General features: G+C 39.5%; 2 protein-coding genes across 2 annotated transcripts; one reads left to right on the forward strand and one right to left on the reverse strand.

Moving 5' to 3' along the window:
* Positions 1-10873: 10873 nt before the first annotated feature.
* Positions 10874-16729, forward strand: FOXC1 (forkhead box C1; the record flags this gene model as incomplete). The annotated part of the gene is made up of 2 exons (XM_083864908.1): positions 10874-14286; positions 16163-16729. One exon carries the CDS (start codon positions 10874-10876, stop codon positions 12581-12583), a length of 1710 nt encoding a protein of 569 aa, XP_083721034.1. The 3' UTR covers positions 12584-14286; positions 16163-16729.
* Positions 16730-22829: 6100 nt separating this feature from the next.
* GMDS (GDP-mannose 4,6-dehydratase) lies at positions 22830-429650 on the reverse strand. The gene is made up of 11 exons (XM_083864918.1): positions 429510-429650; positions 369035-369079; positions 365095-365182; positions 361511-361620; positions 277107-277299; positions 276109-276213; positions 248335-248462; positions 107012-107130; positions 97583-97679; positions 25016-25084; positions 22830-24653 (listed from the first exon to the last, which is right to left on the reverse strand). The coding sequence occupies exons 1-11, from the start codon at positions 429618-429620 to the stop codon at positions 24591-24593; spliced, it is 1128 nt and encodes a 375-aa protein (XP_083721044.1). The 5' UTR covers positions 429621-429650; the 3' UTR covers positions 22830-24590.
* Between the last annotated feature and the right edge of the window lie 127384 nt (positions 429651-557034).

The raw sequence follows: 557034 nt of genomic DNA on the forward strand, positions 1-557034 counted from the left end.
GACAGAGACTTTACAACAAAGGATTTGCTGTAAATTGTGTTATTGGAGAGACACAAAATTCACAGTGAATTCAGTAACTAATAGCACAGCTTCCTTTGTTTACTACGCAGAGGACACAAGAAAATTAAGCTAATCTGGTGCTTGTCCAAGCCACTGCTAAAAACATTTTTGACAAAAGCTGACCTCTTTGCTCCTGAATAAATATTAGCAATTTGTTTGCGCATTGTGCAGCCAGTTTGGTAGACAGGCCAGAAAAGAAAAAATGAGCAAAGAACTTATTCGGTCATTTTTTTCCCTCACCAATTGTCAAATAAATTATTCACAAATACAAGCTTCCATCATTCATCCAGCACTAGACTAAACACTTTCTACTAAACTTAGTTTCAGCATCATGTTTCAGTTTATAGTTACGTTTTTCCCTGGGCAAAGTGAGCCAGTCATTAGACAACTCTCATAGGTTTCCACTAAACATGCTTGATTAAGTCTTTTTAAAAGGAGTAGGTGGAGGAAATTGCGCTTTAAAGTCAATGGGAACATTTTCATTCACTTCAATGGGAAATGCGCTGGAAGAGATAACATTATTTTGAAGAGTTAACGAGCATATTTAAGCCTGTACAAAAAAAACCTATGCCACTGTTGCACACAGCACTTTGTGGGGGATGGCTTTCAGAGTTAGAAACCAATCTCAACCCTGGAACTGCCTAAACCAGCAGTTTTCCCTAACGCCACCCCATGGTCCTTCCTGGCATTTAATGCACACACATGAAATCCAGCAGCATCATCCAAACTCTAGTCTTGCTCACTCTCCAGTGGCTGAACTTCTGTGACTCCATTCAGCGTGGTGGTGCTGAGCTGGTACAGGTGCTCACCTTTAATTTCTCCAAGCCAGAGCCACAACTGATGCAATTTGGTTTAATGGCTTGAGGATCTGGCCTCATTTGAAAGGGAAAGGAAGAATATGAAAAAATAGAATAAAATAATTTTAAACATTAATTTCAAACACTAATTTGAATAAGAATTTCTGGACTGATTTACTGCAAAGCCACACAGTCGTGCAAAGTCAGGATGACACACAAGCAAGAGACCTCTGAGACAAAATAACTACATGAAGCTACTACATTTGGAACTTCTATGGGTAGGCAAATTGAAAAACAGGCACACATCAAGAGCACACCTTTGCTGCAGGTCAGCAATAAAATTCCACGTCATCATTTTCTTCAAAGGCATTTAGATGGATGCTGCTATTCCCCTAAATTTAGGAGAAAGAGGGACATGATGTACTATTCAGTATATGCAAATCCATGATGAACACTACTGAGTACAACATCTGCATTCACCTCTGCAGAAAGTGATCATTTTAATTGAATTATTATCATGAGCCCTTTCCTTCAAAAGGAAATGGTCTATTTTATCCCCTGTCCAATCCATTCCAGGTAGATTTTCCCCAAGAAAATTATGCTTATTCATTATTAGCACATCGGCTCAAGATCCCAGGCACAGTCAGTGTACAAATGTAGAACACAAAGCAGTCCCTACCCTGCTGAGATTACAATCTCAAAAGTCACAGGTGAAAACAACCCAAAAGAAAACAAACCCAAAATAGACAAACAGGCTCAGCAAATGTTGAAAGCTAGAGGTGTGGTGGAGGGCTCACATTCCTTCCCTTATTGTGTAGATGCAAGACATGCCCAGCCTCTGGAGGGAAACAGATGCATGGGAGAGACATGAAACTATTCCCATGGCCCAAGCTGGCCATGCCTATCACTGCAACCTTCTTTTACAGAGCTCTCTCCTATCCACAACTGTTGTTCCAGTTGTAGGTATGCCCACGTTGAATATCAAGCACAACATATCTAGATGTAAGACTCATAACCTTCTCTCCTTCACTCAGCACACTTGGCAGGTTCAACTCAGAGCTTTATAAAGGGATGGTATTTGGAAGTCTTACTGTCTACATTTTTTTTTTCCAGAACATATGCTTTAGATCTTCAAGTTCAAGGCCAGAGTAGCAAGGAGAGAGGCAATAGTATAAAAAGTTATGTGACTCCTGCCAAAATGTGTCACTTCAAGTCACTCCATCCAAAACCCATGAGGATCTGGCCAGTGTTGAGACCTGTAAAATACAGAGATATGTGGTGCAGAGCTGATAAGAACCTTCCCTCCAAATTTGTCCCAAAGCCCAAGACATTATCTATTGAATCAGACCCTGCGGGTACTTAGACGCCACTCTGCCTACTTTTTGGATCCCACTGGGATTTAGGCTGAGAACAGGTGCCAAGATGCTCTGACTCAGGCAGTTGCAGGCATGCCCAGCAGCAGAGCTCCCCGTGCTCGGGGAACACGCAGGGAAGAGATGGAGGCACCGACCGAGGCTGGATGTCTTCAAGGTTACAAGGTTGCTCAGCACGGGGCAAAGGAGCATTGCCATGTTTCTGGGCTACGTGGCCTGAACTCCACTTATGCCCTGTTGGAAGTGACAAAGCTCCCCTCTGAAGCTGGCCCTCATAAAAAGCCATCCAGGTTTCCTCCACAGTGTTCTCTCCACTTAATTTAAGTGTGCCTAATCAGGAAATCTACTTAATTAGAATATCTCTGTTAAAAATCAGGGGTGCTTACTAACAATGACTGCATCTTGATCGGGATGGTAATATCACTTAATTGGGATGCCTTCAGGTATCTTAGTGGTTTGGGTTTTTTATGTCTCAAGCTCAAGCTAGTTTTGTCTGTCTGCTCCTCATAAAACAGCTCTCAGTTCCTCCTTAGTAATGATACAGGCAAACGATGATGTAAGTTACTTTAACATTTTTTGCTTCTGGCTGTTAGTTGGTGTGGGAGGGGCAAATTACCTGTTTCTGTGGGTGTTCTTGCCACAGGGATGGTTACGGTAGTTGCAGTCTCCATCCCATGCAAACACTTCTGCCTCCGACAGCCTCCCTGTCACACGGCACCTCTCCAAAAGGCTCTAGTGAATAGAGAAACGCTGTTTTTTGCTACCTGGCAAGTTCATTTGAACTGAAGGAAAGATACAAATCTGAGAGTCCTATACCAAGCATTTCCCTTGTAACTGTCTGTTTCAGTGTTTGCAGTGTCTTGAGAGCAAAAGCGTGCACTAAAGGAAAGCTGTGAATCTACCTTCAAACAAACAAATCACACTTACACCCCACAGTTATACATGTGCAATTATTTTTTAACATAAGTCTTGGCTAAGAATCTCTGCCTCTATTTTAGGGGTTATCAAGTTAAATAGAAAACATTTTTTTTTAATGATGTATCAAGGGTCCTTTTCTTCATGCTACACTATCTTAAAATACCTGTACTTGTATTTATCAAGTGTAGTGCCTCCAAATTGGTCATCGCCACTGAATGTAATCTGGCAATCTCTTCTGCTCTGCAAGATGGGGGAACTGACCTTGCCTGGCTTGGCTGATGCCATCCCCACATACAAACATTAGCTGTGTTGCCATCACAGTTGGCCAGCCGGTCTCACTGGGGCAGGAATTGGGGCGTGGGCTGAGCAGGTGAGGTGGTGATATGCCAGAGCCACGCATCCAACACACAGAGGTCTAATGAAGGGGGCTAATGTCACCTGGATAAAAAGAGAAAATCTGAAAGCTTTGCTTTTATTTGGTTAAACAAGAGACACTTTTTGGGAAGACATTGGAAAAGATACTGTCAAAGATCTTTTCTTCTTCAGTACAGCTTTTCTGTTCAAATCATGCCTACCAGTCTGTTTACAGATTAGCAGAAATGGCACTGCATGTGGACTTACAGAGGCAGAGAGGGAGAGAAAGAATCAGAAACTGCAGTTGTAACACACTCGGGAACTGAATGATGACTTCTTTTACCTTTAAATGGTACATTGCTTCATTTTGAGGACAGAGACCTACTAGAAAAGGGGTTTGCCTGGGGTCACAGCCCATGAAACTCCTGCAGCTCTGAGTTTCAAGTGTTTGTTACACAAGGTATATTTAAAACACCATCCCTTTTGCGCATTCCCTGTGGTCTATGGAAAATAATAGCTACATCTTGAGAGCTCTACTTTTTAAACTATTCTTTCACCACTTTTTATTGTACTTTGCTTTTTGCAGAGTGAGACATCGCTCTCTGTATGTAAACAAACATGGGTTACTTCCAGCAGTGCACAAATAACTGCAAAGAGAGCATCTGCGGCTTCACAAAAGTGCATATGCAGATATCTAAGTTTTATTACTTATATTACCATAGCTCCTAGGAGCGAGCCTTAGAGGAGACTAGTTCTTTGGCGTGATTGTACTTAATAACCATAAATGCCTTGTAAAACCCTTGAAATGCCTTGAAAGCCATAAGTGCATGTAACTGTGCATGTGTGTGTGTGTGTGTGTAAATTTACACATCTCTGTGACCACTCTGTGAAGGCATCTCTGCCTCTGGGTTTACCAGACAGTTTTACGAAGCTGTTCCTCGGAGGTTGAACACATCAGTAATTGGACAGCAAGGGGGAGGTTAAAAAACAGAAGTACTTTTCCTGGAAACCAACGCTTTTTCACTCGCAAGTTATATTGGCAAGCCTGGCAACCAATAAAGACATTCCTTGGCAGAGGGAGGAATATAATGGCCCGGACACAGCTGGCATCGCTCTAGCGCTCACCTCCGACAGCGAGCTGCGCCCCGCCAAGCCCGCCCCGTGCGGCCGGCACTCCGCAGCCCGGCGGCGGCGGGAGGGGTCCCCGTGGGCTGCGGAGGCCCGGCCGTGCCGGGGGAGAGGGAGCGCGGCCGGGCCGCGGGGGCGCGCAGGGCGCGGGCAGGTGCCCGGCGGCCGAGGGGCGGGCGGCTGTGGCGCGGGCGGCCCGGGAGGGGGAGCCCTCGGCCCGCGCAGCGCCCGCCCGCCGTGCGGGGCCGTGCGGAGCCGTGCGGGGCCGTGCGGGGCCGTGCGGAGCCGTGCCGGGCCGTGCGGAGCCGTGCGGAGCCGTGCGGGGCCGTGCGGGGCCGTGCGGAGCCGTGTGGGGCCGTGCGGGGCCGTGCCGGGCCGTGAGGAGCCGTGCCGAGCCGTGCGGGGCCGTGCGAGGCCGTGCGGGGCCGTGCCGAGCCGTGCCGAGCCGTGAGGAGCCGTGAGGAGCCGTGCGGAGCCGTGCGGAGCCGCATCCTCGCTCCTCAGGCAGGGGAAGAGGCTTTGCGGCTCCCCTCGCTTGCCCGCTGTCCCCCAGGCAGGGATGGGAGGCTCGAGGGCCGGGCTCCCCCCGCGCAGCCCTTGGCGGAGGGCGGGAGGCTCTGCACTGGCCCCCGCCAAGGGCCGCCCGCAGCGGGGCAGAGCCCGGCCGTGGCTCTCAGCGGGGCTAAGCGCCCTCAGCACCACCCCCCGTGTGCGCCCCCACTTGTGCCGCACAGCCTCCCGAGAAAGCTCCCAGCCCTCAAAAACGAGTATGGGAAAGGCAGGCAATTATGTATCCAGGGGCTGATCTCTATCTGCTACCTAATGACTTGCCAAGTACTTATCACTTCCCAGACTAGGAACTGTCGCTTCATTCTAATGTAAATAAACCCTTTACACAAATAAGTCTCTCTCTCTTCTCGTCTGCTAGAGCAATAGGTGGAGATGGAGCAGGACGAGGCTGCTAAGGTTCATACTCCCAGCTTCGTTCTCCCAGTGTGTTTTCATTTATATGAATCCAGAGAATCCAATGGATTGAGCCCCCCCTCCGCCCTCGCCGCCCCTCCCAGAGAAAGGAAGGAAATAAGGGAGGAAAAGGAACACAAAAGGGACAGGGGACCTTGGAAAGTAAAAGAAAAAAAAAAAAAAAAAATTAAAAGTTCCATGTCTGGCTATCCTCTTGTCAGTTTAGGAGTGAGTTTTTAACACCCTCAGCTGCTCACATGATAGTGTTTTACCATGGGATGCCAAAGCTAGAGAAGCTACCAAATAATTAAAGGTTTCTTAGCACTTGTGGGTTTCTCTCTCTCTCTCTCTCTCTCTCTGTGTGTGATAGTACTTTACAGAATGTACTTTACAGAAGAAACAACACAAGCAGTTTCCCACAGCCTGGTTTTTGTCCTTTTTCTCAGTGCCGCGACATCTCTGTGGCACAACCTGTGTCACAGAGATGAATTATATGCGCCACCGCGATAATTATCGTGGGAAGATGAAATGCTCCGACCTTTTGATGGTCTCGCTTGTTCTTTGTAAACTAAATGCAAAATTCACTTTTAGATACCGAACGTGAAATTAAGGTATTTCTCTCGTGAATGGCACGAAGTCGATGTCTGCTGCCTCATTTACTGCAAAGGATAATTTATTTCTCAGCTAAGAGCGAGAGGCTAAAGATGCCACAGGGAATGGAGCGCTCATTTTCGTATTAAGTTGTGTTATTTATGTCTCAAGATAAAAGACGCCCTGGATTGGTAAACTACCTCGGCATATTTATGGAATTGTTAACCCACGTTAATAAAATAACAATCACGCCTGTTTGCTCAACTGAGTGCCACGCAAAACAGACCTTGCATTTAGAGCTCGGCATAATTGCACAGGCTTGGGATGGCAGAGGTGCTGCTGCAAGGTCGAGGGGGAGGGAGGGAAGAAGGGATTGCTGTCACCCACGTCCAGCGGCTGCAAACAGAGAGGAGACTTTCGGCACAATGGATTTTTCTACTGGTGAAGCACAGATTCGATGCGATCACTTCCCTCCCTGCCCCTCGAAAGGATGTCAGCGGTTTTCTCCTGCGGTGTCACCGCTGTTTAAAGAACAGGGAAAGCTGCATCCTGAGATGCAAAGAAACGGGCTGGGTGGCTGCTTTCGGAGTTACAGGGACACTGCTGTGATGTCGAAGCCAAAAGAGAGGGAGAGAAGCGAAGCTCTGACTATGACTAAATATAAACAGCCCGGGGCTGGAAAGCAGTTCACCTCCAGGTCTCTGAGAGGAGCGAGCAGGACAACGGCACAGCCAATTGCTCGGGTCCACCTGGGCTTTGCCCAGGTCAAATGGTAGCCCCTCCGCCCACCGCTCCCATGTCATCATTCTTCCTGACATCTTCCTAAATAAGGTCGCAAATGACCACACACACGAATCCTCGGAGGGTTTCAAGACAAACGCGGCTCCCCTGGCCTGGCTCTTCCCATCGCCCGGCTCGGGGGGAGGCGGCAGGGGCCGTGTCCGCCGCCCGGGGGCTGAGGGAGAGGGGCCCAGGGAGGCCGAGGCCGCTCCTGTCCCGCTTCTGCGGCCGGGCAGAGCCAGGCACCAGGGGCACCCCCAGGGCGCCTGTCCCTCACCGAGGCCGGGCTGCCTGAGGCGCCTGCCGTGCGACAGCCTTGGTGAGGACCAAGCGCCAAATGGGGCTAAAATGCCCTTTCTGGGTGGTATCCAAAGACAGCGGGGGGAAAACTGATCTTCCTGCCTCCCTGCGTGAGGAGTAAGCACCTCTTTCTTGCCCCCAACACGCACACACACGAGCCCCGAATTCCACTCTGAACCTTCACAATGGTGACTTTTGTGTCTCGAGTAGAGAAACCAAAGTCCTGCTGGGCTGAGGTCTGTAACTTAACACACGTTAGTTTCGTCAGTTCGCAATCATAGCATCAGAGTGGCTATTGCAAAATATATTAGATGCAAAACACCTCGGATTAATGCCCCCCCTCCCCCTCCCCTCCTTGCCTGTACTGAAACTTCTGTTACTCCGACCTTTGCCTATGAAACACCTTTGCTACCGTCAACATTGTCCAGATAAAATGAGAAAGGCACTGAAGGCTGCGGGGCTCGGAGCGGCACGTTATGGACATTATGGGAAGCCCACGGAAATTGTTTTTAACGGCAGGTAATACCGTGGGAAAACCGGATGACTTGGGCTGCATGGAAACGTGCTAAAATGCCCTTTTTCTTTCTCTTTTTTTTTTTTTTTTTTTTTTTTTTTTTTTTCCTCAGCAAAACAAGAAAGAGGTTTTGAAAATATAAAGTGTTGGAATTGACATCTAGTCCAGTGCTTGCACATTTATTAATTCAGCCGTGGTGGGAGGAAAGGGAAAAAAGTGTAATTAGGCAGGAGCAGGTGAAAGATTCCAGACGATGAAATACAACAGGCTAAACGGGATAATGTATTCACCATTAAAGAACTGACATTTACTACCAAAAGGAGACCCGTTACGTTTGAATATGAAAAGGAGCAGATATTAAGCTACATAAATTACCTTCTTCACATGGCTTGAATCTCATTTTAAATGCTTTTTTTCTTTTTTAATAACCAACAGGTCGGTGTTTCAGGGGAAAAGCCATACCTGCTAAAATCCCACCAAGCAAACGATGCGCCTTTAGCACGCTCCAAGGGCATGATCCCCAAAGCAATCGATCACAATAAAAAGTGTGGAAAGGGGGCTTCAAATCAGTGAAGCCAAAAGGGTCTTTTAACGTATTTTTAGTGTCATAAGATCAGGATGGGTAATTCATCTCCCAAACGCGCCACACACACGTCTTTCCCGTACAAATTCCACCCCTTAAAATAGATTTCAGCGTGATCCTTTTAGCTGATCTATTATTAACGTTAATGAAGTTTCAGAGGTAAGGGCTACAAGGCGAATGAAGAGTACAGGGTTGTATTTAGAATATCTGAAGTATTGGTAGAACACAGTACCGTGAAACAATGTATTCTAATTTCACCCGTGTTTAAAGTAGGAAAAGAAAATCTTCATTCTTCAAATATAAGAGGCAGTTGAAATTAAAACTTAAAAAATAAATAACCAAGCCCTGACTCTCTGTTCCCTTTGAGTTCCCGTTAAAGTCTTATTCTGATTAGAGCCCAAATGTTATTTCAGATAGTTAGACAAAGGCAAAACAAATCAAATCTTCATAACAGAACCGGCGAGGCAGTTAAGGGAACATTAATTTTGCTCTTCTTTCTCTCCCCTCGCCCTCCTTTTTTTATTTTTTTTTTTCTTTTGACACACCTGACATACCACGGAATCCACTCCGAAGTAGACTAGGAACAAAATTATGCCCTCTCCGTCTCAAATGAGTAAAGAGATAAAGCAAGGATCCGCTCTCCGTGTCACAAGCCACATCACGTAAAAATTACCTGAAGGGGCGAGCTACAGACCCCGTTCAGAGAAACGCGCCCGTGTTTACAAACAGCGGAGGCAGCGGGCGCTTCACTTGCAGACAGAGGGAGGAAAGCCCTTGGTGGCTGATTAATAAAAAGGAGCTTTGGAGGACTCGTCAAACCCTTGTCAAGCGGAGGAATGCGATCTCTGCAGAAGCGTTTGGTCAGGCAGGCAGCGCGGTGCTGCCGGGGCAGGGGCATCCCGCACTGCACACACACACACACACACACACGCACAGACACACACACAAAAACACACACAGGCACTTTCCTGGCCGTCCCGGCGGGCGTGGGGAGTGGGAGGCGGCTGGGGTGAGCTCCCGGCCGGGGCGGCACAGCGGCTTGGAGCCGGCCCGCCGACACCAGCGGCAGCCTGCGGGGAATGGGGGCAGAGAGCCCGGCCGGAACGTGCGGAGAAAATACACCGAGGAGCTTACACATACACACACACACACACATACGCAAGCAAAAAGGTAACATTCGTGGGGAAAACACGCGTGGCAGAGCGCGGGGTGGAAGGAGCTCTGGGGAAAGCATATACACATACACACACACACACACACACATATATATATGTATATTGGTGAGGGCACGCACACGGTGCGTGTCCCGGGATGAGTGTGAGAGGGTGACCGCGCGTGTAAGGACGCGGGTGTGTGGGCAGAGCGAGCGAGGTGTGGGGCAGCGGGGCTCGGGCGGGGTCTCCGCGCAAAATGCGCGGGCGCTGAGAGATCCCCGCGGGCGCGCAGGGTCCCGCACAACGCGGGGCTCCGCGGCGCTCAAGGCTCCCGCCTGTGTCGGCGAGTGTGTGTGGCCGGTCCCCGAGCGCTACAACTCCCGGAGCCGCTGCGGGGATTTTTTTTTTTTTTTTTTTTTTTTTTTTTTTTTTTTTTCCCTCCGCCTCTCTCTCAGTCTCTTTTTTTTTTTTTTTTTTTTTTTTTTTTTTTTTTTTTTTTTTTTTCCCCTCCTCATTCAGAGCCCGGGGTGTCTCCCGGCCCTCATTGGCCGGGCCAGCTCGCCGGGGCGGAGCTGAGCCGCCTGCAAAAGGAGGAAAAGAAAAAAAAAAGAGAGGAAAAAAAAAAAAAAGGGAGACCGAGAGAGGAGAGGGAGGGAAAAAAAAAAAAGGAGAAAACTGTAAGTGCGTAAAAAAGTTCTCGCCGTGGTGACGGATGCTCAAAAGTTCAGGAGTTTTTCCGATGCTTCCCAAAGCAGCCTGCGACTGAAAAAGAGACTGAAAAAAAGCGAGAGGGAGAGAGAGAGGGAAACTTTGCACTGGGAGATCGGGAAGGTGGATTTTTTTCTTCTGCTCGCTTAAAAAAGCCAACAAAACACATCCCTCTACTTTTGTCCCTCCTTTGCAGACAACTTGTTGCAGATCCCCGTGGAACAAGGAACTGGGAGCGTGGGAGCCTCTTTGCAAAGGTTTTATTTTCTTAATACTCTTTCTGCGTTTGGAAGCTGCTTTCTCCGCTGCGATTACTTTTTTTTTTTTCTCCGTCGTTTTCTTTTTTAAAAACATTTCCCCCTTTTTTGTCCCCCTCCTTTTCCCCCCCCCTTTTTTTTTAATTTTTTTTTTCCCCTCCGCGTGGAGCGCGGGAGCTCGCCGGTGGGTTTTCCCGGCCGAAGAAGAGGAGGCTTTCGGCGCTGCCGTCGTTATTCTTCCTCCCTTTTTCCGCGCTCCGCCGGGGGGGTGGGGGGGTGGGGGTTGCCCGGCCGCCCGGTCCAGCTCGGTCCGCGGAGCGGCGGAGGGGTGGAGGGGGAAGGGACGCGCTGTTTGGTCCGGCGGGGAGGGTGGGGGAAAGCTGACGGGAGGACATGCAGGCTCGCTACTCCGTGTCCAGTCCCAACTCCCTGGGAGTGGTGCCGTACCTCGGCGGAGAGCAGAGCTACTACCGCGCCGCTGCGGCGGCGGCCGGCGGGGGCTACACGGCCATGCCGGCCCCGATGAGCATGTACTCCCACCCGGCCCACGAGCAGTACCCGGCCGGCATGGCCCGCGCCTACGGGCCCTACACGCCACCGCCGCAGCCCAAGGATATGGTGAAGCCGCCCTACAGCTACATCGCCCTCATCACCATGGCCATCCAGAACGCTCCCGATAAGAAGATCACCTTGAACGGGATCTACCAGTTCATCATGGAGCGGTTCCCTTTCTACCGGGACAACAAGCAGGGCTGGCAGAACAGCATCCGCCACAACCTCTCCCTCAACGAGTGCTTCGTCAAGGTGCCCCGCGACGACAAGAAGCCCGGCAAGGGCAGCTACTGGACCCTCGACCCGGACTCCTACAACATGTTCGAGAACGGCAGCTTCCTCCGCCGCCGCCGCCGCTTCAAGAAGAAGGACGCGGTCAAGGACAAGGAGGAGAAGGACCGCCTGCACCTCAAGGACCATGCCCCGCCGCGCCCGCCGCCGCCCGCCGCCGCCGCCGAGCCCGAGGGCGGCCCCGCCGCGGGGAGCGCCGCGCCGCCGCCGCCGCCCGTCCGCATCCAGGACATCAAGACGGAGAACGGCACGGCCTCGCCGCCGCAGGCCGTGTCCCCCCCCGGCGCCGCGCCGCCGCTGGGCGCCGTGCCCAAGATCGAGAGCCCCGACAGCAGCAGCAGCCTCTCCAGCGGCGGCAGCCCCCGCAGCGCCCTCCCCTCCGGCCGCTCCCTCAGCCTGGAGGCCCCCGAGCCCCCGCCGCCCCCGCCGCCGCCGCCCCCGCCGCCGCCCCACCACCACGGCCCGGGCTTCAGCGTGGACAACATCATGACCTCGCTGCGGGGCTCCCCGCAGGCCGCGGCCGAGCTGGGCGCCGGCCTCCTGGCCCCCGCGGCCGCCGCCCCGCGCACCGGCATCCCGCCCGCCCTGTCCCTCGGCGGGTACTCGCCGGGACACAGCTCCGTCTACGGCTCGCCCTGCGGACAGGCGGCCGCCGGCGCCGCCGCCGGCACCTACCACTGCAACATGCAGGCCATGAGCCTCTACGCGGCCGCGGGCGGCGCCGACCGGCCCGGCCACCTGCCCGCCGCGGCCACCAGCCCCGCCGAGGACCCGCTGCCCGAGTACGCGATGCCCTCGGGCGGCGGCGGCGGCGGCGGCGGCGGCGGGGCGGGGGGCGGCGGCGGCGGCGGGGCGCTGGGGCACGGCGGGCTGGGCGGCGCGGCGGGCGGCCACCAGGAGGGGCACCACCCGCACCCGCACCAGGGCCGCCTGGCCTCCTGGTACCTCAACCAGGCGGCGGCGGCGGCGGCGGCGGCGGCGGCGGCCGCGGGGGAGCTGGGCCCGCTGGCGGGCGCGGCGGGCTACGCGGGGCCGCAGCAGGGCTTCGCCGCCGCCCCCAGAGAGGTCTTCGAGGCGCCGCGCCTGGGGCTCAGCGCCTCGCCGGGCGGCGGCGGCGGCGGCGGCGGCGGCGGGGCAGGGGGCGGTGGCGGCGGCGGTGGCGGGGCGGGGGGCGGCGGGAGCTGTCAGATGGCCTTCCCCGGCAGCCAGCCGCTCTACCGCACCTCCGGGGCCTTCGTCTACGACTGCGGCAAGTTCTGAGCGCGCCCCGTCGCGGGGACACGGCGGGAACTCCGCTCCGCACCGCGCCACCGGCCCCGCGAGCGCATCGCGAAAAGCTTTTGTACAGAGACAGCCCCAAAGCATGTCTTGGTTTGTTAAAGGACAGTGTTACTCCAATAACACGTAAGTTTTTTGGTTTTTTTTCTAATTGCTTTGAGAAATACTTTTTTTCCCCCCGCCCCTCATCCCGCGCTCTTCCCCGTCCCTTAAGGTATTGTCATGCCCCGTTGTTTAAAAGGGAGCGAAAAGTCCAGCGTAGAGTACCAGCTTCTTCTCCCCTCCACTTCCTCTTTTACAAGGACTTGTTTTAAAATGTAAATTGCCACATAGTAATTTATTTTTAATTTGTAGTTGGATGTTGCGGACCAAACGCCAGAAAGTGTTTCCCCCTTTCCTGAAAAGTGACTTTAAAATTGACTGAAACGCTGATTTTTTTTTCACTATATATAAAAAGGGAAACTGTATTAATCTTATTCTATCAATATTTTTCTTTTTTTTTTGTTGAAAATATTCTGAAGGTATTGCATTGTTTGTTTATTAATAAATTACCATTCAGTTGGAATGATCCTTTACACGTCTGTATATTTTAATGCTTTCATTTAGAGACAGAGAAAGAAAGAGAGGGAAAAGGGATTTCATAACTAACTTTGTCGCTGGAACAGCTTGTTCCCCTCCGCACAAATTCCAAAGACCATTTAGGAACTGCCAGGTCGAAAAATCCCTTTTTCAGACTCTTCTGCAATATGTTCCACTTAGTCAGCTCGCCTTATCCACTAGGAAAAAAATACTTTCCCATGGCAGCTCTGAGTTGGCAAATAAACAAACACGTTTTCTTAGCAATTAATGGCAAGACCTGGAAACATTTGACCATACACAGTAGTATGGTGACATTACGTTGTTTTAAATAATATGCCTATGTAAGGATATATTAAGTGATAACTCCGAGGTAGAAGTGCATGCACTAGATTCCAGACCTTGTGTAACTCTATATGTCGAGCTATCGATCGCTCTGTGTGTGTTTCACATGTATTTATATCCAGGATTTACATATGTACCTATATTTAAAGAAGGATTAGTATTTATTTATAGTTTCATATGCGAATTAGATATTTTTTCTGAACTCCAGTGTATAGCAGATGCCAAATGATCTGTAGTACGTGTACTCTTAAATATAATGCCAGCATATAAATCACTGCTTCTTAGAACTGATAGCAAAGCGTGCAGTCACATCAGTGAAGCCGCTTCTGTAACACATAAAGTACTATTTTATTTTAGTGGGGTGGGGGGGAAAGAGTAGTTGAGTTAAAGGGTATTTGTACAGTCTACCCTTACACCTTTACAGCTCTGCATTACTCCCGTCCTTCAGGGACTTTGCTGGTCTGTGTCTCAATTGCTCGGACTGAAATTATTTTTAAAATATTTTGTGTGGGCGAATTTGTCTTATATAGTTGTTCGGGTGCTGTTTTGGATTGACTTTTCGGGTTTTGTGGGGGATTTTTTTTTTTTTTTCCCTCTCCTTACCTTCCCTCATTTTTCCTCAAATCGGAAAAAAAAATATTATATATTACCAGGATAGCAAATGAGTGCTGCACAGACTGGCATCTTGTCTTATTGAGAATCCTACCTTCGGGACAGTTTACTATTAAGAACCTACGGCCAATGGGGAATCACCTTCCCCTTTTGTAAGTAACCACCAAAATGCAATAAATCCATTAACTTAAAAGAACCAGCCTTGTCAGTCAGACTTGGAAAGAGGTTTATTTGATTACAGATATTTAAGGCCTAAAATTTGCTTTCAAGATAATACAGTTTCCTATCAGAATCTCTTATCTAAAGGCAACACTTAGCAGTAATTGCTGTTGCATTGTTAGAGGGTTACGCTGTAAATAAATACAAAGGTATTTCCAGTTCAACCTTATTACCTCGCTTTTGAGCTGTGCTTCCCTTCCAAAGCAATAGTTCAATGTTTAGAAAACACCTTCAGCCGATGGAATGAACTGGGAGGGGAGTGTGTCATCTCAGAACGCCTTGGCTTAGAACACGTTTATTTAAGTATGGCACAGTCTTTGCTTTTTCGTGCTAGTACCTCTACAAAGATTGCCGGTCTTATTTACATTTATTTGTTTGCTAAGTTGAGTAAGAGAACCTCAAACGCTTCATTGCTCGGTTGTGGTAAAGATGATGAGGAAGACGAGAAGTTGAGCGCCTTTGCTCCGGGGACGTATTTTAATTGCTGCTCCCCGTTTTTCACCAGTAAAGGGAAATAAAATGTTACCTATTCTCGGTGGGGCTCACTTTCTGCTCCCCATCATCCCTCTCCCAGCACCGAGCGGGGAGCAGCTAAACCGGCGTCTCCCGCCCACCTCCTTGGGAGCGGGGCAGCCGGGCCAGAGCCACGGCGGGGCTTTCCCTGCCTTGTGCCCCCGCTCCCCCTCGCTGGAGACGGGACCCTCGGCGGGGCAGCTCCGCCCGCCCTGGCTGATGGGTTTGCCAACGGGGTGGCTGCATAATAACGCCATTCCTGCCCCCCGTCACGTATTTAAAATAAAATCCAAAGAAAGCGGAGGGTAGAGGCGATCGAGCCTGCGATTTGCCTGTTATTTTTGTTGCGATCAGGCGCCGGCTTTCCTGTAGTTTGGGTTTTCTCAGCGGTCTGCAGCGGTAGGGTGTTTGTGGCGACAAGAAATAGGGGGGAAAGCAGTTGTCAGCCCGGCTTGTTTAAATAACCCGTTGCATTGTCAGTGGTGCTGCTGGGCTGGGGAAGCTGGGGGGGCCGTGCACGGCTGGAACAAGTGCCGCGTGTAATTACTGCTAATGCTCGGGGCGGGCCGCGGGCCTCCGCCGCGGGGCGGCCGCGCAACTTGCGCTGCCCGTGTCCCCGGTGGCCAAAGGGGCGGGTGCCGGGGGCTCGCAGTCAGGGAGGGGGCGAAGGGAAACTTCCCGCTCGGTCGCAGGTAGGTCGTGTCGAGATCTTCTGCCCCCGGAGGGGATCCCTTTCCTGGAGTGACGTGTGGTGGCGGCGGAGGTCACCTCCTACTCCTCAGTGCGACGGGCCGCCTCACCTCACACGAGTGCTTCGTCTTGAGTTTTAAAAACAGTTTCATATATATTGTTGTCATAATCATATCATAATCAATCTTTTTTTTTCTCCCCTTCCGCACAGAAGTTGATCAGAACGCAAATAGGACTAGCAGTGTCCCCGCGGTGGGCAGTGCAAAGCGCGGGCTGGGCCCGCGGGGCGCGCAGTGAGGTGCCGCGGGGCCCTGCGCCACATTGCACGGATGGGGGCGGCAGCTCCGGGCTCTGCCGGGCCGGAGCCTTCGGCGTGAGGCATTGTGGCTGCTGCTGGCATGGGGAAAGGCCAAGCGAGCTCGCTAGAAACTTTCCCGGGCTGAGGCAGCGCTACTGAAAGGCACGGAGTGGGGCATCTGCCACCATGAGCTGCGGGCGGGGGACTCAGCGTGGGCCACGAACCCTCGTTCCTCTTGTGCTTCCCTCCTCTTGAGCACAGGAGGCAAAGCCGAGCGTCCCTTCTGACCTGTGATTGTCTCCCAGCAGAACTGGGCCTGGCCTGAACGCCAAAAGAGATGCGGTGCGACCTCGCGCAGCGGTGGGCACGGGATGGGATGTGCCCCCGGCCAGCAGCCGAGAGGTGTCCCCGCCAGGCCTCAACATCGGCGGTGGCAGCCCCTACAGCAAACGGGGACACCTGGCCCCAGCCATGCCTGCGGAGAGGTCATTTAGGCGCCAGGTTAGCACGGCGCTTAGTGGGTTTTTTTAGCTCAATCTGATTTTTTTTCCCCCAAACTGTCGCTTTGCTTTTTGTCTATGATAAAACAAAACTTTTTTTTTTTTTTTTTTTTTTTTTTTTTTTTTTTTAATAAATTTGAGGAACCATTCCATTTACATGGTGGTTCTGGTGGTTTCTCACTTGTTCATCTGTCACTTAAACTGTGGAAAAACGTAGGGAGGAGGAATATTCTCCTTTCTAAGTTTCCTCCACAGAATTTCTTCTTGAAGTAATTACAGTTCCTATTATGTTCTGCAAAGGTCATAACCAAATATAGCAGAGACGTGCATGTAAATAGTCGAGAGGCCATGGATTTAAACCCCTTCCCTACCTCCACAGGCCAGGTCAGATGGAGAACATGGTGGAGCTGTGCTGTGGATGGAGACATTTAAGGCACGGGTTTCAAATCGGCGTTTTATGATACCTGGGGCCCTTTCTGATAGCCAAGAAGTTCGGGAAAGGCGTTTCGAAGTTAGCGGCTATTTTCATAGCTGGGTTCAATCGTAACATTGTTGGTAACTCTGGGGCCGCAGCGTTTTGACCAGCTGCCTGTACGCCGCTCTCACCTCCCCAAAAATACGCCGCTCGAGCAGGACGAGCTTAGAATTTCACCTTGTGCTCTGGAGACTTGGCTTGGGCGTTTCGGGCGAGTAGCGCACGGCGCCCACGGAAGCCGGTGCGGGATTTGCGGGTTTTGCGGGAGGCAGCGCGGCGGGGCCGCTGCGAGGAAAGGGAATGGCGCTCCTGTCCGCGCCCACGTAAGGATGAGCGTCAGGAAGAGCGTGCAGTGTTTATTACGTCGTTTGATTGCGTAGGCAAAAGCGTGTTGCGCCGAGGCGCGCACATGGCTCCCCTGCACAGCGCGGGAGAGCTGCGGTGCGGCCCCTGGAAGCTCTGCCCCGTCCGCTTCCCCAAATCAACCATTGCAACAGCGACGGCTAATTGAACATTAGCTTTCAATTAATTTCACTCGTAAAGTAATTTAAACTCCTCCGCGTACTCAGTCCGTTTTCCCTCGACTCCCTGTGGTAGGATCGAGCTTCTTGGCAGAATTCATCTGCACTTTGAGATGCGCTGATATTTTGATTTGGGGTTTTTTTTTGGGTTTTTTGTTTGTTTGTTTGATTGATTGATTTGGAGGGGGGTGGGATGGTTTTTGATTTGTTTTGTGGATTTTGCTGGGGTTTTTTTTGGCTAGGAGAGTGACGAGCACGGTGGTGGGCGCTGTCGGGGCGTCCGAGGCTGAGTTGTCTCTGCGCGGGAGCGCAGGTAGCGCGCAGCCCAGACAGCGCGGAAAACGAGCTCAGGTTTACGCGTAAAGCTGCGCAAGAGGCTGGCGCCCCTGTAGTGTAGTGAAAGGGACCTGCTCGGAGTTCCCCGGGAACGCAGGTTCCGATCCGGTGTCCCGGTACTGGGAGGGTACCAGTCTCCATTCCCGTATAGGTTTCCTCCCCACCTTTTGTTACCCTTTTCCCTCCTGCCTCGCCTCCCCGGCGTCCTGTCTGTTGTGAATCCGCCCCAAAGGTGGTGCGGTGCCACGGTGAACGCAGCCCTCCTGGCTTAATTACGCTGGGGCTCATAAAGCCATTCGCTTCTTTCCAAAGTAATAAACAAACGTCGCGTTAGGTCAAGATTGATGGTGTCCATGCAATAAAAACGGGCCAGGTCAGGAAGGAATAAAATTCAATCAGAGCTCGCGGAATCATTTTTCAGGGGACAGAAAGACAGAAAAGGAGACGGGGGTCAAGGGAGACGATGTCGCCATTCACAACACACCAGCCGGGAGGGAGGAGGGCGAGGGTTAACGAGCGATTGTTTTTTATCAAGCGGAGCCTAATTGAACGAAACAATAGCCGCATGGGGGGGGGGGGAGAGGGCCGGCTCCTTACCCGGTAGTTGCGGGGCCGGGCGGCAGCCCCGTACCCTGGTGGAGGCACCGGGGACCCCTGGCAGCGCTGCTGCGCCCCCCTTCCTCCTCAAAATTATACACACGCTCCTGGGGCAGCGGGCAGGCCTTGTCCTAGGCCGGGGCTGGCAGCGCAGGTAGCGGCGGCAAAAGATCGAGTGTCTGAGGGACGACACTGGGAGACCCTCTCATTCCCTAACGAGGCGTTCTAAAAGGCCCGCATGGACGGCCAGGGGAGTGAGCCCCAGATCTCCCGAGGGTAACTCCGGCTGCTCCGGCCGGAGCGGGAGCCCTCGGTGCCATTTGGAGCTAATTCCTTGAGTGTAGTTCGGCGCTAAGGCCATTTGGCAAGCGGCTGCGAGGTGGTGGTCGCCGGACCCCCGACGGCCGGAGGGTCGCGGTGTTGAGGGCAGAGACAGCAGCACAGCACCGCTGGGACGTTTTGTCGTCTCGGCCTGCTACGCCAGTGTTTTGTGCGGCGCGGGCCGGGGAAGCAGCTGGCAAAGGCTCCCTCCCTCTGCCCAGCAGGAAGGGTCTTTGGGGAGAAGAGGGGATTTCTCCCTCGCCCCCCAAGCCAACGCATCTGTTGCACGCACCTCTGCGACCTTCTAGGCCCGTAACCTGCGCCTTGCTCAGTATGCGTGTGCCACGAAATAACAGCTGTTAAAATGCGCTGGGATGGCGAGCGAAGGGAAGGCAGCCCGAGCTGCCAGTGAGAGCTCACCAGCTCTCCGACTGAAAGAGAATTGGGTGTTCGGCAATTTTTTTTTCTTTTTTCTTTTTTTTTTTTTTTTTCCCCTAAACAAACACAGCTTGAAACGACTTGGGTGGGCAGAAGGGAACAATTTGTGAGCCAGGGAGCAAGTGAGCTGGGCAGGCAGCCGGCCCACAACTTACCTGCTGGAGACTTTCACCTGACCTTTAGGTGTCAGGGGGCTTGGCTGTGCCGTGTGTCACCCCACCTTCAGGTCAGCTGCTTTACATTGCGTTCAGCAGAATTAAAACAACAACAATGAAAACCCTAAACTGCAATCCCCCCCCCTCCTTTCCAGCCCCCATCACCTCTGGGGAGAATCCAGGAAAACCAACACATTTAGAACCATTAACTCTTAAAATAGCTGAATTTCCTCCAGTAGAAAAAACGCAAATTATTACACTCATGGGTTCAGGATATTTATATATTATATGAATCGATGAATAAACAGGTCATATTACTACAACCATCATCTCTCGGAAGGCAAGTGCTAGGATCAGAAAAAAAATGCCATAAACGTTTTTCCCAAAACGTTCCTGGAATTTATTTACTTGCCAGAATATTTAAACGGCCGAGCTTAATTTTTTTTCCTTTTTTCCCCCCTTTTTGTTTTAAATAAATATTTAAAATAAGGAAAAAGAAGAATGTTTTCCATTGAACGATAATGTTAAAGTACTGATAATATCGTCCGTAGCAGAAGAGAATTGTTTAAACAATGTCGGTGCTTGCAAGATTGCGCAGTATAAATACATTCCCAGCGCCGTTTTGATGCGAGTTTCGAGTGGAACTCTATTTTTCTATATGTGTTCTGTAAGTGCATTTCCCCCGGCCCGGCTGTGCGAAGGCTAAAGGGGTAAACTGGCGGAGGACACGTCGCCCTGCCAGCCCCGGGCCGGGCGCTCACACACTGCTCGCCCCTGCCGTTTTCCCCAAGCCAGGATTTATGAAAGCGCTGGCCGCCAGCGCTTCTAGCCTCGCCTTTCAAGGATGGGATGGATTTAAAACCGAATAACGAATTGCAGAAAAATTACGACTTTCTCCCGAAGCCATTTCCCACCCCCCCAAGCGCTCCACCGGGGGGTGGGACAGTGACGGAGCGCGGAATGCACCGGTGCGAGCTCATTAGCAAAGCAAAGGTTGCAATTAGCCTCTGCTGCTGCCAAGCGACCTCTCTCCCCCGCCCGCATCTCCTTAGCCCCCATCACCAAATAATTGCAAACTATCTGTTGATGTTTTTCTTCCACCCGTCAAAACGTTGGAGCCCTGCCTGCTCCAGGGCTCCGTCCTGGTTTTGTTGTGTCTGGAGACAATGCTCCGCCAGCGAGCCATCGGAGGTGAAGGGGGGTCACAAGGGGAGGCAGGAGCGCGGCCCCGAGAGCCCACGGGGGCCTCCCCTCGCCGCCCACCCCGCAAACCAGCCACCCACGGGCGGGAGGGGCGGCGACCCCCGCCCGGTGCCCCTGTCCCGGTGCCCCTCTCCCCGCGCTGCCCGGGGCTGCCCCCAGCGCGCCTTCCCGGCCGGGCGAGCAGCGGGAAGAGGATGTGACCCTCATGTCCGCCCGGGGGGGACGTGGCTGCTTTATGTTCAAGGCGTCGGGGGGAGGTGGTGGCGGCGGCAGGCTCTTCCATTTTCCCAATTTACACCTAAATTTTATTTTTCTAAATACTCTTGCAGCACTGGATGCGCCCCCGAGAAGGAGCAGAGCCGGCCGCGGAGCCTCTTCCCGCCACCGCCGCCCTAATCCGGCCTGTCCGTGCCTGAGGAGCGGGGCCGCGCTGCCCTCAGCCCCTGTTTGCGTTTACCCTCCGGGCTTGCGCTCCAGGCTTCCAGGTGTATTTTTAGATGGCGCTGGCGGTTTTGCTGTGCGACCCCGTAAGGAGAACCCCGTCGCTGTGTCTGGCCGGCCTTCCGCAGCGGGGCCTGTGTGGCCTGTGGCGGGCCCTGCGGCAGCGCCCACCCCCGGCCCGGCCCGGCCCGCGGGCAGAGGGGCCTGTGCTCCGTCGGGCCGCCCCACCTCGCGTTCCCTGTTGTCTACAGGCCCACGAGTGGCCGGTGGCCTCTGAGAGGCCTCAGGAGAAGGAAGAAAAAAATTAAAAGGGGTTCTAGTGGTGCTTTTACCATTGTCAGGACAGGTTCTGGAGGAGGCCGCGGCCCGCACGGCGCAGGCGGGGGCTGAGTTACGGTCGGGAGACGCGGGGCGGCGGCGCTGACAGGCGGCGGGCGCGGGGAGCCAGCCCGGCCCTCGCTGCTCGTAATTCCTGGCGCTGCCGGGCAGGGAGCCGCGGGCAGGGCCGGGCCGGCCTTCCCCACCGGGCCCCAGCCCTCCGCAGCCCGCCGGGCAGGAGCTGGGCCTCTCTCCCGTCCCTGCCCACCCGAGCTCCCTCTTCCTGGCGAGGCAGCCCCACCACCCACCGCTATCCATGGCTATCCCGCTTCTCCCCGGAGCATCGGCGCGGGGTGAACTCTCCGCTTCCCCCGAGGCACTGGAACAGGCTGCCCGGGCAGGGTTCCGGGCCCGTATTGCCGAGCCCGGGCCGTGCAGAGTGCCAGCAGTCTGTCCCTGGCCACCAACCGGTCTGTGCCACAGCGGTGCCGGGAAAGGCTAAACCCACCTTGTCCTTTGCTTTGCTCGGTGCTGCTGCTCCCGATGGTTGGAAGCTTGTGAAAGACGCCGGGGACTGGGGGCCTGCTCGGTTATTTACTACTGGAGCTGCTCTTTTCCATTAACGATGCTGCGGTGTCTCCATATGACACCAGGGACGGGCAGAGGGGGGTTGTATTTTCCGAACCTGCGCGCAAAAAGCGCTTGACAGGCACACGAAACTGCGGTGGAGAACACAAGTCTGTAACTGCTGTATCAGCTGCATATACCATATCATCTCTCTAAGTCGAAGCTTGTTAGTGGTTTGTTTTGTTTTGCTTATAAGTTATTATTTATTTCGTTTTCAAGAAGTGATCCCGTGATCAAAGAGCGGTACTTTAGGAGCAATTCAGGATCAGGCAGGAAGGCAGTATTGGGGAACCGAAAAGCAGTTCTGACCTTTGCCAAATGGTGAAAAGCAGCGAGGCAGTGTGCATTTTGTCGTGTCACGACCAGTACTTTTTTTTTTTTTTTTTTGTCCCTACAAAAGCAGCAGAAAGACACCCATCAGCAGGCCACCGCGAGGGACTGCTTGGTCTAGAATCGGTTTCCGCTTTCCCAACTTGTTCCCCAATATAGACAGAGAAACCAGAGAATGAAAATGCTTCTCTGGAGTGTGCTACAGTGAGAGATGCCAAAGAAAAAAACCTTAAATCGAAGCTCCCAGTCCTCGGCAGAGACGTGTAAACCAATATTCAGATGTACCAGCAAGCCTGCCAGTGACTCGCTGTAAGCGAAAAAATAGTTCGCAGCGATACAAAAGTGCCTTGTCATAAAAAGCGCTGGAATACTTCTAAAAATTATTATTCCGTTCGCCACCAAGGCCAGACCCGCCACCCGCAGCCTGTGAGCGCCCGGCCGAGGGGCTGCGGAGGGAACAGGCGGAGCTCGCCCCCTCCCTGGGGCCCCGGGGCCAGGGGGCAGCGCTGGGCACCGGAGACCCGTTCGGGGTGTGTGTGCGGTGGCAGGGGCAGAGCACGGCCACGGCACAGGGGCTCTGCAGCAGATCCACGCCGTGTGAACGCTGCGGGAGCGCCCTGCTAATCCAGGGAGGTGCACCCACGGGGAGGGGGCTTAGTGTTATTTTACTCTTTAAAAAAAAAAAAAAAAAAAAAAAAAAAAAAAAAAAAAAAGCGCAGCCGTAGAGTCGTGCCCGTTGGAGGAGAAAAACACTCAAGGAGGCTTTTTTGTAATTGTAGCCACGGGAGGTGAGTGGCAACGTGTGCGTGATGCCGTGGGGAGGCCCAGGCCTCTGGGCTGAGTGTCCGCGACCTGCTCGGGATCGGTGTGTGCTGGAAGAGCCCCGAAAGCGCCGCGGAAGCTGCGTGCGGGCTGGAGAGCCTCACCCGCGTGGGGAGATGCTTGGAGGGAGCGCAACAGGGACATCCTTCTGTCTCCGCAGCTCCCTCCCCTCTCCGCCTTACGAGGGCTCGTACTCTGGGAACCTGTAGGAAGGGTCTCAAGCAGCGGCCGGGCTCCCATGTTTCCCTTTCCCCGTTCGCGCTTTCGAAGGAACAGCCCCAAAGGAAGCGGCTGCTCCGGTTGCCCGGGCTGCTCCACTCCGCGCCGCGCGTTTCCCACGGCACCTCCGGCAAATGCCGCCCTTGGAGACCCCGCATTGAGCACCCTCCCGGCTCCCCCATGGCTGTTCTCGAGCTCCCTCTTGTCACCTGCATCACTTCCATCATGGGACCGCTCCCGGGCATTGCTACCCACCCCCAGCCCGTGACTGGCCTCCTTTAAACACGGGGTTCCCCCCTATACAAAGTTAATAAGCAGTAGATGCACTTCGAGAAAGTGTATCTCCTGTGTGCCTCCCTCCTGTGCATCTTGCTCTTTGCTCACTTCCAGGCATAAAGTTAGAGTGATGGGAGTAATTGGTGGGTGGAAGATCCTAAACCAACGGGAAATGTATGGGCTTGACGACCTCTGGATAACCCAGGTACTTTGGCACAAAAAGCAAAAAAATATTTACTCACCTTGAAGTTTCTTTTTTTTTTTTAAAGCTTTTTTATTTATTTTGTTTTTATTTCTTAAGTCATCTTTTGAAATGGTTCACACTCCTGTCTGAGGTTTAATTATAGTAAGCAGGAAGAGGGTGGAAGGGGAATGGGTTGATTCTTGGGGGAGGGAATCAAAAACCAAAACACCCTAATCTCCCCGGATTGAGAAGGTGCTGGACAAAAAGGCTTTCTGTGACTCATGCACTCTCTGAAACGAAGATCTGAAAAACATACACAAGCCCCAGCTTGACTGTTTTGAAAGCAATTCCAGCAATTAGGAATTAATTCAGCATGGTCAAAAGGCGATTTCACTGCAAGTTATATCAAGTTATCCAAACTTTTACAGAGTTCAGGTGCTGGAAATGGGCTGCTGGGGTGGAGGTAAGGCTGCAGGAAAGAAAAATAAGGAGTGTTCAGGAAAGGCAGAAAGGGCAATCTGTGGAGCAAGGTCTGGAGGCATGGTGAGCCCATGTTTGCACCAAAGGTCTGTTGATGTGGAAGAGGGAAGGGGTGGGGGAGCAGGGAATGCTTTGTTTCTCAAATGGGATTAAGTACTAAAAATGTGCTGGAGGTCCTAGGGAAAAGAAAGATGAGTCTCAATTAAAAATGAAATCAATGGATTTGCTGGCTGATCAAGTTTTCAGGTACAGTATAATCCTTCCCCAGTTAATGGCAGAAGACAGATTTAGCCCAGGCAGAGCTGACCCTGGGACGATGTGTGGGGCAAGAGGCACTGGGAGGATGTAGAGGGTGAGGGCAGGAATAAAACCGTTCTTTTACACACAGTCAGGCTAACAATAAAACCATCCCAGGGAGGGGCAGCTGCCCTGGTGGCTCATGGCAGTGCTGGCCATGGGTCGAAGCTGTGCTGTGGGTCCTGTGATCCAGGGCTCAGGCATTGGGATTGTTCCTCATGAGCTCCACGTCAGCGTCCACCATCTCCCTCACCAGCTCCTGCAGAACGAGAGACAGATGAGAGAGCCCCAGTGCAGAGAGAAATGGGCAGCATGTCAGGAATGCCCCAGAGTATGACAAGCCCCCCTGGCCCCCCACAGCAGAACAAGGAGAGGATGGGGCTTTGTTGGGCCCTGCCCACAGCAGCCCTGGTGTGTCAGTGCACTGCTGTGCACTGAGCTGCCACAGTGTCTGCTTTCTTCAAACCAAGGATCCATGCAGAGGCACCAAAAATGGGGTATCTCAGGGTGTCCCAGGCCACCTCACACAGAGGTGTCCCCCCTCCCTTCCCCTCCCTGCGAATTGTTTTTAGAGGACGTGAACACCCAGCAGGTACAAAGCACACCAGAAAGGCCACTCACATCAAACGTGACTCTCGGCTTCCAGTTCAGCTTTTGCCTGGCTTTGGTGGAGTCCCCTTGCAGAAAATCCTGTGGAAAAGAAGAGAGAGGCACTGCAAGGACTGTTACCTTCTCCACCCTGAAGGCCTCCCCACTGTTCCTGCTTCCTTGTGAGCTGAGCACAGGCCAGGCCCACCAATGGACTCTTCCAAGGATGAACTGTTTTTCTTGAAGATGCAATTTTAGTGGAAGCTTATATGCCTATTAAATCACCAGGAGGCAGCATCCTTTCACCAGGCTATTTCAGATGGAAAGAGTTATTCTCTGTTTGTGTGTACACAAAGGGCTTGAACTCAAGCCTTACAGCCATATAATGGTGAACATTTTATAAGAAGTTATTGTACATCTTAGTCATGCTAGTGAATGAACTGATTCAAAATCCTTTTCCCCCCATTTGTTTAAATAATGTAAATCACAGAGCTAACATGACAACTAGTCTCTTTCAAATAAAAACATGATCACAGACAAATGATGCTGAAAGACTGTTATGGATATGGGTAACCATATGCAACACCAGTAAACATCCAGATTTTGAACGTGTACATATTTTTTTCTTAAGGTATTTTGAGTATTCACATGCAAATAAAAGTGTAAATATCTCATAAATGAAAAGAAATTGCCTTGAAACCATCACAGAAACCAAAACTTTGGTCATGTTCACCTTACTGTTCAAGTATCCTTAAAAGTGCTACCACACCAAAACAATCCCACAACCAGTCATCAAAAATAATACAACAAAATTAAACAGAGGCAAAAGCTCCTTTAACTGCATTTCACTGAATTCAAAAACTGGCTGTATCTTTCTTTAAAATTGGGAGACAACGTTTAAACAATTAGCTTTTTCCAAATGTACATGTTGATTGAATAAAATATATAATCTCTTCTCACAAGCTGTGTGTCTTTGTAGCAATAAATACTAAAATTATATCTGTCTAGGTTTAAAGAAACCAAAACAAACCCAGCTTGGTTACAGAACAACAAAGCTAAGGCTGAACTCTCCTCTTGCATTTGACTTTATGGTGGTTACACAGCAGGCTTTCCAGAAAAAGGCAAGGACTGCTTTTTCTCTCCCTCTTCCACCCTCTGACCAGCGGTGGAGCTAAGGAGCATTTTGTGAATGTAGATTTTTTTAAACTTGTAATGCTGCATGCTACATTTTTCACATGCTCTCTGTTGATCCTATGTGGTTCAGGTCATGTTAACTTCCAAAATCACCTCATCCTGTGCAGTAAAATGTAGGAAATTGTTCTTCATAATTGTGCACAAGAAAGCTAGACATGTTGCTTCCAGGAGCAGAGGAAATCCACCAAAGGAAATATGGCACTGAAGAAGGGGACGTGGAACAAACAGGTCTGCCGAGACTTACTCCAGGCAGCAGTTTTACTAGTTCAGTCTTTAGGCTAAAAAACATTTCATCTTGCCTTCAGAAGAGAGTAAACAGATGGATCAGAACAAAATAATATGACAATAAAAAAACTCACCATGATTTCCTTAAATTAGACTAAATGATTTCCTACTGCAGCCCTATAATGGGCTTTTTGAAACTGCAGCAGACATTTGAGGCCAAGTCATGCAAAACTGCATCAACTTGAGGGATCCCCTGGAGGGTCGTGTGAATATGGATTGCAAAATCTGGTTTGAAATGGGAAAGACACCCACTAATTTTGATAAAATTTGGATCTGACTCTAATGTGCTCATGGAGGTATGTCTTTTATCTGGAGTACAGTTTAATTTACATACATGTGTATATATATGTGTCTGGAAACAAGGAAATCCTTCATAAACCAATAATTTCAGTATAAAAACAATTGCCCTTTATTCAGCCCTAATTCAAGCCATTAGCTAGAAGTGAAGTGTTTTTAAATCACCTAGTTTAAATCATAAAGGCTATATCATAAAACTTAGATTTCCATTTTTATAAATGCTATGTAAGTAAAACTTTTACATCCACAATCTTTTTGTCAAAAACATACTTCGAAATGAAGCCTTATCTAAGATATTGGCTTCCCATTAAAAAAAAGAAAAAAACCACAACAAAAAACTACTAGGAAGCACAGAATGAATTGCCATGGCCTGCTGTATGTAGCTGCATTCTGCTTTTGAACAGCTTGGGAGCAGTCTTTTAACTGTCTTGGACAAAAGCTTTTTCTTAAAACAGATTATCTTAAAAAATATCTAATTCCAGCCCTTTATTCAAAAACATAAACGCTCATCTGCTGAGTAGGCCAAAATAAGGTTTGAGGTAGGCACAAATCAGTAAAAGGGAAGTATTTGCAATGCTGGATTATACACCGAGATCACACAAACAACTAGTATGTTGAAGCCATCGAGGTTTAAAAATCCTCATATTTTTCCTTTAAAACATCACAAGCTTTAACAATAATGCAGTAAAGATATTAGGACATAATCTGTGAAAAAAAAAAAAAAAAAAAAAAAACCAACAAAAAAACGGGGGGGAAATAATAGTAGATTTAATATATATGATAATACAAATTCCCCGACTGACTTGGGTTAAAAGATTTTAAGTGGCTCTCCTGAAGGAGTTTGTGTCCTTTTGAGAAACACAACTTTGTTAATTTACTTGAAAACAGCATTACAGACAAAATATCTCCTGGGCACTTTTAAAAAGGTCCACTTACAGAAGTTACCAGCTACAGAGGCCACATGAAACCATAATATTAACACCTGAGCTCAGGGTTTGATTGTATTCTTATTAGCCAAAGTTTCAACACTGAATAGAAATGATGACTGGAACAAAGCTATTCCTGATGAAAGGATTGTATTGCAGTCATGTTTCCTGTATTTTTCTACAAGTAGCTCATAATATGAAAACAATAAGGTAATTACAATAAAATAAGAATATTAAAAAAAGCTTCTCTTGGAACAGAATGACTGCTTGTTTATATAGTCTAAGTTTTTCACTGAAACCAGAGATGCATCTGTCAGGCTTCCAAAAGGAAAAAATCCACAAAAATACCACCATCCAAAAAAGCCCTCTAGTATATTCATCATTAAAGTGTATTACTTTTTCAATACCAAGGCATCATTTTCTGGAACACAACCAGATCAGAAAGAGGAGAAAGAGGAGATAAAATTCCACCATAAAAAAAGCTGGATTTTTATTTTTTTGGGGGGTGTGGGGGCAGGGGTGGGGAGGTGGTTTGGTGAAATGGGGGGTGGTTCTTGAAAAATAGCTGCTGCTGAATATAAACTGCCCCATATCCTCTTTCTGATGGAAAAGAACCTTATGAAATGACAGCACTTCATGTTTCGTATTCCTGCAGGATTACTTTTTCTGTGCCATTGTGCTTTACATACTGACAGGAAAACAAAGCCCTTTGACTCCCTGAAAACTCTGAGGGTTTAGATACAGAGTCTACAACCCTGAAAACACTAATTAAGGCTTTCTGTTGTTTTTACAGCACACAGATCATGAACATAAAATCAAGACTTTGCTTTTAGTTATCCATTTTGTAAGGAAAACCCCCTTATTTTCCATGCAAGCAGTTAGCATAAATGACTAGTAATGACAAGTTTTAATGGCATGCTAAGAGTCAGAAACAATATTCAGGTAAATATTGAAAGTGAAGCAAGATGGAAAAGACAGTAGTCAAATTCTCTGTTGCCACTTAATATGAGCAAGTAAATTCTACAGTTTTATTTGCAGCTCACTGTCATGACTGCCTCTCAAAGAACAGAATAAGTTCCTATGACATGAATTTTTCTGGTTTACATTTTCTGCAAGTGAGGCTGTGTAACTGTAGAAAATACCCCATTATTACTAAATTTGCTTTTGTGATTATTCAATTTTGTTGTCCAAATGCACACATACAAATGCATACAGATAAGCAGCAAAAAAATTTGTTATGCAATGTGGTAAGGCATTTTTAAATTTGGTTTTTAAACCACAAGACAAAAATGTAAAGCATTTTAATGTAAATATCACATTTCCCAAGCTCTTGTTCTGAGTGTCATTGCGACTCCTATTTTGTCTTGGGCAGTGATTGATCTGGTTTCACTGTGCATTGTATCACTGTCTTATTCAATTAACTTTAACTGAAAATTTAAAGCCTTAAGACAACGTAAGAAAAAGGAGATAGTGTGGCCTGAAAGAAAGCCAAGGTTTCCTTTATTACTACAGCTTGGTTGATTCCCTTTCAAATGTGGCTTCACTGAAGCCAGCATCCAATGCCAGCTTTTGCTTTCTCTTACACTAGAATAAAACTGAGATCAAGTCCTCAGTAAAACACCTGTGATGGAACTGTGCCCAGCTCTGCTTGCTGAAGCACAGACAAGGGTTTACCTCTAAAAATAAACAAACTTGATCTAAGCACACCACAGTATAACTGCATCTGAAAAGCAGCCAGGGTTAAGCTCACAATCAGCACCACTGCTTGGAAGATGATTTGTTACATCAGGGTTCCCATTAGCAAAGAGTACTGACCCAGCCTGGTGGAGGCTCTGGCTTGAGTGTTTAGTCTTGCACTTTTTTGCTCAAGATGTTTTTTCAAAAAGGATTTCAAAAACAGAGGGGCCAAAGTTTCCTGCAAACCCTGCTAGTGTTTTTCCTTATTTTCTTCTTAAAATCCTCACCTTTTAGCTCTAACTTATCACATTAAAAGAAAAAAAATAGATACTTGATTAGACTGCAGTTGTGTGTTTTCATCATTATCATAGAATCATAGAATGGTTTGGGTTGGAAGGCACCTTTAAACTCATATAGTCCAAGCTTTCTGCACTGAGCAGCGACATCTTCAACTAGATCAGTTACTCAGAGCCCCATCCAACCTGACCTCAAATGTTTCCAAGGATGGGGCATCTTCCACCTCTCTGGGAAATCTGCTTCAGATGTTTCAGTGTTTCACCACTCTCATAATAAAAAGTTTCTGCCTTATATTTTGTGTAAATCTACCCTCTTTAAGTTAAAAACTGTTACCCTATTACCCTTTGCCCTATCACAACAGGCCCTACAAAAATTTTATATCGCAGTAATTTATATACTAAAGTTTATCTTATGAAATAATCTCCCCTTTGTGTATTTCTTGAAGCATTTTACACAACATTTTTTAAAGAGGGTTCAAGTAGTAAATCTCAGTAGTAACGCCAGCCCCGCAGTACATATGTGCATCTGCTGCAGCTTATTGCTTGGAGAACAGCCTTGCTGAAGTGTTGCAAACATGTCAGGAGACTGCATGCATTGCTCACTAGGCAGTTCTTTCACCATCAACCTTGTCCCCCATTCCCTGCTGTTCTGCCACATTTGCCACTAGGCCCGGGGACATCGTGTCTTAACCCAGATGCAACATCGGAAAACAGTTACTGTGATGTCTTCTGAGCACTCTGTTAGGAAAAGTAGAAGTATGTCACTAAACCAGAGCTGTAGAGGCTGTAAACACATGCCTTACTGGTGCAAACTTCCAATGCATGGCTCAGCTGAGCTTGGATCAAACCCCAGAAGGAGTCACAGTAACGAGCACTGTGTCTCCTGTGCGCTGCTCTGCGCGTTCTTCTGGAGATCCACGGGACAGAGAACACTGGCTTGGCTTCTTTGCAAAGGGCAGTGTTTGTTATAATATCTATAGTAACAGGGATGAAAACCCTGTGTAATTATAAAGCAAGATACTCCTATCTCCATAGTAAATGTGAGGAGACTGAAGATAAAACATTGAAGAGTGAAGCCCAAACCTAACAAGAAGCACAGTAAACATATCCAGGAATTTAAGATGAGCCAAAATGTGTTGTTGCTCAGTTTTCATTTTTTCTTTCCACTGTTCTTAGAAAAGCAAAGTCGTGGAGCAGTTGGGGTACCGAGGGAATAGAAGAATGCCAGTGAATTTGGTTCCTGATCTAAATTTGTTTTAATGCAGCATGAACAGACTGCTTTCCACTCTTGGGTCAGCAGTCTTTTGCAGAAAGACAGTATTGTTCGCAAAGAACCACAGGAAAAGGCAAAAGGCAAAAGCAACCAATAGGCTGAAACTCACATATAATTAAATGCCATTGAAAATAAGAGGCATAATGTTTTTTTTCCCCTAGCATGTTTTCCTATGCAAATCCCCTCCCTATTCAGAAAGTTTAATCTTTACTAAAACTATGTTGAGGAGGAAGGGAAGGGAGAAGAATGACCTGAGGAAAGGGCTGATTCTGCGCTGAGCCCCTGCACATCCCATGGACCTTGGCAGGCTGCGAGTGCTGGGCAACTTTAGGGTAAGGTCTTATCTCGGGACCCCCCTGCACTCCAGCAATAAGGCATCAACACAAACCACACAGTCCATAAAACCTGAGCACAACCTTCGCTTTTCCGCCAGGAACCAGGGGCGGTAGAACAGCGGCTTTATCTTATCGCTTTGATAATCTTTAATTTGACCAGCTTCCAAAGGGTTAAGGCAAATGAACTCGGAACAGCAATAAACATTAGGGCGATAATAACAGTAATGGAGCTCCTCTCCCTCCTCCTCCTCCTCCTCTTCCCCTCCCTGCCCTGCGCCTTTTCCACTTCGCTGCTGCCTATCAGCCCCAGCCGAAGGCGAAGCCAGACCTCCCTTTCAATGACAGGGGGTGATAAGAGGCTCGAAGAAAACAGCAAGCTGTCTGGTCTGCTCAGGAAGTCGGGACGGCTGGTATTGTCCATCAGCGGGGCCACGCGGCGGCCGGAGCCGGGAACAATGCTGCACTCCGGGGAAACGGGCTCGCTCAGCCCCACGGCCCGCACAGATAAAGCAGGAGCGGGACTAGCCGGCCCCAGGTGCCCCTCCTCGGGAGAGACCTCGGCCCGGGGCGAGCACCCGGAGCTGCAGGCACTAGAGCCCCTCGCAGGGCTGAGCCTTGCTCGGATCTGTCCATTTGCCAAGCGAAGCCTGAGAAAACATCTTGGTCAGTGCCGTCCCTCGAGCCAGATAACATTCCTCCCGAATTACAGCCCGATATCCCCGAGGCCAGTGCTGAATTTCACTCGCTTTGGGTACGGAGCTGAGCTCACCCATCAGGAGCCGCCCCGCACAGCTCTGCCAGGGCATCCTGCAGGTGGGACCGGAGCTGCTTTCAGGCTGCCATGCATGAGGCGCTCCGAGGAGCGTTCCCCCCGCAGTTTTGCCGAAAACAGCAAAATTCCTGCAGCTGGCTGGAGAGAGGCGGCTGCTTCTCTCCCTTGTAGTTTGCCCTGAGGCCCAATTTTGCCTGGGAAGACCTGGACATTGTTCCCCAGCCTGGATGTAAGTGCAATAGTAACCTCAGCTCACGGCCCTGAAAAGTGCCAAAGCAGCTTCCGAATGGCAAGATCATTTCTTCTTCACAGGATTCCTTCTCCTAAATAAGCGGAGAACTTCTGGAGGAGAGCAAGAAAATCAAACCCGCTCCATTTGCCACATACAGACCATAATTGTGATAGTTCAGGTATTAGGGCTGGGCACAATCCCAAAATCAGAGAACGGTTTGGGTTGGAAAGGACAGTAAAGAACATCTCGTTCCAACTCCCCTGCCATGGGCAGGGACACCTTCCACTACCCCAGCTTGCTCCATGCCCCATCTAACCTGGCCCTGAACACTTCCAGGGATGGGGGAACCACAGCTTCTCTGGGCAACCTGTTCCAATGCCTCACCACCCTCACAATAAAGAATTTCTTCCTAATACCTAATCTGAACCCTCTTACAGTTTAAAACAATTCCCCCTTGTCCTCTCACTACATGCTTTTGTATAAACTCCCTCTCCAGCTCCCTTGTAGGTCCCCCCATAGGTATTGGAATGCTGCTCTATTTCTGTCTTCTTTTCTCTAGGCTGAACAATCTCCAGTCTCTCAGCCTGTTTTTCACAGGAGGTGTGCTCCAGCCCTCTGACCTTGCTCCAGCAGAAACCCTTCCTTTCTGATATGTTGTACCTGGTCATCCAACCACACACATCACAGCTAAAATCTTTAGCATGTTTGCTAAAATGCAAACTAATAATTATCAAAGTGAGATTTTCCTACTCTTGAAACAAAATAGAAATGCTCTTTGCAAATGCTGTTTACAGGTGGTACCACTCCCCTTGACTTACACTGCCCTGTAGCCTGGCTGCTGATGTGTGAGCTAACCATTCCATGTTTCAAACTAACCTGGGCATTAAGAGGTGTCTGAATAACATGGATTTTGCATGACATGGGTTAGAAGCATTTGTGATTTTTTTTTTTTTACAGTTTAGGTTTGGAGGAAGTTGTATAAGAGCATGTTTCTTCAGGTTCCCTGGACAAATGTGTCACTCGCACATCACTAAAAACCAGGACGCTGTGAGAAATTAATCTCTTTCATATAGATGGAGATCAGCTGTAGTATAGGAAGAGAAGAGGTTTCTTGTCTTTTCACTGGTACCTTCAAGTGCTGCTTTATGCTGACTATTCAATGTGTTTTCTTCTTGCTTTACCCATTCTCCACTCTGTCAACTATTTTGTGGGGGAGAGTACGGTAATAATGTCCTCATCATATGCAGTTTTATTGTTGCATTATGTATATTTAGGTGAGGGCATGATAGCTTTGAAATTTTTACATGTAATTCTCACCTTTTTTTTAATCCACTCTGATTAGTTTTCTCAACATTCCCTACTCTTCACATTTTCTGCAAAGATCAGGAAATCCCTTTGTGAAGTTGTTCGATTTTGGCTGGGTTTATTGTGCAGGAATGAATGTCTTTTTCAGCTGTCTTTGCTGACTGATGTGTAAAAATGAATAGGAAAACTGATAACCCCAGCTATCCATGCTGCAATCCTACTTAATTTCTTCTCTTCTTCCACTAAAAATACTTCATTTATAGCAACTTATATTGGAAATGTAAACAAATTCAATTATCATCTCTGGTCAAATACCAAATGATAAGTAAAAAAACAGTAAACATTAGGACAGCTATCTTGTAGTCTACTTACAGATATTTATCTATCTACTTTAAGAGCATTAAGCAGCTATTTAATGAAAGCAGATCTATGAACTCAGGATACTACTTCTTCATAGAGTTTTTCTTTTACAGGATGCATTGCTTGTGATGATTTTGCTACCCCATGAACGTTCACATTTCTGAAAAAAAAATCATGGCATTTGTTATGTTAACATCAAAATGATATTAAAATATTTTTTGGAATGGGGTGCTGTTATATTTGCCCTAATAAAATATTGCTTTATTCAAAATTGATTCTTTCATCTAAAAAGCATATAATTGAAAAATTCTAATTAAATCAACTATAACAGCTGTTGTTGTCTTTGCCCTTTTTTCACCTTACCACCTGAAGGTGGGCAGGAGACGAGACACCCCCTTCCTTAACTCTTACAGTGTTACATGAACCTTTGTCCCTCTGAAGCTTGTGGTGAGACTTGGGGGAAGAGGACAGAGAGGAGATGAATATTTCTCTCTTCCTGTCTTCCTCCCTGCTATGGATTGACTAGTACATAGGAGTTGGCACAGAGGATGTTCAGTCATTTCTCATTGTTCGAGTAGAAGTTGTAAAATACTCCCTCCCTGCAGTATGGGGGATGAAGAAGGGAGCTGCTGCTTCTCTGGACAAAGTCACAATCTGCCTTTTACTGCTGGCTGTTTTTTTAGGACCAGCCTCCCTCTACACAGTCATAAACCCAACTTAATTTATGGGATGCATCACCTTATCCCCCACCCCTCACTGCATTCCAATTTCTCAATAAAACCCCCGTCTGATTTGAGAACCCTTTTCAGGACAAAATATCTGGAGAGAGTTTAAGCTGTGAAAAGCTTCAAGGGAGCTCAAGAACTGAGATCTTTTTACCCAAGGGGGGGAAAAATTCCAAATCCCCATATGGAGGGGACTGAGAACATGATACTGTGGGGCTCCTGTCTGCAAAAATGAAGCTATCCTTGTCTGAAGAGAGCTACAAGACAAGCAAGAGTCCACAAAAGGGTTAAAATAAAACAAGGTAGGATAATTTCTGATGCTGAGTATGTCCCAAATGTATTCTCCTGTGCACTTCATAGAGAAGGAAGTCCAAGCAGTGGCCTTTCACATGACATCATAAAAGCCTAATTTATCACCAGCCACCAAACATCTAGAAAATCATAACATCCTTTCAGGAAAACCATGTGCAAGATAATCAGACTTGCTTTGATGAAAGATTTAGTGCTTGAGTCCAAGTAGGACACTACAAAGAAGAACCCTTTGCAGGTAGTAGCACACAACAATGCACGTCACATTTAATGTTTCAAACTCACACTTTATTCATTAAAAAGCTTATGCATTTCCTGCCCATAAACAATCATTTTTTTTACTGTGCACGTGTGTTCAACCAAACTTGTTAAGATAAAACACTGGTCACTGGTTAAGTCCAGACAAGATAGACAGCTGAATATCTTTTATAGATGAAACATGTGCTATGGCTGCAAATAAAGGCACTGTGGTCCCCATTTCCTCATCTCACAGTCCCTTGCAAGTGTGTTATGGATATGGGCTGAGTATTGTCACAGATTGTCACAGCCTTTGAAAGGCTAAAATCCTTCCAGCACACTCAGCACCACTGAACTGAGGGGTGCATTCCCCCTAACAAATGCCAAAACATTCTGCCAAAGACCTTGTCTCTCTATCCAAGGCTCTCACTGTTCTGCCTCATCGGTTTTTGGTGACTGGTGTAACCTGACTGTCTTGATGGAAAAATACTGCTCAGCAAGCAGTATATTGCCAAAAAATCAATTGGTTTCACATTTGCAAATGAAATCAAACAAGTCTGCTGTTTGTGTTGATTAGGCAGACAAAACAGAGCACAAAGCAATTAATGAATTGCTACAAATACCAGCTACATGGTGTTCAAGATTTCTTTTTGACTGTAATGTAAGTTTGTTCGTATGCATTTAAAGATTCACAGATTCCAATTGCTGTGCAGTTCACTGATCCTGCTCCTTAATAATCTGACCCTTAGGCTCCTGCTAGTCAACGGCCACAGGTTCTTCTGGTCTGACTGGAAAAATAACTGGATTTTCCACACCATTCTTGGTAGTTTGTTGTTGCATATTCTCTGATCTTCGTTAATAAAAATAACTTCCTATTACATTTCCTGCACAGGAAAGCCTGGGAAAAAAAAAAAATCATAGTTTTTCCTATGACATCTTTCACTTTCAGTGCAGACATTAAACTCACCACACAATCTTCCAATAAATCAATAAAACAAATACAACTATTTATTTTCTTTTTAAAGATCAGTATATTGTTTCCTTCCCTTACTTTGGTATTTAATTTCTCTCACTTTTTTATTGTTTAAATCTTTCTCATCTTTTGGAGAAGTTATTTTCCAGCAAAATCCCATTTATCTCCTTTTATTGTTTGACAAATTTCTTTACTAATTTGATATGTCTCCCATTCTTTCATTCAACCCTGTCCCATTTCTCTTTTGAACATCAATCTCCTGCTCACAAACATCATCTTAAACCTGGCCTTACTTTCGTATCTCTTCTTCATCCTCAAAACATGCTGCCTCACACTGAGGTTTTCTACTCTAGTGTTCTTTTCACTTGAACATTTCTTTTCTCTGTATCATGACAGATTTGTTCCTTTTTCTTTTCCAGTGGTACTCAGTCACACATCAGCTTTCTCGTCCCTCAGGATTTTGTGTGGAACATTGTAGGGTTCTGGGAGACAATTCATATTACCAATAACACAGCAGAGATTTGCTGACAGGGCTGAAACTATGTTGAAATAAGTTTAAAGAAGCAATAAGATATCCTAAAGCTTGCAGTGCCAGTGTAAGTAAGGGTAAGAAGCAGATTCATTGACTGCTATTACTATTCACAGTAGCTGCCTATAAAATTCCACAGATTTGGCAGTGCATTAGCCATATACACTTTAAAAGCATGGCTAATATGCTCTGCTTCTTTCCAAAGCATCACCAAATGCATATACCACTTCTTGAAATCTGTCCTCTCAATGACCTTCTTCTCTTAAATACTTTCAACTCTAGAAGTAAGGAATTTTGGATCTGGTAGCGAAAACTTCTTCATTACTTCACCCTGCAGTGGTCAAACATGAAAAACTTCATTACAGAAGGAAAACAGCATTTTCTACTGGTCCTGCCTTACTTACCAAACTTCTTTAGTTCCACAATTAAAAAGCAAGCAAACTGTGCAGGCATATACAGCAGCAAGCATGGGCTCAGAATACTCCAATGTTTTCACCTGTATAATGTTTAAAATGTGAGATGCCTCATCAATCACTTGACTCCTTTACAAGGAAAGTGTCTCTTGAGAGCACTCATGCACATTTATTGCCAAGTTTCAATGTGAAAGACAGAGCTGTTCCTCAGACAAGCAATCCTATTTTTCATTCATGTTTTGGCAGGGCAGAGATGCCAGGTAAGAGTCCCATTATGCATTGTACAAACACAGAAATGGCAGCCCTTTCTCCGAAAATTTATCAAAGTCAAGTATCACCTCCTGGAATATTATGTTAGAATTCATCTACAGCTCTCATCTCCTTTCCAGTGCAGGTCACTAGTGAAACCTTCTGCCTTGATTTACTTTCTTTGTCGTATTCCAGTGTAATGGCAATACACATGAACACACAAAGCCATGAATTACAGAACTGACATGTATCTACTGAGAATCTCAAAGGCAGCTCAAGAAAGCTAGATAAACATCTTGGCAGCTTCATTCCACTTGTAACCTAAGCAAGACTTCAATTAGATGTATTACCACTTAGACAATACAGAACTGCTTCAAAAGAGCACAGCAGTGACAATGAAGGACTACCAGAGAAGATATGGATTTTATGTAATTAAGCAGCAGTAATGACATTACAATGGGAAGAAAGCACTGTCACTCCCATTTCATGAGGCTAGGAGGCAGGATGATTTAGGGACTTCAACAACATTTGGAATGAGAGGGAGGAACAAGAAGAGAACCCAGGCTGTATCCTGCCATTTCCCTCTGATGTATAGCTTCCTACAGATGAAGAAGTCAAGCATTCACATCACACTGCATCTGGCACAATTTGCCCAGTGTAAGTCCTCACCATTGATTTGTAGTGAGCAACCCTCCAGAAGCAAACTGCTCCAAGGATGAGTGATCATACAGCACCTTGATGCAGCAGATGACTTGTTTAACCACATATTTCTCATTTGTCTATAGTCACACTGGATTTTCTTTTATAGTGTCTATCACATAAAAATCAAATACTCATCCTAGCAATACTAAAAAATTACCATTGCTTCCTCAACTTTTCCACCCCAGGATGCTATGATTGACTTTAGAGTAACAAAACTTGTGAGTTTATTGAGTTGTCTTTTCTGCTCTAAAGACTTAATTTTCAGATGAAAAATAGCCAAAGAGAACAACTGTATCTTTTACAACTTAAACAATATACATTTTAACTGCATAAACTGCAGTAAAGTCCCATGAACTTACTATTCCATACAGGCAGTGACCTGAGAGAGCTCTCACTTTTCATAGCATCTTTTGGCATAATTTATATTTAAATAATAGCAGTCAGGATCATTTTCATCAACATGAGAAAAAAAGTTCAGATCTAATCAAAAGACAGTTGTCTCCTGACACTGCCTGCTCTATGCTTGCTTGAGCACGTAGGCAGCAGCTGGCACTTCCACAGCTTGATCATTACTACTGCTCTTCAAATTATGCCTGTCACACAGGTTAGGAAAACATGAGTAATTAAACATAAACAGCGTCATAAAATAATAGTAAGAAAAAAATTAATAATCATCCAAAAGAGTGTTTGGGGCAACTCCCTACAGCACCTTGGATTTCTGCCCCTTCTGCTCAGACAGTTTTCCTCTGTGTACTTTTTAATTATTTCCTTCATGAGTCCTTTAAGGCAAAGAGGTTTGTACAGGAGGGAAAAAAACCACACGTACTAGAACTGATGAGAACAGTGATATGCAAAGAAGAGAAATGCCAATTAAATATTCCTCAACTGCTGCAGGCTGACTCTGAATCGCTTATGGCAGGGACTTACGCCTCACTATGAAACTGATAGTTTGAGATGCACGGATTTTAAAGGATTTTAAATGCAAAATTTCATGACCTGCTTGTTCCTTATTTGAGCCATGCACTACAGCTGGTCACCTGGTGCAGTATCTATCTTCTGGCCCATTAGCTTCTTATACCAAATTCAGCATTTAAACTGTATGGAGGTCAATGCAGAAATTCTGCAGTCCTGCAGCCTCGGCAGTACACGTATATGTATGCTGCCTTTTGCTCAAATAGTCAACAACCAAACTAATTCCTAACTCAGTTCTCTTACAAAACCAGCATAAAACAACAAAACAATAAAGACTGAGACTTTGGACCATGTTATTAACAACCCTAAGCAGGCTGTTGTAGCCTATTTTTGTGCACATGGTTACGGGAACTGAGCATGCAGTTCTGGTAATTGCATACAAAAATGACCAGCTACATGAGTAACGGGACATTTGTCATCTGCAATTCTTTCTGTGTAGGAACTCTGTGAAATGTGTAATCCTTTATGATAGCAGACATGCAAATGCTATGTAAGAGCAGTGTTTTCAGCTGCTTTACATCCAGAATAGTTATTCAGATATTTAACTAGAAGGTGCAACCAACTCGATTTACTCCCACTTGGTCTGTGTTTTGCATGGGTATGAATTAGACAAAGTTCAATGTAGGGAAGACTCGTGCCTGTCTACATAAGAAGAAAAATAAATGTAGTAACATACATAATACTGAACATATTCAAATCACATATTAAAAGAACATTTAGGTTGTTGTTCTCGTTAGGTAATTTTTGCTCATCTGTGTGCCTCAAGTTACATATTTTCACACAAATTTTAGCATCTCTCTGAAATAAAGCTCTTCTTGCTACAGTCCCTAAGTGCTTCAGCTTCTATATTCAAGGCTGAAATTGTTTAACTGACCTCATCAGAGGTGCTAACTAGCATACTAAAAGTATGCCAGCAATTCAATACACCTGCTCATGCTACCTAAGAGAATTTTTTTTGGGGAGAATTGCTATTTCTGGGGTGGAGGGACTTGCATATCCAATCATGCAATCTTCCACTGAAATCATCAGGAGCCTGGCCAAGAAGTGACTGAGTGGGCTAAATACAGCCCAGGTTTGTAATGTTCATCATCACTGCTGGTAGCATCCCACCAGGCTAAACTCATAAATTTGACAGTAGGAAGAAATGAACTGTCCCCATGTGCCATTATTCTTGCACTTTATATGTCTGCTTGATTTAGTTCTTTTTCCACTAACGTGATGTAAAACTACTAAACTCAACAGCAGATTTTCTCCTTGCCTTCAGGGCTTGCTTTAAGCTCTTTATTTCTCGGTATCAACAGACAGCATAGGAGGCATATCTAACTTGACTCCTCCTTGGATAAATTGTTGTTGGATATTCCCAGTATCTCCAATTGTGGTTATTTTAATCTTCTATTTGGTGTTTTTCTACCACACCTTTCTTCCATTTCACCATTACTACCCTCCCCATCTCCTTAAAGGCTCCACCCACTGTCCTCCTATTTCTCAGCTCAGTGCAATCCCTATATTATACTTTCCTAAGGCTTTTCTACCTTTGACACATATGAATATACTTAAATCTTTGGTTCCATCTCTGAAAAGCATGTTCAGTTAAGTTGGCTCCTTTCACTAATCAGTTTTTCAGCAGAGTTTGCTTGCCAGAACTGGGGAAAATTATACTCAGATTCATGAATTAAGACATCATAAACTTCATGTACTATTTAGCAATGTGCCATATATGGCAACTAAAAAAAAAAAAAAGAAAAAAAAAAAGTAGATTAAACCAGAGGAGACCCTCTGGCTCGTTTATGGACTCAAAGTATTTCTGGGAAGGTCACAAATCTCCAAGATATCTCCACAAATTAGATTTTGCACTTGGATTTCTAATTTAGCTGAAAGATGTGTAAAAACACATGCAGCCAGACAGCTCCTTGGCTATACATCTAAGGAAGCTCAAGGCATAAGTTATTACTTCCAAAGTCAATTGTAACTTATGCTCACTAAATTGGCTCCAGATCCACCCTTTTCAGACAGTAGTATAGGAATAATTTATTCTTCTGGTGAAAAGCACCCATTTTAGCTAAACCACACCCCCATCTGGGAGTCTCACCAGCAGAAATGCCAAAGGCAGAGGGATTCAGAGGTGCAAAGGGCTATTGAAGGCTGGTGGAACAGGGGTGAATAAAGCCCAGTATGTAATAGTGTCTGTCAGCACGCTGAAACGTATAACCTCTCCCTAACACAGGGGGTCCACAACACAAATCCGAGAGGAAAATTTGTTCCTGTGGTTCAATCATCACATTAGATGAAGAGGTTTCCTCGCTTTTAACATCCATTTGATTTATGCCAGAAATCCTATGGATAGTGGTTGAAATCATTGCAGCTTTCTGCATGTTTTGATCTATATCCTCAATGTGTGTCTTGTTTTCTCCCATTGAGAATATGCTGTACATAAATATGGTACAAGAGGTTTGAGAGCTCTGATTTTAGACATCTACCCCAAATGCCAAGTTAATTGCCTTCCAGTGCAGAGATAAAAACCCTACATAAACTAGGAGCTTTTCTCTTACCTATTACACTGGAAACCTGAGTTGAATGAGGTATGTGAGTTCAGCCCCTTGCAGTGGCAGCAGTGACTTGAAGTGATCTGCACCACAAGAGAGTTAACATTCCCATGAGAGATTGCTTCACTATCTACAGAAACACTGACCTACATACAAGGCTTTTCTTTCCCCAGGTGAACTCCTGCATCAGCAGCTACCCAACAGAAGCCTCCTCATGGGAGATCTTTAATAGCAGTAACTGCTGAATGAGAGGGAACTGCAGAAACACACTTGTTGCCAAACTGTGCATTTAGTTGGAAGCAGGAGAAACAGATGGGGAAATCACTCTTCAGACAGTGTTTACTAGCACAATCAGCACCTGAGGCAGCACTTATCCAGGTGCTGAAATTACAGAGGCAAGTTTTACGATGAGAAATCTATTCCTCATATGACAGCTATATTTCTCATCATGGATCATAAAAAGTAGATGATCCATCAGATAACTACTTGATTGCAATGTGCATCACAGTAAAACCATCAACCTTCTGTTTTGTTTTACGACCCTGGTTACATCTGGAATGCTTTCAAGAAAGATGCTGATGTTCACTTTGGGTACAAACTGACTCAGGAAACGTACTGGTTTGCTACTTACATGGTAGTAGATAGCAACACTAAGGGGGAATGATAGCAGGAATACTTCCAGTTTTGTTACCAGAAAGATCACTTTATTACTACCAATATAATTTTATTGAATGTTCTTCTTGGACTGGACTAGAAAGAAGATTCTTAATTGTCTAACACTTCTGCTTTTCAGTCTAACAAACTATTCATTTCAGTTGTCTATTTCCTCTTACGTTATAGATCTTTGCCATGACTACTAATTCAATAATAGTAATGATAGTAATGAAGTCAGTATTTGTAGAAGTCACCTAGTTCTATGTTTCTGTTATAACAACAGTCATTTCTTATCTTTACACAGTATTTGTTGTCAGATAATTTCTAATTCTTGTCCCCTTAGAGGCAGAAAAAAGATGAAACTACTATTCTAAGGTTGCAGAGCAAACCACAAATAAAATTCCTGATTTATCTAAGAGTATGTAGTAGAAATGTGAGCTGCATTGTAAGCAAACATTCCAAAGAGACACGTTAACAAAACCAATTTTTGCAAAAACATAAAGATTTGCTCTTGGAGATTGTTGTGATCTCAGCAGAGTGTAAAATTTGGGCAAAAAGTTGTCCTTGCTGGTGTGCAGTCTATCTCTTTGCTTGGCAAGGTTACAACTCCATTAAACAAAACAAAACAAACTAACCCTCTGGTCTTGCACAACTCTGCCAGGAGGGCTTGCAAGTTCTCTGGACAATTGAGGTTGCTCTGAAATTGTGAGGTTGAAATCACATGTTGAAATCAACAACACTGAACCATAGCTCAATATTCAAATCAGTTTTCCATGCAGGAAGATCATGTCTATAACAAGCCAGGACATTGAGTCACTTCATTCTTGACCTTAACCAAATGGGTTAAAGCAATATATATTTCATACTGCCCTGCAAAAGCTCATCTGTGCTTGGTATTAGCAAATAATTTCATTCATTCCAAGTACCAGACTTCAGTCACTTTTTTTCTGACTGCATGATAAAATTCAGATGTTTTAAAAATATCCTTCTTCCCTACATGTGCCACCCAAGCAGCAACAGCAGGCCTTCTGCTAAAACCTGACAATGAAATCTGGTTTTGGAGAAAGACCGAACGTGGAAAACTTCAGTGTAAACAACAATTGTTTTGGAAAATTGTGAGCATACCAGCCTGGGGTAGGGGAATTGAAAAGGAACACATTTTTGCCAGCTTAACAGACCTTATCAAGCTCCTACCTTCTTAATGGACCATGAGTCCCTTAAGCCTCTTTTTGTACAGTCCAGACCTCCTCCACTGCAATTATTTCGGTCTGCGCACCCCTTCACCTGAAATCTCAGCCTTCCTTCAAGTGGCTGCAGACTTTTTATCCTGCATCTGTAATCTTGTTTCTGCCCCAACTGATGGGAAATCCAAGCTGTCCCTCCATTAGATGAACCCACACACCCCGAACTAGGCACCAAACCCTCCCACTGTGTTTTGCCCAATCGCACAAATGCATTTTCCTTTTGCAATACTTCCCGTAGAGATCCAGCTGGATCCTAAGGAGTCTCTGAGCGGCAGTATCTGTCAGCAAAGCCAGTGTGCCTCTATGCCTGCCAAATCACCAAGCTACTTGTGTTGGGTAGCAAGAAACAGAGATTAATCGACTGACCTTATCTTTTTACTTTCCCATCTTACCCTATAAATATTGGGGAACAGCATGGATGAAGAGAAACAAAGATTAAATGACGGAAGAAAGTGCTCTCCTCTCCATCCATAAGGACAAAATGGGCAGGAATAGGGACTACACTTAGAAAATAGATGAACTGTCTCTCTGTTGAGAAGTAGGTATCCTCATTGAAGGCCCTAGAAATGCTTACATGTCATTAAGATGTTGAAAGGAGCTTTAACACCTGCTTGTTTGTGTGCAAACAATGCCCCTTCAAGACCTGGATCATGCTGCATGTAATAAAGTACTAATGGGGTAGGAACAAATGCACTGGCGGGGATGAAATTTTTTTTTTTTTTTTTTTTTTTTTTAATCATAATTACCAAATTTAAGATAAGGGGCCTAATTAGAAACTGAGAGTTTAGAATAAGCAATGATTGTCTTGCCTGTATCCACAGAAAGTAAGCCAGATGCATGCAAGTGTTGCTACTGTTTCTACAATATTCAAGTTATCTAAGACTGTTATTTCATTCTGCAGAGGAGACACTGCTATTTCAAGTTAAGAAGTATTTCTATTTAAAAGCTCGTATTTCATTGTAAAAATAGAAGACCTCTGAAAAACAGGCCTATATCTACAAAATCAAGAAATACATGGTGGAAGCACATGGTTTTAGATGCTTCTGTTACTGCAAGCACCAACTATTAGCAGAAAAAAAAAAAAAAAAAAAAAAAAGAAGAGCCACCTTTCTTTTTCTTCCATATGGTTATTAATTTCTTTTATTCCAGTATTTCTCTGCAGTATGTAAGCAGTGTCCTCACACATGGAAAGACAGAAGCTTCTGTTTTATAAGGAGAAATTCCTTTTGCCAGACAACCAAACTGGAATTTGATGCTTTTTCTACAGTGCTTTTAAGGAGCTAGCCTCCACTTATCTGCTTATGTTTTCAGTTGTTGATACAATAAAAGTTTGGCTACACTCTGATGAAGCCCAAGAAAAGGGAAAGAAATTTGCATATTTTGGTTTTTTAAGTCAGGGTGTTATCTGATACTGCTTGCAGCTGGGAAGGGTCCACCCTGCACCTTTTAGTACAACATTCAAATATCTCTCTTGCTATAGTGAATTCCAGTAAAAAGACATACATTTCAGTTTTGAAGGATTCTGCACTTGGGCTTACTAATACTCTTTCTCCTTGAAGGCCCTGTCCCCACCCCTGCCACAGTATCTCTCTGCCAAACCAGCCCAATGTTCTCATATTTTAATTGAGGCTAACTGGATCCATCTGCCGCATGACTCGGGGGTTACTCTGAACCTTAAATTCCATTCTTATGCCAGATCGCTGAGATTTGAGTCCTCTTTTAAGAAAATGCTGTTTTTTCTATAAATTCTATATGAGGGAAGTTTAAATTTTAGCACAGATGTTTGCACAGCAGTGAAGAGCTGAATGAGACACTTGACACATCTCTGCCAAACATTCTAAAGTCAAAGGTAATGAACATATGGTTGCTGCTACTCTGCTTCATAGCCTGCTCGCTCTTATTCATGATGCTCAAAGGTCAGATTTTTACAACTTGCTGCACTTTTCTTGAGGCCTGGACCTGAAAGTGTGCTTTGGCTGTCACAGAGACCATTTCTGCCCTTGAGCATCATGATGGGCAAGGTTTACAAGCACCCGCAAATGGAGATGAGAAATACTTCTGCCAAGTGTCTAAAATGGACACTAACGTAACGAGGTATTTCTACTTTCATTGCTGGCAGCCAAAGAGAAGGCAGCTTTTAATAAGTAGGACCTGTGAGTGGCTGAGTATGTGTGTGGGGAACAATGCTCACACAAATTGGAACGTATGATTACGTTTTCATTGGCAGTTGAAGAATCACAGTATCATTTTGACATAGCTTGGCCACAGACATAGTTTTAACTGAGTAATAAACACGTATCGTATTTCTGCAAATGCTATTATAATATTGCATAGAAGTAACTCCTGCTGATTTAACAGTGCTTGGAAAAAATAATACAGCATTTGTCTCCATGGAATAAAATTCTTCAAGATCCTGGCAATTAGCTGAATGAAGCAACAGAAGCAACAAAAATACTAGAAGTGCTAAATAACTGATGGGAACCAAACTCAAGCAGCTTCCCCTGTGCCAAGAATCGTAGAAACCTGATTTTGATTTTGGCAGTTTTGCATTTAACAGAGCTCCTAGTGGTTTATATTGGTCTAGAAATTAGGATCTCTTTCCATGATTTCAGTCTTGTCACTCTTCCTAAAATGCAGTTTGAAGCAACAATGAATCAAAACAAATTGTATATAAACTGAACAAATTACTAGAAGTGTGAAAGATATTTGGTATGTTCTGCTAAATGCTTTGGTCTGGACAAATCTTGGGTGAAGAATTTTGAAGTCACTGTCAAGTGCTGAACTATTCCACTAGAGATCTTTCTTCTGTGCTCTCCAAAAGGCTGAAGGGCAATAACAAAGCATGACACACCTCTCCAAATATTTAAGCAACAAAGAACAATGGTATGAGACAATACGGCAAGATAGTGTTGCATGCAGGGAGTGTTGCTGGCCTTGAAGTCACCTCTTGAAGTGTGGCAACACCCTAGGGTGTCTCCTGTCATTGCATCATTTAAATATGAACTGGAAAAAAGAAACCTTAGACCTTTAAATAAACCTATTTTAAGAGAGGAATTATTAGCAGATGGAGGCTGGGCAGGACTTTAATTTCTGCAGGTTTAATTCCCACCTGAGTTTGATATATGTTCAAAATAGTGTCATCTCCTGAAGGAAAGGCAATACATTAGGTCATTGCTCACTTTACAGCCATTTCATCTTCCCAGTGAGCATGTCCATTTTGAGGGCCATCTGCCAACAACTGGCTGAAGCAAAGTGGACTTTGGTCACTGTTCTCCTGCATTGCTTGGTCCTGTGGGGATCCATGGCTCTGATCTACCATGAAGTTTGCAGAAGAGCTAGTATAAACTCTAGTGTGAATCTACCCAAGTATTTCAGTATCTTCATCTCACTGAGCAAATATTTTCAGGCATCATTCTAACTCAAAAGTTGTCCATGTTTGACTCCAAATGAACCTTTTCTATAACAATGTTTATACTTGGCTACCTGCTGAATGGAAGCCATGGATTTCTATGAAGCTGTGCTAGGAAGGAATTTGACCTATTTGCTTTAAAACATAATGTGCTAGAAAAGATGAGACATGGGATGCCAACTGGCTGTGTTTTATCTTGGGTTGTTTCAGATAAATAGGGCCTGTTTTCTAGTTAGGCTGAAGTACATCCATGGGACTACTGCTTCACGAGAGGTAAAAAGGAAATGCTTCCCTTTCAACTGCAGCCATCTCACTGTGCTAAAATCCAAACACTCAGAATAGCACCGTAATCAGAAACAGGAGATGCACTAGTTTAAATTATGTCAAATTTGACATAGATGTGCAGTGGATCCCCTTGATTAAGAGAGTCATATTTCACCTGCCAGAAACTGAGGGTTGTGTTTCTCATTCTTCTGCAAAGACAACTCTGACCACGCCTTATGTTTGCTGAAATCATTACTGACAACACTCACTCTGCAAGTGGAATATTGCACATGAGCAGGGAAGCAAACTCCTGCTTCATCGTGGGTGTCCACAGCTACACACTTTGAGAGACACACAGCATGAAGGCCCCAGGACAATGAATATCTCTGTTACTGGATACAGCAAGCCATGATGCAATTAGTCATGGACAGGGAATAATGTTTCACCAAACAGCCTAAATATAACCTAATAAAAGCAAACGCTGGGATGTCTGTTTAAGTGTGATTTTTAAATCAGGCTTTCAAGAGTGTGATGAGCTAGCCTTGTTTTGCTGACATTTGCTGGACTTCCAAGAGGTGCAGGTTGGCATTTTTGTCCAAAGTCAACGCCTACAGGACTTGTGGATTTTGCTGCGTCACCTCCATGCAACCACGTAGGTCTGACATTGTGCTCCAGAGAACCAGAGCTGAACACTATGAGTTTATGAGGTCAGGATGCTGGCTTAATTTCAAATACAAAGCTTGGTGCATTTTCAGGTATTTCACAGGTATTGTAAACTGATCTTACATGATATGCAAATTCACGAGTGCTAGCAGTGAATGGATGCACCAACTTTCTTCCCTAAAACTGAAACAAAATTATATAGAGAGCTACTTCATGGTACAAATTGCCATTTTAAAGTTCTAAACATATTTAAATTGATGTAATTTTTGTTAGCCTTAAAAAAACCCCAACCCACAAACCAGTAGGTCGTCCTTTCAGCAGGCTGCATGCACATTTACATGAGTGAAAGAAGAAATACACCTTATATCAGCGTCAGGCGAGGATACAGTCATGCACAGAGATATAATCAAAGTAATAAAATGATACAAGCATGTTTTAACATATTTCCGTTTCACTTTTCATGTTGACTTAACATCAGCTCCATATGTAATGAAAAGGAATTACCTGGTTTCAGTCTTGGTTAGTTAATAAAGTATGCTACAATGATACAAAGCTGTTGGAATGTGTGAAATAGGGCTATTTTGTAGAGTATCAATAAGCCAAAAAGCCACAGCACCAAGACAGGAAGAGATAACTAGGCAGCATTTTTATAGTAAGTGTATAAGTAAGAAAATATATTTTATTATTCTGAAGTTGTAATAGCTCAATATGATTCTTACAAGGAATCCCTAGGCAGAGCTGAAATGTTAACTTTTAATTTGCAAATGTATAGACAGTTGATAGAAAATAATTTTCCATAGTGATTCTTTTTATGCTTCTTCCATTTTAATTTGTAAATAATTAATAGAGAGAAGCTTGCAATATGCAGGTATCTGTGGACTATTGTCTATTAGCAATTAACAGATAGAAGCAGAGGCATTTCAATTTACAGGGAAAGTTCTTGGAGAAAATGGACCCGAATTATTTAATCATCTTTGGCATGAGAAAAAAAGATTGGCATGAATTCTAACATTTATTTGCAAACATGCAGGCAGTCCTGTATGGCTATTATGTATATGATGTCATCATGCTTTTAAATTGTAAAAGATATGAGCGACTTAGCATATAAAAGAATCCCTAGATGTCATTAGGAAGCTGTGACAGTCATTCCCCCTTTAATTTTCCACAGAAACCACCAACAGCCAAAGTGGTTCTGGAGCAGACGGCTTAGAAAGCAGAGTGGCAGTGGGAAAGCCCTTCTTTTGAACTCAGGTGAAATGGAAGATAATTATACTGGCTGCACTGTTGGGTTTTTTTTTAACTGCTTGCTTAGCATACAAGTGGTGCAGCTGGAATGCTGTTCGCTGTCACCCCGGTAGGCAGACAGGTACCTTGGCTGCAGAAAATACAAAGTTCCTGGTGTGTCTGCCTGCAGTGAGGTGGCTCGCTGCGTGTTGGGACCTGCAGAGTCTGTAGGACACACAGCCTTTGTGCTGCTGCCAAGGGTGGCAATATGGTCCATTTCATGTAAATGTGAGACAGCCCTTGGGCTTCTGGCAGGCCGCCAGGGCAGCCCACAGCTCTCTTGCGAAGATAATACCGCTGTGATATTCTACAGAGATCAATTAAAACACTGCAGCCACTTCAATCTTGAAGCATGTGGGACCCCCCCAACCCAGAATTCTTAAGTATGGCAAAGATTTATACAGTTATTGTAGCCACATGCACGGATGAACAAAAGAGCTGGAGCTGGAATTACTGTCAATAACTTCTAACTGAAAGCTCTCAAAATGAGAAGATGAATATAAATACACAGAATTGGATTTTAACCTCTGCAACAGGTCAGTGGGACTGTTTCTACCACTGACAAAAGGGAACAGTCTTGCAAATCCATCTTGCTTACTACAGTTTTCTGCTAGTTCTTGTACAATATTGGCAGATTAATCATTTCTTTTTGCCTTTTCTCCAAGAGAAGCCATAATTTTCTCTAATACCATAGTGGGTTTTTGTGGAAATTAGCATACTACAAAATGAGAATGGCAAATAACTCTGTTTCCAAATGCTATGTTCAGCAGCCAGATTTATTAGTGGATTTGGCAGCATTTGCCAGCTCCTTTGCACATGAATAACTCTACTCACATTGTTTAAACAAATGAAACTAGGATAAATGAGATTAATTTGCCAATAGCAAATTACATTCTATTTAAAAATAAGAATTAACCTGTACCAAATCCACATGCTTTTGTTTATTTCCCATATAATTTATGCACAAAAACACCATAGCAGACTATCTGAGATTATAGGTTTCAGTGCACTTAAGTAGCAGAAAATTGGAGGAGTGTCCTGCAACAGGGGTACCTTTCCAAGAGCCTGGAGACCACAGAAGGACAAGGCACAAGGAGATAAAACAACCCTGAATGTCTCACACAGCCCATGCCACTCTGAGGAGAAAAGAACTGTGTGTTACAGTTGTCTCAGTCAACATGCCCAGCTCAGACCGAAGGAACATAAAGCTGGATTAACCTACCCTTGCAGATATTGCTACATATCCAGCCATAAATGGGACAGTGGTTAATCTACCCAGTGGAAGGCAGAGTCTGCTGTAAACATGACATGAAACCTAAACAGATTATCTGTCTTATTGTTTCCTTTGTCCACCACACATTCAAGCTAGTCCTCTAAACTACATTTTGTTCTCAATTATTGCATTCCTCAATTTGGTATATAAACTTGATGCAAGTGTGGCACTCCAGCTCTCACTGATGGACAGTGAAAATTTTTTATTACTACAGTTTTGTGCTTCAGAGCCATAAATACTCTTAAAACTGTTCCCTATACCCTCCCTAAGCTTGGTATATATCTTCCCTTTTAAGAAGTCATGATCTCTCTTCATTTCCCCTTGGCTGTTTCTGCTTCCTTCATTGAACACTTCTTTTCCACTTGCTATATTTCCCTCTAAATCACCTCCATTTATCTACCACTCTCCCTCATACACCTTTCTTTAACATATATTCCATTTGTCCTACTGGTGTTTTCAGACTTTAGCTGTTTCTTCCCTTCTCCGCTTCTCTGAAGGGTTTTTTTTTTCCCCACACTTGTCTATCGGGACTTCTCCTCTCCCTCTGTTTTCTGTCCTATCACCCTTGTGGACTGTGTGCTAGTAACTCCCTCTCCCAAGTGCAAAGCTTTCAGGATGGAGTCTAATGCCAGTGGTGGCAGAGGGAGCACAAAGGATGCCTTCTCTCCTTGGTCCTTCACCTGGGAAGAGATACTTGGAGCATGAAATAAGAAAAGAATCAAAAGGTCTCCTTACTTGGAGGTGACCCCGTGAGTTAGGCCACCCTTCCAGCAGATAGGTCTGTTCATCCTGAGACCAATTGCAAGACCACTCATGACAAACTGAACAGGGAGAAGTGTAGCCAAGAACACAACAACTGCCTCTAGTTCCACACCTTTCAGGGCTGGCAAGGCCTGGGGACGAATGGTGACTTCCCTTGATAAAATCCACTAACTTGGAGGTGGGATGAAAGAATCTTGCTCTTAAAAAAACCCTCAGATCTTTCATAAAAGTTATCACTTGCCACCAGGAAAATTACATGCTGGCATTTTAAAGACTTTTTCTTGAAAAATAATAAAGTAACTAGCGGAAAAGTGATGTCATTCCTGACATTGTCTGTGTAGAAGCCCCCAATTGGAAGTACTGTAAACCATTTCCCAATCTGCTTTTACACAGGCCTAGGAATTATAAAGAAAATTTAAGTGTTTAATGCTTAAACCAAATGTTTAATTTTCAACATCCCCATAGAGTCACACTGCGATGTGGAGGTTGCAGTTAAAAGCCCAGATTCCTTCATCTTCCTGACATTGAATCTACACTATAACAAAAACATTTTGAAATTAATGTAGAAATAGTTCTAACTGGAGCATTAACAGAATTTACTTCAGTCATGTTCATCAGGATCATTTATATCTTACACATGTGATGTGTAAGTATTCACTCTGCCTATACATATACAGTTGGATTTTATATATTATATATAAAAACACTCCCTTACAAAGTATGATTCATTGGTTTAGCAGTTGGTATTTTAGCTTTTCCAGTCTGTTCAAAAGCAGTTTATACGTTTAGAAGTATGGTGTATATAATCATTACCACTTTAAGCAGGGCCTCATACCATCTATATGAGAAGACACATTACACGTGCTAAGCTGAGCACTGAAACCTACTGAGACAATTCAACACTGTGGAAGAATTGTGAGCCATGCTTTGGCTAACTGTTTTCTGTGCCATTAGAAAGTGGTTTACTATATGATTTATAATTATCCACAGTAAAATAGACTTATCAGGACAAAAGAGTCCAAAATGCTACCCTTCATCATGTACAAGAGCTGATCTTACAACAGGGCGTGCCCTGGCCCAGGAGCAAGACTGTGCTTTCTCATGATTAGAAAGCAGATTCCATGGTCTGTCCTGGCACTGATCTGTGGCAAGTTGAATGGTCTCCCTGGGTTTTGGTTCCTCAAAAGGAGTGGCAAAACTTACCAAACTAAGCTGTATGTTGAATTTTTTAACCTAATGTAAGATAAACACAGAGATCCGCTGACTGCCAAGAATGGTCCTATATTCATTTGATATGAATGACAGGCATCCCCACCTGAGTATCAGCAAACCCAATGTAAACACACCATAAGGAATATCCTTATGGAAACAGTTCACATGCCTGTGCAGAGAAAATGGAAAAAATGCATGCCTCCATCTAGAGTAAAGCTTGTGCCATATGTGATTACAAAGACACTTAGGCTGAAATGAGGCTGGGTATATTCAACATTTGGGTCCCACATTGGCTGTTATGGATCTTCTTAATCTTGTCAGTCACAGACAGCCCACCCACAAGTGCTCCTTGGGACAAAGGAGAGTATACTCTTTTTTTTGGGTGACAGATGTAACTGAGAACCTGCTTCCCTGTTTTGTTTGTAACCCAAGGAAATTTAATGGGACCTTTGCTGAAAACAGTTAGGTCAGATAATCACTAACCTTGCAGGCTTTGAGGTCTGTGTTGCCTCAGTGTAAGCAACACAGTATAAGCAGACTTGGGAAGAGAGACAGTGTTGATCTTCTCTACCAAGTGGTTCCTCTAACCACAAAAAATGCCATGTGCTGGCTCAGATTTATTCAATTCAACTTGATGGTAGGATGGAGGATGGAGGGAGCATGCTTGATGATTCTCAGAAATAACGTCTCATTCAGCAGAAGGCTGAATATGTTGAATATGAATTAAATATTCTGACATTTTACCTGGAAAAAGTAAAGACTTTTTGCTAAGTGTGTGCAAATTGTGTTTTTTTTCCTAAATCTCATAACATGCAGTGATTTTCATGGGAAAAAAAGAAGTATGCCAGTGACACACAAATCACAGCATCATCCCATTTCAAGTGCGTGTCTCAAAGCAGACAGTTACCAATGTCAATTGGCAACAAGTCATTTAAATTTCATTTTCCTTTAATGATGACTGGAAATTATTTTTCCTGCAATTTCCCAAATTCTTCAGTTGGGGACAGACATTTAATAAAATTCCAGCCAGGGTGGAGCAAAAGGTAAAAATTTTTCACAAAAGAAATTTAAATTATATGATAGGAAATTTAAAATATAGTACAGATAAGAGGGCAATACAAATTTGTTGATAACCCTATTTGGCCAGCAAACCCAGACATCCTCTGTATGAAAAAGCCCCTCTTAGGGTCTGAATTAGCATCAGCAGACCAGACTTGCTTATGATTAAAATCCCTCAGGATGTCTTGGGTATCTACATTCTCCTAATGAGTATATATTTTGGGGTCTGCCTGGCAGTAATCTTGAATATTTAAATTGCCACACACCAACTGGGATAGTGCAAGGCAGGAAACGTGTAATTGAGCATTATGCTTTCTCACGTTAGGAGGGCAGCCCAATCCGTTATTCTGTCTGGCGCGTTTCCTCAGCGCTGTCCTAGGTCACTCAGCACTCGCTCAAAGTAACGCCTGGCCAGCAATCAGCCACACACGTATGCACTTGGAAACCACCAAGTTTTGTCCTGGCCTTGACATCCCCCCTTCCTGAGCCTTTTCAATGGACCGTGCTCCTTCCTCCAAGGAAGACATCTCTGTCCAGCCTTTATTGGAGAAAGGCTCTTCATCAAGTGAATTGATAACGGGGGTGATCAAAGTCTGGCAGTTGTAGCTTATCTATTTGGGATCATAATTCAGGAATGGAGCTGCCCTTCAGTTTGCTCCTCCCCACCATTAAATTACATTCAATCACTGAATGGAGAATGCAGCCCATGCGCTCGCAGCCAGATGTTATCATTACAGGCCTTTTCTTATAAACTGATGCTGAAACCCGAGTGGTTGATGAGACTGGCTAAGCAGTTGTACCTTTGACCTGATTGCATTAAACTTGCCCTATCAATTTAAGCTTAGTATAAACACCATTTCCCAGAGTCCCTCATGACTTCAGTAGTGAGAAGAAGCTGACTAAGCCTAAACATTTTTTAACAGCAATCTTGTCTTACAACACCAAGGGGATTTGCCATGTATCTGGGGCTTTATAAAACCATATGAACATGCTGAAAGAATTAAAGTCCTTTAAAAAAGCAAAATTGATGGTGACAGTCCTTTTAGAAAATCAGTTTGTAGAATGTCAGCACAAGAAGAGTTGGAAACAGGACTAAAATAGTTTTTAGAAATACAATAGATTTGCGTTTGTTTCACACCGTTGTTACTGAATACTGAAAGTCAGAGTTAAAAAACGAAACAAATGAAAAAAAATCTCAAACTGAATTCACCCCCTGTTAAAAAGAATTCCTCTCCAGCACTCCAAAAACCAAAGTCCTTCCAGATATATCACCTATCTGAGATCTCCCATAAAATATGAGCATCTTTACCCTGGCATATCAGATTTATTTTTAATAAAATTTGGTCTATTTCACATTGAGGATAATTCAGATAATCCTATCAAAGTTTCTATGTAGCAGCACATGAGCTATAGCATATGGTACAGCATATGGTCAACAAAGCTTGGCCAGGCTGAATAAAGGGGGACATGCTTATAACTGTAAGGGGAAGAATGAAAGTAGCATCATGCTTGACTCAGCTGTATTGCCTTCTGTGGGGTGCTAAATCAGTGTTTTGGTAACGCAAATGTTGGTAAAACAATGGGAGATAAACCAGGAGAACACAGATCTTCACCTCACTGAGTTGCAAGTGCTCTGGCCCTGATGCAGAAAAACACACTTGAAGTTGAGAGGATTCCTACTAATTTTAGCAGAAGTATAGAAGTAGTCAAAACTCTGCAAGAGTAATTCTGATTCAGAATTGGAAAAAATTAAAGAAATATCCAGGAGTGACACAACTCATTTTAAAACAGATGTTTTGTGCTGTCTGTAGATTATACTGGTGTTACAAACCAGGCAGTGGAACTGCTGCTAGAAGTGCAAAGAAGAAGAAGAGGAAGAAGCAACAGCACATTAAGCAAAATGTGATGGTTCTGTGCTTATGGAGAAGATGCTTCAGAGCACTGAAACACAAAGCACAAAACGACAACAAAAAGATTACTAACTTGTTTTACTGTTTTGAAATCTAATAAAAGAATATGCATGTAAAAAAAAGTTCAGGCAACAAAAAATCCTTCCAAAACTAACATTAAAAAAATCCAACCAACAACTACTGTTACTTAAATAATTATGGAGAAGCTTATTTAAGAACTAATTTACCTGACTCCCTACCTTGGTTACTCTTAGAAGCAGCAGCATCTGACTTTTGTTAAACAAATGCCACTGCAGGAAGGAAATGCAGGTAAGGAAAAAAAATAACCCGGCACATAATTTTACATAATACAGATGCAGAAAGCAATCTAGAGCATAATGTAGAGTTCTCTTATGTTCAAATTAAAGCAGAGTCCTTTTTTGGCAAATAAGTAAAGTACACATTTAAATGACAAGAAGACTTGCACAAATCGCTTGCCTTGCAGAAAGAATCTCTGTTTCTCTCCTTTTGGGATCATATGAGATAGAACAAGCCCAGTGACCCTGACTATGAATTCAGAGAAGAAAAAAAAAAAAAAACAAAACCAAAAACTTGTCAGCTATTTAATTCAAACTTTCTAAACTAATGTTGATTTACCTAGCCATGCCCTGTCATTACAAAAGGTACTTCTGCCTCATAGCTTACAGCACAATATGGAGGCATCTGAGTAGCTTTTACCCTACATTTGCTCATAAGAGTTATTTAGCTGCGGCATGACAGGAAACAATACAGGGTAATTTGACTAATCATGGAGTCGATGGATGCTGGGTAAAAATCTAGCTGGATGGCTGAGACCAGAGTGTGGAGTTAAATCCACCTGGCAGCTGGCCACAAGGGGTGTTCCCCAGGGTCAGTATAATGGGCCAGTCTTGTTTAACATCTTTATTGATGATCTGGACGAGGGGATCAAGTGCATCCTCAGCCAGTTTGCAGGTGCCACCAACTTGGGTGGGGTGTTTACCTACTGGAGGGTAGGAAAACTGCAGAGGGAAATAAATAGGCTGGATTGATGGGCCAAGGCCAATGGTATGAGGTTCAATAAGTGCCAAGTCCTGCCCTTGAATCACAAGAACCCAATGCAGTGTGACAGGCTGAGGGAACACTGACTGGACTGATCAGGGGAAAATGACCTGGGAGTGCTGTTTGACAGCCACTGAACATGAGCCAGCATGTGCCCAGGTGACCTTCTTGCCCAGGTGCCACCCTGGCCTGTATCAGCAGTAGTGTGGTCAGCAGGACCAGGGCAGTGATCATCCTCCTGTACTCGGCTCTGGTAAGGCCATACCTCAAATCCTGTGTCCAGTTCTGGTCCCCTCACTACAAGAAGGACATTGAGGTGCTGGAGCATGTCCAGAGTAGGGCAAAAGAGCTGGTGAAGGGTCTGGAGCACAAGTCTGATGAGAAGTACGTGAGGGAGCTGGGGTTGTTTAGCCTGGAGAAAAGGAGGCTCAAGGAAGACTTCCACAATTACCTGAAAGGAGGATGTAGCAAAGTGGACCTTGGTCTCTTCTCCCTGGGAACATGACAGGGTGAGAGAAAATGGGCTCAATTTGCACCAGGGGAGGTTTAGATGAGATATGAAGAAAAATGTCTTCACTCAAGGGGTGGCCAGGCATTGGAACAAGCTACCCAGGGAAGTAGTGGAGTCACTATCCCTGGAAATGTTCAAAAAATAAGTAGACAGGACACTTTGTCATATGGTTTAGTGGTCACCATGGTAGTGATGGCTTAATGCCTGGACTCAGTGATCTTAGACGTCATTTCCAACCTAAAATATTCTATGATTCTCTGATATATCCCTCCAGTAACTGCAGTAACAGCTAAGCTGGGGAAGATGAGGTACAGCAGGGGAATAAGAACATATCTAAAGGGGTGACAACAGGTCAGAAAAAGGAAAATCCTTGGCTGGCATGAAACTGTTGGTTGGGTTTGTCACTATCAGCCTTACAAATCATTACAGGCACTTTCTATTAAGTAAATAATATTACAAACAAGCTGAAGAAGATCTGTGATGACTTAAATTTGAGGAACATCAGTACAGGGGAGGTTCAGGTTAGAAAGAAAAAACCGCCTCAGCTTGAAGTCTGCCACCATGGAAGAGTTGAGAGTCAAGAGGAAAAGGCTTGAGATAATTAATTTAGAAACTGAAAACAAAAAGCTCACTGTGTTCTGAAACAACTGGTGTAAAGAAGAACCTGGAGGTGTGAGTTCATCACAGGTGAATCAGAAGTGTGATGCAACCATGAAGGCAAACATAAACTTAGTATGTGTAGGATGAGCTATTTCCAGCAAAAGTAGGGGAGTATTACTGCTAGAATATGAGACACTAATTGATGTGTCTTTTATTTCAAATCCTGTTTAGTATTCAAAAACTACTCTTGGTGGTGTTGTTAAAAGAAAACAAACTGGATTTGGGGCAGATAAACAGAAAAGCTGTAAGGACGGTCAAGCAGTGCAGAAATATAACAACACAAGGACAAATTTTGTTTCTTTAGTCAACCACACTAAAATTTGAGAGGTGAAACAACTATGATGCTATACCATCGCTTTGGAGAAGATGCTACAGCACCATCAAAGGAAAGTACTATTTAAGTGAAGGACAGTAGTATAAGAGGGATAGAAACATGCTAAAAATACCAGTACAATGGGATGTTAGACGAAAATTCCTAGCTATAATGTCAGGCAGGTTCTGGACTTCTGTACAGTGGGATTAGCTGGGGCTAAACATCCTCATGACTTTTAATGTGCAGTTAATGACAAGGGTTTTGTGATGTGATACCTGCTACAGAGACCAAGTGTAAGTATCTCCCAACTTGCTGTTAACGGCATAGCTATAACATGAGCATCAGCATCTGGTAATGCTCTTATTCTTCTTAACGATTTAATATCCTAAATTTATATCATACTTTTCAACCCAAACGATCCCAAAGCACTTAAAAAATTGCAATTGATATGCAGTCTGTGAAGAGAGGGCTTAATTCACTGCAGAAACAGAGCTGCAGCACAGGTGAGAGGCAGCAGCTGTTTAAAGCATGGTTATACTCAAACTATAAAAAAGTGTTTACATTTTATAATAGGAAGACCAAAGTGGTCTTTTGGGGGAGAAAGTATTTTCACTGGAAAAATGTAAGTACTCTGTATTTCTTATTTTCTTCTCCAGGCAGGAGCTCTGCTGTTGATGTCATGGAGGGACCAAGGTGCAGCAATCCTACTAGAATGAAGGCAAAAACATTTCCCCTGTTCATGCTTCTACTACCCATGAAAATAAATTTGCTATGTGTAATGCTGCAAAGTCATCACTGCATTCTTACTTTAAAGGGTTTCCTGCCTTCCTCAGGGGATATTATCTTGGGAGATTCACTAGGGCTTGTTCAAACTAATCCCTCTAAATCAAGGTGGATACTGAAATATGCTTGTACAGGATCCATCAGTGGGTGGGACAAGTTCAGACTACCTCCCCTGTAATGCATGAAAACCCAAAAAATCAGAATGGACCTTTGCAGGCTACATACAAAGCTGTCAAACCCAAACCTTCAAAAATCATGATACTGGTTTATGAGTAAAATGATGCCTTGTTCCTTCTGCCTTGACTTTGGGATTGATTAGATTTGCCCATTTTAATAAAAACTGAGAAATCTTTTTTCCCCACTGAAGGCATGACATCTAATCATACTATGCAAAATACAGCCATGACTTCTAATGACTGTCCTGTGGCTATCTTTCACCAAAAGTGTCTGCAAAGAAATGTGTGAGCTTATAAAGGCACCAGCGTAGGAGTTAAAACTTCACATCATCGGGTTCTGTTTGGCTTTTGAAAACAATCAGGAGAGTATACTGGTCATCCTATTATCGCATATAAGTGAAATTAGATGTATTAAAGTCAGTTTTCTGTGAAAAGAAATCCCAGTGCAATTGTGATTCTCTGCAGCTATAAAGCAGGAGTAACATACAGAAACTGAAGAGAGATGAATATTGTTACTGATAACACCTGACCAATGGGTAAATTACTAGTTATCATAGGCTCAAGGTCTGTTCCTCTAGAAGCTGCAAAATGAGCTCTTCTTGAAGGATTTTCAGTAAAAATTCAGCATTTAAATGTTCAGAGCAATCTGAAATCCAGGTAAGGAGAAATCAATGTCATGTCAAGCTTGGAAATAACTTTAAAAATAAACCAAATTAGAAAATTCCCCTTTAATTGCAAGGAATGAAAGTTTCTGTACAGAAAAGCTGAATTAGTCATAGAGGTGTCTCTTGAATGGCTTTTTTTCTTTTTTTTTCCCCTCCCTTTTTTCTACATTCCATAGTTACAAATGAAGAAGTCATCTACAGGTCACACCACTGCCTCCGGTGCTACTTAAACATTTTCTAAAAATGTATCTTCACACCAGCAACACACACAACCCATGTAGGTTGGATTTACATGAGCAGTTGCTATCTGAGCCCCCAGTTGCCACCCTAAGCTCCCATCCACTTCCTCTTCCTGGCTCCTGTGTTCCCAAGGCTAGCTGGGCTCAGCTGCCTGGCTGTCACAGAACTGCTGTGGGCTTTGGGGAAATTTTAGACAAGCTCACTCCTTTCCAGGAGGCTCTCCTCTCAGTGAACACATGCTCCTGACATGACTTTAGGCCACTGGCTTACCTGAACTATCCAACAAGGGCTTCCTTCTAAGCAGGAATAGTTGATAGGAGACCAATAAGGATGGTCCCAACCACTGTGTCACCAAGCAGATGAACAAGAAAATGTCTCACAAGAAAAACTCTTTCTTGTTTTGGGCTGCTGATGGGCTCCGCTTTCTCCCACTGCTGAGCTTCCAGGGCCTTATTGGGCCTTTAACAAAGGCTTCCCAGGGGTGTTCCAGCAGCCCTGGACCATGTGTGTCTACTTACACCTCCTTTTTCTCCTCATCTCAAGACAGTGCTGGAAAGCTGTATCCTGCGACTTTGTGTGTTGAAGAGGTCCCACTTGCCCCCAGACCCTATTTGTATGATCCTGGGTGGAATGGACGAAGAATGGGACCTGGAAGCTCCATCCCTGGCCCCTGGGTGTCTCTCCTTGGTGTTATTTCCCCCATCATGTCTCAGCTACTTCCAAAAGAAAACTGTGGACAGTTTAGAAAGCTCTAATCCTACTGTTTTATAGCTGGGACTCAAAACAAGTAGGTTTTTTCATCTTTGCCATGTGGATGTGTTCTGCCATTCTGGTGAAAGTTCACCCCAGCCTGGTCAACTCTTGTGCCTTTGAAAAAACAAAAATGTGGCAATTTGCACGTGCCCAGCACAGATCTGCTAAGGATGGGTAGCTTTAATTTCTGGTCAGTCCAACATCCATGAAATACCTCACATGCTCTGGGTATTGGCCAGACAAAGGAGGCAGGTAATCTCTGAAAAACTAAGATCTTGTAATGCTTGCATTACCAAGATGTTTGACTTTGTACCTAAATAAGGTTCTTTCAACTCATGTGTGGTTTCTATTTTTTAAATGTTTTTCTAGTGTATTTTATAGTGTATTTTTGTTTCTCTGTGTACACAGACAGATAGGCAGTTTCTGTTTTTTAAAGCAGGAGATTCCTGCATGCTATGCTTGCATTAAAAAGAATCTATATTCAAGAATGAACTGGCAGATAACTCTGTTTGTTGGTTCATAATATTGCAAAGGGAAGATAGGAAATCAGTGATTTTGCCTAAGGGAGCAACTTAAGTATAAAAAGAAGAGAGGGGAAAACCAAACTAAAAATCTTTACAAAACCTTCATTTTGAACTAGAAACAGAAAAGTAATCCCAAGCTGTCAATTACTGAAGCATGTGAATACTATTTAGAACACATTTTAAAAATTAAAACTGAAATACCTTGGACCTAATTTTAAACAGGTTTTGCATGGTGTAACACCATTGATGTCAGCAGGATAATTTCCAAGTTATAAATTTGTTAACATAAGGTTAGTACAAGGTTGCAGTGCAGTGGATGAGAATTGCTTTGAAAGTACTGTACGAAGTGGAAGGCTGTATGCTAATGTTGAATAACCTGCTAGGAGATCGTTTGCTTTCTGCCTACACAGCCAAGCTACACATTAATTAATGCTACCACAGAGACTGTCATCTCCTAAGGCATAGAGCAAACCAGTAATATTCTAACATTAATAATAATTAATATTCTCTCTTATGAATATTGTTCAAATAAAAGGATGTTGTATTTTAATACACATTTACCAAGACCATGTAAAACACAAAGCACCTGATTTATTTGCTGTTCTTCTGCCAAACACAGGTAATGATTAGTAAATAACTTTGAGCTGATGAACAAAGGTAGGGGGTTACATCTTTAGAAAGCAATAGCAGCCTCCTCAGAAATTTAATTTGGCTATGGTTCAAAAAGCCAATGTAAACAGCCTAGACAACCATATTACACACAGCTTATTCACACTTTTGGCCCACAAGAGTCGATGAAACAGTGTTCAGCAGTCTGTTTCTGCCTCCTCAGATGCACAGGCACAAATGCAGTGCCAGTTGTTAAACACACAGCACGAGCCTTGGATGAGGCAGTGTCAGAGAACATCTCTGAACCATAGACATCAACCAGGGAGATGTATTTTACAGGCTCCGTAACTCCTTCAGGACTTTGGGTAGCTGCAGAAACACTTGCAGCTCTTGCAGATTCCTGCACTGAACCAGTGAAACAGCATCCAAAATACAACCTCAGCACCAGTACTGAACACTGGAAAAACCCCAGAGTAGAGCTGGACCGTGACTCAGCTCCAGAGCTGTGAGGTGATGGCTGAGCATGGGACAAATACTAGGTCACAGAAACCAAATTAAGAATGGAAAGTGGAACAGAGGCTCTAAGGTGAGTTGTTACCTATGTAAACTAGGGCTGAATTTATTACTTGGGAATGAGGAAGAAGGTGGAAAGACTGTGCTTCCATTGGTTCAACAACAAGCAGAATAGGGAATGGCATATTGAACTTGCAGGGTAAAACAGGCACAGGGACATGGAGCAGAGTAGGCTGGAGTGCTCACAGAAATAGTGCAGGAATTAAGAATACAAAGCAAAGGAATAACTAGATTATGCAAAGTGAGAGGGCAAAGCAAAAGAACAACCACTTGATGCGAATACTATGGGAGCAAACAGTAAACCCTGAAGAGTTGCAAGGGCAAGATAAACTGAAGAAAAGTCAGGTGTTAATGACATTTTATATAATAGTTTTTGAATGGTGACAATGATATTTAAAATAAGAGATGTAGCTACAACGTAATGTATTCAGGAAAGCAGGGAACTTTTAACAAAGGACATCTTAAGAAACAAAACTATGTCAATTATGTTACAGAGTTTAGGAGACTGGAATATGATAAAATGAAAAGACATTGCCTGAAAAAAATTATTCAGAGAAATATAGAGGATTCAAAACTAGTAAAAAGAATTAATAGATAAAGGAAGAACTAGGAAAAAAACCAAACAAACAACAAAAACCCCAACCCCCGCCCCCCCCCCCCAAAAAAAAAAAAAAAAAAAAAAAAGCACCAAAAAAACCCCCAAAACAATGACCAAACCCACCTGGTTTCACAGATATTAGAAAAGGGAAAAGTGTTCCTGGATCAAGAGTACTACAAAGCTCAGTGTAATATATTAGAATCTCAGGAATGAAAAATAAAGGGAGATGCAAGTAGCAGTGGAAAAATATCATGAAGAATTGCATGCAATACAAAGGTTCAGAGAGGAACAAAGTTCCAAATCTGATAGATGTTAGAAAGCAGTGGCAAGGTTTCATTTCCACCCACTGCTACCACAAACAGTAATTGAAGTAAACAAACAAACAACCTCTTGTTCAATTATTCAGGCCAGTTAATTTAGAGTTGTTTGTTTGTGGCAGGAGACAGAGATCTTTTGTTGATATAACTGAAATCATGCCAGTTAAAAGTTAAATCCTGCCTGCTAGACATAACTTGGGGTTTGGAGAATCATGTTACAAGTCTTAGAGAAAACAACCAGCCCAAACAGAGATGCCAAGGCTGGTGAGGGAAACTCATATTCTTTGATGCACTTTCTGTCTGAATTCATGCTGCAGTCCTTGTTTCAAGAACACCACAATCCAAATATTTCTGAAGCCTCAAGATCGCATGTCTTTTGTAGTACTAGGACTTCCCCTAGCACTTTGATGTGTAAATAACTTTTTTCCTCATTTCCTCCATTGTATTTCAGTGTGGCCCCTAGTTACCATCCTGACTTACTTTTTCTCTTTCTTATCTTTTCTTTAGGTAGCAGATGTACACTGCACATACTGCACACTGGCAAAAAATAAACATAGCATCAGAATTATATTCAATACTGTCTTTGATTGAAGCACCATGCCCTGCCTTATCAAAGGCCTCAAGTTCCTACTTCGTAATTTCCCATTTCTAGTTACAGTCTTCTGATGCATATCTGCTTTTTGCACTGTGGTATGATTCGGAGAATACACTTCAGTTTTCTTGCAAGTTGCTAAAAATAGTGAAGAGTCTGTCTAGAAGAGACAACCCTATTCTGGCAAAACCTCCCTGAAGACAAAAGAACAACTCCCATATTTTTATGATGGACTTGTTAGTGGGCGTGGTTCACCATTTCCCCATTCCATCTTTATGCCAATGTAATTAAGTCAATAGGGCTTACATCAAGATAAAACTGAAGAGCATAATGCAAAGATGAGTCAGAACCCACATGCTACAAAATGTCAGAGGACCGTTTCAAAGCAGGATGATGAGAATTTGGAACTTGCTTATCAGAAAACATGTGCTTCAAAGTGATTCCTGATCATTTTGGAACCACCATTACAAAACCAGCATAGGTTTGTTTTTGGAACTTGCTTATCAGAAAACATATGCTTCAAAGTGATTCCTGATCATTTTGGAACTGACATTACAAAATCAGCATAGGTTTTTTCTATTGTTAGTCAAATCACAACTGGAGAGGAAACATGCCAGTGCAAACCTCCTGAAAGATACTTCATATTTACTCTTGAACAATGATCTGGTCTTCAAGACAGGAAAAAAAATTTACAAGATTGACAATGGACTACATTGTTCTTTGATGTTGCAGCATGGACAAATCACAGGTGTATTGCGCAAATACCTGTCAAACTGACAATTAATATCAATTAGGCTTTAATCTGACATATTACATTGGGCGCAGCAAATGCAAAATCTGTTCAAAGTAGATTGTAGATATGTACCCTTCAATTAGACATGAGGGAGGAGGAAATTCTACTCTCTGGGAAAGCACAGAATTTAACTCCTGAACTGCTAGAGATGCATGGATGAAGTACATCCTTGTGAAGGTGGTCAGTCCAAACTGTTTTGAGCTCTTGCAATTTCAGAAGTGTAAACTGGCATTTCAGTAGTCAAGTGAAAAGAAGCTGTTCCTCTTCTCTCTATATACACACAGTCTTGAGTGTGCAGTGTTTAGCAGCTCCTTCTTTTGACACATAAAAAGGCCAGAATAGAGGAAATAAGAGAAAGATCTCTCTGGATAAGACCTCTTGAAGCAATCACTTTGGAGTTGGGAAGTAAGAGAGTATTCACAAAGCTACAAAGGAGATGAAAAAGGCACTTCTATGGTGTGTCTCAGAGTTGGAAACTGGACTAGAACAACACACATCTTCATTTACATAGGTGAGACCTACTGATACAGCTTTCCCAGGTTTGTATGTGTGAACAGCTCCCTGTGTTCAATATACCTCTGGAATTTTTTTCAGGTTTTACAACGTCAAACAGATCCCTAAATCATTACAGTCAAAATGGCGATACAGTAATTTCTCCTCAAAGTGAGAAACTGCAAACACATTACCAAAACTGAACCAACAGTTTATGCTACAATGGATTGTCCTGGGGTTAATGAGACAGAGAAGTAAAACACACAGTAGACAGATTCTCAGCAAGATTCTCAAGCAAGCCAGAACTGCTGTTATGACTAAATATGTCCAAACCTCAAAAGAAAGCAGACATGACTACAATATTTTGTGGCATATGAAGAATACATAAATGAGGCTAAAAGCACAATACTTGTCCTCCTTCTAGAGAAAGCATCTAAGCTGTTTCATAGTTTCCTTCATATACTACGAACCTGCTTCCCCATTTTAAATGAACCTTTTAATTTTATTTATAATCTCATGTATTGCCTCCAAAAGAAGATGCAGACTAAATTTTTATACAGCACTGTTTTTGACACTGTGAAACGTTCTTCTTATCTATGGACTTTTTTGGCTGAAAGAAAATGCACAACTTCTCATTAGTCCTAAAATATACAGATAGAACCCTGTCTCTTGCCAGCCATCAACATAAGTAAAAATTTTCATTTATCTGACATGCCACTAGTCATGCCTCAAATTCATATGAGGATTAGAAATGCAAACTTTCAGCAGGATGCCTTTAAATCAGCAGGTATGCTCTGTAACAGAGATTTGCAAAAGAATTACACTTTTAAATAACTCTACTCTCATTTAATAAACATTAAACATAATCTCAGTAATTTTAATCAGGGCTGAACTAATGAATATCATTGAAAATATCCCCTTTCATTTGAGAATGTAAACACCTACTCTTCCATCCAGTGATTTCATACCCTGAGATACTACACATTGCTTTCTGAACCCAAGAATGGGAATGACTTTGTACCTTTCAGCTCAGAAGGAGTAAAAGGGAAAATACCAGGGAAATATATAATAGCTTTATTTTCAATTTAAAAGAAGGCAGCAAAAAAAGAAATGCGTATCCTGGTAATTAACTTACAGTATTTATTAAATAAAAACTAGATAGAAAAAAAAGAAGTAAAATAAGAACTTTACACTCCAACAAGAAAGCCACTGCTATATAAGAATATGGAACTCATATTTTCAGTTTTCTGTTTCTACAACAGATGTTAAATTCTGCTTTGCTGTTGTTGTTGTTGTTGTTATGCAATAAAGTATTGTTGACTTTGGTGACTTTCTTATGTGAAGGAAAGAAAGAAGAAAGAATGCAACAATTCCGTGACTGTCTCTGGAGATGTCCAGCTCATGTCATGGCTAACTCAGTCTCTGTTGGAACAATGATTATCTATGTTAAAAATGTTATCTTGTGAATTCTTGTTCCACTGCTTTACAGGCTTTCATTCACCTTTACGATAAGCCTTTGCTGCTGTCATACAGCAACAGGATTTTTGACAAAACATCCAGGAACAAGAAAATGCCTCTTCCTTCTTCAACTTGGCATTCTTAACTTCCTTGTTGACTTTCAGTGTGGTAGAAAACCTACTGAGGTATTATTTTCCCTTCATTTTATGATGCGGACCTCCGGAACATGGGAATGGAGCACGCCTGTATCCCTTGACCTTACACTGGAGTAATTCCTGGTATCACCTTCAGGAGACACCTCTCCCGCAGCCTCTGGGTAGCAGTCGGGGAAGCTTTTCATTTCACTGTGCATTTTCACAAAGCATTTCAAGCTGCTGTCCTGACACGTCTGAGGGAGGCAGGAGGAGGCCGCTTGCCAGACAGCACAGCCGCCCCTCGGTATGCGGCCCTGCGCCCGCCCGCCGCTCCGGGGCCGCAATTACACACCCGGGCGGCGGCTGCTGCCAGCGCCGGGCACGGCTCCCGCAGCACAGGGACAGGGGCAGGGCAAGGGAGGAGAACCAGGCCAGCACTGGGCTCTGCCGCAAAGCCATATGAATAAGGAAAAGGAGGGGAAAAAAAAAAAAAAAAAAAAAAAAAAAAAGAAAAAAAAGAAAAAAAAAGAAAAAAAGAAAAAAAAAGAAGAAAAAAGAAAAAAAGAAAATAGAAAAAAATAGGAAAAAAAGAAAAAAAAAAAGAAAAAAGAAAAAAGAAAAAAGAAAAAAGAAAAAAGAAAATGAAAAAAGAAAAAAAGAAAATGAAAAAAGAAAAAAGAAATAAAGAAAAAAAGAAAAAAGAAAAAAGTAAAAAGAAAAAAGAAAAAAAGAAAAAAGATAAAAAGAAAAAAAGAAAAAAGAAAAAAGTGCCTTAATAAGAATGCACACGTTTTAAGAGTCTTTTTAAAATAAAAATACTGTTGAAATAAATAGTGAGCCACCTAACTTTATTATTCTCAGGGTCTCAGTGATCACACTGAAGCTAATCATCATATTTCAAGTATTGAGTCGTAGCAACTATGCCTGTATTACTCTCAAAATCCTTATTTTTGCAAAACCATCATTATTTCTCTTCCTGTCCTCTGTCTCTCAGTATTATTTTCCACTATAATGACTGCTGTCACTGATCAAAGTTACAGTAAAAAATAAGTCACATATACTTTATGACCATTAGAGGTTATATGAAGTTACATGACACTACACTATGAAAGTAGTCTGACAGAGAGAAAACTCAAAATTTTCCTGCATTTGTTAGAGCAATGTACAGCATCATCTGTTATTATTGCATAGCTCCATGGCCAAAAAGTAACCTGAGGAGGGCTCATACCACATACTTCATGTGAAATATGAGCTCAAGCCTAGGTAATATCCACCCTTCCACTTCACGAAGAGCAGAAATTCTGGGATTCACAAAGGCTTTTCTAGTGAGCTGAGAGTCCAAAGCAAGCAGCATTCCCAGGAAAAGCCCACAACACAGGGCAGGCAGTCTGGCCTACTGCTGTTTCCTCCCAGCAAGAGATGTATGGCAGAGCCATGACTGTGGCTGAGCTATGCCAGCAAACAGCCCTTGACAGTGATCTGGAGAGAGCAGTGTGCTTTCTGTCACAAGGAGGACAGAAGGGATTTAATAAGTTTGGGGAGGAGAAGAAAGGAATTCTTCTGGGCAGAGCAGATCAGGGTTCACCTATCAATCTACCAAAACTACAGCCAGATCCTTAGATCAACTCCGATATTTTAGGGCCATTGGCCATTGTTATATTATTAGTACGTGACAATACAATGCAAGGGCATGGATAGTGCACTTGAGTGGCCTCATCTTAGTGTAAAATATGGCACTTATTTGGCTTTTTTTGGCTGTAGTGCTCATATTTCAAGTCTATCACCCACTGTGTCAAGTATGAACTACATTTTAAAACAGTTCATCAAAAACATCAAGAGTCCAGAGCAGATATTCTTTTATGTATCTTTCCACAAACTATGACATTTATGTCAGCTGGGTTCCTTTGCAGATCTCTGCTATTTGGCTTATTTTAATCCTTGCTCCACAAGGTCCTCATAACTTCAAAGCTGGTTTTCCCAGTTTAGTGAGAAAACTGCAAGAGCTTCTCTTCCATATTTTGAACAAGGGATGTTTCTTTTTAAATTTGGGTTCCCCAAGAACAGGGCACTGCTTCTGCAGAGATCTGCTGCACCTAAAGGCAAGGTGGTCACCTTATTGGAAACAAAGCTGTATTTTACTCTGTCTTTTCTTTCAAAGGACTCAATCAGAGGATGAATTGTAACATTCTTGGCACCAGTGCAAAGACCATTGATTTTCCTTCAGCTGACATAAACCAACCAAGCTATTATATAATTTTTGACTGTACAGATCTAAAGACATGACCCAAAGTGATGTAGTAGTTCATGGATAACCATCAACTAAGCTGAGCAGTGATTATGAATAATGGATCTTAACCCCTATCAGTAGCTGAATTGAAATACATTCACCTAAACTACTTTTGCATTCTAGAAAGGAATTCCAAAGGAAACATTAAGGGTGCTATAATTAAGTTCCCTTTTAACCTATTTAAAATACACTCGGCAGGCAATCTTGGGTTACTTAACTGGTACCACCAGTTCAGACTATCACCTGTTCTGTAGTTTTGCATGCATATCCTACATCCCTCCAAAGCTTTTAACCCATTACTAGTTATTATTTTGGAGGAATGTGATACATAAATTTAAACATGTCAGACACAGCGTTCAACACTTCAAATGATCTATTACCCTCATATTATTGAAGTCCCTGAGGAAGTCTGGCAGATGTCACTCAATCATCAAGCTATCACTACTATGTTTTAGCTTTAATCTAAAGTGCTTAAGAGCTTCATGCTTCTTATTTCATATTCTATCTCTCTTAAGAAAAAAAAAAAAAAAGGGTGGGGAGAATGGGTCTAAATAGTTCACCTTAACTGACCTAGAGTTTGTCATATTTGGGGAACACATTTTGGTTTTCCAAACTAGGTTACTTTTTCTTGTTTTAGTTGTAAATTTATTTCCTCTAAAGCTCTAGAGGTTCCTCAGTAATTTCTTAGTATTAATCTAGAATACGTTATAAGAAAAAAAAATACTATGGTAACACAACTTCAAAAAGCAAGAGTTTTTGATCCAAGTCTTCCCAATATATGAAAGTAGTGCAAACTTAACAGTTTGTGCACTAATGCGTTATTACCTGTGACTCTTTCTTCCAGACTGCCTATTTATTAGTATCTCATTTTCTGATGACCTCTCCCAGGAAATTCAGAAGCCTAAGATTATTAAGTAACAGTACAGCTTTATGAATACCTCACTGTTTGTGTACTTTGCTGCCTCTGTTGAAGACAAGATTCAGACTGTTTGTTGTAGGCAGTAATACCTCAAGCAGTGATTCAGGATGTCTGTTTTCCAGAGTTCTAAATTAATCTGGGCCACCGCAAATCTGTATGAGCCCAGTTGCAATTCTGTGGGCTGGAACACATCCAATCCACAATGAAACTCCATTTCAAGACAGGTAAATGCCTCAACACAAAGACCCTTTTGCCCTATGGCTTATACACACTGTGGGCACACGCTGCCCAGCTTGAAACCAGCACATAGCAGGTGCTGTGGCCACAAGAGATGACAGCCAGATTTTGTGCAACAGTTACAACATACATTAGAAGACATGGGAAAACTGGGTTCAGTTCCTCAGTTTCTCAGTCAACCTTGTGGTGGGCAACATTTTCATATCTAATTGATACCATGTAGGCTTTTACTTTATTGTCCTATCTAATCAATACAGAGAATAAGCCACTTGCTTCTCCTGTGTAGCATCCCTCTACCTATGGAAAGAATTATCATGCTTCCTCTCTGTAGTAAACATATTACTAACCACATCTTTCTTTAAAACCTCTGTTTTCTAAACTTTCAGTTGCTTTTGTTGCTTTTCCCTGAGCCAAAACCTACACTCTTCTGCAATGTGGTGTGCAAAACCAGAGACCATCATGTTGTTGCAAAACCAGACACCATCCTGGCCTTGCTAGCACTGAGAAGAAACACTTAATGTTTTAGACACAATGTTGCTGTTCATCAGTTTCCATAGGATACCTGCTTTTCCACAATACTGACAGCATGGACAGGTTTTAGATGGCAATCCCTTATGATCTCTCTAAACTACTTGCTGGAAGAAGGTTTTATACCTCTTGTTTTTCATCCCATATTGAAGATTTGGAATCTCCCCCTTACGTGCAATACTCTGCATGTGTTCTCATTGAGTCATACCCTATTCATGTCAGACTATTTCTCCAATAGTCAAGATCACTTTGAACTCTGAGCCTTTCCTCCCACCTCACTATCAGGTGGCTTTCTGTCCTTGAATGTTAAGATAATCTCATCTAATGCTGTTCAGATTCAACAAATCTGCTGCCTGTCCCATCACTCTGAAAATACTGGAGTGACTCTTGCAAAGCCCCATTTGAAACTTGTTTGTAGGCTGATACTCTGCACAAAGGCAGAGTAATTGCTCAAATACTTCTTTGTATAGATCTATTTTAAGATAATACAACTTCTTCAGTAAATCCTCTTCCAATCTACACCCTCTCCTAATCACAAATGAGTCAGGATACCACTTAGTCAATCAAAAAACCAAATTCTAGCCAAGAGACAGGATTTATTTTCTCTAGATGGAGAACATTCCTATGCAGGGTAGAAAGCTAAGTCAACAAAATAGTACAAAGGCCCAGCTCTTGCCCACAACTATCCTTTTTATGCAGACAATTGACACCAGGGTGTGATTCCTGGGAACGGCCTGCTGGAGGTGGCTCCCAGCCAAGCCCAAGGAGGTGCAGGCACCATTCATGCACCCCATCTTCCAGAGCAGCACATCAACAGGCAGTGTTTCACAGACCTTCTCTGGCCACCATCACTTCCTTTCAGACAACTCTCTCTTTGCTCTCATAACAGGTGCACCCTGCCTGCTATACATGAGACACACTTCTAAGAAAATGAGAAAATAATGTGTTGAATGTTGAAGACCTCTTCCCATGCCCACTGCAGATAATGACAGGGTTCACTGGACAGAGAAGTTCATAGAGCCCTGTAAAGTTAGTTTTCATTTTTAAATTGCAATCCAAATAGAAATAATAAATCTAGTTGTGTGTTAAAGACCAGCTTGAACTCTACCTGCAGCAATTAGAAAGGGTACATTGCAAAGGAAAAGAAGGAAAATCCAAGCACAAGCTGCTTTCTACCAGCAAAATGTTATGAGGATCCTTGGGGTTTTACAGTTTCCAGTATTCTTTACAATTATTTAATTAATTGGAAATTAGAGGTAATGGAGACCTGTTATTACTCTTGTTTAAAGTCATAGAAAAGAAATTAAAGGGTGAATTGAATTTTTTCCCTTAGGTTGATCAGTCTGAGACAGGGTCTTTTAAAGTTGCTTCTGACATCTAGCCCCTTTCAAATATTGGGGGGAGGGGGATTGAGATAAAGTACTGAATCTCGATTTTCAAACCAATTAGAATGCATTATAGAACTAAATTATTGGGAGATGAGGCCTATCTGGGGCCACAGAGAATTTATGCACACAGATTTTCATTTTACCCTAAAGGAAAATAATTCACATTTGACTACAACACCTCTCATATGCCCCTTCATATGTCACATTACCTTTGTCTGCTTTCACACCACAAGTTCTTTAGGATGAAGACATTATTTATTTTTGCCTTGTATGGTGACAAACATGTTGCCAATACTTAAAATAAATAGCAGAAATACAGGCTCATTATCATGCAATTTAAGCCCTGGCAATCTATACTTGATTCAGGAAAGCCAGTTTTTTTCCTGACACTATCTGTGCTATCTGGGGAGGGACTGTGCTAATACCTTCCATGTGTGTGAAAAAAGCCCTTGCTGCTCTGAATCTGATTTCACATACCCCATTTCACACTGATGTAACTGTTTTCTTCAGTTCAGTTGCACTTCATACAGAACCTTTTCCTAGAGACCCTCTGTGAGCCAGAGGGAAGATGTGAGCCATTGTTTCTTGAGTCAATGTGAACAAAACTTATGTGACTTTCTTTTTATTTATTTATTTATATTTTTTAATAATAGATGCTGCAATTTTGTGATTACTTTCCAAACACCAGCTTCATATTTCCCCTGAGGCCTGAAGAAATTTGCAAATTTCTATTATTCTGTTTCCCACCCAGTACACTAACAATTTAGGCAAGTTTTGCCTTTGTAGTAGTTAATTTAAACAACTGGAAATAGGTCTGTGCTGTGTGGATTGTGCTGGAGCACAAACATGTTTGCAAGAAAACAGGCTTTACAGTGCTTTCTGTGCCCTGCAGCCACAGACTCCTGAGACAGGAAATCACAGCATTAACCTGATAATCAAGCTACAGACAGCAGCATCCATGCACCACAGATTTCTGGTATTCTAAGTAAAAGGCAAAGGCAATGAAAACAGATTAAAGCACAAAAATCTGGCAAGTCAGAAGAAATTTGTCTCATGCCTCTCTGTCTATATGCACATGCATAGCCACAGACAGACAGAGGTAGCTTCTTCAATACATAACTAATAGAATGATAAAGATACAAATGGATTTCCAACTTCTTGGAGAAAAAAAAAATGCATTCTGAAAAGATTCATATCACCTTGTGGTGTGGCAACCTATTATTTAATAGCAGTATAAAGTGATACATGCTCTGAAGGGGCTATGCTCACAAGAGAAGCTTCTTTTGGAGTCAGTTGCATGAATTACATCACTCGTGGCCACATGTGAATGTTATTTGTGTATGTACTCTGAAACAAAATAAGGGGGAATAGACAAAGAGAGATTCCTCCCACACCCTGCATGCCAGAATCTCGTTTCCTATCCTCAGCTGGTGCTCAAGAGTCTGACTCCAGCAATAACAGTCTCCCACTGAGATTAAAGCACTGGCAAACACAGCTTATCTTGGTTAATGTATACTTAAGTTTTGTGTGTATAATACATACATATATTTACATATATAGATGCACACACATATGTATATATTTATGTCTCTCTCTCTCCCTCTACTGATACACATATTGTGTTTATACACATTTATAAATATGATATGTAGGACATCTTTTGCAGGGAAGAAATAGTCCCTGGATGGAAAAACACTGGTAGATGTGAGCCCAAGCAGAGATGATACTACAGCAGCTGTCCTATGCTCCTCTGCACCTCAATGGACACAACCACTCTCAGAGACCTCTGTCTCATTTCCCCAAGGAATGCTGAGCTCCACTCCTGCTGCAGAGCTGTGGCTCAAACCTGGCCAGTCACCAGTAGTGTTGTTCTTCCACCTCATATGAACTGTATCAAAACTGTCATAAAGCCCAAGGGCTCAAAGACCCATGACAACCAAGGCACCAGATCATGTTTTTGTGGAATCTTTGAGCAAATGTGCCTGAAGTAAGCAGGACAGACCCTGAAGATGTTGCTTACTGACTAGTTTGTTCAGCATTTTGTGAGGCATTGCAACATTTACCAGATTTCCCCATGGGGACAGTCATATTGGTAAATGTGGTTCACTTGATGATCCTCTGTAAGTTTAAATTGGTCTGGGCAGACATACTTAGCAAGGGAAAATACAAGAGAAAATGATCCAAAATTTGTGGACCATAAATAAACACTTTTGTGGACCGTGACCAGTGGAAGATTTACTGAGACATAAACAGTGCTTACTTACTCCAGGGTAAAACAACAATAATGTTTCTGAAATGAAGAATAAAGCATCTTGGCTAGCAAGTGATAGCTCATTAGGACTACGAAAATATAGGCATATATGACTATACACATATAGTTGCCAAAAATTAAGGGTTTATACTTCAGGTTTATGTGACATCTCTTCATTATCAGAGTAAATTAATTTACCCTAAAACCTAAATGGATCTATATATGTATGCTGGTGCTTAGAAGATACAAATAAGCATGAAGGAACCTTCATACAAGTGAAATACTAAAACTACCAATACTTACTATTGCATCATTTTGGGGGAAAAAAAAAAGTAAGGACAGGATGTCCATAAATAAAAACTGTTATTTTAAATCTGCTGAGAAACTCAGGTATAAATATATACCAGTGAGTCAGAAAATGAGAGGGAAATATGTGGAGTTTGATCATACCCTATTTTAGGTGGATACAAATGAGACGGAAGAAGGGAATTAAAGCCTTTAAGTGCCTGAAATTCCAAGATTTAGACCTGTAAAGGACTAAGCCAAAGAAACCATGCCAGTATATCTTCTGGAAAGAAACAGCATATAGCAAAAGTACTTCTATGCTAGGATGAGCAAAGTTGGAAAAGTTGTGAAGGACACATACATGAAAAGGAAATATACTGGAGAGGTACAGATAAAAAAAAAAAAAGAGATTATGGCAAACAATTGCACTTTACCATCAATGAATGCCATCTAAGTCTATAAAACATCTGGGTTTTCTCTGACTTTACAACACCAAATGCAACAAGTATTCCTTGGGGGTAAATATCTGCATGCGAAGAACTGCTATGAAAAACAGCAAAAAATTTTGGAAGGTGAAATGCCTACATATGCCATACATACATGCATAATATATTCTGATAAGAAGCAGCCACAGTCTGAGAGCATTTAACATGAATAGCATCAGATGCCCTGATATAGAACAAAAAAAGGAAAGGAGGGGGAAGCTCAAGTCTATTAGTCTCTTCTTAGCAGACAGTCATTCTGCTTTCACTTTCTTCAGATGTTTCCCTAAGCTCAGCCAGTAAGTGAAGCATCATTTTACTTAAACAACCATTTCATCCTGACAATAGCATGTGCACTTCCATGGACATGTCTTGGCTTAAGCACAGACCAAAGTCTACTGCTCAGAATGCATATTTGGAATGAAACCTCTGTTTCCACAGTGGTCGTAACCACTCACAAAAGTTTCTGATTCCAAAATATTTTTCAACAGAATTTATATATCTAAGATCTAGTTTTCAGTGGTGGACTTAGTAGCATTAAACTAATGACTGGACTGGATGATTTTAAGTGTCCTTTCCAACCTAAATGATTCTGTGATTTTACATACTTGGGACATTCAGGACAGACTCTCTGAGGCTGCAACCTGAGCAGCTCCTTAATATGACTTTCTGTGGTAATCACCAGCAGAGACACCTTCCTCACATCCATTGTGTGGATTTGTTTTCTTCCACCTTGTCACAAAACAGATTCTCTCCTAGTGGGCAAAGGTGAACAGCAATTGCAAAATTTTGCAACTCATAATTTTCCAGTGTGCTCATGATATCACCTCAAGACAGCTGGGAAACGGTGCTGAAAAAGGGAATCCCTTACCTGTCTCAGTTCTAGTAAACCTTGTTGCTTCCAGACCCTACAGCTCTTCCATCGTTATGGATGTCCACAACTTATTTTGAGTTCAGCAAGGCTGCTCATGAACAGAACTACTGCCAAGTCAGTTTATGAAGTCATCTCTTTACACAGATTTTCACAGGGTTTCTTTAAGACTCTGGTTCTTCAAGTGATAAAGTGAAGCTGCCAAGGAAAGGCCACATTGCATTGAAAATCACAGCAAAGATGTGGGAGAGAATAATGTCTTACATGCATGGAAATTGAATGGCAAGCTTGGCACTCACAAGCAAATGTGTTTGGTTGCACCTTCTGAATGCTGGTGGTGTTAAATACAGCCAGCCCTCACAGACAGAGCCCCCTGCTGCAGTCAGATCTGAATTTACCAGCACACTACAGTTCAAGTAAAGCACAGCCTTAATTTTCATTCTTGAAATTTGTGTTGCTTCTTGAACAGCACTTTAGGCTGAAAATGCATTCCATAAACTGGAAATCTGAGCCTATTAGCACATTTAGAGAAATAATTGGATTAAAGCAGCAGGGGTCAGTAAGGATTGAAATTATCTCTCCTTTAAACACATCTTAGTGACAAAAGCAAAATGTGTGAAAAACATTTAATGCTACTCCTTCAGTGCAGCCTAGCCATATGAAAGGCAACTTTCAATTTTATAATGGGCTTTGAGCCACCAGAGATATGATAGAAGTGAGTGGGAGGGAGAAATGAAGCTTAGCTAACTAATGAGTTGGGACTATCCGCTGTTTTTTTGGCTGAAGAGCTGTTGCTCAGTTAAATATAGCAGTTATTCTCCTGGCAGTGCAGAGATGAACACCTCATGAAATGAATTAGTGACATTCCTCTGGTTTGATTTCTCATGATCTGTAAAATTTTAAAACTGATCCTAATTCCCAGATCTTCGTTTCTATGCCAGATTCACCAGACAGGAAAATATTAATCTGCTGGGATTTTTCAAGGAATTTTTTACATCTAGAAATGCTGAGAACATGTTCCTCCAAAATCAAGTAACAGCTATGCTGCTCTCCTCCTTGCTTTCAAAATTACTTTAAACTGCTGGAAGTCTACAATGCCTATACCACTCAGAATACGGTGGCTTTTGAAGGAGAGAAGAGGAGGTAAAACTATTCCATTTTTCCCACTAATCCAGTTCTACTTGGTGCTCAATCCAGCACTGGAAAAGTATTGCCTTCACAGAATAGGAGCACTGCAATTTCATTAAGACTACATCTGAGTCCTGCCTGGGACTTTGTGTCAGTGCTTTGGCTACCACTTCTGTGGGCCAGCTTTGCACCAGGGAGAAATTAAAACATGCAGTGTGAAGGTGCAGCTCAGCATGCATCTCTGCAGGCCAGGACTTCCAAACAAGCATTCACAGGACATGAAGGACAATGTGGGTGCAAAACAACACACTGACTAACAAGGGGACAGACTGAGCTCTCACTTCACAGTCCATTTCAAACAGTATGGAAAGCAAATGCCTGTGACTATAGCTGTGTCAATCTCCATCATCCCAGAGTTACTTTTCAGCCCAAATACATAGTTTGATTTTCCTACATCATAAAAGAAGTGGGGAAAAAAAAAAAAAAAAAAGTGACAAATGTGGAAGAAATTGATGCCTAAAATTATGAGGACAGAACACCCAATATTGTGACATTTGTGCAACTGGGAGGAGGCCTAAAGTGTTTAATGACAAGGTTCACAAAGTGAACCTCAGTTTGTGGATATTTTCCAGGAAGAGAAGCTCTGAATGGGCTGTGTCAACAGAACTGTCCCAAATCCTTATGCCTGCCTTTAAAACTGCATTGAAAAACAAGTCAAAGAAGGTACAGCCATTAATTCCAGTTAAAGATCCTCAGATCTCTTTAAACCTTGATTGTACCTTGCTTATTTATACATAAATACTTAAATACTGATAGCCATATAATGCTGAAAGTTGATGCAGAGTGGTAGCCAGCCCGGATTTTGAGTTAAATATGCCCATCTGAAAATAATACAAAGAACTAGCTAAAGGTTAATACTGATAACAACATTTTGCCTCCTCAAGGCAGACATGATGTTATAAATGTAAAATTTCCAAGTTTTGTGGGGCGTGGGGGATTCCTTAAAACTGACGCATCCCTTCCCTCGGGCATTGTCAAATCTCAAACTGAACTGGGAAGCTAACACTTCTCTTCCTACACTAGACAGACTCAAAAGAGAGAAGATTCTGCTGGAAACATCTATGTTAAGCTCTGCCAAGAGAGCATGTTTTCTCAACAAGAAGTGATTGTCTCTATTTTCTTTGTCTCAGACATGTAAACAAATTATTGATTCAACTATTTCACATTCTGGACATGGCACTAATCACAATTTTGATAATGAAACTCCCTCCCACTTTGCAGCTTATAGCTTGAGGAGCCCCATGAAACGCATAATAAAACACTTGAGGGCTCATTGAGGGAATTCAGCACAACAAATACCTGGAGGAAAGATTATAATCTGTTTCCTTTCCACAGAGTCAACAAGACTAAAGACTGCCCACTTGATTATGTCCCTTTCCTCAGGGCGAGTCAGAGACGCAAGTCAAAGTTACTTGCTTGACAGAAAACACAGGAAGAAAGAAAAAAAAAAAGGAAAAACACCCTGAATTTGCAGTCTGGATGGGTCCTGCCTGGTGGCAGATGTGGCAGGCTGGTGGTACATGGCATTTCTTGCTGTCTGGCTTTGCATGTGTTCATCCTAAGTGTCCGGAGTCTGGACCTTTTTCTGAGCAAGCCAAATCACCCTTAACCACATAACCACACCGCCCCATGTGTGACCTCTCCTTCTGGATCTGGAAGGACCCACCCTCTCCGTGAAAGACAGTTAATTGCATCTCCATGATAATTGAGCCCAAAGACTGCTAGTACATAGAGGCTATCAATTGTGTTGAAGTATGACTTCTGCTTTTTGTGTTCCAGATTACTATCCACCAAGGATTTCCTAAAGCTCTTGGACTCTAGCCCACATATGCAAAGACAATCTGAAGTGTTAAATGAGATGCTGAGTTGTAGCTCTTGCTATGGCCAATGCAGATTATTTCCACTGAGGAAACCACCTCCTTTCTTAATTGCAGGGAGGTGTTTCATGTGCTCATTTTACAGCCAGTGTTTGCATCGAAGGAGATAGCTGTGAACTCTGAAGTGTAAAGTGAGAATTAAAAACTTTCCAAGATTGCAAAGAGCACAGTAACTTAACAAAAACTTGTTTAGAAAGCCAAGCATAATGTGTGTTATATTACACCAATCCTAGATCAAGAGCTTAGGACCGAAAACACAGAGAGAATTTAAAGTCACAAAAAGCTTCTCAAGTTAAAAATCTTGCTGAAGCAATGATTATTGCTTTATTTTTCCGAAGAAAAACTTTTACTTTGAAACTTTTATTTTGGAGAACTATTAACCCTTTCACCTCAAAATGCAAGTAACTTGGACACTAAAAATCTTCAGTTTAATCTTAAAGTGTACAATGGCTCTTCTGCTTGTCTGCACAGATGTCACATTTCTCCAGCTCATGGTCAGAACTTCCACTGAATATACGCAAGATTTTGTACTTGTACTATTTTGTGTCAGCTAAGTAAAATTTGTTATTCTCAGCTCATAGCACCTCCAAATAAAAGACCAGCATTTTATCTGAAGGAAAATGAATATGGAAGTCAACAGAAAACACCAATTAGTTGCCACCTCATCCACTACTGAAGACATTTATGCTTGGGCAAGGTTAGCTGCAGTAAATATACTACTTTATTATGTCAACAATGCCTGTCAGTCAGTGTTAGCTGATTTGGAGAACTGAGGTCACTTCTGATATGCTTATGTTAAGAACCTTTGAATTGAGTATGACTGGTGAAATAAAATACTTTTTTTCCAAAGGATGAACATTTACAGCTAAAGTAAGCCTTCCCTCAGTGTCTCTGTCTTTCCACTGCTCCTGGCTGCCGAGGTGTATTTATACCACAGCGCTGCTGAACTGCAGACCTTTTCATAGAGCTCCAGCTTTGCTGACAAGAATTTCAAACCTACGGGCCAAGACACTGGCCATCCCTTCCTTCCTCTGTGAGTAACCCCGGAGGGGATGCCTCACCCACAAATTCTACCCTGAAGCAGGACTCAAGATGCCAGGGAACTGCCTACAGTGTCTCTCTATCTAATAGTAGTGTGATTACTGTCAGCTATTGATGTGGGACTGGGTTTGGGAGTGAACTAAGCATGGTATCACTGTTTTTCCTTTTTCCTTCAAAGCTGACTTTCTTCATAATCATAGCAAATAAGTGAAAGCATCTGAGTGGCAATGGAACTGCAGCATGAGGCCTTCTAATTGCAGCATTTCATCTGAGAAAAAGCAGAGGGAAGGAGGCAAAGGTTTCCAAACTGACAGGACAGGACACAGTGTTTGTGTGCACATACGTGCGTGTGTGTTTCTTTAAATTACCAAAACAAAACAAAAAAACCCTGTAACTGCAATTCCCGTTATTACACTGCCCAGACTTAGGGTGGAATTACCTTTCCCTCTCCTTGCAGTCATCCCATCAAAAACCCCCACTGAGGGGCATAAAGCATTTTATTAAACACATCCACTCTCCAGGAATTAGTATCCCTTTTGTGAAAACACACCATGCAAATGAGACCTGGGGCCCACTGAAGGCTGTGGTCAGGATTTCAACCTCCACCTGACTGATCATTTCTGCACTTTACCTCCCTGAACACTTTATGCTGCAAGATGGCTACAACAGGCACCAGCACCACAGTACATTTAAATCAATTTCACCTGAAGAACGAATGACTCCACTTGTAGTGCATGTCAAGTGTTAAGAGATCTATTTCACAGCCCACAACTTACAACCACTTCAATTCAACATATTTTCCTAAGAGGATGTATGCTTTTTGTAAGGCTACCTTCCCCTTCTCCACTAACAACAGTTCCTAAGGTTCTCATTTCACTGACCTTTGCTGCCTTGGCCGACAATTACAAGCAGGAAGGGTGGGATGTACTTAATTTGAAGATCCCCAAATCCAAATATCCTTGTAGCCAGAATAGCTTTTCTAAATAATGCTATCATCAGACATCCTCAAAATCTCCTCTTCTACAGCACAGGTATAAAAAACTTTGCTATATTTGAGCATAACACCAAGGAAACCAGGCAGGAAGATCAGTAATAGCAATTATGATAACCTCACCACTCACGAATATCTGTTGTCATTTGTAATTTCTATTGCCAAAGCCATCATTACTTAGCATCTTTTTCTAATGTTCCACTCATTAGCCAACACCCATAAATAGAGGTATTTATGTTTAATAGTGCTCCCTGGTAAAAATCCCTTATAAAATTCTGCAGTTTTCTACGCTAACAGTCCCTAGTGCTGTGTTTTACAGAAGTGTTAGGATAGTGCTCTGGGCAATTACTCAACAGTATTGGAGTACAAGAGTTGTTAACCTATGGCTCTGAATCAGCAAAGCTATAAATATATCCTAACACGTTATTTAATTAAAAGAATGGTAAACTTCCAAACATCTGTGTTTCTTCAGATAACCTTCTACAAATACACCCAAACTGGGACTTAAGAGATGGCTAATGAAAACACACCTATCAGGAGTAAAGGACCAAATAGAAATATTCACAACTGTTAGTAATTCTGTCAGGGAAAAAAAAGATTCCCTCAATAAAAAGAAAAAATTTTTTTTTTCTATGTAGTAAACAGCAGTTTCTTATAGGCGCTTTCAGTCTACTCTGAAGCTGTGTGAAATATCTTGTCAAACAAACCTGAGAAAGTACCAATTTGGCTGTGAAGTTCTGTCATTTTCTGTTTTGTAATCTTGTCCCTGGCTAAGCACAAGAAACTGTACAAGACACTGACTTTGTAGCTCTTAAGAGAGTGTAAGAAACACTTTCCAAAAGGCACTGTTTGAGCTCTCATGAACCTCTTTTCCCTCTTTTATGACTCCTCAGCAACTCAACTGGTTGCAAACTGTAGAGCTGTCCCTCCAGCTGGTGTTTGCCTCATGACAGAGTTGCACATGGATTACAACTCCCAGCAGTCACTGAGCACTGTTTAAAAGGGATTTAAACAGAGAAGAAAGAGAAAGAAAGCACATGCATGTGCATGACACATGCATTTCATCAAGAATGAACACCAAATCAAGTTCTGTTTTACTTACTTTACCAATATCTGGGAAAAAACCCACCCAACAACAATCTACACCAAGAAGCTGGATTCTTTTCCTTCTTTTTGCCAGTAGAATATTTCCAGGCATGTGAGTTTTTTTGGTTTTGTTCTGGGATTCTTGGAGATGTTTTTAAAAGGCATCTCCTGGAATAAAACCTGAAGTCTATTTCTGTAAAAAGATCTAGAGACAAGAAGACTTGCATGTTCAGCTAGCTGGGTAGCAAAAACAGAGGGCAGTACAGGTGCTGGGGAATAACACAAGTGGGGAGTTAGTATTCTGGGGCAAGAGTCTCATATTTCTTTTGATTAAAAAAAAAAAAAAGCATAATGTAAAACTGAAGTATTTTAGCTCTGAAGAGATGTAACAGTAAAAATGCAATGTCAAAATACATTTAAAAAGGAGTGATAACAGACAATTGGGGAGAAAGAGGAAGGAAAATAGTGGGATGACTAATGATGTTATTGGAAAATGGGTAATTAGATGACCAAAATGCAGAGAATTAAGTGTAATAATAAAGTATGAAGATAGTGTATCTCAACAGAGGGGTCACATGCTGAAAAGAAACAGAATGGAAGACAAGCCTTAGCCCTGCAAAAATACTGTATAGCCTCCACATGACATTGCCATTAGCAGAAATAGGCTGATACCTAAGCCTTCACTCAAGTAGTTTGGTAATAATAAACTTCCTCTGTAAAGCCCATTTTCTTGTAGAAGTATAGGAAGGTCACAGTTTAAATGAAAATGAGTTCCCAGCTCCCTGCACAAAACTTTCTGAGTCTGTAGCATCAGATATCATATAAAGCTCCCCAAGGGTCACAGCAAATCAATGACAAACTGATCCTTAACATAAAATTTCAATTTTTAGTAGAAAAAAACAAGATAGGTGTATTTGAATCTATTAGGTACTTAATGTACAAATTGGGGAACCAGAGGCTGGAGAGCAGCCCCATGGAAAGGTAATTGGCTTTGGGTGGATGGCAAGTTGAACATGAGCCAGCAGTGCCCTGGCAGCCAAGAGGGACAAGTGTGCCCTGGGGGGCCTCAGGCACAGCATGGCCAGGTGGGCAAGGGAGGGGATTGTCCCCACTCTGCACTGAGGTGGCCTCAACTCCAGTGCTGGGGGCAGTTTTGGATGCTACAGTATAAAAAAAGACATTGAGCTATTAGAGAGTGTCCAAAGGAGAGCCACAACAATGGTAAAGGATCTGTAGGGGAAGCCACCTGAGGAGCAGCTGAGGTCACTTGGTCTGTTCAGCCTGGAGAAGAGGAGACTGAGGAGAGGCCTCATTGCAGTTACAACTTCCCGATGAGGAGAAGAGGAGGGACAGACTCTTCCCTGTGGTGCTCAGTGACAGGACCTGAGGGAATGACCTTAAGCTGAACTGGGGGAGGTTTAGGTTGGATATTAGGAAAAGGTTCTTCACTTGGAGGGTGGTTGGGGACTGGAACAGGCTCCCCAGGGAAGTGGTCACAGCACCAACCCTGACAGAGCTCAGGAACTGTTTGGAAAATGCTCTCAGACACATGGTGTGACTCTTGGGGTGTCCTGTGCAGGGCCAGGAGCTGGACTTCAGTGATCCTTGTGGGTCCTGCCCAACTCAGGATATTCTATAATTCTATTCTACTATTCTAACTGCATCTTTTTGAAAGAGGAAAAAGCCAGGTACTATACAATCCATGTAAGGACTGGATAAAATCACATTTACAGCCTACAAGGTTTCCAGTGTTTTGAATCTAAAGTATGTGTTACTAAAGTCCACCACCAGGACTGTTCATGAAGACACCTTGCAACTGCTGAAAATATGCACTGGTTGAAGTTTATAGTAACAGAGTTACCAGTGTAACACTTGCATGATACAGCCAACAAGCCACTACGTCACAACATTTTTTCCACATGAAGAATAAATTTGCAGAATTGGCTAATGAGCTGATAGTGGAGACTGGAGTGCCAGATATTCTCATTTTCTTTGGATCTTCCTTTACTGCGGGAACATGAGAGCTTTATATTTAAAAAATGTGTCAGTACAAATATGTAAGTTTACAGTTGCAGACCATTAATTTGAAACGCTAATGCAAAGAAAGAAGTGCCTAAAATTTCAGAACAGACTTCCATTGATCCACCAAAGAGTGGAAAGTACTAATAAAAATACTGTAAAACATTTAAAGATGGTATCCAAAGAATTTCCAGCAACAGGACGAGTTCCTTGGGTCTCGGGGCACTGAAAAGCTGTCTTGTTACCCGGACATTGATCTAGGCTTGGTGTGCTTCCTTCAGCTTTTGCATGCAGGTGAAAGTCAGCATTTATGGGGCAGAATCTTAACAGATGTAATAAATAGTTTCCCACATATGTTTCTCTAAAACCTTTACAAAGAAATGGTGATTATTACAGCCTGTGTCTGAAAACCTCTGCCATCACCCAGGATCTTTCTGTTCTAGCTGTGCTGCAAATCAGAACCAAAAGAAATTTTCCTGCACAAAATGTTCATAATCCAAGGCCCTGCTGCACATTACTGGACCAGCTAACAACATGAAGTCATACTGCTACCATGACAAACAGGCTTTTATATGAGCTAATTTACCCTGTTTCTGCTGCACTGAAGCAGTTCACACTGTTGTGACTAGATTTTTCTCCTTTGCTCAGCCTAAATCATTAGGTCAAGCTGCATTTCCATGCCCACGGTACAGGAAATGGAGCACAAATATGTAGTGCACACAGTGCAAGGAGACAACAACAAACAACAGTGGTCATCAAGATGCCCAAGAAGTCACAGCACATTACTTGCATGCAGTGATTTTTGAAGGCAACAAGGGAGTTTTCAGGAAGGATCTGAGGGCACAGAAAGGAGAATCTGCTCTCTTTGCAGCAGCAATCAGTGGGATGTTTTGTAGACAGGGCAAAAAAGAAGCAACGAAACAGGATGCTTGTAAGCTGCCTCTCCACAAAGTACCACCTTTTTAGGCAAAATAAAAATTGATTTGGGGTATGTGAAAAAAACAAAGCAAAACACTGTACAGGACATGAGGAAATGATTTTGTCAGCATGCCTGGAACTTGGTTTTGGAGGGAGCCATCTCTGTATCTATGCCTAAGGCCATGAGAATATTCAAGGCCACTTCATATTCAGCAACATGATACTCAATGGGATGATTTAAGTTCGGGTCCACGTGAGGTCTGTCAAGCTCAAGGCCCTACATATTCTATTCTTTTGAAGAAGCCTAAATGTGAAGCTGAAATATACTCAATTTGACACAAAAACACAGGAAGAGTTTATCAAAAGGGGATATTAGTCCTTTTCACAGTGCTAGGCTTAACTGTACAATGTTTCTGGAAATGTTTAATAGAACATAAGTATGTGAAAAAAAAAAGAAAAACAAAAAAGCTGCAGGCACAGCTGATGTAAATGTTTGAGTTGCCTTTTTTTTAATAATAATTTTTATATTGCTTAAATCCCTAAAGTCAGAGTCTGGAGTATCCTGGACTTTGTCTGGAGTCTTCCCAAAAATCACTGCTTGTCAACACCCTTTTCACAGAAATGAGCCTGTTTACCTCCACCACTGCCTTGTCAAGTCATCTCTTCCCTGTAGCACTGCAGTTAAAATTGGTATCCTTACAGAGATGCCTAACCCTCCCTTTCCTTATTCAGGAATTTCTCTAATAGCCAAAGTCTAAGTTAAAATAATTTACATCAACACCTTTCAATGCTTTTCTTCAAGGTGCATTTCTACATAGATCACTGTAGTTGGTTAGATGGTACTTTTTATGAGGAGATAAAAATATGGTGAGTTGATAGCAATGAAAAAAAGTAAATGCAAAAAGTTCTAACTGGATATTCATTCACTTTGAACCCTGATCCAAAGTGAACATTTTCCTGTAGAGGAGCTTGATACAAAGCTCATTTCCGTGCCTTAAGAATCTCCTTATGCCTTTTGGAAGTGACACACAGGTGTGATACCTGTACTGGAGCATGCCAATCTCCTGAGTTGTCTTTCACAGGTTACACAGGAACCCTGAGAAAGCCTTCATATCACCCAGTGTTTGAGGACACTCTAGAGGTTTTGAGGCTCTGCTCTGCCAAAAGTGTCCCTAAGTTCTTGGCAGTCAAAAAAGACACTGAGGGACAACCTAGATCCTGAAGGCTTTACAGAAAATAAACATAATCAGCAACAAGGGAAAAAATGTTATAGAAACCAAGGAGGCATTCACATCTAATGTGTTGAGTTCTTTCTGTCTCTAGCCACCATCGGCATTCATTGGTTGGTGTGTGGAAAAAGAGTTATTGATTACATTCCTCTGACCACTTCAGCAGGCCCTTTCCTCTTTCCGTAATAAATAGGACAATACTTGGTAGTCCCAGCCAAAAGCAACAACAACTCCAGCCACTTTGTCACATTTCTAAATGGTCCCTCCCAGCTCAAAGTCCTGGTAAGTCGTGAGTTGTCTGCATGCCAATGTACAAAATGACCATTTGATGAACTCTGGTGTATAATGCTGATCCTTACAAAGCCCACAGCAAGTACACCAGCTGTCATGTACCTGCACATATGAAGGGTTTTCCCCAGAAGTTTTTCACCCAACAAGCATGGCTCTAAAACCTGCTTTCTCTGAAAGTATATCCTTGCTGACATGGCTGCTGGATGCAGATGTTTGCATCCATGGTATTCTCAGTCACAGCAAGCTATGTTATCCAGGGTATCAAAGATACTAGGCATTACTCTGGAGTAAGAAATCCTTCCCAAAGCCAAATTTAAGGCTTTAACGAAGTCAATTGTTTGGGTTTTTTTCCCCTTAATTCCATTCAGCATTTAAGCCAAATCAGAATTAATTGTGGTTGCTAATACTAGAAGGCAAAAGTAGGAATACTTCTTGTGAGCTTTCCAGCACACAAACTGCCTGTCATCCATCATCAACTCCCTTTGGCTGTTCTTCAAGTGTTCATAAGTCTTCACTGCCCTGGATCTCTGCTGAGGTGAAGACCACACCTTCCTGTGCTTTTGTTTTCACTCTTGTGTCCCCCTTGCCCTTGCATTTATTTATGCCACATAGCTATTGAATTATTATAGAGGTGGGTGGCTTACCTGTAGGGCTAGTCATATTCTAATCATGACAACTTTCTATTTATAATATCTGAGTTATCTCACTCTTGGGATTCACTTCATCAGACAAGATTAATTTTGGCCTTTATTTTAAGCCTGGAACCCGTCCAGAAGGCATCTAACAAACATTCAAAATACAAAGATAATACCAAAATGCACCTTGGGGAGGAGACAGAGAAAGGAAGGTCAGGAATAACACCTAAATACTACCTTGGATACTCATCAGCAAGCCCTTTCAGCCAACTATGTGCAGGATAAAAGACTGTGGTAATTTTATAGGATTAGCACTACAGAGGAATTGTTTTGAGTGAGGAGCCAATTTCACAATGTGTGATCAGTGGTGACACTGCAGTATAAGAAGAGGTCCCAAGAGAGGTCCCTTTGTTGCATAGCTATAAAAACAGTGGACAGAGCAAACTTGGCCCTACCTGAGCTTTTCCTAAAACCTTACATTTCCTCTGTTTCCAATTCCACCTTCATAACCCACTTTTTAATCCCCACTAACACATGGAAACAAAAACTTGGATCAAGAGGAAAATGCTGTCAAAGATTAGAGGTTTGGAAATTTACAACTGTTATCTGAGGAAAAACTAGAGTGGCAGCCAATTACTTTAGTCAGAAGTCTTTGTTATTGTAAAGAAGCTTTAATATATGATTTTGCTTCCAAAATCACAAGATAGAAGCATAGATAGAAGTATTTTATCAGTCAAAAAGAATTAAAAGTAAGGAGAAAAGCAATTTGACTCCTAGTTACCCAATCTAAAAATTTTTAAAACTAAGGTCTGTAACCACTAACTCCGTAAAAGATGTAGGGAATTATAAACATGAACTTGTCACAGACCATTGTAAAAAAAAAAAAAACCCAAACAACAAACAAAACACAACAAAAAAACCAGGCAGGTGTCCTCTTTTAGTTTTCATTATTGTTATTCCACCTTTCCCCTTGCAGCTAATCAATACAAAGCATGACTGCAAAGTAGTACCAGTTCAGCAATTTTGAGGAAGTAAAAAAAGTAAGAGTGCCTTCAAAAATTACAGAGCAGTGTTCCAAAAAGGAAATCTGATTAAAAAACCCATTTCTGTGCAGCAGCAGAGTGGTCTGTTTCGAATTTCAACGGCTATCTGTAGCACTGAGGTTTCTGTGTCACTGCATACAGAAAACGTGATGAGGAATGGTGCTGTCTTACTCTACTCCTAACCACAACCTGGTAGATAAATTCTGAAGTCACAAGGCAGCTGAGAGCTCTATGAAGACTATTAAAATGTACTGGCAAAGCTGGAAGGAAGAAATTCAAATGAGGCCAGGTTAGAGGTTTCAAAGGGATGAGTGACTGATCCTGTTTCATGTTATGCCAGACAATGCTAATAGTTTAAACACTAGCTCTGTCAAACAAGAAATGGGTGTATTATTGTCTGTGAATTATTAAAATTGACTTCACCTACTCACCTTTAGAATTTTCTGACTTAAAGGAAAAAAAAAATCGAGAAAGAAAAAGTCTCAAAAGAGAAGCATGTACTCTTAATCTATTACTAATGTCTTCTTGAATCCTGTTAATATTTTTCATATTGTCTGCTTTGGTGAGCTCAGAGACTGTATGTGAGGAATGAGCAAGAATTCCAGCCGATCTGAGGCATAAAGCGCTTAAAGTTTAAGTCTCTCCTGCCCTGCAGATAATTACTGTCTCCTCTTTCACCCATCCAGCTGGGACATCAGACAATTTGGGGAACATCCAAGATGGGCATGAAGAACCATTTCCTGGTTCATGACAAATACTGTAGATGTTTTTGACACAGAAATAATTCTTCTCAGGTTTTATTCAGCAACAACAATTCTCCTCCCCTACCCCCTCCCCTCATTTTTAAAAAGTTGTTTATATCTACAAGGCTCAATTTCCCCCACTATTCAACCATACAAGCTCTTCTTGAACACAATAGAAGTATTAAGGATACTAAAAAATAATTAACAGCGTAAGAGGTTTTTAAGCTCTGATAAGGTACAAATCATTGCTATGAGTTTTTTTCTGGAATACAAATATGAGAGAAGAAAATATGAAAGGTTATCCTCAACATCACTCAACAAGCACTCCTCAACATCATCATCATCATCATCATCATCATAGAGAAGCAATAACAGCAAAGGTCCCACCTATTTGTGCCTCCCTCATGAAGCTGTTAATTCACAAATAATGACTCTAAAGGTGATAGAGGGGAAAGGTGAAGGTTTCTTTTTTAAACAACCACTTCCAAACTTCCTTTCAACTATTTTCCATTTTGAGAGAAATCAAATGGTGAAGGACAGGGATAAGTCTGAACAAAAACACTTCATTGACTTTTGGGGGAGATAGAAGACCTCTAGGGCTAAATTAAAAAAAAGTCTGGACTCCCCTAGAAAAGTACCTTCCTCCCCTCCAAATTAAGCTTTTCTTAGAAAAATTGAAGGGACAATTTTAATTTTTTTTTTAGCAGAATGTTGTTTGACTTTTTTTTCCCCAGAGGTGAAGTTAAAACATCCCACATTTTAATAAAAGAAATTGATAGATTGTCTGTTGTCATTTTTGGACTGTGAAACCTGAAAAATCATGAAATGAAAGCTTTTGGAGACAAAGCCCCACACCCTCCTCATTCCTAAGAACTTGCTATGCCTTTATGCATTTCTCCTAACCTGGTCCAAATGGTCCTTTCGCACTCCCTTGGACTGACCCTCAGAGGGAACAACCGCAGTCATTCCCATAACATCTCCAGCAGCATCAAAGTAACAATGATAAATATTTTGCAAGAGGTGGCACAGGATTTTGAGAATGAGTGGCTTGAAGTACTACCCTTAAAGAAGAAAAACATTAGATGCCATGGCATACCCCAGGCTGGAGAGACCTAATTTTCCAGCAAATCGCTGAGTGGAGGACTCCATTGCTGAAAAGGCTAATGTCAAGGCCTCTGCTGACCCAAACCCAGCAGAAACTTCTATTGCCAACACTACAACCATCTCATGGCTTCTCAGATGAAACACATGAACATTCTGGGGCTGTCATCTTCGTTTGTACACCCACTCACTCATAAAATAAAATACAAACAGCTGAAGGCAAGCAAGCTCTGGCTAAGGCTGGAGAAATTAGGCATGAGACTAGCCCTTAATTCCAGATTTGCTGAAGGAAACCTTACTTCTATCTCATACCCTCTGTATTCAAAAGCCATTTTTATTTTCATATAAATCATGTAATTTACTATTCTCTGCTGCCATACTAAAACCCTTGCAAGGGTTGAATTGGCACAGCACACTCAAAAGAAAAGGTGGGAAATGCCATCAAAATGAGACCAGTATTGTCAACAGATTGCTTGACTTTTAAAAATCCATCATAAAATAAAATAAACAGCATCTGAGAGACAGATCTTCAGACACACTCCCACTTTTAAATCTGAACAGTAATCAGGTGTGTAAGTGACCTCAAGCACCTCTGACACCAAGGTCTTCAGAAAACCATTATGGGAATTTGTGTTGAGCCACTCTGGCACTCTCACTGGAAACTCCAATGTGTCTGAACCACAATTTGGCTCCTTCGAATGTCTGATCTCTCATAGAAAATGGGGAATAGGCTGTAGGTGGTGGAGACTGCTGGCAGGAGGGAACACTTTGCAGTTGTGACAAATGTGTCTTGGTGCTGCCTGAGCCTGGACTTCTGTCATGGCTTTTGCCTGCTCCGGGCTCTCTCCCACCCTCATGGCTTCCCTTCAGAGGCTTTACATTTCCCACCACATCTGCTGAAGTGTTTGTATGGGACAGGCATAGGACAGGCAGTGATAAGAAAACAAGGGTCCAGATGACGGTGAGACAACAGAGAGATAACAAGGGGGAGGAAGAGGCCAAATGGCAGGCCAAGAGAAGGGGGAGGGAAGGGGATAAGAGGTCAGATAAAAAGAGACTTTCTGTGCATGAATAAACATGAATAAGTGAAGAGGTGGCAGTAAGACACCCCAATGCCAGGAAGGCAAAGAATTACGGACTGGAGCAGTTGATTAAAATTATAAACTGCATGAACTTCATATAATTCCTTCTTGCCTGTAAAGCTACCCTAAGAGAACCTGGTTAAAGAAAGTGTCTTGAGCTATTTCAGCATCTCTGCTCCCAGGCACTGTACAATGGGGCAGGCAAGCAAGAATAATCAGCTTGCACCTCTTGAGCTCCCACAATGTTTGGGCTGGCCTTCTCAATTCCCATTGCAGATAAATTGCTCTCCTTCATATTAAGATGCAGCAATGCACATAAGGACACTCTTGGCTACTAGTATGGAAACTGTCCCTATTAACTATTCATCCTCTTGAAGTGAAGCACTTGCTTGGATACCTGGCTGAATCAGGTAGTGTCTAATTAAGGAGGTAGACAGCCTTCTATCCTCATTCACCTCTCCCTCAGCCTTAATCCTCCAGTCACCTAAGTTTAATTTAAAAATCTGTTTTCAGGAGTTGAGCCCAGATCTGTCACATCCAAGATTGCCACTAATTGCTATGTGTCAACAGCATTTAGAAAAATGAGTAATGAATCAAAACCACCAGCCCTTCTGCCTGGATGACAGCTTTATCTTTACACACCAGCTTTTCAATGGGGTTCCAATCTCTTTACCCACACAGATTGGAAAATTGCATTGCCCAAAATCAGTCAGAGATTTCTTCAGGCAGTCTGAACACTTCCAAAGAAAAACTACTCGTCTCGTAGATGAACATATGGTGTAATACCCAAGGTGCAAAAGCACTCCAACCTAGACCCCAGGAGGTAAGGACACCCTCTTCCTCTGGCTAGTCTTGTCAGATGGCTGTGGCATTAGGGGATGGGAAAGCAGACTCAGAGAATCTCAGGAAGATCAATGAAGATGTGAAGGTCACAGATGACACATGGCTGGTTTCAAAACCTCAGGAATGACAGCAAGGAAAGAGGTGGTGAAGGAAGAAGGGCAACAGAGGCAGCTGTAAAAGTTGCTAGTGAAATGTTTTGTTAGAGGCACAGCAGAGGAGGAGCAGGATGACGCAAAGAGAAGCAACTGAGTAAAGACAGCGTATGAGCAGTGGTGTCCAGAGGGATTCCTTTACTGGATGTGCCAATAAAGAAGCACTATAACTAAATAATACTGATGTAATGAGCTCATTATGAAGCAAAAAGTCAGAATTTGTGTGGGAGGGCTGGAGGGGCACATACTAGGTATCTGCTCCCACTAGAAAGGAGGTAAGCTAGGGCTCCTGCTAAGAGTCTGTTAAGAAGATTAAACAAGACACAGAGCAAGACTGGACATGAGCCTGCTGAAGCTTCTCCAGTTTGGTGACACACTGAGAGGAAAACTTGATAGCAATAATAATCTTCCCTTCTTCTAAGGAAGAACCACAATGAACACAATCAGGATGAGATAAAAATGTGGAAGACTACCTGCTCAAGGATGGTTGCATCCCCTAGGCATGACAGCAGAACACAACGCCATCAGCTCTCCCCCAACTTTGCCACTGCTTATAATGGTATCACTCGAGCTGTGCAGACTGTCTGCTCTGCCATACACGTTCCAGAGGCAGAAACACAGTGATGCTATTTTTTTACAAACCCTTTTTCACATGCTTGCTGAGAAATATTTAAAATATGTTAAGTGCCTCTTAGATGCTATAGAGACAAGTTACTACTAATCATTATTTTACTTGGCTGAATTTGACGTGTATATTTTCAGAGATACCTCTGAAATGCCTGATATGTAAGGCCTTAACTAAAACAAACAAACAATCTACTGCAGGTTTTATTAGCAGGAGGGACAAATAAAAGGAAGAGGATGGCAAAGCAATGCAGAGATAATGTTTAGATTAAAGTAAGGAACAATATAAACATTTTGGCTGAGACAGAAGCAAAGTCAGCTTGGAGGAGAATTCAGGACAGCAGAGGCAATAGTTTTCAGATGTTGACATAGATTTTCAGAACAAGGAGGAAAGAAAACAGATAAGAGAAGACTGTCAGTTTTATGACAGTTCACAACTTCTTTACCTGACTGATAGAGGAAAATAGACAGGAAAATAATCTGAAGATTATTCTTCCTTGAATGCTCCCATTTCATTTTCATGAGTATTAATAAAGGCCACATATTGACATTGATGAGTAAAAAGATCCTTGAGGAAGGGAAGCACATGTTTCCTCATGCAGATATCTGAACAGTTTACAGTCACAGGCAGCTCTGAACTTAAGAGTAGGAAATGAAGCTTGTATGAAAACTAAAGTGGAAGTGTGGGGCATTCAGGGGTTTGTGATCATGGTTTCATTAGACTCTAAATGCTCTTTAGGGCAGGAACACTTAGAGGAGTTCAGAAATGTTTTTGACTTTAAGAAAGCTGACTTTGGGAGAATGTGATATGCCCCAAGGAATTTTTACTGGAATCCTATGAAACATGGGAAACACAGAGCTGAATTTTTAAAAAACATCTGAAGAGGCTGAAATTTAAAGCTATCCTGCTTAATTCCGAGGAGGAAAAAGGGTAACTGAGGCCAAACACAGTTAAGCAAAAATGCAAAATTTAGTATAAGTGACACATATAAGACTTGAGAGGTGGTATATATATCAAATATATATATTCATATATATATATATATATATCTTTTATATCAGTGCTAGAAAGAACTAGGAGAAAAATTGTGTAAGGCATATAACAAAAGGAAGAAGTTAGCAACTTAGCATGCCCTTTTTGCTTTGAAGAAGAATAATAAGAGGCCAGATCACAACTTAAATATTAGCATCACATTGTGACAGAGTTTCCAGGCTTGCTTAAAGGAAGGAAATTTGCATTGATGATGTATGCATATCATATGCAGAGTTACAGCCATGCCAGCCCATAACAAATGTGACGCATGGATTCAACCTGTGGTTTCTATGTCAGGCAAGCTGTAGGACAACTGCAGAAACAGGTGGGAGAAAAGGGGAAGAATTCTCTGTAACACATGCAGAATATTAAATTCAGAGAAAAACAACATCTACACATGGTTGAAAAGCTTCTTTTATTTTCCCCTTTCAAACAGTGATATAAACTCCTAACTGAGAGATATATACATCTAAGTTCTGTGATGACAAGACAGACCAGTGAGACCTGGAGTTAATCTTCACTGTTGCAGGAAAATGCAACGAAATGAAGCAAGCTCCTATGAAACTGTTAGCTTAATATCTGCCATGCAAAAATAATAGAAGCACTTTAACTCAAGCACCTTAATGGGCAAAATTTAATTAGAAGCAATTGTGCAATTCTTGGGGGAAAAATCATGCATACAAATTAGTAGTAATTTTCCTGCTGAAAGATATGAAAATTAAAGACAGACGTCTGTAAAACTCTGTAAAAGTTACCCAATTTCTGGGGTTGAGAGACCTGATGCTTATGACATTATGTGCTGCAGGGCTGCTTGTTTCCAACTCACCGAGGCAGGTAATTGAATTTCAGTTTTAACTTTTGAAAGAAATTTAAAATGATTTCAACATTATTTTTGTGAATGCCAAATACATTATTTAATCCAAGTATAAACTACGTTACCTACATACAATATGAACATTCTGATTGTAGGTAGAAAAGACTAGTGAGATAATTTCTGAAGTACCTACATTTCACAGGTGAGTAAACTGTACTGGAAAGTGATCTTTACATGCCTAGAGCAGAAGGTGAATATAAAGCACGACTTTTCTAGCCATGTGCTTAAAAAGCTTGCAAAATAAGTGAAAGCATCTTTCCTGGACTATCAAGTTCAGTATAGAAGCAAACTTGCCATGAAGCTCCTGTGAAAACTCTTGATTTTAAGAAAGCACCAAACAATTTTTTTCCCTAATCCTTGGAGCAGGTTAGCCTCCAAAAACATTTTAAAAAGGGTCAGAAAACACACTGATAGGAATTCGATAAAGGCTGAAAGAAATGATACTGATAGGTTTGCATTTGGCAAGACACAAGGAAGGAAGGAGAGAGACAGTCATTAGAAGCATTAGCAGGAACAATTCCCAAGGCCAGTAAATATCAAGGGGCCCCACAGCAGTCAAAAGCAGAGTGAAGAGATTTAGAGCCAAGGCATTCAAAGGGTCTACTTAGTTTGACCAGAAGACTGTCTCACATTTCAAGGTTTCTTCTTCAGTACAGCTAAGCTTTTCAATGGGAGGCCTTGACCCCAGGGAACACTCACTGAAGAAAACAAATGTGTTTTCAAATGAATGTATTGGCACTGTCAGAACTGACTGTACACAAGATTAAATTATGTTTATTTTCAATTTCCAGAATACCATGTTGAATTTTAGAGAGACAGACAGATAGAAATGTTTCCAAATAAGACATGAGAATCTGAGCATCAGATTTTCTGTGTCAGCTGTGATTCAACAGCAGAATTCCTGTTAACTGAACTGGCTAAGCCTCCTCCCAAAATGTCAACTTGAAGTTTTCTTGCCTTCAGCAGTATTAGTACAAATGGCAGCAGGAGACACGTGCTGTCAGTCCATTTTAGTTATTTCATTGCTCTTCTTTGCTTTCTTGTGATGGATTGGGTTTTGGTCTAGTATTTTGAATTGCAAAGATGTGATTCCCTGAATGAAACAAACAGTAGTTTGCCTGCCTTTGACAAGGAATGGAAATCAAATTAGAATTAAAAAAAACCGAAAAAGTGATTCTGGGTATCCATCCTGAGATGATATAAAAAGGAAACTGATTGCAGGAAAAGGATATCACATCTCTTCACAAAGGAGTTCCCTCATAGATCCTGTCCTTGCTCCTTAAGACAGAGGTACTTTGTGCTTCTACCTTGATCATGCTTGAGCAGCTTCACAGCCTTCCTGGGTTCCACAGGAACCAAGTCGGGACTACTTTAAAAGCAAGGGAAGATGGAGGTACAGGAAGATAAAGATGGAGCCCTTATTCAAGGGAAGGAGGCCTATGAGAAACCAGGTGATTTCAGATAAACATCAGACATCTATTGTGGTTATACACAGTCCTATTTCAAGCCCACATTCCACTCTGTATTTGAATTCCTCCCTATTCTCATGTATGGAGCCACTAGAATATTCCTGAGGGATGTGTGCTTATGGACTGTCCCAAACCAGTAAGTATAATGGGCTGAATTTAAAATCCAGAAACTGTGTTCCCAGAGAGAGACCAATAAGGACAGAGAGGAAGAAGACTATCTCAGCAGAAAACATCTGAGCACATAAATAATGTGAAACTACAGTGAGCACTACCAGAGATCTATGTACTAATAATGAATTTTGAGGAGTGAATATGTACTTGTTAGTAAGAGGTATGACAAAGCAGGAAAGTGGGTCTCACAAAGCACAGACTTGTTGGGTCAAGTGTCCTTTTCCTGTTTGGCAAGTCCTTTTGTCTCTGTCCTCCTTATCATCCTGACACCTTACCACAGCACAGAATGACAGACAGCTCTTAATGACTTCCTAGCATTTGATTCTATACACAGGTCCAGCCCTTTTTAACGTGACATGAAAGTCTCTGTTCCTCTCTGAATTTCAGTTTTAGAACCCATGCTCACTTGCAAACATGCAGCCCCCCCACTCACACCCTGCAATCTGTGTCAACAACACAAAGGTGCTCTTGTCACCCCCTTGCCTGAATCACACTGCTCTTCTGAATGGACACACTGACAGACGATGCTGTGTCAGCAGCCACTGGGGCTTGTGTCACTTTTCCCCAGGAGAGGAGAAATCGTACACCCACTTCCACATAGCACAACTGGGGCTACTGTTCCCTGTGTCCAGAAACCAGGCTTCACCCTGTACCCTCTCTGTGCATTGCCACCATCCTGCCTGACCTGGAGATATTGTTGGCTTTTTCCCTCTTCCAGAATTCTCAATAGGTGATTGGAGCACAGGGGTTAGGGACTTGGTCCTGCCAGCAGCATGTGCTGGTTTAGCACCCCGGTAGATTTCACCGAGGTATTCCTGAGAGCAAAGATGTGATTTGCAAATGAGCATTTGCTGAGTGGGACCCTGCAAAGCACACAAGCACACCTAAACCAGCATTTTGCAGCACTCATAGTTACAAAGATAAGCTGGAGTGGAAACACTACCATGAAACGCAGAAGGTGGTGCTTTATAATCAAGCTCATCAGTCCCCACCTTCTTCTGCTTTCCCTACTTGCAGCTGGATGAGGGATGACCATATTCCCATTCACAAGGAGCTGTTTCATGCTCTGTCTTGTTTCCCATGTGATGTTTTAGCCCCCTCAGCACCGCCTGTCTCACTCAGAGAGGGTGACCAAAGGGGAGCAGCGCCTCCTCTGTGAGAGGGCCGCCTGCTCCTTGTTTCTTCCCAGGTAGCTGGCTGTGAGGGGCCAACAAGCAGGCTAATTTAGAGCTCTAAAAGCTGGCAGCGGGAGTGCAATTAAGCCGTTTTCACAGACTGCTGGCCAAATGCAGCGATTTATTGGCTGAGTGATTGGATTATTCATTTGCAAAGCTAAGAGAGGACATTTTCTTACCACTTCAGTTGGCCTGTAGTACTTGTGATTGACTGTCACATGAATCTTGCCAGTCTCCTTGCACCGTCCCACTTCATTTTCATTCTTCCCTTCCCACCTGTAAAGAAGATAAACATTTAATCAACCCATAATTACTTTAGTGCTCTGATCTTACCAACATTTGGCCTGCTTTCATTTACTTGAGGCTGGTGTCAATTCTCCCTGCAGGACAGTATAAACTCATTAGCTAAAGGAACAAAGGGAGAGTTTAGACTTGAATAGAGTAACAATGGCTTTTGAAGTCTCTTTGTTTTGGTTTTTGATTCAGTGGAAGGTCTAAAATGCAGGACTTCCAAATTAAACATATAATGCTTAGGGAAAATAAAATGCCCTGATTTCAGAATGTCTCATGTATCTGCAAATAAATATGACAGTGAGGTTTTTAATTTGTGGATTGGTTCAAAGCTGTTTTCTTAAAATATTTTTAATTCTTGCATTTTGGCCAATACTTTCAGGAACTCTTTAATCTGTTAATTTTATAGACGTGAAGCTCTGTTTGAATAGCATTAACCTGCATAATTTAATTTGTGCTTAACTAGAAAAAACGAAATAAAAACAGTTCTTGGGTTTTCATTCCTACCTCGACATACACGTATTGTAAACTCTACTTGCTACCTGTGAGCTGAAAGCCAGGTCCCTTCCTCCAAATTAGTTTCATATGTGTTGAACAGCCTGCAATTTGCTGTAATTTATGTGATCTAGTTGCACTGTGAAGCATTTTCTTAGAGACTGCCCTGGTTTCGGGAGCAGCAGAAGAGGAATGGTTTGGTGGGTGACTAGCTCTGCCTTTGGGGAGGTCAGGCTGCAGCCTGGAAGCCTGGGCACAACGCTCCCAGTCCAAATAAACACTTCTGATGGTACATGTAGGAACGTACATCGGTGTATCAAACTCCACCCAGTGAATATACAAAATCCAGAGTTATGGTTGAAATTCTATCCTCTCTTAGCTTTTTGCTTTTAAGTATATACCATGGGGCTCTGAACCAGCTTGGCTTAAAAATGTGATGATGAAATCCACTAGCTTTTTTAAATGTTTAAATAAAATCTATATAAATTAAATCAGCACTGTGATTTAGATCATTTAGCCTCAGTCACCAGCAAGGAAAGAAAAGCACCCCTAGCCTCCCACTTAATAATTTTTCTCCCAGCTCTTGGAATTTTGTCACAGATATGATTTCTCCTTGTTCCCCTGCCCCCTCAAGCTCCTAGAAGAATTTAATTCTTTGACAATCTCAGCCTTCATTTTTGAGTTTCTAGCCCTGAGGGCTAAGGAGGAAAGTCTGAAAATGTGACCTCTGTGTACCCATGAAGGTTTAAACACTGAAAGGCAGAAGGAAATACCAAATATGCATTATTGCAAGTTTTTAAATCTCACAAGTTTTTAAGCACAACTCATGACTTTTGAATGACTAGCAAAGCCTGTAGGATGCTTGATACTGGGAACATTTCACATTAAAACAATATCCTACAGATAATAGTGACAGTGAAGTCAGCTGTTAATGGGCATGCCATGATGCTAAAGATGATTTATAATTAAAATTTTCTTCCTTTCTTTTCTTTTTTTTTTTTTTTTTTTTTTCAGTTGCTCTGTTGTGAGCTTGAACTGTGAAGTTTTCATTCAGAAGCCAAAACTAACATTAGTCCCTCCCTTTAAAGGGCAGAGGGTAAAAATGTGCAGGACTCAAATGAGCTTAATAGAAAACCAACCGTCACCAGTAAAACAACAGGAAGCGCTTAGATCAGGAGACGTCAGCTGTTGTTGGAGGTCACTGAGCAGAGAACCCCATTTAACACCCAAAAGGCTCCAGAAGGCTCAGCCGAGCCAGTAAAGACTCACTTAATGTCGCTATCAAAGTTATATAACAATAGAAATAGCTTAAGGAGAAATCTCCACCCGTTTTGTTCAACCCAGTAATGTGAAAAGTTCACAGGGAGAAAAAAAAAAAAAAAAAGTGCTTCTTATTGTGAAAAAGTAACATTTGATAGCTGCACTTCTAATTACTCCTGGCACCTCGGTGCTCACAGCTGGGATCACCATACAGCTGATAAAAGCAACTGTGCAGGGGCCAGTCTGACACCAGGACCGAGACATCCATTTTGCCAACCAACTCCTCCTCCCCTCTCTCTCAAACCACAAGGCAAGAGAAAAAAACCAACCAAAACCATCTTAATTTATGGTCAAATTGCAGTCAGAATTGTTAACTGGAAAATGCCATGCCAAATTATCCTGAAGCACAAGCATGGTGGAAAGGGCAGGAGTAAACCCTCCTGTTGTGCTGTGGTTTCAGCTAGCTCCAGCCACAAGACTACCCAGCTTTCTGATCTGCAGGGCAGATGCCCACACAGGCACAAAAACAGCCTTGTGTAACTTGGGGGAAACACAAAAGATCCTTGGCTGGAGAAAGTTTGGCTCATCAGGACTGGGTTACATTCATAGAGGATAGGGAGTGGATTCCCCCCAAGCTCAACTGGTGGCAGAGCCCAGAGCTCCCAGCAGGCACCTGCTGGCCTGGTGCAGGCTCTGTGCAGAATGCTGCTCCTGCAGACAAGGAGCCTCTGCAGCGAGGCCACTGCCTGCCCCATGCTGTGTGCACAGCTTCATCCTCCCACTGAAGCAAGGGATGGGTTTCCTGTCACAGGTGATGGCCTCAGCCATGTGCCAGCATGTTCTGCACCTGGAGAAGGATGGGAGAGACCACGGAACTGCTCCTGACAGAGCAGGTTTGATGCACTTTGCACCTCCACTTCCATGTTGAGTGCCTGGCTGCTGGAGATGGGTCCTTTGGGGTGACAGTCAATGGTCAGCCGTGGTGGATTCCACTGCTATCGGTGACCTCACAATTTCCCATAAAACTAAGATTCAAATGCATGAGCAGGTTTACTTGCTTGAAAAGTTCTTCACATCAAGGGCTTTTAAACTCTGGATTTACAGTGGGATGGATTGCATTTAATTTAAGGCTAATGTAATATCTATTATCATTAACATATCACTATTGTTACAATACTTATTATCAGTGTTGATGAATGCTTCTGTGGGTTTTTTATTTTTGGAGTTTCCAATTATTTTTCATTTCCTGTAACTATTCAGTCAGAGAGCAAGCTGCAAGCAATGAAAACTCCCACAGATATAGAAGATTTTATGTGAGTGAAAAGCCTGGGTACCCACCTGGTAGGGTGTGAGGTGGGCAGGGAAGGAAACAGGCGGGCAGGATAATTGAGGAGGGGTGGGAATAACACTGCAATGGACCAAATGGTCTGGCTGTAATTTAGGAGGCAACAAGTCAAAGTACATATATTTTTGGGGGTGGTGAGGAAATCAAATAAAAATGAAAATTTTCACAGAAGCAGAGATAAACAGAACATGTATATGCATTTCATCTCCTTGCTTGGTCTTTACATAGAAACAGAACCCATAGCATTTTAAAAAAATATTCAAAACCACTAGAGGCTACAGCTGCTCAGCTTCTTTCTGAAAAATAAAACTATCATTATCACCTTTATAATGAAATAAATGCCAGTAGAAAATATTTTCACATTTACACTGAACAGTAGATGAAATAGAAATAAAATTGTATGAGGGTTTTGCCTTTCCTCCACAGCTAATATGATACACCATTTGTGTAGATTTCTCAGATCTGTGGCTTGATTTCTGCTACACACAAAATTAAGCCAAAGCACTTCATTCTGTCCTGGCACATTATAAACAGCAAAACTGACACCATATAACAGATCATTAATATCTTTTGCAAGTAATCTTTTGCAGAGAAACTTTAAATACGACTCTTCGTATGTCCCATTGTGACCAACTCAACCACCAACACTGCCAGCAGTTCTGATACATCAAAGTAGTCATAGATACAAGGATTGCTTAACCATGGCCTTGTGCTTAAATCAAAAAAAAAAAGCATGCTACCATAAAGGAATGTATTAACTTTTTTTCAAAAGCTCTGATGAATCAGGTATTCAATATTTCTTTTTTTTTTTACTAGTCCAATCATCCAAGCATTGTAAAGCTCAGATTTTAAAATTTTAATTGCAACTCTCCACATTACAAGATGATAAATAAGAATACATGCTAGGCTCCCTATTTTTTGTTTCTTTTTTTCTTTTTCTTTCCAGTTCATTGGAAAGCTTTTAAAGCTCTGTCCCTTTACTCCAATTTATGAACGTTGATGTTGGGAAGAAAATGTTTTCTCAAAGAAAATTAATGCTTCTGTGAAAATCAAGGCATTATGGAAAGAAAAGTTTTAGTTTCGAGTAAGTTCCATTAGTCAGCCTGATACAAAATTATATTAATAATAGCTAAAAGAGAGGCTTTTACATTTTCAGAATGGTTTATTTTCTTTCTTTCAGAATGGCTCTAAAAATTCTAACATAAGTTATTCTTTCTTAAAGTGGAGGTTAGGAAAAAAACCCAAAGAAGTCCAGCTGACCTGAAATCAGGTATTTTTCCAAATTGCATTTGTGACAAATATTTTAATTTAATTTCAGGAGTGGGATATATGGAAATTCCTACGAAGCACCATATTTCATTCTTACCTAGTCTCTTTATTGGAGAAACTCTCATACCTCTTATGTAGCCAGATAATTAAGCTATTACAGTCTTCAGCCCTAATTTCAATTCTGAAACAGTTACTGTGTCTACCTGCAGATAAAACCTTGTATCAATAAGAATGTAATGAGGGCCTGCTCAGCTGAAAGAATTAATTTTCCCAGTGAGGTGGGTTAAATGCCCCCTGAAATATATACTCTGTTTTGACAAAACTGGTGCAGTCCTAAGTGAGGACTCTTTTTTGTGAAGGTTCACCCAAGCCAACATTCTTCACTCACATGGCTGGGTTCCTTTCAACCTCCTCTCTTCAAAATGCCTCTAGTTACTGTATGAGATTCTGTTCCCTTCCTCTTCATCTGAAAGCTTCTCATTTTCTATTCTTTTTAAAATACAACACACAACACTGGCCAGCCAGCAATTTTTGGTGGGCAAAAGCCAGATCTGGAAATAGCAGCTGTTTTGCTGATGATTACTGATGGCTCCTCCTCCATGTCCCACATGCTTTCCATTCCTACAGCAATCCTGCAAATCTCATGTGTTTCTGTAACCCAGCCTTCCATTTTGAGATAAAAAGAAAAAAACAAACAAACAAAAAACCCTCAACAAACAAACCAGAAAAACTCTTCTCCCTCGGTTCAATTTCAGTTCAACCTTCACTGCCACTGAGGAGGCCACAGGAGTTCACCTCAGAAGACCTTACAGCTTATCTAAAAACTTCCTTGCTTTGGGCTGATCTTTTATAAGACCAACTAGCATGTTAGTTAAGATAAAATTTGTATGTAGAACAAAATGGCTAGAGTAAAATATTCATTTTTTTTCTGAATTAATTCTGATCCTGGAAGCAATGAATATTTCTGTAACAAATGTGCATGCATTTTTATATTAATAAAAACCACAATAAATCTTTTTGCAGCTTGAACAGGTTGGTTTTTTTTTTTTTTTTTTTTTTTTTTTTTTTTCCTGGTTTTTTGGTGGGTTTTTTTTTGTGGTTTTTTTTTTTTTTTTTTTTTTTTTTTTTTTGTTTTTTTGTTTTTTTGTTTTTTTTTTTTTTTTTAGTTTCTACATTTGCAGACTGGAGTCTTTGTAGCAGTCTGCAAGGAACTCTGAGTGCTGTAGTGGTTTCAGGCTATCTTTGCAATCCTGTTCTCATTTAATAAGATTAATGGCAGAAAATTAGTCAAGACAAGCGTTTGCCTGTTTCGTTTACCCTGCTGTAGTTCAAATTATAGGCGGGAAGTGTTTCCCCCAAGTACTACTTAATTAGTAATAGGCAGAAGGGAAAGTAAAAGAAAAAAAAATGTAATCCTTACAGGGGAAAAATATTTGTAGCTCTGAGGCTTTCCTGTTAGTACAAAGGACTGAATTTGAATGATTCAGAGGACTATACAAATATAATTTGAAATTTCTCCCTTGAAAAAGAAATCTAAGAGGAAAAAAGCCACGGAAGGTAGATAAACTTCCATGAACACTTCACAGTCCATTTCAGAGAGAGAATCAGTCTTATTGCAGCTGTAGATTTCATTAGTTACAAAAATGTAGTAAAGCTTCTCTCTCTCTTGTTTTGGCTAGAAGACATAGTCCTGACATGTGCTAATGACTGGCTAGAACAGAATATTATGTTATGTTCTTGTAAAGACATATTTAGGCTGTCCTGGATTTTCAGCTGTATAAGTTAATGTGAATTGCTAGGAAGACAAAAACCCTAAAAAATAAAATCGGTATTTTTAGTTGGTTGATGAGGCAGACTTTTTCCTGTTCTCTTCTGCAGTATCATGATATGACAGTGGAAATTTTACATTTGCAACTCTCCCTAACAAAGCACAAAGCAGGGATAGTTAAGAGCCTCTGCATATGTCCCAGTTTTCTCAGATGTGGTATGAGCTCTGCCAACTTTTGTTTGCCATGACATCTATCCTGGACATTATCATTTCATCAATTTTGAAAGGCAGGTTGTACAGCAGTATTGGGAAGATGTGCCATTGCTTATAGCAGTGGAAAAGGCTGCTGGAAATCTCCCAGGTAAATTTTTGAGGTTGAAAAATTTCAGAATACCTGTAATCCTGCAACCCCCCCCCAGAAACCTCAGATAACTCAGCCAAACTTTGAGGAACAGTAACAGGAAGAAAGCAGCCATCCTTGTGGGAACTTGTTTAGCCACTGCACTCTGGTGCACTGCTTCTTAGGTGCCTCATAAATTGTAAAGTAACAGACAAATGGGACTCACCAGTGGGGTCTCACAATGCTAAAAGGGAGGATTTTTTTGCCAGGCTACTCCCTGAAGGAGGTGTATTCAAACTGGAGGAGGTGGGAATAGAAATTCATTGGGGCTTTCAAAGACAGGTTACCAGACAGCTGGCCAGGGAGTGCGTATGTGTGCTGCAAAAGCATGGGTCAGGCTGACACCTGGAAAAACTGTGGAGGTTCTTAACAAAACTTCCCAAATCCTGAGGAATATTTTACATTTAGTGCAATTTCAAAGATGAGCAATGGCTACAGGATGAGTAGTGGGTGAGTTCTGATGTTATTCTCAGCTTGGGAGCAGGGGGAAAGAATGGCTGGTTTATCTGAAGAGGCTACATGCAAAATGTTCAGGGTTATGCCACTGTCAAAATGATCGACAACAAAATTATCACTAGCACTTAAAATGTCACCTGAGTCCCTGTATGTATAGATATTTATTTATCACCTGTAAATGGCTTAGAGGAATTTAAAATTTATTCACAGGAAAGAAAAACTTCAGAAGGGCCAGGGGGACTAGAAACCCAAGCCCCCATTTCTAAAACAATTTATTAGTGACATGGGTTTTATTTCCTAAAAACTCATGTCGCTAGGTGTCATGTGAGTCCTTATAGAATTTTTGCAAATTACTGTTATTGATTAGTAATAAAAAAAGGCAACTGTGCCTTTGAACACGCAAAATACCTGCTCTACTTCACATTTGGAGTTATATTGTGAAGTTTTTCTGAGAGACCAGATTGTGACTGGTTCAATCCAAATACTGACTGCATTAAACATCAACATAAATGATACACAGTCTACCATATGGAGCCACATGTGAGCAAAAAAATTAAACTAACAGGACACAAAATTTTGAGTGTTTGGAACAACTAAATCTAAAGTAATCCTTTAATATCCCCTCTATAACAGAAGCTATTAATAAAAGTACTTTCACTTTTATTTCTGACATTGTTGTTTTCTTTAGGTTTTCTCGAGGACTTAATTTGCTGTCTGAAAAACACATGCTGATTTGTTACTCTTGGGAAATGCTGAGACTTCTTAGACCAACACCAAAGCAGAGAGTTCAGTTTTAAACTAAGGGATAAATTTAGTGACATCAAAAGAAACTGTGATGTGGGGAACATCTGCAAATGAAGACATTCAGCTAGGTACTGACTTTTACATATCAGCCTCTAATTGTAGGTAATCAAGGTGAAAAAGTTGTTCACCAAACATTAATTGTTGCTTCAACAAATAATATTAGACAGGGATATGGTAGTTCTCAAAATCACTAGAATTCTTACTTGTATGAAGCAGTTGAATCTGCAGCATTTTCCTATCCATTCTTACTAGATAGAATTAGCTTATAAACACAAGAAACAAAACTATTAAAAGAGAACAAAAATTAAGAAAGAAAAAACAATTATTAGAGCTCCTTTTATCTCCCCTTTAGTCTCTCAAACCTCATTACTGTTAAGGTATATGGGACAATGTGTGACCACAAGGACCTCTTGCAATCAAGAAATGGGAAAAATATGGAGAGAAGCTTATTCCCCAAACTGAGCTTTTGGGTTAGAAATACTATTTATACGGTCTCTCTCTCCCTCATCAGAATTTCTTTTTCTGGAAGTTGATGCCAAAAATTGAAACCAGACTAAAAACTCATTGAGGAGAAAATGTTATTACCTCCCCAGCCACCCACTGGCTGTTCAAATAATATTGTATATATCTGTGCACTTCTGCATATTTATTGAATTTGTCAAGTTTTTGTTCCCAAGTAAAACTTATTGGCCCTGTCAAAAGTTCACCAGCTGCACAAGTGACTTTGATGGCCTGAGGAACAGCCCTGGCGCTAGCGTCATGGAAGAGCCTGTGGCTTTCCTCTCCCTTTTCCAGCTGAGATTGGTATGTTGATGCATGGGGCCCAGAGAAGATACAGAAGGAGGGAAATTGAAAAAATAATAAACAATAAAAATATAAATTACAGAAAGCGCTCACCAAGCCATCCTGGTTTTATTATACGGCCTTGGGAAGGAATTTCGTATTTTCAATCAAACTATGTGGAATATGCATTGTAAACATTCTGCACCCACTGCTCAACATTTCTACAGCTTAGTAGGGGAAGAGCTGATAGGAATGTAGAGGGGTTTGCTACATAAGCCTTGTAGTGTGGCTGATGGGCTGACACCTGGAAAGAACAGGGCTGGTAGGTGTCACCTCTTCATATCACAGAGGATGGAGGCAGGACTGTGGGGATTTGGGGCACAAAATGGAGAGATGGGCAGAAAAGCTCCTCTTGCAGGAAGGTGATGATCAGCACACTGGTTACTAGCATCTTTGGAGGGGCTTCCCTACCCCAAGACAGGGAGAAAAAAGAATGAAGACTTCGATAAGAAAATTAGGATTAACCCATCTACCTTTTTAACTTATGATCTAGGGGGCAACACTAGACATATGTGCTGCGGCAGTCATTCATGCATGGAAAGTCTCATATGTTACAAGCAGAAAGTGAGGGGGGGAAAAAAAGAAGAAGGTAGACAAAAGATACTTTGTTTTGTCACAGCAAATATGAGAGGCTAGAAATGTTCAGCCTGTGGCTACTCTCTCATCCTCATACTTACACGATGGTTTTCCCAATGTGCTTAAATGACTTCTCCACAAATTCACGGACGCTGTGGACCTCCCCAGTGGCTATGACAAAGTCCTCAGGCTCATCCGTTTGCAGCATCAACCACATGGCCTGCAGAAAGATAAACAAAGTCAGATTCAGTGTACATGTAAGTGGCCTCCCTGGTACATGATATTGTATTACGGCATTTTTGATTTGGAAATAACTACACGTACACACACATACCTCAAGCTGAGGAAATTAGCACCTTCTTTACACAGTGGCTATTAACCAGTTCAGTGCAACTCTGAAAAGAGTTCAATTATTTCTTATTACAGAAAACAATGCTGTATTTGATTTTCAATTTGTTTCACAGCGGGAGTTTCTGCAGGGGAGACTTTAATATGTTTACTTTTGAACACTGAGAATTGGTTTAGTGCTCATGAGCATGGATTCACTTGTTTAAAGCACTGCATGAACTGACATTGATATGGGGAAAAGTGCAAAATTTTGTAATATTTCAGTCCAGAGTGCTGTTGTCTGTCTGCTACACAATGATGTCAAGCACACTGAAGCATGAAAATATGGATCCTTCTGGCTGTTTCTTCTGCCACATTTGTTTTGCCTAAGATGAGATTTTAGTTAAGAGTAAGTATTAAAAAAGTTATTTAACCAAGTTAATCCAGTGTCCCTGCTGAATATGTGTTGAATGTTACATATTTAAGTACTGTAGAAGAAACTTTTGACACAGGAACAGAGAAAACCCTGGTGGAAAAGCGACACAACCATTAACACCAGTTTCAGAGGACTGTTTGTGCAGCAAGAGTTTCACAGTATCTTTCGAAGCAAAACTTCATCAGATTGTCAACATGTTTGCATTTCATGGGAGCAGCTCTTAATTCCCACAGCAATGTCTCACAAAATCCTCTCCCACAACAAGTAATGATGGGTGGGCGCCATCTCAGAGGGCTGGCTGGCTAAGTCAGCAGGAAAGCTGGAAAGCAGATGGAAAAGAGGTATTCAAAGATATGTGCGACTTGTCTGAGATATATCACTGCAGGTACATTTCAGTTTTCTGATGTGCAGGGCAGTGCTCTAGTGACTGGACTGTTTGACTGCATAGGAGCTGTACTTGTACAGATTAATTATTACTTTAGATCCATCAAAATGATGCAAACACTTCATTTCCTTTGGAGAGGAAAAGGGATTACCTGTATGGCATGATCCTCGTTTAATAAATAACCAGAAGAAAGAAACAAAATAATTCAACCCTTGCTCCATATGGTAAAAAGGACTGTCATCCTCTCACATTGTAATCCACAATGCTATTTGCATTGACCTTTTCACATCAGCTTTAAAGAAAACAACTTTAGTAGGTCCCTTGATGGTAGTGGATACTCTGCAAATCAGATTAATAAAAGCTTTGGGATAGCTCAGTTTCTCTTGGTAAATACCACCTGAAATATTCAATTTTTCCTCTCTATTCCAAATAAATCAGTGTCCTGCATAGCAAGGCAATACATTCCACTTAAATGGTTCTAGGTGCAAGCCATTTTTCTTTACAGTTATTATTTTATGCATCTTCCAAAGTTTTGACAAGATTTTATTAACATGTTCCTTTTGAACCTTTTTACTTCTTGAACATGCATGGAAGGCTCGGGTTTGGGCAACTGCTGTGTAAGTCCTTGACATAAATTATAAATTGTGCTTTAGGGAGAGGACCTGCTGGGCAGGACAATGGCAGCAACTTTATTTTTCCTTTCCAGGATTGAACATCCTAGCCAATGACGCAGAAATCCCCAACTGGCTGATGAAACTCATCTTGTGGGGAGGAGATGTCTTAACTTGTATCTCTTACATGAGATTTTGGAACACTGGGGTTTCCCTGCTGATTTGAGAGGTCATCGTAAATCACCAACTCCTGTTTCTTCATGACTGGACAAGCTTGCAAGATTCACAGTAGCAGCTGCTGCACAGAAAGGTAATAGGAGTATCTAAAATAAGTGGTTGATAGTTTTGGTTCTTGCAGCCTAGTCCCTGATTTCACAAACCTTCAGGCTTCCTACAGCAGTCTAGCTTCCTTAAGAAGTCATACACTTCCACGTATGAGAGAGCGCTATTTGGGCAAATAAGAATTTCCAACATTAGACAATCATTCAAAAAACCTCATTTATTGGTAGAAATCCCCCCTTACCCAAAAATGGTACATTGTTTGACTGAATTGGCAATTAGCATAAGCACCTGCTATTTATTATGACTGTTGGTAAAGTATTATTTATATGTCTAAGCAGAAGCAAGCTCAGACTTCCAACAATTTTTTTGCCACCTCTCCACTTTTAAACACCTCAGTATTGTAATTCCTTTGACACAGCTTCAGTGCAGGCACTTATGCCATGACATTCAACTATCCAGCGAGTATTTAAAATATTTACGCTTTACTTTTTGTATTAATATGAAATAGAGTTGAAAGATTCTCTTTACTCTAAAACACACCCCACACTGAAGGAGGCAGCTGAAAAATACTAACAGAAAACCAGCCTTTGACAGTGGCCTCAATGAGGTTTATGCATTTGGATTTATCAACTTTTGTCTACCATTTCAAAAAGCAAGCAATCACTGTCTTAGCAAGGCAATTTAAACTGCAGTAAATTTCAACAGGATCAACTTAGAAATGACCAAACAATGCAGACAGAGTTGCTAAAAGTGATTTTTGCTTCAAATCCTACCAGGAAAGAATGTTTAGATTAATGGTTACTTGAGAATCTGTCACTGTGGGTTCTTTTATTTTTCTGGCATTCGCACTTATTGGCTCATAGAATTACCTCAATCCAATCAGGTACGAAAAAATTAACATGCTAAAAATTACAAAGTAAATGATAGCTCTGTTTTGCTTTGAGGAAGGTGACCAAATGCTGTAGCTTTGAATGGGTCTGCATGAACAGTCTGTAAAAAAATGCCAAGGCAAGCCAGAAGAAAAGAAAAACACTGAACAAGTCCCACGGTCAAAATTATATTTCCTCAGGTACAGCCCACAACAACCAATAAGACATCTAGGTACAGGCAGTAGCTATATCATTTCCCTACATCAAGCGCCAGGAATGTGATTCTCCTCACATCAGACTAATAAAGCTCCTTGACCTATGAATTTCTAGGCATTTCCTTTAAGAAACCATATTGTACCAGAGTCAAGGCTGAGAACGAGTGGAAAGGGGGTGATACAGCTCCAGGTTTATTTGTCATTACTGAATGGCTTACTGGTTTTAACAGAGGGGAAAAGTTTTGTTTAAATTTCCACTGAAAGTAATTAATGGTTATTGACTGGCAAATGAAGAACAGGTGACACTCTGAATTAGAAGATAAATGATCTCATGTTCTAGCGTGATAATGGGTTAGTAATTGCTACAAAGCCTCAGATTAGTGGGTCCCATCATAATGCTAGATCATGTCCAGAACACAAAGGCCTCTGTGTGAGAGGTATTCAGCCGTTCACCTCCTGATCCAGCTGCAGAGTGATTTGCTCCATTTATTCTCTGATGGACTGCACAACTGAGGCAAAAGTTCACCCATTCTCACCTTCCTGTTCACATGCTGAACCACATGACCCATGACATGGCTGAACTGGGATAAAAACAATGCCCAGCTTTGGTTCTGGCTATCTTTTAACCATCACAAGGTCATATATTTTAGGAATTTTTCTGGTGCAGGAACTGAGAATTGTGGATTTTCCTGTATTACTTTGTAAAGGCTTTTTTGGATGGGCTGACAGCAAATAAAGAAATTACTTGTGTTCAGTTCAGCCACCCTCTCCCTAGCTTTTGGCTTGGTCCAGATATCAAAATATGGGTAGATGTTGAATAGGAGGAGAAAACTACCATGGAAACAATTCAGGCTTCGACTCTCTTTGAGTAAGACTTTTCTGCTAATGGCAAAAGTGACAAAACATATTTTTCATATTTGAACTCTTTTTGGCTCTGGTCTGGTGAGTCACAAAGTCTAAAGGCACTTCTATGTCATTTACTTTTAAAGACAGAAACCTAACAGGAGATATGTAGCTAGTCTAGCAAGCTGACACACTTTTATGATTATGTGGACTAGGATATCTGTTCTGCATGCCTGAACTCCAGCCTCTGCCAAAATCTTTCCTCTTTCATCTTTCCCCTCTACCCTCTTCTTTATATAAACCCCTGCAGTAGTAAGCAGCATTTTCAAGCAACATATCCAAAACATTAACTAGTCTTCTCCCTGCCCAAACTTCTTTGCTTATGCAGTGTTTGCACCTGGGCTAGTAAGTGGGAAAACTCAAGTTTGATGAACACAACCCCCATACAGATATATTTTGTGCATGCCATCGCCACTATGGCTGTGATGTGTCTGCTTGTCTCGAGAATCTAGACTATGTTGTAGACGTGTTTCACCATTAACTTCCAGTCTAGTATCCCAGTAGGAAAACATTTATTAACTGGGCTGTCATCCATGGATAACAAAGACCCGGTAGTTGAGGTTATGTTTAACTCTATATATTGGAGACTTTAGTTTCACTGTCTGCTCTTGCACTCTGTATAGCTAAAATGGGCTCGTAATCAGGTATCTTCCTATTCAAGTGCAAAAATAAATACAACTTCTTAAGATTTTAAAGTACAGCTGATGATTTCTGCTCTAGAAATAAAAGATGTTTTTATTCAAAAGAATAAATATAAAGTCTTTTCCTATGTCTCATCCAATTCAAGACCCAAAACAGATATGACTGAACAGGTCTCACAGTGGGATAAATAGGAAATGTTCCTGTTGGTACTAATTACTATAGCCATGCACTGCTACACAGCAGTTTTTTCCAAAACCTATACTACTGTAGAAAAACCTATTCTACTGTAGAAAAAAAAAAAGAACCACTTTAGTATGTATTTCTAGGTGTTATGCAGAGAAATTCTGACTTTGTATTTGCCACATGTGGAGGAAAAAAAAATCAAAGCAAATCAAATCATTAACGTTTACTTTAGGAGATGGAACAGATAGTTGCAGCCTGATGCATAGTGCATTGTCTGTGAGTTTCAGAGGCAAAGAAGCAGAGGCTGGTGAATGTCTAGCTCTACTTACTTATCACTGCGGAAGGAATGGGTTACCTCAAGGCTGTCAACAATCAGGGAGCAATTTCTGACTAAGTCAGAAACCATCACCACCTGGAGAGACCCAACAGTACATTATCACCATTTATAGAAATTCTGTCTTTATGGTATTCCATACTCTATTGTCTAGAAGTGGGCAGAAGCATTCAGTGGGTTGGATATGGTACTCTAGTGATCCCAAACATAGCTGTCCTGCTGGGGTCACCGCTGAGAAGGAGAATTGAGCATTTTGGGCCAAAGCATGATGAGCCTTTACAGGGATGTGGGAGCAAAGGAGAGTCTTCTCCCCATATGGTGAGCACAAAGGCCTGGCATGACTGCTGTTCCTGTGTGCATCATGAGGGACTGTTCCATTTGTGCCACAAAAGACAGGGCTATTGTACCACCTCCCTCTCTGCATTGTCCCAGTTCAACTGCACTGGCATTGATAGAGGCTGCTTGGCATCTCCCGTGCCGAGCGACGTGTGGAGATGTCATGCCCACGCACTTCCTGCCTGCCTGGGATGCGGAGCAGTTCCAGATGCCACCACCCGGCTCCTCCTGACACAACCCAGCCGACTGGCTGTGGTTTCTCAAGCTGCTGCAGAACTCACCACAATTGATGATGGTGCCTTAGAAAAGGGAGACAGGACATTGACTCAGAGCTCTAAACCCAAACCAACTCCCAGTTTATCTATTTACTCACTTTTGGAGGGGCAGAGAAGGAAGAAAAGGTGCTACACTGAGGGCTGAGTCACTCACATCTGATTGACTTCTGGGACTGTTAAAAGAGTAGGTGTGTCCTGGGTGTACCCAGTAGGCATCAGAGTGTGTTATACAAGGAGATTATATAAAGACACTGTGAGGCTTACATATAATACACAACATGGTGGAGGGGGGAATAATCTGCTTACACATTTTGCACACAACAGGCCATAGCACACATGGCTGAAAGCCACCAGTGAAGCTGAAGTGCAGCACAGAATTGTTGTGATCAGAGTAAATTGTAAGCTGCCTCTGCCTGACAGCCAACATACAAAAGTGTTGGGCATGATCCCATGCTCCCTGCCACAATGGGAGTTCAGTCTAGAGTAATGACTATTGCTTTAGTACTTGTTTCTGACAATGTTATAGGTCAAGGCAAGCACAGCAGGGAGACTCTTGCCAAAGAAAACCACAGGGATGTGCTGCCAGGCACGCCGATACTCCTAAGGAGCCAGTGACAGCAGGAATATGGGAGTATGCATAATCAATGTACTGCTATGCTTTTTCCCCCCCTTAAATTACAACCCTTCTTGCTCAGCTACTTAAAAAACAAGGGTGCACACCCAATAAGTAAGAGACTTACTGTGCTGTCACAACTTGTATTTGAAAGGCAAACATAAGTTCAGGGTTAAAGTCATTGTCTATCATTGCAATTGGTGACTTTTCACATGCTCAACCCTTTCTCAAAACCTCCAGCAAAAGAGGTACTTCCCATGAAGGGCAGGACACATGCCTCTTCCTTTCCTTTAAAGAGTCATCATCCTGTTTTCTCAGATTATCAAAAATCACAGCGTTGGTGCAAGATCTGTTGCTCAAGGAACCCTCATTCATGGCAAAATCCTTCTGAACACCATTTAAGTATCTATCAGATCTCATCAGTTTAAATACATTTTGATATGGTTCTTCCTTAACTATGTAATGCTGAACATAAGGACTCCAAAGTCTGTGTACAAAGTTTTTCCTTCAGCTGTGTCTTTTCTGCTCACGCAGAGGAGACATTGAGTACTTATGACATGGCAGCTGCTTCCATTCAGAAGAGCGCCGTTTGCAAACCATAGACATTGCCGACACAAAAAATGTAAATGGGAACAGATTTGAGATGAAAACATTTTCCTCCGAGAGAAAAAAATCCCATCATTTGACAAGAAACAATGGAAAATTTACCTTAAGAATCCCAGGAAAGTAAACAAACAGCAAGTCTCTCAGGATGAGTTAGGGACTAATTTTATAAACTTTATCAGAAATTTTCGAAGTTACAGTTGAGAAATTTCCACAGAAGCAATTTGAAGCATGCTTGCTGATTTAGTCAAATCCTATGGTTTGGCCCTAGAGGTGAACTTGTTCAGAGCAGAACTGTGTTTAGGCCTATGATTTTGTCTTTCAAGTTGAAAGAGTATAGTTGATACATTGAAAGATAATAATCCAACAATTATAAAGTTACTAAGATAATAAAATACCTGATAATCTTTGCGGACCATCTCAAATGAAAACAATATCAATGTCTTCTGAAACAAAAGCCCTCACATCTGTAGGAAATACTGGGAAACACTGTCTAACTTCTCTCTCTTAAGTAGATAGGCCAATTGTTTTACAGATCTCAGGGAGGACTCGTGAAACTTTAGTAGGCAGTTCTATTAATAAAAACCACAAGAATTATAATCCAGATAAACCTTAAAGGTCAACCTTCCCTGTTAACGCAACATGGTGTTTCTCACATGGACCTCGGGTGAACACAAAGTTCTCATTGTGTTATCAAAAACTAGATTACTCCTTTTTTTTTTCCTTGTGTCACTGAGTGTCAAAATATTGTTCTTTCAATATGTGGAAGTATTTGTATACAGTTTTATAACTGATCTTTAGTTGCTAGCTGGAGGCAAAAACGAAACAGTAAAGCTGCTTGTTGGGAAACCTCAACCAACAATGAAAATTAATATAGTCCTTTTTTCCTGCCAAAAAATTTTGAACAGATTTTTAAGTCCACAATGGTTTGTTTATTCTTCAAGTGGTTAGATTGGAAGTGACATGTGTGACACAAAGTAAATTAATGAAAAAATACAGAAAGGATGCACATATGCTCTCTTTCTTTCATTTCAATTTTGGGGGATATTGTCACAATTGCTAACAAAGAGCTTCCTTAAATTCTGTTTAAGAGAAAAGGGAAAGAAATTCAAAGCTAAATAGAAAAACAAAAACAAACACAAAACAAAACAAAAAGAATAAAAAAAGAAAAGAAGAAGAAAAATCTGAATTGCAGAAAGTATGTGAGAGTTTGACCACTCAGATTTGAATTACATAGACAAGAATATAGAACAAATACATGTTTCCCAGGCTCCACCTAGCAGGCAACTCGGAAAGATATTTGACCCGCTTTCCCCTCCCTTTTTACCCTTCCAGAATTAATTTTCCCTGCTATTTTTATATGAATGTAAGACAAAATGCCTCTTCACAAAGAGGCAGGCTCCCATTTGACAGGATTACTCACCGCTAAAGTAAAGGGTTGTACCCAGGTTGCGGTGAGGGCAGAGGAGTCTTAGGGACCCATGCCAGGAAGGGCTGGTTGGGGTCATGATCTAACCACAAGAAAACAGGCGAGGCTTTCAAGTCAAGTACTGGCACGTTCACTGGAGCAAAACTATCAGCCTCAGAATAATGATCACAATGTAGATATTGATCACAAAATGTTTACAGTGCAACATTTGACTATAAAAAGATCCTGGTTCCTGCTTCTAACACCTGTTTACCTCCTATTTCTTTCCTGGATTGCTTAAACACTTACAGCTAAGCACAAGCTGACTTGTGCTCCTTTCGATGGGGGTAAGAGGAACAGCATGATCTATGGGCCAAAATACTATTGATCTCCACAGAAACAAAAATGCTGTTATCCATACCATGACCCAGAAAATCATTTTCTCTCTCCAAATCTTCCTTTCCTTTCCTCTCATCTGTCAAAACTGCCTCTGCAGCTTGCTAGCTTCTCTCCTCCAAGTTTGTAGGTCTGGCCAGTGCTTATCCAGTAAGGAGCCCTGACAGGTTAAACCACTAGTTGTACTGTAAAAAAAATTCTAAGAGCAGCAGAGAACTGCCAGAGCACAGGCAGATAGGCTCAGAGATAATAAAGCAGCACTTCATAATGTTTATAGATGTTTGAGGGTATAATTGGGAAGGAAGAAGAGCAATCCTTTAGGACAGTAAGAATAACAAAGCAATAGCACTGAGATAAAATTTATGAAGAGTGTTATTGAAAAAAATGCTGGGAGAAAGAGTGAGTTATTAACATAAAATTAACCTGAAATTTATTTCATAATTTACATTTCCCTCTCAAATTTCCAGAGTTCTTGCTTCACACTTTTGAACTTCATGCATTTTCTCCTCAGATTGCTACGAGTTTTCAAAGATGTTACATTTCTGAATTTTAATCTAAAATAAATGAATTGAAATGTTAATTTACTCCTACTGAGAAAAATATTTACTATCGGTTGGGTTCTTAAAAATTAGAATCCTTGTCTGAATAATATGTGTAAATAAAGAGCCTGCTATCTTAAACACATCACTGAACTTCACTTTTTGATTTTATTGCAGTTTTCAGTGTACTGGAGTTGGAAGTAAGAAAAATTTCCACCATTAAGCCATTGTAACTTATGGGACAGTGATAAAATTGCACATCAGGCACTGTTTTACTAACTACAAAAAGCAAGAAGTCATCTGAAAAAAGAGAAAAAGGATGCTAAAGTAATGTCATTCCTGGTACAATGGATTTCTTTTCTTTTCCTTTACCAGAACGTTTCAGGTGACAACATTTTGGAATTTGATGCTAAATTCTCTTGGCTGAGTACAGACTGAGACAAGCACACGACTTTGATGCCTCAGGGATACGGTAATGCAATACAGAGGGATTTATTTTCTTTTTTATTTTTACCTCATGTCACAAGTTCAATTTTAGGCCAACAGTACCCAAAACGGCCACCATGTGATAGAGCAGCTTATGCAGAGTCTGGCGGTTTTAACCCAAGCCCTGGGACAGAGGAATCTGCCTCACAGGCTTGCTGCCACAGTGTTAGCACTACAGTTGCTCTGACTGAGTTTCTCTGTGCTCAGGGTTGGGTACGAGCTCATAAACTCTGCCATCCCAAATTGGGGCATGGAAATCTCAGCTAGAAAAAGACAACAGCAAAATGATCCCAGAAACCAAAGGATGTGTGTTAGAAGTCTGGCTCTGGCTGTGCTGCACAGATATGAAAAGGCAATGTGAAGATTACTTCTGAGCATGCTCAAAAATACATTTGGAGGGCATTTTGCGTTGACCTTCCCTTGGCTTGCTCTGGCCATTCTGATTCCACCGTCATTAGTAATTACCATTCCTGCAGCAGCAGTTGGTCGCACCAAATCCTGCGTCAGGGAAAGGGAAGGATCTGCACTGAAACCATAGATACGGCTGCTCTCCATGGGCTAGTGTCAGAATGGAATAGAAAATTTTATTCAGTTTGTTCCCAGCAATAAATACAATCCTGGCATCCTGGATAAATCCTTCACATAACAGCATGTGTTCTTTTATGCACCCTGGGAGTGATTCTATTTAAAGCCATGGAATTGTGGGTGTGAGACTGTAAGCACATCCACTTACCCAAAACAAAATTAAAACCTGTCTTATATTAGAGTCAGGAGAGCTGTTACGAAAAATGCAAACCATATGAAGTTTTAAGTATACTTATGTTTTTTATCTGTCTCTGTGTAGCATATACAATTGACTTTCACTGCCTGAGATGAAGTGATGACAAGTGTTTTACCATATTATTACAGAATACCCCAGTAGCATTATCACACTTCAACTTTTGCTTGCAATAAATCTCTGCTACGTGCATGTCAGAAGTCATTGCTCATATCACGTCCAGACAAATTAAGGGCCCTCCCTCCCCAGTGGACATGAACGGGACTCCACACACACTAGGTATCCTGCCATTAAGGCTGGAATAACTCCCGCAGGTCAGACACCGGGAACAACGTTCCCACACGCATTACTGGGCAAGGGCCAGAGGTCTGTTCTCAGGCAAACAACAGTGGCACAGGCATGAGTCATTGCAGAATGCAATGGATTTATCACCACAATGACACTATCATCCCTTATATGCTGGTTTCCATACGCAAGTCTCATTCAATTTTTTTTTATTCTTCTTCTCAGAGACTTATAACTCAACCAACTGCTGAAGCATATTTCACATGAACACAATTCTCTGTTCTGTATATTTTTTGTTGTAACAATACCATAAACCATAGTCTAATTACAAGGATCCAGCTTTAGGTCCAGCCTGCTTATTGGTTTTAGTTTGGTCTGACCAAATGATGAGCAGTGTCCCAATCTCAGCAGTGTTAATGACTCTCTTTGGAGCCTTCACTAAAGCATTTAATCTTAAAGCCCAAATTCTGCTGTCTATGAAGCTGGAGTCATAATATTTATGCAACTAAAGTGCTGTAAGAAAGTTAAGGGTAGCACAAATATTTCATGATAAAGTGCATTATCTGTTATATAATTAAGATTAAACTTTGCACTTTTATATTGAAAGGTGAGAATTCATTCTTCCTTGATACTGAGCTCTGGACTACTTAAAGACAAATTAAAGGAGCAAGGAAATGTAAGATAAGATCACACAGAAATCACTGTTACATTATATTCTCCAAAATTCAACAAAATAGACATTTTTTGAGATAGTGCACATTTTTGTTATGATGCAAGAAATAAGTGAGAGAACTACTCAGGTTATCAAGATACTAATAACCAAGCTATGGTGGTGTCTTTTGCCTCCCTTGCTTAAACTTCAGAAAATTTATTTTTTCCCTTTTTGCAAAATAATTGAAAGAAACTTGTAAATTAACTCTTTGAATATTTTTCTAGAGAAATATTCCGTCCTGCAAACCATACCTAATTCTAACTTCATGTGAAATCAATTTCATTAATTTCTACAGCCTACCAACACAAAAGAGAGGAAAGTGGGGTGTGTAGTTCATGTAAATAAGCTCTCTGATGCCACAGTCTTTTCTGCACTTGACCCAAGAGGTAGTTGTAAAACCAGATGAAACAAACTGTTGCATCACATGGTGAAATAATAACTAAACTTATTATTAAACGGCCTCACTTAGTAGTCTTTTCAGCACAAAGAAAATAGCAAAGCATGAGACTGTGTGGGAAGGAAAGGAAATAAAACCATCTTGCTGCACATCCTGGAGAATCATCTAAACCCTGAGACTACTGTATTCAGACCTCCCTCGAATCCTGCCCTCTCTAGCTGCCACCTCTCAGTCCCTACGCTGACCCCCTGAATCAAGCCAGATGGGACTGGCAGAGACATGTCAAGGAAGTGCTGAAAAGGTGACTTGGGTCTCTGGCAGCTAGTCTGGAGCTCATTTCTATGTGAAATCTCTGGGGGCTCCTGCTTTGCAATTTCTCAGGAATGTTTAATTCTCCTCATCCCTTTGCTGAGTCTCTCTGGAGAGGTCATGGAGGCCTGTGACATCCCTGGAGGGCACTGCCTAACTAAATTAGCATGAGATAACTTTGGACTCTCTTCCAAACAAGAAAATACAAGGGAGAGAATTTCATTAAAAGCAGAAGACTAGGTGATCCAAGTTAATCCCAGCCCAGAGCTGCTGCAGAAATGTTCTCTGTTTATATTTTGACTTTACTCTCTGTTACAGAGTTCACTGACTATAATGGAAGCTGTGTTAAGTGCACAACTTGACCTCAGTTGACCAAATCTTAGTTTCATAATAAAGACAAAAAGTGGGTTAGGCAGCTCTAAAAGTCTGATTAGTTAATGTTTTGCCTGTGTGTGACTATATTGGGCACAGCATGAATGGTAAAAGATAAGCACTGATGTACTTTATTCTTTAGATGAGCTTTTTAATCAAGAGACATGAATGTCTTAACATGCAACACTATTATAATGCATATGTGTGTAGGCTTAGCAAATGTAACCAAGTCCCAAGCTTGCATTTTGGGTTTTTTTATGACTTGTGTACACAGAATTTTATTTCAATTCCTTCAGTGGGTGATGGAAAAAAAAGACAAGTTGGAGAAGATGGAACAGCCACATCTGCACCCTGTTCTGCAATGTTTCCCATGCAACTCAAGGGTAGGGTAAGACACAAAGATAGATCAACACACCCAGCAATATCCCACCTCATCTTCCAGCAGTGAAGCAATCCCAGAAACCACCACAGCAAATAGCTCCAAAACAAGGATTTGATTGTCTATATACAAACAGGATGGGGAGGGTTGTTACAGCTGACACTAGAGAAATAGGTGACAAAACAAAAATGTACCCAAAAAAACCTCATTGCCTGAGCTTACTCTATTGGAAAAACTGAGCTGGTGAGACCTAGGAATTCATACTTCATGGTATTGTTAAATATACTGGTAGTAATAAAGTGAGACCACCTAACTCAGTAGAATATGAATGAAAACCACATTATTCTTGAAAACATGAGATTAGAAAGGAAAATCTTTATTAAATGCTGTTTATAAGTGAGTGCTGCATAACAGCATGCTTTGACTATATTGGGACAAATCCTCCTCCTTCTGAGAAGACAAGAAGAAAAGGAAAAGGTACAAAAGTTCATGCAGTTCACATTAAGGACAACCCAATGTGCTGTCTCCCTTCAGGAAGGAAATATTAGCATGGCCCCTTAGCTATACTCTGAGGGCAGTGATCTGCTGGGAAACATGATTTCCAGTCGGCAGATCTTGGGGCACCAGCAGGATAAACTAGGGTTCTTACTCCAGTCACAATTGTCTCTTTTTCACAGAAGGACCCCTGCTTTGCCATGGGTGCCACTGAGTTTGCACACACACAGTTAAAAAGCAAATTTTCCCACTGAGCTTTTCCAGAAGCTGAGTGTCTGTTTAGTAAGTGCTTTTCCTAGTCTTCCTCAGAAAGATGAAATCATACACCAGAGGAGAAAGTTACTCCAGCATGGGAGAGAGACTGGAGAAAATGTTATCAAGATAACTTCCTTCCACAGTGAATATTCTTACGAACTCCTTAAAGCTTGCTTCATCACCAAAATCACACCCTGAAATCAGGCATGTGGGCCCAAATCCAGCCCCCCTGGAGTCAGTCAAATCTTTGCCATAGACTTCTGTGAGGATGGAATTTCATTCCGAATGTAGGAGCCTGTCACGGCCAAAGGCGAAAAAGAAAGGGTGTTTTCCACGCAGGCTCTGCTTTTCTACTTTTGTGCCCCTTGGGAAACTGGTGCAATTAGATCCCTATTATTATATACTGGAAAGGCATATTTGGCACTGCATGTGAGTTTATGTACTTAAAAAACAGAGGAAAATTTTAAATATAACTTACTCTCTTTCAAACACCAGACTTTATATATAAACAGTTCAAAGTTGCTACAGTCTGGTAAGTGAATAATTAGGGAAAAAATAAGCATGCGAAATATATGATTAGCTGGCAGAGAAAGAGTGCTAAATAAGATTCTAATGCCTTTTAAATGCCAAAACAAGGGATAAAAATTCATATTTGTATCCAAAAAAATAATCAACTTAACTTCAAATATTTGAATCAGAACCACAAGGAAGTAGACTTTATAGCTATAGGCTTTTGTCTTTATTGTAGAACTTCCTGGGAAGGTGAAAATAGGAAAATTAACCCAAAGAGACTAGAGGTGTGATCTCAACAAATCTACTTATACATGCATTAAACACATCCTTTGTCACAGTTAGCATTCTCCTCTTCATCTACCTAAATTCAGAGCTCTCTAGTCCTGTGGACAAGCCCACATGGGGGTATAAAGCAACTGATTTCATTTGCTGTACTATTTCATCCAGGTTTATTTTCCTGGACCAGACCCATCAGCATACTGCACTATGAGGAACAACATGTATGGTGAGTGATAGACTCTTGGACTTCTTACTATAAACATTGAATTTTCTTACTTTTTTTCTTTATCTACAGAGGGCTCAGCTTGTGTTCTGTTTCCTTAAAAAACTTATTTTGTCCTTCTAGAGTTTTAACTGGATACATTAGTCTGCATTGTCCTAAATTATCAGCAACAGTATTTTGAAGTATTTACCAAATTATCTGTTTTATCTCCTGAGAAAGCAGCAAGTTAATGGTGAAGAAAATCCTTGCATTTTCAAATTCATCATGCACGGGAGGGCACATCCTCAGATGTCATATGCATATCCTGGTATGTCAATTAGTCTGTAATGTCTTTCAGATATTTCTGGGTAAAAGTATCACAGTAACCCAAATAATTTTCATCACATCTGAACTTTTACATGCCTCACCAGAACACACTTAGATAGGGAGGAAGGATTTTGTCTTTATGTAGCAGGGCAAGAAAGGAAGATGCCTTTTTTTCCAACTCCCCCAGCAATTCAATGCCTGGAGGAGAAACAGGAAAGAAACCATGGTGACCTCTCTGAACTTAGGGAAGCAGCTGCCAGCTCAGCAGGAGTAGCATTGCTGATGGTCTCTAGTACCTACCGCTGGAAGAAGCCTTTAAGCCTCCCCTCTCTCTTTCTTTCTCTATCTTTGACATCTTCTGCCTCTAAATTATACAAATGGAAGAGAAAGAGAGAACTTTCAGACACCTCAGGAGTCAACTCGTTATTAGACTGGATTAAGAAGTCACAAAGTCAAAGTTTCCAATTATCCATACAAAATCAAAACAATATAATTGTTGTATTGAGTGAGCAAAGCATAAATTTGTTTAAGGAATGATTTATGTATCATTTCTGCTTTCTTGAACACTTTGTCTCTTGACATATTAATGCTATTTCTTTCTGAATTTAAACTTCTAAAAAAATGTTTATGCTTCTAAAAAAGATTTAGACTTGGCAGACATGAAACAAACTTACATCTCATATGTAGGAAAAAATTTCACACAAAAGAAAGTGCTGATTTTTCAAATTCTAGATTTAAAGGTACCTTTGAACATTTCTAGCCTGTTATCACAATGAAGTTCAGCAACAACTTATTTCCTCTACCTTTGAGAAAATGAGCTTATTAAAAGAACAGAAAGCAAAATAAACAAATATAGTGAGGCGATTTTTTTTTATTTAATTAAAAGTTTGAGAATGTCAGGGAAACCAGAACACAGTTGATATCCTGATCCTGAATATTTTATTACACAGATTTAACCTTATGCATCAAAGGGGACTCATGCACATATATGAGGGGGAAACACAGCCATGTTCCAGTACCAACACCACACAGAGATGCCCCACAACACTGAAAGATGAATGCTGGTCACTTAAGGTTTCTTTTTGTTTTCCGTGTTGTGAAGCCAAAGTCAAAGTATCATCTTAAGACTGGGTATGAAGAGCATTAAGTGAAAGCACTTACACTTGTGATGAGTTAAGTGCACACTGTGAATCTGCTGCCTTGGATCAGCTATACAAGGCAACATGCAACTCTGCCCTAAGTGCCTGCTCTTGTTCTGTTTTCTTTTTCTCTTGTTTTTGTTGTTTGGGTTTTCTTTTTTTTTTCCCCCAGCCCAAAATCCAGGAGAGTCAAGCAGCTTCATCAAGCTCAGATGTTTAGTGAAGTAGTTTAGGCTCTGCAGTTAAAGGAGAGAGTTGACAGAGGGCTCAGAGAAATAGGCAGATGGAGAGGAAGGGGGAGGAGAACAGAACGTTTTCTGGCATCTGATCCAGGTTTAAAACTGTGTTTCATTTTCTTAAACAAAACCAAAACACTCCTCCAACTTCGGGAAATCCTTAGAAAAACAACAAAAACATTGTTTCAGAAGGCAATTATGGTTGCTAAAATGACACATCATTTATGAATGGAAGTACTTAGAAGAGAGTAAACTAATTCTTAAGGACAATAGCAAACACACATTGGACCTAAATTTGCTGTTTCCTTGGCACTGTTACACTGACAATTAAATTGTTCAAGATTTGCACTACTGTAACAAAAAGCAGAGCCAAGACCACTATTTCCATCACTGACAAAGAAATGCTTATAGCCTAACTGTTCAAAAGTCTTAATAAAACCACAGAATGAATTATTTAATCAGTAAATGAAACACAGACTGATCAGAAAATTCCTAATAGTAGTAATAATAATAATAATAATAATAGTGATAAGGTTGTGGCCATATATTACAGACACACTAGATTCAAAGCGATGCCTCTATCTACCAGGTATACAAGTCAAGAATTTTATTGCCTCATCCTACAAAAATGTAGAGTTCAACCACCAAATATATGCTTTGAAAAACTCCTGTAGTTAATTAGTAAATTAGCATAGGCTAATGTGTCCAGTTTAACAGCATCCCAATAGCACTGACACAGAAATCAAAATAGTAGCCATTAAAACTTGAACAGTTCACAAGTCACACTTAAGATTGTATTATTATATTGTAATGAAATGTATAATTAAATATATAATACAATATGTATTATATTGTAATGAAAAGTCCAATTTTTATTATCTGTTAAAGTAATGTGCTCTTTTATCATCAAGATCACATTTAAGGCTTTCCAATGACATCATTTATAAGGGCTCCAGTTTTGAAAGAATGAGGATAAATACTTCAAATTGCATTTCCCCCCTAGTTCCCTCTACTTTACAGCCAACCAAGTTTGCAACAGAAAACTTTTCCCCACCCTTACATACTTAGAGTAAAACAGACAGAAACAACTTTTTTGTCTTGTTTACTAATGAAACAAGGCTTATGTACTTCACACGCACTTGGTTGTGTGCCCAGTAATTCCTGATTTCCTACTGCCTTATTTCCATCAAAATTTGGCAAAGGAACAGCAGTACCAAAAATATTTAATTACTGCAAGTCTGGCCAAAATAGGAGTTGACAAAGGGAGAGATACCCTGTTGGATTACTAAGGAAATGACCAAGTCTGAATGTAACTAGGGAATGCACACAGGAAGGAGCTTTTACAAAGCATCAGAATGTACGGGGAACTTCAAGCAGAGGTTGCAGTTCGTGTGATACTAGACACGCAACTATATGTTACAAAACAAATGTTCTGTTTGCAGAACTACATCTTCAAAAAATGAAGTTCAGACTTGCCAGCTTTGGAGAAAGATTGTGCAGGAGCACAGTCTCTGGGGGTTTTAAATTAGGTTTTGGGGTTTTTTAAATGCTGCTGGCTTTGCATAACAACTAACACATAATAATTACAAATGGACACGCTGAACATACCTTGCTCAACACACCTGAGCAGCACTATGAAATTTTGTGTGAATTTCCCCACCAATGGTTCCTATCCTATCAAGAGAAGTGCATAGGATGCTGGCACAGAAACTTTTGCTTATCCCAGTCAGCTGGATACTTCAGCATCAGTGTCCCCAAGAACAGACAAAGAGGGCTGGGAGAGGCTGAGGGCAGACTGTGACTGGTCTGGAGGGCCACAACAATTGCACATTGCTTCCTGCAAGGGTTAAGCCAGGAAACATCTCCTGTTTTATCACTGCAGTGCATGCCCAGCTCTGATGATAGAATCTGCAGGCAGCTTTATGCATCAACAGTATAAATATGACACCAAGGGGGTGTCCACTACCCTCCTGTTTTAAGTGGATTGACATATAGAGGGTATTTTGATCAAGCAGATGAGAAAACGCAAACAAGAAAATGTTGGCAGTTCAAACTGGCTTTCATTTCCTAGTGTTCTGCGACAAAATTAGTTTGGAGAGATTACTTATTTCCCTTGAGCTCCCCAACCGAGCCCAGAAAGCTCTCAGTGCCAGCCCCCCTAGAGGTTGTACCCATGGCTCTGTCTGTAGAGGCTGGACAGTGGGAGTCTGTAACATCCTGCAACCACAAGAGAAGACAAATATCTTCCAAAGACCTATATAAGCTGTCATCAGGGCACTTGGATCAGCCCTGATCTCACCAGCAGGCATTGCTGCTCAACTGGAACACAAAATCTTTGTACATGTGCCAAGACATTTCATCTCTTAATGGAAGTAAAAAAGTCCATATATCTGGGTTTAGAAAGGAAGCCATTCTTTCCTTGTGCAATCCCAACTTACTCCTTTTTAAACACACCTTCAATCATGACTCAGACCTGGGAATGGCACTGAGGAAGAGGAAGGATGCACTACAGCACAGACACTTGCTAATCCAGCCAGATTACTGTGGGCTATGGGGCAGGCAGTTAGAGGCACACTGGAGAGTGTATCCCATCTTTGGGGTATGAGAAAGTTGGCAGGTCTTTTATTTCATATCATATTGTGGTATCTACCAAAATCTCCTAGAAAAAAATTACAGCAAGATACTATATAGCATTTTTCCCATATATCAACAATGTGAAGAGAAAGTATTCATAGCTATTTGGAGCAGTAAGCTATATTAATGTCCTAAAAAAACATTAAGCCATCATCTTTCCATAATAATTTCACAAGTAGGATCTTTTCCGTAAGTATTTTTCTTTAGATGTTGTCTGTGTGTGTTCAGTTTGCAGCTCCACACCATTAGAGGCATACAGAGCTCTTGTCTCCTGGTAAATACTATGTAAATTTGTTCCTATGATTATAGCACTTGCTAAATGAGCATAGTAATTAGGAGGCAATGCTTACTTTATGAATTTTCCATAGTAGGTTTGATGCACCAAGATAAATCTCCAGTTAATCAAAATAGCTGTGCTTGTGCTTAATTTCAAACATACCTTTACTTCACCACAATTAAGCAAAAGACTTGAATACATGCTTGTTGCTTGAAGGGGATTAAATCTGTTGACTTTAATTAGATTTATGCCCAGACTGAAGCTCTTCTCTGAACTGAGGCCTGTGAAGTAAACTGTTTTGAAAGAGGAAGTATTGAATGAAAACTAAGAGAGATTATTCAGATTATCATTTGAATACAAAATAATACTTTATATTTTTCATATTCTGCATGCATTAGCTATGTAAACCATATGCCATCATTCATAAGAAAGACAGTAAATGTCTTTAATTTATTTAATATTATCCAACTCTGTTGTAAAAAATATCACACTTTTATATCAAGCCTCATAAAAGCAAGTCAAAGTACCAAAAATCAAACACTTTTCCTTTGGAAATTAGTTAGAATCATATGTTGCTTAGGCAACTATTTGTGGCATTTCAAGACAATGTCTTGATGGACATATGAATCTATTTTAAAAGATTTGGTGGTAACTTTTCTAAGAACTTACTGTATTAAGTACCTAAAAAAAAAATCTTTAAAAAATACTTTCTAAATAATGATCAGTGTAGTAACCTCCATAACAGAACCAGATACTAATCATAATTTGAAATCAGACAGACAGGAAATTGCCGCACCCTACATTAGTGAATGCATCCAGGTCCCATGGTAGTCTTTACAGTGAGTTTAGATTGTCTATGGGAAATGAAATCATGTGCCAAAGGCCAAGTAAACCCAAAATTAAAATTCACAGTTATGTCTCCCTGTTGCATTCATAATCCTGCTTATTGCCTCTTACATCATTAAAGTGTTCTCCAGAATAGCACAACCCACTGCTGTGTTATGTATACCACTACATGCTACAGGCTGTCCAAGTTCTGCTCCAGAGGCCAAATATCACCCACTCAGTTTTAAAAATCATGCTCAGGGTCATCATTCATGTCTATGTGGTGGTCAGACTCTGGGATACTGTCTGCTCCAGAATCATCTGCTGCTAATTCCCAGGTTTGTTTTGCCACAAGCCCTCTAATTCAAGTTTGAATATTATATTCCATAGGATGACAACAGCACCTACACTCTACACACTATTACAGAAATAAAAAGTGTCTCTTCAATTCTGTAAAAGTTATCACTGCCATCACTTGTCATGACATTTCTGGACAATGTCTTTGTGAACACATGCATATGTTTTGTATAGTTTGCTGCTAACTTTTCTTTTACACATATTTATAATGCCTACCATCTCTCCAAAGTTCATATTCAGTGGTCTCAATTCCCTTCACTGTTGTTTGCAAGAATGGGAATTAGAAACTTTGATGACCTGGTAAAATCACTCACTCAAGAAATTAAACCAAACAATAAAACTAAGTAGCCTAAATATTGTTTAGCAGAAATGTGGCACCTGCAATCCATTACTGAAAGAACTCAGTACCATAAAATATAGTGATCGAGTTTTCAGATAGCACAAAAGATGTTAGTAGAGAATGAAAACAGAGTAAGTTTATTTTCTTCTGGTTCTAACTTCATTTAGATTTTGTAGTTGGCAGCATGTCAGGACCAACAGGCTTCCGGCAGGAGATCATTATTTTAAAACATTAACTCCCATGTTAATGTTTGATTTTGCTAATGTTTAAATTGGGATATATTTCTGAGCAGGAGAATGGAGGGGTAAAAAGATCACACACAATGCTTTTTCTCCAGTAAAAGTAGCCAGAGGTGGGTTATAGTTAAAAAAAATAAGCTAACACCATGTAACAGATATAATAAAATTCACACAGGTAACTGCTATATCCAAGAAGCAGGAAAGACAAGAAAACAGAGAGAGCTTAGCGATAACAGAAAAAAATTATTTGGCATAGGAACCTCCGCCAGATTCCTGCTATCTCATTATTTGAGTGAGGGCTCCTGCAGAGCATCAGCCTCAAAGCTGCGTGTCATGGGAGAAGCAGTGTTCTGGAGGAGACCGAAACCTCGGCACCTGACTATGGGAAGTCACCAGAGATCCCACCACACTTTTAATGAATAAAGAGGTATCAGATCCTGGTCAAGTGGCACCTGGGTTAAATAACTGGCAAGCTAGCACAGAGAGTGTGAGAGTGGAAAGTCAGAGATGAATCACAAATAAAAACAGATCATAGAAACAGATATTCTTGCCTCTTGAGTTACTCTCAACTCCATAAAATAGCTAATGATCTCACATAAGCTCACTAATGCACTCATCAAAATAAGAGAGTAAATTTTTAAAAAAACCCTACTGATTTTAGTCACAAGGCACCAAGGGGCTCTGAAGTATATGAGCTAACTGAATTGGATACCTCAGGCATCAGAGTACACAGGACCTGCTGTGTGTAGTTCCCTACTGTGCCATCCACTCCTGCAGCCACACTTGTCCCCATCCTCCTCACACTTCTGACTGCATCACATATATTTCACTCTCTGTTGGTCGCTTTGTGTAATACTACAGCCAAGCCTCAAAATTCAGCTCACGGCTCATCTAGTTTCCAAGATTTTCATAACGGGAAATGTGATTCATACGTATCTTCAATTACAAGTATCAACGTAAAACAGTAAGCTGTTGTAATAGCAAAGCCTGGACACCAAAACTTTTCCAAAATTTCAGGGTGGTTTTACAGAAGAAAGAATTTCATGCCATGATTTTCCAGTGCCACTTTGTGTGTGCTTCAAGGAGACCACGTCTCCAATATTGATACCATCCACCGAGCAATCATGAAGCGTTTGTCCTCTGCAAGGAGAAGTCTGACCAGAATTTCATACTTCTCTTTACAAAACAAGCCACCCTGCAGAGAGATACTAATTTTAGATATAAATGAGGCTTCATCCATATTTCAGAGGGCTGATGTTGCTGAGTCATGCTTACGGGCAATCTAACCAACAACAGACAGTAGAAAACAGTAAACTAGAACAACTGCTTCTGAGATGACATGGACTATTCCCATCAGTTTTAGTCAGCATGATGCAAAACACAAACTTTCATTACACTGCATTGGGAACGAGAGTAAATATTATAATTTTCTTTCTTAGCATCTAAAAGTAGCAATACAGATTTTCATTCCATTGTGCCTTTGCAATATGAAACAACTGGTTATTTATTGAACAAACTGGTGGGAAATTACAGAAAATATTTAAAACATAGAAAGTACACAAATACAGAACACTGAAATTTTTGAGAACTTTAATTACCAGAGGTATAACATTAGCAAGCTGTTTCTACTGTAAAATAACTGATTTGCATAAATGCTTTGTGTTAGCTAGTCAGTAGCTCAATTATTACTTTGCTGTCTTCGGCCTAAATATTGGAAGTAGAAGTGTAACTTAAAACAAGAAATATCTGTCAAGCAGGAAAGCTCTTGATACCTTTTAATAACATAGCAGAGAGCTGCTTTATTGTGTTGCTGCTGCTGCTTTTGAACTCCTAGATAATATCAGATGAGGAACATTATACTGTTCTGTGCACATTTCCCTCATCACCACAGTATCTGAAAAGCTCCCAGCAGTTCATTAAGCAACATGACTAACCTCCCTCATTTGTGGTTTCTCCATTCTCTCTCATCCTCTCTCCAAGAGAAGAGCTCTGTGTGCACGTGTGTGTGTGCACAGCATTTTGCTGTATTGTGTTGGTTTGGTTATTTTCAATTTTAAATTTTATTATACATGTTTTTTTCTTACTTAACTTCTGCATTTGCTATTTGTGGGTTACTGAGTGGAGCCTGCATTCCTTGCCCTGACTCCTTGCTTCAGCACACATTCTCTGGCTGTTTGTCCATACTCCTAAAGGAGACACACAGCACAGAAAACACAAGTCAGAGGAGGAGAGTGGAAGGCTGGAAGAAAGGCCCCATAACTAATGCAGGCCATGACATCACAGCTGCCAACTGGTTTCACATTTTGTAAGATGAACCACTACAAAAATCTCTCTCTGTTATTGAAGTGGACAGTGAGCATTTGAGAGTTCCCCATAAAGGCATCTGTGAAGTTGCAAAATCTGTCTACTATGCATGAGATGCAATATTGTAGGCGGTTTTTTGCCATTACGCAACTCTGTGGATGAAGATGGCTTTTCACATATGAAATCCAGATAGGAAAAACTTCAAAAAGCTAAGCCTGACTCTTCCCCTCCATTATGCTAGCATATGCATAGCATAACTCCACTAATTCAGAAGAGAACACATCTTGGTAGCATATGTATAATTTTTTTAAACCCCAGAGTGAAAGACTTTATGATAGGTAAAATATTTAAGTTAGAGTGCTGTAAGGATTGTGGGGAGCTATTGCAATTTTTATGCATTTGTCAAATTTGGTAACAAAACACTGGGGACAGTTTCAGTTCCCCAAGCCAAGATTTCTGGTATCATTACCTCTCTCAATTCAAGTTCATATGCATGTCTACCTGTAATAACCAATACAAAAGTGCCCTCATTTTTTGCAATTTTTCCCCTGTCTATCTTGAAATGGCTCAAGAAAAGGCAATATTTGTTGGGGGGTTTTTTGATGGTGAAAACAAGAGAGAGAAACAGAACATGACTCTCCAAATCAGTCAACAGATCAGGTCTTAGCCCACAGTGCAACTTCAGTGCTTATATACCAGTCTGCTCCCAAAGTCTGTGTTAACCCTAACAGCATCTGCTTTAGAATGAAAGGAAAAATTACTCTAATGTTCACTGGTGTAGATACAAAATTAGCTTGATGTCTTTTTTTTTTTTCTTTTTCTAAAGAGAAAGTTCTGTACACGGTATTGGAGGTCTAGCCCAGGATTACCTGCTGTTTGGCTGCTGCCAAAAGAATACTTGCAAGAGGATAGGAGACCCTCTCCTCTAATTCAGAAGGAGACAGCTAATAAACAATTGAATCTTTAGTTGTGAATTGAGGATACTTTGGGAAGATTTCACTATCCCAACATTTATAAAACAGGAAAGCCAGGGTAAAAGCTAGTATTCCTTAATATGAAAAAGGCTGGGAATGGAGCTAAGCTGCTTGGCTGATGAGCAGAATCATCAGGGTTTGCTTGCTGCCTTCAACATGCCCAGAAATAACATAAAGACTTATGTGTCAGCTGTCACTGCAAAGATGTCCCTGCATCAGGCAAATACAACTTCTGGTGTAAATCCAGCCACTCAAGGGCCACCTCAATTTCCTTTCAGCTTACTGCTACCAGTGAGAGGGGATGGGGATTAAAAGCAGGGAACAATTTTTTCTCCTCATTGTGGCTCTCTTGCTTGGGACTCCACAAACTGCAGTACAGATGTCAACGAGTGCCACAACAAACTAGAGCTTACTCTTCCCCAAAAGCCAGCAAAGCCATTCTGACATTTAAAAGTGTCATTTAACCCCAGACAGCAACTAAGCTACCCTAGCCGAAACCATTACAAGAAGGAAATCAAGAAATGACATCTTTTGAGACAAGTTTCTTAATTACTTAGCGGTTTTTAGCTAAGCCTTCTAATAATTTGGATTGCTTTCCACCTTGAAACAGTTTTACCTCTGAAATACTCTCCTGGTCATAACTTGTTTTGTCAAGTTGGCCTTTTTTTTCAAAGAAGTTTTCTTGGTCAAAATATGTTTTATGGTTTTAGGCTGCTGCCAATTGCCTGAAAATTGAAGAGTGGGTAAAGTTCAAAATACATGTTTCTTAGGACAAATATGGAATTTGATATGTAGCAGGTATGATGGAGACTTTTACAGTTGTCTTGGAACCTGAGAATTTTTTTTTTTTTTGAGCAATAGAGACACAATTATTTTTCCCATAACTTTTAACATCTCAGCCACTTACACTTTCTTTTGGTCTGCACATACTGTAGAGGGTAGGCCAATCCTGTCCTCTTATTCACAGATCAGACTTTTGCACCTAATGGAAAACAAAGCACTGCCTCCACCAAAGGTATCAGGAAAGGATGTTACAAAGATGAGGAAGAAAGAAAGAAAGTACAAGCACAACTTCTTGAGTGGGAAAAGTATGTTGCTATAAAGCAATACAATAATAGATGCACGAATAGATGCAATTGTTCTCATAAATAAATAATAGAAGGACCCAAAGCAACCTGAAGTTTATTGTGGGTAATTTCTTTTTCTTAAAAAAGAAAGAGTAAGTTTCATATTGTCCAGACATTTGCTGGCTTAATCTTCAAGGGCCTGTGTGCAGAGTATTCACACTGGGATTCTGCTCTTTTCTCTCAATAACATTATTTCAACTATAGAGTCGTGTTGCCACTGGGAAAATAAGAACATTTCAACAAAGAAAAATAAATTGCATTTGTGTTCTCACTTCAACTCCCAGATTTTTGCTGGAGAGGAGCCAGGACAGTGTTTTGAGGTGCTGACTATCTCCTTCCAGCAAAACAGAACAGATGGGATGGAGTTAGGCTGGGACCCTGCAGCTAGATGCAAACACATATAAGTCTTGTATTAGAGTAAGGCTCTTTCCTCCCCTTACCCTCTCTACTTTGAGTATCTTGTATTTCAGAATATGGATGTCTAAACACAGCAGCTAGGAGGGAGCCATGGCACATTTGGATTGTGCATTGCACTTTATGCTGTGGCAGTTCAGACACTGTCAGGAAAAGCAAAGTTTGCTTCCCTCCTTTGCCTCCTTTGTTAGAAAAACCCCTCCCCAATTCTCAGTTGTAGCTTCCCCCCAGTGTAACAGGAATAATCCCCTCTTCCTGGGATACAGCTGTATACCAAGGGCTCCACGATGGCCTGACACTAACACTTCAAGACCATGCAAATGAGGGGGCTCCACAATTTGCTCCTGTGCATTTGGTGTCAGTGGGCCCTGCCACTCTGCCAGCTTCTGCAAGATGTGCACAACCACCACATTTGTAAACACAACCCTAGTGCATATCCATGCAAACTATTCACAGGAGCTTGTTAAATAAAACATGGCATTTGCTGGCTGTAAGCAGTGGAGTGAGGGAGGGCATGAAACATGAGCCTAATCGGAATTGGGGAGCTGAGGTGAACAGGGTTACAATCCACATTTACAGAACACTTTTTGAATACCAAAAGCTTTCCTCTTTATAATACAAAAACTTCGTTCACTTTAGTTCACTCACCATGAATAACAAACTGGGGAATTAAAAGCTTTAAACCTGTTAAAGAAGGAATATTAACTTAAGTATAAATATGGCTGAAATAATCCAGACAGTTTTATGACCTTACACCCCCAAATGAAGGTGAAATGCAGAATTCTTTCCCCAGGAATAGTGGTAAACACAGCTAACAGATGGAAGAGCTGAATGGAAATTTCAATAAAGTAGGCCATAAAGAAGCATTTGTAAGTACAGGGGTGCTTACTTAAAAAAAGGAGGGAAAAAAAGAAGGCTAAAAAATGGAACTTTGTTTTATTTTGATAGAGTGCCAAAACAGTACTGCATTCCTTAAAGAGCAGAATAAAGGAACGAGTTAGACTGGCCTTCTCAACACCTCAGCAAAAGCCCCCATGGGTCTCATTTTGCTAGGATGACTATTTATATGACAGGTAAGGGAATAATTTTGTTGGATTCAGTTACACTAGGCCTCCCTGACCCCTGGGTCAAAAGAGCAAATGCAAAAGTGACAATGTGGATAATTGCCTGTTTAGGATAATGGAATACTGATTGAGGGTCAATTATTATAACACCTGAAAGATAAATGAGCTGATGTGAAAGGTTCAGCAGAGGTAGCAAACAAGAACTGTCTGCATGCACCGTGCCATGGCTAATAATGCAGAGTACAGACTGCTGCATTTGATAGCAGGGAAGCACATTTCCTGAGCTGAACTACTAAAACTGAGCAGTTTCCAAGCCTTAAAATATTTCAGTTTGTAAAACATGCCATAAAATAGAAATTCAGCACCACTGCCCAAAGCTGCAGGATTAAGGTAATATTATTTAACATGCCACACAATTAATTTCCATTATAACCCTTGTCTGTGCCACATATCTCAGAGTTATTATTTCTTCTGTCTCCTCAGTGAACTTTTTTCCATTGCTACACAATTAAAGAAAACCACATTTGACATTTGTATTTATAAATCCAACCAAAGGGGAAACATCATTCAGGCCATTACTACAGAGAGCCACTGTAGTTCATAGGATTTTAAAAAAACTGAATTTTGTCTATAAAAAGTTTTGAAACTTTTGTGGATGTGACTGTCTTGGCTGTGTTGCTGTGCATTGCTTTTGCATGGTATGATTCTTGAAATGCTTGTTCCTCACTTTGGTCTTCCTCCTATTTCCTGTGTCTCACAAAAAACAAAGATTCTTCTTTCTTCCTCTACACATCATGATGGTATAGGGTTTAGGCTGGAAAAAAAGCATTTTCAAGGGGAAAGCACAACTGACCCCTCTTTAGCATTACAGTCCAATTAGAGGTCAGTCACAATTCTCTCCAAGTGAATGTTTTGTCTGGAGAAAAGGAGGCTCAGAGGAGACCTTCACTCTCTACAACTACTTGAAAGGAGGTGCTGGCAACATGAGGGTCAATCTCTTCTCCCAAGCAACAAGTGACAGGATGAGAGGAAATGGCCAGGTAAGGTTCAGGTTGGATATTAGGAAAAAATTCTTCACTGAAAGAATGGTTAAGCATTGGAACAGGTTTCTTAGGGAAGTGGTGGAGTCATCATCCCTGGAAGCATTCAAAAATGAGTAGATGTGGCACTTGGCAGTATGATTTAGTGGGCATGGTGGTATTAGGTTGAAGGTTGGATGATCTTGGAAATTGTTTCCAAACTTAATCATTTGAGTAAGCAGACAGAGAGTGTCCCGACACCTAGAAAGCCCACTTTGGTGTGCAAAAAGTGTTTCCAGATCATTTGAAATGTCCATCTTCTCATAGCATGAGATGAATGAGCAATAAGAAACACATCTCTATGAACAGCAGAGCTCTGACAAAATGCTCTCAATGTAAATATTCATGTCTCAAAAGTATGCCACAGCAAAAAGAGCTATTTGGAAAATATTTCAAGTGAGATGAAAAGGACTCAGGAGATCTGCTGCAATAAATCCAAAACTCAGTGTAAGCCTCTCACAGTGCTCTTCCATAGTGGCATGAGAGAACCTTGCCTGCTTTTTCTCCTCAGCCTCTGTGTGAACAGGGATCTTGGAAAGAGCAGGAAAAAAGCATGTCTAGATCTCTGTGACACTGTCAACAGAATACATTAGAATAAACAGGCTGCCAAGGAAATGAATATATGAAACTACAGCACCTTCAAGGGGACTTGAAGGTGACCACTGTATGAGTATAGAGACAGGGACATGGCCCAGTTTGGCTGCAACAGTGTGAGTCATTGCTGCCCTGTGTCTTTCTGTCAGATATGATTTTTCCTTTGGTTGTTACATGACTGTTAATCTTCCAAACTTGTAATCCTGTGTTTTAGCACAAATCTAACTTTTAAAAAAATTCCAGCTATAATGACTATAATGCAGTAGCAAATTAATTTCTCCCTCCACCTCTCCAGCTGGCATAACATACTCTTATATTTCATCTATACTCATCATGTAAGCTGGGAAAAGATGAATGACCAGACCATGAGAGGAACTTGTAGTTGATTCTCATCTCTATTTTATTTGATGGGAATATCACTACCATTTCAATATCATCAGCTGCAGGAAGAGTAATTTTGATGCCAAGCAGGAGTTTCAAATCCACAATGAAAGTCCCTTTTCTATAAGGTAAAGAATTGAAACTAATTGGCTTCATAACAAGCCAAGTGTCCTGATAGAAACACCCCCAGTAGGAACAACAAGTATGGAGAGTAAGTCACATGACTTCGGGTAAGAAAACAAAAGAAAAAAATCCCAGCCCTGGGCCACCGATCAAACACTGTCTCACAGTGACTAATTTCTGACTAGAACCCTACTGCTTTGGTTTTCCTTTCCCTCGGATGAGATGAATCATTGCATGCAGGCTGACAGAAACAGAAGGCATCCTTTTCCTTCAGCTGCCAAACCCCTCATGATTTTCCTGTATGACAAAAGTCCATCCGGCAGTGCTGAGAGATTTCTGAAAGTAATTGAAGTCTTCAGGGTTTAAAAGATTATTGAAATCTCTTCCACTGTGGGGATAAGCTAGCTCTTATTTCAAATATGATGTATTTTCTATTCCACTGCATTCAGCTTTTGTAGGGAGCATATCCCTCAAATGTTCCGCAGTTCAGAAATGTCTCTCATTTTACTCTCAAAGCTATTTATCTTCCTTGAAAATTTCCTACCTCTGTGCTTTTGTTATTTAAAAGTCCTTGTAGCAGTAAAATTGAAACAAACCAAACCTCTACAAGCTGAGCTTATAGAAAGAGATGTGCAGTTAAAGAAATAAATCTCATGATGTTTCCAGTTCTGTTTTGTCGCTTTGTCCCACATTTGGGTGCTGGCACTCTGAGAGGCATCTAGCAAACAGATACAGTGCAAATTTCATGAAGACCCAAAAGTTCAAGGCAGGGCCCCTTCTTCCTTCCTACCTATGCATTAGGCACTCATGTTGCTACTTAGGGTATCCTAACAAAGCACCCACAAACAAAACTTGTTCCTGAAAATAATTGTGAAGAACCATGCTGGATATTTCAGATTTTCATAAACTGTGCTAACTGTTAAATATGGGCCTGAATTCTCAGAAACTACAGGACTTGACTACTACAGCAAAACAGCATAAAACCCTGTGGAAAGCACCATTACATTTCGTTCTGTAAAAGTCCCACAGGGGATTCTTGTTCTGTGTCTACTTTTACAACATAATCAAGTCTCCAAGAGTAGCTCTGCATGACTACTGTGTAACACCTACCAGGTAAAACTGGGAAGTGATAGTTACGATTACATCTGTCTCTTTAAAGAAATGCTGCTGCTGAATGACTAGAGGATGATGTGTGAAGCCAGCTGCTTCATTAGCCCAACTCCACAAATTGCAAAGCAAACTTTCCTGCAACAGGTGAGACAAATAGCTCAGCCCCAAAAGATACCAGCAGTGATTTTGCAAAGTGTGAGAGAGTTGGCAGTGCTCTGATTTGGTGCTGCTCTCTTTTAAATAGCCATGCTGCCTTCCAGCCTGTTCTAAAAGGCCACTGCCCTGGAGAAGCAGGATGCATGGGTAGTTTGCAAAACCATAAATGTCAATGGTTCTCTCACAGACCTAATACCTGATTCCCGTCTTTATGTTTTGGGAATGTTAGATTCTGCCTTCTTATTTCCCAGTTACTACCTGATTAACTCAAGGGAGATGCTCCTTACACTGAGGGCCTCTGCAACAGGGATCTGGGGCCACAGGAGCTGCCTCTGAGTGTTGGGATTTTGGCTGATGTTGATTCCTTGATCAACAGCTCCTTTGCATGGTACTGATGCTACAAATGAGCCACTGGCCAATGTTAGTCTGCTTGCACAGCACATGCCTTATCAATCTGAGCAAGCTTGGACCTATGGGCTCTGCTTCTCAACAGGTGGCCACAAGTTCCCTTCCATAGGAGGAAATCTCATCTAGTCCAAATGTTGACAACCTTTTCCATGTTATCAGGGAAAAAACAAAACCCTGAAGGTGTCTAAAGAGATTTGATAGAGGAAAAAGCCCTCCAGAGCAAACAAAAGAAAATCTGGAGTGACAGCAAATTAGAATGTAGGGACAGCTAAGGAAGCAAATGAACTCTTGAGTGTTTCAAATGGAGAAGAATACCTGCCCTTTAATTAAGAATGAAAGGTGAACATGATCTGTTGTACATGAGACACAACTCAAGTGAGTAACTTTGGAAGAGGTTGGTAGCAAACACGTCTTTGGTAACAGCCAATGTAACTAAGGCAGACAGAGTGCTGAAAAAAACAGCAGGAAGAAGCACCACACTTTCTGCAAAACAGAAATAAATTCCTAATATTATCCCATCTTCAGCTAACTTACATTGCTTGAAAGATGGGAATAAATCAAAATAAAACAGATCTTTATCAGTAAAGAAATAGATAAATCTACTCCGTAAGATGAAAAAATTATGAAGATTACTCATGAGAATTTTACTCACTGGACATAACTTTAAGTAGCCTCAAATTTTGGGGTTTGCTGAGTATGCTGCAAAAGACAATTGATTAGTGTATTTTTAGAGAAGACTGCAGAATGATAGAAAAGCAAAAGGCCTTTTCTTCTTTGGTAGTGTGCTGGGAAAATTCCTTTCCAATAATTATTTTGATGCTGTTTGGCTTCATTGTAATAGTAATGGTGGCAGGAGCTTGGGGTTTTTGCTTGGATGTTTTGTTTGGTTCCTTGTTTTTCTCATTTCTTAAGTTGTCTCATTTACATTTCAGTGAACAGAAACATCCTTCCATGTTAAAGATGAGATGTCAAAAAGGACATTTCAGTAATTAACCTGAGCTCCAAAGCAAACTTACTGAAAGGAACATAGAAAAACAAGGCAAAAGCTGACCAGATTATTTAAAAGAAAGTGGAAAATGATGGAAAAACATTTTCTTTTCCCTGTAGTTTTTGTCACAGATGATTTTCTCCCGGAAACAACAGTTTTGCAAGCAGCATCAATGTTATTGAAGACATAACTGAAGCTTCACAGTCTGTGTGATTAAAAACAAACTTAGAAGCAGATTTCTAAACAAAAACATGCTGCATTTATTAAAAAAGACTGAAGCAGCATCCGGCCTGGTTTTAGAATCACTACCAATATTCTACACTTTTTGTCTTCTTCTTTGTGAACAGTTTGATGCTGTTGTTATGCTAAACTACTTACAAAACCATGATAATAATGACAGAGAAGAGATATGTGACTGACTCAAATGATTCTCAGACACCCTCCCATCCCTTATGTGAAACCAAAACACCAACTGCAGGCTGCATTCCACCGTGAGAATTCTCAGTCAACACCACTGCAAATGTACCCCAACAGCTCTCTAAATCTTCATCATAAAAAAACCCAGATATATTAATAGAGACATCTGGAGCAGCATCTCAATTTAGCTTGGCTACTGCACCTTATTATCTGCCATCACTACTGTCCCCAGGCTTGTTTTACATGAGAGATTTCCCTTCTCATTCTGAGTCTTAAAACTATACACCCCAGACCCTCATACCTCTCCATCCTCTTCTCAGCCTGCCTTCTGTGACCCATGCATCAATGAGGAACCCAGAAGGCAGGAGAGACAAGTGCGACCTAGAAAAACTTGAATGTGATGTGCTGCAGAATGTAATTCCTGAAACCAAATTTTATGTTGTTTTGTGACATCTTATGGGTTTAAGGGCTATGGTGATTAGGAGAGGAAGAAGGAAGGAGCATGAAACATCACATTTCAGAGGCAGAACTAAAATTAACATCAATAGGCAAACCCTCTGATTAAAGGGAGAATTACAAGAAGAAATGTTAATTAGCAGTTATAGTGAGCACTTGAAAACTTCCAAGTTTTTAATATACAGATTACAAAGAAGACATTTTTCCTGCTGTTCTCCATAAGGTTAATATTCACAGAATTTAAAAAAATGGTGACCTGCTCCTGATGGGATGTGCATGCAAATTCCGAGAATGTTCAGGAGAGGGAAAAATTAATTAGCAATGAAGAGACAGCAATAGAAAAATCTTCTGAAGGAAAGACTTAAGTTTTCACTGAGAAAAGATCAGGGCTGTTTTTGTCTATCTTTTCCAAAACAGTATCTTTAAATGGTTTCTGTAATAAATAGGATATTGTAACATCTGAGCTGTGGCTAGTACACAATCCACTGAAATATCTAAAATGGACAGGAAACTTGAAAATGGTTGTCATGTGCTCCCCAGCCATGCCACAAACCATCTTAAAACCACACCAAGAGGGAGCAAGGTAGGCAGCGACATACTAGTTTATACTTCACGTGTAGTTAAATGTGCCATACCAGAAAATGGATGTTCGGTTTTCCCCTAAGGGTAAAAAACATTTATTTTAACAATAGTCATTTATTTCAACAGGTCTGTATCAATCCCTTTCCTTATTTACAGAGAAATAAGCTGCTTGCTGTTTAGATAACATTCTCTTCAGGGCAGGCGTAGCTTATCGGAGCTGCCTGCTGCGAGCCCAGTCCAGGCTGCAAACAATACACTTTTACCAACTCTACTGCCTTGAAACCTGACAACATAAAGTAAAGCACAAATTGCTTTCCGAGACTTTCTTCAACTTTCCTCGCCATAGCTGGGAGAGACTTGGACCATTTATAGCAAAAGTGAGACAGATTGAAAGTATGTACGTGTCAACTGGCTCCTGCAGGGAAAATCCTGGCCATGGGCCGGGCATCCTGTCTAGGAATTTAACCAGCCTCTCACTGAGGTGTGACATATTCTTCCAATGGACTTTTAATCCATCCACTCAATAAAATGTTCAAAGATAAAACCAGCAGAGGCCAGGAGCGAGAAACCAGTGTTTTGTGCCACTCAGTTCTTTCATCACTTTCCATTCACTCACCTCTAATTCACCCTCTTCTGCAGGCTTAACTCCATCACAGTGACCAAGTTCAGTGAACTCTTGGGGCAGGCAAAACAGCTTTTCTCAGCTGCTCTGTATTTGCCTGCACATGAAAACCTGCTGACGTGGTCAGCCTGCCCTAGAGAAGCTGCCCTCAGTGCCTGCCCGAGTCCAGCAGGAACGGCAGGCAGCAGCCAGGCAGCAACAGTGTCCCAGCAGCACCTCCAGCAGCTCCAGCTGCCACTGGGAACCTGTCACAGATCAATTCTCTGCTATGTGAACTGTCTGGTGTGCCTGTCTTTTTTATATACCATGATCTGAGCCAGGTTGGCAGGTCTAATTATCATTTTCCCTTCCAGCTGGCCTATATCTCCTTATGTTTGAGGCATCCTTCTGGAGCAGTCTTCCAGGTTTTGAGAAGCCAAACTCTCTCTCCATGGTTAACACCTCTGCAAGGTGTCTCAGAAAAAAATCCTGGGTTGAAACTCTGGCAGGGCAATGAAGAAGGGGTTGGTCAGGTGGTTTCTAGTTGCCTTGGCATTAAATTTAAAAACAAACAAACAAAAGCAACAACAAAAACACCAAGAAAAACAAAACAACAAAGAAAACAACAACAAAAAAACCCAACATAAAAAACCAAAAGACCCAAAACCCAATAAACCAAAAAAACCCCTTTTCTTTTAAAGAACTAAATCTCAAAAGACCTTAGAAGTCCTGCAGCAAAAGGCTCTGTTTCAGGGCAAGGGCAGACACTGTAGAGCTCTCATCTCTGCTTTGATAAACAGCCTGGTCTTTGCACCTCCTGTACAAGACTAATAAACTCTATAAAATATCAAAATCACTTTTACCAGGGGATACATCAATAATCCAGGGATTTCACTGTTGGCTGTGTAGTGGCTTGGTGTGCTGTGACCCACTGCCTTCAAAATTATAATCCTTCCACTGAATGAGACACAATTAAAAATAATATAATATTTCAAAGGGCTAAGTGCTCCCATATGGAGATCAGTTCTTTAAGCGTTGTAATTTGCCAACTCTTAATATACTGGAATTGTTTTAATGAAATATCCTGTGCTATTATGTAAGTACAGTATTGTTTCCATTCACACTTCTGTTCTACACAACTATTCCAGATGTTCTACCTACCAACTCGAGATGGAAAAAAAAAAGGATACACACATGCATTCATATTTAAATATGTATGTGCATACATAAATATATATATGCATAAAATAAACTTAATAAAATAAAACCTAAAATTAAACGTTTTTGCATTTGAAAGAAGTTCTCTGGGCATATCTTAATCTTCTTTTAACAAACCCGCCATCATATAACTCAAACCCTTAAATTTTCACAATCCTGAGTTGTAATAAAAACAAGAATAAAAGTTTACTAGAAGGTCAAAAACTGTCAAGTATAAGCTAAAGAAAATACAGAGATGCAGAAGCAGGAGAAAGGTCAAGTGCTTCTGAAAATATTCAGGTACTGTACCTCCAAGTATATTGCAGCAGTAGGTGACTGGTTACTGCTGTTTTATTTAATAAGACTTCACATAAATTCCAGCTGCTAACCATGTGATAAGTCCATCTCAGAACAGAAGGGCTTCTATTCTCCTGCCACACTATGATCCAGACTTCCACCCACCTCACTGGGAATTACAGTCGTTCTGAGGGCTGATCCCATGGACCGTTTTCCTGTGTTCACATTTGATTATAATGCGTGAGCTGTGTGAACGAACAATCTTAGGATTTAAGGAAAAAAACACCTCATTTTATGTAACTCTATATGTGGTATGGTAATAATTCTGGGGCTTGACTGCACAGCAATTTTCTCAGTGCTTTAACACAGTGATGGCACTTTTTTAAAACAAAGTGGGGGGCGGGGGGAAGAAAAGAAAATGCACACAGGAAGAAGAACAATAAGATTAAAAGATTATTCTTTATTTCTGACTTTTTCTCCTCTTGCTCCTACCCTAATTTTATTTTTTTCACTGTATTCCAGTTATCCTGCTGCTTAATACATAACTCTTCAATCTGTATTAAGGGTTCAGTACTTTGTAAAATGCTGAGGGCCCTAAACTTTCAATTTTAGAGAGGAAAAATACTTTTTTTTTTTTTTCTGGAAAGACTGTGCTGCTCTGTAACTCCTATGGCAGTGTCAAGTAGTGGTAGGTTCTGCCATTCAAACAAGTATTTTCCTGTGCAAGGAGGAAGAGGAGGAGGAGGAGGAGGTGGACTGGAAGATCCACATGGGACATTCCTGTCCAGCTCTGACACTATGTGACTGACAGGTACATCAACTAAACAGGAATGGGGAATAAGAAACAATGCAGATGCTGATTGATTAGCAAAATATTTTGCCTTTTTGCCCTAAATGTACTTTTTTTTGTCTCTTCAGTGGTCTGTTTTCCCTCTTCTGTGTTTAGAATTTGTACTCTTTGATAGTTGTAAATAAAATATTTACAACTGGGAAAATAAGGAGATACTTCCTGTTATATAGTGGAGGTTTTGGAAGATAAAAGTAGTAATGTAGTTTTAGTTACATTTTCCCCATGAAAATTGTTTTTAAAAAATGACAATTCTGATGACAGAAAAACTATTCTATAAAATATTTAAGTTGTGAAAAAAATGAAATTAAATATTTACTCTTAGTGGATACGTCTTTCAGAACAAAGTAAAGGTATAAAGTAAATGCCACATTTCATTTTACTCCTAACAAGCATGCAGAGAGTGCTGTATATGAAAGTGCTATGTAGTGTTTTTTCACTTTAACATTTTTAATATCTTTGCAATGTTCCTTTTGAAGGAAAACTTAATTATTTTTCACACAGTCTATAAGTCTTCCTCTGGAGACCTACACGAAATATCTGTAACTCAAGCTGAAACGATGTTTAATAATGTCCACTGTGTGAAATTCACTCTAAAAAGAAAGAACTTAGACATCATTACAGCTTTAGTGCTTAAAAAATCCCATGTGTATGAATGGCAGACTTTTTAAAACTTTGGAAGTGCAACTTGTCAAGAAAGACTGCGACAGCCTGGGAAGGTGGGGAAGACACCCCTGACCAATGACCATAAGGCCACAAAGAAATCCAGACCTGGAAATTCATCTATAGCCAGCTAAATGAAGCACATCAAACATGCAGGCATGAACTAAACCATCCAAAACACTTGTCCCAGCCACTTGTAGAAATAAAATAAATTAAAACAAAATAAAATTAAATGAAATTTAAAAAGATAAAATAAACTCCAGGTGCTGTTCCAAATTTGTATTTCTCTGCTGCAAGCTGAGTTAAGCTTCAGTTGCAGCCCTTCTGCCTCTGGAGTCAGCAGCCAGAGAACACAGTTCTCACTCAGGTGCAGTCTCCACTCAATGCTCTCAGCATCTCTGAGCACAAGCATGGGACATTTTTGTCAGGCACGATGGTCTTTTTCCATTTTTCTCCAGGGTCTGCACAGTGAGTAACTGCAGACAATTCAGTGACCTGGTGCAGAGTCATGCAGGGAAAGGGTGGGAAAACTGAAGGAGGCTTGCTGGAAGGGTGACCACAGTAGTTTGGGATGATTATACAAACGGCTCCACATCTTTTGATGTTTCCTCTTTTCTAATAATAAGATGGTCATCTGCACGCTTTGCTTTCTGAGAAATGCTGCTTCATTTCTCTCCCATAAAAATCGTCTGCTTCCTCTCAGTGAACAAATTAGAGGAAGAGACCTACAATAATTTACAGTATATTAGACAGTTATTACTGTGCAACGATATAAAATGGTGATTATACTAAGTGAGAACTTTGGTAAAATTCATATACTGGAAACAAAAGAGTAAATTGAGGTTTGGTACTGCATGTCTGAACTCAAACCATCCAGGACGACACACATAAATTCCAAATCCCAATCATCTTACTCATTTATGTAGTTTCATCATGATTGTTCAAGCACTGACAATGTGTTCAGGCCATAACAAAAAAAGAGGATGAGAAATTAAAAGACACTTATGTGACTGTGACAGCCACCATTTGTGATCTCCCGTGCCAGTGCATCATAGCAAGGCTGTGGGTCTTGCTATCGTGGCCTTTGCACACACTGAATATTCCTTAGTATGTCTTAGAACAGGAAAATAGGAGAGACAACTTGTTAGTTCCTGCTTACTACCAAAACATGAGAGGCAGAGCTCTGTTAAATGGGACCTGCTTCACAGAGCTGATAAAATTCAAGAGTTCAACGGTGTCATACCCTGGCATCCACATTAAACTTTATTTTTTATTAGTTAATGCATGTGCTACATTTTAATGGATGCTAATGTAAATAGATGTGCTTATTATGACTTTAGTGCACTCACAACAGCTTAATAAAGCATTTTTATTGTCATCATTTATTGCCACATTCTTTTCGCACTTAGAGTGGTGCAAGTCCAAAGCAGCCCCCTAGAAGTCATGGGTTTACCTAGGTGTAAATCTGTGGTTACTTTAGATGTTTATTGGCCTGAAAGGAGACTCTGGCTCATAGAATCTAAATATCACTTTGATTTAAGCTCTGCTGTGTTTAAGCAGACTGTAACCAGATACTGAAGAATCACTCTAGCTCAGGAGGAGAGGAGCAATAATTTTAAGTAGGGAAGAACTCTATTGCTTTATATAGCTTTTTTAAAAAATTATTTTTAAATAAGATGTCTTGCTTTGACTAGGAAATAGCTATAAAAAGAAAATTAACTTTGACAAGGTTATCAAATCATTTGGTATCAGCTTGCAGTTCCTTAATGCATTTTACTTACTTTACCCTTGAGGAAGCAGAGTCTGCCACAGACCCTTTTCTCCTCCTCATTTTTCAGATCAACTGTTGATACTAATTGCCCAATGCATTGGAAAAAATTAGAATTTTCATCCCAGGAAGGGTTTGTACACAAGAATATGTAAAGAAGGATTTGGGACCACACAAAGTTCCTGAAATGCAGCTGTGCCTTAAATGAATACAGCGAGGTTTAAGAGGGCAAAATTGATGTCAGAGGGCACATTATGGCCAGAAGAGAGAAATAAGGGGACTTTGCAGATGCATGAGGAAGACCAATAGAAGAATATAAAGTATAGGAGGATGAGAGGTCACACACAACTCCAAGTATAGCTGCAGAAATAAAACCTGACATTTTACAAAAAGTCATCAGATTGTGAGCACTCAAAAAAATGCTATTTACACATCAAAGAAAACAAATAACAAAAAAGAAAGAAGCAACTCTAGGAACGCTGTTCCCCTGAGGCAGAATTGGTGTGCTGATTAAGAAAGAAATTGGCACCAGAAGATCAGATGGCACCCAACTGAATGCATGACTCAGTTACCACAGAAGGTGTTTCTTGAAGGACACAACTGACCACAGATGTGCATGAGAGACCTGAGAGAACATGCACTCAGACTGGCAATGTTCTTAATATATGGGGACACAGATGCTGGAACAAATCAGCCCAGCATGAATAAGGGCATGGCTTTGTGACCTGCCAGAGGCAGCCTGGCAACAGCACATGCACAAAACCGCACAGAAAACACAACGTTGCAGTTATCACAATAAAAAACCCCTACATGGAGGCATTTACCACAGAGCAGCTGAAATGCCGTGGGTATGTTCTCGTAATGCACTCTATATCCAAGACTGGTGTTTTCCACAAACAGTTTTTCCTTGTGTCAGCAAGCTCAGACAAGAGAACATGTTTTCACTCTAACCAGTCAGGGGTGCTTCTTGCTTTTTTTTATCCAAGCTCGCTCAATTTAGTAGCTCTTCTTGCAAGACTTCACCATGACTCAAAATTTATGAGGGAAGTTTTCTAAAGTAAAGGGACGAGCAAGTGTCTGGTTTTCACTGACTACTACTGACACATGGCTGCTATATGTGCTGTTGAACATCTCCCCAAACTGGCTTTGTAAGTGCCTGTGAAAAGGAGGCTGGAGAACAGGCAATCCAGCTGGCACCTGCTGCGGCCAATATGCCCACGGAGCTGTGAGAAACTTTTGTAGTGAACTCCCAAATATCCTATGGATTTTAGCTTCATTAAAAATATGAATTTCAAGCCAAGTTTGCCAGAACATCTGCAGAGATCCATGTATCTTTTTGCAGGCTTAGCTGAAATTATGACTTCAGGTAAAAGCCACAAGAAGAATAAGTGGTTGCTGTTTCTTCCCAAAGCCAGGCAACTGCTGGCAGTTTGGCACCAAACCCACAAGCCAAATGTAAAGTGCAAGACAGGAAAAGAAAATGAAGGAATATTTCCTATCAGCCTCTGCAGTCTAGAGCTGCGCATTGTTACATGCCTAGGAACACCAATTTGAAAGGTGAGGAAATAATGAAATACAAAAGAAAGACAGGAAGCTGAGGTGAGAATCTTCTGATGTGCTAATTAATTCTTGATTCATTCTTCCGCTGTAGGCGAATAAGAAATTATTAAAAAATTGCACAAATGTTTGTGCAAGCTGTGGGCCCAAATTCTGGTTTCTGTTAATCAGGCAGAAACCATTTACGCTGACTGTGGCAGAAGTAAATTATTCAAAGTGACGAAAGCCCATGGGGCACAAACATGCCTTACCCCTGACAGAAAAGAAAGCACCATTTTTTTCTGGTTTAAAAGTTTAGAATCCTGAATTTGAATTAAATCAAAACAATGGGGGAAAAAATCTTGTTTTCAAGAATACCCTCATCAGATTAATCTTTTAAGCAAGCTAGCACTGTAACCAGACAGAACCTAACTTTCTCTCTCAGCTTTTGTTTCAAAGGTAATTCAGGAATATTGGACAGGGAGAGAATGTAGCAAACTCTCCAGTTCCTTAAGCAGAGCAGCTTGGGGAGCTATACTCAGACCCTTTTCTTCTTGGTGGACTGGGGCTGCACATCTCATCAAAGCACTCACGTTGATTACAAGGTCTTATCATCCCCCTGCAGTCAGTCATCTGTCAACAACACAGAAGGTCACACCTCTCATCTGTCAGTAAGTGATGAGACTGAGGATTTCTCCAAATGAGCAATCTCCAGTCCCAGATGGAAACAGCAAGCCAGCACTGCTTTGAACACACTGGTTTGGTTGCATTTCCTGTGCTGCCCCACCAGCTCCTCACTCCTGGAGTGCCACAGCACCCCGGTTTGGAGGCAGTTCTGAATTCAAGTCCAGACCTACCACTGAAAGCGTGACTTGAAAACTGCCCCAGCCTCAGTGTACATTGCAACTACACATGCAAATGCTCTGTTTGGCAGAGTACCTAAATGCCACTATCCCACAGCACAATTAAAAAATCTAAGGTGAAGCAGTTGTATTGATTCCTCGCTCTCACACCTACACAGGTCTTTTGTGGCCATAGCTATTGAAGGTCTTCCTCTTCAAGGAAATACTTTGTGCCTGAAACCCATGCTGCCTGAGAGGCACATTTTGTTTCCTCAAAGCTTAGTTCCTCCCACACAAAGCTACAAACATTCCCTAAGTCTTTGGAAATCCCAGCCTTGGCTTGGCTTTGTAAGAACATTCTTGAGAAGGCTGCCATTAAAATGGGACACTCCCTTTTCAGAGACCCAAGCTGGGGCCTGGAGAAGCACAGATCTCTGTGGCCAGGTGGAGAACTGAATATGACCTCTACATTTCACACTGCATAAGCACAGCTCTCACTCCACAGTATCATTTTGCTCAGAATATTAAGAAAACACATGTCATTTATTCAGAGATTTTGCACTAGTAATTTCCCAGAAGCACACTTTGCCCTAGGCACAACAAAATACATTTTTTCCTGCAAAGAGTCAGATGTGAGCTGAATCATTGGAGATATTTTCTGAATTGCTTACTTCAAAAATACTTCTTTTAACACAGTCACATATTTTCAAGCCAAATTTTAGGGATGCTTTCTGAAATTAAGAGCAAAAGCAAGTTGGTGTGATGTCCATCACTTTCAAGATGAAGAATGGGTTCGCCAGATATGAAGTCATATAACACAGAAGTCTCTTGCATTTTATAATTTTACAAGCATGCCGGTTTACTGAATCACACCTTCAAAAAACTGAGCTGCAGAAAGAAAATATACACTCTTTTCACCTCCCATCTATCTCATAAATAGGAAAAAACCTGACCAAATCCACAACTAAATACCTGAAACTACTGAAGCTAATCACCCCTGAAACCCCTGCAGCCCACAGATTTCACCAAGAAGAACTTAACTTTGAGTAATTTTTTTCCCCATGGTTCAGCAGGAAGAATTCAACCAAATATTCTGGTTTTCTTCCATGTCTGGGCAACTTTCCAGAACTTCTAAGCCCAAGAGGCAACTTCTAGTTCTATCTAGGTTGCATTCCTTTGTGCTACTCACCTGATTCCTCCTTGATGCCTTTTGCACAAAATACAAAGGCAGTTGCAATGAGAGGTTCCTTCACTAAAATGGTTCTGCAATGCTGTCTTTAAATAAATTGAAAAGCTCACAAAGAAACAAAGAAAGAATGACAGTACTCCAGGAATCCAGGAAACAGTCACAGAATTTTGCACACTGCATATACACCTACCTTTGCTTAACCAGCTGATCCCTCATTTCAAATAACTTCCTCCAGTCAAAATAGTTGCAACACCTCCTCCACTGACCAGACAGAAGGATGCAAAACATCATTCTACCAAGCTTTACCTCCTTGTAATCTGATTATTCTAGGACCTAATTAGCCCTTGTGTGCATATCAGAAGGGTAGCATGCACATAAGATGGCAAAAGTCAGAAAAAAGGAATGACCTTGTTTTTAAAAGAGGAGGGGGACAATCTAAGCATTTCAAATGAAGATAGTATATAAAATCAGTGGTCTACTTTTGAACACCTCTAGAATTTTTGAGACAATCAAGGCATGCAAAGAACCCTGAGACAGCTAAGGAATTTTTTTTTCATCTCATGATTCATCTATTATTTTACCCCTCCAGCTTCCTTACCAGGTTTCCATGTGATAGTTTCACTTTTAAAAGCTCCTGTTGTCCCAATAAACAGCTTTCTGTTTACATACCATATGCTTCAACATTTTCTTATAACATGAAAAAAAATTACCAACAGAAAAAAATACTCTCCCCTATATTCATTTCCTCCTAAGATTTTTCATCTTAATCTTTGTAATGTTTCTCTTCTAATCCAAAACCCTTGAGGCATTTTAGAAGGCAAATGAGTGATTAGAGGCATTCCTGCTGTAATTTATACACTTTGTAAACTCTAATTGTTCTGAGCCAAAGATTTATTTTTTCCTAAAGTGCCAAGTTTAGTAGGTGTCAAGGGGTACAGCAAGATGTATCCAATAGGTCAGACTTTAATAGATTCTGGCCTATCTCTGTGTGTGCTGTGCTTCTTAATTCAAAATATAGACATTTCAGTGGTTGGGAAAAAAAAATTCCAATTCCTAACTGAAAAATGCTTTTCATCAAAATGAAAATTATGTTTTGAATTTACAAAAATCTTGACCAGCTCTAATGTTAAGTAATTTCCCTGCAGTCATTTTAGAGGCAATGATGAATGAATACAAATATTAGATCTTCGACTTTGCCGTTAAGTTGTAAAGCAAAAAAACCAAAACCAAAACCAAAACATAAAATGCATGTTGCAGATTAACTGACTACACAATGGAGTAGCATAACATTGGGTTTTCAGTGGCACTTGCTTGGAATGATCCATAAGAGCTCATGTGTAGGTACTCATGAACAGTAGGGTCATTTAAAACTCTGAACTAATAAAAATCTTCATACTTTGTCATCCTGCATTATACATGTGACTAAGGAGAAAACTTCAAGCATGATAAAACCGTGCAAATCAGCAACACTAGGTGGTGGCTGTATGGCAAGAAGAAATTAGTTTGCATGGAAATGTACACACAATTTATGTACACAAGCACACACTATGTATAGAGAAGTGAAATATCTCAAACTAGCATGCAGGAAATGCAAACAATTTATGTTTTTGCTACAGGCACAACATACTCTTCTTTCTAACTACTGAGCAGCTGGAATCTTGCTTCCTCAGCCCAACATAATTTCATGCTTAATTTACAGGAAGAGAATACCCAATGATTCTCTGAAGGGAGAGAAAATATGGGTAGTATAACAGTACAGGACCTGCTACTCTGCTGTTTGGCAACCAGAGGGGCCTGTGTAGTTTCTACCCTTCAGTGCATCAGAGTAAGATTCCAGCAAAAACACATGTTAAGAGGGGGAAGGAGGGAGGGCTGGGTGTTCAGCTGAATGAACTTACTGTTACCTTTTTTTTTCTAACATAAGTCTTCTTTTTCCTGATACTGTCTGAATTTGAAACATCTAATTTAATACATTGAAAGGCCCCGTCTTCCTTTTATTTCCTGTCTGTACTGGAGCAGTCGCCTGTTTCAATTATGACTTTCTCCAGCTCCTACATTTTTCGTGCTCCAGCTGGCTCAAAGTGCACTTCCTTGGAAGGTAAAATGCACTAACTGTGCTGATCAGAGACTGATAGCTGGAAAGCCACAACATTTAATAGCTGAGCTGATAAGTGGAGGGGTTCACAAGAAAAGAACCAGAAAAAAAAAAAAAAAAAAAAAGGCACCAACCCCACAAACAAAATTTTGAACCTAAACCAAAGGGTATTATATAGCTTCATGTTCAATTAAGGCCCCATTCTATACATATATATATACACATATATACACACATATATGTATACATATACACATAGAACTGCAGACTGCTTACATAAATTCATATTTTATGGTAAATTTCATCCACTTCTATGCATGTGCGTTAAACGTTTCTTTCCTGCTTTTCAGTCAGTTAGTGCTGACTGGGGACTAAGGGCAATTATTTCAGAGAACAGGATTGTGGGATTGATATGGCACTACTGCAAAACCCTGTCCAGCTAAAAATAAGATTGTTTTGTAGTCAAGATGGAGGGGGGAAAAAGTCTCTGAGCTGTAAACACTAGTGAATGTATTTTTTTCTGCTTTATGAAAACCACAAATCTTTTTTTTTCCCTTTTCCTTCTTACTCATAGGGCAGTTTAATTACAGTTTAATCTCTTTCAGTAAGCACCCCTTGAGACTTTATTGTCAAAGTACTGTATTATCAAGGCTACAGCTACAATTTACTACAGTAGGTGGGGGCTCCCTTTAAAAAGGCCAGAAGGTACCAAAGAAGTCAAAAGAAAAAAAAAAATAAAAAGGGAGTAGTTCAGTTACTTTATTATTAACTAACAGTGCAAAGCTTTACTGGACCCTAGAGGTCCTAGTTCAATAATTAGAGAAACTCTGTAAAGGCAATGGCCAACACTCCCCCTCTGTAACACAGAGCTTGCGTCAGTAAATCTGAATGAAAACGTGAAGTTAACAGAGTTGTTCAGTGCTCCATTTGCTGTGGCACCTCAGGAACACGGGCTTGGGGAGGCAGGGGAAGACGTTAATGGAGCGTGTTGTGAGGTGTGAAATGCGAAGCAGAGATATGTTGGTTTACAGGGTAATATTGAAAATAAGCAGGAACTAGTAATTTAAATTAAAAAATAATCTACAGATCTTTGCCAGCTTTGTTTTTAAATGAACTTGAAGGTATTTCTCCAAGATGTGAGAATGTGTGTAGAAAACCAAACTTAATTCAAGCTAGCAATGCAGAGGATGTTACATCAGCTGTTTTCTCCTGCTGTTTATACTGGTGCAAGTATTAAGAAACAAATGCAACTAAGAAGAGAAATGGTCCAGTGTGAAATTGCTATTGTTATTGAGGAGAGCATAGCTACCTGATCTTTCAGGTATGGTTTAATCGTATGTTTGCACAGGCAATCAAATTATAACCCATGCACACAGGCTGTAAACACAGTGTAGTGAAATCTAAGTGATGCGTAACTAATATCTAGGAATGATATTTTTCCAATAATTTTTGGTTAAAAACCCCAGCTCTACCTTCCTCTGTCTGCTCTCTTCCAAGTGTTTACTGCATATAGCAGGAACTTGTTGCCAAGCACACAGATATGATACGGTATGTAGATAGTGACCTAAAGGGAATATTTATTTCTGTGCAGTGTAGTAGGTTATGGTTACAGCTATCAAGCTGTTTCAGTCACTGATTTATTCACCCAGAAGAACAGAAACAATATTTTCCTAAATCTGTTTCCTATTAACTTTTCCTCCCCCCTGCCACGGCCACCCCCCTTCAAGATTCCTAAAATGGATAAAGTCTCTTCTTTTCTCAGCCACAAACCAAGGTATACTGTATATAAGAATTCCCTCATCCTTGAGGCGATGATCAAGGAACAGGATATCCTGGTTAATACTAATGCAGGAAGAAGGTTTGCTCATTCTCACAGACTTTTCAACCCAGTGGTGCCTTCTCAATCAGCCTAAGGCATGCCTTCCTTTTTGTCTCTGGGAAGGAAAAAAAAAAGAAGGGGGGAGGCGCACAGAGATTATTTAAAAAGCTAAAACTGCCACATGACAAGGTAGAATGGCACTGCCAACCCGTGCTATGCGACAGGAGATACCAGATCTGATGGCAAGGAGACACATTGTGAGTGCTGCCTGTTTCCTAAGACATGTGTATAGGTATGGTGCCCTATCCCTGAAAGTGCTGAAGGCCAGGCTGGAAGGGGCTCTGAGCAACCTGGTCTAGTGTAAGGTTCCCTACTCATGGCAGTGGAGTTGGAACTAGGGGATATTTAAGATCCCTTCTCACCCAATGCATTCCAAAATTGTGTGATTCTTTGATTGTGTGATTCTACGAGCTGCGCTCCCAGAGCCTGCACCACTTCTGGGAGAAATGCATTTTGAGGAAAATACTGCTTAAAATAATAACAGCAGCCATGACAACAGGAGATGTTCCAATATCTGGTTGCAGAGTGTGGAGAAGCAACCAAACAACCTGCAACTGTGGGTGACCAAAAAAACCCAAAAAAACAAGCCCTAAAAAAACCCACCCACAAAAAGAACCCATAGAAATAGTAAGACATCTTCTAGTCCCTCTGCTACTTCTCACACACAGAGAATTGGCTCTAAAGAGCAGAAAAGCAATCCATACAAAGACAAGGCAGTAGTACAAACCAGTGCAAACTATCCATTTTAACACATGCAAACGCATACCTTACATTTCAATATCCACTATCTTCTTGTTTCCTCACTTCTGTTGAATTGCCATCAATTAACACAGATGTTGAGGAGATAAGGTTTTTAATAACTGCGTTTATTTCCCAAAGCAAATGTTTATGCCAGCAGCACAACACCTTGTTGTTTTAATTCATTTAAAGGCATTATGCAAGATCTAATCAAATGACAAACGTGTTAGCCACATGAATAACCGAGCAGCTTTTGGTTTTACTCCTCTTTAATACAGATGATGCAGGGTGGCTTTGGTTATGCTTGTTTTATATTGGTACAATTTCACTAACTGAAGGAGAAATAATCCTGATTTATATCCAATATGAGTCATGGGGCAACAAGAACCACAATCATTTAGGCATTATAAAACAAAAACAAAAACAAAACAAACAAACAAACAAAAAAAAAAACCCAAAAAAAACAACAGAAAAGCTTTTTCCTGCTAGATACAAATCACTGTGAGAGAAATGAAGCCAAACTTATTTACCTGTACATACAACTATGAACCCATGCAATGAGATTATATTAATTCCCTATAGTATTGCAAGACTTCTTTCTAGTGAGCCAAACAACTCCATTATGAGAATGTAGTCAAGGTGAGAAAGGAATTAAACTTCCACAACCAGTTCAGAAACAGTGCTGAATTAATTCTTGCTTATCTCAGGATGATTTTGCACTAGTAAATTTTACCCCTCAATGTTATTTTCCAAGTTTTTTTTTATGCTGGTGTAAGCCATTAATATTTTGGTCATTTTCTACACTGCCTAGACCTACTAAAAACCATGCCTCATAAAATGAGGATTTAAATCTTCCCAGAATAAATGCATTTTATTTCTCAACCTTCCCCACCACCCTCTTCCCCCCCTCCCCCTTCCCCACCCAAGGTTTCTACTATAAATGGCTGGTAACAGCTCAGCCGAGCGCATAAAAGCAATTGAATAAATAAAACTATGAAGTAAGTGTAAAATATTAGTGTCCAGACATGCAAGATGTATGCAGGTACTACGAAACTTCCACAGCTGTATGTGCCTGGAACTCATGCGGTGCCACAGGTTTAACAGGGCCCGCTACCAATAAGAGTTTTATTTGCTTAATAAATTACATTCAAAAGCACAATAGTCCGGGCTCTTAGCTGTAAAATTGCCAAATATTGTCAGTGATTGCTCTCTGGTTATAAATAGTAAAATAATGTATAGCTCATTAGATTTTTGATTCCCTATGCAATTCTCTCTAACCATTACTCAGAAACATATAAAAAGCAACTCTACATGACATTTTATAGAGGTTATAAATTGCTATGAGGAGATGACATGGGATAAATCTGTAGGCAGGGTGAAAGGGACTCAGCCAAACCAAATGTGTAAATTAAGAGTTAGGGCAAAGTGTAGGACTATATGAAACAATACTGAAATCATAAAGACAGACGGATAAGGATTAACTGCAGCAAAAAGGTTTACACTGATGGAAAAAACACCAATAGACCTCTCTGCCAAAGACAGGTAGGTTAGCTCTGCCTGGTAGTATACAGAAGTCTTAAAATCCAACCCACTTCAAGTAACTTTAATGTTCAAAGTAAGATTAATTAAACCTGGAGAAGCTTTGTGCAAAAGCCATCTCACTTACATAAGACAAAACTGCAGGATTTTCTATTTACTTTTCAAGATGAGTTTTGGCAGCTCCACAATAATTTTACTGGTCCATAGGGAAGATAGTTGTTTCACTGGACAATGTTCCCAGAAAATTAAAGAAGTTTCTTGTTTCTTTTTAAATATAAGATGTAATCTTTTTAAAAGACACACATAACAATGATTTTATTATTATGCATTTACATACTTAATCAACATATGAAAAAATACTTTGAAACTTCCCAACAAAGGCATACAGCACCCATCACAGTATTTCCTTTTAGCATTTGGAAATCAGGCAGAGAAGCTTTTCTTCCAGTGCACATCTCAGTCTCCCTGAGTGACAATAATATTCAGAGAACACTGCGCAGCAATTCTTGCAATCTTGCAAAATTCTGGGTGCTTTTCACAGGCTGGAATTGCCTCAGCTTCCTGGATGAAATCCTGAGCCTGTGCTCATTTTCTCATGCATGAACAGAGGTCAAAGTCAGGAGAGGCATCCATAAGGGACATGTCTGTAAGGCCCAACAGGAATAGGGTCTCACCGTAACATCAAGCCACTCATGTCAAGCCAAGCACTGAGGCCTGTGTATTTGCTTCTCAGTAGATATTAAACTAATTACTGAAATGCAAAACTTCCCCGAGTAGTGACCCTATTCTCTCCCATGCTTTTCAGAGACATTTTCAAAAGAAAAGGTTTTTCCTTCTCTATATGTACAGTATATACAATTTCTGCTAGGGCTGAAATTGGCATTTTCTATTCAAATTGCTCCATGTTCTCAGTGCTATTCAATAAATGCGAACCTGAACATCTTGATATACATATTTCACTGCTTGGACAGGTGCCTAGCAAGCATCTCTCCTCTATGAAATGTGGCAATTCTTTTGAACAAAAACCATGGTGGAAAACTGGAAGATATTTTGACAACTTCATTCAAAATAAAAGAATTCACCAATTTAGATCATTACAGCTGTAGTAGAATGAGAATAAAGCAAGATAAAGTTTTTAGGGAGAAGTTATAGCTTTTATGAAGCCAAATTATTCAATCTTAAAAAAAAAAAAAAGGAAAAAAAAGAAAAAGAGAAATTAACAAGGCTCAGGAAACATGTTGCCAGTGCAGTTGCAGCAGGAGGTTGTCCAGTGGCAGAACAACAGGCTGAATGTCAGGAGACTTTGTTCTATGTGTAGCTCTGTCATGGTTTGACCTTTGGTACCTCTCCAATCATTCTGTCTTTCATCCTTTATCTGGCCTGTCTATGACAGATTGACAGTCCTTTGGGGCAGAGCCTACTCTCTTCCTACATATTTGTGTAGTGCCTAACACAAAGGAATCCCAATCTGCTTTTAGCACTGTGCAAACACACAACTGAAAATGCAGCTTCTTCCTCTGGGACCTTGCAATCTCAGCCAAGAGACAACAGAGAGATACATCAAACAGATGAAAGACATAAGTTAACTCAGTGCTGCAACTGGTCGGTCTGAAAAGGAGAAGCTGGTTTGCTCTGCAAAATATGGCTTTTGCCTGACTCTGAAGGCCACCATTAAAACTCTCTGAACACTCCACCAGTGGCCATTTTTCTATCCTCTTTAAGTGGAGACAAACCAACTTTATGGTAGAATAAATGGGAGTCTTTCTCAGAAGATTTTTATTGCTTATAAATTTGCATTGTGGAACTTCAAACTGAAAATGGGATTCATTTGTTCTTTCTCTATTTGAGCAGTGTAGTTCCAGTTGATGGTTGTCTCCATCTGTTGTATCCTAGATCTAATCTGAGAAGGGACTATCCTGCTGTTGTACACACACTGTGCCCAGACACCCAAGATCCTGGACTGGAATACAGGTCCCAAAGTACCACTTCAACATAAAAAAGGCAACAGTTTATGAAAAAGCTCAGTGAAAGACCAACCACCATTCTTGTTCATGAATAGGGGAACATGTGACAGGAGAACTAGATTTGTATAATCTGAAAACATCTGAAGCATTTGAATTCCCTAAGAGCTACAGTGGATAACCACTGTATAGAAATCTACAAAGTCCAAGATACCTGACAAAGGAAATCATGTGGAATGTATGATAGATTATTCTAAGGAAAAAAAACCCTGGAAAAATACGTGGTGTGAATGGGGACATTTCCTATGCTCGCACACATGCCATGAATCCCAACTGAGTCAAGGCCAGCGGTAAGGGCATTTCGGAGGGAATAATTTTGCAACCTCCTGGTCAGCTAATTTTCTTTTTTCCATGTTTGAATGAATTGAGTCCTGCCGCTCTAATAGCTCAAAAAATCAGGGCCTTGTAGAACCTGTTAACTGATGTCTCTCTCATTCATGAAAAGTGTAATCTGCTGGACCAGTAAAGAGCTATAAATATAATTTTACCCTGCTTCTTTTTCATATTCCTGGCTCCTGGCCACCTGGATTTGAATAAATCCATCACCGGAAGATTCTACATGTTTGCTATTTGAGCAAACATCTGTTGGCTAAGCTGCTGCTCCCTTGGGAGTATGGCCTGGCTGTTCCACCAGTCAGTTTGGTGTCTTGGTTTCCCTTGTATGCAAATGCACGCTGTTTTTAGGAGCTCATTCCTTTTCTCTCCAGCTATGGCAGAAGCCACATTGTGCTCTGATGTAAGCCCAAATGCTTAGCTCAGTCCTCCTACTCCTTTGCAGGACTGCTAGCTTGCTGATTGTTAAGGACTTCACTGACAATTACTTTTTCATCAAGTATTTTCTGAAGGATTTACTCTTTTTTAATGCCAAGGAGCAGTCTAGACCAGAAGCCTTTCTGTCAATATGGTAATTAAAAAAAAAAAATCAATTATATGTAACTGACTACCACAGAAAGTGTACCTTCATGACTGCTCCTAAGGTCTTCCTCCCCTACTGTTACTCCACTTCTCTACCTTCCCTTTTGATTCACTTGAGGCTTCTCGCCCTTTTTATCCTTCTGCTCCTTCCTTTACTTTCCTTGTAGCCTAGGCCTTCATTAACCATCTCCCACCATCTAAAATATTTGGTAAAAGCAAGTAAGGGTTGATTACAAAATCAGTTGTACAACAAATCTCAAATGAAGCACACATGTACACATGTGCCTTTTTGAGCTATAGCTTCAGGCAATTTGCAGACCTAAAAAGTCAGGGTGGAATTGGTTGTAGGTTGTGCATTCATGAATCATATCAGTGGTCTAGACATCATTGCTTTAAAACTTTCCTCTGACAATTCAGCTGTCTATGAATGAAGTTAGTCTCTTTGTACATGGCAACATCAGGCAGACATAGCACAAAGGCTTGTACTGGCTTTCTGGTAAAAAGGAGAGGATCCAGTGAAAAGAAAATGTTAATTTTACTCTTCAAACCAATTCTATCCTCTCTTTTATTGAATAATCTACATCTACTGTCAACATGCAATTTCTTCTCCTACCCATTTTATCTTTTTCTCATATGCCTTCCCATTTGAGAAAGTTCTTGTGCAGAGAATTATGACCAGGTTTCTAAGGATGAAATACCTACAGCATCCTATTTCAGACAATGGATTCTCCATCTCCCATTACCTAGCATGATTTTCAGGTTTAGAAACATGCTGGAATATTTGCTCATTACAACCATTTTGGAAGTACTGCAAGTGTTTTAAGAGAAGTTTTAAAAAATTTTCTTTCTCTTAGTGTAGCAAGGCTGGTTATTGTAATTTGAAGAAAAAAAATGATGAGCTCTTTGCAGAGCTGCTTCTGCTTTATTTTAAAAAGCAATGATGGTCCCCTTCTGAAGACATTTGGAAGGGAAGAATCTTCACAACGGGAATCCCTGAGGGTCCTCAGATCAACCTGCATTGGAGCAGTCACAAGATAAAGGCCAGAAGCACTGAATGCAGAATTCGCCCCATCAATCAGTTTATCTAAACAACCTCTTACTGGAGTTCAAGAAGGCCAAAGAGTAAGATTTTATCTCTGTGCAAGAACCACTTTTCTGTTTGTAAATTTTTTTGTAGCAGAGAAAAGTCTGAAGGAAAGTAAAACAAATAACTGCAGTTTCCCTTTGAATTTTTCATCTACTTTCAAAACTTTAGTTTCTGGATTTTGCAGAAGAGAATAGAAAACAAAGTAAAAAAAAATCCACCAATTATTGACTCACATTTCTTTCAGCTATCAGAAGACATTTGCTAGTAGCCTGGAAAAGGAAACCTGTGTATCTTTGTGAACACTGAAGGAAAAAAATCTCTGAGATATGTATCCCTTTGAGAAGGATGCTTCCCCACATGTTTCTTTAGACTCATGGCCTAATTTGCTGTTCAGCAGGGAGGGAGCTGCATCCAACTTTGGCTAATGTCTGCTTGTCACAGTTTTCATACAAGGAGCCAAAAGCCTTGGCGCCCCACAGTTCCTCTTCTCCATGTTAACTCACTTTTTGGCAAAGGGTCTTACAACGGAGCAGAAGACAGTACATTAACCAGACAATTAGCTGAATTCCAGAACTGACTGTGCAGGCAAAAATGAAAATTAGAAGTCCTCACCACCAGCAATGCATTTTGCTGGCTGAGTTGTCCATTAAGCACTGTGGCCACCTGGGTTAAACTGCAATGAGTGCTTGCTGCCAGCTGGCCTTGTCATCACTTTCCCTCTGCGGACCAAGGGCTGTGCAGCCGGAGGAACAGACAGATGATAAATTGCAAAAAGAATTAGAAGACCTGTTGTCCCAGCAATTGAATTTTTTCAGGCCAAATAAATGAACGTTTTTCTCTTTGAAGGGAGCAAGGCAGCACATCTGCTTCAACCTAAGAGCAAGAATAACTGGGAAAACCTCACACCCTCACCACACATACATGGAAGGGAGGTGTACCTATCAATCAAACACAGCTGTCTGTGCTGAGGGTGGGAAGCTCCAATGGCTGACTCAAGGAGTCTTTTTCTAAATTTATACCAGGTCTTATATTATTTTAAATAAGATCATTGTGGCCTTGTGAGCTGAATAGCTTTAAACCTATTTGGCAATATATTCCCCCTCCACCCATTTAGGGCCAGACCCAGCAAAGCATTTCTGCTTGCACTTCGCTTTAAAAGTCTAATATAGGTCCCTTGAACTCAGCAAACTATTCTTGGGCTTAAATATTTTGCTGAACACCAGCGGGAACAGCATAAACTCAGCACTGATATGGTCCTCCAAGGGCTGCAGGGGTGTAAGAACTGCTTGGCTGCTGGCATTGCATTATATGGACTCCTAGTCATCCCTACCAACATAAGAAGTCATAAGGGAGTCAGAAGATGAGCAGCTAATTTTAAGGGCTACAGTTATACATGGTTAATTGGTCACTACTCACACTACACCTTATACTGCTGTCAGAATGTTTTTTTTTTTTTGCCCAGACTTCTTTTTCCAAAAATGCTTTGGCAGAAAATCTCCCAGGTTGGAAAGAGACACAGAAGCAACAGAGCCAAACTCCTAGAATCCAAATTCCTAAAAGGTGTGTTATGGAATGAAATCTTAGAATAACAAATGAGTGTGGCTGCTTTGGAGATACTTCCCCACAGCTTGAAACAGAGAAGTGGGAATGTCTATGCTTGTACTCAAGCTGTTTGCATGTACATTTAGTAGAACTCTAATATTCATCACTCGGCAGAAATTGGGCTGATATTAAAGCAAATATTTCAAGAGAAGATTTATGCCCAAATCTGCTTCTACTTAAATTGTTTCTAAAATATGAGTTCATTCACCACGTGCCTAAAGCAAGGACCAAAATGAAACAGCTGGTGCAGGGGCCAGAGGAGAGAAGCACAGGCTCGATGAGCTGTGCTGCATCAGCACTCTTTTACATATGACTCTGCACTTCTGAGTGTTTTGCCACAGACATAACACCAGTGGTGTAAATTCAGGTTGCTTCTGCTTCTCTGATTTCATCAGAATTTGAGATGGGAGGCCAGAGAGAGCAGAAGGAAGGTGCTACCATCAGCCCCTTCTGTCACTGGAGCATAGCAGAGAATTCAGACCAGAGAGATTCACACGTATTGCAAAATGACAGATTCGCTTAAGCTTACAGCTGAAATTGATGCAAATGATTTCATCTGCAAAAAATCTTGATCATTCAAAATGAGCAGAAATCCCCTCACAACTCCCTGTGGTGGTGAGATTTACAAAAGAGACATTAAATGCGCATACAGTGCCAGGGTCTTACTCATTTGAGCAGGACTTAAACCTGGCAAATGGTCTCATAAAGTTTACAGGGCTGCTCACTGGGCAAGGCACACCACAGGACAAGGACCTTGCCTCACTTCTGGCATTAAAATATCTTGCACTGTTTGATTATATGAAGCACACCTCCCCATGCACATCACTGGTAAATCACTGGCCAACTCACTGGATGGGCACACCTTTCTGCTATCTTTTATAATTATTCTTCTCATAACATCCACCAACAACAAAGTTTTTCCAGGTTACAAGTTAACCACCTGCTGAGTGACCAAAATGCTGGCCCAAAACTTCAAACACATTCCATTACTTTCATATGTGAGTAATTTTATGCTCCGAAATAATGTCACATGAGTCATAATATCCTTTGAATTCACTGTCTGAAGGATCAGAGCCCAGAAGTATCCTCAAGTTCAACAGTTGCCATGTTTTCCTCTCAAAGAAAAAAACAAAAAGAGAAGAATGTTCTGCCTGTTTGCCTTTTTCATGAGGTAAAATGACCAGAAAGACTGGAGGTTTTTTTTTAATATTTGACATGTAATAATAACTAGAAAAATTCATCTTGTACTTGGAAAGTTTTCCTCTTACTTTTATGGATAAAAAGATAAAAAGAGCAAATTTGATTGCTTTTCTTTAGCACATAAAACTCAACTCAGTTTCACATATTAACACAGAAACATTTTTTCAAATTAACCCAGGCAAGCATTCAACTTATAAAATATAAGTTACATTGGCATTCTAATGGGAAAACTTTTAATAAAAACATGATATTAAATACTGTAAAATCAGCTCTATGCATGCTTGTAACAACCTTTATTCAATTGTTTTTTTATTTCCTGTAACGTATTTGTCAAGCTGGAGTAGATCTTCTTATCTGAACATAGAAATATAAATATTCAGTGATATTTCCAGACCCTTTCTAATACAAATTGTACTGCAAATTTCAGAGCAGTAGTGAGAACCTGCAATTAATGGGGAAAAAAAAATAAATTAGTATAGTTCATGTGAGAAAACTGTTCCAGCATGACCTGCCCTGGCTCTGATTCAAGTAAGTCTTCAAACATGCAGTTAAGTGCAAGCACAGATGTTTTTGTAAATAGGAAAGGAGTAGGCTACCCCATGAGAAATGAGTAAACTGCATTGCCCAAAATTAGAAGCATTTGCCCTGACCCACACCACTGCAAATACAGAAGCTGGGTATCTGGACCTCTAATCCAGCCATGTCTTCCAAAACAGATGACCAGGTTGACCATCATAAGAAAGTTTGAAGGCTTAGGGATGCTGTCACAAAACAGTCTGAGCCGCAGAAAGCACAGGCTATTTGTACACAGAACAACTACAGCAGCTATTTCTTGCAAGAGTTACTCTGTTCCTGGGATAATTACGAGGTAGAAGTTCATTAGCCACACATTCTTTTTAATCTCTTCCTGACAAGTAGCAATGACGATATGAATAGTTATAATTAACTTAGTTACAGGATCCAAAGAGGTCCCCTAAATCAGTCATCTGGAATTCACCTCACTGCTTAGTTCAGCTAGGGCTGGACTTCTTCAGATAGAGAGAGTTTGGAAAAAATCTGCTTCTTTGCAATGTGTCATACCTTAAACCAAAATAGTTTTCCTCAAAGACTTGTTTTCTTCTCTCTCACCACAAAATGCACAACACAGCTTGACCAAAGGAAAACTTTCCTGCCTAAGATGATGATTTGCCACTCAAATCTTTTGAGTAAAGCTACAAGTGGGCCTTGTAGGGATAGAAAACAAATTTTAATATCCTTGAAACAACTATTTTTCTCATCTTATTTCCAAATTTAAATCAACAAAATATTTCAAGAGATATGCCCTTTTAAGTTTCACACAAAATAAATGCATTTGATTGATGTCCCATGCATATTGCCTGATGACTTCAAGAGGCTTTGTGTTTCAGAGGTAAGTTACAGGTTTCTCTAGCACTGGCAACTGAAGCAATATGTTAAAAAAAAAATAAATTCTTACAGACATTTTATTTGTAGTAATACTGTATGACTTCTTCTGCCCCATTATGAATAAAAGTTTTACAAGCCAAAATTCACTATCAGCCCCAACAGGCACACCAGAATGGCCCTAATACTCATCTGTGCCACCATATTAGCATGTGAAGAGGATGACCTTACCATCCAGTGGATGTTTCCAAAGTTCTACAGCACATTTAAGTCTGTATGAGACAGTTGTATGAGACAGACATGTTTGAAGTTGTTAGAATAATGCTGATAAACCCCCAGCCAACACATGCCCCAGACTCTAGAGGAGGCACAACCAAGAAAGTTTCAAGTCATGGTTGTGGTAAAGCTGGAAGACAGAGTACCAAACACATCTCAGGCATCTGTCTCCAAGGCAGAATTCACCTTCGTGTTAACCAGTGTACCGTTAAGAGTACAAATGTTGGTACCATGCATTCCAGATGTAAGACAAGACTAACATGCCAATTCTGTGATGCAAGCCTCCCTGACCTTTTAAAAAATGCTGGGAGGACAAGGGATGACTAAATGACTAGCTAGCATTCTTTCCCTTAAAGCTGAAAGAGGACCTTCCAATAGAACCAAACGTCTGGTCAAATTTAACAAACAGCTATAGTCACTCTACCTAAGAGAGAAACTAAGACATATTTAGAAATAATGTAATCCATTTGTCAAGATGTAGCATTTTAATGCTGCCAGTTCCCATGGTTTTCCCAAATTAAATGACTGCTCTACACACCTTTCCTGAATGTGATATCCTTTGAAGCTTGTATACACTTCTAGTTCTTAATCATGACATTGTTAGGTCAGTTTTATGCTTGATAGTGATTACATTCAGTGCTACTTTTTTCTTGTGTTTTATGACAGATCAATCTCCAAACACAGAGAAGGACAACTTTGTAGTGACTAGCAGATAAAATTAACATATGAGAGCCAGCATCAGAACACACTATCAACTGATTATCAAACTAATTCGAGCTGTCTTGCTTTTCCCAAAATTCAGGCTTTGAAAGGCTTAGAATTAGTCCTAGTAAGTGTTCATGTTGAAAAGTATATTTAAATAGTTACAGTACCCTGGTACCCCTCCAACTACTTTCAGTCCAGGTGTTGTAATCTGTGCAGCTTTTTTGTTAGGAGCTGCACCATCCATGCCCACGACAGAGCTTTATCAGTTAGCAAATATCTCTTGTGTAACACCTACATGAAGTTGAAACTCAAAAACTATTTGCAGACCGTATTGAATGAATAGCTAAACTTGAAACATATTTTCTGCTATTCTGTTGATATTAACAAAACTTAAGGTGGAATTAAGAGCCTCCCTTTATGCCCCAGAGACCAGGCTTAATGCTATCATACAGTCATACAAGTCATTAAAAACTCAAGTAGGTAATAGTGGTTTTGAAAAAAAGTACTTCATGCATATATGCTAACATGTAAGTGTTCTACACAAAATGCTACAGTGCCAAAAAGAAAAAGTACCTGTGACTTAAAAATTTGAATTACATGCTTGAGTGCAGGCAGAGATGCGAACCAGGTTAGCACAAATAAAATGCAAGACTCTTGGGTTCCATTTTACCAACAAAGAATGGAAAAAGAAATTATGTTCAGATGAAACTGCACAAAAAGAATTTTTTTTCCCCCTCTTTGATCACAGTGAATAAAGAAAGCATTTTGTGACCATCTAGGAAAATTCCTTCTTTGCAGACATGTTACAAATACTTTGGATGATTGTCCTAAAGCTGCAACTCTGCTCTTGTCTCCTTCATTTATTATTTGTCTGCATCTACTTGTGTTTCTATTCTGTGCTTGAAAACTCTCTTGAGTGTTTTGTCCTTTTGTACTTAGTGCAGGTAATGGAATTCTCTTCCAGGAATGCGTTCCCAATACTACTGTGAAACAAATAATAAATCAGGCTGACTGACTAGAATAGTGATCTGAACAAAGTTATCTGCATGTTCAGGATGTGGCCCATCAGATATAATGCAAAATGAGATAGCATGTGCTATCTTATCATTCTTCAAAGTAATTTATTCCTCTACCCTCTGAAAAAAAAAAAAAAAGATCTTGAGTTTTCTGTCTCTGAAATTTGAGAGATTATGCAGGTTATGCAGGAAGAATCCAGACAGAATACTTTTACTTTTAAAGATTTTGCAATTTATAGAAAAATAAAAAATCTGAATGAGAAGGGCCTTTCAAAGCATGGCACTATTTTTCAAAAATGCATGTTCCAGGGGATCACTAATACTACACTGTCCCTGCTAGAGCCAAACTTTACAAGCAGTCATAATGCAGTGGATCATGGTGATGACCTTAGTAACAGCTATAGTATAAGGGAAAACTTGATCATCAAACCAGGAAAATGGATGAGGCAGCAGGCAGGAGAGAAGGGTGAATACAGAACAGATGCAGCAGGAAAAGGTTGACATATTTTTGAAAAAAAACCCAACAAAAATCAGACTTTATAGACTCTAAGAGACTTTGTGAGAAACTAAAAGAGGTAATTGTTCACATTCCAAACATTTTGATATACAAACTGCACAACCATAGCCCATGAATAGCTCAGCTGTTAACAATTTTTTCCCCCCCAAGAAAATAATCAGGCTTCATGCCAAGCAACTTTTCTCAAAGTGAATAATATTTTGAAAGCCTGTTCAAAACATAGCTGTGACATAATAAGTTTTTAAAGAGTGGAAGTGACTCTGAAGAGATCCCAGTCTGAGTTTGAAAGAAGAACCAGTTTATAACCCAGTTAGGAAAAAAGCACTTTCAGACTTTTACTCTAGTGGAATTCTCAGAGAGTCTCCCAGAAAAAGCCAGTCCTGCACGCACATCTGTTTCCAGTGTGATGCTGGTATGCAAACTATTGTCTATTGGAAGTGTGTTGTGGTAACGTTTGCCAGGGTTAAAGACTGGGTCAATTTGATCAAGAAGCTAAAATTAGCTTCTGTGTGTTTTCCTGAAAAGAAAAAAAAAAAAATACTGTAAAGCTCTTTGTTTTCGTTCAGGTCTTGTTCTCAGATTTCTGTTTGGCTGTGTGAACTACCATAAAGCAGACGGTTCCAAAACTTACTTCTTTCTTACTTGTTCTTTTTAATTGATGCAATAACAGCAGCAGCTATTAGCTTCTACAGAGCTGAACAGTCTGATTCTGTATTTCATTCATCACAAGAGTTTAAAATTCAATAAGGCACTCAAAATCCCTACAGTAGTAAGACAGATGCAAGGAAAAAGTTCTGGCTAGTAAAATTAAAACAAACAGAATCATTTTAGCTAGTAGCAGAATTTAGAAAAAAACTTTTACATTTCTGACAATGATAAAATCGCACATGTTCCTGGAAATGTTTTCATGCTTTGTCTTTTAGTTACATGCACTTTGAACTACACATCACTTGTATCTGCTGTATTACAGTCATATATACAGGAACAGTTTTATGTCACAGAATCACAGAATTGTTAGGGTTAAAAGGAACCTCTGGAGATCATCCAGTTCAGCCCCCCTGCCAAGGCAGGGTCACCTCAAGCAGGGGACACAGGGACATGTCCAGGTGGGTTTGGAATGTCTCCAGAGAGAAAGATTCCACAACCTCCCTGGGCAGCCTGTTCCAGTGCTCTGCCACTCTTGACATAAAGAAATTCTTCCTTGTGTTGAGGTGGAATTTCTTGTGTTTTAGTTTATGGCCATTTCTCCTCCTCCTGTTGCTGGATACCATGAGTTTGGCACCATCCTCTTGATATCTGCAATTTGAGATATTTATATATATTGATGTGATTCCCTCCAAGTCTTTCCTTCTCCAGACTAAACGGGCTCAGCTCCCTGAGTCTCTCCTCATAGAAGGGATGCTCCAGGCCCCTCATCATCTGTGTGGCTTCTGCTGGACCCTCTCCAGTGGTTCCTCATCTTTCTTGAACTGAGGAACCAGAACTGGACACAGTAGTCCATTTTCATATGAAACACAACAATTAATTTATACTTGGAGTGCTTAATTAAAGGAAACCTTTATATATGGAAATACTTCCTAAATTAAACATTGGTAACACTGTACCTGCTTATGAAGGCCTTTAATTAAAAATATTTAAATTACTTAAATATTTTAACTTTCTACTTAAAGGTAGAAAAATATTTTAAAAATTGCACCAAAACTGTACTTTTCATAGATCATTTGGTTCAATTTTTACTGGCTTCAGAATAGCACACTGAGTTTGTGAAAAGGATTCCCCTTCTCCAGAAAGTTAAAAAAATCAAGACAAAATAATATGCACAAATATTTCTTACACACACAAAGTGATATTCTTAAAATGAAGGCAATAGAAATGTTCATTTTAGAGGTCTGTGACTTTCCAGGGTACCCAGAGGGATGCCCTGGACTCCATCACATTATAAAGACAAAGATGAAAGAATGAGAAAACACAATAGACTAAAAAGAGCCTGGAGTTAAAAAAAAAAAAAAAAATCAGCAAAGGACCTGATCCTGTAAGTAATGTCATCTGTAGTTTCACCCAATAACTCGAGTGGGATCTACTTTACATGTGTAAACATTTTTAAGTTCAATACATCAATGCACAAAGTTGAACAGTAAACAGTTACTGTAAATACTTATTTGTTGGAATTTCTGTGATTTACAAGAAAAACTATTCTCTAGAATATGCCCTATTAAAGCAATTACTCTTTAAACTGGCTTGAAATACATCAGTATTAATGGCCACAGTCTTTTACTAAAGACTAACTAATTTTTTAACACTTTAAAATTGGTTAGTTCTCATCAGGCAATGTGCAATCATGTGCCTGTTGCTGAAGAAGCAGTAATTTAAGAACTCATTTGCTAACTTAGCACTAAAATGGCAAAACAAAGAAAATGCTAGTCTAGCATATTCTCAGTGTTCCACAGGCTATCTTGAATTTAGTGAGTATTTTTTTTTATGTAAACACCTCTAGGAGCAGGACCAAACTGAAGTTATATGAGGAGAAGAGAGGTCTTTTAAAATACTGTATGCTCATTAATAAGTCTTTGTTTCTGCATTAGCTGCACACATTGGCATACCTCAGTTGGTCCAAGTACAGACTTGTCCTCATACACTCACAAAAATGTGTATAAACTTTCCTATAGACCGTCATAATTTGTAGGCAGTCTGTCTTTTAAAGACAGAGAAAGCTAAATAGGTAAGAAGTTAACATCTGTTTTTTCTGGCTTTTCCTACCATATATGCTCTGTTTCCCTAATTTTAAAAATTTTACTCTAATTTATGGATATCCAAGTCTAGTGCATGGATGTGATATACTACCTATGGTAGCTTCACCATCCTTGAAAAGAGAACTTAAAAAACCCCAAAACACATACTGAAGTTTCAGATCTACTCAAATAAACTGGACTGAGAAAAGTTTACTCTTATCAGAGATAAGGATTCTACACTTGATATTGCAATTCTGCTAGTTCTGTGCAAGTCTTTTTGTGGTGAGCATTTTATGGTGCAGCTCCTCCTATTTCTTAGATATAAGTTATGCTCTCCAGAGCTGATTGTGTAAAATCACAACACGCTTATTAAAATCAAAGGCCACTTGCTTAAGGGCTAGAAGCATCTGGTTCTACATGAAACATCTTCCTGCAGAGTTTTCCCATGGGCTCTCTGGGCCACAGATTTTAGCTGTGGGGTGCTTTTCCTTGGGGAACAGAAATGCAGGCAGCTTTCTGCTTTCCTGGGAATGTTCACCATGTCCCTGGTTTTGCTGAAAGTAAGCCTACAAAAGTTGTGAGAGCCTGAGGAATTCAGAGTTCAGCTACATGCAAATGTCTGTTCAAAAACAGAGCAACATCTTCCAGTTTCCCCTTTCAAGATACATTTCAAGCAAGAGATTAACTGTCATTTCTATGCCTGGGCATGGTGTAGAAAAAAAAATAATCTAAAAAATATATTATGTGTAACATCAGTGATCTCTAGAGCTGCTTTTAGGAAGAGTTCATCTTTATCGAAATTAAAACAGGGTATAGCACTGATGGAAAATGGGAAACCAGATGCACTCTTTCATATTTGGGAACAAGTTTGTGTGCTTGAATGATGTACATCCCATTTTCCAACACAGTCTCAGTTCATCTATCTACCTGCAGTTGGGGTAGAGGAATCAAAAGACTCACCTTTTTCCTCCATTGGTCTCATCACTTCAGGTAATCTCAAGACCTTCACTGGTTTCTTTCAGTGACTAAAATCACACTCTGGCACAGGTACCAGAGACAACTGTGAGCATTCAAAATGCTCCCTAATTTTTTGGAGGGGGCACCACACCCCTCAGCACAAGCCAGGTGCTCTATGGTTCATCTGCCTGGAGAAGTATGCTATATCAATGGATTTCCAAGACTAATCATAATTTTTATGGAGATTTTCAGGACCAGGTTTTCTTCTAAATGTCACAATGTATTTGGGGTTTCAAGGCTCAATTACCATCTGCAACCATGATTTTTGTACCAACAAAACAGGGAAGTAAGAAGAAACCTTGAAATTAGACCAAAACCTTTGCTACTGCTTCCAGCTATACTAGTTTGCCTCAGAAAAGCTTATCTACACATGCAGACCCTGTCTAGGCTTAAGTTAGTATTTTGGATAACAAGACATTCCCTCACTTTCTCCTGCACCTCAATATATGTTTGCCTCTTTTTCAGCTACTGCGGAATACGCAGCCACTATTTGCTTTGGATAAGATACCTTCTCATTGTGCATTTCTCTTTGTGTGCATTGCCCTGTTATTAAGGTAATTTATACAGCCACGTGCAAAGTAACTAGGGAAATCTCTCTCAGTCATGGCCTCATCCTATGGGCACAATTGTGTCCACATTATTCAGGCTGACTATTATGTAATTACAGAAACGTTCTTGTTCAAATGAAATTCAGTACTTTTTCTTAGATAGGTTATTAAAAGAAAAATGTTTTAACTACAGTATTGGCTCTCACATATAAATACTAAAAGGAAGGAGAAGAAAAAAAAATATTTCTAAATTAAATATTTTGTACTTAGCCAAAGTAAAACACAGCAGAGCACTAAAGGGAAAGCTACTGTAAAACCTGCTGAACAACTCTGTAATAACATCATTTGACGAGCTTTTTGAGAAAAAACATTCTGGACAAATATGATGCGCCCCAGAGCTCCCACCCTTCCAAAAAACCAAAAACTCCATGGCCCCTATTCTCCCAAAAACATCAGGAGAGGAGAGAGGCTATTATTTTATAAGGAAGAAGAGCTAACATTTTCTGTCTCCACAGCCACAATTACAGATTACCTATTGACACAGTAAGGTGTGAGGGCCACACAAGGAAGGAAGTCTTCAGCTACTGAAGATCATTAGCAGCAGCCAGGGAGGCCACTGTCAGTCGCTTTGGACTAGTTTCTTTGGATACTCACACAAAGCATGGAAAATTATCGGCACCACTGGGCCTCTGCCCAGGTCATCCTACAGCTGAACACATGAAACGCTATGCCCTGAGAATGAATGCCCTGGAAGAAGCCCAGGGGTGATTTGAGCCCCTGCACACATTAATCACCATGAATGTGGTCTCATGCTGGGATTCACAGCCAAGGCAACCAGCAAGGTTGACTCCTCTGAGAAGGGGAGATGTCAGAATAATATTAGAAGCATCAAATGTCCTCCCTTTCCCCGGTATGGAAAGCTCATCTAGGAGGTGTCAGGATAAAACATGAGAGCTGCAGTTGTACTTAGAGACATGAAGGAGTGATTCACTGTTTCATGGCACAAGTGGAGGAGGAGGCTGCAATAAAAACTTTTACAAGGTGAGATCTAAACCCTGAACGCAGCAGTGCAAGATTACAAAGCCTTTTTGTCTTTTCTCAGGAAAAAAAATACCAACCAACAACAGAGAGAGTTCAGTGTGTTGTAATTAAACTGTAAATTTCTTGAAATGAAAGCTCAGTTTATGCTCCTGACACACCTGCTTTATGAAAGTAACTCACATGCATTTTTGTTGATCTGTACTCTTTTAGAAGGAATCAACAAAAAGACATCAACAGGAAAAGTATGCTGCAAGCTGCTACCCATGAATAACCACTTTTTAATTATTAAGGAAGTTAAAAAACAAGATGGAATCAAGCAAATATAGTAGCATTTCCTTCATGTCTCCTGGAAGAAAAGAAAGCCAATAAACCCTTGGTAAACATACTGTTCTGAGAAGGAGAAATTATTCAGATTTTATAAATAATAAAACATAACAGTGGTGGTGTACTAACTTTTTACAAATATATTGTAATTAGTTTTTTTTTTCTTTTTTAAGGTTCTAATAATGGTAAGACTTCCAATAGGATTACTCAAAATGTAATGGGTAAAGGCAGAAATACATCTGCCTGACAAGACCTGATGAGCCAATAAAAACATTAATATTTCACATAAACATTCTATTCATTCAGCATTTCAGTCATTTAATGACAGCTAAAAATCATAGGAAATCATCACAAAATGACAAATTACACAATTAGAGCACTAAATTTTCCTAGAAAAACAGGAGAACCAGAGAAGGAAAAAAGGGGGTTTTTTTGTGACCTGAACGTGTTCTCTTTTCCAGCAACAAATTCAGGACTATTTCTTACTTCTGCTGTCCAAGCAATTCCAATGTCAAACAATTCTGTCTTGTCCAAATCTAACAAAAATTTAGCATGAAGCCAGGCCAAGCTCCCACTTAAAACCCCAAAGCGAAAATGTGCTGAGACACCACTTTGACTTTAGTATAAAGTTGACATTAGGAGCGTTTTATTGATGAGAGAATATTGCTTTTAGAACTAGTGAGGGGTAGAACTGACTCATACTGTGTTTCATTGCGGTGCAGAATAACTTAGGATGCTCTACAGTGCTCATAGAGTTAAAACAACAACAAAAAACCCAACAAAAATCCAAAAACACCCCCCCCCCCAAAAAAAAAAAACAAACAAAAAAACCACCAAACAAAACAACACGAGAAAAAGAAAAAAAAGCAGCAGCTCATATTCAACACTTGTTGCATGTGTGCAATGTTCTTCAAGATATGTATATTATCTAGTATTGGTTTTAATGACATATCACTCAGACAAAAAGAATATCTTCTTTTACTCGAGATGCTCCTCTATCTATTTTCCCTACTCCAATAGTCTTCCAAGATCTCAGCTACAAATAATTGTGTCAATTTTTTCCTGTAATCTCATAGAGAGTTAGAAATATAATTCTATACGTAAGTGCTGAAAAAACAAAGTCCTTGAAAAATTCACAGACACTGCACACCTAACTCATTGTGGACATGGGGAAGGAACACTTCTAGGCTTGTCTTGTTCCCATGCTCTTTTCCCAAGCTTTCATTACTGGCCTTTGACAGTGACAGGGTGTTTAGCAAGGAGAAATTCAGGTTTGAGCCAGCATGGCAGCTCCTGTTAATAGCTAATACACTGTTGAAAGTTCAGTATTTTCATACTGACTACTCTCAAGATTTTCTTGCAATCCTCTGTGATGGGCCATTTCTTAATCCTTCTCACTCCATCTGTAGACCAGCTGGAGTCTTAACCTGATACATCCCTGGTCTGATGTTGCTTTAGCATATGTATAAACTGACTTGCACACAAAGCTTTTGCTGACTATTTTAGTTCATCTCTCTGTATTTTCCCTCTGGGTAGGAAAGCACTGTCACTTATGTCTGTCATTTTGCTGTCTTCGTTCAAGCAGGTTTCCAGAAGAATGTTCTGGAAGCCAAATTACTTTCTTTGACTGCAGTGAGTCTTGCTCCTACCTCCCAGCAGAAAACAAACTCTCTCTTGGCTCTTTCTGTTTCCTTCCTGTTTCCACTTAGCTTTTTTTAAAACATTCCAAACTTTTCAAGCTGTCACTTGCTGGGTTGCCAGGACCAAGAAGAGATGGCAGGATAAACAAAAGAAACCTGGCTGATGAGTAAATATTTATGGGTCCCAGCTAAACTCCCACAGAAAGAAAAAGTTGCTTTGGGTGATTTAGGACTGTCTTAAAGTCCAAAACCTGTTCCCAGCAACTAAAAAGACCCAGACATAGCTGACAGAGTTTTCACTCCACTTCTAAACAGAAATTAAGCACCCTTGAACAACAATGAGGAATGGAGCACAAGGAAAGACTGAGACAGGAATTTTAACAAAATGGAGAAAATTCAAAGAGAGACAGAAGTGGTATGGCTCACAGGACTGACATCCTGACAGGAGGGAACAAACAATTCTAAAATTACTTAATTATTTTTAAAATAGGACCAGGACAGAATTGCACTGAAGCATTTTCTGACTTCAAAGTCTCTCTTTGGGTGTGATTACCCTTTACTAACTTTATGGATTTTGTCCCTGAGGACCTTTAAAGACTGGAGAAATGTCCTCAAATATACGTCTGAACTCAAAATGACAAAGAGTTTCAGAAGAGGTTTTTGGCCTCAAGAAGTCTGCAGCTGGAGTTTGGCAGCCATGAGACCATAACACATGCTACATCTGTTGAAGAAAATTTTCAAATGAATAATGTAAAAATGGTAGAGTGTAAAAAAGGCAAAGCTAACACAATACTGATCATTTGACCCCTACATGATGACAGTATTATGTACTTTAATTTTATGAGCCATACAAATACTATTACATATTTTAGAACATGCTAAAAAATAAAATTTCACTGTGATGGTGACAGTTTATTGTTTGCAGGTGCACAGTGCTGGAGGGCCTGGCTCTCTCAATTAACAAGTGCCAGCACAGGCAGATACAGACAGCTGTCAGTCACTTTGCCTAAACTAGATAACTACCCCTGAGATGATGCAACTAATGTGACACAACAACCAGAACTGAAAAGCACAGGTGTACTCTAGAGAGTAGATGCACAGAAATACAAATCTCTAGGAAAAGTCTTTCAAAACAAAATTATTTTGGCTGCCCTTGAGAGAATGTAGCCACAGGAAATGCAACTGCTCTGCCTGGTATTGACTGTATTACTATGTAAGGTTACAGTCATAAATTACTAGGCAAGTAGGAGGGATGGGCTAGGGTTGTCATAGCCTTGAAAGATGTGATAGTCTCACAGCTGACAGGAGTATTTCCATGAAGCATGAAGAAGATATGCTGGTTTCCACAATTCACTAATGTGAAGTCCACCCTTGCAACAATATTTCCTGTGAGCAATAGAATTAATGATACCTGTTTTCTCACAGTTTTATAATTTTTAATGTCCTTCACCATCACAGCTGTTTGACGCCTCCCTCCTCCAAAAGGTCCTGTTCTTCTCACGTTCACTGTAGTGTCTGTCCAGGCAAGGACAGTCTCTGCTAGAGCCAGGGGGGAGCATAGGTGTGTGCCATCCAATCGGGCAACTCCGGTTAAACAGAAGGGACAACAGCTAACCTGCACTTACCATTCCCTCAGTGGGGGCAGTAATTTCAGCTCCTCTTCCTTCCCTGGCCACTGATTTTCAGACTTGAAGAAAATTAATTAGCTGTGAGACTCTTATTTAAAATTGTCTTGCAAGTTCAAAAGTCCCCAGGGAGAAGGAAGGCACATTGTGATTGCCTAAGCCTTGTTTCCTTAGGAAACCAGCCTAAACTCACATTCAAATGAGAAACACCAACTTTAGGCTTCCTCTGGGCTGGTCCTTTATCAGCAAACATGAATACTTGTATGGAAACAGAAGAGAGTATAAAGAAGTTAATTTCCAGGGAAGGTTATCCCCTTAAGACACCACTGCTGTTCTTGGCCTCTTTGGCTAACAGCAGCATCAGTACATGCTGCAAACAGGTCTTGCTTAGAGCATATTTAAAATTAGACAACTCTAAACACACTCATAAGAGCTGGAAGGCTAACTGGCAGATCTGGGTGAGAAACCAGTCTTGTTACTAATAATCTTTCTGCAGTGCTAAAACTTTTCCACTTTACAGCTGAATGAACACAAGCTTTTTGAAGTTGAGAGAGGAAAGGCAAACCAAAACAGCATCCTCAGGACAGATCTATCCCAGAACCACTTGTTGCTCAATATGTAGAGAGTCTGTACCTGTCTCCTAAATCCTTATTTCACTGAAAACACATCAGGGATTTCAAGCCTAGCCCTTCAGAGGTGTTGTTTAAACACCTTAGGCATTATTCTCCGGTTGTACCCATGCATCTTTTTTGTTGCAGTTATGGCTTTGTATAAATATTTTCCAATTTTTGGACCAAAGAGAATGCAGCTCTACAGTCCATAGACCAGATGTTTCGGGTGGCATGTGAGGCCAGGCTCAAGTAAGTGCTTGCAAAATTATTCCTATAGAATAAACCTGTGAATAGACCTGTAAATACCCATTTTAGAATGTTCAGTAACACAGTAAAATATTCTGTTGTAATGTGATATTGAATATGTGGATCATTGGTCTATAAAAACCAGTACTGGTAGAAATACTGAAGACTTGAACCTGTTTTGTTGACTGCCACCAGAATTTGCATGTTCCTGCAAATGTTTGATTGAAACAAACCAACCATCTTTTTTCCTCTGATAATATATTTTATCAGAAAAATCCTGAACTCATCTAGTAATTTGAAACTGTAATAAAAACCAGTGCCTTCTCACCCCAGGGAGACGGTAACACTTCTCCAGCATTCCCATGCTCATTATGGCACTGTTAAAGTCCAAGATGTAATTTGACTCCTTCAGGCTTGAATGCTGTTCTAGTAGCAGATTACTCTGCTGGCTCCAAATTTAAATTACTATTTAAATAAATTAGAGACATTTTAAACAAACATTAGAAGTTAAAGAATAATCAGATCAATTTATCAGGTAATGAACAAGACTGTGTGCAATTTTTGCTCTAACAGGAATGCACCCAACAGATTATTTAACTTTAATACACGCAGAAACCAGAAACAGATTTGCCATCAAACACCCTCCCTGAACCAACCAAAGTAATGATCTTCTTTCACTGATATGAAATGTAGGGAGAAGGGATGATTCAAGGTGGGGCCAGGAAAGGGGAATTATTAAAGTCCTTGTATAAACACATGGTTTTTGCACTAAACATTTTAAATTTCACCGCTTTTTCTCCCATAAATTTCTAATGTACCTGTAAACCCCCCATTTTCACCACAGTCATGCTTTAATTCAGAATGGAAGACACCAAAATTATATCAACCTCCAATACAAAGTAACATTTTGTGTGTAAAGTAAGAGCTGTCATGAAAAAGGTAATGAAGAAGAATAGCTCATACAGAGGGCTCTAATGCTATCCAGCTGCTGCTATATGACACTCACTGATAAGACTTTGTTTTAACTTTACAATAGAGAAAGTTTGGGAAAGGTTAAAAATCAAAATACAGGAAGTAAAACTCTTTATACTTCATCTGTTACATTTCCTCTTAAGTAGCATTTATTTTCTTACATAATTTAGTTTTCTACAAAGAACATGTATTTGTGTCTTTTGTTGGTTTTTTTTTGGTTGATTGGGTTATTTTTTTTTTTTTTTTTTTTTTTTTTAATAAAAAGGGAAGAAGCATTTCAAGTGGTGCTTTTTAGGTACACGTTTTTAGGCAGCAACTCTATTTTTCTTGGGAGCTCTAAAGGAAAGGATTGTGGAAGAATGGAGTAACATAAAACTCCATCACAGTTACGCTTTTGAGATATTGTCATCATAGCAACACTGTGGCACTGCTACCATCCTGTATATTCTATTAAAATAAAAAAATTAATACTAAATTCAAAAATACCAGGAATGTATTAATAAATAAATATTAATATTATTAATATTTAAATAAATAAATAATGAATAAACTGCTATTATTATGCTTCTTTCTTTTTGCTGTTTAGGCAACAATCGCTGGCAACATCTTGCTGGCAGACATTTTACCAATAACTGTGTTGATGACTACATTCATAAACCAAATTTTTCCACAGAACCATAGAAATAATTTTTAAAACTATGTATGACAAATAAGCACAGATGTTAAATGCAGATAAGAGGATAAACCTGGCTTTTAAATTTTACAGAGGAAATACTTTCATGTGTAAGGTGCAAATGCAGTAATGTGCTGCCCGGCCACAAAATACTAGGATGACCTTGATTAGAATCAGTCTAGAAACAAAAGTGAAACTGACTAAATTATTTTTGTTTCCTAGAGGGGAAAACCATAAAAAACTGACAAAAATGCCCCTAGAGAGAACTTGCAGTATGAGTATTTCAGTGGCTATATCACGAATATTTGGCACTTTTAAATATGTCTAAAATGAATCATCTCTGCAAACTGCTTACCTTATGTAGCAATGATAAATCCCTTCCCTCTATTATTCTTTATAATTAATGTTCCTATAAGAGGGGCCAGAAGAGGCAGATATCTATCCTGTGTCAAAATTGACACAAGCTGATAGCAATTCCCAGAGAGCAATGAGAAGATTCATTCTTCCCTTTCAGTGCATATGCAGTATGCCATTAATGCTAAATATGTAGGCTGAAGGAGAGCAAAGCCTCAAGGAGCAGAGCAAACTACACTCCAAGAAAGTTAGCATGCAAACCCCCTAGCACTGCACAATCATTTACTGGCAAGCCAAGTAAACTGTTGATACCATCCCTTAAAGCACTTTTATTAACCATGGTGACACTAAAGACCAAGTACTCAAGCCGACATCAATGATCTCTGAATCAAGCACTGCTAGCATCTCCCTGGGGAGGAATGGGAAAAATGCTGTTGTAAAGACTCCTAATGGCAGATTTCTGCTAGTAATTACATCAAGAGACAATGAGCATTTAGCAAAAAAAGCCAAGGCAGCTTAGTTGGGGCAGCTTAGCCATGCAGGAGCCAAAGAGTTAAAGCAAAGCTGCAAAGCTGTGCAGAGTGCTGAAACCTTCCTGTTGGGAGTTCCTTTCAGAAGGACTGGGAAAGGAACAGTATTAATAGCTATTGCTGGGCTGCACTTTCCCACAGGTCTGGACAGGATCTCCACAGCAGCTTTTGCCTTTCTGGAAGGAAGACCTGAAAGGACTGCAGACATTGGAAACCTCTGGGCCTCACAAGGAGGAAACAGGAGGACCTTAAAGACAAGCCAAGGGCTGTGCCAGGCATTATGACTGCCCACAGCTGAATGACCACAGAGGAGAAAAAGGCAAGGGGGAGGGGGTGAGCAAGCAGAGAAAGAGTGAGGAAGAGAAAAAGGCAGCAAGTGAGCAACAGCAGTGCTGATGTCAATGACAGGTAGCCATCACTGGGAGACCACTCAAACAAACCCACTTGTCCCCTGAAGAACCTGGAGAAACTTTCTGTCCCAACAAGAAGCTTGCTGGTAACAGGAAAGTATTAAAAAATCCAAGAACCCTCACACCAAACAAAATTCCCCATAACAAATATATAGAATCACATCATCTCATTTTGCACAGCTGAGTCAAGGTTGTTTTCTGAAAGAGTTTTAGCTCTGTGAGGCAAACTAATGCAAACTGTGTCCTTTTCATTATCACAAGTAGGAAGATTCTGACAAAAACTATAGAGACTTGCAAGCATACAGAGATTTATTTAAATTTCTTCATGGTGACAGTACGTTTCTTTGTCTTTGCTGCCACTTCCACGATTACCACTCCAGGTAACTTAATCCAAGCTGGAGCTGCAGACTGCAATGCAGCACAAGCTGCCAGGAGGAACTGCAGTGTCAAACACCAACACATCCTACTCAGTTACAAGCAACAGTTGATCTTTCAAGTCACAGCCCTGTCTCTACTATTGCTGGTCACCTTGGATGTGAAAAACTATACTTAATACTGTTGAAAAGAGAACATTTTCAACACCAGAAACAGATATCTTTGGTTAACTTTTTATTCATGACAAGTACTTATGATTATGTGAATTTGGCCTAGTTTGCCTTCCTCCTCTCAGACCTGAAGATTATTAAGTCTGATTTGTCATACTTGTGAAAAATTATGCTTCTTGTATCCAAATATACCATTTTCTGCATGATTACATGAAACCTTTGGTGATGCAAAATTCCAAATGAACTGGAGTCAAAACAAGAGCAGGCAAGAATAGAGAATTTTTCTCTTATGAGCTTCTCAAAATAATGAGACCCCTTGATGAAACATTTTTGAAGCTCTGTGTTTTGTTCCAATATTAAATAATGTCCCCACATCTGCTGTCAAGTCTTGTAAATTATTTCTCTAGCCAGAGCTTGTGCTAAGCATCTCCTTCTGCACCTCCTTCTGCTGAAAAACATAAAAACTACTGAGTTCTGATAAGAAGAAATTGGTGTTTAGGTTAGGTGATCACCTGAAACACAATATAAGAGATTTTACAGTTAATAAATGCTGCATTAGATCTGTGCATCCTTTTCCAGTATGCAAAACCACATTAATTATCAACAATGGTTTTAAGTGTATCTTAAAAATTTTGGCTAAAATGCTCCATAAAAGCAACACCTTAGCAGACCACTAACGAGGGCTTAATCAAGACATGATTATTCAAGTGGTAAAAAGTGGTAAAAAACATCATTGGCAGGGGGAAACAGGGAAAGAAAGGAGTTTATCACAATTATTAAATGCAGACATATTTGTCCATGTTGATTTCTAAATATAAAACAATTCAGAAAAATAGAAAGCCACTTTTCTATTACAACTTTAAATATTTCTTATATTCAACTTCAGGGAAGAGTTGAGGGCATTGTATCACAATTACCTTCACTTTTGAGACCTGAGCAGGAATGGCCTAAGGATGTTTATTTTAAACAGCAAAATATTGAGTGAAATAAAATGAGGTCATGTAATGACTAGGGAGACTTTTTCTCTTTAACGTCCAGAAGATAGAGTCTTGCTTGGTATTGCAATGTCTATGAGTAAGCAATCATTCTACCTATTACTATTATGTTAACAACTGTAAACCACCTACAATTACTAGCATGATCCCTAACCTCTGAGAGGTGGTAATCCAGTATTGGTTGTTAGCTGTCAAATTTATTTCCCTTTGGTGAAATATACCCTGGATTTAATTACCAGTCATTCTTGATACTTTATGGAGTTGAGCTCAAGTACTGTGGCTCTGACATTTAACCCATGACCCTTAAATATTTACCAGGTTTACTGGTTGTGTACAATTATCCCTTCAAGTACATCTCAGATCCATCATTCTGCCCTTGACTTACTACTCTAGTCACTCTAAATCAGATACATCTTCTTCCTTCCAATGAAAGGGGAATGCTTAGTTTTCACTATAAAACATGAAAAAATTAAAAGATACATTTGTAAGGAATTGTGTGCTGGTGTGGCCAGCATCTGCTAACTGCACTTTTACTGTGTGAGAGGATGGCTTGCATCAGAGGGACAATAAACTTTGCTCAGTGCAATGTTTATTAACAGAAGCATCAAACAAGATTTCTGATTATGAACTCAGTGCTCCTCTCCAGTAACAGGAGTGGAGTGCAGGGTGAAAAACAACAATTCTCTGACATGCTCAAATGATGACACTGAGCCCACACACGCTTTTCCATGAGGTCATGTTCCCATGGGTGAGAAGATGACAGTACCAGGGAGAAGCTGTACTTCAAACAACACAAATAACTTCTCAGAGTTAATGCTTGTCCAAGTTGTAAAAAACTCTCCAGATGCTCTGCTTCTCTAGAAGAAGCAGCTGATGGCCCTAGAAGAGCCATCAATGCAGAAGGGAAAGGGTAGCATGCATCCTCCCAGAGGCAAAATCCACCTGCAAGGCCTCCAGGTCCAGGAGGAAGGTTTGAAGCAGATAGCCAGGGCCTTTCCACAGCCATTGAAGCTTCCTAGTTCTGTGCAGAGCTGGAGAGAGAATTCAGATTAATAAAATCTTGTGCAATGGCCTGGGTATATTTTGCCTCCCTCAAAAGGCTATTGAGAGTTAGTACAAGATGATTTTAGCTGATAGGGATAGCAGGTTCCTAGATAATCTAAAACCTTCCATTGTTAGCAGCCAACCCAGTTTAAGATACACAAACTTTCCAGTGTTGCTATAGACTAACACAAATGTGAAGAACCTGGCAAAAAGCACAGAAAAACACTGGTTGGCTATAAACAGTAATTTTTAAAGTGCAACATGTGACAGTGTTTGCATATGTACATGTACATACTCAGCTTCTGAAGCAGAATCTGAGCCTGAAAATATTTAAAATTACCCTTGATTTCACTCAGCATGAGCTGTCACCTCGAGGGGACTGCTCCCATGGCACAGCATATATGTAAGTCTTTGTAGTGGCAGAGCCACTGACACACAAAAGGGGATTTATAAGCAATTTTCAGCTTTGGAATATTCCTCTAACACTGTTAATCAGCAACCTGGCTCACAACTGTGTAAGCTAATCTCACTGCTTCACCTCTAAAATCCAAGCCATTGCACAAAACACATATTAAGAAGTTTTCAAGTTAATTATTTATTTGCACGTAGTTATCTTACTTCCCAAAGTGTTTAATTTACAGGTAATTTACAGGTTGTAAATGAGCATGATAGTCTAGCTGCCTTTAAAAGTCACATATTCCTTCTATGCATTGCCTCTGAAAAAAAAAAAAGCATTCTAATTTTTTTTTCTTCTCTTATAAATAAATATATAAAGTTTACTTCTATCAGGTAAATGAAATCCCTCATGACCCTCAAACAGACATACATACTTACCTCACATGCAAAGGAAAACAAAAGTGATTATTCAACAGCACTGGAACATTCCAGAGAATTCAAACTCAGATATTCTGTTGAGAGTGACTATTCCTTCCTCCTTTCAGCTATTTCTAAAAACCACAATAAAGTTCAAAACACTGTAGAGCAAGATGGCTCTTATCCTACTGAATTAGTATAATTTCCCTTGTTAATATATGGCTTCAAGGAATTCCACTGCATTTGAAAACATGGTTTTAAGATGCAGAAGAGAAATACTAGGACTCTGATAAAAGGCACCTTTTTGTGTGTGTGTACTTTTTCAGAAGTAATTTAAAGAATTCTTCAGGAATCTTCTTGGATGTAATAAATTGAGAAGTAGGAAACAACAGGCTGGTATCAAGGACATAGCTATGGAACTGCAAATATTTACAGGCTCAAGTCTTTCAGCTGAATCAGACTTCCTGCAGATGGTAATGTAAGCCTCACTCCCAGAGCAAGAAGTCATAGGATGGAGACTCATACAAAGGCATGAAAATGCTAGAAAAAATATCTTGTATATCATTTTCCCAAGGAATTCCTTTCATTCATCTCAATGGTAGTTGGCCCAATGAGATCAGCAGAAAAAACCCAGATCCTTCTAGAGCAGTGCAGCATGGCTCAAGGAAATCTTCCCACTCTTGCTGCTGTCTACAGCATAAGTCTCCTGTAAAGCAAGGGTCATTACAATTACCATTGCACTGTGCACTTGACAACTTCAGAAAATGTAAACAACTTTGGGTTCAATTCACACAATTACATAAGCATTCACAATACGAATGGCACTTCGGATCTCCTGGAAAAACTAAAGCAAGAAAACCCAAAAAACAAACCTCACATTTATTTCTCCTAGGCTGCTCTGATTTTAACCAAAAATACAGCCTTTTCTTGAGATAAGAAAAAAAACTCCTGAGAAACCAAAAAGCAAAACAAACAAACAACCCACAACAAACCCACAAAACCCAAAAAACCTTACTGATGTTCCATGATGTCCCTAAGTCCCCATATCTGTAGTTGTGTGTTCAAACTTTAATTATAGAAATGTAAACCATATCATGTTTTCCCATTTACAGCTGGAAGAAATTCTTGACTGAAAGCAAAAAGTAAACATTATAGCATGTTTTGAGTCTGGATAGTACAGAGAGCAATAGCTTTGCAACTGAACAGTGTCCATGCTAATTTCAGTGATATATTAATTAATCCTTCTGACATCTAAATAAATTACTTAATGGTGATCAAAAGCATGTAAGAGAGCATGGGGTCTCCAACAGAGTTAGCAATTTGAATGGCATTTCATTGTAGTGTTAACGAGATTGGCAACTGAGAAGGTCTTGCCTCTTACTTATCTCAAAGATGAGGCCAGCTCTGAAGCAACCACGACCTACACAGCGTCTAGAGTGACACAGGGATGCCAAGAGAAACACACAGACCTACTCACTTTCATTAAAAATAATAGCATTAAAAGTAAACTTAGGTCTGCAAACCTGGTAGAAACATGCAGCCATGCTGCAAAACTGATTAACTTGGAGACAGAAGCAACCTCTCATTCTGGGGTTACAAAAACCAATGCAGTTGGAAGCACCCCCAGTCCTTCCCCACCTCCACTCTGACCTGATCCATAAGGAAAAGTACTATCCTATCTTTTGTAGGTACATCTGAATCCCTCAGCTGTTGCCTATGTCTCTTAATTAGTTCATCGATTCCAAAACACCATTTGCTCTTTGCTGATCACCTGAGCTACAAAATCAGAGTAGAGGCTGTCCTTTTCTGTATGTTTTTTCTCTTCTTCATTTAATAGGAACATAGTAGGATATGCAGATTATCTCTGGAATGGTCTAAACAAGACCAGGGTAGTCTTAAGGATGAAAAAACTTAGAAAAAAATGAAGCAACAGAACAGATAAGATTATGTGAGAAACCTGTCAGTGTAGATATAAGTAACAGGGAAACCTTGAGCAAGGAAATCGCATATTTGTCTTCAACTAACCTAATCCAGTTTGTGCTCTGACAGCTTTCAATGCAACTTAGGCTGCCTGCAGAGGAAGCACAGATATCAAAATAATTTCAGCCCTGCATTGATTAGCATTGATTAAGAAACAAGGAAGGGGAGAAAATGTACACAGCTGCTAAAGAGTTCAGGCTGTCTTGCGATCATCATCAGTACTGATACTGTATATTAGCCAACAAAGTTGAATCATAGGATGGCTTGGGTGGAAGAGACCTTAAAGACATTGTAGTTCCAAAAAATGTCTTTCTCCCTTTTCAGCCTCCAAAGTTGCTTGGTGTATGAAAACTAGAAAAGGTCTGGGAGCACCTTCTACAACCTCATCTTCTAATGAGGAGTTTTACAAACCTACACTGGTATCTGGAACACATAACTACAGCTTGGAAGAGGTTATGCAGAGTACAGGTGTGGAGTTCAACACAGCATACTGAATGCAATACATTACAACACCATTCAGCTTTTCACCATGAAGGTATTGCTGCCATCTTGATGTTTCCATCTTATTCTATTCTCTACACTGCAAATGACTCTAGAGTTTCAGACACCAGACAGCTGTCCTATCCATTCTGTGATTCCTCCAAACCAATGCCAGTCAACACTCACAAGTACCGTACAGAAAAATAGTTTTTGTAATTGATGCTGCAGTTACATACTGATTAGTCTATAAATTTTTCCATTGGAAAAATCTGTTGCCTCCAAAACACTGTAAGGAAATACCCAAAGAATTCTTGCATCTTCCAGCATATCTTATCTGCCAAACAGAGCAGCAATTATTTTCCGGTCTTATTGAATTCAGTTTTTAAATGACCATTAAAAGGCTCAGACGGCACAGAATCAGCCTGAAATGACAGATTATTACAAGGTCACTAAACAGCTCATCATGAACTTCCTGATATTTTATAAACTAGGCTGCCTTCACATATTGTGACAGATGAAGGATTGCAAAACTCCTTGCAACAAAGAACCTTTCAAGGCCTTTTGTCTTTAGTACTAGAAGTGCTTAGAGGTAGATAAAGTTCTCTGAAAAATATGAGGTTTAGTTTTCCACAATGACGAAGGTGAACCTTAAAGAGTTTTTGTTCTTACTGAAAAGCCTTTCAATATAAAGTGGAGCTGACTAGAATCTCCTGTAAATGATCCCTGGATGAAGACATAACACATAACGCATTTCTTCTTAACCTTTATGCCCTCTGCTCCATACTTGCAAAATCCTCCCAAACTAAATCAGGGAAATGACAGAAAATGCACTTTCATGCATTCTTGATTGTATCATGAATGGAGATTTTCTGTCAAAAATCAGGATGTGCAGTGGTAATGATATTTCTGCATTAAAAGCATTTTCCATTTCGAACAAATGAGAAACCACTCTCATGTTGAAAAGTCCTCTCTTTGTGTCATATTATCAGCTAATAATGGCTCAAAGTGCTATGACTCACTAAAAAGTTATGCGTTTTCTTTTATAGTACTACCCCCTCACCAAATCTGTATCATAATGTCTTCTCTCTTTAGCATAGATAATAAGATCCTGACATGATGAAATGCCCTTTTAAAAATGTCCCCCTGTCACTATAAAAATAATTTTTTAAAAATTAAAACCTATACCTATGTGTTAATTCATACTTTCATCTTGGTCGGTTTTCAATTAATTTACAATACTGTTCTGTTTATCAGAGTGGGAGCTGAGCCAAGCCTTCTGTGCATCTGATGAGCCTCACAATAACCCCGAATGCACCTGTTAATTTTGCCTCTGGGTAAACAGTTGAAAACTCCTCAGCTATTTCCTCAAGTTGGGTGGAAACAAAGAAACATGAGATTAAAAAAAAAAAGAAACGGCTAGATTAGGGAATTGGAGATGCATTAATTTAAGAAAGGAACAGGGTCAAACTAGGGGCTAGGAGGCTAATAAGCACAGAGCACACAGCAAGAAAGCTCACAGCAGGGTAAGAGTTCACTTAATTTATTCAAGCGATCTATTCCAGACGCAGTAAATGATACATTATTGGATCCAGACCTGCAACTGCTTACTAAGACCAACCTCACTTAAGTGTCATTACCCTCCCCTTTAGAAATATTGCTATTACCCAAACCTGTTCACAGTGAGGACTTTACTCAGCTGGCAATCCACTAACTTTTGTTCTTTATGATGCTCCCCCTAACTCCCCCTCTCTGCTGTGGGAATTAGGCATAACAACCACCATGCTAACCGCAGAACACCCAAGTTGATACAACTCTATGAGATTTTTAGTACTTCATTACACCGAAAACCAATCCTATGGATAGCAGACTATAAACAACAGCAAATGCTATATCAAGCAAGCAGTAAGTGGTTAAGGACTTAGAGGTTTACTAGGGGGGTTCAATCAATCAAAGTCTCCTTTGTACAAATTAGAGAAAGCTGAAAAAGAAATCAGAGAAACACTTATCATGGAAGATTTAAAGGAACTTCAATTTTATGTCTTTTTCTTTGAACAAAAGAAACAAAGGGCAGATGGTTTTACTGTAAAAGATTGGCGCTTTTTTTCCCCCTGCTGAATTATGATTAATGTGTTTACTAAGTGAAGGCAAAAAGGAGCCCTTTTATGATGGCAAACTTTCCAGTAGCTGGCTATTGATATCCTTAAGAATATCATTTAATTCAGGGATCAGATTACACAAGACTTCAGAACGTATTTAAACTGTATTGTACAGACAGAAAGTGTTGGGTCTGTGAAGCACATGGAAAGCATAAACCTTTGCTTAGTGGGGACTTTCTTCAGTGCTTGGAAACTGGGCAAGGTCACACACTCAAGCCTACTTTTAACTACCTGTCTTCCCATCCCAAAGACACAGCCCACACTTCTGGGTGTGCTGGCAGGGGATCCAAGATGAAATGTACCACAAGCCCCTGCAGCTCTTGCTCTGTACTGCGGCAGTCTCTGAATTTGGACAGGACTTGACAAAGAGAAGATCACAACCCACTCCTGCTTCATGGAGGGAGAACACGGTGCATAAAGGGTTGCATTTGTAGATTACACCACATGTTTGCCTGCTATTGTTTCTATACTGAATGGCACAGGGGGCACCTCCGACGAGATTTCACAGTGAGGTGAAGTCCCTCTGTTAGACACCTGCCTTAACTTGCACTTTCCACACACGTGGGCAATAATGTTCTCATGCTGAAAGAGAAGGAAAGGCTAATCTGTCACAAAAAAGATAACTGCAGAAAAACTTAAAAGTTCCTCCTGCCTTCCCCAGGCTAAAACTTAGCCCTTCCCTGGGCGAAGTAACACTTAGCTTGACACCAAACACAGAACAGCTGGAATAGTGGGGAGCTACTAAAGGTTTTGTTTGTTAAAAAGTTAATTGAGTGAAACTCATATATTCAGCCATTTGCTTCCCATGTTTGTTAATTTCCCACACTTAATAGCTTTTGCAAGGTCCTTTGCATTTCTCACTAGGAGCAGTCAGTTCTTTATCTCTGGAAATTAGCACCTCTGGAAAGAAAACAAAAGTAACAGGCAGCTCGACAGAAGCCTTTAGCACGAGGGTGTTACGTATCTTTCTGATTTGGTATCCATTTGCAGAACTGATTGCAAGGCATCATGGTGTCAGCCATTATGATACTTTATCTGCAGCAGAAGACTAAGGGCTCCTCATAATACTTTAAAGAAGAGGGCCCATCTGGGATTTTAGGCTGGGACACTCTAGAAAAGATAATTCCCAAAGCAGGGTTCATATCTGTAAAAGTCAGAAACAACTAGCCCTAGGACTTTGCTTTGCACATCTCTAGGACATAGCATTAATAATGGGAGTCCTGGTGGCAATTTGCATTCCAAGCAGATCTATCAAAATTGATTATATTCAAAGTATTGCCATTACAAGCTTTTTAAAGGCCTCTGTAAAAGCCACAATAACATTCAGAACTGCCATTTCTAGATTTTTTGTTTAATTGTTACGTTTGATCTTTTAGCATTCAGATTTTCAGTATTTTCCTGGAAAGTCAAGGGCTGCAAAACAAAAAAGCTGATATGTTGAAATAATCACTGAGCACCTGGAGCTGAAATTTAAAGAAAACACTAGATATTGCAAGACCCACATTAAAACCTGAGAGCTGGAAACGTCGTGTGAGGCTTTGGTTTCTCTTTACATAAAGTACTGAGAAAAACCAGCATGTAAAAAAAGGTGATTAGATCCACCAGTCAGATTTATAAATGTAAGGAGGCTTAAAATAACCAAAATATATTAGATTGGTAAAGAGTATTTACTATACCTGATATATCTGCAATGTGAAAAAAAAAAATTAGAGTACCATATACACAGACCAGAAACTAAAGCCACTCATTTAAATTTCCCCCAAGTTTGTATGACTCACATAAGGGGAATTTTTAATTTTAAATTATTTTTCCCCTTCTGATATCAGTGCCAACTCTCCCCGACCCCTTAATACAATTAGCAGCAGACAATGCCACCACTGTTTCCAGGGCAAGGACATAAGCTAGGAACAAGTAATATAACAAAGCTGTTTGTGGCTCTACAGTTAAAGGTTATGTCAGCATTTTTGTGACAGAAACTTCATTCCAGAGGTCAGTAACTCTTCTGGGAAAGCTCACTGCACTCAGAAACCTGTCACAGAGGTCCTGCCATAAGATACATTCTTTCATAGGCATGTATATCTGTGTGTGTATACACATACACACACACACACATACATATATATATATATATATATATATATATATATATATATATATGTTGTAGGTGGCTACACAGAGACCATATTTATGGTCGCAGGATGCTCTCAGCTTCAAGTGGAATTCTCTTTCCTCTCTTTTAACATTCAGACACACAGTGTGAATTGAAAATTGTAAGGTTCAGGTCCAGGACTAGGACAGTTCAGGGCAATATTACCCTACTTGATCAAAGAGTTCATACTTTACATCTCTGCTTTTTGCCTCCCATGATCTGGCTTTTTAAAACGCAACATTTATGGAACTTTTCAAAGTTTGCAAACAGGGCTATGGAGATAAGCCAACACTACACAAAATTTTTGACATTGAAAATCCTTGTTTAGTATCTTTATCAATGATCTGGAGGAAGAGATGGGGTGCTCTCATAAAATCCAGAGATGTCACCAACCTGGGGAAAGAGTTGATACTTTTCTTGCCATTCAGAGGTATCTTGACAGGCAGGAGGAACAGGCCAATTGGAACCTTGTAAAATTCAAGCAGGTCAGAAGCAAATGGAACAGGTTAATTGACTGTTGAAATACAGCATGGCTAGGGAGAAGCCCTGCTGAAACAGACCCCAGGTTCTTGTGGCCAGAAGGCTAAACATGAGCCAGCTCTGTGCTCTGCCAGTGCTGGGGGCTAACAGCATCCAGGGCCATATCAAAAGTCCTGTAGCCAGTAGATCAAAGGAAGCGATAATTCCCCTTTACTTAGCACTTGTTATATTGCATCTGGAAGGCTATGTCCAGTCTTGGGTCCAATAACACAAGAAAAATGCTGAAAAACTGGAGTGAGTCCAATGAAGTACTGCCAAGATGGTCAGCTGGAGCAGGGAAAACTTTTTGTGATGAGGTGATACAAGCAGTAGAACAGGTTAAACAGAGAGATTTCACAATCTTTGTACTTGAGGCTTTTAAGACCCATCTAAACAAAGTCCTCAGTGACTGGAGTTAAGTCAGTATTGGCCCTGCCCTGAGCTGGAATAAGGCCTGGTTGGATCCCTGGTTGGATTAAGGCCTCCTGAATTCCCTTTCAATTTAAATGATCTTCTAACTCCACTCTGAAATACATTGGTGAGACTGGGACTTCACCATCCTGACCCAGATAATGGACAAATTCAGGCTGGGGATCTTTGGTTCATGAACTCTTCTTTCTCATTCTCCTTTCACCCTTCGCTGTAGATTGTCTGATCCTACTCTCTAATGTGCTACAAGGTGGCAGACAAAGTGGTAGAGCTATCATGGCATGTCTACTCCTTTGTAAACATATGCCCTTGACAGGGAAACACTACACTCAGTAGTGAAGAGGAAAGGTTGTTTGTCATCCCCACTTTAAGCACCTCAGCTTGATCTCTCTCCTATTTTACTCTACTGTCAACTAAGTGAATCCAATCAAGTGGCTGATTTGGTGTTTTTAAATTACTTTCTGGATAATGATCTCTGTCTGTCCGTCAACTGGGGATGGAAAATAGATGGATAGAGGCACCTTTGCCAAATTAGGTTGGGTGCTGTGAATTGTGTGCAAGTCTTTATCCTTGTTGTCTCACAAATCAGTGCTTACACAGGTAGCAGTTTCACACATGGGTATGTGTCTTTCCTATCTGCTCTATCCAGTTAGGGATATATATTTCAGCCTTTTGAACTCTGAGAGCCCTGCAGGCAGCGTTGGCAAGCAGACAGTTTCACAAGGAAACTTTGGACTGGCATGAGGCAACAGACAATGAGGCAACAGGCACATTTGCCAGCAGAGCACCTGGCTGGTAGGAGTATTCAGCTTAGCACTTCTTGAGACTGAGACTGAACCCCTTGATGCAACCACGGAATTACTCAGTTGCTCTACTGTGGCATGACCTGGCCTCGGTAGACTACAACCTTTGCCATTGTAGCTCGCACAGCAGTAGTATATACTTAAAACAAAAGATCTCATAGAGATGAAAACAATACAGATGGAATTTTCTTCAAGAAGGATATAAGAAAACAAAGCTTGTTTCATTGTCTGTCATGACAGGCAATGCTTGCAGTACATCACCTATGAAGACTCCTGTTGGCATCACAGACTGAGATTCAAAATGATGAAATCGCTTTGAGACTGTTTACAGCGGGCACCTCCCAAACTTGACCAGTAGCATGAGAAGAAAGAGAGAGATACTTGTCTGAAAATTTAACAAGTGGGTGCTGAACACAGGTGTCAGAAGGTGGTTGCAGGCAGGAAGAAGCCAGTCAACAGTGGAGAGATGACATGAAAGGCCCTTGAAGTGGAGACAAGTAACACTGGTCTGATGTGATAGAAAAAACGAGCCAACAAAGACATGTGTGACATGCTGGAAGCAGCAACTGAGGGAAATGATACTCCTAGAAACATTCTGAGTGGATGTACACAATTTTATATATTGTGTTCACCAAGGCCACAGAAAATGCTGCTGCTGCCTCATTTAAGACATGAAATTATTTCAGCCTGGATGTGCTAAGTAGATTTACAGAAATTAGTATCTCTTAAAAAAATGATGGACAAAGACTCAGCAAATGCAGCCTGAAACTGGTGCATCTGACTTTGTCCACCTTTTTGGACAGAAAGCTTCTTATGAACTCATTCAAAGACTGGATAAAGAAGCCACTATCCCACTTATTTAACATTAGTCAGGCTGCACCTGGAATACTGTGTACAGTTTTGATCCCCACAATGTAAAAAAAGCTGTGATCAGGCTGGGGAGGGTCCAGAGAAGGGCCATGAGGATGATCAAAGGCCTGGGTAGTCTGAGATGTGAGGAAAGGCTGAGAGAAAAATGGATTTGTTCAGCCTTGAGAAAAAAAAGAATTAGAGTTTACCTTATCACAATATCCGGTATTTAAAGGATGTCTACAAAGAAGATAGAGACTTCTTTCTTACAGGGAATCACAAGGAAAAGGCAAAAGGTAATGGGCACAAGTCACTATTGGGGAGATTCTGATTGGACACAAGAGGGAAACTTTTAACAATGAGAACAACCAGACATTGGAATAATCTGCCCAGGGCAGTGATGGATTACCCAGTGTTGGGCACTTTCAAGATTCAGCTGGACAGGGTGCTGGACCATCTAGACCTTGCTTTTTGCAAAGAAATTTGCAACAGATGATCCTTGAGGTGTTTTCCAACTGGTTTTCCTGGATTCTACAAAAATACATGGCTTTGGCAGTGTTCATCTCAGCTACCAGAGATTAGGGAAGCAAAGATAAAAAACAAACCATAGTGAAGTTCAAATGTTAGTGTATATTCCACACAATTAGAAATGATTAAATCTTTAAGCCATTTGTTTATACCAAGTGGAATTAGGTAGTTGATAATTCTTACGCCACACCTGCAATTTTACTTTTTTTTCAGATGAATTAGTATTAGTCCTGCTTCCAACATTACAAGGGCTTTCTCTGAAAAGGAAGCCAAACATTCTATTCAAAACTTGCTCCTACTTTAACTGAGGTCTGTAGAATTATATTTGTTTTTATTGGTACAAGGTCAAGATGCACATATATGTTTTTTCTTTTCTTACCATTCATATATGATAGAACATAGAATAGATATTCTTTTTAAGCAGGCAGCTTTTAGGAAATGACATCTCAGTCCTCAGATCAGTGGTTTAACAGCCAGTATAAAACAAAGCCAAGGATTGTTACTTTGACAAATTGCATACTTCTCACACAAATCAGTTTTGAATTGCAAACATAAATTACCTGCCATAACATTTGTGTGTGTGTGTGTGTGTGTGTGTGTGTGTGTGTGTGTGTATATCCTCCAAAATTCGTAATTGCTATTCTAAGGCCTTTATAGATTCTGGGAACTAGGATTTTCATGCAGCAGGTGTTTACCCTATCACTGGTTTTGATAACCTGAGGATGGACTGCAACCAAGTTCCATAACAGAGGTGTGGATGAGTTAACTCTGCTACTATTGCACCACTTAAATGCTCAGCAGTTAGAATTACATGTTAGGTCTCCATGGAAGGTGAGGCCTCATAGCCTAACAAGGCACCCTTCCCTTCTGCACTATAAAGAAGGTGAGAAGCTAAGAAAACATGCATGAGTGTCCCACGGGGAGAGAGGTGAGAAGATTCCCTTGAACACAGCTGCAGTAGTAGCAGAAAGCCAGCAGGGAATTTGTGAATAGTTTGGGACAAACTGATAAGGAACTTTTCACCAGAGGGTGTTGCAGGATCCCCGGGGTGGTGGAAACACCTGGGGTGTGCCCTGAGCAACACTTCCAAGGGGGTGTTCTGCTCCCTCTTGGCCCTGCACCAGTGCCTTGGGCAGAACTAGTTTCACTGGGCTTTACACAGGGATGTGAATCCCACCTTCAGGGCCTGTGTATGGAAGCCACACTAACCCAGTAAAGAGAGAAGAAGTTCTCAAGGAGCTGCTGTGGTCTGAAGAATGATGATCCTCTTAGCGTTGCTTACCATGAGAAGCAGGGACAGGGCAGGCTACTGCATGAGAACATCAGAAGCAGGGCTTGTAAACAGCTCTGCAGATTTAAATGACCCTCAAACCCATCTGCAAGCCACCCCAGAGTGATTTCATTTCCATCTAACAGAGGGGCAAAGGAATTTTGTTAAGAAGGGGAAAAAATCAATTCATAGTTTGCATATATATATTTTAAAATAATTTTTTCCTTGACATAGTAGAGCATAAAAACAAATCCCAGAACAGTGACTGCACTAAGAAAGGTAACAGTGAGCACCAGGACTCACCTGTACAGTGTACCATGACTGTTCAGTATGCATGGGAACTGTCTTGGGAGAGCAGCACTGATGGAGAAGCACTTTTTCTGCCAGTGCTACACAGAAGCACACCATGTGATGTAAGAGTCGGGCTCATTAGAGCACTTTCACAACGCTACTGAATTATTGCAATATTTGGGGGCTTACGTTTTCACCCAATTTTGCCTAATTCGAGGAGCAAGTACACAAGAATTTGTTTTCAAAGATAAATACATAATCATTGAGGTTTGGTATTTGCAGAAAAATGCCTGACACAATGAATCCTAAAAGCTTATGAAACAGCAAGAAGACCCTTAGCAATATTATTTTTAAAATCTCCTAACTTTTGTAGGCAATGTAGTGATTTTTTTTCTTATTCAGACTCATAGCTTTGAAAATTTGGGTGTTTCTAGTTACATATTCATCTGAAAATTTTGCTTTGAAAGAGAGTCTGATAAACATACAGAAATATACCTTTTTAAATGGAACTTCATTTTAATAACCTGTAATCTACTTAATTCTATGAGGCAATAGTAATTCTTTTCAGGAAGATTTCTCTTGTGCCTTTCAGTATCTATCAGTGTTATTTTGGCTGTCAGTCTGAGACACTAATGCTCTAAAAAGAGCTTTTGGTGGTAGTGAAAAAATCTTTAGTCAGCAGACAGATAACACACGTGTAATGGACTTGCTGCTAACATGAAAATCATATACAACTGCCACTTTATCACATACTGTTTGTTTTTTAATATCTGTGCATAACTATAAAAGAACACATTTCTAAGCCAGTACTGGGATTGCCATCCTTACTGAGACCATGGATTTGAATATCCCCGTTGAGCACAAAATGCAAAGCCAGACAAAATACAGTTATAAAGCAATGTAAGCCCTTAAGCAATAATAAAAAACAAAGAAACGTACTTGAGATGTTACCCCTCATTTCTTGCAAAGCAAGCTCATATTTAAGTTCAGATGGACCAGGTTAACAATCACTATTTTTAATGTTAAAATGCCCTGGGGAAGTTATAAACTCACCAAATATGCTGCTAAACTTACTTTATATTGTGTGCAGCTGTATGGCTTCATACCAGTGACCAAACTTCCTAAAAGGGCCAGTGAAGTAAAAGATGCTCTCCCTTCCCCCCTCACACCCTTCCCAACCCCCACCCCCATCCCCCACAACAATGACTTACTTGTCAAAGGAATTTAATTTATTTCAGTAGTTCATCAGGCTACTATTCAGTTCTGACTTTCCCTACCTCTCTCACCCTAGGTTTTTGCATCTGGTAAGGTCAGAATGAAGGAACAGATAAGGCAGGAGAAGTACTAAACGTGAATGACACTTTTTCCCTTGAAGCAGTCATTGCTATGAAATATAAAGGTCAGATTTCAACTAATTTTAAATTAGCAATTACAAAGCTAAATGTACTGCTTAATGTAGATTGATTTTATATTCACATTAGAAGTCTTTCCCTAGAACCACCCAGTAACCCAGTATAAACAATTCCACAAAGCTAGTTATCAAGCTAAAGCCCACATTTTTCCTGGTGGTTTTTTTTTTTGGTTGGTTTTTTTTTTTTTTTTTTTTTTTTTTAATAGATCAACCCTATAAGCCTGCAACACTTCTTTCTTGCAGTAAATGTATTTTCCTGCAAATGCTTCCGTAGCCTGCACTGGAGGTCTTAGAGAAGGAGGTCTGGCTTGTGGATTTGGGTTTTGTGAAGCTAACAAGGAGGCTGTTATGAGAAGGAGCTTTGGCACGCCATGGCTCATTGGCAGTGATTAATTGGCCGACATAGTTTCACATGATCCATTCTGACATCTAGACACAGACCTCACCTAGGAAATCACCAAGTGGATATCGATACTGCATCACCAAACTTAGCATCACTAACCCTTTAAGGCTGTTTTAGGCTTTACTGGCAGAAACTGGCTTCTCTTGGAGTCTCAGCTAGGATAAATGGCCATCAATTAAATAATTACTTAAAAATGGATCTCAGGGTGGATAATTAAAAAAAATAATCCTTGTGGTCAGAGCAATAAGGTAAAACTGTGTCAGGCTGAAATGTCTTTAAGAAAAACAGGCTCAGTTAAACAGCAGACTGAATGCAAATTAGAAGGATAACTGCTATCAACAGTGCAGCCAGGGGAAAATGCTTTCCTCAGTATGTTTTGAAAATTTGTATTACTTTTGACCACTAAAAAGATATAATTAATATTGTTGTGGGGTTTTTTTCTTGCATAAAATTCATACATTTCCCAAGCTCCCAAGACACCTAGATAAATACAGACAACCAGCTTCTGGCTAGGTTCAAAAGAGATGCTTTTAAAATCATTGGTCAACTTCTGTACTTCATTAAAGCAGAGAAGAAAATTTATTTTGCTACATTACAGTAGACCCATATTTCATTGTAAAGAGATAGCTTATTCAAGAAGAGCCCTGATTAAAAGCAGAGTTTTTTAAAAGAAGTTCAGCAAGTTTAAATATACTCTTAGTGCTTGAACTTGATTTGATTAGAAGCCTTTAAAAATCTTCCCATAAGATACACGTATTTGTTAAAAAGTAATTTTGTGTGTTTCAGGTACCAACCAGATCAATCATCTGCCCTGTCCTGTTGGTGACCAAATCCTCAGCATGCTGTTGGCAGAGAAGTGAAGGAGTGGGCAACATTAAGTCACAACAAGGCATCCTGTCACTAAGTAAACACTGTTGTGGAATGACATCAGATGAAGGAATGATGAAATAAATGCAACTATTCCAAGCCTGCCTAAGTGAAAACAAGCAGTAGGAACAGCTACTGTAACTGTTCAGTGCCTGGCCTTGAGGTAGGATCAGGTTTTCAATCAGATTAGCCGAGGGCCACCAGCACAAAGAAGGTACTCCTCAGATGTGCACTGACTTGATAAGCAGTTTACAGGTAAATAAGGAGGGCAACATTTGCATCAGCATTAACAGTTTAGCTCAGGGCTGCTCCTAACCCCAAAGTTCAGTGTATTGGTTCTTTACATTGTTAAGATTGGCTCTGTGAAGTATTTTGTACTTATTTATTTACTTACTTATTTATAGGGTTAACAAAGCCTACATAGCAACAAACGTACCACAGACTTCAGGGATTTCAGAGAGAAGCTTTTGGGAATACGGACCATCTTTCTTTGTTCTGTGTTAAAACTGAATCAGCATCACTGGAAATGCTGATTTCCTACTTTCCTTGTACCTACTCTTGCACTTTTTAGTGCTGTAGTCATACAAAAATGTATTCCTATGGTCCAGAAATCATTTTCTGTCTAGAGTTATTGCTTAATAAAAGCCTACAGATAGAAAAAAACTTATTTGCTTTAGAATACCTTTACTTTTAAAGAGCAATATTTCATGGAAATGTATCTGTTTCAATGAAAACATTCAGGATGGAATTTCTAGTGGGTGTGAGAAAGATTTCACCATCAAAATGAACACAAGTCCCAAAGCTCCTCTCCCCTCCCTTAAAATGAAAATGTTGCTCTCTGACTAGCCTTGACTCTGGTGGAGTTCTAATGGGATAATTGCACATTTTGAGAGCTGAAAACATATATGCCAGTCCATGAAACTAGATTTAAAGCACCTCCTAGAAGGAAAGATAACTATCCCAAACTCTGGTCATCATTTTCATGAACTAAAAGCGAAACTCATACACAACACAAAAAATTACACTAATCCTGTTTGTCTCAAACTAGAAACCAAGAATAAAAGAGGAGAACAGGCCCATATTCAGCCATCCTATAAGCAGAGTGTCTATCACAGAAAATCTGAGTCCACAAGCAGGCACCTAAGTCACTGGAGCAGGAGCTTAAGGAGCCCAGAGTCAGGCAAAACACAAAGCTGAGGACTTACAGTCCTCACTAAGGAGATTATTGGCTTTACTTCTAACATTATACCATTTTTGTATTATACATTGACAGTTACCTCTGTGATGTGTAGAGGAAGGAGATTGATCTGAAGGAAGGAGATCAATATGGAGTATAAACAACTATGAAAGAAGGCCAAACAATTAACTCAGTCTACAAAGTTTGCAAAACCAAAAATAACTTGTTTAATTTTATGATGCAAATTCTTCTTCAAATAAAAAACATCCTGTCTTTTCCAGCTGTTTGAACTTCACAAGGATTAGAAATCAAATTAGGATTAGAAGACATCGGACAAAATTTAAGCAAGAAGGGCAATACTGCCAACCCAGTGAAATCCCTGTTGAGGGCTACTGTGCAGGCATATGAATGTGTGAGAACTCTGTGCTTAAGCAATAGCTAATTTTAAAAAAAAGTAATTTATGGAAATTTCTTACATGTTGTAAATAGCTTGTGCATGTTGCAACTTGTTATAATTTGGGGATTTCACTGGCTATCCCCCAGCTTATTCAGGCAGAGTGTGAAAAGCAGTGTGCAGAAGAAAGTTACAAGGCCCTTTAGTAAGTAATGGGGATTTTTTCAATTTTTCCAACGCATAACAAATAAATTGTCTCGCTGAATGTAACAGGCAGTAATGAATAGCCCAGGCTGTTTTTGGTTAGTTGCTGTGCTCTTGCCTGTCTTCCTGTTAGGCTGCCCCTGCATGACACTGCTGAGGCAGAATGACAAAGGGAGGTCTTGGCAAGGACCCGAGCAGTTCTGGGAGGATGGATCCTGCCTTCTCTGCAATAAAAGTAACCATGAAATCCAACCTACACAAAATAGACAAGTGGCCATAGAGGGCAGGAATGTACCAAGACTCCAGTATAAGAGATCTGTTTTGTAGAAATTGTATTCCCTATGCTCAGCCAGACATGGGACAGACTCCTTTTGCCATATGCTTGAGGGTGTATAAAAAGAGTGAAGCACAGAGTATTTTTTAAATGCATCTTCCTCTGCCTACCTCTTCCCAGAGGGAGTATTTCTCTACAAAAGATAAAAAATGTCATTACATTTGCAAATACTAAAATTATTTGACCCTAGACAAGATGCGGCAGAAAATTTTCTGTATACAATACACAATTCCAACCAATTTCAGTAGGAGCTGGATCAGGCTTCACTGATGAAGAGGAAGATAGTGATGACAAGAGGGAAGAATGGCAATCCTACAGAATACTCCTCTATAAGTCAAACCAGTAACAAGTCTTCTATCTGATATCTAAATGATGATCCTTTCATTAAACAAGGTCAAAATAATGTAACATTATTGCTATGAATTTAATATGTTAGAAAAATAAATTCTTACTACAGTGGCTTCTTGTATATAACAGATATAAGCAAAAAGCAATGGGAAGAGATAGACCAAACAATTTCAGTATAGACTTTAGAGACACAGAACACTCCTTAAAGCTTAGTCAATGTTATCTGTGAAATCAGACAAACACTGAATCTAGTTGGGTCAGGTTGAACCTAGTTACAACCAAATAATAACCAAAATGTTCTGTTTTAAGTACTTTTTAATATTTGTACAGAAGAAGTATGATATGTGCAGTTGCATTTATTTAGGAATTAACTGTTCCATAAACTTGATCCAAGAGCATTTTTCTCCAGTTAGTTATAATAGCTTTTAATTTAAAATACCTATGCCAGTTTCTCCTGGGACTTAGTAAAAGTAACTTACTGTGTGAGTAGCAGAGTTCAATCACTACTTCTGCTTGTGTAACATTAGAAAAGTTAATTTGTTGAGGTTTCATGTCTAATGTGAATGTTTCTAACAGAAAAGTTGAGTTGGACTGATTTTGATAGAATAGCATTTGCCTACAGCAGAAACACATTGACTGTTGCAGACAATAATATTAAGTCATAGATCATTACCTGCAATTTGAATGCTCTTGAGCAGAAAAGACTTTGCTAAAGAAACCAGTGCAAAACATCTAAACCAGTACCATATGCAGGAAATAAAATTCATCAAGATTGTAGAGAAGATATTCAGAGTCCTGCAAAACAACACAAGCATGCATGCACAGCATGTAGATGGATAACAAAATAAAATGCACCTAGATGAACCCAGTTAAATAAAATAAACATCTATTCCTTGAATTAGATAAATGACAAAGTAGTATTAACTTGAGAATGAGAGTAGCGTGGATCCAAGGAATTACTACTTCACATAGTAGAAAGAAAAATGAGGAAACTCCAGTTTTAGACACTAAACTTAACAATTTCTACTTCTTATCTTTAGGTCTTGATAACCTTTGTTACCTTTATAGCTTTCAACTATGCCTACCTACGACCTGGAAAATGAATTAGAGTTGCCCATTAGTCATTTTCTGGTCTCTGAATGTTAAATCATACTTTTGTTTATTCTAACCTTCACATGAATAACTGCTGTTAAAAACGTACAGCCCAATGTTTTACTCTTAACAGGGAAAATGAAAAAAAAAAAGTGACAGGTAAAATTAAATGTTTCAGATGTTTTCTTTGGAAAGTTACATCTCAACTATTTTGTGGGGGAGGATAAATGAGGCGAGATCATTTTAACATACTACCTCAATAATATATGCAGAGTGCCTCAGGAAATGTAAGAACTGTTGGCCCTATAAATGAAAAATTAAGAGGAAGACAACTATTTATTTCATTAGACATCTATATTTTACTTAGAATCACTGAATAACCTGAAGGCTCCAGCTGGCTGAAGATTCCTTGTGATCTCAGAAATCAGGAATACTTAACCAAAATTTTTAAGATAACATTCACTTTATTTTTCACTCAAGACACAGTTGTATAAGTTTTCTGGAACTTTAGAATATGTTAAGATACATCTGAATTGTCATTATTTTTACTTGCAAATATACACAGCAGTTTTATGGGCTAAAATACTGTATTCCACTTCCCAGTGTACACCTCTGTTTCCAGCATCCAACCATTTCTACCTTGTATCTTTCAGAGTAATTTAGGTAAATAACATTTTAAAAAATAATTCTAATAAGTGTTCATTTTCCACTCCCATTTTTGGACTACATTTACCAGTATAAAATACACTTTCTTAACCACACACTCACTATTAAAAACTAATGGGTTCCTCAGCAATAGGAACTGAGACTGCAACTCCAGTTACACAAATGACTCCCATGATGGGAAAACACCTTGAACATCTCTTCATGTCTTTCATTTAGCACTTTAATAAAGAAATGGTTGGTCAAAATACATTTACCTTTTCTAAATTTCAAAGGAGCAGACTGTGATAACTGCTTTTGCAATCAGATATTTCAAATCATCATTGAAGGCTTTTTTGTTTTTAAGGATTTATATTTAGGTCTAAAAGCACAGAACAAATGCTGCCATGCCCCCTTATTTTTTTGTTTTTGTTTTTGTTTTTGTTTTTGTTTTTGTTTTGTTTTGTTTTGTTTTGTTTTGGGGTTTTCTTTGGTTTTTTTGTTACAATATGCTAGTCAGATAAAAAAAACTGAATTAAGCCGTATTTAGAGGAGTCTAACATTTTAATGAGTTTTCAAAAGAAGAAAACCAGTAAACCTTTCTGTGCTTTTAAAACACTAATAATGACTAAAAATCGATTTGTAATAACCAAATTTCATAAGAAAGATATGCTCCACCTCAAACTCAAAAGGCAAAATGAAATCATATCCCAACGGTGAACAAGCTTTGTCCTTACTTCTGTTTTTTAAAGATATGTTTATTCAAAAATATATTGAAAATAATATTTGAAAATAATTTAGGGATTAGTAAGTGTTGATCATTATGACATATATTCAGAATTTTTTCCTAAATTATAAATGAAATTAAAGATGGATTATAGTATACCTACTTGTGCTGGGAATCATATAAATTTCTTTTTTAACAGCTATATTTATTTTAAACAGCTACAGAGAGCCTTAAGAAATCATGACCATGGTCAAGAGACACATGTGCATCCATAAATTTTCATGCACATTTCATGACCATGAAACTTAGTACTAGGTGCCTTGTGTGAAAAAAATTAACATGGCTTCAGAGCAAGAAAGGAAAACATATCCAGTGTTGTATTACAAACAATAAGCTCAATATTCTGTGATGCACTTAGAATAAATCACACAGATTTGCGAGACCTGGAGCTGCAAATCTCCATCAAGCACATTCACCCACAGTCCCACTGAAGTTACAGGGCCTGTTCTTGTGAGTAGAATAATGGAGGCTTCAACATTCAGTATCCTATTTTTATATCATCTACTACATCCCAGATCTGAAGGGCTATGATTCTGAAATCTCGTGGGAGTTGGACTCAATCATCCTTATGAGTCCCTTCAGACCCGAGATATTTTACAATTTCATCTTTTTACAACACACAGGACCAGAAAAAAAAAAAAATCTAAAACAAGTAAATATCATGGCACGTTACACAACCATAAGCATAGAAGATTTACTCAAAAGAGTAGAAGTCAAGAAACAGAACCAAAAACTGGTGATGATCTTAGTAAGAAAAAAGGAGAAGGGCAAACCTGGGGACTTGTAGCACCATCTTTAAAACAAGAAAAAGACTTATCAGCCAGTATTCCTCAGCTACTCACTAATCTAACAGATTGGAAATTTGATCTCCACCTTGGCCTCCACTGTAATGTCTGTAAAAGAGATTCCTGTCAAGACCCAGGTAGTGGATCTCCTGTTGACTTTTCTAGCATGTTGCTTTTTGACTAGACAAAGAGCACAGATATTTTATACATGGTAAATTCAGATAATTTTTCACCCTCCCCCGGCTCATTTTAAATGCGATTGTTTATGTACAATTTCTCTGGGTTTTACCATAAATGTGATTTGATCCTTGGTACAAAATCAGATTTTTTCCTCCTGTTTTCAAACATGTCAGTATCGACTGTGCATTATGGAGGAATGGGAAAGTTAAGTTTGAAACAATTTTTCTTTCAGAAACTTGACATCAGCTGTTACGTGCTTTTTCACAGCTTTCATGCTAAGCTGTGGTTTTAACAAGCTTTTGAGTGATTATTATTTGAATAATACCTACATTTAGGACTGTTTCTTCGTGTTTTAAAACTTGAAGCAAATCACACCAGCACTTACTTGTTACTTTTATTAATGCACAGCCCTGTTTTAGGTGCAGTTCTGTGCTGCTTCTTACACTGCTACTCCATATATGTGGTTTTTTCCCACTTCATCAGTATCCTTTTTGCACGTTTTGCATGCTTCTTTTCGCATTCTCTTTTATTTTCATGCCAATCGGCTTTGGGAAAACTGACAGTGAATGAATGAATGAAAGTGTTGTGAATCATACCTAAAAACACCTGGTAAAGGTTTATTTTATGGCATCAAATAAAAATGCTGAAAAATACCTGTCAAACGATATTTTTTTTAAAACTCGAAAACCAGAAGCTTGAAATGCAGTGCAGGGAAAAAAAAAAAAAAAGAGGTGTAAATTTACAAGAAGGTAGGCAATGGTGATAAAAAGTTATTTTGCAAAAGTTAAAAAAAAGGAATAAGATTAAATGACATTAAAAAATATCCAAGTCTTCATTTGATTATCTTTAATCTAATTATAAAAAGGAGCTGCTTAGTTCCCTGCAAAACAAGGAGACCTTAGATGGTTTAAGCAGAAAAAACAGAGGCTAACGCAGCAAAAATAGTGCTAAATTAAAGCACTTGGAGGCCAAGGGCTTTGAACCTGGGTTTAAGCAGTCATTCCAACCTTGTGAGGCAGGGACTACAGAAGTTTGGGCTCCTGCTAACAGAGCCCTCATTGTTTCACCAGGCAGCTAGAAAAATGCTGCTTTATATCTCCTCACACCACAAGCCCAGCACACATAGCCGAGGAGGAGAAGGAGTCCGAGGGTGTGCTATCCATTGAAAAGCCATTTTTCCGCTATAAACTACCCCATGCTCCAGCCCTGGGTCACCAACGGCGCTAGCGGGATGTTATGATGGTGCATAATTTATAACTGGAAATTTCTGATTTATGTGGGATTTGGGGCATTTGTGTGCCCACCTGCCCAACCTTCCCTTCTTTCACTCAGCCCTGGGCATGTCGAGGTGAAACCTTCAAACTGCAGAGCCAAGGTATCCGCTGCACTAGTGGGTAAACACTGCACAGTTGAAAGTTCAGTTATTCCACACCTGTTTAATATGTTTATTCAGTAATCAAAGATTAATGCTTATTCCAGACCAGATAAATATATACTGTACATACGCTTGCATTCTGTAAGGAACAAAGATTTAACTGTATTGGGCTACTTCAGGGTACTAAAACATGCAATTTTAAAACATCTAAGCTGTGTCACGTTTAGGCTGTGCTATAAATTACAATACATACATTGGTAAAAGATGCTAACTAAGTCAGTTGGAAGAATTACTAAAGACAGTTTAGAGACAGGTCACTATTTATTTGTATGGCTCATAATTACAGCTATTTGCAGTGACGACTATGGTTCATTGCTATTCTGCACCAAACTCAGTTGAAGGCATACGTGATGATATTTGCATGATTTAGGCTTGCTGAACCTGTAATAAAGCTTATTAGGCTGAAGTGCTGTTCCTAAATATTTTATTTATATATATGTACATATATATAGATAGATAATATGTATATATATTTATAATTATATATCTGTACATAGCTATATATATAGCTACAGATGAAACTATTCTTCCTATGTATATACACAGAGAGAAATTATATATATGAACACACATATAAATTAAGAACTCTGTAGTAAGCCTTCCTTATGCAAAAATACACATAAAATGAGACCTCAGTGGATGCATCGTCAAAGCAGTACTTTTGTTATGTTTGGAAAAGACTCTTCCTTAAAAACATCCAGTTTAATAAAAAGATGTAACATAATGAATCTCACCTTTTTTTTTTTTTTTTTTTAATAGTGTATGAGAGAATGGAGATACTCTGCTAGCGTCTTGTTATATTTAAGGAAAGCTCTACACATGCCTCTCATATGACTCTTTTGAAAAAGATCTGTTTTCCTAGTTCCGAACTTGCTGTGTAGTAGACTGTGTAGGTTGGAAGCAACATCTTAACAGTCATAGAGGACCATGGGAATAGCTGAATCATGTCTGTCTGCTGAACATACCAATTATGCTAATTCTATAATTTCAATTACTTGAGGTAATCGAATACAATTTACATAACTCTGCTTCTTATAAAGTTCATAGGTTTATAGACAGAAGCATCTGAGTAACAGAAGATTTTAATTGTATCATTTGGGATGGTATGGTGCTCAATCAAACCTACAAAGCTGGCAGTATGCTTGCTGTGCTGAAACTAAACCACTGCTAAAGAACACATTATTAAAATATATTTTAGGTGATTTTATTATTTGCAGCTCCAAATCAGAACAGCAGCTTATGATGTTCCTAAGGTTCAATCAAGAGGTCTTATGCAGGACTTAAAGAATATACTTCAGTGAAATTATCAATCTATTTAATGAATGCTCTGTACTGGATTCTGTTTTGTACTGGTAACACTTCCAGTCTCTTTTAAGAAGGAGAGTTCAGGCAGTACCAAATTTTTTGAAGCTTTTACTCAATGCATGACTCAACCTTGCTCTGTTTTAGTAGGGGCAGAAAGCTCTGTACACCTGAATGGGGAATGAGGCAAGACCTGCATGAGGTGAAGAACAACTTCCAGCAAAGGGCCCTTAGCCTGCTCACAACCAGCAGAACAGAAAAAGGCCTGGACAACTCACATGCAGCAAAGGTCTTTCAAGTCTGTTTTTTAAAATTGTTTTTGGCTACACCTGCTGATGCCTAACACACTGATGCTGTTCTTTTCACAGAAGCTGTATACATCTTGCCTTGTCTAGCATTTTCTAGATGACACGTTCAACAACTCAGAAAGAGGACAGTATGTGTGAGTGCACACATTCAAAAAGACCAAGCTGGCTAAAGCATTACTGTGAATTCTCAAACTCACATTTGTGCAATGGCACAAATTTCTGACTGGTAATCTTGCCCCCTTTCTCAGACAAAAAAATAAACAGAACTGTTCTCAGCTTTAAGAAAATACACCCCAAATTGTAGCGGTATACACTTTGCAGGCATGTGAAGTACATGTGCATTTGTAGCAGTGTGTGCACAACCAAGTAGAGTGGTCCTTCTTGGAACCATAAAGGTAAATGTGAGAATAAAAATCATTAAATGCAAGCCACAAAACCACAAATTAAAAAGCAAACAGCAGAATTATTTTATGTTCCAGACTTCTGAAATGATGAGTTTTCTGCCATCACTTCCACAATGCAGTGGGCAGAAGGGAAGGCAAACAGAAAGGAATTATATATCACAAAAGTCCTGACCCTTTCAGTGTGCTTAGAACAGCACAGAACATATATAATGTAATTGGACACAAACAGAAGGTGCTGGAGATTCAAGCCTAAATCAAGATTTTAGTCCACAGAATCACAGGCTTGGTTTGAAGGGACCTCTTGAGGTCATCTGGTCCAGGACTGTGCTCGAAGCAGAACAACTTTCCAGTTAATCCAATGTCTTAGTTAAAGCATTTTATCTGGAATAATCTGGCTATTCAAATATCATTCTGGTCAAGCTGCACTAGATATCTTCACAGAAAACAAAACTGTAGAGTTCTACTGTACTATGTTTCCACATTGAAACAGATTGGCAAGGACTTTTTGCTTATTTTAGCAAAAATGAAACTTGTTAGCTCTCTAAATTGTGTTTGATGCAATTAGTTTGTATGGAATTAGTGGGAGGATTTGTTTTGTTTGGGGTTTTGGTTTGGTTTTTGTTTGTTTGTTTTGTCTCTGGTAGTAATAGGACTGTGGAAATACAAAGCCTAAATAGAGAATGAGTTCCAGTGACTTTGTCACTAAAGCACATCATAGTATGAGGTGTGGACAGTAGAGGCAGATGCAGAGAAAGCACATGAAAAAGTCTCCAAATTTCTTAATTTTTGGATATATTAGGATGCCAAATCTGTGCTTTCCTATGGAAAAGTATCTCTAATTTAATTCTTCAGCCTCAGAGAGATTTTATTTTTACTAGCGTAACAGATCAAACTTTTAAGTATTTTGTTAAAGGCATACAGGTGAAAACTACACATGTATATGTCTGAAGGTAGAATATGGGACTAGCATCCAGTCACTGTTGATTTTTTAAGTCTTGCAAAAATACAAAAAATTCAGTTGTAGAACACAACTAGTTCAGAGCCAGAGCATATTATTTATTAGTAATTAACTGAATACCATAGAAATGTCTCTACCTATCAAACTACTGAGATTTATTTATAAAGGGAACACCCAAGGCACAGCACAAAAGAACATTGAAATCCATCCTGTGCTAAATTTCTCATGAACACACTTGGTACTACTCTTTGTCAGAGCACAGAAGACATGAAGGGACCAACCTAGTCCTGTTAAGCTAACAAAAATGACAGAAAACATTAAATCAAACAGATATCTCTGCATTACTAGGTATATTCATCTTCTCCACCCTAGGCAAATGCCCCCTATCTTGCCTCAGCTGCAGCCAGCTACACTGGATTAAGCAGAATCCTGAGGTTTAAACAGGGAAAGCACTCTTCACACTAGAGAGGTAATTTGAACAGGCATTTAATTACTGCAGCCATGCAAACAGCAGTGAGGTAAAATGTACTCTTAAGGGGGGAGAAAAGCAACAACCCAAAGTCTCCAAACATGTGAACGAGTCAAGTCTGTAGCAGCTGAGAGCTGTTTGTGACTTTCTTGTTTCGCTCCTTTGGACTTTCTGGCATTTTTACTGCCTGCTACTCCAGTGGTAATATGTAAGCATGCAAATAGATTAAATTGAGAAGGGAGGAAAAATAGGGGCCACAGAGAAAAGAGCAGAATTGTAGGAACTGACAAATATCAGTCATTTTCTAATAAGCTGAAAGTTTCCAGAAGTTTAGAAGTGAGCAAATAAACTGTTAAGATACTATTTTGATGGAAAGTCTAAAGGGGAGTCTAATATTAGTAAGAACAAGCATTCAAAAATTGGTGCTTTAAGCTACCCTACCCTGCTAATTTGGAAAAATGAATATACATTATGGCTTTTAAAATTTTCTTCTTGTTTTGTGCCTTCAGGTTTTACTCCATAACTCCAAGTTCAAGAATCTGCCCCTCTTATCTCACAAAAGGCAATTTGGGTTTTCATAAAAACATTTGACTCCAGTGCTGAAGTTTTAAGAAAAACAAGAAGATCCAAACACTCTCTGAACTACTAAAAAAATTTAAAAAGCTGAAAATGATAGGGTTTGGTTAAAAATGTCTCTCATTTAGAACCAGATCTTACCATCAATCTCACAATTTTTTTATGCAAGAAGGACAGACCTTTTGGCAGACAGTTTGGCAGACTTTTTGGCAGACAGTTATCTGCCAAAATTACAGGATTTTGATGCACTGCTTTGCAAAGGTGAATCAGCTAGAATATTCACCATAGTTATATTTATTTACTTGCACAGCTAATGAAATTACGGAAAATTCTTTCGTAAACACAAGCAAGATTGGAATGCCTGAAAGTGGGCTTTTTGCCAAAATAATAATAATTATAAAAATAATAAAATTAAAAGCAAAGCCCTAAATAAACCCAGACCACACGGGAAGAATTTTTGATTGCACTGACCTCATGGGTCCCAGCATTTCACTCTTACATGAGTTCACTAACAGTGAGCAGAAAGCTATTTTCACTATTCTCCTCAATTCAAAACTTGAAACACAGCCTCAGTTTCTTTAAGCAGAAGATGTCATGTGTCTCTCAGTCAAACACTGCCAGGCCCAGGGTAAAAACACAAGTAGGGCAGTCACTGGAAAATACCCATTAGGTGTCATCAGAGCTGCCTGAAGCCTTATCTCGAAATAACACTAGCTCCAAAACTCAACAGCTTGAGAAAAAAAGCTAGATAAAAGCAGAGAGGATCCCATAAAAGATTTTCAGATAGATTCTCCGAGACCTTGTGCATAAAACCAAACAAAACACCTTTCCCAATTTTCCACAGGAAATAGATAAAAGGCACAGTGAAACAGCCAGCAGTTCAGCCAGCTCAGCAGCTTTCCCAGGAATGCCAAAGACAGAGGCACAAGTGCCTGTGGCATTTGACTGAGACTAGAGGGTAGAACCTCTGTCTCTGTGATATTCAGTGATGAGCACAAACACCAGCTCGTTAATCAAGCCAGAGCCTGATGAGCATTGGCCTCTTTTGCAAACTGACCATAATTCTTATTCTTGTCAGGACTGATAAGCACAACCCACCAACACCTTTCCCTTTTGATGAAAGAACACACCAGATTAATTTCTCACCCAGCCATCCAGAAGACACCTACGTGACTGGAGATGCAAAAAGATAAAGACTGCAAGCAAGCCCCTAGCTTGGAAAGCTTTTGCTTCTTGGCTTTGGGGGAAAGCACAACACATTTTGAAAGAGCCATGAGAACCACCAGGTTGTTCACAGATGCAGCTGAAGGAGAATCTTCTCTCACATGAAGCAACTGCAGTGGGCATTGCTGAATTAACATGACCCTAAACCTCAGTGACTGCCAAGCTGGGAACCAGTTTAATAGCATGAGTACCTCAAAGTTCAAATAGGAGGAATGCAACAGCAAGGGTCACTGCAGGAACAGGCTTGTAAGGGACTGGTAAGGTTTATTAAACACCACTCATCACTCTTCGTTTTGCACAATTGTGGGAAAAGATGATTTTATAGCACAGTGATCCAGTCTACATCAGAATTCAAATGTGCAAGACAAGTCCTGTCTCTTGGAAAGAAATCACCCTGTAGCTGTGAGAAAAACCACATTTGCTTCTTTGGCAAAGTGCTGGGGACTCTCCTCCCACACAGAAGTCAGACAGGACTCCTATTTAACTGAAGATGCCAAGAATGTATAACTCTCTCTCTCTCCCTGTGTATAATTTATATATATATATATCTCACTGTTTTACTACATTCTTTCTAAAGGCACCTCTAAAAATACACGTGTACAACCACTTACAACAGCACCATGCTTGTGCATATAAATTAAGAAGCCCAGGTCCTGACAGGCACATATATAGGAATACACTACCTGAAACACACCATCAGAACTGAGAGTCAGAAAAAACATGCCCTACATATCTGGATAAACTGTAGAGAGAACAATTAGATTTATTAAAAAAATTCACAACGATATTTCAGAACCTGCATAGAGTTTGTGAGAGGATACTCACTTCAGATTTCATTAGTGGACACAGGATATTTTTAGTAACTAGCAAAGAGTTACCTCTTTTTCTTCACAACTAATCCTACACAAATGGAAAAAAATATATTCTACTATAAAATTTTACTCAGTTGTTAATTAACTATTCAAGAATAAAGTTACAATCTTGTTTTATAAAGAAGAAATTATTACAATTTGCATTATACTTCAGGAGGTGAGTTGTAGGGGCTTTTTTTTTTTCTTTTTGTAACCTGCTGCTCTGTCAGGCTTTATTATTTTCACAAAGATCTGACAATTGTGGGGTCATATTTGTTGGCTGCTTGTGACAACATTCAAAAGGGGCACTATATATCACTGAAACACTTCACAAACTGGCTAGTCACGTTATTTATTATGAGCCACACGTGACAAACTATTTAACTCAGTGACTCCTAATAAGTCAAAGAGCAAGCAACTCACTAACGCAGTATGAGGGCTGTTCGTGGCAATTTATAGATGCTCTCAAGCTGTCACAGCACTTCAAAGTGCCATTAGGGGGGCAACCCCTCAATGATTCACTTGATGTGACAAGCAATACACAGCACACATGGCAGCGATGAAATTGGCAGCCGATTCTGTTGCTTGAAGCTTCTTCCCCGTTCCCCAACAGCTGTTTACATGTTTGCAGTTTGCACTTCTTTCATGCAAGTTGTTCATGCTGGAAATGTGGAGAGGGAGGCACTGTGCTCCTTTGCAACAGAGCAAGAGCTGTTCAAGGCTGCTCCGTGGGTATGTGCTCAGATCTACAAAAACTCAGAGAGCTGTATGGCTGTTAACTAGGAGAGACACTGCAGGTAAAATCTGAGGGCTGCATATCATTTCCAGCTCACTGCTGGAATGGACTGAACCTCACAGAAGTTGGGATCCTTTTCCAGTTAGCTGGGATTACTTTTTGTAATAATTATGCTTTATAGTAAATCAAACAAGGACGTTTGTAGAACATCTGAACAAGATGACCTCCAGACCTTCCAACTTCAACCATTCAGTGAAAGTAAAAATTATCACTTTGGATTCACTCAAAAACTGGAAAAGATCCAAGATTTAGAGCTCAGACCAGTTTCTCAAGCTTAGTCCTTGGCTTTCTGTATTGAATTACAGTAACTGGTGATTATCTTGCATTTTCTTCTCTGCACCTCACTGAAAAACTCTATTCTCTTTCTATTGAATCCCCTCTTGTATTTCTAGTGTCACTCACTTAACCAGCTGGAGGCACCTTGGTGAGTTATGGACCAAGGCTGAACCAAAGATCTCACAGGACAAATCTATTCTGGGTGCTCCTGTTCATATGAGCACAGTGACAGTATATGAGGAGCACAGGAATTAAAAATAACTTGGCAGCATCTGGTTAAAAAATATGGCGATGATTAGCAGATACTCCATGTTGGAGAGTGAGAAAGTAAGGAGAGGTGAAAGAGGGAACTCAGGAAGGGGATGATGAAATTATTACTTTGCAGAAACCCCAGGTGATAAAACAAAGGTTGCAGAGGAGAAAGATACAGCTTGAAGTCACCGTTACTCCAAATATTGGTCGTGCAGTGACAAGAGCATGACAAAGCTGTGCCTGGTGAAAGACAATAATTATTCAACGGGAATGAATGGGTGACTCTGAGATAACACAACATGCTGCCACAGCTGGATGTGACTGTCCTATTTCAGAGGGTAAAAAAAGCAGATGTCAGACCTGCTTTCAAGAGCAGTCACTCCAATCCATCCAAGCAAAGCCTCCCCCACACTATGAGACATGTAGCAGGAGCAATTAAACCTCTCTCTGCCACACACATTCCTTTTAAAAATGCAAAGAGTCATTGACTGTGCTTTAGCATTCCTCAGCAGTCACAGCTGTATTATAGCACCTCTGTTATTCCAGATAGCTTGAGGGGAAAGTACCTGCACAGAGGAGTGTTAACCTCTGCCTTTAATTGCATCGTGACATCATCCATGAGATTTAACTTGTACTTTTGACATAACATCAGACTTTCAGTACAAAAGCTTAATTTAGTACACCATGCAAAAGTGTTGAAATCCTCTTCGTACAGAAATCAACAAGTATTTAACAGGGACAATGCAACTCTAAAAACATAAGGAAATGTTTTGTCTATCGGAAAAGTTTTATGTTTCCAAAATCCTGAATTCCTGAATTTGCATATTGACAAGAATACTTTTATGAGTGAAGTAGCACAAGAATGTGTTTTTCAAAAGTATTTATGTTTCCCGGTTACTTGGGAAGAAAAAGCAATACATTTAAGTCTTCATATAACAATAGAACAATCTGTAAATGATATGAAGGGGGGGATTGGTTTTGGTTGGGAATTTTTTATTTTTTTGGCCAATGTTCACTAGAGTCTTTAACTACCTGACATTTAATCATTCTTTTGGCACCTTGTCCTTTTTTTCTGGGTTTTTGTTTCTTTTTTTTTCAAATTTTGGTGTCAATTAGTCTTTGTCAAGGTTTGCTTTTCATCCCATGAATCTATGCCATGCTGCTGAGCTTTTCAGAAGTTACAAAGTAGAACTATCTGCACACTGTGACGAAGATCATTTTACTGCATTAATGTAATAACTCATCAATCAAATTTCAGATATGCAGGTATTACTTATTTTGTTATTCTAACTTACAACAACTGTTATACTCTGAGGGAAAAGTATTTCTAGACAAACCATATTCGGGTAGGGGGGAGGCTCCAGCTTATATTAGGCAGTAGAACAGCTAAGTAGAAAAGAGGCAAGAGAGTGTTTGTCGAAGTGGCACTTTTAAAACTGATGGGTTATCAATGTGACTGTCTCACCAAAAGCCACTAGTGGCAGAATATGGATTTCATATGCTGCAGGACATGAACAGAGTTGTGATTTTTGTTGTCACTCTTGGGATCTTTGGTGCTTTCCTTAGAGCTATTCCTCTCAGGGTCATGAGACTGCAGAGGCCTCTCAGCTTTCTTTTTAAAAGAAATAAAAATAAAACAAAAAATTATGAAAGTCTCTCTAGTTTCAAGGGAAAATTTAGAAGCATAACTTGAGAATTCCCTGAAAGTGCCAAAACCCAAGAAGGCAAATAAATCAACACTTACTCTTTTTAGGTTAAATAAATCATGGAGCTTTGTTTTAATCTTCTCATTTTGAAGATCCACTTCACTTTCCATTTATTTATTTATTTAAACACTGGGGAAGAATCCATGGTGAATGTAACAAACCATAACATGGTGGGTAACCTCATACTCCTCACAGGTACTTTTCATGAGGACAACAATTTCCAGTGAGAGTCACAAAATTTAGTCATATTTTAAAATACCTTCTCTTGAATCATCATGACTGCTTTTTCCCAACATCTGATCTCCTAGTAATCAAGGAAAACAAACAGCCTCCTTTTGCAATCCATTTCTAATCTGTGGAGAAAAGGACTAATAGTACAATGGTGCCTATTCAGTAACAGTCAAAATATTATTTAAACACTAAGCACTAAGGCAGAAATCCTTCAGGCTCTCCTGTTTTCTGACAAAGAGACCTAACTTTGGCAAATGCAAGTAAAGTGCATTTATGAGGTGAGCAAAGTTGACCTCTGAACTTTGCCTTTAAGATGCTCATACTTTAAAGGAAAACAAAGTAATTGTAAAAAAGTGAGCTGAAAACCCCAGGATTTGAAGGGAAGGGTAGATGGCCACATCCAGGTAGAAGAGATGATATTCTATATAGATAATCACCACATTCTTACTTTACACTTTATTTTTTGCCACTTCTATTTTACAGACATAAGATTGTGTCCATGGTGATTTATTAGCACCTGTAGAAGTCTGTAACACAGGTTTATCCTCTGAACTAATATTTAGGGTATGGATTAAAACCTGTCACTAAGTGAGACTGTGGCTGAAACCTTTTAGCTGAGATGCAAGGGGCAAGTTTTCAGTGATGATAGCCTTGGCTGTGGGATTTGCAATTTGCAACTAAAAGCCATTGGACTTAGAGAAAACTGTGCCTTAAGTTTGGTGGAGTCTTAATCTTCTGAAATAAGCTTTCAACAGATGTTATAAGGTCATATTTTCCAATTAATACATGAACAAGAACAGGTTAAAGTCTCCTCTCTCAATTAAGGTGTTCAGTTTTGCCAGTAGTACTTTAAGTAGAACCACTTGCTGTAGTCAGTGACCTCTTCCTCAAGGAGCAAATGCCTATATCTTCCACCTTTGGAAGCAAAGAACAAGCCCTTCAGACACGTCTATAGCTTTTCCCTGTCCTATTAAAACTTGTTGTCCTCTCTTGAATGCAGTTAGTTCTTCATTACTTTTATTATTTTCTTTCCTCTGACCAGGATTTTTTCCTAAAGTAAATTTCTTCCTTCCCCCACTCCACCACTTCCTTTATCCCATATTCCCCCAGGCATGTTTTAAAAAATGGCTGGTTCTGACTGCTAACAGTGTCTCACAAATCGCCATCTGTTTGTTTCTTCCTCAGCTCCATTATTCAGAGCAAATTGAGTCTTCATCTTTCAGTAACTCTCTGGATATTGTTTGCTCCACACGTTCCTGAAGTGCAATGTCTTTATTTAATGCCTACTGATCTCCTTTCCATACTGCTATATTTCTTAGCCTGTCTCAAATTACCACCCTGGTATGTTCACTGGATCTTTATCATAGCAAGATGCTATGTGCCTAAAGAACACAAATACCTTGAAGATTAGGGTAAAAAGACACAAAAGGCATGTGGAAAGCATTGTTAAATGATGTTAAGGACAATATCTGGTCAAATTCATAGCACATGCAACTTCATAAATGAATCCTGAGAACGTCAAAATCCTTAGTGCTGCCTGAGAAACAATTCTGCATTGCAGTGATAGACAGCAATTCAGCAAATTAAAGGGGCAAAATATTAGCCACTCTGCCCAACACAGACAGCTTTCAGGCCAGACAAGGTCTGTGGTTAGGCAGATGGCCCACATGTGAATGGGTCAGCTAACTTCTAGCTAAATGCATCACAGAGCCGTGTTCTCTTCTCTCTCCCATCAGATACAGCTGCTTTACTACCTTCTTCCAAATATTTCAGCATAGTCAGCCACAAAAATCATTAGCTCTGCTACCTCAATGCTGTGCAGAAACCAGTCAGCCTAAACTACAGTAGAATAATATTGAGTGCACATACAGGAGTTTATTGGCCCAGATATCACAGAGTGTGCATCTCATTCATAAGAATCTGAGAATTCTTGATAAATGCAGCTGTCTGCTGTCAGAAGGATACTGCTTAGCAGAAGTCGTTGCTGAAATGCTGCAGAGTAATCTGGGGTTCAAACGGGTGTTGCAGACAAGCTTGTACAGAACATTGCAAGAAGTTGTTGAAGATACTTCCAAGGGTTTTGTTCTAGCAACCCAGCAACAACAACAACTGTATAAAATCAAAACAGACAGAAATCACCAACAAACTTAAAAGGCAAACAGAACCCATATGCAACACTCCTGCATTGTTAGGTTTTGGGGTTTTTTTCTTCTTCAACGGCTCTGGATAGAAGAGAGACTATTATCTTCATAAGAAATCCTGCCAGGTCAAACTGAAATCTGAGGATTCGTATTACAGCATATGATCAAGAGCATCTGCTTTCATCTCAGACTCAGCAGGAACGAGGCAAGAATCATCATTCAAGGTTTGAAAAATGAATCAGCAGCAAGTGTGGCGCAGCAAGTACTCTAGTGGGAACGGAAACAGAACAGAACTAGCAAATATTGTTTTGCTTGTTTTCTTTCCTGCTTGCTTTTTTAATAAAAGAATCTGTTGTGTTTGTGTGTATGTCTAAGTGTGTGCATGCAAAATTGTGTAAAGCAGAATGGGTTATTTAGAGAGACGTTATTTAGCTCTATCAAATCAACCCTATTCAAATCTAGGCTTTCAACACTGAATTTTTTTTATATATGGTAAATATGTCCACAAAGAACAGCCAATTTCCTTTATAATGCCTGATCAGCTTCAGCTGAATTTAAAAAAAACCACACAACTGAAAAAAACCAATACCAACCTTTTATAAAACCTTGAGTTTGACTTCTTGTGCTTCAGGACATAAATGAAACTTTAAAACAGGGAAAGAGGAAGAAATTTCCTCTATGACACATTTATTCCACAACTGCCCACTCCAAGATTCTTGTCCTTGGTAGCACGGTGAGCTGGCAGCCCAGGACTGAGGAATGACTGGGTTGGGCTGCTACAGCAAATCCTGTATTTAAATGTACAAGTGTTTGTCTCTTCAACAGTCTGGGTCAGACCTGCTGTACTCAGCAATGCAAAGAAACTTTTAATTTTGCTCTGTTTTTAAAGAACGTGAGCACGTGCATGCAGGTCAGAAGGATTTGTACCACACTTTACAGCAGTTTGTAGAGCAGATTAACTAGATTTGTCCCTGTTGAAAGGATTATATAAAGATTAAAACATTCAAAGTAGAGAAAAGCATGTAATATATGAGGGTAATTTACTCTAAACCCATTATTAAGGAGATGAACACATTTAATTAAAAAAAAAAAAAAAAGACAGGACAAAACCTGAGTCATGAAGCAGTGAGACGATACCCCTTTAAATAAGGACAGCCTTCAAATAAAGCTGTGGTATAAGTTATTTCTTCACCAAAGTGGCATTTTTGCCAACAAGACTCTTGGCAGCCTTCAAGGGTCGACACTAGCACAATCGACCAAATATGGTTGGGAATTTGAAAACATTGAAGATATTAGCATTTGTTCCTGAGTCTAACATAACACAGTCCAGTCTTGCCACCAGAGCCTATAACTATTAAGTGATAACTTAAGCATTGGAATGCAAATAATCCACTGGTTCACATTAGAGTCATTTTCATTTGTTGATGTTCCCAGTCCCCTCCAAACCCTGGCAGTACCTTACTTGACTTCTGAGGGGAGCAATCTACAGGAAACATACTAAAAAGAAGTTAAATTACTAGAGCAGAAGTCAGTGGTAGTTTACTTGCAGAAAAGGGAAAAAAAGATGATACATTAAACTACACTGTCCAGAGTTACTTGACCTCAAACTGATTGCTGTTAAATTGCCTGAATTGACGTTAGTCATTTACCTACTGGCAGCTACTCAAGATTTATCTTTACAGGCTACAAGGTTTCATCATTTGTCCTTAAACTCCCTGACAAACGTTAACTTCCAAAATACTGGTTTAACTGTGAAGTGTGGGGAAGTTTTGCTGCAGTCAATGAAAAATGAACACAAGTACAAAATAAAAGATTTAATACTTAAATAATTTGGCACCTCTCCTCTGCAAAGTTAAAAGGATGTTCTGAATACCTAATGGATAAAGTAGGATAGCATAATAACTTTTAAGGAACAGTCTGTGATCTGAACTCATCTAATGTCTAGAAATGTCATAATGTGCATATGTGTTGGAAAAATAATAACGGTCAATAATTTATTAGAATATACTAAACAAATATTAAATTATGGTGGAGATAAGTTTTATGCTACAGAGATAAGTGTAATTACTTCTCATTTTAAAGAGAAACAAGAAAAGTCACCCCAGGGAAAAATGAAGTCCTCCCACACTTTTAACTACATCTTTATCTAGCACATATATCAGTTTTACTTGTCCACACATCCCAGCAAAGAATTGCAACTTTTAGTTTAAACCTGCATTCAGGCATATACAAGAAACAGGAAGATAAGAAGTAAAAAAAGCACCCCATGAATAGTGCCCAAAACAGGGATTTCAACAGGCTCTGTAGTTGTCATCAGGGTATTTTTCATTGGGAGGGGAAAAAAAAAAGGTATAAAATGGCAGTGATCTTACTGAAAACTTGTTGTGCTTTCTCCAACATTATATTTTTATGGAGAGTGAGCAGCTGGAGGAGAATTCAGCACTTTGCTGGACTGTATCCTGAAGATATGCCCGAGAGACCATCAAATTATTCCTCTAATACTCTTCAGAGCTGACTTTATTCCTTTCTTATTGAGGCCAATATGTGATGATTGCAAAGGTAAAATGCAAGTAAAGTGGCAGACGCTGAACTCTGAAGAAAAATCTCCACACCAGCCTGAGCTGTATCTCCCATAATCCAGTCAAGTGGAGCATTAACCAGAGGGACTGCATTACAGCCCAGCCCACGGCAGAGCACCTCAGCTGAACTATGCCTGAAGAGCCCAAAGTTATAAATATATTCATAGTTTCATGTATTTCATGAGCCAGTGCTCCCTGCACAGCTTAACAGCTCGGACAGATCTCCATACCTGAAAGAGGTACAAGGGCACACTTTCCAGGACCAACAAAAAAGTTTTACCCAAGAAAAGATCTCAGTTTTTTCTAGGTATGTGCCATATGCTAGACTCAATTATTTACTATGCTATTCCCCAGAGCACCAGAACCAAAGAAAAACTGAAAATCCTAAAGCCAACATTTAAATCACCAGACATATCAGTCTCTAAAGACGTTCCACTGGATATTAGAAAACCAGTCTGCCTGGAAAATGTTTGGACTATGTTTTTCCCTCTTTATTTAAAAATAATTTTAAAAAATGAGCATTTCTGCATTTTTGAATGTCTTTGTACTTTCAAGAGCAGTCTGTTACTCCAGGCACCTCTGCTCCTGTACAATCCAACTTCAGATACTGAAAAAGGACTTGATTACCTGAATTCCTCCCATTTTTAACAGGCAGTTTGCACACCAAAAGCATCCAAGATCTAGAGCACTAATCGCTTTAATCAAGGCAAAATTTAGGAGATTGTTACATTTATGTTCTGAGTAGAGGAGACTGAGCATTTTCCATCTGCCCCTTCTTATGATCACTGTACATAGCATCAGTGTTGCCAAAATGCCTCCCATTCCAAGCTCAGCAAAGGGATTGTCACATCTTCCATGGACATTCAATGACGTAAAAAAAAAAAAAAAAAAAAAAAAAAAAGTCATTGTGCCTAGATGTCTGTAAAGACAACAGAGCTCTTTAGGCTTCAAGTACTCTATAAAGTTTTTTTAGTGAATGGGATTCTGAATGAAAAAAGCTCAAATATGAAAGATGTTCTGAAATAACTGCTATCGTACTTTCCCACGAGCAACATTTCAACAAATTTCAGTTGAGTTTCTAAGTAAACTGTGGATGCCAGCAATGACTTGGATTCATCTATATCAGACAGCTCCATCAGATGGCATTATGCAGATAAACCCATAACTTCTGGTATAGAAATACCACTGCAACATGAAGCCAAGGTATTTGAACAGGCATTAAAAAAAGGACTGTTAATAATAAAAAGAGTGATCTGGGTATACTTTCACACTTAATAAATAATGTCTTAATAAAAAAACCCTAGAGATTTTTGCGAAGCTAGAATTAAAAATAATCTAAGCACCCTTAGATTAAGTCAATAGTTTATTTGATCTAATTGGACAAAAATGTTTCTATTTTGTTACACATTTGCAGTTTTACTGAATTTACTGTAGAAGTACTTGCTCAAGACTTACTTATTTGAGTAGTACTCAAACCTTTCCCTTCTTCCTCCTCCCCCCCAACCTCCTAGAAATTTTTTGAAAATGAGAACATCACATTCATTAAACAGCAGAAAATAACATTCCCATGGAAAAGGTAACTCTTCTTGATATCTTAATTGAGAGATTAGATTTGAATGCCTCAATAGTCTATGTAAACTTGGTTGTCACAGTCTAAACCAGGCTTCAATTCTAATAAACGATTATTTGCATAACATCCCCCTTTTTCTTTGGCATAAAAGCAAGTATATGACTTAGTTTCCCATCAAATATGCTAATTGGCTTAGTCACATTTATCTTCCTAATCTATGTTAGCAATAATTTTTAAGAAACTTTGCTTAATGCATAAGAAACTGGACCAAATGACCACATACATTCTGTATACAGACTTTTCAACTGCTTTCCTCATTTCTTTTTGGCTCCAAGACACTTTTCAAAACATTTCTAGAATAACAGAACCATCTTTCACAGATAAGAAAAAAGGGTATATGCGCCTCAGTAGTGAGAAAGAGCAAAAGAATATAGCTGTATTTTAATGCCAGTATTTTTTCACTTTCTAAGGGACATAGGAAAAGGTAGGTGCCCACAGAATTCAATGAATCTTGAATTTCCACTTCCCGCATTTCCCTGCCACATATCACAGCTAGAAGAAAATGCTAGCTTCCAAGAAAGAGGACAAATGGGAAAGCAGGCATGAATCCCACAGGAAATCTAAATTCTCTGTTTCTAAAAGCACACTAAAAGGAAAAAGTCTGGAGTTTTATGCAGTTTTAAGATGCAGATCTTAAAAAATTTTAAAACATTCCATACAGAATTTCTGAAATAATTTTGTGGCCATCACCTTTTATCACAGGTAATTTAAGGGACCTGTCATAGAAACTCAAGGTATTCAAGGACAAAAACATGCATAATAACATTATTATTAAATAAAAAGAGCAATAAAAGACAACCAAGGCTGCTGAAGCATATAAAGCCACAAATTCAGGATATAAAACATATAGCTACCTCTTTGCTTAAAAAAAAAATTCAGATAAAAAGGTTTTTGTACTATCATTTTAAAAATAAGTGAATTTTCAGTTTAATATTATTTTCTTCTATCTTCACATTGCCTCTTTCAGAATGTTTTGCAGTGTGCTACTACCTTTCTTTATTTAAAAGCAAACAATATTCCACTATTTCTTACTGCTGCAATGTTGTTTCTTGACCAAAATATGAACTAGTATTCAACAAAGCATTGCACAATGCATTTTTTACTGAGAAAAGTTCATTGGAAAACCCATTTCAGAAGCACCAGAGGTGAAGCAGTCTGCTCATTTCCTTTGGGCATGTGAAAAAGAGGAAGAAAAGATGCTGAGAGAAAGAAACCAAAAACTCAGTTGGCAAGATCCATGACAAGCAGCTGAAAGAGGGACCTTGGGATAAGTGTCGTCATCAGTGTCCAACTTTTTTTTTTTAAACCAGCTCTCACATTTTTTCTCCATGATAAATAGCTCTTTCCAGAGTTCCCCTCCCACTCCACCCTCAGTCTCTACACAGCAGCTTTAATCCATGTGTCTGCTCTATTCTGCTTGCTCATGTAGTATTTTCTTACTCTAATCTCTTTGAACTCCCTTCCACTTTCCATGTCTATTTAAATGTGTCATGATCCTGCTGCTTCTCGGTCCGGCTGCATGAAAAAAATAGGACTTGCCATCATTTCCGTCAGGTGTTTTTGTAGAACTGGGACTGTGGGCTTGGTCTGGGTCTGAGAGAATGGACAATGCATAAAAGAAAAAAGTCGATTCCATGATCTAAAATGTTTGCTCAATCAGTAATTGCTTCCCACACAGAGTCATACTTCAGAAACGACTCAGTAGTAGGTAGCTTGCACTGAGATCTCATAGAGTGACCAGGAGATGTCTAAAATATCTGGGGACATAACTGGATGATGAGCACTTTTGAAAACCTGTCCTCAGTGCTTTTACCTCCCTGAAAAAGTGCAGACTATCTGTGCACAATTTTAAAGATGTTGATTTCCACAGTGCAGTTGTACGAGTCAGCTTCTCAAAGCCAACACTGAGTTTAACAACTAGCATGAGTCAGCTGTTCCAAAGTGTCAACTGCCCCAGCACTTTTGCAGCAATGTGCTAGATGTCCATATAATTGAGATTACATGGAAAAAACTCAGAGATCATCATAGTAGGCATTTTTTCTAAATTACAGTTCTTCGCTGGTGGAGAGAGCTGCCAAAATCTTTTAATAAAAATAAGAATTAACACAGCACAATGACAATAGCCAGAGCCTCTTCTCCCCAAGTGCAATAACCAGAATAAACAGTTTACCCACATAAGAGTTCCCTATAAAACTCAAAGGAAATAAACCTACAGAAATATTTGAGGTTTTTTGCTTTAACATATCATACATTCCTAGACTAATTTGCTTAAAGCTAAACACAAGGGACAAGGAATTTTATTTTTTAATCCTGCATTATTTTTGATATAGTGATTTAACTCATCATTGTCATCTTTTACCGTGAATTTCTACATTTACAAGAAAGCCTCTTTTTTCTCTAAGAAAAAAAAACCCTATACAAGTGTTCACCAGTAGGCAAAAGCATAAACCCACTTCATTATAAATGTTCATCTACTTAACAGTACAAGATCGCCATATTTTTAAAATTCTTTTTACCCATATACAGACACTGACATGCAATTTTCATGATCCTGAACTTCAGTATTCGTGGCTGAGACCTTCTAAAATTATGATGATGAATAAGATTTTAAAGGGAACACAAGCTTTAGAGAGCAAAGAAGGAAAAATGTGCATGTGGTGAAGGTAATGATGCATACAGGCATACATTTGAAGTTATTAGTTAAATTGTCAGTAGCAGACATCAAGATTTCTCTTTCTCCTCCTTTGGAAATCAAATAACACTTCCTAATAAAAATATCCAATGGACCAGATTTTCCTTTCAGAGCTGCATTCTAATCCCACTCATTAGAATTTGTGAGGTATTGGGAAAAAAAATTCCACCCACGCACTCAAAAAATGCATGAATGTAGCTGAGGATGGTCATACGAAAAACTGCTTTTCTTCTTCTTCTTCCTGGTGGTATCTTTGTGATTTCCACTAGCTTAAAAAAACATAAATCTCTTTTTAGCTTCACTAAGTTGTAGATTAGTTATTCACAAATAATAACGAATTTTAAAAGACTGTTGGTTTTCAGGTTTTTTCCCAAATTCTACTACAAACAACAGGAAATAAACCCATTTTCTTAAATACAAATACAGTTCACTGGACAAAGACAAAATGTGGGCAAATGAGTCTTATGCTCTGCTCCCTAATTATTGTGATCTATATACAGGATAAAAAAAATATTTACATAATCACAGTGTATATGCATACTTTCTTAGTTGCAAGACCAGACTCTGAGTGTTGCCTATTTTGGAATTCTGGGCTTGCCAAAGGGCTTTCATTAGCATGTCTGTCTCTATAAACTCCAAGACATGCTAAGGTTTTCTATAAAAGTGCAACAGTAAATCCATGCTTAATCAACCCTTTGTTGAGCTGCACACACATGGACTCTGTAAAATACAAGTCAGATCTAATGGCAGGACCTCTGTTCATAGCTTCAAGTTCAGTGGTGTTTAAGACCTGGAAGTGTTATTCTTTTTTACCCTGAGCCATGTAAACATGAATATTTGATGCCTTGGACTTCTTTGATTAGACATGCATTTTCACCACACAGCTGCAAACATTTTTTTTTTCCTCCCTACTATTGCTCCCAGATAAAACCAAGTGATTTTGCCTCAATACTAAACTCAATCCTGGTCTTCACTGCCAGTTCACCTACAGCTGCCTGTACAGAGTTTCACACTAAGCCCCTTGTTTATATCAGTGCTGCAATTAAGCTCAGGTCAAGAAGAGAAGTCCCTCAGAGGGTAGCAGAAGTGCAAGGCTAAGAATTGATTTTCAACTTCTGTGACGTAGTCCATACACATCCTTTCAACCCTAGGAAAAAAAAATCCTCAGCCAGATCTCCTCACAACCTACCGTTTTTGTGTGTGTGCACAGGGCTTGTTTTTTTGGTTTTGTTGTTTTTTACATTGCTTTCAGTGGCCATTCTGGGGGCATTTTTCCCAAGTTGAATCTTGTTTCCAAATTGGCCACTGAAAAGGTTTAGCCATACTGAAATCGTTTCCAGGGCTAAATTGGGAAACCTGAGGCAGCTGGGCAATCTTACAGCTGGCTGAACTGTGGCTTGCAATAAAAGGCAGTGTGAATAAGGTATATTGAAGCTAAATTGGATTCTTGTGAAGGGCCATTTATTCTGAAGGGGGGCATGGGGGGAGGCATTAATGAACAGAAATTAAATTAGCTGAACCAGGCTTTTAAAAATATACTGAAAAATACCTGACCCACTATGAACCTTTTAACAAAGCAGGAACTTTGGGCTAGAAGGACCAGCTCAGCTCAGCTTTATTTCCCTGCCAAAGGTACAGATGTCAGAGGATGTACAACTACTCCACCTGATAAGAAGTCAGGCTTATGGATGGATAGATGGGGCAGGTTTGATTTCTGTAACCTGAAGTCAATGCAGGACAAAGTCACTGCTATGGGAAATCCAGTGTAAACCAATATGCAGCCCAAATACAGAGGTCACTTCAGCTGATGAAAATACTTAATTAACCAACCAGCAGATACCTGGAGAAAAATAAACATGCCCTTTCATCCTTCTTGCCAATATTCTCTTCACTGTAATGCAAAGAAATTGTGGAATACATTATTTTGGAGAGATTATTGATTAACTTTGTAAGTATTAATATCACAATTAACTAGAATAATATTTTACTTACACGCTCTACTCTAGTCTGGGACCTTTTGCAATGAAAGAAATGCTACCAAGAGTATTACAAAGCGGCTGATTTCAGAATTGGAATACTGAATTTCTTTGGGAGGAGTGGGTTTATTTGTGGTTTGCTTTTTTTTTCTTGTTTTGGTCTAGTTTTTGGGGAAGGGGGTATGTTGTTTGTTTGGTTATGTTGGGGTTTTTTACCCCAATTCTTATTGAATGAAATAGCAAAACGGCATATTCCTGAAAAGCTGCTGCTATTTCAGTGATATAATTAAATCCTCTGTAAAAGCCACTTGGCTTTCAGTTTCCCTTTGAATTACAATCCACATTACTTCTAACTTTTCTTTCTATTACAAGGGCTAGTACTACTTTTGAAATCCTGCAAATTTGTACATGTGCCTCCAGAATAACAGTACTTGTAATTAACTATACAAATGCCTACTGATGTGACACTTTACATCTTAACTATGATTGCTAGTAAACTTTGCAACCACCTCTGTAAGGCACCCAGATTTTGTGTCCATTTTACATAAACGTGGTTTTCCATGAAAACCAAGGATGAAGACTGAATTATATCTTGCTCAGACATTTCTTATACCTGATCTGCAGCACTCCCTTTCATGGCCACAGTATTTTTGAGGTAGAGAAAACTCTTCTAAAAAATATGCTCAAGGATCAGATGTTTTCAGTCACATTTGTTGAGGAAAATTTCCAGAGAAACCAGTATTTTTTGCCATTTTTTGCCCAAGTGTGAGAGCTTTTTAGGGTGGGGCAAAGGTTTGCCAGTTTCTCCTCTCTTCTTGCCAAGAGGTGCCACTTCCTTTCTCCCCACCCCCTGCCCCTTCCAACTATGACTCATAATATTATGAACTTGATGATGAGAGAAATCAAATTTTCCATCACTCCACAGTAATCTTTACCTTGGTATTATTCATCACCCTCCCAACCCAAGTTCCAGACACAGGACAGTCAGTTTCTACAAAGCCAGTCTCAACAGAGATGCCCACAGTGTATCTGGAAATAGAAACATAATTTATGTGTCTGTTTAGTGATGTCTTTCCTGGTATGGTAGTCAAAAATTTTTGGGGGGCACAGGGACTGAGTGAGTTGCAGGCATTATGAGCTACATCAGCAGCTCAGCAAACTCCCTGCAAGTTTGCATCACACCAGAAATTAAAATGCCATAGGTATAGAATGGATACTCTATAGATATTGTGGCAAGCTGTAATCTGGAATCGTAATTTAATCAAATAAATTTGGTCATACTATGCATATAAAACACATTGCAGTTAGAAATGGGCAAAACTTAAAATGTCTTAATTTTACTTTGTTTCTCAATGGAAATGTGTCATTTGTGCATTGAGTTATTGCTTGAGATTTTTACTGTGGGCAGGAAGGAAAAGAAAATCATTTCTTAGGGTTTCTGCAGATACTTATATTGGTTGTATTGATTGGCTCCTACAGCCATTGTTACCTGCCTGAAGGTGGCAAATAAGTGCTTCTAAACTTTACACCTCCCCATACCTCCAATTCAATTTTGAAGTTTTCATACAAATTTCCTAGAAGAGCAGAACATTCCAGACAGACTTTTGAGGATCCCCTGGTTGAAACTCTTCTATACCTAGCTCTCAATTGAATACGTCTAGGAAGAGGCTACCAGACATTTTTCTTTGTGTTCTCAAGAGTACAGATCCCTGTTCTGAGGTGAGAAAGATGCAGCTGAGAAGAAAACCTATCCCCATGACAGCTCTGCATGATGCTCCAGATTTTGTGGCCGTAGCATCCTAAGTGAACCCCTAATCAGTTTAAGTGCATCACAATACACAAAGTCTAAAATGGACGCACTGCATGTTTCTTCCCAACAGGCTTTCCACGTAGGTTGTGTGTTGTGAGGGCTGTGTGACTGAAAGTTCAGGTGCAGGAGTGTATAAATTTGCACAGGGAGTTTGCAGTAACTGCTACTGCAGTTTCCCCATGTTTGCATGCTGTGAATTTCAAATTTTCTTTCCCTGAGTAAAATCCAGTTAAAAGAAGAGGAATTCATAATAACTTGAGCCAAATACATTTGTTTCCAGAAGTGGAACCTCCATATGCAGGCCCCTCAGTGTGTGCCATGGCCCAAAGAACAGTGCAGAAATCTTTGGCCTGGCCCACCTTTCTGATTTTTGGAAAGGACTGCACTGCTTTCCAAGACAGAATAGTTGAGCCAGTAGGTTTTACCTAGCAACGAACCTCTATCTGGTGGCTTGTTGACTGAGCTAACTGCCAGATCTTCTGTGCCAATGGTAAATTAGTGTTTCACTCTAACTACTTTCTATCGATTGACTAAAAAAACACTACCAAAAAAAAAAAAACCCACAAAAAACCCCAATCAACCACTACACAACAAGCATACAGAAGGTCAACTTCCACAGCCCTGCAAAACAGACAGAAAGACAGAAAAACTGCTGAACAAATCTTAAACAGAAAGGAGAGTATCCTGGCATCACAGAGACCTTTGAGCAGCATCACTGTCCTCCCCAGCTTCTGGAAGATGCGCAGTGCCTGGAGGGAGGGAAGGAGGGAGAAGTAGTGCATACCTGATGGCATCCATCAGAATGGATCCTGGAAATGAATCCAGGAGCCTAAAGCAACTTGGGAGTGGTGCAGACTGCAGCCAGCCTGAAAGCACCACTACAAACAGAAAGATGCTGTTACCCCTTGCTTATGACACCACAGGGCAAATACTGGGCACAGCCAAGGACCTTGATTGTATATTGAACACTAACTACATATGCTAATAACTTATATGTTGAAAAATTACATTACATGTTGCAAACAGGATATGAACTCAAGCTAAATTCTGTGTACAACTTTACACTGGGGCTTCAACATCACTTGTCAAAAAGTGAGTTGAGTATTTTTATCTTTTTGTCCTATTTTCTGTGTTAGGTTAAAAATGCAAGAAAACATTCCCTGGTAATGGAAGTACCAAGGGACTCCTATTTATAATGATATGAACAGGCAACATCATGTAAAATTTCTGAAACAAATTTAAAAAGTCAAGTTACTAAATTTAAACTAAGTTAAAAGATCTACTTGTATATTTTTCTAATCCCTATATGTTTCACTATTTCACCCCTGCTAATTTTCATCACTTCTCTGTTTTGAAAGGAATTTTTTTAATATAAAATGCATTACAATCAAATGAAATGCATTGACATGCTTCTCTTTCTCCATCTGAGTTACCTTCTCTAAACTGTTGCTACATTTCTCCTAGTAAAAACATTATTACAAAGAAGGGACTCCTCACCACCCACTCAGGTCCCAGAAGCCCAGGGAAAAAACTCAAATATTGTTTTTCTAATTTGACACTGATACTCTTTGGACCTAAAAAATGTTCCAGGTCTAGCATGCATTTTAAATTGATTTATAAAGAATTAGCTCAAGAAATACCAAGAGCTAACTTCAAGCTTTCATTAATTTTTTAAAACATGGCATATAGGACAAATAATTAACTACTTTTTTTCATCCTTCTCAACTTTTACATTTAAAATGCTCTTCTTTTTAAGGAAAGAAGTGTTCTAGGGCTGTGGAGTAACCTCATTTCTACAGCTTTTAACACTTATCATACTTACATGGAATTCTGATGTTAGAAATAAGAACAATCAACCAAAAGACCTCAGTCAACATGATTTGAACCAGGAACATGATTTTTTTTTCTTTCTTCCCTCCAGCTAATGATGAATTATTATATTAAAATATATATATTCCAACTTCAAAGAAAAGCTAGTTGCTATGAAACACAGGCATTCAGAATTAAGTTCGAAAAAATTTGACCTTTTGCACACAAAAACTAACACCTACATGAATGAAGTACTGTAGTAAGTGATGATATATGATGGATCATTTAAAATGTGTGTATGGAACGATGCACATTTTTTAAGACAGGGGCAGATGGTGGTTACAGCCCATCCAATATTTTCCAATTACTTTGTTTTTTCAAAATATACCCAGACCATAAAAATATTAGAAGAGTCCTTGAACTTTAATAGAGGCAGTACTTTTCAAATACAAAAAAACCTTTAAAATATCTTTTGGTTCAAATTTACGTTCAAAAAACATTATCCATAATAATTCAGACAATCCCCTTCACCCTCTCTTACACAGTTTAAAAGGTTGCAAAGGAAGAGACAAAAATGAGGGTTGTATCCCGACATGTTGGATAGAAATTTAACCTTGTCGTCTTAAATAGGACATAGCACTGAATACAAATAGTTGCTCCACCCTGATCTGCTTCAAAGACAGGCCTAGTCAGATGCAGGATTTTGGTTTTGCCCAAACTCTTAACAAAAATGTAAGAAATTTGAGTCTGAAGATAACAAGAAATCTACTACCTCCATAAAGAGTTTTAAAATAAAATGGGGAAAACAAATATTAACACATTTATATAATGAAATCAATATTTCTTTCAATATTTCTTTCAATATTTATTCAGTTAGATGAAACTCTAGGATGAGATTTCAACAAAATGCACGTTGAGCTGACAATGGAGCACATTTTCAAAACAAAAATCAAATAAGAAATATGCTGGAATTGGACCCCAGTGTGAAGTGAAACAAAAGTTCACAAACACAGATCATTTCCAAGTTAGGCTGTAAACCAGGAACACATGGAGAGAAGAAAAGGCTGTTTGTATTGTTCCAGGAAACTGGACCAAGGATTATTCCATAATTGCATTAAGCAAATACAGTATAATATCTTACACAGTGAAAAGTTCAGAGACACCATAGGCCAAGTAATTGACTGATCACATTACACTGAAGTCCTGTAAGCCATTAATTCCTTAATTACTACAGTTATAAGCATTTGACACCAATACTATTGTGTTCAATGCCAAGGAAATGGGGAAATAGTATCATGAGATACTTTCACTTCAAGTAAATTTTTTTTTAATATGCACATTCTCAAGTAAAAGGTGCCATCATTCATATATTTACAATGTTCATGCTGTTGTTGTATAAGACTGTATGGTGTTGTATAAAGTCTGAAGCAAAGATAAAAGATAGCCTTTAAACACTCTTACTGGCCTGACAGAGCTGAACACACACACACACACACACACTGTGGTTTCAAGATGAATGTAAGTTACATCAAACAATTTCCATAGTGTAGGCACTACTTACACCTTCCAAAAATCATATTATTACTACCCTTACTGGCACAAATAACCCCTCAGGCAATGCCTTCCCATGGGTTTTCAAGTCAACAGGAACAGTTGGGCATAATGTCACTGAAACTCTGATGAGAGAATGAGAAGAATTTGTTTCTGCTTTCAGCACTGTAAAATTCTTCCTCAGTGGCTGTAACAGAAGTCAATAATGCATCTCCCAAGATGTCTGGCCTGGCTGTGCCCAGGACAAGGGCTGCTACCATGTCTTTCCACAGACCTAACTGCCTCAAGGCTGCAGGGGAGATGGGAAGAAGTACTGTATTACTATAACTATCCTGATTTAAGTGAGGCAGACCTCTTGAGCAGATACAGCTTGATGTAAAGCTCCAGTTTTAAAGAGTCTCGCCATGAAGACAAAGTAGGTGCACAGTACAGACAACTTCCTTGTCTGTCTGCCTCACAGAGAAACACCATCCAGGCTAATAACCATTCTAACAGGATATGGAAAACTGTCCACCAATAGGTTAATAGTTCTGCATCTACCTTACCCTAGAGAGCTGTGCAGCCATCATAAATTAGCATAATTCTACTGCTTTGAATGGGATTGACTTGCATCAACTGAATTTCCAGTTCTCCAAGGAAGGAAGAAAAGATTTATTTCCAAAAATGCTAAGGACAAACCACCCAGCATCCCTGACAGTCAGGATGCACTCCTTGTGCTGTTCATCTGGGTTCAGCATTGGGAAGTTCAATATTCAGGATTACTTCTAACACTAGAAATCTGTCATCTTTTCTTCTGTACCGCTCATCTCTCTTTAGTTCTGCAAGTATGAAATAAAGAACATCCCTGGCTGCCTCCCAGAGGGGTCTCAGTCTTCCCAGCAGGAAGGAGGGTGACTGAGATGAGAGGGCCTCCTTTACAGGAAGGAGGATTCATTCAAAGATGAGGAAAAAGGGGGGATGGGATCACAGAAGAATGGACAGGGATAGTAGAGACCACCCAGGAGATAAAGAAAACATGGGTTGAGGGGAAAGCTGGGGAAGCTCCTGAGTATGTACAGTAGCTAATTGTCAAATTTTAACCATTTAGCCTTTTAAATCTCACCTCCCCTCCTTTACACTCACACAGAGCAAAGGCATAGTTTGTTTTCAGAAGTAACAGCTCGCAAAGACATTTAAAACTAAAGCAGATTTTTAAATTTAGCAGAGCTTTCTCAGTGTTTTCTAATCCTGGCTCAAAGGTTGAACTTTGTTAAAATTTGTTACAAACAAGAATCTTAAGAAGTTCCCAGACTTTGATGGGCTTTGCTAAATTTGAACTTACAGTGAAATTTCATAGGAAATTACAGACTAAAAACGATACAGCCATGAGGTGAGACCACAGCAGAGCTTCTTGTACTTGTTTCTCTTTTGTAAAGTCTGCAGGTTGAGTGTCACAAAACCTAGTTCCCTGTGCAAGCCCTAAGTATCTCTTCTCCAGTGCTCTCTGGTCCAGGCTTTCCCACACACAGTAATGCATTCCCAAACATGACTTTACAGCAGCCCCCGAGAGCAGGAGGGAACTGGAGCACCAGGGCCTGAAAGCCAGCCATTGTTCCCAGAGGCAAGCAGCCCCACAAGGCACACTGACTCCCTGTCTCCAGAGGGAATGCAGGCACAGGGCTTCTCTCCACCACCCAATAGGCTGGGGCACAGAAACACTGTAATTTGGTGTTAATTGGGTCAACCCCCTACTTTAATTAAAATCAAATTCCAGACCTTTCCTCTTCTACCTCCAGTTACATTTTATTATTGCTTAGCTAAACCAAATGTACTGTGCTGGTGGTTCCTTCACGTCCTTTACTGCACAAGTTCTCCCCAAGAAGTTTCCCTTTCTCCCTTCTTGCTTTGACAGCATATTGTCAGGGCTCTCTCTACCCCTGGTCCAGGGGCTCCATTTTGATCCAGACCCAGACACCCAAACGTTGCCTGAGCTGTGCTGTAAGCATACCTTGGCCCCACCCTGCTCTCTGACATACTGGTTCATTCACTGTCTCTCCTGGATGCTCTCCGGGCCCTTCTGTTGCTCCTGACTGGAACCCTGGATGAGCTCCAAACTTGATTCATCACCTTACCTGGGGTTGCTGATGAAGCCTTGTTACCTTCACCCCTCTCTGCCCACCCAGCTCAGATACTGCAGGACTGTGCCCTGGTTGATGAGGGCACTGCCTGTGCTGGGTCACCGTGACAGCACAGCCCATCACCCTCATGGTGCAGCTCCATTCCTGCTGCTCCCTGAAACTAACAACCACTGACAGGGACCTTCTCAGAGAACCACCAATTAAGACTCATGGCATACTTAGTTTTTCAGCACCTGCAACTAGTGGCAATAGTTGCAGCAACAGCAGTGAGATCCATGAAGGGTCTGTCATCTAAAACAGGTGATGTCTGGTGAACACATCATCTGGGAGCATGGAAGAGACCAGAATTACAATGGAACTACTACTGGAAGCAAGGTATGAGGAGGACAGTGTAGGTGAAGTCTGATGAACCAAATGGACAGCATATGAAAATCAAGACTGCAGAAAACACAAAGAGGCTGCAGCAAAATCTTGGGAAATGAGCAGGGAGACCAAAGGTGTCTCCAATAATGTTGAGGGCTCCTTTAGAGACAGGACTACACACAGAGCAACGTAGAATGATCTGTCCTTTGGTGACCTGTGGAGGAGTGTGTACCCACCCAGCACAGCAAGTTTCTCTGAGGCACAATGACTCAGCAGAGGAAACTATCAGGTTCAGTAGGTTTTTCCTCACTGCACAGGAGGAGGGATTGCTGAAGAGCAGAACCTGCTAACCGCTAGCCATCTGACATATGTGTCACAGCCAAGGTTTGCCATGGTTCTGCTTTGCCAAGGTGGCACAAACACAGATCCACCATGTGCAGAAAGGACGAGCCACAGAGGCAGCAGGACTTCTCTCAAGCCCTGGCTTTCATCAGACCTTCTTGGGGCCTTAACAAGGAACTGATATATTCTTGGCTCATATTCTGCAGAAATAAGACATTAATCTACGTCTCTTGTTCTGCTCCTTATCTCCGGCTTTTCTGCCTGTTTTGCAAGGTGACACTCATTTAATCTGGAGAGACTACAAAAGATGTCATGCATCTAAGACGATATATCAAGTAAATGAATACACAAATCTATCACATACATGTGCGTAGAAATATTCCATACCTAGGAATATCCAGGGCATCGAAACTGACTGCTGCATAAACTGTGACTCACTACATCAGGCTGAAGAGCAGAGGGAAGCGCTGCTCTGCAGATCTCTCCTGCCATCCCAGAACCACTTGCCTCGGTCTATAAAAATTTAACATTGCATCTCTTCATAGCACGTGTATGTACTCCTTACTTGCATGCAGCAAATTCAAAGAAAATGAAACCAATTATGACATTAAATGTTGGACTAATCTTATTCAGGAAATTATTTAATTCAATACAAACAATGAGGTACTATTATTTTAATTTTTTTTTCCCCCAGGAATTTGTATTTCTATGCCTGCAAAAGAGAGTAAGAATAACCATATATTGTGTCCCACAACTGATCTGCAATACTTCTTAAGTGTCTGTCTTTTTTAAAAGGGGTTATTCCATGCACATGGTTCAATTAAATCACTGTACCTCTGGAACCAATGTTGGAGTTTTGCAAAGGCCATAATGCAAGCAGCATGTACGTTAAGTGTATTTTATATATTTATATTTAAATATACTGAATTTAGAAATGCATATTTCCATATCTGTCACTATCAGAGCCACAGGAATCTTCAGCTAAACTATTTTAGTAAAGATGAGTTTCAGGAATTTTATGTAAAACAGGCACTGAGCAAACTCAGTCACTGGGCAGGCCACATATATATATATATATATATATATATACACACACAGACACACACATATGTACATACATATATATTTGACCATAAAAAGTGCAAAAGTTCACTCACTGTGTTAGTTTTATCCCACCCCCGATTAATGCTGAACATTTTAATGATTATGTTCTCTGAGACTGTTAGAGATCCACACATGCAGGCCTTGTATTTTTTTTTTCAGAGGTGCTCCAGCATAGAGCTTGTCTTGTTTTCTGCCAACATAGATGCTATAAAATCATGCTTGATTCAGTTTACTCCTTTCCTCCCCTCCCCTCCTCCCTTCTTCCCTTTTCCTCAGCCTTATCCTCCTCCATGTTCTTGGGTGGGCAGATTCATGGGGAGACTTGGTTTTTAGCATAGCCACCACCAGGCAGTTTGTTACTCTCCTGAAGCACATCTGGGCTTTATATCAGGCCTTTAATTAATCCTCAGTGAAAGCCAAGCTATGACATTTTGACTGGGCAGGCTCCAGTTTTGGACAGGTCTTGATTTATTGCGACTGAGTCTCAACCTACTTTGATTTATTTCAGCTTTGGGGAGGAGGGCAAGAACTGAACAGAAAAAGCACTGTTGGATGCTGAACATGTGATGCACGTAAAGGACCTCCAGAGTACTGTGGACCAAATGACAAACAGCTCAGACAATTTACAATAAAAATTAAATAAAATAAGCACAACTGATGAAAAGATTTTTGGTGAAAGAAATCACTTAAAGCAACAACTACCACTATGAAAATGAGCATCAACAAATACTAAAAGACTTAGTGAAGTAGGATCAAACAATTTGGCAGAACGTGCCAACGAAGGAAGCTCATGCCTTATCTCTAAGTAAACAATAAATCCCTGGTCACTCATTAGTGTTAATCACACGTCTCATCTGCATTCAGCTAAATACAGAGAGGCAGGACCAATGCTTTCCTGATGAGTTTCTTCCAAAGAAAAGGATGTTCTGCTATTGTCTGCCAGCTCTCCTCAGATGGACGTCCTTTTGCAGGACCCCCTCTCAAACCGCACCGTGCACAACATGAAACGTGCCAAGTCTTCTGGGCAGTGGGAACTAAGGCAGCCAGAGCCAAACTGTTCATCTAAATAAAGCAACAAACATCACAGTAACAGGAGCCACTGAATAACAAATCCAATCTGCTCAAGGTATAAATCTTTCTTGTTTCTGTGGGTAAGCCTGCTCTCTTAGGCCCTTTTCTTGTTCTGTTTTAATTCAAACTCTGTCGAACAGACAACTTGGCAAGCTTTTTCTGACTATTATTGTAGCTACTTCCAATTTATTCCTGCTCTGTGTACATTGCAAAGGAACTCAGAATCTTGAAAATTCTAATAGAAACAAGTGATTTTATTGTTTTCCTTTAAGTATTTTTGCTAAAAATTCAAATGCTCTTATGTATCCCTTTCACGTATTTTCTTCTCACCAACTGAAATTCAGACTTTCTTGGCACGTTTTTCTCCTTTAACTATGGGGGTTTATGGCTCTATCAAAAGAGAAGAAAAAAATGAAGTTCCAGCAACTTAAAACCAAAAAAAATTTTCAGTGTCAAAAAACCTGATACTTTATATTTACAGACATCTATCAGGCTTTGGTGCCCAACAAACATCTAGCAGAAAAGGATGTTTTTGTGAAAGACTGGGCACCAGCTGCTAGTAAAATTTTGGTAACACCTCAGATGCCGCCTCAACAGTCTCCACACACAGTCTTGGAGGACAAATCTTTGAACCCTTGTTATTCCCTGTAACACAAGACAGAAGGAGCAGCAATGCATGAACACACATACAGGCTTGTTTCAAGGCATCTGTGCTGTCACAAAGCAGAAACACAAATTTGGTATGAAAATATATGCATCATCTTTAAAAGAATTACAACCAACAGACTGAGAACATTTATAAAAAGATATCTATGGGTTAATTTTTAAGTTTCAGGGTGAAATCTGGAAGAAAGTTCTGCTGTGCATGATCTGATGCCTGTGTAAGTTAAGGCCACAGTCCAGCTGTGTGCTTTGCCACCATGCAGGTAAGCAGTAGGATTCAAAGTTTAAGATCACTTGGGTCTTCTGCTAATTAGAAACAACTGCAGGGGTGTTCTCAATCTAATCTGCATCATTAGTGACTAGTTTTATCATCTGTAAAAAGATTATTTTAGCAGCAGTAGGGTGACAGGCCTATTTGTGCTGGGAGGCTACACAGGGAACCCACATTTGCTGTCTTCTTCTCTAACCAAGTGGGCAGGCTGAGCTGGCTCTGTGTGTCCAATACAAAATTACTAATTCTGCAGATATGCAGAATATTCATAAGGCAGTAAATGGGATCCTGCCCCTTTTAGTTCAAGAGTAGCAATCTATTTTTTGTTAAGGACAATACTCAAGTCAAACTTGTCTACTGAGCACATCCTTCCCTCATCTCTGTTCACTCTGTAAGAAAACAAATCAACAACAGCTAATGCATACGCTTGCTACTTTCTATGCATGTTTTTTTGACCCACTCAGGCTAAAGAATTTCAGGCTCCTTTCACAGGCAGAATCAAGCAGAGTGGCAGCTGCTGGCTCACTTTGGCCCAAGAGCAGGTGATGAGAGCACAGCATTCCCCTAAAAACTGGGGTCTTATTCCCCATCTTGTATTGCTTTCGCAATTCCCCCAATATGAGGACGCAGCACTATTTCCATCAATTGTAGTACCCTTGAGTAGAAACTTGCTCTTTTCTGCCAGACAGTGCTCCTTTTAGCTGCTGGGGAGTTGGTTCTGGGTGGAACTCCAGATCTTAGTTTTCATCCTGAACAGTGTGTCCTTGCTTAAAGGCAGTTTTATTTTCCAGCTTTTATCTCCTTCATGAAATAGAAAAGTGTGTGTGATTTTTCCTTCTAAGAAAAATCTAAGAAAGCATAGTAACACTGTAAACTCCATCAGTACTTTCTAAAACCAACACAGACAGAGTTTGAAGTGACAAGTTGGACTGTTTCACTTAAAGAGACTTTATATGAACCAAAATCCCAGCAAAAGTCCATATCTAAGCAAAAAGGATCACTTTAAGATACTTCTAATAAATCTATCAGCTTGGTTAGGAGTCAAATGTTTTGCAAGCAGCTCCAGAATATAAACAACTATCCGAGACATTTTTAAGATAATGATTTCAGAATTTGGATTTTTTCCTCGTCTTGAAATATTTATGACACATTGTATTTAAATGATGAGACTGCTACAAATCAGCACAACTAATTGCCTATCATCAGCATGAAATTTCATGACACAATTTGTTCCCAAACCTCACATGAATAAATTAAGCCAAGGGAATGGAGTCTTGTTTCTCCTGACTTTAATGTATTCTAAAAGTAAATGTAAAATGTGCATGATTCTGCTACTATTAACAGTTTTTAATGTAATTACTCCAAAATTATTGTGGTAAGAATGATTATTAATTTACTTTCAGTTTAGGCAGACTTTTTACTCAAACTTCTTTTGCAAGTTATACTTTTACACATGTGCCTGTTGGTTTTACACTGCCTTTCTTTAGATGTGACCTTATGAACATGAGCAACAAAAAGGCCTTCTTTAAGGAAAGTCTAATTTACTTAATTACAAGGAGTGGGGAGTTATGCACCAATTCCATCATTCTGTCAAACTTGAGACTGAAAACTGGCACTGGGCAGGCCAGGTGAAAACTCTTTATTATGCTTCCTGGTTTTATTGGTAATGTGTTAAATGGCATTTTAGTGTCTCCTGAGGTCACTTTTAGAGCCAAATTGTGGTTGTCCTATCACAGGTGTACTGTGTAACTCTGGCCAGGCACAGAGCCTCTTTCTCTTCTGCTGGCCTGCCTGTGCACAGATGTAAGAAACAGTGAATGAAGTCCCACAAAAGCCAAGAATCATATTAGTATTAGAGGATTTCACTCCAAACCAGTTCCTGCAGCTGGTTTTCAGCAATGTTGCTCCTCAGGTTTTCCAAGGGGGCAATGAGGGAACACACAGCCCTACAGTCCTCCTGGGGCTTGAGCACTTCACACATGTCCTTACCCTTTATGGCTACCTGGATAAATAATACATTTTCTAAAATAGCACACATATATTTTTAAGATGCCATTAAGATGCTGTACATAATGTTAAAGTGCTACGTTAAGCTTGCTCAGACCGTAAGAACTTGCATAAACCAACACCAGTTCTAAATTGCTACTACCTGTTCTTAAAATACTTTCCAAAGAAAAAAAAAATGGTTCTCCTAGAGATGAGGCACTAGTTAGCCTGGAAAAGGTTCCCAAGGGGGGTCCCTTCCCCCTTGGAAGGGAAGCTCCTTAGTGCTGCACCTTGGCACTCCCTGAAAACAGAACACAACAGAGCCCTGCTCTATGGCAGACTCCTCCTTGCAACTATCAACTCAGAAAGACATATTCCAGCAGCGTCTTGGATAGGGACAGGGCATGTGGGTCACAAGGTGTTATGGGCTGAAATGAAACATAAAATTAACATAAACATGGAACATGCACCTATCGGAGCAGTGGGGAAGACCATTCTATCTCATGCCTCCTGATCCCTTTCCAATATTCCAAGATCTGCCTGTAATCTGGCAGATGAACAGTTTCAAACCTGCAGTGTTTTTAGTATGTATCTACCTTGGATATCAGTAATAATACTGGCAGTAAAATGAAAAGGCTATACAAAATATTTTTCCCTTGTCAATTACTTCCCCTTTAAAATGAACATGATATATTAAAAACCTTATGCTTGTTGAATTTAAAACACCTCAGACGAAGAGAGAAATTCCCACCAGACATGGAAAAGTAATGTTGGTCTGGAAATAAATGCAGCATAATAAATTAATAGGAAGGGGGAAATGTGCCTGTATTGCATAAGAAATATACTGCATTAGCAACACAGAGCATTACTTTTTCTTGTAAAATAAAGCACAGTGCAGCAAGATCATATGATTTGTACCAACTTTTCATTATGTCAAAAGCAACATGTGTGCCTTGTATTAGACCATTAGGGTTGTCGTGATAAACTATTACTGTGTAGAGTAACATCTCACTTGATAGAGGTTAAGGCAGAAGTAGGAGTTCATGCTCTACTAATGCAATTTACTGCTCCTTAAAGAAATTTGTAAAGTGCACTTGGAAGAAGAAAAACCACTTGATATTAAAATAATATAAAAATCCAACCCATTTGCAGATCAAGAAATAATAGTGCACAACTTGCACTAAAAACTATCAGCTGCTAAAATGTATAGAGCTTATTATTAGGAGCAAAGCTAAAGGTAAGCAAATGTGATTGGACTGCGTTCAATTCTACAAAAACATCCCAGTAAGTCCTCCTTGCAGATAGACAACATTTCATATGAATAGTTATGGATCCCCTGATTTTCCTTCCTCAAATGCAATACCAGAGATCCTTTTAATCCCACTGCCAAACAGAAGATTTGGAAGCAGATATGTGGGGGTACTCACTTCAGAGGCACCACTGAAATCCTTATTCCACTATGAAGCAATGGAATGACTGCCTCAGACCAGGAGCTGAGCTGTGGATCTGCAGAGTGTGTGAGGAAGGACAACTGCTTGGCTCCCTTGCTCCTGTCAGCCTCAACCCTCCTGCAGGAAGCACTGGGAAGATTTGAAGGAACCTACTACTGCCAGGGTCCTACTTTTACTTTATTCTCCTCTTTGATGGCCACAGGCAAATCCATCCCAGTCACGCTGCCAAGCTGACTGGGAAGAGGGGATATGACATTAATGTGGCTCACCTACCTTGCAAATGCAATGCTCATCACTGCTGAGGAATCACACAAAGCTCTCACTGCAAAAATTGTGTCAATTTTGAGAGGAAAAGAAATCAAGCACATGACAGCAATAAGCTTTCTTCACATCCTTAACCTGGTAACCAAGTCAGCCATCTCCAGGGAAAGCTTAAAATGGGCCAAAGAAGGCCAAGTGGAAAATTCAGCTGCTCTGTCTTTGGATCATTAATGTTGGTTGTTAGGTCAAGGCTTCATCCAAAAACACCTACAGCTAAAATTCAAGTATTTCTGCTATAACTAAAAGTGGCGTATTAAGTGCACCCTGTGGGTTTGGGGAATGTTTCCTATTCAAAAAAACAACCCCCCAAAAAGTGTAGTTTCTTTTTTTTCCATATCCAGATCAGGAAAGAACAGTCACTCTACTGATAACCAATCTTCTCAATAATGCACAAAATACCAACAGCCAGTGTACAATAAAAGTGAGCCCTGACATTTTAATTTATCTGAAACATTTCTTCTTTCAGTGATATGACTTGAAGTTGGAGGACTAAAAACTTTGTTTCTGGGAATGCATTGCTTATGATGTTTTACTGGCTTGATTTCAAATGTAAACAATTATTGTATAGTGAGGATGTTACCACACAGACATAACAACACCATTAACTATTTTTGACTTCCAGTGTAAATTGAACCATTATAGAGATTTTAAAATGTCGTCATTAAATTTTAATGATCTGTTTTAAGGTTTTTTTTCCCCTTGTTAAAATTCAAACTAACTACACTATAGAGTTTTCTCAAAATGTGGTACACTATTGTAAGCTTCAAATAAAGCTATAAATCATAGATTAGTTAATAAAGAGAAACTATCTGGGTTATTACAGGTGGGGCTGGTAGAAGTACCTGTTATTAATGTTGCCTAACATTTACCAATAAAAGATGCTGCTTCCCATTCTTTAAAATGTTGCCAAATACCAACTGACTGAAAAAAAATTCTGAATTCAAACATGGGCACACCTGGTCAACTTTTTTTCTTCCTTTTTTTACCCCCCTCATGATGGGAAAAAGAGCAAAGAAAGGAAGGAAAAATGTCAATTGAAATGATTCAGCTAATTAAATAATACATTTATTTTGTATTAAATGTCAATATTTTTTCCTATGAACTAGGGATTTTCTTGTTGTAAAGATTTGAAATTTTGCATTCAGAAGCCTAGAGAATTTTTATGAGAATATTTCCTTCACATTTGCCTTAAACTTGCCCAATTCAAAAAGTTTAGATGGACTACAATAGAAAAAAAAAAGGTAAAATTCTGATTTACAAGCGCTGAAGAGAGACTTGTGAGACCTTTGCTGTTAAATTTTGTGAAGTCTATGGTGAACACGCTCCATCCCGTGATGGGCGTGGTGGTTTCCCTCCAGGCACAGCTGCAGCCCTGGGCAGGTTGTCTGGTGAATTCACTCCTAAGTCCGGGCAATTCCATCTCCCTCATGAGATTCATCTCTTTCCCACAGTCTCATCTGGAGTTACCCCAGGTTAAAATCACCACAAGTCTGACTGGAAGGTGGAACAATTTTTTTTTTTTTTTTTTTAATGCTGGCTTGTTTTCAGCCTGGTGCTATATTGCCACCAGCTAATTGCCACCACCACCTTGTCCTGCAGCATGCACCGAAGTGGACTGCAATGATGGTTCATTATCTGCATTAAGTAGTCTGCTGACATCTGTATGCTTTCTACAGGCCTTAGAACACGTGAAAGGACAGCTCCCTGTCATAATTTTTTCTGGGTTTTCACACATTGACAGTCAGAGCAGAAAATTAAAACCATAGGAACACAGCACACATTTACAGTTATTTATGCAAATTGCATTAATTTGGTATTCTCAAGAAGAACAGGCTGCAAAAGCAGAATGTGTCAGGAGGTCTCTTGTAATTGTGTTATTTGATGGAAGAGATACTTCATTCAAGCCACAATGGCAAAATAAATCAGTGTCGGAAATATGACAACAATACATAATTTATCAATTTGGAAACCTTATACTTGAAAGAAGCCTTAGTCTAACCTTTCCATCACTCCAATTGAATTGTAAGACCACCGCTGCAACAAGACCACTTAGAAAACCACCGGGGTGGCCTTGATAATAATACACGTATCATTGCTGAGGCACAGGAAACTAAACCAGATGGTTTTGCTGAGGAAAGCACTTTTTTCTGGCTTTGTAAAGCCTAAAAACACTAATAGGTCAAACATGAAAGTGCTGAAAAAGAAAGTTAAAGGCAAATCACTGTAAATAAGAAAAAATATTTATTTACATATGTGTTTTTCTCACAGACAATACATCTGCAAGAAAATAAAAAGGGAAAAATGATGCTACAGTTCTGAAATAGAACAGGATAGTTTTCTAAAACAACAACAACAACATTTACAGTTGGACTTACAGTCCACCACTGCTGGAAATCAATGCCATATGATGTGTATTAGACAGAACCCCTACATATTGAATTTAAGAACTTTTTCTTGCCTCATTTTTATGTTTTGAGTATGGAGACCATTCACATCTATTGCAAGAAGCTACTTATTTTCTTGTACGATCTCCTATTATCAATCATTTCCAACTTAAAGAAAAAAATAGCACAATAATGAACCTCTCAAAAGACATGAAATTGAAAGTAATTTCCACCAAAATCATTCCTGCAGAGAAACATACATTCACATGCACACATTCATACAGGCTGTGCATGTGTGCACATGCATACATGAATAAAGGGTGTTCAGATTTTCTCATTTATGCTGTAGTTATTTAGAGCCATATTATTTGCAGACTTCAGCATTTCAAAAACCACAAAGGACTTGGTTTGGGTTTGTTTTTTCTTTATTGTAGATATCATCCACATGAGTAAAATTAAGATGATAGTGTGTTGCTCTGCTGAGAATTGCAACTATTTCTAATAGTCAAGAAGTCTAATCTAAATTACATGCACTGAAGAAAACGCATTATACAGTCTTTTAGTGTGCAGTCTTATTTACCAAAATATAAGCCTTTATTTAACATTAAAAAAGAAAACTTTCTCTATCACGGTTATTCTGAAACACATTCTCTCTTCATAAGGGAAGCTTTGCTCATATTTTCAAAATCTTAAAGAAGATATTTGAGAATTATACCTACATTTTGCTGGCACCAAATCATGCTCAAATAGAAAAAAAACATAATTATTGAAATTTCAACTTTTTCTCTGCTTGTATGGAAGAATGGTGAAGAAATGTACACTGAGGAGAGCTTCACTATATGCTCATAATTTGTGGCAGTTCATTTTGGCACTGCATAGATATAGCCTTGGGGAAAATGTTTGGTCTTCAGTCCCACTCTGATGTTTGTAACTCAAACCAGAAAAATAAAAGAGTGGTTTCTGAAGCCAGAAGTCAAGTGGGGCCACAGATGCCCTTTAGAGCTGATGGAGCCTACCTGGACAGCAATAAAGAGAGAATTACATCAGTGTGTCACAGAATTGTATTTTGATTCTGTATGAGAGACATGGTGGGGAGACACCTGTTTGGTGGTCAGTGACACCATCTACCACTTCATATCAAGGCAAGCTCTTTTTGTAGGGTTGAAATATTTCAGTTGAGGTGCAACACGTACAAATAACTAACTAAGATATGATGCCATGAATCATCCTTGAAAATCCACTTATTTATGTCTTTTCCCTACAGACTCAATCAGAGGGAAGACAATCTGGGATCTGCTCCTCTAGCACTTTTTTGTGTCATGTAGTGCCCGTATTGCAGTGCCAGCGCTTGTGGATCAGTTCTGGGTCAACTTCACATCTTTGATTTGAAACCAGCTGAGACTGTGCTGTGACCACTTAGGCTGGCTGTACTGTAACCTGAGAACTGGGTCATTAGCTGGGTGGATGATTGAACATATTACTGTGGTTAAATGTCACTTCTTGATCTTGGACACCTATCTCCTCAAGTCCTAAATATTTACATGAAGAAATCAAAAAGTATTCTGCCCTTGGCAAGAGGATACTTCCTATGGGAAGATGTTGCTTTCTCAAAAACATTTCAGCATGAGATTTTGTTCTACATTAAAGGTTTTTAAGCTATTAGAAAGAATCAAGAATGGAATGCTTATTGTCTCATTGCCTTTGGTACACATGCTTCTAGAAAAGGTACTGCTTCAGCAAGTACCTGTCAAGAGTTTTATGAATGTTCAGTAGTTGTTCCAAAGGAGCACAGTCTATTAAGCTTTTCTCCTAAAGGTTCTTACAAGTCCTGATGCTCTCACAATTATTTCATCTAGCTAGAAGCAGTTTAATGCATAATCACCCCAACTGGGGAAGATTTGATTTAATTTGAAGATCAGTTTGGCTTAATAGAGCCATTAGTCATGCCACCTCAGACAAGCTGATGGAAAGAAAAAGTTCTGAACATTTAGAAATACACAAAATACACTTTACCTGGATGGCTATACACTCATAGTGAAAAAAGCCTGCCACTGAGGGTTTAAAATTATTTCTTCACTTTTATCAGAAGATATTGACTTTAAACATAAAAACTAAGCAGTAAGAAAGGAAAAGCATTTTCCACTTCAGTCTATATAAAGGGTAATCTGCATTTAGAAACATGCCTTGAGTTCATGAGCCAATCTCAGGACCATATGAGGTATTGATAGTTACACAGACAGACCAACTGACTTTCGTGTTATAACCAACAGTCCTTAAAAAAGCAAGACTCTCACAAACAAGAATTCAGCTGGGATGGTGCAAGACTTACTCAGAAAAAACTTCAAGTCTTCGCAGACTAAGGTAAAATGTTACCTCAAAAGACAACACATCCTTAACGCTACAAGAAAATAACAAAACAAAAGTAGAAATGCCTCAGCCAATACTCTTGCTGGCTGACTCCTTTTCTTATGCACAAGAGTAAAGTAAAATTCTAAATAATTCTGTCTGGCAAGAGTTTTTATATTTGAACATACACACAAACACACAAGAAGGGATTTCCCACAACAGCAGTGGTAGAAGTTGTTTCCAAGGGTCAGTTTCTGCCTATTAGAATGGTAAGTAGAAAAATCATGAATAAAAGACCAGGTGATGCTGACTAGAGATTTAAACAAAGATTAGGTTTTACTGTCTAAATTTCAACATGCGCAAAATGGTCTAAGACAATAAAAATGACTGTGTATTTTCTTGTGCATTTAATCACATATGATTAAATACACGAGAAATTAATGTATGAATCAGCATCAGTACCAATTAAAAAGAAAGATGGAAAATTCTTTCTTTAAGCAGTTTCACAGTTTCTTAATATGCCTGGTTGGTCTGTACAATAACTTACTATATTACTTATTTATAAACAGTTCTCTTTTGCTTTGATTGTTTTCTTTTACATTATTTAAATATAAATTAATGGAAGCCGATTCCCATACATTCTAAATATCAAATGCACCCTGATTTCACCATGAATGTAAGCACATGCCTAATTTTCAACTTTTGACTAGACATGTAATTAATTGAATTGGAGCCAATTATGACCCAATTATGAGTCCTCTGTAATTATTGCTTGACGTACTGCTGGATTTCTATTTGAGGCAAGAGAGAATATTTCTGATCTCTATGTGTACCTAAAGACTATTAAAACTGTTAGCTTTGACTCATTCTTTTAGTTTTGTAAGATCAAGATTGAGGGGCTTTTCCAAGCTTTCATCAGTGCAGTATTTCTTCTGTTTGCACAACACTGAGGTATGGGCAGTGCAATTGCAGAAGGCAATCTGAGCATCACCAGGTAATAAAGAGGAAACTGAAGGAAAGGCAGAAAAAGCCTCAGCTGTTTAACAAACCCTGGTGTGTCTAGGTGGCCAAAAACACCGATGGCAACCTGGCCTGTACCAGCAATATGTGACCAGCAGGGTGATTCTTCTTCTGTACTCAGCACTGTAGTCAGTCCTCCTAAGGCTTGCTAATAATTGAACATACCCAGCAGATAATATGCTACAAATAAAGGGTTATGTTATCCTCACAAAGCAAAATAGTACACAGAAGATTCATATGTCAATAGCACTGATATATTGCTTTCCCTCTTTCCAACTCAGTGGCATTGATCATCATCTCTAACACAATCTCATGAGACTTGTGCTGGATCACAGCAGAGTAAATAATGGAGAAAGGGAGAGCAGGAGGCTGCAACAATTTCTGCCAATACGTCAGGGGTTACTAAATTTAGGTTAAAATTTATAATCCCACACCAAAAATTTTCAATGCCTACTTATTTCTATTCTGTTCTCTTCAAACACTGAATGGAATCTTTTCTTTCCAGTGAGTTGGACTTCCCGGTTTTCATTCACCAGCACAATGCTGCTGAACCCTGTTCCTGCAGGTGGCAGTTCAAGTGCCAGGTCAAAATCCCAATCAAACACATTTTCCAACTATTCTCCACTGACATGAAACTATGTTTAAACCTCAAACTTCTGAATCATCTGCTGCTAAAGCAGATGGGCAGATGCCCTCGATGGGCACCTACATGCCTCAGTGTAGGCACACGCTTCCATGCTTTATTGTACACAAAGGAGTTTGCCCAAAATCACAGTGGCAGTCAAATGAACTCACACAATCGAAGCCCAAGAGTCATCAATTCTGCATGTGCTTTGTAACCACCAGACATCCCCAAATCCAACACACACAGGATACTGTCTCTCCATGAAGTCAATGGGAGTTTGCTCATCAGCTTTCATGAGATCAGGAATTGACCCATAATATTTCATAAAGCAACAAAAAGGAATGTATTTATGGTTTTATTATTATCCCTAATAAGGAAATAAGAAGAAAGAAAACACAGTACATGGTCTAGTCTATATGCACATGTGTTACTTGTATTAATATCAATGGGATTTAAAGCTACATATGGAGAGGATAAGATATATCCCTATGTGTTCAGCCATATGCTTAAGGAAGCTCCCAAAATGCTTGTAAATATGATCATGCTTTCTAACATATTATGTATTTATTTGAACAACGTTAAATCTCTAAGCCCTACTTTCCAGTCCATTAAAGCCTCAAATAATAGTTTATTTCCAGTTTAAAGTTACCCTATCTTTTAGCCATTAGAAGGCTGCCTGTAACCACATTTCCACAGTACTCAGGGAATTAGAGAATTGATAATAACTCTCCCATCATCTGAAGGGGTACCTCTCTGGGATGAGAAATACTCAAGATAAACTATATTTTAGTGAGGAATTCTTTCCAGAAGATTTTGGGACAGGCCCAAGATGTGTAGCTGAAAGGCCTGGAATGTTACTTGCACAAAAAACATGTGTTTGTGCCATAGACCTCAGACAACTACATTCCTTCTGGAGGCCAAAGGCCTTGAAAGTTAGTCATCCTTCTGGATAGACTTGTTGATTTTTAAGGGTTGAAGGATAGCCTCGATAGGCTGAGGGAGCTGGGCCTGTTCAGCTTCCAGAAGAGAGTTATGAATGCCATCAATGTCTATCAGTATCTGATGTGAGTGTCAAGAGGTCAGATCCAGGCTCTTGGTGGTGCCAAACAATAGGAAAAGAGGCATTGAAGGAACTGACCCACAGGAAGTTGCACCTGAATGTGAGGAAGAACTCTTTTACTGTGCAGGTGACTGAGCACTGCAAAAGATTGCCCAGAGAGATTGTGGAGTTGCCCTCATTGGAGATATGCAAGAACTGTCTGGACACAATTCTGTTCAATGATCTCTAGGATGATCCTGTCTGAGCAGGAAGGTTGGACCAGATGAGCCACTGTGGTACCTTCCAACCTGACCCATCCTGTGATTCTGTGAACACAAGACAAGAGTCTAACCCAGAAGCCACAAGGAAGTTATTTAGGATCTCCCTTAGGGAAGAAGACTTCAGGATTCATCCCATGATTTAAAATCTAGTGCATGATTTATAACCTGTTGGAATGAGCTAGCTGAAGTCCTTATGAAATATTTAATTCCTGTTAACAAATCATATTCATTTTGTTCATGCAACTGATCATTTTATTTGACTTACCTTTTACTTCCTTTCAGTTGAGACTTGGTAACTGATTTTATGATCATTTATGACCATAGTTTCATGCATAAAAAAGATGACTGGGATGGTTTACTGGTTTAACTGCTTCAACCAATATTGTAGCCACAAACATAAAACCATAGTCATGGAGGCACAGTCATTACATTCATGGTGCCCTTAGCACCTCACATGCAACTGCAGCACAGAATCAAAAACAACTTTATTTATAGCTGTCTGCCAAAAACCACCTTCTTCACTTGCTTGATGTAACCCTTTTGATACCAAGGGTTTTTAAATGTCATCCAGGACATCAGATTATAGAGGTATTAAGATTCTGTTTTCTTGCTGGTTTTGGTCGGAAAGAATATTTGAGAGTTCAGCTTTTACTCTACCTTTAAAGTCTCAGTTTATGATAAAAATCAGACTTTTGCCTACTGAGATACTTCTTACTTTGTAATAAAGAAAACCAAAACAAACAGTCATCATCTTTTTAAACTACATCAATGAATGGTGAAGCCAAATCCGGTTTCCCAGCAAGGAATTATTAAAAGACAGAAATAGTCCAATGACCACAGGAAATCTTTAAGCACCAAAATGGGGACAAAAATCTCCTGGGGAAAAGACAATATTTCCTACATGGTCATTCATGTCTCCTTGTAATACAATACAGGGGTATTGTTTGTTTGTCTGCTTAAGTAGATGAGTAGAATAAAATTAGAAACAAATCCCGACTACACAAACATTTCAAACACTAAATGCAGGCTTACGTGTTCCAATACCTGCCATCACAACTATGTTGTGATGCTTCTTTATAATGTATAACCAAAGGTGCCTTTGATCATTAATATAGACCTAATTTTTTGCCTTATTAAAAAAAGGTCACCAACCTCCAGCAGGATCTTTTACTTCAGGTCATACTGCATCTTGCTGAAATCTTAATATTGGTCATAAAATTTGTCAAAAAAATAGAAGAAATACCCTAAAATAGATCCACATTGTAGTCAGACCCCTTCCCCAGGAATTCAGGCAAGGAATGTAAACCCAAAGATTTATTTTTCTGTTCAGGTCATGCCTGGGGTAGACTGCTGTGTTACTAAATTCCCTAATCTGAAGTCAAGAGCAAGACAAAGTTAAAAGACCTCAATAGGCAAAAAATAAATAAAAAAAAATTAAAAATAAATAAATAAATAAATAAAAAAAAAATCCTGAGATAGCCCTCTGTGGACCATAACCTGAAGTTACAGCAATATAAGCATTTTCCCCTCCACAAAGATGATCCAGAAAAAAAAATCTCACAGCTTACCTCAACGTAGTCTCTGGCATGGCCCCAGTCTCTCTTGGCATCCAGATTGCCCAGGCTGAAACAATCCAGCTGCCCAAGGTGAATCTTTGCTACCGATCGACTGATCTTCCGAGTGACAAAGTTAGCCCCTGGAAGAGAAATAGAAAGCAGTGTCAGCATAGCCACAGTGGCAGATAGCTGGCCACAGGAGACACCTTGTACAGCTCAGCACATGGCACTTTCAGTCTTCACTCAGTCCCCTTGCACCACCTAGACCCCTGCCATCTTTTGTCATTTGAGCAAGCTAAGAAGCTTCCAGTGCAAGTGTCACATTAGTTGCACTTTCACAGCAAACATCTTTCTTTGTGAGACTTCTTAAGCATTCCTAATTTGCTGCCTCAGTATTCACTCCAGGCATAAAGCCAAAGAAAATCATTTGGAATGTCAGTTCTGAAACACAAAATGCAAAAGGTTACATAAAGAAGACAGACATCTTAGACCACCCTCAAGTTTTCTATTGCCATTTCTTTTTTCCTTTTTAATTTCTTTTTTCAAGGAATGCATATATCTAAATAAATGCATTATTAATTTAAAAAAAATGGAGACTATGCAAATACTACTTATTCTCTAAAGAACTGTAATGGCTAAGTGCATTCTACTTTTCTAGTTGTTTGGGATTCTTTGTACCTTAGGTTCAGTTAGATCATGAAATTGTGATTTCAACTTTTTCAGTAAAAGACTGTACTTTATTTTACCATATTTCAGTACATTGTCCGTTGCATTAATCTGGGAAAATTGTGTACCCATTTCTGCTTCCAGTGAAGTTGCTTTAAACAATATTCTTAGTTACTTTTTTCAGATCTAGATTTTCAGATTATGATGGCTGTGTTTCTAGAAGGTGGTCATAGTCTCCTCAAAAGCAGAGCTATTTGAATTTAGACCATGAGTTTAGGCTAAACAAGCCCAATGGCATTTGCACACTAATGAGCCACAAAAATTAAAATTACATGCCTTTTTAATAGCTAAAAAGAGATATGGTTAAATGGTGACAGATGATACCTCTTCCAAATGAAAAACAGGAGAGTTAGTGAAAATGCCAGTAGTTGTAAAATGCTTTTAGCAAATTTCAAAAGTCTCAAAAGTGTAGCTTATACATTCACTGAATATATGTAGTTTTTTACATTAAGGAACTCTGCTCTTCAGATATGTATCTCAATATGTTCTGTTCCTGTCAAACAAACAGCAGGTTGCTGCAACATAATTAAATAACGTGAAGTGTCTTTTTCAGACTACTAGTTTTTCCTGTAATGCCAAGAGCACTACAGTAATTTTCTATGCTATTTGACTCTACTAAAAGAAAAAAAAATAGCACACCTCTAAGAATCATGTGGAATGAAGAACTTAAATAATTCAGACCTTACCACAGGACTAAGATAGAATTTTAAATTTTCATCAACTGCTGAACTAATTGCAATTCCAGTTATTAGCCATTTAGGATTATCATCAATTTGCACCTGTTCTTTAAAGGATGAAAATCATATAATTTCCATATCTCCTGAAAAGTTGTTCATATATAAAGGAAGCTCCCTAAACAGTGTGATTTTCAAACTTCCAGAAACAAAATATACTCCAGAGTCTTTTTCTAAGCAAATTTCTCAAAAATTGGACAGTACCAACAGTGGGACTCTGTTATTTGAACTTCTGAAAGCAAAGTACTGTATTTCTCCTGTTCCTGGCTGGACAGGCTTGCAGCAGGAGTGGAGTTCTGGCGTAACAGAAACCAGTGACCAGTAAACTTTGCCTTAGTCAGACTGGTACCTTTCCAAAGATTGTTTCCATTTTTAACTTATCAAAGTGCTTTGAGACCTTCCAACAGATTGTTGCTAATGAATTAAAACAAGATTCAACTTATGGAGAAAACCTACTAGGACTAGCTCTGAAACTTCCTAACCTTCTGCAACAAAACGATTTCAGTTTGCATTTTTGTTCAGCAAATCACAGTTGAAGGAACAGGTTTCTTTCTAGGATAAAGTAGATGGTTTAAAGTTCCAAGCTGCAACTGAGTAGTAAGCAAAACTGACTGCTTTCAACGCTACATTCTCATTTGCAGTGAAAGCAATGAGAGTTCTAGTCACCATCTGCATTAAAGCAAATTTTGCTGTCAACCTGCACAACTAATGAATGTCAACTTCCCTTTGGGAGCAAATGCTTCCTCAGCATTAAAAAAAAAAGGAGCATATTAGGTTGTGTGAGAGAAAAAAATTTATGCTATCGATTTAACTTTAATTATATGAAAGATAACACACAAAAAAGAGCTGATTTGTCTAGCACAGCACAACAAATACCAGTAACTGCTATCTTCTCACAGAGTCACTGTTAACTGGAGAGAAACAACCTTCAAAGATATTCTCCAAGCAAAATCGGAATATTCCTCAAAAGGCTGAAATTAAGAACTAGAGAGCACCCCAAAGAAAAATTAAAACCTCTATTTTCCAGAGATACTCCAGTAAGGGTTCCACTAAATAATTCCAACCCTCTTCTTGGAAGTACCTCAGCATTAAAGCTGTGGACGAAAATTAAACTACTGTTTATTCTGAGAAATATGATTAGAAAACTTTTCATACACCCAAGGACTGAATGGCACATTTCAGAAGCATTTAAATGATATGGTTCATAAATAACGTTTAAGTACTGATTCTCTTCAAACACAGTATCTTAAAATATCCCATTACACTCTATGTTTGATCCCATGCCATTAAATCCACATCATAAGTAGAATTTAAGCTGGTGCCTGCTGGAGTCATACAAAGTAGTTAAGGCTATGTCAGCATTTCCACTAAAAAGCCCTGTCCTAGAGGTTTACAATTTGGCTATGACATTGCTTGGGTCTGAAATATAGCAGAAATAATGTCTTTTTCCTCAAAACTGATTCTATCTAAAAGGTCTAGGCAAAATGCTACACTCAAAATGCTATATCTTTGTATAACTGAATACAAAGTACCTTTTGAGGCACTGGAGCGTTTAGCTTCCTTCTTTGTCAAGGGGTAGTGATGACTTGAACACACAAGAGCATTTTCCCCCACAAAGCAGTCACTCAGTGCCAGGAAGATTATCATCAGAGCTGCTGGTGTGATAACCACTTTACCCTTTTTGTTGATTTTCATCGGATCAAGATGAGGCAGCAGCTAAAATGCCACCAGTTATCACAGGCCTAATTTCTTATGCTACTAACCTTACTAATTCACCTGGAAATATGTTGGTGATAGTGACAGAAGCTACCTTAAACTGGTAGGAAAGAGAGATGTCAGAGTCCCATATTTGTCTCCTGGCTCTGCACTGCTTCCTCAGTTCAGAGAGGTTCTGTAAAACAGAACTAATTTGCTCACATCTAGTACGAATAAATGTGGAATGTTCAAAACTCAGCTACACGGTTGATGTATTTTAATTTATTTGAATGCCTTTTCAAAATGTGTGTGGGTGGCAAATGCCTGGGGAGCTCACTTTCCTACAGTAACCCAGAGCAGAGTCGTTTTTGCTGTCGGTAGGGCCAACCATGCTGGGCTAACTGCCTTGTATATGCAGCAAATACATCCAAATCATGATGGGGCACATTGTTCTCTGGTTTGCATTGCTATGGGCAGCGCTGGAATTGCTGCAACACAGCAGTAAAGATGTGGCCAGGCAGAAGAGATGTGGCCAGACCTAGCAAAGGATGCTGTGGTGTGTCATTTCAGTGGTTTCAAGCAGCATCTGACAAGTTCTTATATTTTAAAAGGGGCCTTTAACAAGAGTTTTCATGATAGGAACTCATGAAAGAGTTTCCAGCTCTTTCAGGAATCCTGGGCATTAGCTTAGATTTGTTTTCAAAATCCAAACCCTTCCTTTGAGATCGTTAGCATTCCAATAGGAACCATAAGGTTATTTACAAATTCGATTTATCCTAGACAGGATTTGAAGCGAGGATTCCTCATCAGGCAGACCTGATCTGTAAAACATATAACTTGTCAGCAAACCACTGCAGGAACAATACTACGATGAAAAGAAATAGTGAAGGTATTATGCAATAGCTTTTGCTCTCCAGCCCAGGCCTGTCGCCCATTGTGCTGCCTGGCTCAGGGTGGAAAACAGCTCATCCCTTCAAGAAGGATGCTGCCTACATCTGGCAGCGATGCAGTTTTGAAAGCTGGACATATCTCTCATTAACACATATTGGAAACTATTGCTTTTGGAGGCATGGTCTTAATGCACCTACCGTTCCAAAGCTGGATTACCCCAAGACAGAAAAAAAAAAAAAAATTAGTCTCTGCATCAGTACCCCATTCCTTTTATCAGCACCGGGGTTTCACCCTTTGTGAATCATAAGGGAACTGCCTGTTTGAAGTAGGTGTTTTTCTCCGGATTCTGTGGTTTAGAAAAAGAACCAAATGGATGAAGCAGCTTTAAGAGCCACTATTGTAGCATCTGCTTCTTTTCAAGAGCCCACATTTTCCAAACTCAAGGCTACATACAAAACCCAACTAATGATAAATCTGGTCTTAGGAAGACTGCTCTCCCTGTAAAACACTACTTCTTGCATGCCTAAGAAAATCCATTATTAACCCTAGCAATAACACAGAATGACAATCAATCTTATAGAATTCAATAGCAGTCTTTATCTATCAACTGAGATGCAGTCCTAGAAAAATATATCAAGTTCTGGTAACACCTTTTTTCTTCATTTTGCATAAAGTATGATGAAAAGGTTTGTGTCTCTGAAGACACTGACACAAGAAAAAAGGCTGAAGTTTGGGGGTTTTTTCCCTCCAATTTTTTGCAGCTCTGGCATAGATTTTCATGGAAGACTAACATGTTCAAACACATTGTGTGCCCAGCGCTTCTACTAACCCAGAGAAACGTATTTCTTTTAACATGTATGTGTTGTAAATTATACATTTAATGAGATCATTAAAATGTTTTGATTGCCTGAAAATCCACACTGCTCATTATTTCCATTCTATGAGAACCTTCTCCATTTTTTGTAATAAGCTGAAATGAAAAAATAAAGCAACACCCTGATCTTCTAAGAAAAGAAGCTTTGAATCTCCTTACACTGATGAAAATCAGTAACAATTATTCCAGAGCAAATGGATTTATTGTCATTGTAAACCAAATGAAAAATCAAGATCTTATAGATCTTTAACCTTCCATATTTTGGGTTTAAATGGAATTTCGAACTGCGTCTTGATCAAAACCACTGATACAGTATTGCATTTTGGTAAAACTAGTAGAGCAGTTACTTAATATATGTTAAGCACTCCTGCATTTAAATTGTGAATCAATTCACAATTTAAAATAACAAATAGTTCTCACAACAACAATTGTACAAAATAGAAACATCACTTTTTGGAAATAAAGGGAAAATCATGGTTTAAAGGGATTTTTTTTCCTTCTGCTTGTCATCCTACATTTTACTAAATTTCACTCAGCAAATATCTTTGGATGAGCTTTGCCATAAAATCCACAATCAGATTTTTGTAAAATGAAATATATATGAAATACGGGTGATATGATTCATAAGCAATTCATTGTAAAGTCATGCATGGGAAACATCTTCCTGACTGAGGAGATAAATCATTTTATTTCCTGAAATATGAGATATAGTGCTTTAATCCTTACATTTTAATCCTGTATAGCATAGCTGGAAATACTTTGTTCCATCATAATATGTTCAATCTTTTTCTCTGTTGTTTAAAATTTTAGAAGTAGCTTATGCTAGTGGTTTTCTCAGATTTTTTTTAGTGTATTTCCAATGTTTTTCAAACATTTTCAGTTTACATACCCCAAACTATTTTTGAATGGACATGTATCTTTCTCTAAACAGGAAAAATAAAGCTATGGATAATATTCTTTTTAAAAAGGTTATTCTTCATCAATCCACTGGGAAACAAGTAACAAAAAATCCACAGATCCCAGACTGAAAGGTGTGGTCCAGTAATAGAAAGATAAAATTGTCCCTCTTTATCAAGTGACCTTCATTTGGAACTACCTTGAAATGCATGATTTAAATAAAATGATGTGGTAGTAATTCCTTTAAATACTGCTAACAAAGACATCAATCATCATATAAACTGACTTATTTTGTTTAATAATACATTGATACACATTATAAACTTTACAATGCCAAAATGCACTAATTCTCCCTGGCTCCATTTTTCATTAGCATATCAGTTTTCTACAGAAAAATGGTACTGAGTCCTTGGGTGCCCATTGTTTAGATAGTGGAAAATGCACTACTAAAATACTTCTGTATTTCAAAAATGAGGAGGTTAAGGCAAAAAGATAAAGGCATTGAGAGATAGGAATCAGCAGGGTGGGGAGCACAGTGGAGGGGGCTGATACTCTAACCACAGAGCACCTCTTCTCCTGCCATCCAGTTGCATACAGAACATTTGGACAGCTGAGGGCAACAGGAGGTCATTGAACTATGCGTGGAGGGAACACAAATTATTGCCTTTTATGATCTGAGTGGAAAATGAGAGTAAGAGACAGACTTGTGAGGAACAACAAGGTACAGAAATATGGCAGGAAGACAGAGAGTAGGAAATTTTTTTTTTTTCCAAGTGGGTGAAAAGATAGCACAAAGTCTACCTCAGGGGAGAACTAGTAAGCTCTGTAAAAAGTAGGGGACACAGAAGTAGGGGAAGAGACCTACCAACCACCACCAAAGGATGAGAATCAAAGGTGGTGTTTGCCACAGCCCAAGCCACACTCCCCAGTGACTCAGTGGTGCTAACCCTTCCCTGGGCATCTGTCATCAGGGCTTTAGACTGCTCATGACTGTTCTGCATACGAACAGAAATAGGCTTCCACCTCTCAAAAAACAATGACAGCATCATTTCCATGACTACACAGCAGCAGCTCTCTAAAGTGACTGTGAAAAAATTATGTTTGATTAGCAGACAATCTGCATGTGTAGGGTGTAGCACAAAGCTATTGGATTTCACAATTAAAATATCACTATTTGGGACTAATTACACTTATCAGATCTATCATATGGGGTTGCTAAAAGGATAGGGTGATATACCAGCAATAACAGTTGGCCAACATATGCTATTTTAGTATATTTCCTCCATATAATTTTTCTTAAATTAAAGTATTTTCCCCTCAGGAACTGTACACTGAACAGGAAAAGGTGAGGCATCAAAGATTCTTATAAAGGAAAACCCAAACATTAATACTGAAAACAATATGTAAAAGTGTTATTCCTGTTCCCAAGTTTATGTTGCTAATGGCGCTTACATAAACAGAGCAGCGTTTCGCTTACAGAAAACTTAACCTTTTGCTCCAAACTATTCACTTTGGTTTTTTTAATCACAGTTCATATACACTGCATTGTAAAACAAAGGTAAATGTCTTTAGCCACTCTGATTTGCTAACATTCATTTGAGCTGTGTTTTTTAAATTGTACAACTAAGGTTATTGAATTAAACCTCCCATTTCAGCTGTCACAGAATTAGACAAGCCCTTGCATGTGTGAGCTGTGGGTAAACATGAGTGTGCTTGCCCATCAATAGACTCTTTACATTGTTAAAGCTTCTGTAAACAATTGTAGTTAAGCACATGCTTTGTTTAATTGATGCTACAATAGCTAGAACTGTATGCAACCAAAAGGAAAATTCAGCGCTTCTACAAAATGGAATTATCCTGCAGTCTTAGGCAACTTGCACAAATCCCTCTGATTTTAACTTCTCCTGTTTAATGGCTATCGCAGTTCAGACATCTGTGCTCTTAAATTTAACACCCCTTTTCTTTTCTCCCTCTCTTTTCCCTCCTCCATCCTCTCAGCAACCAGTAGCACATCAAAAACGTTGCTGTTTGATGGTTCAAGCTGAGACATTCAGTCTTTACCCTTACACTCTCCTGAGATGAAGCAGGCAAGGCTTTTAATCTTTCCTGGTGACACATGACTGACTAATACAGTTTCTTGGACCTTCTGACCTCTGAGGGACTAAATCTGGTTGGTCTCTCAACCTCTCCAGGTGGCTGGGACATCAGTTTGAGGTGGCTCATGAAGTAAGCAAAGTTTTGCACAAGTTTTCTGTGACTTTCTGTGCACCCGTAATTGTGCTAACTTTTAATGTGCAAATTTCTTGAGTATAAAACATATCATTTCACTTCAAGTCAGGGGGAAAAAGAATTTTCCTTTACTTTCCTGTAGGTTAAAGACTTGTAACAAGAGCTAGCCTTGAAACCAGTCACAGTGGCAAATTTGCTGAGTCAGTGCTGATGTATTTTCTTGGAGCGAGAGAAATGGTCTGGCTACAGCCAAGCAGCTTATTTGAAACTCTGCCTCCCACACAAACTAATAAAGCAGTGCTAGACGGGTTTGACACTTATACAGCATAACTCAAGATGTTCCTAATCCATGTGTCTCCCTTTGGAGCTGTGTTGCTTAACCATTTTTCTCCTAGGACTTTCTTCTGGTTAGCTTTGCGACAGTGGTAGTCCTCAAGGCACCCTTTAGGCCCTCAATACATCATTTGGTAAAAGTGTTTAGATTTTACTAAACCACCATTTGCTACAGAAGTCTTGGAATTACCAAGAGGGGATCCTGAAACTCAGCTGAATCAGTTTTTTCACAAAGCTGGAAACAGCTGAGGGGAAAGAGCTCATCAAGAAGCAACAAGGTGAGAGCCAGTGAGAACTGGAGGGAAGCAAAAAAAAAAAACCCAAAACCAAAACAAAAAAACCCCCTCAGCTTCTGCAAATACAGAAGGGAAAAATTTTTTTTTTCTAGTACAAGGTACATAAAATGCAAGGTGCTATATTTCCTTCCATCTTCCATGTTATGAATAGTTGGATTCTCAGCTAGGATGTGGTGAGAAATACACCTCCAACACCACTGATGATCCCAACAAGTCAATGTACAGATGACCACTTGCAAAATTCTACAGTTACAAATACAAGGATGAAATCCTCCAGCTACAGAAACCCTTTCAGACTCATAACAGACTAATCAAGTAAACACCTGGCTCAGATGTTAAGAGCCAAAAAAAAAGAAATCTCCACGGTGTGCTCTGTGGCATGCGGTCAAGTTGGTGTGCAACCCAAGGGATGAGATCAGCTCACGGTGCTCTCAGCCTACTCTCCCTGTCCCTGCTGTCCCTGTTTCCCAAGCTCTGCTTCTGCACAGGGACAAGTAGTTCTGCTGAAGATCGAGCAGGACAACGCTGGAAGTCATTATTTCGGATAAAAACCAAAGCAACAACCCTGAAATGTAGTATTTTAACAACAGACCCTTGTAAAAAAAAAAAACTTCAATTGATTGTGTGGAGCAGAAGCAGGGAGAACCCAACCCTAAAGTAAGCCCCCAGGCCCTAACAGTTTAAGAAGAGAATGGGGTGAAAAGGCAGAGACATGATGACAGTACACCAGGAAGACCACAGGCCAACAAAGACAGCATGTCCCTTCTGGTCCAAAGGACTTGGCCATGTTTGGTCTAGCTGTGTTGACCTCCTCTGTTCAGAAAGCCAATAAAAACATTATTTCACCTAGCTGTAGTTACTGCTGGTTGCTTAACTTTCCCATGAAAGCTGTGTCCTTACTGCAGCGCAGGATGTGATCACTCTCAGAGGACCCTGAAGTTAAGCAAGGGTGCTACAGCTTCCACACCCAAGCTCTGAACTGGAAATGCCACTAGACAGAGAGGCAGCTCTCCCACAGGCAGAAAGGGTATGTCAGGAGGTTGCATAAAAACATTGCTGAGAGCGAACTCCCCTCTGGGACAAAGCCTGGGCATGTTGCTAATTTTCACTTTAAAATGAATAAGACAACCAAAAAAAGAAATGGGCCCTTATTTAGTGAGAAAATATTTTGAACACAATCATTGAGTAAAATTCTAACAGCTTTTTGAAATGTACACACATTTCAATGAATATTCCTTTTTACTAATGTTGCCACTGAAACTGAATCCTGCTCCTGAATTCTTTCTCTGTGGGAATAGAGATTCTCTAGTGTGATTAATAATAAAAATAAATACGTAGCTATAAACACAGAGAACTCAGCTTTCTGGCAAGATAAATTGGTGCAGTTTCGCTGAAGCCAAATTGCTTAAATTTACAAAGAAGAGGCCAAACTTAAACATACCACCATTACCACATTCAATCACCACAAAAGTTCTGCACAAGAAAATATGAAACAAAACATTTGGAAAGTGATTCGATGGCAAAAAACTCAGAGTGTCTATATAATACATCCACCTACCACCATTCAGCTTGTCATGCTCACTACTGTTTTAATAACAGTATTTTTAAGAATACTTCTTCCTTTGTGGACTCCTGAAATTCGTTGTTATCCTGTTTTTGTGATATTTCCCATTTAAGTTAGTTTATACTTCCTCTAGGAACACAAGAGGCAGTCAGATCACCTGCTGTTCTGAGATGTCTACAATACTTGAACACAATGGGGTGAAACCAGGACAGAAAGTTAGCCCAATTCTGAATTTCCTGGCTTTGTATTTTTAGTGGGACCTTTCACATAATTTTAATATCCCCATAGGTAACTGTGCATGCAGAACAGAAAAACATGCATGCACATACTCTGTACATACTCAAGACAAAGCCGTAAATTCTAGCACCAAAAGTTAGGATTACATGTTTCAGTGTTGTTCCTGAGTGCTCAATGATACAGTTTTACAGAACATCTCTAGATATCACACTGTAATCTTTTTAATACGATAGTTCCCTGTCCAGAAAACAGACTTGCTCTGAGAGTAAAAACTGCTGTCTTGTGAAAAATGAAGTAGGCAAGGGTCGTATGGAGCCTGAAGCTAACCAAACGTAAAGAACCTCAGAGAAAAAAAAAAAAAAAGATTCACAGTTTGGTCTGATTAATGCTGTGACAGCAAAATGAACAAAAGCCTGGTTCTTGTGCAAATTCTGAAAGGGTGCTCAGAAAGTCAGTTAAATCCAGGTTCTCATTTAGTCACTGACATATTTCTTGATGTGCTTGTTATCAAGGCTAAAGGTGGAAACAGATGAGAAGTTTATTCTGAACATGAACTAATCAATCAAGCAACGTTGACTTCTTTTGGTTTTTCATGCCTTAATTTCCGCCCCCTTTCCCCCCCCAAGATAAAGGTAAAATGCCAAAATTTTACAAGAATTTGAGAAAGTTAAGTATCTTGATATTTGTGAAACAATGAGACAGAACTACCCTGGAAGAGTCAAAAAGGGATGAACTCACTCAATAGAGTAAATAAATCTGCTGTAAAAGAATGTTTTTCTTGTTCTCTGCCCACAATCCCACCTTCCCCCATCCCAAGACTGAACATCTAGTTCAGTCAACATTCCAGTGAGACCTCTCCATCCCATGGAAGGAATAAGGAAGAGGGAGCCTGTGGGGAGAAAACCCAAAAGTGCAAACAAGGGCTTTATCAAAATATATAGGCACAAGTTTAAGTTTGTGGAGGCACCCCTCATTCAGTCATTACACAATTTATGAGCCAATCAAATTTGCAAAGCTTCTTTTACCCTCCTTTCATAGCTTTCAGGATGTATTCATATGTACCTCATTTTTTATGCCCACACTAAGGTGAGGAAGACTTCAATTGCTGTAGCCACAGAATGCTTAAATTTTCTGCTTCAGTCTAGAACACACTTTCAAAACTGAACAAAACTGAACTTTAAATAGTTTCCCAAAGCAGACTAAAGAGTTCATCTCTCAAAGAGCAGTTTATTGACAGGCTTGAGGAGCAGAGAGGGAAATCACTGAAATTTAACCCTGAACCCCACGTGAACCCAGGGATTGGGACTGCATATTTTCCACTGTCCTGCCATCTGCTGCTTCACTGCACATGGTAATCTTTGGCAACCCCACTGAGATCTGCCTGGGCTATGGCTCTGTTCAGACAGGGTGTAGAAAGAAAAGACACTGAGAATGTCATGGCTGACTGACCAGACTACTGAGATCAGAGAGATTATGCCTCATTTGCTCACCAAGCCCTGCCAAAAGCAACACCATTTAACTGCAGGTACTCAAAACCCAACAGGCGTGTTTAAAGGAAAAGTAGGCTAAAAAAGAGGACCATTCATAATGTGCATTTGTTTGGGACACTGTAGCTACAACCTTTTGGCAATTACTCACGAGAGTTTTAAAAGAAAGTCTACAGTGCCCAGTATTTCAGGTACAAGTGATATCTGGCAGAAAGTATCATACCCAATTTACAGAACACATAGACCTGGGAGATGACTCAAGGCAGGAATAAACAAAAGGAGCCTAATAGCCCAGCAAACAGAGATAAACAGAGAAAAAAACATAGCTGTTATTTTAAAACAGCTACAGTCTGTTTTTCTCTTGGCTGTGAAATGCTGCACAGTATGGGAGTGCAACGGTATGGTACTTATATGCATAACCTTCATATGTCATCTCATGACAGGGGACCTCCCTTGAGCCAAAGCCAAATCTACATTCATTCCCCAGAGCACCCCCACTAGGCTCCAGATGCAGCAGGCGAAGAATCAGCTCTCAAACTCTGATTTCCTCTGACCACGTTCTTCTGCAAAAGGGCCCCCAAACCCTTCCAGTGATTCAATATCAAATGTGTACACATAGACTTACTGACTTTCAAAATGACATCTCTAAAAGCTAAGAAATATTTCAGAAGTGTCCTAGAACTGCTACGGTATACTTTTAAGGGTGTTGGACCTGCAAGAAAATTACTGTAGGATACAGAGTTACTGTAGGATTTTTGAGTCTTATCATGCTGACAACAACCACCTGTTATTAATGTATCTCTCATCCTCCCTGCTTATGCCAGAAGTACTAAAGACATAGTTCAACATATGTGTCTACAACAACATCCTGCCCTATTTCTTCACTCAAATACTGATCTTGGAAATGACAGTGTCTTCTCTTCTATTTGTTTAGGGGAAAAAAAGGCACTTTGATAAGATAAGCTTCTCCAGGGGCTGCAGAACTATGGTTGGCAGACAGGGTTGACAAATGTTCCTCTGATTGCAAAGGGACACTACAAAATTGTCCCCTGACGTGGAATAGACAATCACTGTCACCCTTTCTTCTTCCCTGCTGCTCTATTGCCTCCACTCTGTCTGCCTCACAGGGAGATCAGGAAAGAGACAGAAAAAAGCCATGTAAGAGAAGAGGAACAGGCATCTTTTCCCCAGTTCCAGCTGTGTTGGAGCCAACAGGCTCTGTTGTTTTGATGATTCCAGGATCCTCACATCTCATTTGATCCCTGCTTGACAGAAGTGCACAGCAGAGGTGGGAATGGCTTGCAGACTTACAGAGGGAGCTTCTGAAACCCTTAGGCTGTTCCCTCCAAGACAGGGCCCTTCTTTCTGAGAACTGGAGTGAAAGAACCTCAACACCGACCTCCAATTAGCAAGCAAGACAGGAGCAATGTGGTAAAATGAGTAAGGCAAAGAGATCAAATATGCTTTCCATTGTGTTTTTGATCCAAACACATATCTTGAAAAAGAGTAGATTTGAAGTAATAACTACCCACTAACATTCTCAGTTTTAACTTCTGCTGCTGAGCCCTGCTGAATCAGAGCTCCCGCTCCCACTCTCCTTCTTGACTCATAACCTCGGTGACAGCCACAAAGCTGGGCAGAGACACTTTATAAAATGTACTAAATGAAGCAACTTTCAATAACAACAAGGACTGGCAGGTAGCCATGTTAGAGAAGGAAAGACCTAGTAGGAATGTCCTGCAGCATAAAAGTCTCTGTTGTTCTCATTACTGCAGAGGAAGAAAATCTCTTTAAATGCTTTTGATTCAAATGATCGTTTGACAGAAACAACGGATGAGACAAATGGCTGTAAAACAAGGCAATTGGATTTCCTACTGCTACAATATCTTGCTTGGCTCCCATGACACAATTTCTCTGTTATTCTGCCTTGCCATGGTAAAGTAAACTTACAGGCTACCCAGAAAACAGATGAGTGTAATCAGTCCTTTATAAATTATATCCCTTCACTCAAAGAAAGCAAATAACTTTGCCTGCTCTATAATAACTGTTTCTAATACTTCATTTATTTTTTAAATTGTTTATAAAACACTTCAAGAGAGGTCAAGATGAGAGGGCAACAATAATTGGAGATTAAGGAGACTCTCTAAGTATTTTGCACCTGTGAGTAAACAATTTGGTAATTATTATGATGAGAGATAGATCTACTAAAAAATCCCCAACAGCTTATTTGTGATTTTCTTGGACATACATGTTATTTCATCCGAGAGGGAGCCTCCATCTTTTCCAGGGCTATTCCAATTCAAATTTAAGCAGCTGCACACATGTCTTATGTCATGTGACTGGCAAGTCAACAACAATAGATTTAACCTTGTCTCCTATGGAAGGAACCTAAAGAAACAAGCCAGTGGGAAAGTGATATTCTCATGAAGTTTTTTCCAAGTCCCCTGAAAAAGCAGGGGCTTTCCTCCTTAGAGACATATATGTTAAAGCCCACAGAGTCATGAACAAGCAGAACTGCGCCTGAAAGAGATGTGAATTAACATGCAGGACTGGTGTTCAGGTAGGGTTTCAGAAAGGACTTTCTAACAAAAAGGTGATATCGTGTCCTTTTGCAGCCTTTGTGGAATGGTTCTGCCCACTCTTTTTGCTCTTCTTATGTTCATGCACAGCACTAGCAGTGGTCATAGCACCATTCTGGAAAAGCGAATGGAATAAACTCTGAGCTGCTGAATGTCACAACTGTGCAGATGCCTAATGCAGCTGAACTCTGACATATCGATTAACACTAATCCACACTCTAAAAGTACATATGGATAAAATTATATTAATTCTTTAAGCACTCAACCCATTTGTTTCTTTAAAAAAAGTTACAATTTAGAATGTCAGAAAAAACCTGCTCCTTAGTAATTTTTCTAGAAGAGTTTGGTAAAGAAACCACTAGTGTTCTCTAATCTCTCTACCAATTTAAATGAGAACCCAAAACAAGTTCCTGAAAAAGAAAATCATTCAAATTAAGACTAATTATACAGAAATAATGAACTTAAACATGAAAAAAAATTCTGAGGAATTTAAAAGTAGCTAGGGCTATAGACATACTTGCTTAGGAAAATAAAGTTAAATTTTTAAGTTCTTTTTAAGTTTTGATGGAATTCAGTAAACAGTATTTGATTCAAGACAAAGTACTCTCTTTATTCATTTTATATGGTAAGATTATAAAAATGAAGATTCAAAATTCAGATTTTATATCATTCCCCTTCATTTCTTTTTAACCCATGTTTCCTTGATCACCTCAAAGACAGAGTCATGTAGATCTAGACACAAACACAATCTCTTTCCAAACTGCTTCAGCCTAATACCAAATCAATACAGATTATTTCCACATAAGATGGTAACTGAACCACAACTGTTACCTGAACCAAATTCTTTGTTTACCCTAATGCAGAACTGAAGCAAGAATAAAATACTTGATTACTGGATCGAAATAATTAACAGATAATTTTCAGAGGAAGTTCCCATAACACCTAACTATATATTTAAAAATGTTTCAGCTTGAACTAATTCAGAAATACCAAGGCAGATAATTATTGGTCTGGCCAAACTGAACAGACTTCTCAGAGTCTAAGAAAAATCAGATCCAAACCAAACAATTTTCATGCTGTTTTACTTGGGGCTTTTTTAGTTGTTGGTATTTTTCAAGCGCCGCAAGTCCAGGAAACACAATTGTGTACAGGAAACCTGATTTTTCTCTCATTTTAAAAATTAATTATATTAATCTTAGCAGTATCTCCCACAAACATTATTGTACAGTAAAATGGAAATGAGGCTAAGCTAATATTTCAAGATAGCTGCCATCTACATCAGTATATAGTTGGGAAGTTCTCCTTTAGAAGTAGAGAATTATAAGGTCCTCTTAAAATTATTATGTTTATGTCTTGAAAGCTCTCTGGGAGGCATCTTTAAAATATATAAGACTCCTGGGGCTTTGAAAAATCTGAATGGTCTTGTCACTAAACAGCAGGTTTGAAAACCAGATAAAGGCAACTGTGATTTTATAAAAAAATAATCTACTTCATCACGTGGCTGTGTAAGTATTTCTTTCCTGACAGGCTACAGAAAAATAAGAAGCATTTCTATTAATCCATTGAGGATTAATGTTCTAAGTTTTTGCATTTCAGTAGTCTCAAGGAAAAGCATATTTTTAAAAGTGTTAAATCACTCAGATTTTCTTTACTGAATACTAAGCCTTTTATACTAAATATTTAGTTATCTGATTTTAACCAGTAGAAACAACATTGAGTTTGACTGAACTCTCACGTACGTTATCAGTTAGAAAACTTTTGATTTATTCTTTTACAGATAACTTTACTGAACACATAAATTCTTTCATCAGACTTTCACTTACAGACAGGAATTTTCAAACATCATCCACACACACACACACATACATAATTTTGGAAAAATTGAATGAACATTCCCTGATGACTTTGTGGGTTTCTTCATGGGTGTTGATGCCAGGTTATCACTGTCTGTAAATGTAATGGTAAACCAAATGACATCACCACACCACCAAACCCACAATGAACCTGTAGAACCAAAGTGACAGGAGACACTTAACTTACTTGCAAGTAGACCAGAGTTGTGCAATAACTGCAGCACACTAATGAAATCAAACCCAGAATTGCTTCATCCCATGATTTCAAAACAAAGAGCTTCTTTAAGTGCAATGTCAGATTATGATGCTTTTCTCAAGAAAAGCATCATCATGAGACATAGCAAAAATTTAATAATGACCTGTTATTCACTGGCTTACACTTTTCTGACACCATTTTGGCAGCAGACCTTGGATTCACCAGCATAACAAAAAACTGTTGCCAGTTCTTTAGCAACACCAGAACTTTCAGGACTAGGTAGCAAAGGTAGCATTTGCCTACTGCTGTTACATGAAGTCAAGCTTTCAAGTTCCCAGCCTTAGTGTTACACCAATCTTGCCCAGTTTTTCATAAATATTGCAAGATCTGCTGGGACCATGAAATAGGCTAAAAATAAAACAATTGTATATGTGGTACAATCTTTTTTTAAAACTTATTTTTTGTGCAAACCTCAAACAGTGCCTATAATTTTCAGCAAAATTCAGATGCTTCAAATCACTACCTGGAAGCTGCAGCACATTTGGACAGGTTATGGCTCAGGGCACAGAGCACCCTATTCAGAAAAGGAGAAGCATACCCACTATCTAGTTTTAGACCATACAAAGGGGAGATATTTGTCCATAACACATGAGTTTCAGACGCTTTACCCGCTCTAGAGTATGAGCACAAGTCACACTACTAGCACTGGTCCATCCCATTGCCCCATTTTCCCTAAAGGGTCAGGACTTGAGAAGAGGAAGACACACCCCAGCTAAAAAACTCATGTGAAAATTGGCAACTACTGGCCTGATTTTCAATGGCAGATACATGCAATACTTACGAAAACAAACAGCAGGGGAATAAAAAAGAAGCATTTATATGATGCCTGTTCTGGTCACAGTGTTGGCTTTACATTCAATGGCACTTCAGTATAAATGTTTAAAATGAAGTATCATACTGGTGCCATCCCAAGCCAACAAAGTTTTTAAGACCATAGAAAGTTTCCAATTTATTCTGTTTTCAAGAATTACATAAAATTTGGGAAGTCGAAGAACTTCCTGACCTTGGGAAGTGCACAGTGTCTCCATTTATCTTGAAGCAGAGCAGTAATGGTAACAAAAGGTCTCAGTGGTTATTTTTACAGTCTGCAGCAAATAGAAACTCAGTGTGAGAGCACAGAGTGTAGGACACAAGTAACCCTAATGCATGCACACATGCCTCCCAATGACTCAGAATATGGGCATGAGGTGGGGCTGAGAAGAGAAAGGTGTCAGCAAGGAAGCACAAATAAGATTTAAAACTTAAAAAAGCAACTGTTTCAAATCTTTTAAAAAGTAAATGGAACGTAAAATATTTCTGAGTGTTACTGATGTTTTTCTCATGTCTTCTGGATTTGTCTTAAGTCCAAAATGACCTCTGGATTATTTCAGATTTGCATTTCCTACACCTGGGATTACTACTGGATTTTTTAAAATTTTGACAAAAAAATCTCATTCTATTGATGCAATGAATAAGCACCTTAAATATCTTTTAACGTAAGGATTGTAATATAAATGAGGAAGAAAAAAAAAAAGGATGTAAACTGAAGGTCTAAATTGCTTTACTGGATAATTCTTTACTACTTAGAAGTCTATTCACATATAATATAATATAATAAAATCAAGAACTTGACTTCAAAACCAAAAATCAATCAGTATTCCTGCAACTTATCTATAGCAGTGGTTCTCAAACTCATGTGTCGTAGGGCAAAAAGTTCAGAGAAAATATGATAATGTATTCTCTCTCCTGGCTTGGGTTTGATTTGTTTTCCTGTACCAAAGAGCAACCCCGAAGGGTTTCATGGGAAACCTGCTAAGTCTCTGTCTTAACTGTATCATTCTATAGGGGTGAGATACAATACAGATCAAAATATGCAACTGTTATTGCAACATCGAAATAGCACCAGGTATCTGGTTTTATTACAATGCTTTGGGCCATAGCTTTCATTTGCCAATCATTGCCTAACAATTAAGTAGAACATAATTAAATTTTAAGAGTCTAAGAAAGGCAAATCCTTGAAAAGGAAATATTTTAACAGGGTTGGCAAGGTGTGCAAACATCAACAGTGTGGGAAACACATGTAGCTGACAGTACATACACTGCTATTAACTCCTTGTAACAGAGGTTAAAATCTCTTCAAAAATACTTGCAATTAGATGAATAAAACTGGCAAAAATCAGCAGTCTGCCAGCTGTTGGGATCTTCAGCTATTTCAGTGACAACAAGATATGCTTATAAATGCAAAACATTTGTGTATCCCCAGAAAATACATAATGCATGTAATGTCTGAAATCAAACTACCTACACATGCAATGTTTGTCTGTGGGGTTGTGCTTCTCATTTTTAAACACATTTCTAGGAACTGTAAGTCAAACGCTTCACGAAATCAAGACAGAGAAAGAAAACTGTTCCTAAGTTCAAACCAAGCTCTGACCAAATGCACTACTCTTCTCTCAGATAAAACAGCGTACCTTCCTAAAATTGCTATAAAATCCCACTGCAAGATGAATCTTATCAGAGGTGACATCCAATGACATTGCATTTCCCATTTATTTGTTTTTAATGAATCCTGCTAACTTTGTTGAGGATTTCCTTCTGCAGTGCTTTTTTGACTCATAATGGTGGAACAGGTTGATTTCAAATAACTTTCTGTAACAACATGCACTTTCAATAGATCTATTTTATTTTAAATTATGCATGACTAAGTAGCTCTCTCAACTTTTCAGAGAGCTGTTTTAGGAAAAACAGGATGCAGAAAATCTTTCAGATTTGAGAAAATCCTTCAGATGCTAAGATGGGCCAGTCATGCCTACAAGATGTGAGTATGACCAGGCTTTCAAGTTTCTGCACCTGGTAGATGATGCCCAAAATTTGAAGGCTGTGGATTGAGGCCTACAGAGTCACATACTTAACATCTTTGCAGGGATAGCCAGGACTCTGAAGATAAGCTGTAAGCAATTTCTAATGGTTTTTATATCATAGTCTCAGGGGAACACTGGTGTTGGATTACACAATGGGAAGAAGACAAAGCAGTACACTAGTATGTCAGATGAAAAGTGTATATATTTGACAGAATTTTTATCATAGTAAGACACAGGTCTTCAGAAGTTTAAGAAATCATTAATACAGTAACAATGACTAAAATACTAAACATTCATTACTTACAGAATATCAACAATAGATATTAATAGATATATAAAATAGATATTAAGATAGATTAATTTATGAATCTGTTTATACAATAGATATTAAGAGAGATTCATTTATGCAACATCTCTTGCAATAATGATGGGACCTTTGCTCTTTTCGTGATTTTTTTTCCTTTATTGCCTCTATTTCAGAATAGAACCATATTTAATGAAGCACAACAGAACAAAATAATCATGTAGATGCAACTGCAAGCAAAAATGGCTCAAGGAATTTTTTGGAAAAAGCAAGAAATACAGAACAGGTTGGCCAAGGCTGAGTCCCCACATCTGGGAAAACTGCATCCTACAGTATGCTCTCTTGTCCTAAGCTCTGGGTACCACTAAGCTATGACTTAACCATGCATTCAAAGGAGGTGTTGTTCCCCAGATAAAGTGGTTTCCTTCTGAGAGGATCTCACATGCAATAGATTGGACTGCATTGCCACAGAGCCCTGGAATGGGCAGGCAGTGGACTGTGCATGGTCTCTCAGCCATCAGCTACCAGGGTCTGAGATGACCACACTGTATCTATACTGTCTCATACACTCTCCCCTCATGCTCCAGCAATGGGATAAGTTGACTAAATGGACTTCTGGCTGAAACCAGCTCTGTTCTTCTGACCTTCTGCAAACATTCACTTTAAGCTTGTTTGTAAAATGCAAGGTGTAAATCTCACAGTTCTTGCTTGTATTTCACTTCATGTTCTCATTTACGATACCCAAGAACAGCACAATGGTCACATTTTCCATTGTGCTTTGCCTGGGGAAAAAAATGTAACAAAGGGATAGGCACATAAAACTCTTTATTTCTCAAAATCCTGCTACAAGTTTATGTACTAATGAAGGCATAAGAACACTCCAGGTGAGGTACATACTCTGCCACTCCATTTCCCCTTTCTGACTTTCATAAATTTCATAGCACTTTATTTCAATTTTTTTGGCTGATATTTAATTAGAGAAAAAAATTTGCAAGTTTTAGTTTGAGAAAGTAACACTGATACATGTTAATGTAACTTGAGAAATGCTAAGAATTACTTGGTAAAGTTTTCTAAATGTAATAGTTTTGGCATTTTGTAAATTGTGAGGATATTCTGCCCTTTTTTTTTTTTTTTTTTTTTAGATTAAAAACAAGTTGAAATCAATCATGGAAGACAGCAAAACTTATGATCTAACTTTCTTCTCAACACAGTATAAGCCACAAGGGAGCATATGATTTAATGACAAAAAGATGCTTCTGATAAGATAATAATTTGCTCAAGGAGAGATCCGAGTTGTGAATGCAGCTGCTTCAAAAAATCTAAACCCACAGGCAAGAAATTACTTATTTTTTTGTACAAGCCATATCCGTAACTACTTAGATAAAATGGGGATACACCCCAGAAAAGTACATCAGATAGAGAAGTGAAGAATCAGGGCTACTTTGAGACTGAAAAGGAAAAATAATTATTAAAAAAAAAGTGAAAAAAATTACCATGAACTATTGTTGCTAAGACTGAATTAAAAAGATTTCAGTAGTCAGACTGTTCAACAGCATCTTACTCCATCAATGAGTCATTTTAGAAAAATATTTTTTTATATCTTGATTCAGTTCATGTACATGATTATTTCATTCCCAATGTGAAAAGTTCCATGGCACGGATCTGGATTTCCTGGATGTCCAAAGCTTAAGGTCATCCAGAAGCAGTCTCACTCTCCAGTTCTTATTTCAGATGTCTGGTACTGTTTTTAAAACCCAATTTAATGACGGGAAATCCACTCATATTTTGGTGTGGTTGCACTACCTTCATATCTTAGTGTAGATAGCACTAGGAAAGTGGCACTAGAAATATGAGGGTTAATATGGCTTACTAGCAACATAAAGACCAGATAAAAAAAAAAAAATCACATATTTTTATGTGTTCTGATCTGTATTAATCAGTCAGTAGCAGGTTCAAGATCATCATAATTAACTGCATTTACTTACCTTGTAACACCAGATCTTTTTCAAGGGGAAAACACATGTACTTAGGTAAAGCAGAGGAAAGGTATTACCCGGAATTTTCTATTATTACAGTCAATATTACTGCAAACCCATTTGTGCAAGTAGGCCCTAATGCCCACATTTATCCCCAGTGATGTCTGACTGCATGTGTAGATAAGGGAACACCTGCATGGATCACTTAGCAGGATCAGTCTCGCAGCAGGGAGAAAAAGCCAGTAAGAATGCATGTCTCCAGGACACTGCATGCTTTCTCTGTTGAAACACGCCAACTAAAAACCATGAAATGATCTTGGCTGCTCTATAGCACACAAATGTCTGAGTAAGTCCTTTTACATTGGCCATGGTACCTTGCCATCAAGTTTCCAATGGGCAAGGCAGACGATTCCTGATGACACCAGCCAGACTGCATGCTTCTCATCCAGAAAGGAAAAGAGTCACAAGCAGTACTTTGCTGACTTTTTCTATTTAGATACACTCGTGGGTTTGGAAATTTTGCATTAAGTGAAGGAGATGTATCTTTGCACTGAAAAATGTACACACTTATGTCTTTCACAGGCCTCAATTTACCAAAAAACCACCAGGAAAAACCCTTAGTATTTCCAGTGGTACTAAGTTGACCAAGCTTCTTCTCCTGCATTGAAAGTAGTTTTAAGAGATTAGCAATTAGTCTCCAATCACAGACATGAGAAAGGAAAATCTGGCAGATACTGACTACGTCTCTATACAGTAGATGCAGAAGAGCAGCTGCTATAGTAGGAATTGCACAGATTTCTTGTAAAAGTCAGTAGCAGATGTCACCATCTGCTTCTGCCTTCTCCATGAAATAGAGGTAAAAGGGATACTAAAAACTGATTAAAAAAAAAGTAACAACAAAAACCATAATATCAAAAAACACACAAACATATTTACAGTGAGTAGAGGAAACTCTTACCCCCTTCTCCCTGGCTAACCTGAGACTCAGATGGACAATAAAAGCAAAGAACACTCCCCATTCTATTTAAGATATGATTACTTTTCATTTTAATCTTACTACATGTACTTTGACAATATTCAGCCTGCAATCTAATACCTAGCCACTTCCACCCTGGCTGAAAGAGATCACAGAAATGAGCAGTTGTATCCTTTCCCTCTGGCTATACAGCAACGGTCTGATGACAACTGCTTTACCAGAGTTGGTATCAGACACACAAAAATTCCCTACTGAATGATCTGCACAATGATGTCATGTGTGGAGGCAAAGTATTACTTAGGGAAAAAAAAAAAAAAAACTCAACAAAAACCAAACAAAACTTTTGTTGCATTGTGTCAGGAAACATGCTGTACATGTTTGTACATCTTGGCAGATTAAGATCAGATGAGGCAAGCAATGAAGTGGTTAACCAAATCAGAAAATTATCTCAGACATCCAAAGGTATATCTTGTAAACCTGAGACAACTTCTTACACAGAACTCAAGAGAGACAAGAGTAAGGGCTTGTCTGGGACAAAACAAATGACACTGTCAACAAGCAGTTTGCTTTCCCACTCAGAAAAGGAGGTATTAGTGAGATCCAGAGCCCAACAAAAGAACAGGAATCTTTCAATGAAGTAAAAAAAAAGATTTGGATCAAGCCCCAGCTTTCCTGAAAACTAGACTTGCTAATTGCCTCACTCTTCCACTGTCAAAACTGTCATCTCACTGAACAGAAATATCTTTCCAATATTGCTACAGGGCAAACATTTCCACACTGGTAATACTGGGAGACATGTTCAACTACCACCAGCAACTTGATTGCCACCACCTCCCCCATTTGGTACCCTATATCATTGTTTTGAAAGGAAGGGGAAAAAAATCAACGTTATTCTGGAAAAGTTTTTTAGATTTTCTTTTGTTTGTTCATTTTTGAATACAAAGACTGCCTGTAGCCACTGTAGAGCATATTGTTTTTCAGCTCATGTCATACTTAGACAATAAATAACCTTCAGAAATGGGAGATCCCATTCACCTTGGCATGACCATAAATCAGAAAATTCTTGAGCAGTACCTGGATAAAATGGACAAAAGTAACTGAAGAAATTAGCTTCAGCAAAGTATACTGCTAATACAGGTCTTTTCCCCAAAGGAAGCAAGTCATGCTTATCTTACATTACCAGACTATTACTGGAAGTACTATGCCAGACCCTCAGCTGGCATAAATCAACACGACCCTACTCACTTCAGTGCAGCTGTGTTGATTTATGTGAGCTGAAAAGTATGTACTGGTCAAAAAGTGACTATTTCATCTTACAAAACTGTAAAAGTGACTAAGTGAAATGAAAGGAAAATCAAATGAGAGGCAGTATGTATAATATAAAGAAAATAATAGAGAGCAAAGTACTACAGAAAGGCTCAAAGTAGATGTATATTTTATTAAGATTAGACTAACATAGCCACTAATTTTACTTCATATGAAATTTTAGATAATATTTTCTGCTATTACATACACACGTATCTCTTGAGTATAGACTCAAGTACTTGTGCAATTTAATAATGCTGTACTATTCCCAAATTAAGATATAAAGCTCAGACAGTGGGTTCAGCCAACCTAGAATTTGTCAGTGGTGTTTTGACTCTGATTGTCAGAACATGAAACATCATACTTAAAAGGAAGCCCACACAGAGAACTTAAGTGCTCAGCTTTACACTATGGTGTCACATCTTAAAACTACTCCTGTTACTGTCTTTCTCTTAGAGAGCAAGATAAAAGCAGAAAACCAAATGTTCCCAAATCCAGCACTTCTCTCAAGCCTTTGTAATTTTGAGAAATATGAAACCTTTCATATTAGACTTAAGCACTCTTTACCCTTATGAACTCAGTGCAGACTTCCCTATTATTATACAGGCTACATGAAATTAACTATCGGTGCTCCTTTCTGAGTTTAAGCTGCAAAGGTGCAGAAGAAGAATTGGCACTCTAAAAGAAGAGATGTAGATTCCTAAACTCCTTTTATAGGGAAGCAGTTCTTGAGATTAGACACTTCTCATTTTCCATAGGCTTGCACACTACTGCCTCAGCACTACAATATCAGAACATTATATAAAGAGGGATTGGCGCAGATGTACTTGGGCCCCTAGTCTATACTAGCAAGAGTGAAGTACAGGCTCCAAAGGACATAAACACCTGAGCTGGTGTTCGAAGAACTCCCCCAGGAAATCCACAAAGGGGCAGACTAGTTCTGGGTGCATTGATGCTTGGAACACACGAATAGTGGGTGGTTTTTCCAAGACTCAGTTAGTGAAGAACAAAAACAGTTGAGGGTCCAAAGGGTCTCATGCATACCTTTCCCATCATGTGTAATTCAACTACCAGCCAACCACTTTATCCCGTAAATATGACAGACTAAATGATCCTTCTTTGAACTCTCTCTGCAAAGCAGTGATTCCCCCTTGAGTTAGGAAACCTCTCAAAGCTGCTCCTTGAGCCAGAGAGACTTTTCTGTTAAAAACTCTGGATAAGAGCAGTTTCAGTTCTATTTAAATTGCAAGTGGACTGCTTTGCAGTGCCTTTCCCCCTGATCTGGGACTCATCTCAACGTGAGTACCTGTACTTCAAATGCAAATACTTTTATATTTGATCAAAGCCCATAATTCAGGCTCCAAGGTATGAAAAATGCATTCCGTTCATCCTTGCCATTGCCTTTCAGGGTAACATATTTCATGGATCCCTGGCTAAAAGGAATACTAGAGTTTGTCTCTTCACAGTTTTTCCCCATAAATACATTTTGTATAAGAAACTTACAGAAATTTTCAAAAGTACGATATAAAATTCAGATATGCACTGTCCAGTGCTGACTTGATCACCAGGACTGATCAAATCTGCACCTCAGCAAGTGGGACTGCTGCAACCTTCTACTCTTCTCTGGGCATCAGGTTTTGTGTGGACAAGATGGAAATAATACCACCATTAATGGGACATTGTATTTGATGCATTCAGCGTAACCCTAAACCAACTAAAATAGTGGTATAAAGTATTGGAAGAAAATACATATTGATTTATTTAGGTATTCCCAATCTTTGAAAAGAGCATTAAAAAAAAGGCTAAGCCATAAAGCATTATAAAACTTCTATGGATATTACCAGCTCTGCATAGGAGTTAGAAATTCCAGTTAAATCATCATCCCCTCCTGAAGTGCCTTTGCAGTGTTCAAAAATATTAGGAAAGTGATGAATTGCTATCAAGAAGCAATCTCAAAACTACTGTTATTTCATTTTCTTATCTGTATAATTTTCCAAAGCATTTCCCACAAAAACACTATGCAAAAAACACTGGTCTGTGGTTACAGTTGCTCTCATGGCAAGTACTCCAGCTAAGGCAAAAAGATCCAACTGAAACCATTTCTAGGACAAGATTCCTGTTCATAGCATAAAGAGCCTAAAACTTCACCTAGCACACACACAAAATGAAAAGTACAGCCTGAGACTTCAAAGTACAGACTTTGAGTTCTCCATGGAGACATTAAATGTGTTGAAAAGAGACCTTAGACTGGAAACCCTATTGCAGTACTGTCAAAGCAGGAACAAACATCAGAGGGATCAAAATAGCAATGAGTACTGAAGTTTTCCTTCTTCAAAATGGCATGAGTCTATAGAAGAGCATCAGAAACACTACGTGTGTTTATAAAATTTGCATCTCATCTTGTAGCTCCTTAGAGTTATTAGAAATCATGCCAAGCTAATATTTTTTTATTGCATAGTCTCACATTTTTTTTACAATGGTAAGAAGGTTTTGATTGCATAGCGATAACTCAGAACAATTTGAACATTAGTTTACAGTACACTATGAATACACCTCAGTAGACTCTTTAATAGAAAGCAAAGTATTAGGGCTTCTAAATGAAATAATCTAGTGAATATGATTCTCCTTTAATTTTGAACTTGTGCTTAATTTGCTCCAGCGAAGCGATACACCACATCTTACCACCAATTACTGTAAATGCTGCCTACCCACTGTATGATGAGGCTTCACAGCTGTGACTCCCAAAGACTGAAATTAATATTTAAATCCTATTGTCACAGAATGCTTTTTTCTCTTCTTTTTTATTTTTTTTTCTTTTAAGCAGAAATGAAATTATGGTCTGTTTTATATAAGTACAATATGATTAAAATTCTTGTATTTTGTGCCAGGCTGTAATTTATATAATTGCGTTCCTGTAAAATTTGAATTTATTTTTCATTTAGAAACAGACCACAATAAAAGGTTTCGGCACTGAGAATCCAGTTTTCTGTGTTAATTTAAAGTTTAATTTTAGAGTGTTTTCTACAGTCACAGTACTTAAAGGGCAGAGGAAAACTGTCATTGTAAAAGAGACTTCTAATCAACCGTGGAGTCTTACTCGAACTAAATACCAGCATTAACTGTTCATAAAGTACTGCAAGCGGAAAAGGGATGATTAAGTGGAATTTAAGCTGCATTGCTATTAAGGATTAAACTGAAAGGCATTTTAAAGCCATGTGTTAAAAGCCATCTTGTAAAACAGTATGGGCCATAATTCAAAATTCCTTCAAAATATACCAGGCTGTACTAATTATTCTTATGAACTTAGAGCATCTATTATTTCTGCCTCTCAATTTGACATTTATACACAAATTAAAATCTTGAGTATGTCACACCTGAAATTGCATCTGTTACACAGTTGCCCAGATGAATGTTCAGAAAACCTGCTTTTTTAATGTCATATTAACATTTTTGCCTTTACTCATTACCAAGAGGGACACAAAATTAGATACACAAACTTTCCTTCAGCATCTGTGAGCTACAAAATGGAATATAATGCTCAAAACGGAAAGCTGCTGTTCTTGAGCTCTGAGACTGCCAGGAGGGCTGCATCAAATGCCACAAGCAGGCTGCAAGTTGTGACACCTTCCCTACAGAGTTCTGGCAAGTTTAAATGAAACCTGTGGATGCATTGTTCTATTTTTTCCAATCAGATATACGCAAAATTTGAAACAGTTTCACATGGATTTTCTAACCTCTTCTGGGGCTCTCATGATTGAAGAGGATACCATTCACAGCAAAGAGATTGTAGGCTTCTCTGAAGTTCACCACAATCCAATAGGCATACAGTTTTGCTGCCCCTGTAAAAATAATTTTGAAGCATTATTGTATACGTGCTTGGCTCATACGCAGCTCACACACACACACACACACACACACACATCTCTGTCACATACAGAGTGAAGTCCACATTTCGACAGCAGAGTGCTTCAGCAGTTGATTAGTTCCCTATATGGGCCAAATTTGATATAGAAAAAAAAAAAGCCCAATAAAAAGCAGCTGAATGAGAAAATACTCATATTCTGAGCAGCCTCTGAACTGGCCTGGAAACATCACAGCACTTTCTTACTTGTTTTCCTATACACACTCAAGCACGGCATTTTTTCTTTTACAATATAATTAACACAGTCAGAGCGTGTGAAATATGTCACTGTAGTGACCTCTGTTAATTAAAAAACCCCAAAACCAAAACAAAACCAAAATTACTTTGGAGGAATAAAAGTGAAAATCTGGTGCCTTAACACTCAAATTGATTTGAAACTGTATCACCAAAATCCTCCATGCCCATTGCTTTAATAAGTGTTTCAAATTTCATATGAGTTCCCGAAGGAAGAAGTGAACTCTTGGGAGTCTTTCATTTAGGCAAGAAAAAAAATGAAACCTTATCACTCCAGCAGTACCTCACAACCCTTTGTGAAGGAAGAGCCACCATACCCCCCCTCCCTCTTCAAGAGCTCTTCACCTCTGAGCTGAATGAATAAGGTCTTGTGAAGTGAGATGCTAATTTCCAACCCCCAGGCAATGGCAGCAAATACTTTTTATATAGTAATTCATAAAGGTATGCCTCTTGACATGTCTAGTCACTTTAGCTCTATCATCATTCTAATCTCACACCCAAATGACTTCAGCCCTGAGACATGAGCAGGGAGAACAGACAGACAGACACTCCACACACACCATTGGCGCTCCTCACCATAAGGCGATCTTGGGTAAAAAGGGGTGGTCTCCTTCTGCGGGATTTCTTGCACTTTTCCAAAAAGTTCACTGGTGGAGGCTTGGTAAAACTTCACAGAGTTGATAAGGCCACAGGTCTTAATAGCATCTAGGAGCCGTAGAGTGCCAACCCCATCAACGTCAGCAGTATATTCTGCTAGGTCGAAAGAAATCTTGGGGAGAGAAAGAAATAAAAAGCCACCAATTTTACTAGGGCACCAGAACATGCCAAAATCATGTACAACCAACCAAAGCAATACATCACTTGCCACAGACCATCTAAATGCTTTTGTACAGAGTAGATACTCAGTTTAAACTAGTACCCTCAAAGGATTTCTAAGAATAAATACGTAGTTCCATAAATAGCCAAACCAAATGACTGGTGTTCCCTGGGATTATTTTCCCATGTGAAGTAAGGGGTTAGCCTCCCCATGGTGGGAACATTATCAGGCACTCTCTCATCTCCACAGCTGCCAGTTTCTACAGCACTCACTTGGGCTCAGTATCTTTGACACACTTGAATCTGGTTATAAATGCCCAAAATATATTTTTAAAAATAAATAGGAGAGAGAGCATGACAGCACCAACATGTATAAACCCCAGCTCTCTCACCAAACTTTAAACAAGGTCCAAAGTTTTGCAATTTAAACAGACATCAAAGTTCAGAGAAGAGTAGAAATACCTGCTATCAAATGAGGCTCTCAAAACTATCTGACCAAGGTGTAGCAGAGCTGTGGCTTTTGCACAGAGCCTACAGAGATCATGAAATATGATGGCAAAGGGTAGAGGTATACAAAAAAACCCTGACATCTTCAGCTGACATATTCTTTGAAGTCTCATAATAAAAGTCATGCCCACTGGTGGGCCAGGATTCTTTTTCTCTCCCCACTCCAGTATTTGTAGTTATCTTTACAATGAGCCTGTCTTGTGGCCTATACCAAAAGCAGTGCTCAAGTCTAAGCTTTCAGAGTCTTTCAAAAATATATAAAAATATATTAATTCTTTTCCTTGCAGTTACTGAAGAAATAAAAACAAAAAAACCCAGAAAAAGTAAGCTGAAGGTAAGAGCTGTGCTGTGACTACCACAATCTGTAGACAGGAGAAAATATGCTCAGAAGGAAGCTCACTTTTTTTGGTGGTACAGGCTGTTTTTCTGGAGGTTCCAACAAAGTTCCCAGACTCTGAAGAATTTTTTTTCTCACCAGTGCCCATCCCAGCGGCACATTCTGCCTTCCTTCTACATCCTCTTTCCAACCCAGGGATTTTGCTTATGCCAGTTTTTTTTTTAAAAAGTTCTCTGTTTATACTGCCAATGTCATAAAAAGTAAAGGAGAATGGGGTTTTAGAGCAGTGGCCCTGACCCAAAGAATTATTCTACCCATGTCCCCTCTGGCTGATTCAGACTGATAGCCCTGTATTCATTTCTCCTGTTAAGCCACTTCCCCTATTCAGTAACCACTGGAGGTTTAAGGCTTATTGACACAGCAAATGGAAGAAAAATAATTTTATTAATTTAAATTTTCACTTATGGTTAATTTAATACAGGTATGAAATTATCTAAATTGTGTTACTGTGCTCCAAAATAAAAAGGTTCACTCACAGTTTTGAGCTGAAATATGAACAAAACCAAACCTTACTTTTCCTTTGTTTTAACCAAAAGAAAAAAAACCCAACAAAACCACAAAAGGAAACCTGATATGTTGTCTTATTAACCTGGTATGACCCAGCTGAAATTGAGCACTGATCGACCAAGAAGGGCATTTTTTGTTTTAAACCATTTGGCACAAAGATGACAGCCATGTAAGGCCTCTCAACTTCAGTGTCACAGTAACTCTTAGGAAAGCATTTAATGAGTAGGCGGTACAGTCAATAATGTAGTAACGAATATAAATTGGTGTATTAATCACATGTCCCAGCTCTCCAATGAAAGGCAAAACACATAGTAATTGCAGCAGAATCAGGAATTTATGTATATTAAAGTATTGTTTCCAACAAATAACCTGCTTAAAACATCACCCTGAAATGCAAATTGTTGTATCCATATTCCAATCCAAAGTAAATAACATGTTTAACTGAGGCACTCTAGGAGATCCTAGATTATAAACCCTCTTAAACAGAGGGAGAAATGAGGCCAGAGCAGCAGCACTGGGAAATGCTCTTTCTGGCTGGTGTAGAGACCAGTTTCACAAGAGATGGTTTTCCCTATTGCCTGATGAATGACCTCAGTCTTCACCTTCAGAAAACCCTCCCTGGGGTGTGAGGTAATTGTGCCCCCATGCTGGCTGGGTCTGAGTGTCCTCAAGCAGAAACCACCAGTTCTGTGTCTGTTTTGTAATGCAGACTGCTGTTCACCAGAGCCAGGACTCACACCACTAAATACTTTTCATTTTGGAGTGAAAGTTAGACAAAAATGGCATTCAAGAAAATTCAAAAAATGGTTTTATCCACTAAAACATCCAACATCAAAAATTCTGGACTGTTAAGAGATCCTGTGGAAGGTAGGGGCAGTAAAATTGCAAATAAAGATAAAAGCAACTCAAATTTCAATTTGATTCTAATTCAAAGTTAAAAATTTAACAGGGTTTTATGAAATACTTGATCAATTAAGTAGTTATAAATAAATCAGAAAAGAGCAGAAAAAGGTGATAACTTATTGTTTACAACGTAATTCCCCTCTCTTTATACATACTATCTTGGGCAAGACTGGCAGAAAGAACAGAGGGGGGAAAAAAATAATAATAAAAAAAAAAAGGAGCAGAGGCTTCATTAAGAGGAATGTGCAAGAGAAAACAACATCCATCCATAACACACAAAAAAGGACTGAGTTACAGAAATAAAATATAGAACCAGATTCAATAGATGTTACTCTTACAAATAACCTTCACTGAACTGAGTGGGACTACCTGAAAGAGTAAAATCTTCATGGATATTATTGTAAAGGTAGGTGTATAAAGGCTAAAACCAAGTCATATTTTATGAAAGATTAAACACTTATCCAGTGGGAAAAAAAGAGCTTAGCTAATACCTACAGATAAGAGATTTCAAACTGTCTAATTTATGACAACTTTCTTAAGTGCCTGAATTAGGAAGATTGTCTTTCTCTACAGCAGTAAAGACAGCAGCGAGTCAGAGCAGAAAACATAAAAGAGATACTCTTGATCATGCTTTAGAGAAACTATTTACACACACTCATTTTTTAGTTGAGCTACATAAGACAGATGCTCCATTCTTTCCCCAAAACTATCTCTTTCTCTCAACTGCACAAAGCAAGACCTGTAAGTACAACTTGTTTTGAAGAATGCATGGAGTTTCTGTAATGACTGGACTAAGGAAAAGAAGCTTCTTTACCTGGCAGAAACTTTAAATCTGCAAGTTTTCTCAAAAAGACTGTTGAAGTAATGGATCCAGCACTTTGGCCTCTTTGGAAAGATTTTGTGCCAAAGGGAAATCATGGCATACCAACAAAACAGAAATTGTCCTCTTGGAACATACGAGTCTGAGTGACCTTGGCACTTGCTTCCCATGTACAATGGGGACACCACATTTTTGCAGTTGTCATTGTTGCTCTCTGGAGATACTATAAAACTATAAAAGTATATTTTTCAGATTTATTCCATTCAGTGGGTAGTGATAAGTGTGTCATTATAAGAGGACAAAGAAAAATAAAGAGACACTGGACAGAAGTACTTCAAGTTCCAGGTTTTCAAGTTCTGAACACCCTACAGAATTTCCTCAAAGAATACTAAAAAAGCAAATAGACTCCTTATGTACATAAGAATTCTACATACTGAAGATCTTTTTTTTGCTGGACTCATCCCTAATATAGTATATTTAAAATACATTCTTAATCAAGAAAAAAATTCCCCAGCAAGGCTTACCAGAGGATGATAAAACTTTCATGAAAAAGCATCATTTCATTAGTTATAACACAGGACACAATATGAATACACTGTACCACATTATGTCACTTCTTTCATGTGGCTACAATCAGAATGAGTTTTATGAACTGGTTTCTACCTTTTGAATTAGAACTCTTGTGTTCTCCCCTCCCATTTGTTTCTCTTTATAATCACCAGATTCAATCTCTACAAGACATATTGATTTCATAGAGCAATGCTTTAAATATGATGTTTCCCAACTAATCATTTAAAACCAAGCTTAGCAAGATCTCCAATGAGATTTAAAAGCTTACTGAAAATTATCTAGATGGAAACACATGGGTCTTACCCTCCACAAGACCACGTTCCTATCATGCCTATAAACATTATATACAAGACTTAATAATACGATATTTGCTTTTGACCAATGTGGTGTTGTTGGCAATGGTGATACTCTGAAAGTTATCAATTTAGTGCACACATAGTTTTGGCTTTGTGGGACTCTTCATCTCTGCTTTGTCATTCAGAAGAATCCAACAGATAAGCTGTGATCATATTAATTATTAGTTTTCAATAAAAAAAAAAAGTATAAACTAGCAAAACGTGCTTCAATGCTCTACATAACGAATATAAATAATGGTTTGAAATTTCATCTCTTACAGTCTTCTCAGTTTCAGAAGATAGGTTTTCTGGAAGACTGGTGTTATAAGAGGGAAGATTATTTGAAGCCCTAGGAAGAAATAAGATCATATAAATGTAAATTATTATTCTTTAACTCCAAAAGGAGGGGTGAGTAACCTAACTAAAATATCAATTAAAGCATCCTCGCTCTTTTGAAAAAACACTATGGTAGTTTCTTTACATTTATCAAAGGAGAAGATTTGTGTATCAGGTCATTAAAAAAAGGTTTACACCAGGAAAGCAAATCACAAAGCAGAAAAACTGCTCAGAAATGTTTCGAGTCTCACAAGTTTCACAGCGGTTACTTTTTTGCATTCTTTAAAATCAGTTCTGTTTGCTTTGAATACTCAGTGTGCCTTCCAATAAAAAATATTGGGATCTGCCAATAAAAACCACTGGGATCACTTACACCATCTCAGTAAACAAGCTGCTCAATCCCCAGGAATAGGCATGTAAAGCATAAGATTCCAGTTGCTAAATCTAATAGAATACAGGCCAAGAATTCCTGTAAAGTCTTAATACACTAAAAAAAAAATCCTAAGGATTTTAGGAAATATAAAGAATCTGGGGGAGCTGAGCTGTGTTAAGGGGATGGGAAAGAAAATGTCAAGTAAGCTTCCAAGAGAATATGACAATTCCTCTTCCCCCAACCTCTTAACTCAATGAATGCTTGTCCTCTCACCCAAAAAAAACCCTAAATGAAAGATACAAAATCCCCCTAACAATTATAGATTTTGCTATACAGAAAAATTCAATAGCTATGAACTGCTTATTACTAAGTGATACTCATGATATTTAAAAGCCCTATTCAATTTCTTAGCTAAACAGAAACAGACTAAAACAGTAGTGATTGAAATTCTGGATAAAAATGAACATGCCTTTTGTAGATTTATATTCTTTCCTGTTTATTTCCCTGTTATCTCATTAGCAAGACAGAAAAAAAAATCTGTATAAAATTAGAATATTTGGACAACATGATTACAAGTGGAGAATTAGCAAAGAAAAGATTTTAAAAGTGGAAGCAGAAGTCAACATTGTTTCCTAAAACTTATGCCACCCTAAGACATTCACAATATTGCTGCAGGAAGAGAGCTTGGGTAACATAGATTTTCAAGTTATTTGTGAAGCAAAGGAATAAGCAGTGCAGTTGATAAAACCAGTGCTTATTCTTGTACTTCTCTACCAGTGCTTACATTTTGTTCCTATGGTACAGCTTCACTGTGGCTCTGTCCAACTATGTGCTGCAGGCTGTGTGACTAGAGTGACTTCTTGAAGCAGTTAATTACGGCTTTGACATCAGTGAGACAGCATTTCACCTTCACCTCTAACTGTGGAGGCCCAAACCAAAGCACAAAAATAACCTTTTTATTGTTTGGGGATTTGAAATGATCCTTGATGATCTTCAGGTTCTATAAAAACTTCCTTTGTGCACTTGAAATATGCAATGATTAGGATCACGAGGCCCCCTAACATATTCCACAGCAGATGTTCATTCAGCAGTTTCTTATAGTTCGTCTTGGGTAAGCCTTCCTTACAACTCTCTTCCATATAATTTCAAGTTCTTGATGCAGATCTACTGAAATAATCTTTAAAGAGAAATAACTTGGCTTTATTAAAACAGGTTGCCTTTTTTCCTCTTGGGAGCAAAAACTGCTACTTGCTTTTTGTTGCATGGAAAAGAGAAAAAATAAAATCAACCCAAAGCTGAGAAAAAGCATGAAGAAATACTCCCTGAGTAAGTTAAGTTTCATATTTATCTGGTCTCCTATCAGTAGGGGTTGAAAGTTGGATTCATTATTCAGTTTCTTTAGCAAGTGATTCCTCCCTGGCAAACTGCAGGTGCAATTGTAAATTGAACCCTTGAGGTCATCACGATCACCTTTGCCTCTAAAGCAGCCTGCTGGTTTATGTGTGACCAGCTAAGAGCTAGAGAAGAACTAACAGCTTGTCACCCTGATTTTTCAGCCTTCTGATGTTTTTACATTCCTGTACTGGAGTTCTCAGGATTGTAACATAAACAAAGACTGATGGTTTGTAAATAATACATTCCTTTCCAGGGGGAAGGACAAATTGATGGACTTCTGGTTTGACCAGTGGGGTCAGGGAGGTGTTAACCTTGTTCCCCAATCACTGGTCAATGTCCAAACCCTATTTAAACCCTAAACCCAAATAAACTGCCTTCTTCTTTCTCATCTCACAACTTGATGGGTGAGTGTGAGGTTTTTTGTGTCCATCTAGTGATACCAGCTCCCTCTTGTTTTCAAAATTTTGATGCCACAATCCTTCAATTGGAATACTCATTCTCCATTTTAATAAAACAGTCTCCTACGCCTTGTACAGTTGTCTTGACCATTGGATCCAAAGGTGTGTTTGGACCAGATCTCCAATAGAAGTAATTTCCAAATTGCTTCCTCTTCTGCTCATTATCTATCTACTGTAGTGAATCAAGAGAATTTAACTGGATTAAAAGGGAGTTGCCCAGAGACAGGTCAAATGGCAACGAACACAAACTGGAACATGTGAAATTACAATTAGATATTAGGAATAAAAAGAGTTCACAACATGGGTGATCTCACACTGAAACAGGTTGTGCAGAGAGGCTTTGGCATCTCCACCCAAAACTCAATCAGACATCAGCCTATGCCACCTGCTGTAAGCTGGTCCTGCTTTGTGAAAAGATCCCATCCAGATGGCATTCAGTCATTGCTGCCAAACTCCGTTATTGCACAGTTTTAAGAAGAGAGGTGATGGGATTACAGCAGTATGTCTCAATCTTCAAACATGTAGCATTCATGTGGATGTACAAGAATGAGGCCTGGCCTTGTAAAAAATCAGTGATTTCTACTAGAAAAGTAGAGAGTTATTCACAGCAGCTTTCTGGAGACATGCAGTTCAGCTTGCTATTCATCATATCTCCTCCAAAGAAGAGCTTCAGATAGAAGAATGCTCAGATCTGATAGTAAAAAAAATACCAAAGTGGAGGAGGAAAAGGAGGAGGGATATCACAGTACATGAGATTCAGTATGGCCATAAACCTTTGTCACAAAAATGTAACCTCCCCATTAGTTTTGCTTATCTTCTCATCCATTTGTTATTAATTTGATGGAACTGGGGAGTTGTCAGGGTTATGTGATGCAAGGGATTTATCTTGCAGAACAATCTCTGACCCACTGTTCTAAGTCTTCAGTTTCAAATTACAGAGATTAGAAAAGAAGCCTTTAAAAAAGCAGCATTGATTCTTTATTCATTGTCAGCATGACTTTTTTCAGGGATATCTTTAACAATATTCATACGTACCCAAACTTTTAAGCACTTGCCACATGCAGAAAAGTCAGGATGGGTTTCGATGTTTCAAGTATTGTAGTTTCAATAGCTAATGACATTGTAATACCCTAAAAGCTTTCTTACATACTCAAGTCCAGCTGTGCCAGAAGCTTTAAATGGTATTTAATAGAAAGACAAAAAGGGACAACTTGCAGAGTCACTAGAGAACATTCAAAGGGAGATGTAAAAAGATAGCCAATTCATTTTGCTTTATATGTACCAGGGGAATAGAGAGCTATGAATAACATCCATGCAGGGAATGCAGTCACTTCCAAAGAACTAGCATAATTTTTACTCACTTTCACATATAAAGACATTAATTTAAAACATTCAGGTTATTTAAAATTCTAACATGACAACTATACTATAGTTCTGGGGAGTTTTTTTTTACTTCTGAAGCTTTTCAAAAAACTTTATTCCTTGCTTCCTTGATGCTTTCAGAACACATTGAAAGATGCTTTTTGCAGTAGTGATAAAAGCATCATCACAAGCAAAAAATCAAGGAAAAAAACCCAAAACCCTAGAAAGAGCAACCAGATCTTCAGCATCTATCTGCTTTATGATTTTGATAGAATTTCAATGGATGGCTAGATAGACAATAATCTAGTATGGCAAAGCTTTCTTAACAATGCCTCTCCTCTCTTTTCCTTCCCGGCCAACAAGACTGCAAGACACAGCTTAACAAAATGAACACTCCCAAATATTGACTGAACTTCTGTATTGCCTAGGAGCTAGAATTAACCCAAAACTTTGCAAATGACAACCTTGTCTGACTCTCCTGTACCTCCTACTCATGCATAAAGTAAAATATCATCCCTAGGTTTACAGGGCTTGTCAGAAGTTCCTTTTTAACGAGAGAAGAGTTGTTTTCAGCATTTATTATCCCTGAAGATTACTTCCCAGACTGCAATTCTTTATTCTGAATGGCACTGTTAAAGAAAGCTTAGAAGTAGCTCAAAATTCAGCTTCTCAGATACCTCTAAAGTATCAAAAATACTTCTGCCTTCATGACAAAATAAAATAGTATTTCATAAATGGAGTTAACATATTTTATTATGGAGTAGGGTCTTTTTTCCTTAAGGGTATTTAGTCTGGAAAAAATGTATTGAAGCTACGCAGATCCTTTGTAGAATCACTTAAAGTGATTTTGAAAAAACTTGCTATAAATGCATAAACTTTTTTTTTTAAGGAAGAATATTTTTTGTTAATTTTCCCCCCATCCACCCTTTACAGACATTATCAATTATCTGCCCAGCTTTCCAAGATATACTTTTCATTATTTTGGGATGGCTTTTTATGCTATATCCAGCTAGTTACTGATGCAGCACAGATCATGATAAAAGATGAGAAAAAACCAGAAGCTGTGTACACTTTGAATGATGCCTCTATAGAGATATGACATTTGATTTATTAAAAATAACACTTTCTATAATGATAAACAAAAGCTTTTACCTTTTACTCTATGGAAATATCTGTGATTTTAATTTTGTAAAATTAAAGGAATTTTCTCCTCCTCTGAACTACAAGAATTGCTACCTGCTTCCAACAGCTAACTGTGGGTTGAAGGAGTTTCCCTTCTTCACATGGATGCTCCAAGAAAAAAAAAAAAATTACATCAGTGCGCATGTATTACTCATTAATGAGACTATAAAGCTAATCAGATAGACTGCCCATGAATATGGGCCCTGACAGGGGCCAAGACACAGCCAAGTCACTGCAAGAAGACAAGTTACCATTTCACTGTGGAGCTGAGGTAATGCTGTCTGGAAGCATTCTTAAACCATGCAAGATAAAGCAACTTATCTCAGCACTCTTTTACTGTCAGCTACTCAAAAAATCGTCATCATCACAGCCTAAGGGCAGAGAGGTACCTCAGCTGGGACCACACCTGGCAGCCTGTGGTGCTTCAGTTGAGGAAGAGCTTCCAGAACAGGACTTCAGGGAGACAAATGAGAACATGAGTTTTTTGGAAATTAATAAGCACGTGCATATACACAGAGAGGAAAAAGCAACAACAGGGAAATGGTGGAATCACACATTTAAAAAGCATGTAGATGTGGCTTCCGGGGACACTTTTTAGAGGTGAAGATGGCAGCGTTAGATCAGTGCTTCAACTCAATCTTAGATGCCTTTTCCAGCCTTAACAATGCTGTGATTCCGTCTGGGGTACAACCTCTGCCTTGAAGTACCCAGGAAGGGGAGTTTAGTGGTCTGAGTCCAACACCTGTATCTGTGTGGCAGAAGAGTTCTAAGTACTCCATCTCAGAAAGCACCTGATGTCTTCTCCATTTGTGCACTCAGTTTAAAATAGTAGAAGTACCACAGAAACACATTTTCTAAATAAACACCATCACTTCAGTCCTATTTCTTGTCCACTCACTCTCCTCAGTAAGTCCATATTGTCCCCTTATTTGCCATCACTTACAACACTTCTTAGTCTCACATTTCTACAGACCTAGTTCTACTTCCTGGTTTACCATAAATCAATTAAAAACAACATTACTCTTCTTTAGCTAGAATTTTTTCAGCATACCTTAGACTTCTATGCAATTAATGCCCAAGCATTTTCTTTTTTCAATTTTACTGCATATGCATTAAGAATTAAATTGGGATGGCTAATGGCACAGCACAAATTTGGATGGATATGTATGTACTGACAAAAGTCATGCTCTCGCAGCTGCCACCTTCTGTGCTCCAGTACTTCATCAGGAATGACTGAAAAAACTAATAAACATGCAAGAGCATGCAAAGAAATAAGTCACCAGGGTTTGGTTTTTTCAGTTTTCTCTTTTGAACAGAGCAAATAATTACCTTTTCTTCCAATGCATAAAGTCATCTTCTGTGAAATTTCACTCTGAAATCTAACTCAAAGAAAGGACAACAATTCTAAAACCCAGTAGCATTCTTTTCCTTTTACTTTTTCTTGGGAACAGCTACTTAAAGATACTTAAAAACATTCTTTAACTAAATAAAAGAGTCTGAGGTTTACACTAGCCCTGAAACAAAACCACTGAATCCTTCAAATTTATTAAAATTGCAACCAACAAACCAAAAAAACCACCCACACCCCTTGAAATGCTAAAGTGGGTGAACCCTGACAGAGGAGCACTTACCTGTAGTGCAAGTACAGGCACTACATATGATTAATTTTGAAATATGGGTATTAATAGCATCCGCAAATACAGTAGCTGATGATGGCTTTGTTGTGAATGATGTAATAAGCCTGTAGAAACTGCTTTCAGTAAACTCAGTGTAGTAATTACATACCTCAAAGTTGACTCTGATAGTTCTTCATCCTGTCTAGGAAGCTATTGGACTGGAATACCCTACTATTCTCACATTTAGTGCTCAGATTTTAATGTAGTTACAGTACTTTGGAAACCATGGGCCTTATATCTTCTCCAGTTGCATATTTTCAGGGAGAACACTGCTGTTTTCTATGTAATAGTGAGCACTCTGAACTCCTAGGCAATCCCCCACATGAAATGTTCTACTTAATCAACTCAGCTGTCTTAAAAGGATGTGGGTGGCTGGTGAGGAACAAACCTGTGGGATGAAATCTGAAAAAAAACATGTGTCTCAACAGGTATGTGGAGGTAAGTGGGAAGAGGCCAAGGGGCAGAGAGCTTAAAGGGATGAGACCCTCTGGTTAAACTTTATTGAACAAGCAGGATGATACTTTCAGAGTATAAATCAGTCTGATATTTTTTTCTGCTAGTATTCCCTTTGCCCTACTTTATTCTTCCATTTATTACAGACTACTAAAGCCTCTTCACTACAACTCTTAGAAAACAACACATAGGCATAAATTTTAAAAGGCAGCTTTGGCACTCAGGAGCCATGGTGATCGTAAATCAAAGCAGAACATTGCAACTGATTTGTATATTGTAACCCACAACTCTAACCTCAGCCCTGTTTTTCACCTATCTCTTGGATTCTGACACAGAGAAAAGGACTGGGAATAATATCTGGTCTTCACCTGAACATTAAGATAAACCATTCATGAAAAAGGAACATGGTAGTCAATTAATCACAAAACCTCAACAAGTTTCTGACGTTTCCCTCTCGCCCCCAAGAACAAACATTGTATTTCCTTATTGCCCCTGACTGTGCCCGAAAACAGTATTACAGTTTTTGTCTCTAGCAGTGCTAGAAGAGATGCAAAAGACCATTCTGACATCTACAAAACAGTGCTTCTCTTCGTCTGTACCGTAGGGTGGCAATTAAGGTGCCAGAAAAGGCTCTCTCAGAGCAGCTTTGAGTAAGATTTGACTAATGTATAAAAAGCTCTGTCAGCTTTCAAAGTGAACTTGGCAGCCTCGTGATGAGGCATGTTGGAAAACCACTGTGGAAGACAGGACCAAGTTGCCAAAATGTACTGAACAAGTCATTGGACACGATCAGTGGAAACATCAAATTTGACAAATAAGGCGAAGTCTGTAAAATTGTGAACGATTGCATTTTAGTTTTAAAAGAATGTATAGCTCAGGCAGATGCCATGTCCCTATTGTATGCAAATATTTTATTTCAATTAGCACTTTTCAATCATGCTTTTTCTTTTCTGAATGACTCATGGATATCTCAGTCAAGAAATGGCAGGATCACAAGCACATGCCAAGAGGGTGCATTTATCTTAAGAAAAGATAAATGTGGAAGGAGTCATGTAAATCTATCTCAGGATTTTTTTTCAACCTGTCTTCCCTTCCAAACACATTTTCTCTACATGCCTGCAAGCCTCTATAAAACAGCATACTCAGTTTCCATGTCCTTCCAAGAAAGCCAGTATTCACAAGTATTTAATTGAAACTTAAAAATTGTGTTTCCAAAGCTTGTCCATCAGGCAAGAAAAAAAATCAAGCTCAGTCTAAGTTTTATCACATAGTCCTAAGCCAAAGAACATGTCATGATACTAACTTGCCCACAAAATGCACATACAAAAAGGGCAAATCTTCAGAGCTTCTATAGGCCACTTGAGAGAGCCCTGCTGCACAGGTCATTATAGGCAGTGATATCCACGAGGGAAACATGTTGAATATCTGTGAAGTATGGCTGGATGAGAAAATACCGCAAGTTAAGTTCCATGATTGCACGTAACCCTGACTTCAGCTAAGAATGTTACACCTCGTGGCTGCAGCAGCAGTTTTAGCTAATTTACAGTGTACTGACCCCAAGCTGCTCTGGGGCTTTGAGCATCCTCATCTGGGATGCAAAAAGTTCTGTCAAGGAACCACAAAACATTGGGAGAAAAACTGGTGCTGCCTGTTTGCCATAGAAATAGAGGAAATTTCTAAAGTGTCATATGGGAGTTTGGAAACATTAGTTAATTTTTGATCCTGTATCACCAGTATAGCAAAGAAGCTGGGCAGGGAGGGCTGAAAAGTGTAAATAGTGAATGGTGATGAAAAATTCTATAATTGGTAAAAAATTAAAAAGCTTTGGCATGAAAGCAAAACCTCAGCAAGAGTTTCACTTTCTACTCTTATAGATTTTAACACCTCTCATGTTGCAAGAGTATACTCTCCACACACAAATTTAAACTGATTTTAACTGCAGTTGCATCTAAAAGTATGTATTTTTCATACCAGTTCGGTTCTAGGCAGTAATCCCTTTCTCAGAAACTGAATGATTTAAATGAAGTCATCATTGCTAAGTGCACTAGTCAGCCATATATCATGTTCTCAGAAGTACAAAGAGTACTCAAGGGTGAAAGTTTTTTATGATAATGTATGATTTCTGCATTAAATACAGAACAGCCATTATATAATTTTAGCATCTTGCCAACCTTTTTTTTTTTTTTTTTTGAGCAAGAGTAGGAGGGAGAAATAAGGAGGTTGAATGGAACTGGAACTATTTGTACCCTAGTGAATATTAGGGAAATGATAAATGATCCCTAGGCACACAGACTGATTTATGCAATAAAAAGTAAAATACCATGAGGTGGAGCCTTTGTGTGAAAATCTCATCCTTGGACAGCTAAAAGGTATGAAATGCACCCAAGTGTCTCAAACCCCTCAGGGTTGCAATTAACTCATGATAACCACACCCTCAAGAACTGTCTTCTTTGCTCCTCTGTTGGGTGGGAGGAAAAGGAAAGAGGTGTATGTCTGAGTATGAAAAACGAAAGATTGATAGTTTACATTAGTGAACCCTTTAAAATCAAATTTAAGATTTCTCTAATTTTTGATTTTTGCTAGTTAACAGCATGAGTAAAGAGACACTACATGAAAAAGTCAGTAAGAAAAAGGAAAAAAAACAAGTAAAGAAAAGCCAATTGGGCAATTCACATTTAAAAAATCCACATATATGCATAAACCAAACTTGTTAGTAGTTTGCAGTTAATACAGTAATGGGATTAATAAACACAACAAACAAAATGTGATTAAACCTCATTCTGCAAAGACTGTTACCCAGAAAATTCAATAAACTGTGCTATTCCTAAACCAGCCACATGGCTTGACAATCCCACCTACACACACTTACAAGTTTCTTTTTCTGTTTCTAGTGCTAGAAGACATCATTAGAGAGCAATGAAATCTTATACTCCGTATATTATCTTGTACAAGCCTGAATTGTTCCTAAAAAATTAAGGAGATAATGCTAGGAAGTGTTTTATTGAGAAAAAAAGTGAGAATCAAACCATCTTAGATTTCATAGCTATACTGGCCATACAGACAATCCTCAGATTCAGGTAAACAGACTTGGCCAATATATATCCAACTCAAACTAACTGGTATCTACTTACATATTTGGTGTATGGAAATGAGGTGCCTTTTTTTTTTTTTTTTTTTTTTAATGCTACAAGCTTGTCAAATTTATGAAGAAAACAGCTATCATGCTTGTAAAGTGTACCAATGTGTCAGCCTAGTAACATATTTACAGGGCATTTTTGTCCTGCAGAAAGATGAAATAAGCAATGAATTTTCTTCTTGAGGTGAGAGAACACACAAATATTCGATTCCCTCTACTGAGCTGATACTATTGGCTCTCTGCACAAGAGCAAATACTGTGCAATATGCCATCACAGGAACTTACCATAGACAAGTCTGAGATCCAATTAGATACCATGCCAAAATTACAGCAGTCTGATCCCAGGAGTCTTGTATATCCCCAACACTGCCCCAAGACTTTAGTTCCCATTGACATTTAACAACCCCCATCACTTTTGAAATTATAGCTTCTCACAAAACTCCAAATTCAAACTCCATCCTAAGAATGTATTTGTATGAAATTCAGTATCTGGAAAATTAGTATGCTTATAAAATTGTATGTAAAGGCATTTCACCATGCAGTAGAACAAACATATACTGCACCTCAGAAGTCTGTTTCAAATATTTGCTACATTCCTCTTCCCTAGAAATCATAAAACTGAAGCCATTTAAGGAGCAGAGATGATGTAAAAGTTGCTCTAAAATGCACATCCTTAACAGGATAAGGTTTAGTACAGATTAATTCTTTGTCTCTTTAAAATCTGCAATTCATCCTCAAAATCTCCCTCAACTGAAAATTATTCTGCCTGCATTGGGAATTCTCACCTAACCTTAAAAATATAGAGAATTTTACAGTTCAAGACAGAAAAGGAGGGGATAACAAAAGGTTTTTAGCTGTCACATTATTTTTCTCACATTTCCCTTTGCTATTCATCAAATCCTTGAATGAAGTCTTTCACTGTAGCTGAACTATGACTTCATGATATTTCTTCTATTGTTACAAGAGGGAATGATTGCCTTGACAAGGAGGGGCTGAGCTTTTAAAATGAAATAGGTATTTCTAACACAATGAGTCTACAGTTCATCCATCATCCATTCACAGCCCTGTCTAAACGAGGAAAAAATGTGATCTGCTCTACGGCAAAGATGAACTAAAAAATTTCACAGCTGCCAAGCCTGAGGTACTGTTTTCTCAGTAAAGACTAAGGCCACATAGAGAGAAATTGACTGACTGCTCACCAGGTTAGGTTTTTTCCCTTCTCACTTTACTGCCTTGGTCTTGAATTTTATAGAAACCTGTTAAATACAGGAATTCAAATTTTATTATTTGATTTTTTTCTTTTTCTTCAAAATTGTATCAAAATATCCACAGAATCACAGAACAAGGGTCCTCTCTTGGAAGGGACTCACAGGATCATCTAGTCCAACTCCCAGCCCTGCACATCCCCAAGAGTCCCACCAATTCACACATTTAAAATTAGGGTTTGGAATTAACTTACCATACTCCAGTACAGTTTGAAAAAATGATTAATATGAGCTTAGTACAAAATTCCAGTTATGATGTATGAAGATGTCTTTCATCTCCCTTTCTTTGCAATCTGAGGTAACATTTCTATTTTCAGAACAAAAGAGTGCAGATACTATCTTTGATAAACAGCTCCAAATCTGTCAGCATGTTGTCCAGACTGCAACTTCTCTTTAAAAGTCTATATTCATGTGCAATACGCTACAGAGCTATAGCTCAACAAGCTCAAATCTCTAAAATTTCTTAACTGTCTTATTCTTTATGAGTTTTTATCTGGAGACTTTTACTGAAAAATAAATAAATGATGTAAATATAAATAACCTAAACTTAATCAGAGTTAATCTTGAACCTAAAGTGCATACACACAGTGAGCAAAGTTGAGAAGTCCCCCATGGACACAGTGTTTCATCCTGGGGGAGCTGATGGTTGGATCAGGGCTCAAGTTCATGAGAATTCCCCTTTCTAAGGGGGGGATCACCATCACTAAAAATGTGACATACACTGTCATATCATCATATATGATCATAAAAGCTTAAGCACATACAATTGGTGTTGTTGTATATTTTTAAGCTGCTGCTATAATCTGCTCTCCCAAACACATAACCTTCCCTCAAGTTAGAGAAATCAGTCAATCTGGATCCAAAGCCTGGAGTCTTTAGATCACATTTTGGCAGACCTTGACACTCAAAAAGATGGTTTGGCACACAACCAGCACTATATATTGACAGGATACTGCCAGTCACGTTCCAGAAACTCAGTGGTGAGAGTAAGAATCCTACACAGAAGTGGGCTGTGAAAAATGCATACAGCTACACGAGCAGGAGTACTTTCTGGATGTAACCTCACCAAATCAATTCACACACTGAAAAAATCTTAATTCCACAGTAATTAAGGAGGTCCTCCACACTAGGCTAAGGAGAACCATCAGATGCCTTGAATTGTAGCACATACCCCAGAGAGGCTGGAAGTAGGACTATAGCAAAGGTTTTATTAATAGGTATGAAATGGGCAAACTCCACATGACTTTACCCTTCCATGCCTCAAAAAACAGTCTTTCCTATTGCTTCATTCAAGCCCTGAGAATTAAGAAAACAATGCTGTAAGGCTTCACACCAGTCTGTCTTGGCAGCCTATTGCGCTCCGGCTGTAGCAGTGTCTGCTTTCAAGCCCTAAGCCCTTGCAGCAATTATCCTGCTCTCAGACTAAACCTACAGAGCATATTTCAAAAGAAGCTACATCTAAACAGAGGAGATTCAAGAGTGATCAATGTTCCACAGGCCTCGGTGGCAATAAACTATTTACTGCCTTAACCTTTCAAGTTTGCGCCAGCAGAGCGCTCGAGAGCCCCGTGATGAATTAGCTGAAGTGTTGGGTTGTGAGCAGAGCAGCCGCTGCTTCAAATCATCTGTCCTGCAACACTGCAGCTCTGCAAGCAACAGACTCCTGCCAGAGCCACTGGCTTCTCATCTCTTCTGGGGCTCCACTGCCCAGACGCCATTTCTGCCAACTTTCACTGTGCCCCTCATGGAGCAATTTTGGAAAATAAAGCACATTGAAAAAGCTGGGCATGATCCCAATCATCTTTTTAATACCCACCCGATTATTACCTTACAGAAGACATGACATAGAAAGGATATCAAAGCACACTCAGCACACTCGAGGCTGCAGTAGCTGATTTAGATCTGCTTCCCCCGTCTTGCAAGATTGCCAAAATAAATTGAAAGGGAAAAAAAATCATGCCTATTGCATTAGTGTCATTGTCACCAAGGCTTTCTCACCACCCTGCTTGCTGAAATGCAGTAAGAGAAAGTAATCCATTACAGATGGCTGAAGATACCTAAGCCTTGGCAAAGCACTTCTGGAAAGGCTGTCTTTACAGAAGTTAAGAGTTAGTTTTTATAAATTTCAAATGGAATTACTTTGCCTGTAACTTAAATGCAAGACTAGCTCTTTTATTGTAGTTGTCTTGGTAATTCTGGGATTATTAGGATAGGCTTTTAAAAGCAGTGAGATCTCTGTAGGGCCTTCTGTTTTTACAGTTTCAGAAGAATTTGACTTCTAACATCATCACCTGGAAATAAAGCAGGTGATCACCACCTTGTCCCTCCAGGTGAAACATCTTAAGATGTGTTTTTCTCTTTATGTAGATATATGTAGGTGAAGTCTGTAGGCTAAGATACTACATATGCATAGTACAGTTAATTCAGGTTTTCTAAATAATCTAAGGAAATATAAAATCAGTTTTGTGGTTTGATTTCCCATATAAAAATTTGAGGTATAATTTTAATTTTTAATTTAATTTCTAAAGGAAACGAGAGACCAGTTGGTATTTTTGTTTGTTTTTGGGGGGTTTTGGGGTGTGTGGGGTTTGGTTTGTTTTGTTTTGGTTTTTTTTTTTTTTTTGTTAAACACTATTTCAGTGTTTATAACTCAAGTGCTTTAGTGTGAAGTGTAAGAATCTGGAAGCTAAACCAGAAACACCAATAACAGCCTAATTTCATACAGAGCAAAACATTAAAAAACATAGCTGGTATTACTTAAGCCTGTGGATGAAAAACTGAATGAAGCATCAGATATTCTGACTGATACATGCATACATCCAAGGAAAATATGACTACTGAAGAAGAAACATATGTTTTTGTTGCTGTATTTACTATCTTCATAAACAACAATTACTACATGTATAAATAATAATAGCTAGAATTCTCCTTTTTCTAGTATAACCAAGTCCCATATAACACAGGCCATATGACTTCACTCTGATTCTTATATCAAGCTGAATAAATAGCTAGTAGTTATTTATATCTCTTAGGCAAGCATCCAATCTTGATTTAAGGACTGCAAGAAATGGAGAATCTTTCACTTCCTTTGGTAAGCCGCTCAAACGCTAATTGTTCTCATTTTAAAAAATTTGCACCTCTTCTCTAGTTTGAATTTGTTTAACTTTAGTTTTCAGCACTGGATCTCCAAATAACTGCCTGTGAGGTTAAGCACCCAGTAATACCAAACATTTTACTCCCTGTGTGAGCAAGATCAAATAGCTGCTTCACTCTTGCTTTAATAAGGTAACTCTAGTGGCCTCCTAATGTCATTTACAGCAAGACTGTTTTCCAGGCCTAGAACCACTTTTGTCTTTGCTCTGAGTTGTTTCATATTCTCAGCATATTCTGGAAAGCAGAAAACTTGAGGTGTTCTCATTATTAGGTTATATAAGCAATAGTAATTCTTTATTTCTACGCAGTAGCATCCTGTCAGGGTATCAGCTTCACTGCTTTTCTGGCACAACACTGCCCTGTGTGTAGTTCAGCACTCACTGCAACCCCCAAATTCTTATGCAGCTCCTACTGTCCAGGAAACAAAGATTTCCCCTCCTTTGATGTGACTAAATTGCTTTCAGAGACAGAAATGCCCAGTCCTGCAGAGGAGGAAGCTTGGCTTACTCATCTGCTGGACCCAAACTAGCTCCTCCCAGAGACACCTCAGGTACATATTCCCAAAACCTTTTCCTAGACTAAAAACTCTATTCTTACCCATTGCACTTACCTTTCTCAACCCAAGCCACAAGAGGTATTAAACTAGTTTAATTAAACTTTTTTTTTTTTTAATTTTATTTAAGAACTTAGAAAAAGCAATTGATTCTATCTGCAAGCTGAAAAGCAACTCAGAAGTTTATAGCAAGTTACTAAGAAAAAAAAGCTAGATTTGTGAGTGGCCAATCTATTTGGAAGACTGCTAACCTGTTTGCAAAGAAAGAGATAAAAACAGGGTATCTTACATCTCAGACTACGTGAGATTGAAGAATTAGGAAGTGTCTCAGTATTATAATTCTGCCTTATTTCAAATAAGTAGTTTCTTTGATGACACAAGAAAATTTTCAGACAGATGGCTAAAGATTCCTCAGCACACATCTTAAAAAAAAAAGAGCTATAAGGCTTTCTGGTTGTGGGTATGGGGAGGGGGAAGTTCTGGTTACTGCAACTAGAAGTGTTGTTTCTCTCAGATTTCCATGAGGGAAACTGGGTAACTTGAAGTAGTGTATTCTTCTGTTGCATTTAATGAAATGATTTGTTGGGAAATTTCATTGTTCATTTGGATTTGTGGCCTGAGCAGATCTTTTCTAAACACAATTCCTACATTGTAACTCTGCATTAAAGACAGGTGTACACTGGTACATGGAAAATCTCAGAAAATAGACCTTGAGCTCAGGATGTACCACACAGCAGCAGAGACTTTCACAGCTGCAGATGGAAAATCCAGTATCCAGGTGGTCATAACCCCCCTCATGGCACAGATCTTGAGAAGAAGTCAAAGTACATCATGGTAGCCACCTGAGCTTTCCAGCACCACAACAAAGCTGCAAAACAGATTTAAGTCCTTGCTGTGCCTCCCAAAAAAGGGAAAATTTGGCAGAAATAAGACCCCAGCAAAGAGAGCTGCATCAGACTAACCTCTCTTTCTGGGTCTGGTGGCATTGAATTATCATACATTTACAAGAAGAAACACTTTTAAACCTCTTGAGCTGATTTGCCAGATTAAGCTGCAACGATGAAGATTGTTTACTTCATCAGCATCTTTATTGAATTAGGGACCTCACTTGGATTGACCCAAAGTGAAAGCAGGGGGGGGGAAATCTCCTAGATGAAGCAGACAAGATGACCCTCCTTCCCAGGCTTCTGTCAAAGTCACACTCCTGTATTTATCTCCTGAGTCACATCACAATACTCCTCCATCTGGAGTCAAAAGGAAAAAGTAGATTAACAGCCCTGAAGCTCCTGAACTTCCTTAAGTTGGTCACAATGCCTTATAAGACCAAAACAGTCACTAAATCTACACAAAATCCTGTTTAAGTGAGTCAAGTCAAGTTTTACTACGGTCCACGTCAAGTCTTCTGTGTCTATTCCAATTTCATTTGCAGAGAGGGACACACTGGAAACAGCTTTTTTTTTACACCGCAAGACTATCATTAGAAAATTTAAAAGCAAATGAAAGGTTTTCCCAAGCACAGGGCACCTCTCTCTTGTACTGATGAGTTCCTCCTTCCATTTGCATTAATTTCATTGCTTCCATGTCTCTGTCAACATCATAGGTTTTGCTTTTTGCTTAACTTCATTATAACAGCTCAGTGATTAACTGCTCCCCACAAAAGACAAAAAAAAAAAAAAAAAAAAAAAAAAAAAAAAAAAAAAGAAAAAAAAAAAAAGCATTTGAAAGCTTCATGAGATGCACTTATTTTCTGAGTTAATGAGAGGAAAGAGCTCTCCTAAACAGAGACAGCCATCTCGGTTTGTTAGGAACAGGAAAATAAGTCATAAGAAACACTCCTTTGGCTCATTCTCAGACCAAGCATTGTAGGAGTGAAATAATAAAAAAATTGTTTTCTCTTTCTTGGCTTTTTTTCTCTGGCATGAAGAGATCTGGAGAACACAAATGAAGTAAACTTTGGAATGCCTGTAATGTGGCCAAAAAGCATTTAAGCAATTTTTAAATATATATACATACACACACAAGGGCCTTAATTCTTATTTACAAAAGCAACAGCACACCACCTTTGGGGAACATGGTAGAATAAACCCTAAGGAGAATGTACAGAGACACACATATTTGCATTTACATGCGAGCACACTAGCATCCCACAAACACATCCAATTTGACATATTCTGACATCTGCGTAAGTCAAAGAATTAATCTGTGTGAATCTGCTAAAAATTACTTTAGTGATTTTTCAATAGTATTGTCTATGAATTTTTTACAATCTTTTTCCATAGGAAAGCAAATGTGTTAACAGTAATTTTTTCAAACTATAATATGCATTGAAAAATATAGATTACCTACTGAACCATCAAAACTACACCACCTAATGGAAAACTTTGATAAACTTATTCACAATTTTTCACATCCTTCTTAAAAAATACAATTTCAATTAATGGTAATTAGCCTAACTATTAGAGCTTTTTCTTCTGGGAGCAATCTCTTTTCACAAATAAACCAAAGGGAGGGGGGAAATTCAGACTTAATATACAAGTTTCCACAAGTTGTAACAACATCTAATATCCGCTTTGGGCTGTAGATATAGAGATATCTAAGAATACGTAATGACTGTATTCCAAAATAGCAGCAGGCAAGTTCTATTAGCTCAGAGAAAATAGAGCATCTCTACATAAATTCAAACACCTTTTTTTGGCACCAGAAGACAGGAAAAATGCATTATGTGATGAGTAGGTGTTTAATTGCTCCAGTGCTTTGACTAGATCTGTATAAATACAACTTGTATTGTCATATATAGTGTGAACAATAATTTATAAAGTGTCCTAAGCTATATTAGGAAAGCACATTACACATTAATAGGCAAGCTAGGCTACACATATCAAAGGGAAAAAGAGAGTAATTTGTCACTTTCCAACAGGTGCTAAAAGCTAAACAACAGAATGATACCTGCTGTACTCTGAAACATGCCCATTTTCCTCAAGCAATACCTGTTTGCCCAAAGAACCCACCCCAGCTCTCTCAAGAGGCAAAGCCTCCCATGGCAAAGATGAGAAGGCAGCACAGCAGTTCAGCACAGACACCTGCTGACCTGTTCTTCCCTTCCAACACCATGTGAAGGCCATCCAAGCCTCAGCCACAATCCTGCACCCCGCAGAGAAGTCAAAAGAGGAACATAAAGTACCTGAGGTTTGTATTTTACAGCACAAGTTCATGGAAGTGTCCTTTTGTTCTCTCAATATCTGCAGAGTCTCTTGGCTTTTCAGCTGTGTATATAAGTATCACCTTCCTTTGCTTGACGTAAAGACACACTGTTTTGGTTGACATATACCAAGATTTTAAATATACAGCCCTGGAGGTCATAAAATTTGGCAGCAGCTATTCTCACAGTGTTATGGCAAGCCCCAGTACTCATATGTCAGGTACTGTTAACACCATTTCTCACAAAACAGTTCCAAGGTTAACCTGAAAATCTGAAGAAAAAAAGGAGGCACAGAAATGGAATATCTGGCAAACTTTAGTAAAGAAGAAAAGTACATGTTGACTGAAGCCTTTACAGGCACATTTTCCTTTATTTCAAGATGAGAAAAAAGTGTTTCAGAAACATCTTTAAAAAGATTTTTTTTTTCTGAACTCTCTGCTTTACTGAAGCATTAAAGTGAAAGTTGGTACTCTGACCCTCTGGCAATGCTGACACTCACAGAGAAAGGAGGCGAGGTGTGGATGCCACAATACAAAATACTTGCAGCAGGAGGCCTGATCCAAACTTTGGGGAAGCCAAGAGAAGTCTTGTTCCCGACCTCATGGCTTGTTGGATCAGGCCCAGGGAGAGCATGAGCGAACAGCCTGTTCTGTTGGCTCCAGGCACGGAGGGGAAGCTGCACACACATAAAGTAGCTCTGTGACATGGCTGCAAAAAGCCCAGGAATAATCACATAAGAAGTTACTTCAAGAAATGGTAAAGAAGGAGCTTTGTCTCTTGAGGTTCTGGGAAGATTTCTGACACTGAAGTAATTAGTGCATTTTAAGCAATAAACCACTGTTTAACTGTTACTGTATCTACAGCACAATCTACAAGACAGTTATTTTTTGTGCTTGGCTGTAATCTGCAACACATTCTACAACTGCATAGGGGAAAATAACTGCTTAACACTTATTTGAGGGCATATATATATATACTCCAAAGCTTTAAAAAGCTGTGTTATTTATGGTTTCTAGAGCACAGGAAGAAAGCACTGAAAAAGCTTTCACATTTTTTCAGTTTCCATTAAAAAAAAAAAAAAAAAGAGAGAGAGAGAGAAGCAGGTTCATTGAGGGGCTCTGCATAAGCCTGCAGCAGTGAGAACTACCACAGTGATCCAGATGGAAAATGCATCTTGGTCTCCATGCTGCTCTTACAGGTTTTAACTTGCTGAAGGTGGGTGGGCAGAACTTGGAGAATTTGGCACCTGCATGACCAGAGTCTGTAAAGTTAGCAATTTGGCTCTACTGATGATGAGGAATGTTGAATAACATTGTGACCAAAATTGACTGCCTAGGTCAGGCACATACACGTGCAGCTTTTTCCTATATTCTGTACATTCTACGTGGTTTCTAAGGGGTCCAAATACCAGAGGAAATAAGTGCTTATCTGTCAAAGAGTCAGGAAAACAGAACAACAAAGGTGGAAGGGATTTAAAAAAATTCTTTTGCTGTCCTACCCCCAACTGAGAAGAGCTTGGTGCTTCCTCTTACTCCCAGCTGTTCCTAGTGCATTTGGCTTTAATCAAGGTGCAGGGCAGGAACTCAACATCCTGTTGCCTTGCTCTGATTAGGAGGAGTCAAATTCTACAAATTGGCAGATTTCTTCTTTTAGTGTTCCCTATTTGATGAATCATTTGTTTTAAAGTATTTGGAACGGGCCATTACAGAGGCAGTGGACCCAGCTTGTTACTGCTTCCAAGTCTATTTATAACTGCAGCTCAGAGTTGGAGCAGTCTGCAGCTTCTTCTCCTTAACACATAGAAAGAACCATCCTGTGAAAGCAGTGGCACAAAAGGGCAGTGATAAAAAGCCCAAGGCACTCATAAGTGGCAACATGCTCATAAAAACAAACAGAAATGTGTTCAGAAGCTGTATCTTTGAGGTTAATGATATTCCCTTCCATGTCCATTCTGAGTAACATCAGATGGAACATTTAAGTGATTTAAGCTATTCCTCTGTCCTTGTATTTTACTCCTTTCATACCAGGATTTTGCAGCCACAATAGATCTGATTGAGCAAAACCTGCCTTCCCACACTGTTAGCAGTAGCAATTCTGCAACTCTATAATAATCGAGGATAGTCACTGAATTAGTTCAAACACCTAAAGATAGCACAGGAGCATTTTTTTTTAAAAAAATATTTTCTGTCCAAGGTAAGATAATGGCTGCACTGGATATTAAAATGACAAAGGAACACGTGTTTTTCTCTTACTCCTTTTCACTTTTCCTTTTTTTTTTCTCCTCCTGTTTTAAATTGAGAGAAGTCAGTCAAAGAAGGGATGACACTCCACCCTGCCCATGCACAGGATTTCCTCTTCCTTCTTTCATTTTACTTTGCATTCTCCCATTTTAAAAACACAAAAATATAAGATGCTGACTAAAATGGAAGTGTATTCAATTGAAGAATAAACTTTCAATATTAACTTTATTGTTTATAGAGGGACCTTTCTCCTAAGGGAGCACCCATATTTATTAAGAACAGTCTGAAAACTACAAACGTCCAAGTCTGACTTAGATATCAATCAGTTTGGGTTCACTACAAAGCAAGAAGTTGCTGGAAAGATCTAGCTTATATGTTACTAAAATTCTTTGGAGCATTGAGATTTTGCTTTAAGTTTTTATCTGCTCCTCATCACAAGCTGCTGCCCAATTTTACCATAAATCATGTGCTTCATGTCTGTAATGATTTGGACTATGGCCTGCCACTCAGAAGTTTAGCTATTGTATTTGCTAACTAGATCTCAACCATTAAATGCTATTCTGTGCAATGAAAAGTAGAAGAAAGGACTACATCTACCCTTCAACAAACCAGCAATTGCTCCTAAGCAGGCAGCTCCCAAGCAGAAGATATGCCTGGTGTAGCCAAGTGGTCAACACCTGACAATCTAGAAACCCTCAGAGGAAAAGTGAGATTAAGACCTCTTAGCTGCAGCCCTCTTCTGATAAAAAGCAGCTGCAATACAGAGGCAACTACAACCAGTAGAAGAAAAATTTTTCAGGTCCTGACCTGCACTCTCAGCTGGATCCTTCATGTTTAAAAAGACCCAAAGTTTGCCAAGGGGCAATGAGTGTGGTGCAGTCTTTCAAAGAGAATTTTTTATTAAAATAATTTTCCAGATTATGTCTGTCCCTTACATTTCAGACACAGGGACAAACAAGGTACAAGGAAAAAAATCTTCCAGGGCTCCATCCATCCTTTATTGATAATTCAGGGTTGAAGCAAACTGACTTTAGGAGCAGTGAGAACACAGATTACCACAGAGAAAAATAAAGATAACTGGTAGGAGATGCTTCCAGCCCCTCTCCTCTATTGTTTAGGGAATAAGTATTAGAAGCAAGGTTGGTTGCCAGTGCTGCCAGTCTGCAATCAAGAAAGAAATGTAAAAAGATATTTATGAAACTAAAGTGCAGAACTACTGTATGTAAACTTTAAAAGACTTGACTTCAAAGAAACTGAGTAACATAATTTCAAAATAAAATATCAAGTTTTATCCCCACCTGTATCTCAGTGAAAACCAAGCAGCTACTTATAGCCATTTCATTATTTTAAAAATCCTATTTATTCATCTCAAATATAGGGCTGGTCAGTAGTAGAACACCATATTAATTTTATTTACTTCGGATTTTAACTCATCTGTTTATTGTACACTTTCATTATATAAAGTAGGTATTTAATTTTTGTATTTTTCTCTCTTTCCAAGACTAATATTTCCTCATTTCTACAACTGATTTCAGTCAACTGACAGATAAACAATATCCAGAAAATATTTAAAGCTTGGTCGTAAGAATTACTCTTGTCCTATTGTGCATTTGAAAATCAACTTAAATTGCATATTATATTCCTGTTCACTTTCAAAATGTGCCAGATCACAGGACAATTGTGATATTTGGGGTTTGCTGGGTGGTTTTTTTTCACTCTGAAGCTCTCGGTAAAATAGAGAAAAAACCCAAAACCACAAGGAGAGGGGAGAGCTGCAGGGGTTTGGGTGTTTCAGTTGGAGTAGAGCCTCAAGAACAGGAGGGAGGCACTAATGTCCTTAGCATTTCCAAGAAGGCTGAAACAGAAGAAATTTGAGAAGCCTTTGCTACTCTACATTCTTTTTAACATGGCAGTACAAATTGCAATTAAACAGCATTATCAGCTTTGTTATATTAATTTTAACTTTTTGAGGCCTCTTTCCTGTCATAAAAGGTATATTTAGAGGTTTGGTGGCTTGTTTTATTTTGCTTTGTTTTAACAAATGCATAATTTAACCATCAGAGCACGTATGTATCTCTTCAGATAAAAATGTCCGCAAGGCTTTACATAATTAAATGTATCATTAAAATACTTACTGACACACAAAGGGATTATCTTCCTCAGTACCAGCACTTGATAAATAAATACATTATTTCATAAATGTACCTTATTTTTATAAATCTCTTTTGCTGACAGAATAAACAGCTTCTGTAAGCCAAGACAGTCAGTTGGTTACGTCTTTACATCCCAGACCATTAAGCTAATCATTCACAACCCTGGAAACATTTAAAACAAAAAGTACTGATTTTCATCAGTGTAGGTCAAATTCAAGTCCTATGTATGAGTGCAACATCCTATACAATCTACAGCAAGGCTCCTATTCTTGAAACAACAGCAGCACTGCTCCCTGCTGTCCTCATCTAAATGGGGAAAGCTTTCTTGTTTCCTGATCCACTGAAGTGACCTCTCCAGGTTGTAGAACAAGATTCTAAAAACTAAATTTATGAAGGACACATGGGCTTCCTTTGCTGCCAGCATCTTAATTGATTCCAGAACAAACACCAACCAAACCTGTTAAAGGAACAACCTTCCTTCAACAACAAACTTGCACTACCTGCAATCAAGTGAGGATCTCACCCACAACTTTCTCACCCACCAACCACCTAAAGTCTCCTCCAAACCCCATGTGCAGAAGGCAGCCGTTTCAAAAGGTGCACAACTGTCATTCAAGAAGGCTGCCATATATTTTGTCATATACAGGTCAATCGCAAAACAACTCCAGTGAACTCATGGTACTGAAGACATAGCAATGCACATTTCAAAACTGCAACCTTTTCCAGCAAGGGCCAGAGAAACCTGCATGAAATTCATGGAGCCACATGTTTTTCCATTCTCACTGTTCACTTTCTAAACACAGTCCTGGAATGCTGCTACCAGGACCCAGCTGTGCCATGGACTTCCACTGCAGGTTTGGGAAAGTCACTAAAAGCAACAGGTTAAGAGCTTTGCACTCAAACATAACATTTCAGTTGATTGCAATGGATATAAGACTTTGCCTCAATCCCATTGGTTTCTCACTATTCCCTGAAGAATAGGAAGAATTAATTTGCTTTCAACTTCTCTTTATAGTGCATATTGAAATCATTTCATATTTCATTTTCTTCCTTTTTCATACTTCACCCATATCACTTGTAGCACCTTTATCCCTATAACAAACATCCTGAATTCTTGGCTGATGGAGTGGCTCCTACCTTGGTGTATTCTCACAGGTAAATTGAAAATGGAAGTCCTCTAGGATGAGGAAATTTTACCATGCAGGTTTCACACTTCTGGAGAAAGTACTTTAAGCACCAGGCTTTTTACAGAATAAAGTAGGACACTATTTCAGCTAGGGTTCTGAATAAAAGCAGGTATTACTATAAAGTCAACAAAATAAACTTTGGTAAGTGGCAATTAAGCACTTTCTCTGATTCACCCTCTAGAGCAGAATCCCTCTCTACAGTAATTAACAAGGCACCTATGGAGCTCCACTCCCTGGGCAAAAAAGTCAGGAGAGGGTAAAGTATTTATCAAGCTGTGCTACCACCCTCTAATATTTCACAAGTGTGAAGAGTCCAGTTGATGGTATCACTCATGACAGGCCTACATGTGCATCTGGAGAAATCTGGGCCAGAAAGAATCCACATCTCACCTTGGAAGGTTCTAGAAGTCCCAGGCAACTCCAGAGAACCCAGCCTGAGCACAGACACTGAGATCTCACTTCAGGAGAGACCCTTCAAAAGGCTTTTAAAAGAAAATATATATGAAGTGCCTACAGATATGTTCCATTAAAAAAAAAATTAAAAATGAAAGCCTAAAAATCTCCCCCTATAGCAAATGGACAAACAAAAGCATCAGAAACAGCCTAGTAAATTTATGAAAAATGTAGTTAACAAGTTTTTATTTAACTTTAATTCATCTCTCATTAGTGACATACTGTATTGGTCATGAAAGAGAAACTAGCTACAATCTAACTTCTAACCAATTAATTAAATAATGCTATAAATCCAGTGCCTGTGAAATTAATCTCCTCCACATTTAACTGATATGCCATAGTCAGAAAAATCAAGCACAAGTAGCTTACAGAAAGAATAACTTCCTGTTAAAGTTAAATCCAGCAAAAGGACATAAATAAAGAAAAAGTAAATCTATGGAAATAAACGTGTACTGGAAGATGCGTTTGAATTTTCAAGAGAAATTTTGTGGTAGTACCTGACTCTCTGTTGTTGCTTACATACAGAAAAGGCATAGGGGTAAGATTTCATATGTAGCTGAATATATTAGGACAATCGGGTCATATGGATCAAAGGAAAACAAAGTATTTTATTTTTTATGAAGACTTTAGAAATCCATAGGGAAAAGTTCTGTACAAATGTAGCAACTGTCCTTAGATAGCTGTGCAAATGAACCCCGCTCAGTTACTCCCTGGAATTCAATTCCCCACAGAGCATCAAAAGGCACACCACACTCAACTGGACATTCATTTATGCTTTATAATGGGAAAATATGACATGTTTCCCAATTTAATTAGCAAAGAATTTTTTTTTCTTGATTTCCAAAGACAGCTCCTGTAGCTGCACTGAACAGGGAGTCGACTAAACAATGCAACTTAGTAGCATGGGACAAAAGGTCATTTGGAAGGGATGTGCCTTTAAGGACTTACAAAGGCTTCGTCCTCAGTCCTGTATTAAAAGAGGAAGCATATCTCAGTAAAGGAAGGATGCCCACTTTAAATAAGGAAATGAGTTTGCAGGATGTACACATGCTGCTTTCTATTAATGATAAGCAAAGTCTACAGAAAAAGCAATAGACTGCTCCAGCTTTGGCAGGAGTCATCTTCTTGTGGATTACCTGTAAAGAACTTTAAAATAAACAGACAGCAAATAAATGTCCTCAACCTCTTTTTTAAACTGATTTATGTATGCATAATGGGGATTAACACACACTGATTACTATACTTCTGTGGCAAGAGATATAATTACAGACTGATGATTTTACATGTAGGCCAGAGACAACAGCAGTGGTTTGGGGCAGCAGGAATTAGTGGTTGTAATATTTTTTCTTCAAGCTAAACTTCACAGCTAGAGAGACTAGCCAGGCTTAAGGTCTTCTAAGGATTTGCAAATTTCTCTCTTCAAAATTAATAAACCCTTAAAAAGTGCTTATTATTTTCCATGAAAAGTCCGTCATTTGTTTAAACATTTAAAAAAAACAGATTCTGTTTTGCAGCAAGGATTGACTATCTGACCACAAATTTTAAATAAAAATAGAAGGTATAGAATGTTTTGCTATACTCCCATTTCACCCTTCTGTGAGCACATTTTACTTGACCACTAAAGCTTGAGAGAATGCATATCATGCATATAGTTCCAGAAAAATTGCTTTAAGACTGAAAAAGGCCATGAGTAACAATGTATAGAAATCTTTAATACCAATGTAATTGGCTTAAAATATACATACATCCACCTGCATATACACATTCTTTAAATAAATATGTAAATCTCCTTATATGCACATTCAGACTCAGGTAAAAGGGTGAGGTCACTGCCTTTGAAAAAAAAAAAAACAACAGTTCATGCAAAAATATCAAGCTTTCTATCGCCCTTCAACAATTATAGGCTTTGGTGTTGCCAGCCATTATTATTATCCTTACATCATAAAACATTTTGAGTTTCAAACGATGATTTTTTTTCCCTGCCCCCTCCAGGGTCTTTAGGATGACCACAAATTCTGGCTGGCACAGCCATGCAGCAGTGGGCATCCTTCCAAACTCTGAGCAGGCACAGCCCAGTGTTGGCTCACAGCTGGTTGAGAGAAGCAGGCAGATTTGTTCCCTGTGCAGTTTGGACCAACACACACAGCTGGGTCCTGCTCCTGGTGCTGCTCACTCTTTGTTAGCCACTTGGCACATCCAGGATAAGAGCTCCTTAACAAATGCTATGCACTACTTCCAATAAAAACTTCAGTGGACACTTCAATGCAAATTCACCTCCGTGTAATTGGCAAGAACAAGGCTCACACACTCCTTACACCACAAAAATCAGCCTCTTTCTCTTTTTTTTATTGCTCTTTTTCACACTTTTAAGACATATGTCCCATCCAGTTTTCAAAACATTAGTAACTTGCATGGGGAAGCTGTTGTGGCATGGAGTTGTGAACAACTGCATGCTAGAGTGGCCATAATCCTTATTTATCCTCTTCCACCACCTTGCAGAAACAAGTGTAACAAAATCAGGAGCATAGGCTCAGACACACACTGAATACTAAAACTTAGGAATACCACAAGCTTTTTCCTCGGGTGCCAGAGCCTGACGGTTCTGGCAACAGTGACGTCTTTTTTGGATCACATGCAACACTCCCATGTTATCTGAAGTGATTCTGGTTTTAAAGAAATGGTTTTAATAAGACTTCAAAATATATAGCTCTAAAAAGAAAGAAATCTCATTACACAAAAAATCATTTGTTCCACCAGCCTTGGAGGTGTCAACATTTCCATTATGCACTTGTGTGTTTAATCTTTATTATTCAGCTGTAAAAGTTTGCTGTTAGCCTGAAACTTGGCATAAAAACATTTTTTTTTAAAATTCAGCAAAAGTCAGACTGTGTATTATATTACATAAGTGTTTGGTTTTTTAAAAAAGAAATAATTACCAGGATAAAGCTCTTCTGGGTGCTTGTGTAATTCCAAAACAAACAATTTTCCTTGAAAGTGTCTCCAGGTATTTATGGGAGAGAAGGAAAGAGGGAAATTAAAACAGACCAAGCAATTTCATTTATAAATATAACTTTCTGTATATATTTGTTTCAATCAAGTATTTATAAGGATTTCCAGCAAGCAGACTTTACACACATGTATGGCAACCAAATGAATATGGATAGACCACAACAGGTCCCAAGAGTTGTTACTGTCTATTGGGTCAATAATATGCAAATTGAGAAGGATTTACAAGCTGGACCATAATGGCTCCTCAGGACCCATTACTTTCCAATAGGTAAATAATACATGTTTTCTAAACTACTGCCATGCCAAAATACGTGTTTGCCCTTCAGGCTGTAAAAGTTCCAAATAAACCAATAGGATTTGTCAGATAAATAATACATTTAAAGAAGCAAAATACATGTTTAACTAAACAGGCAATGCACTCACACGCTGACTGAGGATGAATATAGATGGCCATAAATATTGCATATATTTAGATGTTTATTGGGAACCAATGAGCAAGAAAAAACAAAGTTACTAAAGTGTGAGGGGGAGTTTCTCCCTCCTGAACATGTTTACTTACAATTCTTTGAAATATTTGTCAGAAGTTAAACTCATTCAGACAAAGAAAGCGAAAGCTACTGAAACCATGTGCATACAAGAAGCAACTGAAGATATTACAACCTTTTAAGGTTCTTAAGGCTGTCACACTTGTCAAGCTGTCTGCATTTAATGGGATCCCATGTTATTAAGCTGTTTTCCTGACCATGCCTCAGGATGCTGCTCTCTGGACTGTCTGATCTCCTCACACTTTCCTCTCGACTTTGGATAAAGAACGTGAACAAAGCACAGATCAAAAGCGTGCAAATTAACCTGATGATGTTGGGAAATGCAAACCCACTGTTTGGGAAGGAGAGATAAAGCCCAGGCATGGCGCAGAGAGCGCCAAGGAGGAAGGAACAGTGAAAAAACCAAGAAGGGAAGAAGCTGATGGCAAAGACAAAAGGAAAAGAAGGAAAGACGAAAGGGCATGAAAGGATCACAGGCAAGAGGGAAAAAAAATCCCAAAAAAACCCAAATCCACCAAAGCAGAACAAGATGTCCTGTCAAATTTGAGAAACCTTTGTCTCTACCAGAAGCCTGGTAAATTGTGACACATAATTGAACAATGAGCAAAGATAGTGAGTTCAAGTATAATACCAAAATTAAGCTTGAGAAGTACTCAAATGGCTCACCTTTAATTTGGAAGCGCATTTTTTGCATTTTGAACGCAGAGGCAGTCCTGCTTATTTTATGATACAAATTCATTTGCACCTGATGTCAGGAATGCAAAAACGTGCAACACTCCTTTGCCTCACATAGAGACAACACAGACCAGTCGTAACATTACTGGCGAATCTTAATTGAAATTAACCAAGTTACAGAACAGTGTGTTTGTGACTGGCTGGATGAATGAACCAACAACTGCATTTAACAGGAAATGAAAGAGCAGAAATGACCAAAAACAATAAAAAGACAGACTGTAGCAGGGAAAGGTGCTGTGAAAGGAGCACAGGTGATGGAGTCTCAGAGCCCCTGCTTCCAGAAGAGCTCAAACTTTAACCGGCAGCAGGCAGCTAAAGAAAGGCTGCAGTGGTTCACAAGGAATTCGGTGTTATTCTTGTCCTGCAGCCCAGGTAAACCTTAAAGTTGGGTGAGGAGGGGATAGATATTGAAGCAAGCCAAATACTTGAACAAGACCTACATTTAGTCACAGCAGCAAAAACGTTCTTCTGTTTCCCTTTGGCTGTTTGGATAGCACTTCCTAAAGGGAAGGTGGTGAAGCTTGTAGTGCTACCCTTTTCAAAAAGTAACCTGCTGAATAAAGAATTTCTTTCATATCTGCAGGAGTAATAAAGTGAATGAGATTCTCCAAAGGGCACTTTGCAACCCCTTGTGTTGTAAGTTAACAATAATTATTGAAACAATAGGCCTGGGCAAATCACCACTCGTTCACTGCTCCAGATACAAAGGAAATTTTGTATTCAATCTCTACTTCCTTCAGCAGCACCCAGCTCTCCCCTTTGACATTCAATAGAACATGAAAAAGAATTTTGTCTCTATTTTAATTCAATTTTTTAGCAGTTTCTTTATATTGCAGGGTAATATTTTAGCAGCTAAAATAGTTCATATTTTATAATAAATTACATCTGGGGATGCATTGGGGAATATACCACTTTATTAATGCCTTTTCCCTGCAAAAAGAAAGATGAGATTGTTGTGTTTTGACAAGCTTTTAAAAAAGAAATTAATGGTCATGCTCTGGGGTATGTAAAAGTTTCAGTTTAACCTCCACCTCTCACAACTTGTCAATAATAAAAATCAGCAGGGCAAAATTAAATAATAAATTTTCCTTTCTGAAAAACATTAATCTTTTCTGGACAGCTCTCAAGTTAACAAGGTGTTAATAAAACTCTAGGTGTATTGATGCAATATTCAAGCACTTGTGTTCAAAGGAATCTACCATCACTCACAGCCATCTTTATACAGCATGCAGAATCATGGACAATTAACTCCCTTGAAGATTTTTACTATGCCTTAAATACTCTTGAGAACAGCATCCTGCATGGTGTATATAGCTCACAAATACTGTTCAAAGATGTAGGATTTAGCATTAGTTTCAAAATTACATGAATTAATCCATCAGGAAAAAAGATATACCATCAGATTTAAACGTTTCCAATTACTAGCTCACACATCATAAAAGAGGAGATTGCAACATGGTACTAAAAAATGGCAGGCTATAATTTTATTTTTAATATATACCCATTATCAGGCATAAACAAGTTACATCTAGAACTTATAACCAGTAAACAACTAAATTTCCTACAATCTGCTGGGCAGGGAGGTAGAAGAGATGACTTTCTGGATCCAAAGGTCACTTACCTAAACCTCAGGGTTCACCAAGTGGCATCACTGTACTTTCCTGCAGTGGCCATGACTCAAGGTGTACCAACCTGCTATAATCCCACTGACCTGCCAAGGCAGTCACCTTGCAACTCCAAATACTCAAAACTCCTAATCATTGGGAGTTGCCTTTATCCTTTAAGGTACAGCTCTTTAAAAGTACATTAACCTTCCCGACACAGTCTCTAATCCTCTGAAATTTTCAATGGAGTTGTGTCAGTCTGAAACTCAGTAGAAAAATCCTGCTCCATCTCCACTATGGCAAGCTCCCTGTTGTTTTCTCACATTATCAAAAAACTGCAATTAATTTAACAAATGAGGTTTTTGTGTTCAGCTACTGAGATGAGTCCTGGTCTATAATCCTTCTTCCTTGCCCCTCTTGCTTCCATTTTTTTGTCTAGAACTCACTATAGGGATGGAAAGACTGTTGTGACTCACCTGAAGATGATCCTGTCTTAATGCCCTTTCATCTGGACTCCCCATTTGGTGACCAACTGAGATATTTTCCTTCATCGTTCTATTTCGAAGTTTAAGTTACCTGTCTTTTTTTTTTTTTTTTTTTTTTTCCATTATACGTGTATCTAGTCTAATCTAAACTTTTATAAAATCATTAGCTAGAGTTAGTTATATGTGCAAACTCATGAAACACATGGGCCACCAAATCAAACAGAAATTTGACAGTGCAATGGAGAAAGGAAATCCCCACATTCAAACCACTACAACTGCCTTGAACATCAAGGTTATAATGTAGAAAGATGTAATTCTTTGTTCTTTCTGCTTTTCCTAACCTTTGAACACTATTCCTCTGAACTGACGATATTCACCTGCCTCATGTTTATCTCCTTCTGTTTTCGAGGTACAATACACACCTGTAAAATGTGTTTGAGCATCTGAAATAAAGAGCAGTAAAGCAATCCACAGAAAGTGGATTGCCCTCTTTGGCATGAGGGCTGCTAACAACTCACCCTGGGTAACTAATTCTCCTGGTCCATACAACTGATAAGAATTAAATTGAACACCTCCATCAATTTAAAAGCATACTGAATTAATGTACATTGTTGATAACTATATGAAGCTCTTTAAATCAGCAGAGACAGCAAAAATTAGTATAGCACAGCTGATTTCAGGTAGTGCTTAGACCACGTCCTTGCAAGGGTTGTCCAACCACATCTACTGCAGCAATGCCACACCAGAACCTAGATGGAGGACAACGTGCAGGATATTCCACAAAAACTCTGAGAAGTTACACTGGGAAAAATGATCTGTATTGAAGCACTATTTCAGGAAGTATCTAGGTGGCAAATTGCCAGGAGATATAAAATCTTTCAGGTAAGCGGTACCTCAGTAGCCAGAGATGCCTGGGACCTTTTTGAGTACTGGTTGTATAGAGCCACATGCTAGGTAAAACCCTTGCAAACTATTTCTGTTGTAGCTGGGTAAATCTGCTCTGTCCAGACTTAGTCTCTGGTAGCCTCAATCACTGTTTGAAGCTAGAGTAAGCATATTTGCACATTCTTCCCCATCTTGTAGAATACAAGGTTTATAAAGAGTCACATCAAATAGTTCAGATGAGTTCCTTGGATTAATATGAAATGAGCATTTCAGGCGTTTCTTTGGAAGTCTTCTGGAACCAAGACATTAAAAGAATGTTATTTAGTAAACTTACAACAGATAAAAAAATCAGTACTAAAATTAAAGTTCTCCACTATTCTACATCTCTTATTAATTTGCTATATTCAAGGAAAGGAATGAAAACACTGTCTGGCAACAGAATTCATTTGCACAAGTCTGCAGACTGATACATAACTAATTAACAGGATTTCTCCTACTTCTGTCAAAGTAAACCCAAGTAAATTGTTTTTTACTCCATTTGTGTCCCACGCAAATGCTGAAATTCTGAACAAGTTGAACATTTAACACTCCCTCCTCTTCTTCTCTCCCCAGGAAAACCCCTCTTTTATGACAAATTTTCGGCACATAGAAAAGCAGTTTTGGAAAGTGATCATAAAATTGTTCCAGGAGAAACCATGAACCACAACCTGAGACTTAGCTTTGCTATCAAGGTGACCAAACAGAAGGTGTTTAGAAGACTGCAGCACCACGAGATTCAAGACACTCACAGTGGCGCAGGGATAATCTTCTCTTGGGCTGCCTGTGGTCTGCAAGGTGAACCATTATGCTGTAGCATGCCAAAAATCAGCAGTCAGCCAGCAAACTTCACCCAGCAGAGAGACATAAAAGCCTGACAAGCTTCAGAGGGACACTGGAACCAAACTTGGCCTCATCACCACGCCGGCGGGATTTGTGCTGGCAGAATGGCATTCCACTCCTGCCACTTGCCTTCTGCAATTATTATGCCTTCTGCAATTATTAATCTCCTGAGGACTGGGGCAGCTTGGAAGTTTTATGGAGCATTTACAAGCTCAAGGCTGGTGTACGAGGTAAGGGGGAGGAATGGAGAGTGGAGCAGCAGGGGACAGGGCAACACACCAGTTCTTACTCTGAGATGAAGACCCCCAGTGCTGTGGGCACCTGCTGAGAATGAAGAAGGTTTTCAGCAAGTAACACTAACTTTGCTTGGGAACTATCCTTCTGTATTAACCTCTGGCTAATACAGGAGGTGATTAATAAATACCCAATTGCCCACTTCCATCCCACACACCCCCCTCTAGCACAAAACTAAAGAAACCCATGGCTGTTCCTCTGGTTTTTAATCCACCCAAGATCCTCTTAACTACTGGGTGGTCTGTTAATCTACTCTGCCACACCACAGGTTTCCAGACACTTGGGTTTAGATTTGCTGTGCTGATCCTCCCACATTCCCCACACTGGACCTCTGTTTTCTGGTGTCTCCAAGCCCAGGAGCAGCTTGTGGGAAGCTCAGCATTTTCACCACTGCACCCAAATTCTGAAGAGCAGGCATGGTTTTAAGTTTTTGTCCACCACCCTCCCCAATTTCCAGAAGCTTAAGTTCACTACTAACAAGGCTAGATTTTTAACTTGTGCTTAAGTAAGAAAGCAAACATTGACAGAAATTGGTTTCCCCACTCTAAATGTGCTCTGAACATGCCCCTCAAAAATTGTTCAAACCCAGTCTACCTTTGAATCTATTTTTATTTCCTACATAACCACATTAAAGAATAGAATGAGAATAAATAGAAATATAAGCACACACATTCACAGCCTATATCTATGTTAAGGGTACACCACTCACAGAAATACTGACTGATCTGGTCTGCTATATTAGCACTTGAAAGAGAGATTCTGATGCTATCCAGAAAGGGGACACTGCAAAGGCTAGGGGTTTACCAGTAAGCAAACAACATACCAGTGCTCTGAAGTCCATTCGTCCATTCTGTGGATTTTGCAATATTTTAAATGTGTATGCATAAATACATGCTTAACTGTAATGGGGGAAGCAGCTTTTTTTTTTTTTTTTTTTTTTTTTTAATTAAAGGAAAAAAAACAGAAACCCAGAACCCTTGAAGTCTTGCGTGGATTCTTTTCCCTTGAAGCTTATAGGAAACAAACCCCATAGTACAATGATGTTCTTGTCATGAGTTCTGAATCAGCACCAGAGCACATAGTGTATGTATTGAAAAACAGCTGTTGGGTGACAGACTGCTAGCTGGGAAGTTCGAGTTGAGTGAAGTGGTTAACCCACATCCCTTCCCCACTGATAAAGTGCTTTGATAAGCAGGCTGTACTGGTGAAAGCTAGCTAAAGAGCCAGGAATGAGACTTTCAGGAATGAATGTAAGACTTGTTTTGTGGAGGCAACTTAAATCTCTTGCACAGCCCTCTTCACTTGTATTTTACCAATCCATCCTCAACTACTTTTAGTACACACTCCTTCTGATTGCAGCAGAACCAATTCTTTGATAAGTCAAAGCAATAGCCTGTATATATGGGAAATAAACCCAGAAAACTGCTAAAAAGTCTCCATTACTTTAATGTTTTATGAAAGTATTTTCTGTAATTCAAAATGTTAGTAGTGGTGTAGCATTAAAAAAAAGTCTGTATTGGAAAAAGCATTTCTGGACTAACCACAAGCAAGAAACACGTGGGCATAATGTTTTACTGACAGAAAGTACTTAAAGGATTTCTTGAGATTAATTTCTAATCTTCAGCTAAGAAATTTTAGAAATAAAGTCATTAAGTATAAACATCATGCAGACATACAAAAAATCTATTCCTCTTTTCACAAATCTCACATTTTATACATATGTTCTTATGTTCATGCTTAGTATAAAAAAATCCACTAATAAAAGCTATCTTTCTCTTAGCATGTCATCTGATTTGTCTAAACAGTTCCTACACACATACAAATTAATATAAGATTTCTATCCTTCTGATACAATAACATAGAATTTCAGTTTAGTTAGAAGCAGGCAGAAATACACAAATAAATGATTACCTATATAATAAGACTGAAAGATTGCTGAACTAGAGATATACAATGCCACACTGAATATTTTTCATCAACAATGTCCTGGTCTTGGTGTCTCTATAGCTCTGGCACTCAAATCCTTTGAAAACTGAAGAAATAAATCGTCTAACCATTGTTGCTTGGCCCAAAGGAACCACACTATTGCTTTAACATACAGTTATTCATCTGTCTTTGCATCAACATGCAAGTTAGCCCACATGTGGAGTAAGACACATTCCTAGACAAAAATGAAAGCTTCTCCAGATGTATACTCTTATAAAGACATTTAAATTAACATCCAATTTTCTGCTGCTATTGCTGACAATTGTACATAGATAACAGTGGTAATTATGTCAGGAAATTTTAACCATACTGTGGATGCACATTTTTAATAAATTTAAGTATTTTAGCTTAGACTTTTGACATACTACTGTCTGATCAAATTGATCAGAAGTAATTTTTCTGTCTGAATTTAATCAAACAAGTAATTTCTAAATATCTGCATTTAGACAATTTGCAAAGGCAGCAAAAGATTACTAGACAGGGTATACAGAAATACAGGTAGAATTCTGAAAGGCTGGTTAGGAATTACTTAAAGGAAAAATCCTACTAGACACCCTCTTTACAATTAGTAGCTAGCCAGACGTTTTTGTTAGCATTAAGCATGTTAATTTTTAAGAAAAGCTAGGTGGAAGTGCAAGTGAAGAGCAGAATAGTCACAGTGCTCCCTATACTTTAACTAAAAGCATATGGTGTTAACATTCAGAAATTTTACAGTGTTTGTTTTATTGTGCTCTTACCGAGAAAAGGGAGCGCTCAACCATTTTACCTCCTAAGCTTTCTTAATTACCTTCATTAAAAACTTCGTACAGCAAAACCAAAAAGTGGTTGAGGGTTTTTTCCTTTTTGCACCAGAATAGAAGAATAGAAATCTGAAGAGAACGGACTGTGCACAGGCCTAATTTAAAACTGGTCTGTTTATTTAGGCAAAATAAATCCCTGCTGAACATTATTGTTATTAGAGTCAGCTAATTAATAGAATCGATTTTATATTGCATAGAGTAACAGAGATCCTACTGAACAACTGGCAGTATGTATGCTGAAGGTTCTCAACACTCTGATCATCTATGAAGGGTGATGCCTGTGTCTCCTGACCCTAAACTGTACTCTGGCTTCTTGTCAAGTGCCACCTGTTACTTCTTTTAAGCTAGATTTTTAATTCTAGCTCAGGGGCAAATGCATTTTATATGCCAGGAAGGAGGCCTAACAAGATGTCCTATTTGTTACTGTAAAAGAAGTAATGAAGGGCCTCACCGGCTGCTTATAGGACTGATCATATTAGCAGGCAGGATGCTGTGCTGTTCTTGAAACATCTGAGGTGGACAGACCAGATGGGAAGGACTAACAAAATTCTGCTACTGAGAGAAGAAAACTCTTGCACTTGTATCACTGAAGTAGAGTGGAAAAAATGGAGCAGGAGAATGACACTAAGGTCCTACTTGAGATTGATGTTCACTTGTGGAAACACCAAGGAAAGAGATACCCCACTACTGTCAAAACCAGATCTTTTTTTTTTAGGAACTCTGTTCTCTGGCCACTATGAACTGGTTATACCTCTGGTTATGTGAGCTGTAGCCCTCTGAAGTACTCATATCAAATGACCTGTGATCATGAAAATATCATCTTTTAACATAAAATACCATAGTTATTGCAGGGCCCAAACAGAAGACAGACCATTTCCCTTTTTTTTTTAACAAATACAAACATGTTAAATATGTAGAAGAGGCCTAGAAAACCCAAAGTAGATCTTTTGAGTCATCACAGTTTGAAGACCAAGACATTGGACTGGACTTAGATTAACTGATTAGTCACAGCACATTACTGAGGGGAATACTCTGGTATCTAGATCACAGAAAGTAGTTGAGGCACCCTAAGGGAAGCACAGACTTGAATCTTCAAGGATTAGATTCTGTAAGAAACACAGCCCTGAGGACACATCAAGACTGGAACAAAGCAGAGGTCCCACACAGATTTAAAAGGTAGTACTGTAATCTAAGAGAAAGGGGCTGACCAGGAATGTACTTGACCAGATTTATGTCTTTTTCCTATTAAAGAACTTTCTTGTGAGATTTGTTTTCTAGGACAACCAGCCATTTTGCTATCAAACTTACTCAGCTCCCTCCACAGAGTTAGGAGTTGTGTGTGCTGCGGGAAACAAAGTTACCCTACACAGGTATATATTTTCTTAAACATAAAATATAAATGCTCACTTTATTATTAAAAAAATTTTAAAAAATTAATACCTCCAAACTAGAGAACTCTAACTGCTGTGCCACCAGAGGAGATTTTAAAAAACAACCAAGAAAAAACCACAACAGAAAAACACAACCCACACAACTATGCTCTCTGTCCTCGGTTTAACTCCTACTAACACAAACTAAAAGTGCACAGGGTGGGGTTAAGCAGAAATTAAATCTTCAAATATTTTGCCATCTCACTATTTAATACATTTTTGAGGGATAAACCAAAGAAGTAAGCAAAAAATCAGCTTTCAAGAAGGCTACATATTTCTGTAAAAATGTATTTTGACAGCTATCTCAGCCTATATTGTGTTACACAAAAAAGCAAGACATGCTTTGAAGTAAATTTTCCATAATGCTAGTGGAACACACACCTTTCAGCTCCTAGTTCTGAAGTTTGAAGTTTTCATTGATGACAATATTATACTTGGGTGTGAAACCTGCCCTCTACACATCATCTCGCAAGACAAGCCACTCTAGCTTGAAGTTTTCATTGATGACAATATTATACTTGGGTGTGAAACCTGCCCTCTACACATCATCTCGCAAGACAAGCCACTCTACATGCAAATCCAGCTTTCTTTTCCAACAAAGACAAGCTACTTCCCTGCTTATTCTGACAAGAATAAGTTTTTACTACTGCAATAACTACAGAAGAAATATGTAGTAAACCAAGTCCAAAAATGATTGAATAAGGATTTTAGTCCATTTTTTCACAGCACCTTTATAATACAAAACTATGTTGCAGCTTAGCACATGTTTGATGGAATTAGAAATAAATGAGGAATAGTGTGCAGAGATTGCATAAAAGCTCTAAAGACCTACCTATAGACACGTATTACAGATAATGTGCCAGGTCTGTAATAGCACTGTTGGATTGTCAAATGAGACTTCTGGAATTAAGATTTAGAGAAAAAAATATCATATACTTTTTATGACCAAATGTAACCATCTGAGTTATGTGGGAAATGCAGCATGAAAGACACAGCTACATATAATTAAAATTTCAGTAAAATTAAATAACTGTAATTCTCCCTTTGAAAAATTATCTTCACTAGTTATCTCTTCTTGATATTATGCAAAGGAAGCACACAATGAAAAGGAGCAAGAGAAAGCTCATTCAGTCCACAAAGCAGACGCGGAATTAACTAAATGGATTAATTCTATCTTTTACTGAACTGCATACATAGCATACTCTGACAAGATATATTATCACACTTATTTTCTTCACACTTCACTTCTGATTTTGACTTATTTTAAATTTATTTTTATGCATTCAACTTCATAGAAATCTGTCCTTTTTGGACAAATTAGAAAAAAAATATAACATAGGCAGAATGAAGATATCTTCCCTTCAAGTATGTTTGACTCATGTACCCTCCATAGAGCAACTCTACTGCCCACATTCTTTCTATTTCTTAAGCCAAACAATTAATGATTAAGCTCTTTGTTACACTCTTAATCCTTCATGTAGAACCAAGGGTCTCTGCACGTTCATGTATAAATTTTCCACTGCATCAATGATAGAGTAATAGAGGTTGGAAAAGACCTGTAATATTTTGAAAGCAGGACCAACTTCTATCAGGTCAACCATAGGCATGTTCTGAATGTCTCCAAGGACAGAGTACATGTGTAATAAAGATAAATATTATTTCTTGTCTTTACAGATATCGAAGAAAGGTGCAAAGTAAGCTGCAAAGAAAAGAAGGAGATATTTACCTACAAAAAAGCAAAAATAACACTTTCAGTGATGCCAGATCAGCTCAAGATAATAAACACTGACTTTGTTGTCTCCCAAGCAGTAACACTTTTGGTCTTCTGAAAACATGAGATTGTCAGAAATTTCTCTGAAACTTCACAACTGAGCCTAAAAAACACACTGATCTAAATCTGAGCTGAAGATGCTATCAAAGCAAATGTTTTAAGTCATTTTTCACAGAACAAATGTATGCCAAGAAGCATGGGAACATAAACTTACTAACTTACTTTTATTACACATGAGGAAAATCAACTTGAAGATTAATAATGTTGTTACAGCATATCATAATTACCTACTTCATTATTCAAGTCTAGATTCTAGATTTCTCCAGGGTACTCACACACCTAACTTTCACGGAAATACAATTACTTTTACCAGATCCAGCCACAAGTTTCTGCTAAAACTCAGAAAGTAATTTGAAATCACACCTCCTCCTATCATACTACCAGTGTGCTCTCATTCACACAAAGATACAGGCTTGCTTCATGTGCTCTACTGTCAGGCTTTGTCTTCAGCTGGTTGTTGTCAGACATTAACCATTTGTGAAGACAGTATTTCCCATACTTCCATTCTACTTAAGGCTGTGAGGCGTTTCGTTTTGTTTTTCTCAAGTTTATCTTAAGATACAGAACAGGGTTGGTTTTTTTACCAAGATAGGAAAATTTTTCTTTTCCTCAATGTTTTAAAAATTTTAAACGACAGCCATTCTAGAAAAGCTCCATTGCCTACAGTAGCAGCAACAAGATATGACTATGTGGTTTTGTGAATGTGGATTTGCTGATCTTACCAAAAATCTATCCTCACTGAGTTTTAAAACTTTCCAAATGCTAGCACTTGCTTATAATTAACAAGCTTAAGTACTATTTTGGCCCATAAAAATAGCTTCCAAAATCTCATCAAATCAAGGTCAAACTCAAGACAGTGTCTGCAAACCAACATGCCTGTAGAGTGAATAGATTACAGGAGGAATATCTGATGTTAGTCCAGCTAAACCATCTAATGTCTGTGTACCTCTTTTCACTTGGAAGATGACTGCTATCCCAACTCTTCCTGTTCCTAATTCCAACTATTTGGACTACTGTTGCTGAAACATTCAAACCACCAAGAGATGGGGGACTCTTCCCTAGGATTAATGGAATTTTATTAGCAGAAGTGATGTCTCTCAGCATCCCACCAGGTCATCACACCTTGGCATGATTACGAGGAATCAAATAGTAACACAGTTGGAACTCGGATGCTCCACCAGCCAGATTTAGGTCTGCTAGGAAAGGGATAAGTTTTTCCCAACTTTTTAGATAAATGCCATTACAGTCAAAAGGCACCTTTTCCTTTTATCATCCATACAGCAGCTGATTTAAACTTCCACTAAAAATTATTATTATGTAGAAAAAAGCAGCATGGAGAAGAATGAACTGACTTTGTGAAAGTTTAAAATTGTTGAAAAGTGAGGAATAGCCTTGCTTACATTTTACTGCACTTAACCTTCTTCAGTAATTAAAATATTCCAGCTTATATTATATGCCTATAAAAAGCAAAATCCTGCCATTACCAAAAAAAAGTAATTATCTCATTTAAGATAACAATTTTCTGCTGGAAAAATGCATACAAATAAATAAGTCACAGCCCTGAAATTATAATTTTTGATCATGATAAGAAAATAATTGCAGGATACGACAGTATTAGGCTGCCAGTTTATATGGACCCCAATCCCTGTGCAGTTTAAAACCAACTTTACCTCACTGCAGGGAGATGCTTTTCCAGCAAACAGTAACTCGGAATGTCAGTAATACATCCAAGGCATGAAAGGTTTTTTCTCCTTCCTTTCTAAGGGAAATGCCAGTCAGAATCCTTTTTAAGGTGATTAAAAAAATCAAACAAAAAAAAAAAAAAATGAAACAAATCAGTCCTATTCCCTATTCCTTTTAATTCTGATACATGTTTCAGTTATTGGCAAAGAATATGCAGAGGGTATGAATTGCTTGGCTTTGTTACATTTGGGAAAATTCCAACAATTAAAAAAAAATAAATAAGATTCAGAAACAGTTTGAATGTGTAACAAAACTGATACCCAAATCACACCCCAGATTACTGCTCTTATGCAATTGACATTGGCCAGAATCCATATAAAAACATACATCTTTTGGCTTCCTGCTCTGAAATTTACACTATCCCATTTCAAATCTGAGCTTTTATTCTTAAAGCCAGAGCAAGATTATCATACCACAGTGAGAATACCTCTGCAGAAACTCAATATAGTATATTTGCAAACCTATCCTCCCTTTTCATGCTAAAAAAGATATCAAATTATAAACCTACTGTAGGACTAGTAAAATGGCTATAAAATACAAATTGAAAAGGTGGGGAGAAGAACACCAATAGATTCTACTTTTTAAAATGGAATATTTGCAGAAAGCAGTACCTTTGTCTGGCAGCTTTTAAAACCACACTTACTTTTCAAAATATGGAATCTCTTATTACAAATGTAAACTAATTGCAAAATGCTGAGCAGTAAATAAACGATTCAGCCTGCATATTTGCCAACTTTTTTTCTTTGGGTGAGTATTTACATCTACCTTAACTGAAACACATAATTTATGCTGATATTGTTGCATGGGGGTTTTGCACTGTCTCACAGACTTCATTGCTTTTTCACAGCCAAAGAAGAGTTTTGAAAGATATCAAGCCCCACTACTTAAAATATAAGCCTACAAAATGAAAAGGAAAAATGTTAGCAACATATTCAATCCATCATAAAAATTCATCTATTGCATTTCAGTTTACATGACTTCTCAATCATTTTACAGAATATGACATTACTTTGCTGTGAATAGCAGTGGGTATAGTTAATAGCTATTCATTCAGAGTAATCTATGTATCTGACTAGTGTTTTCAAACTTACTATGTTATATGCTGGAAAAATTAAGCATTTCCACAGAAGAAAGCAAAACAACTTCTGAACACACTGCACATTAAAAGGCAATATCCAACAACATTTTTAGTCATCCCAAAAAAATCATACTAATTGGAACCATAATTTTTATTGGAAAGCAAAAAATTCTCATATGAGTTTTGTTGGAGAAATAAACAGATATTTTTTTAGACTTCCTTGGGAAATATAAACATACTTAGGGCCTAGAGTTTTAAATTTGTGAACATCCAATGCCAGGCATGAAAAACGCAAGAGTCACTTCCAGCACCTCTCTTCCTGCTCCTCCAGCATGGAGAAGACAGAGAAGAAGAACAACACTTGTATAAACAAGTAATATTTATGGTGATATTTGTATTTGTGATTATACCCAGTTGATAAAAAACATAGCAGTCATACAATAAAACGTTTACAAAGCCACATACCAAAAAAAAAAAAGGGTCAAATATAACAATGACATCAAAGATAGGCCAGCAGTTGATGAAGAATCTTCCTCTTGGCAGAAGGACAGTTGTATTTTCTTTTTTCATGTATCAAGCAAGCAAATAATCTCCAACTTCACTCAATACACTTCACTCCAACTGTCCTCAATACACTTTTTAGAAAGAGCAAGGAATATGAAGGGAAAAAAATTTCAACTCTGAGTGTATTTTTGGGGGCTGGCAAATTTAAATATGAGAAGAGCCCATATCAGCTAAATTTATGTTTCATTCACATCCCTGTAACTTACATTTTATTGCTTATAAATCACAGCATTACTTTTCAGATACTGACAGTAGTTACACTAGATAACCCTTAGCACAAAAATAGGTAAAGTTAATAGCAGATTCCTAGCATTAATGATTCATAGCATTGCAATGCATTGAAAAAGAAAGCTTCTCTAATAAAAACATTTTCAACACACTGGTACTAATACCTCCAGAGCCTCTTCAGACAAACAGAGGTAAAAACAGTGCAAACTTCAAAGCACTGACTGAGAAGTCTAATTTCACAGAAATTAGTTTCTTTTGGTCACTCTTAAATTAGGCTGAAGTAGCTGAAACAAAGAAGTGATTCTGTACACAAGAATGACACATAGGCTAACTCAAACCAGCCAACTATGCTCTGTCAAACCATTCACAATCTTTGCCACCAAACCCAAGTGGTGAGGAAGGCGACAGCTAGACTCCTTTTGCTGATAAAATATCTAAATGCGGTTATTAAAACAGGTATTATATTTTAGTTTCTATCTAATCTTTCAATGTTTACTCCATTGCTTAATTGCATTCTGCATTTTCATGATGGGATGCTAAAAACCTAACTAATCTGAGTAAGGAGAAAGAGAAAATAATTTTTGAGGTTATATGCCACAAAATAATACCAGTCTGAATTAAATTAACAAGAAATATAGTCAAACTATTTTTAAAAATTTCAGGCAAACTGTATTTTGAGTTTCAGAACATATGCATATGCTATTAGTTAGAAGTGTGCAAACATATCCCTCCATATCACCAAAACACCAAATCTGTTACACAGTTCATAAGCACAAGTTGTACAATTCAGAATTAAACCAGGTAGAACAAATACTTATCTTCTAGGACACTGACAGGAAGTATTATTATTACTATTACTATTATTGGTGATGGTGATAACAACAACAATAACAATATGTAATATCTACATTACAAAAATGTAATCCCAAGTGTAGCATCATATATTGTAGAGCAAAAACAGATCAATAAAACATACTGTTTTCTGTTTCCTCTGCATGAGCAACTTGAAAATTCAATAATTACCTGAACAACACCTTCTTGCCCTTCCCAATCTGCTTCCTTTAAAGGCCAACAGTTTCTGTGACCTCAGTCTATGCAAGCTTCCCCAGACAGACACGTGCAGGTTAACAGCAAATCCATGCTGTATGTGTTACCAAAGGACAGCCAATTCAGAGCCAGTAGCTGCAAAACTAAAACTCTGCCCTAGTCAGAATTTGGACAGAAGATCACCAAAGGGCTAACAGTGAAATTCAGTTGACACATGATGCCAAAAACAATGCAGGGAGTGCAGCAGACTTCCATTCTGGCATGTTGGGGAAAAAAAATAAATCACAGCACTTTGAGTGTAATAACCTATAGCCTTGTACATAATGTTGCCTTTATGCATGCCTTGCTCAAAGGAACTTTTGCAGGTATTAAGCATAAGAAGTCCATTTCTGAGCCTCTTGGTGTACAACAATTACCCTATTGTCACTCAGCCCACTGTGCATTGTAAGTCTGATTTTGTGCAGCGATCTTGCTGCATGCTGTCATGTCTGGGTATGATGACTGTGGTATTTTCACTGTGCAAAATCCTACTTCAGGGATGACTCCCTTCAGATTCACCCCCACTTTCCTCTTTCCTTGGGTTCCCCTCTCTGGATAGCAGAACATTTTAATCCAGGCACCCTCACAGCAGAGTGATGACATCATGACCTTTACTTACATTCGCTGTCTGAGACGTGGGACCTGGTCAGTGGTTTAAGGTGTTGAAAGGTATCACTGGTTCACTTCAGTGCAGGTGTTTCAGAGCTGATCCATCACATTTACAGGGCCAGACTCGGTGAAAAGCCAGTCACTTAAAATATTACATTAAAATGTGCTTCTAGTCATCATTTCTAAAACGTTTTCCTCAAATTCTTTTGGGAATAATTTGAAAGGTATGTTTTATGCTCAGAAGCAATAGGCCACCAGGTGGTTTTAACTTTTCCTGATTGAGTTGTTTTCTAGTCAGACATTGTTTCTCCATTGGTTTAAGATTCACAGTTTAATGACAACACAAATCAGCCAAGGGAAAAAAACCAAAAGAACCGCAAACAGGACAAAAAAATATTTCTAAGAAAAATACAGAGAAATAGCTAACATTTCAGGGGGCTAATATGAAACAAAATTACTTTAAAAGCCATAATCAAAGTATATATTTTTAAATCCAAGAGTAACAGAAAATAGCATCTTCAAGCAGGTAATCAACTTGCCATAAAAACATGTTGGAAAAACCAAGAAGTTTTATGAGGATGTTCATGGTCTTGCATCACATCTGGCCAAAATCCTGCTGTAGAAGTGGCAGTAGATCAGTTAGAGGACTATTGTTACTGTGGTAATGCAGAAGGAAAATTATAAACTTACTTAAGTTTGAAACTATTAAGTAAGCAGTGGCTTTACATAAAGATTTATCCTAAATAAGTACATTTAGTAAAGATCAGTTTGAGGTACAGAAATCAGGTCAGCTCCAATCTTTTCCTTCAAAAGATTTCATGAATAATGGTGACAAGAAGGAATCAAACACTCAAAGTGATTCCTGTATTTATTTTGTCCTAAACCACTATGTGCTGAAAATCTCAGATGGTAGTAAGAAGTTGCCTGTTTCTGTTAGCAATTAAACTGCTCCAGAGAGAAAAAACCTTATTAGAAGACAAAAAAAAAAAATCTTAATTAACTTCTAATATTGATTTCTAACAAAACAAAACAAAAAAAAAACAAAAACAAACAAACAAACAAAAGAAAACCCAAAACAAAACAAAAAACCTCAACAAACAACAACAACAAAACCACACCAAAATTCCAAGGTCTTGAAAGTATAACTCTGTTTAACTTTTGCCTGAACAAAATAAGCCAGGCGATTTGCCATGCATTTACTGTACTTTATCATATAACACTACAATTTGTTTTTTAAAAAATAAGGAAAAAAAATAGGCAATAAGGTGTGACAAATGTTTTTTCAGACAAATGACAAGCAAAAAGACTGTGGACAAAAAAGTTTGTGTATTAAGAGTCCTTGCATATTTTCACTAGCAGCAGGATGTTCATTCCTTTTAGCAAGGAAGTCTATTCATTGTTAAGATTTCCAAAGGTACATCTTTTGGAAATCGGTTCATTTATTAGAGATATGGAGATAAATCAACAAATACAGAAAAAGCATGATCCACAGACAAATGTAGTCAAAACCATGTGACAAATCATGAAATGGTTCATGCCTCCTCAGATAAAAAAATTAGGGGAAAAATGTCATCATAGGTAGGTTGAAGCTCTCCAACAAGATGGCAGTTCCGCCATCTAGATGGCATTGCCTCTGTCTTTTAAGTTTGGACACCCCAAATTCCTTCTCATTCCCCAGCAGGTTTTTAAGCCTCTTCACTAAGTATATATCAAGCCGTGTTACCTCTAGTACATATGTTGTTTCCCTGTCAAGTTATATCATAACAAAGTTATCACAACAAAACAACAGGGCTGCTTCCCACCACGCAAAATTCTCAAGTAATGCTCGCAATGCAACTGCAAGATAAAAACAACTGGGGATGAGTTTTCTACAGAATTTAAGCATCTGAAAGATTGAAAGCTAATTTTGAAAGTAATCATACCCCTAACTAGAGCTGTTCTATTTAACTGAGTGGGATTTTCCCTTTTTTTACCCAAAACAATATCAGTGGGAACATTTCCTTTCAAACGCCCGAAGAGGTTTCATGTTTGATTTTTCAACAAGGCGTATTTCTCAACACCTACTGCTTGCAGTTATCACTGCTGGAGTTCATTTCAGGTTTCCTAAACCAAAAAGACCAGAGCACACATTCTGTTTCAACTCCAGCTATTCTGTTCTGTTGTCCAGGATTTAGAATTGCAATTATTTTTTAAAGCCACGTAGTGGTCTTATTCAATATTGTAGAGGTCTGTGTGGCTGAATGCTTCTGTCTTCAAAATGTGGCCTCAAAGTTTTGAGATGTCAGGCTTCTAAAACTACTAATTTTGACATTATGCTTTGATCTGGAAGTTTCTTTTTTCACAGCTGTCTCATGAAAACATCATGAACATAACAGGGTCACTCTCTCAGCCTTCTATTGATATTTTTGGGTAGTATAGACACTTTATAAATTCAACCTGATTCTCTTCTCAGCAGAATGCTTTCTAAAGAATATCTAATAAAGTGCTACACACATATTAAACACATTTCTCTTGGAGAAATTCACCAATTTCAAATCAATATGAAATTTGCCACCAGGCATGTTGGACTAGGAAATTTCATTTTCACTGCTCTCTTACGCCACAGTAATACCTATATGCAATTCATTACATTGTTTCACAAAACCTTTTGTGTCATCTCCTAACGAGTGTAAAACAAATTGTTGATTTGATTACTTGTAATTTTCTTGTTTTCAATATAAATATTAAAATATAACAAAAAAAATTATACTCAACAGGTCTGTCCATCCATTCCATTGTTCTGATGGCCTTTCCAAGTCAACTCTCATACTCAAAACATGCTGCCATAAATTAAATTCATACATAGTCCTCATCAAAATAAATTTTAAAACAAGTATTAGAAAACACATACAAATTTAAGGTTTATGGAATGCTTTCTGATCTGCTTTCAATACATGGCCCTTGCTCTAAGTCAATAGCTTCTCCTGCATTGAACAGAATTTTGAAGTTCTGTACATTTGCAAACATGAACCCCAAAGTTCTAGTTCTCATGTCTTATAACTCCAGGTTATTATTTATCAGCTTTGTATGCATTGCACCAAATCTTTAGAGACATTTGTGGAAACAAGTAAGTAATTTACTTTTTGGACTTACATGATCATTTTGTATGTCACTCTTTCCACTTAATGATCATCATCCTAGTATGGCAACTTTAAATGTTCTTTGGATTGCTAACATACATACCACTTATATGATTATACAGCATATGTACCATACCCTTAATGTAGATCACATGGAAGAGCAAACAGGCACACCAGCTGCCCCATTCCACTACTTTATTTGTAAGTGCAACAATTTCATTTGAATTCAGCTTCAGTGGTAATCTTTTACCACTTGATTCTATTTTTCACTACAAATTATAATCAGCTGCTTCTTTCATTGAATTTATTTCAATGAAAGCCAGAAAATACTTGTTACAGCAGCAAATGCTGAAAATTTCACCCATCTTAAAAAGCATATGGATTTTAAAAAAAGCAAATTACAATGGCATTTAAAAGGATAAACTTCTGTTGCATCAGTTTTCACAGGTCACTGCACACACAATTGCTTCCTTCCAACTTGCTCCATGCCACAACAATTCACATAACTTATCACACTAGAGAAGCACATAGCAGTTAAGAAATGCATCTTAAATTCAAGCACTGGCTTATTACAATTCATTCATTTGCCTATCTCATTGTAAGGAAGAAGATATACTAAAGAGCATACATAAGGTGAAGGTAATCAAGAGAGAGGACTATCAGATGTAGTTATTTGTGGTCTTTGTCCTGATATGCATTTGTTCCCCTATTTCATGGATTTTAATAGCAGCAAATGTTAACAAAACAGTATTAAAAGAACATGAGTGTTCAGCAGAGGAATGGTAAAATAAATACCATGTTTTAAACATTAAACATTAGATATAAAGCCTAAGTGAAGTACTTTTCAGGCATTATAATATCAGCATCATTAAATTGAAAAGCTGTAGTTCCTGATAACAGATTACAGAATTTACTCTGAATGAGTCACAGTGCTACGGAGTTTTGAAAAAACCCTGTGGTTGGCTTCTGAATGTTAATCTTTGGCAACACCTTTTAAATTTAGTTTAAAAGAAGAATATCAACATAATACACACCGTGGTAAGGTCCAGATATTTGAAAATCATATGAATCTAACAACAGAAATTTTGTAATTAAACTAGCTGTCTACATTTAGTATGAATTCTCGGACAAACAGGATTTATCAAAAGGTTCACAGAGAAACCATCCTAAAAGTACCAGAAAGCCAATTCAAGGCAGATCCTAGGCTGCAACTGTGGAAAACAAGGTAGACAACAGATACCTAAGAGAAGAGCAAAAATGGATTATAAAGTGATTAGACAATTTCACAGAAGCCAAATCTGTTAATGGCAATTCAAATGAAGAATGTCCAGAAATCATATTTGGTTCATGAAATTACCAAATCACTTGCTACCAATTTCTTCTTAATTCAGTGACATGACTTTCTGGGAGCCCCTTCCAATTCCTTGCTAATTCAATAATACATTAATTTATTTCAAGATACAGATACGGTAGTTAAATGAAAACTCTGGATTAATTAACAGTATTTGGTCATGACATTCACAGACCCAGAAGAGACTAGGTTTCCTGTTTCTCTATTCCTGTCTGCTTCCTGTATCAAAGGAATCAAAGTTTCTAGCTTGTCTTACCTACTCAGGACTTTGACTTACCTCTCAGAAAACTGGGTTCTTGCAATCAACTTTTAAGTTTTACCTTTCTCTCTCTTCATAAATAAGAATCTGAAGAAGCTAACTTAATCCAGAAATCCTCTACAAGCCTAGAGGATTTCAATATCCACCTAAATCTTCAGACTGCCCTTTGCTGCCCACTCTGTTCCAATATTTGAGCAGTTCTTTTAACAAAAAAAAGCCTAACATAACCTGAACACAACAGGTCCTGAGCAGATCATTCACATCTCATTAATATCACTGAACTAAAACTTCGCTTTTTTTTTATTTTCACAGAAAACTACTCCAAATTTCAGAATACTAATATCCTTTGGTTTAGGCCATTTTGAGAGAAGCTGTGAATCTTCCTTCCCTTGAAGGGTTCAAGGCCAGGTTAGATGAGGCCCTGAGCAACCTGGCAGAGTGAAAGATGTCCCTGCACATGGCAAGGAGCTGAAACTACATGATCTTTAGGGTCTTTTACAGTCCAAACCAATCTATAATTCTGTGTGTTTTCTCTGCTTGAAAACTTAAGGCTATTTAAAATTGGAGACAATGGTTAATGCAATACTAAAACAAGGAACACAAGAGCCCAGCCCTAGTATGGGCCAACAGATTTTTATTCCCGTGAGAATGGACGTCCAGCAGAAGTTCCTAGAGTACTTCTGATGGATGTGCTGTCACTCCATGGCAGCCAGGCAGGGGCTGCAGTCCCTAATGTACTCTGGGCACCTGGGAAGCCTAAAGGTATGCCTAAAGGCAGTCTCTTGGAAGCAGAATTCTTGGCTGTACTGGAGTCCAGTGGAGGTGCAGCTGACTCAATACTCCAGGAAAACTAAGTAAACTGGTCCCTTACCTTTGGCATTCCTGACTTGCAGAAAATCTTGTCTTTGACGTTCCTTTTCAATCATGATATGCAACAACAAATGTACCAACAGCAACAGCCTAAAGAACCATATAGCATAAAACTAACAACAGCATTTCCTTAGTCATCTCCTGGCCATCATTCCTTTCCTACTTACACTGTTATAAACATGACATCATAGCTTGTTCCCTGCTGGGTACTCTTGCACAGAGATAACAAACATATACTCTGCCAGTACCAAAATCAAAACCAACTGCTCAGCTTCAACAAATGGACAATAAAACTCCAAACAGTTAGCAAACAAGTACTGAAGTTGCATAATTTAAAATATCTTCCCTAATCTCAGAGTACTCCCTACTCTGCAGTTTTAGAGGCACAGTTTTAATAAGTGCTACTGCAGAAAACAGAATTTAAATATTTTATTTACGGCTATATATTCTACAGTAAGTGTGAAAGCGGGGGGGAAAAAAAGCATGCACTCTTTAAATCTAATGGCAATTTACTGTGGAAAAAAAAACATACAAAAGGAAAACTTTTTAACTCCTGTTGTACAATTGGTTTTAGAAACATGTTAACAATGCAGGAAAAAAGCCCTTGATGTCATTTATACAGCTAACTCTTGCAGGCATGTTCCAAGTCCAATAAAGAAGGTTAATGCTACAATGGCAGTGAGAAACATGCAAGTCAAAACACAATCTGGGAGGAACAAAGCACCCCATACAACCCAAATTTCAGCAGCACTAAATAATATCCCACCTGTCAGCATGTCAAACAGCTTGGCATGTTTCCATTACAAGACAAAAGTCACTTTTGTTTGTGTGTCAAATGTGCTCTGAGCAAAAGTGAAAAAAAAAAATAAAAAAGAGAAAAGCTTTTGGAGAGTAGAGACAGTTCAGAGAGGTTAAAAAAAGCCAACTGATAAATAACAATCAGGCTTACCACCTTTGTGCTTATGTTCAAAAATAGCATTTTGGTCAGCCAGATGGTACAAATATAGTTACAAACACATAATGAATAAATTTAGACATCACTGATGCATGGAAGATAAGAAAGAGTGGAACATGCCCTACAACTTAAAAAAATTAACTTCAATTTACAAATGGGATCCAAACAGATACGCTTGTTAGTGCCTTGTTTTCCATTTCCCCAGAATTCTCTTTGTGCGATGATTTATAGTTTTCCTATAATCAAGAAACAGGGGGAGGGCAGAAAGAAAACAGACAATATGAATTATTGCTGCCTTATTTTGCCTAATACAATTTAAAAAAAAATCTGATTTTTAATTTTTGCTTTAGCATAAATAAACTGTTCCATTTATTTTAAATGTGAACAATTAAATTGGATGGTGAAAGAACAGATCACTTTTTCCTCAAAACAAGATGTACCTTACCAAGGAAGCTGGTGATCTATCACTGGTTTCAAATTCCTTTATTATACTGTCTGAGAAGTGACAATAATTGCTTTATTCCAGAGCACAGGCTGTCAGACTACTTGGTTCAGGGGACAAGAAAAATCAGAGTTGGAAAATGTAAATGGAAAGATAGATGGCAATACTTCATCATTCTGTCTCTGGATGCCAAAGAACTTTACAGATGTGAATTATAAACTTCATCATGGAAGACAAGTAATATTTAATGATGACAGTCATTCCAAATATGAAAACAGAAGCAGCACCTAATTCATTGCATTAATGTACAATAAGGAAAAAAAAATAACCACAGTATAGTAAAAAAGTAATTTTATAATTGCAAGAAAGAATTTAAAGTTACCTAAATTTTACTAAACTTAGGTTATCCTTAACTAAGAACTCTGGAGTTGTTCTGTCTCCTTTCTCTCAGCCATAGAGGTTTCCCTATGAGACTCAGGGAGTTTTCATCTTCATCTGAGCCTGGAATCTGCCCCACCCAAGTAGATTCTGCAAGACCCAGAGAAGCCCTTGCTCAGTTACAGAGGTCCTGCTGCACGAAAGGCTGTAAAAACGTGCAGTGTAAGGTTTGCAGAGCAGCTCAAGTAATGAGAGGAACATATCTCAGCTTTGAAGCAGCTACCTTAAATTGTCCTTAACCCGGTTGACTAATTCTGTAAATTTTTCATGGGAACATAACCCGAAATCTTGCCTAGAAAGATGGTAGGCACAGAGTAGCTTAATAAACACGCTAACAGGCATGATCAAGTCAATAATATTTCTAGACATCTATCTCAATTCTTAGACTGAATCTCTTGTCTTAAAGATTACTCTAGGAATTTTAGATAATGTTTTCTACTGCATTTTGAATCACTTTTGGCTGGTTTTCAATAGTGGGTTCAAGATTCAGAGTGTGAGATTCACAGAAAAATCTCATCCTTTTAATTGTGGAAATCAAGACATACAAAAATACTTTAAAAACTTAATTGTGGGGTACTGACTTCAGTCAACAGAAAACTGAGAACTAAAACACAAGACAGCATTCAATATTGCCTCAAATTCTCTGTTTGTTATCAATGCATTAAAAAAAGAAAGAACCCTAAATCCTCTAAATGAGAAATAGGCACTCACAGAAAATTGAGTGAAATTTTTCAACTGAAAAGAAATATAAAATAATCCTCATACTTTGCAAAGTAACAGGGCATTGCTTTAGCAAGTTCTTAAAGCAGCTATATCTGGACACTGGAAACAGTAAAATACAATTCATAATCTACTATGTAATATCATGCAAGAAGCATAGGTTCAGTAATAGTGCTCATCTTTTAGCTGGTTGTTTTGCCTAGAATATTTTCAGAATATTGGTGACCATAGAAACATTTATGGAAACAACTAAGCAACAAACACCTGGTGTGACTTTATTTCCCACGAAAAGGAGGCATGGGGAAGTCACGAGGACAGTTACACTGGCAGCCACCAAATGGCTATTCAAGATGCTTTTACCTATTTTAAAGGGGGTAAAAAAAGGCTCTACATTAATAAATTGAGAAGTCAGGCTCAAAAGCAAAGCCAAAGTTCGTTGATCCTGTCATTCTTACATAGCAGCAAAACTTATAGCTGTTTAATTTTTTCTATTCTTATTATTTAAGGTTAGTAGGCAACTCATTCATACCCCTGAACTAGATGAAAGGTGTTAGGAATGAAAGACATCATTAATCATCTCATAGGGGAAGTCAAAGCATTTATGCTATTCTAAAAGAAAACTGCAGAGATTTAGAACGTAAGACAGACTGATAAAAAATGTACTTCATGTCCAGAAGGGCAGTCTCTGTGAAACTTATCTCACATCATGAAGGTCTCAACCAGAAGGTGAGTTTGGCTGTTCTGCAGCTGAGACCTCAAATCAGAAGAAACTTCTATGGTAAATACAATTAAATTTGGTAAAAAACCCCTTTTTGCATACTTTCTCTTATGTAAGCACACGCTCATTAATTAGAACAATCCTCCTGCAACCAAATTGTTTCAACACAGGACAGCACACTTCTCAAAAAAAAGAAACAAAAAAAAAAAAAAAACAAACAAAAAAAAAAAAAAAAAAAAAGCAATAACACACTGGGACTCTGACGGAGTCAGAAAGCAGACCAGTTGCCAATATAGTGTAAAAATACTTTCAAACTGCCATTCTGAAGCATTTTAATCATTCTATATCTATACAGAGCCACATATTCATTGCATGCAGAAAGGAGTGAGAAAGTGAAATCCCTGGCCCTGCAAAGGTCGTTGCAAAGGAGCATGGTGGGAGGGAAGGGAGAGAAATCAGAGGGAAAAGGAGAGAGCTCATAAAATGTAAGGTTTAAGGAATGACACTGGAGCATATCCAAGATAAATCTCCACTCTATTTCGTATTTTTTGGGAGAAGCAGCAGGTTCTTCACACCACATGGAGTGAAGATCGCAAAATGCCAAGAACAACAGGCATAATTCTTTCAAGATCATTCCACCAGGATTTTGCAAACAAAAACAGATTGAAATATCTGGAAAAAAAAATTGCTGAAGAGAACAAAATTTTCACTTTGCTTCTCTCTCGCCACCAAGTCGAACCTACTTTCCCGCATCTCACAAAGAACTTCTAAAAGACAAGGAGAAATGCTGGCAAGTGAATACCAAACTACCTCATCTAGGTGAAAAACCAAACTGTTCACTGGCTGTCTTTTTAATATTTTATATGAGCCTTTCCAAGTTTTTATTGGTTCTCTTCATGTACTTTTACTATCAGAGGCTGACTGATCTTGGAATATAAGTTAACAGTTGTGGTTTTACACCACAATGTTTATATTAGGTTGTCAGTGCACAAAGAAAATGAATACAGCTCCCACCTGCAGCTCCTGCTGTTAACTTATGCACATGGCACATATGTGCAGGATTCATGAAAAAAAACCTCTGCTGCATCCCTGGGAGGCCTCTCTCCAAACATCTCCAGCTACATTCAGCCTCTGTGGTATCCCAGTGGGGCAGAACCAGTGCTGGCTTTCAGCACAGGCAGCAGCAATCTAAAGCTGCAGATTGTTGGGGAGCAGCAAAAATTCTCTCCACGAGGGTTTCCGTGCACATACATGTTGGCAGGTGGCTGGAGAGCTAAGGGGGCTGTTACAGCCCTGCAGAAAGAGGATGGATGAGGCAGCAGCCTTTCCTGGCTCCAGCAGGAGAGAGAGACATCTCCCATTGCCATCTGTGGTGAATAAATTGATTTCTGCTAAGTCACGTAGAAATTTTGCACCATGTATGGTAGAACAATTTACCTTTAAGTCCTCAAAGAAGCAAAGGGCCCAAAAAATTCAGGAACGTGTATATTACAACAGATACAGATGAGACTGCTCTTAATTCTGTTTCTTAACTCAGGAAGAGTTATGTACTATCAGACCCCCCGTGAGTTTCATACCTTTTCTTAAAATTCCAACTTACAGCAGAGATCCCAAATATTCATTAGAATAACTGCTAAGAGTCTTCAAAGTTCAATTCAGTTATAGTTATGATTTCTCTCACAACCCCTAACCTTATATGCTTTTGATTTTCAGACTTTGTATTTGATTTTTAAGTCAGATTCACAATGTTCAACTGCATGAGACTGCCCATTCTCTAACAATTAAAGGCTAACTTATAGAAAATAGAAGCAGCTAACCAGCCCATGACAAGTATTAATATAAGTTTTCTATTAAGTTCTTTTGCTTTCTTCCTTAAAAGTGAATTAAGAAAAACTAAACATTTTTCAGTTACAGACATATTATAATATTGAAGATGTCAAGTAATCTATTTTCATTAAAGAAAGAATTTCATGATTTAGTGGCTGGGACTGTCAAAACAAATATATGTCTGTCTTTTTTTTTTTTTTTTTTTTTTTTTTTTTTCATTCTAGAGAGGCTAATGCTTCCTATATCAGGCTTCTGAGACTTTACACTAGCTTACACTGTGCTTGTAGAACTAAATTTATAACTGGAAAACACAAACAACAAACTCAGCAAGCTAATGGGAGTCAGCTGACATGGATGATGTGGTAATACAATCAAATGAAATTTCTTTTTTAAAAAAAGTTACTTTACTTTTAACACAAATTGCTGTTTGATAAAGTTTAATTAGGACCAGAGCTGCTACTACAGGCAATTTTTTCATGTCAAAAAAAACCCTCAAAATTTTTCTGTCAAGGACACACCTTTTCAGCTGGTTCCAGCTTTTTTTTGAGAAACTTGACAGGTGTTTTTTGCATAGAAGAGGTAAGAAAAAACATACTTCAAGAGATTAAAATTTAATTCTTAGCATCTTTTGGTAACAAATTAAACATACTCATCATAAACCTGTGAACAGGGCAGCCAGTTTTAAAGATGGTACAATAAGGTATGGAAAAAAAGTGCTTCAGTAAGCAGAGAAGTGAATTATACTATATGCAGAGCAACGGTTAAGACTTTAGCAGATCATTCCAAAACATTGCTTCTCCCTAACATTACACTGAGCAGAATATCGCTTCAATATGGCAAAAATTAGGGGAGTTATCTGTGATAGTCTATAGAAGAGCATTACTGAAGCACTTCAGAACAAGGTCGTTTGTTATCCTTACCCAATTTTAGTGCATGAATTAAAAAAACTCTCTCGAGTAAATAAGAGGATAAATGTAAGAGAACTGGGAGACAGATTATTGCTTTTTAAACACCTTATTCTTGGAATCCCATTTTTAAAAGAATCAGGAAAAATATGTCTACCCATCAGGATTGCAGAGAAGCTTTCTAAGATAGAAAACAACACACAATGAGGTCATAAATACCAAAAGACAAAATACAACAATGGCTAAAACCACATGAATTTGAGTAGCTGGATTGGTAATACCAGAAAGGCTACTACAAGGTATGCATAACAGGCTGAATTTAGCAGCCCCAGCAGGAGAACTTATAAAGCAGAACTGGGGACACTTTCCTAATGTGAACACTGGCTTAGAAAAACATTGGTCATTTTATTTTCCATTTTAAATGTGGCACAGGGAAAGTCTCCTGCAGCACAAGCAATGCCACCCAAGGATGGCAGGAACAAGATGCACACACTATCAGGCGGTATGCACCTGAATGTATATATAAAAAACACCTCTAAAACATGGAAATATTTTGCACTGCATTTAACTGATGGCCCATGTTCTCAGGCAGAAAGCTTTTTTCTGCAGTGGACAGAATGCCTTCTGAAAATGTAACACCCCAAAACAGATAACTGCCTATTTTGCAAGTGTTCTGCAGATGTGGCACTGATACCTTTTAACCATCCTTGAGGCAACAGCCTATAGATACCACAGTGTGAAATCCACCTTGTCCCACACATTTTACTACTGCCTAAAATATGTACTTCAACATTCTTATTCTATCTAAGTGAGATGTGAACTTGAGTGACAGGCCAGGACCATATAAAAGCTATGAAAACATTGGTTTTCTCCTCTTGTGCCTTTTCCCCTCTCCCACACCTCCTAAACAAAAGGCATGGAAAAGAAAGAAAACTATTGCTAAGAAAAGTCACTGCTTAGGGGAAAAGTAAAGACAGGCAAGGGAATGAAACAGCCACTCATCCATACAGAGAAGAGATACCATCACATGGAGCTCTGTATTTACCTAATCAGATGAGCATTAATTGTGCTTGTATGGCTGAGGCAGGATGACAGCTGCTTCCAAGCACCATCAAGAAACACACTTTGTCATATGGCAAATTTACTCTGTGCCAGATGTTAAAATGGAAATCTCTACAATATCTCTAAACATGTATAAATTTCACTTTGCACATTAAAGGCAGCTTTAATGCAGCATTCCATCCGGTGTGTTAATAGTAAAATCATACTTGTCTAAGCACAACAGTTTTGGCTGATGTCTCAGTATCATTTTGCCCTGTTAAGAAGCTTGTTCATCTGCCATGATCCAAAATACCTGCCAGAAACTTTTCTTGTTCTCTTAGCCATATTTTTTCATGAATGAACTCGCCAGTACATTTCAAGGTGATGTTTTGTTTTTAAATCACAAGCATAAAATTGTTTTAAATTTCCCACATCTCCCTTTATATACACAGAGGTTCTCTCTACTCCCTCTTCTCATATATATAAATTGGCAAGAGAGGGAGGGGAGTGTTTGTTTGGTTTTGTTTTTTTTTTTGGTTGGTTGGTTGGTTTTTACTTTTCCCATGCATCTGTTGTGGTTTTACTCAAAGTGCCAAACATTCAAGTAAATTGTGGAGCGAATCATTAATACTGTTACAAACTTACTACTTTTTTGTAGAGGAAAAAAACCTGAGTAATATCAGAAGACTTAAAAAAAAGCATTTTTCTAATGAAAGAAAGGTGCTCATCTATTCCCATAGAACCATTTTATTCATACCAGCTTGCTCCTTAAACAGTAAGTAATGTTTTGTTTTGATTTTTGCAGCTGAGTGAACTGTATTAATGGCTTCTGCCAAAACAGAAAGCTCAGGGGAGGAACTGAAGTCCTAATTTATATAATCAAAATTAATTGGTAGTTTATATCTTTAGGGATTATAGCAGGTCATTATATTTGATTGAAGACAAAGGAACATACAAAATTTTTAATTAAGCTTTCACATTTAGAGGTGAAATACATAAGTTTAATGCTTTGCATTTTAGATAGCCATATAATATGTGTGTGTTACAGTATAAAGAGGGATCAATGGGGTGGAAAAAGCTCCTAATTACATCTTCATGAAATAAAGCCAAGTGACAAAGTAGTTGCTATTGTACATAGCTGCCTGGCTATATTGAACTAATTCTTTAGCACTTTGATTTTCACACCCTGGTTTATAGGCCTCTGATGATCCACAAGCTCAAAGCTAATGGTCTACAGGACCAGATCTCATTTAAGAGTTTTTAATTGGAAACTCAGCTGAAATACACAGAGTCCTCCATGGAAAAGGCAAAGGGTAAACAGTCCCCATTGCTATAAACACCATGGGAACCACTGTCTCAGCATGATGCCAAAGGGTGAAAACATGAATACCAGTACAGATTTCACCCTGCTGGACAGGCATCAGGATCTCAATCACATGAACTTCAAGGAAGGGTTGGGCTTTATAGCAGATACCTAGGAAATGCTTTTCCAAACTGCCTTAATAATAGTTACACACAGTTCTCCAATAATGGCTGGATACTGTCAGTGACTCTTCAGGTCCAGTGGAAGATGGGATCAGTAACAAGCCAGGTACCTGGGAAAAATTCTGCTGCTCATTATTGGCCCTCACAGAAACACCTCATGATAAAGGACGCTCACTGAGAGAAAGCCCCAGTCCCTCAGGTAACTTTGCAGCAAGCACACCAACTTTCAACCAGAGAAAAATGAATCAACATCTAGCAAGCTCCAGCTGCCAGTCCACAATAAATTTTTTTTAAGTAATAAGATTATACCCAAGGGATTTAGGGTATTAATTTAAAACAGCCTCTAGTTTGCCCACACATATAAAACAGAAAAATGCTTGCTCATCCTTTTACTAAATCTATCTCAGATGACTTGTTTAAGAACATTCTGCCTGCTGTGTTCACAGACCTTTACCTTGGTGTCATAGCCAGGGAAAACCCTTAAACTCCTCATTCATGGAGATTCATGACAACTACTCCTTCTTTTAGAAGCCTACAGAAAGACAGAATTGTCACTGGAACAGACAGTGAAGATGCAGTCCACTTTCCTATGAGTAGCTAGAACAAGGGTAAACTGAGTAAATCAGGAGCTGTGATTTTTTTCAGAAGTTTTTAAGCTTTATTTTTATCACTTAAAAATAAACCAATCCATTTCCAAAACCACAAAAGCAAAAGAACCCCCCTACAAGTACTTTAACTCTGCAATCCTGCAATTCAGCTCCCTATTGCTCAATTAAAACCTAATTTATATATTTAAAACAAATTTGAGTTTTCTTCCTTCAGGTTCCAGCAATAAGCTACCAAGTGCCAAACTGTTCTACTGATCTTTTGAGCAGTAAGAATCTTATTACTAGACAAAACAAGACAAATCCTACCACCAGAAGTGTATTCAAGGATATTTCTAGCCACAGACTTTCCAGTTAGCTAAGCTCTTTCCAAAGAATTAATCAAAATGTCTTAAATCATCTGTGGAAGTTTGATGTCACAGTAGCTTTTCTGTAGGTTAGAAGAATGGAAACCAGACTCCCCTATCCTGCTTGGTCAGTCCTCTCGTGGGATCTATGCAAGTATTTTTGTATAGATTTGTTGAATCCAATCGTTAGGCAGCTACCTATTCCAAACCCCAGGCTGCACTCACACTGCTCTCTACACTTCCCAAAGGAATAACAACATCAGCAGCAAAAGCAGGCAGCTTCTCCTCAGGAAAATCCTCATAATTCCCAGATGGGCTGAGAGAAGCTCCTTAAAACATTTTTGCTCTTGTAGCTTTAGAACTTCCAACAGGAGGATAAAAGGAGTTTTGCTGGCAGTGGCACATCAAGAAACAAGTTGGGTCTTGTTAAAGATAAGTTTGTTCTTTGCCAGGTAAGTTGTGAGTGCAGAGGTGGAGAAGTGCTGGCACACCTTCTGCCTCAGCTATGTCTTCCCTCACTCAGCTGGAATGACACAGTAAGCATCTCCAGGAACTTCAGAAACACGCCTTGCACCCCAAGATGGCACGGACTGGACCCATGAGAATGGGAAAAAACAGCTTATTTTAAACAATACCTCCAATGCTTTTTATCTGCAACTGCATATCTTTAGGAAGTGACAGCTTTTCCAACTCTAGGAACAATTGTCAAGGTTTGTTTTTCCTCGTTTAATTATTCAGGGTACCAAGATCCTTCATTATTCATGAAAAAGGATTTTTTTTTTCCCTTTTTATTTTCTGAGGATACAATCACCTCCAAAATATTTTAAGGTTTAAGAAAATATCTTAACATTTAGGTAAGACCAGCATAATATATCACTTTCATAAGCCAAGAGGTGCCTACATGTTGTTCTACTGAGCACTTTATTTGGAATTTTGTTAATAGCTCACCATCTGTACTTTACTATGTCATTACTAGTGACAAATAACAGGAAAGGGACACTCAAAGTTTCTTCAAGAACCTTCAGAGATATTACAAGAAACAAAATTTAAAAAACATGAAAACCAAAAGATTTGTTCTTCAAAGTCTGAATCAGCTTTTGAAGATGTACAGCATTTGCTTGCATATTGCAAACACGAGAGCTAGTGAAAATAATTTTCAGTCTATTTGTATATACCATAAATCAGTGGAAAAAAAAATCCTAACAGAAACACAGGACTTCATACAATGTACTTCAAATATTTTAACAAGTGAGCATTGCACTACACTGAGTATCACAACTTCAGCTGGGATTCAGTTACCAACAGACAATGGCAAGGGAATAGTTAAAACTCAGGGCTGCTACTTTTAGCCTAGTATTTTAGCCTTTAGAATGTGTTCTCTACTAATCTCCTTTTTGTTCCTAAATACTTTTTTTCAATAGTGTTGATTGCTCCAAGGCTCCTATCTGCAGAATTCTAATGAAACTACAAGGAATATTTAAACTTAAGGTTGAATTATCAAGTATTTTCAGGATATAGAAAGCAGGAAACAGCAACACATTATGTAATAGAGCCATTATATACTGCCATAATAAATATTTAGAAATTCCAAGACTCTCTAAAGAAGCCTTTCGTGCACAGTATCAGCATTCATCCCTTCAGGGTGTAACAGGCAGACTGCTTCTCCACAGGGAGTTTTATCTTATTTCATTTTTGTACTGCATTCCACCTCTATGTCGCCAACCAAATTGTTTCCTGTTTTATTGTACAGAAGACCAAGAAAAAGTTTAGTAGTCACTATCTGCTTTTAATGCATGCTGATCAAATTACCTAGGGCATCTAACATATCTGTTGTTATTTTACTGTAGGAAGTCAACAGGGTCACAAGAGGTCCAGAATATTTTATTTTTACACCTAAATTTTATTCCTAATATTTAAAAACATTTTAACAGCTATTAGAGTTGCTTCATTTTCACAGTAAAAATTTCAAATTTATGTTTTAATGGTTATCAAATGTTTGCTGACTTAAGAAAGGGCAGTGTCACTTAATTCAGAAGGTACCTTTTAAATTTCATTTTTCAAGTACAGCATTTGGAGCCTTGGCTAAAATACAACAACACAGCATTAATACTCTCAATCTTCCCTCTGGAAAAGGACTGTTTCTCTAACTGGATACTATGAAGAAGTTAAGGTTTGGGGTTTTTTAACTTTATTTATATACAATAATAGTAATTATGGTTTAAATAAATAAAATAATAATTTTGGTTCTAAAATTTCTCTATTCTCACATCAAATCTGAAACAGAAATGTACTAAAACTCCCATAAGTCTAATTGTGATAAACTCTTAATTAATAATCACTCTAATTCTGATTAACTCTTATTAATTGTAATAAGAGGCTTCCCACAACCTAGCACAGTTCACTAGATCGAGTAGCATCTTAATATATTAACTGAAAAATTTTGCCATGTCAATGTTCTACATAAGCAACAACCAACAAAGCCTTAATGGCAGTAATTTGTGGGTTAGATATATATGATTCACAAATAGTCAATAATCAAAACATGAGCCATAACAAAGTACTTGCACGTTACTCAAAAGTGAAATGGAAATGACAGCTCTCAGTGCAAAGAGAACTCAGACAAGCTCATGCTTACTTTGCACTAGAGATGGTTACAGCGTAAGTGTCATTTTTATGTCTGTGCTGCTGAGAAGAGTCACTATCATCTTGACTGCTTGAATTAGCAATTACTACTGGTATATTAAACAAAACCATGTCACCACCTAATAAAACAACCATTGATTTTCTCACTCTTCAAGAGGAAAATACCAGTTCTGACTGACACTGCTGCAAGAAGAGGAGGGAGAAACCATCCTTCTCTCTTCCTTTGAATGGATCTGGCTCTGGAATCAGGAATACACCAGAGTACTGATCTAACCCAATACAGCAAGTACTGCTTGCACCTGTAACACAGACCCAGATGTGCATTATTGTCCCAAGGAATAAACCCCACATACCTCAACGTAAAAGTCAAAGCAATAAAAACAAAACCAGGACTTAAAAAAAAAAAAAAAAAATCCCTTGACCTTGGGGTACAGCCACATCATGAGTGGAACATGCTATTAATAGTGTCTGACACAGTAAAAACTGTTATCACATTGCAAAGTCTGAATTATTCCCACAGAATTCAACACTTGAAAAAGTCTAAAGCATTTGTTTTTCCAGAACAGTTTTATAAACATAACCTAGTCATTAGAATATGCAAGCATACTTTCTAAAGTGACCCACGCAATACCTACTAAGACTAAAGGGCTGTAGCACACACATTCTGGCAGGGAAGCACATGCACTTCTGAGACCAGCCCACCTTTGAACCTCTTCGCTGTAGCTTATGCTTTGAAGTAGGAAACCATAAATGGAAGTTGCTGCTTTCTTCACTTCACATACAAGATTAAAGGTCTTCACAAAATGCACGTTGGATTCCACAACAACAAATCTTACATGAAAGGGCAACAAAAGGGACACAGAGGAGCCACAGCTCTTGTCACATGGAACAACAGATCTGTGCTAGCAGCACAGCCTAATGGGGCAGAGCAACACACCACCTACGTTGGTGATGCAGGTAAATGCTGATGCTTTTCACTATGAAATAAAGCCATATTCTTAGAAACAGATGGATACTCTGCTCTGCACATGTTTGTTTTCAACGAGCTAGCTCAGAGAAGTGCAGCTTCTTAGCTACAGATGTGCTGGAACATGACTCAGAATTGTGGGTCTCTACAGGAGGGATTTGAAAAACATTAGACTTTTAGATGAGAGGATGTTTTGGTTTAAAATATTATGTGCAAAGACACTCCTGGGTCAGTGTAAAGGAGTAGAAAAGTAGTTTGTGTCCACTGTCAGCTGCTCAGTAAAGATCTTGTGTCATCACAGGTGAAGCAGGATGCTGCTTTCTAGGCAGGGAAACAGTCTGAGGGCAAGTCAACAAATTACACCCAACTTTATTTTCAGCTTTGAGAAACATACTGTAACTTTTTTCCTTAAATTAAAAAAATTATAATTATAGGCAAATAATGAGGAGCCAGGGGGAAAGCAACACCAAATCCCGTGCAGTAGACCTGCCCATTTACAAATTTTACAATCAAGTTAAATACAAAACTTTAGAATCAAATTAAAAACAAAGAAAAAAAAATGAAGAATTCTAACTTTACATGCAGCTTCTTATTAAAAAGAAACCAAACACCGACAACAAACCCCAAACAGAATAACCAACCAACAACCCAGTGAGAAAAAAAACTACTCCTATATTACTGCACAGGTAGTTGTAGTTTCTGGTTTGGTTCATTTTAAACAGAAAGCCAAAATCATAGCAGCATTACAAAAAGCAGGCTGTGTTAAAAGCTGTAAGAAAGAGCTGAAGCAATATTTTGCTTAGGTACCCAACACCACTTGCACAGCCCACAAGTTTCTGCGTACTTGAGACTTTACTTTTCTGAGCAACACCAGAGAAATATACAGGAAAAAAAAAATTCTACAATCTTCTCTGACAGTAACCATACATACTAAAAAAATTAAATTATCCTGTGTCACTTACAGCATTCAACCAAATCTGGAGTTTTTGAAGGCAATCCTGCCTATTGCAGAGGGGTTGGACTGGACAACATTTAAAGGTGCGTTCTAACCCAAACCACTCTGATTCTATAATTTTAATTAATACACAACCATCAGCATCTCCATGGCTTTCTTCCCCTCCTCATATCTGCACACATACAAACACAACTGAACATTCCTGGCCAGGGGACTATATAAGCTTATAGCTAACGTGTAATTTGGTTTGACAGAGATGTACAAGATTTTTCATTTTAAATTTGAATTTAATTCAAAAATTTTGTTCTCAAAGCTGCCTGGAGAACTTTCACCCTCCAGAAACAAATAGAGCCTAGGATCTGTCTCTTCCTAAGTACTGTACCTCTGCACTGATGATCTGTGGTTCATGTCTCCTGGGATGAAGCCCAGAAATGCCTTTAGTAAACAAAAATACTCTTGGAGTTGACTTGGCACAAAAAAGAATAGCTTAGATCAGGGTGAAGAAGCTCTTCACGTAACTGTGAAAATTATGCCAGCTTCAGCTTTTGCATACTCTGTGCAAAATAACTCTTGCAGAGTTATTGTGAGCTGAAGTCACAAATCACTGTAACAGAGTATGCTCCTATAACATGCTACACAAGTTTCTGATGCAACATCAGGTTTTTTAAACGATCTGATAGAAGACAAACACCCTGGAAAAGTATTTTCCATTCTCTATCATCCTTCAACTATGTTCCTGCCAACTACTTTATCTGAAAGCTGATTTTGACAAAAGAGATAAACCTGCAGAATGGTGCTGTTTACATTTGCCCTTTTTTATTTGGTAGTGTTTTCGTTGGGAGTTAATGTTGTTGTTTTGGGTTTGGGTGGGGTTTTTTTACCTTTGGTGGTATTTAGAACATTTTTTTGGATGTGGGCTAGTATTTCTACCCGCGTTATCTCATTGGTCCCTGAAACTATATTCAGAGAAGGATTCCAAATGACAAATACAGAAATTTAAGCTGTGGAGGACTCTATATACAAATACATATGGCAGTTAGAGTACTGCTCTGGATTCAAAAAGACTGACAAAAAAAACCCAACACATTAGCTCCAAGGAGCCTCCATTTACATTTAAGACCACTTTATTGGCAACAGAACTATTTAGTGATCAGACATATAATGGAAAAAGTATATCAGTATATTGATGGGGGGTTTGTGCATGAAATCACCTCTCAGAAAGCATTATCCCTACACTGAGTCTCGTTTTGATGATTGCAGAGCATTTATTACTTTTTATTTTTAAATAAGGTGATGTTCAGATACCCACTCTCAGTCCTAAACACAAGAAAATGGAACACTTTCCTAAATTTCCCAGAGAGCAGGGAATATGTAGAACATCAGTTTCTCTGTCAAAGTAGAAACAAGATGGTTTGGGATGGAAGGGACCTTGTAGGTCACCTAGTTCCTAACTCCTCGCTATGGGTAGGTATAATGAAGATTCCGAATTTCATCCTACTGGTTTCGCATACAAAGAGGTGACTTCTCTTCCATTTGTATCTTGTATCCCCCTTCCCACTAAGGAATTCAGTTGATCTGCAAAACTATCCAGAAGCAAGAGTGAGCTGCTGCAGATCATTGAGCTTTCAGTATCTGTATATTTTTTACTATTACATCTTATTATTGTTGTAGATAGTTCTATCCACTAGCCCCCCTGGGATAAGGTTTGGCCTAGTTTTCAAGAGCAACTTGAAGATTAGGAGGTGGGAACAGATGGTTTTAGTCAAAGCCCTTTAAATCAGTTCCAAAGTGTAATATTTTCACATACTCCCCATGCTTACCACCCATCTAAAAAATAAAAAAGAGTGAAAATCATAAAGTGACAGAAAAGAAGAAAAGAAGATTAAACAGATGAATTCATTTGGTCTGGCTTTTATACTTAACTTGGTAAGTTTTAGTACGTAATAAAACACCCAATTGACTGCACTTGTACTATTATCATTACATTTAGCACATGACATGACAAATACTGAAAATCTTTAGCATTACTAACATACAGAAATTACCTTTGATGATATTCCAAGTAATTAATCTGTTGCGACACAGTGCAACCAAGTCTTATATTGATGCAGTTCAACATGGATGAAATGTGGTATCTAATAATAACAATTTAATAAACATTTAACAGAACACTTTTCTATAATCCTCTCTCTAATAATGTGACACATTTTTTGTATAAGTTTCTCACACAGTGCTATAATGAAACAAACCAGGGAAAAGAAAAAAAAATTGGTAGATAAAACACATCTGATTAATAGTGAAAAAAAAAATGCAGATCATGTAGCCTCCAGGTCTCATTGCCTGTCAGGCAAGCAATTTCTCATTTAAACCACAGCATTTTAAAAATAATTACTATATGTTTCCAAGTTAAGAGCAAAACAGTAATTGGAATTCTGTGAGATAACTACCATTTTATGAAGATCCTTTACAGTCATTGACAAAAATAACTATTTCTCTATTTCCCTCTTATTTTCAACCACAGTTTCTAACGAAAAAGTTTTTAAAACTAGCTCTAGTTATGTGAGGGGAGGGTCAAATACAGTAGTAATACATGTAATAATAACAATTTCAGTGAAGGGAAGAAAATGTGAACAGGCCACCATAGATTGTCTGAAGAAAAAAAACTAGACACTTAAGTTTCCCTTTATTTATAGTCTGTGCTTATTAAAAATAATATCTGTGCTTAAGTTCTTAAAATGAATCCACCCTCATTTATAGCAAACAATTTAAACTACAATTTTATAACCTACTGACAAAAATGATATCTTAGACAACCAGATTTAATTTAGCAAGCATATAGTTTCTGATTTTATGCAAACCTAATCAGGTTGTACAGATTGCTTCATGTAGGCTAAAATCTAAAGAAAGCAAAAAATTAGCACTAATCATGAAGATCATGAATCTACATGAACCACCATCAGTGCTTTGCAAATTCCAGTCCAAATAAAGCCAAGAAAAAGCACATAAAAAAGCTCAGTCTGAAGTAAGGATCCTGTGTGTTAGGAAGCAAATCGAACATCTATTTCCATTTAACTGCTTCATTTAAACTATGATCTGACATTACAGCATGACACTGCCATCCAGAAGAGATGTTACAATCACAGCAGAGCCCACTTGGGGTTTGGAAGATCCGTGGAGAAGTATCCTCTGTGCTGGAGGCCTTGCCCCATACCCAACACAGCAGGAAGAGAATTACACACACACAAACCCAAGGGCACCTCAGCAAAGGTGTGCAGGGACAGCCAAGTTTACTCACATCCATGTGCACTTTGAGATGTTCTCAAACTCGTAGGCGTATGAATAAAAGCTACTTCAAAAAGATTAAAAATTTCTTGTGATATTTTTATTCAAAACATTTAATGACACTTTGCCTTTAGTATTTGAAGAGGAACTTTTTCCAAAGTGTTCATCCTTCCACACCCCACAAAACCAAAAGTGCCAGCTTATATTTTAAAAAAATAAATCTAACCATAAATTAATAAACTACACTTAATTAAAAAAACTTAAAACTTAATTAAGTTTTAATTGCTTCCTTGCCTTGAAATGGAATTGCATTTTCAATATATTGTTTGTCCTTGCAACCTTTAAATCTTCAAATATATACTCCTAGACATTAGAAAGCCACGTTTCACTTTGTTAACAGTGCACTTTATGAACATGTTAACATCTAACAGTAAATATGTGTATGTAACATCATTAAGAAAGATACCCCTCCTACAAAAATATTAGCATTTGCTTACAAAAGAAAAGTCAACTTTAATCTATACTTGCTGACAGAGACGATAATATATTGCAGGCAATTCTGTTTTATCAACGAGCCTCATTATATTAAACTTGCTTTTGCTTCTCCCTCCCCCTTACTCTTTTGTTTTAAGGCAAATCATTCATGGATTAAAAATATTTCAGCCTTATAAAGGAAACCACTGAGTCAATGGAAAAATTGCCCTGCGAATAAGGACAGGTTTTCATACTAGATACTGTTACACAGATTTTTCAACCATTAAATTACAACAATATTACTGTTCCTAGATTCTTAAATCTACACTGATACTATCATAAATAACTTCTATTGATCAGTTGCACATCTTTATTGGGAAATTTTGACTTCAATATGACTTGATGCTAATCAAAAATTTTTCAATTATTTATTTTAAACCGAAGCATTGGAGAAAAAGTTCAAATCATTTGCTTTGACTTATTCAGTAAAAATAAAGAATACCCTACACTAATATTTATAGAGGAATTCTAGCTCAGTACCTTAACCACAAACATAAGGCAACGAATTACAAGTAATAAACTACTTACACAATTTAAACACAGTTAACAGTATGCAGTTCTCCAAAAACCACCCAAAGTTTGTCTTCAACTGACTTGTATGACACTTAAATATTAATTAGCATTCAGCATTTACAGTCCAAATTTCTAATTCATATTCCTTTACCATCATAAGCTATTAAAAAATACAGTGCAGAAACATGTGCAGCTGCATTGTGAAATGCAGTCATTCACTGGAATTTGCAGCATTCAGTAATGGTACATCTAAACGTGACAAAATGAAAATGCACAACACCTAGAAATACTGATAGCTGAATAAAATCAAAGTACTAGACAGAGTACAGAAACAAAAAAAACCCTGCAAGCTTGCAATGCTCCCAAACACTATAAAGAATCTCTGGCAGTGATGTGACTTGCCTTCAGATCACACCTCATGACAAGTCAATCAGTCCCCTTTTTTTTTTTTTACATTAAAAGTATTGCAACCAGTTTCAGGAACATCTAGTTCATGGAAAAAAATCCAAACAAAACAAACTTGAAGTGTTCTACAGAATGCCTTGCATAGTAGTTCTGAAAAAAAATCTCATTTATCAACTATTTACATACTACATTGTTTCAAGTTAAGTTGTAACTTTTGAAATCTGGAGGAAGAATTATATACCTTTTTATCTCAAATAAACTTGCAAAGACTGCTTGCTACTCAAGTTTAGACATGGAGGAGATAATATAGATCAATCTCATTCAAAAAAATCGTATATTATCCTTTATTCAATGCAAATTTTGTTCTACTTTTTTCAGTGGAATTGGGATTTTAGATAATGTGGATTTAGTAAACTAACTGAATCTTTTATTACCCCAAAGACTTAGCTATGCTGAATGTATGCAATGTTTTCAGGAGTATTTTTTAGAGCCTTGCAATTAAATTTTACTGCCCAGCTAACTAAATACATAGGTTGCATATGCCTTGTAATTAAAATACATCATTTCTGGTGGATGTTCTTTGCCACAGTGGAGTTTTAGAAACAAGTCAAAGGAAAAATATTACACCAATATAAAATTAGAAAACCTCCACAGAACTCACAGATTGTTACACAAACACACACCGAGCGTAAAAAAATTCAGGAATATTAAGCATATTAAAATCTTTAAAGCAGTGCTTAAAGCTTCTAGCATCCTTTAATTTGTTTTTACATCCTTGTTTGATGCTGTAGTCTTTGTTCTGATGCTATGCCAGTGAAATTGCATCACCATGAAGCAACATTATGCAAGAATGTCTGGCTAAAATTAAAATGCTATTTCTCAGCATCACATACTTACAGGAAAAATGCAGTTCAGACATTCACAATTAAATTATGCTAGCCAATATATTTGGTAAATACTTAATGAAAAATAGGGTAATGGAAAGCTAGTATGCATAGTTGTACAGGAAGATAAACTACCAGACTAATGCTGTTGCTCTAGCTCTAGCCAGCCTTTTGGAATCCAAGTCTATCACCAAAGATGCTCATTACAGCTTCGTTTCAAAAAGTTGGAGCAATAAAAAAAGAATTGAAACTGGGGAGTTCTTAATGTAGGGGCAGACAGTACTGGATTATTTTTTTTTTTTAATTAAGCTTTTCCCAAATAATCAGCTATTACATAAAACATACCTAACCCCTACAAAATAAGTTGCATGTTAGAGCACAAACACATATCAAGATGTTCTCTCCCTCCAGACCTGAGTGTTTGCACAAGCAGAGGTAAATTCCTGTATTACATTTCTTGAGCATCTAATGAAAATCAAGAAATCTCCTGAATAGCTGTTTTCTGCCTAATAAAATGCAACACCGCATCACCACAATAAGATTAAACTGCAGCAACAGTATTTAAACTATTCTGATTCCTAATTTCGATGGATGATCAATAAAAACCAGATGTACAGTGTTTACAAAGCAAACAATCATCTCATTCACAAGAGACACTCAGTTAAGAAAAAAATTTTCTTTACAGATTTTTTCATGTTTTTTGCTATAAAAATACTAGTTAACAATGTCAAGAGATCCTAACCATCCCAAAATTACAACTTTCACTTTTTCCTAACTGCAATATTTATTGACAATAATGAAGTAGCAAAAGAAAAAAAGTTTCAATACGGTTCTGGAACTTATAAACAAATAATGTTTCCTCTTCCTTCAATTTCTAAAATGCTCAAGGGAAACTAGACACTTGTGCCCATGGTCTGCTGTAACAGTGGAATTAATCTCTGTTCTGTCACACGGCCATTCTAAATCATAGCGGTTCTGTGAGTTCGACTGTGCACTCACTGCAACAGTTCTTCCACAGAATCTTGTGTGATTTAGGTTTTCTCAGTGCTGTTTTACCCACTAAGAAAATAAATTAAACCATTTTTTACTGCAGAAAATTCTTTATTTTTCCTTGTTTTGCACGCCTGTAAAACACCAACAAGCTTTAAGACACAGTCTATTGCATCCACAGATGAAGGAAGTCGAGAGGATATATACATACATTTTTAAAGTTGCACAAACCACAAAGCCAAACTTGCACAGAACAAAGAGCAAATCTAGCATTACTCAGTGAGAAGACTGGAAACATGCACACACACATACACCCCGACAGTCCTAATGAAACTAAAGGAAAAAAAGAAATACTGCTTAGTTATGCAAATACACCATTTCAAAATTGAGAAAATTAAATGATGTCATTCAAGCTAATATCCTTGCCTCAATGGAAAAGTGGCAATAGACAACAACACTCCCTCCCCAGCAACCCCCTTGCAAACATTTAAATGAGGGTTGGCTTCAATAGTAGTCTGTAGCATTTAGCCTCAAGAAGAATTACCGAGAGAGTTTTGGAACTGCTTATTTTAAAAAGTTTGCATTTGTTCTGCCAACCTAATTCATCAAGACAATCAGTGCAATGCATGTATTATTGCGTAGTTGTAGATTTTTTATAGCTTCCATTTCTAGTGTTCAGAACAGCAATTTAGTAAATGGTTTGTAAAAATATCAAAACACAACCATGTTATTTCTTCCAAGAATTTAATATGTCTCCATGGAAGCTTGTTCAGAGACACAAGGAAAAAAGATTAAATTACATAACAGATTTAACACTTAGCAAAAGAAAAAAAATGTATCAAAATAGCTTCATATTATTACTTATCCAAAACACCACATGTGCTTCCCTAATTTCATAGCTTGACCCATGTTCATATAGCAAATACTGCATATAATTGTTATGCCTAGATTTTTCTTAAAATTGCCACTTTAAGAAATTAAATAACATAAAATAAGTAAATTATCTTAAAAACAAAAACACACAAAGACATGCTAATTCTTCTGCATGAGCAGTAATTTAAGCACAATGAAAAAGCTCCAAAAGTCAGAGCTATTGTACTAACACTTTCCACAGGGTATGATGAACTATACTGGAAATCACTCACACTCTTGCAGACCTGTGTTACCCTCCAATCTCAGTAAACTACAGCAGCTAGCACAAAATTTGCAACACTTCAAAGTGAGTCAAATATAATTTTCTTTAAACCCGTAAAAAATAAATTACATAGTGGTTTGGGTTTCTAAATAGCTTGATGAAGAGGGCGGATGGATCACTAAAATATCAAATCAGGGGAAAAGAAACATAATTATATGAGAAACAAGTTCCTATCAAAACAGAAACCTGCCAGACACCCCCAAGTTGCTGCAATAGTTTTTCTGGCAGCTGGTTAAAAAGCACATTTACAGAAAGTAAACACTTAACGAGGTCTATCATAAATATAACCAGTAAAGCTAATGCTCAGCCAGGATGGTTGCACTCAGAGCTGTAAGAGAAATAAAATATATTACAAAATAAGATAGCACCCCATATTGACTTTTGTCGCCTTGACGCAATTTCTAGACCCGTCATGCTGTACTACTAGGAATAATTTCTCAACTTATTTTCTATGTTTCAACTATGATACCTTAAAATCTGAGGGCTTGAGCAATCATAGACATCAAAGCCTTCAATTCCACCTTTTATTTTGGGATCGTCCTACTCCAAATTTTAGATGCAGATGAGCATACAACAAAATATGTTAATGTCTACGATGACTGAAGCTATTTTACAGCCATTAATTTTGTACTTAATAAATACTAAGCCAAACCCTGGACTAGTTTTATTAATCAAACACTTCTAGAGACAGATCTGCAGCTTGACCCATTTTAATAGCAAATCTAATTTTGGGGATCAGAGCAGAACAGACTGTAGCTCTTTTCCTAAGAATGCTGACATTTAAGTAAACCTTACCAAAGAATGCTTGCCTGATTGAGGACTGACATTTCCTTTCTCTAACTCACTTAAATAAAACATAGGCTTTCTGGCCAACTGCTACAGTACCCCAAGGCAGCTGTATATCACTTTCAGTTGCAACTTGTGAATACTTTCTTTTTCTTTCTGTCTCTTTATTTTGACATGCATATTATGTTAGCTGATTTCAATCATGTTGCATGAGTGGATGACATACCTTAAAAGATTAAGTTTTGCCACCTGGGACTACTCCAGAAATGCAGTACTTTATAGCATCTCATGCCCTTCTTCATCCTCTATGTGCCTGCACTATCAATAGTAGCTTTCTTCCCTATTTTATGCCAAACGACAAGTCTTTCAAGGCTGAAGTTGATATAAGTCAGCTTGAAGTGTCATTCCCCCCCATTCCCAGACCAGGATGGAGCTGCTCCATTGTGTACAACGCTCTGCTGCCACCTATTTGACACAAGAAATACAACACTGTGAATATCACAGCTGGGTTTGCCTTCCCTTTCCCCCACCTTTCTCTTCCCCTGCAGCAGCTGTTAGAACAAAACTCTCAGGGAAGTTTTTGATCACTCCTCCCTGCTCATGCCCAGAAGCAGAAACCACTTCAGCAATTACTTTTGTTCTAAAAATAAAATAGCTACATTAACAGCAGAGATTTGATTATCAGAAACAAAAGTCGAATTATATGATATACCACTCTTCTCTAAAATGGGAATCCAAGTTAACAAACTTCCATTTATAGGCCAGCTCTAAATAAAATGTGCTTTGATGCAATTATTTTAAAATTTTCAGTTTAATTATACAGCAGCAGAGCTCATTGACTGTTTGATTTCAGCAGGTATCCAGATGTAACAGGAGCCAAGGCACTGAATGAACATGGATTCACCGGTTATCCCCCTTCACTGCACCAGACTTAAAATTCAGAAGTCAGTTAGGAAGTCAAATCACAGAGCCTCAAAGTAGAAACCACACACAAAGCATGAGATGAAGGAGGTGGTACTTTACCCGTCATCAGGGTCACAAAGATAAATACCACTTCATTCATCACAGCATTCAGCCTGCCTTGTATGTGACTGCACAAAACAAGAACGGCAGCTGAAAAAAGTCCCCAGCTTTCATTTGCAAAATATCATGCAAGAGACACCACTGAGGCAGCAAAAAAAACTCTAAAGGAATCTATAATCTTCAGTTACAGATCCATGACAGTGTGCATTCTGCTCTTTAATTACTAAAGCATATGGAAAAGTCCTGTCTCAGGGCTCAGTCTGGCCCTTTTCACATCCCTGATTAAGTACTACTTTTTTTTACATGGCTGCTTTCCCAATACACTTAAGTAACATATTTGTAGGAATATGCTTCAGCATTTACTCTGGAAATTATTCATAAGATAAGCCAGCAAAATTAAATATTAAAAAAGTACAAGTTTTCACAGGAATTATAAATAATGCCACTGTGATCCAAAAAGCATTCAAACTCTTGTGTATTTTTCTACAGAGAGGGAAAGAACACCTTAGTTCAGAGCAAGAGCAGGGAGAAAAGGAGGGGCTTTGTTGCTCTAGGGATGGTGCAAGTAAAGGAGAAAATGAAAGATACGGAATAGGAGGGCACAGAGGCAACAACAGCCTGCAGCAGAAGTCATGAGAGTTCTTCTGTAGTAAAAATAAACCCATAAACATAATGCCTTAATTTTCTAATTGGTATTAGCATAAATAGTACTCTCTTTGGGGTGCAATTTGTTAATGCTTGTATTTGTTAATAAATAGTAGCACCACTGAGTGCATTATTCCATTGTTCTTTTTATGTATTCATACCATTTACAGCTATAATACATATAGTTAACTATTAAAGTTAATCTGTTTAATAAAATTAATAGTTACACTACGTCTTAACTAACGCTTGGTTTTAAATCTATTTAGTCTGACAATATAAGCTGCAATTACAGGATTTTATAAAGTTGCCATAAATATTTAGTGGACCAAGTGAAGAGGCACATATAATTCCAATTGCTAACTACTAGCGGAATTACCTTTCCTTCCAGGCCACACAGAATCTGTTTGAACAGGTACTGCACATATTATACTAATTGCCCAAAATATTTTAAGTGTAAAGCTACCTAAAACCCAATCACTCAAAAGGACTTAGATTACTTAAAGAGTTTAAGGCACACACAGCAAAACAACACATATAAGCATTTGAAAGAATCACTTGAGAGGCTTACTCTGCCCTCTGGTGCACTCCATCCCACAAGGACACAGCACCCTGGACAAAACTCAGGAAAACATCCAAACAACTGCAACAGTCTGAAGTTAACACAATTAAAAGGGTGTGCTGAACTAAATTAAAACAGTTCAGCATCATACAAGATCACACCCTGGGTAATACCAGCATGAAAAGAAACAGAAAAAGCACATTACCACTCTGCAGGACAGAAGGCAGCCCAGCTAGTTTTTATTCCTTTGTATTTACAGCAGAGAGCCTAATTGTCCTGGCTAAAGACCAAGACCCCACCATCTAAAGCCCTGTGCAAATACAGCATTTGCTGGTTAGTACAATTTTCCAGGCAGGTTGTGTTCCCAAGGCTGGTGTTACGATCTGCCACCACCAGTAAACAGATGACAGCAGACTGACAGGTACCTGAGCATGCCACAAAACCACAGCCCCACACAGGGGTCCTGCACTAATCAGAGGTACCCTAGGGCAGAAGGCTCTACATTTACAGCCTGATAGCATAAATCAGGTTTGGAAACTCAACTTTTGTCTAACAAATTGAACAGCCACACATGCTAAACTGGAAGGAATTTATATTATATTGAGAGAATAACATATTCTATAAAGTATACCTATAAAGTTTTCTAATTACATAAAATTAAAGTCTGTTTCTTCCTGTAAATAAGTTGTACTATGTCTCTAGAGTATGGCTGATATTCTTTAAAATTAACTAGACTAGATCTTGTTACACTGAACAGTCAAGATTTTTCTTCTATAAAACATACAAAAAAATCCATTCATTTTCTCAGAAGCTGTGAGCTTTGTGATATTCATAAGAAGCTTAAAACCCATGCAATAATAAAACAGCATACTGAATGGTAAGAACCACAAGTTACAGTACACAAAGCATGAATTATACAGTTATAAGTAATTATAAGCCTTGCTACTGATAGAATACTGGAAAATGCTTTACAATTAATTCTTTGAATTATTTAGCCTATAGTTTCATATATGCAATGTCATATTAATGAAAAAAAGTTGAAAAGTCCAAGAGCCCAACAACAACAACCACTATTTTTTGCCATGAGAAAGCATTGCAGGATCAGAAGAAAACTGTGTACATACACAGTTAAGCACATAAAAACAGAAGTAGCATCATTAAGATTTACTTGTTAATGATATTTATGTGCGATAAAAAAACCCACCCAACAAATTAGAGAGGAGTATTCCTGTATAATGGACCATACTACTAAAACATATCTCCAGGGCAAAAGAACTATTTTCAGAATGAATCCATCAAATAGACAATGACAACAATCAGAAAGAGCTATTTTGCTTCAGTGTTACTGAGCTATTTAAAGCTAAGGAAAACCAAACTGAAGAGTTTCTAACATAAGGAGGTTTAATAGAGAGCTCTTCTGTAAGGAGGGCACAATTCCCAATCCTGGCTATTGAACAGCATGAGACTTTGAAAGAAACTCTGCAATCAGGAGACTTCAGTACCCAGTTCCATGCTAAGTTACTTAGTGCCTTGACTTTCCTCATAGCTAAGCACCCACTGTATATGTGCAGCGAAAGTGTCTTCTTCATGTGAGACCACCTCAGAGAGATACAGGCTTTGTCATAGATATTTCCAGCTATACTGACTGCACAAACAAAAAAGTGATGGGGGAAGAGTACTGCCCCTACAACATCACTGATAAAACCTGCAGGAGAAAGCGTGCAATATGTAGTTTTAATTATCAGATTCACTCGTGTACTAAACAGGAGGAGATGCCAGCTTCCATGCCATGACCCAAACACTACCCTCTTCACTATAAAGTTGCACAGCACCCTCTCTCCTCTAGCAATTATCATGACCACAATTACAACTGCAGGAAAAAGCATCCCATAAAAGACTGTGATAGGAACTGAAAAAGATGACCTGTTTCCCATATGACTCATATTCCTCAGACCACGAGGAGCCTGGGGACACAAACAGGCTTTACAATGTGATGTAGTAGGAGGTACGGCTTTCTTCAGGTAAGCTAAGAAAGCTCATACATATCCTGGTCCTCGTGGGTGAATTTTACCATCCTGATATCTGTTATGGGGACAGTACAGCAGGTGCAAGCCAGAAGGTTTCTGGAGGGCACTGATAACCTGACGTGGGTGACTGAAAAGCTCACAAGGAAAAATGTTACGAACAGACAATTCTTACAGTCAAGGAAGAACTGGTCAGGGTAGTCTTAGCCCACAAAAGGCTGCAAGTACTGGAGCATTTTTCTTATGAGGAGAAGCTGAAAGAGTTGGGGTTGATTAACATGAAGGCTGAGAGTGATCTCCCCGATGTGTCACCTGATGAGTGAGATGGGAAAGGATGACTGGGACAGACTCTTCTCAGAGGTATACAGTGACAGGAGGTGAGGCAATGGTCAGAAATTGAAATACAGGAAACATGTCACTTAAAAACATAAAAATTTGTAGTGGTGTGTGCTTATTTTTTAATGTAAGAGTGAAGGAACTGCACAGGTAAGGAAACAGGTTGCTCAGGGAGGTTTTGGGGTCTCCATCCTACCTAACATTAGATTCCCAAAGAACTACAACTCAAAGCAGGAGGATATATAAAGACCGGATAGAGAAAATGAGGCCAAACTGTTTATTTAGTACCCATGAAGTGAATGTGCTACTGTTTTCTGAACATCCCATACTGAAGCCACAGTGCAGAGAGCTAATCCCTGTTTCTCCAAAACAGGGAGGAATGCACACTGGATAATTTGTTCCTACTGATGATATCATTCTGTTAAGTTTACTGTTTTTAATAAGGAACAAGTTTCAGTATTCCCTCACTTTCTCCCATGTACCAGATCAGATCAGCCTCCCAGTGACCTACTTTATGAGTCACAGTCCTCACTATTTATGATTCAGAAAAATGTCTTCTCTGACAGTATTTCCCAGACTACTGTGGGTTCATTCCAAGAACCAATTTCATCTTCATTGGTTTCCTACAGGAAACCAGACCAACTTCCTATGATTTTATTTTCCTTCATTTCAGCATGGCTCACATAAACTAACTGGAAGTGAGAGTGATAGAAAACTTTATTCTGCATAAACACAAGCCAAAGCAAACACCACCAAAAAAATCCCTGAAGACGTCACAGGTTCAAAGTGACCAGAATGTGAAGCAAGCTAAGATTAGAAGTTCTTCTCCCTCCCTCCCCAAACATGATGCACACAAGCAAACTCAGTAAGTTTATATAACCACAGCCTAATGCTAACAGCTGTTTAGGTCTCTGGTGAAGACATTAACCTGAACAGATGGCCAAGATCTAGTCCCTCTTTCAACACTGGGAATTGTTTTAAAATGCTAAACATTTTTGGATTCTTTTTAAATCCTACCAATAACATAGTCAACTATCCCAACCACCTCAGTCAACATACTTAAGGTGCTTACCTTCTCTCCTCAACTGCAACAACATAAGTGCTACTAGAGATGCTAGGAAGCATAAGAAGAAGTTCATCTAGACTTCCCATAGGACTGCTGCTAACGTTGCCTAAGTACCAGCCTGCTGCATCCAGGTCAGCTTCTAACAGAGCGATTTTCATTGTCCTCCAGGACATTAGATTTCCAAAAGCCAAGAGTCAGTGCCAGATCTGCATTGGCCCAGAATCACAGAGTAGTCTGAGCAGGAAAGGACCTAGAAGGATCATCAAATCCAACTCTTAAATGAATGGCCCATATGGGAATCAAACCCACAACCCTGGCATTATTAGCCCCATGCTTTAACCAACTGAGCTAATCATGCAGTGAGACATTTGAGGAATAATCCTTTCCATAAGCCACAGCAGAATGATCTAAGAATCTATGGCAGCAGCACAAGCACCACTATTACCCCTTCAAGCCCTCCCACTGCTGTGACCAAGCTGCTGCAGCTGCAGTAAGCACATGGAGATAGATGATGTTAACATTCTAGTCCCAAATTAAGTGGGACAGGTAACCCCACAGAGATTGCTATACAGTGAACCAGTTCAAGAAAAGGGATGCTGGGACACCTAGCTGTGGACTGCAAATACCCAGCATAGTTTGCTGGCTCAGATTTCACTCTGCAAAGCAGCAGTTCAGTTATCTTCTCGACCATCTTCTGCCCTAGGACTCATATAGCCCCGTTGTTACACTGCTGTACATGAGCTAATAAACCAGACCCATGTTAACACAGTTAATTCAATCATGCAAGCAAATTAAAAGCAGAATTATTCTCATTTCATGTCTATATTCTGCTCTGTGTGTTGTCAATAACTGCAGTCTTTCAACGTGATTTCCTCTTGCTGCATTTCAAGGCTTACGGTGATAGGAACAAGACACTGTTTTTTGTGGGAAGGCTTACTTAGAAAACTAAAGCCAAACTGATTTTCAGGAGGCTTAAATACTCCTTCACATCTCACCTCAAGAGAAGCCAGGGAATATTATCACTTTAAAATGCTTACAACATTGCACACAATAAGGACAGGACATATGACTGAAACACAATTTATTTTAATGACAATTTACTACCTGGACATCAGCTTCAGTTTGTGTTCTCAAAGTATAAATGAGGATTTTGCAAGTAAATAGTGGTCACTTGTTAGCAAACTGAGCTTTTACAGCAGTGTAGCTTAATAAATGTAAACCATTAAAGTTATTGCCTCTACTATTTATTTTCCATCCTTTTGATGCAGCAGTACTTGCCAGGGTCAAATTACTAGTTTTTATATGACCTCTTTTTATTCCAGTTTCTCTAATTTGATTTTTTGTAACCAAAACCCCAGAAGTGTTGTAATACACCTCAGATAATAGCAGAGTTGTTTTTTCTGTTTGTAGGTCAATATTTCAAAGAGTATCACACCTGCATGAAAACTGATACAGAAGAAGCCTTTACGGAAGTGATGCACTCTGACACAAACCCAATAATGTTGCTTGAAGTACTGCTCAGCCTAAGAAGACTACATAATTTCTCAGCTAGGACTGATCAGCAGCAAAGTCTACAGCAAAAGTTGTTTCACACAGCAGAAAAAACAGACTTTTAAACATGCAGATTTTGTTGACAATGACAAATTAACCTCTCTTCTGTGAATTTAATATATATTGAGTAGCAAATTCATGCAGTAGTTTAGCACCACAGCAGACACATGAACTGTCTTGACTGAAGGCAGTGTTTACCTGATGAAATTAACAGTTGTTAAAATGGCTATAAATGCTGCAGTGTAAAATAATCAAGGCAATATTACTGACACTTACCACCAACACATTCACAATTCTCAGTGCTAGAGAAGGTTACTCACCTTGACATGGCTCTGAGCTCCCAGGTTGTAAATCTCAGAGGGTTTGACTTCATTAATGATCTTCACCAGGCAGGTGCTGTCTGTGAGATCTCCATAGTGCAGCTTCATGTCTTCAGAGTTTTAAGAAAACAGAGTTAATACACCTTAATCTCAGAACACTATTGCATTCTTGGTCCATATCCTATTTCAGGATGAGGTCTGAGTAAACATTTATTGGGACAAGTCAAGAGATCACCAGCTAAAACTTGGTTTAGGCTTGGTTTTTTTCTCCCCTGCTTTAACAACAAAATACATTTCTCTACAGGAGTATTGAATAGCATTTCAGATTCTTTTTTCAATAATTTTATTTATCTAGCAACATCTATATCATTTGTTTAATAGCTTACACTTCATTATCCCAGGTTGTATAAATAAGTTCAAATGTCAGATACAGAATTCCAGTCACAAAAATGGGGCATTTTTTAGTTTGGGGTTCCAATTTTTCACTCAAAAACATTTTAATAACTTCTTAAGCATACATCAATAGCTTTCTTCTCCTTCCCAAAACATTGCACATCTTTTAGTTTCTCACTGTAATTTGACAACACGACAAAAATGTGTAAGATATGAACATTTAGAAAACATTACATTACAACCTGTTGCATTTGTTACTATTGTTTCTCCATTTAAAAAAATACAGGTGCACACTGGAATGAAATTTAAGAGAACATTTTAGCTGTCAATGAAACATGGTTTATTTTTTGCACCAAAATCTCAAAATTTGTTAGATAAAGATGTTATTTATCTCTTCCAGACTTCAGTTTCTTTCTAATTTTTGCATAAGAAAGTAGGTAAGAGCATGAAACCAGCTCCTGTCAAAATTTAATGAGCAAGTTGCAATGGTTTATCAAGTTGTCCTTTTTTTCATACGCTGACTTGTCAAGAAGATATTGCAAAAGTGAAATTCACAAAACAGATCTCCTTTTTGCTCTTGTTTAAAACAAAATTGAAAAATCCAACAACCGCTATTCACAGATCTTTCCAATAAAAAGTTATAACTATCGATGAATGAGCTTTTTATGTTTACTTGTCACAGTTATATAGATTTCCATTTGATGTTTTTGACCTTAGTATTTATTATTTTTTAGTCCTGAAATACAAGCTTTATTACAAGAGATATTAATCCACAGTACATTTTTTAACTGCTGATATGTGAAGTTTGTTATTATTTATGCTGGTTTAGGTTTTTCTTTTTGTCTTTTTTTTTTTTAACAGTATAAAACAGCAAGGAAATTAACAGATCACACTGTTCTCAGATGTTCAGCCCTGTACATTCCCATAAAACACATGCACAAGGTTCTTCAGGTTGATAAAGTAATACAGCCATGGTATATTCTTGAAATCTGTCTTCACAGCCACATCAGTTGAAAAGTACATTCTGAAGAAACTTCAGACTCAGCTGAAGCTACCAGGTAATGCTCAGCAGGAAAGAGCTGCCAGAGCCTGTGTTCCTCCTCCTACACCAAAGACATGCAGTCCTGCCACGACCCCCAGGCCAGAGAGCAGTTTCAGAGCTTCCCAGGGGAAGGTGGGCTGCCAGCTGGGCTGGCCCAGGCAACAGGGACACCAGCCCACTATTACCATAAATTTAATGCTCTCAAGGACAGTGCTCATTTTGGTCCACAATCAAGTCTTCAAAGCTTCTGGTCCAAATGGCCTTTCTAAAGGAGAGCAGGGAATGAAGCAATGTCCCCTCCTGACCCACGAAAAAGAGGGTTCATACTTCCAAGAGTGAGTGGCTAAGCAGAAAGGCTTACTAGAAATGGAGTTTATTTGGTGCACAGATTCATAAACACAGATCAAATGTCAGAACCTTTGGGCTTCAGTAACATTATCCTGTCTAAAGACCTCCTTACCAAGCAACAGCTGGAGGGCTTGCTCTAGGATACACCTTGTCTTCCTTCCTGTGCTCCCTACTTTTTTTCATACAAAGAGGTTCCTTGCCCATGAAGAGGCACCATCTTGCAACATGCAATTGATTCCTCACAGGAAAAACACACAAGGCAAAGATAAAACTAGGGTTTGTTCACATCAGCCACTATTGCTTCTTCGCTTCCTCCAGTACTGCCTGGAAACCCATTGTTTTAAAACAGTTTCCATGGAGCAGCCTTTCCTGAGGTTCCAAGTCCAATTCCTTCTCCTCCCATTCATATGGCTACATTTTTCAGTTAAAGGAAAATGAGATAAGAAGTGGGAAAAAAATTAACTTCTTCTCTTTTCTTCCTTTCATCCCTTTCCTTAAATGTTTGTATGTATATTTATTTTGATCTACACTGTCTTCTCAAATCCCTTTTCATAACCACAAGATGGTCCTCACAGTGCACAAGTTCCTGTTTGATTTCATTTTCTTCATTCTACTTAGTGAGCCAAGAATGCAAGTCATGAGAAACAATTTGTACATTGTTATTGACAGAAAAACAGGTTTCAGTATTCCTCATAAAGATATTTTATTCAATTCTACTCCTCTCTTAATCAGACACTTTAATGAGCAGTGTACAGTAAGCAGCAACTAATAAGAACAATACCATGTCAGAAATTAGGCAATTTTTAAATAAAAATTACAAGCAAAGACCAAAGGAAATTTAGAAGTTGCATTATATATTAAATTTGATAAAATTACGTTCTGTTTAACCACAGTGTGAAGCAGACTTCAAAGACGTGATTTTTTACACTATGGGATACTTGTTATTACCAATACCTTACACTGGACTATTTAGAACAGCTTGCACAACTCTACAAAATAGACCTAGCATGGAGAACTGTATGCTTGTTACAGGGCTCAATCCTTCTGCTGAACTGGAGCCATCCAATATTTGAGCTGTTTCTCATTAAGAGACAAATTAATTTCCTTTAAGATAGAATAAACTATTTTTTGCCATGTGTACACAAAAGGTAGTAATTTTAACTTTCCAGATTATCATTGGTAACAGGGAACATAGTAAATTGTCAGCAAATTTCCAAGAGTACTGGCTTTCCTTCAGGTAAAGCAGGTACTCCCTTCCTTGGGTGCAAGAATCCAGAAGGTCCGAAGACTCATTCCTGTCATCAATAAGAACTGATCATGTTTTTATTCATGCTCTCATACAGGCTGTTTCCAAAAGCTTCATCTCCATCAGACACCATGGAGCTCATGAGGAAACAAGTGGAGTACTTAGGATAACTACCTCAAAAAACTCCGTGTTTAACTATTCTGAAATCTCACTGGTTTTAACCTCACATAGTATTTTCCAGGCCCAGCCATTCTCAGCTGCTACTGCCCAGCTATTTCTGAACCGTGGTAGCATTTCTAACACAACAAAGTGCTTTCCTGGGTCCTTCTCATATTTTCCACTTTTAAAAACTCATATACACAAGAGTAACCATATTTCATTCCACATCATCTTCAGAGAAAAATGGTCATTTTTCTTTCTGAGATGGAGCAGCTAGCTAACACTAGCAGAAGAAAATTCAATTCCCTTCCTGTTCCCAGGGATCTTTCTCCACCAAAAACACAGCCCAGACTAAATACAACACATATTATCCTAAATATAAAAGCAAAGTCTTACTTCCTTCAATGTGAGCCTGCGGGTTCTTATAGAGGTGTTCAATCCGGCCTGTATTAAAGGAACTGGACCGACGAACAATGCCATGCACCTGGGGATTGAACAAGGAAAAATAGAAAAGTGGTAAACATCAAGAGGAAAGTGCTCATTACCATCACTCAAAAATCTTGTGTACATGGGCCTAACCCCTTTATCAGGTAATCAGAGCTCATCTCTATTCCTAAAGATGGACAGTTATCCAATTCACAAACATGATATTGGGAGATAAGGTCAGGTGCTGTCATATTTACTTTAGCACCATTGAGTGGTTTCCCCTTCTCCCTTGTTGACATCATTAGCAGCCCAAACATCACACGCAGTACAGAAAACACTGAATTGCCCCAGAGAACCATCTCCTAGTGAGTGAGGCTTGACAACATTACTGGAGCTGGAGAGGCAGTGTGTGAATGCCAAGAAAACCGTTGCTCCTTGGTTGTAGAGAAGCCTTTCTGGAGGCAGAGACGGGCAGCAGCAGGAGATGGGGCTATAGGAAAAGCAGCAGCAGGAGATGGGGCTATGGAAAGGACAGAGTGGACAGAGAAGAAATAAGGGGGACAAGAGGAAAGAAGGAACAGCAGCTGCAAGGCCCAAATGTATTCTAAAAATGAGCTTTCATTCACTTTCTGGGGTGCTGGAAGAACAGCCAGAACAGTCAGTGCTGTTTTGTAGACCTCATGAGTCACTGTTCTCCAGCGGGTTACAAGAGACACAGACAAGCCTAAGGCTGAAGCCCAGGTTGGGAATTTCCTTTAACCTGCCACAATAAATAAGCTGGTGAAAAAAAAAAAAGCTACACTGGTTCTGACTAACATTAAAGAAAAGACTGTTTGTGCCCAATACCTTAGAGAAATTTTTCAAACACTGACCCTGTTTTCTCCTGTCCTGTAAGACAGCCCCATGTTAGCTTTGGTTACCAGCTACAAAAGTTGTGCTCACACAAATTAAATCAAGCTTAAGCATGTGACTGTCCTCCACCTCTCCCTGGCTTTTATTTCTGAAAGCGATCCCTTGTACTTTGATGCATCCTAGACTTGGTTTGTTGAGACCCTCCCTTTACTCTCCCAGTCGATGTTAATTAGCAAGAATATAGAAGCAGGAATAGGCAGCATTTTGGTTTAGTTCAGGGCTTCTTGTTTTACACATAACACAAGCTATGGTTATTGACAAAGAAAACATTTTTCATTTCATCTTAAGTCCAAAATTTAACCAAGTAAAAAGGTGCACGCAACTGCAGACTGGGACCAGTTTGCTGATTCAAGAATGACATTTTGGTGGCAAGATTAAAAAGAATTCAATAACTTCATCTTCACAACTTACAGGTCAAATTTATGAAGCCAATTTCCTTGCAGAAAATCTCTTGTATGACCTATCACATTGCTCACAACATACCACATTCTACAATCCAAACTAAACTTTCCATAGCTGAATAAAACAGTTGCACTTTCAGAATCAATGAGGCACTGAGAAATGTGTCCCCTAAAAGAAATTTCCATCAAATAATGAATTTATGAAGACACATTATAAAAAACATGTAATTAAAAGCCCTATCAAAAATAATTCCTTATAGATGGTGTGGATAATTTATAGGGATATCAAGCTTACAGAGAAACACTTTCAAAAAAAGACACTTTCATAATAACTTCGCTTTCACAGTAACTTCAGTTTCACAAATGATGCTGAAAATGTTTTGAGTACTCAAACAAACTATTACTTTGCTGAGTAAAATATCAAACTTCGCTGTTTTAAGGTAACTAATTATTCTGAAGGAAGCAAACCGGTTTGCTCAACAGAGGAGGTTGAGATTAAATATTAGGAAAAAATTTATTTATGGAGAGTGTTGTCAAAACTGGAAAAGGCTGCCCAGAGAAGTGGTTGAGTCACCAACCCTGTAAGTATTTAAGAGACAAGTAGATCTGGCATTTAGGAAGACAGTTTAGTGGTGGACTCGGCAATGTCGGGTTAACAATTGGACTGGATGATCTTGGAGGTCATTTCCAAGACCTAAATTATTCTGTGATTCTTCCAGCAAAATTAAATATTTTGGCTTAAAGTTCTGATGAGAGACTTCTTGAGCACTCAAGTTATCTATCTCTGAATTAAATCATGCTGAAATTCATGTTCCTCTTAACGGTTGACCAATAAGTCAAATCTCACCAGCTCAAAAGCTTGATGAAAGATTGGGTTTGCAAGAGCTTTGTGTCTGCTCACAACTGTGATACAAACTCTTGACCAATGAGATGTGCTAAATGCAACCATCCAAGGACTTCAAAAAATTCAGTAAGCAGACAAATCCAGAGAGCCTGTTACATCCAGTGATAACAAAAAACCATGTGAACCCTGCTGGGTTTTTTGCTTTTCATTTTTTTTCTTTTTCTCCCACTCCTTATTTTGGTATGCACATACAAGAGCAAGAAAAACTGCCAATGCTTAATCCAATGACAGCAATATTACCGTAAGAAAACTGATGAAAGGTACCTTTGTCTGCATGGGACAAGTGAAATGCAAACTCTGTGACAGGCCAAAATGTGTACAAACTGGTTAATCTAGTTAAGAATGTATCACTGGATTTTTCTCAGAGTCGGATCTTCAAACACATTGAAATTAAAAAAAATAAAAAATAAAAAAAAATTAAGCATCTCATATAGGGAGGCAATCAGTTCTCATACACACACCTGTGATCACTTATTTAGGAACAGAGGTTTCTAAATGGAAACACAGGAAAGAATTCCTAGCAATTGATGGAGAGCTGCAGAACAGAAGAGAAAACTCTACCCAATTATAGCAACCTTTGTATTGTTGAAAGGGTAATATTTCATTTGCTTCAACTTCATTGTGGACTGTGGGAGAACATATGTTCTTGCCTTCAAAGTAGCAAAAGCAACCACAATGATATGTCTTGTCCCCAGAGGGAACGGAGAAATAGTAATCAATTCACAACACTGAAAAGCCAACTTCAATAAGCAAATTAACCAATAAAGCAAAAGAAAGGATGGAATAAGCAAGGCAGAATTAACCTGGTACGAAAGTATGGGAAGCACAGACTGGCTGAGAAGAGACTTCTCACTAAGCTATGAAGCAGTATTAAAACAGAAGTAATAAAATTCAATATTAATACAAGCACTAAACCCTCCCAAAATACTACATTGTGGGGAGATTAATTTGACCACCCCATTTCCTTCCATTATCATACATTTTAGAAGCATTTAGTATGACCAAGAAGGCAAATATACTCACATTTATGCTCACATGAGTTCAAACCCCTCAAATCATACCATAATAATAGCAACAATGTGATTTTTTGCCAGGGAAAATTATGCAACAAGAATTTATTTCAAGGAAAAAGTAAGCAAAAAACACATGCTAAGCAGTAAAATTAATTAATGCGAGAGAAAAGGTAGAAAGTAACTGTACCAAAGTACAACTTGTTTGGAATTTGTTGTTTGGGTTTTGTTATAGGGTTTGTTTTCTTTTTGAACAGAGAAAGCAAAAATTGAAAGTTTTCATTGCTGAAATACAACTGCCAAAATAAAAGCACCTTTACTGCAGAGAGAGAACAAACAAGAGATTCTTATTCCTTTATGTGGTACATTGTATCATAAATTATTCCCTAATTCCTTGCAGTTTTGGCTCACACAGGTCACTGCTTATCTGAGCTGGCGGGAAACATGCAAAGCAGCTATACCCTGAGGAGAAGAGGGAATCCACCAGTGGACATTAGATGATAAATAGTACAATAACCTGGCATGATTACAGGCCATGCTGCACATTCCTCTCCAGAGTTTTGATTTGTTATCTAGGACTGGAGTGGAAAACACACAGAGAAGGACAGAAGCAGAGGAAGCAGGCTGGAGCTGCAGCATCCAAATGACTCCGTCAGCCTGCAGCCAGTCATCGAGTCACTCACCTCATAGCCTTTTTCCAACAGGAACTCAGCCAAGTACGATCCATCCTGGGAAGAGCAAGATATAGGAAAATGTTAGAAACACATTGAATAGCTCTGGGAGATTTGGACTCCTTAAGATCTCAAAAGAGAGAAGAAAAAAAAACTTATAGTGAGTAGACCGGGTAACAAGTCTATACTTTGATTTCTCCAGATTCATACAATGACCTAAAAATACTACAGACTCTCTTTAGTTAATTTTAGTCTATGAAGCAGTATATTTTAAGATGACTTGCTTACAAATGCCGGTTGAGAACTCCATCTCTTGAATCTCTTCCCAAGTCCCATTATAAAGTGCCTGGGGACTATCTTTCCAAAATATCCCAAACATGGTCATTGAATTTGAACTATTTTGGAGACAAGGAAGGAAAAACATGCAAAAAAAAAAAAAAGGTAGTACAAGCTTGGCATTCTCTGCAAACCAGCGTGCCTCTGTATCACCTTGTCACACTGGCGTCTCCCCTGCCCAGGAGTTCCTTCTACAAGGCTTCTGAAGGCAGCAATAATTCTGCCTTGCCTGACCTACTGAGTCTTCAAAAACATCCCCTGGCACACCTTATATTTAAGCTACACAATAAAAGCCATTTTCAACGTTTAAATACATGTCATTGAAGATCGAGAATTTGGGTCATTTAATTTCAGGGATTTTTTTTTTCCCTCCTTTGAAATCTTTGTCAAACTTAAATTATTAAGCTCCCCAAAAGCAAATACTTTAAAATGTGTGCTAGCACACATTAAAGTCATGTCACCTTTATAAATGTGTACACACCATCACAAACCCAGCAAAGTTTATGCCTCCAAAACAGTTCTCACTAACCAATTCAATGATTACACATGCCCGAAATCTGCAGATTTCACTGACTTCTTGAATTGCCTGTACCTTTGATATGTGAATGTATTCCACCAGATCCAAATTACTTGCTACAAAAAGACCATAAAAACAATGAGATGGCCCCTATACTTACAGGTTTAAGCTCTGTTATGTGGATCTGCTCTATCATAATCATGGCCAGAGACATTTAAGGGAGAAACTAAACAGACATCTCTCTGATCATCCCTTAAAGGCATGTTGCTCCAGATAAAAAACATTTTTACCTTATATTAAATGATTTTTTTTTTCTCCTCATAGAGAGCCTAAGAATAACACACTAAAATAAGAAATTTTAGATGCACTAGGAGGGCCTACAGGAGCAGGACTGCCAAGGGAAATTGCTTACTGCATCGATGGCAAAATCCTGGGTATGTTTATGCAAAATGGCCCAGTACAGTGCACAAGGGGCACATTGCTCTATGTTTAAAAGTGCAGCATTAAAAAAGGAATTACTTCATGGTATAAATGCCTCAAAGTCTCACAATCTAGAAGGGCTTGAAACCAAAAAAGTTTCAGCCTCCATCTTTCTTCCACTACATGTACATGCATGTGCACAGATCTTCACAGGGCTATAGTCCTGTAATAGTAGTCTATGACACCAGTTAGACAAGAAAATAACAAACTACGTGTATCATGGCTTTACTGGAAGAATATGTACATCAAATGATAAGAACAAGTCTCTACTGAAAGGAGAAATTCAAAGAATATTTGATGGAAAATCTGCAGAAACATGGGCAAAAGGAGAGATGACGCTACCTTTAATACTTTTGTCATTTTTTTCATTAGCAATTCCTCCAGGATTTAGCAGAGAGGGGGAAAGTTCCTAGTTCTCCTTGGTTGCTCAGTCCACTACAACATACAATTATAAATAAAATTTAAAAAGGAGGTGAAGGTGAGGGACCCAGAGAGTGCAAAGGAGATGAAAAAAGAAAGGCTGTGATTACTTAGGAAGTTGATGGGAAACAGACTTAACTAGGATTGAACCCTGTCAATAAGGTCTTGTTCTTCTCACCCAGGCCATTGCTCAAAGTTTCCAGTCGCCCTGGAACATTTTGAACCAGCAGTGGCACTTGCTTCCTTTGCACTTCCTTTCCAGGTCTATCAAGTGATAGGGCAGGGCTTTACAATGAGTGGGAAACAGGCAGCAAGTGTGAAAGCTCCTGCTTTCTGGCTCTAGCACAGTACAGCTGATTTAGTGTCTGGTAATCACAGAGAGCGCAGCTCCGCGCTGTCCTGTGCTGTGATACCGTATCGCACACGGCCCCAGGGTTCACATCTCCCTTCCTTTTCTTTTCAGTGCAGCAGCCTGTCAGTGGAATGGCAATCACAACAGCCATCAAAGCCTCAAAGAGTTTGGAGCTGGTAAGGACAACACAGTTTCCATCTTCTCCTAATGAAGTCAGGGAGTAAATAATAATATAAGTAAGCTTTGCAAAGTGATTTAAACCTTTAGCTGTCAGAGGCTGCATTACAGACAAATTCTATTATCAAAGCTATTGTTTTCCATTTATACTACAAAACCTTCAAGATACAGGAATCCCTGAACTAGAAAAGAGATATTAAAAGAGCTAAGTGTTAAATTATCATATAATTTAAGTGCTATTGTACTTCATGTGAGACCTTAGTTTTGCTAATATAAAGTACCCAGCTAATGCTATTCAGTTTATAACAAATCAACAAACTATCAGAAGACAGAAGCAGGTCTCTGTCTGTGAACAAATCAATCTTGACAGAAAATTGCCTACAAGTTTCCTTCAAAAGTAGGATTGCAGTGAGGCCCAGCTCCATACAGATATGTCAGATCAGCTTGAACGATCAAAACAGTTTAACAAGACTGACTAAATAAACCACCTCAGTGAAAACAGTTCCTCATCAGCACACTCTGGCACCTCAGATTTGAATCTCTTCAGCCAAGTACTAGTTTGAAAGCTCATACAAGAATGATACTTCAGCTGGCTTCCAAGACACAGCAGCAGGTTTCCAACTGCAGCTGCCTTAAAACATGTCTGTAAAATTCCCAGACAAAAGAAAACAGCCACATAAACTAGTGTGAGACAACTTTAGGATGCAATATATTATATTTAATACAGTAGTTAATGTCAAGAACTTCAATAAGCTTTGACACACTATCAAAGAAAAACACTTCCAACATGGTGAAGAAATTGAGACAAACGAGTTAGTGCTTTGCCAAAATCATCTATAACAAAAACAGTATCAAGTTTGACTTGATCCATGAGCAAATAACAGGATAATTTATACAGAAAACTGAAAACAAGTGTAACTCAATAGCCTGTTTAGCAATCTAATCTCCTTTATTTTGCACTGCTTTACACAGGCAAGTTCCATTTGCAGTGAACTCATTTGGAATTTATATTGACATATCCAGGGAAGGCTGTAAAAGCACCCTGATATGTAAGCCATCTTCATCCTCTTTCTTTGATTTGGCCAGTTCCAATACCCTTACACAGAGCTCTTGGATTCAAGAATTAGATAACACCCTATTTTGAGCATTCTTATTCCAGAGGACTCCCTCTTCCCCACAGCTCCTCTCTGCTAACAAAGAGTAGTGGAAGTACTAGATGGATGAAGAAACAAGGGAAAAGAGAGCAAGGGGAAAAGATCAAGAGGAGGAGGAAGTATTTTATTACTACTCCTAGAATTCCAGGAGAAGTATATGGAGGGCTTTTTCAGAAGGAGAGATAAAAAATTAATAACAATAAAATAAATGATGCAAGTGTATTATGACCATACCACTGAAGAAAAAGGGCTCTCAGTTGTGAGGGAGTAATACAAACATTTGAAAAGAAACACCCCACAGTATATCAAGTATTCATAATTCATTACAGCATTGAAAAAAAAAGTGTAATGGTTTTCCACATACCACAGAAGAGATCAAAGATGCTTACACTTATAAAATTCAAAATTGATTGAGGCTAGTGCCATCCCCTTAGGAATAACTACAAAGGTGAGTTTGTGGAAGTTCAAACTAAAGGGGGTATGTTGATTATCAAGGTCATTCATTCTTAGCAGTTCTCAATTCCTTTTGAGCTACAAACTATACTTGTGCTCTGCTGAAGTTAAATTTTGGTAGGTTTGATTAATCTGTTTGGAGGAAAGTGCATTGAATAAAAGAGGTACACTTTCATCCAATAAGACATGGATTTTATTTCCTAAGAGAATCTTTCTGCAACAACATCAGCAACAGTGCACAATCACCATTTTCACTTAGCCTTATTAGAATGAATTAAAATCTGTGGAACCAGTTCCTCTGGGGGCCTTGTACAATAAATTGCCGGTTCATCAACTTTTAACTTTTGCACAGCCAGAACCTAATGCTGTTTCAGAGACTTACTGAACTGGACTATGGTGACAGGTCCTTTGGGGCAGGAGATACATACCACTCTAAAGCAAAATCCAACTGATTTTAATAGCAGTCTGTAACAACTACTCATTTGTTCATAACACTCCAGAGCAGTCTTTTTTAAAAATGAAAAATCCATGAGAGCAATAAAATGAAAAGTTTGGGGGTTTTTTGAAAAATGCATACTTCTGATAATTTCCAGTGATTTACAGAGGAAATCAGTAATTTTTTGCAGATACTATAAAAAGAACAGTGCTACACTGTCTCAACTCTTCAAGGTGATAATCGAGGTAAAGCATTAAAGCATTCATAAAAAATTCCCCATACTGAAAACAGGAAGAACTATGAAGTCTGAAGTATTTAACTGATTTATTAAAGCTGCCACCCTCCAAATGCAGTAGTTATTTTGCTATATTGATTTGTATTCTGGCCAAGTAAGTATATAAAAACAAGTGTCCTTTTGTTCCTGCTATCAAAAGAAAAAGTCAAAAGGCAGAAAATGTAAAAAAAATAAATCTTTGTTTTAAAAGATTGTCCACTTAATCAAAGGTTTTTGTAATTCATTAACTGCAGTGCAACAAAATAAAATTAAACAGGAGGAAAAGTTAGCAACAAGGAAAGCATTCTACTCATATTACTCTGTTCTTTTCCAATTAAGATTTGTTTAAAGGCAAAAGCAAAGTTGCTTTGGAAAAATGAATCACTGTTATTTCCTAGTCTGAGCTCCATCTGACCTCACACACTATTCCACTGGTAAACTATTAAGTTACATTAAGAACTGCAACTGCAGATACAGAAAAGAGCAACATGTTCTTCCTCCTCCTCCAGTTATCTTTACCTAAAACAGCATTATTCACATCATCAATATTTATATCTATTCTACTGTAAACCTTAACACAGACTCCTCATTTAAAGAGCAAACCTTGCACTACTGTAAGGCTGACATGGACAGAATAAACCTCTGTAATTCAAGTTTGCTCCTTACCAACCAATTTGGCTTAACTTAAGCCAACAACAGTAAGGTATTTCAGCTAAATGATGCTGATATATATTTTTGTAAGTGTTGATATTTAAATACAAAAAACCTTTAGTATAAACCCATATGATATTCTACAATAATCAAACAGCTTGTATCTATCACACAAATCTACCCCCAACATCTCAGCTTGGGAAAAACAAATTACAACCACAAAGAGTATATAAGTTTTTTTTTTCATGATAGCTGGAACCTGCGGCACATAGTGTGTTGTGTCCAAGCAGACCCCAAGTTTCCCAGTGATGACAGTCAGGCACTTGATATCTTTTTAGAAAAAAAATCTAAAAATCATGGCCCTAAACGTTCAGGCATCAAGATACTCTAAATAACTGCTAGCTCTCAGACATATCCAAAAAACTATTTCTAAAAAGAACAGTCACAGAGAGCCTTCTAAAGCTTATAAAAAGCTATGAGCCACAAAATGTTAGTTTTTTTTCTTCAAATATGAATGCCTAGTATTAAATACTAATATAATAGTACACTAATATAAACCAAACCAATCAGTAACTTAGAAAAGTATAGGTAGGTTTCTCTCAAATTCAGTCTCACTAGTGAAAGCATAGGGATTAGAAGAATGTGTCTATAAACATGGAAATGCAAATCATATGGGCAACACTCCAGATGAAAATTAAAACCTCTAGTGTATGTAATGGAAAACCCGTAACAGTTTTAAGAGCCAGAAGATTATAGTTTTGCCCATCCCTATTTCCTTCTGCTTTCAGAAAGGTACTGGTATCAGATGGTCTTTCATCTTTCCAAAACAGCATCAGCAGCAGCAATGAGCTTTTTGGACTTGCCTTATCTAAGCCAACAGCCTCATTAAGTGACTCACACTGACTGGGGGGAACCCCTCAATATGCAACAAATGCAAACTAACCCCAAACACTACCCAGTGGAAACGCAAACATACAAAATCTAGTACAGAGGGCAAAGAAACCAGGAAATCCAGGACTAAGTGGCAGGCTATGTCCCCAAAAGACTAACTTTGACACCAAAATTTCAAAATTCAGAATTGTCACAGTAAAAATCCATAAAACCCTGAAATTTTGGGTTCAGAAGGAATTCTGTGTCTTTTATGTTTAAAAGAAATGAGTAATTCTATGAAGTGACGAGGAAAAATATGAAACCTTGGCATGACACCTTTAACATCCTACACTGGAAAACCAGTAACAGCAGCAGTAACATGGCTATCACTGTAATTTGGGGAGGCCACCTGAACTTATGACTATAGCTCAACACACATACCAGAAATAATGAACACATTTCACTCCTAAACAGCCTTTTTTTTTTTTTTCTTTATTTCTTTTTATCCCTTCTGCAGCAGCCTAATGCAGCTGCTGAGGTTAAACGTTTTCACCATTGTAGCATCAGGCTCTCAGACAGATGGCTCAAGCAGGCTTTCTTCCACTCCTTCTCACATCCTGAGTTTGTTACTTGAAGTTTAGCCCAAGATGTTTTCTAACAGAGCGCAAGGTTAGTTATTTGAGATAAAATAAGCATGTCACTTGCTATCTTGTTTGCATGAGATTGAAGCCTAATAAAGGAGAGGTATATGAGCATAGACCAGGAAAAATCTTCTTAATTCATTCTTCTGTACTTAGCTTTACAGATGGATATCATAATTTTGTCTGAAATGCAGTTTATTTACAGATGAACACAAAACCAGAAATCATATTCCAGTTGGAGGAGAGAAGCAGTGCACAGTAACTCAATTCTTATTTTCTCAAAAGTTTGCATAGTGAGAAATTTGAAATTCAAGTCAGGAAGGCTTGTTTGTTATAACTTTAACAGCTCTTAGTCTTGCAATATTTGCTTGGGTGGAAGAAAAGTGCAAATCCTACAGTGATGCGATCTGCAAGTCATGGGAGAAAATACTTTGTTCCTAGACATTTCAAGTTTTAGGAGTAAACAGCTTGCCTTACAATTGGTCATAGCTCTCTTTGGCATTGCCTTTCCCAGTCTGCATGGTCTGAGCCCATCTTCTGAAGTATAAATAATTTTTTTCAGGAACTCCACTTATTTATGCAATTTCCATCTTTTCATTTCAAGATTCCCAAAGTTCTCAATTTTCAACAGACATCATTAAAAGATGGACCCTAATAGTTTTCAGAATTGTAGATCCAGGGTGGTCAAGAGACCAGACAGCCTAATTGTGGTCATCAACACCCTGAGATCTGGGCAGCTCAGACTTCTCTTTACACGAGCAAGGGATAAAATAAGAACCAGAAGAACCCAAACAGCTATCACAGCAATAAACTTTCTAATAGTTCTGCAATAGAATAGAAAAGGAAAAATGTGATCAACATTTCAAAACAAACAAGAAAAAACTACAGAAATGCCAAAGCTAAATATTAATTTACTGTCTTTACTATCTGTAACATCTTTTGTTCAGGAGAAATGGAAGAAACAGTAATGGGAGAAATTTAGCAGGAGAGCTGATAAGAGTTGTTCCCCAGAGTTTACTATACACACATGGACTTCTTCCTGCACAAATGTTATGCCTTTTGAGTCCTCCCTACATAAATCCACAATTTAGTTCATTAAAAAAAAAAAAAAAAAAAAAAAAAAAAAAAAAAAAAAAAAAACCAAAAAAAAAAACCACCAACTCACAACCAAAATGGTAAGAATCTTATGTTCTTCTTGTGCCTTCCAAAACATTGTTCTACCAAAAAAATAAATGTAGAAAAACAATTTAGGGAAGTCAAAGACACATGGCCTACAAAGATTGGAATACATTTTTTTTTTCCAAAGGTAACACTTGCCAGAATTCCATGTTTTGCAAAGTCTTCTTATTATGCCAAGGAGCAGTTTCACATTTGTTGGATATTTTTAAGTAAGAGTAAATATGCTTCTAAGGGTTTTTTTGGCTTTTTACAGTTTAGGATTTACTTAGTTTCTGGGGTTCTGTTTAATACACAATATATGTTCTATACTACAACTGTAAATAAATATTAATTCTGTAGTAACACATTATTGAATGAACAGAAGTATTTATTCAGACAGTGCCTACCTTCCTCTCTAAGCAAAGAGGACTCTTAGTGACGATGCTTAACTATGTAATAACTACACTCATGTTCAAAACATTGAAATATAAATCAACTGAAATTAGACATTAGACCTGATACTTCTGTTCCACGTGGCTCCTCTTGCTAATCACGGGCTCTGATGCCACATGGACTGAGCTTCCTGGTGGCAAGAAGCCAAGCAGGATAAGGATTATCTGGGCGATAGCAAAAGGATGCAGTGTTTTTTCAGAGGAGGTTGCAGAAGGTCATCCTTATATTTACAGATACCATACAATGCCTTGTGTACCCAACTTCACAGTTTTCCCCTTGTCAGCTTCAAAAAGGGGAAAAAACCCACCCAGTTTCATTAATTGCCAAGGTTCTTGTCAAAGGGAACTAGAAAAGGGAAAGTGAGCAATCACATTTGCTTATCGTATCTGTCAGGAGCAGGATTTGGAATAGACAACTACCACAAAACCACCAGAAAAATACCAATTCCTTCAATTCATACAGTATTAAAAATCACCTGCAGACTGAGTTAGCAAAAAACCTTTGTATCATCCTCAAGTGCAGTAATCAAAAGAATTCTTTCAGCAAGGTAGTTTTCATTAACAACTTCCCAATTAATGTAAGAACAGAGCAAGATCAATCAAGGTAAAGCAACTCTTTAAATAGTTCAAACACTTCCAAATTTTAAACAATAGTTTAAGTATTTCCACATCAGTCTTGTTCCAATGAATTATGCAGTTTTGCACAGACCTCTAAAAACAGAAAAACTAATTAAAACTTTCATGAAGAAGCTTTTAAGAGGCATCAAAACAGATTATTTTACATACCTTGACACAAACAGGCCTCTTTCATTTACTATTGCACAAAACCCAAACCTAGTTAAATTTAACTGTCTTTGCAGACTGTGGAGAGATGGAGTACACAGGACACATTTTAATGATTTTTGTCTGTATTCATAGAGATTTCCTCTAATCTCAAGGTTTCTTTGCAGTTCATTTGAATGGCTTTGCACCGTAGGAATTACAGGAAATTCTACGGAAACCTCCCTGTCTCACTGACTTTGTAAACTGCTCTGTTACATTTACTCCTAGCAAAAGCCAAACACCACAGGATCAGTGTTACTTCTTTGAAATTCGTAAATTCTTTAATTGCCAAGGGACCTAAGGGTATACTTTAACTGAATAAGCACACCGGGTTTTGCAAAAAGGCCAACATGAAGAAAATAGTATCTACTTTATTACAAAGTTACTACCACTTAAAAATGGCAACATCCTATCTTTTTTTAACAAACACTTCAAATCTCCACAGCAGACACGGAACTCTTGGTTTTGTTAAAAATGGAATGTAAACATGACATCAAACTGTAAGGGGGCCACATTTTCAGAAACACAGGGACCTGAAACAGCTCATTTCTTTGAACAATACACTAGAAGATGATCGGATGTATATATATAATCAATTTTCTTACAATTAGGTACACAGGTCCTTCTTTTAATGCTGTTAAGAATTGCAGATTAACACCACCATACAGGTATTTGGAATAGTCTTCACAAATGTTTCACATTTGCAGCTACCATCTGGCTTTTGCCTGCGCTGAGGCAACACCTCCTTCAAATAAGGACAAAAAATAGCACCTGATACCACAGGAATCTTATGTGCTTATCAATGAATCACCACAATATGCTCCAAGTCATCAGAAAAAGAAGCTTCCATACTGGACTACATCATACATAATTTGAGCAGCACTTAAGGACTTCTTTATCACCACATCAAGTAACACACTCTGCATCAAACCATCTGTCTTGTACCTCTCCCGCACTCCAAAAGAAGGGGCATCCTTCCCTCACATCCTTCCCCTTAAAGGTTACTTGCTATTTAGAAAGCTTGAAAAGGCATCATAGCAGGGTTTTTGTTACCTGATTTTATGACCTGTGCCCTGATCAAATTCTACAGTACAAGCTGCCCTTTAGATCAGCATCCTTACTCTTCAGCTGCTGAGTGCATTTCTTTGGGGTGTCAGAAAATACACTGAACAAGGCCTCAAAAGTATGAAGGAATGCTTTTGTAATAGTGAATATATTGGCAAGCAGTAGATGCATACAACTAAACAGCTCAACTACTCTACTCTACCCTCACAGAAAACTGCTCAGGTGACATCTCACCTTGGGGGCAACTATGTGACTTATTCTGGCCCACAAATAAGTCTACAACAAACTGCTTTGAGATAGTGGCAAAATTCCCCCTGCATGATCTAAGGTATCACATATTCTGGTGTCCAGTGCAGCTTTACAAGCTAGCTCTCTCACTAGTCACAATATGAAGGGTACAGCCTTGTACCTTTGATGTTTGGTGGGTCTGAACCTCACACTGAAACATGGTTATGGCATGGAAGAAGGAGGACACTCATGTGGGAAGCAGACAGGTTTATTCAATCCCGAAGCCCACGTGAAGAGTGAGCTCAGGGGCTCAGGTTGCCCATTAAGTACCAGGGGTGTCTCCCGGGCAAGGAGATACCTAGCACCAATCCTGGGCATGGGGGGTAGTGACCAAGAACAGGGGACAATTGGCAGGGCCATCTATGAACAGAACGGGGAGAGGGGAACTTGATACCTGGCTGAGTCACCCTGAAGCTTCACTGGAACTTTTCAGCCTTAGGGCATGGTGGCAGTGATTGACAAGATCCATCACCAGGGAAAGGCTACAAGGAATTTGGGGATGGGGGGTGTAGCGATAAACCATTACAAAACTAATTAAAAAAAACCCAGAACTTAAAAAATCCCCAAAACTAATTAAAAAAAACCCAAAATGCACACCGCAACAATCACAGGTTCACCCCTTCTCTCCCTGTCCCTCCCAGAGGTCAGTCATGCTGCCTGACACACAGCACTACATCCCATTCACTCAGAGTTATGACTAATGCAGGACTGATCTGTGCCATCTGCTGTGTACAGACCATCCATAGGCACAGGCAGTGTTCCAGCCACACACACACTGCTCTCATGACAGACTTTCAAAGAGAAACTGTGGCTCCGTGTTTACACATCTTGTTTGTCAATATTGCATTGTTACTCCAAAAACCTGGAAAACCAACAGGCTCAAAGCATGCTTGCTAGAGCTGCTTCCTTCAGCAGAGGCCTACACATTGTAATTCAAGCATTCCACATGCATCTGGATAATCTATGATGGAAACAAGCTTTTCTAGATAATTCTAGATATTTCTATTCTAGAAAGTTTGTTTGTTTCTAAACCATACAACAGTTCTAGATACACGTGGAGAACATTCCGTTTCTTTTCCCCCGGATATTTGCTTTACTCAAGACAAAGGTTCACATGAAGGAATATTCAACTTCAAAGAAAACACTTCTGAGTTTTCTCATGTACTTCTGTAGGACAATCTCAACCTGGCATTCAGCCAGCAAGTGACTGAAGTTTGGATCAGAAGAACAGCAGGGGTCCCAGAGAGGGAGGGAATAAAGAGGTGTAACTCTCCAGCTGGCATGCAGGAGAGGCAAAATTGTCAGTTGTGAAAGTTGCTGTGCTGATCTCAGATAATTAATGCAATGTCTTCCCACAACTCTTGTCAAAACTATTACCCCAAAGATGCAAGTGCCAGATACTTATTTACCTATCCTTAATGAATGTCATACTACAAGGATGCCAAGCTTTTCTTGTCCTCTCCATGCACCCATGCTAACATACATATGGTACATTGAAGATGACCATATCTCATCAAGCAGGGAGCATTTTATTTCATCATTCAAAAAGCAGTCTTCTTAGTAGTTTTTTTAGGTAAAAGCACTAGTTAGGCTCACCACTAGCTCTTGAACAGCATCAGGAATCATTTGAGTGCAAACATTTCTCATGTGAACTCAAATACCTTTCAAACCTATGACAATTCAGTTTTCCTTTAAGGACAAACAGAAATAAGTGCAACATCCCACTGGATCAACCCATGCTCTTGGATGGCTTAATTGTTCTATGCTTCACTAATGTAGAATGACAATGATTGCACAGGATCATGCTGCTTCCTTCCCCCTTTGAGGTAAGCTAGTGATTTGCAAACACTCACTTCAATTATATTTGACTTTTCACAAACTGGGAGAAGTCCACCAGGTTGAAGCTCCATGATCCTAATGGCATTCTGTAAAAGGTGGGCAGAAACACAGGGACCGGCTGTATTGAAACAACAAACAGAACATCTGTATTTTATGCACTCTATTTTACAAACTTCTCCATCTTCATAGATCTGTGCTCTCCTAAAGTCATAGAAGTTAATAACATGGTTAAGAGCATCTCTATAAGGCAGTTCTTTACTTTGCTATGTTTATTCACAGCTTGAGGAAAATCTTCATAAAGATGCATCCTACAATACAAGTGGCTAGACTAGTACTGAAAGACACTAAAAGAAATTGTCTTCAATACATAGCAAGGCTGAAAAAAATAAATTGTTCTTGTTGATGCCATGCAGTTAAAGTGCAAATTGTGAAGTATTTTCCACAATTGTTGTGTCATTCTCCTGTAAAGGACTAAAAGTCTAAAAATGTCATGTAACAAGAGGCAGAGATTTAGTTGCACTGTCCCTCCTACTTTTAAAGCATGCAAAAAGCAGTCCTTTGGGGCCTTGACTTTTGCTTCTGGCATAATTTTTGTTTGATCTCACCCAATCAGCTTGAACTTGGTTTGAAGCTTTTTGCCAAGGCAGAAGATGAACAATTATGGATCACATTGCTTATAAAACACTATAGCAACATATCCAAACAGTCCTGAAAACAGGTATCAGGCATGAAAACTGACTAAAACATGGATACAAGCACAAGTCCCAGCAGAAATTCTTAGGCAAGCTTACACCCTTTTGTGAGAAGGAGGAAAAGGCGAAAGGCTTTTTAACTCCAGAAATATTGATAAGTGGCATATTCAAATACGGTTTTACAGAACAAGCACGAACATACTGATATTAAAATTGCTGGAAACTGTGTGGTGGCTGCACTAACACATTCTGAATTGAAAATGTTTGCTGAAATCCAGAAAAAAAGCTTGACTGAAAAATGAAGCAGCTTTTCAGGTAACATAAGGCTTTACCAGTCTCTATCAGATCCACTGACCATGGCTCATTCAGGTCTTTGTTTTGTGGAACCATTTTCAATCAATTCATCATTTTAATGAATGATTTTTACTGATATTAACAACATTTTATATAGAGAGATGGAAACAAAGACCTATGGGGTGACCAACTCAGGGAGCAGTACTACAGCAGCTGAAAGGCTCAGAAAGAAACCTTCAGCTTCCCTGTCAGCAATCATCAAGTACATTGTGGAACAGCTGGCAAGACATTCTATTGCATCTCATCACTTCTTTTTCTGGCCTTCTCCCTTATAAAATTATTTCCTCTTGATATCACCAGACACACAATAACTAGGCTAAAAAATGAAGCTTGCTGTCTAAAGCAATCCTCCTTGCTTCTTTTCTCCATCTTGATTTCAAGCCAATAAAGGAATATTGCAACATGTTTGGAGGGCTTTCATCATTTCTTAAGAAAAGAAACTTCTTTTGAACTTCCTTTTGAGCAACTTGCCCATGAATTGGGAATACTTAAGAAAAATGAGGCAGCTAGAATTTACATAACTCTCTAGCTATACATTTCTTATGCCAGTAAAAATAAAATTGTTAAGGATCTTGCTTATCACATATAAAAGACTGCAAGTTATGACTAAAAGGAGATAAGCAACAGAGAGAAATACAAGTATGTCAGGCACTGAATAGGAATGTCTTATTCTTAGAATTGTTCTAATTCTTCAAGCTTCAGAGTGTCATATTTTGTACACACAAAGAGTTGGGAAATACCTCGTAGTGGATCAATGTAGAGTAAAAAGGTTATGGTATGAGCTATTCAGTTTAATTTGACTTCACATACATCACACAAAAGGAAGGGGAACTATGCTTTGTTTTTTAAAAGCATACAAAAAGGCTTTTATCTCAAAACCTCATAAACAGCTAAGAACTATACAGGATAATACAATCTAATAACTCCAAGTACAATCCTTCAGACTGAAGAAAAGCAATTTTTTAATGCTCACCAGCAATAACAGCTAGCACAAGGACAGTACTAAGTACTTCCTCAGAAACATTTCAGTTCATCATAATTAATATGTGTCTTTCTCCTTCTAGCTAAGGGAAGGCAATTCTTTAGATCAGAGGAAGTCTTAAGACTTAGTCACAGGAAGTTAATAGCCCAAGCAAAAAAAAAAAAATAAAAAAAAAAAAAAAAAAAAAAAAACCACCACCACAAAACACCCCCCAAAAAAACACTCTCAGATAAAGTAATCAAGCCTTTCCTTTGTATTTCAAAGTATATTGTGATGCTGGCATAACACCGAATCCTTCAGTACAATGGTAAGTCAAATAGTTTTATAGAGACACATAGGACCACCTCTGAAATAACCCAGAAGAGTAAAATACCATCACCCCAAGTGCACACAGCCTTGGTTATCACAGCCATCACCAATATTCAGGGATGGAACCACTGAGCATTGCACAGCTTAAAGGTCTGCAGCAGAAATGGCAAGTACCTTCCCACAAAGCTTTCATCAACACACCTGAAGTCATCAGTCTATTTTAAAACTTGAATAGACTTGACAAAAATTCTCACATGCCATGGAGACTAATGAAGACTTAAGAACCATAAGGAAGACTTAAGAACCAATGTCAGATCACAAACACCCTAAAACACTGAACCCCAGACAATCCACTGAATTAAAAAACAGGTGTTATCATTTCAAAGATTCATGTGAAGGCTCCATTGTTCCATTCTGAAAGCAGGGAGACTTTCCCTAAGATTCCAATTTAACCAGCCACCTTCGTACTGTTCTACAGTTAATTCTCATCTTTATACTCAGGATTTACTGAATAATTCACCAACTTGATGATTCATCTACAGGTAGTCATTCAGCTCCTCTTCCTTAACCTCATCTGAAGAGCATTTGTGTGGTTGTTTAGGGAGTGTTAGTTTATTTTGTTTTTTTGGTGTTTGTAAATTTTTTTGAAGCTTCTTTCCTTCACCAGTGGTAGACTGCAGGCTGGAAAAGGTACCACTAGACCATGAAAAACAGCCATTTTTCACCAATGTGTCCCCAGAACAGAAAATTTTTGGTTACAATTCAATGTGACACTTTTGGTTTTGGCACAATATAACAATCTTTTAGGCACTGTTCGAAATTACAGTAAAACAACGAGCAGGTCAAAGTTTAGCTGTAAATTAACACTCACTTTAATAAAAAATAACTTTAAAATAATGACATCAGCTAAGCCACTCTCTCGTAGACATCTTCTCACACCTGCAAATATAAAATATACAACAGATGTTGGAGAACCAAACCAACTCCCTCCTCCCCCACCACAACTGCAGTACTGAGCTTCTACAGGAGAACTTACACACTGTCACTTTGCTGGAAACTGATTATACTCGTATCTTTCCTAATTTTTTTTTTTTTTCTGCTGGCATGTATATACATATAAAAAAATTAAATTTGCACAAAAGGTAGGTCTGAAAATATGGATGTGATTCTGCTCCAATTACAATATGGGACAGGAAAACTAGAGGAGCAAAGGGCCCCTAACCTGGTGTGAAATCTTTTCACTAACTTGGCAATCAGTCAAGCAAATAAATATACTTTATTTATTCCAAAGAGAGCTGAACTTCCACAGTTTGTAGCTGACAGTAATTAAAAGCTGAATGGATGGCTGAGTTACAAACCAGTGAGAAGGAGCCCACAGCTCCTTCTGGATGTTCCTGGCAAACAACTCATCAGCATTTAAAAGGAAGCCTCTTGTTCCCTCAATTCCTACAAAACACTGACTGACATGTCAACCTACCTGAACCCAGCCTGACAGCTGAGACTGGCCTCTGACAGTAAACATGTTTGGGATTTTGTTGCACAGGTTTTGCTTGCCTTTCTTAATTAAGAAAACCCTTATGCAATACCATCAGCTTTTCAATTAAAATACCACATTGAGGACAATCCTTACTTCATAAAAATGATGAGTACTTTCAGGGTTTTTGTTGCTAGCCCTAAACAAAGTCAAACAAGATTCTGCAGGATTTAAATCACAAAGGGAAAGGGGGAGCCAAAAATTGCACACCTTACTGTCACTGACATTTATTAGAAAAACGTTTACAGAAGTTTCTTCAAGCCTCAAAATCTTTGAATCTAAGACTTCATGGATGTAAATTCTAAAGGAAACAAGTAATTTGTAAAAGACAGACAAAGGTTGACAGGTTCTAAGTCACTAGTACCTTCTTTTCATTTGCAAGCTCTTATCACTTTGCATGTCAGAGTTCTCTGGTTTCAAACACTGACCCCTTAAACCAACAGGTAAATCATAAGTAAGCTCCGACATTTCCAACTTCTACTCTCCAATGTTTGGTTCAAAACAAGTCTGCATGGTGCAGAAGAACACAGTATTAGCTTAAAACCATTAATTCCAAAATAATCATCCTAATTGAGAAAATGCATCAAGCAGATAACAAATCCATTTCTAGCTACTTTTTAACCCAAAGGTACCAGAAGTACCTGAAAAAATTCTAGTTTTCCCTAGAAGAGGGGCACAGTGATGAAGCAGAAAACTTCCACATTTCAATTCTAACCCTGTTCCCTGAGCTAGAAGCTCCAGTAGAGATATCTGTTCACTTTCGCAGGCAGAAATGGCAGGAGTGGTTTAACCAGGGTCAGTACCTCCCTGACCAACACATTACAGGCACCCTAGTCACAAAACCAGCAACCACTTTAACCCCACAAAGCTTTCAGACTTTGGAAAGGCAAAAAGCAGCAGCAGGATGAAAGAGGTCTCCATTCCTAGACTTCAGATAGCATCATTAGAGACTTCTGCATTTGGGGATTTGATTTCCAAGGAAAAGTCAAAGTTATAATAATGGTGGCATTTAATCTCACTGTAAATAAGAAAAAAGGTTAAGACACAGAAGCTGCCAAGCACACCATCTCTTGGCAACAACAGCTGGAAATCTGCAAGCTAGGGATGCCAGGTCTTTTTATTTCTCTCTTTTTTTTAGCATTCAATTTAGATTACTGATTAGAACCACCAAAGTACAATATCCTCTTACATATCCTGTAAGAAAATTTACAGTTCTTTCAACCATCCGTGCTATCATCTTTAGAGGACAATCTGCATCCACAGTAATTAGTATTGCTAGTATAGACATCAACTAAATCTCAATTTTTAATGATTTTACTAGGCATATGTTCTAAAAGGTTTATTTGTTAGGCAAGGTTTGCTTTATCTATGCAGAGTTTGAAAAAATGATTGATTTGACTTAGTCATAGACCAGTGCAGCATGCATAATGCTCTGAGGCAGCAGTTACTCCAGGGGTATAAAACAAGTCCTCCTGAAGGAATTTAATATAATTTACCAACCTGCTCTTGGCCATTAAGTGCAGCCTATTGAAAAAGAGTTTGGCTGTTGCACTAGTGTAGCTAACACAAAGACACTAAGTCATCCTATGAAGGAGATTCAGTTTCTACCCCAGAGGAAGACAATTCCTCACTATTTTTCTTTCAGGGCTCCCCAAAATACCAAGGTTCACATGCTTGAGCTGCTCACAAAATGCAAATTTCTTTCTCCATATTGTTCTTCCCTTCCCAGGTATATCCTAAAAAACTAATTGTTGAGAAAAGCTAATTAGGATAATTATTTGTTAACCATTAGAAATTAATAGTATCTGTTTACCCCAGGAAAGAAAGAGATAATTTTATGCCTGCTGCCTTGCAAAAGGGTTGAACTTTTGAACTTGCTTCACAGCCAGCTTCAAAAATTTTTTATCAGAGCAAAACTTTCAGCACTTTTAAATTAGTGAAATAAGCTGAGCAATCCTGTGAAGGCAGCAAAAGGAGAACCATTTTCTTCCAATAAGTTTATTGTTAGACCTCTTGAGAACAGAAGCTTGCAAATCACTTCCATGTTGCTAATCCTAAACATTCTAACTATTCTAGAAATGGTATAAACCATATCTCCCCACTGGAATTGGAATAAAAAGAGAGGAGGAAAAAAAAGCTACAGCACACATAGTAACCATTGTTTGAATATCAAAAGTGGAAGCCAGCACTGGCATAACTCAATCTGCTAAACTACTAGTTTATCTTGATGACATTTAGTTAAATCATCAGACTGCTTTGAAAATGTATGCTAAGAATATTAAAAACAAAAATATTCAGCAGCAGCTTCCAGCACAAATAGCTTCCAGAAGACTAAATGCAGATTGTAGACACAGCTTTAGATGGAAATTTAAATGCAGCTATGTCTTGCAAGGCCAAAAAAAAAAATACATTTAATTAGGAAACATAAGTCTTACTAAAGAAACATATGTACCAAATTAATTTTTTTATCTTTATATAAAAGAACATGTTTGATTAAGGGAGGGATTGTTTCTGAAACTACTGATCCCATGTCTTTATAAAAGACTAATGTAAATATTACTAGCTAAGTTTCCACCAAGGTGAATATGCTAGAGAGAAGAAAGCAAAATAAAATTAATAAAGCAAAATAAAATTAATATATAATTATATAACAGTCTTCACAGAACAGTAATGTCAGAACTACAATTCTCAAACACATAAGCAGATGAATATCATCTGTTAAATGTGTTTATATTCAATATGAAAGCTGAAGCAATTCACTTCTAAGCGACCAGAGGTTAAGTTACAATGACACAGCAAGAACATATTCATATGCTCCAAAACAGAAACAACCAATTCTTCAGTGACTCACTAGTATCAGATTTGGTAGATTGGTACAAACTTTAAAAAGTGAGACAGCAAATCATCAGAAAGATTGTCAGGTAAAAGGACTTGATAAATTCATCTGTGTTATTTTCAACCTTAATTATCAGGTTTACAATAGTCACTGTATTTAAAAACCCAGTCCCTGCCAGTCCTCCTTCTTGACAGTATTTCATTTTACTGCAGCTTACACTTTTCACCTCATCTTTTCAGGAGACAGTTTCCAGTGTGGCACACTGCAGGATAATAAGAACTGGGCATGAGTCAGTCCAGGAGGAAGGGAAGGCTCAAACCCACCAGCAAAGAGGGAGCCCAAGTGGTGGTAGTTGGTTTTGTGATAACAAGCAAATATTTTGCTTTTCTTTAGTGAATGAGGTGGGGTGGAAAGGAATCAGACATTTGTCAAGTCAAACTAGAAAACAAGTAGATTTCCCCCTCAAGAAGAGGTGTACCAAAGGCATTACTAATAAACTTGCAAATCCTCATCCAATCCCAATGGGTGAAGACAACTATCATGGTACAAACAGACATCCTAAAGTCTGAGCGGGCACTGGGCAGGGATGGAAGCAGCTACGTCTATCCTATGCTGTTGATTCTTTTCTGCAAGCCACAATGCTAGTGAAGCTTCTTCTGAGAAGAGTCAGAACACATGCACTCACTGCCCAAGAGTTCGCCCTTCAAAATTCAATGGGCTGAGGCAGTCAGAAGGCATCCAGAGGAACACCAGCAAAGTGGCCCACTCCAAAATGGGAAGAGTAAAGGGAAAAAAAAAAACCCAAAAGGCAGAGGCTGGCCTATTGTGGTTAGAAACCAGCAAAAAAAAAACTATGCAGCAATTACAACATAATTCTGGGAGAAGTCTATCCTTAGAAATCTGGAATGACAGTGAAAGCACCTTGAATTTTCGTTTCTAAAAGAGAGAATTCTAAAGCAGCTGAAACAATGTTGCTGCATGAAAACAATAGGAGAAGCCTCACAGATCATAGATTCAAGCTGTAGGTCATTGCATTATGAACACCAGCTCTGGAAAGGCACAGAAAAATAGCTACCTTGAACTCTCCTTGCCTTTCTTTTTCTCATGTTCTTAACATAAATGTATTTCCCCAAATTATTCCTGTGACAGTAAGACAAAGTACTGATACTGCTATGGCCATGTTAGGCACTATTGAATGAGTAGTCTTCCAACTTATTCTGGAGAATACAGATCACAAAATTTGTAAAAAAAATTAAAATCTGCTTAGTTGTCTGCTAACCCAATTGCAGGGAGAACATCATCCTTATTTCAACTTATCCACACAACTCTTATGCCTCATTCACAGCTTCAGACAACTACAAGGTTTATCAGTAACATCATCGAACTTCACCCAACATTAAACTTTTCTTTACAGCTGCAGTAGAAAACAAAACCTTTCCCTATAGCTTTAGCTAAAGCAAAGTAGAGGACTATTATCCAGTTCCTACAAGAAAAGGTCATTACAGAACTTCTCTATTTGTAGCAAAGATTCTCCTTTCTTTCCACAAGCCTAAGTGTTCTTGACCACTTTAAAGACACTCAAATCTGCAATTCCTATCCTTCCCTGGTCAGAACGTGTTGTGTGAGTACAAGACATTTAAAATTCTAAGTAGATATCAAAAACAGAAGCCAGAACTATCCCTGTATCTATCCATCTACACATATATGAGAATTCCTTGTAGAGGAACAGCTCAGAGAAAATTCAACCCATTTGATATTGTTTCATGGCTCAAGCACACAAAAAAGTCATCCTAACAAAATCCACATTGACCAAAAAAAACCCCTCAAAATTTGTAAAATGAAAAACCCTTATTACTTAAAGTCAGCCAAGTAGGATTACAGGTTTTCAGGTAAACTCTCAAAGCTGTAGCATTTCCCATATTTTAGTCCCAAACCAGGTTAGACTATTTATCCTCTCTTCCCACAGTGAGACAGCACAAACACCAAAAATCTGTTCTCCAAGACACATGGTACTTGTGAGTAGAGCGTCACAAGCGAGATGCATCAGGGCCCCTGGTAACATTTAAAGCCTGACTCAAAGCTTAATAAAATTGGTGACCACAAAATATGGAGAAAAATGGATAAAACTTATTTTAAACATTTCATTAAAAACAAACCCCAAATACAAACTCAAAACCAAAGCAAACCACACAAAACACAAGACAAAAATAACCAACGCACTCCTGTCAAACCTAAAGCTTGGTTACTTCTGTTCTTGGCACAGAAATCTGTACTTTACATATATTTTAATTTGGGGGGGTACCTTACAATCCTGAGCAGGAAAGCAAAACATTTTTTGTAAGGTTAACACATCTACAGCATCATTATTTTGAAACAGTAAAGTATTTTCTATATTTTAAACACACAAAAGTAAAAGAGCACAAGTTCAGAGCACTATCCATCTAGTTAGGAAAAGATTATAAAAATACAACATCACTCTACTGTATCAGATCATACCCCACAAACATTTATCAAGTGATAAATATTTCCCAGGAAACATGGAAACAAGCTGGTTTGGAGGGAGTCTTTGTACTCCAGCAAGATGATTACAGATATCAATTACTTGACTATAGACATATGATAGTGGAGATACAAGTTTATAGTGTACAAAACAGAAGCAACCCGTGTGAGTCAGCCAGATTTTCCTACCAGGGCTCTAATGTTAATCTGCTTATCTGAAATGAGAAACACCTTTACCATTAAATAAACTGTGACTTTCCTTGTAGGAGGGGAAGGGGAATCCCCATTCCATCCCACACTCCAGCTTTTCCTACAGCATCCTTTCAAGTCTCATAATTTTAATACTGGCTCTTTTAAATGCCAGTTTTTTCCTTTCTCTTTTTGCCAAAAGACTTGTTTTCCTTTAGCAGACAGAGTAGAGGCTGGAAAATATTCCTTCCTACACAGTTGCAAAAGAACATACCACACTTACATGAGATTCAAATCAATCAAAACTTTAAGCTACAAAAAAACCAGTCAGATCTAACACAAAATAAACCAAAACCCAAAATAGGACAATTTCAGTTTTAGAAGAAAGTAGATTCCAACCATTCCTGTCACCTTCCTTGGTCTTCAGTCTAAGGAAAAAAAAGTGATTTTAAAGGCCAAACATTACAGGTTTCCATAACAAGGCAGGAAGGTATGATTAAGAAGTTGCCTGTGCATGAGATGCATTTTTTTTCCTTACAAAACAGAGAAAGAAAAAGGCAATTATAACACAGAACTCAAGTATGAGGCTCTGTGGTTGAGAAAAAAAATGAAGTAATTTTAAAACATTTGCCAGACGACTTCAAGCATTTCCTTTCTCATTCCAGGAGTTGGCATACAAACTAGGCACACCTTATAAACCCCACCACCTCCTGGCCCTAATACATTTTTGCTTCATTAAAAAAGAAAGTTAAATAGCACATGTATAAATATACAACCAAACATTTACACACACCCCCCTATTGCAAAAAAGACTGATAGTAGTACTTAAAATAGATGCACGCCTCACTTAAATGTGAGAATAAAAGCATGTTTTCACTTGCAATTAAAACACAATGAATAAAGGCACTGTAGGAGATCAACATTGTACTCCCAGATTCAGGGCATTTCTCCAGAAATGACACAAAAATCTCCAGTCATTATTTGTTCATTGGTGTACTATTTTCTGTCAGTTGTGGTGGTCTGCTGCCACCCACAACCATATTGCCTTTTACCTGAAGATACCAGCGACCTTCAGAAATATATTCTGGCATGCTTACAAGTAAGGAATTTTTAAACTATTTGTTGTTTGAAGCTTTAGGTTCTGATTCTGTGACTTTTTCTTAGAAAAACTGATTCACAAAGCAAGTAAGTCTCTTTATTGGTTCCAAAATCTTTGAGCAATGATTTAGGAATACATTGATATACTGCCAATCCAGGAACTGAAGTGACACGTTAACATCATTTATGTTCCTATCCAATCTTGTGATGAATTTCAAGCAGCCTGACCAACAGGATATCTGTCTATATGTTCAAGGACAGCACAAAGAGGCCACAGTGGCTGCCAATCTAGAAGGTGGGGGGGGGGAGGGGGAAGAATGGAGGGAAGGAAGTAGAAGGATGAATTTTTCACTTATGTTACATGGAGTAAAGCCATATTATAGTCTGTTGTTATGTGTTATAATAAGAAGGAATAGCTATTTGTCACCTTGTTGGATGTGTAAGCACTACCAATGCAAAGCAATTTTCAGTTGAAGAGACTTCATTTTGGAAGGGTGGGGAAGGAAATGCTTTCTTCCATATCAGACTCAAATAGAAAACCATTTACTATTTAAATGATTCAGCTGAAGCTCCTTGCCCAGTTTGTAAACTTACATTGAGAGTCACCTTCCCTTCACTCCTATTAGAGTCTGTATTTTGCCCTTGCCTGGGCAAATAACACAAGACTCATTCATCTGTGGGACAAACCTGATTACATGGGGGTGAGTAGGAGACTTGACTTTCCTTGCCTGCATCCTGTGCAGGCATCTAAAATAGCTTTAACTGTCCCACCACTACCTTCATTACAGGCTTGGGTTGGGTAGAACTGGCCACGTCAGAGAAGGAAGAGCTGTGGTTTAGTCTAGACACAGCATTTCCCCTGTCCTTTGCCATGGTCCTGCTTCCAGCAAAGATCCTTTAGTCAGGAGATTAAAAGAGCACATTGCTGTGAAAGAAAAAACAAACCTGCTTCATTCAAAAAAGGAAGATCCCAGGACAAAGCAGTGTGGTACAGCCTGGTGTTCACCAGATTTCCCTTCCTGAGGCTTTCCCTAAGTCTAAAAGGGTAGGAGTAAGCATCCCAGAATTGCCCTTAACACTGACCTGAAAAAGAAGATCTTTGTAAGCAGTCTATTACAAGGGCAAACATTCATGTGTAACCAAACAAGCTCCACCTCAAGGGCTCCAGTGCTACTGAGCTGCTCTCAGCTTCCAGCTCCTCTCAGGCCCCCACCTGTTTCGTGACCACTGTAACATCACCAGTGCCAAAGCAATTTGTACAGCCTGCGCTCAGCTGAGGCACCAGGTCCATTCTTTAAACACAGGCACTCTCCTGGACTGATGGGAGGAAAAGACTACAGTCACACACCTTGCAGGGAACTGCTGTGCTGACCCATCCACAGCTGCCAGGTTGCACTCGCCACAGCATCCTGCCAGCATGCTGCTACAGGGTTACATAATTCTGCTGCCTGCTGGGTATTTTTTAGTATTTCCATAGTTTTTAAACTTCCTTATTTATTTTGAAGCACAAAATTAAACCAGAAGATTTGGGTGAACATCATCATACTTAAATCCTAACTATAGCAGGAAGAATTCTCTTTAAAAATACTACTCATTACTGCTGGATGAACTCTAAATATACACACCACGAGCATTCAGAACCAGAATTTTAAAAAGATTAGTAAGTGCTTGTTTCTGAGCATGCCATGTCAGTGTGATTCATGAAATATGATCATCATCATCTTATGTTAGAGTAACACCATGGCATTTCAGTATCCAAGGTGCGTTTGCTGTTCCTTCTCCCTTCTCAATTTTAACCACATGAGTTTTAGTCCTTAATTATGGTAGTCCATATAAGCTATAATCACTTCATTGTTTTCCACAGTTACTTGAAAAACTGATTTTCTACCAGCTGTGAAGTCTAAACAGCCAACCACAGACCAGGACAGTTCAAGATTTAGGGGATAACTGTATGATACCCATCTTTTTCAGCTTGTTCTGGCCTGCATTCCCAGTGCCAGAAATATCAGCAGCTGGTGAAAGTCAGACCATTGTGTACTCACTAATTCCGTGCTGACAAGATGTGATCACACAACATGAAGGAGCAGGAGAGATAACGAAACCCTGGACTCCCCATCACAGGTCTGTATTTCCACAAGATCATAAGATCTGCATTTTAATGCTGGAAATGTTAATTTATTTCCCTGAATCTTCAGAATCCTCTTCCCCACCTGTGTGGCAGAACTCCCTTCCCCATCCCACACCAGCAGCATTAGGAAGCATTAGCTGTTATCAACAAAGGATGAACCCTGCTTCCATTGTAGCTCAGGCACCACTGACACTTCTGGTTTAGCATTCCTACTGGTATCTAAGCTCAAATTAATAATAAGTTTTATTAGGAACTAAATGGAAATCAAAGTGGAAATTGTGTGGGCTGAAAAATCATCTTGTTCTCTGAGAACTTCCCCTTTTTGTTTCAAAACTAGGTGACAGTTTTATAGTTACTTTTTGGTCCCAGGCTTACTAAAAAGATAAGGATCCCATGTATCATATTTCTTTCTGCAGCTGCATGGCCATTTTTACTTTAATTTTTCTGGAAAGAGTTGACTTTCCAGTGTCATAAAAATACTATTACTCCCATTTTCTCTCCCTACAAAGATCAAGCCAGCCTCTACTTTGAAGAGCCTAAAGCATATAGTTTCAATAAAAGCTTCAAAAGCGAGTAAAAAAAATCACCTTCAGACAAAACAATTCCAAAAAAGTTTAACCGAAGTACAAATCTCCCATTAACAGCACATGAGCACTTGTGGAGGACACCTTGCTGTTTTCACACCTGAGCAATGCAGGGATGCTCTGCAGTAGCTACAGACTGCTGGAACCTCTGCCCGGCAGGTTGCAGCGCTTCCCCACGGGCTCTAAACCTGCCGGGGAGCGCTGCCTGCGCAGGGAGCCCTTGCTGAGGTGTTATATTGTTGAGCCACCTCGTGGCACATTCGCTGTATTACAGCATCTCCAGGACTGGGCAGCTGCTGGGTCTGCCCAAATCCATGCAAGGAAAAGCATCTAAGGTGTTTCAGCCTCAGCATCCTAGTGAAGCATCACTCCCTCTGTAAGGAAAACATGCATTCTTCAGATTAAGCCACACAAGATCACCAGAGTGCTACTGTCAATCACCCTTTTCTAAGCACTTGGTTATTCCAACCAATAGCTCCTTACAAAGTAAGCTGATTTATAAGTTCTTATAGGCCACATTCGATCTCTACATATGTAATGCCTCATGGATGAGACAACTGTAGCCCATAAAATCAGCTGAAAAAATACTCAGCTGTGAAATTCCCCTCCAAAAGAAAAACAAGAGCATGTTTTCTGAAGACTGACTGCAAAGTACTTTCACACACCATCTTCAAAACAAAGTCCTACAATCCAAGGTTTGCTCCAAAACTGTTAAACTGTTGGGCAATTGTAATTTAAGTGAATCAAAGACAGAAAGTAAGTGTAGGTCTTCTGAAGCCTCAGATAAAAAGGAAAGCATTTTTATTGCAGAGGATCCCTAGACTTGAATCCATACACATGATCTCTCCAAATTCTCTGCACACACAGGACAACCAACAAAGATACTGCCAGTGCAACACTGGTTACTGCAAGTCAGCTCTCATGTAACATTTTATTCCACAGTGATTTATTTCCACTTCCACACCCTAAGACAGTACCAAAACACACAACTCGTTTTTATACAAAATGAGCATTGTGTGACCAGTGGTAATGTAATCTTCCTACCACTCCACCATAACCATTACTTCAAGAGATCCTTCTTGGAATAATTATAGTTTTATATTGTTGCCCCTTCTGGCACCACTAAAAGACAGTAGCTTTTAAGAGTTAAAAAAACCCCAAACAAACCACAACAAACCCAACACCTCGCACACTTAAAGACATTTTAGATACTTGTTTACTACCCATACTGTTCATAAATGGTTTCTGTACCCACACTACATATAAGGCATAAAGAAATACCAATGCTAACTACAAACTTATAAAAAATTAGTTCCAAGCCTCAAAACACAGGAAAACTCAGCACACAAGACCCTGGCAGAACACAACACACCACTTACAGACAAATAAATAACATAGGCAACCTCAACAGAGTACAACAGTACCAAGAAGTCATAGTCTTTCCATCAGCCCCAAAAGTTTCAAAGCAATGGAGAGGATTCACAAGGCTTTAACCAGCTTTCTAGTCTTTTCATAGACATTAGAAAAATGCTAATAAGCGGCATTGTTGGAATATGGCACACCAGATACTTCACTGGAACACCCATAGTGCAATTGACAGAAGAGTAAAAATCATGATTTATTTACTTGCTGCCTTAATTGTTTCCCACTCTATCCTTTACTGAAGTCACAAAACCACAAATACTAACCTTCTTTCTAGTTCCTTAACAATCTTGAGAGAGATGGAATGAAGTTAACCACAGCACAAACGCAGAGATCCTCTAACACTGGCTCCTGCGCATTTCCTACCACCATCTTCATTTAGCCTGCTTCCTTCCCTCTCTAACCAGAAAACTTCCTACAGCTTATAAAGTTTCAGGTTTCCCCACTTCTGCAGCAAAAAAGTAATGAGGGCTGGTACTAGCAAGACAAGACACAATTGGAAGCTGCAAAACAAATTGGCTTGAAGCCCATAGCTGAAGAGAACAGCTTAATGAGCTCAATTTCAAAAAGCTTTTCTCTCAAGTGATGGCTTGAAAACTGTTAAGTGAACAGCTAAAGAGACAAACTAGGGGCAGGTCTTTGAGTGGGCTTGAAGGTGGTCCTAGACACCTTTCAATCTAAAAATATCCAGCTCTATCCCCATAGGTTCCAAAAGCCTTTCAGATAAACTTAATTTACATTAGTGGAATTCTTCCAAATCTTCTCTGAATCATAATCTCACTTAGGTTACTAATTTGGAAAATTCAAATCACCCCACTACACAGATATCGAAACCTGGGATGAAAACACTCCAGAGAAAAACCATCAAGCTATTTAACTACTTTGTGCTGCATTTCAATAGGAGGAAAGAATCTGTATTATGTTTGTGGATTCAGGTTTTAACTACAATGTTAAAGAACTGCTTTTTCCTAAGGCTGGAAAACACGTGTTTCTACATTTTCAGTCTGGACTGTTCCAATTATCATCAACATCCTGAATCAATACAGTTTAAAAAAAATACATTCCCCAAGCATTAACATTAACACATTCACTAACTGATGCATCATTACCTTGCAGAAAATATCCAGATCAATTTCCACACAATTAAAACTTTGGGGGAAAAAATGCCTTAATCTTAACTTACCCTTTTATCTTCCCTCATGAATTCTGGAATTAGTGCAGAAATCATTGACATTTTATAGGACCACAATCACTAGGCTTGAAAGACAATGACTCCTGGATTCCATTAAACATCCCCACCTGCATGCAATGATTTGGGATAAAAGACTACTGATAAAAACTGATAAAAACACAGTATTTTCACATTTAATAAAAGCTAATAACCTTGGTGCTAATAACACAAATTTCATACAAACAGGAATGGATACACTTTAAACAGTGAACAAGTGGAATGTTTGTTAAGATCCAAATTTTGCAGAGGTGTAAATTGCATCACAATAATTGGTCAACTATTGATTTTAATGTTTAAATTCAACCTGATTACGGTAACTTTTCCCACATAGGCAGATAGCTTTAAGAGCTTTATGCTGACATTTCAGACTATATCTAAACCCAAGAATATTTTTAAAATGGCAATACATGTTAAATTAAATAAATACTGCATATCAGCATGGGATTCTACATTGATCTTGCTCCTAAAATAATAAGAATTAATGAATGCTGATAGATCAAGCCACAGACAGGCATTGTGAAAGCTGCTTTCACACAGTGAGAAATTTGTTTTAAGATCTGTAACTTAGCACTATTGCTCAGGAAGAAAAAGGCTCATACACACAGGTCTCTGCACACCAGTAAGTATGCAACAAAAAAAATGCCCTTTACACTTTTCTAAAACAGCTGATTCACATCCCAGCTGCCTGGAACATCTCTAATCTATATTTAGAAAATATCCAAATCTCTTCAATAAAAGGAAATGTACCTCCTCTGTCTGGACATCCAGTTTAAAAAGAGAGCAATGCTTTTTGGATTTCAATTAAAGAACACGTATGCTAGAAACTTCTTTTATCTAAAATTTTTGAAACTCACACAGTAGTTTACTCATGAAACTAAACCTGTAAATACAAATCGACTATTTATTTTCCCTTCAACAGCAACAGTACATTTAATGACGTGTTACATATAAAAACACCACATGATCCTATATTGGAGGCTTCAGTTGTTCACAGTTACATAAATATTTACCCCAATAAATGTATTGTGTGTTGTTAGCTACTTTATATACATTACATAAAAGTCTTACTTTTGTTCTAGAACTGAGATTTTTCCTAGAACTCTTTAGATGGAAAGTCATGGTTTCATGACGAGCACTTCAAACTGGACAATTCTCTGCAATGCTAAAACAGGTCTGGATTTTAACACTCTGCTGGCAGCAGCTGGGCTTACCTCAAGGCTGACATGTTAATACCAGCATGCACTTGCACTTGGGTTGAGAAATATGAACTCTCAGCTTTGAAGGGTTAAATAAGGAAAAAAAAGTAGGCATTGCTTGCCAAGGGACTACCTGAAAAGCAGCAGCTCCTAGGGCTGTGCTTTTAACCTTGACTTCTCCAAAGCTGAAGAGGGGTACAGGTAACACAAGGGTAATAGTTAACAGATAAAAGCTATTGACAATGTCAGAATAATTCAGATTTTTTTTCTTTTTTACAGAAATTAAAAAACAAGAAATGTATAGTCTGAAAGTATCTTGAACTGTTCGTTCCCACAGCACTGAAATCTAGTTGATAATCGCATTCCCTAAATTAAGCAATCTCATCAAGATTATGAACAATCAAGTCACTAAACTCAGGGGAGCAGAGAGAAGCTACACACCTGTGCATGTAATGGTTTGGGCTCTTATGAAAGCATAGAAGTAAGAATATGACACACCACATCTATTGCTTCAAGTTCATGCTTTAGAAAAGTAACAATTATAGAACCAAAGTAATTCACTGACTTCTCCATCAACAGGAAGATAATCCAGCAGTTCTTGAACACGACATGATTGCAGATCAACTTCCACAGAAAATTTTATTATTTTGGCTTATAGCAGCTCCTTTATTTCACTTATTTTTCATTTTAATGTTCCTACTGAATTTATACAAAGTTCAAGGAAAAGAAGAAATACTTTTAATTTCTACTCTGAGTGTAATTTTCAAGAAGTCAGCTACATGAGCAAACACATTTATTTTCATCTGGAGCATCTTAACACTGAAAAGTATTTTTATTCTACAGTAAGGAATACAGGAATCCAGAAACTAGTTCTCCCTTTAGCAGATTATCCAACTACAACTGACATATAAGTACTCAGCAAGGGAGCTGTGGTGCAGTCTCAAGTCAGTAAATTTAAGATCAAGTCATTCACCACATTTATTACAACAGTTGTCTTTGTAAAATTGTTTTGCCAATAAATCTGATAAAACAAAGCTCAAACTAGAAACAAGCTGTTCTATAAAATATGAATGGCAGGATACATTTTAGCAAAGTGAAATCTCCCCACAAGGGAGCTGTCAAATATGTAATTACTTTAAAAGCATCTTAAATGTTTCTAAGACTATATATGGCATGTAAACTAGCCATTTTATTATTAAGACCATACTTGGGTAAAGCTTTATGCAGTATCTGTTTCATTGCTGGTTACCAGATGAGTTTCTTTAAGACACAGCACAACAAACATGCTAAGGATTGTTAAAAATGGCAAATTTCAGGGGATTTTTGTGGTAAGAACAAAAAAATACCACTCGAAGACTAACATAATTCTGGCCACAGATATGGATCATGCTGGAAGAAATTTCCTAAGGTCTAAAGTGTTCTTTGCTGCTAGAAATAAAGCCATTAAACCAGTTACGACACGAGAAAAAAAAAAAAACAAACACACAACCAGCTGACAAAAAAACCCCTCAATCTTGCAACCAACACCAATCCCTTACACAGAATAGGAGATACAATTATTCTGTTTTATTCCACATAGTAGCCAGGATTTACATTCTCATGCATATATCAGATATTATTCAAAAATGCTTTTAATATGGCCATTTTCATAGTCTAACTTCAGAAGCTTCTAGCTTCAGAAGCTTTACTGTAAAAAAAACCAAAAACAACAGAAAAATCCCCAACAAAAAAATCCAAGCGGTTCAGAAAATTCAGTTAAAAAGATCTAAAACTTCCTGTATTTGATAGAAGGTAGCTCAGGTAAGAATACCAAGCAGTCACATTGCATAGCAAAAAAGTTCTCTCTTAATTGAAGCTGCCCACAGCTTCTAACCATGAGACAGTAATTTAGTTTAAGTAGCTATTGTATTCATGCAGAAAAAGTAGCTATTGTATTCATGCAGAAAAACCTCTGATATTTTAAAAATTATAAAATTATCTCCTGATTCAGTGAAAGATTACCATTCATCATGGTGTCTTCTTAAAAGTATTAGGATTATTATTGGCATAGAAACAGCTTGAGTCTTGAGCTAGTTAGGACTCTCCTGACAAAGCTTTTACAAGGAAAATTCCAGGTAAATCAAACTTTTCATGGGAATATTCTAGGGAGATCTTTTACTAAGAAAAACATCATGGTTTGCTGAGCACATGGACTTTTGCTTTCGGTGTTAGCCACTCCCAGACTTTGGGGGAGCATTTGTAAATGGTCTTTATAACCAGTAAACACAATATTTTCTTGTTTGATCCAAGCAACTACTGCAAAAAAAAAAAAAAAAATTTGGATGATTAAGTGAATTTATGCCAGAGATTCATTTGTCAGAGAGATGAGAACCAAATTGTGAGTTTCACTGAGCAGACAAGACAAAAATATATTACAATTTTAGATACCTGCAAAGGAAAAATAAAGGAAAAATTAAACAAAAGAGAGAACTGATTCTTATCAAGTTGATTACATTACCTTAAAGTGGGTTGCCCCCACTTGAGCAGCCAGAAGCTGACAAATTTCACTTTGCATATAAGTTATATCACAACACAAGCAAGAACACTTGAGCATAAAAATAGAGAGGACGCTACCGCCCACATCGTTCTTTGTGGTTTAATCAAGGTTGATTCACAGCTATGCTCTGTTCTAACCCAAGCCCTAGTGTACATGTAATTACAGATTAATGAGGTACTGTAAGAAATGTTGCACTGATTTAAGGTGGGCATTCCTTAGGCGAACTTTCTCAGAGAAAGATGCTCTGACAGCAAATTAAGGCTAAACAGAGCAACTGCACTCAAGCAGGTCTAGGATCTTGTCTTTTCAGGCTACCAGCTAGAAATCTCAACTATCACCAGAAAAAGTATTTATTGTGTTACCTCTTTAATAAAATTGTGTTGCCTCTCTAATATAAAATTCTAGACTCCTTATGTACAAATCTCCTCAAATAATTATCAATTTCTTTTGCATAGATCTGTGAACAAACTGACCTTGCAGAAGCCCCTCCCTTTCCTGATGACAGTCAGCCAACACAACCTACTTGAAGCCTCAATATTCCTTGCTGTGGCAGGCTCTTCATTCCCATAGCTCACAGGAATTTCCCAGGCTTATAGAAGAAGCATTCCTACATGGATGTGCTGCCAAATCAAGCAAAGGTGCTGAGCACACATTTTCAACACAACAGGCACAGTATAAACAGCAGTCTTAGACTTTCACACCCAGTATTGTGCTAAGCTTTTATTAAAAAGCCTGTAAATGTAAGCATATAGAAGGTGACAACAGTGCTGAAGATCAAGGTCTATTAAAAAAACTGTTGCATATAAGAAAAAAGCTTTTCTTTTCCCATCACACCATTTGCCTGTTAAGCAGAGAGAATATTTGACTATGATAGGTTTATTCTAAGTGTTTTCACTTAAAGACCACAAATCTCTTCAAACACTTGAAAGATAAAACACATCCACTGTTTTAACTTTAGACTACCTGTTACCACAGAAACTGCTATTCAGCAAGAGAAAATAGCTTTAAACAAGTCGGTAACTGTTTAGAGCAAAAGATATCTCCCATTTTGTAGGGGCTTGCAGCAGGGAGTGCATTCCCCTGTAGAGGAGGGTAACAAATTAAGGAAGATAATGAAGATTCTCACAATGCCTAATTTTTCCCAGACCGAGGGAGTAAAGGAAAAAGTTGAAACTGTGACAGAATTCCAAAATCCAATTTATTACACCAAGGTGCATGATCCAAGGTGAGGCCACATAGTGGTACAATAACCCAAGTAAAGAAATGTGGTTCAATCCAGAGAGCAGCTCATGCTTTTCACTGCTCGTAGCAGTTCTGATGCTCAGAGGACTCACCCACTAGGAAAGGACAGAGTTGTCATTTCATAATTTGCCACATACACAACAGGCAAGAGAAGAGACAAAAACATAGAAGAAAAAGGCTGGAGACACGATGCTTTAGGATTTCCAAAGGTAGACTCTATCCCTCAACCATTTTTCATTCTAACTGGAATCTTTCAACATCTGTAAAACTGAAAATAGTACACTCAGTATGTCCTCAACTCAGTATAAAGTGCTTCCAAGTTGAAAACAGACCTCTGGGATAAAGCAAAATGAAAAAAAGATGTGAGAAACCAAATAATGTGGCATCACTTCATTTATCATCCCATTATAGTGAAAAATACTCAACTTGTTAGAAACATCAGGGGACAAACACAAAAGAAATCTTGCATACAAAAAAGCAGTAAGAAAACATTAGACTGTAGAAGCCTATTTCATTCTGCAAGTTTGTTTTTCTTTTAACACACACAAGTCAGCCTTACTGTGAAACTACCATCTGCTTTTCAAAACCATTTATCCTTTGCTGCCGTATTTTACAAAATACTATCAATAACTCCTCAATTTCAATATTTGAATAAAACCAAAACTTATCTAGCTCATATTATGCAATGAGGTTCAAGACTTTCCAACATATAACTAGTCAAAGCAGTACTCAATTATGGTATGAAATTTAAATCAGAAAAAAATTTTAAACTTACAAAATTTGAGCCAGTTTTTAAGTGTTATTTATATGAATTCATTAGGATCCTGCTCACTGCTTTGTCTAATTAAAAGCTTGCTATTTATATTCCTGCAAAACTTCTACAATAAATGAATTTATTGCTACAGCCTGTGCTGTCTTGACCTATTAATACAATATCAATTGCAAGCAAAAATAATAGAAACCAATCAGACATCAGTAACCAGCATAGCAGGACTTTCATTCCCAGGCAAAGCTGGAAAAATAACAGTCAATAGTGGCAAGGCAACACAGACTTATCATATGATGCTTGATCATACTCTGAATATCCACCATGTTATATTCTTGGGCTGTTATAAGACACATTTTACACCTAAAAGTTAACTACAAGTTCTTCTATGAACACCTGCTAACAACTCACAAATGAAAAGCAGTCCATACAGCCAGCACTTCCAGAAAATATGAGGCTAAATTAAGTGTCTAGATCCAGCTCACTGTAATTTACAAGTCTTTACAATACACCCAACAAATTATACATCTTCTGTATTTTAATACCATTTTAAATTGTATTTTATCTTACTGAAATTATTTAAAGGTCTTACTATCAAAGCGAATAAAAGGAAAGAACAAAGTCCTCAAATCCTCCTTTCCAATCTCTAGATTAAAGGTTCCAAGTTGGTCTGATGAATAGTCGTGACTTAAATGAAATCTTGGGAAAGGTTGCCTATTGTGGGAGGCAAGGGACCTCACTAAGGAAAACAAATTGACTATTATTATATCACAACTTTTACAAAATTGTATTTTTTTCTGTATTTATCAATAATCCTTGTTCTGTCACACCAATCCTTTACTATGAGAAAAGCAATACTTTCAAGTGGAATTGGAAGGTCTCATTTTTAAATGGGTGTTCCTTTCAAACAACAGAACAGTTTTCAGAATACTTCCATTTCTAAACTAATAGTTATTCACATCAAAATATACCCTTGCAAGTCTCAAAGCTCCAGCTTATTACTGGGAGTGTAAGAATCAAACCTAAAATCAGTTTTTATTAACTTTTTAAAAAATGCTTTCTATCATTGACAACATTTTCCAGGACATTTCACAAATTTTCCATAGCAAGTTTCTCTGGTTTTGGCAGTATTGCTAGATTAGGAAAACTATTACAGTTTTCAGGTTTATAAATAACAATCAGGAATTCAACTGTTTTTTGGGTTTTTTTTTTCAGGGGAGTGAAGTTATTAATAATTCAGTATCCCTGCTATTATATTTCTGATTTCATAGCTCTAGTAAACTGACCCATGAACTTTGGGTGTTGTACATTTCTAGTCTTGGTAATGTAACTTTCAACACTTCAGCCATTAGTCTTAGCTGAGGTAGTTCCTTAAACCAAAGTATTTTTGTTCAACAAAAGCCTTCCAAAAACGCAAAAAGAAGCTATGCATACTTTTTTTAAAAGATGCACACTTAAATTAAAACCTTTACCCTAAAATACTACTGTCATTACAAATTATATGCTCATTATAATGACTTAACTTCTCTCTTCTTATCTGAGCAAAGTGTGACCCAACCACTTAACCTACAGTCTGCCCCCAAAAGACTGAAGAGGTGGTCAAAGCCCTAATTTTGCTTCCCTTTTCTGTATATTTGGAAACCATTAAAATAAACTGTGAACAAAAATATCATTAAGAGTACCAGATACCTGCCATTAAAAAACTCATTTTGAGTTAGTGTAGCAATGCCACCAGGAGCTCTTCAAGCGTGTCTAGCTTATCTCCAAGTTCTGTTTGCCTCTGTTGAGGAGCGAGAAATTACTTTTTCCAAGGGAGAAGGAAAAAAATAATATATATATATAGCAGGGGAAAGATACTCTGTAGAGATATTCTTAACAGCTCTGGTGTGAATATCCACCTTTAAGGATGAATCTGCTTGAATAACTACTTTGCTCTAATTCTTGCAGGCTGTAGGACACTGCTAATTAATTAGAGTGCAGTGTCTGGTTAAGGTAAATTAATTGACCTGCACAGCAAAAGACAAAACAAATCATTTACTGCCTTAATTCCTCCCCCTCAAACATGCATACCTTATCTCTAAGAAGACTAAAATATTTCTGAATAATAGAAAACTTATGTGCTACTTCTCACATGTTCACCAAGACAGATTTTTAGTGGGTTTTTTGTCTGTTATAATTTTAATACAATTTAACTGTATATAACAAAGTGTTTCCATGTAATTAATGCCCTTGGAAATTAGTTATATTACCAGACTTAAGTTTGCAAAAATTAAAGCAGGACACTGTTAGTATATATAAGCTAGAAATCCTAAAAAAACTAGAGGAAGCTGCTAGCTATGCACCTAGAATTTTATTGAAAACTTTTCACAACAGCAGCTTCTTCAGCAGGTGCACAGAGAATATTTACTTCACTTGAATTTATTCCACTTGTAAAATGAATAATAGTTCTCACAAAGCTGAAAGCAACTCTAAATAGAAATTCTGGAAGAAAAATAAGCTTTCTAATCTATAAAACATAACTAAAGGTAATCTTGCACTTGATGGCAGGAAGGTTTCCACTCTGAACACCTTTAAAAGGTGCAGAGAAAGGACACAAGCTATGAAAGAAACCTCTGCTGATCTCATTTAAAACCACTGATGATTGCCTGATGGGTGGTATCTTCCCTTTCTGTTGTTTTTGGTTGTAAGCCCAGCTCCTGAGGTGAAAATCCCATCTTTACTCCTCTCCCCCAAGAGAGATAAAACTGCTTTAAGTAGAAAGGTTTCCAACTGCTGGTGCTTCAGTCAGTTTAACTGAGTACAGGTTGACCGCAGCCAAAGGAAAATATTACCATGCAGTAAACAAGCAAAGGACTATTAATTCATAATGCAAAGAAGAAAAAATAAAACCATCTATCTCTATTTCAAAAAGAGCAAGATGCTCCTGGTTAAGAGAAGTAATACCAAAGATAACACACAACCTATATGTTTAACCTATATTTAATAGTCAGCGTGTTTCAAAACATGTAGGCTTTGAAAATTAAATTATTTTATAAAGGACTAAAATGTATAGAAATACCACCAAAAGCCAACAAGAATAATTAACTGATTTAAAAACCAAGAGCCCCTTGCACTCCCAATTTTAAGGAACAGATATTGCAATTTATCTCCCAAATAACCCCTGGGTGGATAAGGGGAAAGTAAAGTACACACAGCACAGAAAAACCTGTTGGCATTTATATTTGGAAGAAAGCATGTCCATTATCTGAGACACTGCTGCCCATAATAAGACTCCTAGTTCAGCACAAATATAAATTTTTCTCACATGGAAAAGCTTTGAATGAACAATATTTTAGTTCCCTCAGGAACAATTCCAGCTCTAATGGATTTGAAAGTATTGCTCAAAGACAAATTTTGAATGAAGGAAGCCTTCAACACATTCTGAAAAGCCACAGATTTTATCTTTACAGTTAATATAAATGTGGTTTTGCTCATCCTCAGGTGTTTAAATTATTCTTATAAACTGTGGCAAGCAAATTAATGTCACAAACCTGCAGCAAATGTACTTGGCTTTTACACTCCATTTTGATTGTACTGCAGACCACCCTTTTTACAAGTGCACCAGTATTACCAAAACTAAGCCCAAACAACTAAGAACCACTCAAGTGATACACACATCTTCAGTGTATAAAAATTTATAAAAAGTATTTGCAAATGCTTTCCTTGTGCCACATTACTCAGGCCCATCTAGACATTGGACAAAGCTGGTGATTCTCAGAACTGCTCGCAAAACCTGCTTAAGAGCCTGGAAAAAAAAATAATTGAGAAAATAACCCTAAAAATACAGTTAAAAAGAATAAAAATCCCATTCCAAAAAAGCATCAAAACAGCATTCACAAAAGTCTCCCACAGTGGACCTACTGTATTGTCTGATGGAATTTGGCATTTTTTTCTCTAGAGCCAGTCAATAACAGGAACTCAATCATAAATGTCCTGCTTTCCGCTGATCGCAGCAGTCTCAGCTGCACAGCCTAATGAGCTGGGGGCACACCACTTTCAGCAACAGCTGGAAGAAAAGTCCACCAGAGAAGGTTAAAAGTCTGTTAAAAACAAACAAAAAAGCCAGAATTTTTTTTATTAAGAAAAAAACAAACAAACCACAAAACCTCAAACAACTCATACTCCCAATTCTCTCAATATTGCAAAAAAAGGCAGAAAAGAGCAGGGATGAAGAGCTGAGAAGAACAAAGAAGGGCAAAAAAATGGGCAAAAAAGGATTAGAAACAAAGAGAAGAACGGAAAAAAAAAATAAAAAAAGCAAGCAGAGAAGAGTGGAGACGACCTGATGTAAAAGAAGGGCAAAGAAAAAACAAAGAAATTCCAAGAAGTTCAAAGAAATCTGAAGAAAGTCATGGAAGACCAAGGATGATCCTTACTGCAGATGCAGCTCTTCTGCTAAGAGCTCTCGTCCTTAGAGCACCACATACATATCTGGTGTAAGTTACCCTGCTAGCAGGAATATAACTGGTTTTGGAAACTACTAGTTTTTCAAACCAGAAAGAAACTGAAAACAGCTAGTTTTCCGTTAGCCTAATGATATTGCTACTATATAAAAAGGTAACCACTTTGTAACATTTTCTTTTTAATACTCTTCTTACTTGTTTTTAACTCGACTGAGTTTTCACACAGTTCATGAAGCAGATTCATCCATTTTTTGGCTTTTGACACGAATCCTGTAACATTCATGGGGAAAATGGAATATTGCTGAAGGAGCAGTAATACATAGCTCACTCTATGTATACCATGTGTATAAGAATTACTTAAGATCTGAATTAAGAAAGCCTTTATATAAAGTTCCCTCCTCAAAAAAAAAAAAAAAAGACTTGCTATAAATCTAAATAGCTAGAATTCTGACTCCTACTAAAAGTGAAAAATAATCAGTAACTTTAACATGTGCATAAGTTTTGGTATTAAAGATGTCATCTTAATTACAATTAAAGTACTGAGATCATTTCCTATGAAAAAGCTGTTCAGGTTTATTAGTTCAGTGGAGAGTTTTCAATCTCAAACTGAGAATCAAGACTTAGAGCAAAGGCATTTTCTGTGGTTACACAAAGTCTAACTCACACTCAACATATTGCAGTCACTTGGTTCAACATAATAAATCTACAAGAAGTTTCTGAACAGTATCAAAACTGATTAGACACCTGTACACACACCTCATTTCATTTAGATTAGAAATGCCTGTAGCAGCCCAGAGCCCTCAAATATTTGTGTGGCTAAAATCTGTGCTCATTTAAAACAAGATCATTTTTGACCGACACCTTTTTGATTAGCTTGAGTTCTCTATTTCACATTTGTCAGCTTGCAGTGATTGCTGAGAGAGGTTCAAATCCCCATCTGCACACAGTTACAGTGAAATAAGTGACAGCCACCCCAAATATCAATTTTAACCTAAAAAACTAAGTTTTTTGTTTTGTTACTAAGATGTCAGCTCAAAGCCTCAACTGAAAGTTGGGCATATTTGTGGGTGAAGACAAGTCCATACCTCACATTTCATTGAGTCTGATCCCTGCAGGCTCCCTCCATCCTCCCACTTGACATTGGCCCAGTACTCAGGGCAACACAGCTCCATCCACTTGTGGCAGGGTAAGTTTCCAGACAGGGGCATTTGTCTTATCATAGTGCTCTGGAGCAAAACATTGTACTTGCAACCCAAATAATGCCATATACTACAACCTCACAGGAAATAGATACCGGAAGATGACATGCAGGGGAAAAGGACCCTGTAGGTAGGTCACTGCCCCCAAACTGGGACTGTCTCACTGACCAAGGCTCTCCAAGGAAGCTGGACAAAGGCTATGATTTCTGTTCTCAAAAGCTGAAGGAAAGAATAAAGTGCAAAGACCAAGATGGATTTAATGCCTCCCTCATTGCTGAGAGGATGAGAATGAAGAAAGGCAAGCTGAGGAAGAAAGTCTCAGCTTGATTGAACATCCACCTTATGGAGGAGGAAGTGCACCTTAGCTGGAGACTGCCAGAAAAGAGGGTCCTCAAATTTTGGAGATAGAGAAAAGGAATTGCACTGTCCTTCTCTTCTCACATTTGTTTCCAAAGGGCCACTTCTGAGCTCCTTATCCAACAGTAGCACAGTGGCCCCAGCAGGCTCTATTGTCAAAGCACTCCTGGCTGCTTCAGGCCCTGCTTCTCACATGGCTCTTCCACACCTTTTCCTCTCTCACTAATGAAAAGGGTAGACAGTGATTAGAGGACTGAATTTGACTAATACACCACATAAGCAGTAGCCTATAAAGTATAAGGTACCCTGTAGCTCTCTTATTTTGCACAGAATTATTTTTTTGTCTTTTGATAATTGTGTACAAGTTGCGTTAAATAGTTAATAAACGGGCACTCACTGTTTCTATCTATCTAGCATTTTAAGAGTCACTTCCAGATTTAATTACATCAGTACTGGAGACTTTTGCTATCCTCTATGTTTACAATATGCAATAATCAGTGATTTTGCATTCTCAGAATTCAAATGTATCAAGAGAAGACACTCAGAAAGAATATCCATTTATTACAATTGAAAGAGATCAAGTATTTCCAGCCTATTTATGTTCAAAACTGAAAAGGTTAGGCCTAAGAACCCCAACACACAAGATGTCAGTCATTGTACGACAGCACAAAGACTGCATTTGGCATAATACTCCTATACAGGGTGAAGGAAGGTTATCACTGTAGCACATGTGGTACTTGTGGAGCCTTTATACTTGAACTGTGATAAACAACGTTTGTTTCAGTTTTTAAGTAGTTCAGAAATAGCAATAAGTAATTGTTTTTTACTAATGAAAAAAATGGTCACAAAGCTACTATTGAGAAACCAAAAAGTCGTATGAACAGCCTATCCCAGGCAATTTCTTGATGGAAAGATTACTGTTCCATTTTAAACCAGTCAAAACAAAGCATCAATCAGTCACAGCATATCAAAGATTTTTAAGGGATGAATTTAAACACAAAGGCTATTCATTTGATAGAGACACACACACCTGTCTCCACAGTGACAAGCCACATAGAACTTGAGGGATTTGTTTTCAAACTAATAACTAACAAGGTGTCCCTACACTGTCAAATACAGATTGCAAAATCCTAACTCACTTCAAACATAAAAGTCCACACTTTTGATACCAGAATCGGCATCCTCCAGGTAATTTCCTCTAAAAGGTCAAAAATTGCCTTGTGCTTCTCCACATACTTTACAGATTTCACTAGCACCACAAAAAGGGTCCTGAATTCTTCCTAGTCTCACTGCTCTGCCAACTCAGCTACACTTCAGCTGTCCTCTGCCCTCTCTCCCTGACTGCTGCCTCGACTTATCCAACATCCAGAACCAACATCTTTGCCCATCCTCTTGTTGACCTAGATCCTTGGTGGGGTTTTAACTATCTACTTCAGCAGATGGCTTCTGCCTGGGTTTTATTTCAAAACTACCACTCCCCATTTTTCTTCTACATACATAATCCTGATCTAACAGGATCATTTAGATTAACAGCCCTCATTTAGATTACAGCACAGTCCTGTTTTCTGACCCAAACTACCAAGAACAGCAAAAACCAAGAGAGATGCTGTTAGATTTCACTTCTGTTTCCCAGTCTCATCATAGCTTAGTGAGGGAGAGAAATTCTGTCAAGTGTTAGTTCTGATAGTCGAGAAAATACTTCACAGACCCACAAGGATGCTGAGTCCTGCAGAAGAAAAGGGTAATAAGGACTGGAACATATGCAACACAGAGAGAAAGCCTTTTCAGGAGTCTGACAAACAAGACCACAAAGTCCCTATTTGTCTGTATGAACAGACTTCAGTAAGAGTTTATGAATACAGCAAAATTAGAGACAAAATCTCTTGGTCCAAAAAGACCTTGAGCTCATGCTCCAAATCACTCACTTCACCCTAAAGTGGTATAAAGATTATACACCACTGTAAAGCACCCTCTGTCTTCTTCACAGCTGTTGTCCGTCATAGTTGGTTCATTTGATTGACATGTTATGAAACAGACACACAACGTAGGAAATTCTAGGATGCGCTGTAAAAGCCCAGCAAGAAGCACAGAAGGCAAAATGAGACAGTCATATAAAAGGAAGTTTCTGAGAAACACTACTACCAAACTCACCAACCATGGTGGTAGCAGAACTCTGAAGAAGATCCCCAATGCTCTGCATCAACACCACATTATGTTGCCAGATATAATCTGTGTTAACCATTTCTTTCTTCCCTGAAGCATTAATTCAGATATCAGCAACTCAGGTTGATTTAGTGCAAAACAGTATTTAACAAATAGAATACACAAAAGCAATAACTAAGCATTAACTGCTGTCAACAAACAACATACATGTTCCATTTTAGTCCTACCAAATTATAAAGTACTACTTTATTTTGGTTTCTCCATGCTCTGTTTCCATGCCAGTTATCCATAAGTAAAGCCTTCTCACTGATAAAATGAGGAGGAACAGAGAAGTAGCTCAGTTCACATGAGGAATCTGAAAATCCAAATGCCAGTGCTGTAAAACATGAAGCAATTGAACACATAAGAAAACTGAAAATCATCCAAGCATATGTAAGAACATAAGGATTTCATCCTACTCACATTAATTTCCTTCTTTTTAAAAAAAAATGAAATTTTCTCTCTTTATCAAGACAACATAGCTTGAATCTTTATAACACATATTTTCTACAACAACCACAGCAAATACATTTTTTGCCAAAAAACAAGAAACATTTCTATTATTCATCAGAGTCCATGACTTTTTTAAAAAGGCTGCCACTATGCCAAAGTAATACATACCTTCTGAAACAACCTATTTTGTGTCCAGATGAACAAGCTATATATAAAATTTTCAATAGGTAACAGTCAGCAAATTACTTGAAATGTTCTTTCCAGAAGATAAGTAAAATTTTCTGCTGGAACAGAAACCTTATCACTTCCTGAAATTACACTCAGATGCAATAGTCCCACAGCTCCACATGGGTGGAAGAGGTATGTAAATCTCTGCACATCTGGACATGCTAAATCGTTAATAGAAAAGAATCAAATAGTTGTTGGCTAACTTTGCGTCTTTTTTAAGTGTACGAAAAAGTCAAGTCTGGGAATAAACTGGCAACTTCATAAGTCTCAGAGTAGGACAAATAGAAATATCACTAATTGCTTTGCTTGCTGCCCAGCCCTACATCACTGCATAGCACTCCAGCTGCAACACTGTAGACATCTGTCTAGAAAGACACATACTTCACAACTTCATATCTGGAGAGAAGATTGCCCATTGAGGAGTTTTCCTCCCTTCCCACTCAACTTGGAAAGCTGAAGGGCTGACATCAGCTGTAAAGTTAGCCATCAGTTTCTCTGAGAGCTTGGAAAGGGAGTGGGGGTAAATGGTGGCAGCTACAGCTGCTCGATGACAGTGCTTCAGGCAACAGGTTCCCTAATAACCAAAACCTAACAGCACAGGAGGCAGACAGCTAAATTTTCATGCAAAACAGATAAGGCCCAAATCAGAAAAGACACAATAGGAGAAAAGATCTGAGGAAAAAGGGGGAGAAAGCTTATATACTAGAGAGACAACATTTCTTGCTGCTTAAAAATACGACCTTTCACATGTGATAAAAAGTTCAGGTTTAGGCATGGCCAGATCTTTCCTGCAAGCACAGCCATGCATTTGCAGCATGCTGGGAAGTGCACCTTTATCCAGATATTGTCTTTAGCCAGACTAAGGTGTGCAGTCACTCTTTAAAAGCCTGCTTTCAAAGCAAGGAATGAACAAAGCAAAGACAGTGACTCTAAGCAAGTGATTTAAGTACCAAAACAACATAAGGAGGCCTGAAAAACAGAACTACTGTTATGACCAAGTTTGTGTATATTGCATCCTCTCTTAAGAACTAGGAAAGTTTAGGGGCTTTATTGGACACAAAGTACCAAGAAAGTTATCCAATTATTACTTGATTTTCCTCCTTATTAAAAAAAAAAAAAAATAAAATTCTTCTCCTTTGATATCTCCTTTATGCAAAGGGCTCATCTTTCTTTTCAAGGTATACCAGCCAGACCCACTGTCTCCATCCTCCAGGCAGAAAACTTTGCTGTTCCACTGCAGCACAGCCCTGCATGCAGGTGGGGAAGGGGGAGAGCAGTACAGTGCTACTGCATCATCAGTCTTACAGGGAACAGGAGCATAACCTCCATGGAGTATCTGTGCTGCCTCATGCTGCAGAAAGAAAAAAAAAAAAAATCAAGACTGAAAACTGGAGAGAACTCTCTGCTAATTTCCCCACCAACATGAAATAAAGTTCAACAAATGGAGAACAGCCATTATTGGATTCTGGGCCACAAGCCTCCTATCCCTGGCAGGAAAAGATAGGAAACAGTGCCCCAGTCCTGTTCCAAACAGTGGTCTGCACATAGGTTTGGGACTTTCTTCTTTTCCCTATGCCATTAGGCCTTCTCTATTGATGACAATGAATTCTCATCTTGGTTCTTCACGCACACACAAACTTTATTTTCCCATCACAAAGAAAACTGACAAAAGTTTCCATGCCCATCTCAAGCTTCACTGCATTCAAGAGTTTCCAGTGAAGGAGGGAAGAGCATGGACCTGAATTACTCCACTTCAAATTCCACTCTAAAGAGGTCTGGACACTCAACAAGGTCCTCTCACAGCTGTCCGAAACAGCAGCTCTTCTTGAAAGTGGTTAAGGACGTGACACAAATCACTTTCTGTCTATGCAAAGCTTCATTACTTACTAAAACACTCACTACAAAGCTCAGCCACCAGTGTTCATATTTTGGCATAAGGAATTCACAGGAAATAGCTTAAAACTGGAATCTTAAAAACAGCCAGGTGAGGTACTGGGAATGATGATCAAATCATGGTAACAAAACAACCAAGGAATCGAGTCAGAATTTAATGACACCAATCCAGAACTGCTGATCCAGAGCAGGAGCATTTACCTTAAGGCAGCTTGTCATGTTTCACCTTTAACCATTACCTCAGGAGTATCAAGTTTATCCACAGCATACTGCAAACATCTAGACAAAGCAATTCACTTACTTAAACCTGTAAACAAGCTTTCTTGAAAAATACTTCCTTTGTTTATGAACACACAGTTTCACTCTTACATGCTTCCATTGAAAGGGACCATCCTACCTTTACCCTCCATTCCCACTGCCAGCTTTATATTCCTGCCATGTTCCCAGCACACCTGTGCGGCCAACCAAGGCCACCTACAGCTGAAGACCAAACAAAAAGCCCTGAAAGTTTTTCAAGCTGGAGCAAATTTTAGGAGGAGTCCTCTTTTCCTAGCTCTTAGTTTACTAACAACCTTCAGCATTGAACACATCTAGTCTTCCATGTCCTGCCCTAGACACAGATGATGCAAAACCACCTCTCGTGAGCTGAGGATTTCATTTGGTTGGCTTGACAGCAGCAATGTTGACAGGCCATCGAAACAACCAAAACTAGAGGTAGGAAAACCAGAAGCTTTTACCTTTATAATTTCTCCTCCTCAGTCTCTAATCCTCCCATCTCCCCAACATTTCCACTGGATTAGTCACCCTTTTACCTCATAACTAAAGCTAAGTGTGACTAAAAATATTAACAAGATAGTGTTAAAAGTGTTAGTTCTGCAAGGCTGGTCTCCTTGCTAATTAAGCCGTTCCTTCTACAAAAATCTCTTAAAAACCAAGTGAGAACTTGCAGCTAACTCCAGATCAAGTTCTTCACTACCTTAACTGTTTAAAAGTGCAGCTATATATACATGCATATCATCAGTATCTGATATAACTTTAAAATCCATATTAAAGCGTTATCAATTGCACATAAACTTCATATGCATTTTCCAAAAGTCAACAAGCTCAGGTAGAGGCCAGGAGGAAAGAAGTGTATCAGTACCACGTCTGCTAGCCATGTTTCAACAGCAGTCCCAGAGAGGTTATAACTGGAGTTGAACACTGACTTGTTTGCTTTATGGATGCCAGGAGCCACACACGGAAAATTGCTCACTTCTGAAACAAATTACTCTCCGTTCAGTTTCTGCAGAGGTCAAGACAATTATGTCCTGGTGTATTATTGCATTCACCAGCACTACCTGGTAGAGGCAGCGTGCCAGCCCTCAGCTACTCTAAAATGAGGCTCAATGATAACAGTGTGAGGGAACAACAGCTCTTACAGTTCCCTCCGTGGAGGGAGTTTCTCCAAGCTGTCTGAAGAGTGACTATAGCCACCTAAGTTGTTCCAGATTCACATTTTGTACACAGTCACTCCTTTGTCCTCCCATCCCCACCATGCACACCAGACCCAAAGGGGAGCAACAGAAAGCCTGGCAAGGGGAACTTTGTCTTCCATTGCCTGCTCTGCTAAAAGCACAACACATCCCTATGTACACCCAGCAAGAACAGGGAAAAGATTTTACTGCTATACACAGTTTCCCTCACTGGGGTCTTAAACAGAAGCATATCAGCTTTTCTTCAGGGTTTTGCTACACCTGGTATTTCCTCAAAGAGAGCAACGCTGCAGCTACACCTCATACACTGTCCTGTCAGCCCAGGAGCAAGGGCAGAGCAGTAAAACAGATCAATGTTTTTTCCAAGACTGACAACATCAGATAAAGTGGGGCTGCCCACTGTCACAGTCAAGCCAGGTTTTTTTCTGCTTTTCCTCCAAACACAGGGCTGCACTTGAAAAATTAAAAGTAATGAACATTTTCAACATATGGATTTTTATGACCAAAAAGCTCAAAAGAAAAAAAGAGTCAAGAGCTCTCTCTTCAAAAATTAATCCTGGAATTAACATGATTCATTTGAAAACTTACCAAGTGTTGTCTTATAAGAATTATTATACACGAACACCTGTAAGGAACCAGCTATTAATATCACCAATGAAACTGTCACAGAAAACCAAAGAAGTGCTACTTGTGGCCCTGTGATTAAGGCAGTAGTATCAGCCGTTTGGTTTTCATGACTTTAACACCCAGCTGTAAAAACGGCCTTCAGTAGAGGCAAGCTTATTGTGCCAGCACCCACAGGAGCACAGTTTCTGCTTTCACTGGGTGAAACACAAGAGTCAACTATATCTTAATACGTGATCTTCAAATTGTTTCAGGAAATAATCATTGCCAAACAGGCCTACACCATGAAATACAGTTTGATAAATACTGCAGGACAGAAACTTGGTAGAGCACAAGAAACAGAGAAATAAGAATGTGTGATGTTCTGTTTTGGCATACATTCTTCAAGAATTAAAGGTATTTATTCCTAAGAAACTGCCTGCTAGTGCACATTTCATAGCTATAGATCTTTGTAACTTGGCTACCTTTTGCTTAAACACAGAACAGCATTAACAGATTTATGTTTCAAAAGGCACCATTTGAGATCCTTCACACAAGAAATCCATAACCAAATAAGCAATGATTAGCCTGTGCATGCACAAAATTAAAAGCCCCACTTATGCTGACACAAGACCTACATCTGACCCAAACAAGAAGGAAAAATACAGTATTTCAAACACATGTTAGGGGATGTATTACTCAAGGTCCTGCAATAAAATAGCATCTTCTTTTAAACAAAAAATAGAGTTAAACCCCAAACAGAATGTGACTACAACCCAAAAGAACTTCTTCACAGTGTGTTTTGATTCTCCAGGCACTGCCAGCACCCTGAATTTTATTCTATTTTGCTAATAAGTTTCAATTACAAAAACCATTACAGATTAGCTTAGATGGCTAACACCCTCGACTGCCTCAGTATGGAAAAGCAGTAATGTCTCTTAGTTGCAACAATAAGATAATTTCATTAAATACTGAATTTTAACAGTCTGATTCCCACATGCACTCATATACAAACGGTGAGCTATGTTTCCTCCACAAGCATAATGACAAAGGCAATTCAGTCCTGCTGTAAAGATAGAAACAAAGTAGTTTTTCAACCTGGTCTTTCCTACATTTTTTTCTCTTTATCCCACACTAAAACAAAGCCTTCTTATTGAGACAATCAGAAAAACATTGGAACTAGAAACACTTAAGGGCAATACAACTGACAAATTCTGTAGATTTATAAACTCTCCCCTTCTTCATCTTTCCCTCATTTCTAAACATATGAGAGGGAAAGCTGAACACACAGAGTTAAATAATTAGCAAATGCCACCCTCATAAGTTCAAATTATTTCTTAGTGAAAGCAATTTAAAAAAAAATTCAAAACCACCAGCACTAAAACATCAAGAACTGATCTGGATGAAACAGGGGATATTTCACTCATATTACTGAATGACTCACAAGATCAGAAACCCTCACTCAAAAGTGGGCATTTACTTCCCTCAAAAGAATCACTCCTAACTGGTTTTTGACCACTCTTTCAATTTTCTTACCATCCCGGGCTACGAACCGGCCCTATCCTGCCCTTCAACACACAAAGACAATACAGCAGCTGCCAACATTTGCAAGGAAGTGCAGGGAGGTTTTACACGGGGAAGATGGACAGTCCACCAAAGTACCACAGCCTCCATGAACCAATAACCAGCTCTCCAGAACTTTTTGGAAGAGAAAGCATTCCATTTCTGCCTAGAAACCGGGTTTAACATCATAGTCACAGTACACACATGAAAGCAACATAAGATATTACTGACGCCAGGCAAACTGAAAAATGAAACACACAGGTCAGTCTCTCAAAACAGAAAGAGGATCAGAAACAGAGAGGCTGTGTAGATGAGGCTCTGGAGGCAAGCAGGGATTTGGAAGCATTGTTCCTCTTCAGATAACTCCAAAGCAGCAACCTTCCAGTACCTGGAAAAGTACTCAGTTCACATATCTTTAGTTGCATATTAACATTTACTGTACAATATGCTTTCTTTACTAGAAGAAACAATTCCAGTAACCAAATTCTATCACCTTTGTTCGTCCTGTAAAGTGCTTTGGATAAACTAAATGCTTCCTCATTGCAAGATGAGGTGCTAGTCAGGACAATAAAAGTGTAAAAGTCCCATCAGGTAGCCGCCCTAAGCACCTTTCACACTCAGCAGAGCAGATAGGGGAGCCAGTTGCTGTGAATTGTATTGGCTATAAGCCTAAGTAGGCACCTGCATTTGCTTAAATAAGCGTGGGCTGAAACACTGAAACAGCTGCATAGACAATGCTCAAGTGTTGAAACAGTTAAGCAAGAAGCTTCCCAGCTGAGATGACAGAATCCATCACCAGCAACACCTGCTTGTATAAAGGAAATGAATTGGATTCGACTAATTAGTGGAAGTTCGTTGCTACCTTCTGAAGTCACACCCAGTAATTCTGAGAAACTCAGCCTACAAAACCAGTATCAAGAGCAAGGTGCATATCCACCACTGCAAGTACTTGTTACACAGCTTCCCCATCAATTAATGTATTTCAAATGCATGTACACACTCTTATTTCCTGCTTTACACACCTCTGTGTCTTCTAAAAATAACTTTAAACCATCATTTTATAGTTTTCTGAATTTATCAAAATCAAAACCATGGCATCATCAGGGAATTTCTGTAGTCTTGAATTTGCTTTCAATTTGCCAAGCCCATGTTGTACTAGTCTGTAACTGATCCACAGACACATGTGAGATCCTTGAATATGATGAAAACCAAGAGTTTGCACGTGACAAAGCTGAATTGTACTCTAAAAGGAATTAGCAAGCAGTATTTCCCCATTTGAGTTACTCTCCAATTTTAAGAAAACTCTGGTCTCTCCTAATGTTTAACCAAATAAAGCTACAGGCAATGTCATTATTTGAAATTCTAGCAAGACTTCACAAATCAAAAAGAGCAGCATAATAATGTATTTCTATAAAGATGGCTTCTATAACATGACTAAACAGTGATCCACCATAAATAGCAGAGTGCAAAAACATAACACCAATAAAAATACAGTAAGCATAATTTTGGAGACATAGTCAGTCATAAGAGTCTTATTTTATTCTTGAATAATGAAAATCTCTCTAATTAGTAAAAAATCCTCTTCTCACTTGAAAATGCAGAAAAAGGACTCAAACAATTACACTATATATTCAACTGTAAATTGCTGCAGTAAGAACATTGAAATGCTTAATGTATATCAGGTGACCACAAGAAATTAAACACATGAAGCAAAACCACACAGTTACAACTTTTTAGTCTCTGATCAGCTGCAAGTATGACTGTTTTCCTAAAATGGACTAGCAAGGGCATAAAGCAAAGTTTAACTCTTAGTCTTTGTAACTTCCTTGCCTTCACACACCAGAATAATTCCCCAACTTTATTTTGCCTTCAAAAATAAAATTACATATTTTACTGAGCCTGCAGATCTACGACCACAGAGTCCCCACTGCTTTTCAAAAACCAGTGAGATTCTGGAACAGCTTCCAGTATCATCACAAATGCTGAGGGGAACAAAACCACTTTTTAGCAAAGAGGCTGTAAAGGTCTGCTCACACAGACCAGGCTTGGGCTTCAGCAAAGCAATGCTTGACCAGTAACAGTCAAATCAGCACCAAAAAGAAGCTTCTCAGCTGCACCTTTTTAAGCATTCCCATGGAGCAGAGAGACCTCAAAGAGACACCCAGAAGATGGAAGACTACAGTGTTTTGCATGCAGGTTTGAAGATTTCTGTATCCCTTTTGTACTGTTCATCTTGTAGTATTTTAATAGTATTTAACTTCAGTAGCAAACAGCATGCTAAATTTTAGCAGGAATACATTAACAGACTATTTCTGTGTAATCATGGAAAGAATTACACTGACATCAAAACCACAATTATTTAGTTGTATGAAATCCAGACAGTATAGCCAGAAATTTCAGCTTTCAAAACCAAACCTGCTCCACAGTAATGTTTATGCTCTTAGAAAGATTATCAGTGCTAAAAAAAGCAAGGACAACAAGCAGCAGCCAAAGATACAGTGTCTGTTTCTTATCCTTTCAATAGAGGAATCTCAATTAAAAGGAAGCTATGGGTCATCACCAGTATCACTAATGAAGCCAATCATTACTAATGCATCTGTATAGATTCTTCATGGACCAAACAAATGATAGGGAAAAAAAAATAAACAAAATAACCACTCTTGATAGCATGCCTGTAATTTGACAAATAGCAACCTAAACTGTCAGATATTGCTACCCAGTTCCAGAATGGCACCAGCAGTTTATAGCAAGACAGAGTAACAGTCAGGACTGTAGCATATCAAACTAGAAACATAAAACTCAGGGGAAAGAAAAAAAAAAAAAAAAAAAAGGAGAAAAAAAATGTATAGGAGCAGTCAGAATTATTTCCTTCTTGACTTTGGATTTTCTGCAAGACATACATACAAGTCTATGTGCCTTCAGAAAAGCTTATTTCCATTCATAAAGTGGTAAATGTGTTCAAGGTACTTCTGGCACAGGGTCGGACATCCTGGGATACACATAAAAGAACTGTCTACTGCTTTCTAAATTGGGGGTTGGGTGGTTTAAGGCTTCCGTTACAGGACAGTGACATGCTACCTCAAACTGTCTCTGAATACACAGTTACCACTTACCTGAGGCATAACTAAGAGGCACCTCTTTAATAGCTGTGCAAGTGTCAGATATGCAGCAGAAACAAGGCATCTTCTGACAGAAGAGGTACAATTGACACCAAAGAAGACTTCAAGCATCAACACTTTATTGTTCTTCAGTACAATCTTTTATACTATTCCTCTTACATGTGCTACACCTGTGTGCTCTCTCTACCTTTTTGTGATCGGTCAGCACACCTCAGCACTCCATGTTTCATTGCCTTCAATACTGTTCACCTGTCCTACACAGTTGTAGCCCATTAGGGATGAGTCTGCAACACTCCCAATTACCCCATTCCCAATTACCACAAACTGTGTGCCTACAATCTTGTCATTATAGCAAAAGCATTCAACTAGACACTTAACATGGTATATTTTTTTCCTTCTCCATTAGAATTCACCACAAAGGCTGTAGGAATTCTCCTTTGAGGAGAATTTCCAAGCAGCAGTAAATGACAGCTGAAGCAAAGCCCCGCAGAAACATTTCCTAAAATTTGAGTGTATCTTGCTACATTTAGTGGTTAGCCAGATTTTTCTAGAACAAGCATATTTTTTCCTGTTATTTCAAAGAGGTTCAAGCCTGGCAAATGCAGCACAAGCTAGTTTATCTACTTGGATACTCCTTGCAAAAGACCAAGATCTATAGCATTCCACATCCAAGGCAAGCACATCTTTGCAGCTGATATCCCTGCTGGACCAGTGTGCTTAGCTGAGCATTGTAATGAAGTAGCTGACAATATCACAAGTAACTTTGACTACACAATGCAAATGTACCATTATTCAATAAAATGGAGTTGTCTCAGGGTACACAGTATCTAATGCCCTTCAATGACACTGATCACTGAACTAACTGCAACCATACCAAGCCAATGGATGTGCTTTTAGACTTAATTTGCTTACTGTCAGATGACACTGTGTTATACGGAAAAAAAATCATATTTCCCATTAAAAAAAAAAAATTAAAAAAAAAAATGAGACTTTAACAATAAATACTCCAAAAAAGGAAACCTTCCTTCAGTATTTGTGCGTATTTGTGACTAAATTAAAATTGTTACAACATTCAAGTTGCATATGAGGAAGTTCAGTTGCTTAACACATGTGAAAAGCACAGGTGACACAAGATAAGCCAGTTCAGATCGATTTGTTTGGCAGGCTTTACAAAAGCTTCATTGTGGATTTAGGTTGTAAAGCCGGTGAACACCCTCAAAAGGAACAAGCCATAAGGACTTTCCAGTAACAGGAACAGGAAACTGGAGACAATTCCACTCTTTCACCTCACCTTCTATAGTTTTGCTTAACTGAAAGATTTGGCCATAACTGCATCCCCCAGATCCCATACACATGACCCAAAGGAATTCCTCAGCTGAGGTTCTGTAAAAACAATCAGTGGATTCATATGAAAGAGGCGACAAAAATATTTAAGAGAAAGAAAATCTTTTTATTTTGCTCACTTGGCTAAAAAGCAACCAAAGTAGCAAGAAGAGATTTAGAGCAAGAGAGAACATACACCTGTGAAAGAGGAAGCTGGACATCCACCACGCTGCTGCCTTGCTCTCGTGCTGTCATCCACCCAGCCCTTCAAGGAAGCCGTGCTTTCCAAAATAAGCCTGAGTTGTGCTGCAACAGTGTAGGAGAAACTGAGCTGACAAGCTTGCAAGAACAGTCACTTAATCAGGACCCTACTCCAGACCCAGAAGTCTGAAGAAGTTGGGATAAGGTTGCTAGGAATTGCCAAGAGAAAGAAAGTACTTCCTGACTCCCAGACTGAATGAAAGCATAGGTAAGTGGAAAGAAACCCAGCCTTGCTACTCCTCAAAGACAAGGTGTGAGCAGCAGGAATCACCACTAGGATGAACACCAGTATCACAACTGCACTGAAAAACCTTTTATTCAACCTTTTATTTATTATTTATAGGGACCACAGTGGTTGCTTTTGGTGTGTTTCTCACATAGGCCATCAGCAGGTTCAAGCACTCCACTTTTCCTTGCCCTTCTGCATAGCTATCTATTTTCTACGAAACAGACTCCCTTGTGTAGAAAGCTCAACAGACAAAAGGATCTGAAAGAGATAATCAGAGGGAAAAAAAAAAAAAAAAAAAAAAAAAAAAAAAAAAAAAAAAAAAAAAAAAAAAAAAAAGAGACCAAAATTTAGTGGTAGAAGATTAAGTCACGGGTAAAAGATTTTTACAAGAATTCTCTATTCAGATTGGATTGGCTGTAGGTACATAGAAAAGAGGAGGCTTCAGCTTTTTAAAACTTTAGGAAATAAAGAAATACAGGTTCTGTCTATGCCAACAGTCACCAGTCATAATTAAATTTAACAATCCCAAAACAAAGATTAAACAAGCTACATGCTGCTGGCAATGGGATATTCTGTTGTCCTGGACTGCTAGTCCAGGCAGTAGTGGCAAGTAGCCTCCTAACCACAGCATCAGAAAATGTCATGAGAAATGTTGCCTGGAGGAAGTCATCTTCCCAAACTCTATTTGGTTACCATCTGTAGATCTGTTTCATACCTCAGCACCTTTAACATGAACTTCAGTATTTTCTTTCCTGGAATACTTTCAGTGTTCTATCTATGTTCACAGCAGGTACACATCACAGTATACAGTACCTTATGATTCACATGTTGTTCTTAATGTTTTTCGATCCACATCCTGCATACATCCTGTTCAAACATAAGGAATCAGACTGCCTGCACTGGTCCTCGAATTGAAAGCCTGCTAGCTGAGCCAGGCTACCAGAACTTCCCTCTCCAGTATACAACTAAAGAATAGACTTCACTGGCAGTCACAAACACTGAGCAAAGCTGTGCAAAAGTGGAAAGAAAAAAAGGAAGTTAATACATCAAGGCACACATGAACTAATCCTGTATCAGCAATGCTTTTTATTGTGAATATCTTCCAGATAACTCATGTCTAAATGCTATCACTAACTGCACTATTCTGAAAGGCAGTGGAATACAGACCAGCTCCCCCAGGCAGGCACAGAGAGCAACCAAAGTCCTGGACTCCCAGTTCTAGAAGAAAACAAAAGCCCTGTCAATCTGCACATACTGCTGCAGAGTATAAAACCATATGAAAGAGTAAAGCATTGAGCCATGTATTTATAGATGGCTATTAATGCAAAAGTTCAATTAATCTATCTGGTAGCCCTCCTCTTTGCAAAAGGGAGTCAAGGCAATCAAAATTCAGGCACCTTTGTATAAATAGGATCTCTGTTTTCAGAAAATATTCTAATCTCTCATTTCAGTATTTTTTATACTATGTTATACTGAGTAAAATACCTTTTTCTCAAGAGTTTTAGACGACAATCAATAGCAGCACTTCTCATTTATATCCTGTAAAGGGAAAATACCTGGAAATATATTTTAGGAAAGCTTAAGTTTTATGCCAGAGCCACTATTCATTTGCTGCAAATTATTTTCAACAAGCCCCTTATGCCATCTTGTCACAAAATGCAGGTGTTCCACTTCCAATCCTGTGGAGTGGTCATAGTATCATACAACCTTGTATTGAAAGGGACTTCTGTGCAGTTCAAAATCCCTGCTGAAGACAGGGTCAACTAGTGCAGGTTGCTTAGGGCTGTGTCCAGTTTGGTTTGGGTACCTCCTGGGACAGACACTCAACTTCTATAGGCAGTTTCTTCCATTGCTTGACACCCTCATAATTTAAAACAAAACAATCCAATAAAAACCACCCCAAAACAACACATACCCTCCCAAGTTTTAAAGGAGTTTCTTGCATTTACATTTGTGGCCAAATTCATTGTTCCTACACCTCTGCATCCTCAAACTGTGATAAGGATGTTCAATGCACATGAAATCCTCACTCAACAGAACTCTTGGCTAGAGACAGAAACTGAAATAGAGTACTTGGCTTCAACCAAGACAATATTTGTTTAAATGAACAGGCAGCAATACTAATATTTAGCTTTACTCAGGAACCAAGACTATTTGTTTTAATGAGAAGGCAGCAATGCTAATATTTACGTTTAGCCAGTTTCAGCAAAGATTATCCTCCTATTTCAATGTGAAAAGCCAATCCTTTCAATTTTATCCTTGTTGGCAAACCAACATTCTATCTCTGGTACAACAGGCTATAATGTTTCTCTACATCTGTTTTTCAGGTACATACACCTCCTCCAGTGACACAGATTCCCACCTTACCAGTGGATTACAATACTGAAAGAAGCTTTCAAAAACATTGTTTAACTGTTTCCTCTACAACTCTTCTCCAGGTCATATTTATTTTATTTTAGCCACAGCGTATCAGATTTTAAAGTATATGACTCCATACCAGTTATTCACTTCAGGGGCATTTTAATACTAAGCAATGACTCATGTTCTGCTGTTACTGTACCTTGCCCCACTGAGTCTGTCTTTCCTAGTTTCATCTCAACAGCCAAATTTAAAAAAAAAAACCAAACTACTTCAATTTACAACAGCAAATCTTGCTTTCTCAGTATCTTTCCCCCCACTCCCTTGATACAGTTAAACTTTCTCAAACTATGAAATGTAACTGTGGCATGAAACTTGCAAGTACACATGTATAAGGGTCTGCTGTGTCAGAGGAATAGCAAAGGTTGCGAGCAACTGAACTTCTGATACAAAAGACAGAGGCAGAGACACAACTGCTCCCTTCATCTACAGTTCGCAGTACCCTCAGGGCATATACTGACACTGAGCTCTAATGCATTGCTTCATATAAAACTGAGCTTTGAAGTGCCTCCTGAACTATCTTGGTCTACCTTACTGTCTCTTCTAGAAAAGCACCAGATGCAGATAAATATTATTTACTGCTCATAATCCAGGGGCCAAGTGGGAAAAGTAGAAACATCAACATATAACCTCATAGTTAAGCTCAGACATTATTTCTTGGTACTTCTCCAGGAAGTCAAATATGTGAATACTTCTACAAGTATCAGTAGAAGCAAGACAATCAGACTGGCTGCATTGCAATCAGGCATTCTAAATAGATATTTAAATGCAATTTTAACAGATATTTAGTTACAAGGTCTAGAAAACAATGTTTTGAAAATGTACTGCTTTAGTAGCATCCTGATATAAGCAACAAGCCATGTTTGCATATCTAGAATTACATTATTAATAATACTAGTATTTGATTCAAAACTCATTTTTATGGAGTAACTCTTCAAGTTACCAAGGTCTGAAAAATCTAGCACATTTATTTTGAATTGTGAAAACACTCTTAAAGTAAGAATCATATTCAAGCTGTTACAAGATTTTTTTAAAGTATTTTCATTTAAACACATACAACAGGCCTGTTTAATTTAAAATACTTCTCTTTAAATGAAGAAAAAAGTGCTATGCATTACTCACAAGTAGTCTACCAGCAGACCAATATCTACGTGACACTTCAGATATGTTTCATCCATCTAACCACAGCAACTGCCTCACCCTGGAAGTCATTTTAGCAAAACAGTGAAATGTGGTTCATCCCACTGCTGCGGTGTGAGAAAGATAAGAGAAATCTCAATACTGCAAAAGGAGTATATAACACCACTGCCAACATGCTTGGAGTCTCTTATCAGCAATGCGAGTGGTAGAATGATACTGATTTCACCATAACTCCAAGGGCAAATGAAGAATTGGTAGAGGCTGATACATCTCCTTTGATTTAACAGAAGCTAGGTTCAGCCCTTGGAGCTAGAATGCCATGTAAGTCCTGATCATACAGTTATGAAATTTGCTCTCCTTTGTGGCTTCACCATGCATACAGCAAATTCCTCCTGTTAGTTGGTCAAAGGTCAAACTCACCTTCCTATCAGTAACACATTCACCCTTACAGATACCAGTCTTCTAAATGTCCTCTATCCAGAGGAAAAGCAAGTCACCAGAACTGATTTCATTAACTGGTGTGGCAAATGGCATATGCCTCCAGTCTCTCACCAAACAGAAGAACCTGTGTGTGCAGCCCATCTTTCTCTGGCATGCTGTAAAGTCTCATGACCTCCATTTGTGCCATATCTCTATGTTATGTTTCAGTTAAAAGCTGTGTCATCAGTCAATTGCTCCATTATCAAGATATAACTCTGAGCTCAACTCTTTCTACATCCTAGAAAGAAAATCCCAATTTTTGTCAGTGGAAAAGAGGAACAATCCACATGTTCACAGTTACACAGAAGTTCTGAAAAATGATGAGTTGTCTGATTTCAGCACTATGATTAAGCACAATTGCTGTGGCATCAACTCAGGAAGGGCTGCTACAGCTCAAGCAGCACCTCACTTGGCCCAGGAGTACTCCAACAACAAAAGCCCTACTCCACAACTGCCCAAAACTGTCACAGTCCACATCCAGCTCAGTACTTATCTTCCACCTGTCCTTATGTGCCAGGCCCTACAGGACATTACCTCAGCAAACACTCTCAGAGTACACTGACCACACACAAACAAAAGCAGGTTCCTTATACAATACAACTGTGCCAGCTTACTTTTTGCTGTAGCAGAAAGCGCACAGTTTAAATAAGGAGAGTTTATCATCCAATTCTGCTCTACACCACCTTCAGTCTGAAGAGATCCAAGCCTTTATCTCCCAACTTAAAAGATCATCAGCTGAAAGAAGAATGTTAAACAGATCAATACTCTTTAGCACAGCAGCTAAAATAATTGCCTGCAAAAGACGAAGCCTGAGCTCTAGCTTCCACTTCAGCATATTTGTACATTTTACACATGGTAACAAAGTTTAAAAACATATTGTACTGTTTCTTCAGGGACTGGGAGATGCAAGTCTGCCTTTCTCACACAGGAAACAAAATCCAAGTCTCCCATTTCTGCATGAAGCCTCTTCAAAGAGGGGTAAGGAACAAGTAGTATAGTGACTTCCTCTAAAATTCATCTAAAAAAACAAATGAAGCAGGAATCCTGGCATCAGATCTCAAAATTATGGAGAACAACACGACCCCAACAAAGGGTCCTTTCCTAGTTCTGGTTCCTCACATGATAAATAATATGCCTGTCAAAAGTTAAGCTAAGAAGGAGGAGCTGCTTTGAAAACAGACAAAGTAATATAAAGGACACAGTACTGAAAGAATCATGGTATTGTAGCTGCAAGGCCTCTAACTTACTATCTTTGATGAAGACAAACGTACTGCTGCCAACAACCTGGAAGATTTTTCACACAGCACCAAAGGAGTCCTTGGGAAAGCTCTGACTGTGCTCTTGCTAGAAATGAACATCAAGCAAAAGTGTTAGTCATTAGTTTTTCCTCTTCTCAGACACAGTTACATCTCCTTGTCAGCCACTTAGTGCGTTCTCCCCAGCCTGCTATTGGCAGACAGCTGCTAACCCATGAGAAGAGCGTGGACCAAAAAGTGTGGCAAGAACACACAAGACCAGGCATAATGAGGCCAAACACAAGCAGCAGGTGAGTGTTCAAAGCACAGTGCAGGTTCACTCAGACAGCAGATGAAAAGCTAGTCTCTGGATTTACTCCCTCACAAAGAACCCACTGGTTCTTCCACTATAAAATAAAAAGAGAGACAGCATTGACTGTCTCAGAGTAAGAGCAACATGTTTGTTTTGACATGCACTTTTTCCCAGTTCCTATGGACTTGTCAGCAGTCCACACCAGCACCTCGCAGTGGATCTGCAATCATACCAGGACAAGTCACAGTTGAAGGGTTCATCCATGTATGAAGCCGTCACTGACTAAAATGCAAGCCATAAAGAAAAAATGTTGTTTCCACTGGGATTCCAAAATGAGCCTTAATGGCTACGATACATTACTTACTTAACAAGTTATACCAATCACAGGAGATACACCTTCGAAGCAGAATTCAGTACCAGCATGTTCCTGGAGATAAGAAATGTGCAAGGAGAGCAAATTTTTCCAGGTAGTGGGAGGTATCTACATTGCAAATAAGATGTTCCTCAAATATGAGGAAGCATGTCCAGGACAACTTTTCATTTAGCACCCACTTGCCAGCAAAGACAGAGCAATGCAGATCTCTGTGTTTACAAACAGTCCAACCAACTACCTCAGGTGCCTCCTGGAAGTGTAGCAGCACGAGCCACAAACTGCACATATCAACCCTCCTACACACCTCACCAGGTTAAAACTCACCACCATCATATCTTTTTTCATCATGCAGAAGTTGCTCCAAGGGAAACCATGCCATCTTTCACCTGCACCTTCTGCTCAAAGCACCAGGACTCTGAGAGCATCATTACCCCTATGAGTAATACAGCCAAAAAAATTGGAGACTGCGGTGAACATACATGAATAAAAAACAAGCGGCCTGGGGAAACACTTCTGTCATCCATTCAGGTTTCAGTATAAAGCAGGTACTGACTGTAAATGCATGGCTGCCCAGTGTGCCACAGGGACAAGTGACAAGCCCCCCTTCTGAGTGACAAGCCTGCTCAGATCACAACCTGCCTCACACCTGCACTGGTGCCTTCCGCACTGCAGACTGCCAGGATGAGGAGTCCCAACCCTGCCTCATCTTGTACTGGCTCCTTTCTCAGCGATGCTCACTTCACACCTCACCTCTGTACGGGTTTAGCCGATTACTCCGGAATTCCTGGTACAGGCTACTATAAGACAGTCCAGACACGAGACATGAAAGCACTGCATCCCCTCTCGTTCACACCAGCTGAAGAACACTACAGACAGCCCCGCGGGGCAGACAAGCCCTACCCCCGAGGCGGTCTGTCTGTCCGGGGGCAGTCAGAGGGAGCTCCAGCCCGGCGGGACCGGCGGCACCAGCGGGGAGGGGAGCGGGCCCGGGGCTGGGATCGCCCCCCGGGGATGTGCCGGGCCCGGGAGCGAAGGCGCCGTGCAGACCCGCCCCGAGCCCCCCACCGCCCCTCTCCCATGTCACGGCTGTCTGCGGGCGCCTCGAGGCGGGTCTTTCCCACCCCATCCCACTCCATCCCATCCCGTCCCGTGTCCCTGTGCCGCCGGGAGCGCAGGTGAAGGAGGGGAGCCCCGCCGTTACCTGCCCGGTGATGCCGGTGATCAGAGCCACCTTCCTGCCGTTCATCTCCTCGCCGTCCTCTCCCGGTGCAGCGGCGCAGTCACACGCCTCCTCGGCCGCGGGCCGTGCCATCCGCAGGGCGCGCCCCAGGTGCGGAGCTATCCCGGGGCGGAGGGGCGAGGCTCCGGGCGCTGGGGGCGGGCACGGAGGGGAGGATGCCTGCCGGCACCCGGGGTTACCTGCGCTGCCCCGGCCGCCGCCGCTGCAGCATTTCCGCGCTCACCGCCCGCCCGCCCGCGCTCCCGCCCCGCCCCGCAGGTGCAGCCCCCCGCAGGCGCGCTCCCGCCGCCGTCCCGGGAGCGCGCCCCACGCCCGGCACCGCTCCCGCCGCGCGGCTCGGCCCCGCAGCCAATCAGCAGCCCCGGCGCTGCCCTAAAGGGGCGGGAGACACGCCGGGGCCGGAAGCTGGCGCGGTGATTGGCTGAGAGCGGGCGGCGGGGGGCGTGGCCGGAGGAGGAGAAGGAGGAAGAAGAGAAGGAGGAGGAAGAAGAGGAGGAGGAAGAAGAGCGAGAAGAGGAGGAGGAGGAGGAGCGGGGCCGCCCGACTTCCTGACCGCGTGTCGGGCCGGGGGATGCCGTGAGGGGAGCGGGGCCGGGCCCACAGCGCCCCCTGCGGCGCGGAGGAGTTACCGAGGTACCGCCCTGGAGATCCCCGGCGTTCCCACTCTGGAAACACTCGGTTATAAACTGACCAAAGGCTTCTGGGAAAAGGGATTTACAACAAGTATTTCTTCTTCTCATGAGGCACTGGACAAGCCCAGCTTTTACCGTGGCAGCAGGTCGCTGTATGTACAGTGAAGAAAGTGCCTGCCCATGATTTGCTGCAGAATTCCAAGAAGGATTTCTCATTACTTCCCTCATCAGTTGGATGATGGGGCCTCTGCATATGCAGATGACCCTCGTATTGTTAATTTTTCTATTATTTTACTGCATGATCAAAAATGATTCAATGTCATTGAAAATCCATAGTATATTTTCAAATAACCCAACAAAACAGAGTCTAGGAGCATCCTGCCCTTCAAATAGAACTGTACTCTCAAGTTGTGAACACCTTCTTGCATGCTGCTCCCCCATTTCTCGGTTTAAATTCCCTTCTTGCAGCCTCACAGTCTGCGGAGCTGTGGAGAATTTGTATTATGTCACGGTTACTTAGTTGCAGGGTGTCATCCCAGTTGTACCACTTCTTCCTGCTGTTTCTGAAGCCTTTTCTCGACAAGTACATGCAGTTTTATCAAGTTGGCAACATCAGCTACTACTTGTGCAAAATTATTTCATCCCACTAAGTGCTTGCTTTATGGATGGACAGTCTCAGATTAAGAGAGGAGGAGCATCACAAATGAGTGGTGGTTTAAACCCTCTCAGTTTAAAAATGACACAGGAGAAATAAAAGGATATCAAATTCTGTTTGTTTCTGAGTGTTTCAGAATTCCATATACCAGAAAAAAGGCACAAGCCTTTATTTGATAACCTAGGATTTGAGAATAGAGGGAGTTAGGAGCAAGTTTTCTTTCTTTACTTATTTACTTCATTTACTTACGCATCATTCACCCTCCTGTTAGATCTGAGCTGCATAAAACAGTGCATGATCTACAGCCTTAAAATTATCCTTTATGTGGCCAGATAAGCTTATAATTTCCAGCTTTCCTTGGCAATCCATTCATTGGCTTGCCTTCTTTCTTGTTCTCCTCAAAAAACTGATGAGTTGGGCTGGCAGTGTAAGTCCTGAAGCTGTGATAGAGGAGCTCCCATTCCTGGGGCCTACCTGTGCAGCTAAGAGCCTTTTTTGGTGGGTTTTTTGTGGTGGTTTTTTTTTTTGTGGGGTTTTTTTTTGTTGTTGTTGTTGTTGTTGTTGCTTTCCTCAACAGAATTTTTCTTGCCCCAGTTATCCAATATCCTACGAGAACTATTTTTCAGATGTAGCATTTTCCTTGACTGTTATTCCCAAAAACACTCCATTGAGGTGGGGAAGCTGGTTCACACCTCTCTTGTCTGATTAATCAAGTACATCAGTTGAGCAATGACCTTTTGCTTTGGTTTTACTCTCAGGTGACAGGTGCTCTCAGGCACCTTCTGCTCTTCCTCTATTCAGAGCAGTAGGTATCCTTGCTGCTCAGTGGCTGCATTCCTGAGTGATTCAGAACAAAAGACTCTGCAATTTGTGTGTCACTTTTGTAAGGGGAGCATCCCAGCCAGACTTAACTGAGAACACTTTACCAGAGTTCATACTTGTATTTTTGGTCAATAGTAGTTCTAGAGACAGGCAAGTGAAACCAGACAGGGTGTAGCCCAGTTCAGGTTCCAGCTGACTGAAGCTAAAAAGAAAAAAAAAAAAATGGGGGAGAAAAAAAAAATAACACAAAAAAAGCCCCCTTTAACTTGTTTAAATTTCTGTCCCATTTATAAGTCTGGCAGTAGTAGTTGCAGACACAGTTAGCCAGCTACCATAATCCTGCTAGGTCTGCCCCTGGCATGCACAGGCACATTCCAGGTTTAATGCACAAAGACTGTTCTGTCACCAAAGTCTTCCAAAGTACATTTACAGAAGAGACTGAAGGCTCAATTGTGGCCCAGGTACTAGATTTTACCTAAGTTGCTCTGGTGTTGACAGCAATTTATGTCAGACTGCAGCTGAAAACTGGAGCAGCAGCCCCCAGGGATTCCAGGATTAATATTCACTCTGAGTGCTAGGCTGCACTGATGTCTCCTTGCTGCCTCCAGCACCTGCACCATGGCATGTGCTACCTTACCTAGAGACGTCTGCCCACACCATAATCACTTTCTCACACGTCCTTGTGGACCCAGCTCTAGCTTCTAAAACTGGCAAGGCCCCACGGAAAGAGGAGACAGCAGACTGATGCATGTCTGCACCTCCAGCCCCCTTGGATCCCTGGAAGAGGAGATGCTTGTGTGAGCATGGGTGTCCAGTAAAAGTTTTATGCCCAGCAAGTAAATGGGCTGAAAAAAATCTGAGGAAACACAAAGAACAGCATGTGCAGCATTACCTTTAAAGCTGATACTGATGCCTTAAGTTTTAGCTTTCATGTTTTTCAGATTCTGTGCTGCCTAAGGGTGTAGTTTTGAGCCTCATATTAAGTGCTAGTAAGCTCTCTTCACAGAGTAGGTCGACCCCAAGAAGTGAGGGAAAGGAGATAGGACAGATGTGAAGAAATTTACTTGATACTGGTGGATAAAAACAGGTATTACAGGGAAAGAAGGGTGGAGAGCGCAGCTGGTTGAAGTCAAGCTGGTTAAACCAGGAAATAATGTAAAATGAGCAAAGAAGAAGCAGAGAGGGAAAACTGGAGAGAAAATAACTGTCATTAAGAAGAAGAAGGGGCTAGTGGGAGAAAAGGACTGAAGTGTATTAGATTGCAAAAAATAGTACCTTAAATGTTAAGGAAAAGTGAAAAGGAGAGAGAACATCTATGCCCTGAAATCTTACTACACTTGAATGCCACAGATATTGCAGTCCTGATGATCTCAATGGTTATATATGGATGTGACCACATTGCCTTTGAAATTTGGAAAGGTATATATGTGTGGTTTAAAAATGTCTTGTGATTCAGCTGTAAGTTCTTGCAGGAAATAAGTAGCCTTAGTTCAGAAGTAAGCTTCTTCAGAAGTAAGAAATAGCTGATTTAAAATGCTGGGTTTATTAACTGCAGGACAAAGGTATCCCTAATTTTATTACAATAACAACATCACTCATGCTAGAGCTGTGGTAAAAGTTGACACGATACCACAACATTCTATTCTGTACAGGAGTTAGAAGCTGTCATTGGACTGAGTGAAATCTTCTTTCTCTGCATCATTCAGTGCAATAAAGGGGAAAACTGACTATTTTTGTTTTTCTGGGGTTCTTCTGAATGATCCTCATCCAGTAGTTTAAGCAACTTCTGCATTATGCTGCTGTGAACTTCATTAAAGCAGTATCCAGGGATCACAGAAGAATGCTGACTACAATGCATTTTACTGTGCTTATCTGCAGCAATCAAATACTTTGGATTCTCTCCCCAGCTGTGAAGTCCACACTGGCATCTAGGGGTTGTTCAAAAACCCCACCAGGGCTGGTTGGGGACTGAAGAAAGGGAGCCAGTGGAGGATCATCCAAGTGCACTGTCCTTTCTGAGGAGCTTTTGGTTTATACAGGCAGGCAAGCAAGGTTAGGCCCAGGATAAAGTACTGTAGAAACAGCTTCTTTTTCTACTTTGCTATTTTAAGGTGATGGCAGCAAATAGTTGTATTCACTGACCTCACAGAGCTAGGGAGCTGTGGAAGGCATGTGTAAAAGAAAGGAAGGGTGAGTCCAGGGGAGATCCATCACAATGGAGAGTGCAGACATTGGAGTGAGAGGAAAGAGCACCAGATACCATGAGGAAATAAGAAGAAGTGAAAAGTGGGCAGAGACAAGAGAATGAATGGAGGGAACATCTCATAATTGTTTTTCTAGCTGTTTAAAATATGAGGGCATATGGAGTGATCCACAGCTTCAGTGCCCTGACATGGTGACTTAGCAGGTGGAGCAGCAACAGGAAGTCTCAAGGATGGTTCTGGAAAGTGAGCCTCAAGGTCAGGGCCTGGAGATAAGCAACACTTGGGAACCACTTGTTTCTCAGGTGGTTCTTTTGTGGCTGACAAATCTTGCACTTCTTCCCAACAGGCTGAATTTCTTTCCAAGAGGACCTTCTCGGTGGAAAATGGAGTTGAATCATCAGTGCTTTGACTCTACATTACGGAGGGGGGAAAATGCCTGGCAGTACCGACTCCCAGCTGGAGCTCTTTGTGTTCAGCATTTGTGGCCTGTGCCCAGCCCACAAAGTACTAACAGCTTCCTTTTTATCTTCACAAAGGCATGCCTGCTTACTATTGAAGGGGTGGGTGAGACTGGTCAGACTTGCCAAATTCTTGGCAAAGATTCATCCTTTGAAAGGCAGAGACCCAGTTCCTGTTGGTGCTGTCATGATGCGATTTTTACAGCACTCAGCACAGCCTGGTGTTTCAAAGGCAGAGGCAGTGCCAGTGCCATGTTGCTCTCTCACATCAATCTCCAACACTACCAAGAATTCGTGCTACCCTGCAGTAAAACAGATGGAAGAAAAGGATCCAGGCTGAGCTTGGTGCCACTGTTTATATCCATGCTAAAAGTTTGTGCCTGGCAGACTCAAGTCTGGAACAGCACCATGACCAGGCATGCAAATCTCAGTCTCTCCTGTGCTTGGTGCAGGAACAGCACAGGCGTGACGAAATGGGGATGCTGGCAGAGCTTTACACAGCTTGGTGGGCTATGGTTGGTAGCCTCAGGCACATGGACAGGGCTGTGGTTAGCTGGAGCCTGGCCCTACTGCAGCATCTCTGGCCAGAGGCTGATGATATGGGATTCTGGGCCATGAGCAGGAGCAGAGGAACCTGTTGGCAGACAGGGACAGTCAGGGCTGTGGATACCTTTGGGGCCTGGATAGAGCAGCCAGGGATACAAGCCAAGCCCAGACTCTAAAAGAAATACCATTTTGTTTAAAAAGAGCATGGCAGTGACAGTCTAGTACCCCCCTGCTTGTGGTCCGCAAGCAAGCCAGCCCTTGGTGCAATGTGTTCCTCAAGCACACGGAAATAATTAACAAATGTTCCTTTGTATCTCAGCCAGCACTGGAGGTACCTAATTATGGACATTGTTTCTGTAAGAAACACCAAATAAATGTCCCTTTTCATTCCCAAAAGGGAACTATGAACCATGAATACAAAAAGCATCAGGCCCAGCAATGTGTTAGCATGTGCAATTGTCCCTTACAGCTTTGTGAACTGATGCTAACTGGACTGGAGCCACTGGAGTAAAAACACTTGAGAGAAGAAACAGGTTTGTAACTGGAAGGAAAAGGAGAATTCTCTGTGCCTGACTGATTAGAAAACACTTCTGCCCAACATGATTATTTCAGTATGTACTAGGAGTCATGAGACCTTTAAGGGAGATGTTGGCAGATCTTTGAGAAATCTAGTGGTTGAAGTTCAGAAAACTATAAAAGCATAATTTTGCTAGACCTGACAAGCAAGTTTGCATATTTTAGAGAAGCTCACAATGAGAGAAGCTGAATCCCAAATATCTAACTCCCTATGAGAGTCTTCACATGCAGTGCTTCCAGCAGGATAGCAGTGATACGAAAATACACCATACAGGATTGAATGTTGTCAACAATCAATTGGTAGGTTTGAAAACCACCAGAAGTCACTGGGCCTGATGAGAATGAGAGACATCAATATAAAAATGTGACTGATTGAAATCTTATTTGTTGGACTTGGTTTCTTTTTTTCCTGAAGTGAGTATCAGAGAAGGATTTAAAAGTTATATGATAAGCCTTGAAAATCTGCCTAAAGAAAGAGAAAAGAGCAGCTACTAGAAGGCCAGGTTTTTCCTAAATGCCACAACTCATACGCATACACAGACAAACCCATGTATCTCCATCCATGGCCCTGATGTGTACCAAGATTCATCTTTTTATTACAGATACTTTCTTTATGGGCAGTAAGTTTCAGCAATGCAGAGTTTGTATCCCCGTTGGAATTGTTTAGTCCAATCACTAATGTGAGTGAGGACATCAGGGACTGCTGCTCTGGAAAGGCATCAGAATACGAGTCCTCTTCTTTTTTATACAAGTTCATTCTTTTCTTGGCCTTACATAAATATAGTCCAATATACACCCAAATCCTTACATAAATCTTGTCCAAAAGACTTCTAATCAGAAAACAAAACAACTGCCCCGTATTTCTCACACTATAAAAAAGATGACCTTGGAAAAAAACAATGCACTCACAGAGTGGTATGGTGTCTGTTGAGAGGGGTCCCATTAAACAAGTATTAGCTAGTCAAAGAATTAACTGAAATGGAGTGTTAGGTCAGCATCTGTTCCTTGTCACTGAACTCAGGGCTATAGCAGACAGCAAGAAGGAAGTGAGTTACAAAAATTTTTAGCAGGAAAATTAAAAGAAATCACTGTCCCGTAGTCTGGATTATTTTCTTAGAAGGTTGGTGAAAATACTTGTGGTTGCTTTTCCAAATTGTCTCCCCACTCATAGAACACATGAGTAGAAGAATGTAAGAAACACAAGATATGGACCAGAGAGGACTCCGCTTTTCTGGAACCATTGTTTTGTAACAGCACATGTATTTGGCTAGATATATGCTATTCACAGTTTTAATGTATCCTTTTGCATTTTATTTGTGGCTAAGTATAAGGTAAGAATTAATGCTGTTGTTTTAACATGCATATTTCAAGTGGGTAAATGCTCTCCCACGGCCTTGTGTGCCTGGGACAAATTGTTGTGTGATTAGTTGTGACCAAACCCAGAAGAACTATGCACAAAATTACTTCTTTATTATCCCTATTACAGTGCATTAACTGTTGGCTAGGTGCTGACAGAGTCAGACCCTGGTAGCCCTTCTTCTGATTTGTCACAAAGAGTGCCGGCTCTGAACCAACAAACAGAATGTGCTGGAGCTGGTCAAAGAGCAACATGGGTGCCAGTGATGAGGAAATTACAGAATTCACATTTCCTTGGGACTAGAAAGGGGAAACACTACGGTCAAAGTCAACAGGATTTCAGGAGGACAGATTTCAGTTATCCAGGGGGTTGTTAGGTAATATTTTCTGGAAGGCTGGTCCAAGGAAAAAAAGAGAATTTAAAAAGAAATCATGTACCATGAAAGAAATTACATTAAAGGTGCAACTGCAAACTTTCCAGGTGCAGGCAATGGTCAGGAAGCAGAGTAAGTGACCAACTTAGTTATATCTCTTTGATGCCTAACATGGGAGGAAATTATACAGGAAGTAGAAACTGTATCAGAGTACTAAAGATTATTTTCAACGGCACACAAGAGCAACACCAAATAGGCCAGCGAGATGATAGTCCTGGCAACTATTGCTTGTGAAATCCTTCTGTCAGTGCATTAATAATAGGAAAAACACAATTAATGAACTACTCAATGGAAGAGTAATTATTAGCAAATGACATTTAAAGATAACTCATTTAATATCTTTTTGCTGAAATGTGATTTACAGTTAAGATCTATAGCAAAGGAATGGATCTATCCAAGTTGGTGTTTTCTTTAACAGGAATAGAGGGATTTCTGTGAGGCTGAGTGGGAATGTAAATAAGTTAGATTAGAAATAAAAATTACCTCCAATAAAATGGTCTGTGGGAAAAATCATATTAATTCAACAAGAACTAATTCAAAATAGCATATTTTGGTGAGGGAGTTGCAGAACTCATCAGTTTAAAAAACACAGGATAAGGAACTGTGACATAGAAATAAGTACAAAACTTTTAATAGAACCAACAAAAGCATATTGTTGCTGAAATGGGAAAACACAGATACAGATGTATAATCTATAAGTAGGTGAAGTAATACTTGGTTGCATGGTTTAGTGTTAGGTCTCAAGTAGGGCACTGTGTTTGTTGCAGGATGTTCAGAAGCTGGAGGAAAGCCATGAAAATTATCAAAATCCTAAAAAACTTGGAAGCAAAGTCTGGAAAAAAGGTGGGGTCTTTTAGCATAGAAGTGAATGATACTGTCCAGAAAAGAAGGACCAAGACAGTCTTCAAATGTGTAAGAGGCTGCTACAAAAAGTTAGGGAGTAATCTATTTTCTGTCTTCTTTGTGGATAGGGCAAGATATAGTAGAATTTTAAGGTTAAGAATATACAGCACTGGAATAGATCTGCATAGGCAGCGTGTGGCAGCTCCACAATTTAGTTCCCAGATAACAGACTAGACGAATATTTATCAGGAATGACCTGCAACTGTTGCCCCTGGCCTGGATGAGTAACATTCTACTTGATGCTTCAAGGATGCCTTCAACTTTACAGTATTTTGATAGTAGGATCTTGACATCCACAGGGTCAATACTGAAGAATCCCACTGAATTTCCACAAGTCCTCAAGTGCCAGGCAGGCTCTCATAAATGGCACTATCTAGTCCTACAGCAGCCAAAGGTTTATTGTGCTCTTCTGCTCTTAGTGGACTCTTATAGGGTTACATATAGGTAGCAGAGTTGCAATCAGAGAGTGGGACACTGAGTCCTATAGATTACTCTTGCCTCACCCAGATCATCCCTTCCCTGTTGTTTGACACCACACTGCTTTTTCAGCCATAAATTTGATAGTTGAACAAACACTTGTGACACTCCCAGTTTGAGGGAGCAGCGTGAGTGAGGCTGGGAGGTGAAGGCAATAGCCAGGCTGGCTGGCCAACAATTTCACTGTTAAGGAATGCAGTACTGCAGCACCCAGAAACAAAGAACAGAGCAGGTCCTGTGATAGTAACCAGGGTTAGTCAAGTCTAGTTCACCAGGCAAGTCTGTAGCAATGAGACAAAGCCAAGGACAAGCCAAAATATCAAGTCTTCAAGCCAGAGCCAGTGTCCTAATCAGGGAGGCACGTGGCCAGGCACAGGGATCATGAGTGAGTGCCATGGCTTAAACAGACCTCCTAAGCTGAGGGGACCAGACCCCTACTTCCTCAGCTTTTTCTCACCCATTTTCTTCCCCAGCAGGGTTCCAAGGTTCTGCAAGGGAACCGGATCTGAGCTGGTCTCAGGGACTAGCTACTAAAAAGCTGGTTAGGGTGGTGCCTTTATAATACAGACAAAAACATTTGCCACAGCACCAAAATAAGGCAAATTCCTCACCACTCAGAATGACAGATCCGTATTGCATTTTAAAGGTAGCCAGGTGCTGATGAAAGAAAGGCCACTGATAAGCCACAATTCAAGGGGAAAAAAAACCCCAAAAATATATTTTCAACCTCAGCAGCTGGTTTTAACCAGCTCATACCCTCAAGGCTGTTGCCATAAGAAATGAGGGTATGTTGTTTGGTTTGGTGGTTTGTTTTGTTTTGTTTTGTTTTGTTTTGTAGGGCAGAGTAGTGGGGACATTTCTGATTTCTCTAGGATCAAGAAACCAGATCTGCTAATGACAATGCTCCTTCCAAAACATTTTTTCTGTTGTAGAATCCAGTGCTACACCCCCAACCTCCCTGAGTGTAATTGAGGTTGTCACCACTTTTTATTGCTGCAGCCCCTTTGCCCAGCAGCAAAAGACCACCAAACTCTACAGCAGCAAAGGACCACCAAGGAATCTGGTCCAAAATGTTCTGTATTTTATTTGTGTTTTACAGTCACTACATGATTATTGAAACAAAAAAAAAATTCTTCATTAACCGAGGAAAGATTTGTTTGGCAGGACTCAAGCCGTCGTGCTAAAGTGTTTCACTATAGCCCTGGTGACACAATTGGCCCATGTGTGCCAGGAAGTGACAGCATCAGCTACGTCCCACCTCTGACTCTACCAACAAATCTGACAATTTTGGAGACTGTAATTACTTGATCATCTTTGTCAGATGCTTTCACTGACTCATGTGTTACGGACTATGAGGTAGTGTCTCTGCTTTCTGAATCAAATTAGCCATTGATGTGGCTGAGCCAGATGGTTAATAGAAGCATCTGCTTAATTCTGGTGGTTAATCTCTGAATACCACCATGCTCATCATCCAGCCTGTTCTTTTTTCCTTCCAGGGTGCTCCTGAAGAGCCGTCTCTTCTGGTCAGGCAAAGAGCAATTGTACAGAAATCCCTATGGCTTGGGTAGAAGGGTGTGCTTTTGCAGGCATGCTTTGGCTTTCAAACCAAGCCATTAAAGTCAAACCAAGCCATCACTGAGTCAAACAAGGAAAGGGATTTCACCAGACTTCAAGTTCCTGTAACCACTTCAGGATGACCACTGTTTTAACTTTGGGAAAGCAAGAACTGAGGGACAGAAAGAAGGAAAAGGAAGAGATATACAGGAGAAAACTGATTAACCAAGATAGGGCTTCTCTGTCACACACACAGGGACCACATCCAAAATTATAAACAGGCTTTGTTCTCCCTGGTGGCAACTGAATTAGCATTTATTTAAATGCAAACATGTATCAGGTCAGATATTGCCTTTCTGCAGAATTGTGTGGAGGCTCACAGGACAGAGCCTCAGGAGTGGCCTCAAGCTTCTTTGGATAAAATCTTGCTTTTTTTCCATTCCCAACATCACCTCTGCTTTGAACACCTAGGGATGTTTCTGGTTGCCTGCTGGCAAAATGGCACTGGAAAGAAATTTGTTAAATTAGCACTTCTTGCTGCCAGAAAACTTTTTGACTGCAAGGTGGGAATGTGAGAAACCTCCCACTCTGCAAATGGGGCACACATTCGGCTGCTATGCTCCACTGGAAAAAATCTGCTGTAATTTCAAACAGAAACCACAGAGGTCTGACAAAGCCTGTAGGAGACTCCTGGAACTTTTAACCAAATTGTTACAGTGTTTCTAAGCAGTTGGACTTCATGTGCTAGCCTGCATTACTCATCTAGCAAAGTCCTTATCATGATATCCAGCCAAACTTCCCATTGACTAGGATAAGATGGCCAGCAATGCACACTATAAAAATGCAAAGGACAGGATCTACACAGAAAAGACTATTTAGATTTTTTTAGGTGGTCTCCATTTTTCCAAACAGGATTTGACACCCACATTTTTACCATGTTTTTCTTTCAGCAAATTTCTGGCAGGTACAACCTTCACCCAGAGAAATGGAGAACTCATTTAAAAGTAGGAATCAATTTATTGGCTGGAATAAATGAGCTTATGTTTATCATCTTTTTCATTATAAGACAACAAGGTGTCTTCCTTTAGGTTCATTTTGCAAGAGTCTCAATTCTCAACACAGCTGGAACAGTTAGGCTTGCTCTTTGGGTTCTGGTGGCTGCACATGCTATGGGGAAGAATTGCAGGCCTGGACTCTGTATCACACCTGCAGCAGCAAACACAGTGGTCCAGATTTATCACTTCCTGAGCTCCATGAGCTTTGAGTCAGATTGTCTCTCCAGTTCATCAGAGAAGTAATCAACTGAAACTACAGTAACCAAAACACTGTTTGGCAGGCTGAATAAAAAGTAATAAGTAACCTCATTTCATCAACCCTAACATCAGTGTAGTCATTTAAACACTGAGCCTGTGAACCAGAAGGTTGGAAGCAAACTACTCCAGTCAATGGAAAGACATTTACTAAGCTAAATGGCTTTGTATCAAGCTTTTACTGGATAGAGCTATAAAATATTTCCTCCAGAAGTTCTGCAGACTATTTTAGTCTATCCACACTGTGGGGAAGGAAACTAGAAAACAATAGCTGGCCAGACCAGGAGAAAATACATAAATACGGGCAATGGAAACACAGCAAGGTAAAATCTCATCGGCGTATAGCCGAAGTATGATCAGTATGCTTAACTGTAGCTTGAAGACTGCTCTCCAGTGGCTGTTCACTTGTACTGATTCATAACTCTGAATGGAAGTTCTGCAGGGTGTAGCATTTCTAAAAAAAAAAAAAAATTTAAATTGAATCCTAGATGAGATGTTGTTAGAGCAGCAGAATAAAGCTAGAGTTGTAAAAATATTCAAAGTGTAAAGTGTCAAGCATAAGACATCTCATTTCTGTTAAAAGGAAAGTCTTTATTTTAAATCTCTGAAAAAAGAGCAATTAGCCTGCCTGCCAAAAAGATGTTTGTACTTTTGAATCTGGATATCAGCACATAATATATTTCTAGTTAAATTGCTATGTAACATAATTTATTGTATTAATAAAACACAAAGGATTTAAATCAACTTGCACAATGTCTAAGTGTGAGTGATTCACTCTTTCAGTCTGTTGAGTTTGAATCTTATTTTAACACCAGCCACATCTTTTTTTCAGCTAGAATAAAAGTGGTTTATATTACTCTGTTAATTATGTGAGCCTTTAAAACTGTGGTTTGGAAAACATTACACATCTGAGGTATTTGTGCAAATTAAGGGATTAATGACAAAGAGCTGTTTTCTTTGTTTTTAAATGGAGTCCTTGAAAGGAATGTGCATGCATGAGGTGGAGCTGAACCTGGACTGGTGTGTGTCTGTGTGCATTCCCCTCCCTGCTCTTTCCCCATGCCTTCTCCTCAGCACGATATAGGTCATCTTATGAGCCTTGTGGGTGACAGCATATGAGCATATCCTCCAAGCTAAAACCTAGTTCCCAGGTGCTAAAAAAGAACCTATATGCACCAACATATGCGCTCAATTGTGTAAATACAAATAACAGCTTTGTGCCTCTGTATCTTTCAAAAAAAAAAAATGTTGCTTTCCTTACTGGAGACCAAAACACAAACCATGCTTTAGCCAAATAAAAGTTATTGAGCTCAACAGAGCAACTAAGTAAAATTTAATGGCCTGTGACTTAGAGGTTACACCACGTGATCTAGTCCCTTTTGGTTTCCAATTCCACAAACCTAAATGGAATTTAAGTGGTGCTTTTTTTTTTTTCTTTAATTAGAACATTGGTGGGACTGGAGGGGCCTATCTAGCTTCAGCCACATGTAGGTGTGGATGGATGGCTGTATTTTCGTTGGGTAAAAGACTGCCCTTCTGCATTGTGTTTGGCTTCATTTTTGAGGTGGCTGGATATCCAGTCCAAATAAAAATTGGCTCAGAATTAATTTCCACTTCCTATCCTTCCTTTTGCTTAAACAAATACAACCCAGGATTCAGCTTGCAGAATTCCTGGCTTTGTGGGCAGGGTTGCAAGGCCATTCAATAACCAAAGAGCACAGTACATAAGGAACATGCAAGATGTATCCAGAAATTCTTTGGTATAATAATCTGACTCAATACCTCCAGTCAAGAAAGTTAATAATTATTTCCAAGTATCTTTTGCCAGACAGCTGTGCAATTGCTTAATCGCTTATGTGCTGACTCAGGAGTGAGACCTGAGAGGTATTATGGAGAAGATCCCTATAGAGAAGAACATTAAATAGATCAAAGCAGATATTGAAATACACACTGTCATAGTTCCAAATGTATCTTCCAGGTCAAACTGCCAGAGAAGAAACCCTGGAAATAATGAACTTGGATTTTTAAGCATCCGTCAGAATTCAGTGTCTTGCCTGGATCTAGTCAGCCTTTGAAACCTTATTTCCAATTACTTTGTTCAAAGGCTGAGAAGGAGTCATTATGTCACAATCATTAAGCATCTATCTTGGCCATAAGGCAGAATTTGCCCGATAAAAAGCCTTCTCAGAAGTTAATGGGATGCTTTATTTATGGAGCTATTCATTCATGATGGTTCCACCTACTTAGCAACAAGTAAGTGAAGAAAATATTTGAAGACTTGTTATCCACCACTCGTGCCAATACGTGGTCTCTGCAGGATACTCTACTTCGAAAACTTCTCTGTTAAAACTACTACCATAGCATATTGAGGATGACATAAGCAACACCTAATGCTTGCTTCAGTGTGGACTTCATTCTAAAATCAAGGCCAGACTATGTTTTAAAAATCTTCCCTAGAATTATCAGGATTCCCTTTAGGACTGAGCCTTGTGATTCAAACAGAGTATTGTGCATTTGCTCCTTGCCTTTTTTCAGGTGGAAATAAAGAGTAATTGTAAAACATCCAAGATCTGCCAGAGAGATAAGGCAGCTGAAATTTTTAGTATTAAAGGCTTGCTGAAACTTTCACTGTTCTGAGTAATACTATGAAGTCATAGAGGAAAAGAACTGGAAGCCGTGGCACAGAAAGGCTGAGCTTTGGGAAGCTTAGAAATTTCTACTGTTTGCAAAAATTAGTAAACTGAATGGATGCTTACATCCTGACTGTGGTGCCTTAAGTTTTAGCTTTCATATTATCCAGATTCTGTATTGCATTAGTATGTAACTCTGAACTTCATACAAAGTGTTAGTAAGTTCTCCTCACGGTGTAGTTAGATAAAGCAATCCTTTTCCAGGCCAGAACCAAGGACATCATTGCAGCTTCAGGCCCAAAAAGTATAAACAACAGCAAACTGAGAGAGTAAACTGGGAGGATGGGACTTCATAACCTGAAGCTGTAATTGCACAATTAACCCCAATATGTAAATGGACCAAAACTTATAAAAGTGTGAAAACTCGTGACCAGGTGTCCATCTTGGGTGTAGACTTGGCCAGGCTCTTGCACTGCCCAAGATGTATCCTTTGAAAGCCTTTTAATAAATACCTACTTTATTCCTTTAATATTGTCCAGCCTCTGTTCTAGGTAGCCTCTCAAGGCATCTCTGCGGCATACCAGCTAGTGAATTAATTGGGTGTAAATCTGTGTGCAAGACAGTATCTTCTTCAGTACTTTCTTTATTGCTAATATTGAGTAGCAGCAAGTATGAAATATCCTTCCATTCCCTGATTTTCATCTCCAGACTATTTTTCCTTCCTTCTTGCACAGTACCTCCTTCTATGGCAGCAACTGGCATGTCCGCCTCCCTGCATTCTCCTTCCCATGTCATGAATGAGGCCCCTACTTTGTTCTGCAGTCTGCCCAGGGAGTTGGGTAGCTACATTTGCAGTTCCTCTTTTAAGCGACTACTAACCCCTATTCTTTGTGAGAAAATCTGTCTTAACTATGCTGCTCTTATTGTTCATTAAATCCATCTTCCTCATCCATGGCAAGTACAACATTCCTGCCATGACTACCTTGCCTGATAGAGAGGATTTGCATCCTGGTCTGTCCTGTGCTCTCCAGTGCTACTCTGTCATACGAGAAGGGTTTTATAATGTCCAACTGGAATGCCCTTGCTGCTGTTAAGGCTCGGTATTTCCTTTTCTAATTGCCACAGATGAATGGAAGAGATTATTCCCTTTTCCATTGCAGCAACCTCGGTACTCATGTGCTAACACTGCAAAGTGTTAACACTTTGTGAGTGAAATTCACTCCAGGCTTTCTTAACAGTGAAGAGAGAAAGATTGCTTTTTCTTTGTATGTTATAAATTGTACCTGTATTTCTGCAATCCAGCACCAAGTTCTCCTGCTTTGCAATCACACGAAATGTTGATTTTCACTTTGTTCATCATCCACAGCTGCTCTTCATCCCCTTTCTAAAGAAAAGCACATGATTTTCTCTTTATCCTGTATATTTGTATGTGTCTGACGGACCATGCATAATATCCCATCTTTCACTTGACCCACTGAATATCATCCCAGTTTTTCCAGACCATTTCTGTGATTTGTTGGAATTGTTTATCCTCCCCAACAGTATGCATCCTCTGCCCCAGCCACAAGCCTGCTTTCACTTGAACATGTACTTTTAGTCTTGCAAACTGCTAAGCAACATCTTGAATAGCTCTAGTTCTGGGGCAGATCCCTGTCAAAATCCACTCAGTATGTCTAATTTTGACAGTCAGCCACTGAAAACTACTCTCCAAGTGTAGTTTTCTATTAGTGAACTTTCTATGATATGTTGCTTACCTTTACAGGTCATTTTGACTGATATTTGAGACAACTGTAATTGCGGTTTTACTCCAGAAGCACAGCTTGTATTTATATTCAAAAAACTGCCAACAATACCCAGTCTTCAAAGCCAACTGATAATATTTGAAATATTTAAATGAATAAGAGTTTAATTTCAGTAGTTATTTGGCAAAGCTTTTGAGAATCCTCAGAGGATCACTGAGGTTTGTGGGTTACTGGTCTCCAAGAAATGATACATCTGTAATTTGCAATATAGATAAGTAACATATGACTAATGATTTCACTTTTAAGACTGCTTAGAGGATAAGCTAGGGAATCGATTTTCAAGATTACAACTGTGACTAAAAAAAAAAGCCAAAATAAAATACCTATATTCTGTTAAAAATCAATCTCACAGTGTTGTTAAATATTAATAAACTTTTACTCATAACATTTGGAAGAAATATGTAGCAGTTTCTATATATGTTAAAAAATCTTCTGATATATGTGGAGAAACATATTTTATCCTTAATTTGAAAACCATATGTTGTTGTGCATAGCCCTTTCCATTCACTTTTGTGAATATTACTGAGACGATATATTCTGTTTGAATCAGAATTTCATTACAGAGCAATGTGTCAAACTAAAGCCTTCATGAATACATTATTCCCCCTCACAATATGCACTGCATATTAAGAAACGTTTTCCAGCCATATCAGCCCTTACAATCTTTATTTACAGTTTTAAAAATGTTAAAGTGAATGGTGCAGCAAAGTGAAATAATACTGAAGGTGCAAGCATGAAAGATGGGATTAATAATTTTTTTACATGTCAAAGCAAACTGCATTGGAAAGAAGACTGGAAAATACCCCAGATGGTCCAGCTGGACTGAATAGGTGATCTTCATCTGAAGATTCCACTTCTATGAAGCTGGAAAGTACTGAAATGTGACCAAAGTAGCATAAAGCCTTACTCCAGACTGAAGGATTTTGTATAAGCATCTTTGAAATGGTGTAAATTAATTAGGAGCATATGTTCAATGTGTTTCAGTAAAATAGCTCCTTGTGAGGCCAGCAGCTGTAAAGTTAGTGGTCTTAGAGCCCTAAATGACTTTTGGAAAAGGCAATCATTTACATACTTTTTAAAAAGCACTGCATACTTATTTAAATCATAAATAGATTTAGGCCTAAACAAATTCTTATATAAAGATAGACAAGAAATACAAGCTTCATTTTCTTTTCATGACAGCAACAGGCTGACTGTGGAATATGTAGTGTTTTCTTTCAAGTGATTTGTCATAAAGATTTGACCTCTTTTATGCAGGGAATATGAGTTGATTTCTACTCCTGCAACTCTCTTCCTAAGGCTTTAAGGAATAAACTGTAGCTCTTTAGTGGTGTGCAGAGGTATTACCAGCCCCCCAACTTCCTTGGAAGTGTGGTAGGTGGTGGGCATGAAACACACAGGTTCTTCAGGAAGCCTGGCACCACTGAATGCTGGTGAAAATGCTGAAATCCCCTTCTTTGAAGCGGTAGATGGGTTAGATTTCAAATAGAAGCTGGTTTGTCCTTACTAGTGGGAGGCTTCCAGAGGAAAAAGGTAATCCTTTGAAGGCTCTTGTTGTTTACTGTAAGAAACTGCCACCATGGTTCATTGCTCACAGAACATTTCATTTCAGCTCTCTGCTCTCTTCCTCTTCCTGCCTTGCAAGTCTTGGGATTTATTTCTTTTTATGCCTTTAGTGCAAATGGAAATGTTATGCTCTAAATCTTGTTATTTCAAAATTTCCGGTAGAGTAACATTAGAGAATTGTTATTGAATTTCAATTGAATTGCATTGAAATTTCAAAATAGCCAGAATATACTCTTTTTGCTCTTCAGGAGTTCTGATCTTTCTCTGCTCCCCTGAAGGTACTGCATCCATCAACCACCCTAGGGAAAGACAAGAGTACAAAGTGCAATTGCCAAGAAAGGACTCGTCCCCCTCAGCAAATAGGGGACATAAAAGGTTTAGAGTTCCATTACTGCCATCCTGCCATCCCGTAGACCTTTTCCTCTTGGCACTAGACCCATTACAAAGATAACACCTGAACTGTTTTCATGGCAGGAGAAAAGGTCTCTCTCATCATACTTCAGTGTAACATCTGTACCTTTGTCTAAAGATGCAGAGTTCATAGGAGATATTGTTAGCAGGTATTAAAAGTTCTCTTTCTCCAGAGGGAAGCATCCTTTTGCTGTTCAGCTTCAAGGGGTGCCACAACATATTACAGATTTATGCAGACCTCTCTGCTGAGGACAGTGGCTTGGCCAGCACTAAAATTTATGACAAGCAGAAGTTCAGTGGTTAAAGGAGGGATCGAAGATTCAGATTGTCACTGGGCAATTGGGTGACAATTGGGTGACAATTGGGTTTCATCCATGGGGCAGCATGTACTGCATCCTAAGGTGTGATGGCAGCTGTGGATGTGTACATTATCTCAGTGTAATGGATCAGATCCTAGGTCATTCACAGAGGTTCAGTGAAAAGGAGTTAAAGACAGGGCCAGAGAAAGAGCTGGAGACAAGATACAACAGGTCTCTGAGATGCCCATCCTGAAGACAAGCTGCCTACAGGACAGGTCTGAGGTGCAGCCAGAGACATCCAGAAACAGGACTAGAGCCTGACACATCCATGAAGCTGCTCAGGCAGGATCTGGCTGCACAGACCTGAGCAGAAATGAGTCTCCTGTATGACAGGCAGAGGTGTGTACACAGCTCCCAGGTAGGAGCTGGTCAGGGCTGTTGTTACCTTGGCAAGGCTACAGAGCTAGAATATGCTCGGTGATGCCATGATTTGCAAAAGCAGGACAATGCTCTCCTTCTCATGTTTCTTCCCCAGTTTTATTCTGTTACCTTGTTTGAAATTGACCCGAGCTTCCAGAATTGTCCCTAAGTCTCAAAACCAATATGAACATATTTACTTCTAAAGTTCAAAATTGCTTGTAAAGCTCCTGATTTTCCTCCCCAGTTTCCTCTGTTAAAGTGTTTTCATGTTCTTCCTTTTTCTGACACCATTCTGATTTCTTGTAAAGAAAGGGCACTTGCCAGGGTGAACAGTAGTTTCCTCTTCATCTCTGGGAATGGTGAGTATCAAAGCTGGCTTAACGAAACCCTGACAAATCAGAATTTCCTTCTATCTGCCAAATAAGACATGATGCCAAAATCAATACATGGACAATACAGTACTTCTGGAAGAAGGCTTACTTCGGTATGTGACACAAAGGACTATATCTTTTAAAGTAGCAAAACACAGATAAGATTAATTTGCTCATTTCTTGGGAATTACCCTGTTACAGAAAAGTAAAGTTCATGTTAAGGTTTGTGAGTGCTCTGGGATAAAGTCAACACTACCACCTACTGGTCCCATCTAAGAAAGTTTTAATCTTTTTCCACTTTTTCTCGTTTTTTTGTTGGGTTTTCTTCGTTTGTTTGTTTGGTTGGGTTTTTTTTCCTCTTTCCCTCTCCTTGTTTTTACCTTTTTCAAATTTTCTCTTGCTTCTTTATATTTTATCTCTTTTTCTATTTGGTTGTTTTCCTTTCTTTGTTTCTGTTTTCTATTTTCTTTTCTATATTTCTTTTTCTGTTTTTCTTTCCCTTTTCAGATTGAAAATCCTGTTTTCCTTTGGAGAATCTATCAATTCACGGACACAGAAATAACTGCACCAGCAAAGACATACTGTTGGAAAATATGCATCCTCAGAATTATGTATTTGTTCTTTTCTGACCCTTGTGAGATAACTTGTGGTGCCTTGCTGCTGTGAGTGGAGTAGCTCACATCCCATCACTGTATTCTCATAAAACAAGTAATAAGGCAGAACTAACAGTGTCTTCAATATATGAAAAATCACCTTTTGGATAATTTTTGTTTTTCAAAATCACTCCATTGTCCTGAAAGTCCTGCTTGTCACTCACTGCAACTAAGGTAAACAGTATAATTTGGGGAATTTATTTTTTATTATTATGTGGTGACAGTTAGGATCCCCATGTTTCCCAGTTCACAATTCCCCAGTGGCTCTCATTTGTTCCCGAGGACCATTTACAACTTATACCAGCACACCCTGCCTGAGAAGGAGTGCCGATATGCTGAGTCCAAGCTATCTTATTTATTTATATGACCACTTAATGGCCACCAGTGACTTAGTTTTCTTTTGTTTAAGTAGACATTTGAAAATGTAAATATGGGCTATAAAGAATGACGGTCCCACAGAAATTATTTGCTCCAGTTCCATCATCTGTTTTTCTAGTGCAGTTGTCACAGCTGCAAGACAATGAGTAATTCTTACTAAAGAAACTCAGCTCAGCAAAAATTCATTTTGCCAAGTAACCCTAACATATGCAGGATATCTCCCACACACCTTCTTCCTAGGTACTGTTCTTAATTTTTGCATACAGTAATTCTTCTGTATTTTGATTTTCTTCATTTTTGGTCTGAAGGCCAATAAAAATAATGAGATTTCAATTACTTTAACTTTTATTTTCACATTTTTGCAACCCTTTAAAGATTACAAATTATTGCTAGAAACGAGAGACAAGAAACAGGAACATAATTTTAAAAAGCCCTCCTAATATTTTGCTTATAATTTAAAAGTAACTACTATAAATGGCTCTCTATTACTATTTGTGTTCTGTTAGTGCCTATGGGCTCTGACCAGGAAGCACATGGGGATGGAATGAGTTGCCCAGATTTGTGCTGTGAGTAGAGCCAACCCAGCGACTGAACCCACAGCTCAGACTCAGACTTACAGCCAATCCTCTGGACTGTGCTTCTCCCCTCCCAGCCAAGAAGCACATTTCCAGAGGCCTTAATAGCCACTCCTGTGAAACCAGCCACTCTTTGCTTAATGAACATGAACTCAGAGCAGAGTGTTGCTGCCTAATAAACTATTTCATTTAGAATACTTAAATGCTTGTGGAAGGTGGATTAATCACCTAAGAGCCAGATTTCCAAAATTATTTAAGCATCTAAATGCACAAAAGACCATTGACTGGGGTTTTCAGAAGTGCCTCCCTGTTTCAATCCCCTGGGATATTCATCCAACAGGTTTAGGCAGCTTGGTGCTTTTCAGCACCTGACTGGGGTTCTTATTGGGAAAAAAGGCCTCAAAAGCGAAAAGGAGCTCTCCATACTATAAATATGGTTCACAGCCAGTGCCAAGGGCTGGTGGGCCTTCTGCATACCTTCCCTTCTCCTTTACCTTGGGGTTGTAATTGCTGTCCTTAACTCTGCTAGAATTGTGAAGATCTATATTTTGCCCAGGTTATACTGTCTACAATTCACTATGTGTGGGCTTTTCTGATGTGCTTTGGAATTCGACATGACCATTTTCTAACCTTTTTCTCATGGAACAGCACTGACTCACTGGATGGAACAGGCAAACTGCTTTGCTCACGTCTGCTCCAAAGTCCTGAGTTTGTTTTCAATGTCCTGAATAAATACTACAAGCAGGATGTGACACCCATCCATCCTAGCTTCCCACTGCCAGCTGTAGAACTGAATACACGTACATGCTCCAGGGAGTGCTCGGGAATGCAGAGGCTCCCACACTCCTTGTCAAAATGCAAATGCCTTCAGTGGCAATGTTCATCCAGGTTCACAGCCTCATGTGGACTTAGTCTCTCATTTCTACTTCTACATGAAATGGGATATCAGCTCACCATCATCTATGATGTGATAGCATGGCTTCTTCTTGCTGAAGTATTAGTTCTGCTCTGTTTGGGTGCCAGTCTAAGTGATCCAATGCAAGTGGTACTATGGTTCCACCAAAATACTCTAACCTGAATTTACATTTAAAAAACCCAAACGAATAGTAAAATAAGAGTGTTCAACCTTCTCAACATGCCTTCTCAACACTTTCCTCACCTTTGTTGGTGTCTAAGTCTGCCATTTTAGGTGAAGTGTGTGTAACTCTGCATCCCCACTGGGTGCCATGGGTTATGTCTGCTGAGCCCGCCCAAGAGCAGGGAGGTTGCAGGAATAGCATGTGGGTTGCTCCAGGATGAAAGGTATCTTAAAGGCAAAATATTTTGTTTAATTGGATAGTCCTCCAGCTGTATGAATAAAATATTGGCTAGCAATGTTTATATATACAAGATTTATCATGGTAAGGTTGATTCCAAACTTAGATTTATTGTGCAAGAAAATGAAGAGAAATCAGTCATGCTGTCAATCCAATTTCGTTTCTTAGCACTTTTTCTTCTGAACCAGACAGGGCCCTGGAAATATAAATTTCTTAACCAGAAACGTCCTTCAAACTTAGCCCTGAAGCCAATTTGAAGCTCAGCTTCATCAACTGGTTTTTGATGCAGTGCAGAACTTCAGTATTACTGGCCCAATTGAAAGGGAATCCCTGGCCCTTTTCAAAGCAAAGAAGCAATGTTCTCTTGTTCAAAGAAGTACATTAAAAGCCCAGAGCATGGACTGCTGCTGTTAAGTTGGCCTCCCTACTCTTCTGCTGTGCAAGCTTTTAGCTCAGTACCTTGAAAAAGAAATATATATTGGGATGTGCACATTCCACCACAAACCTTTCTTAGTGAAACCACAATGTTTTTTGCCTTTAACCGCCAAAACCCAGGAAAAAATTTACCGGTTCAAGGAAATCCAGACTTTACAGTACAAGCATGCACAGTTATGGGTCACAAAACAACTTTGACTTAGGTATTCACTGGCTTTCTAGAATAATTGATACAGTTCTAAATTAAATATATCAAATTTTAAAGACTGCATTTTTTATTTTCATCTCTCTTGGTTTCAGTGAATCTAATTCTTTACATTTTTCCTTTTGGATTATAGGTATAACTACTATGGCTGCCTGGAGGTGGGAAGTCAGTTGCCATTGAAATGCTAAAGCAACCTAGAGGAAAAACCCCCTCCACTTTTAAAAATAATTTCTTTGTTTTAAATCTGTCAGTTCTAAACCCAGCAACTTTGACTGCTTATATTCTTTAACAACTGTAAAATTAAATATAAAATACTAGAGAAAAATGAAGTTAATTGCTGGAATTGACACATATGAAATTGTTTAGTCTTGAATCTGACAAGGATGTACATCAGTTTTCAGTAAACAAACATGGTGGGTATTATTTCTAGACAGGATATGTCAAGTTTTATGTTTGAGGGCATCTGCAAGGGCTCATTCATCAACTTGACGAAGGTGTAAAAGGTTTTAATGACCTCCTAAATCTCCTTCCCTTGGCTGTCGTGGTGAGATGCCTTCCAAGGTCGGTCACCCAAGCAAGCAGGTTCACTTGCATTGTAAACAATCATAGATCAGACTGAATTATAATTGCTGGTGGACTCCAGAGCAGAGAGGCCTATATATATCACAGCACTTTCTTGTCAGGGCAGTACAGGTCAGCTGTGTTTGTTCATGGACATATTAGGCTTTGGTTTTCCTGAGCCTCTGCATCTTTGACAGTGGTCCTGCTTCCCCATTGTATTTGCTGTCTGGACAGGATGTTCTACCAGAGGAAGTGCTCCTTGTGGAAAAGGCGTCAATTAGTTGTCCAACTGACCCTCGCTCCTACTACCTCCCTTGCAGGCACAAGATAGATTGATTTATTTAGATATGAGCTTACATTTGTTTTATAGCTTTGCCAAACGAGTAAAGCAGTAAGGCTCACAAGTTGCTGACTAAAGCAGGCAATAATGCAAATTTCCATTTCCATCGTATGTCATCAGCCATTTATGTTATATACAAGATAGTTTTTGAATGGAAGAAACATTAAAAAGGGCATGGCTGGTCAACAAGGTTAATTAATTGCTGTGTTGGCAGGCAGCTTTGTTTGAGAAGGCTGTGATGCTGTAATCATCTGAGACTTTCAAGGTTTTGCTGAGGAAATGGGTCATTGAAAAAATACAGGATTTTGCATAAATTGTCTGATAAATAAGAGGGAGAAAATTCTTAGCAATCTAGTGTAAATATCAGTAATCAGGAATACGATACATTAAAATACATACATATTTCGGGTACATTTCCTCAGAATAATCTATTCCAATGCATAGGAAAGCAAACATTAGAATACCACAGGCAGTTTTTAAAAGAGTTCTTGGTCCCTGGGCAGAGTTCTGGCAAGCAAAGGAAAGCTCTGCTTGATCACACAGCATGTGTTATGAACTGCATTTGATTTTATGGCTTTCCAAAAAGCTGTCCAAAAAGAAGGTAGGTAGGTTGGTTGGTTGTTTTTTTGGGTTTTCCTCCCTCTTTTTTTGTGCAAGGAGTCTCAACCATCCTAGCATGTGTTTTTCCTCACCCAGCTGACCTAGGCCAGGGAGATATTTGCCAAGAGGGTAAGCAGCTCCCAAAGGCAGTGACTAGAGTGCAAAGCTCACTGGTTCCATTTGGAATAGTTGGGCTTTTGCTTGCCTCTGTCTTCAGGGCTCCTTTTTTGTCCCCCTCTTTTTGAAATTTGCTTCCTCCTTTATTTCTTTATCACTGCAGTAGCTGAATTTGCTCTGTACCATGGTACAGTTGCAATGTACAATGACAAGGAAAAATATCTTTTTTCTAAGATGGCAGCTCTCAGATGACTCTTAAGCATTACATAAAATAGGCAAGTGAAAACTTGATATGCAGGCAATGTTGTTCAAAACTCCACACCTACTGCAACCAGCTGAAGAAGAAAGATCCTTTGTGAGATAACTGAAACCCGTAAAACCAAAGCAGGATCTTCCACCCAAGTGAGCCTCTAGGGAAAGGATGTGATTGACTTCTCCCTACAAAATTCATCCATGCCTTTGACAGTGTAAAAAGAGATATTTCACCTGCTAAAGAAAGTCACAGCATCCTGCTCTTAGTGAAGCTGTACATGGATCAGACCTTTCCCACTGGTGTAACGTGAGTACAGTAAGGCAACCTCAAGCACCATTTATGGTATGTGTGGAAAAACCAGGCTCAAACTACCACAAATAAGAACAATTCTGCTTTCAGAAGGACTGCCAGTTGGAAACATTTGGAGGATAGTTCTTTGATGAGGCTTCCTTTACTCAGGTTTGGATTGCTTGTTTTAAACAGAGTGTGTTTAAGAGCTTATAAAAATATCAGTGGGGATGAAATTATGAAAATAAAATGTAATTATTTGTTGTTTGGTTTTATATCTCATGTTTCAGTTGAAATGTTGTCAATGCTTAGACTTATTAGGGAACCCCAAAAGGGACAAAACCACTGAGATTTTTATGTTAGGCAAGGCTCTCTTTACCAGAGGCAGCAAAATGTGTTCAATTTTGTAACTACTCACAAGACATGGCAAATCCTGCAATAGAATCTGTCTACTGGGTATTTATAACATCTCAGTGCCAGTCTCCCGAGGCAATTTTTGAAGAGCTGTAGTTTTTACTTTGTTCTTCTATGTTTATGAAAAAAAAAAAAAAAAAGATATCTTCTTCCCAACTTAAACACAAATAACAGAAAAAATAGGGTAACAGAAAGGATGGAATGAAGGTTTCCTCCTGCACCAAAAATATTGTCTTCATCAGCATGCACTGTGAAATTATTTCATTATATTTCTATGGCACAGGTAGGTTGTTTGGCGCTCTGTGATTGCTTTATTGCAAAGCTTTTTACCTCAAGTCCTATCTAAAACATGTGGTTTCTGCACATTCTGGACTATCCAGGGGGAGTTTTTAACTTTACCAAGGTTTAATTGAAAGTAAATAATTCTATTATTTTTGCATTGTTATAAGCCGAACACTTTCAGATGTCTTATGTAATTACACAAATTACTTAAAGGCAATGAAGGCTGCTTCACAATGATTTATAATGCCTTCAGAAATTAGGTAATTCTCATGGTTTTTATTTTTAGTTAAGGTATGTTTGGCTCAGCTTTTAAAGAGTAGCAGTCTTCAGGTAACTGGCCAGACAATGTAACAAGGCTCAATTTTAAGAGAGCACTCTGTCTCCCTACTCAGAAGATGGAGTTGGTTGGACACACAAATTTACTAGCTATTTCCCTCTATGGCTCATTTACAGTGCAGAATTTAAATAAGAAATATCTGGAAATCTGGATTATTTCTTTAGACTCTTACCAGATTTAAATGTGAACATCATTGTATGTGGTCTCTAATTACAAAGCCCTATACCTCATAATAAGATAAAATCCTATGGTCAGAGTGGGATGGACCCCCCTGCTGTTAAAGTCACTTTTGAAAACTCCTACAAGGTGACTTTAGATTCTCAGACCCTCTTCAGAGTCACCTGAAAGAGCTCACTTGCTCTTTGGAGAATGATAACATTTACAGACAATTCAAAACCCACTACACAAAATGTCATGGCTTAGGAATGGAAGTCGAGGAATAAAACTGATCTTAACAAAGGAGCCTTCTCGTGGGGCTGGAAACTTAGCCATTCACTAAAATTGGTCATGAAATGAAATTTAAGAAATATTAAAAAAATATTTATGGGTCTTGCTTCAGCTAGGTGTACAGACTGTACAAATCTGCAGGCTGAATGTCTCCTGGATGCCTAGTACAGAATGCTAGTCTTCCTCTTCTGGATATATCAGCCTTCTGTGCACTACTGTTTTCTCGGTTATCTTCTCTTGATATTAAATTCTTTGCATTACTTTAAAAGTACAGGAACAAGACAATTTCCTAATGTCTTTCTCTGCACTCATTTTGAAAACGAAGAAAACAGATCTGCAACCCAGTGCCTGCCAAATTTGGTTCTGAAACTATTTGTTGAGTAGACAGTGCTCTATAAATACTTTTTTTTTCATAGCAAGAAATATAACAAATACACACTCTACACTGTCTACAATTCTTTTCAACCCCAACACGTATGTACTGCTCTCTGGAGGTTCAATAACAGCTTTTGGACTCTGAGCTCTTTCAAAAGCCTGGCATAACACAGGCAGCCCTGTGTATGCTCATATGTGTGTGCACATATGGAAGACATGAAAATATCTCAACTTCTATTGATTGATTGCGCTTGCATCATTATATACCTTTGCATTTCTGCCTAATTGCATTTTCTAGACTTGCTTTGTACCTGCTCTATCACAGATACACAGAATGATTGGGGTTGGAAGGGACTCTGGAGATCATCCAGTCCAACCTGCCTGTTAAAGCAGGTTCATGGAGATCAGGTTGCACAGGACCATGTCCAGGCAAATTTTTAATATCTCCAGAGAAAGAGTCTCTACAACTTCTCTATCCAGCTTGTTCCAGTGCTCTGGGCTCAAGCAAATGGACCAGGCAAAGTGCACATTGCAGTGGCAAATGATGCCTAGAACAGTGAAAAATAACTGAGTTACATCTAGGTATTCAGGACTTACATCCTGTATCTTCTGAGGTAGTTTCCCAAAAATAGCTTGTGGAAATATTAACTATTACATGATACTGGAAAAAAATTATGTAGCTTCCTGTGATGCCAGCAAAACTGAAAGCATGTCATGAGTTTGTACTTAGTAGACATTAATAAAACCTGGGAATTTCCATTTTTCTTATTTCATGACATATTTGTCTTTCTGAGCACTCCATGAGTGTACACCAAACACCACCACTTGCTGAGGTGTATTTAGTGAAAGAGAGTTTGATCCCAGTACTGCTGCACAAAGGTAATGGCAAACTTGGTGCATGATGTGTCAACATGCAGAGTGCCATTGAAGGCTGTGCTGCCTTCTTTCATGGATGTAAAGGTCCTTTTCATCTTTCTTTCTAGTTGCAGCCTTCTGCTATGCTGAAGCAATTACTGGTATAGAAATTTGCAGGGGGTGGGGATGGGGGTGGAATTACTCTAATGAACGGTCAATTGAAATTTCTCCCAGTCATTGGTCAGTATATTTAAAGAATTACTACAGTAATTATATTTTATGAGCATGAGTCATTTTTCTGTTTTTTAAAAAAGTACTTCAATTTACCCATCTCTTTTAGTACATTTCCATTTGGTGCGGTTTGGCTGCATGGAGAAATGCGGCAGCTGGTTACTTGAAAATATTTAACAAAGCACCAGATTCCTCAGCTTTGGCATACCTGTGGACCACATATATGGACATAATTGCAAACATCTGTCTACCCACCCATGTAACAGCTAAGAGGAGTCATTTAAGAAAAAGAAGGCTAAAAAAGTCAACTTCGAGGGTGAGAAACTGCAGAGCTACCTGTTTGTATGTTTATTTATTCATACTATATTACCAGCTAATGGTCTTCAGAGACAAACTCCTTGGCCATTTTCACAGGAGGGATGCCACAATGCAATATATTGCAGTACCATGATATATACTTATTAAACCAAGCAATGATAGGTAATGAAAAAAGCATAAAATTTTTAAGAGCCTGCCTATCAGTTAAAGAAGGACTTTCTCTGGTGATGTGAAACAACAAAGAGGAAAATGAGAAATGTGCCTTGGAGCTAGTTGTGTGATGAGTAATTGATCTTAGATTTTGTGAACCATATAAATTACTTTAGCTGTCAAAACTGAGACTTCGGATCCAAACTAACCTTCTCACCTGCAGTGAATTGTAGACTAGGGAGCACTGATGAGTCCATGCTAGTCCTGGTTTGATCCAAACCTCAGTCCAAGCTCATCCTGACCCAGGCATCCTGAATGCATTGGTTGCTTTCAAATCAAGCAATTGGTAGAGTCACCTCAGTGTATTTTCTACACTCCAAAACTGGCCGGTTTTATGATCTGTTTTCAGATCTCCTGGAAATTAATCTTTCACAATAGCTTGAATGATCAGGACCAACATCCTTGCCTAAAATCCTTTAAGCTTTGAGATGCCTAGAATCCACAATAAAACTTGCTGGTATGTATTATAGTCACATCAGTTATACTTGCTGGTTGTCACACTCAAAGCATCCCTCTCCTTTAATCCACCTTCGCCCCTCCACTAGGCAGTTAAAAAGCAAAATGGGGACTGTTGAAATCCTCAGACATGGTAGACATGACAGAGCCATTTCCATAAATCCTTGAACTGTAAGGTTGGCATATTTGAAAGTGAGAAAATTTTGGGCAGTTGTTCTGCTTATTCAGGAGCAGGGAGGGAGGCTCTACTTCTTGTAGACTTTCATCTCCTGAGTCTAGAGAGAGGGTTGATTTGGGTAGCTTAGAATAGCTCCAAGGTTGCTTTAAATCTCTTCTAAATTATGTTTAGGATACACCCCGAGCCTAGGGCACATTCTATAGCTGGGGCAAAAGTGATTTGCAACAATCTTCCTCTTTCTGAGTTAATTTCATATATACTGCATAGATATTTTGTACAAGATAAGAAGATATAGCTCATATCTCTTTCTTTCAGTGGGAGACTGTTCTTTGTACAGCAGTGCTGACCTATGAATCCAACGTGAGATCTTGTCAAGGTACCTGAGGCAATTTAAGACCCTGCAATACCCAGCTGACCACACAGCCCCTCTATAAGGGACTCCTGCCCCTGCCAAGGAGGCAGGGGATTGAAGCACCCTAGTAAGGTTATTCAAACCCCTTAACCCATATGCAAATATTTTACAGCTGAAACTGAGTGCTCAGTTTACTACATATGTAACCAATCCACGGTGAATTACTAAACTAAATACAAAGTTTTTCCTGCCCATCTATTTTCTCCTTCTCTTGTTGTTAGACTCCAGGTTCTCCTGAAAGGAAAGGGACATCTGTCTGAAGAAATTTACCCTAGTCAGAAAAGAGGCTGAGCACATGGCTTTCCCTGCTATGTCTCAAGGTTCTGTGAAAACCCACACAGGTGAAAAAAGATCTGTCAGTGCAGTGTTATGAGAAGCAGAACATGCATTCACAGCCCAAATAAAAGTAAAACTGAGGATGTGGTGTGGTATTTTCTTGTACTGACAATTTCTGGCTGGTCAAGGTCTGAGTGGTCTGAATGCTTTGAATGGACTTCATTTGCCATTTGGATGTACCTCAAGTTGATTTACAATGGAAATGATACTGTAACACCATTACTCACTGTACAACTCCAGAGGTGCATAATACGTAAAATCTGCACCATGTTAAAAGGCAAGATGGAAATCAGCTCTAAGCATTTATTTTGTGGCACAAATTCTAGTTTTTTTGCCAAGCCAAAGTGCTGTCTCCTGTCATAAATGCTACACATAAATACTGTATAATGGGAACAAGGTGTCAGCTAGAGGCTTGCAGGTTCTGCTTAGTTCTTAACCTTTTTTTCTATATCTTGACATATAGCATCGCGGCTGTGCTACTATTTGGCTGACCAAAATGCTGTCTTCCAAACAGATGCAGTGAGACCTAGATCTATATCAGATAGAGGCAAAAGATCCAAGGAAGGGCATGAAACCCAGGAACAGATCATTACTGACTTGGTGATTGCCAGTTTCTTTGCAGAATTGAGCTTCCACAATTTCAATTTCTGTTTATACAGAATGACAGGATAACCTTCACTGTCTCACTTATGGATAACTATTGCTAAAACAAGTCCAGAGAACAATAATTATACCTCTGGAAAAATCCTGAAGTTTCTAGCAAGGATTGTGTCCCAAGTGGACTGAAGCTGGGTTCTTTTTCACCTATGCATTGGTTTAGGTATTTCAGATACTTATAATTAAAGAAGCATTGGGATCATTGGTCAGTAATTTGATGTCAACCACAATTTAATTGTAAGTGACTATTTCATTAATTGATAGATATGAAACAGGGTCTGTATAATTAACTGTAAACTCCAACATCCACCTATTGTCTGAAGGCAGGGGATTGCGCCAACTCTCCCAGCATGTGTTGCACTTTGGAAACTAAAGTCACAGAATGAGAACATAACTGGGCATGAAAACCTGTATTCAGGGATTTCAGTGCAGATGTAGAGTGAAGAAAGCATCTTGCCACAGAGAACAATGAAATGCTTTCACAGAACAATTGAAATAACTTTCCCCATCGGGTGAAGGATAATCCTCTGGGACCAGTCAGCACATGGCATGGATTCAATTCCCTGCTCTTTGAGACTGTGTATAAATGGACTGGACCCAGAATTTTAATTGTTCTTGACATTTATCAGTAAAAGATCTTCATTTGTTTAAGGGTACTTTCTATTTCTCACTGGCATGTGGATAAGAATCTTGAAGACTTTTGTGGTCCTCTGATGCCATTTCCAGAATCACAGGGTACTCCCTGCTTCAGAGCTTTCCTACTTTTCTATCCAGCAGGATTACTGGATAGCACTCCTATAAAACTGATATGACCACCAGATCCAATGAAAGTAACACTTTCAGTTCCTTCCTTTTGCCTCTAAGTTATAAATAAAAAAGGCAGATCAGAAGGAGTTGTGTCATGTTTAACCTGTTCACTGAGTGTGATTCTGACCTCTTTATAATTCTTACGGTAGCCCTAATGAGGAGTGGCCAGTGTCTCTCCTGAATTGATTTCACAAAAGTCAACAGTGACCACATCTACATGAATTACGAGCTGTTGAGGATGCTGCTGGCTGTCGCCCTCGCCACCATCTCTCATGATGATGGGAGCTTAATCAGAATCTGGTAGAAACCATGGCAAAAGTTATCTTCTTTTCACTATTCTGTTCATCCCCTCAGTACTAAGGGGTTGGGAGGATAAGACTAAACAGTTAAAAGTTCCCTCAAAAGGTAGGTGACCAAGAGGAACAGCAGCAACAACATCACTTGTCAGAAACAGCACCCAAGAGATGTATCAGCAGCAGGAGTTTGTGGACACTTCTCCACAAGTCCTGCTTCTTCGCATTGTGAGTCTTTGGACTGCATTTTGGTTTTGTGGTGAAAGAGGCCCCCCAAATGCCATGGGAAAGATGCTGGTCCTGGGAGTAGGCAAACTGATTTCTCGGAAGTGTGACCTGTTCTTTGGCTGTCCAAGAGCAGCCTCCCAGAAGGAATGCTTCTGATTAATTATTCCACATCAGCTGGGTTTGTCATTTGTTACCAACCTAGTATGCTTTTCTGAGTAAGGGCTGGACACATCTCCCCAAAATTTTCCCCCTCTTCTGTTTGGAGGCTTTATTCCACACTTGAATTTGTTCATCCCTTAGTTCCACTATTTAAGCACATCGAAGCACCAGATAACAAATCCTACTAAATCATGAGAAGAAACAAGCAAATTCTCAGGTACTGTAGAGCAGAGTGGATCCACTGCCTTCAAAAGAATTGTTCTGTATGATGTTCTAGCATGAACTGTTTTGAGAGGGGTCAGGATGGAGAAAATCCTCACAGGTAACCGAGTCCAGACTCTGTTGCTTCTCTTTCACAGTCTCACCAATTTACCAAGCAGTCAGAATGTATAGGTAGGTGGGGTGTTTTCCCCCTTCTGTTATTTCAGTCTGAGTGTCCTGATTGTTAGAAATGTTATTTACAGACTAAATTGATGAATATTACATCCATGTTATATCCACAGTCTCTTGGCTAGTCTCTTTACCCTCAGTTTTCCACTAACTGGTGCAAATAAAGAAATAATAAAATTGATCCTCGGTCTTGAACTGCTGGATTGAATAAATCAATGTCATTAAGGTGGTGTGTCTTCTAAGAGCAGAGCCACATTGTGACACCACTAGCCGAAGCCCTGGAAGAAATAAAGTTGCATTTGGCTCTGACAAATTATTCCAGCAGCCTGGGCATGCTATTGATGTGACTGCACAGCTTTCAGTTCTCAAACTAGGTCATTCTAGTGACCTACTTTGCAGCAATTTTTGTTTGTGCTCAAAGTCATCCTTTTGAAACAGGTACTTTAGCTTTTTCTCCATTTTTACAACTCTGTTCCTGATTTAATACCTTTTTTCTTGAACACAAGTGATCAGAATCATATATTACATTTCAGATGAAGCCTTGAAATTGTCTTATAACTGCCATACAAATATTTCACCTGCTGCATCCTAAGATCCCAATTGCATCCAACTTGGGGATCATGATGATTATACATTTCAGTGGCATATCCAGGCACACTTCCCTCTTCTCCTTTGTTTCCAACAGAAATTACTGTTATTCATCCTGAAGGGCTAGATTTTGCAGTGCTATCCACTTTCATTCCATTTCTATTACTCCTGTCCTCATGCTCATCCAGTTTTGTCTGCATGGTATTCTAGCTCTCCACTGAATTGACAGCGCCTTCCAACTTTGTGTCATCAACATATTTCAAAAGCCCACTCCTACATTTTAAGCCAAAACCACTCCTTGAGGAACTCCATTAATAGCCTATCTCCAGCCCAATACTTTCTCTCTTGACACAGAGTGCTGTCATCTCTTTAACCAGTTTTTGAGCCATCTTACATTTTCTCTCCTAATCCCCCTTTTCCTTACCTATGCAGACACTTTCTCACATGGCACCAAACCAGCTGTTTTACTGAATTCAGAACACTGTATTTCCATTGTCTAGGGAGAGCAGTCATCCTGAAGAAAGCTATTATGTTAGTCTGGCATGACCAGACTATGACCAAACCAGACTAAAAATGGTGTTTTCCATTTTCCGGCTTATCTTTTTTCTTCTCTAAAAAATCTGTTCTACAGACTTGCATATGGTTGCAAACTAAATGACCCCACGATCACCAAATGAGCTTCTCCTCTTCTTATTTCATTTTGACAGTTGGTTATGCTGTTCTTTAGTCATGTCCTCTGTCTCAAGTGTCCCAGAGGAGGAATTTCTAAGGAGTTGATTACTTCCTGTGCTGTTCCCCCAAAATTTCTGTAGTGGAGAGCAACCTGTCCCCTGCAAAGCAAGTGTGATGTGGCACTTTGAGTTCTATTTCTAGCACCATAAGACTAATTCCCTATGGGCACACTGTGTCTCTCTCTATTGTCAGTGTCATTGTGCACAAAGGGAAACAAAAGGCACCATGTGTCAGTTTTAGGAAAAATCATTATTAATCTCCACCCTGGCCTAGTGCATGGATGTTCCTGTGCTTCTTTTGTGCTCAATTCCTAGTTACATGGGCAAATTTTTTTTTCTACTTTTTTAAAAAATTTCCTCTGAAAGGTCTAACACAGCTTGACTTTTGGCAATTTGTACTTTATTTCTGCACTTTGACCTCTTAAGATGCTGCATTCTCTGCTGATTAGACTTCTTCTCATTCTTTTTGGGCTCTCTGTCATTATCCATGTCATTTTAAAGATTGTTTTTATTCAGTTCCTTCCTACATGACCCCCTCCTACTTTTACCCTTACTTATGAAACAAGTTCCAGGTATTTTTTGGAATTCTGACTCAATGCAATCTCAATTTTAAGTAGTTGTTGCTTTTCAGCCTCTATCAGGAAGTGAATGACTCCTTCCTGAGGCAGTAAATCTTCACATATTTCATGAACCAATCATTATCACTCCCAGCCTTATTTTGTTTCCAACTTCTTTTGATCAATGCAGAGCTTGTAATACTTTTAGTCCAGACAAGCCTCTGTTCTGTGCCTTGCAGAACAGGGGACTCCAGAGACACAGAACCATGCTGCAGGAAACCACAATAATAACCTTATTAAGACTTTTTGTCTTTTGTTCTGAGTACATCTTAATGCAAGACTAAGTCATCTATCAAGTTTATATTTAAATCACATTAACAGTACCAAAATATGGCAATGTGTCTTAGCAATTCATTGTACCAATGAAAGGAAATGAATCCTCCTCTATCAGAGCCCACAGAAGAAAAAGTGTTTCTTCTTAGCCCTACTAAGTTGGCCAGGGAACATTAAAGGTGTGCTTTGAGCAAGCTCCATGGTAAGAAATTTTTACAGAGCTCTGTTTGAGGAAAAAAAGAGCATACTTAAAGAATACTTAATATTAATATTAATATTTATGTGTGCTTTAGCCCCTGATAGAGGTACCCAAAACCATTTTCAGTTTTTAGCTTCTACTATAGCTAATTAGCCGAAAAGTGAAAAACTGATTTAAAGAGTTATTTCTTCTGCTGGACTGGCTGCTACTCAGAAGTTGATACAAAGGTACTGGACAGCACCAGGCATGAAAGTTCCTGAGCACTCAACAAGGGTCCCTATTATGAGAGATAACTACTGATAGCAATATGAATATGTAAATTTAATCTTTGCTGTTTACATCTAGACCTAATCCTAATTAGAGTAACAGTGAAGGTCTGAAGTGTTCTCCATCTGAAGAGAAATAGCATAGGCTAGCACACAGAATGCCGAAGCCCTACGAGGTGATTGCTATTTTAAGAAGAAATGTTTATGTAGAAGTGTCTGAGGTGGAACACTGAGCCTTGCCATAGAGCACAGCCCCTGACCAGCAGGAGTGAGATACAGGCAGGCAGCCCTTGGTGGCTGATGTCAGGATGGGGCAGAACTGCGTTTCTGATATTTGTAAGAATGCATGGGCTACACTCCTTGAGCTGAACAAGAGAGAGGAAGGAGGAGTACAGTCTTGCTTCCTTCCAGGCGTGCTTTCAGCTGACCTGTTTGAGTCTTTTCCAAGGACTACACTCAAGGGAATGGCAGGAGACATTCTGCCTCCCTGAGGCATCACAACTGAAGTGGTTCACATCCACAGCTTGAAACACAAGATTCAGGACAAGGCTGTGCATAAAATGAAATGTCTCACCCCAGAAGAATATCCTCTAACTTGTACATTTGCTTAAAGCATTGTTTCTTATCACATACCATGTGTTTGGGAAGATCATTATGAGTCATTAGAATATGTGTTCCAGACTCTTATCAATAACTGCATTATAGCACCCCATGTCATCATGGCCATGTTATTTCATACAATTCCCTCTAGTTAGGCAAAGCATTATCTTATCTAAGATACCAAACAGTCTCTACTAAAAACAGATACTAAAGGGAAGTGCTTTTTTTCAGGCAATATTTTAAAACCAAAAGTAGCAGTTCAGCTCTTAAACCTTCAACAAACCAACGTTTTCATATTCCTATGGCTTTTTGTCTCTTGAATGTGGGATTTTTTTTTTCCTTCTCTGAATGTGGAAAGAGACCCAGCACAGAAAATACAGTCAATTTACTGTGTCCTATTATATGGATACCAAGTTTTTATTTGCACCCACAATATACAAAAAAATATGTTGCAGCTCTGACACTGGCCACTCTCTGACATAGATTTCAGAGAGGCTCCTTCTCTGACTCACTCTATAGGGAAATGTGCTTGAGTTCGTGCAATGAGTTTTCTCTCCCTTTTTTCTCTTCTCTGTTAGAAAAGGCAGGAGCCAAAATCAGGATACTACAATTTTTTAGGCATATACCCACCACCCACTAAAAATAATGGGATAAGTTTGAGTGACTCCCTGCTTAGAGAGAAATTAGGAGTACCTTTAATTGTCCTTTTAACTGAAGCATGTTAATTTACATTTATGGCAAGAAAGGGTAGATTCTGCTCTCAGGCAACCTCTTACAAAAATGCAATCCAGCTACTTTGCCTGGATCCTGGAAGAATGATTTGGACTCAGGAAGCTGGTTATGTGGTAAAGGAAAACATCAGGTTCTGCAGTGTTTGAAGCTGCCTGCATGTCTCCAGCCAACCTGCACGTCACACATGTGTTTTCTGGCTGTGGAAGCCAGTGCTGAGTTGCCACGCAGTACCTGTGGCACAGAGCACTGCAGTGACAGGTGCCTCCTATAGAAGCAAACACACTGCACTGGTGTTACCTCAGCCAAATTATGTCTGAGAGCAGGGCAGAGAACCTTGAGCACAATTCATCGTATTTCTGATTTTATTCTTCTAAGCTTTTGATCACTTCCAAGTCTGTGGCTTCAAAACAATGCCAGGCATAATTTCTTTAAATTTTAGGAAACATGCCATAAGAAAGCAATGACTGCCAAATATTTTTAATTTGTCAGGCATTGTCCTTAATCCATGCCGTGAGCAGGAGCACAGTTGTTTTCATTCAGAATTTGACACTGGCTGAGCTGGGGCATGTGCTGATATGTCGTATAATGCTAAACCTTAAGCCTTCTCCCGAGTGCCTCTGAAACTTCAAAGGTTTAAGCACTCATTTTTTTTCTCACCTAAGGGGTGGAATAAATTGTCCATCCCATCTGGCTTTAATTTCAGCTGGTGTTAGTAGAATCTCCAGCACTGTAGTGAGGAATTGGCTAGAAACATCCCTGTTGGAGTCAGGGACACTACCCTCCTGGAGATTGGTTTGCCACAGCACAGACATTCTGTGCAGCTGATGCAAAACACTATTTGAAATATGGAAACTTCCAGCATTTTTGCTCTGTGGCCAAGATAATCCCTCATTTCTGCCACTTCACTGGACCCACTCTGTGGAATTGATGTGAGAATTTAGCTCAAGTCCCGGTGCGAGTCAGACAGACAAGGCCAAATTCTCATCTGGGCTATACCCCAGTAACCCTATAAGGCAACACAGCTGAACAGGTGTAATTCAGAGAAGAAAAAGAAACTAGCCTTAAGCCAGCACTGCAAATTCAAGGCTTCATTTTATCCTGTGTTTTCTTTTTGTACTCCCATTTTTCAGTGACTGCAGTTCTGCTCTGGTTCGGCCACCATGAGCAGAGCTCACTGTGGCATGGGAACTGCAGTTTGGACCTCATGTACTCCTGGCTCTTAAGGCCGACCAAAAATATCCTCAGGGACAACTTTCTAAATGCTCAGTATTCAGCTCAGGTGCCAGAGTCTTACAAAGTGCTTGTTATAAATCTTCTGGAAAATGTGACAGTGTAGTGAAATGTCTGAACTGGAGCAGTTCTTTTCTAGAAGTTGCATTTTCACTGTCCCATACACTGCTCCGTTTTCAAATCATTATTTTAGAAGCATGGATTTTTATCAGAAAGTTGCTAAGTAGTTACTGGGGTTTTTTGTTTTGTATGGGTGGTTTGTTTCTCCCCTGCCCCACCTTGGAAAAAAAAAATAGTAACCCCCACTCCATCGAACTGATTATCTTAGAGAGGAAAAGCATCAAGTTAGTTTCCTTCATACGACATGTCAAATGGACAGCATCTTGCAAGCCAAAGATGTAAACACTAACTCACCCACATAATTTTATTACTGACTAAAATGAAACCATATGGTGTTTCTGTATCAGTGCCTGAAAAAATTAGTTCACTAAATTCTGGCACTATAAAGTGTTCGTAACACTTTTGTTCATACACATATAAAGTCTGATGAAAAATGGTGATTCTTATTTTCAAGGAATAGAGGAATAGCTGGAAATCAGTTCTTCCAGAAGAGAAGTTACTTCAGCTGTTTGCCATTACTTCCATCAATGTTAACTCAGAAAATGTTAAAATTGTATTGTATACAATAAACTAAATTTATATAAATCTTATTCTATAGAAAGTGAAGTAAATGTAAAAACTCAGATTAAGTTAAATAGATTTTTGGAGCTGTCTTTATGCTCCACACCAAATATTACAGATATACCTTCAAATGCTCTAACAGTCTGTATTTCTCACAAAACTTAGAAATGGTGCAACTAGTTTCAGGAATAACTGTATAGTCAATGTTGCATCTATCCAGAAGACAAATGCTTCCATCTGTTTAAAAGAAAGACATTGTTTAGTTATATTTACATACTTTTACAAGAAGAATGGCAGCAAAAATATATGAATTCTGGCTACAGCATTGTTTTAAAAAACTACTGGTATTCAGCATAGTTATATTTTGACAGAGCAAAATATAAGTTACCTACAAAACCTGCGGTCTCAACTAGCACATTTGAAAAGAAATGCCATTATTTATGTAATATCTTATCGTCCAGGGATTTTGAAATATTTTACAAATAAGAATGATATTGAATATTATCCCTCACCACCTCCACTTCTCAGAGTGAAAGTGAGGTACTTAACTCTGTTGAGCAACTTGCCATGTTTGACAAGCAGAGCCAGGAATGAGGTCTGCAATAGTATTGCTTTACTGTCTTTTTCTTACATGGTTTTTCCTATCTCTTTTCACAGAATCTGTTACTACAGATCACATCTACTACAGCTAGAAACAGCTGCTTGTGCACAACACCTTAAAATTACCAGAAAAGTCCATGAGACTGACAGCTCTGGAACAAAAGCCTTCATTGTTCCAGCTTAGGAAATGAAATATAACTGTCAGATTATATATCTTGTGGGTGAGGCACTGTAGAGCAGCATCACAAACAACTGCAGGGCAATGTGACAAAGCCAGGCTATGATTTCAAGCTTCATAGCTTGGCACCTGAGGAAGGGGTTGGGGTAAGCTCAGTCTGTAACACATGGGCCCATAGACATGGAAGTTGAGCAGCTCTGCTCTGATGCTCAAGTGGCTGCAGATCTGTTTTATGTCCCCACAGCTCTGAGGGGTCTCCTCTGCTCTGCCTTTGGCAAGCCAGGTGCTCCTCCTTCCTCAGCTCTCTGGTGCCCCTCAAACCAACACCAGCCTCACACACATGCACACACACATGCCCTTTGTTTGCTCATGTTCCCAGGAGCATCAGGAATCTAATCTGTAATGAGTCCATGTACTACAGAAAATTGTCTCTTTTCAAAGCTTCTCTAGGAGTTTTAGCCCTCTGAACCCAAGACCTGTCGGGTGAACTCTTTTTTTTAGACATGACCAGGTGCTGCCCATGGCTCCTGTGATTAACAGTGTTGTCCCTTGATGGCTGTGTAGTAGAGAGGATGAGAGACATGCTGTTCTTTCTCACCCCAGGCGCATGTGGCCATTGCATAAAGTGGCAAATCCATATGTTTAAAGGTCATCAAGTGCCTGTGGACTTTTTTTAGAGAATAATTTTGGTTGCAGCACGTCAATTTTCTTGCTATTTGAAGTGGGGAAATGCTGGTGTGATCTTCACTCACTGTGATCTTCACACTGGCTCTGACAACTTCTGTATGCGCCTGTTTTGCCTACTCATTCTGAGACATCACTGGCCTCCACTCGAAATGAGATGTGATGTTTAGGTATCTATGACAAAATTGTCAGAGTTTTCAAAATGAAAATAAGATATCCAAAAATTCAGGGGACTTTATAAGCTGTAAAATAAACTAAATCTGGACATTTTCTGAGCCAGAAAGATACAAGACAGGTCCTATTGACAAGACACAACTATTTAGAATTTTCATTCATAATAAAATGTTCAGTTATATAACCACAGCCAAAAGAAAACCACACAATTTTTTCATTGCAATTATTTTAAATAAAGTGTGTCATTTTTTTTCTCAGCCTGATCTTTGGCACCAAGATAGAATTGTACTTGAAATGGAGCAGTAAAACACAATTAGCCTTTTTATTTAGCAATGGTAGTTTCAAATCCATTCAGCTCTAATAAAAACTTGTGGAGTTCTTGAATTGACAATAAATCACAGATTAAGATGCCTAACAGAAACAAATACTAGTTCTATATTTTTACAAGAAACACTTGATATTGTAGCCTCTCTGCCTGTTCTTTGTTCTCCTCCCTACCCCTTGAATCCCTCAAAAGATTTGATTTATGCCACCATGGTCAAAATTTCATTACCTTCCATTTAACCCAGTGGAAATAAAACCTGTCTTGAGAATTAAGGAATATGTGAAAAAATCACAGTTTGTTTTTTGATCTTTTACTTTAGGGTACTGAACAGAAACTCCTTTTCTTTTCTATCAAAAGCAACTACCTTGATTTTTTTTATTTACTTCAAAAATTTCTTTCAGCAACAAGGAATGGAAGATTAAAGAAACGGGATATGGTTTATAAAACTTTTTTCCACGGGCGTGCCCTATATGACAGACTGTGTCCCTGAAACACCTTGGCTCAAATGTAGTAGCTGTGGGTGTGGTGATTATTTCCTGGCACAAGGAGGGATTTCAGGAAAGCACTGACTCTGCCTTCTCCACCCAGGCAGGTTCCTGACCTCTACTTACAAGTGACAGGAGCCCTCATGTGCATAAATCCTACAGAATCCTTTAGGCAAAACCACTCACAGTGTTTGCATTGTAGGACTGTTCTCTTGAAAATATAAATGTATGCACAGCGTGCCTGAGGGTACCCAGCTTTGAATTATAGAGTGTCTTGTGAGCAGTCGTGGCATTTGGTTTGAAGACACTCCCCCCGCCTCCCTCCCCACTTCCCACTTCTTATTTTAATTTCAGCTTTTCAAAAGCTTGTTACCAAAAATATTCTGATAGATCTGTGATGGTGCTGACTAGCAAGAGCTTTGCAATAGAGAGTGAAAGATCACTTTATAGACTTCAGCTCCTTCCTGGAACAGCTACTTTTTTCCTTTCACTTTTTTCCCCCCTCTTTTGGCAGATATACTAAAAAGAAAAAAAAAAAGAAAGAAAAAAAAAAAAAAGAGTGTATGGATTTATTGCTCTATGGGGCTATTAGATGGGTAGCCACAGAGATCAAAGTGCTCTCTCTGCTGAACAGGTGTGGCATGGAAAGTGCCAATTCTCTCCTTTCTAAGCCCTGCACTGAGGGAATATAATTTTTGGACAAGACTTTACACAACCAAACCTGGAGAGAGCCTGAACTAAAAAAAGTTTCACTGAATATGAGGAATGGACACAGGAGCTGTGTATCCAGATCAGGCTTAGATAGGTGGTCTGACAGAGTATTTAAGTAACACTAAGCTAATTCTCACCCCATTCCTTTCAACACATCTAGCTTCCCCCAGAATTTTTACAAGGCAACTTTGATGGTAGTAAGTAGATCATTAGAGAAACTATTTACAAGAGCAAAAGAGACTATTTACAAGAGTGTGTAGTGACAGGACAAGGAGGAATGTCTTCAAACTGAGAGTATGTTTAAGTCAGATGTTGGAAAAAAAAATCTCTACTGTGAGGGTGAGGCACTGGAACAGGCTGCCTAGGAAAGCTCTGGATACCCCATCTTTGGAAGTGTTCAAGGCCAGGTTGGATGGTGCTCTGAGCAATCTGGTCTGAGCAGTGGAAGGTGTCCCTATCCATGGCAGGGGAGTTAGAACCAGATGATCGTCAAGCTCCCTTCAAACCCAAAGCATTCTTATGATTTTATGATTCTATGGTCGTTGGACTACTAATCTGATCTTTGTGTATAGTTAGACCAGGAGATCTGTTTGGCTCATACCTGGATATCTTGTTTTCTTTTACTAGAAAAGAACAAAACACTAACTGTGGCCAGTGCCAAAAAGCAAAACACTGTATCTGTTCAACAAATGATCCCTCCCTCTTCCTTGTAGAAGAAGGCTGAAGTATTCTGATTAATCCTGTCAAGGAGACTGGTGGTGGCAAAGAGGAGCCAAAGAGCAACAGGGGCACAAACTGGAAAAGGACAGGCCGTATTTTAGGTACAAACCAGAGCAAAACTGCCAGGGGCTGAAGTGTCTGAGGTCTACCAGTACCAAGTGACACATGGTTTAACCAACAGCAGTGGAGCTTTTGCTGAGAGCTTTGATGTCTTAGGAGGATCTTGTGAAACATCAAGTAGAACAGGGTTTAGTCAATGCAGGGGGATTCATCAAGGGACAAAGCAGTCAGACAGCAAACCTGGTCTTTGAAAGCTTTGAAGTTTAAATGGGCTTGAGTAGAGCCCTGCCTTTGTTTAAGCAAGTCCAGGAAGAGGAACACCCTGAAAAGATCAGGCCAGATGCAGTTGAGTTTAAGAAAAGGAGGTTAGGGGAAACAAGGACAAAAATGAGGTGCTGAAATGGGCTGTGGCTTCCAAAGCATCCTATCTTTAAATAATCTTGGCTGGAACCCAGGATTCCTGGTCATTCCTCTGCTTGTCAGCAAATATCTGTGAAACCTACATGAAAAATGTCTTTGAATCTCCTTGGGTACAGATCTGCAGCACCATCCCTGCCATACATCACACTAACTCACATCCCTGTCACAGTGATTCTATTCACCACTACCACAGCTTACCATTTCCACAACTAACCATTATGCTGGGCAAATCTGTACAACACACCATCATCTGAAAGGATGTTACTGACTTTTGAAATAAAGTACTCAGAAGCAAGGAAATTTCTGTGCAGACTACACATCCTAACTCACATGAATGGATTATGATTGGGCCTTTAATTGCACTGAGTTCAATGATCTTGGAGGTCTTCAACCCTTAATTATTCTTTGATTCCTTAGTATAAACCCCCTATCTTATTCAAAAATTAAAGTTTACATTTCTGCACAGTGAGTATTTATTTAGGGGTATTTGTTAAACTATGCAAAGAATGAGAGAGGAATCTAGTGAGAGGGAAAAAACTCTCCGTGTGAGTGACTCTTGAAAGACAACCTCTTAGTGATGTATATGTGTGGTGTTTGACAAAGACTGTTCTGAAAAAATTTAATGTGTTGTATCATGAAGCCTCTTCAGAATAAACAACATGGACCAGGAAAGCAGGGTTTCTGAAACAGTGCATCAGAGACAGCTGATTATACAAAACTCCAGCTCTGAGCTCCTTCATTAAAAGGGATTGGGAATTCATGTCAAGCTATCCTTTTTCCCATCCTCATCTTGGTCTCCCAAATATTTTAGAAAATGTGTGTATTTTTGTCAGGCATTTTAGCATAGGTGGGAACACGTCTTGGTTTTTTCTTCCCCATCACCTCTGAATTTTTTTTGTGTTATGGAGTGTAAACAGAATGCACCCAACCTAGCACCTAAGCACATACTTTACTCTAAGCTTCAGTGGAGTGACTCATGTGTTCACAGTTAACGATACTTACATTGTGTGGGTTTGTCCTCCTGACGAAGAAGCCCAATGGAGAAGGCCTGAGAACTCCACTGACAGCCAGTGAGAGTTGGCCATCTGACTCCCCAAACTCTTTTAAAAAGCCCTGCAATTCTGGGCTGAGGCCCAAGAGAGAATTTTCAATTCCATGCCAGTACTCTATGATTCAGCGCTCAGATCTGATGTTATTAAGTGAATGAGGCAGCCATGACATTTATTTGCCATGACTTACAAAAAGACAAGAAAATCCCCTGGTGTGCAACCACTTTGAGTATTCACTTGGTTGTAAACCAGCTGTTCATTAGCAGTATATCTGTATTGGTTGCATGGTGGCTCCATTTACACCCAGACTGCATGCACAGGGTTTTACCATCACTTGTTATCTTCTCTTTGCACAGCAATGTCTCCACAAGAAATACATGTAATTTAGAACATGGAGAATACTACTAATTAAAGAAATGAAAGGAAGGAATGTCAAAGGAAGACATAGGAAACTAGATTGAGTCACTCTCCCATGTCTCTGTTTCTTGATTTGAGAAAAGGGGAGCAATGATACCAATTGCCTCTGAGTACTTATGAAGAAAACCCAAACAATGTATCTAGGTTCTTATGACAGCTGCATGTAAGTGGAAATTAACCTTTGAGCATGTATGACTTGAATGTAATGAATGAAAATACATGTTTGAGCATGTATGACTTTGAGCATGTAAATCTGAATCTGCTTTCAAAAGGACTTTGGAAGGTACCTGTCTGTACCATGTCATTTACACACGGTCATCTGCCACATACCAGCCTTTTGTCTGAAAAGATCTGGCCATTATACCTATTCCAAAGAAACTGCAAGATTTGGGAGAAATGGTGGGAAAAGTGTATTTTTTGTTAGGTTTTGGATTTGCTTGGTTCATGCTCAAACTTTCCTAAAATAGTCACTTTGGAAAGAGAACAACTCTGGAAAAAGTTCAGCCAAGAAGGCTAAAGTTTATAAAAATAATAAATAACTGAAACTGGGCCTTCAGAATGGAAATGTTTAGATGAACTTAATATTAGTGCTTTTACATATTGGTGCTTCACTGTTTTTTTGAGTCAGAAATATAGAGTGCAGGAAATGAGTGGGAGAAAATCACTGGGTTGCTTTTGCTTTTTTTTTTTTTTTCCCCTACTGGTGTACTTTTAATGAAAACAGGAAGAAAATAGAATTTGACATGTGCATTATGTGATACTGATACAGTTCAACCAATGACACATCCTTCAGCTACCAGTGAATCATTCTTGATGAGTAAAGTGAATTGCAACTGAAAGTGGAAAAGTTTTGTAAAATTTATACTAAGTGTTCACATCATGCTTTAATGCAGTAATACATGGTAAGCCCACAGTCAGGTACCTTCTGCTGTTGTGCAAAGAGGGAGATGAAAAGAAAGAATGAAATCTTGTATTTTAATTTTCTGGGGTTTGAAGAATGATGCTGTATTAACAACATAGGCAACAGTAAAATTTGGAGAAGAGTTGGGAATAACAGATAAAATTAGAGCTCATAACATTTTTGAGATATCATTTGATATGTTGCAGTTACATCTTAAAACGTGTTTTTTTCTTACTTGTGATGAATGCTGCTTGGAAATGCATGTTTGTACAGCTTTGGTGGTTACTTCATTGTCATGGAAATGCTCAGGCAGTCAGTTAAACACTAAACTCCTAAAACGAACAAACATAGACCTTCCAAAATGGCCTTCCAAAAGCACTTGAAGCAAACGTATTATGGTGCAGAAAAATCATGTGAGATTCTTCCTCCTATGAATTTTCTGCTGACAAGTATGTTCACAAACATTAATTGGAGAGAAAATAGAAAAGGAATACTATTTATCCTATTTTCCTGAGTTTTAGTGATGTGAATGCCTAAGACTGTTATTTGTTGCCTTTGCCTTCTCTCTGGCAATGCTGTTTGATGTTCCACAGCTTAGCATCAATAATTTCCCCAAAAGGAAAGACTTTGGGATTAATAATAGGTAAAAATGGCTGACTTCTGAGTTCCCTCATGTCTATATTAGTGTCTTGAACTGAATAAAGCACGGTCAAAACCTGAAGGATTGCATATATTTTTTTCCTTTGTAGCCAGTGGCCAATCTCTTTCTTGCTCCTTGTGCCTGAACGGAGGAGAGGAGAAGCCTGCATGACACTCCACACAAGCTCAGGAGCTGCCTGGGCAGAGCAGAATATAAAATGAAATCTCAGTCACTGATAAACACTGCCTCGCTTCCAAAGAAGCAACGGATGTATAGAATAAGATTATGACTGTCACCAATCTTTAAGCTCAGGGCACACTGCTACAAATGTAGCTCACATTGCTCTTTCAGGAGATTTGAAAACAATTATCACTCGTCTCTACGGAAATCATGTATTTCTCAAGAGTCACCTCTTTGGTGATCATAGTGATAATCTACATAGAAATTAACACTTTTTGTGAATCAATCTTGTCACCTCTCCCAATGAGTGGAACTCATGAAACTCATCTGGGCTTCTCTCAGTGACCAACACTGCACCCTGATCATCCTTCTGCTCCCTTTAGCATGAACTTCAGCAAAAACCAATCTGACATGCAAAATGTGCGGCCAAAATCTGCTCTTACCATTAGCATTGTCAGAAGTATAAACCAAGAATAACCTGCCAGACACATGTGAAGGCCTTTGAACCTGGGGCCAAAATGGCAGAGTCAGAGGTCTGGCAGAATGCATGCACCCATGTGTAAGCAGGGAGTGGACTGAAAGCCTTGGCAGCAACCAGGAGTGTTCCCAGACTCCAAGAGCCATAAATGATGGATGAGTTAACTGGCATGAGGGTCCAATTAATATGCCCCATCATTGGACAGATTTTTCTAGCTCCACTCTTGGGGCTCTGGATTTTTTGAACAGACTTCTGGCAAAAATCTTCAACATTTAAGATATATTTCATCTGAAACAGGGATAATTGTTTCTATCACTTACTAAATTAGTTTCTATTACTTTGCTGACAGTGCAGTTCATAACTTGAGATGAACGTATGAAGTACTCGGGCAGTCTTCCTTCCTCAAGAAGGAGATGGAATCAAAGAAAACAGCTCTCAAAGCATAGAAAGTAGCATGGTGCTGGGAAGAGAATAAACCTTCAAGAGAGTGAAAGGAAAAGGAAAAGAATTAAGAGAAATCAGGAAGTATAATTAGGAAATTTCAATGTAGTAAACTAAGTTAGGGAGGCCACAAGAGGGGAAAATTTGAATCCAGGTCCAGTATTGGCATGCATTCATCTAATGCTTCTGTTGCAGAACATCACATAAGAAAACTGCAATTTGTTTTTAAAACTTCTTAAGTGATGTGCGTGCACATTCCTATGACTTTTATTTGGAGTTGAATGTTTGAATTTCCCCCAATGGAACTGAAAATCCTGTTCAAAGTACTGTGCTATCCAGACAGGCCAAGAAGCTCATGTGGTAATGTAATGCTACATAGATATAGTCAGTAAGAAGAAAGAGAAGCTGAAACACTAAAACACTATATATATATATATATTTTTTTTTTTTTTTTTTTTTGGGGGGGGGGGTGTTCTTCTGAATTTCATAAAAATTCTTCTTTCACCTCAAATACTCTATTAGCTAGTCCAAACTTAGGATTCTGATTAGGCAATCAAAAGTTAAATGTTGAGATATATACATACAGACATAGAAGTAGCGCTTTTTTTTTTCCCCATTTACAATTTCTTCCATTTTGGGTAGACAAAGTTGTCAATGAAAACATCACTTCTAGTCTAATTTTAAAACACAGCAAGCTCCTGGACAGAGTAAAAATACAAGGTAGTTCTCTGACAAAAGTTTTGAAAAGTTATGTTGCAGCTTTCTCCACAAAGTCACACACTGTGCAGGGCACAGAAAGTTCTGTCACAAAGTTTTATTCCTGTTGCAAGACTGCCCACATGAATGTGCCACCTAGTGATTCCAGCTTCTGTCCAGATTAATATAATTTGTCTGTGAAAGCCCTTTGATTGTGTACTATGCATACAGGTTGCAAATCACTGAATTTACATGCATGTATATGCCTGAATGTACCATTTGTGGTTGTGCACGGACTGGGCCAGGAGAAGGAAGTAGCTACCAACTCTTACAAATGAACAGCAATATGCTCTTTTCCCTACTGCCTTTGAGATTTTTCTTCCAAGAGATATAGCTCAGCAGGGGCCGATTGCTATCCCATTAGCTTTCTACATTTAGAAAACATAAATTAATACATACCACATTAACACAGTTCTACTAGATCCATTACATAGCCTGGAATTGCCTCCAAGACAAGCATCGATGCTTTATTTCAGATTACTGTAAATCGTGACTGGCCCATTTTGACTTTTGGCTAATGGGATGTGATACTGGAGACAACATTTGACTGGACAGGGTCACATATGTAGATTGACTTGTGCTGGTGTTGGCACAGTTTGCAGCAAGAACCAGCACTGCTTCTGCAGAACATGCTTTCCTCTTTTGAACTTCCATGGTCCCCAAGAGCTGCTGATCCCACTGCCAAGAGGTGAAACCATGCAAAAGGGTATGATCTCAAATGATGAAAGTGCAACAAGTAGCTTCCAGAGAAGTGGCAATAAAACTGATAAACAAGGCTCAACCCAAACGTGCAAACATTTGATTTTCTACCATGTCTGATTTCCTGCTTCCAGAAGTCCCACACATTCTGCCAACATTGCTTAGTGCTCAACGTCTCTGGAAATAACTACAGAATTTTAGCTTTTTTCTCTAGGGACGTATTTTGTTTGCTATAGTATAGTCTGTTATATATATTTAGTTTACTACATTATGCTTGAAAGACCAAAATAAATTCCAAAAATCAGAGTCTGTAGTTAGAGGCAGAGGTCTTAGCTAATCCTTAGAGTCCAAGTACTGTAAGACTGAGTAGACAAGTCTTCAGATTCACTGTGTGATAAGGCCTTTAAGGATTGTTCTGTATTCATGAATGTCACAAGCAGAGACATCAAGGAAAAGAGACTGAGTGTGTGAATTCTGAATGCTTATATGGATTGTAATAATAAGAACATAGGAGGCCTTTTTATTAATGAATGGCTTAAACAGAATGAGTGCTTGTGAGTGTAAAGTCCATGTTTACCCCAAAAGAGTAACTCATCACAGATACACCAAATGGAACACTGACCTTGTTCTGGTTTGGTGGATTTATTGGGATTTTGTTGTTGTTGTTGGTTGGTTTGATTTTGTTTTTCATTTGTCTAATCATACCTAATTAAATTGATCAATTTCAGAAAGTTACTTACAGTTTGTCTAACAAGTTCTCAGGCTCTGGAGAGTGTGTTTCATAATCAGTCAGTTCCAGAGTATTCCATATCTTACATCAAATAGGCAAGGGCTTTTTGAATCCATCAAGTAACTATTTGTGTATTTCAAGCCATCTGTGAGTTTGCATCCTGGGATTCCAGAGACCTGGCTCAAGACTCTTCTGAAACTAAGCAAAACTCAGCTGTTCAAGACCTCAGGACTCATGTGGGACCAGACTGCTCCTTCCATTGGAAAATGAGAAAAGTAGGGCCGAGACGGGGAGTCCTGGGAGACAGTTGTGTGGGAATGGTCTTGCCTTGCTTCATGCCACCAGGGGGGAGACTGGAATTACCCAGCACCACAAAAACCCAGCCTGTCCCACATTTATAAGCCTCACTGTCCTAAGCCTTTGCATGAGCAAACCACTAGAAACAGATGTTTTACTGCCTTGGCAAGGCACTGTGCTAGATAGCTGCCATCTACCAATTCCTGAGGCTGGTATTGGGAATGTTCAATTTTTTGGTAAAATTTACTTCCCAGTGCTTCATTTTCACATACAGAGGCAAAATCTCCAGTATCTTGGAAGGTAAGTCTGTTTCTGTTTGCTTTCCCAGTGCTTTTGAAGGTAAAATGTACAAACAAGGCATCCAGTTGCAGACTATCACCTACCAAGGGTCCTCTGCACTGGGACCAGATACAAAAAAAGGGCCTAAAGTGAAGGCTCACTGTCAAAAAACTTGGGGTTCTGTGCAAAAGCCAATGTATAATTTTCAACAGAGCAAATAGTTTCTACTTGTTCAGTCTCTGCTGTACTTATGGCCATTAGGGACCTGGTATCATTTCTCAGACATGTACGAGTGGATAGACCCAGTGCCCTAAGGGAATTCCAGTTAATGACTCCAAGGTCATTACCTTGTGTTCTTCCAACGTAAGCCCTCAAGTGAGTTTAGTTGGCTATATTACCCTTCTCTTCCCCTGCTAAAAACAATCTTGCTGGCAGTGCTGCTTTTCCTCAGTAGAAGTAGCCACATTTTAGTGACGGGTGACGTGAGCTCTGCAAATACAGAGCCAAATTCCACGGCAATGCAAGAGCATGTATTTATGACAGCAATGGATTTGTGCCTGGTCACACTGTGGCTGTAGGAGGCTGACAGATGATAAAAATGTCTGTCTGGGGCGAAAAGCATTATAGAGTTTTGCTGATGCAGCTATGGTTGGCAAGTTCTATCACAAATCTGTTTGAGGGTCTCATACTAAGTCTTTCAAAATACCAGGTATTTACACAAATATATTTCAGAATTCATCCATAATGCCTTTTGTCATTCATTCAGTCCATTCTCCCCTCCAAAAAACTGATAGTTCATTATTTTTAAAGCACTGCTTGCTTTATTAAAAGCTATGGAAAATTGATCATCAATGATACACTACAAAAAGCTAGTATTTCGTTTAGAAATGAAAGGGCTATACCTGCAGCATTATCAGCCCTGGCTTGGAGCTAGAGTGCTATAAAATGGGTCCTCAAAAGCATGTGTGTGTGTGTGTGTGTGTGTGTGTGTGTGAAATTACCCAAGTGGAAAAGGAATTTTTGACACGTAAACAACTATTTGTCTCCTGCAGTCTTGAGCATAGACCCATTATCTTATCGTTCATTAGCAGCCTATTGAATTCACATAATCAGTAATAGTTTCTGGAAGCTGTTTGGCAAGCAGAGATGGAAATTACTAACTCACAGCTGGGTAAGAAAAAATGGCAAATACACACGTTGTGCTTGCTCTCTTTCCCCCCTCTTCCTTGGACACTGTAGATTTATTGCCTCACGGTATTCACAGATGATGTTTTCATAGTCACTAATGAGGTCCCAGCAGTTTTTTAACAATAACAGGACATTACTACTCCTAAGATATATTATGTGTTTTCCCCATTTTTTCTCCATTTTGGTTGAATACTCAGAAGTGTGCTAGCCTAAAAATCTCGTGGTTTATTATTATTATGATTGATAGTCCAGTCATGTGACATAAACAACTGCTGAGGTGTAACTTTTCAATTGCTAATTTGTATAAAAATGTCAAATATAATATTTTAGCATGCTGGTCATAGTTTTGTACATAAAAATGACAAAATGCTTGTTTGGTGTTTTTTGTTTCTACAAGTGGAAAGGCAACACAGCAAAGATCAAATTTCAAGAGTGTTGTGCATTAATTTTTTTTCCCTGCAAGAATCTGGATTCAGTCCATCACAATTGACAGAGATACACAAGGTAAGATGAAAATATTTACTGAAAATAATTAAAATTAATTTGTTTTGAGACCTATGGTCCTTCTATGCTTATTTAGCAAATTCAATTCATTCAGATACTGATTCAGGAAAGCACATAAATATTTGCTTTATTTTATGCACATGTTTTAGTTATACTAACCTTCAGATAAGCCTGAGGTTTTTAATTTTCATGAATTTGAACTCTTATGTGTAACTCTTCTACAATAAAAAGTAGGTTTCATTTAGAATAGCTGGTAGTATGCTGCTTTCTGATGTTAAATATAGAAGTTGCTGTCATTTAAAATCAATACTTAGCGGCTGTTAAAGATGAAGTCACATTCAATGTATAAGTATTTAATGAGCTATAATGTGTAAACCTATGCAAAGCTGAGTTTAGGAGATCAGCCTCTCATCCACCTAGTTCTCTGAAGTATGGATTTTGCTGTTTGGTGGGAATGAGTAAAGCTGTGGTCAGGAAAATTCCCAGAGCTGCTATTTTCACAATTAGCTCATGTACAATTAGCTTCATAACACCTCCCAAGGCCCTTAGGTCTGCACACAGACCTATGAGGCTCTTCAGAGAGTACCTGAAACAGAGGATGAAGTCCACACCCACTGGAATCAACAGGAGCTTTGCCAAACTTTTTTTTTTTTTTTTTTTTTAATTTTGTAATTCTCCTTAGTCTACCTTCCTCTCACCTTCTCTCTTCCCTGTGTAGATGATTTGGCAGGCAAGGCAGTAGGCCAAATGGATGAAGGAGGTTGTGGGATAGAGAGTATTTCCATAACCTAGGAAGCAAAGCAAAGATTTTCCTTGGTCTGATTTCTGTACCTTTTGGTGCAAACTAGATTTGGCCAGGAATTTTAGTTATTTCAAAATACTCTGTTATATAAATTTGTTCCAGAGAGATACAGGGATGAGGGGCTGCATCTCTGGTTTTGCAAATTTTGATCCTGAGTCAGTAAGGAGATCCTCATGGATCTCATTTTTCCAGGTATTTTGTTTTGTTGCAGTTGGATTAGATGACGGTTAGTTGGATTTTAATGCTGTAATTTGTAAGCAAGGAGTCTTCAGTCCAATGCTCTTTATCAACCAGTTTGCCAGATTCAGTCAACAAATGGTTCCAATTTTGCCCCACCTCAAATTTTTATGACGTAAATTTTAATGGAAAACTGTCACTTTGAAAACCCAAAAACTCTGTCAAGGAGCTTAACATTTCATTAACAGATATATTTGCAGCCATTATCAGCAACTTGCTCCTGGCAACAACCCAGGGTGCTCTCCTAGATACGGTGGAAGTCTGCCCTTTGTAGCTGTTAAAGCTGTAATATTTTCCTTGAAAGTTACTTGTAAGAGTCTTATCCCCAAGCCCCTAGTATCTCCCCCTCTCTTTGAACTTAGATCATTTCTAGTCACTGAAAAAGAGCCAGTCCTTTAGAGCAAATAGCTGAAAAGAGCAGAGATGGAGGAGGAAAATCATAAAAACCTATGGGAAAATAATTTTCTTTTTATTTGGAACGAAAATGTCTCTATCAAAGTTCTTCTGTTTCCCCTAGACATTACATTCTCACAGCTCTTAATTATCTCACCTACCTGACAGTGTTAAAACACACACCAGGTTTCCATTCCCATTTTGGAATAATCTTCATTTTCCATGAGGCTCCACTACAAAGGGGAAGAGAAGCATTTTGAGCATTTGGTAATATTCAAAATTAAGAAAATACCAAGTTGTTTCATGAGTGGCAGAACTAGTGAAGCCTTGTCTTCTACAGAATTGTCTTTTTCTTTTGCCTATCACCCCAAAAATGTGCTCAACTTCCTATGGCACTGCTGTCAGAGATAAACAGCATTTACTGTGGCTAGTTCATGTTAGTGCATGGGCTGACTGATCAGCTCTCTGCAATCAAAGGAAATTCACAAAGGATGAATAACAAATGTTTTCCCCACTGTGTTGTGAGGGGTGGGAGGAGACAGAGAGTTCTCCAGTTTTCTTGAGGTTTGTGAGCTTCCTACCACTCTTCAACACAGTCTTGGAAGTGTGCAGTGGATTCAGAACATGCTGACAATTGGTAAAAACTGGAAAATATCATGATTAAAAAGTCTTCATCTTTGTACACATCAACAAAAAAAAAAAAAAAACGGGCATACAGTTCTAAGTGCCTCAGGTGGCTCTGTCCTTTGCAGACAGTTGAAGTTATCTTGCTCCCAGGAGAGGCAGAGACTTCTGGTTCCTGTTGAAGTCTCAGCTCTGAGATGGAGACAAGATGCTGCTTCTGACTCCTTCCAAAACTGCTTGCTTCACAGGGGCCAGGGCTTCCTCTGGTTATAAGATTGTTAGAGACAAATGGTGACATGCTGAAATTTCAAGCACAAAGTGGTAGTGTGGAATCATCCCACACAGCACCTGACTTGTAGTGCAGAAAAAAGCACCCGGAAAGGCAGTGCAAAGCTAAAATGAATCCATTTCCCTGCCCCTTATTCATATTTGCCATAAAAGAAAAATGCTTTTTTTCACAAAGAAAGCTCCAAATGCCTTCTCTCAGGGAAGTGTTTTGAGGGGCTGCTTTGGGAGGCAGGGTAAATCATGGTAGGCTGGTCATTTTTCAGAAGCTCTTGTAAGGGAAGTGTAAGGGCCTGCGGTAAATGCTTTGTTGGAAATATGTCCCTCTAGACTAAGGTGTCTGGGAAGTCTTTGCCACAGAAGAATGTGATGGACAGAACTTGCCCAGATTAGACCTGGAGGAAAGATGCTTGCATCACTATTTGCATTTTAAATATGAAGGGTGTTAAGATGTGTTTGTCTCCACCTGTGTTGCAGATGATGAATCAGGGAAACCTTATAAATATGATTGCTTGGCAAAAGATTCTGAAAATATGAAACCTATAATTGAAATAGAAATGGAAGCTTACTTTGAGTTGTAGGATACCGAGTCTTAGTTACTATTTAACCTGAAGAAAATAGCCTGGCCAGATGAAGGAGAATCCCTTTTGATTGAACAATACCTTTCTGCTGGCTAAGGGATTTAAAGGTCAATGTAGCAAAACAGAAAAGTGTAAGGAGTAGATTTTAGAGTTTAAAATATAACACAGCATGGTAATGTAGTAGTTCTTATAGGCTGTAGATTCTATAGGATTTTGTGTCTTGTATTGGTTGGTCACTGTAAATTAGAATATTCATCACAAAAGGAGATATAATGTATTGTAACAAGGACCTTGCTCTCTTAGCTCTCTTCCCCCTACTCTTAGTTCTCTTTTCCCCCTACTCTCTTAGCTCTCTAGCTCTCTTATCCCTGCTTTCTTACCTCTGCTCTCTTCCCCCTTCACTCTGACCCCTGCCACCTTGCTCTCTCGCTCCCCTCTTCTTAGCTCTTACCCTCTTTCTTTGTGACTTCTCCCTCTCTCTTTGGGACTTCCCTTCAGCCGAGGCTGGTGGCTGAAGGCAAGGCCCTTTCTACCCACGACCCTTGCAATAAAACCACGTATTCTAGAATATCTCAGGTCTGCAGAGTTCCTTGTCCCTGCCATCCACAGATGCTCCTACACCCCTGCATGCTATGGGGAAGCTATTCCAGGATAGAGCTGTTACTGGTGAAGATGTCTCTGTTTCTGGGTACTGCCTCCCTTTGTTGGTGCTTTGGGAATGACAGGAGCAGAGACAATACCGTGCATGAGTGCCACAGGATGTGACACAGTCCTTCCTTGAAGAGCCTTGCTCCTGCACAGCCTGGTGCATTGGCTGCCTTCTGTGTCTCCCCTGTCTCATTTCCACTGTCCACAGGCATAGGTTGCTATCTCATTTTAAAGAGAATGCTTTGTTTCCCTTTATGGCATACTAAGGAGTGTCTGCCATGGCCTGATAGTGGGTAGGATGTATGGTGGGACAGCTGTGGATGTGGAGATTCATCCTGTCCCCATGTTTTCCTCCAATCTGTGCTATCTCCAGTGCTTATCAGCCTTGGCCAGAGGCAGGGGGGTGATGACATCCCCAGGTTTGCCACAGTATCTCTATGCCTTTACCTACACCCCATGTTCAGCTCCTTCTATTGATTTCTCAACTCAGTCACAAATGCTGCCTGCTCTAAAATCGTGCTACAAAATCCATCACTGACTTCTGAGGAAATTCCTGTTACCTGCAGAGGTGTCAGCCAGGAAAGTGGCACCTCACTAGACAGAAGTTATATTTTGACAGGAGTCAGTCAGTCTTTTCCTTGAGAGCAAAGCAATAATAATTTTCAGGTAAGTGCCTAAAAATGTATTTTCCTGGGGTAGATGTCCATGCCTGTTTTGGGCAGAGGACTCAGCCAGTCCTCATGGATCCCTGTTGTTCTTGGCAGAGGCAGGAGGGCCCCCAATGAGAAGAAACCCAGTGAAGGACTGGGACACAGCTTTGATGGAGAGAGCTTGATGGACCCTGTGCAAGCAAGTGTCCCCCATCAGCTCCAACTCTCCTGTGGGGAAATGAAGCCAGGAAGTTACAGCTGGATGGTCACAGTATATTTTAAACTTAAATACTCTCATTTGGAAAGGCCCGAGGCATCAGCCTGTTCCATTGTCTGTGGTTGGTAGTATAAGGCCCCTCATATGTCATATCCCTTATTTAGGGCCCTAAATTTAGAACTTGAACTCCCAGCAAGATGAGAAATATTAATCATTGGTTGTTACTGCTATGTGCACAGCAAAATTGTACAGCTGTGGAGCTGCTTGCCTTTCAGGCTATTTGTCCTTTTTCGTCCTTTCAGGCAAACTTAATCCTGTCAGAATATTTGTTGTCCTGAATTAGTAACATCAGATGACTATAATACAATTTCTGCTGTTAGCTACCATCTCTGCTGTCAGATGAGGTGTTATTAAAAGCATCCTAAATTAAACTTCATTTTTCATTTCAGAACCACATTTACCCCATTTTCATCTTCAGAGTGCAACATCATTCTGCTGAAAGCTGGAAATCAGCTTTGATTTTAGAGCTGCAGGACAGGCAAAGTGTAGTTGTAGACTGAAAGTTTCTCCAAACTACATCTTTTCTATTACGGAGTCAATCTGTCTCCAAAGCTCTTTCTTTTGTTTTAACTGGAACAGAAAAGAAAAGATTAATAAGATTAAAATAGAAGAATAATTTTCTCAGGTCATTTACTTCCTCTCTTTAGTTTTCTGTAATGATGGAGAACAAGGCAGTTAACTTGTTCTTACTATGAGTACTCAGTACAATATAGTATTACCCAAGGAAAAATCTTTCATTTCAACTACTCAATTATTTTCTAGTTATGTCCAGTTTAAAAGAAAATGTGAGACTGATTTGGCTTGGTTTGAAGAATTGAACGTGGATTAACAATTTGCAGATTTGGACACCCTCTGGCCTCCTACACACAAATTCATAAATATAGGGATAATAGGATAAATATATCCGCTGATCATTTGAAATTCCAGATAATTTAAAACTGCTAGACCTCTGCTTGGAGACTTTCTTTCCCCGGCTGATTCAATATGTGCTGTTACCTAAAGTCCAAACCAGCCTCACACAAAGTCGCTGAAAGCTTTATGTGCTCTGAGAACATACCACACCTAATTGCAGTAGGACATGGTTTCCTCGCCCTAAAGAGAGTTACAAATACTAGTTCAATTTCCCAACATATTTTTAATGGATTAGTAAAATTAACAAATGATATCTTATTTCTGGCTCCCTCTGGTATAATGCAATTCTTTCAAAAGAATGCTAGATGTTCCAGTTTAGTGATCCTTCCTCTTTTCAGGGAACAAATATAGACATTTTTGTTGCTCAAGTCCTTCACACTAGCTTTCCAAAAAATAGTTAGAGACAGGACAGCTTTTGTCTTAACTGCATTACCTTTGTCCTAGCTGAAATACTCGGTTCTAGATTTACTTTCTGATGGCTGGGAGGGCAATTTTAAGAAAACTGAAGTAAGTGGGGAAGATGTCAAACCACCTTCCCAGAGCAAGCCAGGAGTCTGTCAGGGGCTACAGCTTCACTCACAGTGATATCAGCTTTTCATTGCTGTCATCTGTGTTTCTGGCCAGGGTCCCTGGTGTCTTGGTGTGGTTACACCCAGCTGCAGTGATCCCAACAGCGGGAGGGAACACCTTTTGTCTTTTTTTTTTTTTTTTTTTTTTTCTTCTTTTTTTTTCTTTTTTTCTTTTTTTTCTTTTTTTTCTTTTTTTTCTTTTTTTTTTTTTTCTTTTTTTTCTTTTTTTTTTTTTTTTCTTTTTTTTTTTTTTTTTTTTTTTTTTTTTTTTCCTCCTTCTTTTAAACCTGACCTTCTTCCATTGGAGTGGCTGCTTCAGGCTCCTGCTTCTGGTTGTGAGGGTGGGGTGAATGGCTTCCTCTTCCTCCTCCCTTCCCGTCCCATCCCGTCCCTTCCCTTCCCTTCCCTGCTCCCAGCTCGGCTGTACAGATCACTTGGCTGGGAGAGGCAGAGGGGAAGGGTGTTTCTAATGCCGAGTGCTTGGAAAGGACTGTGAGTATAGTTTGCATGATTCCTGTTTCAGGCAGAAGCAAAGCTCAAGGCAGAGAAGAGCGGAAGGAAAAATCCCCAGTCTCCAGGGAGAAGCTGATGCCACAAAGAAGTCCAGTGAATGGCAAAGACACCTATGCATCCTGAAAAATCTAAGAGGTGGGGCTCCCACCACCTGCCCGAGGTGAAATCTAGAGCCCATTTCCCAGTTAGGGGGCTGCCAAATCCTTTCCAGACTCACAGCTACACTGTCCTCACCATGTTTCAAACTAGGCAGAACCATTTCCCTCATAACTCACAGTCAAAAAGGAATCAGAGCTAAGATGTAAGCACTGGAGTCTACACTGTGTAGTGTGAAGTATCTGGGGGGCAAAGGGTGGTAAAAGAGCATCCTCATTTTTTCATCAAATGTAAATGAAGGTAGGAGACTCAGCTGACCACTTTTTCTGTGCTTTGAATGCTGTACAGCAGTAGAAAGCCCAGCTGGATCTCACTCTCACCGTTTCTGGGTAGTTGAGGTAGTGACTTCCCTACACAGTCAAATAAAAACAGTTTTGTCTAAGACCTAAATCACAGTTCTCCAGTCATTTTCAGGTCAGCCTTTTGCAGTCTGATGCAATCGTGGCAAAACTTACTGGCTGCTTCAGTCCAAAGCAGGCTGTTTTGAATCTCCTAGATCAAAAATACAATGTTTTTGAACAAGTACTACCTGTTCACTTCCAAGAACACCACCAAATCCTATGCACTATGAGGGGTGATATGATCACCTCTGACATGAGAAATGAGGAGTGGTTACCAGAGGCTACTCAGATAATTCTAAATTGTCCACATGGCATGATTTTCCCTTCCAGTCCCTTTTGGGAATGCTGCCATGCATCAAAAACATGGTCCTTGTCTTCATCCTGCTCCTGGCTGCTGGCAGAAGATGGTGCCAAGGAGAAATCTGCTCTTGCAGGGAAGCCAGCACAGCCTGCTCTCTTTCAGAACATGATGGAAAATGTACTTCTTTGTTCAGCATTTTTACTGAGTGTAAAAGTGTAAAACCCTTGATGGTTTGCCATTTGGATGGAAACTGCTCCCTGTTCAGGGGAAGACAGGTAAAATGCAGAGCATGTGTGTTCTGAGTTTTGATGTGGAAAATATTTAGTCTCTTGGGTGATTACTGCCATATTTATGTGCAAGAATGGCAAATAATATCAAAAGAACAATAATAACCTGTCAAGCATAAGCAGTGATGTTTTGAAACCAAAGTGAGTCAACAGCTCTCTGAAAGACCAGGCTGAAAATGCACCATGTGTTAGGTGCAAAGCGACTTTGGAAATGCATATCTCCAGCAGGGAAAAAAAAAAAAAAAAAAAAAAAAAAAAAAAAAAAAAAAAAAAAAAAAAAAAAAGAGGGCAGAAAAAAAGGGTATGTGTTTGTAGGGGGCAGAACAGCAAGGTGGTGTGGGAGACCTTGTGGGGAGGAGGGCAAGGAAAACGGGAGGATGTAAAAAAGAGCAAAGGACTTTTGTGAGCTTTCTGGCAGATTTTGGAGCAGGTGGAATGCAGTGTGTTTACACAGTTCATATTTCAATATACTAAGAAAACATAGAGAGTCAGGCTCTAAGCTGCTATTAAGCTCCCCTCCCCTCCTGCCCCAACCACTTCTTTAAAATCTGCCTTCAGATCTCGAATGGAACTTCTCTCTGCTGGGCTGGTGGCGCTGGGGCAGCGACTGTGCCACCAGCTGAGAAAACAAATTTGAGAAAGAGAGTGTGCGCTCAGGTTAACAAGCCTTGGGTGAGCGAGGTGTCCCCCCCTGCCCTGCTTTCCCTGTTCTCACCTCCTATTCCCCAAAGCCTCTGGAAACAGCACACTTGGGTAGGAGAAGCCGCGAGGCATTGAATGGCGGACGGGCTTCAGAGCAGCAGGCATGGAGGAGAGGGGAGATTTACAATGTTCCAGTTTTGACTTTTTGCATAATGAAAACCAGAGGTCTAATAAAATATAGCAGCAGTGACACTGCAGTGGGAGGGGGGAAAAGGAAAACAAACTTTGGGGATAAAATAAACATTGTGTACTCAAGTAAGGGGTCTATCTCTATTTCCATCTATCGATACAGGCATAGACATATTCTCCTTTACTAATTCAAATTAAGAAGATTAAAACCAGGTAAACAGAAGACAAGCTAGGTAGAAACATTTCCTGTTAGCAAATCAGTCCTCAGCAAACTAACCAGAAAGGAACATGGCCACAGGACTATGTGAGTGGCACAAAGTTGTTTTTTCATACTTATTTGCACTCAACCGTGTTCTGATCCTAGTTATTCAGAAAGGGGACAGTTTCTGGAAAAGTTCTGGATTCATACAGAATTATATTGGCCAGGGGGTTATTGGAGCTACACTTTTACTAGTTTTTAGGGAGGAATTTCTGCTCGAGGTTGGAGCAGAAGAAATTATAGAGCACATATGACTTCCTCAGTGAGCTGGTTTGCATCCTGTGGGATAAAAATAACATTGTACAATATTTTCTATCACTGATATACATACTGCTTTTCACCTTAAATCAATGTGGAAACATTATGATCAAGATATATTGGTCAGTTAGAGGATCTGGAAGACGTGTGAGCATGAAGAGCAGCATGCACCCTTCAGAGCTCCTGCTTAGTGCATTCACTTCAGGATGCAAAACTAAAATTTCTCCATGGTCATGAGTGTGGGGAAAAGCTGAGCATGGAAAGAAAACAGTCATGAGCTGCAGCCTCTGCCTCTTTCAGCTGACATTGAAGTTCAGTTTCTGAATTTAATTCACAGGTTTGTTTCATTCTCAATTCTGAGATCCTGGGGAAATCATTTGACTTCTTTAACTTCTCCAGTTACTCATCCATAAACCAGATAGTTTTATTTGAGCTGGGAAGCTCAAGTAGAATTTATACTTGAAATTTTTACAGGAAAAGTAATATAAAGAGAAAGCAATTGCCAGAACAGCAGTAGCATCGAGTCATACTTAGAAATCACAGAGGGTTTCTTTGATGTGTGTTTGGTAATTCTATGCTATTTACTTGGATTTTGAGATGACACATTCTTTGACCACATGCCATACAATTAGTGATATATTCACTAATAAATTCACAGTGTCCTGAAGACAGTGAAACATAGCATTGGAAATTCAATAGCTGTATCCTGCATCCTGTTCAAGACTGAGCAAGCAGGCTGACTGACTTGCTGCACTCCTGCTCTTAGATCATGTTTGGCTAATGCAAACTCAGCTGAAGAGCACCAGTACTGACTTTGGGTGTTCTAATCCATCTCTCAAATTTGAGAGCAAGGCTTGCCATCCATGGATTTATCATAGCTTCATGACTTCTGGCCAGTACATTGAAGAAGACATAATGTGCTCTGCCTAATTCAGAACATACTTTGGAAAAGAAGCAAGTGCTTAATGGGCAGAGTCTGAACTCCTCTGGCCAAAAAAACAGATTTCCCCAATTCTCTTCTCTCTCCCTTCTCTCCTCGAGGAATTTAGTACAAGATATCATCTGTGAACAGGAGGCAGTAAAACTCCTAGGGAACACACAGGCTGTGGAGTCAAAATCCAAACCTGCGTTATTATATACCGTTCTTCCTTCAGTGCCCAAATAACAAACTGAGCTGATGTCTCCTTGTCTTGAGCTCTGTGTGTGGGTCTTGCTCCCTGGCAGGGAGGCCCTGTCACCCCAGGAAAGACACAGCTGGAAGTCTGTACCTGAGAGCTCTGTTAAGTGAGCAGGTCCCTCCCTGTGAGCACCTCTGATACAACAGCACCCTCCACTGCCTGCTCGGGGTAGAGAGAAGCCTGCCCGCCTAATTCCCTCTGACAAGATGATAAAACCCAGCCAGCGGAAATCATTCTAATTACCGCAGATTATCCAGCTGTTTGAGGAACACAAATTAATATAGATGATGGTAAGTAAGTGATTGGAGCGCCGCCATGCCTTTGAAATAATAAAAAAAAAGAATAAAAAATAAAAGGGAATGACATTTCAAAAAATGCAACCCACTTTGGAGTAAAATTAAAGATGAAACTGTAATTAGTCTACTGTGTATATTCTACTATGATATCATTCCAAAGAATGTAAAATTCTTTATGGTCAGGATTTTTTCCCTTATACTGTTATTTGACGATACTTTTTCAGTCTTAAGAAAATACAAGTCAGATGTGCTTTCTCACAGTAAACCTCAGCCATTTTAAGTTAGAGTGGCTTATAGCCAGAGCGTTATGCACATTTATGAGTCACAGCTCCTTTCAGTCACAAATTCAGGACACTAAACATGACCAAAAACTACTATTTCTAGGTCGGGAGGCCTTTCTGGAACAACAGTGGCAGGAATATTTGATGAGAAAGTACTGTAAAAATAGACTGGCTTATTCTTTCTTTTTTTTTTCTTTGCCTCACATACTTTTTCCTCCTTATTTCTTTCTATGTCATGTATGTTTCTTTTCCTTAAAAGATGCATGAATGAGTTAAGTATGCCTTTAGCACTTCCTGATGTAACAAGTGGAACAGAATTGTCACTGGAAGAAAGTCACCTCGTAACCAGGTAATGAAGTGCACGTACCAAAAATGTTTGTAAATGGGAGGACAGAGCAAGAGGGTGACAGGCAACCAGCATATCTAGAAGAAGAGGGAAACAATGGAGATTATTTATATAGTGAGGAAAAAGCAGGCTCCTCCTCTAAATCTGTGGAGCATCTCTTATCTCCTCCTGTCAGACCTGCAAGCTCTCCTTTTGGTTGTGATTTCTCCTGCACTGCAGCTGTACACTCCAATTCGTGGGTCCTGCATGCTGCAAAACCACCCAAAGTACCTCAGCAGCTTCTCAGTTTGCATTGCCAAGGAGAGGAGAATAACACAGATATTACAGACAGGCTCAACACCCTCAGAAGTTTCCTGACTTCCAGCAGAGAGCATCAGTTCCCAACAAGGCAGACTTTTCTCACTGGGGAGGCTCCTCTGTACCAGCAGCAGGCAAATACAGGCAAAAGTGTCTGTACTGCCTCATCTGGACAATGGGTGCAGAGCTTAAAGTAAAAGTACTAAGTCTCCCTGACTTAGTACTTTGCTGTTTGGCGCTTTTTTTTTTTTTTTTTTTCATATTAGCATCGTTGGAGCTGGTGACAAGAACATGAAGAGGTAAAAGCAGGGATTTAAGAGGCAGTTGAGGCAAAAGGAGGTATCTAGTGGACACAAAGAAAAGGAGGAGGAAGATGAAGTAGCACTAGTAAAGCTTATCCCAAGAGTTTGGGATATGTGTACTAATCCTTCCCAGAAGCAGAGAGCACTGAGCCTCTTTGGGGTGTGGATGCTTTACTTGGAGGCTCTTGTTTCCAGATGGGTCACACCAGCAACTCCTTACAGATGAGCCATTGCTTTGTTTGCAGACCTTGGGAAGGGCTCTGGAAAGAGCTTCAGCTCTGCAAAGCAGGGTAAGAGGCAAGATGTGTGGTGGTTCAGATGTGTGGCAGTGTAGCAGCTCTGTGACAGCCTTCCAGGACAGGACCTGCTGCAGGTGCTGCAAATGCATGAAGGAAAGTCTGTTGCCACAGCTGGATGGTCACTCAGCCTTCAGGGACAGTGAGTGAGGTCTGAGTCCAGGACAGGAGCAGGATAAGTCCTCTCTAAGGATGCAGAAGAGCACCTGACAGCAGCAGTTGTGGTGGCAGAGCCAAGAACCACTGTGCCTCCCCCACTTGGTTCTGTGAGGCTGTGCTTGCCCTGTGCCACAGCCAGTGGTAAACTGGAGAATGCTGCAGTGACACTGAGGCTGCTTGAGGGACAGCTGCAGCAATGCATAACTCGGTGTGGTCGCTTTGTACCAGTGCAATCTGAAGAGAAAGGGACTCTTGGTTCATGCCTCTGTGGAGACAGAGTCAGGTTACTACTGGTACCAAGGAGAAATAAGACATCTCTGCACCAAAACACAATGTTTGCTCTTTACTTACATGTCAGGACTGCTGCCTAAGTGCTGGTTGTATGCCCTATTTGTAACTAACATTGGAATTATCAAAGAGAGTCATACTCCCATGGAAAGCAGGAAATACAGTTCCCCATGGCTTCTTTCAAAAATGTCAGGAAAAAAAAAGAAAAAAAGAAGTGTCCTATTTAATATTCCAGAAGCTTTTCACATAAACATAAGTTATGCATCCAAAACTTACTTCCTGTTGCACAGAAAGCAAAATACATAACTGAGAAAACCCCATGCTCAGCCCGAATTTTCAAAATGCCATTGTGCAAGATTTTTGGCAAGACTTTATCCAGCTCAGATTGCCCACATTTAAGAATGAGTTTATTCAGACTGGGACAGTTGTGGAAGACTTAAGGCTCAGGGTAAGAAAAACCCCTTTCTTTCCAGACGAGGTCAAAAGAGCCTGTCTTGTCTACTTTGGGAAAAAAAGAAGGTTGAAATGCGTTCACTTTTTATGAACACATCAAGGCAATAGACACCAGGACGGCCGACAAGCTATTTAAGCTAAAGATGTTGTCAGAAGAACAAACAGCAATAGACTGGCACCGAATGCATTCCCACTGGAAATTATGACATATTTTCTAGCAAAAAAGGGCAGAAAATTTCTGGTAAATCAGTAGTAGCAGTTGAAATGTGAAGCTTGAACTGTTTATGGGAAGGATTTTGTGACAAAACTGCCTGCACTGACTGTGTGAAAGATGGCTCCTCAGGAGGTCCCTTCCCAACCCAGGCTTCTCATCTGACTGCTGATTTGGACACCTTCCTTACTGAGTTCTCACACAGATTTGATGGAAGGATAGTTGCCAGAAAGTGTGGAGCCTTTTGGAGTGTTTTGCCTGGGACAGCTTTAAAGAGACACCCAAAAAAGTTAACACCATGACCTGACTTTTTTTTTTTTTTTTTTTTTTTTTTTTTTTTTTTTTTTTTTTTTTTTTTTTTTTTTTCTCTCTTCTCTGGAGAGCTATTCTTTTGATCACACACTCAGGATTAACATTCTTAGACACTGGCTTGAAAGGGGAGCACCTGCCACATTGGTAGGTAGATGCTAACTTATTAACAGGATGAGTTCTGGTGCTCCTGCATTAAGGCTAATTTAAATGGAGTAATGAAGCCTTGAGGAATCTGGGAGAAGTCCTTGAACTAGAGGAGGCAAGAGGAGACATTACAGAATTGTATAGGTAGCTCACAGCAGCTTGTATTAAATCCATGTTTCCTCTGGTCTGCAATGCCCACAACCTATAAGAAGACAGAAAGTTACCTGCATGTTTACAGTCACTTGAGTGTGTGCACACATCATACACTGTGATTACTACACAGGTTATTCCAAAAAGCAAGGCAGGCAATCTTGGCAGCGGAAATTCTGTCTGTGTTCCACTAGCATCTGCTGCACCCTATAATATATAATTATTTTCTGTTTTTAAAGTAGATTCAAAAGAGTTTTATTATAAAACTGCGTACATACAGAACTGCCTCAAATAATTCTCATTCTTCTGACTTTTTCATGATTCATAACACTCTTCTGTCAATAACTTGAATTATAAAATGATGGGATCAGTATCTGGGGAAGACTGAAGGAAGGTAAGCTGTGGGTTCTGGCTTAGGAATGTACTATCTGTATCATGAGACTACTATTTGTAGCAATGAAAGAAAGCAGGCAGAATTATTCAGTAACCATTCCTGGGATTTAGACATTTTGGTGATGTAGACTGGGTATATGCAAACCCACATGAATATACAATATCTGAGCAGATAGGTCAACATGAGAAAAAATGACTGCCACACATGTCCTTGATAACATATGATAAAACCCATATGAAAGCCAGAAAGAAGCAGCACATTTCTAGGGACTGGGATTGGCATTGCAGAAAGATCACTATCTATTGCTCCAGTTATAATGTAAAACTGAGGGCATTCATAGCTGCAAAAGAAATGTCAGTGAAACATCAGCTGACTGTAGTTCTCATTCCTGTATCAGCAAATTCACACTACTGCACACCCTACATCGTGACTGTTCTTCTAATTTATTCTCAAATCAGAGCTCTTAACAACAGTAACAGCAGCCCTGCAGGGTATTTAAAAAAAAAAAAAAAAAAAAAAAAGGAAAATTATAGAAAGGAAGTTTACCTCTTTCAGACAGCTTTTCAAGCATTGCAACTCCTGTTTGTTTTATGTCTATGATGAGGTCAGCTGGCATGGAGTAGCATCAAGCACTGTTTACTGAATGCCAGAACTAGATGAAAGCTGGAAAGCTGGACTTTCCACACCTTGAATTAATGGCTTCTCAGAGGCCCATTTCAGGGGCCATGCACTAATAGGAACATGCTTTATTTTCTAGTTGAAGACAAGAATTTTGACATAGTTTTCTGAACATCACACAATGGTATATTTCCTGCCCAAAGCAGCCATATCAAAATACAATTTACAAAGAGAGGTATCGATGCATGAACCACTGAATAACTCAGCTGTTTGCAAGAACTGTATCCATCTGAAAAATATTGGTCAGTTTTTTATATTGAAGAGTTCTTCACATTAAAGAAAGATGCTCTCCCCATGTAAAAATTTATCTTTAAACTGGTTGCAGAATTTATTCAGCCAGGAAAGCAAGGAGTGAGGGCTGTCTATTAACTACAGGCAGTCTGGTGGTTGCAAGGCACTGAAGACTTGGTAGGTTATAAGGTCCTGCAGGCAACTATTAAAGTATAGGTGTGTTTTTAACCATCATTGTGTGGTTGATTTGTTCACAAAGAAGCATGTATGCAAAAATACCATTTATTTTCTGTTATCACTTAGCGGCTTTACAAACAAAGTATAAGGGTATTGTGACTATTTTGGAGGATTTATTTTCTCTTCTAAGATCGCTTTTGAAATTTAATTAGGATCCGATCTAAGATCAACAAGGATATGATAATTAAATAAAAACCTTTGCAGCAGTGTGAACACCTTCTAGGCAGGTGATATTTCTGGGAAATGGTTTAGATGTTTTTTATAACTTCCAGAAAAGCAAACATCTGTCTATCAAGTAATAGCTGCACTCTTGCACCAAGTTTCTCTCCTAGAGGTGATTGCTGTGGATCTGCCTTGTGGAAACACTTTGTTATCTCCTTTGTTGTTCCCATGCTGTCTCTTTAAAAACTAAAAGTGAATCCAAGCGGAAGGCTGGGGTCGATTTTCATTTTCCATGTGCAGGAAGAACAATTCCAAAATAAATGATGTGCAGAATACAAAAAAATCCCCGAAAAACAAAGCAACCAATGCCCAAAATGTATGGAGCACATGTAAAGCTTAAATTGGTTGTATTGAGGGCCATCCTCCGTGGTCTGTTTACTGAACACATATCATTTATACATGTTGCTTTCCTGAGAAAAGTAGATTTGGCCCATCTACTAAGTCAAGACCAGTGATTTTTGACTTAATTGCTGTTTTTAATGTTGTGTCGTAATTCTGAGCCCCTTGATATCCTTACATGCTATCTATTTGAAGTATCAGTCCTGCTCCAGTGAAGGCTGGCCATCTGGGCCCTGTGGCATGTCTGTTCATTATGTTTCAAAGGCAAAGTGAAGTCTCCCATCTTTCCAAAGGATTTGACCTGCTGCCAGGTGATCAGATATGCTCATGGGGCCATTGATTAAACAGTCTTACCTGGAACCCTACTCACAGCTAATGGATCTGAAGAGCTCATGTTTGTTCTAGTGTTGTCCTCTCCAACTCCCTGTGTACCAGGTACCTCCTCACCTTCCAAAATTATGCAGGCATTCAGCAGCACAATAAATTCTCACTTTTCAGTCTTGAGGAATATTCCATATGTCCATCATTCACTTGGAAAAATGTAACAAAAGAAACATTTGGAACCAGAAAAAAAAAATCAGATCACTGTAAAATGTAAACTATGTCTGAACTATGTTTTACATACAGAGAGATTGGATTTGCTCAGTTGAATTTCAGCCCTGTTTAAGATACTGAAACTCCATTTTCATGTAAAAAAATTGTCTGGCAAGTTTCTATGATTTAGAACAAACACAGGTTTAATAGCATATTATAAAAAAGGGGCTTTTGAATTTCAGCTCACCTCCAGGTGTGGGTATGTGGAATTAAAGCACCTGTGGCTTCCTAGAGTGCAAAACCCTAGGCCATCTTTCTTTTATGATGATGGGTTTTGTTCCTTCATTTTAACAAAGGATAGTGACTTAACAATGGTTATAATCCTCAGCTTGTGCAATCTTAAGAATCATAAGCTCTTTGCAATCTCTCCGGTGGAAAATACAGGATCACACATTTTTCCCTTTTTTTATGAAGCCATTTCTTTCTTCCTTTCTTTCCCCTATGGCCTTTTTTACCCTTTTAGCTGGCCACTTAAAGACAATATGATGTGGCAGAATTCTCAATACTCGAAAGTGATGCGGAAAAGATTTAAAGCTGGCTTGATGACAAACGGCACAGCCTCTCAACTTGAAGGCCAAGTTCAGAGGCAGCATTGGCACAGGGGTTTGCACTGACCTCTTTAGAGCCACGCTCACTTTCTGAATTTGACCCAGTCCTTTTGGCTAGGAAGTCAAACAATGAGCAAAAACATAGTGGTTATGAAACTGCACATTTATTACAGCCACTGAGACTCAGTTTGTAACACATTGTAGTTGTAACAAAAAAAAAAAATCATAATCTTTGACTAAATTACTTCACAATCACTTGACAGCTGATTCTCATTAAGCTTTTGTATGGATCATACTAGTAATCTTGATAAACCTCTGATAAGGTGTCCAGATGTCCTAGGTTTGCCAGTTTCTAATTAGCAGTCCTGGGGTCCTGTCAATTAAAGTTGGTGTTTTGTGCCCAGGGCCATAAAGTGAAAAGTTTTCTGCATCTGATGTCAATTCTTCAAAGAAGGACCCCCTCCTTACCATTGGATATTGAGTCCCAGTTGGAGAGACAGCAAATTTGATCAGCCTAACAGAAATTACAGGCAAGCCTGGAAACAATATTCTCTTATGTATGTCCTAAGAAAGTGCCATTCTTCTTCCACCCTTCAACTTCGCCTATAGACAGATGTGCCCCAACCTTCCTGGGGAGAGACAGGGATTTACCTCAAGATGACACACTCTAAAAAGTGGAATCATGTAAATTTAAAGTCCTAGGCCAAATAATTACAGTTTAAAAGCTGAAATGAGAAGGACAAGTGGGCTACAACCCTTCAGACATGTGCTGGGAGGAAGGAACTACACATGACAATAGTGGCAGTGAATTCAACCAGTCCTTTCTTTCCTCTAAATACCCTTAAGTCCTGTAAACTCCTCATCCTTTTCTCTCTAGCTCTACTGGATAATATTTCAAGAACAAGCTGACTTGCTGAAATGGAGAGCAATCTAACTTTTGCCATAGTGTTTAAAATTTAGAGTTTAACTTAACAAGTTGAGGTTTCTCAGTCTCTGTAATAAGACAGGCAGAAAGCAGTAGATACAAGCTTTTTCATGATGCACAAGATTGTAACACTTTTATTTTAGTGGCATCTTTTGCTTATCCTCTACTACCTTCAATTTTTATCTACCATTACATGTGTATTCACATTGGAGTTCCTAATCACAGTGCTGTGAGAGTCTTCAGAAAACAAAAAAAACAGCTGTAGAACCCTAAAGATATCAGCTCAGACACTGCCTTTTTATCCATTTTCATAAGGAGAGAGCTTTTGCTGACAATCCCCCTGTGTTTTTCATGTTGGGGAAGGTGTGGCCCTGTGAACCTGCCAGGCTGGCTCCACTGCCACCTTCTCCACCCTTTTTCCATTCTCCTCACAGCTGCAGGAGAAAAATAGAGATGTTGCAGAGCACAGAGTCATCAGAGTTGTTGCTGAGATTATCAAGCTCAGCTCACAAAAGATTTCACAACCAAGGCTTTAACAAGGGCACTGAACTGTCACAATGAGAGGTAAATTTGGGTGCCCTGTGAGAGGAGTGGAGCTGCAGTGACATCCCACAGGCATCATCTGCTGCCAGAAGCACAGGCACAGGCACCCCCAGCTCAGGGGTTTGGTGTGATTCCTCGGCAGACCTGGCTTGTTCCTGTTCAGTTTCAGCAAAAACTTACCCAGCCAACTCCACAGAGGAGAGCCTTCAATAGGAAATGTAGCTTGCCAGGAAAGTTAGCTGGTCTTGTGAAATCTCAGAAGAAAAATGAGGAGCCCCATTTGTCAGAGTTATAAACTGATAAAATTGGAACCTTGCCTCTAAAATAATTTTACTGGTAAATAAAATGCAGCTTTTTACCAAGCAGGCAAGCTAAGCAAAAAAAACAAAACAGTATCAGTAAAACTTCTGAATGTCTGTCCCATCATTGGCTCTATAAAGCCTGTTGATGTGGGAAGCAGAAGCCTTGCTTTGTAGAGATGCAGTTTTTCACTCAGTATCAACTAGACTGTTTTATGTCCTTCATGTACACATTATGCTGTGCAAGGAGACCTCACTGAGCAATTTCCACTCATGCTGCTGCTGCCTGGTATCAAGTTTGCCGCAAGTTTTGCATTCTTTTTTAAGTGCAGTGAACTACAGTAGTTCAGACCACAAAAGACTATTGTTGAATGTTAGAAAAAGAAAGATTTATAAGCTGTGCCTTTTTTTTTTTCTTTCAACAGATAAACACGAACACAAAAATTATAGCAAAAGTTCCTGAAGTCCGACAATTAAAAAGAAAGGTTAGTCCCCATGGCAAGAGGTACTAAGGTCTGCAAGATGTCCTACAAATTGAAACTGACTGTGAAACTTGAAAATAATAGGAGTACAAATTAACTGTATGTGATCATCCCCTTTTGTTTACCTAAGGTATATCCTTTTCTTGTTGCTTTTGCTTACATTGTGTTTACAGTGTGAATGAGCCACACATTCCGGTGTTTACCATCCAGTATTTCACATTGGGAAGGTGGCAGTTAATGCTCAGTGCCTGATTTGACTCTTATGACAGCTGCAACTGCAAACATCTTGGGCAAAACAGAAAGAAGCATTTATAAACCACATATTTCTCTCCAAAAATGTAATATCCACTGAAGAGGAGTTGAAAATCTTAATTAATGCAGTACCATAAAAAATTAAGCACTGACAAGACTAAAACTCATATTTCATGATCCGTCCAGTGAACTAACTCATTTGATGTACAAATTAGGGTGCACAGTAAACAAGCTCCTGTGAAAATTTCTTGTCCTTTCTTGTCCTGATTTCAATGACATGTGAAATAAAATTCTTCTAGTCTTTTCTAAAGACATAATTTGTAATTTTAACAAAATGTTAAGGACCAGCCCAACCCCTGGATAGATTTACTTTTACTGTGTTCTTGACTCTCAATAAAACAAAAGACAAATTTCTCTCATGGTATGTTAGCATTTTTTCATCAGACCCTAGATGGAGTCAGGGATTAGAGAATACAGTTACTGTGAGTTACTGAGAAAAGCTAAATAAAATTCAAGCAGGATCAACTGGCTTTTAGCAGCACTCATGAGGGTCTGAGTTTGGATTCAGTTCCATTTCTGGAGAAGATTCCTGTTGATTTTTTATCTTGGTTAATTCCCTCCTTGGCATCTCCAGTCTCCAGCACAGCATGAACACACACTTGCAAGGACAGTCCAGTGCCTTGGCAGAGATTTCCACCACAGACAGCTGTAGCTCAAGTCCTGGTCAAGGTCAAAAATGAAGAGTGACAGTGGGGGTCTAGAGCTATTCCCTGGAGGAATTCTTTCCACGTCACTGGCATGCACACAAATACAGCCTCCGCCATATGAGTTTGGAAGTCAGGGGTTAAGAGAATTCCTGACCACTCCCTGCAGCACTGAAGCAACAGGGCTGCTGCTGGTCAGGATGGCATCATGTCAGCAGAGTCATGTGTGAGTCTGGCGCGGTCCCAAGGGATGCTCTGCCTGGTTTTGAGCAAGCCTGTGAGCCCCTCCCTTTCACTAAAGTTACTCTGCTGCAGAAGGTTTCACCATAAACAAATATTTTGGCAAAGGCCTCCCAGAAAGGTCCCCAGTCCTTTAGCAAGGACAGGGAATTTGCTCAGAGGAAGTTCTGATCCCCGTGCTGGAGCTGAGCTGCACAGTGCAGGATGATGGCCTCTAACTGGGAGCACTGGGCAGCAAAGCCCTCCTACCTATTATCACTTCTGACTCACCTAACCCACTCCCAAGGAGACTTTCCCAGAGAAACACACTTAACACACTCATACATACAGACAGTGGTGCTTCATGAATCTCTCTGCTATCATCACCACTCTGCAAGGCCAGTGGGGTGGACTGAGAGCTGCGGTGACACAGCTCCTGCAGAAGCACATGTCCCATTCCTGAGGGATCAGACACTCCAGCTAACATCCTTAACTTCCCCTCACCACATCTTCTGACCCCTTCCTCTTCCCCCTCCCCCATGTTTTATTTTTTTAACTGACACTTTTCCTTAAATACCTGGGGCTGCTTTAGTCTGGCTTCCCTCAGGAATGCTACCATCTCCATCTCCTTTATGAACTACTGGACCTTGGCATCCCTCCAGCACTGGAGTTAAGAAAGACATTTTCTATTGAGCAGCTCTGACTCCATCGCATATGTCTCTGTAGAGTAGGTCAGAAGGCAAAGCCTGCAGAGTGCAATAATATTTGTACTGCTGTCTAATCCTAGAGGGAAATTGGTAGGAGGGAAGCAGTTAAGAGAATGCCAAGTACCTCCAAACCACAGGGCTCTGCAATAAAAAGAGGAACAAAGAGAGATGGCTCTAACAATACCCACAGTGTTTCTTAATCTAATTATATTTTCACTCTCATTTTTGTCATCATAAGAAATGCCCCACATAGGCTTTTGTTATCTTTTCCTCTTCCGTAGGTAAAGTTGCTCACCTGGTTAAATAAAAATATGCTAGTAAAACAGTCCAAATATATAGCAGATGCATAAGTATACCTTGAGAAATGATTGCTGGAGACATAAAATCTGATTCTTTCCTCCCCCATAGTTCTTTTCTTCTTCCTGTGGTGAAAATGTACCTCTCTCAGAAATGTCCCTGTTTTCTCTTGGACTGGTCATCCTGCTTCAGGCTTGGATTATAGCATATATGAAAGATGGAAGAAGGCTTACCCTTTCCAGCATCCAGAGTGGGGAGACATAAAACAGCTCACTTATCTATTAAAAATGCATCTGTTGGCAAATTTTACTGTCTTAAAGGAAAGGAAAGTAGAGGAATGAACTACTGTCTGTAGCTTCCTGTTCCTGAATATGAACCCTAAAAAAAAAAAAAAAAAAAATTTAAAATCTTCCTAATTCTTTACAGAAGGAAATACCATCTCCAAGCCACAAAGATCCTGAGTTAAAACTATCACTTTAATTGTGTTGCTTTGTTAGTTTACGATAAGAGAATTGTGCAAGAAAGAAAGAAGATATTCTGTCCAGTGAGAAATTTCTGTAATCATTGTGAAAAGTCTTGCAATAAGATATTAGGATGTAGTATCCTAGTAAGTATACATGACCTTGTATGCTTTCTTCCACTACCTTTCCTTGGAAAAAGCAGTCAGAAATTATGAAATGACATGTCTTAATTCTTCTTATTTCCTCTACAGAGTAATTCTTTCTGTTGATTTCAGTAAGTCTTCTCCATCTAGAAAGAGCAAAGAAAGTTAGTTACCTTTCTTCCCTGAAAACCAGTGTGTGGTTACCCATTTTCACTGGTTCTGATGAAGTGAAACACCCCAGGCTCAGCTCAGCTGCCCAAATGTCTGCCATGGCACTGAGCATCCCCCTCAGCTTCCTGCTGCTGGAAGTCTCAGCCACACTTCAGAGCTCTGTTGCATAAACTCTAATCCACTCAGCAGGATCAAAATCGCTTGAGAGAGATTTCTGGTCCAGATCTATTGAAAATAGATTCTGTCATCCCAGCTACTGCTAGCTTCAGAATCACAGAAAAACACTCAAGGAAGGACATCTTTGACATGACTGTAGATCTCTCAGGCTTTACAGACAAAATGGCCTACACACTTGTATACTTCATTTCTGCCTTTAACAATGACAGGAGGGAAAACTTTTGGGTCTTTGTTCAATGTAACATGACAAGAGGTCAGTTTTCAAGCTGGATACCCAGAAAATTTGCTGCAGAAGTGGCAAGAATCATTAAAGTATTTATTTGGAGAATCAGCTCCAAATGATCCCCTGATCAAAGTGATACCACTTTGTTTCTGAAATGCAGAGACATTGAAAATATTTTCCCCCTCATGTTTGGTTTACTTCAAGTACATTTTGAGGCACACAAAGTAGGAGCAGAAGAAGAATATTGTGTAAGTAAAAGATCCTTTCCCCTTTCTTTTCCACTTCATCTTTAACAAGATTCTGGATCTCAAAGTTTCTTAGGAATATGCCACCATTCCTAGCTTGTCATTAAAATGTGTTTGCTGTTCTGTACCAAGACATGAGCAGCATGAGGGGTAAGATTAAGCAAAAGAAAGTGAGAGGCAAAAGTGTCACCATCTCTTAATACAGAAATAAGACGTGAAAAACTGACTTATCATCTCCCTACTGAGATTGGAAAGCTGGATATGCTGATCTGAGACTGAAGTACATTAGTGCCTGTGTTGACACGTACCAAGGTGTATAATCCATTAGGATGTAATGTGGAAAGAAACAATTTCATCTGAAGATAATATATGAAATAGACCTGCAGTGAAATACACTAAAGTTTATTTGAGGATGGAGGTGAAAAGCAGTCACATAATAAAAGAAATTTTACACTTGAAACTAATTTTCTTCCTTTTTCAAATGAATCCATGAAAACTACATGCAAACTTTCCTTGTCTACCAGTTCTGTGAAAGTTTGGCTTCCAAATAAAAGAAAAAAAAGGAAAAAAAACCACAAAAGACATCATTTTTTTATGAAATATGTAGATCAGGATGCCATATCTTAACATCCATCTGTAATGTAATAAGCATGCAAGTGTATTTTTTATAAATCCCTGTACTCCTCTCATTGGTGATGGCAGATTTCAAGATATAAGATGTTCTGCTCCAGCCTGACAGATGGAGCTGAAATCTTTCTATTGTTTGAAAATAAATTAGACTAGTTGACATAAAACTTGGTGGAGGACAGGAGAAAACTACATACCAGGGGAAAAACAACAATTCAGAGCTGTCTTAGAATTGTTCAGATCTCCCACAACAAGAGGAAAAATCTGCTGGTTTTCCTGAGCTGAATGGAGAAGACTGCTCCCTTTTGCCACCTTGGCCTGGACCAGGAAAGCCCTATTGCAGGTGCCTTCCCTCAAGAAGTGCTGCACACAGCTCACTGGATGACAGCATGGCCAAAATAGGGTGCAGGATTTATCACAAAGCAGAAGTACATGTGAAGGTGGGAGGAAAATGTTGCAGTGCTCTAACCCAGGTAAAACCCAGAGCACTGCCCATCTATTCTGCCTCACACTGCACTGGGCTTTGAAGGCTGCAATCTGCTCTGTCATGACTGCAGAGAGAATTCCAGCTTGAGTTTTGGCCTGGTTCCAGACAAGATGAAAGAGACTAATTATTGACAGGTTTTGCAATAATTTTTGCATTCAATTATACATTTATGTCACAAGTCACCCAGTTCTTCTCTACTGATTTGATTCTTATAATGTTCTGATTAAAATTTAAGAAGGCCTGGTAGATACATGTGGCTTGATTTTTCAGAGATGCTCTGTTTCTCACAAAGAGACAGCTTGCTCATAAAGCTAGAATAAACACAGGAGCAATAGAAGGCAGGAGCAAAGAGCCAGGAATTACAGTGCACAGCAATCAAACACAGCATGGAATGAAGTGATGAAGTTTTCAGATGTGTTAGGGTGGCTCTAAAGTCCTTGCTATTTTTAGTGACCTGCTAGAACACCAGTATCACTACATAGGATAGAGCATTTTTTTCTTCTAAGAATAAACTTGTTTTCTACAGGTCTCAGGGAGATCTTTTCCTCCTGGGTGCTGCATGACATGAAGGGTCGGGGTATGTATCAGTTCTGCAATAGAATGCCAATACTTCTTTGCTGAGTCACTTCACAGGGTCACACATGAGCATTTTGCTCTGCTAATCTTTGTGATCTCATTCCTCTTCCTCTTCACAAGCATCTTATTCACCCACTAAAAAGTGTGTACACAGTCTAGTCATTATCCCATTTCAGTTGCCTGGATTTTAATCTCTGTTCTGTTCCTAGCTGTTCTGTGATGGAATCAAGCATAAAACAAATCGGCTCCTGATTCTTCCTGTCAACAAATGAAAGAAAGACTATAAACTCTCCTCTTCCTAATCTACTATTTCAGCATATTAGCTAACATAAACCTGTTCCAGTGACCCATGTAATAGCCACACTGACATTTTATGCTTGGTTTCTCAGTTCCATATGTACATGATTAAAAACTACAAGGTATTTCTTTATACAATTCTATTAATAGCTTGGGGAATTTTTTGCTTAGTTTTTAGGATAATGTGCTTTGAGTTTGAAGGGCAGCTTGCATTCTGGCATCAGAAGCCACTGCAATATACATTTCAGTTTCCTTCAGTCAGCCACAGCAAGAAAATTGATGGCCTGTTCTCCGGGACTCATGTGTTCCTCCTTGGCTGCCGTCTCCCACGCTGCTGGTGCATATCTGCTGTTTTCACTGGAAAAGAATGCAGGACATTCAAGCTATTCCAAGCAGCATCCTTGATGTCTGGACTTCATGGGAATGTTTCACACCACAGTTATTGCTAGCTGCTAACTTTCATACCCTGGACTGGTTCTTTTGGCAGCTCCCTCTGTTCTGCTCTCTGGGCACACACAAGTCAAAGCAGCCTTTGCTGCAAACACGAGGTGCTTCGCCGTCTCTCATGCTGTTGCCCACAGGGAGACCCAGCTGATGGCATCCTGCTGTGTGGGAAAAACAAACAAAGCAAAAACAAAGCAAAAAAGAAACCAACCAAAAAAGGGGGGGAGGGGAAGAAAAAGAAATAGAGAAGAATTTTGAAAAAAATAAAATCCGTCTTTCCTGTAATCTTCAGGAAAGGTTTTCATCTCATTCCAAGGAATAACTTGGAATTTCAGCACCTTAATAGGATTCACAGGTATTTAGGCAAATGTGTGTGCTTGTACAGGAGGAGAAGCAAGGAGATAGCAGCTGTGTCTGAGAAATTCTGGCCCTCTTCATGATCTTCTCTGTGTTATCAAAGAGCTTTTTAAAGCAGTTGCTCTCTGAAGAATGACTGGAAAGTCTTGGAGGAGGCAGGGGGGCCATAAATGTACCCTGCCACCTCTACCACTTGCACATCACTTCTGTGGCTAGCACTGTCTGCTGTTAGGAGGTCAAAAGGCAGGCTGGGTTAACCATTCTTTATGGTCTTAAAGCTGGCAGCACATCAAAATATCCTTAACACTGCCTTGACATTGCAAGAATGAAGAAGGGGCATGGGAAGAGAGAGTTTCTATTTGAAGCCATTCCTGTAGTTGATTTGATTGATACCAGAAAGATAATACAAAGCTTGGATGCAGACTGAGTTTGTCAGAGTTCATGGATCTTCAGATGGAGAGCTGGGTTCAGCTCCTCAAATTAGGGGCTAAAAAAAGTTCAGATGCCGATCTGGTTTGCAATTTTCATGTAGACTGTGAAAAATTAGGGCTTTGGACTGAGTTCACAAGCTGCAGAGAAAATAAACTATTGTTTATATCACAACGAAAAAACCAAGATAATTATTATTAGGAAGCTGCGTCTACGTTCCATTAAAAAACTCTGAAAATCCCACAGGCTGTGGTGAGAAGAAAAACAGAGCAAGACAGGAGTCTTTCAGCAGATTATTTAACAGGCTTTCAGTGTTGTTTTTTCCTTTCACTTGGAGTGCTTCTATATAGTGAGATAGTTGCTAAGTGCCATAGAAAAATCTGCTGAGCACCAAGACTTGCCTCAAAACATCTCAAACTCAACAGCAGATCTCAGAGAGAGGAGCCTGCCTCCAGCCCTGGCAGGTCCACTGCAGCCACAAGCCAGTTTCTTGCATTCTTCCCAGGAAGATTTTGAGAGCTGACATCCTGATTCCCCTCTGCAGTCACCGGAGGGAGAGGAGCACATTTCCAGAAGGCAAGACAGATACTCAGCTGTGACACAGAGTAGTTTGGCACACAGCACTGAATTCAAAGGGTGTTTGGGTTATCTACATTTCTCAGGAACTCAATAGACACCCAAATTAAATGCCATTGTTCTTCTGTAAGTACTGAATGGATTAGGCATCTTTGTCAGCCATGAATTGGTGTAAACCCAAAGAATATAAAACTATGAGGAAACTACAGATATGAAAAGGGACAAAAAAAAAAAAAAAAAAAAAAAAAAAAAAAAAAAAAAAAAAAGAAGAAGAAAAAGGAAAAGGAAAGAACTGGGTTCAGTCCAGTTCAGATCTTTCCTGCTAGTATAATCATCATCTCACTGACAGAGAAGAAAAACACAAAGGCATTAATGGCTTGTTTGAGGCCACACAGGAAGCCTGAGAGAGGACTGAAAACTGAAACCATATCTTTAGGATCCAAATCCTTAACCACAAGGCCATCCTCCTTTTCATAGCTGTCTGTCTTGGGGAAGAGAAATAGAGTAATTCTGAATCCCAGGGGCCAATAAATTATGTTACCATGACAAGTAGAATCAGTGCTTTGTGCTGGAGTATTTTTTCATGCTTTCAATTACCTTAACAGGGATGACTGAGCTGCATTTATTGGAGGACCAGTACATAATTCAGTGAAGATAATATGTCTTACCATTTCATTTGACCTATAAATGAGCTCAGTGCTCTCTAAATCTACTGCCCAGTGAGTAATGGCCCATATTGCGAAATGCCTCCACAATTTATCATCATCTGCAATATATTTTGAATCAACTTCTGACAACGAAGGCTGCTGCAGATGAGGCTGACTGACACAGCTGGCTAGAGGAAGCTTGGACATACTGCCTATGTGTCCCTCTGGTAATAGTTGCTCATGTTTCTTATCACTCCTAGTGCTTTCAAAGATTGTGGAGGAGTGGAGAAAGGAATGAGTTTTCAGTAATTTTTTTTAAAAACACAGCAGTCTTAGGATCAAAGGTGAGGTGAGACAAGGCCAGTAGAGAGAGGTAATGCCTTATTTTAGGTGCATAAAATAAAAACATCTGGCCTAATAAAAGATACTAGCTAGCTCTGGGCTGTATTCTGGCTGGAGGTCAGTATCAGAATGCTCTCTGGTGCAGTACACAGCCTTCACTACCTAGTGTTGCAGTCATGCACACACCATTTCTTCACAACCCTCAGAAGAGTAGGAAGCCCTACACACTCATTTCAACATGCAAATCAAGAGGTGGAATTTCATCAGCCCACACTGAAAACCAAGTATGTCAGCATGGCTCGAGAAAATGATATCTTTCCTTCCACATCCAACTGTGTTATTAGAGGTTTTGTTGCCCCCCAGTTATAGAAGAGACACGCATTGATGAAGTCTATCCATGTACCCTTTCCTCATGCCCTTGAGTAATTCACAGGCATTTTAGGACCTCCTAAAAACTGCAGAGCTGCTGTGACTAACTTCATGCAAATACATGTGACTATTGGAAGCCATATTGGAGGGCTGGCTGATAGCTTACACCTGTGTCTGCCTATCAGTAAAACAGATTAAACAATTTAAACATAAACCGTTTCTCTATGTTTGAAGTTCTAAGACAAACCACATGAAATGGAATGAGAGAGATGGTATCAAACTTTGCACACAAATAATCTGCTGAAAGACTTTACAAACTTTATGCACCTTACACTCATTTGAGAATGAAAAACTGACCTGCACACCTTGAGGCATTCAGGGTCTGTACTCTACTTTCGTAGCCTTCACATCTCCAGTCTTGTACCTGTTTCAGGCTCAAGCCTCAAAGCTGTTCAAGAAGGACTTGGCCAGATGCTGAGATTATTTGCTAAGCATCCTGGAAATATGCAGTTTTGTGAAAGTTGTGCCTGGCAGCTACTTCCACACTTCCCCACCAATGGAAAACAAATCCGAGTGCCAGAGGCTGTTCAGTAAAAGTTCACTAATAAACTTTGAACTGTGTATTATAGGTATCCTCGTTAGCCAGTGTGTGTTATTTTTGGCTGTTGAAGTACCTCAGCTTTCATTTTATGCAAATGAACCAGTCAGAGACATCTGACAAAATCTTGGAGGGCCTGGCAGTATGGCTTTCTGGACTCTGTTGCACATTAATATATACCCAAATTAAACTCATCAGAGTTTGGTTTCTCTGCTGACATACATTTCACAGAAATGGAAGGTCTCCCCATATAGGCTCACAGCAACGAGACATACTGACACCTGCTCTGGTTCCAGATTAAGAACTTTTAGTATTGAAAAGAAGCCCCCTCACTGCCAGACTGCTGCAAGTTTAACACCATATTTCCCGTTAACTGTGTCATATTGAGGAAAGCCTTATAAATCTGAAGAAATCTATAAAGGGACGGTGCCTTAAATAGTTGTAAAATTTACATCAACTTTAAAAAACTTAATCCAGATGTTTGTGACTGGATTAATTACTTGTAAGTGTTCAGGTAGTGCGAGTCAACAATTTCTTGCTTGAAAGTTGTTCACAAGGGAACCACTTTCTTCATGCACCATTTCTGCTGTGTAATTCATCACTTAAGCCCCATAATCATGTTTCTGATTCCTTGCTGAATAGTTAAACACGTTCAGTCCTGTGGACATATTTAAACAGGAACATAGGGAAGAAACAAGTGAATAAAACCTAGCAAACGGACAAAAAACATTTTTCAAATACACCAACATCCTAAAGTAAAAGAGTCATGGCCCAAGCATTTATGCAAATGAAATCTTTGTACAATCATTGAAATCCGTGTCATCAGTTAGCCACAAGTTTGGTGGAGCTATAAAAGAACACAAAAAATTTGGTTACAAATTCCACTCTTGCTAAAATCAAAGGTGTCAAACCTGTTCTACTTCAGCAGAGCGTGGTCAGTATGGATATCTCTAGGCAAAGAGAGAGAAGAAAATAATCACCCTTCTCCTGTGCAGTTCTCACTCCCATTAGACTGTGGCAGTTTTTGTTACATTGACTGAAAGGTACACTTGAGAAAGGTACTGCTTAGGTCTCATTTCACTATAAAAAGTCCCTGGCATAAGGCTAGCTATAACTCTTCTAAACTATCCATTTTGAATGACTGTCATTAGGAAAGAATTTAGTGGCTATGCATTTCATATAAGGTAATAGTTTCTAGAGGATTTGGGGGCAGCAAATAATAACTTTAAATGGTCTCAGGGGAAGTCTGGATGACGCACATCATTCAAAGCACCTGAGAGAGTCTGTCTTTTACCACCAAGTTTAAAAGCATCTATTAAAGCATCTATTACTTACCTTCTTGTTCCTGTCTAAGCCAGTTCCTCTAACACAGATAGGGACACCTCACCCTGTACTGCCCTACCATTGCCCTCTCAGCTACAGTTTATACCAGTCCACCCAAATTACCACCAAAGAGAGGTAGGAGGTGAAAAGCAATGCTGTGGACACTTCTGTAGATGCCCTGAGGCCATTTTGAAGTAAAGCCAATTTTTATGGTATTACTTCTTCAGCTGATGCTTTACAAATCAGCATCTGGTGTGGTGATCAGAGGGAACACTCTCAGAAGATTTGAACCCAGTTCTTGTGATGAAGTGAACCACGATGGATCCATCCACTGACAGTTACCACAGCCTTCCAACTTTCCATAGTCTTCTATTGAGGAGAAAAAGTATTTCATGCTGTGTGCGGCTAATGGAAGTGCTGCACAGTTTTACTGCATGCTACTGTTGAGCTTTCATGGAAATATTGCAGCAGCACCCAGTTCTCTGCATGTGTGGGCACATGTGATGTTCTTTGAATCTTTGGAAATAATATCTATATGAAAATTCCTGGGAAAAAAATGTTATCAACTCAAGGAGATCACATTTTCCAGGCAAGTTCAGTACTTTCCTTCAAGTAAGAAGGAAAGGCAGACAGAGGAAGCAGACAGGTTTAAAGGGCCAAGTGCTGTAGTATTCAATTCCAGTAAGTTTGCATGGGTTGAAAGTGAGGGCAGTATTTGTCACATGGATGGTAGTGCTTCAATCATCTCACAGCTCTGGCCACAATGAAACCAGTGGGACACATTGAGGAACTTCCTTCACTTCTCATTGCTTAAATTCTTTTCAGTACAAAAAGCTCATGATAAAACAGGAGATTTTTAGTATTTCCAGGATGGCTCTTTACTCAAAACCACTTAATCTTAGTTGTACTTGGAAGATGGATAAAAATAAGGAAGAAAATAACTGGGTTTGGAAGTGCTAACATGTTATTTTACTAGTTTTCAAATACTTTAACTAACATAGCTGGATTCCAAGAGCACTCCAGCACAGGCCACAAAACCAGAATAGGCTACACACAATTTCTAGGCAGAGACAGATAAATAAATCTTACTATAGTACACACTAGAATTTGGATGAAAAAATTATTTCCTTCTCACTCCATTGTGAGAACCATAGTCAGAATATGTGTCCTCTGTTCTCATTCTGTCTTTCTACGATTCAGCCATCTAAACTCTCATATAATGTAGAGAAGCTGCAAGAGGACAAGACAAGGAAAGGCAAATTGGAATTAAATGCAACACTCCTCAAGGAAGAATGTCTGCTCTGAATGAGGTAAAGATACAGGCTTTGTTTCTATTTACTCCCTGATGAGTAGCCATAGTCCATGCTGTAGGACATAGATTACCACTCAAAAGGCCATTTTTGGTTTTGCCAACAATTCCAAATATGCACATTCATTTTTTAGGTCAGACTAAGACAATTTATGTCTTTTTCGCCAGTTGGCCAGAACACCAAACCCTCCAAGCCTCAAATTATTTTCCTTGTCTCCAACACTGCGTCCCACCAGAGTGAGCAATACATCTCTCAGGATTACACCACTGCCTTCATCCATGATCACTTCATATACTGATCTTCATCCGTGCTTTATAGAACAGAGTTCAGCTTATAGTAGAAATAAATTTCAGGTCCTACCAAATTATTTCAAAAGAAAACTTGAATGTAAAATCAAGGTATTTACTGGACTCAAGAATCTTCAAAACACAAGAATCACTTTAAATGTGACTGTTTCCTCTACTGGGTCTTTATTAAGCTATATCAAGATGCACTAAAAGAATTGAACAGTGAAATGTGTACAGGAGGTGGTAAGGAAACTCTTCACTGATGATAATTTCTGCGTTTGAACTGCTTAGAAAGAAGACTTTTAAATAGAAGGAAGATGTGTAGGGGAAGAAAAGAGGTGCAGAGGACAATAATAGGCATTTGCAGACAGAAGAATGCTTTTTTCATGTTTTTCTTCTCATTCTTGGCCACAGACCTCTGAGGTGATTTAAGAAGGGTGTAGAGCTCCAAGAGGAAATATGCTCTTGTAAAAGGGATAGTACAGTTATGGTTGAACAAGTAGTTTTGTATCCTTGGAGACATTCTACTTTATTACCCATGACTGAATTTTTCTTTATCTTGTTCTGAAACTCAGAATGTGCTTTAGAAATCGGATTGAACCTGGTTTTGATTTTGCTCTTGCTCCAAAATTTTCAGCTTTCTGCCTGTTTTGGGTCAGATTTCAACAAAGCACAGAAGCACATACTTCAGTTCTGCTGATATGGAAAAAAAGGCTTTTTAAATTCATTTAGCCACCTGCATAGTTGACCAAAAAAACCAAGAAATATTGAGATAAAAATCATTAAAAAAAAAAAAGGCAGAAGACGGAAAAAAGAGAGGCAGTATTTAATATACATAACTGTACTTCAGGGGGAAAGGCTACACTTATAAAGGTGTTGCAGGAGAGAGATTTGCACACTGATGCTGCCTGCCAGTGATGTAGCTCTCCATCAGGAGTGAGTAGTTGACCTCCAGAGTAGATTCCTTTCCAAGACATCCCTCAGTTCCCACACTGAGAACTCTTTTCCACTGCTGTCCTGTACAAGAGAGCAGCAACACTTCAAATTCATAATGGAGGGCTTTTCACACTCGAGGCTGTCTCCCCATAAATGCTCTCACGCTGCACTGTTCTTGGAATTACTGGACCATCCTTGAACAAGTTTTCGACTAGATTGTTGTCCTCAAAGATGGTTACTGAGCAGCACATTAAAGAGTTCACAACAGACTATGTGCTGCACGTATAAACATAACATGAAGAATGGCTAGGGATGTAGCCAGAAGGAATAACATTGCAACTGAAAGGGATGTCCCACTTCAAAACCTCATTTCTTCCCCCTTCATTTCAAGCGGTGAGAAATAACCTTAAATATCGAGACAGAATGTGAATCTTTATGTGAAGCATTTATTCTTAATTTAAAGTTCAAACCTCTAGACCATAGCCAACTCTCATTAATTTTTATTTGTAACAAAATTCATATACGACAAAGTAAATTAAAAAAAAAAAAAAAAAGTAAATTTATGAAGATCTGGATAATTACAGCTGAGTCTTACTGACACCATAAATCATGAAAAACCCTAGAAATACTTGTAACTATGTCACTCCAAATTTCCCTTTGGGTATTCTGTGCATTATTGCACACACTCTCTCTATAAATGCAGATTTAAAAACCCCATGGGTTTCAAATGGCACTTTATTAGGGAGCATTTAAATCATTTCTGAGGGTAAGATCAATTTAAGCATGCAGAATTTTTATTAGTAGCACCGAAGAGGAGTCCAGCTGTTCCTATGGAGCAAGTGTGTGTGAACCAGGCTTCAGAGCAATTTCTGCTGTGCCAGCCATGGCGTTAAATGTTGGCCAAGAGGGACTTTTGCAGAATGGAGCAAACTGAGTATGCAGCACAGCTGAGGAAACACTGCCTCACATTTTGCATTTCTTATTAGAGTGACCTAGTCCCTGAATCACCCAAACAAGCCTGTCACAGCTCTTGATCTTGCAGCAGAAGGCACTGTGCAAAGCACAATATGAGAAGTTCCTCAGGCTCTGAGAATATGAGAGAAAGAAGGTGAGAGAGCAGGAGGTATCAAGTCTAAAGTATTTGTCCATCAGAGAAGAGCATCTCTCTTTTGGAAAGCAAAGAGTTCAGCCATTGCAACCAAATCACAGCCTGGCACATTATCTGTTTTAACCAAATACATAAACACTGGATTAGGCTGAATTTCACAGTGAGATTCATGAGCTCACTCTTAACCACCAGGAATATGCCTCCTAATTTGGGAATCACACTAATACAGTGCAGGTAGCTAAGTCATCACAGGGTATCCCCTGGAGCTGCTAGATTTTATACCAGTTATGAATTTAGCTACCCCTGGAGCCATTTTTATTTCCAGCAAGGCATTCTTCCAGTGAAATACATGCCTTTTTAAACACATGAGGAACATTTAACAGAATAATTGATCTTTTACTCTGAATGTTTTAAAAAAAAAGTCAGACAGAAAAATGGACTAGGTCTGCCCTTGTTGGGCCCTGATGGCAATTCCAGAGAGAAATGTTTTAATTTCCAAAGAAAGTCCTTTTTGCCAAAAATCATGTCTTTATGGAGCTTGTCAAAGTTTTCGGTTTCAGTCCAAAAAACTGCCGGAGTGAAATCCAATCACTGATGACAGCAAGATTAAAAGTGCACAGACTGGCTGCCTGAATAGCAGTTAATAATAGAACAAAAATGTGGATTTTATGCAGTTGATTCATAGCAAAATTTTTCAGAGGACATAGATTTTAATTCCAAATGCCCATCATTTTATCCCTCGGCGTTTCTTGAATACATGGAAAATGCTGGACTGGAATACTGAAAAACAATTACTTAGAGTACATTTCCTTTTCTCTAGTGACAATTGAACAGTTAATAAAATTAATTATAATGGTTACTATTGGAAATACAACAATGTTTGGATCCTTCCCAGTCTGGAACTCTGACCTCGAGTCCATACCTTTACCAAGGCTTCTTTACACTTCAAAAGGTTAAAGAGCACTGTTTGGATAGACAAAGCAGTGGTTTTACCACTGAAGTATTAAAAATTAAGAACCAGAATGAAAAGTGGTGTAATTGTAGATTTTGACCCCATTATGTCCACATGTATTAAGCATTCTACTTTCAGTGAAATATTAACAGAGAACACTGGAAAGGTTTTCCCCTTGACAACATGGATAGTAATATGATGGAGAACAGGATCAGGAACATCAAGACAGCCACTAAACCCAAGAATATTCGTAAAGACTTGTCTATGCATCTTCAAAACCGAACAAACCCTTCCCTACAACCAGGAGATCCTTTTCCTCAAAAGAAGATTTTTGAGAGGTAACATTGATTAGTGTTGCGCAGGTTGATGAATGCTCTATATAAACACATAAAGTCCTTTGGGCTCCATTAGGAAGAATCTCAGTAGTTACAGAAAGTTGAAAAAAAAAAAAAAGACAAAGTAGCTCCATTCAAGTCTATTGGACTGGAGTCATAGCATAGAAAACTAAGGTGTGCTATACTCTAGGGACACAAAAAGGTTTGTAATCTAGATTTAAAATCACTAAAGAAAAGGACATTTATTCTCCTTGAAGGCTGAGAGAATATATTCTTTAAAGCCATGTAGAGAGGGAGAATAATTTTAAAGTTTCTCCAAGGGAGATTAAAAGGGACCAAACAACAGCAAATCCTTTAAAATGCTTTAACCTTCTAAATTTTTATTCAGCAGCTGTGCTGTTTTCCACCCAGCTGGTGGTTTCTCTCTGTTTTTATTACTGTGATGACAATGACTACAAAGAAAAAGACAGAAGGTTGTTGGTTTTGTATTTAAATGAGAAAAACGTCATCACAGAGACTTCATGTCCTGCAGTACCTCATGAATTCAGGTGACTGTAAATAAATAATTTATATGAAATAGCAATTTTATTTTTTTTTTTAAGTTTGAAGAAGAAAAACGCCTAACATTTTCAACATCCACTAATTTCAATTTAGGTGTGCTATCAAATCCTTACTTTTAGATTCATCTGGTCGAAACTAGCACCATACACTTTCAGTGAGGGACTTCAGTTTTTCCTTCACACTTCTACATACTTTAAGTATTTTAATGATGGCAATACTCTTTCCACCTCAGTGCAAGCCTTGGGGAATGATGATTTTGCTTAGCAGTGCCATAATGCCATTCCATTTAACCAAGCCACTCAAGTAATGGTTGCTGTTATTTCTTGTTATTTTGCATTAAACCCCTCAAAATAATCTGGCCAGTCATACATCTTGTTGTTCAGGCTTGTTCAGTCTAATAATACTGGGTGAATAAACAGCTGTTGAGAGTTCTTCTTTTTCTAGACCTGCCAAACTTATCACTTGATTGTTCTTGGGAGTTGGCAAATACATTGCTAATATTCCTTAGTTTTGAGGAAAGTCATTAAAAAAGTCAGAAGTTACAAAGTGATCCAGATGCTTTGCTATTGTAAAAGACCAGCTAATAATAATTTTTAACAGAACTTACCCCCAACCCTCCTGTGAGCAAAGCATTTTCTGTGCATCCCCTCGCCTCAATATCATTGAAGAATAATGTGACTCATGAAAGCCACGAACAGTACTGCTCTTCTGCATCTCTTTTAAAATGTTGGTACCTCAACTATACCAGGTTTTTCGATGAAAACACTTTCCTTCTTCCCTGTTACATTGTCCATCCCTCAAGAATGTAGATTAGAAATGAAGACCAAATTGTAAACATTCAGGTTTAAAATCAAATTAAAGACCTGTCAACATAGTATCTTAAGCATTTGCCAGAGACTGATCTGGTTAAACTCAAATGTGTAGGGCAATGCAAAAGACATTATTGCCTTGATTCAGTAAACAATTTAATTGTTTTCTTACAGCTACATGGCTGCCTGTAATTATTAGATGCCATTACCTTAGACATTATTAGGCGATGAGCATCATGCAACTTGTCTCTTTCAAAACTATTCAGAGATATTTAAGTAAAACTTCTTTTTTTATACATCTGAACTGCCCTGAAGTTACCCATACACACAGGTGAAAAAACTGTCCTTGTAAATGTTCAGTTGAAAATATATCTCTTCCTCTACCCCTTAATCCTACCTCCTTACCTTAAGGGGTAGAATTTTTTTGGAGATTTGAATCCCACTTTAGTCAACACGAGTTTTGATATTTACCTTGGCAGAGCCAAAATTTTACCCCTAAAGAGTTAGAAAAGGAAACTAAAGAAGAATTAAATTATTAAATCTAAAATGAAACTATGAAAATATTAAATTATTAAAATAGGCTAATGTACCAAGATATTTGCAACTTATCAAGATAACATACTAAGCAGAGAGACAATTCTGTGCATAGTACTTCACACTATTAATCAAAAGATGAACCACTATTGGAAAATAAATGCAAATTTGACTTAAATGTAAAAAAAATCAACATTAAATTCAATCGAGTTATTATCTTTTAACCATTGTGGAAAGGACTTATCAATATGTTACTTATTTCTCTCTTGGTTATTCCTTGGCCTCTTTGGTCTTTTTAACACAGGACTCATCTTTACGTTTACTGTCATACATAAGACAGAAACAATTCATAGTGATCTTACTGAATCTTATTGCCTTAATTTTTCACTCATTCAATATTTTCATTCAATTTTCTTGTCCACTGCTCACAATCTGTATTATGCTTTTCCTTCCTTCACTTTTGAAAATGAAAGTAATTGAAAAGGTGACACTCTTTTAATCCACTCTGTTTGCTGGAGCCTTTGGGAAACCATCTTTGATAGCTAGAAATTTAGTTATTTCTCTACCTCGGGAAAATTTGAAAGAAAATTCTCAGACTGCTTCTAAAAGGACTTAGAAGCAAGTATTATGAAAATCCTGAGTGGCATTTCATCTGTGGAATTCGTAATGCACATTTAAGTTGCAGAATTAGTAATATGCTATAGACCCAATTTTGCTAACCCTCCTTTTGTTAAAAATAGTATCTCTTATTCAAACTAGCAGAGAAAGCTCCTGAAAGAGAGTATCCTTTGCTAGTGCTCAAAAAACATCTTGCCAGTTTTCAGACTCTGCTGTACTTAATGGCAATCAGAAAGATGAATCCACCTCTCTTTGTTAAGTGATTGATCCTTTGTAGACACAAAACTATTTGCAACATTTTAAAGGGATTCATCAAGATAAAGAGCAATGACTGTTTATAAAAGGCTTCCTTTCTGTAAAACACCTCTAGAGGATACACAAATCCACTAAAGGAACATGGTACTAGGAACAATGGGCATTTCAGACGGGAATGCATCAGTCTCCACTTATTTTCCATTAAAGTGGAAATAATCTCAGAGATACACAAATATACCTGCCACATCATTCTGTCAAGACAAAAAAAAATCTTTTTTCCAAGGTCATAAATCCATCTCCTTCCTGTCAAGCGTGAATCATGCAGTTCATCTCAAGATATTTCCTCCGACAGAGTCAGCACACAGTTTCTGTCAGCAGACTCCACCACAGAGGTATGGATTTACACAGGTCTTTTTCCAATGGCAATGATCTCGGAACCTCAGCAGTGTAACTACATACACTTTCAATCTTACTACAAGAGTTCTTTCAGCTGAGGAACAGGTGGTTGCTCTACTGATGTATTTTTAAGGATGTGACATACCCTTTGGAATTAAAGGCACTTCAAATGAAGTTGGTACTAATACACAAGAGTAGGTTAACACCTTGATGAAGGCTTTTCAACATGGAGAATACAAACAGCAGAGCCACAAGAGTACTTCATATAGGAAATAAATGCCTGTCTCAGATAAGCCAGCTCTTTTGCCACACTCCACTGACTGCATTGATGAGTTTTCCACTATGACAGGATGTTGGATATTAGCTCACATTTACACAGCTACATGCAGAAACCTGAAGCTGTGTTTTATCATGGAGCTGAATCCCACATGCAGTTTCCACCCTGAAAGAGCCAAGCACCACATTAGTTTTGCCCTGCAGTGGCTGAATCCCTCTCTTGCCTCCTCACACAGCCCAGGTCCTCAGCACATCCTTCCTATGCCTTTCCAGGAAAGGGCTGGCATCAGGCCTGAGGTTTATCAAACCCAAGATCTTGTAGGGCAAGTGTCACATCCAAGCCTGGAGGACACTTGGATCACTGCAGCATTACTTACAATTGCACAAGGGTGACGATGATTACCTGCAGGCAGTGTGGTTTCAAGCCAGGCTTTCCTTCCTCCTGCAAACACTTGAGCAGTCCCTAAGGCCCTGAGAAATACCAGTAGACCCTCAAAGTGACCCAGTGCTCAGTAAACATGTTGCCACCTCTCTCTCCATGGTCCCAACACCTGGCTACTGAGGAAAGTCAGTTCTCTCTGTAATACTGAAGCTAGATCCTCCCAGGCACTCATCACCACTCTATCCAAGCACGAGATATTTCAGGAGTCCTTTTGAGATGTCATTCCCTTCAGGCACTCTTACTATCATTTAGCATAACAGAACTGTTTAAGTGAGACACAAGCCAGCACAGCCTGGAGACCAGGAGCTGGGCTGCATGGTAAATGGCATCATGATGCCAAATGAAAATAGATGACTGCTAAGTCTCAGTAGACCTAAAATACAGTGTGTAACAGCTTAAAGGATTGATCATTCTGCATATCCCAAGCTTTATAATGAGCTAGGGCCTGCTGTCATGGCAGTGATGTAGCCCACATGGAGCAGTGGATCTGAATTCACCTGGTTCATATATCATTGCTTTTGGTGCAATACACATTGATCCAGCTTGCTCTGTCACATCACTCATCACACCCTGAAATAGGGTACTTGTTGAACTTTTTTTTGTTTCAGCTCTTTCACTGCTTAATGTAACCTTGAGAGACATTTTTAAAAAATGTTTTCATATATGAACCATATTTTTCAATTTCTGCTTTCAGTCTCCATACAAAGAATGGCTATTCTGTAATATAATAAGAGCTATTTACTGGTATTGGAACCACAGACTTACTGTAAGTTTCACAGCTTTCAAAATGCAATTTAAATCTTCCCTTTTTTGTTTCAGCCTGTAATAATTGATTGCCATAATCACATCAACACTGTCTCGCTGTTTCAAAAAAACCAAATTTAAGTTGGTTAAAAAGCAGACTGTGAAATAGTTGTTTTCAAATTTAAATTTTAATAAATTGCTATTTAACAGAGCATCAAGAAGCTAGTGACTAAAAAGCAACCGAAGTCTGACTGGAAGTTTAATTCTCTTTTTCTTTTTTATTGGCCTCTTTGTGTTCTCTCTCCTGGCTCAGGTTTCCTCAAACACACATACACAAATACATACCGGTATTGACTTCTGAAAATCAAAATTCTGTCTCTATAATGTTTGGGAAGTAAAAAATCCCAGACAAAAACAACAAAAGAGAAAAGACAAATCCCACCTTAAAGAAATCCAAGAAACCCCAGATCTCAAAACTCAAACCCTTCAATTCCTAAGCACACAGGAGGTATGCCTACTGTTTGGGCATGTTGGCCCGATAGCTAGGACTACATAACTTTATTTGCAGTACATACCTGGAGCTTGACCCAAAGCTCTTTAACATCCATGGGTTCATTCCCACTGACACTCTCAACAGGATTTGAATCAAAGCTTTGCTGTGCTTCTCAAGCTAATCTTGTGCAAGCCTTGCCAGCTTCATCTGTCTTCAAATATCTGCAGATTAATCCACTTTTCAGCTCAGTACATATCATTGAGGAACCTGATTCCCCCAAATCAAATCTGTTTTACAACTCGAAATCCTCATCTGGGTTTGTAATTTGGTGTGACTGACATATCTCCAAACTGGTGATTTTCTGTAGGCCTCAACATTGTTTCCAATGCCACTTGTTTATGAGGGACAGAGGATTAAGGAGCCCTCTTCAAACCACTCAAATTGCACAACATACCCACTCTGAAGTCCCTGCAATAAGCAAGAAGTGATATCCAGAGATGCATACTGGCATAAGAAGCCCTCCTGTCTGTCACAAATTACTGCCCTTTAATTATGGTGCAGGATGTGGGCTGGTACTTCTCAATTTGTTCAACACAGAAGTCACCATTTGTCATAGAATTATTTAGCAATTTGAAAAAAATACGTCAGATGTAACACTGAACCAATGAGACAAAGAAATTAACACCAAATGGCATTCAATATAATTTATTTAGTTTTAAATTTACCTGGCCTTATTGTTGAGGTAGTGGATTTTGCCCACTTTGTGTGACAGGATCAGAGTAAATAAGTGGATCTTTATTTGTTTTACACTGTAAAGGAATTGTTGTTCATGTACTTGTCAGTCCTTACACTGTAAAGGAATTGTTGTTCATGTACTTGTCAGTCCAACTTCAATCTTCCTTTGCACAAGAAGATCCTAAAGGAAACTGGGGTGTCCAGAAATTAGTCAGGTCCCCTAAAACAGACTTACTGGAAGAAAATATGTCAAGTTGGCTGCTAATGCATTTTTGAGTTTCTTTTTCTTCAGTCCTTTATTTCAGCTTCTTTTCTCTTCTTCGTTCTTATCTTACCCCTGTGCCCTCTCCACAGAGCTTCCATCCTCTCCTCAAATGTTAAGCCCATTGTTTGAGTGATTGCATGCTAAGGAAGGAAAAAGTTTCTAGGGAAGGTTGATAGAAAGGAGAAGGGATGCTGGCAATGGGAAGGAAAAGAGAGAGAAACTTTTAAATGTTATTCTAAAGAATTATATTTATTCTCTCTAAAATGAATCTTTCTTCTTTCTTTCTTTCCTTCTTTCTTTTTTTTTTCTCTTTTTTTTTTTTTTTTTCTTTTTCTTTTTTTTTTAAATCCACTTGAAACTAGTTGTAACCAGTCAGTTGTTGCTCATTTTATGTGTCTTGTTCTGCTTAGGGTACGCATACAGAAGAGCACATACATATTTTTTACGCTTGTATTTTCAAGAAATGTCTTTGTTCAGTCTCTAAATTTCTATATTCTGGTGACCCAATAGGGACTCTTACAGTTTGCTGCTGCACAATCAGAAAAGTTTTTGGCTATCCTTCAGCTTAGCACTGTAGAATATAAAGCCTCTTTATGAAACTTGATTTTTCCATCACCTAACTCCTTGGTGAGCATTCCACATTTTCTTGGAAGCTATTTCCTTTCTTAAGTAGTCGACCTAAATTTAGTAAAAGCTGGGATGGTGATGACCTCTACTCCTATTTATCCACAATTAGGTAATTCCACAGCCACTCTCAGGGCTCCTTCACCAAGTTATTTGTCTTTGTGTCACTGTGTTATACACTAGGAATGAACTGATGACTGCCTGACTAGTCAGATCTCATTTGGAAGAACAGACCTATCAGACCTTTTAACATCAACATTATTCAATCCTGAGTCACACAAGTTGGTTATCAGGAGGAAGTCTTACAACGTTTTAACCTCGTAACATATGAGCACAGTCTGATTTTGAGGTGACACAACTTTTTCCCACCCAACTCATTCCTCAAGTTATAAAACCAGATCCCAGAAATTGGCACTGCAGTGCTCAATCAAAAGGCAGAAAGATTTTGCTGTAATTATTGCTATAATTACATCATAGCAGAAATATCAAGTGCTGGGTACAAGAAAAAAAAAAAAAAAAGAACATCAAAATAGGAGCAAATCCATTCTTTTATAATGTATGTGGGTTTCTTATTTAATTCCTCTCCTTAAGCAATTTTCACCATAATCCTTTATTTTCCTGATTTGGGGGTTTATGGGAATAAGTATTTTTAAAGAGGACATCACCTTTCATTCTCTTTGTATGAGTCAGTCTGACAGACTTAGCTGCTGTTTTGTGTTGGTGACAAAGCCCAGTCATCTTCATAGGGCAGTTGGAGGCAGAGACACTTATTTCAAAGCCTCAGCCCTGTCCTGACCTGAGTTCATAAACCTCAGTGTCTTCCCTTCAACCCACACATAGTCTGTCTCATAACTCATGCTAGTATTATCTATCTGTTGCTGTAGGACCTATACAAAAGAGTTTTGTTTCCTTAGACCTGAGACTCCCATTTGGCATCTCCCCCAAGGCCGGATCACCAGGTTGGCAGCAGAAAAAGCCACAAATTAAGAACTAGCTCAAAATAAGGGAAAACCACATGGAAGCACACAGGCATGCACATGAAGCACCCCTGCCCAGGTGGGTGTGGATGGGCAGAAACACTGCAAACTCAACCCTTCCTGAAGACAAAGGTCACCAGTGAAAGCTGAAGGGGGAAAGAGATGAAGAAATATAAAGAGGCCTTTCTTTCCTGAAATGAGCTTTTTTTTCTCCTATAGTACTCAATCTTTCAGTATGTGCAGGCTTAAAACCTTTTAACTCTAATGCAGATTTGTCCAAGAGGAATTCAGGACTCAACTCTTCAGTCTGAGGGAAGTTATCCTAAGGCACAACTTGTAAACTACATTCAAATGAAGACACACAAGTGATGAACATACACATATTACTCTAACATTATGGATTACAGCTGCCAAATTTGTGTTTTGTAGGACTGCTGTATTCTACATCTGTGGTTTGCAGAGCTTTGGTAACACAAGGTGGCTGAAATACACCAATTATTTGACTGGTAATTCTCAGCAATTATTTCTACCATCACTAAAGATGAAACTCTTGTCAAGTTCTTTAGAGCAAGAAATGTTTGAACATGACAGCATCTCCAAGGTCTATCACTCCAGTATAATAATATAGGGCAAATGAAATGGCATGGCAGACAATAGTTGTGGGATTTATATAAAATGAGTCTACAACCAACTGATCTTGGTGCCTAGGAAGACCATAGAAACATATAAGAGCCTCATGCTGTGGGGACCAGAGAGAAGAACTCCCATTTAGATTTTATGGCTTAAAATACAGCAACAGAAAAATATATTTATTGTAGTGATGCTTTAGGGGAGTTGCTATGTTTTCTCTTCAGCTGAGAAATAGCTTTTAGTCCACCTACACACACACACACAATCCTTTTTTTTTTTTTTTTGGGAAGGAATCCAGGTTCTGAACTAATTCAAATGTAAGTTTTATTTACCCTGCAAGATATGTAAGCAGTAATATAAGTTACATCTATCCTTCATTTCCAAAGCCACATAAAGCCAGAGAAGCCTCTAATTCCTATCAGCAGCCTTTGCTCTTCTTTCCCCTGATATTTTCTGGCCAACAGGGGCTATCCTCAAAGGGACCTTCAGGGATCTTGGTCTTCACCAGAGCCTCTGACACACAGAATCATAGAATCAGGATGCAGCAAGTAACACAGGTGGAAACTTGTAACCATTGTAGTGACCAGTGATAGCAGAATGAGAGCTTCAGGAAAAAAATAAAGGGCAGGATGATTTCAACAGTGGAAGATGACTGGCTGATGAAAACCTAAAGTCTTAAAGAGAAGCCAAGGTGGGAAAACTGCCAAACACTGAGATTTTTCTTCTGAAACAGTCATGTTTACAAGAAACAATTATGTGCCCACACTAACCACTCTGAGTGTCAAATATTTAAAGCTAAGTTGACCTTCACTCAGCTGGAGCAGAGGTACGAGCAGATCAACAGCAGCTGCTGTTGCCCAGTGCCCCTTTGCATTTATCCCAGCAAACCTGGGAATGCTTCTCTCCCAAGACCCCAGCAGCCAAAGCTGGACACAGAGCTGGGCAGGGGAACCACAGGCCCCTCAAACCCACCTGTCCCAAACACTGCTTGGCTCCCTCTCAGCTGCTGTTTGAAGGGCTCTAGTTCCCTTAGAGGCCCTAAGACCCCTCATGTTAGGTCAGGAAAAAAGCCAAAATAAAACAGACTCTGATTGCCAGCTGAGAACAAGGGCTTACTGCAGGAGGAATTGAAATAATTCCTTGTAAAGTGGTGTCTCTAATAGGGAGGTTGCTGAGAAATAACACTTCTGGGTGTATTTTTATTTGATTCCTGGAGCTCGGCTCCCTCTGGGAGCTATAACTACTGCCCCCATGCTAGGAGCATCTAACTTTGAATCCCTTACTAGTGTAAAGCTCACTGTAAGTTGTTTAAGCACAGCAGATATCTTGAGAATTCTACACTGCCTTATGCACTTGTTTGAACTGTATTTCCAAAAGCATTTCCCAAGCCTTCATGCAATCTCACCTTACTAAAGTGGGATTACTAAATTACTAAAACAATCCCACTTCGAACCTTATGAACCTTAAAAAGAGAAACATTCACAAGATACTCCCACATGCTATTGCTGGGTAGCATAGAGAAACACAGGGAGATTGAGAACAAAATCCAGAGACAGAACAGTGGAGGCAAGTTTCACCACATAAGAGCACGAAATAGCAACCTCGCTCAGAAAGAAATGTTGATGGTCCCTACCTCAGGAGAAGGCTCCAAACTGAAGTGCCACAGAAAGTTAAGGCATCTCCAGCTCCCAGGAGAAAGGAGCAGGGCTGAAGGCTGATCCTGCTCCATTCCAGATCCCACTAGCCAGGGACAGGCATTGCCCTGCTTGTCAGGGGGCAGGAGGAAGGGGCAATGAATTCTGTTTGAAAGTGCCATGTTGTTCCCACACACTGGATTGGGAGCACTGGTTCTTAATATACTGTTCTGGACCTCATTTCTGCCAAAATTTGATCTTTTCACAGATGACTTTCAGGCACTTAGGTAGTCTTTTGGATCTATCATTACAAGGCTTGCCAAAGATTGCATAGGAAGGCTAGAGCAGTCCAAGGCCTTGAACCTTGGGTCTCCTATAGTCCATATGGAGGTGTTAATCACCATGTCTTTCGTCCTCCCCAACAGATTCTTTTTAAGAGTTACCCTCATTAAAAGAGAGAAGAGTTACGTCCCATTATAAACTACATGACCAATCATATAGCCCAAATTTAATGCATAGCAGCCACTTGCATCAGCCTGCCAGCACACTTGTGTGACAAAGAATTATTCACAAGATGGCAACAGGCCCAAACTGGCAAATGCCTTTGAAATCAGAAGCCGTAATTACATATGGCTTGGTTTGGGATAATTAGCTAAATATGGGTCTCTTCTTGGAGAGAGGCACTTTCCAGCCAACTGTGTATTTGACTTAAATAACAACTACAAAACACGGCAGAGCCCAGGAAAATTATGCTCTCTCCCTCTTCCCGGGTCTAGCTTTTCCAGCTTCGTCTCTCATCCTGAGCCTCCCAGCAGGACAGCAGCACGTCTGTCTGACTCCATACACACATTGCCATCCTGTGGCCAAGTCCTGCCAGCACAAGTCACTATCAGCAGGAGGCAAAAGAAACTCCTGAGAAACCAAGGCTGCTACTACTGGAAAAGGAAGGTGCCACATAGCACAAGAAACATGGGGCTTTACAGTAGTCATAGGCTTGAGATAGAAGAAGCAAATCCAGCCACCCGTTTTTAACCTGGTAGTTCAAGGTGCAGTTGGATTTATAATTCAGAGGACTATAGAAAAACATCTCAAAATCCACAGAAACTCAGAATCATTTAGGCTGGAAAAGACCTCCAAGATCATTGAGTACAATGACAGATTGCCACCCTGTGAACAAGACAGCACTAAGCGCCACATCCAGTCATTTCTTGGACACCTCAAAGGATGGCAACTCCAGCACCTCCACGGGAAGTACATTCTGATGCTTAAGAAGCCTTTGCATGAAGGAATTCCTTCTGATGTCCAGCCTGAACCTCCTTTGGTAAAGCTTGAGTCTCTGTCCTCTCATCTTGTCTGATGGGAGAAGATACCAGCCCCTCCATGCCACAACCTTCTTTCACATAGACATAGACATAGACACAGACATAATAATAATAATAATAATAATAATAATAATAATAATAATGAGATGCAGGTAATGAGAATAAGAGCTTGAGGGAGAGGGGACATCAGGCTCCAAAATCTTCAGCAAAACCAGAAGTAGACAATACTGAATTGAGCCCACATGGAGCATCAGGGAATAAAAGCCAACTGGGAAATATAAACACGGTGGAAAAGCCTCGACATGACAGATGACCCAAAAGCCTCTGGAAGTGTGACCCCCTCCCTTCCAAGAGGCAGTTGGAAGGAGGGCATGACTTGATTAGGGTGAGTGATAGGAGAAAGAAAGCAGAAGCTGGGTGGGAGCCTGAGGGTTGCTGGTCCTTTTGAGAAAGTGACCCTGGGTGTTGTATCCAGCCTGCCATGGTCAGGGCAAGGGAGATGTGCAATTTTAGTAAGGCTGTGTTTTGGTTGCCTAATTCTTTTGGCCTGCATGGAGGAGGCAATATTCCCCTTGCAACTGCTTAGGAAGGCAAAAGGAAAATGTTGATTAGCACTTAGCAGAGGAAGTGGCTTATTTGGGCTGATTATAACCATGGGAACTTCATTGCCTCTGCTCCAGTGACCACATTGGTAACGTTAACTGGAAAGCTCAGTAACTGGTAAGGAAACTGCTGAACTGAGCTTCGTCTGATACTCCTTGTGTAATTTGCCTTGAAAGGACATACAAGGAACATCAACTCGCTTTATACATCTCGCCCTTGGTGGCTTTCCCCTGAAAAAAAGCCATTTTTTATAGCTCCTCATTGGGTCAAAATGTGCCTCTCTTTCCCCTAGGTGGCTGCTTGGACAGTGATAAGATTCTCAGGGTTGCCTGAGAAAAAAATGTGGTCCTTGGATGCGCTGTAGTTATCAGTCTATCATCACTAAATATGCTGAACTAGAGAATTTTATCTAGAGAGACATTTCTGGGCAAGGGGTTGGGAGTGTGTGTGCATATGTGTTTAAAAAAAAATTCAGTGCTATTGACATTCATTTCAGTGCAGGGTCCCACAGGCCCAGAGAAAATTATGAAATGGTATTTTTCATAATTAACATATTTTATGGTTGTATTATTAAATACTGGAACACCAAGGTGAGATTTTTTTCTGTTAAATTAACAGCTCCAGTCAATGTACTTAGCAATTAATAGCATTCACCTCAGCATGGGCTGGAAACCCTTCAGCACGGGCAGCTAGAGCTTTGCCAGGGTCTGCTTACAGCCCAAGGACTGGTTTAGATCACACTTTACACTTCTTTGCAATAGTGTATTAAAGCACCATGTGGGAAAATGATTTTGTTTGGAAGATGCAAATAGAAAAGAATAATTAAAAGGTAACAGAATACTGGTCCACTTAGTGCTGAAACAGACACCCTGGGCTTAGGAGCACCAAATAAAATTACCCTGAAAAATATCCACATAATCCTCCCATCTTCTCTTTCTCTTTAGATAAGAGTGGGGTAGAATATTCCAGGGATTTAAGGCATCATTTGTTTACATGGTCATATTTTAATCATCTGCAAGACGCTAAGGTTACACAACCCCAGCCTTCAAAAGATCCCCTACCTTACTGTTTATAGGAAGTGGGCCTGACAGTCATAACGTTCCTGGGCTGCTCCAAGGGGACAGAAGAAGGGGACAGGAGAAGAGGACTGGAGGAGGAGGAGGAGGAGGAGGAGGAGGAGGAGGAGGAGGGGGGAAGAGAGGAGGGAAAGGTCAGCTCCCTTTTTAAGCATTTCTGAGCTTGCTGGAAGCTTTCAGCGTGTGGGTGGTAGGTGTATCGGCTGACATGGGGAAGTGTAAGCGTGAAGCTGGCCACCCAAGACCTCAGGGTCACTGCTGACACTCCAGATCTCCGAGCTGGGGAAGGCACCTGCTCCCTTGCCAAAACAAACCATCTCCTGCTATGGGCATATTTGAAAAGACCTGCTTTTGTCAGCCCGGGGGAAAGAAGGAAAGGGAGGGGGAGAAGGGGGAGGAATTAGAGGGATGTGGGGGCTTTTGGTTTTACTTAAACAGTCTCAAATATCCAGTTTACAATGCAGCGATGTTCTTCAGAATTTATTAAAGGGGGGCGGGGCAGGGCACGGAAAAGGAGCTGAGGAGACTTGACTCCAGATCTGGTGAGCATTAATATGCATCGTGCTAGAATTTCATGAGGCAAGCGAGTTTTGTAGCCCTTGCTCCGGTGGTCCTCTGCTGACAGGATCTCAAGCCGCTATTTGTTATCTTTAGGCCTGATAAGTACATCTGGTTTTGATTCAGGTGGCCGCGAGCTTGTCTCAGAGTTGAAAAGGGTGCTTTGCTCAAATTGAATTTTCTCACAAATTTCAAACTGGGATGAGAACCAGAAGAAGCTGGGCCCTGTCACACAAAACTCCCGTTTTGCTAGCTTGGCCCTTGGGCTCGTAAAAACCTGGCACAAATCAGTTTCACCTGTTTGGCTAAGTGAGTACATGCTAAAAGTAATAAAGCTATTAGTGCAATCAGATATTTCTCTGCATGTGTTCTGATGTAAAAAGAAAAAAAAAAAAAAAAAAAAAAGAAAAGAAAAAAAAAAAAAGAGAAAGAAAGTGAGGAGGTGAACTCTTCTCAACCCTGCCTGTCACGTATCTCTGTGTCCCTGTAAATTAGTTGCAGAGAGGCTGCTGTTGGTTCTCCACGCCTTTCTGCTTGGGCATAGTATAGGCTGGCAAGAAGACCTGGCTGCAAAGAGCTGTTCAGGTCCATCACCCTTCCTAGAAAGGCACTTGAAGTCACTGTCTGAGGTAAAGAGGGAACCAGACTACTTTTGTTCTTTTCGTACTTTCCAGCTCTCTTTGCAGCTATACCAGGCTTGCCCACTTCTAGGCAGGGAAACCCAAGCTGACTCTCCAGCTTCAGCACCTGGGTACCCTGAGTCCTCCTGCCCCTCCTGTCACTTCCAGCAAGAGGACAGACTTGGCTGATTAGCTCCTGGGATGCGTTTAAAACAACTCACGCTTCTGACACCAAAACACACTTTATTACCCGTAATTTTCTGGCATTCCAGTGCTGTCTCCTGCTCACCTGAGATGCTCTGTAAAACACACTGGGAACCTGCTGAGTAGAAGACACCATAAAACCATACTCTGTGACTCTTCACTTTGTCACTGTCTGTGCTCCACTTGAGGAATGTTGAGGAAAAAGCATGGAGCAGGGTTTTTTCTGTTCTATTATCTATTTTACAGGTCTCCATTTTCCATTTTCATTGTATTTTGCTTTGCCAATCATTTTTCTTTTGGTGGCATCTCTTATGTCTAATTTTATAAGAAGTTTCACCTGCCATGAATATTAACAAATTACATTTGTGACTCATATTTGTCATGCCATCTAAATGTAGATAGCCTTACCTTAAAAATTAACCAAAAAAGCACACTTGTATAAAATAATAATCCTCACACAGATATCTTTAAATTGCGTCAAAGCAACTCCCTAACCTAGGTCTGAAAAAAGGAATAAAAGAATGATACTGTTGGCATTTTTCATAAGTATTTCTCCATAATTTCCAAAACTATGATATAAAAATATAAAACATCTGTATATTTTCTTGCAGAGAAGGGTGTCTTACTCGAGAAAAAAAAATTACTGAATTTCACTTAGAATGTTTTCTATATTAGCATGTTAAAAAAAAAAAAAAAAAAAAAAAAGAAAAAAGCTGAATGTTCCTTCCCTCTCCAAAACTCATAACACAAGAGAGCTTTCTGATATGAAAGGTCAAGAAAATGCTAATTGCTATGACTACCCATTTCCTCCAGTATTCAATAGCTAATATTTAACAAACTAATTCATGTACTCTTTATGGTTCTCAAAAGAGACACCCTATTTGCATGCTCCATCTGTGTACTCGAGGTCTGAGAGGAATTCATTTTGAAGTGCTACATAATGAAGATATCACACCTTGCTATTCTGACTGCTCCCATGGAGAGAGCATTTCTGCACAGTTCCCAACTTCATGAGTGACTTCTCATCAAAGGATGCTGGCAAGAACACTGGCCATAAATCAGAGGAGCTGAATGCTAGAGCCAAAGTCTTTCTGTCCATCCAAACCAATTATTTTTGGAAACTGTTTCTGTGAGTGTCACATTCTCAGGCAAGCCAAGGGAGATAGAAAGCTGTGGGGTATTTGGGTGTCTCCTTCAGTCACTTCTAGGCCCTTTGGGTGCTTTAAAGTATCTGAAGAACCTCTTCTCATGGTCTTCATGGATTTATGGGGTACCCTACAGCAGCTTTTGGCAAATGGAGACTATGACAACTTTGCTGGATCCTAATCCTCCTAAATGCAATTTCCTACATGTGGGAGTAAGGCTTAGTACCATCTGTAAAATGGCAAGAATCATGACAGCATTCTTTGTCACTGGGTAGTACAAAACTGATTGCTAATCTCCACCCTTGCTGCTCTGAACACCTCCTCACAGTTGTTCCTCAAACTTCCAGTGCAACTTTCCCAAACTCTAAGTAAATGCAGCTTCTTATCTTTCATCCATTTCTGACATCCTGCCATGCCTTTGCATCCTGACCTACCGAAATTCTCCTCATTCTTGCGGTATTTCTCTAGGCTGCCAATCACAGAAAAGAATGGGAAAAATCAAAAAAGAAAACAGTCCTAATTTCTACTGGTGGGATGCTCCCCTCCACCCACACTAGCCTTGTTTAGGTGGTTGTGCACACAGCACGGCCCTTTCTAAGCTGACAAAGTTCACACAGGGTAGCAAAGCCAGCTCACCACAAGGTCACCGTCAAATTAGCATCAGCAGTGTTTCTTGGCCCCTCCACGGGATCCTTAGGGAATAGACAGAGCAAAGGGAAAGTCATTGAGTTTGGGGATTTTTGCCTTCCAAGTCATGGGTATAAGTGTCCCTGGCTGAAGAGCAGCAGGGGGAAGATCAGAGCACCAGTCACCATGGGTGGGCTGAGGGGACAAGGAAAGGATAAAGCCCTGCAGGCAAGTGGGTGCCCCTACACCTGCGGGATCTGGGGATCACAGCAGCAGAGTTACATGGGGTGGTTCATTCAGCCTTTGTGCTGCAGCTGACACAACCCCACCAACCACAGTTTGTCACCTGCCTTCTCCCAAAACCCATTCTAATGCTCACATCAGTTCAGAACAATTTTTCCTAACTCCTTTTTGTTTTCTCAGCTAACATGTAAGAAGGCAGAATTCATTTAAAAACCAAAATCTCAGTACTTCACTGTTTTTTCAGTAAGCTGTTTTACAGTGATGTATGCTTTTCCTCTTTACCTTTCTCATCTTTCTTTCCACCAAATATTTTCCAACAGCCGCAGTCTAACAATAAAAGCAAAATATTTAAAGTACCAACGAAAAATCCCCAACTCAACTTATTTAAACTGTTGAAGCAGATCACATCCACAGATAGGACCTATAAGCAATAAAAACACAAAAACTTCAGCAGAAACACTTTTTAAAAATTAAAGAATTTAACAAAACAAGTTTGGAATAAAGTCTTTTTTTTGAGGTTCTGTTTTCTATGTTTTCTTTCTTGCACTGTTTATCTCCAGCTCTTTATATATCACACAAGATTTTGTGTGTAATTCTGTAAATTTCAAATATATATATTATTTTTTATATATTACTTTTTATTTTGCACACATTTTTGTTCAATAAAATAAAAACAGGAAAAGAAGAAGATCTTGTTTAATACATCAGAAAGATAATGAAAATGGCAGGATACATGGTAAGTGCAGAAAGAGTGAAAACATATTTGCTTCTTCTGTGGAGGAATACATGTCAGTAGTATAACACAGATGTTTTTTGAGTAGTTTTAATTCCAAGAGGTGTATAGAAAACTTACTTTATCCTCCTCCTGCCACAAAATTTGCAGAATTTAAACCTCCACAGAGATTTTACTTTTCTCCATTTTTTAAAATAGATCTTTAAGGGTAAACAAAAACATAATTACTTTTTTTAATAGGATTGGTGTTCAAGTGATTTATAATAGTTCAAAGGTGTGAAGTAAATTAGAAGTGAGTTTTGGGAAGAAATTACATATTTGTACAACACTAGATATCCAGAATATGATTGTTTACCATACATCACTTTCTGTAGAAAAATGGCAGTGAATAATTTAATATTTCTAAGTTATACAACACTGCTACAACAACAAGCACCTATTCAAAAGTCATCAGATTTTAAGGTATGACAGAAAACAAAAGACAGAAGTAAATGGATTTTAGAATGTATTTTGTTTGGTTTCTTTAAGAATGGTTCAGTCTTGTGGTCTGAGGAATTTCATGATCTTTCAACTGATTTGATTTCCTATTTTATTTTCTTAGACCTCAAATAATCACAGACTGTGATTCAGTATGTATTTTATTTATGGATTATGGGAGAAAATATTATCACTTCTAGAGATTTTTATTAGTATAGATCCTTTTTTCCTCCAAATCATCTGATCGCCACAAATGTTGGATTTTTGCCATTGACTTGGATAAAATGCATAATTAGCAACCTTGGCCCCTAGTTTTGTGCTCAGAAACAGCTAACCTTGCTGGAGAGCTCTGTGAAAAAATTGTTCAGACTATTCAGATATTTACCTGATCCATATGAATACACTAAATCAGAAATGTTTGTGTGAGATACTGAGATATTTATCACCATTTCCCATAAAGGGGAGCAGCCGTATCAACCTGTGAAGCACAGGTGAGAGTGAAACCAGAGCATCCCAACCTCACCTATATTCTTTGTGAAAGTCGTGGAAAAGATGCACTACTGATATACAAGTTTTATCCATTTCCTAACTGTGACCCCTGCTTTAGTCCATTCTTGCAGTTGCTTTGACTTAAAAAATATATGTGTGTATTTTTCTCTCTACTCTGTCCTTTGCATCCCCTCTAGTCTAGCTGTGCTGAAGTATTCCATGAAAGCACCAACCTCAAACCTCTTTTTGAGGATTCCCAGCTCGCCTGAAGTAAGTTCCTGAGTATTCATAAGAGATTTTTTTCCACATTTGGGAATGTGTATCATTCAGAGAAACCATCAAGGAACGCCTGCATATTTACCCTGTAAGATACACCTGAAGGTTTCACTGGTCAGCCTTGGGACTCTTATTCATGCAGGGCTGGCATGCCTGTTGCAGCTGTGAAGAAAATAATCTCAGAATGTTTTTGTCATCCCATAGGTCAGGTGGGTTCATCTTTGCATGAGCAAACCTCTCCCTTGGTGAAATTTCTAGAGGGGCACTGAAAGGTAAAGTGGGACTGGTGAGGGTTTACCTTAAAATACCACCCATGCTATAAAGTGTTCAGCGGCTGTTGAGCAGCTCCTCCATCTGCCAGGCAGAGGGTGAATGGAGGATTCAGCTTCTCCCATCTCCATGTTGTGAATCAGGGCACAGGAAAATTTATAAATCCCAGAATTAAAGCCAGACAGGAACACTGCTGCCATTTTAGCCTGACCTTGTATGTATGTTACAAGACAACCTGACTCAGCAGTATTATTAAACAATTACTTTTTTTCATTATACCTTGGACACTCCTCCCTCACCTCTAGAAGAAATATAAGCATCTTGAAAAGGCTGTTGTTCTCACAAGCCCTTACAATGAGTGCACAGAGTAAAGTGTTGTACAGGCTGGAGAGAGTTACAGCGGGAGAAGTTTCTTACCATTCATTTGTTCAAACAAAAACATTTGCTGATGCTTCTTTTATGGCGCTCAGCTCTTTACACTGTTATTTTTGCAATGTCAAAATGCTACAAAAATTAAGCATAGAGAGACCAATCGTGAAAATAGTCTGTGACATATATACTATAAAGCAATAAAGAGGCCCTTGAAGTTAGTGGCCTGAGTATGCCCAGAGACAAAGCAACTGAGGGTTTAAAGTTGAAAACCTGGGTCCTAAGAAAGTTTGGTAAATTTTAAATCCAAACCAGTTCCAACCAGATTCCAATTAACCAGGCTACAAAAACCTGTCATCTGGGGGCAGCCAGAAGAGGAGTAGTGGAATAGTATAATTTGTTCACTATAAACCTGTCTGGGTATTTCTGGCACTATTGTTATATTAAAATTATATTTAAATGAAACACTTCACCATTTAGCTTTCTGTCTGCCTGGCAGGTTTTGCACAATAAATCCAGTTGGAGAAAATTGGCCCATTTAAATTGGTCATTGGATATGGCATTTCTGCACCATCAAGAAAATGGCTGCACATTTTTTTAATTGTTTCCCTTGCATATAATTTTTAAGCAGTCTTACAAAAATGTTTTCCTTGTTTCACTCCCCACTGAATTAAGAATGCAGATGAATAGTTGCCAGTTGGCCTATGTGATAGTCATTCCAGCAGGCAGCAGTGAGAAAGTATGAAGTGGTTTTTGGAAGAACTACCTTTCCTCGCAAAATGCACTAGACTTTGCATAGCTTGAACGAGATGCCTTTTATTCCCTGCAGACCACTTCCTCCAGCTTGGGAAGAAAGAATAATTTCCTAACCAGTGAGCATAAAGGATAAACAATCTTGCATGTACTGCTTGTGATCTGCTTTGCAAGTAAACAAAATTTTGCTATTTAGTTGAAATTTAAGTGACTTAACGTTCTCCAAAAATCCTAGCTGTGCATTAAGACAGAAGTCTCTTGTTGCTGTAGGCATACATGGCATTTAATTCTCTCCCCATCCCCTGCAAGCTCTGCCTGTCTCATCAGCACGCACTTGCACACACATATCCATTAACAAAATGATGATTGCCATGTCGTTGCGTGGTTGTAGTCCTTTCTTAGGGGACTGGGGGCAGTCACAGCTTCCAGGAAGACTTCATCATGCTGACACACACAAAAAGGTATGAGATGTATGGAAAGTAAGAACAACAACCAAAACGCTTTGTGCTGCCAGTTTATCAGATAAAATCTGCATAAAAAGGTGCCAGTGCTTCTTTTCTGCTGCTGGAAGGGAAAAAAGGGAAATAAACTCCCACTAGGGCTGCACTCCCTGCTCATGTCTCCAGAGCTGTAGAAAGTGAACAGATAAGGAGACAGCTATTTTATTTTATTGTATAAAAACTAAATAGTTTTCAGAATGCAAAGTTAAAAAGAAAAAAAAAAAAGAAAAAAAAAAAAAGGACCAGAAGGGAGTGAAAGCAGGACGGTGACATGGTGTGACTGAAGGCTCCGCCTTTAGAAGGGGGGGTTACAGAAGCCCCCTGCCCTGCTCCACCCACCCCCTGCCTGTGGGGCACAGAAGCTCCCTGGGGCCTCCAGGGCCACCAAACAATTGCTGGTTTGTTGCAGGGAATGGCTGCTCAGGCCGCCAGGCCCAGCTGGATCAACACTCCCCGCTCCCAGACTAGCCTGGGGAGCTCCTCCACTGGGTAACACCAGGCAAACCTACAGGAAACATGAATAAATGAAGGTTTTAGGGGAAAAAAAAAAAAAAAAAAAAAAAAAAAAAAAAAAAAAAAAAAAAAAAAAAAAAAAAAGGCCTCACAACTAACTTTCCACTGTGGTGTTCACTTGATGCTTTCAGCTGTCAGACAGCCCAAAAGAGACATGCACACCTGGGGACCAAACCTCAATCCTGACCCCAGCAGAAAAGCAGGGGCCTCAAACTGATTTTTAGGAGATACTACCACATAGGAATATGTCCCTGCTCTGCCCAGCTCCTTCCCCAGTGAAGTGGATGCATTGGTGGACACCACACCAGGGTGAGCCCAGTGCCCACAGAGGACACCTCTGTCCCAGGGCTCTGCCTTCAGCACATCAGGGCTTTGCTCAGGAGCTCCCAGCCTGCTGAACAGGCACCATCAATTTGATTTGCATTTCATGAACTTTTCTCTACATGGCAGTTGCAAGAGTTTCCACACAAATACCAGAGAAACCTGGAAAAGATACATTTTTATAACAATCTTCACTTGCTTCTGCTTTTGAGGATTAGGTTTCTTTCAGAGTGCTCTGGACTGTGTCATCTGGCAAAGGCTGGCTTTATCTAGATCTAATTGTTTTCTCAATTAAGCCCAGAGAGAGAGATTTTGCTGCTTGGATTACCAAGCTCATTTTAAGAAGATAATTTAGTGGTTTAATTTAGTGACATTAAAATTAAATTTCAACTTCAGTTTTTGCCCCCATGCTGAGTCGTGCAATGAATAAATTGCCTCCTGGGAGGAGTAAATTTCTCTCCTGTTTTTCCTTAGTGGAGAAGACACTAAGGAGGGGGGAAGTAAGAGGTGAGTTGAAAAAAAAAAATCTTTTCATCTTTGGACTCTAATTCATAGAATTAAGACTAAGCGAATAAAAATACAAGATAATCTTGACACCCCAGCATGTAATCAAGTCAAGATCTTCCTGCTACCACCAACCAGGCTTCTAGTGCCCAGAGAAAACTGTGAGGAATAAACCAAGTGATGAAAATATCTTTTACCAGTCTGGGAAACACAGCAGCCTGTAACCCTTCTAGTTAAATTAGGTAGACAGATGTGTGGGCAGCACATTCCTCTCTTTCCTGGCTTCACCTGTGAAGCTGATGGGGCTGTGGAGGTCCAAATTGGAGAGGCAGATCTGCTTGCTCCCTGTCACACCAGTGGCTTCCAAATGCAGAAGAATAACATCAGTTAGCTGCCTTGGGCTATTCAGCTTAACTTCTTTATTCTTTAGGTCCTGTCACCTGCTCTCCTAGCAGCAGACCTCTCCCCCATTCCTGCCAGTGTTCTCAGAATTGCCAGCTTCCCAGCAAGCAGCCAACAGAGGAGTCCTGGCCCCAATCTCCCTACCAGTGCAGAGAAATCCCATGGGCAACTGGGCATCCCTGCACAAATTCTGCTCCTCCAGAGGGGTCAGGTCAGTAGTTATTTGAAGTTAATAGTTTCACTTTGCACAATGTCCTGGAAGTTTCCAGTCTCAAGATGCTGCTAAGAATCCAAATCTTGTGTTAATCTCTGATGTGGTGGATGGATTTTAATGTTTCTGAAAATCAGGGTCTGGGTGAGGCAGGCAGAGGTCTGGGAGAGAAAGCCAAAAGAGCAGCAAAGCCATCTACTTCTTCACAGACAGTTTTAAGGGAATTTATCTTGTTAAAAGTTACTTTTCTGTATCTAATTTCAATCCCTTACTTGTGCTTTTCACAGAAAAATCTGTTGACTGCAGCTGAAGTCAATATTAAATTTGTTTCACAAGAATGTTATGAACATCGAATAGGGCCTTTTGTTCCCAAATTAATTTTTATTTTTCAATACATATAATGACACTTTATAAACAAATGAAAAATCAGCTTTAGAAAAAGCTGATGAAGGATTGAAGTGCCAAAAAGTTTTGTTGAAATCATTTAAAGAATGGCAATTACATTAATAAAACTAACACATGAGAGCTGAAATTAAGTGATGTGAGTCTATTAGCACTGATACCAAAGGATTAGGAAACACACAAGAGACAATTATTTTGTGAAGCATGCATTGTTCCCCAAGTTTGTAAATAAAAGATTGGAGCAATGATGATAGATTGGGCAATGATAATTTTTTGAAATGCAATTCAGACAGTTTAGATGATACAGCTCCTTCCTGAGCTGAATCTTGACATTTATTTATAAAATATTAAGACTATTCTCAATGCCTGCCTTACAGAACTACTAGCAATTTTGTCTTCCTAAAAGCTTTGCCTTTAAAATATGTGCCTCATCACATATCCATTTATTACTCACTCTTGGTCATACACAAAATTTCCATTTCACACCTCATCTCTCTCACAGGCAACCCCTCACTTGTAACTCAGACATTGATATAAAGAACAACAGAGCAATGAAAAAGCAGGTTTTTCTTGATGTCAAGAGTAAAAAGCATTTAAAAAAAATTAGCTGAGGAATATAACAAATTTGATCATTTATATGTTCTAGTATTTTAGAAATAAAGGCAACTAATATATTCACATTTAAACATAAACACCTGAGTATTTCACACCTGAGTACTCACTGAAATTATTAATATTTTCTAGAGAACATTTCTTTAAAAGTTGAATAATTCAAAATGAAATCTTTCAGTCGCAAATCAATTTTTTTTTACTAAGATGAAAAGATAATGGCCTCAAGAAAAATCTTTAAGACTATTCCTTCATATTTCTGCTTCTCATCCTTGTCTGGTCCTACTTAGGACCAGTTGTAGTTTTTCCCTAGGCATGCTTCTAGAAATGATACCCATAAACACAAAAGTTACACTTTAAAATTGAGAGTCTAATGCTCTTTGCTACTTTCAGGCTTCACTGCGTAGGCTGAGCTCTTTTCATGTTGAATGCTGCAGAGAAAAAAGCAGGCAAAAATTTCATCTCCGGTGTGCGTCTTCAAAGGAGCTCCAAAATTGTTCTGTCCCATAAGTGCGGCTGTCGAATCAGTAGTGGTGGGTTGAGAGCTGCAGTGAGGCCTCTGAAATGCTTTTCAAATATTTTTACAAGAAATGGAGAGATTATGTCCTTGAGAATTCCATGTGCCTTGCAGAGGGCTCATAAATAAACAGCTTTCAGGATAATGTTTCACACTTCAGCAAACTCAAGAAAGGAGAATATGTTACTCCAATGATTTCTAAAGAAAAGTGCTCCTCACAGAGCCCCTTAAAATACAGCAGTGCTTTCTGTCAAGTTTTGCCTCCATATGACTCTGTTTCCTTTGGTGTGGATTAATTATCTGCATTTTTCAGTATCTTCAGCCACCCTAGACACATATGTACCTATGACTTTATTACTGAGTTTCCAGTGTTTGCTGGTTCCACCCTCAATCTTCTCCCAAAGTGTTTCTCAAAACCCTCAACACTTCTTTTCTAGTTTCTTGCTTGGTTTGGGGATTTTTTAGATTTTTGGGTTTGTGCTTTTTTAAAACATTTACTGTTTCTCTCGATTTTGAATTTGCAGCTCCATCAGAGTAGCAAAATATGCACCATAGTCACAGATCACACACACATCTGTTCCCACTGGGTATGAACACAAATATATAAATGAAAAAGGTACCTTCTCATTAACTTACAGTTTAAGCAGAATTTACAGACACCACCACAGAAAATCGCTACCACAGAATCTGCCAATTCCCTGCTTAGGTTTTGTCCCAAATATTTGATTTTTCCAGTAACAAGATAAAAAGGGTTAAAGTCTCATCTAGCTCTATAATTTAAGAAACCTCTGTGCCGGGCATGATGACCTTTTCAGTGAGGTGGAGCCTCTTCTTAGGGCTCTGAGCTGTGACTTCTATCAAGTTTATCAGATTCTAAATCAGGTTGAAGTTTTGAGTCCTGTTTTTCTATGCTTCATACTGCTGCTTCTACAAAGGGTTTCCTGACAGCTTCTCAGCTCCTCATTCAGGCTACCCGTGAAATACACAAAAGCATGCAGTAGGGATCAGCTGGCTTCTCATTTCCCTTAAGATGAACATTAGCAAAAAGGATGAACATTAGCAAAAAGTATGAACATTTCTGACCAAAACTGAATGCTTCATCTATGAAGGAGAAAAGTCCAGGGCAAATAAATGTGACAACACATGTGACAATATGCTGTTTTCTCTTAGTCTTTCTCTTCTTCTGTTTCCACTTTAACCTCCTGGAATTTAAAATCTATTAAAATTAGGCTGTTCCTTTCTTGTTCCTGTGTTGTAGGGTGATAAATGCATACTACAAGCAGCTGCTAATTTCTGTACCTTAAGGTGTAAATTTTGGATTCATACCTATGTTACTGCAGATATAGCAATCCTAATTAACATGGAACCATTAAAACTATTTGGTTTTTCAGATCATTGGTAAAAACGCAGTAATTCTTTCATCATTTTCACCTCATCCTGAAAATGTATTTTTTTCACCCTATCAAGATAAAAATTTACTGTGAAACAAATATTTTATTCAAGGCATTTTGTTTCAGTAAAATGTATCATGAAATAGTTTCATTTTCAGAAGAAAAACTGAGCTGTTTTAGTTCAAGAGTGCCAATTCAGTTTTGTAAAATTCACTCATATTCTCTAGAGGGTTTTGGGGTTTTTTCCCCGGTCAGGATCCTTCACCAGTATCAGGAAACAGACCAAACACCAAGGATGTGGAACTTGAACACAGAAGTACTTTTAAGTTGTGGTTAAACCATCATGCAAGGATTTTTGCATTAGCCCTGCCTTGATAATTTTTAGTGCATGTGAGCTGAAAAAGGGATATTAGAAGAAAGAAAAATCATTTTGAGTTGAAGAACAAAATTACAAAACCACTGGCATCTCAGAGGGACAGGGCATTACAGGGATGACACCAATGAATTTTAAAAGAGAGATGGTGATTTTATTAACCTGTCAGCTTGCCTGCCTGTTTTCTAAGTGGCGGCTATATCCATATGTCATTTCACAGAGCTGATAAGGTTGCTTGCAAGCACAAGCCTGCAGCAAAATTTGAAAAATGTGCTTGAAGCTCTGTTTCTCCTTTAACCTGCAGGCACAACCCACGGGAAGCAGAGAGGCACTGGGCATTGTTGCGGTGGCAGATATATGTCACTGTCATTTGTCCAAAGGTATGGAGAAGGCCTGCTGGAGTCTGGTGGCCTCAGCTGGCTGGCTGACCTCCCCCTGACTCAGGGCAGGCAGAAACAGAAAGATTTTGTGCTCTGGCAGAGCTGGGCCTTCCCGTGACCCAGGCAAAACCCTCCAGCCGCTTTCCCACAACGCCGCGCCGAAGCCTGGCTGCAGCTCTTCGTTTATTTTTTCAGGTGAGTAGAGGCTGTATCAAGTACTGGTTTCTCAGTTGCTTTTAATTAGGCTTCTGGAAGCCGCTCTTTCATCTCAGGCGAAGCCTGCGTCACTTCGCTCCAGCTATTTTCGGTCCTAAAGCCGCGGGTTCGCTTTCATGCGGCTAATTGAAGGCACACGGGAAAGCAGAAAAGGGCTAATCCCAATGATTTGAGATATTTTATGGTTAGGGTGAAACCGCACATTTTTTAGCTGCAGAGAACCACTTTCTAAATTTTAACCTCCCAACTGCTTCCCCGAGGGCAAGGGGGTGGCTCCCAGGAGACACCGGCTGTAATGACACAAGATCCCCACAGGGTCCCTCATATTGTAAGGGGAGGTTGAGCAGGTGATAGAGACCTGATGTGCCATAATAGACTGCCTTTGATTTTAGACTCCTGCCCCTCCGGCCATCTCCTCATGTCCCAGGTACAGCTGAAGTCCAACAAATTGCAACTAAACTTCCAAGCCACAGAGGACTTCAAGGCATGTGACTGCCATTAGCATCGGCTGGATTCCTACAATGCAAGTGAGTTTGAAAATAAGCAATAAAAGGCATTTCATGAGCTCACAGGGGAGATTCTTCATTACTGTCTAGGATTGTCTGCTACAATGGCTGGGCCTGGGAATCCGTCACTCTCTCCTGCCCAAATCTGCTGCATGACTACACCACCTTGGCGTGCAAAAGGACATCAGGACTCCATAGCTGCTCCGTGTTGTAGTGTGTTGCTGTTTGTGTTGTGTATTGCTGGTATTCCCTCACACCTGCCCACCTGTTCCCTCAGGCAGACACCTGCATCCATACTGCAGCTGCCAGGGACTCCTCTGCTGCTGAAGTGCTGCATGTAGCCCACCTTATGGACAAGGTGTGTTTCTCAATACATGAAGAAATCACTGTCATGACTGCTTTGGAACTCCGCTTATAGACACATACCCTTTAGAGGCACCTGGGTAAAATCTGGTGCAAACTGAGTGAAAATGCCTGTACTGGTAAGTGATTTTATCTGCTGTGAATCCAGTCCACATTGTGATACACCTGAAACACATTCTCACACAAAGCACTATTTGCAATATGAGTCTGTGACCCCATGATAAAGTCACTCTTTTTCTCAGTAGTGCCACTGAAGGGCATAAGAGACTTTGTCAAGTGCTTCTCATGTAATATCAGCATCTGACACTTAACACCTTATTGAACTTTGAGGCAGATAACTCAGAGTAATCCTCTTGTACTGATTTTCAAACACACACACACACACACACACACACACACACACACCAGTTTGCAATCATCTGTTTGCCTGAATGTGTAGTTGTGTGTTTTGTGCAGCAGTTGAATGAATAGCACAAGAAGAGTTAGGAGCAGAAATCCTTTCACCCCAAAATATGGCAGTGCAATTAATTGACAGAGGGGACCCGCAAAAGGTTGAAGAATCAGTTTTGTGCCCTGGCTGTTCCACAGGCCTTTGATAGCTTTTGTCTTTCATATTCTTGAATTTTCTTTTCCTGGCCAGTCAATTCAGTGCTCAACACATGAAGCATGTAGGCAGCAGTGAAGAACGTGATGAACCAGAGAGATCAAGAATACCAATAGAGCCCTTTCCAAAGGGCTCCTGATCTGGCCACTTTTCTTCTTCTGGCAGTTCAGAAACATGTAGGGATTAATAAAAAAAATAATAATTATAAAAAAGTTTCTATTCCTTGCACCTTGTACAGATGAATTTACAAAGCCTTGCTGATTGTTTAATTTATCCATGCACTCCCCACATTTCATAGGATGACTCTTCCTCTCCAGAACATGAGTGTAACCTCTTGGCTCATGGTGCTGTGTGCTCGTCTCTGGTGGAAATACAGTTGTCAGCTCAGCTGTTGGCGGTGGGAATACCCCTGGAGTGATGGGTGTGCTCTGGACTGACATAACCAGCATAACACCAAAGGATGCAAATGGGTGGATGATGCCGGGTAGAAAGACAGCAAGGAGGCAGAGGGGTCAGAGTAATAGATGGCAGCAAACACAGTGCTCTATTTTTGATCTTTTCTTTCTTCTTCTGAACTATACATTGGCTAAAAAAAATGCATTTCTGGGGAAAAAAATAACATGCTTATGGGAAGATTTTAAATTCTTGAAGGAGTTTGCCCTGATAGTGTTATAAAGCAATAAGTTTGGGAAGCCAAACATCTCTGTTTGAAGGCTGAAGCGACACTGTGACTTTTCACTCTGAAATGACGTTTTTCACTTCACAGGCAATCTACAGCTTCTAAAGCATTTTAAAGGGATTAAGTAATTTGAAACAGAAAATAAATAATTCCTGTCTTACATTTCAAGAAAATCTGAAAAATTCTGCTTTGGTTTTAACCAAATGTTTTTCCTCTGATAATTCTGTTCAGCAACTGAACTGAAAACCCACTATTCATTCAGTCCCTACACAGGTAATTGCAGTTTGAAAATGTGAAAGGTTACATAAATTATGCTCAACAGTCCTTCTACTTAATTATTTGCTGGCTGTTTTCTCATAGCTTCAAAGCACAAGTGGCTTTCTAAGCAAGATTTGAACGATGTGAAGGTAGAGAGCTAGCTTACAGTGGTTATGGCTTCATATTTTGCATATGGAGCCATTATTCCAACTAATAGATCACCACCGAGAGAAGCCATTTAAAATATCTTTATGGCCTATATCCTGACAGGGAAGGAGTTGTAAAAAGGTCATAAACTGTGCCAAGAACCATAAAAAGAAGTTGGTGTTCTGCATTACAAGAAATGCAAGATAAGGTACTTGCACGTTCCAGGCATGGTGGGTGGGTGGGCAGGGGGCCTAACAATATCCAGATGGGCCCTGGAGCAGGGACTGCAGGGAGGCTCTGCAGAGCCGACCCCTCTCATCTGCCATTTCTTACCCACGTCACTACCTCCTCTCCCCTGGGTTTCTGCCTTTGCCTTGTGTAGCCTGCATGCTCTTAGCCCCTGCTGGGCTTTCTGCCTTGTGTCCCTCGACCTCCTCCTCTGGTGCCTGGGCTTCTCCTCTGCCATTCCCAACTAGCCAGAGGGTGGTACCTGCCAGGGCCTTGCTCCCCTGGCTGTGCTGTGCTACAAAAGACATCACAATCTCAGTCAGCCTTATCAGAAGAGGTGCCTGCTGTCTCAGGGATTCCTTCAGGGGTGGGATACAGGCAGAGGAAGATAGATAGATCATCTGGTTCTGCAGGAATTTCCAGTGTCCAGTCTTGTCCCCTGACAACAGTGGGGTCAGGGATTCAGTAAATCTGTCTAAATCTTTTGCCCACATCCTCTCCCACTTTCCCCAGGGAGCCTTTAGTGAAGAATCTGGTGGCTGGGGGCTGAATGGGGCTTGTCTGCTGTCCACAGATTTCCAGGCAGGACACACTTATGTCCCTGCAGGATTTAGCTCTTATGCATGCTGTCTTGTGCATTCCTGCTTTGAATCTTGCCCTCTCTCCTTCAAACAGAACCTTAATTTTGAGTTTTGGAGCTGACCAATATTTGGATGTTTTGAGAAAGCTTCAGTGCCCTTAAAATTATTTTTTATTTCCCTGAAGGAATATTCTTTTTTCCTGTCTTCTTAACTAAATCTATGAAAAAAAACCCCTGCAAAAATCTCTATTTATGCTATGCCTGTTTTATCTTTCACTTTCATATATATATATATATGTATGTGAATGACATCTGTAGTTCAACCATGTGCAGAATAAGTTAGGTCCCAGCCTCTTTTGAGGTATCACAACTGTGGAAAAGACTATTAGTGCAAATAAGAAACAGGCTGTAACAACCAAATGCTTGGGTACTAATTCAGTCTTTGGCAAAAGTCTCCCATTGTCTTCATTGGGGATTTTCATATATGACATAGAGTGTGTACTATATTCCAGTTTTCATAACCTTTGTACATGCTCATGGTCTTTTATGGAGATGCTCAGTCACACTGGGATGACTGCTCACCTCTCTTGCTGTAGGTTGCACTCCTCGGTCCACTCCCAAGGAAAACCCACAAAGACCTTTAACTCAGAAAGAACATTTCCATGACTGGGGACACTCAGGGCTTCCCTGAGAAATTTGGTCTTCTATAGATAGCCACAGCAGAGCTCTGATTATAGCTGTGTTTGCATAACTCCTGCCACTAAAATTCACTGAATCCAAAGTGTCAGCATTATGCCATGATTTGCTGCCATATCACATGTTAACCCTCTGCTGCAAAGACTCACAAACCAACCAATGCTAAATAATCACTTCCTTTCAGTCTCTTCCCTTGTGCCACTCCTTGTAGACTCCAGTAGAGATCCCTTAGCCAGCACTGAACTCTGCAAGAGAGCAGGAGTCTCAGTACCAGTATTTGTTTCTGACAGATCTTAGCCAATGCACCTCTCTTTTCCATCAGGAGGGAAAAACATATCTTTCTATGGTTTTTTTAGAACCCTTTCTAGTTCTGCTCCCTGCTATGTTGCCTTCTGAGCTCTTTGTCTGGCCTGTGTATTATGTAGCTATTATCCTTATGTAATGGCTCTAATGAAACCAGGGTCAGACAAAGCTAATCCAGGGATTTAGGTTCGTTATGGTATGGGATCGCCTGGAGCCTCTCCTTTCATTTGCAGCAGAGATGGCCAGAAAATTCCCTCACTCCAGTAAAGGTGGGCATCATAGCCAGAACAGCAGCCTTTCTCCAAATGCACACCAAGCACAAAGAACCTTGCCTATTTCACTTGTGAAGTGGATCTTGGCCAATCCAACTGGATTGGTGTCTACAGAAAACACAGCCAGGGAAGGTGATGCCCCTTTACCAACTTACCCCAGGGGCCAAAAGGTTAAAGCACTCACTGAGGAGACCTGGGAGACCCTGGTTCTGATCTTTCCTCTGTCTGCAGTAATTTGAACCTGCATAAATAGCCAGTGTGCCAGAAGGAAAGTGAGTGATAGTGTCACAGGCCACACACAAAGCCTCCCCTTGGGATGAATGATGCAGATCTCCGTATTCCCACAAAAATGCTCTGACCTCTAGACTTCACCTTCTCCAGTCTGGTGAAGAGTTATTACCAACAAAGCAAAACAACTTCACTGGTGGGAAAGTCTGGGCCTGGGACACCATGTACAGCCTGCTCATGACTCAAACACACCTTCATGGGAGGTACATTCAGATCCCCTCAAACAGAAGCAAGAATTAAGCTAAAGCTTGACACACCCCAGAGTGCCCCTCAGTGATGATATCTATACCTCCAGACCATGACTGGGACACTCATCACAACTTCTTCTGTCAAGGATGCCACAGAAGCCCTGTAACACATATCCTGGCTTACCAGCCTTGCTGCCCAACAAGCAGGCAGGTACAGCCACCCTTGCAGCTGTAAGGAAATCCTGGCTTAGGTAGCTGTGCTCAAACCTGCAAATCTCAAACTGAGGAACACGCTTTTCCTAGACTGCATGAAATGTAAATGTTACTGTCCTGAACTCTGTGGCAAGGAAATCTTTTTGAGGATCCTTTGGGTGGGCCAAGACCACAAAAGGAAACACAATTTCGGCAAGATCCCCTTATAGGAGAGGGAGGATGAAGTAAAAAGGTGGAGCCATTCACATTTCTGATACTCTTCAAATTTTCCTCTTTTGTGTGTGTGATCACAGAGACACTCTTACCCCAGTCTGAGTCTTCTGTGCATGCCTGTGCACAGGTGCTCATAAAGGTTCATCGTGTCCCAAATAGATACATCCAGCTATATGTGTTTTGTGGGAACAATCAGCACCTCCTGGCGAGGGGCAGATATAAATACAGGTATAATCCCTCTTGATTGTTAGGAAGACCCTGTTGTTCAAGGGTGTTTGTGCATAATTTCAGATTAATGCACAATAACAAGCAAATTGCCACATGAGAAAAGCTAACGAGTGAACTTCAACCAACTAAATCCAAAGGTTTGGGTTTTATTAGGCATGTTGCTCCTAAAATGCTTTTGTGTTTGCTGTTCCTGGTAAGCAAGTTAGGTCTCAAAAACCAGAAAATGTTTGTGGTAGCCCTGAGCTCATCAGCAGCTATGAGTTCCAACCTCAGAATCCTTAATTTTCTTCTAATTTAGCCACAATACCTTCAGAGCAAGAAGACTGCACCAGCAAGTGCAGTAATTTTTTAGCCCTCATCTACCTAACCAGCCTCTAAAGAACCAAATCTTAGGCCAAACTCTAAGGAGCATGGTCCCAGAGACTGCAGTCAGTGAAAAAAAGGATTAAGCAAACATGGAGAACAACCTCCAGGACCAATCCACCAAGTCAGAAGTCAGAGTTGTATCAGGAATTACATTTGCCCTCTCCAGATGGAAGCACATTCTGTGTAGCAAGATGTGGGAGCAAGCAAAGGAACTGGGTCTCGCTCCTGACTTCATAGCAGCACATGATCCTTGAAGAGAGTGCCTATGTCAAATATATGGGTAAAACAGCACCCTAACATACAATGTTGCTGAGGAAGTTCAGAGTCCTGGAAATTAGATTATGGATGAGCAGTAACAGGGCTTTAAAATTCTTGGTCATGGAGAGTTAATCTAATGTCTCATCAATAATTCGTAACTTCTTTCTATTCCTGATAATATTCCCAAGACTTCATGCACCTCCAGAAGAATGACCTGTGGTCATGACCCATGGAACCTCTTCTGGCTCCTATATCACCAACAGAATTTCTAGGTTCAGCCAAAAAGACTAAACTGCTCCTTCATTTATCTTTAGAATTGAAGGATATAACAGAAAACAGAGTGCAGAATTTGATTTTCAGAATCTCTTCTATTAATAGTGTCTCTGAAATCAGCAAGAGCTTACTTTGATTTTTTTAGATCTGAAGGTGATGCTATAGCAAATTAGCTCCCTATTTGTTCATCAATACACTTAATACCACATTTATTTCAGCTTTCAGTGTACAAAGCCATGTCTTACTTTTCAGAATATAATTGTGCTGACCAAATCCTTAGAAACATGCCTTTTCTTTTACTGTCATCCCAGTGCATTAAGTAACAGTTTTCAGGCAGAGAGCATGCCATAAAATATAGCTTTCTGTTCTGCTAAATATTTTGGTGATTATCTCAGATCTAAAAGCAGCTTTGGCTTCAAGCTTTGGTTATAGACTGCTCTCTATTGCCTCTGTGTTATAGAAACAACATTTGCCCTGTTCCCTTGATAAATAGTTTTCTGTAGTCTTGTCCCATTGCATTTTAACCTTTTGCTACAGAGTTAGCAGAAATGACTGAGAAAGGAACATTTCTTAAGAGCTTTTTATGTGATAGACTTGGAAAATAAGCCTTCACACGTTGCCAAGATTGGAAGGTAAAGAGAGAAAGGGCATGTTTTGGGCAAGCTCCTTCAGCAGGATGGGAATATTTTGTGGTAAAATGTCATTTTAATCTGAGGTATTTTAGGCCAGACAGCTACAGCTGCTGTCAAAGAGAAAAGCTCCTCATTTCTGCTGGTCTTGCAACTTTGGAAAACATGTATTTTCTGCTGCCAGTAAAGCCAAGGGTTCTTCCAGAGGGCACTGCTGATCTAGAGGGCAAAGCTATATATAATGTTTTTCGGTATGTCATGATATGTTGGTCCTAAGGGAACCCAAGCATCCAGGAAAGATTGAAGTTAGAAACGTGGGTGGAAGCTTTGCAGCCCACAGATATTTCTAAGTCCAAATGACATCCTGAGGAAGTGAGTCTGGAAAGGGGCTTTCTCATGCTGTTCTCTTTCCCAGCTATTAACAGCAGTATGTGCTTCATAGTACCATTCATGCACCAGAAATGCAATCACTTATCAGAGATGAAGGCTATTTAATCTATTAAGGAATGCAGCCTTTGGATTAATGCACAGCATGCTGCTGACACTCCCTCTCTGAACATAACGTATTGCTGCCATAAATGGTGAAATTGGACAGGACAGATTGAGACTCGCAGTGTAACTCCTGCCAGATTGGTTTGGGGTTTGTGTAGCCACCCACACTGACAAGAGCATCCTTGGCCCCTCAGATGTTTTAGGTACACTTGGAGCAGTCAAAACGTGAAAGAAATAGTCTGTTTGCAAGAGGTACTGATCAAATCCAGCACTTAGAATGAGATATGCAAATTCATAAGGAATATGCTTTAGTGGTGTCCTGTGTGTGCCATTTATGCACTTATCTTCTCAGTTTTGACCCAAGCCTATGCTACTAGAAATTGGGCTGCCCAAAATACATGTTAAAAAGCTGGTTGGAGCAGCAGCTATTTGACTCCTAGGCAGAAATTTCTTTGGGACTCTTTCTTTAGCCAACCCCAGTCTGTCCAAATGACAACATCTCTGTCATTGTTCCAGATGTCCTAAAAGTGGGGCTATTTATACTTTTTGTATGTTGGTGTCTCACCTCTCTGTCCACCAGGGAGATGAATGAACAGTTGAAAGCAACAAAATGAGGGAAAAGGCAAAAATAGCATCTGCAGCAGAATGAGTGGTGAAATACAGTCATATGCTTTTTCAAAGTCCTTGTGTTGAGAGGGGTCTGTAGCTATGCAGTTGGAGTCTGCAGAGGAGTGGACCTGTCACTATGAGAAAAACATGGCTAGCACAAGTTCTGCCTGGAAGACTCGGAATTATTTCAGATGAAGAGATTTGGAGCCAGTAAACCTGGTGAATTGGGGACAGGTTAGAAGAAAATGGTTGGGTCTGAGCACCTAACCAACAACTGTGGTAAGCTGCTCAGACATCTACAAAGCTGGGTCTTTTTTGGAGCCTAGGCCACACCTAAATGTCATAATTTGCTGCTGACAGCCCCATTAGAAAGAAGAAGCACTTAGGAAAATTGGAAAATAAGCTATCCCTTCTCCATTTTAGAGATCTCCAAAATTGAGATGAAGGGCAGATGTTTGTAATGCGATGTGCGTTTTATTAACATTTTTTTAGTACTTACATTTTTCACAACAGGGATGTATCTTCAAAGAAAAGATCACCGACTATCTGCAAATGACTTAGTAATCTGTAAAAAATTAGCACTTCAGAAACTCTTACAGAATTAGCACAGATTTTCTGAGATTTTTATCACAAAGAGAAACTCCGCATCAGAACAACATCTTGTCATTACAGATGCTGTGCGACAAGTAGCTCACTTGGCTGCTGCTGATTTCAAAATGTTCTGACCATTTATTGTGTATATTTTCAACGGTTATCCAGCTGGTGTATTAACCCTTTGCATTCCTTTAGCAGTACTACTCTCCTGCCTATTGTGGTCATTCTTCATCCTCCTGTTATGCTATGGTAACATCTGCTGGTGGGAAAGTACTACAGTAAATGATCCTCAAATACCAAACAACCACTAAGCAACTTCTAGAATCAGTTTAGCAAGCTACTTTAAAACATAGTTCTACTAAATGCTTTTAGGTAGTGTAGATTTCAAACAAAAATTTAGTTCAGATCATACAAATAAACAACAGGGTAGGAAGGTCAGTGTGTTCCAGCAGAGAAACAGAATTTATTTCCCCAGCCTCAGAGTTGGTTGAACAATAATATTCAGGGTTCCAAAGATTTTTCTTATCACATATTAAAACTCTCCTCTCTACAAAGCAGGGTAGGACTTTTTTTCTTTTTTTCTTTTTTTTTAAATAATGTACAGGAGCAAGACCAGAGACCTGGGAAGAAAGGAGAATGGTATGTTAATGCTGGAGTTGGGTGGTCAGGAAATTTTTGTTGGGACACAGGATTTTCTATTTCTTACAAATGTGCCATTCTAGAAAGTGATGGTCACAGAAACCATTTTGCGGAGATAAGTGTGTCAGTATGAAATCCAAACTTCTTACATCTAAAATTCAGATATATGTCTGACTTAAGACATTAAGGGCTGTGTTCAGGTCAGGTACTTTTGCAATCATGAATACACCAAATTGTGTAAAAACAGAGGGATCGTGAATCTTCCTTCACCAGACCTTATGCCAAGCCAAGGAATGCACTAAGGAGTAAACCTGTATGGAGGAGAAGTGATTTCTGGTCATCATGCAGACCCCTCCATCAGCCATGGGGTGACTGGGATGCAGATCAGTTTCTCCAACTTGTCTTTGCTCTGGCTTTTTTGGCAGCAAAACTGATGTGACATCAAAGGGCTTCTTCACACATCAGCACCTGCAGCTCTGAATGCAATGGGGATTATTTCTTTTCTTTTCCCATGGATCAGACCCTCAGTGCCTCTGGTGCATCCCAAAGTCCCCCAGGGGATTATTTCCCACTGCCTCCTGCAAGTCTTGAAAAAGGTGGAAAAAGAAGGAAAGCAGTCTTCTGTGTTGCAGAAATGACAAAGGGAGCAGCGCTCACACGTGCCCAAGGGCTCCTATTGTAAAGACTGATTTGGTGCAATCTCCCAGCCACAGGTGTGGGTGTTTTTTAGCAGAGAGGTGAGGCAGGGGGAACTCAACAAACTCATCTGACTTCCTTTAGTTCAAACGTTTCTTGTCAGGACTTACTCAGGGAAAATAAGTATTAAAAGAGCAAAAGCAGGAAAGGGCCATTTGGCTTATCTTGTTCACTTCCTGAAATCCAAACAAACTTTCAAAAAAATCCATATCACACCCTATCCATTCACCCTGTTTCCCTGCACTGAGGATGGGAGAGTCTAGACAAATCTGAGCTTTGGAAAACCTTTGGAACTTTTTTGGAAAATACGTTCCAAATGTTTTGTTAAAGGCTGTGAACATGTTGGAAAACTCTTGCTGGGGGGTTGAGGGAGGTTTTCTTGGATTATTTATTTGTTTTCACTCCAAGCACAATTGCCAAGGGCACAGGGGAGAGAGGCTGGGAGGTCTGAGCCGACTCACACGAGGCAGTCTCAGTGACTCCCCTGGACACCATTTGCCAGCAGTGACTCAGCCAGTATCACCAAAAGTCAGGAGCCAGCCCCAGCTGTTTGTGGTAGCTCTACTGGCCCTTCCATGTCAGGTGCTTTGCAAGAGCTCCTGCCTTTATACCTCTCACTCCAAGTTCAGGAGCATGGTGTTCCAGTGTTTACCCACCTGGCTATGCCCTGTGGCTCCTCATTTACTGTGAAGTTCCTCTGCGTGGCTTCACTTTTTTGGGAGGAGATGTCTGGTCCCCGGGGTGGGAAGCAGCAGCTCCTATGTTTGGCTGGCACTGCCTGGAAGCCAGGCCTGCAGGCATACACAGGTACTTCATTTCAAAAGAGATGCCTCAAAGTCTATGTGAACCTGGGATTTACTCTCTGGTGACTCAGGGTGCATTTTAATTAGTGGGTGCCAGTTTCTAGAGCAGTGAAAGTCCAATTCTTCTTTATAAGTCAGATTAAACAACAACAACCCCACAAAAAAAAAAAAAAAAAAAAAAAAAAAAAAAAAAAAAAAAAAAAAAAAAAAGCTGTGTCAGTTATCCACAGCAATATTGGAGAGGTGAATTTCCTCAGAGCATATGCCAAACTCCTCTCCCTGCTCACTCCTCTGGCCTTCTACTGTGGTTGCCAGATAATAAATATATTTTCCTGTTCTTGAATCTCTCCCTTCACAAATATTCTGTCCTTTCTCATGTCCTGAGGGAAGGAAATTCTCCAGAATGAGCCAGTCTTGTTGGGTCTCCTGGAAAACTTGTGGCTGCTAACTTTATGCCATAAAATAGAAGCAGTCAGGGGAGTCTCTTCAGTCCATGGGGATTTAATTGCAAATTCATGTAGCTAAGTGATGGAAGTTGGAAGCCCTCATCACAGATTTGACTTCTTAATGTCAGATTTGACTTCTTCTTGTAAGAACCAGGGAATGATCATGTCCAATCCTAACATAACAAAAATGAATAGGAGGATTTCAGAACACTATTACTCCTTGTGTCAACCTTTTAGTTTTATTTTAAACACTTGCAAATCCTGATGCTGTAGAACATTTTTTGACCAGCTCCATAAAGTAATTCACAACTTGAGAAAAACTGTCAGAAAAAACTCATGAGGTGATACATCTGGGAGACCACCAGGATTCAAGGGCAAGTGTCACCAAGAAGGCAATATGAAGGAAGTTTTGAGCAGTTTCTAGTTAATATGAAAATCAACAATCGTAACACCACATTGTGAGACCCTGAAGTAGCCTGACTCCTTCTTTTACATTATTTAGCAGAGGCTACATGGCTTTGGGGAAAAGTTAGCTCACACGTTCCTCTGGAATACAGGCTGGGCTTTGGGAAAGTGTGGGAAACACATGTAAATGTTTTTCACACACCAGCATATTTTACATTTAGAAGTGGAAGAAGAGAGAGTGAAACCACAGTGGGTGAATAGGTTTTGCTGCATCTGTGCTTCTCAGACATCCAAAACCAAGACATCCTGAGGAACTTACTAGGAATCTCTTTCTCCAGTGAAACAAGGCTTAATATCTAGTTTGGCCATACAAAGTAACAAGTTTGGCTGGTTGCCCAAAAGTTTTGATTAAACTGTTAATAAATTAAGCCTAAAGAGCAGCCAAAAATCACATCTCACTGCTGAAATTCATATATGATTGAAAAATCCTGTGGTTTGAAAGAGAAAGGAATGTTGTGCCAATTTAATGTTGTCTTTTGGACTGACACTTGTCTCTTCAGGTGAGGTTCTTCTGTCTCCTGCCCCTTGCTGGGGCAGAGTGGAAGAGGGCACAGACCTCCCTGTCCTCCCCCCAGCCCCTCACCTGGCTCATGCCACTTTTTTGCATTAGCAAGCTACAACCCCGAGTGGACCATGCCTCATTTCAGACAGAGGAAGACAAATCCAAGGCTCTCAGCCAGTTTCTAGGGATTAACAGGCATAAATAGCCCTGGAAATGCCTGGAGCTCAACTGACTCCTAAAAAGGAAAGAAAAAAGCAATCAAGGCTCCAACCCACCCTGTAAATTGCAGCACTAGCACGGAACTTACTTAAAGTTTCAAATTTGTGGTCCTTGAGTTTAAAAAGAGGTCTTCCACTGAGCAAAAAAATATGGGAGATGTTTTTCACATCTTGTAATATATTCTTGACAGGAACAGAGATAGGATTATACAACAGAGCAGTCCAATACAAACTGCGGTCTCCAAAAATTGAATCCCCAAACCTTGCACTGTGGGCCTTTCCTCTTTCCTGGCCAAAAATCCCTTTAGATGGATTAGCTTCTGAAGGCCCTTCATCTGCTAACAGAGACTTGGTCAGGTAGAGCTCACTGAATACCACAGAGACAGAGGTGCCTTTTGACAGTTTAAAAAAGAGAGGGTTGGGGGAAAAGGGACAAACGCAATTTTTGAAAGCTGGCGGAGACAACCTGCCCCCTTCCATAGACCACCACTTTTCACCTCTGAGCCAATTCTTTTTGCATAAATATGATCAACCAAAAAAAGATCAGGCTGGCAGAGCTTTAACTTTGGGACAAAAGGACACACTGATGTTATGTTTTGCTGTTTTCTTTGGTTTCTTTGTTGGGAGGGTGGGTTATTTTGTTCCTCCTAGTCTGAGCTCCAGTGATTCATCCATCTCCAAATGTTGACATTTTAACCCGATACAAATCCCCCTGCCTAGCTTTCAGTCTTTTCCATTTTCAGTTCAGATTTCCCTTGTGGACTTGCAATTCACTCTCAGATCATTAATATCCTTTGCTGGCAAATCCCTCTCTATGTACAGAGCAGGAGCGCTTGCTGCCAAATGATCTTCCTCCACCTTTTACTTCCAATGAGGAATGTAACCTCAGCTGCCTTTCAACATTTCCGGCTTCTATTTTTCTACCTATCATTCCTAGTTGCATAATGGCCACTTCACCTCAGCTATCAAGGTTCGTTATTACTGCTCACTCATTGCTGATGCTTGTCTGTAACCTCACTTTTTCTGGAGGGTTGGCAGGCAGGAGGCAAGACAGACTCAGGCCGCTGAGCACAGGCTTTTCTAAGGATCCAGGATGTGGCATAAGCCAAGAAAGCTCCCCCTCCTTCTGAAGAAATACGGACAGGGGGGAAAAGGAAAAAAAGTGAAGCAGCAAGCAACTCTCAAGACCAATTTAAGCAGAATGAATGGCTCTTTGTTCTCTAGGGCAGAGTTTGCATTTATATTTGCTGTGTTAGCCACGGTTGTGATTTAATTGCACATCTTAATGACTTTTGGTGTTTCCCTTAAAGACCCAGAAGCTGGAATCAAGGGAGTCCATAAGGCCCTTTGCATTCATTTAGAGCAGAAGGTAAATCTTACTTTTACAACAAAGAGGAAGAAAGTTCTCCCCAAAAGGCTCCAAAACCCAAAGGAAAATAAAAGAAAATTGACATTTGTTGTTTTTAAGAAGTCTCAGGATCTTTGAGCCACTCTCAGGAGTTTGGAAGGCCTGATGCTTTGATGCTCAAAATTGACAATGCTGCCTTTATATTGAGTGTGTCACCATGCACAAATTTGCTCAAGAAATTAGGAGTAAAGATTCATTCCATATGCTACACCAGCCCTTTCAACTTTTTCCTTGTTCTCTTGATGCAAGTGGCAGCAAGGAGAGAAGACAACTGCCCATCTCACCTTTGCTGCCTTTAGCACCTTTACTAGTCAGATTCTCATGACTCTCACCATGTACAAGAGAGGTGGTGTAAGCATATGTTGTACAGTGTGGAGATGTTTCAGTATTTAAACAGGAAGACACAAACACAGGATTTGGATTCACAGGAGAATTAGGCCAATGGATGATCTTTCACTCTTTCTCTGAGAGAGATCCTTCCCTGTAAACCAGTGCAGCCAAAGGCCCTGACCCTGTTCAGCCACACCACCAGTAATGCTGCTGTAACTTCAGTGGTGATCACTGTGGCAGGAAGCAGAGTGTAAGTGGATGATCTGTGTTCTCTACCTTGTGCATCTAGTTTGGCACATTTGTAACTTTCTTCAGCCTTTTGCTGTCCTTTACCCACTAACCTTCAAACAGATTCATCCCTGACTCTCTGGGCTGCTGGGGCTCACATTCACCTTTTTCAAGGGAGCTGGTCTCATTCCCTGTCCATGCCACAGATTTGTGCTGGTCCCTGTCAGCCTGAGGTGGGTTGGCAGTGATCTACCACCCAAGATCAGGGTCTGCTCAGAAAAGGCTGTGAAATTCTCACAGTAGTGGTGAAGCATCACATCTGGATGGCAGGGCTTTGTGACAGTATACATGTGGTCAGCATCAGGGAATGTTCAGACAGGACTGGAGAGGAGATGTGTGACCAAATCTGCAAGAGTAGTGGACTCAGGTCAACAACTTTGCACATCTGCTCCCCTGCTGCCTTTGGCTTGTTTGTCTACTTGCACTGTAAACTCTATAGGCGAAGGATTCTGTCTTAGCTATGGCTTAGGAGACCAGGATGAATAACAGCAGATGAATTTGGTCTCTGTACTTT

Source organism: Zosterops lateralis, assembly GCF_965231275.1.
Source record: "Zosterops lateralis genome assembly, chromosome: 1".
Classification (NCBI taxonomy): Eukaryota; Metazoa; Chordata; class Aves; order Passeriformes; family Zosteropidae; genus Zosterops; species Zosterops lateralis.

Excerpts from the sequence above, each read along its gene's own strand:
- GMDS (XM_083864918.1), bottom strand. The coding sequence starts at position 429,620 with ATGGCACGGCCCGCGGCCGAGGAGGCGTGTGACTGCGCCGCTGCACCG. Across the intron at positions 365,183-369,034 it reads TGTTGGAAAAAGGCTATGAG|GTGCATGGCATTGTTCGTCG; the intron begins GTGAGTGACTCG and ends TTCAATCCCCAG. Across the intron at positions 25,085-97,582 it reads ACTACAGGCCAACTGAAGTG|GATTTTCTGCAAGGGGACTC; the intron begins GTAAGAAAATGT and ends TCTTTTCCACAG.